The sequence below is a fragment of the Cetorhinus maximus genome, chromosome 15 (genome assembly GCF_964194155.1).
Source record: "Cetorhinus maximus chromosome 15, sCetMax3.hap1.1, whole genome shotgun sequence".
NCBI lineage: Eukaryota > Metazoa > Chordata > Chondrichthyes > Lamniformes > Cetorhinidae > Cetorhinus > Cetorhinus maximus.
Window position 1 is genome coordinate 96,911,086 of NC_135893.1, and position 576,716 is coordinate 97,487,801.

The 576,716-nt window shown below is 43.5% G+C and overlaps 1 protein-coding gene and 1 pseudogene across 2 annotated transcripts; one reads left to right on the forward strand and one right to left on the reverse strand.

The window, feature by feature from the left end:
• Nucleotides 1-70,939: 70,939 nt before the first annotated feature.
• On the reverse strand, nt 70,940-459,138 carry grin2aa (glutamate receptor, ionotropic, N-methyl D-aspartate 2A, a). Of its 2 annotated transcripts, XM_078559026.1 has the most exons (15): nt 458,811-459,138; nt 458,224-458,419; nt 456,618-457,031; nt 272,911-273,503; nt 229,114-229,228; nt 172,544-172,749; nt 167,942-168,110; nt 167,622-167,775; nt 163,800-163,925; nt 156,437-156,666; nt 146,318-146,478; nt 118,988-119,175; nt 94,177-94,415; nt 76,003-77,343; nt 70,940-75,376 (listed from the first exon to the last, which is right to left on the reverse strand). In XM_078559026.1, the coding sequence occupies exons 2-15, from the start codon at nt 458,242-458,244 to the stop codon at nt 75,311-75,313; spliced, it is 4,023 nt and encodes a 1,340-aa protein (XP_078415152.1). In that variant the 5' UTR covers nt 458,245-458,419; nt 458,811-459,138; the 3' UTR covers nt 70,940-75,310. The 2 variants fall into 2 exon arrangements, with proteins under 2 accessions (XP_078415152.1, XP_078415151.1); XM_078559025.1 differs by having other exon boundaries at nt 70,940-77,343.
• On the forward strand, nt 181,178-182,158 carry LOC144691025 (small ribosomal subunit protein uS2 pseudogene; annotated as a pseudogene).
• Nucleotides 459,139-576,716: the final 117,578 nt, after the last annotated feature.

Genomic DNA, 576,716 nt, shown 5'->3' on the forward strand with positions numbered 1-576,716 from the left:
ATCTGGAATCTTGAGGTGTTTAATAGAGGAGTCAGGGTCCCTTTTATCCCTTGCAGACCCTACAGTCTCTGTTGGCCGGAGATCTGACTTAGAAATGCAAAGGGGGTTAGTGAATTTCTTTAGAATTTGATTGTCAGCAGCTACAGAGGGTATAAGCACCTCTTTAAAGATAATGAGGTCCCTGCTGATTTCTGAAGGTTAGAAATTCCTCTGGTATGAGTCATGGCTAGTCAGGGTAAAGCCTTGTCCATTTTTGAAATAAAAGTAATAATTTTATAAAGTAGCCAGGTTGAAGTAGAGATATATATATTTTTTCCTTCTGGCCGGAGCACTAGCATTGAAGATGCTATTAGCTTCTGCAATGGAAACAGTATGAGCCCCACTGTCCTTCATTCCTCTTATATGTCAGACTTCAGGTATATAAATTATCTTGCAAATTTAAGTCTTTAATTAATTTAAAGATATGATACTCTGCAGTAATTCTGGCTGAGCGCTAGAGGAAAACAAAGAATTTGCATTTATATAGCAGCCGTCACTTCTTGGGCATGTCCCAAAGTGATTCACAGCCAACGAAGTACTTTGGAATTGTAGTTATTGTTGTAATGCAGGAAACACAGGAATTGATGCAGAGCAAGGTTACGCAAGCAAAAATGAGATACTGACCACGTGTAAGGGCACTTACCACTGACCTAGGAGAAAGCTACCCATGAAGATCCAGTGATCTCTGTGGTAGGTTTTCTCAGGTGGAATTTTCCGCTCCAGAGGCTAAATCCAGTGATGGAAGCAAAAGTCGGAATGAAATCCACTGGAGAGCAGGGCAGCTGAACACAGGAGATCTGGTGCTGTTCAGCTCATTAATTATGCAGCCCCGAGGGGGGAAGTCGAATCTCATGGCAGGGGCGGCTGGTTCCAACATCTGGGTGCCATATTTGAATGGCACCCAGACAAACACTCACGCTTCCACTCTGCCCCCGGAATCCATCCCGCCACCCCACAACCCCCCCCCTCCCCCAAACCCGGGCTCAGTCTCACCCCTTCACTATGCCCAGCCTCGGAGCAGCGTGTGTGACAGGTAGCTGGTACCTCTCGGTGGACGGCGCAAAAGGAAGACAAAAGCAGGCCTGAAAGTCCAGAAAGAAGCCTGCTCGCCAGGTGCATGTCACTTATGTACAGTCGTGAAACAGAACGTTATAAATCGCCGTGGGGCACTAAATTTGGAGAGGGGGACAAGATTCCGGTACAAAAACAGAATTACCTGGAAAAACTCAGCAGGTCTGGCAGATTCCGGTGAGCTGGGCATTGAATGAACATTCGTGAGACGCAAATGGGGTTCCCGACATGGATCAGCGGGACACTTGAGCTACCTTTAACCCACCATTAAAAAGTTGGGAGAACAAGATTCCAAACTAATTTCCCAACATCAGGAAGCTGATTTTTTGGCCTCCTGCCAAATCTTGTTCCCCCACCCGCCATAATCCCCACCACTGGTGGTGGGATCGGAAAATTCTGCCCTCCGATTGTGGTTTAAATCTGGTGCCAAGTCCAAGGGGATGTCTCGGTGTGCAGCAGCAGCCATGTCAGTAAGCAACGGTAAGGAGCCAATCGCATTGCAGTATTCCCATACAGCAAGCCAGGAAGTTAAAAGCACGGGATATCCTTTACTTTTAATTTAAATTTTAAACCAGCGAAATAAATGATTAGGATTGGATAATGATAGAAGCTAAAATAAAGATTAAAAGAAGTTTTAAAGAGCAATTTTTAAACCATCTTGTTTTACACTAGGCAGAAATTCTTTTCATGATGGAGAAATCTGACATTCCACAAATATAAACTTAGCTTTTCAGAGCCAGTGAGGGTGGTTAACAGTATTCAGGAGGTTAGCACACAATTAACAACCTTGTGACACCTCATCATGCAACAAGGTATAACTTCTTCAAAGGTTTTTATGAGATCAACACTGTAAGATTGATTCAACTGGTTTCCATCGCTTGCTCTCCAGGATTGGAGTTGGAGAGTGCCTTCAACAGCGTAACCCCAAGAGAGTGTAGAATCATAGACAGCAACTTCTGGACTTTCATGTTAGTCTGTGGAGACTGCCTCCGATGGGTGCCCCTGATCATGGGCGTGCTGTCATTTTAAGTGGGTGGGCCAATTAAGGCCCGCCCAGTGGAATATCCACCAGGAAGTGCTATGCACTCTCTGTGCGGGATTCCCTCAGCCGGGAGTGCGCTCTTTCACGCATACGTGGGAAAGAGCACATTGGTCTCCCTGAGGCTAAGTGCTGCCTCAGGGAAATTGGCTCCTGTTTAAAACTTTGAATAAAGATTAGAAAAAAATTTCCCTGCCATGACCCCTCACTGTCACATGAGTTGGGACGTGTCCATCACTTTAACTCAACCATTTATTAAACTTTTAAAAACACTCATGAAACCTCATCCCACCTGTGGATGAGGTTTCATGCTTTTTCTGAAGCCCACCAGGGCTCCCGGCCTGCCCGCCAACCTTAAGGGCAGGTCCATTAATTTTGTTAATGACTTTTTAAATGGCCTCAATAGGCCGTTGATAGGTTGGCGGGCACACAGCTGATTCGGCTGCGCCCCCACCAACCTGAAAATGGAGATGACACGTGGTGACATCGGGAGTTCCGTCCGACGCCATCCCGCGTCATTTTACACCTCGGCAAGTGGGCCCCGCCCCCCGCTCGCTGACCTGAAGATCCTGCCCCAGAATTTGCTGTCATTTTTGGTTGAACGATTGTAACCAACGCTGAAAGTTTTGCCGTAATCGCCATTGTAAAATCTCAGCTAATCTGATTTATTTTCCCCCCGTGGTGTTGGTTGATGGATAAATATTGAGCAGGACAGGAGGAGAACTTCTTCAAATAGTGCATTGGGCAGGATGAGGTTTCCAATAGCAAATAAAAATAAAATAAAAAATTTTCAACTTCAGTTATAAGATGTCCCTGTTCATGTGACAGAGTCACACGAGGAGGCATATTTTATAACATTTTTAAAATCTTTATTTTTAATGTTTTTAAACTGTTCATCCCCCTGAAGCAGCTCTGTGCCTCAGGGAGCTTTTCCAGTGTGACACACACACGCATGCGCTAAGTTCCCCGCTCGCCCTCCTCTTCCCCCAATCCCACACAGGCAGCGCTGCCGCTCGCGTTGCACTCTGGGCGGGCGTTAATTGGCCTGCCAGCATGAAATCGCGGTCCGGCCCCCGATCACGGATGGCATTCGGCTTCCCGACTGCCCCGCCCTTCCCCACCGAGCCCGCCCGACGAGGGAGAAATCCTCCCCCCGTGTGTTTGCATCTCAGAGAGACTGTGGTGTAGTGGCAATGTCACTGGCCTAGTGGCCTAAGCTAATGCTCTGGTGATGTAAATTCAAATCCCACTAGTGGAATTTGAATTCTGTTAATAAGTCTGGAATTATTAAGCAAAACACTAGTAATGGTGGCCATAGCAGTGATTTTTGTTAAAAAAACCCACCTGGTTCACTCATGTCCTTTAGGGAAGGAAAGCTGCTGTACTTACCTAGTCTGGCCTACACATGACTCCAGGCCCACAGGAATGTGACTCTTAGCTGCCCTCTGAAATGGCCACAGCAAGCCACTCAGTTCAAGGGCAATTAAAGATGGACAGTAAATGCTGACTTTGCCAGTGATGCCTACATCGCATGTAAGGAATCCCATTAAAGAAATCTCATCCAAATGACAGCAGCTCTGGCAATAGAGCACTTCAGCATCAGTCTGGATTATATGCTGAAGTCTCTGATGTGGAGTTATGAACCCACAACCTCCTGGCTTATGAGGTGAGAGTGCTACCAGTGAGCCCACGCCAGCTAGAATTACCTCACTCAGTCATCATCTGTATATATCACAGATTTTATGCACAGGCTCAATATGGTTCAGCACTCTTTTCTAGATAATTTTAACTCCTAACTACAAAGTAATGGTCATTGTCCATAAAATGTATTAGCAATACACTTTCACTGGTGATCTCGTATCATCATAAAATTCAATATTAGACAAGCATTTCTCTTTTGATTTAATCAAGACCTTTCTTAATTAGTTAGTCCTTATCATATGTCTTGTCCTGCAAACAGTATTTCTCATTAGGTTCTAGGATATCTTTGAATTACAGTCTGGAGTCAGGAGGAGAAATTGGCACTGGCACTATTCTCATTTCTTGCCCTCAATTTCACAAAGGCTGCAATTGCACAGTTATCTTTGCATTCACGCAAAGAGGTTTTCGGTGTGCATTTGACACACCTGGGGGAATTGGATTAGCTATTATTTCTCAAGTACATTAGAATGAGAAGTGGTCTCACATGGTATTGTTCAGTATCCTAAATGTTGCAAGCAGTTGAATGGATCTTCAGGAAATGTTTATAAACTCCCCTCTCCCATTGCTTCAAAGGTGAGGAGAAAGCAGATATTCTTGCCCACATGCTCCTGCCTTTAACAAATAGCTGTCGAGGAAACAGAAATCCATACATGCTGACGGTCATGAATATGTAGAGCTGTTTTTGCCTCTCAGGTCAGTGCTGGATGTGGCCCTATGAGTGCAACCTACCCAACTAAAGTCATACATCGAAATTTGTGTGATAATGTCAAAATTAGGCTTCTCATTAATTGAATTTTGACAATGCTTAACAAAGATTACCTGTCCAACAATTAATAACAGCTTTTTCTTCAAATAACTCATGGTATTTCTTTCAGTCGCATGAACAACAATGGGTGCAAAGGATAAGAGAAATGATATCACTTCCCTTGTGTCACCTTAGTGGAAAAAAATAGCAGTTCCCACACTACATATATTATTAAACCCAATGATCTGCCAATGCTAAATGAGCTTTTAACTTGCTAGGAACATTGTATGGCTGTTTAACTTGATGCGTCAGTGACTCATCGCTTAGAGATTTGGGACATTGATCCATTGACAACCCTTCATTGTAACCATATATCTCTTTTGGTGTTCAGGCAGCTGCCCGAGCATTTTCCCCCCATTCATAGCTCAGATTATCAGCTTCTTTCCAATAAGGGAGCACATTCAGACCTTGCACATAATGAAGGGTGACAGGACAATGTCATGCCTGTCAATGATACCCCAATCCACCAGTTGTATATCCAATTACATCACCCCCATGACTACTGGGGGATAAAAGAATTAGAGCGGGCTTAAAAAAAACTTGTGATCAGTTTAAGGAAAACCAAGGGAAAATTCCTCCCCAACTCCAAAATGCAATCAAGAAACCTGCAGGAGACCAAGACTATTCATGACTTATCGATGGATATACTTACCTAACCCATTCACCCCAATAAGCCACAATGTCCACTCTCCATTTTAATATCCACTGAGAAATTGTTGTTGATTTTAGTATTATGCTTATAGCAATTAGGCAACAGTGGGTAATAGTTTTGGAGATCTGTAAGTTTATACAGCCGCAGGGTTTTTGCGTTCACAAGGGGCAGAATTTTGCCCTCGGTTGGTGGGCGGGCCCTGCCCCCAAATCGCCGACGGGAAAACTCAGGCGAAGGTATTTTAACACGTAGACTTGATCTGCATATGCTGCAAATTTCAAATGTTGCCTGTGGGGCCTGAAAAGAGATAGAGATTCAGGTGGGCCTATCTAATTGGGCAGGAAGGTGCGAGGTGGAGACTCTGCTGTCTCCCCAACTCCACCCACCCCCCCAACCCGGGAGGCCCAGGTGGAGAGGTTAGATCAGGAGCAGATCCATTACAACCTGTTCCTCCAAGGTTTCCTAAATAATTGGCATCTGCAGCGTGTTGCATAACTTTACCCTGGGAAGAGGCCTCAGTATTCAGCTGGGTGACCAGCATAGCAAAGACGTGGCAGAATAAGCAGATGAGGAATTAGCGATGGTGCCGGCAATGCGGCAAAGAAGGCAAGCACCACACAAGGCTTCCCAACTGCTTTCAAGGAGTGTAACAGTGACACCATTTCGTAAACACCGCTTGCCCAATCACATCCAAACTCAATTCCTCACACCATCTATTACGATAGTATGGTGGTCACCTCTAGCCATGACAAATGGAATACCTAGCTCAATATTCCAGTAAAGGCCATTCGTTATTCGATGTGCCAATGTTGCATCTGGAATTGATAGTGTGCTTGTTGTGCTTCATTTCAAATGTGGAACATCTAATCTAGCAATTCTTCGAAGTGATTCCCATGTTCTTGGTAGTTGCAGAATTTCACTGACAGTCTATTGAGTTTTCCAAACCTATTATAATTCGGTCACGTCTAGTAAACTGTTGGCTGACTGGTGCTGCCTGTTTTAAGCTAGTTTCTCCCCTGCACTCTGGGGTCAGCATGGAATCCATGCAGTCCCTTAAATTTAGCACCCCCTCTTCCTCAATCATTGCGGAAGGATTTGCATCTCCTGGCCTGTCAAAACTGTCTTTTCCCACTCAGTAATGCCCAAATCTACATCAATGTGGCAAATAATCAGGTAACTTTGCCTTCTCAGTGCTATTTCCATTGCTTAACCAACTCCTCATTGCAGTTCGTAACTGATTTATAAGGTTTGGTGCTGTTCCCTTCTGGATAGCCGATGGCTCATTATAGCAGATAGGTACATTTTAGCCCACAGACTAAACAATTGTGTGAGAATTCTCCCTAAAACTTTTAGTGGCCCAAAGTTAACCCCATTAGCTCATTTACAGCAATTTCCACACTACCTTGTCCAAGTCCAGCATAAGGCATTCGAGTATGGAATTATTTCACATGTAGAATTTGGAAAATGGCTATTGAAGCCTAGTCATGACAACAATTTAGGAATTAGAGGAATATTTGAAGAAAACCTTTACAGGCCATGAGAAAAGACAAGGGAATGGGGATTAAAGTAGCTCGCGCTGATGAGAGGGCTGACATTATGGCTTCTCCCTGTACTAAAATTTATTTTATTTTATATCCAACATTTTTATAATTTGAAAAATTATGATCATATCTCCCAATAGCTTACATTGCTGCAAAAAGTCAATCTTCATAATTAGGAGATGTTTGGTTATTGTCCTTGTTGGTACCACCGCACTTGCACCAGAACCTCCATCTATCGCCAGATGTGGGGACCAAAACTGTGCACAGTAGTGCAAGCGTCGATGCACAAAAGTCTTATATAATTTCAAAATTCCCCTGACTCTAATATCGAAAATAGCAGAAAAATGGATGAATGTGTCACATGAATTTCTACAAAAACATTGACTGAACATTTATGGTGGGCAAACAGGCTTGAGTACTACCACTGAGCCAAAACTGTCACTTGAACATGATGCTGCAACTAATCTATGACAACTGATAAGTGCAGTAAACATAAACAAGTGTAATATATCTTTGTGACAAAGAGTGGAACTTATCAACTTGGTTATTCAATACCTTGTTTAAAATGGTTAAGGGACATGCAGAACAGAAGTAATTGTACATGGGCAGCTTCACATGCTGACAGCATGAATTTTACACTCAAGATAATTCATAACTGCTGGCACCTTTGAGGAGGTGGTGTTTAAGAAGGGAGTGAGGCAAAAGACGGGAAATTACAGGCCGATTAGCCTGACCTCGGTCGTTGGTAAGATTTTAGAGTCCATTATTAAGGATGAGATTTCAGAATACTTGGATGTGCATGGTAAAATAGGGCAAAGTCAGCATGGTTTCATCAAGGGGAGGTCATGCCTGACAAATCTGTTGGAATTCTTTGAGGAGGTAACGAGTAGGTTAGACAAAGGAGAGCCAATGGATGTTATCTACTTGGACTTCCAGAAGGCCTTTGACAAGGTGCCGCACAGGAGACTGCTCAGTAAGACAAGAGCCCATGGTGTTAGAGGCAAGGTACTAACATGGATAGAAGATTGGCTATCTGGTAGGAGGCAGAGAGTGGGAATAAGGGGGTCCTTCTCAGGATGGCGGCCGGTGACTAGTGGAGTTCCGCATGGGTCAGTGTTGGGACCACAACTTTTCACTTTATACATTAATGATCTAGATGAAGGAACTGAGGGCATCCTGGCTAAGTTTGCAGATGATACAAAGATAGGTGGAGGGACAGTTGTATTGAGGAGGCGGGGAGGCTGCAGAAGGATTTGGACAGGTTAGGAGAATGGGCAAAGAAGTGGCAGATGGAATACAACGTGGGGGAGTGTGAGGTCATGCACTTTGGTAGGAAGAATAGAGGCATAGACTATTTTCTAAATGGGGAGAGAATTCAGAAATCTGGATTGCAAAGGGACTTGGGAGTCCTAGTCCAGGATTCTCTTAAGGTTAACTTGCAGGTTGAGTCAATAGTTAGGAAGGCAAATGCAATGTTGGCATTTATTTCGAGAGGACTAGAATATAAAAGCAGGGATGTGCTGCTGAGGCTTTATAAGGCTCTGGTCAGACCACATTTAGAATATTGTGAGCAATTTTGGGCCCTGTATCTCAGGAAGGATGTGCTTGCCCTGGAGAGGGTCCGGAGGAGATTCACAGGAATGATCCCAGGAATGAAAGGCTTAACATATGAGGAACATTTGAGGACTCTGGGTCTATTCTCGATGGAGTTTAGAAGGATGAGGGGGGATCTGATTGAAACTTACAGAATACTGAAAGGCCTGGATAGAGTGGACGTGGGGAAGATGTTTCCATTAGTAGGAGAGACTAGGACCCGAGGGCACAGCCTCAGAGTAAAGGGAAGACCTTTTAGAACAGAGATGAGGAGAAACTTCTTTAGCCAGAGAGTGGTGAATCTATGGAATTCATTGCCACAGAAGGCTGTGGAGGCCAGGTCATTGGGTGTATTTAAGACCGAGATAGATAGGTTCTTGATTGGTAAGGGGATCAAAGGTTACGGGGAGAAGGCGGGAAAATGGGGTTGAGAAACTTATCAGCCATGATTGAATGGCGGAGCAGACTCGATGGGCTGAATGGCCTAATTTCTGCTCCTATGTCTTATGGTCTTATGGTATTGTCACTGGGCTTGTATTCCAGGGACCCAGGGTAATGCTCTTGGGACCTGGGTTCAAATCCCACCATGGGAGAAGGTGAAATTCAAATTTAATTGAAAGTCTGATGATGACCATGCTGTTTGTCATAAAAACACATCTGGTTCATTAATGTCCCTTTAGGAGAGGAAATCTGTTGTCCTTACCTTGTCTGGCCTACATGTAGCTCCAGATGCATCTAAAAAAAGGCAATTAAAGATGGGCAATAAATGCTGGCCTAGCCAGTGATGCCCACATCACATGAATGAGTAATTTTTTTTTTTAAATCCTGCATAATAGTCAAAGAAAGATTTTGTCAGTAAGTTGAAGTAGAACAAACATTACTGTACCATACGATGTTGTGAATACAACTGTGGATTAAGAGCAAATTGACCACAGGAAGAAAGTTTTAAAATCTTAGTATCTTAGCAAGAGAAGATGGACAAGCACAGAAGTACCTAGCAATTTGACTTGTAGCACCCAGTCAGATTGGAAAGATATGGAACTGTAACAAAACACCAAGGGTACAACACATAGAAGGAAATAGAGACACCAAAATCAGGGAGATGGTGGCTCCTGAATTTTTACATAATGTGTTTCAAATTTGGAAGTGATGCCATTGGGTAGAGATAAAAAATAAAAATGAACAACCTTCTTAGAAGCAGGAAAAAAAATAAGCCACCATAATGGTACGGCCATATGAGAAGGATCGATAATAAAAGGGCTGTCCTATCAAGCATAACAGGTGACCCGAAAGGCAAGGGAGGAAGAGAACGATCTGAAAGGATAGAGCTTGCACTAGTTTGTGTGACTTTGGATGGTAGTCAATAAGCTCACTCTGTACATTGCCAATTTCTGTTTCTTTCCAGACTCATACTCGCCTGTAATATTCCATATTCACTAAATAGATGCCGTTGTTCTTCAATCATTTTTATACGCATAACTTAAAAGGAAAAGTCAGCTATTTTGCATAATTATTCCACAATCTTTCCATTTAAAAATATGTTTTTAATACTCGTTCCGGTTAGGCCCAAAATATACTTTAACTGTTCAAGTCTGTTCGCTGATGATCCAATGAGATAATAAGTAATTGGGCAGAAAATTCAGCTTAAAAGGAAAGTATTATCATGGGGATTTTTGTTTCCATTTAATATACATCAGGACCTATACTTACTTACTTCAAATTGAAATTTTGCTTATGAGGTTGTTGGATGTCGGCGCTGAGGAATGTGAGTATGGAACAACATCAGCTATTGGATAAACCTCAACCTTTGAATCAAAGCATGCTATATAAGCAGAGCCGAAGAAGAATGCTATTGATCATAACCCGTGACTGTTCCTTCTCCCTGTTATTCTTGTGATCTTTCTGAGCCAGTTTGACAATTCAGTACCAGTTTGTGCCATACAATGGGCAATTTTGACCTGAGGACTTACGCCAACTAAGATGTAAGTTGAGAGTGCACCATCCACCCTACTTCATGCCAGCATTATCCCAGCCAACGTCCCGGAGCTGAAAGTAGAGAGTGTTCTAACCCACTGCATCATCAGTTCTCTCAAGGTTTTGCTAAATGAATACTTCAAACATAGACATACTGAACAGATTGTGGCAGATTCACAGTGTGCTGCCAGATCATATTCTTCAAAGCCTGTCAGGGACTATTTACGAATGCTATTTTTGAAAGTAACACGATGATGTGATGATACAAAGACGAAGTTATCATGTGGTGAAGTTTTCCAACACTTCCCAAGATACGACAAACATTTCTTCTATATGTTTGCCTGCGGAATTTATATTGTATGTCAGGAATACATTGTCTGGGAATATGAAATGAGATTGCAACAAAAGCCTTTTATAAAATATAAAGTATCCTGTTGGCGAATTGCTTACCTTCTTGCCTTGCTCTCCCATAGCTCGGGAACTATATTCCAGTCTTTTAGGGCATTGGGTTCAGGGCTATATTATTCTGTTAAATCACAGCTGAAGCCAGTCCCAACTACTGGAAGCGATCCCACTGTCCAGGGAACATGCAGACCACTACCACAACTACAAACAGACACCAACACAATACACCAGAGACTTGGTCAGAGGAGGCTCAACAATGTGAATGCAGATCACAGTAACACAAATCCCGGCTGTCAGGAAATATTGATTCATTGCTATACTTTAATAAAAAGATTAATACAAGTTTACCACTAGATCAATAGAAACTCAGACACAAACCGACAGGAGATAGGCTGCTGACCTCCTCCACATATAGGCACATTATACTGGCACATTTCTTTTAAAATGCCAATCATTTAGCATACAGGTTTCCACTCGATTGGCTGTTATAGATGGAAATCTGTACAGAGTAAAATTAATAACAGTACTCACCGATTTGAAAATCAAACACGACTAACATTGGGCTTAGCTTTGATGTGTAACAACCCACATCAATTGATTCTTCAATGATTCCTACATTGCCCCAAGCCACATCAAGATAATATTCTATTAATTATTTTTGATAACCTTACCTGAATACTTAAAGTTTTAAATTGTTCTCTGTTCAATTATTTCTGCTGCAGGCACAAACCAAGGATTATACAACAATTTGGAAGTGGTTGACTTTTGATTAATATCAGTGAAGAAAATGAGAAAGATTATATGAAGCACATTACATGCTTTGAGCAAAAGCTACACTTTGGTTTGATTGATTGATGAGAAATAATTTCTTGTTTCTGGATAAGCCTTCTTCTCTCTCACTTTCCCTACCTGATCTAAGGATTACATCTTCATGTGGTGGCAATTCACTTGTGTGCCCCAGTGATCCATGGAGCTTTGCAGAAAGTGATATAACTCTAAAGTGGTATAACTAAGTGATATAACTACTGGCAGGGCCACCCAAGCCAGACAGATTGAATGGTAGGAGCCAGGCTAAAGAGAAGTCCACCATTGCCCTGGTACGAGATTATGTGAGTCAGGATAATGACCTGTCCACATTGCAATGCATTCTGTTACAGGAACAACCTGGACTGATCTAGGCAACGAGTGTTGGCAGACTATTAAGTCTATCAAGCCCCATTCTGTCCTCACGTGATTCACTGCTCACACACTCTTCAACAAGAAGCTCCAGTCGATATTTTTTTCACATCACTTACCAAGGAACACCCAGAATAATTGTAGTGTTCCTCTATTAGACAAGATCATGAACCCATAATGCCCTGGCTTTCTGTCGCACCACAAGCTGCAATTAGCTATTGAGAAAACAGGGGCACCTAAGAGTATTTTATACTTTTCCAATAAAGCAACCAGGGGGAGAATTTTCTGTTAAGGAGTGTGGGGCCCTCCCTCGCACGCCAACACGTAAAATGACGCGTGGTGACATCGGGTGCATGTCCCGATGTCACCGCGCATCATTCCGATCTTCAGTTCGGCGGGAGTACACTGAAGTCAGCTCTGTGCCTTCCCACACCCACTCCCGACCGGCCCACCCGATGTGGAGAAAATTCTCCCCCAGATATCAGCTAGATGCACAAAATGTTCCCTTTCTTATATATATATATTTTTAAAAATAATAATGTTACAGGGCAGAAACCTTAATAAATGGAAATAAACAGCCATACATATCAGTTTATTTGGGGATCTAAAGAATTGTAAATGGGCCAGTTGTTAGCAAACGAGGTGTTTGTCTGTTCCAATCGGTAAGTTTATGGAGGCCACTTTCCCTCAGGGCCCTACTGAAGTCTATCGTTTTGATACATGTGCTCGAAACTGTGACATCAAGGGCAGAAATTTTCGCTTGGCGGGTGGACGCGCGCCTGACCCACTCGAGCGTGAAATGACGCACGTTGATGTCGGGCGAGTGCGCTGATGTCAATGCGCAGTCGCGTGATAGTCTGGTCAGCAGGCGCGCACCAGAGTCAACAGCGCGCCCGCCGACAATTAAAAGGCCTGTGGAGGCCATTAAGTAATCAACTAAATTAACATCTTCGTTGCCCGTCCAACCTAACGGCTGGCGGGCAGGCGAAAAGGCCAAGCTGGCCTTTACGTTTTTTTTTGGAAGCCTCGTCCACGGACAGGATGAAGTTTCCAAAAGCAAATCAAAATTAAATAAAAGCTTTTAATTTTTCACTAATAACACGTCCCTGCTCATGTGACAGAGTCACGTGAGGGGATACGTTTTATGACATTTTTATGTTCTTTATTTTTGTTGATATCTGTTCATCTCCCTGAGGCAGCGCTCACTCAACGCGCATGTGTGAAGTTCGCGCTCGGCCTGCTTGCACTCCCCTCCGCCCCTCACCTCCCCCCCGCACGGGCAGCGCTCAGCGCTGTCGCTCGCATTTCACGCTGGTCGGGCCTTAATTGACCCACCAGCGTGAAACCGTGGTGCGGTGCCGATCGCAGGCAGCGGTTGGCTTCCCCACCGCCCCCGCCCGCCAAGGGGGCAAAATTCTGCCCCACGTCTTTCTGTATTGGCAATCACAATTGTTTTCATTTGAGAGGTATTCTATTTTCTTTGTGTGGCAAAGTACATCCACATGGGTGCTTTTATCGGAGCCCTATGTCTTTGAAAGAATCCCTGTTTGCAAGGGACATGATCTTGAGCTCCTGTGCCACTTTCTCTCTGCTCTCTTTGAATATCATCATGCCCTAGCGCTGAAAAGAGAACACCTATTTTAGGGGTGGCCTCTATCTGTCATTCATACGCGGTGTAGGAAACAGCATGTGAAACCTTTGCAAGATGTAGGAAAAGACATGTGAGCCGCTTGAGGCCGTGTCTACCCTAATATATCCTTAAAAGTCTTATTTTCAGCACAAACCTGCTAGGCGGATGCCACAAGAAATTATTTAAAGGGACAATCATTCTGGAAGTGGAAGCTTTGTGTAGGGACAGTCACTGTTACTCACCAGCTACTCCAGATGTATTTCATTCATTGAATTTAAATATGGTGGGATTTGAACTCACGGGCCGGATTTTTCAGTCGGCATGCGGGAGATGGTCCGATATACTGAGGCATAAAATGACACCTGATGACATCAGGCGTGCATCCTGACGTCACCGCGCTGTCTCGCGCTGCTCCATTCGCTGGGTGCGCGCCGGAGTCATCTGCATGCCCGCTGATATGTAAATGGTCTATTAAGGCCATTAAGGATCTAATTAAGGTTATTGTAATCGCTGCCCGTCCATCCTTACAGCTGGCGGGCAGGTGAAAAGGCCAAGCGGCCTTCGCATTTTTTAGGAAACCTCATCCATGAGCAGGATGAAGTTTCCTAAACCTTTTATTAAATAAATAAAATTTCATAAATATAAAAACATGTCCCATCTCATGTGACACAGTCGTGTTCAACAGGGGCAGAGGGGCGTGTTCAAATCAACTTATAAACCTTTTATTTAATAATTTCAGAAGCCTTTCAATCTCCCTGAGGCAGCTCCGTGCCTCAGGGAGATTGAAGCGCTCTTCCCCGCGCATGCACGAAAGAGCGCTGGCCCCGACTCTCCCTCCTCCCCCCCCACCCGCACAGGTAACAGTCACGTCTTACACTGGGTGGGCCTTAATTGGCCCGCCCGCGTAAAATGGCGGTGCGGAGCCAATTACGGGCGGCGATCAGCTCCGCAACCTCCACCCCCTGCTCCCACCAAGCCCGCCTGCCAACTGAAAAATTCTGCCCCATGTCTCCAGACCATTCAACTAGCCCTTTAGCTCAGTGATTGTACCCCTCTACAGCCCTAGCCTCCACAGTCTCTAATTGTCTAAGGAACATATCCAGCTGTAAAATTCTCTAAAGTGTTATTAATATCTCTTTAAAACTTCCAAATATGTTTCACACAGGCACCAACTAAATTACCTGGCTATTGTATTCACAAAAGGCTATTGATCTGCTTAGAGAGTAAATTTACATTGTATAGAAACAATCATCTGCTAGGTAACCTTTGAATGCAATTTATTACAGAAAGGAGTACAGTCTCCCGATCAATAAAACAGTATTACATTATCAATCACAGCTTCTCCAAGCTTTCAAAAATATTTAATCAAAAACTAATAGTAAAATAGGAAAGTTCTTTATTGAACTGGCACAGCATCTGCTGTATCATTTTTGTTCCCATCTTTGTCTGAAAGTGAGCTTGCCCTAAAGGTGCTTAGTGTAAATGTTTTAATTCTCAGACTAGCACACTGCTTGCACACTCTAAAGGATCAACAATATTCTGTTTGCTTATTTCAGTGCGAAAATAGGAGCAGGAGTATGAAGTGGAGCAGCCTTGGTAATGGGCCACTTGTCCACAATTACTGCTGCCCTGAGGATTCCTCCCTGGACTGTCAAGTGTTGCTAATAATAAAAATGAGTAACACATTTAGAGTTTTTGGCCAGCTATGTCCTGCTCTAGGCCAATGAGGGACTAACATAGCAATCTGCAGCTGCACAGTCAAACCAAGTATTTTATTTCAGGTCAGGCATTTGGAAGAATTTGTTTTCCAATCATTTGGCTGATGTTGAATAAGTTGTGTTTTACCTCATGGCATTGTGTACCATGTTCACTAGTCTCAATTGGAGGCATCTGTGTCAAAATACTCCCCCCAAATTGATCCAGCTGTCTTCCCAATACATCATGGCCAGGATTGTTCCCTCGTGGGGCGGGCTTGGCGGGCTTGGCGGGGGCAGATCATTTCGGCTCCGCGATTTCATGCGGGTGGGCCAATTAAGGCCCACCCTGCGTGGATCACGAGCAGCAGTGCTCGGTGCTACAGTGCGAGCTGGGTGAGGAGGGAGAGTCGGGCCTAGAGTGCTGTCCGCACATGTGCACAAAATAGCGCTTCAATCTCCCTGAGGCACAGAGCTGTCTCAGTGAGGTGGAAGCACTTTTTAAAAAAATTAATGAAGACAGTAAAAAATTTTTTAAAAACATGTCCCCTCAGGTGATTCTGTCACATGAGCTGGGACATGTTTTTAAGTTGAAAATAAAGTGTTTATTTTCGTTGATGAGGTTTCCTAAAAAATGTAAAGGCCGCTTGGCCTTTTTGCCTGCCCGCCAACCGTAAGGTTGGACGGGCAGTGTAAATTTGATTTTAATTAACTTGTTAATGGCATTAATAGGCCTTTCAATTATTGGCGGGCTTGTAGCCGATTCCGGCGCGTGCCCGCCGAACGAAATATCACGCATCATTTTACACTCGGGCGTGTTGGGCGTGCGCCCGCACGCCAAGCATAATATTCTGCCCCATGTCTCTTGGCTTTTATTTCCATTGCATCTATTGAAGGTTACATGTAGACTATGTACTCACATGCTCTCTAAATGTTTAACTGAATCATTTATTTATAGCCTTCCCCATCAGAGTCACTTTGGACTGGATACCAAATGAAAATTTTAATTTTAGATTACTTGCAAAGCGACCTAGGAACATGTTTGGGAATACTATAAAATGGATCTCAACAACATGTCACCCAAAGTCAATTTCTTCAGGTCTTCAAAGATTGTCCTTATTACAACAATCATTTACTGAGGTCAATAGTAGCTGGTGCATGTGTATAGCATGAATATGTTGACTCAGCATAGAGGCTGTTCAGGGAGTTTCTATTCTTTGCAAACTGGAGAGGCTCAGTATCCAAAGGGACTTCAAAAGATATAATCAAATGAGCACTACATAAATTACAGATATTCTAAGATAAGCACTTTAAAAATTTATTATATTTGGGACTCTTAAATGCTACAAACTCATTAGAAGCTTGAGGTGCGTTAAGGCCAAAGTTATAAATTATGGATAATGATCCTTTCTTAGAATAAAAGCCAAGGAACATGTTAGAAGGTGACACAGGGAGAGAGCGATCATCTGATTTATTTTTGGTTCATTAAACAGCCTTCCACATAAAAAAGACCATTCTGTGGTTTCATAATCTGATTACTGTATGTGCCTAAATTAATCTCATTAACTGCATCATCTGCGCTAATAGACAATCTGTACAATTCCGAATAAAAACATTTGGTCAATTCTGGGAAAATGAGGTTTATTGGTTCATGTTTCATGCAGAACACAAATCTTTTTCACTTTCTTGCTGCTGCAGTGTCAAGTTCCTTTATTGCCTGTTGACTCAGTTGACACTCTTTCCATTATTAATGGTTCAATTAAGCTCCGTGTTTCTAAGTTTAGGTTTGAGCCCATAATCTAGGCTGACACTCCAGTGCAGTACTGAGAGACAGCTGCACTGTCAGAGGTGCCATCTTTCAAATAAGACACTCAACTGAGGCCCTGTCTGCCCTCTCAGGTGGAGATACAAGCTCCCATGTCACTATTATGAAGAGCAGGGGATGTTAGAACTCAAATAGTCAGGCAGTAAAAGATAGAACACTGCAGCATAGTCTTCTATGCATTTATAAGTTTTTATTTACAGAGACACACATGTACTTCCAAACAAACTTCCAGTCTGTTCCTATATATAAAATCACAGGTGAGTCCCTAATTTCAGTCCACCACCTAAACAATATTAACCCCCAACTGTTGCACGATTAATAACGGGGTTCTCCTGACCAATATTAATCCCTCAAACAACATCACTAAAAATAAAAACAGATTATCAGAGACCTTGCTGTGTGCAAATTGGCTGCTGCATTTCCTAACAGTGACTACACTTGACAAGTACTTCATAGGTTGTAATGCGATTTGAGACATGCTCATGAAAGTCGCTTTATAAATGTGTATCTTCCTTTAGGTGGCAGTTTATTCTATTATTTAAGTCTGAAGCCGTCGCTCAATATTTTTGATGGGTTTTTAGCTTATTTTCATGGTCCCCAAATCTATTTTCAAACAAACATCAAATGCTAGATTTCTGAAATAACCGATCAGGATCTTATATCTGATACACTAACCCAACGTTTCTCTCTATAGAGCAAGATGCTGCTGAACCTGCTGTCTGGATTCTCCAGTTTTAAGTTTACCAACGTGCATTAAAGGGAATGGGCAGCACTTGCTCAGGCTGGCAAGGGGAATATCAGAAAGTTCTCTTGTATTTTGTTTCCCTTTGTCTTCTGTTCTTGGCTTTAAAGATGCAAAAAGGGTATCACAATGACAAATTATTCAGGCAGTAATTTGTGTGCGTTCAAGCTGACAAGAGAATAAAGAAAAACAATCAGCGCAGGGAATACTGATAGCAAGCGCTGCATAACATTCTACAGAATGAATTAACCATTATGATTTTAATACAATAACTCTAGCCAGGGGAGATCTATTTTTTTTTATTGAAAGGCTATGCTGCCGTCATGAATGTAGTTTATTCAGTAAAAGCTTAACCTCTGGATTGCTGTAGCCTGATATATTTTGCATTTTGTTCCACATGTTAATGCATTGGGTCTTGCTTTATCTGTGCTTTTCTTGGGTACGTGTTCGTTGCTTCAGTTAGAAGTCTATAGTGAATAAAAAAAGACGACACAGGAAGGGCAACTTCCTGATGTGATGTTCCTAGCAGGGAGCCTTGTTTATCAGGAGTATATATTAAAAATGAAGCATCGACATGCATGGACTTAATGGCTGTTTAAATGGAAGGTCAGAAAACCACACCCTCTGCCCTGAGTTTGCAATATTAGGCCCGCGGCAGATGAGAATGCCCCCTGGGGGGGTCAAACAAGGAGAGGGAGGCAAGCCTCAAGATTTACGAGCACTGCACTCGCATTGTTGATTGGGACGGCAGACTCTCACTTTGCAGATTGTGTTTTAATAAGCAAGTGGTTATTGGCTGCGATTATGAAAAGGTAAATAACATATTGGTTTGCATTGCCAAGAGGAAGAATGCAAATAAAAAGGGTGATTTTTGCTGTGTAAGCTTCAAATCCCTCCAGTGTGCTATGTGTAATTATCGTCAACTAATCATAGGAAAGGGATTATTACTATTGCAAGGTAGAAAAATAATCAAATTGTGACAAAACCTTAGGAAGGTTGGGCTCATCTTCACTGTGGCTTAATTGGAGTTTTTCAGGATTAGGAAGGAGATTGACAACATTGATCCAAGCAAATGATTGGCTATGGTAAATAACAGGGAATGTAAAAAGTTACAAAGTTATGGGATAGGAAGGGGAGGCAGGTAAAATAGCTGCACCAAGTTGGCAGAGCAAAGTAACTTACATGGGACTCTCAGGGCATCTTAGCTGAAACTTTTCATTTTGTCAGGGGGATGTAAACAGGCGCGAATGGATAGGCTGCCCATTGCACTCCTCATCTGATATTCCTCTCCATTAGTTTTAACTGTAACGAAGGATGATTGGGATGTACAACTAAAGAGTGGCCAGGACATCTGGTTTTATACCAGACATTCCAGTTTTTAGCCAGTCCAGCTGCTGTCCGAGGCAGGGCGCAAAAGTCAGGTTTGTTTTGGTTTATTTGACACTTTATCACACCTCCCCAGCCCCACTGTGCAGAATTTCCAAACAGGTTTCTGTCACTCGACACATGTTGCAAAGGTGTCTGGTTTTGGTGGCCTCCAGCGCTGGTGCATACCAAGCGGCCAATCATTAGGTACCCACCAAAGCTGAAAATTTCCAGCCCTGAGGCAGGTCATTCAGCTCATAACGTCTGTTTTTGCCTTTCCACCCCAGCCCACTCCACCCACAGCCTGCCCATCTCGTCTCACTTAAGTCTGACTCCATCCCTGTACACTTTCATATTCTTTTTTCAAGTGGCTGGTTCTGCATTTAAAACACATTATATATATATATTCTGTTTCTACAATGTCTCACAGAGAATTCTACATTCTGAGCACATTCAATTTAAAGATTGTCTCTCCTGCCCTCCAGTTTAAATCTTTCTTTACAGCCTCCCGGACTTAACATTGAGTTCAACAACTTCAGACCATGAGCTCTCTCCTCTATTCTCACCTCTTTTTTACCCCCTTTCTTCAATATTCATTTTTACTTTTTATCCATTTATTCATTGTTTTATCCCCAACTTTTATCCCATTTTCCATCTTCTTCCCCACCACCGTCCCCTCCACATGCCCCACCCCCACAAGGGCCACCATGTTCATGTTGTTCTTTCCAGAGTGCTTACCCTTGTCCTGCTATTATCACATTCTGCTTTCTTACCTTAATGCCACCATCAGCACCGCCTTTAGCCCTCACCACTACCATTAACACCCCTTTGTCCTTTTGTTCATGACATCTCTGTCAATCTCTCCTTTGCCCCTTCACCTACTCCACCTCCTCCTTAAACAGTATAAATTTAATTACATTTTTATTCTCCTTAGCTCTGAAGAAGAGTCATACGGGCTCGAAACGTTAACTGTCTTTCTCTCCGCAGATGCCATCAGACCTGCTGAGTTTTTCTAGCATTTTTAGTTTTTGTTTAAGATTTCTAGCATTCGCAGTATTTTGCTTAAATCTCCCTATCTGCCCACCCCAGATGCTGATTTATGTCTTCCCTTTGCCTGTGGCAATCTTTCTCACAATTTGTGACACCCTTCAGTTTGGCAACATCAGATAAGTACAATGAGGTTTCCCCAATTCCCAAGTCCAGATCATTCATACTTATATAAAGCCGGTCCAACACAGAGCCCTGTAAATCACCACTTGCCACTTCTATCCACGGCAAAAAACTTTCCATTCTGCCAATCCTATCTCACTGCTCTCCATCCATTCCTTCTACCCCTGTGGCCACATTCCCCTCGATTTCATATTCCATTGTCTTCGCCAACAATGTTTTTTGTAGTGTATATTCAAATGGTTTTTTTTTTTGGAAATCCATATAAACCAAATTCACAACAGTTCTTTTATTAAATCTCTAATTTCCTAAAAGGATTCTATAAAGTTTTTCAAAGTCCCTTACTTACATATCAGGATTCTGTAATGATTAACGTGTTTCCCATTGTGTTTAGTGACTTCACCCAATTTAAGGGGAGGCAATGGCGTAGTGGTATTGTTGCTGGATTAGTAACCCATCTGGTTCACTAATGTCCTTTAGAGAAGGAAATCTGCTGTCCTTACCTGGTCTGGCCTACATGTGGCTCCAGACCCACAACAATGTGGTTGACTCTTAAATTCCCTCTGAGCAAGGGCAATTCGGGATGGGCAATAAATGCTAGCCTGGCCCCCATGAATGAATAAAGAAAAGGTCTCTTAAAGAAAAGGTCTCTTCCCATTCTGCATCTAATATGGATGTTTTGGTGTAATTCCTCTTAACGAATATTGTAGCACCAATATACTTGGAGAAAATCACAGACCCAGCTCAATAAGAGTTGGTGCATCCCTTTCTTAATCAGGATAGTCCTTGAAGGGAAACAAAAACTAAGGGGTAATTTTCCCTATGAGCAGACAATGGGCAGTATGATTGTGCCATCCCACTCAACAAGGGGCCAGATCCAGTTTCATTGCTGGGCCTCATCTGCTTGGTTCCAGAAAACTTTGAGCGTTGGACCAGCAGTCATGGGCAGGGACCCAGAAGGAAAAAAACAACAGAAATTGGGAAATAAGTATACTGGTCCGAACTGGTCTTGTATATCCTAAAATGGAACACCAGGTTAAAACTGGGAAATAGGAGTAATGATCCGAGCTGTTCTTTTTTCCCTTCTGGGCAGTTCACTGTTTTTGGGAGGAGCTTGGGAGGTGGGGTGGGAAAAGAAGGTGGCTCTATAAGGAGTAGAGCTGAAAGTTCAACATGAAAGAGGTTGGGGGAGGATTCTCTGAGGCAGTAAGAGCAGGTTTGCCAGTGCACTGAAAGGCTTTCATGTGTCTCTTGGCCGCACAAAAAAAATTTGTAAACCTAACTTGTTTCCAGTGACCTACACTGAATCCTTTAAGGATCGCTGGTTTTGGCCACTAAGCACCTTGTGCCAATGGACAAAACATGTGCAGTACATGCTCCACCCACAAAATTAGCATCAAGGTCCTACAACCAGGGTAGGACCCTGACTTGTACACTCCTGTCTGAAATGGGTGGGCACACTGACCACCCATCTTCATTATGGGTTTGGCAGCTGCTCTCTTGGGAATGGGAACGGGCAGAAAGCGGTCCACTTATTATTTTTTGATGACTGCTGCCCCTCTCCCGCTGGACAGAGGTCACATAAATGGGGGTCCACACCTCAGATGCCACTTTTTTTTGATGAGCTGAAATTCCCACCTGTACTTATGCAGAATTAAATCTAAAGCTAACATTTTATAGTTGACTCTATGAGTTGGTGCAGTGAATCCCACAGGCACATACATTTGGGGAAACTGCTGACAATGCTCTGACCATTTTAATAGAAGGAAAAGCCAGGGCAAATGTGCCTGTGATTTCTCGACATTCTCTCCTTTCTCGCAAAGCAATTATGATACTCTTCCCCATTCACTAATGCAAGCAGAACATTTATTACGAATTTAAAATCGGGGAACCCTGTTAAATACTCTCACCATTGTGTCTGCGCACACTAATAACCAGAGCCAATGTAAACACCTTTGGAAAGACAATTGCTTGGAGTTTCCTTCAGGTTTCCTTCCGCTTGTAAACGGATTGAGAACGAGAGGCCACAGTTTTAAAAGTCTTTTGCAAAAGAAGCAAATGCGAGGTGAGAAAAAACTTTTAACTTTTTTAGTTAGGGTCTGGAATGCACTGCCTGGAAGTGTGGTGGAGGCAGGTTCGAGTGAGGCATTCAGGAGGGCATTGGATGATTATTTAAATAGAAACAACGTGCAGGGTTACGGGGAAAAGGCAGGAGGTCGGCACTAAGTTAAAATGCTCAGAGAGCCGGTGCAGACAGGATGGGCCGAATGGCCTCCTTCTACACTAACAATTCTGTGATTCTGTGAAGTTTCTCCAGATCTCCTGACATAATGAAAGGAGGGGGATCAGTCAAACTTCTGAGGAAACAGTGTAAATAACCAAAGGTCACCATGATCTCCCGCCGGCCCTCATTAATGTTATAGCAAGAAACCTGGAGCATCCCACGGAAATGCATGTCAAGGCAATGTAGCATTAAGCATTAAGTAATTTAATACCAAGATGAAGCTGAAGTTGTGATTTGTATTCTCCAGCTTTCTCACTCATTGACATGTAGCAGCAGGTTGTAACATCAAAGTCACAACGAGGGACAACACTACAAATATCCATTAAAAAGCGAAATGGTTTTGGAATGCAGAATGTTTCATGTTAGCTCCATCTGAGATGATAAGATATCTGAGGGTGGGTGGAATTATCAGCACTGATGGCTTTTCTGCTGGCTGTTTAAAATCAATAAATATACGTGGTAATAAATAGTATAGAAAAGGTAAATCGGGAGCATAACATGACAGCAAAACACTGATTCATAATGGCAAGAGGCACAATGTTAGGACTGATATTAAAAAAAATTCTTCAAATGAAAGGAGGCATTTTGATTTTTGGGTCATAGTTTAAGATAGATGATAGATTCAGCTGCCCTTTGTACATTTGTCCTAATTTTCATTTCCATTAACTAGTCCAAATTGCAAGAACATCAGTGCAAGCTCGGTCCTCGAGGACTCAATTGAGACAATTGAAGCTGCCAAGCCCTTGACCTTCTGACACCCAGGCTGCACCATGTGGGAGGCAAAGATTAGATTGACGTGTGAAAACAGTTTCAAACACAAGGAATAGATAGGTTGACAAGAATTAATAACACAATACAATGTAGAGACGTGGAAATATTTGGCACAGTGCTGTGCTTGTGGATTAATTTTATATAAATCTCTGGATTTCTTTGCTTCCTCGATATGTTGATGGTGGTGTGTAAGTGTCCTTTTCCTAAGAAGATGGGAAATGCATAACAGGTTTGAGTTCTTGTCGGGGCAATCCTTTCTACTGGAAAAAAAATTATTGATAATTATCTGCCAAACATTTCATGTTATTAGTAAATGTTTATCCTGCACCACCTTCTCTTGATCTTGAACGGCCACATGATGGTGAGGTGATTGATCGTCTCCATCATCTTCCTCCTTATTCCTGATAGAATGATGCAATGTGCAGCATACCAAAATGATTCCTGATGCTTTTGCTATGCTGTGCAATAGGGTTCCAACTGGCCTGCATGGGCAATGGAACTAGGACGTCAGGGGCTTAATGGTCCATTCAGTATTGATTTATGTAGCACTACTTGCTTCATTGCACCCGTTGTTGTTGCAAGTCTTTGGATGATGCAGTTGTGTCATCAGTTGTGGTTGATATGGCATTCAGCAACCAAGATAGCAAAGAAACGACTTGCTTAAGATAATCTCAGGCTGCCTGTTGAAACGTATCACTGGTTGTACAGATAACAACAATCCTAAAGTATTCTGCCTCTAGACATTTCCAGGCATAAGTCATAAGTCATTTCTGCATTGGTCTTCACGCAACCACCTTCAGGCTGAAAAATACCAAGATCCCTGATTGGATCCCTGATTCTTATCCCTGATAAGAATAATGGCTGATTCCAAGATGGAAAAGTCTCCATGGGCAGGGTGATGTGGTTGGTGTTATTCACAAACCGTCCAATCTCCGACTGAAAACTCTTCCTGTTAGTGATTTATTGCAAAAGTAGGTTAATAGTGGGGTTTGGATAGTTTCTGTGTATGTGTGTGTGTGTGTGTGTGTGCTTGTTGGGTTGGGGGGGGGGGTGTTAATTGACTTGGAGACAGCTGGTCTGGAGGCTTTGTAAGTTCCAAAGACATATGGGAACAATGGAATTTATAAAGGAGAATGAAGCTATGTGTTAGGGAAGGCATTGTAAGATCTAACAGCACTGTGAGAAGCCTCCAGTTTTTGTGCATTAATCCTGTTGTCTACAGAATCCGGAGCTGGGAAAAGCCACTTTGAATTCTACTGTCCAGGGCATTGTGTTCATTTGCCTGGATCTGTTTAAAACCTATTTTTTTTACTGTTGCCCTAACGGGGGTGTAACTGGAAGCCAGATTAATTAAGAGTTTTAGGAGTTATTATAGTACTAATTTGTAGACCTACGTATGCGCTTGAAATCTTTTCTTTTATTAATAAAGGTTTAATTTAGTTCTTTAAAAAAGATCTCTGAAACCTTGGTGGACTTATCACTTCTGAATTCAGGCTGCGCATCTCGAAATAAATACAAATTGCAAAACCGTTGTGATAGCGTGATCAAGTTTCCCTCGAGGATTTGATCTGCCTGACACACATCATCTGCCGCATCATAACACTGGCCTGAATTTTCCCATCGGCGATTTGGGGGTGGGGCCCGCTCGCCGATGGGAAAATGACACATGATGATGTCGGGAGGAAACCCCGACGTCATCCCAGTCCATTTAAATATTGAGGAAGGCGGGCGGACAGCGAAATCAGCTGTCTGCCCGCCAACCTGTCAATGGCCAATTGAGACCATTGACAGGATAATTAAGGTGGTTAAATGCCCTGCCTGTCCAACCTTAAGGCTGGCGGGTAGGCCAGAAGCCCCGGCGGGCTTCTGATAATACATGAAACCTCATCCACTGGCAGGATGAGGTTTCATGTCCGTTTTTAAAAACTTTAATAAAGTTTATGTGCTTCTTATTAACATGTCCCATCTCAAGTGGCATTGTCACACAAGGGGGACATGTTAATAATTTTTATATTTTTAAAGTTTTTTAGAATGCCAGTAACCTCCCTGAGACAGTACTTAGTCTCAGGGAGCAGTGTGCTCTTTGACAGCTGGTGAATCCCTCCCCCACTGCACAGGAAGCGCATAACGCTTCCCATTGGGAAGACCGCTGGACAGGCCTTAATTAGCCCGCCCACTCAAAATGGCGGTGAACCCCATTTTAGCAGCGGAGTTCTGCTGCCCACCCGCCGCCAAGCCGGTGGGGCCCGCCCGCCAACCAAGGGCAAAATTCTGCCCACTGTATTGTGCTGATGATTTCCATGTTCAAGTCGTTGATATAAATGAGGAACAACAATGATCCCAGCATCCATCTCTGTGGAACGCCATTTCCTCACTCTTACCTGTCTGAGTCAGACCCCTATGCTCCCTGTTGTAACTAGCTGGCTATCCATTCTGTTTAATGTTCTGAGGTTTAGTCACTATAATGCAGTAACTTACTGAAGGGCTTTTGAAAATCCAAATATATAACATCTACTACATTACCCCTGCCTAGTCTTTCTATTACTTCTTCGAAGGATTCAATAAGATTGGTTTCCTTTTGAAACCCAAGGGCCATCACACTGCTAACTTTGCATTCAATTGACTTCCAATAAACAAGTACAATGCATTCAGTTTTCATTCCATTATATTGTCCCCAGCATCAGTTTATGAGGTTAAAACTGATTTACATTAATTTTGAAAAGGACTAATCTTGCGATTGACTGTTTCCTGTAGCTGAGTTAGAATCAATGTTTTTAAATGCCTAATTAAGAGAACCAGTCAGTGTGCTGATACAGATTAAATGCTTTATAACTTGTTTCCACTGATGTATGAAAAATGTTCTTTTGCTCCTCACTGAATAAAAATTAGAAGGTTAATGTTCACATACAATGTTTCAGTGGGTGAGAGAACCGACCTGGTGTTAAATGGGTTGTTGATTTGCTATTACCTCATTTGTACAGCTGCCAAGGATCAATTTCACCTCCATTACGTCCTTAGATGAATTTCCTATTGAAGGGAGAAATGGAGGAGAGACTGAAGCAAATGATGGTGACAGGTTGTCACCGACCTCAGGTAACAGAAGTTAAAGGGATGCACTATTTCAAGCCATTCCTCAACACTCTTCTACATTCCCAGACAATGGCAACCCCCTCCACTTTGCCAGATTTGCTTCCCTCCTCCTGCCATTCTGCTGCTATCACTTACACCGCTTGTGGATCCAAATTTTGTTCTTATACCTGTCTCACAATTGTCTCTTTTTCACCATCATCCCTTTTGCAATTTAATCACTGTAACTCTTTCCCTGACCTCTCCCTTTGCTATTTTTCTGCCACTTTTTCACAGACGCTTCTAGCTCTGCTGACATTTTCCAACATTTTCTATTTGTGTTGCACGTGTCTAAAATGCTATTGAATTCCAAAATTAGTCTTTCATCGCCGTTTTAACATTCCTTAAGTTTAGAGTGTTAAACAGAACAATTCCCACCTCATTAATCCTGGTTGTGCTATTCATATGCAATTGATGCTAATTAGCACTAATCATGAATATTCATTTACATGTCAGTGTACTGAACAGCAAACTATATTCGCTGCTTTTAATAACATCCCAACCCGAGTCAGCACTTTATAAGAGCCTGCAGCTATTTTTAAAAGGATTCCACATTTTCACAGATGATTGTTAAATTGAAGAGATGAGAGGTCGCTGGTGTCTTACTTGCCATTCCACCATACCTACCCCTGAAAAATAAAACTCCACACCAGGGCCAAGAAATCTGGATTCAGCCATGTTTGGGACAGTTTAGATTCCTTTAAAGACCACCTTTTATGCTACATAAAGGGTTGTTTTCCTGAGCGAAGCTGATGCCAGCTGCCTTGAGGCAAACCAATCATACAGTGAGGGCCTCAAACAGGTATTAGATCTCATATCTGAACATGCAAAGGTGTTAATGGCTGCATCAGACATGGGCGCTGAAGGTCAATGTGGCCTTCACCATTTTGGCAGGCGGCACATTCCCAGTTTGTGCAGCCATATCAAAGGCTTGCGTGTGCGTGTGTGTGTGTGTGTGTGTGCGTATGTGTGTATGTGCTGGTGTACTAATCCAGAGGCCCTAACTAAAGATCCAGAGACGTGAGCTCAAATCCCACCACAGTAGCTGGGGGAATTTAAATTCAATTAATTAATAAATCTAGAATACAATGCTAGTTTCATTAAGAGTGCGCGCAACAGTTGTTCTTGACATCTTGTGTAACTAAATAACAGGGTACTTGGTAGAGTAGTCAACAATGACGATGTCTGTGGACATGAAAAAGGTCAGATGCGATTTTGGACCAAGGATGCGTAGGAACTTTAAATGGATTCAGTGGCGCTTTGTGCTAACTTGACATACGCTCTTAATATGCCTCGCACTTCTTGAAGACGACTTCAATGTTATTGTTCATACCCGGCCAACAGACTGTCTCTTTTGCAAGTCTTCTTATCTGATTTATGCCCACCTATGAGTGGTGAAGAATATCAGGTCACAAATATTCTGGTATGATGACCTGCCTGCCTTTAAAAATGTCTCCCTGGGAGATGCTGAGCACGTCCAAATAAGGCCCAAATGGTCTCACGTTTTTGTGAACAGGCAGAATTCAATCACGCCATCCTTCAATGATGGTTTTCCACTACAGGTGTAGAATCTTCTGCCATTTCTTCTTGTAGTTTCTGGCATTTGCATTGCACAAAATATACCAGGTCATTTGATGGACTTACATTCTCCTGCAAGTGTAATGTTGCACCTCCCTTGAGTTTTGTCGAAACATTCTGGATATTTCGATGTTAGGTCATGAACTGAGTTGATAGAAGTAGTTTTTAAAGTTGATCTGCCTTGTGATATCTGACTAATTCCATGGGTTGTCACTCCTACGAGGTCATGGCATGCTGGTAGACCTGCAGCCATTGGGCCTTTAGTTTCCATGATGTAGAACATCAGTGACAGCCAAGAGGATTGATTATACTTGCATACCAGCACTATGGATTCGGTGCATGGAACCATTGTACATTGAAAGCTGTGCAATAGTAGCTTTCACCATCACCCTCTATGCCTGTAGATACAAGTCTTTTACAATTCTGTCAGAAAGGTATAATAAATGTCATAATGTTATTGGATTTTATTGTTAAGAAGAGTAATAGTGGGGTCTGTGTCTATGTCTGTGTGTGTGTGTGTGTGATTTAATTGAATTAAAGGCAGCTGGTCTGAAAGCTTTGTGTCAGAAGATAAACTAAGCTTGAAATGTTGAGTAGAAAAACATGGGGAAAGTTTTAGAATGTGAAGGGAACGTTTGCATTTTAAATAAACCAGAATAGTTTGGATTCAAAGAGAGGGAATGAAATATTACACCTAGCCAGGGGAAGTTAAGAAACAGTGTGTTTATTTTTCCCAAAGATTACTGGTAAACTTGGTACTATGAGAGATTTTTACTTTTAGAAAAGTAAAGTCCAAAGGCATAGTGAAACAATGGGAGTTTGCATTCAAAGGGGAAAATATGTATAAAGGAGTGAAGGCTCTGTGTAAGGGCAGGCATTTTAAGATCTAACAAGTGTGAAAAGCCTTCAGTATCTATGCCTCAAGCTGCACTCCACAATGAACTGAAGTTAAGAAAATTCACTTTGAATTGGATTGTTCAGGGTTTCATGTTTCTTTGCCTGGGTCTTTTAAAATCTATGTGTCTTACTGTTGCCATAACAAAAGTGTAACTGGGAGTTAGATTAATTAGGGAATTTAGGAGTTACCATAGTAGTAACTTGTAAATCTATGTTATGTGTTTAAAATCATTTCTCTTACTAGTAAATTTTTAATCTAGTTTTGTAAAAACCTATAAGACTTGATGGTCTTACTACGACTGGATTCAAGGCACGCATCTCAAAACTTATACAAATTGCAAAACAAGTTGTGGCAGTTGTTCCAGGTTTCCCTTTGGGATTTGAACAGCTCAGTATTTACCATCAGTTGTGCCATAACAATTCACGGGGGTAGGATGTTGGCACTTGTCTCTGTGTAGCAGTTACCACCTTTCATAGGACAGATAATTTGAATCTTGGTAAACACTTCAGATGGTGAGACATTGGGCAGAATTTTGTCCTTGATGGGCGGGTGGGCCCCACCGGCTCGGTGGCGGGCGGGCAGCCGATTGCCGCCACGGAAATGGGCCCCTCCGCCATTTTGAGTGGGCGGGCCAATTAAGGCCCGCCCAGCGGGCTACCCGACAGGCGCTTCCTGTATGTGGGGGAGGGATTCCCCAACTGTAAAAGTGCGCTTTTTCGCACATGCGCACGACAGAGCGCACAGCTCCCTGAGACTAAGTGCTGTCTCAGGGAGAGCGCTGAAAGTTTTATAAACTTAAAAAATAGAAAAATAAGAAAATTATCAACATGTCCCCCTTATGTGACAATGTCACACGAAATGGGACATGTTAATAAATATCACATAAAGTTTATTAAAGTTTTTTAAAACAGACATGAAACCTCATCCCACCTGTGGATGAGGTTTCATGTTTTTTCAGAAGCCCGCTGGGGCTCCTGGCCTGCCCACCAGCCTTAAGGTTGGACGGGCAGGTCCTTTAATTGGCTTAATTATCCTGTCAATGGCCTCAATTGGCCATTGACAGGTCGACGGGCGGACAGCTGATTGCTCTGTGACCCCGCCTTCCTGAATATTTAAATGGGGCAGGATGATGTCGGGGGTTCCCCCGACGTCATTTTCGCGTCGGCGAGCGGGTCCCGCCCCCAACTCGCTGACGGAAAAATTCTGGCCATTATCTATGTTTCCCACGGGATTGATGGTATGAAACGTGCCCACCATACTTCATCTCATTGTGTATATCATTGTAACTTTTTGGTTTGTCAATGACCTCATGTATATGTTTCTGACCGGATACGAGATGGCCATTCTTATTGCTCGAAGGTATCTGCTGCATATGGTCTGTTTGGATCAGTGCACGGCTCTTTGTAGCTGCATCAGCTTCTGTCCTAGTTCACTGCTGCTGCCAGTGGATCTTTCTGCCGCATGTCCTGCAGAATTGGTGAAAAGCTGGGCATTTACTTGGTGCATACAGAAGGCCACACCTTCCACATGTTTTCCAGGTTTGCATGTTCTAACAAATGCATCAACAAGTAGGATTGTACTTAGGACCTGTAAGCTTCATTGACCTGTGAGAATCGTGCCAGCCTTGAGTCGCTCTTTGATGTCACACACAGTACATACACTTTCCTCTGCATCTACTGACAAAAGTGGTCTATGGATTCTGTTGGCTGTTGCCGAAATGACATGAATTCTAACCGATGAACACAGAAGTTTAAAACAAAAACAGAATTACCTGGAAAAACTCAGCAGGTCTGGCAGCATCGGCGGAGAAGAAATCAGTCAACGTTTGGAGCCTTCATGGCCCTTCGGCAGAACTGAAGCATAGTTAGAAGAAGGGAGAAATATAAATTGGTTTAAGGTGGGTGGGGGGGGGTGAGGGGGGGAAGAGACACATTGAGGGTGTGGTGATTGTGGAGATGAGCAGATAATCAAAAGATGTCACAGACAAAAGGGTCAAAGAGGTGTCGAAGGTGGTGACATTTGTCTGAGAAAAGTGCTAATTAAGAATGGAAGACAGGATATTCAAAGTACAGCTCTAGTTGGGGTGGGGTGGAAAGACTAACAAGGTTTTAGTTTAGATTTTAAAATAATGGAAATAGGTGGGGAAAGAAGAATCTATATAAATTATTGGAAAAAAAAAGGGGGCGGGGGAAGAAACGGGGTGGGGATGGGGGGAGGGGGAGTTTAAGATCTAAAGTTGTTGAATTCAATATTCAGCCCAGAAGGCTGTAAAGTGCCTAGTCGGAAGATGAGGTGCTGTTCCTCCAGTTTGCGTTGGGCTTCACTGGAACAATGCAGCAAGCCAAGGACAGACATGTGGGCAAGAGAACAGGGTGGAGTGTTAAAATGGCAAGCGACAGGGAGGTTTGGGTCTTTCTTGCGGACAGACCGCAGGTGTTCCGCAAAACGGTCGCCCAGTTTGCGTTTGGTCTCTCCAATGTAGAGGAGACCGCATTGGGAGCAACGAATGCAGTAGACTACTTAGTCTACTGCATTCGTTGCTCCCAATGCGGTCTCCTCTACATTGGAGAGACCAAACGCAAACTGGGCGACCGTTTTGCGGAACACCTGCGGTCTGTCCGCAAGAAAGACCCAAACCTCCCTGTCGCTTGCCATTTTAACACTCCACCCTGTTCTCTTGCCCACATGTCTGTCCTTGGCTTGCTGCATTGTTCCAGTGAAGCCCAACGCAAACTGGAGGAACAGCACCTCATCTTCCGACTAGGCACTTTACAGCCTTCTGGGCTGAATATTGAATTCAACAACTTTAGATCTTAAACTCCCCCTCCCCCCATCCCCACCCCGTTTCTTTCCCCCCCCCCCCACCATTTTTTTTCAATAATTTATATAGATTCTTCTTTCCCCACCTATTTCCATTATTTTAAAATCTAAACTAAAACCTTGTTAGTCTTTCCACCCCACCCCCACTAGAGCTGTACTTTGAATATCCTGTCTTCCATTCTTAATTAGCACTTTTCTCAGACAAATGTCACCACCTTCGACACCTCTTTGACCCTTTTGTCTGTGACATCTTTTGATTATCTGCTCATCTCCACAATCACCACACCCTCAATGTGTCTCTTCCCCCCCTCACCCCCCCCCCACCCACCTTAAACCAATTTATATTTCTCCCTTCTTCTAACTATGCTTCAGTTCTGCCGAAGGGCCATGAAGGCTCGAAACGTTGACTGATTTCTTCTCCGCCGATGCTGCCAGACCTGCTGAGTTTTTCCAGGTAATTCTGTTTTTGTTTTGGATTTCCAGCATCCGCAGTAGCTTTTAGCTTTTTGTTTTTAACACAGAAGTTTAACCTGATTCTGGACCGGTCTTCCAATGTAGTCCACATCTTTTGTGGATCCTATAGCTCTTCTGCTGTTAATCCTGACGTGTTCAGACTGTGCAGACCTTCCTTCTCTATTTCTAGGCAAATTTTTATGGTTTGCTTGTCTGGTTCAGGCACACCTGAATCAAGAAACCATAGGTCTCTATGCTGTTTAAACATTCCGAATTTGGACAGTAGGTCAAACTAGGGAATTTTGTGGACATTCTGGCAATATCCCTTTGACCTTTCTCCTTGTTTTATTTATTTTCTCGTTCAGCAGCTCCCGAAAGCGCCTGTTATAATCGCAACCTTCTCTGGCCTGATTTTATGACCGATTTCTTTGTTTCTTTTTTTTTTTGTTTGACTCTCCCGCTTTCACTGTTGATCCGACCTACACCCCAGTCACTCAGCAGTCCCGACTGAGCTAACCCGGTGCTGGTCCTCTCGGCGTGCTGTCTCGCTCACTGAACTGTCAGGCTACATGCTGCCATCTCACCACGAGGGAGCCATCTGCCTACCAGCTCTTTATTTGAGAACTATCTCATTGTGCCTTCCAAGCTTTTCTGCACAGTCACCAGCTGCAGGTTCAACACTCTCCAATGCTGCGGCTTCATTATGGTTTGACCAAAATGTCGAGGGTCATCTCATGCCATGTAGCATGGTCTAAGACTGTTCACCATGTTGTACCTGTACTTAATCTTGCTGCCATGCTGTTTAACCATCACTGAACACTATGTCATATTTTTATAATGATACAAATGCACCAATCACTCATAAGGGATTGGGTAAACAGGTTGTCAGCTCATTTATTGGGACTAGGCACATAAAATATGCATAGATAGAAAGCTTGAAGACATCAGCAACAGAGGTGTGTGTGCTGTGTTCTGCTCACAGGCCAAAGTGAAACTGAGGCTGGATCATCTGACACACTTCCCTTGTAATGATAGCATGCTGCTATCTCTTAAAGACATATTACAACATTAACGATTAGAGCAAAAGACCTATGGTCTTTCATGGTGTTGCTGCAATGGCCCAATTTAAAAAGGTCATAATTTATCCAGAGTTATGCCTACTGGAGATACCTGGTTGTAAATCCCAAACCACTGTAAGTAAATCTAATCAGGGGAATTGTACCACAGGAATCTGTGATAATTTTTATTTATGTTTCAGTTTTGATTGCATTCCAGCATAAACAACCAATTTAGGTAAATCATAGTACAATATTTCATTAAGTGATACCCGCAGTATATACCGATTTTTAAAAATCATTTGTAAGCAGGGGGTTGCATTTTGTAGAAGTGCAGTATAATTTTCTCAGGAAAAGCAGTTGGCAAATTTCAGATTGGCTGTGTTTTCCTTAAACAAAAGCTTCAGGTGTGTGCATTCACCATAACAATGATAAAATATAGTAGCAGTGTGGAAACCGGCTGTGCTTTGCTTTTCAAACTGTAGTGATGTGGGGAGGGGTTGTGGATGGGGTGCATCCATGTTCTGCAAAGGAATGTAAATGCATGACATACAAACAAAAGAATTAGGAGCAGGAGTAGACCATTCAGCCCCTCAAGCCTGCTCCACCATTCAATAAGATCGTGGCCGATCTGATTGTGGCCTCAACTCCACATTCCCGCCTACACCCTGATAACCTTTGACTCAAATGTTAGTCAAGCATCTATTTACCTCTGCCTTTAAGATATTCAGTGACCCTGCCTCCAACGCTCCCTGGGGAAGGGAGTTCCAAAGACTCACGATCCTCTGAGAGAAAAACAATTTATTTTCATCTACGTCTTAAATGGGAGACCCCTTATTTTTAAACTGTGTCCCCTAGTTCTGGTCTCTTGATACGACCCACACCCAGGTGAGGTTCCCCAAAGTTGTTGATCCAGGCAAGACCCCTCAATTTGTCACCATGTGGCTCGGACACCCCCAAATTGTTTTGCCCTGGGTGAGGAGAGTTGAACTGGCTCCCTGTCTTTATTCAGCTCCCATCCCCCCACCTTCTGTTGTCCCAACAAGATTTAATCTAAAAAGGATCCCTTTTGTGGATACCTTTTCCCCAGACCCAATCGTTCTGGTTTTATTAACAACAAATGGCAAGAAAGAATAAAACACAACAGTTCTTGACTCGTGGGGAGTAGGTGATTGAGCATTGAGCCATTGTGATTCAAGATTCCAGTAGAATTGACTCCAGTAGACGAATAGTCAGATTTAAGGTTCCAGTCGAGCTGATTCCGATAGATGAATAGTTGGTTTCGAGGTGCCAGTAGATTTGAATTCGGTAGAGAAGGAGAGAGATCGGGATACCTGCAAAATGGCGATTTGCAGGGTTACTGTGTGTGGCTGTTACTTCTGAGTCAAACTTCCAGCACCTGCTCTCTCTCAGAGCACCCACCCACCGAGAGACACCGGGGCAGCTTTTCAGCTCACTTTTAACCCCTCCTTTATATATTCCAAATGGGAAGCAAATTCTCAAATCTGGCTGGGCGTTGCTCACAGGGTTTCTTGATGGGGTGGTACTCATCTCCCATTATCCATTGTCTCTGCCAGAGGGAGCAATTAGTTTCTGGATGTCTTTAGAAGTACCTCGTCTGGCTACAGGGTGGTTCCATTACCTCTTAGGGAATCGCCCGTAGCATTACAGCCAGAGGCTTGTATGCACTTTTTAAAAACTCAGGTCTTATTTTTTTTAAAGTCCAATATTTCCAGACGCAATTCAGTGTTTTTTTTTTCCTTCGTTATCATGACACTCTCCCACAAACAGAGACATCTTTTCAGCATCCACCCTGTCAAGTCCCCTCAGGATCTTATATGTTTCAATAAGATCACCTCTCATTCTTCTAAACTCCCATGCAATAAACGACAACATTCCATTTGCCTTCTTAATCATTTGCTGAACCAGCATGTTAACTTTTCCTGATTCATGTACCAAGACACCCAGATCCCTCTGCACCTCAGGGTCATGCAATCTCTCTACATTTAAATAACGTGCCGTTTTTCTAATCTTCCTGCCAAAGTGGACAAGTTCACATTTTCCCACATTATACTCCCTCTGCCAAATTTTTGCCCACCCACTTAACCTGTCCATGTCCCTTTCCAGACTCCATATGTCCTCTTCACAACTTATTTCCCTACCTATATTTGTGTCATCAGCAAATTTAGCAGCCATACATTCAGTCCCTTCTTCCAAGTCGTTGATATAAATTGTAAATAGTTGAGGCTCCAGCACTGATCCCTCTGGCACTCCAGTCGTCAAAGCTTACCAACCCGAAAATGACCCATTTATGCTTACTGCCTGTTTCCCGTTAGCTAACCAATCCTCTATCCATGCTAGTATCTGATCCTCTACACCATGAGCTCTTATTTTGCAGTAATCTTTGATGTGGCACCTTTTAGAAATCTAAGTGCAGCACATCCACGGGTTCACCTTTATCCATGTTGCTTGTTACTTCCTCAAAGAACTCCAATAAATTAGTCAAACATGATTTCCCTTTCGCAAAACTATGTTGACTGTGCTTGATTACAATGAGATTTTCTAAGTGCCTTGCTGTAGCCTCCTTAATAATAGGCTCCAGCAATTTCCCTATGATAGATGTTAAGCTAGCTGGCCTGTAGTTTCCTGCTTTCTGTTTCCCTCCTTTCTCGAATAGAAGAGTTACATTTGCTATTTTCTAATCTGATGAGACCTTTCCAGAATTAAGGGGATTTAGAAAATAGAAACTAATGCTCAGCTATCTCATCAGCCACTTCTTTTAAGATTCTAGGATGAAGTCCATCAGGATCTGGGGACTTGTCAGCCTTTAGTTCTAATAGTTTTCTCGGTACCCTTTCCCTGCTTGGAATTGTGCCTGAACTTCCTCGGAGTGGAAATCGGTGTCGGATTGATACTCCATGCCCAATTACTTACCTCAATCTTTTTTGATGCTATCTCACCCGACCTTCCAACTCAGGCTGGGCTAGGTTGAGACTGTGCAGCGTGTCCGCAGGGCTCAGTGTTGAAACCCAGGGGCGGCGAAAAGAAAGAGGCTCTGCCCCCTTTATTACGGCACTAGCTGCCGTAACCAGGTAAGTTTAAAGGTCCATTGAAATTTAAAGGATCTTGACAGGCCAGGGAGAAGGTAAGTGTCTAAGGTAAGTGGGTAGGATTTGGGGGGTGGGCGGTCGGAGGTCGGGGGGCGTGGAGGTCGGGCGGATTGGGGGTTGAGGGCCAGAGGTCCATGGGATCAGGGGTCAGGGGGGTCAGTGGTCAGAGGTCAGGGGTGTCGGAGGTCGGGGACTCAGGCCAGGCTCAGTGGGTGGGGGGGCGGAGGGGGGAAGGCGTTGGGCCTCGAAGCGGGTTTGGCCCTTGGGTCAAGTAGGGCCTGGGAGGGGAGATCGTGGGCGGGGGTGTGTCAGGCCTTGGGTTGTGTCATTTTGGGCCTGCGAGAGGGTGGGGGAAGGGTATTAGACCTCGGGTCGAGTCAGGAATGCAGGGGAAGGGGGGGGAGGGGCCAGGCCTTGGAGTGGGTAGGGGTCAGGGTGTTGGGCCTCAGGTCAGGCCTGGTCACACCTTGGGAGGGTGGTGGTGGGGTAGTGGGGTGAGAGTTTGGACTGCTAGTGGGGGTGGGGGAGGAGTCCCATGTGTGTGGGATGAATTTTGTGGAGGGTGGTTGGGGAGTGGTGAGAGACACCGGGGGGTGGGGGTGAGGGGGTGGGGTCGTGTCCCATGGGGGGCTGTAGTTGGGACATGGGGAGAGTCCCCTCGGGGTCTGGGGTATAGGGGAGTCCTGTGGGTGGAGTAGTCAGGGATAGGGGGAGACCACTAGGGGATCAGGTGGGTGGGGTTACCCTGTTGGGGGGATGTAGTCGGTGTTGGGGGAGATACCTGGGGGGTATTGAGGGTTTGGGGGAGCACCGGGGTAGGAGGGGTGGGGAGGTGCGGGGGAGTCAATCTGGGTGAGTACAATAGTTACCCAGAAGTTAGAAGTGGTTTTAATTCTTCTAACTTTTTCTGGGTAACTATTGGGGTAACACAGTCCGAACCATCTGAAGTTTGCGATTAAATCACGTTTTCAGATGGTTTCCAGTGCAGGGCAACTGCCCAGGGGAAGTTTGCGCTTCTGGGCAATTGCGGTGTAAACCTTTCCTGTGAAGGGGATTCCCCAGTACATTTTTAGGGTCCCCCCCCCAATCCGATGCTGGGGAGCTTGGAGGTTACAGCCCACTGTTTTAAGTTCCTCCCTCCGCTTCACCTCCTGATTCACAATTATTTCTGGGATGTCATTTGTTCCCCCTATGATAATACAAAATATCTGTTCAATTCCTCCACCATTTCTTTATTTTCCATTATTAATTCCCCAGACTCACTGTCTGAAGGATCAACGCTCACCTTACTTGCTCTTTTCCTTTTTAAATACCTGTGGACACTCTTACTACCTGTTAGTGTATTTCTAACTAGTTTTCTCTTGTACTCTGATTTCTCCTTCCTTATGAATCTTTTACTCATTCCTCACTGTTCTTTACATTTTTTCCAATCTTCTGACCTGCCGCTAACCTTTGTGGAATTATATGCTTTTTGTTTCAATTTGATATTATTTTTAACTTCCTTAGTTAGCCACACTTGTCCTTCCCTTAGAGTCTTTCTCACCAGAATGTGTCTTTTCTGAGTATTCTGAAATATCTCCTTAAGAGTCTGCCACTACATCTCTACTGACCTATCCCTTAATCTAATTCCCCAGTTCACTTTAGCTAGCTCTGTCTTCATGTTCTCATAATTAGCCTTATTTAAGTTTAAAACACAAGTCTTAGATCCACTGCCCTCTCCCTCAAACTGAATGTGAAATTCAATCATATAATGATCACTGCTACCTAGGGGCACCTTCACTATGGAGTCATTAATTAATCCTGTCTCACTGCACATTGCCAGATCTAGTATAGCCTGCTCTCTGGTGCTAGAATGTGCTGCTTTAAGAAACTGTCCCAAAAAACACTATGAACTCACCATCCAGGCTACCTTTGCCAATCTGATTCATCCAATCTAAATATAGATTAAAATCACCCATAACTGTATCTTTCTCACAAGCCCCCATTATTTCTTCCTGTACACTCCATCCTACAGAATAGGGGGCCTATAAACTACTCCTACCTTTACTATTCCTCATCTCCATACAAACTGATTGATTGTACATCTTGATCAATGTCACCCTTAATTAACAGAGCTACCCCTCTACCTATCCTCCTGAAATGCCAGGCACCCTTGGATATTCAGGTCCCAATCTTTATCATCCTGTAGCCATATATCCATGTAATGGAGGGACCAGGGTATGCGTTAGAAACTGGAAGGAGCGAGTGTCTATGGTGAAAAGGAAACTGGGCATGTGGGAGCGATGCTCCCTCTCCATTGCGGGTAAGAACCTGGTCATCAGGTGTGAGGCACTCTCGCTGTTGCTGTACGTGGCGCAGGTCTGGCCCATTCCACACTCCTGTATGGTGGCGATCACCCGAGCCATCTTCCGCTTTATCTGGAGGTCGAAAATGGATCGTGTCCGCAGGGACGCGATGTACAAGCCTCTAGATAAAGGGGGAAAAAACGTGCCCAACATCGCCCTCATACTGATGGCCACCTTGGTGTGCGGCTGCATCAAGCGGTGCGTAGACCCTCGGTACGCAAACACCAAGTGTCACTACGTGCTGAGGTTCTACCTGTCCCCGGTGTTGTGAAGGATGGGTCTGGCCACGCTGCCGCGGAACGCTCCAAGTAGTTGGACCGTGCCGTACCACCTGTCCCTCGTGGAAAAATTTATGCAGGGAAACACCTTTGACCACAAATCCATCAGGCAGTGGTCGGCACGTAACGTCTTAGAGGCCCTGAGGGAAAAGGAGAGGGTGGATCCTGTGGGATGGTTCCCCAAGCAGACTGTCAAAGTCATTTGGCAGAATGCCTCATCACCAGAACTTTCCAACAAGCACCAAGACGTAGCTTGGCTGGTGGTGAGAAAGGCCCTCCCCGTCAGATCCTTCCTACACGCCAGGAGGCTCACCCCCTCTGCACGTTGCCCTCGAGGTGGCTGTGGTGGGGACGAGACCGTTGTTCACCTCCTTGTGGATTGTGCCTTTGCAAAGAAAGTCTGGAGAGAGAGATGCAGTGGTTTCTGTCGAGGTTCATCCCGAGCAGTCCTGTGACACAGGACTCTGTGCTCTACGGGCTGTTCCCAGGGACACACACCGAGACAAACATCAACTGCAGCAGGAGGATCATCAACTCAGTGAAAGACACTCTTTGGTCTGCCCGAAACTTGTTGGTCTTCCAGCGCAAAGAGTTGTCCCCAACCCAGTGTTGCGGACTGGCACAATCCAAAGTCCAGGACTACGTGCTGAGGGACGCACTAAAGCTTGGGGCAGCCGCTGCAAAGGTGCAATGGGGAAGGGTCGCTGTCTAAGACCTTTCTGCCACAGTGCACCGAGGGACTGGGAACTGTTGAGAGCCCCTCGGGCTGTACAGCTCAAAATGAATGTCTGCAAATGATTGTAATATTCATTGTTTGTACTGATGCACCTTGTGATACACGTTGTAAAAGTTGAACCTGATTGTACCTTTGTGATGGTGATTTTGAAATGGTTCGGAATGTGGTTGAAGATATTTTATGAATAAAGTATATTTTTGCAAAAAAAAATATATCCATGTAATGGCGATCAGATCATACATATTTATTTCTATTTGCTCTGTTAGTTAATCAGTTTTGTTACAGATGCAATGTGTAATCAGATACAGACCTTTTTACTATTTTCGTAGTTCAGTCATTGGATGTGGGTATCACTGGCTAGGCCAGCATTTATTGCCGATCCCTAATTGCCCTTGTTCAGAGGGCATTTTAAGAGTCAGCCACATTGCTGTGGATCTGGAGTCACGTGAAGACCAGACCAGGTAAGAACAGCAGACTTCCTTCTCCAAAGGGCATTAGTGAACCAGATAGTTTTTACAACAACCGGCCATGGTTTTATGATCATCATCAGATGTTTAATTCCAGGTTTTTATTGAATTCACCATGTTGGGATTTGAACCTGGGTCCTAGAGCACTCCCCTGAGTCTCTGGAAAAGTAGTCCAGTGACAATACCACTACGCCTCCCCCTAGCCTTACCTGCTGGTACACTCTTAGGTTGACACTCTCTCCATTCCTGCCACACTCTGATCATTTCCCTTATTTTGCTGCCTTAATTTACCCAAATTTGATCCCTCACCCCTACTATTTAGTTTAAAGCCCTCTCTACCGCCCTAGTTTATACAACTCGCCAGAACGCTGGTCCCAGCACAGTTCAGGTGAAGACCATCCAAACGGTACAGCTCCCACTTTCCCCAGGACTGGAGTCAGAGCCCCATGGATCAAAACCCATTTCTCCCACACCAATCTTTGAGTCATGCAGTTAACTCTCTAATCTGATTTACCCTACTCCAATTTCCTCGTGGCTCAGGTTATTACCTTTGAAATTGTCTTTTTAGTTTAGCCCCTAGTTGCTCATACCCACTCAGCAGAACCTCTTTCCTAGTCCTACCTACGTCATTGGTACCTAGACGGCAATCATTGGATCCTTCTCCTCCCACTCCAATTTCCTCTCCAGCCCAGAGCAGATGCCCTGAACCCTGGGACCAAGCAGGCGACACAGCCTTCTGGACGCCAACTCTTAGCTGCAGAGAACTATGTTTATCCCCATGCCTACACTGTCCCCTACTACTATTACTCCCCCTGCTTGACTGGCCCGTGGATGAGGTTTCCTAAAAAGTGCAAAGGCCGTTTGGCCTTTTCGCCTGCCCGCCAACCATAAGGCTGGACAGGCAGCAAAAAAATTTAGCTTAATTGATAATTTAATGGCCTTAACAGGCCTTTTAATTGTCGCGAGCGCGCTACCGACCCCGGTATGCGCCCGCTGACCCAAATATCGCGCAACTGCGCGTTGACGTCAGGACACTCGCCCGACATCAACGTGCCCACCCACTGAGCTAAAAGTTTTACCCTATGTGTCTTACTGTTGCATTAACGAAGGTATAACTGGGAGTCAGATTAATTAGGGGATTTAGAAGTTATCATAGTAGTAATTTGTAGATCTATTTATGTATTTAAAATAATTTTTCTTGTTAATAAATGTTTAATCTAGCTTTGTAAAAACATATAAGACTTGGTGGTCTTATTACAACTGAATTCAAGGAATGCATCTTGAAATTTATACAAACTGCCAAACAAGTTGTGGCAGTTGTTTCAAGTTTCCCTTTGGGATTTGAGCAACTCAGCATTTACCATCCGCTGTGCCATAACACCCTGCATCCTCTTTTCGCCCACTCTTCTAGGTGCTACTGACTGCCTCTGGGTCCTCTTTTTGCCCGCTCTTCTACGTATTGTCCGCACAAAACCAATAGACACATATTTCACTGGTAAACTTGCAGAGACAAATCATTCCTCCTTTCCCCCAGCCTTGATCACATGACCAGGAAGGTGTTGCTGTTTCTCTTCAGCTATTCCTTAATGTTTACCCCACCTTTCAAGAAAGAAAGTCATTCACAACCTTAGAGCATCCCAAAACATTTTTTACAGGCAATTAGGTATTTTTTGATGTTGAGTCATTGTTGTGTTGTAGGAAACATGGCAGCCAATTTGCGCACAGCAAGCTCCCATGAACAGCAACGAGAAATGATCAGATACTTTAAAATTTTTTTATTGTGCTGTTATTTGAGAGATCTATATTGACCAGTACACCAGAGAATACTCCGCTGCTCTTTTATGAATAACGCATGATACTAAGCAGCTGCCTTCGTCATAAGAATATATCCCAGCTGCAGTCATTTCACTTTTCATGAATGTTTGCTTGGATGCACACTTTAAACTGTGATGAGACAATCTATATCATCCTCTCCCATTCAAACAAAAGCTAGAACTATGCTAAACCCAAAAAATATCATCGTAACTAAGCTCAACAGAGATTAGTCTCTTAAGTGCCCTCGTGCTTAGTGCAGGGGCATCTATAGTATGTTTATATTAGTTTTCAAGTAGGGAATCTTGCATCAGTAATTATACAAAACCAAGAAAACGTGTAAAGCCCTAACTCTCTGTATCTCCACTCCCTGTGAGAGTTTAATGTAGTTTCCTATAATACAACAGTGACCACATTTCAAAAGTACACCTTTGGCTGTAAACTTTGAAACATCCGATGGTCATGAAAAGCACCATATAAATTAAGTTTTCTTTCTTAGCCTGGCCTAATTCAGCGATTAGACTGGGTGATCTGCCCATGAATGGGCTGGTTTGGTCCACATATTGAGAATTAACACCTAACCAGGCTCTCACAGGGAAAACAGGTTTTTACATGCACGTGGTTACAATGGGCGGAGTTTTACAGCCCCATCGCAATGGCAGGAGGAGTCATAAAATCTCGCCCTATATCACCGTACAAAATAGAAGGGGAAGGGATAGTTTTCTCTGTTCATTATTTGTACAAAATGTAAATAGAATGTAAAATAAGAAAATCCTGCCCCCATCCAGGAACAGGAATTCCTTTAGAAAGAGTTGACAAACAAATTATACAAAAGCAAAATGTTGCAGATGTTGGAAATCTGGAAAAAAAGAAAAACACAGAAAATGTTAGAAATATTCAGTATCTGTGGAGAGAGAAACAGGGTTAATGTTTCAGGTCAAACGAATGCTTTGTATCCAATTATATTGTCGATGAACAGTATAAATACCAGCGGTACAAGGGAACCTAAAAGTAAATCAAGAGGAGGAATTTACTGGATTTAATATAAAGTTAAAAAGAATTAATGGAGAAAATAATGGGACTTAATCCTTTTAAGAATCTGGAAGGATCAACACTGTAGGAGTCTGTTTACACAGCTGAGGAAAACTGTTGACTTTGTTTGACTGACATCTTTCTGAGGTTAAAATAAGTTATTTTTCTGTGATCTCTTTTGTCAATGTCTCAATTTTATTTACAAAATTTATAGATGTGAAGTGATGAAAGCTTCTGCCATTGATACTTTAATTGTCTGTTTGATTGACACTTTTGTAGGGTTGTAGTAACACCATTTATACCCCAAGGATTATGAATGGGTACTTTTTTTTCTAAGAAGTTTCACACATGTCATTGTTACTGTAGGATTCATTGGTTCTGTATGTAATGTATTTATTCTGGGTGATTGGGCATGGAACAACTGTGAATTGACATGAGGCTATAAGGGGCCATGGGAGTGGGAGGGGGGCATGGGTTCACTTTGAGTTGGCATGGGGACTAGGTGGGGGGGAGAGGGGAGGTTAGAGGGCCTAAAATGTAACAAAACAACTGGGACAATGTCCCACAGAACTAAGGCAGGCCTTTTAACCAGCCCACCTCAGCACTTGGCCATGCTATGCCTGTTCAATTCTGTGTCCTGGGTCGGTGGGCTCTACTCTACTCTGCGCCTGCCCCCTCAGAGCGAAGATTGAGCCATTTGGGGTACTTTCTATTGAGGCGGGCACAGCAAGCCAGGAAGTTTCCCAACTTGAGCTACCCACTTCAGTAGAAAACTCTGTGCCCAGGAATCCATTCAGCCCATCATTGGTAGCTGTGCCTTCAGCTGTCTTGTCCCTAACCTCTGAAATTCCTTCCATGAACCTCTTCATGCTTCTCTCCTTTAAGATGTTCCATGAATCCTACCTCTTTGATGAAGCTTTTGCTCATCTGTCCTAATATCTCCTGTGTGGTTCAGTGTCAAATGTAGTTTGATGATTGCTGCAGTGAAGCTCTTGGGGCCAGGTTACCCTATCCAAGGCAACGTACAATTGTAAGATGGTTGATGAAAAGTGGAGAGTTCTCCACTTCTGTTAATAGCTGGTGCAGGCCTCTGACGACTCTGAAGACAGGCTGTGTGGTCAGCAAGTGTCATGTGGCTCAGTTCATAGCGCCCTCGCCTTTGAATCAGAGGGTTGTGGGTTCATGTCCCACTCCCGGAAACCAAGAACTGTGATTGTACTTGAAAGAAGTTGCAATCTGTAACTGTTGGTAACTTGAAAGAGTTTCCTTTCTCTTAATCCCAACAGTGCCATCATTTTTTTTTAACAAAAGGCCTACAACGACCACTTAATTGCATTGGATGCAGTCAGGCTGCATTCACTCCCAGCTCCCTTCCAATCCCACTCAGAAGGAACAGTTGTGACCGGGCGTCAGCCTTTGCCAGTCTTTGCCAGTCTATTTCACACTGTAAGCTTTGAAATCAGCACCATGAATGACTAATTTTCATCGGGGTTGTGCAGACATTAACTTGTGTGAGCAACATTTTGTTGAATTTAAGATCCCAGTGGATGTGTATCAGTTGATGTGACGTGTGACACATTCAGTGGCGATATATCTCACTAGACAAAGTGAATTTCTAACTCAGTGTAGTTAGCGCTCCATAAAACTTGAAGTATGTCCTACAACATAACACAGCTCATAAATTGATCTTGCAAATTGCAGGCAGCATTTTCTACAATAACTGCACTACCAAAATACTTCATTGATTGTTCATTTAAAACGCCTGGAGGTTATGAAAGGCACTATAGAAATGCAAGTATTTTTATGATTCTTTTGTCCTTAGATTTCAATTAATTGAAAGCAGCTGGCAACTCACCTACTATTTAATGATAAACTGTCCACTAAGGAAAGAAAGATCTGCATTTCTATAACACCTTACATGAACCTCAGGACAACCTTTTGAAGTGCAGTCACCATTGCCATGTGGTGAGTGCAGTGGTCAGCTTGTGCACAGCAAGATCCCGCGAGCGGCATTGAAGTAAATGACCAGATCACCTGATCTAGTGACAAAAGCAAAATACTGCAGTTGTTGGAAATCTGAAATAAAAACAGAAAATGCTGCAAGTACTCAGAAGCCCTGGCAGTATCCATGGAGGGAGAAACAGAGGTAATGTCTCAGGTTGATGACCTTTCACCTATTCTGGTGATGTTGGTTGAGGATAAACTTTGACCAGAACACCGGGGAGCAGTCCCCTTCTCTTCTTTAAGGTGGTATAAGGGGATCTTTTATGTGCACCTGACTTGCAATCCAGTTCACCCATCACTTAAGTTCAAGCCACTCATCATTATCTCCGCATTTAGACTGTGTTTATCCAGTGCAGATTACAAACCTCCTCATGCCTTATCCATTACTCTCTGTGCCTTGCTGCTCTTGCCCATATGGTTCCTAGGCATGATGTTATGTCATCTCTCTATCTTTTCCTCTGTCTCTCCCTTCTTCTCTTCCCTGTGCATTTGGCTGCTACTCTATTAACCTTTCTGTCCACCTGTATGTGTGTAGTTCATTGCACCTAATTTTATCCTGAATGGATGCATGTTGCATCTGTCTTTCCAGCGAGATCTGCACAGTTTTTGTTCAATATATTTTGTAGTTGTCACTATTCCAAGTCAAAACTGACATTATTTGCTCAAGGATTGGAACCCACAACTTTCTGTCTTAAAAGTGAGAGCGCTGTCAACTGAGCCACAGCTGTCACCTAGATGGAAGGACCCATTAATAATGAAGCATCATAGAACATTTCACCATTGGCGATGAAAGTGATCAAATGTCACATTCATCTTCAACTCATCTTAATGAGCTCAAAAACAATACAACATAAGTAAAAATAAACATTCTGCTCAGGACATTCTCTTTACTCCCCAAACAGAAGTGGGAATCATTATCTTACCTGCAGGAGAAACTATTTCACACCATGTAGCAACTGAGAGCAGGATTTAATGGGCTCAAAGGGGGTCTCGCCGACCAGTTGGAGATTCAGTGGGGAACGCCCGTCAGTTATGAGGGGAAGGTCCCAATGGGATTAAGTGCCCACCAAGTACTTAATTGACCAACGTCAGGCCATCCCTGGGATTGAGGATCCCAGGGTGGAAATCCCGCCTACTGAGAGCTGCCGACCAATCAGAGGCCAGCAGCACTTCATTGCCATCAGTGCCACAGAGAGCAGTGCCATCTGCTGGTCATGCGTCTACCAGAGGTTCAGGATCAACCAGGGAACCCGAGGTCAAAGGTGAGTGAGGTTGAGATGGGGATTGCAGGGAGTGGGGGTCACATGAGTGGGTGGATGGGTGGGGGGGGGCGGCAGTGAGGGTAATCAGAGGCATGGGCAGGGCATTGGGCCAGGTCCATCAATCAGACACCAGGAGCCTTATAATAAGGGCCACCCCCCAGGAAACCATAAGGTGGGCAGCCTTCAGAAGGCGCAGGAAAGTCTTGCAGCTCCCATTCAATCCTTGAGCCACCATTAAATTGTGGATCGCTCAGAGATAATTGATGTCAATTGACTTGCTAATGAGCCTAACTGACATCTGCCACCAGCTGGCTGGATTTCCACATTGGGCCCTGCCAATGTCATTGCAGATACTCCCACCCAATATCTCCCCCACCCACCAGCCCCATCCCCACCCCCACCGCCATCATGCCCGGTCTGGAAGGCTCAATTAACTAATCTAACAGCAGATCTATGGAGTCCTGGTAATCTGATTGGATGGTTTATGTTTACTGAGTCGGTCAGATTATTGTAGCCAAAATCCATTTTTCTGTTTCGATCGTTTGAATCTATGAAGCGGGGTTTAGGAAGCAAAGTTAACTTTTTAGAAGGTTTTCAAAAAATGAAGGGTAACTGTAAATGCTGGACGTGTACAACCGGTCAGTAAACTTCTCAAGACAAAAGACAAGTTAAAATTGGATGTGAGACTCTTTGCCAGAGATGGCATGGTGAGTGAGAAAGACTCAAACTTATAGGACACTTCATGCAGAGAATTTTCTGCATGTCGGGCGGGTTGGTCGGGAGCGGGCGGGGGTGGGCGTGGAGCCGATAGCTGCCTGCCCTGTGTGAATCACAGCTCCCGAGGACAGCGGGCGTGGGTGGGCGGCGGAGGGATTCCAATGACTGCCGGGTCCAATGGCAGCCCGGCGGCCTGTTTAAAGACCACACAGGCAGCCTTCCAAAGGCTGGCAACCATGGCGACCAGAAGGGCTGCCGAGGGCGCTCTCGGAGAGCAGGCCTGGCAGGAGGGCAGGTCGGCGGGTCACTGTGCCCCTCGATTCTCGGATGAGTGCCTCACTGCCCTCCTCGAGGAGGTGGCAGCATGGTGTGAAATCCTCATGCCAAGGGACGGGAGGAGGAGGCCACCCCACATGATGAAACGTGCCTGGGAGGAGATGGCAGAAAGGGTCAGCGTGCACGATGTGGTGCGATGCACCTGGGTTCAGTGCCACAAGCGCTTCAACGCCCTGTTGAGATCAGGAAGGGTGAGTACCATGCTGGCACGGGTCACGTAGCACAGCAGTTAGGCTGGTCCCCCTGGCTCCTCCCCTCCCTAATTCTGAATGTAGTTACTGCATTGAATCATACACGGCACGTGGCCTTCGCTGGGTGGGCCAGCATTTATTGCCCATGCCTAGTTGACCCTGATGGTGGTGCTGAGCTGGGTTCTGTACCCGCTGCATGTGGTGCACTTACACCTGCAGTACTGTTTTAGGGTCAACCTCAAGGATCTGTACCTAGGCGCAGTGCTGGAACTCAGAAACATGTCAAAACCAGGCTGCTGAATGACTGGGAGGGGAACTTCCAGGTGGCGGGACAGCCATCCATCTGTTGCCCTTGGTGTTCTACATGGTTGTGCTTCCTTGCTTTGGAAGGCGATATTGTCTGGGTGGCCAATGTGATGGAGGCAGCATCTGGGGAAGGGGGCCAGCCCTGGCCGCTGGGAGTGAGTGTATGGCGGCTCCAGGGTCACGAATCAGATGAGCCCTGCAATGTTTCCCTCAGGTTGGGGTGGCAAGGCTGCAATGGCAATGAAGGTACAGGGTGGACTAATCAATGCTCCTCTCTCCTTTCAGGAGAAGACAGCACACAATAGTGCAGAGTGGCTGCAGACTGGCGGAGGGCAGCCCCACCTTCTCATCATAACCAGATATGAGCAGGAGGCTCTCGAGCTGGAGAGACGCCATGTGCCCAGGTCAACTGGTAGCGGTGAGGTTGGGGTGCCGGGGGAGGTAAGAGTGCCATGCACTGAGGTCACAATGTCCGTCAGTGCAAACATTCCACTGTTGACTGTTTAGTGAATTCAGCATCCAACATGGGTTGCCCACTGATAATGAAAGGAGGAGCGCATCCTGATCCGGGTGCCAGGCATGCAGATTAACAGTGTAACGACTTCTACTAATCAAATGTCCTTGTTCTTCCTTTCAGCCTCACCAGAGCAGACCTGGACCGAGTAGGCAGAGGTCCCGCCACTAATACCTGAGGGCCCTGATGAGTTACAAGCACCAGCGTCACACCATCTCAGCCAGGCAGGCACCAGTGCAGGTACTAGCACCTCAGTGGGGATAAGATCGTCCGCTTGTGTCCTGGGCCACACTGGTGAGGGCACTTCACACTCGCTTGAGGTGCAGACGGACACAGAGAATACCCAGGGCGCTGGCAGCCAGAGGAATGCTGGGGACCAGGAACCTGCTCAGTCGGTGGCTGATGATGTGCTCTGGAGTCGTCCCTGAGGCAGCAGATGCTGGAAGTCCAGCAGGGTGTGCGGGAGGATCTGGCGAAGATACATGAGGGAATGTGTGCCATAGTCTCCATGATGGAGGAATCCATGCGGAGCTTGAGAAATGCAATGACCCTCATGGCCGAGTGCACTGCTTCCTCCATGGAGAGAGGCGTCTCATGGAAAGGGTCCTCCAGGAGAACAACCAGAGGATCCTGGGGTAACGCTCGGACCTGCAATCCCTCACATCAACATTGACCTCAGCTGGTCAGTGTCCGTGTGAGAGATGGATTGGGCACCCAGTATCCCAGCTAGGTGCTTATTCATCAATGATAAGCAGGGAGGTCCAATGCGACCTCACATTGATGCACGAGCTGCCTATTGTCTCTGCGGGCTCCTCTCAGGGCGCTCCAGATGACGGCAGCAGCTCCTCCACCCCTCTGCCAGTGACAGTTGGATCCGATGAGGCTGCAGCAACTGGGAAGATGCCAGCCTTGCCATCGGCCACTCCCAGTCGGGCCAGCACGGGCTCCACGGGCCAGAGGACGTCCGCCAAGGTCATCAAGGCCAACAGGACAGCAGAGTGAGCAGGCTGTCTCCAGTGTTGGTGCCAGCGAGGGACGAGCACCTAGACATAGCACCCGTAAATGTAAGCGTAAGGCACATTAGGCACAACATGGGCTTATCGCTGGTGGTTCTCCGTTGCTCCAGTATTAGTTGATTATTAGTCGGTGTGCAGCTCAACACCTGTGAATGAGCTTTCTTTTCTGTTTTGTTTTATGAAAACATTAAATGCTTTAGCTGTGAACAGGCTCAGGGTGAATCCTTACTTTTGCAGGTGAAGGGGAACCCATGATGTTCTGAGTGACTTGTTTGTCATTGAGCTTTATCGAAAAGGCACATAGTTAATGTTCCTGACCAGGCAAATGTTGCTCTCAGGCATCAAGTATGGAACCTGCAGCCCTGACATGTGTTGGTGGTTCATCTGTGGTAGGCTAGCTGAAGGAGAGTTGGATCAAAGCCTCCCGGGTGTCCCTGCCTCCCTGGAGGTTGCCCAGCGTTTATCCCCTCAGCATTCTCCTGTGCATGCTTATCCTCGGACTCACTACTGGACTCATCGTCTGCAGCCAGAGCATCAGCGTCTACATCTTCTTCCTCCACTGCGTCCCCCCTTTCCAGCGCCAGATTGTGGAGAGCGCAGCATGCAACCACTATCAGTTACACACGATCTGGGGGATACTGGAGTGGGCTCCAGGCATCGGAAGCGCATCTTCAGAAGACCGATGGCTCTCTCCACCACAGCCCTTGTGGTGCCCTGGCTCCTATTGTACTGCTGCTCAGCTTCTGTTCTTGGATGACGGAGAGGCGTCATGAGCCACCTTCGCAGGGGATAGCCCTTGTCACCCAGCAGCCATCCATCCAGCCGGGCTGGAGCACTGAAGAGCCTCAGCACCTGGGAGTGTCTGAGGATGTAGGCGTCGTGGGAGCTGCCTGGGTACCTTGCACAAACTTGTAGAATCTGCACCCTGTGATCACACACTATCTGCACGTTCATGGAGTGGAAGCCCTTCCTGTTGACGAAGGCACCGGGCCCACCCGCTGGCGCCTTGATGGCCACATGTGTACAGTCTATAGAACCCTGGACACGGGGGAAGCCAGCAATGGCCGCGAAGCCTCTGGCTCACTGTGTCTGAGTGGCCTCGTCCGAGTGGCAGTGGATGAAAGTCAATGCTGGTCTGAACAGAGCGTCTGTCACCAGCTTGACACAACTGTGGACAGCTGATTGGGAGACTCCACAAAGATCACCCACCGACCCCTGGAAAGAGCCATAGGCATAGAAGTTGAGGGCAGCCGTGACCTTCAGCGCCACTGGCATGGGGTGTCCACCCACACAGTCGGAGTTGATCTCAGGCCCAATCATCTGACAAATGGAGGTCACTGGCTCCCTTGAGAGACAGAGCCTCCTTTGGCACTGCACCTCAGACATATTGAGGTAGCTGCTTCACCGCCTGTAAACCCTGGCAGCAGGATAGTGGCGTTTTCTGCAGCCCCTTCCACCTTGGACAACCTCTTGGCCCTGCACCCCTTGTGCCTGCACCTGTCCTCCCAAAGGTGGCTCCCCTGGAGGCTGAATATGGGCTCCTGGCCTCCTCCCCCTTCTGGCCCTCTCTTCCTCCTCAGAGGAGGTGCCTCCAATGGAGAGCACAATCCCCATTCCCAGGGTAAGGGAAGGCTGTCTGAAACCAGCAAGGCCCCAAGAATGATGTTTACTCCAGAGTCCTGACCTGAAGCCTGTTATTCCCGCACAAACAGCTCTGAAGAGATTTGAAGTTCTCCTGTTCACACGAGCAAGTAGCAGTAAGTTTAAAAAGTTAATGTCTAACAAATACCGCTCGTGAGCCCACTCACCCCTCTTGTCCCGCCCGTGGATGAGGTTTTTAAAAATGTGGCCTACCCGCCTGCCCGTTGTGCCCATGCGACACTCTGAAGATCGCACGGGCTCCAAAAAATCTCAGTCCATTAATGCCTCAAGGGCCTTAAGTGGCCTGTTAATTAATGGCGGGCACGCGTCAGAGCTCATAGCGCGCACGCCCACCAAAATATCGCGATGGCGCGCGGTGACATCGGGCGTGTGCCCTGACATCACCGCGCATCATTTTACGTGTCGGCGTGTCAGGCCAGCCCCCACATGCCGACGTCTAAATTCTGAGCCATATTTTTCTTCAATTTCTATTTTAAACACTGATTTCAACAAAGTTACTGACTTGATTCTCGCCGCTCGGTCCTCCTGATTACCACGCCATCTTACAGCTGCATTTAACTAAATATTTGCCCTTCCAATAGCTCTCCACATGCATGACTGAGATAACCTTTGCATTCTTTATACCCACACCCTATATTTTAAAATCACAGGGCTAGATTAGTTGCTTCTTTGTGAAATATATCTGCACTCTCAACTTTACATCTTGCCAACCAGAAAATGACCCGTTTATGTCTACTCTCTGTTTCCTGTTAGCTAGCCAATCTTCTATCCATGCCAATATGTCACCTCCTACCCCATGAACTTTTACTTGCCAACTTTGCTGCTTGGTCTCCGCTCTACTCTTAGGCCGGAATTTTCCGGCCCCGTTGGTGTCGGGCATCATGGCGGTGGGCGAGGCGGGTGTGCGAGAAGGCCAGAAATTAGTTTTCACGCTGTCATGAAACCAGTCTGTGATCATCCACTCCACCCGTCAATGGCAGGATGCATTTCCCACTGCCGCATGTTGGGAACCTAATTTCAATACTTTAGCATCTCATTCATTATAAGCCCAGCTCACCGGAATCATTCCCCCCCACATTGGATCCTCTGGGCACATGAGCGTGATTGCACGCAGACGTGTTTCAGAACTGAACATTAGGGACGTGCACCTGGTGAGCTGCTCTTCACTCGCGACTTTGAGGCTTGTTTGCCCACCTTGCTTCAGGCTGCACTCGTGGTCACCAGCACCAGGCTTCGCAGGCAGCACCACTTTTACAGGGGCTCATGGGAGGTCTCTTCCTACCAGACCAGCCGTAAGGCAGGGATGGCTTTTCAATGGCTGCAGGGCTAGGCCTTGCTTTGGAAAAAAGGGAAGAAGTGGTCTCAGGCAGGGGAAGAGGTTGCAGGGTGAAGGCAGTACAGGGGAAGGGTGGGGTTATCCCAGGGTGTGTGTGGGGGCACATGTTAATCTGTGCAAGTGGCCTCAAGAGGGTGAGGGCTGGGGAGGCAGTCTCCAGAGGAGATGAGGCCCGATGGAGGTGCGAGGGTGTGTGTGAGAGAGTGAGTGGTGATGTCCCTTGAGCTGGCAGTGAGTGAGATGCCAGTAAATGTGTGATGGGCTTGAGTGTGTGAGTTTAGAATGCACCTCGTGTGAGGACACAGCGAGGTAACGGTGTGACGGGCAAATCAGAGGCCACCTGCCCGTGAGGTGGCGTGTTTCCTGTGGCTACAATGATGTAGGAATGGAAATGGGAATGGGAATGGGAGTGGGACGATACAGCGTGAAAACCCACCATTGCAGCCGGCGGGTGAAACTACATTCTTCCCGCCCGCTACCGCACTTTGTACAAATCTGGGACGATGCTGCCTTTAGTCTCGGCAATTTCATTAATGGTTCCTGTTCCGATGAGTGGTCCAACCTATAAAATTGATGATTTGGGGTTTCCATGAGCTTTTCCTGGTGTGACAGTGACAGATATCCCAGAGAAACTGAGTAAACAGTGGGAGATTGAGAGAACCCACCACAGAAATTCCAGACAGAATTCCTTAAACTCTTTCCGCTGCAGACTGACTCGCTGTGCATTTCAGGCCCTGAGACTAAATTAGCATTAGCCGTTATCAATCCAGCGCAACACAACATCGATATTTGCAACTGCAGCCATTCAGCAAATATTGAGACTGATTTGCTTTTGTCATTAAAAATGACGCCTATTTCTAATTTCTTTTGACTCAATCATTCTGTGATTGTGCGAATTTGAGGGTAGTGGGCTTAGTTTTGGGTGGCTCCAGCGTCAGCAGCCCAAACACAATGACCCCGCCTTCCTGTGCTGTAAACCCCCAGGAGCAGAATTTAATTCAGGCGATGGGGGTCTCGCCTGCCAAGCCTGCGAGTTCCCCGCATCACCTCTTTAGGGAAAGGCCCACCATATTAAGTGCCAGTCAGACACTTAAGTAGCCAGTGACTTCTTCTTCCCCGGGAACAGGGACCCCAGAGGTGGATATCTCCAGTCGGAAAAACAACCATTCACCACTACTCTTTGTTTCATGTCACTCAGTCAATTTTGTAACCATGTTGCTGCTGTCCCTTTTGTTGCATGAGCTTTAGCTTTACTCATAAGTCTGTCGTGCGGCACTTTATCAAATGTCTTCCTGAAGTCCATGTGCACCACATCAACTACATTACCTTCATCAACCCTCCCTGTTACCTCATCAAAAAAGCTCAAGCAAATTGGTTAAACACAATTTGCCCTTGACAAAGTCAGGCTGACTTTCCTTAATTAGCCTGCATTTGCCCAAATGGCTATTAATTTTGCTCTGAATTATCATCTCTAAAAGCTTCTGACCACCAAGGTGAAATTAACCTGTAATTGCTGGGCTTATCTGTACACCCTTTTTAAACAAGGGTGTAACACTTACAATTCTCCAGTCCTCTGGCACGAGTCCTGAGTCTAAGGAACATTAGAAACTTATGGCCAATGCTCCCTAATTTTGCTCTCACTTCCTTCAGTATCCTGGGTGCTTCTCATCCGGCCCTGGTGCCTTATCAATTTTAAGTATGGACAGCCTATTCAATACCTCCTCCTTATCAATTTTAACTCTTAAAGTGCCTGAACTACATCCTCTTTCACAATAACCTAGGCAGCATCTTCTTCCTTGCTAAAGACAGATGCAAAGTATTCATTTAATACCTCAGCCATGCCCCCTGCTCCACACGTAAATCCCCTTTTTGGTTCCAGCCCTCCTCTTACTACCCTTTTACTATTTATATGCCTATAAAAGACTTTTGGATTTTGTTTATGTCAGCTGCCAGTCGCTTCTCATACTCTCTCATTGCTTCACTTATTTGCTTTATCAAGTCCCCTCTGAACCTTTTAAATTCGGTCTGGTTCTCAATGGTATTATCTACCTGATATCTAACATAAACACACTTTTTCTGCTTCATCTTAATCTCTATCTCTTTCATCATCCAGGAAGTTCAGGCTCTGTTTGCCCAGCCTTTCACCTTTGTGGGAATATGCCTTGGCTTTCCTTGAACTATCTCTTCTTTAAAGGCAGCAATTGTTCAGTTACAGTTTTGGCTGTTAACCTTTGATTCCAATTTATCTGGGCCAGATCCATTCTGGAGTTCCCCCAGTTAAGTATTCTTAATTTGGATTGCTCCTTGTCCTTTGCCATAGTGAACCTAAACCTTATAATACAATGAACACTTGGCCCACCTCATTCTCAAGAACTAGATCCAGCAATACCACCTTTCTCATTGGACTTGGAACATATTGCTGTAGAGAATTCTCCTGAACACAATCTAGGAACCCTTGCCCCTCTCTGCCCTTTACACAACAACTATCTCAGTCTATATTTGGATAATTAATGTCCCCCATTATGACTACTCCATAATTTTTGCACCTATCTGTAATTTCCTTGCAAATTTGTTCCTCTATATCCACCCCACATGCTGGTGGTCTATAGCCTACACCAACAATATAATTGCACCTTTTTTGCTCCTTAGGTCTAGACAAATAGATTCTGTCCTTGACCCCTCTGGGATATCCTCCATCTCCAGCACTGAAATGTTCTCCTTAATCAATACTACCATCTTCCTTTCCTTCCCTTCCCTTCCCTTCCTATCTTTCCTGAACATCATGCATCCAGGAATATTTAATATTTAGTCCTGCCCTCCCTTGAGCCACGACTCAACCCAATGTTATCTATGCAATTTCATATTTCCACATGGCTATTTATGTCTGCAAGATCACTAAACAACTCAGGATAAATCTGACATGCAACTAAATCATTTCAGGCTGAATTTATCCAAATGATCTGTGTAGCCCATTAATTCTCATTCTGTTAAGAAAACACCATGAGAAATCAGCCAATAATGAACAGATCATCATGGTCTCCTTGGGGTATATTTTCATCAAGTAGAAGAAATTAAGAGGAAATCCCACATTTCATTAAAATCAATGACCCATTAGCAAAATTGCAGGTGCAATTTACTAATTTATTAGCTGAAGCCAAAAGAAAGTCGATCAGAATGCACCACTAAGAAGATAGTTTTGAGCTTCTCAAACAGCTAATGAGCCATTTAACTTGTATAAATGTCAAAACATTTCCTCATCTAACTGGGGACAAAATTTTTAAAAGAAACAGATCATCAACAACAAAGAAAAGCCCATGTTAAGGATTGGAGGATGTATTTTCCTCTTGCAACATCTGGAATCTTAGTTTTCATGAGGAGTTTTCAAGGGACGGAAAACCATTGGGTCAGGTCTCCATCCCCCTCCACTTCAATGCTTCAGAGTTTCCTGGAGTTTGCCAAAATTACATTACAGGACCAGTGACCAGAGCAGGAGCAGGCCCAGTGTTTCAATGATAACTAGGTGGGGCCTTCCAGACCCGCTACCTCTCTTCAACAGCCCACTGCTCTTTTCTAGTGGGAGTACCTGGAGAAATATTGCCTGTAGACTGTAGGTAAGGGTTCACGGAGCAGGTGAAGGATCGATGAGAAGTTTAGAACGGTTGTAGGAACCACGTCCACTCTCCCCCAGCACCCTCTCCCCATCCCCCCCCCCTCCCCACTGCCCCCCAAACAGCCAAGGCGATCATTGGGCCTTAAGGCCTTCCAACTGTTATTGTCAAGCAAGAGCCAGAAGGCCCAAGCATTGGTGACAAGGAGCATAAATCGAGACTTCTGAGGCTGTGGTTTTTATCCTTCAAGCAGGTTTCTGCTGGCATTGCTGTTGAAGGTTATGTATTTCTACATTTCTCCATCGACATGAAAACACAAATGAGCTTCATCTTTTGAAACTTCTTCCTTATCACCATCTGTAGGATTTTGGAGCATTGCCTGGCTGTTGTCCCACGTGACGGTTTATTTTCTTAAAGACGGCTTGCAGTCTTTTATTTAATTTAAAGCAAATGTTCCCTGGTGTGAATGCCATTAACTGACTTTATTTGGAAAGTACTGTCATTGTACTTGTGTAATTGGACTTTGTAAATATAACAGGAAATAGGGATTGCTAAAACATTTTAGTTGATTTAAAAATGACACTGAAAACTCCCCTCAGAATAGCTCCAATGAACAAATAAGTGCATCAGAACAGGTGTCACAAATCAAAATATTCTATGAGGCTGCTCCCATTTCAGGCAAATCTCATGCCTTAAACGTTCACATTACCCAGTAACAACAGTTTATATTTATATAGCTCCTTCCCCATTCAATAATTTCAGCTACTATGGCTTTGTGTACCATACTAAAAGTAATGGAATGTTGGGTATACCTGTCGCTTTGGTTATAACAAGTTTGTATCCACTGCACTCTCAGTATAACTTCTTTCCACATTCATAGCTCTATATTCTAGGCTCTTTTGAGCTGTCAGCTGTTAAGGTCAAGCAAGCCACTCAGTTGTAGCACTGAAAGGTGGAAAGTAAAACCCATCCTGGCCAGTGAGGCCCCACCCCAACAGTGAATATATTAAAAAAAGGTTGGAAGTAGAGCGGTTTGCTAATGATTTCACGGGTCTGTTTGCAAATCCTTAGATATTGAAGCAGTTCATGCCCACATGCACAAGACCTGGATGTTGATAGTGGGAGATTTAGCAATGGCAATGCCATTGGATGTCAGTGGAGAGTGGCTGGGCTCTCTGGTCATTGTCTGGCACTTAAGGGGCGAGTAACATTTATCCCACATATCAGCCCCTTAAGTGCCAGAGAATGACCAGCTTCAACGAGAGAGAGCCTAGCCATTCCTCATTGGCATTCAATGGGATTGTCTTCACTAAATCTCCCACTATCAACATCCTGGCATGTACCAATGATTGGAAACACCAGTGGACCAGCTCGTTAAATGTCATGATTACTGGATGAGGTCAAATGCTTAGCACACTTCACTGAGTGTCTCACCTCCTGACTCCCCAAAGCCTCTGCACCATCCTTCGAGGCGCAAGTTCAGAACATGATGGAAGACTCTCCACTTGCCTGCATGGTTGCAGTTACAACAACGCTCAAGATGCTTGACACCATCCAGGACAAAATAGTCTGCTTATACAGTGCTTCATCCACTAGATTAAACATCTACTCCCCCCCCACCCCCCCACCCCCACCCCACCAACCCCATCACCATCACCATCACCAGTGTAATGTTGCTGCAGTGTCTACAATCTACAGAATGCACCACAGCAACTCACCAAGGCTTCTTCTTCAGCAGCAGCATCCAAATTCTCAACCTCCACCATCAAGAAGGACAAGAGTAATAGGTATATGGTAATACCAGCTCCATGTTCCCATCCAAGCCATATGCCATCCTGGCTTAGGCCTATTTTGTTGTCCCTTCATCATTGTCGGGTCGAAGTCCTGAACTCAATGCCTAACAGCATTTTGGGAGCATGTCTGCCACACAGACTACAGCAGCGCAAGTAGGCCCTCCACCAGTTTCTCAAAGGTGATGGGCAATTAAATTCCGGTCTTACCCATGAAGTCCACCTCTGATAATTAAGTGAGTGATATTTTTCTAAATCTATCTGATTTAAAACACTTTTTTCTGCATATTGTGTGCAAGTCAAAAGCAAAATAGTGTTGATGCTGGAAATCCAAAATCTGATGAAAGGTCATTGATCTAAAATGTTAACTCTCTTTCTCTTTCCACACATGCTCTCAGGGTATTTCCAGTATTTTCTGAAGTTATAAGTCAGACTTGTGTATCCAGATAAGTGGTGTCCTCTCCATGATGCAGTTTGGATTTTATCTGCCGTCTATATCTAAGGAATTTCACCAGCTTGCACTGTAGGTATCTCTTTAATGGAACCAGGTTATTAGTTACTCTGATTTTGTCATTTGTAAATACTTATTTGCAGCGCCATTTGAAAATTACAGGCCTGCTAAAACCCTTCTGGCATCTTTTAAATTAATATATTTTAAATTAAAATTAGCTTAAATGTCTTATTGTTGCCATATTATTACAGGCCTCGCTTTGCTCCTTAAACCACCAGAATGTAGCACCTTCTCCTATTTGGGGAGAATCGCCCAATCTTCGTAACCTCCCGCAGGCCTACGTCCCTCCAAAAGCCAAGTTCCTTCGTTCTGAGGTTTTCTGCCCCCTGATTGCCTTTGCCCCATCATTGGTGGCTGTGCTTTCAGCTGCCCTATGCTTTGGAATTCTCTCCCTAAACCTCTCTATCTCCCACTCCTCCTTTAAGACACTCATTGTAACCAATCATTGTCACAAAGTTTTTGGTCACCTGTCCTAATACCTCCTACATGGTTTGGTGTCAAATTTTGTTTGATACCTCTTCTGTGAAGTGCCATGGGACTTTTTACTACACCGCAAAGTGCTATGTAAATGCAAGTTGCTGCTGTTATTGATTATAGTCTTGTTAATAATGTGTTTTGGTCCAAGTCAGCACATTATGCATCATAATTTCATTCTATTTATATAATTATTTGAATTGCATATAGTACACCCCACAACAGCTGTAGGGGCTCTATGCTTGACCTCTTAGCAAATAAAAGCTGCAGGCCCCATTCGACATTCTTGGAGAAGGCCCAAGTAAAGCAGCTACTGGAAAGGGCCTTTATATTTCCAGCTGGATTCATGATTTAGATAAGGATTTGTCTCAAATGTATAGAGCTGGATTTGTTCAAAATATTAATAAAGTCAGGAACTTTCATTGTACAACCCAAATTCTTGTCAATAAGTGTGGAGCATAGATCAATGCACTGAATATTCTATTGGTTTTCACATCTCTGCTACGTCTTCAACTGTAGTCATGCCAGGAATATGACTTTTTTCAGTCTAACTGCTGTATTGCTGAATCCAGTGTTTTTTTTTATGGGTTGGGCACAGTTAACTGGCACAGTTTGTCAGTGTTCAATGTAGAAGTGATTTATTCCAACTGCCTGTACTGTGAGCTCTTGATCATGCTCTTGGATCATGCTTTTGCTGTCACTCAGGGAGCTTGAGAGAGAGAAAGAGAGAGAGAGAAAGAGAGAGAGAGAGACAGAAAGAGACCAAATGAAGAAGTGGGGGGAAGGAGAAAGAGAGATATAGATAAATCAAGAGCAGCCTTCAAGTAGCTCACAACATATGATATTGCATAGTATAACTTTGATGTAATATTAAATGGAAAAAAAACTGGCATTCCTCAGAGGCAGAATGAACATCTCCAAGCAGATGGCAGAAAGTTGTTCCATCTTCTCTGGCACTGTTACAGCTTTGGGAGCTTTATCACCTGCCTACCCAGTTGATAAGGAATTGCTACCACATGCAATTTTTTGTTCAGAAGTGACTAAATATTCGTCACTGCAGGTATAACTCCAGTCTCCAGAAAGCTCCTTAATGAATATTGCTATTGTTCATTGCAAACAGAAAAACCTTTGACATTAGAATCTGATTTTTTTTTTTAAAACGTGGAACTACAAGGCCTTGCTGACATGGCTGATAAAATTATAGTCCCTCAACCAGAAAATGGAACTAAGCTAGTCATTTGAGTTTGCTGCCTCTTGGGGTTTCCTACTTCAGTCTCGGCCAAGTCATCAGGTGGAGTGTTCCGCTCTGATGAGATGGGCTGTTTGGGACAGAGGGAGAGAGGAAGTGGAACTGTTGGCCTGTCAGATCGTCAAACCCAGTTAAAACTTGGAACAGAATGAAGGGGAGAAAGATTCTGTGGATAATAGCACCTATAAATACATTCAATGTTCTATTTTAGCATTTTCTTGCAAAAGTGTTGGCCAAATACTCAGGATTTGGAATTAATTTACTCGATTTGAAATTATGAAATGGGTCTTTTCATTTTTTAATTCAAATCATTGTTTATCTAATATTGTCCTCGTGAATTAAAGGTTGAAATATAATGCTAACAATTCCCCTCACTGTTTCCTTTGGAAATCACACCTACAGGGCCTATTGTATAGAAAGGATATTGTATTAATCTCTCTTCATTAATACAAGGAGCACAAGCAATGAATATTGTTCAAGAAAACAGCTTTGCTTGAATGGCCAGTTTGCTCAAAGAGAAGTGAGTGTTCGTATCTATCAGTATAAAATCTATACAGTATTACAAAAATGTTGCATGTGCACACACATCCTGTTTAAAACAGATTGTCATGCACAGTCTAATGTTAATGTCAGTGTGTCACTCCCCCAAACTCTGTTTTGCACTACAAATCAGAGCCCTCAACTCTTGGGTTACAAATCCCCAGCACCTCCCAGGGTAACTGATCCCAAAGATTCCTCTTGCTCCCACCTGTGCTATAAAACCTCATGGTCCTATCACAGTGCTGAATAATTCCAGCACCACCCATTCCAAGATCCTCTTGTGCTGTAAAACCTCAGGGCTCTCTTGCAATGCTGCCAAATCTCATTATGTCATACTCTGGATGTGAACTGCTGTTTATGATGCAAAGCCAACTTTGCGTTTTTGATCTATAACATAGGATTACACAACATTACGTTACTTCTCTGTCGCTTGGTCAAAATCCTGGAACCCCCTCCCAAACAGCACTGTGGGTACAACTACCCCATATGGACTGCAGCGGTTCAAGAAGGCAGCTCACCATCACTTTCTCAAAGGCAATTAGGGATGGGCAATAAATGCTGGCCTAGCCAGCAACACCCAAATCTCATGAATGAATAAAAAAATATATATGGCACAGAAATAGACCACTCAGTCCAACCCTTTTGGGGGGGGTGATGGTGTAGCAGTGTTATCACTGGACCAGAATTCCAGAGACCCAGGATAATGCTCTGGGGACCTGGGTTCAAATCCCACCATGGCAGATGTTGGAATTTGAATTGAATAAAAATCCGGAATTAAAAGTCTAATGATGACCATGCCAATTGTTCACTAATGCCCTTAAGGGAAGGAAATCTGCTGTCCTTACCTGGTCTGGCCTACATGTGACTCCTGACCCACAGCAATGTGGTTGACTCTTAAACACCTTCTGAAATGGCCTAGCAAGCCACTCAGTTGTATCATAATTGCTACAAAGTCTCAAAAAAGGAATAAAATTGAACGGAATACCTGGCATTGGCCTAGGCTCAGTAAACGACAATGGCAAATATTGTCGACCCTGCAAAGTTCTCCTTACTAGTATCTGGGGGCTAGTGCCAAAATTGGGAGAGTTGTCTCACAGACTAGTCAAGCAATGGCCTGACATAATCATCCTCATGGAATCATATCTTACAGATAATGTCCCAGGCTCCACCATCACTATCCCTGGGTATGTCATGTCCCACCGCCAGGACAGACCCAGCAGTGGTAACGACACAATGATTTATAGTTGGAAAGGAGTTGCCCTGGGAGCCCTCAACATTAACTCCAGACCCCATGAAGTCTCATGGTATCAGATCAAACATGGGCAAGGAAACCTCCTGCTGATTACCATGTACCGCCCTCCCTCAGCTGATGAATCAGTGTTCCTCAATGTTGAACATCACTTGGAGGAAGTACTGAGGGTGGCAAGGGTGCAGCATATACTCTGGGTGGGGGACTTCAATGTCCATCACCAAGAGTGGCTCGGTAGCACCACTACTGACCCAGCTGGCAGAGTCCTAAAGGACATAGTTGCTAGACTGGGTCTGCGGCAGGCGATGAGGGAACCAACAAGAGGGAAAAACATACTTGACCTCATCCTCATCAACCTGCCTGCCGCAGATGCATCTGTCCATGACAGTATCAGTAGGAGTGACCACTGCACAGTTGTTCTGGAGACCAAGTCCCACCTTCACATTGAGGATACCCTCCATTGTGTTGTGTGGCACTACCACCTTGCTAAATGGGATAGATTTCAAACAGATCTAGCAGCTCAAGACTGGGCATCCATAAGGCGCTGTGGGTCATCAGCAGCAGAATTGTACTTGAACACAATCTGTAATCTCATGGCCTGGCATATCCCCCACTCTACCATTACCATTAGGGGATGTACCCTGGTTCAATGAAGAATGCAGGAGGGCATGGCAGGAGCAGCACCAGGCACACCTTAAAATGAGGTGTCAACCTGGTGAAGCTATAATACAGGACTACTTGCATGCCAAACAGCATAAGCAGCAAGTGATGGACAGAGCTAAGCGATCCCATAACCAAAGGATTAGATCTAAGCTCTGCAATCCTGCCACATCCAGTCATGAATGGTGGTGGTCAATGAAACAACTCACTGGAGGAGGAGGCTCCACAAATATCCCCATCCTCAATGATGGGGGAGACCAGCAAAAGATAAGGCTGAAGCATTGGCTACAAACTTCAGCCAGAAGTGTCGAGTGAATAATCCATTTTGGCCTCCTCCAGAGATCCCCAGCATCACAGATGCCAGTCTTCAGTCAATTCAATTCGCTCCACTTAATATCACGGAACGGCTGAAGGCACTGAATAGTGCAAAGGTTATGGGGCCTGACAATATTCCAGCAATGGTACTGAAGGCTTGTGCTCCAGAACTTGCTGCGCCCCTAGCCAAGTTGTTCCAGTACAGCTACAACACTGGCATCTATCTGGCTATGTGGAAAATTGCCCAGGTTATGTCCTGTACACAAAAAGCCAGGAAAGTCCAATCCGGCCAATTACCGCCCTATCAGTCTACTCTTGATCATCAGTAAAGTAATGGAAGAGGTCATCAACAGTGATAACAAGCGGCACTTGCTTAGCAATAACCTGCTCACTAACGCCCAGTTTGAGTTCCGCCAGGGCCACTCAGCTCCTGACCTTATTACAGCCTTGGCTCAAACATGGACAAAAGAGCTGAACTCCCGAGGTGAAGTGAGAGTGACTGCCCTTGACATCAAGGCAGCATTTGACCAAGTGTGGCATCAAGGAGCCCCAGCAAAACTGGAGTCAATGGGAATCAGAAGGAAAACTCTCCACTGGTTAGAGTCATACCTAGCACAAAGGAAGAAGGCTGTGGTTGTTGGATGTCAGTCATCCCAGCTTCAGGACATCACTGCAGGAGTTCCCCAGGGTAGTGTCCTCAGCCCAACTATCTTCAGCTGCTTCATCGATGACCTTCCTTCCATCATAACTTCAGAAGTGGGGATGTTCGCTGATGATTGCACAATGTTCAAAACCATTCGCAACTCCTCAGATACTGAAGCTGTCCATGTGCAAATGCAGCAAGACCTGGACAATATCCAGGCTTGGGCTGACAAGTGGCAAGTAACATTCATGCCACACAAGTGCCAGGCAATGACCATCTCCAACAAGAGAGAATCTAAGCATCACCCCTTGATGTTCAATGGCATTACCATCACCAAATCCCCCACTATCAACATCCTGGGGGTTACCAGTGCCCAGAAACTGAACTGTGCCTTCCAAACCCACGGCCACTACCATCTAGAAGGACAAGGGCAACAGATAGATGGGAAAACCACCACCTAGAAGCTCCCCTCCAAGACACACCAACCTGACTTGGAAATATATGCTGTTCCTTCACTGTCGCTGGGTCAAAATCCTGGAACTCCCTTCCTACCAGCACTGTTGGTGTACCTACACCACATGGACTGCAGCGGTACAAGAAGGCAGCTCACCAGCACCTTCTCAAGGGCAACTAGGGATAGGCAATAAATGCTGGCCCTGCCAGCGAAGCCCACTTCCCATGAATGAATTTTTAAAAATAGTCTATGCTAGTGTTTATGCTCCACTCGAGCTTTCTCCCATCCTTTCTCATTAAAATGTGCCATCGTAACCATCTCTCACCTTCTCTTGAAGTACTTGTCTAACTTGCCCTTAAGTGCATCAATATATTTTGCTTCAACAACTCCCTGTGACAGCGCATTCCACCTTCTTACCAGTCTTTGGGTAAAGAAGTTTCTTCTGCCCTTTTGGATTTCTTTGGGGACTGGTTTTATATTGATGGCCTCTAGTTATGCTCTTCCTCACAAGAGGAAACCTTCTCTCTGTATCCACTCTGTCAAAACCATTCATAATGTTCTTTTTCTTTTCTTTTTCCCAAGAGAAAAGAGACCCAGCCTATGGAATATATTTCCTGTGCACTTGGTTGAACACCAGTCAAAATGTTTCTTATTGTTGTTCTATATCATCTGTCAATATAATTGTCTATCTTACTTTCCCAAGTTCTATTCTCAGCCCCTCAAAATCAGCTTTTCTAAATCTATTAACTTGTTTTTTGGCATACTTATGTCCTTACCTATCATTATCTCAAATCTTATTATCTTGTGGTCACTCGTGCGTAGATTCCCCCTACTTTTACTTCTCATATCGCCTCTGGTTCATTACCCATTACTAGATTCAGAGTGAACCTGTCCTTGCTGAGCTATTTAGATGTTGGGTTAGAAAGGAGTCCTGTACACATTGTAGGAATACCATTTTCTTATTCTCTTTACCTAATTCTTCTTGAAATCCCCCATGACTATTATTCTATGGGTGAAATCGTCCCAGATTTGCACTAAGTGCAGTAGTGGGCAAAACGATGTTTTACCCGTCAGCTGCAATGGCGAGTTTTCATGCTGCATCATCCCAAACTCGCCACATTACTTACGCATTCCTGGGAAACACGCCGTTTCGATGGCGGGGCGGGTCTGATTCGCCTGCTACGCCATCGCCTCATCCCTTCATCACACCAGGCACCACATCAAAGTACAGCCGTGCTCAGCTCTTCCAGCCCAGGATTGCTGCAAAGAAGACATGGCCCCTTGCGTGCCTTTTGGACACCATGGAGGCCCGCTGTGATGTCATCTACCCCTGCTCTGGCCACAGGAGGGGCAGCTATATTGCCACGCCGGCTTGGTAGGCGGTGGCAGTGGTGATCAGTGCCGATGCTGCACAAAAGAGGTTGGCCATCCAATGCAGAGGATGAATGATCTCATCCATGTAGCCAGGGTATGGCAACCATCTCATGATTCTAAACTCACACCCATCACATATTCATTGGCATCTCACTCACTACCAGCTCAAGGGACATCACCACCCATTCTCACACACATACCCTCACATGTCCACCTGGCCTCATCTCCTCTGGAGACTGCCTCCTTAGCCCTTACCATCTTACCACTTGCACAGATCAACATGTGCTCCCACACACTCCCTCGGATACCGTTCTTCCCCAGTAGAGCCCTCATCTTGCAGCCTCTTCCCTTACCTGAAGCCACTTCTTCCCTTTCCCCAAGCAAGCCCTAGTACTGCAACCATTGAAAAGCCACCCACATATGGCTGGTATGGTAACTAGAGACCTACCCGTGAGCCCCCTAAAAGTGATGTGGTGCTGTCTGTGAAGCCTGGTGCTGATGACTGCGAGTGTTGCCCAAAGCAAGGTGGGCAAACAAATCTTGAAGTCTTGAGCGAAGTGCAGCCCGCCAAGTGCACGCCTTACATATGTTGTTGTGAAACACGTCGGCGTGCTTCCCTGCCGACGTGGCGGACGATCTAGCGGGTGGAGGGGGATGAGCCCAGTGAGCTGGTCTAATAATGATATGCTGGTGTATTACAATGAGGTTCCCTATGTCTGATGGCGGGGAACATGGCCTGCCATTTGCGGGTGGAGCGAACAATCACAAACTGGTTTCACGACATCGTGGAACCGATTTCTGGTCTTCTCGCCATATTGTCCGCTCATGCCACCAAACACACCCAACGCCAGCAGGCATGGAAAATCCCCACATGTGTGTTTTGCTCAATTCCATAATTTGTCTGTGTATGTCTTCCTCCATGTCCCTTGCAATATTAGGTGGTTAGTAAACTAATGTGATTGATTTCTTTATTATCTCGTATCTCTATCCATATGGATTCTATTTATGGCTTGCTGATATATGCATCCCATTTTTCTACTGTAGTAATATTATCACAAATAAGTACAGCTATTGCATCTCCCATTTCTCCCTCTCTATCTTTTTTTAATGTGTTAACCCTACGATGTTTAATTCCCAGTCCTGAGTTTTCCATAGGCAGGACTCAGCAGTGTCTACTATGTTCGGTTCCTGCCATCCCATAGTTGCCTCCAATTCCCCTGCTTTATTATAGATACAGTACATTTCTATAAAGACAATTTATCTCATTTTTAATCAGATTTCCTCTCACTTTATTTTTAACCATCTTTTTACATTCCTGTTCTATGACTCTACTTATTCACATGCCATCAGTGTTCTTTTTTTAAATTCATTGACAGGATGTGGGCGTCGCTGGTTGGGCCAGCATTTATTGCCCATCCCTAATTGCCCTTGAGAAGATGGTAGTGAGCTGCCTCCTTGAACCGCTGCCCTTTTGAACCACTCCTTTACTTTGTTCTTTCCTACATTCTCCTTAATTGTCACAGTCTCTCCAACTCACATTCCAGTTCAATGTCTCTGAGCTGGAGAGATTCGAGATGAAGACATTTCCTGTGGATGTGTTTGCTCGCCATCCACAAACTCCCACATTCTGTAATCCAGGCACATGACCTGCTCTGCCATATCTCAGGCTAGCGTTATTTAGTTACTTAAATAATTAAAGTCTTTAATCAATGATTATGTGTAGTTATATCAAGTAATTTAACTAATTAAGCTATAAATTTAATATAGTCCTTTTACTTTCCTGGTCCTAATTTAAACTACTGCCCTGGTTTAGAGAACAAAAGAAACCTTAAAACGCACTGACTAATCACCCACCTGCTTACCTAATTAAGTCCTCTGTACTTCAGCTCTCGAACATAAAAATTAGGAGCAAGAGCAGGCCATTCTGTCCCTCAAGCCTGCTCTGCCATTCAGTAAGATCATGGTTATCTGACCGCGGCCACAACTCCACATTCCTTCCTAACCCCAATAACCTTTGACTCCCTTGTTAGTCAAGAATCTATCTACCTCTGCCTTAAAAATATACAATGACCCTGCCTCCACCGCTCTATGGGGAAGAGAGTTCCAAAGACTCACAACCCTCTGAGAGAAAAAAATTTCTTCTCATCGCTGCCTTAAATGGGATACCCCTTATTTTTAAACTGGGTCCCCTAGTTCTAGTCTCTCCCACCACGGGAAACATCCCTTCAGCATCCATTCTGTCAAGTCCCTTCAGAATCTTATATGTTTCAACAGGATCACCTCTTCTTCTAAACTCCCATGGATACACACCCAACCTGACCAACCTTTCCTTATAAGGTAATTCTCCCATTTCAGGTATCAGTCGAGTATCAGGTATCTTCTCTAACACATTTCTATCCAAATAATCATTTGGTAGTACAGAACTTGAGTATTTCTTAAAAAGAAGAGAGACTTTTTCTGTCAAAGCTTTTTGTCTTGCATTCATCAGGACAATTTGCAAGAATACCAAATGTAAAGGGAACAACAACTTATACTGTATGAGAATTAGCACTCCTCTCATACAGTATAAATTGTTGTTTCCTTTACATTAGGTATTATTGTAAATTATCCTGATGAGTGCAAGATGAAGAGCTTCAACAAAAAAGTATCTTTTTCAGCGATACTCACATTTGTATCCTTCCTTAAATAAGGAGACCAAAACTGTACACAGTACGCCAGATGTGTTCTCACCAATGGCCAATACAGCTATAGAAAAACATCCCCACATTTATAATCCGTTCCCCTTGCAATAAACAACAACATTCCATTTGCCTTCCTAATCACTTGCTGTACCTTCAAACTAACTTATGGTGATTCATGTACCAGGACACCCAGATTCCTCCATACCGCAGAATTCTGCAATCTCTTTCCATTTAAATGATTTACTGCTTTTTTATTCTTCCTGCCAAAGTGGACAAGTTCACATTTTCCCATATTATACCCCGCCTGCCAAATTTTAGCCCACTCATTTAACCTATCTATATCCCTTCATAGACTTATCTCTTCTCAGGCCCCGCTGTCTCTTGATCACTCTCTCAGACCACTCCTTGTTCTGTAAACCACTAGAGCAGCACCTCTTCCCTCACTGCACTGAATTCCCTCACTCACCAAATTCTCAAGGATAAGGACGTATTCCGTCAAACAGTACTCCATCAAGGTGGACTTCATGCAACTAAAACTTTGGCCTGGAACCTGAAACTGATGTGCACATTGAATCTGCAAAGTCTCCTGCTCAAACGCTGAATGAGTCTAGCATATTGCTACTTTTCAGTTTATGGTTTTAGATAGGCCACTTAAGCACAACTCTAGGTCAGCAGTAGAATAATATGTTGTGTGCCTATGTTTATAAAGTTGCACATCTTCCAATTTATCATGAACAATGCAAGAGATGAAACATTTAAGTTATGAAGAGAGGTTGGATAGACTTGGGTTGTTTTCGTTGGAGCAGAGAAGACTGAGGGGCGACCTGATCGAGGTGTACAAGATTATGAGGGGCATGGACAGGGTGGATAGGGACCAGGTGTTCCCCTTAGTTGAAGGGACAGTCACATGGGGACATAAGTTCAAGGTGAGGGGCAGGAGGTTTAGGGGGGATGTGAGGAAAAACATTTTTAACCAGAGGGTGGTGATGGTCTGGAATGCACTACCTGGGAGGGTGGCGGAGGCAGGTTGCCTCACATCCTTTAAAAAATACCTGGATGAACACTTGGCACATCATAACATTCAAGGCTATGGGCCAAGTACTGGTAAATGGGATTAAGTAGGTAGGTCAGGTGTTTCTCACGTGTCGGTGCAGACTTGATGGGCCGAAGGGCCTCTTCTGCACTGTGTGATTCTGTGATTCTGAGAAGAGAGATCTATTAAGCATTTTGCATCTAATGCACATTCACCACACTTTGGACTTCATAGTCCAGCTGTAGCACTTCAATGTATTCTTCCCTGTTGCAATCTTATCAAGAGAAAGGGAGCTGCTCATTAAATTCTAGCTTTTTTTGTCTTGATGCCACAAATTTCTGGACAGATATAATTACTTGTATTTGATTATTTAGATTACTTTTCCACATGAGTTCTTAAACAGTAGCATTAAAGGGATAGGCCATGTAGAACACAGCTCCATCTTAGTGCCTGAATTTAGCAGAGTAAATTGCTCTTCAGTGTGAATTTCAGCTTGTCAGCAGCCTAATAATACCAACAGGATTCCTGCTTCACTGGGAAGGCTGGGCCTTATTAACATAAATGTGGGCTGTGGACAGAAAATGAGTATTTCAGGGCAGTCCACTGACTCCGGACTGACACAAAACCAGGTGACCCAGCTGGCCTCCGCATCGTGAGCACTCCAACTCTTCCCAGTCTCACAAAAAGTCAAAAATATCTTGTTGCAATTGTAGCATTAAATTCTTCAATGCCATGGTGCACCACATTCAGGGACAGGTGCCATAGTGAAGTAACACAATGAATATCTCCACCTGTTCAATTCTCAGAGAGAGGTAATAAAAGGAGGTCACATATGCTTGTAGCCAGGAAGAAAAGGGAAATGGGCAGTGGAATCACATCAGATCACACCTTCTAATAGCTACTTGTCAGCATTGTCTGAGCCTTGGGATCTTCCCAACCTTTGAGACATCAAGGAATTCTGTATATGATTCAGCCAATGAGATGTTGATGTGATAAAAATGAAATTGTTTGAGGATAGCCAGGAGTTCAATGATCTGTCCAAAGTACAACCCACCACACTGCACTTGGGATGGCAAGATCTGATCTTCCTTAATGTAACCCAGCACAGACTCTGCAATATAGGCAGCACCAATTAAGAGGAACACAAACCCTTGAACATGAACATCTGGCACAAGCTCCACTTCAGTGTCTGCATTAGTACCCTCTCGTCTTTTTCCAGCTCCCAATAAGACCATCAGAATGGCATCATGTTTAAGCATCTGAATGGGGTTCTTACTCTGCAGTTATTATCAACTTTCATCTCCTTAAGATCAAGAATGATTATTGAAAGATGAGGATCTGTTAACCCATTCATCGATCAACTGTTGACAGCATATAGGGAAAATTTGAGCAGTCAATGGCATTTGGATCTATTACAGTATCCTTAAACTTTTCTCAACAAAGAATATAGTCCATATGCTGACACCAGTGTAAACTGCTTCCATGTTTAAGCATGGAATCTAACACTAAGTTGATAAGCACTTGGTTGGAAAGTATTGTTGGTTCTCTTATGGGTAGCCAGTCAGTCTACATGATCTTCAAATTCGCTACATCTTATAGCCTGACATACGGGATTACGTGGAAAATTAAGTGAATATTCAGTGCAAGGATGACATAAATGTCTAGCCCATTGGGTTCTTTACATTAGAAATTCAGTAGATCAGGTCTACTGAGCTGCTAAGATTTACTGTCCTTGTGTAAAGTATTTAAGATTCCAACGTAGAGACTAATAAAGGAGACCATTCATGCAGACAGGTTCATGTGAAAAAAAACCCACAGTATTGAAGAAAGTTAAGTGACTGTAGTTTTAATTTTGATATAAAGTGGCAGAAATAGTCTTCCTTAGAAAAGTGATACTTTTACTTATTTACATTTTTACATCAGATTTCCTGGCACAATTGACAACTTATTTACATCAAATGTTGTTGCAGAAACACTTTGAACATTCTATATCCATTCCAGTTGTAATTTCTACACATCTACAACAGAAAAAAAAAACACTTATTACAGTTTTGAAGACAACCTTGGCAAATATTACAGTTAGAATGTATATAAAGATCAAAACAAATGTAAATACAGACTTCAATATGCAGATATGTTTGAAATCTATATTGTTACAAAGAAATAATTAGTATTTTCTCATCTAATGAAGGAATAGGCAGGAATCAAATTACTTTTGTACCAATTGTCAAATGAAATATCTTTGTGGGTGGTAAGCAAGGCAAGATGTGGATTCCAATGCTTTTACTTTAGAGTTGCACACAAATATAAACTGGGTAAGCATAACACATACTTTATGGATTGAGGACAACATGCACACATCCAAAGGACATTTCAGATCTCAAAATTTGGTTATTAGCTTTAATCCACACTGTCTTGCAAAATATATATCTTAAAATTATCTATGCTTTTCATTTCCAGTTCAAGTTTGTACCTTATTGAATTTGTTTCGGTAATCCCTTATCTAATGAAGCCTGACATGTCTGTTACTTACATTACTGTCATTCTCTTCAAACTTATTTCACTTCAAAAAGTTAACTTATGATCTCTTCATTTCAAGAGAATTTTTCTGGTAGACTATTATCTGCAGAACACAAAACAGTTCACATTTTGTTTTATAAACCAAAAAAACATACATGTATAAAGGGTAATGTTTTGCTCCATGTTGCGCTGCTTCCCAGTTTTCTCTTTTGCACAAAGGAACTAAAATTACACCAGCCACAATTTGTATTTGTTGTATCTGAATTAAACGTGCTGTAGCAATGAGTTTTCCACAATATCATGTTACTCCTCTAACCTCAGATATAATCCTAAGAAAAAGGAACTAATAATATAAAAGGAAATAATAAATGCAATTAATATTCTTCTTCTAAATACATACTGCAGTTATAGTTGTAACTTCTCTTTAAAATAGAGGTAAAGGGCCAGCATTAATGAGTATGGATAGGGATGAGAAACTACTAATTGTTTGGTGCAGTTGAAATGTACAATGTCTTGTTTCATTAACAACTGCATTGGTTACCATAGTCTCGGCTTTGTTTAATGAGTTATGTAAACGATTGTTTATATTTTCACTATTTTTCACATTCACTACTATAATACAGGAGCTTATTATTACAGCTGAAATATCACTGGTGTGTTTAATTATATAAAAAGTGTTCAGAGGATGATAAAATAATCAAGCTTTTGAAAGGTCTTCCCTTATTTTAGCACAGTAATTAATTTACACTCACTGTGGCAGAAGGCTAAACTGTTTCTTTAGTAACCTGACAACTGTTCAAAATACTCTTAAGTAATGTAAGTAGTTTGTTCTGCACTGGATTATTCTATAACAAAAGAATATTGTTAAAAAGCAGAGTATTTATAAAAACCAGCAATTACAAAAGGAAAATAAATGATTTCATTATCATTAGTTTCATTAGAGATGGAGAAAATAAATTGTTGGTATTAGATAGTTCATATGTTGAAACAATATTCAATGAAGAAGGAGTATAAGCTATTTAAATAGGCTACTATAAGTGGGACATTTGTCATGAGGATATCAAGTAGTGATCATAAAATTAGGCTCTTCCTTAGATAACAGGTTAAAAGTGACATAGTTCCTGAACAATTGGAATTGACCTACTCATGCACAAGACATTATCAAATGCTACTTTATATATGCCGTAGATGCTGGTAGCACGCATGTTAAAAAGATTGACGTGTTACAGATTCCAGTACAGGTTCAGTTTGTTCGAAAGATCCCCTGTTAGGATGGAGAATGTTGTTGAGATTTAATGGAGCTTACCATTTTGTTTTTCTAAAAGTTATATTATTGCTTCAAATTATATCATTTTCTGAATGAATGTATTACAAAACATGGAAGCAGTGTTGGAAATGTATTCTGTCACCTGTTTTCCATCAGTTTGCTGACACTTTACCAATCTGGAGCAAGAGAAGAAGCATTGTGAATGAATTGGAATTAAGTATGAAACTTTAGCAGGGCTTTAGAATCCCTACCAATCATTTAACAATCTTTCAGTGTAAACATTCATGTGACAATTTTATTTTTTCTCTGTTGTCTTGCATTTTTGAGGGCTTCAATAGATGCATGGAATGAAAGTTCTGGAAATGGAGCATTGTTTCTTTGACATACTGTAAATAGTGTGACTTTAGGCATAGCATAGGTCAGCTGCAATGATCATTTCCCTTATATTGCATGCACAATGTATCTCTGGCCTCCAACCACTTGCAGGAAGAGGCTGCATTCACTGAGCTCTGAAGCTCTCAGAACTGACCATTTAATGGGATGCCATAACATTTCCACTAAACGACAGTGAATAAGATTAATAGTCTTTGGCACATTCCCAGTGGCATTTCTGATGCCTAAGAAAGTGTAGAACTTTATTACATTATTTCTCTGATATGATTTTTTTCTGTGCCAGCTTCAATGATTCTTAGTGCCTTCTTCAGCAGGTTAATTTTGCTCTTTAAGTTGAGAATTCCATCCTCAATAAACTTGACTGACCTTTCCTGGGTTTGCTGGCAGATTGGAAATGGATTCCCTGATGGGTAATGGGCGAGGGTGATCATTTAGGGTTCATGCATTTATGCATAAGGAGCACACTGCACTATATTTGTGAGGCATTTCAAAGGAGTGACCTTTTGGCTACAATTAGATATGGTCAGCTAAGTAAAACATGTGGTCTTCAGAATTAAATGGGGACCAACTGTATAATAATTTGCTGAAATATTAGTTTCTCATATACTGTAGTGATAACCTCTTCTTTGTTATTTAGATGATGGATCTGAGCAAACTTTAGAGGACCCAGGCACTGAAACAATGGTTATTTGTGTGATGTCATTAAACATGATATTGTGAAAAAATGATATATCATAAAAAAACATAAAAAAGCATTAATGGGTATATTCAAGACACAAATGATTTCTATAATTTAAGCATTTCACTGGTACATGAAGTCATAAGTTCCAGCCCTTTCAACGTACAAAATTCCCACAGTATGCTAGTAGTTATGGAGATTCTTATTCAAAGCTGTGGGCATATTTTAATTATCAAGCAGCAAAATTCAGCACTGGTAGAAATCTAGAGTTAACTGATGTTACTTACGTATACTAGCTTTAATAATTATATTCCTTTTCTATAATGGTAACATCCTAATTTTTCTTGCCAGAATACAGGCATATCCTATATCCCTGCTTCCATATTCAAAATAATCAGTTCAAGCTTACATGATAAATATATAATACAATGGGAATATACTGCAAAGGGATGGACTATCAGACCTTTTCACAATTCATGTGTGGATGTTTACCAAATCTGGGGAGAGTTAAGCAAATCCAGTGAAGTGAATCCCCAAGCTAACAGCTTATATTACATTTTATAACTACTGGGAGTTATTAAGATCTATAATGTTCAGAAGCTCAAAGTCCCTGAACTTTCATGCCATGCATTTTATTAGCAATTTCCTGTTGCTTCCCAGTGGTTAATCCATTGGTGTCCCCATTGGACTGCTGGTCTACAATGTCATCAGGTAAACAAACTTGAGTAAGCAATAAAGGCTGAAACAAACTAGCAGATGGGTCAATAGAGAACATGGGTGAAAATATTTTGACTGCAGCACTTTCTACTGAAGGAATAATATGCTGATTTTTATGGTGTGATATGTTTAAATCAATATTGTAGTCTTCACTGTACCCTAACCTATTGATGTCCTCACAGGTCAGTGCCCCAGGGGTTAGTTCAAACAATTGAGCGATCGGCTGTACAGTAGGAAACATGCAGTCAGGATTTTGATTATTTCCTAAAGAAAAAAATTCAGGCTTTTCTAGAGGCCCCATTTGGTTTCAGAATTTATAAAGTATGCCATTAGCTGCTTAGCTCAGGGTTTCACTTTGGAAAACAGTTGATTTTAAAAATATCAGTAGATACAGAACTGGAGTACACATAATAGCATAGTTGCCAACTCCCTACATTTACACAGTAATATTGAGTTTGTCATCTATTTCTTGCTTACTTTACATAATCAGAATTCTCCTAAGATCCTGTGACCTGTCTAGTGTGGTCTATTATAGATTAATGCACTGAAAAAGGGCGACATAAATTCCACTAGGTCATTTTATGTAGTCTTCATTTGCAGCAAAGCTAACCAGTTGGTATGATCATCAACATGTATCTCTTTTCTGTTGCTCCTTTGCCATCAGATAGTAGGAAAGGCCAGTCAGCCCTATCTAACAGAAAATAGGAGAAAGAAGACAATGTTAGCAACGACTATCTGGCAAAGCTGCCCCTTAATGTCTCCTAAGTTCCTATTTCAGAATGTTGGCAACTATGTGCATCACTAGCTACAGCAAATGAATGACATTAATGTAGAATTAGACAAACAAATGATGAGTCAAACATCTGATTCAATACTAGGCATTTTTTTGTACACACGTCTATTGCTGGAAGAATTCAAAACCCTGGGAGCACAGTAAATACTATTCCTGCTTGATACATAAGGCATAATATGTTCTGAAATGTACACTTCATTAGGAACTTGTCCATCTCTGGAGCAGTATGATGTTGTCGACCTAATAGATGATCTAAAGTGATTAGCGTTTCGTGCCTTTGATGCAGCAGATTGTTTATATATATCAGAAGAACTTCGGCCGTGGACCAGATGCTGATCTTCACGAAAGGAATGCCAGAATGGATTATCAGAGACGTGATCTGGATACAATGACTTACTCCGCTTGCTTTCTTCCAAATTATGGTCAAAAACGGAAACCTTGGTGCTAAAGAGTTTCTCTGGTTTAATATTGAATACATGTGCATAAGGGTCATCCTGAAATCTGTCCTTTTCTTTTAAGCTTACACTTCGGGCAGGCCTTCCAAGATCCACTTCCTTAGGCTTTTCAAGGATATTGTCAAATGAATGCTGTCTGCTAATCCTCAGCCTGTTCACTTTTTGCATGTTGGAGGCATCAGGAGTGGCCCAGTGATGGGCAAAGGATTCTTCAGGGCGCATGGGGCTTACTGGCTCTTGTAACATGTGATCTTCACTAATATCATATAAGTTTGCCGTGTGCACACAAGCATCACATCTGTTGTACGGAGACCTGACCGAATAGTGAGGAGTGTAGTTAGGCAGCTTGGAAAGGCAGCTTCTGCAGTGCGCAATGGGCTGCTTGTACCTATCATTGTAATCTACAGGGGAAATATTTTTCTCCTTCAAGCTGTAGTGCTTATTATACAGGCTGTATTTATTTTCAGCATTGGTAAGGTTGTCCTCATTATGCTGAGGAGTCCTGTTTAGGTGCAGAACTGCTTCCTGTTTCCTGTAATTCTCATTCTGATCATGATACACTGGAGGGTAGTCCAGATCCTCTGGCATTGCTACATTTTCTCGGTAATGATGTTGATCTGAATGATAACTGGATTCCCGGTCAGAATCAATTGTGTAGACTTTGTCACGATGGTGTTGCTGCCCCTCCTTTGCTCTAAGATAAGAGAGTTCTATTTCACTGCAGTCTCGAGGATACTTAGCCATCATGGATTTTTTTTTGAAAGTTTCTTTATGTTTATGATGCTTTTGATTGTTATCAGGATCCTTGTAGGAAGTATTGCGGCTTGAACAATCTGACATGTCTGAATGGCCAACTTCTTCTGGAAGGTACCTCTGATTTTTAACAGGTTGCTTGGATTCTACATTGACACTTTCTACTAGAGATCCCTGATTCTGCCGCAAAGTTTCTACAGATTTTTTCCACAGCTGCCTAGGCCTGGAATTAAGTTTAGGAGTATCTGAGCTAACTGCAACTTCCACAGTATTGGGATTTGCTTCATTTAGAGTCAATGGATGCTGCCCTTGGAGTATATAATTGTTGCGGTTATCTTTTTGCCGGTTGACGTTAAATGTCAACATTTCACTGGTGTTGTCATTAAACCCCGTCTCCTTGGGTTGATAGGGCCTGTTATCAGAGTACAAGAAATTTCCCTTCTGATCAACCACATCAAGCAATAAAGACCCTCTTTGAATGAAATTGGAAGTTCTTTTAGGGGAGTTTGCTCTTGAAGCATTAAGATTTGACATATTGGCCATTGTTTTTGCTGTATTGAACAGCCTCAGAATATTTGTTTGAGGACTGTTTAAATCCAGGTTGGGTGATTTCTTCTTTTCCTCATTGGGTACACCATGTATACAGCTCCATATTCCCTACAAAACAAAAAGAGGGAAAAATTAGCACAAGCTGCATTGACATATGCCATTATGGGACTGTTGTACAATATTAAACTACACATTTCAAAGCTTTCACAGCGTGTAACTGATGAGGCTAAAGCCATTAATCTAATGACCATTTTTTATAGATTTGAAAAATGTGTCAACTACCTAACAATGTTTTATTTCAGTTATAAACTGTGTAAACACATAAATGATTGTGCCTCTCTTAAATATGTATTTTTCAATTAGGATTAAAGTGCAATGCTTTCCCATGGGCAATCAGTTATCCAACAGTAACATTTAGAGGTAAACTGTTTGTGATTTAAAGTAATCATCATACATTTTTTTTCCTTTGAAATATAGCTTGAAATGAGAATGGATCAGTTATTCTTCAGAATTTGAAATGAGAATGGATCAGTTATTCTTCAGACTGAATGTTTCTCCACAAGAGGGAGTCAGGGAATTACATAGACCAGGATTTCCTGGTCAGTGAGTGGGGGGTGGGGCCCGCTCGCCGACGCGGGATGATGTTGGGCAGAACTCCCGATGTCACCCCGCCTCATTTCAATTTTCAGGTGGGCGAGGGCTCAGCAGAATCAGCTGTGCGCCCACCGACCTGTCAATGGCCAATTGAGGCCATTGACAAAGTGATTAAAGTACTTAACGGACCTGCCCGTCCAACCTTAAAGTTGGCGGGCAGGCCAGGAGCCCTGGTGGGCATTGGAAAAAGCATGAAACCTCATCCATGGGCGGGATGAGGCTTCATGTATGTTTTTAATTTTTTAATAAAAGTGAAACTGAAAGTGATGGACATGTCCCAACTCATGTGACAGTGTCACATGAGGGGACATGTCAGGGGAATTTTTTTTTCTATTGTTAACATTTTTAAATTTGGCGCCGATTTCCCTGAGGCAGCACTTAGCCTCAGGGAGATGAGTGCACTCTTATTTGGCCCGCCCACGTAAAATGGCAGCATGTGCCCGCTCCTAAACATCCCCCCCGATGGGGGGAAAATTCTGCCCATAGAATTTGTAGCAGAGAAACAGGCTATTCAGCCCAATGTCCGTGCTTATGCTCCATCTGAGCCTAATTTGAACACTTCTACATCCAATCTCTGAGATCATGACTTAGGTCTGGTCCAAATGGCTTCTGACACTTGTCTATCATGACCAAGAGTTCTCTTACCGGTTCTGTGTTGGATTGCTGCAGGAACTGAAATATATCACAGCAGCATGAAGAATCATCTTCAGGGGAAGAAAACTGAAATTGCAAGTCTCATTTTGAATATTTGTTTGTCAAGGATGAAAGAAGGTATAACGTCAAATTTATGAAAAAGTCCATGATTTCATTGCTTAAGTTAGGTTAAAAAAGTAAGTATGAAGTTGAAAACCCATGAGTAGGAAATGAAGAAGGTCTATATGTTCTCTTGGAGTTACCGCCATCTACATTATCAATAACCTGAGTGGCTTAAAAGTTTCCTCCATTGCTTCATCAGGAAAGTTTAACTTGTTTGAAGCTGTTTTGCTGATGTCATACAGGGGGCATTATCTACAAAAATATTTATTGAAGACATTTTGACAAGACATGGTCAGCCACTTGGAACAGAGTGCTAAGTGTTACTATACTTGAATTCAATATTAACTTCTATCAATCTTTTAGTTCTGTTGTAACTACTAACATCATCACATAGCTGTAGTACAGCATAGTATGGTTTCTGGAAAATCTAATGAAGTATTACCGGGATAAACATTAGAATAAAAATCTTTACAATATGAATGGATAATAATAAGCATCTTGGCATCGTTAAAAAGCAGTCACCTCACCAAGAGATTCAGGTGACAACATAAGCATCAAGATGAAAGCCTCATCAGTTTGCGACTATCATCTGGCTCAGATCTTGAGATTACAGGCTCAAAATCATTCTAGGGGATCCATTAGTTCAATTTATTTTATTTAACTTTGAGTCACTGCTTTTTTTGCTATCAGTTGGAGCTGTCATGGTAGATGCAGAACTAATATGGTTCAAGCTGCTGATGCACAATGGCATTCATGTTGCAAGATTAACAGATGTGTAATCACTGCAATTTTACAGTGATAATCAACAGTTGGGTGAGAAATAATTGACTCAGCATGAATCATAGAAAATAAAGGTACAGTACAATCCTGAGATAGCCAGCATGATTGGTTGGCTTGAAATCTAGTCTCATTTTCCATTATTATGCATTTTCTTGCTTTTCCTATTTGGTGGATAATGTACAATTATTATTGTTCAAGGCTGAGAGGCAAGTGCCAGTACTGAATAATGAAAAGCCCACATTAAGTGTGCTAACTAACTTAATAATTGTAGCATAAATGACGTCCCTGTGGAGTTAGGAAATAAGGTAAGGCAAATTAAAGGTCAAATTACACATTGGAATATATATTGGTCATACCAGAGTAGGCACCTCTGAGAGGTGTTATTGTTGTTGAAAGGGTGCGGAGGCAAATAATGAAGTTAATTTCAGTGTCAGGAATTAAGTTATGAGGCGCAATTAAAGAAGCTGGATTTGCTTTTTGTTGAAAAGCAGAAGACTTTGGGCTGACCCAACTGACGTTTTCAAGATATGAAAGAACAAACCTGATCCAAGCTAACTTGGGCAGGATATTGAGCTCGGCGGGTGGGCATGTGCCCGACCTGGCCGAGCGTAAAATGATTCGTGATGATGTCGGGCAAGCGTCCCGACATCATCGCGTAGTCCTGCGATATTTTGTTCGGCAGGCACCCGCCGGAGTCAGCAGCGTGCCGGCCAACAATTAAAAGGCCCATTAAGGTGATTAAAAAGGTAATTAAATTCAAATTTACGCTACCCGCCCAGCCTTACGGTTGGCAGGCAGACAAAAACGGCAAGTGGCCTTTGCACATTTTAGGAAACTGCATCCGTGGGCAGGATGAGGTTTCCTAAAGCAAATAAAAATAAAATAAAAATTTTACACTTAAATTAAAAACATGTCCCTGCTCATGTGACAGAGTCACATGAGGGGACATGTTTTATGACATTGTTATTTTGTTCATTAAGTTTTTTTAAATAGCGCTTCATCTCTCTGAGGCAGCTCTATGCCTCAGGGGAATTGAAGCGCTCTTTCGCGTGCATGTGCGAAGTTCACGCCTGCTCGCCCTTCTCCCACCACCCGCACAGGTAGCACCGAGTGCTGCCGCTCGCATTCCACGCTGGGGGGGGCCTTAATTTGCCCGCCCGCGTAAAATCGTGGTGCGGTGCCAATCACGGGCAGCGGTCAGCTTCCCGACCGCCCCCACCCGCCCACGCCAAGCACCATCCTGCCCTTGTTAACAACAACAACTGATTCAAATACCATGGGATATGGAAATTAGGAAACCAGGAACAAGAAAGAGAGTTAGATATGCAGTACTTTATCAGCCAAGGTCCCAAATGCCCTGTTGGCTAATAGAATTTTGGAAAGCGAATAAAGTATACAGCAACAATAAATTTAAAATGCGCTCCTGGAGAGTAAAGTGATGGAGGGACATAGTGAAAAGATAGGTGCATGGGTTATTATCTGGAAAAGAGACAGTTTTGTTGAGCCCAGTGCCCTTACCCCATTCTTTCTTATCTTTTATAACATATTAAGCTTCTGTGAAGCGCCTTGGGATGTTTTAATATGTTAAAGGTGTCATATAAATGCAAGTTGTTGTTGTTATGCATGCACAGTGACCTGGCGAAGTGGATCAGGTCTTCCAGGTTACCACCTGGAGAGTAAAGACAATAACTTAGTCTAATATGTTTCATTGCGTCTCTGGCTTTGAGATTAGCCTGAGGTTATGAAAGGCACACTATACTTGCAAGTCTTTCATCTTTTTTTCTCTGTTTTATGGAACAGTTCAACTGAGTTTGGAAAAAATATGAAATAGACTATTAATATATGCAGCACAGTTACCATTCTCATCCATCTTCCTTTTGATGATTGCTAATGAAATGCAACTTCCTTAGAGAGACTTCAGCATAAAAGCCACACATAAATATCTGACATAATGATCACACTCATTTTTCTTAATAACTTTGCCATCTACTTTGTCAGAATAAATGCATACTAGTTAAATAATTAGTTGATTAAACTTAAGTGCAATGAGAAGATCAATGGAAGCTGATGGTTCTGTATCAGTAATGTAATGTCTTTCTACATTATACTTTGCCAAATGCAATATAGTTAATTGTCTTCCTTCTTCTATGAATCATTGACTATTTCACTGGTATTGCAGAAGAAAGACTATGTCCTTGCTTGCATGGCTGGTACCAATTTTTTGACCTTCAAACTCTATGGTTCATACATAAACTGTATGCTGAAAAGAAACCTAACTGAAAAATAAAAGATGAATGTCAATCCAAACTGCACATTGCTATGGCTTTTCTGCCTATAGCTTAATCTATGTTTTCAGTTTTCTATCACTACATAAAGGTATTGCAGCACCAGCACGCACTGCAAATCCTGCGGCACCATTTTTCCATAAACTACAGCATCCCATAAATATAGCCTTATAAAAATTAAACAGCTGGAAAGTGTTTAACCTTTAAAGTTTATATCCTTAAAGGGTGTTTCTATGCTGTGAACATATAAAGCATAAAAATGACTTTTGGATGTACTATACTTTATATAAGCTGCTACCCTGAATAGTCCATTTGAAAATATCCCAAAATAGCAAAACAGTATTTTAAATACTTTTTAATATAACACTGTAAACTTAGGGTCTACACATCAGTTGAAGAAACCTGTGCAATGTTAAATGATTGGTCATATTTCTCCAGTCATTGACAGCAAATTTTCCCTTTATGGAAGAAATGCTATGTCATTTGACCCTGATTATCATACATTTCTGAGGCTCCTGCCTGTATCTGGAGGAAGCTCTGGCCACCTGGATCAAAACCCACCCAAAAACTAGCACAGATGGAGACTCAGTGGTGAGTCTTTTCATGTACTATTTTGGTCCTGCTACTGCTCCATTTTCGAGTGTAAATAGGGCAGTAAGAACATGAAAAACTTCTCTTTGTATACTTCCATATGGTCCCCTGACAGCTCGCTCCTTTCAAATTTAGGGCTCAGTTTCTTCCATTACAGTTAATGTATTTGCGACTTCTGCTTCAAAAGCAAAATACAGCGGATGTTGGAAATAATCAGCAGTTCTGGAAGCGTCTGTGGAGAGAGAAACAGAGCTAACTTTTCAGTTCTGTGACCTTTCATCATAACTTCTGATGAAAGTCACAAACCTGAAACGTTGGGCGGAATCTTGGGCAGGCTTGGAGGCAGGAAGGGCATTTAATTAGATGGGATGGTGGCATTCCTGAACCCCACCACCTTCCCACCCCCATCAGTATTAATTTATGGGTGGGAAGGCCCATGGTTAACCTTCCCGCCCCGCTGTCAATTGAAGCCCTTAAAGGCCTCATCCCATTGCCGCTGGTATTAACCCAGTTGCAGGCAGGCCTGTTGTCATGCGGCGTGCATGGCAGCTTAAACCTTGTGGCCAGCTTGTTACCTCCTGGCAGGGAGGGGTGGTTCCTCGATCAAAGGCACTCAGTGCCTGTTCAAGGCACTCGACATCGGGCAGGGGGAGCCTCTGAAAGCCACCCCCCTCTGTCCTTTCTGCTGACCCCACTACACCCCTCTTCCCATGACTCCCACCCAACGAAACCCCATATCCCCATCCACATTACTTACCTGTGACCTGGGGCTGAATCTTCAGCTCGGCGAGTGGGGGCAGGGCCCGCTCGCCAAGGTGTAAAATGATGCGGGGTAATGTCGGGCGTGTGTCCCCGATGTCACCGCACATCATTTGGACTTTCAGTTCGGTGGGCGCGCAGCCGAACTGTCAAAGGCCTATTAAGGCCATTTAAAAAGGCAATTAAGCAATTAACTGAGCTGCCCATCCAACCTTAAGGTTGGCGAGCAGGCGAAGAGCCCAGGTGGCCTCCACATTTTTCATGAAGCCTCATCCACGGGCGGGATGAGGTTTCATGAATGACTTTAAATTTTCACACAAAGTTTTATTAAAATTAGTGCACGTGTCTCAGCTCATGTGGCAGTTTCACTTGAAGGGACATGTCATTAAAATTATCTCTCCACTTTATTAACCTTTTAAAATTTAAAACTTATCTCCCTGAGGCACCTCTGTGCCTTGAGGACATTTCTGGTGCTCTTTTGCACGCATGCGCGAAAGAGCACACTCCCGATTCAGGCAACACCCCCCCCTCCCCATCCGCGCAGGCTTCCGGGTGCACATCACGCTGGGCGGGCCTTAACTGGTCTGCCCACATAAAATGGCAGCGTGAACCCAATCGGGAGCACCAATCGGATCCGCTCCTGCCCGCACTCGCCCCTGCATAACCCTCCCAACAGGGCGAAAATTCTACCCCTGTGTTGCTCTGCAATCCTGGGACTCCAGTGGGGGGTTGAGCGGGGGTGTCCTTCCAGCAGCAGCCACATCCTCCCCAGTGGCACCAGAGCTGCCAGCCTCTGATCAGTAGGCGAGACTTCTGCCTCCAGGGTCTTGATTCCAGGGTAAGGCCCATCACTGGCCTCACCACTGCCTGATTGACATGTGGGTCAGAGGGCCTTTCCGAAAAGAGACAGCACGGATCTCTCGCCAGCTCTCCAGCCACAGGCAAGACCCCAATGCCTCAACAAGATACTGCCCATTAACTCTGTTTCTCTTTCCATTCATGCTGCCAGACCTGCTGAATATTCCCAGCATTTTGTCTTTTTATTTGTGACTTTTACATGTTGATCTCCCTTCAACTTTGTTTTTGCACTTCTTTGAATTCTCTGCCTTTCAACCTGACAAAAATTCTACACCAAAAAACACCAACTTTGTTTTTCCTGGGGCGGGAGGAGGGATACTGTCTGACCTTTTGTACATTTCCAGCTTTTACATTTTCCAGCTTTTTACTTTATTTTGGATTACCAGCTTTCACAGTTTTACCTGCCTTTAGTTGAGTAACAACAAGCGAATGGTCAATATTTTAGTGAAGTAAATTGAACAATAGATAAGATTCTGCCAATGACCAAACTGTGGGAGTGATATCAGCAATCCACCATAGCAGCTATGGTTCATGCTGTGCTAATTCACACCAACTCCCCTTCACCCATCACATGTGCTCATTGACCAACATTGGCTTCCAGTCTGGCAACACCACAACTTTAAAATTTTCATCCTTGTTTTCGGATCTCTATATGGTCTCCCCCTCCCTACTTCTGTAACTCCTCCAGCTCTACTATCCTACAAGATCTCTGCGTTCTTCCAATTTTGCATTTCCGATTTTAATTGCTCTACCACTGGGGGCCGTGCATTCAGCTGCCTTGGCCCTAAGCTGCGGAATTCCTTCCTTAGACCTCTTTGTCTCTCTACCATTCTCTCCTCCTGTAAAACATTCCTAAAATCTACCTCTTTGACCAAGCTTTTGGTCACCTATCCTATGTGGCTTAGGATTTTGCTTGATAGCTCTCCTTTGAAGTTCCTTGGGGAAACAGTTAAATATGCTATATGAATGCAAGTTATTGTTGCTGTTGCCATCCATTACAATACATACAGCTGTTCAGAAAGAACAAATGAGCATGAATTCGTTGGCTCAAAAGTAGTTCATTTATATTAAGAATTGCATAAATTGATTGTCTCAGCACAAGACTTTTAATTAATTGCCTCACGTACTGTCAAAAATCAAAGCTATTGGAATAATTGAAATTTCATTCACATTGTATTTTATCCCTCAAGCTTTCATGACTATGCACTTAGAAAAATTGTGTGCAGGATGTGATTGAAATTACCAGATCAGTGATATTCCGCTTCTAGTGGTTCCATGTTGATATCATTATCAAATAATATTAGTGCTGCTAGCTACCAATTTGTCAGGAATATTACATTAAAAATTATCTTTTTAGCAAAGTACTTCATTCCATCAATACTTGCAATCAAAACTGTAGAATTTGTTTCACACTTTTGTGACATATTTGAGACTTTGAAAGGCTGAGACAAAAATTAGGAGCTAAGAGATTAGCACATTGAAAACAATGTCTCAATGAAGTATATTGTTTCAAGCAAAATCCCACAATTTTCTCGTTAGAAATCAATAAATATTGTGTGGCATTTTTAAAATTCATTCAAAGGATGTGGACATCACTTACAAGATCAAAATTTATTGTCCATTCCTATTGCCTTTGAGAAGATGGTGGTAGGCCATCTTCTTCAACCATTGCAGTCCATGTGGTGATTCTCATTTCACCTTCTCACAGCCATTTGATACAACTGGGTGGCTAAGCCATTTCAGAGGGTAGTTAAGAGTCAACCACATTGCTGTGGGTCTGGAGTCACATGTAGGTAAAGACAGCAGATTTCCTTCCCTATAAAGGACTTTGGTGAACCAGGTGGATTTTTACAACAATCCTTTACTTTCATGGTCACCATCACTGACATGAGCTTTTTATTCCAGATTTATTTAATTAACTGAATTTAAATTCCCCAGCTGCCGTGGTGAGATTTGAACTCATGTCTCGGGCATCTGAATTACTAATCCAGCAACATAATAACTATACTCTTCATGCCAGCATATTATCAAGCAAATATTTAAAAGATATTGGGCAGGATTTAATGAGGGCGGTGGGGGGCCCGTGCCAGCCACCAAAACTGGTGGCACACCCACCGACCTAAGCCCTGAGGGAATTAAATCCTAATTGGCAGTGGGAACACTGTCATCGAGGCTCCCAGCCCCATGGGGAACATTTAATTCTAGACTTCCCCCAGAAGGTTGGAAATCCCACCCCCGAGAGTTGCCAGTCAGTCAGAGGCTGGCAACTCTCCATTACTAGTAGCACTACCAGAAGCAATAGCTGCTGCTGGTAATACATTTGGACCTTCACCAGAGATCATCGTTGGTTACCTAGAGTAAGGCAAGTGAGGGTGGAGAGGGAGTTACGGGGAGGGGGTCATCGGCAAGGATGTGGAGGGATGTTGGAAAAAAAGGCAGGAGGGTGACTCTTAGCGGGTCCCTTACTTCCCGATGCCAGGTTCCTCGATCAGGCACAGAGTGCCTTTGAATGAGGGCCCCCACCCCCACTAGGCTGCAAGCAAACTCCCTCCACAAGGCTGAACTTCCCCACCCCACCACTGGGTTAATACCAGCGGTGGCAGAATGAGGTCCTTAAGTGGGCATTAATAGCCTTCCCACCCTGGACTTAGTCGTTGGGAGCTTTTTGGGAGCAGCTGCTCACCCCTCCCACCCGATCAAACAGCACCTCATCTCCAAATTCATTGCTAGCTGTGGGGGCGGCGCATCAAATTCTGCATATTGCATCTTTAATTCTACATACATACAAAGCTATTCGCCAATCCCTTAGGGCTATCTAACCAACTGCGTGGTGAATCATCTCTTTTGATCTAAGCCCTGAATTTGAAAATCGTTATGGAGAATGTAATTCTTATATAAAGCGCAAGTCTTAAAGAAAGAAAGGCTTATATTTATATAGTGCCCTTTCAAGCTCAGGATATCCCAAGGCACTTTACAGCCAATGAGTTACTTTGGAAGAGTAGGGTTCTTTATTATCCTAAGTTAGTATTCATTTTTGTCAGTAAGTTCAAAATAAATGGATACTTTTGGTGTCCATTCCAATTCATTGTGTGCTTTTCATTCACTAAAAGAGAAAAAATAAGGTATTGTGGCGGGCTTCATATTGCACAATCCTTTTGTGTTCCTCTCTAAGGTAATGTTAGAGGTAATCTACTGAAAGATAATTAAATTGTAAAATACAGATACTTCAGAAAGAAGTAATTTCTTTCCATTGTGCCAGGGCAAATGCAAAAAGAAATGATATATGAATGTACATATTATTAATTTTTTTTACTTTCTACACAATATTTCATTCATTCTGGGACAAACAATGTATTCTTCCAGTACTGGTATCTGTAACCCAACAACAAATCTCTGTGAAGGGGACTTTGATCCATGACATTAACATGCTGTTGCTAAGAAGCTGCATCGACATAAATAATCATAATGGGACCATGGGCGGAATTTTACGCTGGCAGGATTTTGGTGTCCCACCGAAGTCAATGGACTTTTGAACAGCTCGCCACATTTTACGGCCCCACTCCTGCCACCCCACAACTCTGAAGTTTTAAAAGTTTCAAATGTTAACAAAATAAGTTGAAGGGGAATAGGAATGTGGATTTGAGCTGTCTATATTCCTGTACATGTGAATAATCGCTTTGGCGAAGATTAAATACTTGGGGCAGGATCTTCCAGTTGGCAAGTGGAGGCGGGGCCCACTCGCTGATGCGTAAAATGACGTGGGGTGACGTCGGGTGCAACTCCTGGCGTCACCCCGCGTCTTTTCCATTTTCAGGTCGGCGGAGGCACAGCCGAGTCAGCTGCGTACCCGCCAACCTGTCAACGGCCTGTTGAGGCCATTGAAGAACTAATTAAAGTCATTAATGGACCTGCCCGTCCAACCTTAAAGTTGGCAGGCAGGCCAGGAGCCCTGGCGGACTTCGGAAAAAGCATGAAACCTCATCCACGGGCGGGATGAGGTTTCATGAGGGTATTTAAATTTTTATTAGAGGTTTCAATAAAAGTTATGGACGTGTCCCAACTCATGTGACAGTGTCACATGTGGGGACGTCAGGGAAATTTTTTTTATCATTTGATTTACAAATTTTAATTCTGAGCCCATCTCCCTGAGGCAGCACTTAGCCTCAGGAAGATCTGCGCGCTCTTTCATGTGCATGCGCAAAAGAGCGCACTCCCGGCTGAGGGAATCCCCACCCCCCCCGCCCACACAGGGAGCACATAGCGCTTCCGAGCGGATGTCACGCCGGGTGGGCCTTAATTGGCCCGCCCATGTAAAATGGCGGCACATCCCCAATCAGGGGCGCCAATTGGTGGCACTTTTGCACTTTTTCTTGAAGAACTGAGCATCCTGATATTTGCTCATCACTATGACCCAAAACTGATAGTAGTTAAAACTTCATTTGAGAATAAACTACTTATTTCTGTAGTGTTGTTAATCTTTGAGAGCAACTTTCACACTTATACCTCAGGCATCATATTTAGACTGCCAGGCTTTAACGGGTCAAAAATATACAAAGAATAGAGAGAAAGGTAGATGGTGCATGCTGGAGCCAGAAATTTACAAGTTCTTGCCAAATCCTTGGGTAGATTTGATGGGTTCAAGGGGGTGTCGTCCATCAGTTGCAGAATAGGTGGGGAATCCCCTCAGTTCCATGGGGGCAGTCTAATGGAATTAAGTGTCCATCAGGCACTTAATTGGTCACCGTCTGGCCTTCCCCAGGATTGAGGACCCCAGGGGTGGAAGTCCTGTCCCCGAGATTTACCATTTAATCCCTGAGTCATCGCTAAATTGCGGTGGGTTTGGGGAAAATGGGTGTCAATTGGCTTGTTAATGAGCCTACTGACAGTCAGGTTCCCGCATCAGGTCCTTCCAACTCCCAACTTAATTGGTGAGGTTGCACCAACACCAGGAATCTGCTGCAGGTACTTCTGCCGAAATTTTATCCTCCCCACCACCCCCGCCGCTATCATGCCTGCTCCCACGGTCACAATTAATTGCCACCCTTGTTTCATGCTGGTTTCTTCTTACTTGTAGCGGAAAATTTTAAGCACCTTCTAATCTGCAAACTTCCCTCACCAGCAACATGTAACCTCCAACTGACCACAGGATTGTGTTTACTTACAGTAATTATGTCTGTGGCCCCAAGTGACAGGTCAGATAAACACAGTCCCACTGCAGTGGAAGAAAACATACAGGCCCTCAGAGGCAGGTAAAGGGCCATGGGTGTGGGGAGTGGGGAGTGGGAATGCTGGAGAAGATCTTGCACAGGATTTCTTCCCACTTGATCATCATTTTCCCTTCTTACCCTTATCTCTTCCTACACACTCTGCATGACAGACTGCAGAAGCCTTGACCTGCCACTTCTGTTTAGATTCTTCCTTCACACTGAAACCTAATCCTCATTTTATTTCTGGTGCCAGGAATGTGGTGACCTCTGCGCCCTTTCAAGAACAGAAGACCAGCCTTTCTGCAGATGCACCTTCACTTGATCTAATCCTAGCAAACACAAATTTGGGGCACCACGTGCACTTTAGGAAGGTAGGCTAAAGGATGGGTGTTCACAGGAGCTAGGACATAGGGATAGCACCCCACAAGTGCCAGCTTGCCAGAGGTTGAGATTAAGAGAACAGACTGCTAAAGAAGGCAGATAGGCACACACCAGAAAATGTTAGGTGCACTGTGCAGCCTGCCGGCAAGCTGCTGCATTAAAGCCCAGAACATGGGCCAGAAACTTACCTACATCGGGCGGGCTGGGTGGGAGCGGGTGGGGGCGGGTGCAGAGCCAATCGCCGCCCGTGATTGGCTGCGCGCCGCCATTTATTAGGGCGGGCGAATTAAGGTCCGCTCAGCATGACGCAGAGCCAGTAGTGCTCAGCGCTACCTGTGCGGGCGGTGGGGGAGGAGGGAAAGTCGGGGTTTGTGCTCTTTTGCGCATGGAGCTGCCTCAGGGGGATAAAGTTGATATTAAAATGATTAAATAAAGCATTTAAAAAGTTATCATGGGACATGTTTTTATATTTCGGGAAATGTTTTTATTTATTTAATAAAACTTTCAGGAAACTTCATCCCGCCCATGGATGAGGTTTCCTGAAAAACATGAAGGCAGCTTGGTCTCTTCGCCTGCCCGCTGACCTTAAGGTTGGATGAGCTGCGCTGTTAATTAGCTTAATTAATTTCCTAATGGCCTTAATAGGCCTTTGACAGTTCAGCAGGCGTGCAGCCGCCTGTGGCGTGTGCCCGCTGAACGAAAGATCTAAATGACGTGCAATGACTTCGGGACGCACGCCCAACATTATCTCGCGTCACTTTGCACGTTGCCATGTCAGGCCTGCCCCCACACGCCGACGGCAGTATTCTGGTCATGGAGGAGTCCGACTCTAACCAGTGTTAAATCACGGAGACCATTCTATCTAACATGGAGCGAGCGGTCAGCTCCATGAACACAACACAATGGAGCATCACATTACTCTTGTGCAGAGTTGTAGAGTGCTATGTCCTAGGAGAGTGACCTTGGCTCCCTGAGAGAGGAACCTGCTGGCATTCCAGGTATCCACCATACCTGCTTCCCTACCAGCAAGCTCCACCAGTGCCCTTGTTAGTGCCAAACAACGAACTGGACCAGACCACCCAGTTCAGGTTGAGATGCTGCAGTCTGCAGCTAAGCCCTCAAAGCTCAGAGTCACCCACCACAGCCATCTGAAAGGTTCTCAATAGCTCAGTCTTCCACTTCCCAAACTGTAGTCACTGGGGAAGCACCTCAGTGGCACACTAGGAAAGGTAAATAAGCACACAAGGCAAGCACTAAAGGGTTACAGAAGGGACATTCCTATGTACTCCTGCCAAATATCATACACAAATGGAATTGAGATATTGGATGTTTTATTCTATACTTGGTGTGGGCGTTAATATGTGTATTGAAGGAAGCCCAGAAGGCTGCACTGAAGGGAAGCAATCGGATGGTAATAGTAATGACAGTGATGAAAGGGATTGCGAAACAGTTGGCATACTGGGAACAGGAGGGATGGTTAATGCGAACAGCTCTTGGATGAGCTGCGCTCTAAGGGCTCTGGCAGCTAAGGACACTTGTGGTCAATGTTGCTTTTTTGTTCTCCCTCTCTGTGCTACTTTTCCTTCTCCTCCTTTATCTCCACCAGTATGTCTTACTGCCCAGAAGGTGAATAAGAGCGTTATATCAAGATTATGCAACATACAGTAAATAATGACAAATCTGAGTTCATTCTCAACACTGTACATATAAATGTACGAAAATAACGATAGGTCCATCCAGCCCGTCTAACATAGCTGTGAGTGATGTCTTGTGAATTGGATAGAGAGAACATAAGAACATAAAAAATAGGAACAGGAGTCGACCATTCGGCCCCTCGAGCCTGGTCCGCCATTCAATAAGATCATGGCTGATCAGCTTCTGTTTTGAATTCCACATTCCCATCTACCTCCAATAACCTTTTATTCCCTTGCTTAACAAGAATCTATCTACCTCTGCCTTAAAAATATTCAATGGCCCTGCCTTCACCGCCTTCTGAGGCAGAGAATTCCAAAGTTGCACAGCCCTCTGAGAGAAGAAAATTCTCCTCATCTCTGCCCTAAAAGGGTGACCCCTAATTTTGAAACAGTGCCCCCTAGTTCTGGACTCATCCACAAGAGGAAACGTTCTTTCCACATCCACCTTATCAAGGCCACTCAGGATCTTGAATACTTCAATCAAGTCGCCCCTCACTCTTCTAAACTCCAATGGAAACAAGTCCAGCCTGTCCAAACTTTCCTCATAAGACAACCCACTCATTCCAGGTCAATCTAGTAAACCTCCTTTGAACTGCCTTCAACGCATTTACGTCCTTCCTTCAATAAGGAGACCAAAACTGCACACGCTATTCGAAGTGCGGTCTCACCAATGCCCTGTATAACTGAAGCATAACATCCTCACTTTTATGTTCAACTCCTCTTGTAATAAAAGATAGCGCGTCATTAGCCTTCTTAATTACTTGCTGTACCTGCATACGAACATTTTGTGACTAATGTTCTAGAACACCTAGATCCCTCTGCACCTCAGAATTATGCAACCGTTCTCCATTTAAGTAATACCCTTCTTTTTGTTCTTCCTGCCAAAGTGAACAACTTCACATTTTCCCACATTAAACTCTATTTGCTAGATCTTTGCCTACTCACTCAACCTATCTATATCCATCTGCAACCTCATCATGTCCTCTTCACAACATTCTTTCATACCTATCTTTGTGTCATCTGCAAATTTAGTTACCATGCTTTCACTCCACTCACCTAAGTCATTGATGTAAATTGTAAAAAGTTGAGGCCCCAGCACAGACCCCTGTGGGACTCTACTCATCACACCCTGCCAATCTGAAAAAGACCCATTTATGCATACTCTCTGCTTTCTGCCAGCCAGCCAATCTTCTATCCATGCTAATATGTTACCCCCACATCATGTGCTTTCATTTTCCGTAATAAACTTTGATGTGACACCAGGAGAAGAATATTAATGGTAGCCTCTAAGCATTTTGAGTCTTGATCTAGCTTACTGAGGCAGGACCAATGATAAAGTAACTATCTGCTTTGAATATGGGAAGTCACTTCATTTAAAAATTAAACTGGGGAAATGTCAGTTCTGTACGCTATTTGCAGGCATATATTATACCATGGAATGGACATCCGGGTTTACTGGAGGAAGTCATTATAAAATATGGAAAGGACACAGTAATATTATGGTAAGTAGATTTCAGCCATTTGTTTTTATTTTCTTCTGACACTTATATTCATATAAATCTTTGTGCTAATTGTTGTAAATTATTTATTTTTTGCCACAGAGGTTAATTACACTTGCAACAACTTCACACAGCACTTCCATTCAACAGAGTTTAATCAGGGGCTCAAATGCTGTGCTGCTCTGTCATTGGGACTTCAGACTCATGTATGCACCTTGGATTTTTCCCCTTTAATTTTGTCTGTATATTTTTAACATGCTGACTCTTTTAGTCATGGTAATGTGTGTGAATGGGGCGAGATATCTTTTGAGAATTTCCGATGGTTTTTCAGATTTTTCATCACCCTATGTTGACACTCTCTTTAACTGTCCCCACGTCACTAAATTTCAGGTCCACAACTTGCTTCTCATTTCCATGTTCCCTAGACTTAGAGCCAGAATTGTACCTGATACCAAAGAGCTGACCTAGGGGTCTACCAAAATCAGCTAATAGGTGTTCAGATCTGAGCTATAGCAAAAGAATAAATTTTAGGCCAATATTTCTATTGGTTTGTGTATCCGTGACAAGGGAGAATCAGTTTAGAATTAGTACCAGGATTGCAAAGGTGGGGTGGGGGAGGGAGAGCTGGTTAAAAATAATATTTTTAGGACAAAAGCGTTGTATGTGACATGTATTATCATACATAGGTATAGAAGCTCAGTCAACCACAATAATTAAGTGATAGTTAAATAATAAAAGGTATTAAGAAAGAGAACAAAAATAGGATTTGAGTAGCTAGCTCTTTATATAAATAATACATATATACTATATATAGGAGTATGGTGAGAATGAATTGCGCAATCAATGACACTTTCTATGTGCTCACTCTCTTTCTGCGTATTTTTTACACAGTGGATTTGTTATGATCTGGAGGGCACTGCCTTAAAGGATGGTGGAAACTGATTCAATAGACACTTTCAAAAGGAAACTGGATTTTTACTTAAAAAGGAGTTATTTGCAGGGGAAAGCGCGAGGGAGTAAGACTAATTGCATTGCTCTTTCAGAGACAAGGCACAGGCACAAATTGTCAAATTGTCTCCTTCGGTGCTGTGTGGTTCTAGGTAGGTAAATTGCTAAAGTGGTATCAGGTTCTCAAATTATCCTGCCAATAGTCATATGGTGAAATATATGGGTGGACATTTAACTTTCAGCTGCAATGAACAGGAAAAGCAGTGAGAGATCAAGTGGTGGAAGAACTGCTATTCTTTTTAATAGTGCAATTTTGCAAATTACTTTACTTTTAGTCTGTCAGCAGACTGCCTCAGCACTGAGTGTAATTTAACAGTAATATTTGAAATGAAGCCTAAAACTGGATACTTTTTAAAGTATCGTATTTCATAAAATTAGGATTTAAATGCACATAAAGGTAAGAAGAAAGATGCTTAATTAACTCATGTAGCAAAAATATGTAGTCAGGCTACATTTTTTCTTTACTTACCCTGCTAATTGAGAAGAGTAGTCCTGGTTTCCCAGTACAGGTTCCCATGAAGCAGTGCCTCAGGCTCCAGTAAAACCAATGTTCCCACACGAAGGTGATCAGGCTTAGGGCCATAGCGGCAGCCAGCATGTAAAACACACCTGCCATGTTGTCAACATCCAACTGGCTGCTCATCACCTCATTCTTCTCATTGTGACAGATTCCAGTCAGCCACAAACTCTCCAGCTCTTCCATTTCACCTGCACATGAACCACAGATTTGTCCAGATTCAGAAATGTATAGTTATTCACAAAATGGTGTAAACACCAGTTACCTTCTCCTCCCACTGACTTTGCTACAGCTCCTCATATACTTTTTTAGATTTAAGAGAAGAAACACAATTACCACAGATTCTGACCCTAGATTAGTAGAGAGAACACAGAATTGATTAAAGCATGTGGAAAAATGAAATTTCTAGTCCCAAATTTAACTCGGGATAGGAGCCAGGAGCACAGGGGCTGAAGTGGGTGCACCGTGAGATTATAAATATGGGTATGGAATATCAGGCCACAGAAAGCTATTTTTGTTAACCTATTCACCAGCACTTCATTACAAAGCATCTGTTCTCTATTTTACAATGGCAAACTTACACCTGCACAAAGATGATATTGAACATACCAATTTGGTAGAAAAATATTAACATGCTATGGATTTATGCTGGCAAATATTAGCTTTTGACACAATGTATTTGTGTAAAATTCCTTTGTTCAGCCATTTAAACCTCTCTAAACTAAATGGGTTAACATGCATTAAAATAACAGAGAGGGATTCATTGGAATATGTTGAATGTTTATTCAGTGATATTTGGACAGCATCATTTCAAGGCCAAAAACTTATATGAGGTAAATAGAACACAGTTAAATTAACAAAAATATAGAGATTATAGGAATTGGCACCAAATGATGCCACTAATGCTTGCACGGTATCATTACAAGTACACAAAGGGATGTGAGATTTGTGGTACTTGTTATACTGGTAAAATAGTTACTAGCGATAATTCACTGAATTACAGTATATGCTTTTGATATGGGTGCAACATATGATCCAAAACCTTTTGTGTAGATTTAGCTGACAGAAAACTCATTTGCTCCATGTTTAAACCAGCTGTCAACTTATCCAATCAGTTAGCTAGTATATTAAACAGAATGTAGATTCTCAGTTCCATTTTGCTTCATATGCCTCGATACCCTTAGCCAACAAAAATCTATTGATCGCAACTTGAGATTTCTTTTAAATGCTTCAGGGTTGTGACAAGCTGGATTTATTGAGAGCTTTAAAACCATTCTAAACTCATCAAAGGTGCCTTTTAAAAATGTTCATGGGCAGAATTTTTCGCTCGGCGTGTGCACGACCCACTCGAACATGAAAAAGCACATGATGACGTCGGGCAAGCGTCCTGATGTCATCATGTACTCACGCAATATTTCAGTTGGCGGGCGAGCATGAAAGTCGGCAGCGGGCCCGCCGACAATTAAGGGGCCTATTAAGGCCATTAACATAGTAATCAATGTTGATTTTTTGTTGCCCATCCAACATTATGGTTGGCGGGCAGGTGAATTAGTCAGGCAGCCTTTGCCTTTTTGAGGAAACCTCATCCAAGGGCGGAATGAGGTTTCTGATATTAATCAAGAAAAAGATAAAAATGTTTGGACAGAATTTACATCAGCCATATGTTCGGGTGACTGATCCTGATGCATGGACATTTTTTTCAGCATTTGAAAATCTTTATTTATGGCTTTTGAGTTCTTCAGCTCCCTGAGGCAGCTCTTTGCATTCAGGAGCTTTCTGTGAGCGGTCCCCCGCTGACTTCAGCGCTCGCCATCCTCCTGCCCCCATCCCAGCAGTGCTGAGCATTTCAGCGCCCCTTTCACACTGGCTGGCCATTAATTGGCCAAGCCAGCATAAAATCGTGGCCAGGGGCCAATCGCAGGTGGTGGCCCATTTCCCAGCCGCTCCCTGGCCTACCGTGTCAGCGCACCAGAACTCAAAATCCCACCCCATACTATAATGAAACCACAAATAATATTGGGAAATGTGAAATGGAAAAGGCCAATCATGTGTGCAGTAGCTTTCCAAGACCAGTCAGGAAACATAAAAGACTAATTCGTTCAAAAAATTGATTATCTGCATGAAGATCTGTAAGTAATTGAAAGACAACATTAACCTTAGTGTATCTTAACATTCATCACTGCTGACTCCTTAAGAAATGGCAATTCCTACAGAAACCAAAGATGTGTAGTGATATATTCTCGGAGTTTGATTTACCATCTGGCAGAGAAGATTTAGAAACATTACCCATTTAACTATATGTATTTCCTGCTAAGAGAAAGCAGAATTAAATTTGACTAGGAAAATCTCTTCATTTCAATCATTATTCTTAGCAGCAAGGATTCAAATGATGCTGCGAACAAAGAATGATGTTGGACCCTCAGTTTATGCAGGTTTACAACTGCGATCTCCTACGTGCTAAGTTTATGAGCTCAGTTGTGCCCCTGTGGGCAGCCACCAAGTAGAGGCCAGATTCTCCACAGGGGGAAGGAATACAAGATAGACAAGAGTCTCTCCTACCTACTCTTGCATATGTCCAAGCTGTTATATCCATCCCAAGCCAGTTGGTGAAGTATGAAACTAGACACTAATAATTTTCTTGATAATATGTTTACTCAGAGAATGCAACAATACATATATCTGCTTAATACTTACCCACCCAGTGTCCCAGCAGTCTTTCTTTATAATTGCTCTAAATACTTAATTAGCAATGCCTTTCTCCTGCGTATCTTACCAATATAATTAACATGCCATTAACACAAACAACTGATTCCACAACGGTGTCACTGAGGTCTCGTCACTATTGAAGTCAATGGAAATCAAAAAAATTGTGAGCTATGTAACATGGGTATCCGCATGATCGCAAAAAGTCAGAATTACCCACCAGCACCCCACACTCCACCCCCCAACATAACTACCCCATGAGTCAAGACAGGAGAAGTAAATTAAGAGATATTATACCCTTAACAAGAGTCAATTAAAACATGTCTTTTAAGTGGAAATGCTTCCAAAGCACAGGAACTATCTAAAAGCTATAGGGTAATCATTTACATTATTCGTAGTTACACATCTCACTCAGGCAAATCTTGCTTCATTAATGTCTCTGTCTTTGAATTGGAATTGAAGAAAAAAAATTCAGAAGAAGGAGAAAAATCTCTTATTGGAAATTAGGGCCGTACAAAGGAATGGCACATAAAATCTATGCTTATTGCACACTCTTAATCAGAGTCTGACCTTCAGTGGAGTGGTTTTTACAAATCTCATTATGTTTTCATATTCTGAATTTGTCTAGTAGACTTGAGATGTATTGTGACACAGTTCAGTTGTCATATAGGATACCACAATGTTCACTTGATTTAATTCCAGCTATAGGCTATCAATACAATAGTCAGTTAAGAAATGTGCAATGGTTATTAATTTGGTTTTTATTTCTAAGGAAACCTATCCAATGCTTTATGCTCAGTGAGTCAGTATTATATCCAATCATGAGTACCATACATACCAATTTCTGTTATCCTGGAGTGAATTATAGGGTGTTCTTTACATATCTGACTCCCTGATAGTCTTGCAATACTTTGAAAGGTTGATTATATATAATTGTCTGGTCATTAATCTGATTACCTGTGTACACCAGTTTCACTATTAGTGCCAGTATGTGTCTAGACTTTGGGCAATCAGATTTAACTTTATGATGGCAATAGCTGATATTTAACATGATCCCTCCGATGTTCTGGAATGATGTGTTTTAGTTGAGCAGTTTCAGTGCACAGCAAAGGTACTTTCAAAGTACAGTAGTGGTAAGTCAGTCTCCATTAAAACACTCAGTGTAATCATCCCAGGACATTGTGGCAATGCTCCATTCGAATGGCAGGAACTAAAGAATGTGTAGACAGGAATGTGTAGACATTCAGACACCTTTCTGCTCATTGAAATTATCTCCAGAAAGCTGGAAAAGACACTCAATAGGTATTGCAACAATTTAGAAGGGAGCTTTCCAGATGATATACCTTCTGATTTAATATCTTGGATTCACATTATTCATATCATTAATCTTCCTTGAAGATTAATCTAATTGAAATTGGAAGCTTTCCTTTTGTAGCTATTTGCCTTTCTCCCCTCTGTGGCTGTTGATTCTAGATCCTCCAATGGGGCAGTCTTGAAAAATGGACCAAAATCACACAGGAGTATTCCAACACAACTATTTGACGGTGAACTCACTCAGCCAAGCACTTTCTTACATACCTGCTGTTTTCCCAGCCTAGTCCTGCGGTCTTCAGTCAAATTTGTCTATTTAAAGCTGACTCTCACTTCCAAGCAGCCCGAGCACAGTACACCTGCTTTTGCACAGGATTTGTGCTGGAGATGTGCTAATGGACAGCTAAATGAACTGACCTTGTACAATCTGGTGAATTCAGCTCTACAGAGCATTGGTGGGTGTCATAACTTACTGACATAAATACACCACAACTGGCTGTATGAAATGATGGGGTCATCATCTCCTAAACGAGAAAGGTATACAAGATTGGCCTGGAATTATTTATCCTTCTAAGCCACACTGGCTGTCACTTAATAGGTTACTTTCACACAAATACTTCCCCATTTTATACCTGATTATTGATTCCATTAGTCATCTTATTATTGAAGTTAAGCTAATTAGTCAGATATGCCTCTTTCATGCTTCCCATATATGGGAACTATATTTTCCTATTTCTGTTCTGCCAAAGACTTCTGAATCTTTACTGCCTCTTTTAAAACACCTGTCAGTATCTCAGACCATTAAAGAGCATGGAGAGAGAGATGAGAGACCATTAAAGAGAGCGGAGAGGCAGAGATGAGAGATGATTAAAGAGCACAGAGAGAAAGGCGAGAGACCATTAAAGAGCGTGGAGAGGGAGAAATGAGAGACCGTTAAAGAGCGTGGAGAGAGAGACAAGAGACCATTAAAGAGTGCAGAGAGCAGCTAATTGGTGAGTCGGATTGGTGAGTATTTCTAGACTTTAAAGTTAAAGTAAAAGTAAGCTCTTCAGTTTGTGTTTAGGTCTCTAGTCTTTTTTCTCTTTTTCTTAAAAATAGCTTGTTAAGTATAGGATCGATACTGGTGTAGAAAAAAATAAAGTGTAAAGAGTGGGGCTTCTTCAAGTGTAAAGATCAAGGATACTAGAGTAATTAATTAAATAAAATATGATAGCGATGGCAAGACGGGTGATGTGTTGCTGCTGCAGCACGTGGGTCTTCTGGACACCAAGGTGATCCAGGGCGAACACATCTATAGTAAGTGTTTGCAGCTTGAGGAACTTCGGATCTGAGTTGAGGAGCTGGAGTCTGAGCTACAGATATTGAGCCACATCAGGGAGGGGGAAAGTTACCTGGACACTTTGCTCCAGGAGGCAGTCACACTCCTCAGATTAGGTCATTCAAATTTGGTCTGTGATCAGGGACAGGAGGGTGTGACTGCAGGTGAAGCAGGTATGGGGACCCAGGGGATAGCGTTCGAGGAGCCTCGGCCCCTGCAACTGTCCGACACTTACGAGGTTCTTGCAAGCTGTGTGCACGAGAGCGGGGACTGCAGGGAGAATGAGCAAACTGACCACAGCACCGTGGTACAGGGAGCCATAAGACCATAAAACCATAAGACATAGGAGCAGAAATTAGGCCATTCGGCCCATTGAGTCTGCTCTGCCATTCAATCATGGCTGATAAGTTTCTCAACTCCATTCTCCCGCCTTCTCCCCGTAACCTTTGATCCCCTTACCAATCAAGAACCTATCTATCTCGGTCTTAAATACACTCAATGACCTGGCCTCCATAGCCTTCTGTGGCAATGAATTCCATAGATTCACCACTCTCTGGCTAAAGAAGTTTCTCCTCATCTCTGTTCTAAAAGGTCTTCCCTTTACTCTGAGGCTGTGCCCTCAGTTTCTAGTCTCTCCTACTAATGGAAACATCTTCCCCATGTCCACTCTATCCAGGCCTGTCAGTATTCTGTAAGTTTCAATCAGATCCCCCCTCATCCTTCTAAACTCCATCAAGTATAGACCCAGAGTCCTCAAACATTCCTCATATGTTAAGCCTTTCATTCCTGGGATCATTCCCATGAACCTCCTCCGGACCCTCTCCAGGGCCAGCACATCCTTCCTGAGATACGGGCCCAAAATTGCTCACAATATTCTAAATGTGGTCTGACCAGAGCCTTATAAAGCCTCAGCAGCATATCCCTGCTTTTATATTCTAGTCCTCTCGAAATAAATGCCAACATTGCATTTGCCTTCCTGACTATCGGCTCAACCTGCAAGTTAACCTTAAGAGAATCCTGGACTAGGACTCCCAAGTCCCTTTGCACTCCAGACTTCTGAATTCTCTCCCCATTTAGAAAACAGTCTATGCCTCTATTCTTCCTACCAAACCTGCATGACCTCACATTTCCTCACATTGTATTCCATCTGCCACTTCAACTGTTGGCTGGGGGGGGAATAGGAACGTTATAGCAGTAGGGGACAGTATAATTAGGAGGGTAGATACTGTTCTTTGTAGCCGTGATCGTGAGTCCCGAAGGCTGTGTTGCCTGCCTGGTGCCAGGGTTAAGGACATCTCCTCAGGGCTGGAGAGGAAATTGGAGTGGGAGGGGAGGGATCCAGTTGCCACAGTGCTCATTGGTACCAATGACATTGATACAAATAGAAAGGAGGTTCTGCTGAAAGAATTTGAACAGTTAAGAGCTAGATTAAAAAGTAGAACCTCTAAGATAATAATCTTGGGATTACTACCTGAGTCACGAGCAAACTGGCATAGGGTAAATAAAGTTAAGGAATTAAATGCGTAGCTCAAAGATTGGTGTGGGAGGAATAGGTTTCAGTTCATGGGGCACGGGCACCTGGGGTAGAAGGGAGCTGTTCCAGTGGGTTGGGCTTCACTTGAACCATGCTGGGACCAGTGTCCTGGCAAATCGAATAATTAGAGCTGTTGAGAGGGCTTTAAACTAAATAGAAGAGGAAAGGGTTCTAGAGCGGGGATGCATATGCTTACAAAGCAAAAGGATACAGCAGCATTGCAGGGCAGCTATTTAGGTAATGATACCCAGAGTGTGATTGAATTTTTTGAGGAGGTCACCAGGTGTGTAGATGAAGGTAGTGCAGTTGATGTAGTTTATATGGATTCAGCAAAGCCTTTGACAAGGTCCCACATGGGAGACTTATAAAGAAGGCAAATGCACATGGGATTCAGGGTAACTTGATGAGTTGGATTCAAAATTGGCTTAGTTGTAGGAGACAGAGGGTGATGACAGAAGGATGCTTTAGTGACTGGAAGCCAGTGGCCAGTGGTGTACCATTGGGATCTGTGCTGGGTCCCCTATTATTCGTCATTTATATAAACAATATAGATGACTATGTGGGGGTAGGATTAGTAAGTTTGCGGATGACACAAAGATTGACCGGGTAGTTAACAGTGAGGTTGAGTCTCTTGGGCTACAGGAAGATAGACGGGATGGTCAAATGGGCAGATAAGTGGCAGGTGGAATTTAACCCTGAAAAGTGTGAGGTGATACACTTTGGAAGGAGTAATTTGACAAGGAAGTATTCAATGAACGGCATGACACTAGGAATTTCTGAGGAACAAAGGGACCTTGGCGTGTGTGTCCAATGATCTCTGAAGACGGAGGAGTATGTTAGTGAGGTGGTGAAAAAGGCATATGGGACACTTGCCTTTATCAATCGAGGCATAGATTACAAAAGTAGGGAGGTCATGTTGGAGTGTATAGAACCTTGGTGAGGCCACAGCTGCAGTACTGTGTGCAGTTCTGGTCGCCACATTATAGGAAGGATATGATTGCACTGGAGGGGGTGCAGAGCAGATTCACCAGGATGTTGCCTGGGTTAAACATTTAAGTTATGAAGAGAGGTTGGATAGACTTGGGTTGTTTTCGTTGGAGCAGAGAAGACTGAGGGACGACCTGATCGAGGTGTACAAGATTATGAGGGGCATGGACAGAGTGGATAGGGAGCAGCTGTTCCCCTTAGTTGAAGGGTCAGTCACGAGGGGACATAAATTCAAGGTGAGGGGCAGGAGGTTTAGGGGGGATGTGAGAAAAAGCTTTTTTACCCAGAGGGTGGTGACAGTCTGGAATGCACTGCCTGGGAGGGTGGTGGAGGCAGGTTGCCTCACCTCCTTTAAAAAGTACCTGGATGAGCACTTGGCATGTCATAACATTCAAGGCTATGGGCCAAGTGCTGGTAAATGGGATTAAGTTGGTAGATCAGGTGTCGGTGCAGACTCGATGGGCCGAAGGGCCTCTTCTGCACTGTGTGATTCTGTGATTCTGATTCTGTGTGACAGGAAGGAATAGAGTATACAAACGTAAAAAAAGAGCAGCAAATAGGGTCAAAGGGGCAAAAATGGTAAAAAGGCAAAATTAATGGCTCTTTACTTAAATGCACATAGTAATCAGAACAAAATAAGGTTAATGGGTATGACCTTATAGCCATTATGGAGACATAGTTACAAGGAGATCAAAGCTGGGAACTAAATATTCAGGGATATAAGATTTTTTGAAAGGACAGCCAGGAAGACAAAGGTGGTGGGGTAGCTTTGTTAGTACAAGTTGAAATAAGTACGATAACAAGAAATGATCTTGGATTGGAAGGTGTAGAATCCATGTGGGTGGTGGTAAGAAATAACAAGGGGAAGAAGATACTGGTGAGAGTAGTCTATAGGCCCGCTAACAGTAGCTATGCTGTAGGAAAAGAATAAATCAGGATATAATGAGGGCATGTAAAAAAGGCAGTACATTAATCATGGATGACTTTAATCTTCATGTAGTTTGGGAAAATCAAATTGGCAGACGTAGCCATGAGCAAGAATTCATTGTGTATACGTTTCCTAGAACAATATGTTGTGGATCCAACCAGGGGTCAGGCTATTTTTGATCTCATAATGTGCTATTAGGCAGGTTTAATAAATGATCTGAGTAAAAAATCCCCTAGGAAACAGTGACCATATCATGGTTGAATTTAGCATTCAGTTTGAGAGTGAGAAACTTGGGTCGAAAACAACTGTGCTAAACTTAAATAAGGGTAATTACAAGGAATGAGAGCAGAGTTGGCTGGAGTGGACTGGGAAAGGAGTTTAGCAGAAAAGATGGTTGGTGGATAATGGCAGAAGTTTAAGAAAATAGTTCATGACTCATAACAAAGAAGTTGAGGAAGCAGGATTCCAGGAAGGGGATAATCCAACCATGGTTAACCAAGGAAGTTAAGGATAGTATCAAATTGAAAGAAAAAACATACAATGTGGCAAAGATTAGTGGTAAGCCAGAGGATTGGGAAAGTTTTTAAAAAACCAACAAAAGATGACCAAAAAATAAGTAGGGAGAAAATAAACTTTGAGGGTAAACTAGTGAGTAATATAAAAATGGACAGTAAGAGCTTCTTTAAATATATAAAAAGGAAGAGAGAGGCCAAAGTGAACATAGGCCCCTTAGAGAACGAGGCTGGGGAAATAATAAGTGGGAAACACGAAATGGCAGAAGAGTTGAATAAATACTTTGCATCAGTCTTCACGGTAGAAGACACTAATAGCATTCCAAAATACTAAATAATCAAGGGGCAAAAGTGGGGGGGTGGGGGGAGAAATAAATACAATAACTATCACTAGACAAAGAATACTCGGGAAACTAAAGGGGCTAAAGGCTGATAAGTCCCCTGGACCTGATGGGTTGCACCCTAGGATATTAAAGGAAGTAACTGCACAGATAGCGGATGCACTGGTAGTAATCTTCCAAGAATTCTTAGATTCTGGACAAGTCCCAGAAGATTGGAAAATTGCCAAGGTAACGCCCTTATTCAAAACGGGAGGGAGACAAAAAACAGATAACTATATGCTAGTTAGCTTAACATCCGTCATTGGGAAAATGTTAGAGTCTGTAATGGCAGAGCATTTAGAAATGCATAATCTAATCAAGCAGAGTCAGCTTCATGAAGGGGAAATCATGCCTGACAAACTTATTAGAATTCTTTGAGGAGGTAACAAGCAGGATAGATAAAGGGCAACCAGTAGATGTAATATATTTGGATTTCCAAAAGGCATTCGATAAGATACCACACTTAAGGCTGCTTAATAGGATAAGAGTCCATGGTGTTGGGGGTAGTATATTAGCATGGATAGAGGATTGGCTAACTAATAGAAGACAAAGAGTTGGGATAAGGGGGGCATTTTCAGGATGGCAACCTGTAATTAGTGGAGTGTCACAGGGATCAGTGCTGGGGCCACAATTGTTTACAATAAATATTAATGACTTAGATGAGGGAAGTGATTGTACTATCGCCAAGTTTGCGGATGACACAAAAATAGGCGGGAAGGCAAGTGGTGAGGATGACACAAAGAGTCTACAGAGAGGTATAGACAGGTTAAGTGAGTGGTCAAAAACTTGGCAGATGGAATATAATGTGGGAAAATGTGAGGTTATGCATTTTGGCAGGAAGAATAGTGGAGCTGAATATTATTTAAATGGAAAAAGACTGCAGAACGCTGAAGCACAGAGGGATTTGGGAGTCCTCGTGCATGAGTCCCAGAAAAGCTAACATACAAGTTCAGCAGGTAATATTCAAGGCAAATGGAATGTTGGCCTTTATTGCAAAGGGAATGGAATATAAAAATAGGGAAGTCTTGCTAAAACTATACAAGGCACTAGTTAGATCACACCTAGAATACTTTGAACAATTTTGGTCCCCTTATCTAAAGAAAGATATATACTGGCATTGGAGGCAGTCCAGAAAAGGTTCACTAGATTGATCCCGGATATGGAGGGATTTTCTTTTGAGGAGAAGTTGAATAGGTTGGGCCTGTACTCATTGGAGTTTAGAAGAAAGAGAGGAGACCTTATTGAAACATATAAGATTCTTGGGGGCTTGACAGGGTCAATGCTGAGAGGTTGTTTCCCCTTGTGGGAGAGTCTAGGACCAGAGGGCATAATCTCAGATGGCCTTTGTAAAGCTCTCTTTGAACTTTGTCTGAGCAGCCCATTTAAGACAGAGATGAGGAGGATAGTGAATCTGTGAAATTCTTTACCGCAGAGGGCTGTAGAGGCTGGGTCATTAAGTATATTCAAGGCTGAGATAGACAGATTTTTAATCAGTAAGGGAATCACGGGTTATGGGGAAAAGGCAGGAAATTGGAGTTGAGGATTATCAGATCAGCCATGATCACATTGAATGGCAGGGTAGACTCGATGGGCTGAATGGCCTACTTCTGCTCCTACCGTCTTAAGGTGTTATGGTCTCAGAAATCTTCTCGCTCTTTAGTGCTCTACAATTTTATCTGTGAGGGGACTAAGACCTCACCCTGTAGATTTTTTATAATATATATATAGATATCCTCATGGCTATTTTTAAAGTATTAAAAACTGGACAAAGACATTTTAAAATGGCTGAATCTATGTCTGTCTGTGACCCTCGAACAAAAGGAGCTACCTGGTATTGAAGAAACTTGCATCTCATTATCCCTGAAGAGACACTATTGGTTCCCTGTGGGCTCCTCAGACCAAATTGAAAGAGAGCTTTACAAAGACCATCTGCACTTCATTAACCAGTCCAACTGGAGTCTACTCGACTGCTAGGACAAAGGGCCCCTCCAACCTTCCTTTCAATTCTTAATGGTTGGGATATTTAACAATCTCGGGGACCCAGATGAGAGGTACACATCCCTTGTCAAAGACAATGGGAAGAGGTGGGAGTCATGTGACATGGACCTCTAGTTTGTGAAACCAGTAATAATGCCTTGTGAAATTGCTAGCTCATTTGCCATTTTATTTTACCATGCTACAAGCAGCCTCACAAAAAAAGAGCTCTGGCCCAGATTTGGTCAGCTGGCCCCAATTTACACTGTTACAGCTATGACTTCTACACCATCGCCTACAAGACTGATTCATCTCTACATGCCTACCTCATTGTGTAAAATCAACACCATCGGAAAAATGAATTAACCAGCATTGCTTTTCAATCCACTGACCTCAGTGAAGGAATACCTCAATAGACTTTGATTCGGGACTCTGGAACCCATATGAAACAATATTCTTTTCTCTGTGGTCTTTGTCCTGTAAATCTTTCTTTTCTCTATCCCTCTTTTACTGTATGAATGCACAGGAGGCAATATTGCGACCCTCCTCCGCCATTTTGAGAGTGTACAAATAAACTAACCCTTTGAGTTCATCCTATTTCAAGTTTGCTGTGAGGCTATTAATAGAAATTGGATCACATCAAAACTGTGGGGTTGGGAAAGCAAATCAAAAACACCTTTCTGTTTACAGATGAGTAGTGGGAGGAGAAATTAGTGCTGTTTAAATTAACCCCCCTCCTGCCCATAACATATCCATCCTGGAAATTGATTGGTAGGATGATGGGGCCAAAAACCAATAAACTTGGTGGGGTGGGGGTGGGGAGTGCAGTGGTGGTGGGGGTGATTTTCCACAGTTGTTTGTATATCATAGTTTCAGTGGAAGAGTCTCAAAAACCACAGAAAAACCACACCACATTCCCTTCATTTTCATGAGTACATGTAGAGAACCACAGCAGAAGTTCTCCTGCTCTGCCTCATTAATGGCAAAATCCCAAAGCAAACACAATGGGTGCAATTGAGCACACAAAAACAGGTGAGTTGGAAGCCAATAGAGGGATGAAAATTTTTAAAATGTGAACACTGACTCAACCCATCTCCAATGCGCCTACTTCTGATTTTACAAGAGGGACATGGGGAGGCCAACCAACCTGCTCCCAGGAGGTGGGCTGGCAATTTCAATGGCAAGGATTTTCCAGTCATCGGGCAGTCTCGGCAGGAGCGGGCGGGGGCAGTTGGGAAGCCGACCGCCGCCTGCAATCGGCTCCGCACCGCGATTTCACACCGGCAGGCCAATCAAGGCTTGGCCTGCGTGGATCATGAGCGGCAGCGCTGAGCACTGCCCGTGCTGACGGGAGAGGAGGGAGAGCCGGGCCTAGCGCGCAGTTCACGCATTTAATAAAAATTCAATGAAACACGTCCCCTCGTGTGAATGTGTCACGTAAGATGGGACATGTTTTTAATTTTAAAAGAAAATTTTTATTTAATTTGTAATAGCTTTAGGAAACCTCATCCCGCTCGTGGGTGAGGTTTCCTAAAAAATGTAAAGGCTGCTTGGCTTTTTCGCCTGCCTGCCAACCATAAGGTTGGGCGGGCAGCGTAAAATTCAGCTTAATTAGGTCCTTAATTGCCTTAATAGGCCTTTCAATTATTGGTGGGCGCGCAGCTGACTCTGGCACGTGCCCACCGAATGAAATATCACGCGAGTTCACGATGACATCGGGACACACGCCCAACGTCATCGCGTGTCATTTTACATTCCAGCGTGTCAGGCGTGCACCCGCATGCCGAATGTAAAATTCTGGCCAATATTTTAATGAGGATGGCAGCCTCTATATTAGCCTGCTTTGCAAGTTTTAAAGTGGTTGGCTGAGTTTCCCAGCTCTGGGGAGAAGATAAGTGCTTTCACAATATTGCTTGCAGGCCAGGAATGCTTACCCACAGCCTCCAAACTGCATCCCCCCCCCTCCATCAGACACCTTATCATGACCCCTTGGATCAAGGATTGGACCCCCGGAATTGGTGATCAGACCTCCACTCTATGGAGGCAGAAACTGAAACACCCCCTGGGGCGAGATTGAACCTCCAGTGTCGGGGATTGGATGATGCTCCACTAGATGCCAAGCCTGTCAATCAGGCAGACTTTTGGGTAGGGAACCTGTTAAGGACAAAAGATGCACACTATGAAATTAGAAAATGACTTCCAGGTTTACTATTCAAAGCTCCATTCCATCCCTGCTTCCCAACCCCTCCAAACCCACCCTGGCCTATGTAACCTGCCCCTGTTCATATCCAGGCCAATATTAGTCTGATGCTAATGGAATATATATCGATCTGAGCAAAAGTATCCTACAAATCATTGTCATTTAATAGCCTTTCTTCATCTACATGGAACTGGGAGAATGGGACTGACTGGATTGTTAGACAGAGGGTGGTATGAACTTGATGGGTCGAATAGCCTCCTGCTGTGCCGTTATGACTCTATGTTCATTTCATCTAAGATTCCCACTTCTTCCTTGGCTATTCTCACTAGCTTCTACGTATTCCGGTTGCAGAAAAGTTATTTGATGTGATATTTTGCACCTGCCATTACATTACTTTCTTATTTTTTCTTGGTACTCCAATCTTTTTGTCCTATATAATCTTATACTCAGCCCCATGCTCACCCTCTCAGTCATCAATGGTAGTCATGCTGATATCCACAGCATGAATTGCACTGCTTTAGGAAATCAGAGTTAACCTAGGAATACCAGATTTTACACAAGGGGAAAAAAATTAATTTTAAAAATATCTATATTCAGGATAATGACTGCCTGTTTTAAAAAAAGCAAGTAGAAATTTCTTTACTTCTATATAGAAATTTCAGAATTTAATGGTGCACAACGAAACTCTGGACTGAATTTTTCGCTCGTCAGGTGTGTGCAATTGGCGGGCCTGGCAGTGGACGGGAAATGGGCCCCTGGCTGCGATCGGCCCCCGAACGTGATTTCACGCTGGCTGGCCAATTAACGGCCAGCCAGCACAAAACGCGCCCGGAGAAAAGCTCAGCTTTGCCAGCGGGGATAGGAAGAGGGTGGGCACCGACGTCACCACGGGTGCTGGTGAGCACTTCCACTGAGCTCCCTGAAGGCAGACAGCTGCCTCAGGAAGCTGCAGACCTCCACAGGATAAACGAAACAACAAAAACGCTGCAAAATATGTCCATGCAGCACAATCAAGCACCTGAAAGCATACCTCATAAAAAACCAGTCCCCAGATATCTGTTTATATTTTACTTCTCCACGGAGATTTCATCCCGCCCTGGATTGGGGTTTGAGCAAAAGTGTAAAACCCGCCTGGCCAATTGGCCCTTTTGTTAACCGTAAAAGTGAGCAAGATATGTACGAGTGCGTGGTGATGTCAGGGCGTTCGCCCGACGACATTTCGCGCAATTTCACGTGCGTTCAGGTCGGAAGCGCACCCGCCTGATCAACGTAAAATTCTGGCCCCTGTCACTATAATGGAACGGCTGAAATCGAAAGATTGCTAACAGTGAACGTTCAAGAACCTGAATTATTTAATGGCTAATATATGAGATAGAGCCTTCACAAGGTCCATCCCTGACTCTTTCCTTCCCTTCTCAAATTCTCTCTCTCTATTTCTGGGGATAAGTTGTTAATCATTATTTACTAAAAACCCATTAACTCCCACATCTACCTTGAGCACACTTCCTTTAACCCCTCTTCCTGTAAGGACGCAATTCCATTCTCCTGGTTTCTCCTTTTGTTGCATCAATACTGAAGATGCCACCTTCCATATCTTTGCTTCGGATATGTGTTCCTATTTCTTCAACCAAGGGTTCTCCTCTACCATAGCTGACAGTACCTTCAACCGTGTCCATCCCATTTTCTGCACTTCTGCTTTCGCCCCTTCCCCTCCATCCCAGAACCAAAATAGGATTATCCTTGTCCTCACCTTCTGACCCAGCAGGATGTATATTCAATGGATCAACCTCCACCATTTCTATCACCTACTCTGTAATGCCATAACTCTCCTCTCTCTTTTTGACATTCTGAACGGACCATTCCCTTCGTGACACCTTGCTCACTCCTCAATCACCTTTCCATGCAAGCGCCCAAGATGCAATGCCTTTCCTGTACCTTTTCCTTTACTCGCATCCAAGGCCCTTAACATTCCTTCCAGGTAAAACAATGTTTTAACTGTACTTCTTCCAATTTACCATACTGTATTCATTGCTGACAATGCAGTCCCCTCCACATTGGAGAGATCAAATGCAAGTTGGGTAATTGCTTTGTGAAACATCTCTGTTCAGTTCGCAAGCTTGATCTTGAACTTCCAGTCACTTGTTATTTTAATTCTCCACCCCAGTCTCACTACTTGAGCTGTATTTTCACTGTTAATGTAATTAGAACTAATGCTTGGTATTAAGATCAATACATACAAAACCATAGTTTGTAAAGGAGGCCATGGCAGACAACATGCATCACATCCATGCTTTCTGTCATTTGAATGATGCCAAGGGTTCCAGAGGTTCCATAGAGGGTTCCAAACACAAAAATAGAAAACAGCAAGCCAGTTTTATCAGGTGTAGGAAGAAGTAGCAGCTGTCCAAACTGTTGCACACTCTTCCTGAATTTGAGTAATTGTTCTGCAAATCCAATCAATCCAGTTGGCCTATGTCAAGTCCACCTGTGATGCAAAGTACACTGATCATGTATAAAAATACATTCCAGCTAACTGTGCTGCACAAAATACTACACAAAATAAGAGATCATGGTGTAGGGGATTACATAGTAACCTATTAACGTGGATAGAAGATTGATTAACTAACAGGAAACAGAGATTAGGCATAAACAGGTCATTTTCAGGTTAGAAAGATGTAATGAGTGGAATGCCACATGGATCAATGCTAGGCCCTCAACTATTTACAACCTGTATCAATGATTTGGATGAAGGGACTAAATGTACAGTTGCTAAATTTGCCGATGACACAAAGATAGGTAGTAAGTTGTGAAGAGGACATGAGGGGCCTGCAAAGGGATATAGATAGGTTAAGTGAGTGGGCAAAAAAAATTGGCAGATGGAGTATAATATGGGAAAATGTGAACTTGTCCAGAATAAAAAAAGAAAGTAGCATATTATCTAACTGGAGCAAGATGGCAGAACTCTGAGGTACAGAGGGATCTGGGTATCCTGGTACATTAATCAAAGGAGTTAGTATGCAGGTACAGCTAGTCATTAGGAAGGCAAATGGGATGTTGTTATTTATTGCAAGGGGAATGGAATATAGAAGTAGGGATGTTTTGCTACTGTTGTACAGGGCATTGGTGAGTCAACATTTAGAGTACTGTGTAGAGTTTTGGTCTCCTTATTTAAGAAATGACATAATTGCATTAGAAGCAGTTCAGATAAGGTTCACTTGACTGATTCCTGGGGTGAGGGGGTGATCTTAGGAGGAAAGGTTGGACAGGTTAGGCCTGTATCCATTGGAGTTTAGAAGAATGAGAGATGATCTTGTTAAAACATATAAGATCCAGAGGGGGCTTGACAGAGTGGGTGCTGAAAGGATGTTTCCCTTGTAGTTTAAAAATAAGGAGTCTCCCATTTAAGACGGAGAGGAGGAGAATTTTTTTTCTCAGAGTGTCATGCGTCTGTATAACTCTCTTCTCCAGAGCGTGGTAGTGGCAGGGCCATTGAATATTTTTAAAGCAGAGCTGGATAGATTCTTGACTAACAAGGGAGTCAAAAGTCTATTGGGGATAGGTGGGAAAGTGGCGTTGAGGCCACAATCAGATCAGCCATGACCTTACTGAATGGCAGAGCAGGCTCAAAGAGCTGAATGGCTACTCCTGCTTCTAATTCATATGTTCGTAAATATGCATGTGTGTGCAATCTTTTCAGGCTTTGGCCGTGATTTCCTGATATAAGGGGAAGCTGGATAAGGAAAAATGAGTAAAAAAATAGCTCCAAAGAAAAGTCATTTGGATTTGAAATGGTAGCTCTGGAGAGAATTTTCTCTCCGTCAGGCGGGCCAGTCGGGAGCGGGCGTGGAGCCAATCACTGCCTGCGATTGGCTGCGTACCGCCATTTTATGTGGGAGGCCCAATTAAGGCCCGCCCAGCGTGACACGTGCCCGGTAGCGCTCAGTGCTCCTGTGCGGGCAGGGGGAGGGGGGAGAGTCAGGGCCTGCACTCTTTCACGTATGCGCGCGAAAGATTGCATAAATCTCCCTGAGGCAGCTCCATGCCTCAGGGAGATTAAGTTCAATTTGAAACTTCAAAATAAAGAAAGTTGAAAATAATTTACACATGTCCCCTCATGCATCACACGAGCTGGGACATGTTTATGAAATGTCTAAAAGATATTTATTAATTTAATAAACCCTTCATGAAACCTCATCCCGCCCGTGGATGAGGTTTCATGAAAAATGCAAAGGCCGCCTGGGCTCTTCGCCTGCCCCCCCCCGCCAACCTTAAGGTTGGACTGGCAGTCTTAATTGTTTTATTAATAGTCTTAACAGGCCTTTGGCAGTTCGGTGGGCGCGCAGCCGACTCCGGTGCGTGCCCGCCGAACGAAAGATCGGAATAACGCACAGTGATGTTGGAACGCAGGCCTGACGTCACCGCACGTCATTTTACGTGTCGGCGTGTGGGGCCCACCCCCGCACTTCCGCCAAGCGGAAGATTCTGCCCTCTGTTTCCCTCTCCACAGACGCTGCTAGACCTGCTTAGTTTTTCCAGCATTTTCTAATTTTATTTATGAATAATGAAATAAAGTTAAAAGAAGGTTAGTAAGAGGCTCATATGAGACATAACACCAGCATAGATCATGTGGGCTGAATGGCCTGTCTCTGTGCTCTAAACTCTATGTAATATGTAATATTTTGACAGTCGGTACATCTGCTGTGTGAATTAAGCACAACAGGATTTCAGGAATCTGTCTCTCATCACATGAATAAAATCCTGTAGCTTCGCTTTCACAGTGTGACATTGTCTCAACCTTTTCCTGTGTTACAGCATCCCAGTCATTTTTTTAAATATTCCATACAGAGAAATTCAGAGAGTATTTTTTAAATATTCCATACAGAGAAATTCAGCACCAAGACCACAGGCAAATGAAAACCTTACTGACTGCAAGAGTTATGGATAGCAGACTCTGTTTATATGGATAAAAAAGCCCAGATACCCCATAAGTCTTTTATCATAAAGAAAGAAAAAAGAATGAGGAGAAAGCAACTGCCATATGTTACCCTCTGTAAATCTGAATCAATGACATTTATGACAGCAATATTATAAAACAAATGCTCTCAAAAGCAACACTGCCACAGTGGTGCTGTGTTACGAAGCTTACAAGGCTGTGCTGGTAAATATTTCTTGAGATGAACCCAAATCAAGGAACCAGCAATGGATTATCTCACATCATGCCTATGTATTTACAAAGGATTACCACAGACGTTGTATAAAAGATAACAAAAAAAACCTATCTGCCATTTCCAGAAGTGACATATGTTGGTAGTACAGAAATGGTGCATAATTTATATAAGGACGTCCTGTGGCGCAGTGGGTAACATCCTTGCTCCTGAGCAGAAGCTCCAGATTTAAGCCCCACCCCCAGGACTTGATGGCCAAGGAAGACACATTTATAATGCAGCCAAGCAGGCTGAATATCAACCTGCAAATCCTTTCCAACAAACGCCAATGGCAGCTAGTAAGAGCGGGAGAGGTTCCTGGTCAGCCATGTGATGGAAAGAATGTTGGAGCCTCTACCATCACTATCCGGAACTCCAGACAACAACATACATGTGAAAGTGCATGTTGCTGCAGCAACTCAGGGCGGAATTTTCCGTGTCCGCTGGCATCAGGTGTGTTTGGTGGCATGAGCAGACAATAAGGCGATAAGGCCAAAAATCGGTTTCATGACGTCGTGAAACTAGTTTGCAATTGTCTGCTCTGCCTGTCAATGGTGGGCTGTGTTTCCTGCCGTTGGATGACAGGATCCCTATTGTAATACATCTACATATCATTATAAGCGGAATCATCCATCCCCCCCCATACGCTGGATCATCCTAGCACTCCGGTGTGTTTCACAACTGTACACAACTGGACTTTTTAAAATTATTTGTTCGTGGGATGTGGGCGTCGCTGGCTAGGCCAGCATATATTGCCCATCCCTAATTGCCCTTGTTCAGAGGGCATTTTTTTTAAGAGTCAACCACATTGCTGGAGCAATTCAAGAAGGCAGCTCACCACCACCTTCTCAGGGCAATAAATGCTGGCCCAGCCAGTGAAGCCCACATCCTGTGAAAGAATAAAAAAAAGATAAGCAATCATTACCTGGTGAGCTGCACTTCACTCGGGACTTCAAGGTTTGTTTGCCTACCTTGCTTCGGGCAGCACTCGCAGTCATCAGCGCCAGGCTTCACAGGCAGCACCGCATCATTTTTAGGGGGAGGGGCTCACAGACAGGTTTCTACCTACCAGACCAGCCATAAGGTGGGAGTGGCTTTTCAATGGCCACAGGGCTAGGGCTTGCTTATGGAAGGGAGAAAAGTAGCCTCAGGCAAGGGAAGATGTTGCAAGGTGAGGGCTGTACTGGGGAAGGGTGGTGGGGGGGGATACCACAAAGTGTGTGTGGGGGCACAAGTTGATTTGTGCAAGAGGCCTCAAGATAGTGAGGGCTGGGGAGGCAGTCTCCAGAGGAGATGAGGCCAGATGGAGGCTTGAGGGTGTGTGTGACAGGATGGGTGGTGATGTCCCTTGAGCTGGCAGTGAGTGAGATGCCAATGAATTGTGATGGGCTTGAGTGTGTGAGTTTAGAGTGATGAGGTGGTTGCCATACCCTGGCGGCACAGATGAAATCATTCATCCTCTATCTGCATTATTTGGCCAACCTCTTCTGCGCAGCATTGGCACTGATCACCACTGCCATCACCTACCAAGCTGGAGTGGTAATGTTGCTGCCCCTCCTGCCCCCAGAGCGAGGGTACAGGAGATCACAGCGGACCTTCACAGTATCCAAAAGGCACTCGAGGGATGCGTCAATAAACCGGGGGGCTGCAGTCTTCTTGCTTTCTTGCCATGGCTTCTTTGCAGCAGTCCTGGGCTGGAAGCACTGAGAGGTGTTTGTGCGACTGCACTTTAAATGTGGCGCCCAGCATGATGAAGCGGCGAGGTGACAGCATGGCAAGCATATTGGAGCTCGCCCGCCATCGAAGTGGCGTGTTTCCCGGGAATGCATGATTAATGAGGCGGGATTGGGACGATATGGCGTGAAAAGCTGCCATTGCGGCCAACGGGTAAAACGTCCTTTTTCCTGTCCGCTACCGCACTTAGTGCAAATCACAGAATCTCACAGTGCAGAAGAGGCCCTTTGGCCCATCGAGTCTGCACCGACACGTGAGAAACACCTGACCTACCTACCTAATCCCATTTACCAGCCCTTGGCCCATAGCCTTGAATGTTATGATGTGCCAAGTGCTCATCCAGGTACTTTTTAAAGGATGTGAGGTAACCCGCCTCTACCACCCTTCCAGGCAGCGCATTCCAGACTGTCACCACCCTCTGGGTGAAAAAGTTTTTCCTCACATCCCCCCTAAACCTCCTGCCCCTCACCTTGAACTTATGTCCCCTCGTGACTGACCCTTCAACTAAGGGAAACAGCTGCTCCCTATCCACCCTGTTCATGCCCCTCATAATCTTGTACAACTCGATCAGGTCGCCCCTCAGTCTTCTCTGTTCCAATGAAAACAACCCAAGTCTATCCAACCTCTCTTCATAACTTAAATGTTTCATCCCAGGCAACATCCTGGTGAATCTCCTCTGCACCCCCTCCAGTGCAATCACATCCTTCCTATAATGCGGCGACCAGAACTGCACACAGTACTCCAGCTGTGGCCTCACCAAGGTTCTATACAACTCCAACATGACCTCCCTACTTTTGTAATCTATGCCTCGACTGATAAAGGCAAGTGTCCCATATGCCTTTTTCACCAGCCCACTAACATGCCCCTCTGCCTTCTGGGGCAATTCTGCCCTCAAACTCCCTGAGTGAACTGTAACACACCACCATCATCACATAATTTATATGGTTTCTGTACTTGTCTGTTATGTTGACAAAATACATGTCAACTCCTCCATCACCAATACGGCATATTCTACTCTCAAATGTCAGCAACTATATGTAAAGCAGAAAATGTAATGCAGCTGCAAGTAAGGAGTTAACATTGAGATAAACACAAATCATGCCGCACCAGCTGTGAGAAAGTTGTCAGCTTTTGCAGGGCACATACAATAAGAATCCATTTAGGTTTATGTTGACAAAAATGTGGTAGTGTAGTAGCTACAGGGAGTGGAATTGGTGTTCACAAGCAGCTCCAAACAGCATTGATTTTTCACCGCAACCGATCTTTTTCCTTGAAAGTTCAGAGAATAATAGTTTAAACTGTCTATGGAGACTCATTTCCTATTCTCACTGTTGTTTTTACATGGCTCAAAATTAAAAATCTTGCAATGTTTTCCAAGTCAATGGAAAATAAAAACTGGCATGGTGAAAGAGCCTGCACTGCATATGTAGACCAATTTCACCTCCAAAGTTTCTTCAAAATGTCATCATTTAAATCAGTTGTGAGCAGTGTCTTTGTTACTTATCCCTACTGTAGCATAGAAATATGACAATCGAGGTGAATCCAGTGCAGTGGGTACACATATCTCTCTGGCCTGTTTCAGGCCTGATTGACGTTAATTGGATGAGCTGCCAGTGGGTGTTGGGCCTCCACAGGCAGCATGCCCATCTGAAGTAACAAACTTTGGGCCAGGCTTGAAGGTACGTCCTGGAATGAGCAGGTGTGGAGCAGCAATGGGATGTTGTGCTGTGGAGTCAGGGGAGCCAACAGCAACTTCAGGCAGCAGCCAGGGATGCTTGAAAAATTACCCAATATCCGTTTGGCCATCTATGAGGCATTCTTTCAGAGTTGGATGTTAGCCCTGAAATTTATCCTTCTAGCAACCATGTTCAATTTCTACTCAAGTGATTTTGCAGTTTTGAAAACATAGAAAGTGACAATAATTACACTGAATCAGTCTTAGGTTTACATGTAGCTTCTACACTTGGGAACACAGGCCTGAATTTTGACCCAGGCATTGGAACTCTTAGATCATGGTATGAAGCAGGTCCTGAGCCTGCATTACGCCTGCCACCCCCACCCTTTGGGCTGCCACATGGAGGCTTCCTCCATTAGCTGGTGGCCTCCTCTTCAGTGGATGTTTAATCCACCGTTGGAATTTAGCCGACAGCAGTGTAAAATGGCACCTAATTGGGCCTTTAATTATGGTTATCAGCAGCCTGCCTCTCTGGAGTGGGCAGCATCTCTGTATCTGGGAAAATGCCTGGGTGGCAGGACCTCACCCGGGAGCCAATCTGACACAGCTCTGTATGATTTTACCGGCCCCACCAGCTCCCGGGAGTCGATAAAAACCTTGGCCATACGAACAAGAGTTGGTCATTGAGCATACAAGCCTATTCTAATGGATTATGGCTGATCTGTATATCAACTCCTTGGACCAACCTTTGATTCATTTCCTAGATACGCTTACCTAGTAAAGATAAATTTTCAAGGTAAGAACTGAATGTAGATTAGGGGTCAGTAAGGAGACCATCAAGTACTATGTATAAATCTGCCACATTCCCCACTCCAAACAATCCCCTTAAGATCAGGTGTCCCCATCAACACATGCATTTTCTAAAAAAAGATTAATGTTTGTAAAGTAACAAGAGAAAGGGTGCACAGATAGTCCCTTAGAGAACAGTCTCTCTAGACTTCTGGTAAAACAGATATCTTGGAAGGATACCTCCTAGATAGGCATGTGAAATAACCTCTCAAGGAAATTTTTTTTCTAAATCAACAGTGAAAGAAATGCTTCACGTAGATTGTACACAAACACATCAAAGCAAAATAAACATCTCCTCCAGTTGCTTGAATAATGAGCTATTAAATTTTCTGAGGAACAAATTTCACTATATTTGGCACCCAACCCCCATTTCCACTGCTTCACTGGCAGGGAGCAGACTTAAAAAAATTGCTAAACTAAGAGATTGCTACTTTTTTTTTTAAACTGCCTGGCGCCTATTACCTTTCAATCACTTCTATCAAACTCCCATGTAAAATGGAAACATGAAAATCTGTCATGACAGCAGAGTGAAAAAAATCTCCCAACTGTATGCACAGTCCTGAAAGGATTAGCCAATCTAATCTAAATCAATTCAAGTGTTCATACATCTGCTTAAAATTCATTTTATGGCTCCCTCAGTCCATAAATCAAAGTCTATAAAAGAGATTCAATATAGCGTAAACAGTAACTGGAAAAGAATCAATTTATCTTCCAAAATATTCTACATTCTATTTGTTTAATCTCAAAAGAGGTTTAGATTCTAAATGTAATACAACAGTGTAACACCAGAACGTGAAGATGATAGGATGCAGAGTTGGAGGACTTGGTGCAATTTGGGAGCAGACTGTATACCAAAAAGCCAAAATACTGTGGACCCTGGCAATCTGGAATAAAAACAGAAAATGCTGGAAACACTCAGCAGGTCAGGCAGCATCTGTGCAGAAAGGAAGGTAGGGTTAACACTTCAAGACTTATGACCTTTTGTCAGAACCCATCCTCTCAGCTGTCAGGGTAAGTGGACAAAGAAAGGGGATGAAAACACAAAAAGCTGAAAGCTTACTCTAAACATCCCCATTTAAAGAACAGAATATAAAATGGGAGAAGATTCAAAATTCCACAGCAGTGTATCTCTTTATTAATTTATTTTTAAAAATCCTTTCTGAAAACCTTACTTCATGTTTCTATGACTTTGACAGATTTTGTGCCAACTTTTTCACTATAAATTCTTAAGTCCAAATTTATGATGGAAACTGCCTTTATAAGCTTGTGACGTTAGAATTACACTCACTCGCCTGCGTTTTGCATCTAAGTCCTCAGCCAGCACCACAGAGAAATCTCTTCTAACTTAAGTTTCAGGAACAACATGATAATGGAGAATTTAACTAGAAGAGAAAAATAAATGTGTAAATTCAACAGAAAGTCATAAGTTAATGGATAATATAAAGCATCCATACCATCACCAACAAACTGCAGGAGAGCCAGGTCAACCTGACGTTTCCAAGGTGAGCTTTTCTGCAAAGCTATTCCATAACCAGTGGTCGAGAAGACATATCCACTGCCAATTGTTACAAGCTTGCAGCCTTCATCTCTTCCTGCCATGTAATTGAGCACTGCCGCATCATATATGAATGCATCCAACTTTCTAAAATAAAATAAATAAAATTACTGAAACAGCATTGCCAGATTTTACAGGAGGAACTTCCTGCAACAAACATTCATGCATCATCACCAAAATTTGAAAGCACTTCCCAGCATGTAAAGAAAAGTACCTGTGTATGTCACTGTAAAACCGGACAAAGTTGAACTTGCTATGTGCAGAATTTTTTGCATTGTTAAGAGGTGGTTTTGGCTGATTGCATTCTACTTATATTTGCAAAAGTATCAGAGTGCTTTTAACACTATTTCAGTACATTCTTGACAGTGTTGGATAACTCTTATGGGATAAAACTCCTTTTAGCATAGATTGGGGGACTGCGCCCAGAGGACAGCACGCATGGTGTTCCAGTCAGTTGTTATTTCACAAAGTTTATCCTTAGAAGCATTTGTGTAGCAGCATTACTTTGAAAATCATGGGCTGAATTTTCCCCCTGTCGGGGGGGTTGTGCAGGGGCGGGCGCGAACCCGATCAGCGCCCCCGAACGGAACGCGCTGCCATTTTACGTGGGCAGGCCAATTAAGGCCTGCCGAGTGTGACGCTCGCCCAGAAGCGCTGAGCGCTCCCTGTGCAGGCAGGGGTGGGGGGGGGGGGGGATTCCCTTCGCTCTTTCGCACATGCGCGTGAACGAGCGCAGACATCTCCCTGATCAGGGAGATCGGTTTGACATGTGTAAATTTAAATAAAGAGAAATAAAAACTTTTAAAACATGTCCCCTCATGTGACACTGTCACATGAGTTGGGACATGTGAAAGAATTATTTCAAAAATGTTTATTGACTTTTAAAACCCTTCATGAAACCTCATCCCACCTGTGGATGAGGTTTCATGAAAAATGTGAAGGCTGCCTGGGCTCTTCGCCTGCTTGTCAACCTTAAGGTTGGACTGGCAGCTCAGCTAATTGAATTAATTACTATTTAAATGGCCTTAATAGGCCTTTGACAGTTCATCAGGCGTGTAGCCGAGTCGGCTGTGCGCCCGCTGAGCTGAAAATCTAAATAATGCACAGTGACGTCGGGACACCCACCCGACATCACCGCATGTCATTTTACGCGTCAGCGAGCGGGCCCCGCCCCCGCTCGCCAACCGGTGAATTCTGCCCCATGTTAGAGAGTTGTAAATTTGAGGGCATCTAATACCAGTATTATGGTAACTTTAAATCAGCTTCACACTCAAAGCAGCCAAGTAAAATAATTATTCGATTAGTTCATCAAACGCTGCCATAAAATGGCTATGATACTTCACATGGTGAAATCCAAGTTCTAAATTAACCATGTCATTATTCTGAGATGTTGCACTAGTAGCTTCATAAGAATGGCCCAGAGTGACTTGTCCTTGTATCTCTCAATAATGACTTGGTTGAAATTAGCAAATTAAAATATTTATAATATATTAACAATCTTACAAAATATTGCTAAGTATCTACAGGTCAGAAAAAGGCCATTCCAACAGGTGCATACTAGTGTTTATGCCCCATACGAATCTCCTCCCAACTGTTTCATCTAACCTCATCAACATATCCCTCCATAATTTACGCTGTCATGTGCTTATCTAGCTTCACCTTGAATGCACCTATGATGTTCACTACTCCTGTGGTAGCAAGTTCCACATTGAAAGCACATTCTTGGTAAAGGAGTTTCTCCTGAATTCTCCATTGGATTTAACAGTGACTATCTTATATATATCGCCGCTAGTTCTGGTCTTGCCAGTAAATGAAATCATCTTCCCTATGTCAACTCTGTCAAACCCTTTGATATGGTGGAATTGTCCCAGATTTTCACTAAGTGCAGAGGGTTGAGGTCTCTCTGTACACAATCCCTCCATATGGCTGCTCAGCTCTCAAAACAACCAAAAAGGCAAATGGAATGTTGATCCACACCAAGGAGTTTCAAATACATCCTTTTGCTATGCATTCCTATCATAACTACGGGTGTAGTCTTGTGGAGGCGATGGGTGTTTCCACCCCGCACCACCTGTTTCTGAGGTGGCCTGCCACATCTTGTGCCAATCAGGCACTTAACAGGTCAGCTGTAGGCCTTTCCCTGGGATTAAGGACCCTGGGGATGGGTCCTGCCCACCATGAGCTATCAGCCAATCAGAGGTTGGTAGCTCTTCTGTACTCAGCAGTGCCACCCGAGGGACTCAGCCACAGGTGAGTGATGGCAGGAGGGGAGATCGTGATGTGGGAGCGGCAGGGGAGGGTGTGGTCAGCAGCAGGAGTGATTTTTAGTGAGCCCTGCACCCTTCCTATTGCTGGTTCCCTTGATCAGGTACTGAGTACCTTTGAACAAGGGACAACACCCACCTCTGGAAGCCTGCAAGCAAACATGCCAGGGTTTGCTTGCCTTGCTCCCCACGTGGCAAGCCCCCTGTCCGCTGCTGGATTAATATCAGCGGCGGCAGGGTGAGGCACTTAAGTGGGCATTAATCCGTGTGGAGGCAGGATAGCGGGAAAGCCCATGGTCGACCTTGCCACTCCGCCACCTATTGAGGCTCTCAAGTGGCCAATTAATGACCACTTAAAGGCCTCATCCTGTCACTGCTGGTATTAATCCAGCTGCAGGGCCTGTCGCCATGCGGCACGAACTGAAGCTATAACTGTGTGGCCAGCTTGTCACCTCCAGGGTGTGGAGAGGGGAGGCGTCTTTCGATCAAACACACACTGCCTGATCAAGGGGCTAGACATGAGGGACTGGGAAGCTGAGACCCACCCCCCCCCCTTCCTGCTCACCCACATTCACCCCTCTCCCTGTGACCCCCACTCCGTGAAACCAGCTCCCCCACCCCTGCACTCCTGGGACTCCAGTGCTGTGCTCTGGCAGCAGCCACAGTCTCCTCAGTGGCGCTGCTGAGCACAAGAGCTGCTGGTCTCTGACTGGCCGGCAGCTCTCAGCAGGTGACACTTGCGCCCAAAGTATCTTGATTCCAGGGAAGGGCCCGCCGTTGGCCTCACCACTGCCTGATTGGCTTGTGGTTCGACAAGCCTTCCTGAAAAGAGGCAGTGCAGATTTGTCACCAGCTCTCCAGCTGGTAGGCGAGATCCCCCAACACCTCAACAAGGTTCCTCCCAAAATTTCTAAATTGGTCAACTACAGAATAATTAACTATTCAGCTATGTAGACCATAGAATGCAAGAAATAAGCACAATGTATAAAACCTAGCCTTGAGCTGATTTGGGAGTTGATTTTTACCCCTCACTGGGGCTGGGAGCAGAGTTGGGCAGGTACTGAAAATAGCGCTACTGGTCAGCGTGCCAATTCCTCGGCTCCATCCTGCCAGGCCAGTTGAACGGCGGTGGGATGGCGGGAGGGGAGGCAGGGCCACTCGCCCACAATCAATGAGTATCCAATCAGACTCGTTAAAGGGCCACTTAAGGCCATTTAAAGGGGGCTGACTGAGATTTTCCAGTTGGTCTTCAATTTTCTGCAGGTGATTAATCGGCTGCTGCCAATTAACTGCCTGGTGGTGGCCTGCAGGTGACAGACCAAGGATCCGGGCCCCATGCAGGCCCAGAGGCTCTCCCTGCCTTCTTGGGTGCAGCAGCCGCCGCAGACTACCCTGTAGGAGGGCATGCGCCCTCATCTCTTGGCTTGAAAAGCCATTTTTTAATTTAAACTTTTTTTAAAAATGAAGAGAGAGTGCCTCCATTTTGAAGTGTGCTCTCTTTCACTTACCATCTATTGCACCCTGCAGCTACTCTCTAGCTGGAAGTTCTCTGACTGGTCCTTCTACTTCCAGAGCCCGCCCACCATCCTTAATTGGATGGTGAGCTCACCCTCTGACAATCAATTGGCCGCTTCAGGGAAAATCACATTCAATGACTGTTTCCCAAACAGTCCAGGCCTCTGACCCCCACGTGAGCCTGAGGGTGGGGTTCAGAAGTCCACAGGGAAAATTTTGCTTTAGCTGTTAAATTAAGACATGGCCGGCCTCTGAAGATGGTTTACACTGGACCTGTCCCTATGATTGACAACACTGTCTTGGATCCAGAACCACATTAGTTTGGAGGGTATAAACAAGGCTTTTGTTGCAATAGGGTGAACATTATGGTCTGATAAAGGCATATCTTTTATCGCTGAACAGAATAAGTCATCTAACCTCAAAACCTGAGGTATTAACAATGAATGACTGAGCTAATTGATTATTCCTTCTGAAAAAAAATTCCAAGGACTTGGCACAAATTGAACTGAATATGGAATAGCATGCAATTATTTCATAATTTTGTTTCCTTGTCAGGTAATATTCAGTTGATAGTCATTGTGTATCATGTTCAGGATATAGTAGTGTGTTTATGTCAACCTTATGTATTGCAATTTCATAATTTGTGGAAATAAAATAAAAATATGAATACTTTATTGATGGATGAAAATTAAATTGAGTTCTAGAATATAAAAAGAAATTATAATACTTTGGTCTTTAGAGGAAAATATTGGGCATCGTATGTTATACTGCACTGAAATTTATAATTGGGTATTTGATGCTAAAACAAATCAAAATACACTGTTTACTTATAGTACTAATGTCAGGAAATTTGTTGAACAAATCTCATTAGAGAAAGTATTGATAGGTAGTCACTGATGTGTTTTTTCCTTCTCTTGTATGGCACTATGGCAGTAAAATATCTGAAAATTGGGAGTGTTTCTCTCAGTAATTAATGGCTCACCCACAAATCAACTCAGAAATTGCATGTTTTCATCCAGGCATTCCTCTTGATTTCATTAGTGGGCTGTTAATTTCGTGGATCATTAATTTCAGAGATAAACAAGCATTCTCCTAGTTTTTGGGAAACAGGAATTGCAGACCCCTCAAATCATTCTCTTTCCACCCAGTCCATTTCCTTTCTGTAATTCACTGGTCTTTGCCTATACAGTACTCTTTGCTGGACTCTCCATGTTCTCCTTTGGTGCTGTTGTTTCCACTAGTCTACTGGGAAAAAGACTGAGGAAATAGAATTAGGGTGGAATTGTCTCATCCCGTTGGCGGCGGTCGTCATGGTGGATGGGGGAGACAATTTGGCGGGAGGGGCAGAAATCAGTTTCATGTTGGCATAAAAGCACAGTAGGATCATCCGATGGTGTCCACCATGGTGGAATGCGAATCCTGCTGGAGGCTAGCACGAACGCGATTTGCATCTTGATAATGGGATGCAACGTAAGGCCCAACTGGAATCATCCCCCATGCCCGATTTACCGTTACGCCGGTAGGAAAACACGGTCTAGATTTAGGTCCCACCAAGGTGTGTGTTGCTGTGCTGGTGGAGGGTGTGGGTAAGCGCTGTGATGGGTCTTCCAGGCTGCTTATTTGCAGCTCTTCAATTGAGGAAGTGTTGTCTTGGCTGGAAGTGAGTACGTGGATGGAGCTGAGGAACTGGCTGGCTGAGGGTGTCAATCACTTGCAGAGCTTCCTGTGAAGCAAAGTAGGGATGATTAGCGCATGGTAGCAGACTAAAAAACAGGAGAGAGAGCATTCACAGTTGCGTTGCGAGAGGATCAATGTGGTGCAGGATCCTCACGTGGGTGTTCACTGCCGACCTCACCGACGCAGCAGGTGCAGTCCCTGAACTCACAAGTCAGTGCGATGGCACACTCCTCAAAGTGAGTGAGGGGCCGAATGTGGGCCACTCCACCCCTGGTCAGGGACCTTTCCTTGCTGTTGTGAGCCAGCTTCTCCTGCATGAAAACAGATAATCAGAGTGTGAGCAGGACGCATGGCACTGCATGGAATGCTTGTATGGTGAGCGGAGCCATGAACGGGATGTGGACACGAGCTTCAGAGTTTATAAGCCTGACGGAGATGTGAGGGTGTATGTGAGAGTTAGTGGTGTTGTCCCTTGAGGTGTGAGATCCCTGTGGACGTGTGATGGGTTTGTGAGTGTGTGAGTTGAGAGTGCTGAGGTGGTTGACTTACCCTGGTGGAATGGATGAGAGCATTCATCTTCTTCCTGCACTGGATGGCTGGCCTCCTCTGTGCTCCGGTTGCACTGACCGCCGCTGCCACCACCTCCCAGGCCAGATTGGTGACTCTGGTGAACCTCCTGCAGCCAGAGTAGAGGTAGAGGACATCGCAGCAGCTTTACACTGCTTCCAGCGGGCACCCCAGAGAGGCGTCACTAAATTTGGAAGCTGCCGTCTTCTTTGGTTTTGGGGCCACCTGTTGCCTGAAGCAGTCCTGGTCTTGAGACATGAAGTAGGCTGCGCTCTGGTGTGCTTTAACTATGGCGCCCGGAGCGAGGTAGTGCTGAGGCCACAGAGTGGCGGGCAAATCCGAGCCCACCTGGCAGTGATCTGGAGTGTTTCCTGTGAATGCATTATTGATGAGGGTGGACCCGCTGGAAAGGGATAATATGGCACGAAAACCCGCCATTTCGGTCAGCAGGTAAAACAACTTTTTTCACACCCGCTACCGCAATTAGTGCAAATCCGGGACGATTCCACCCATAGAGTAGATAACTCAATTTAAACAGCTATCACTGGCAGGGAGGTGAAAGGGCAAATAGCTTTCTTCTGTACTATGAATTCTGTAATTTATTCTGTTCTACTTGATTTGGTGTTGCTTCCTCATTTGGGCAGGGTGTGGGGGAAGGAGGTTGTTATTGCCTTGTTTACATCAATAGCACACCTAGTTAACAAAATTAAACAGTCTTCTTACACAACCAGGGTTAACACCCATGCAGTACCACTTTGTGGTGGGCTACTTTAAACTGCTAAGAGCTATATCATGTGACCAAATTTTACATTTCTTGATAGAAATTTCAGTTCAAATTAAAGGATAAGAAAGTTATTTTTACAAACAGGCTATCAGGAGGCAACTTGAGACAAAGATAAGGTGAGACGTGGTGAAATGTTTGATCATAAATAAATCCAAAATAATAAAGGCCTATATAAGCTCCGGTTAATTTCTTGTGGTGTATAGATGTTTCAAAGTAAAGGAATGACTGAATCCCTTTAAACTGAACTACATGCACTGAGTGGAACAAACCATTTGAAAAGATTATTAACGGCACAATTGTCTGCAATTTTTTGTTGCTGGTCCAACCTTACGGTTGGCAGACAGGCAAATCGGCCAGGCAGCCTTTACACTTTTCATCAAACCTCATCCATAGGTGGGATGAGGTTTCCGTGATGAAATAAAATATAAATAAATTTCTGTGGACAGCATTTTCAGTAGCTAAATTTTCAGGTGATTTAGTACGATGCATGGAGACTTTCTTCCAGCTCCTGAAACCTTTATTTTTAATTTTTCAGGTCTTCAGCTCACTGAGGCAGCTCTCTGTCTTAAGGAAGCATTCTCCCAGTGCTGGCCGCATTGACGTCAACACCCGCCCTCCTCCTGTCCCCATCCCGGCAGCACTGAGCTTCCCAGCACGCGCTTTACGCTAGCTGGCTGTTAATTGGCCAGTCAGCGTGAAACCGCGGTCGGGGGCCGATTGCGATTGGCAGTCCGTTCCCCACCTGATCCCGGGCCCGCCAATTGCCCCCACCTGCCGACCTGAAAATTCAGGCCTCTGCTCATATGTCTTTATAGATATTGGTATTATTGGCCAGACAAGGTGCTGGTCAACTTTATTTATCAAACTTCGTTTATCTCTCCACAGTTGCTGCCAGACCTGCTGAATATTTCTAGCATTTTCTGTTTTTATTACTTATCAATGGCTTTAAATTGGGAATTTCCAGTTAGACTTTAAAGCTTTCAGTCCTAAAAAGCATTAATTTGTTTCTCTTCCATTTTATAGCACAAGTTAAATCTACTTAACATTAGCCACCTAATTTTAATACACCAATGTTAATATATATTTAATAACATTTAACTATAATTCAGGGCCGCTATAGTAAACTGGGGTGCTTGAATGTTAAGAAATTGTCAGGAGTATGTTTTGAAGTCTTTAGTAACCTTCAGGGCCATGTTTACAATTGTTGCCTAAAATGGTCAATACCAGTTAGATTACTCTTTTACTCTTAAGGTACAGGGCCACGTCTGAAACTAGTGCAGTCAGACTACAGCTGGCGTTTTGTGGCATTTTTAGGAGAATGCACACTGCCTTTCATTTACCATCAGGGAATAGTTCAAGAAATCTAAAGATGTGAAGCCATTTGAGATCACAAAGAACAAGAATCCACTTGAGGCCCAAAGCAAAACACAGATATTTTTTGTGACATTATTCACAGAGGGCACAGTTACCAAATAAAAAAATAGAATGAATAATTTTAAGGATACTATTGGCCTGGATTTTATGATCTGGCAGGAATTCTGCTGGATTGGTGGCAGTGTACTCACTGCACAGACCCTCGCCCTCTACCCCAACCCCAGCAGATCTTCCAACATCAGGATAATTATAATTTTTACAGTAGGTTTTATAGGCCCTTTCCAGCAGTCTGCCTGGGGGTTTGAGGGGGTGAGAAAATATTACCAGGCTGTATCTCCTGAGGCTCTCAATATTTTTATTTTTTCACACAGTACACCTTGCTGGTGCAATAATTAATTAATCAAATTAGAGTCATAGAGTCATAGGGCAGAGTTTTACGGCCCTGGTTGGGCAGGGATGGGGCCGTAAAATGAGGCGAGACATTATAAACCTCATTAACTTCAGCCGGAACGTAAAATCTCACTGTTGTAAAATTCTGCCCATAGAGTCATAGAGATCTACAGCACAGAAAAAGGCCCTTCGGCCCATCGAGTCTGCACCGGTCAAACAAGTACCTAACTATTCTAATCCCATTTTCCAGCACTAGGCCCATAGCCTTGTATGCCATGGCATCACAAGTGCACATCCAAATACTTCTTAAATGTTATGAGGGTTTCTGCCTATACCACCCTTTCAGGCAGTGAGTTCCAGACTCCCACCACCCTCTGGGTGAAAAAATTCTTCCTCACATCCCCTCTAAACCTCTTGCCTCTTACCTTAAATCTACGCCCCCTGGTTATTGATCCCTCCACCAAGGGGAAAAGTTCCTTCCTGTCTCCCCTATCTATGCCCCTCATAATTTTATATACCTCAATCATGTCCCCCCTCAATCTCCTCTGCTCCAGGGAAAATAACCCCTGTCTATCCAATCTCTCCTCATAACTAAAACTCTCCAGCCCAGGCAACATTCTGGTAAATCTTCTCTGTACTCTCTCTAGTGCAATCAAATCCTTCCTATAATGCGGATTCCAGAACTGCACGCAGTACTCTAGCTGTGGCCTAACTAGCCTTTTATACAGTTCCAGCATAACCTCCCTGCTCTTATATTCTATGCCTCGGCTAATAAAGGCAAGTATCCCATATGCCTTCTTAACCACCTTATCTACCTGTCCCGCTATCTTAAGGGACCGGTGGACATGCACACCAAGGTCCCTCTGATCCTTGGTACATCCCAGGGTCCTACCATTCATCATGTATTCCCGTGCCTTGTTTGTCCTGCCCAAGTGCATCACCTCACACTTATCCGGATTAAATTCCATTTGCCACTGATCAGCCCATCTGACCAGCCCATCTATATCATCCTGTAATCTAAGGCTATCCTCCTCACTATTTACCACCCCACCAATTTTCGTGTCATAATTAATTTTTAAATTCTCCTCCATTTCCTTAGCAATGCTGGGTACATAAATGTCTCCAGACACCAGGCATTATAAAGAAGTTGATTAAGAGAAAAATGGGAATGAGGATAGTCCCATTATTAATATTTCATTTGATGACAGAGCTGCTCCCCTATCTTAGGGTAGTGTCCTAGGGCCGACCATCTACAGCTGCTTCATCAATGACCTTCCCTTCATCATAAGGTCAGAAGTGGGGATGTTCGCTGATGATTACACAATGTTCAACACCATTTGTGACTCCTCAGATATTGAAAAAATGCATGCCCATATGCAGAAAAACCTGGGGCAGAATTTTTCAGTCAGCATGCAGAGGCAGGCCCAACACGCCAATGAGGAAAATGACTCATGATAACGTCGGGAGTGTGTCCCGACATCATTGCGCAATCCCACAATATTTTGTTCGGCGGGCTCGTGCCAGAGTCGGCTACGCGCCCGCCGATATCTAAACGGCCTATTAAGGCCATTAAGAAAGCAATTCTTGTAATTAGTAATGCTGCCTGTCCAACCTTAAGATTGGCGGGCGGGCAAAAAGGCCAAGCGGCCTTCGCATTTTTTACAAAACCTCATTCATGAGCGGAATGAGGTTTCCTAAAGCTTTTGTTAAATAAATGAAACATTTTCCTGAAATGTAAAAACATGTCTCATTTCATGTGCCACAGTCCTTTTTAAATCCTTTATTTAATTATTTTAATATCGATTTAATCTCCCTGAGGCAGCTCCGTGCCTCAAGGGCGTTTGAAATGCTTTTTCGCGCATATGCGTGAAAGAGCGCTGGTCCCGAATCTCCCCTTCCCCCCGCCCACACAGGTAGCGCTGATCCCTACCGGTCGTGTCTTACACTGGGCGGGCCTTAATTGGCCCGCCTGTGTAAAATGGTGGCGCGGAGCTGATCACAGGCAGCGATCAGCTCCGCGCCCGCCCCTACCTGCTCCCACCAAGCCCGCCCGCCATAACAAAAATTCTGCCCCTGGATAACATTCAGGCTTGGGTTGATAAGTGACAAGTAACATTCATGCCACACAAGTGCTAGACAATGCCTATCTCCAACAAGAGAGAATCCAATCATCTCCCCTTGACATTCAATGGCACTACAGCACTGAATCCCCAACTAACAACATCCTGGGGGGGTTACCACTGATCAGAAACTGAACTGGAATAGCCATATAAATACTATTGCTACAAGAGTAGATCGGAGGCTGGGAATTCTGCACTGAGTAACTCACCTCGTAACTCCCCAAAGCCTGACCACCATCCACAAGGCACAAGTCAGGAGTGTGATGGAATACCCTCCACTTGTCTGGATGACTGCAGATCCGACAACACTCAAGAAGCTTGACACCATCCAGGACAAAGCAGCCTGCTTGATTGGTATCACCTTCAACATCCACTCCCTCCAGCACTGACGCACAGTGGTACCAGTGTGTACCACCTACAAGATGCATTACAGTAACTCACTATGACTCGTTCAACAGCACCTTCAAAACCTGCGACCTCTACCTCTAAAAGGGCAAGGGCAGCAGATGCATGGAAACACCAACACCTGCGAGTTCCCCTTCAAGTCACTCACCATCCTTACTTGGAAATATATCGCCATTCCTTGACTGTCACTGGGTCAAAATCCTGGAACTCCCTCCCTAACAGCACCTACACTACATGGTCTACAGCAGTTCAAGAAGGTGTTTCTCACCACCACCTTCTCAAGTGCAATTATGGATGGGCAATAAACATGCTGGCCTAGGCAGCAACACCCACATCACATGAAAAAGAATTTAAAAGTTCTCCACCCCACTCGAAAGTGATCAGAAAAATTGGGACAAAAGTTCAAAATCTGTGTTGGTACCACTATATTTTAGATGGGAAAAGAAACATTTTAGACAAATGTGAGATTTACTTTCCCATATTTCCAGTGAGAGAGCTGATATCTTCTGCCAATACAGTACTCTTCCATAGTACTGTATTGTCCAATGTCCAAGAGTGGTCTTCCCCTCTGGAGACTCTTGCTTGGATTTTCACACCCTCTCTTTCATCCGGACCTTTCCATGACTGACTCAATTGTGATTAGGAAGATACCATATGGAAAAAATGACAGTGTATTCTTAAAATTCTCTGCCTCTCTTTCCTCCTTTAAGTCGCTCCTTAAAACCTGCCTTTTTGACCATTCTTTCGATCACCTGCCCTAACATCTCGTGTGGCTCAGTGTCAAATTTTGCCTGATGCAGCTCTTGTAAAACACCTCGGGGAATTTTACTATGTTGGAGGCACCAGATAAACTGGATGCTGCAATTAGCACGCCATTATGCTAAAGTCATTGGACTATATCTTTTAAAGTATTTCAAAACACTTGCAAAATTCTATGAATTAAAATGCAAGGTGGGCAGCAAGAAGCATTTTTTAAAATGGGTTGATAGGTGCCACAAGCTGGAATGGTACATTTCATCGTGTAATACCATGCATAGTCACAAAGCATTGTCTGAAAATACTGTAACTTTGAATCCATTGATTATTACTATTTAAAAAAACCTAAGATCCCAGCACCTAACAAGAGCCAGAGTTTGATAAATTAGTTGTCAGTTTATTCAGGCTTGCAGCTAATGTGATTGCCAAGCCTACTGCCAACTTAATTAATTTTTCCTCCAATGTAGGCCAGCTACCAAAGGAATGAAAGATTGTTGGGAAAAAAAAGTCCTCTCACTGTTCTCAATAATTAACGACTAATTTCATTAGTTCTTTTGCTTCCAGGGTTGTGATTATTATTACTTTCCCCTTTAGACAGATAATAATCTTAATGATATTAATATCAGCTGGAGTTCAGAACAAAGGGGCATAACCTTAAAATTAGGCCTTTCAGGGGTGATGTCAGGATGCATTGCTTCACACAAAGGATAGTGGAAAACTAGAACTCTTTCACCCAAAAAGCTGTCAAGTCTGGAGGTCAATTATAAACTTCAAAACTGGGATTGATAGATGTTCTTTCTGTTTGCAAAGAACGGGGTCCTGTGCATTATATATGTAGCTTCTAGTACATGCAAATGCACCACTCTGCGAGCTTGAGTGTCCACAATCTACAAGGCATAAGTCAAGGGTGTGATGGAATACTCTCCACTTGCCTGGATGAGTGCAGCTCCAACAATACTTAAGAAGCTTGACATCATCCAGGACAAAGCAACCTACTTAATTGGCACCCCATCCACAAACACTCACTCCCTCCACCACTGACGCACAGTGAGAGCAGTGTGTACCATCTACAAGATACACTGCAGAAACTCACCAAGGCTCCTTAGACAGCACCTTCCAAAACCACGATCATTACTATCTAGAATGACAAGGGTAGCAAATACATGGGAACACCACCGCCTGAAAGTTCCCCTCCAAGCCACTCACCATCCTGATTTGAAAATATATTGCCGTTCCCTCACTGTCGCTGGGTCAAAATCCTGGAACTCCCTCCCTAACAGCACTGTGGGTGTACCTACACCACATGGACTGCAGCAGTTCAAGAAGGCAGCTCACTACTACCTTCTCAAGGGCAGTTAGGGATGGCCAATAAATGATGGCCTAGCCAGCAAAGCCCACATGCCTTGAATGAATTTTTAAAAATCTTAAATTGATTGTCAGCATAATGCAGCATAAAAATTACACTGACAGCCAATTAAAGATTGTCAGTCGGGCTTGCAGTGTGGCACATTTGCATGTACTAGAAGCTACATATATTAATATATAGGGTCCTGTTCTTTGCAGACAGAAACAACATGTACACATATTGCGTCTGATTCAACTAAACAAAATAAGTGATAGCCATTCGCTGGTTCATTCCTCAGGGCAATGCCTTGACCAATCAGAGTCAAGTTGCCTGATTTAAATTTCAAACAATGCTTGGCAGTTAACTGTCAGTCACCATTAACTGGTGCATTCTCCATAGCAATGCCTCTACCAATCTGTGTCCACTTGCCAACCAATCAGCACTCTCTTCTCATATAGTATAAAGTTGTTGCTTATCCTGACATTGATATTCTTGTGATTGTCCTGATGAGTGCAAGGTGCAAAGCTTCTACAAAATGTCTTTTTTCAGCAATACTCAAGTTCTGTACTACCAAAGGACTAGTGTTTTAATAATGTTAAGTTAGATTTAGCTTTGAAGAATGCAGCGTGTTTTTTTTATGCTGCAGAAAAGATGGTGTTTGCTTTAGTGTTAATCTGCTCTTATAGCCAATTTATGCAACACTTTACTGGGGTTTTGAAACTGGCTTTTGCTAACTATTGCAATGCCCAAAACTTTCCAAATTGATTTTCAATGAATATACAGTGTAGGTTTACAATGGAGGCCTGGCTACTGCAGGTGTTTTCTTTTTCTTTTTCTATTCCTCAGGTAGGGATTAATAAAAGACTTGGGATGTTTCAGCAAAATTATGCAGCACTTTCTTCAAGTCTGTAAGAAATTGGACCAGACAGAGTAGAATACAGGAAGAAAAATACTCCCACAGGAGACAGGACAACGGAGAGACAGAGAAAATAAAATCAAGATGCCATAGAGGAGAGATGAGGCTAATTTAAGGAAGGGACATAAATTAAGGGCAGAGGCAGCCAACAGCAATAAAACAGCTGGAGTCAGTGATTCAAGAGGGAGGCAACAGGGGAAAGCAAAATAAGTAAAGGAAATACAACATGAGATAAATTTGTAGAAACCAGAACACAGCAGAGACAAGCTAGGGAGAGGAAGAATGGGGGTTCGTAATTGGGCATGAGAGGGATATCAGAGAAAATGTGAATGTGACATGGTAGCAAAGATGTGAGACAGACTGAAGCAGCAAAATGACAAAAATTAAAATAGATTTGCATCAAGAAGATTGCGAGAGTAGAATGTGAATAAAGAAACAGAGACACAATTATAGTAATAGTAATAATACAGATAATAAGAAATGACAAAGACAGAAAGAGAGAAACATACATACAGAAGCCTTTAGAGGGTCAGAAAGAAATAAACAAGAATAGTGATAGAAATGAATATAGGCAGGAAGAAACAGAGAGAAACATACAAAGGTAGAGGCACATCTTAATCAATATTAAATATATATTCATTTATTTTAATGAGCACATGTTGTCAAATTTGACAGGCCCTGAGTTCAGTGGTAAATCTGTGATGACCTATGTGAGGATTTAGAAAAATGAATCATTGCTTGTCATCAGTTGCTGCCACTTACCAAGATTTAATGTCTGTTGAAAATGTTAATGTTGGTAAAGAAACAAGTGAGACTTCAACAGAGCCTCCTCTGTCATGATTTTATTGAGATATATTAATGATATTTGATTAATTAATGATGTTGAACAATATCATTTGGTTTGAGCTAAAATCTTTCCAGGAATGATGTGGATACTGTCTTGAGAAGGTGATATTATTTGGCTGATTAGGCAATCAAGTGCTCCCATGGAGTGCAAATAGAACAATTGTGTGCCCATAGCCTGTGGCTTCTATTAAACCTAATGGATGGAAAATCACAGGGTGCAAGCCTGTGATTATCCATCCTACAGAGTCTGCTGGGAGGATCCTCACCTGGAGAATCCATTCACAGAATCAGCTCTACTAAATACTTGGAATTTATTTTTATAGTCTTTTATATTCTCTTGCCACTTTCTGGTGTGTCAGCTGTGGCTCAGTAGGTAGCACTCTTGCCTCTGGTCACAACAGTCTATATTCAAGTCCCACTTCAGGGCTTGAGCACAAAAACCAAGGCTGATACTCCAGTGCAGTACTGAGGGACTGCTGCACTGTCAGAAGTGCAGTCTTTCAGATGATCTGTTAAACCAAGTCCCTGTCTGCCATCCCAACTGGATGTAAAAGATCCCATGACACTATTTGAAAATATGCAGGGTTGTTATCCTTGATGTCCTGGCCAACAACATCACAAAAAACAGATGATATTGTCATTGTCACATCGTTATTTGTGGGACCAAATTGCTGTTTTCTACATTACAACAGTTACTACACTTCAAAAGTACTTAATTGACTGTAAAGCGCTTTAAAACATCTGCTTGTTGTGAAAAGCGCTGTATAAATGCAGATCTTTGTTTTTGTTTCCTAAGACTTTGACTGTTTGTTCAGGCACTGTTCAAAAATTGTTAATCCCCTGCACCTCACTCAAATCTTGCTCAATTGACCATTACTCATGTGTCAGTCTGGATGGTGAGCGTTTCTGATCTTATTCTAATCTAGCATCCACACATGGGCCTCCAGCAATCAGGAGAAGACTAACCAAAGGTCACTAACCCAGATCTTTCCTGGCTGAAATTCAGCCTATTTAGCACCTGGAAGCTGGAGCTATCCTGACCAACAGGGCAAATTTGCTGAACAAGTGTGAGAGTATATCATTAGGGTTACAATCAATATCCCATTCATGAATTTGCTGATAATACTGATTTTTTAAAGATATTTGATGACACGATTTTCATAATTGTTCTAAATGAGTTTAACTTTAATTACTGAGACAGTATATACTCCAGGGTTAGTTTAAACTTTTTTCACAGATTAGATATTCCAAGTAGCTGTGCAGCTAGACTAATATCATGCTGTAATTTTAGAACCCAAGGGTTCTTTATAGAATCAGTTGGGATGATTCCTCACAGTGCTGTGTGAGTCTTACTGGAGTGTGCTGATGCTTAAAGTTATTAATGATTTCATCTATCCCATTTAGCTAACAATTTATCATGTAATACAGTTGAATACTAGCCAAGAAGAGAGATAATGGCTTTGTTCTGTAAAGTGCATCTGCACAGAACACAGGATGTTCCCCTTTATCCAACTGGTCCCAATACATAGGAATTTTCCTCATGGTGGAATTTTGATCAGTAATTTCATCTTGAAAGTAAGAAATTGAAAATGCATCAATTTGTAGGATGTAGAAATGTAAATGTTAAGAGTGAGTTCTACAACTAACCAGATGCTTCTTAATAAATTCAGATGAATGACTAAACACTAGTGGTCACTGAGATTTATGTGCTGCCTTCTGGGTCTGCAATGCACCACACACCATGGTACAGGACTGCCATTTAACTCAAGCTTAACTGTAGCTGTTTTGAAACTTATGTGATAAGCTTTCATGTGGAAAAATGCCATCAAGACTGCACAAATGTCTGCAGCACAGGACTGTTTAACAGTCATGTCACCATTAAGTTGGGCGGAATAAATCCCCTGAATGGGTGAGGGACATCTTATGCCAAAAGCTAAGCTCAAATTTTATCAAAGATTTATATAGAACAAGTTTAACATGTCATGGTCCACATGGACAATTCCCCTCCCCACATCTTCCACATTGGCTTCTGGGACAAGTTCATACTGCAGCAGATGGTAAATTATTAGCTTTTCCATAATCTGGGTGGCAGAGCGGGAAGGGGCAATTGGAGACATGACTGCTTTAACAAACACCTCAAGTGGCTCCATTTACAGCTTTCACACAGTGACTTCCAGACATTGCCAGAATGGGTCGGAGTGGATATTCTGAAATATTTTTACCCTTTACTTCTCCCAGGGGATCACATGGCTATGGGTAGTGGGCTGGTGGAGCAGAGAAGAATGTTTAGATATGATGCTCTGGCCTATAAGATGTGGACAGGCTTGATGGACCTGCTGGTTTCTACCTGCCTTTAACAGGAACATGGGAGTAGGCCATTCAGCCCATCAAGCCTGCTCCGCCATTCAATTAGATCATGGATGATCATCAACCTTAATGCCACTTTCCCGCGCTATCCTCATATCCCTTGATGTCATTAGTCTTCAGAAATCTATCGATTTCTGTCTTGAACATGTTCAATGATTGGGCTTTCACAGCCCTCTGGGATAGAGAATTCCAAAGATCCACCATCTTCTGAGTGAAGAAATTCTTCCTCATCTGTCTCAAATGGCCTGCCCTTATACTGGGACTGTGTCCTTTGGTTCTAGACTCACCAGCCAGGGAAAACATCCTATCTACTACATCTGCCCTGTCATGCCCTGTAAGAATTTTGTAAGTCCCAATGAGATCACATCTCATTCTTCAAAACTCTAGAGAATACAGGCCCAATTTTTCCTCAATTTCTCTTCATAAGATAATCCCGCCATCCCAAGGATTAGTCTGGCGAACGTCCACTGCATGCCCTCTATGACAAGAAAATCCTTCCTTAGATAAGGAAACCAAAACTGTACACAATATTGCAGGTGCAGTCTCACCAAGTCTCTACGCAATTACAAGACACCTTTACTCCTGTACTCAAATCCCGTTGCGATGAAGGCCAACATATCATTTGCCTTCTTAACTGCTTGCTGCACCTTCACGGTAACCTTTAGCGACTCATTAATAAGGACACCCAGGTTCCTTTGAAAATCAACACTTCCCAACCTCTCACCATTTAAGAAATACTCTGCTTTTCTGTTTCTTTTCCAGCATATTGGATAGCTTCATACTTATTCACATTATATTCCATCTGACATGTTCTTGCCCATTCACTTGGCCTGTCCACATTCCTTTGAAGCCTCCTTGAATCCTCCTTAAAACTTACATTTCAACCTAGTTTTGTGTCATCAGCAAATTTAGCAATATTACATTTGGTCTCCTCATCCAAATCATTTACAAAGATTATGAACAGCTGTGGCCCTAGCACTGGTCCTTGTGGTACCTCACTAATGCCAGCCTGCCATCCTGGGAAGGACCAGTTTATTCCTACTCGCTGTTTTGTGTCTTATAACCAATTTTCAATCTATACCAGTATATTAGCTCCAATCCCATGTGCTCTAATTTTGTTTACTAATGTCCTGTGTGGGACCTTATCAAAAGCTTTCTGAAAATCCAAATACACCACATGCACTGGTTCTCCTTTATCTATGCTACAAGTAACTTCCTCAAAAAACACCACAGGTTTGTCAAACGTGATTTCCCTTTCATAAATCCATGTTGACTCTGCCCAGTCATATCATTATTTCCCAATTGTCTAGTTATCACATCCTTTAAAATAGATTTGAACATTTTCCCTACTACTGATGTCAAACTAACAGGTCTGTAGTTCTCCGTTTTCTCTCTCTCTCCCTTTTTAAATAGTGGAGTTACATTTGCTACTTTCCACTCTGCAGGAATCTTTCCATAATCTATAGGATTTTGAAAGATAACCACCAATGTATCCATTGTATCGATAGCGACCTCCTTCAAATCTCTGGGATACTCTTTCGAGTTATCAACAGTCACAGATTGCAACTCTTTTGAGTACAATCACAGTTCTTGGTTTCCGGGAGTGGGACATGAACCCACAACCCTCTGATTCAAAGGCGAGGGTGCTATGAACTGGGATGTGGTTCATCAGGTCCAGGGGATTTAACAGCCTTTAATCCAATTAATTTTTCGAGTACTACCTCTTTATTAACACTAGTTTCTTTCAGTTGCTCATTTTCACAAGTGCCTTGGTTCCCTAGTATTTCTGGGAGATTTTCTGTATCTTCCTCTGTGAAGTCAGACACAAAGTAATTGTTTAGTTCCTCCACAATTTCCCTTTTCTCCATTATAAATTCTCCCGTCTCCACCTGTAATGGACCCACATGTGCCTTGCTAATCTTTTCCTTTTCACATACCTAAAGAAGTTTTTACAGTCCACCTTTATGTCCCTCGGTAGTTTGCATTCATTTTCTCTTTTTCCTTTCTTTATCAGTTTCTTGGTCCTCCTTTGCTGAATTCTAAATTGTTCCCAATCTTCAGGCTTACCACTTTTTTTTGGCAACCTTATAAGCCAGTTCCTTTGATCTAATGCAATCATTAACTTCTTTCGTTAACCAAGGTTGATTCACCTTTCCTGTTCCATATATCTGTACGTTTGCAGAAGGCTGTGCCCCTTTAACATGACCTTTACCTCTTTATACCTTCATAATGTCAGATGTTTTCACAACTTCAAACTTGAAGTTCTTCTTGTGATTATTAAGGGTGGAAAAAATCAGGAGACACAAAATTTGAAGTAAAAAAGCAATGCTGAACTTTTTGGGCAAGCGACCTGCACCCTCTATCCATAAGCAGTGCTTTGCTTTCATGCATGTTTCATATGTTAATGTAATCTCCTGTACAAGGGAAGTAAGGGAGGAAAATGCAGAAGACGCTGACCATAATCTTCCAATCCGCCCTAGATACTGGGTGGTGCCAGAGGACCAGAGAATTGCAAATGATACACCCTTGTTCTAAAAAGGCTATAAGGATAAACCAGCAACTACAGGCCATTCATTTTCACCTCAGTGGTGGGTGGGGAGCTTTTAGAAACAATAATCCAGGACAAAATTAGCAGTCACTTGGAAAAATGTGGATTAATGAAAGAAAACCAGAATGGATTTGTTACAGGTAAATCACGTTCAATTAACTTGATTGAGCTTTATGATGAGTTAAAAGAGTCGGCAATGTGGTTGATTTGGTGTCTATAGACTTCCAAAAGGCGTTTGACGAAGTGCATCATAACAGGCTTGCCAGTAAAGTTGAAGTCCATTGAATAAAAGGGGTAGTGGTAGCATGGATACAAAATTGGCAAAAGAACAGGAAATGGAGAGCAGTGGTGAACAGTTGCTTTTTGGACCAAAGGAAGGTATACAGTGGAGCTCCCCAGGGGTCAGTATGAGAATCCCTACTTTTCCAGATAGATCATAATGACCTAGATTCGGTGTCCAGGACATAATTTCTAAATTTGCAGATGGCACAAAACTTGAAGATGTAATGGGCACCTGTCCGTCTCAGGAGATGATGGACTGAACCTGAGGTGTATGTCACTTGTGGACTGAACATTGTCTGTGTGGCTGTAGAGGCCAACTCATGAGTGGCAGTCCTTCCGCAGTGGCACAGATGAAAAGCATTGGCCCGAGGTTGACAATGAATTTTCCTTCCGCTGGGCTCTCTTTCCCATGATTTGGTCGTTTCTTTTGTCCTCTGCTTTTTCCACTCCCTTCCTAACTGTTTGACTCCAGGATTCTGGTCACAGCAAGGATTTCCCATACATTGATTCCAATCCTGGTCAACTTGAGGTCTTGCTCGCAGACATCCTTGTATCGCAGACGTAGGCAACTTTTGGTTTTGTGGCAAAAGCAAGCTCATCATGCAGCATATCTTTGGGAATGCGTCCATCATCCATTTGGCACACATGACCCAGCCAATGGAATCACTGCTAACTCAAAAGGGCAAACATGCTGGGGATCCTTGTACACTGGTGTAATGGGGATGATGACAGACTTCTAGGGAACATAGGGAGTCTGGTGGACTGGGTGGACACATGGCAGATGAAATTAACACAGAAAAGTCTGAAGTGATACATTTTGGTAGGAAGAAAGGGGAAAGTCAATACAAGCTAAAGGATACAACTCTAAAGATAGTGCAGGAACAGAAAGAGCTGGGGACATATGTGCACAAATAACTGACGGTGGGAAGGTAGGTTGAGAAAGTGGTTAAAAAAGCATATGAGACAAGAGTACAAAAGCAAGGAAGTTATGATGAACCTTTATAAAAACATTGGATTAGCCACAACTATCATATTGTGCCCAATGTGTGCACCACACTTTGGGTACGACGTCATGAAACCAGTTTGCAATTGTCCACTCTGCCCGTCAATGATGGGCTGCATTTCCTGCCATTGGACATCAGGAACCTCATTGTAATACATCTGCATATCATTAGAAGTCCAGCTCGCTGGAATCATCCCCCCCATGCTGGATCATCCGAGCACATCGGCGTAATTGCACGCAACATGTTTCACAACTATACATAAGCGCCATGCATCTGGTGAGCTGCACGTCGCTTGGGACTTCGGGGTTTGTTTGCCAACCTTGCTTCGGGCAGCACTCGCAGTCATCAGCGCCAGGCTTCACAGACAGCACCACATCACTTTTAGAGGGAGGGGCTCACTGACAGGTCCCTACCTACCAGACCAGCCATAAGGCGGGGATGGTTTTTCAATAGCTGCATGGCTAGGGCTTGCTTGGGAAAGGGAGAGAAGTGGCCTCAGGAAAGGGAAGAGTCTACAGGGCTAGGGCTGTACTGGGGAAGGGGAGCATGCCAGGGTGTGTGTGGGGACACATGTTGATCTGTGCAAGTGGCCTCAAGATGGTGAGAAGGCAGTCTCCAGAGGTGATGAAGCCAGATGGAGATGTGAAGGAGTGTGTGAGAGAGTGAGTGGTGATGTCCCTTGAGCTGGCAGTGAGTGAGATGCCAGTGAATGTGTGATGGACTTGAGTGTGTGAGTTTAAAGTGATGAGATGGTTGCCTTACCCTGGCTTCATGGATGAGGTCATTCATCCTCTATCTGCATTGGATGGCCAACCTCTGTGCAGCATTATCACTGACCACCACTGCCATCGCCTACCAAGCTGGAGTGGTAATATTGTTGCCCCTCCTGCAGCCAGAGCGAGGATAGAGGACATCACGGCAAGCATCCACTGCGTCCAAAAGGCACTCGAGGGATGCATCATTAAATCTGGGGACTGCAGTCTTCTTGCCTTTCAGGGCCATGTCTTTTTTGCAGCAGTCCTGGGCTGGAAGCTCTGAGAAGTGTCCATGTGGCTGCATTTTAAATGTGGTGCCCGGCATGATGGAATGGTGAGGTAACGGCATGGCAGGCAAATCGGAGCCTGCCCACCATCAAAGCAGCGTCTTTCCCGGGAATTCATGATTAATGAGGCGAGATTGGGACGATACACTGTGAAATTGCGGCTGGCGGGTAAAACATCCTTTTTCCCATCCGCTACCGCACTTGGTGCAAATCTGGGACAATTCCGTCCTATGTTTTTGTGTGGCAAAGCTACACAATGGGCTGGATTTTCACCGAATCGGAATGACTTGGGAGCCCTTTAAAAATGGTGGGCAGATGCCAATTCCAGGATTCCCGACCCCATTCCCGGCGTTCCTGATTTTTAACAGGGCCTTTTAAGGGTGCAGGTCGGTTCAAGTTGCAAGCCCACACTCTGCACCCCCGATCTGGCCGGCTCCATTGTGGGGATAGGCATGTCCTAGTCCTCCACAATTTTCATGGAGTGGGGCCAGCATTTCAAAGAGTCATTGTTCACGGCACCTCAGAGGTGTCATGAACCATGGTCTGCATGAGGGAACTTTTTGATAGATATGTTTAAAAGGTTGTCCTCATGTCCCCCCTGTGCCAAGGTATGACACCCCCAAACAACCCCTATGGCCCCTTATGACCCTATGCCAAGGTATTCGCCCAAACAAGCTCTATGACCCCTCATGCCCACATGCCAAGGTATGCCCCCCCACCTACCACTTTTGGCCCTACATGCCCCCATGCCAGGATATGCCCCCCAAACAACCCCTATGACCCTCATGCCCCCATGTCAAGCTATGCCCCTCATACAAAGCCCCTCATGCTCCCAAGCTAAGCTACGCCCCTCAAACAAAGGCTATGGCTGGTCATGCATTCATGCTAATATGCCCCCAAAGAACCTCCATAACCCTCATGCCCCCACCCACTTTGGTCTTTCATGCCCCCCATTCCAAGAATATCACCCCCCAAACAACCCCTCTGGCCCCTCATACCCCTATGCAGAGGTATGCTCCCCACTCACTCCCTATAGCCCCTCAAGCTCCTCATGCCAAGGTATGCATCTCTAAACAACCACTATGGCCCCTCCTGCACCCCATACTAAGCTGTGGCACTTCCATGCCCATTCATCCACTGTACACCGCATAAAACGAATGAACTCTATAGTGACAGTAGGATGTGTGAAAAAAGCTTTAAAAAAACAGTCACTCATTGATAATTTTCCACTTCATAAAAAAAAACTCCTTTTTACCACTGCCCAATAAAAGTGGTAATCATACAGGCCCATGAAAGTATTAGTAGCTGAAACTTGAAACTCTTTATCTGGTGTAAATAAACATTGTGAAATTGACAGAAGAAATCAGAGAGCCAGAACTGTCAATCAACTAATGTTTTCCCTTGGGCTCAGGTGTTTTAGTACTATAATGGATTTCTGGGCTCTCAACCAAGCATACATAATGAGGCATGGCTGAAAGCCCAGAAATTCATTAGGCTGTTGATACACCTGTGTCGCAGGGCCAACCTATACATGAGATTTATGAAAAATTAAGGATTTTTTGACCAAAAGTTAGGGGTTGACTTTTACACAAGATCCACTTTAACTCGAGAAGGAATGGTAATGCCTATGCGCTGGTGGAAAAGATCAGTGAGTTCTGTTGTCCAATTTTCCTTGCATTCCCACCCAATTGCTCACCAAAAACAGGAATGAAAATTCGCTCCTCAAGGGATTACTGGTGCCTCCAGCATGAGTCAATACCTTCATGTCTGTGTATGCACCTAACCTAGCCTCCGCTGAAGAAACTATATTAAGGCCAAATGCTTTCAAAGTAATTGGCATTTAGCAGGACCCCAGCATAAAACTAAGGCCTTTGGTATTTGATCACTACTCAGCCCTAACATAAAATTCAGGCTTTACATCAATCGATTAACAATAAAGTTAATTTTATAGAAAGCCGTAGTCATCACATTCCAGACAAACTGGCAATTTGAGCTAGTTTGTATAAGGCATGGGACCAGTTTCTGGAATAAACGTATTATTTTAAAAATCACTTTTCAATTCCATACCCTGTCCCATATCTCAATAAATCTAGTCTTAGCAATTATAGATCAGGACATGGCTATTGTAAGGAATAACCTGCAGCACTCAGGCAATTTCACTAGGCAATTTCAAAAAAATTGGCACCTTTTTAAGCAGAGAGAATTTCTCTTAACTGTTCGTCCTCTTTTGTAAGAAGTCTGCTTTTGAAATCAACAGCTTTAAGCATGTCTAGGTGAGCTGTTATACAGTTGAGGTATACAATAAAAGTTACAGCAACAAGCTTTAGGTCCAACCTCAGATTAGCAATCTCCAACTTCATCAATGTGGCTTACGTCTGCAGGTCAAGACAGTTCAAACTCAAATAACAGCCAAAGAACTCAAGAAGGGAAGCAACAGGCTCTGAATCCCACTGTCACCTAGTCCCATTTATATCGGGCCGAATCTCCTGAGGATTGCCACATCGGTCCTATTTTTTTGCACGTATTTCTCTACATGAATGCCTGTTCTCAGAGTCCTTCTTTGTAGCACAGGATCATTGAGAGGAAGCCAAGTCACACCTGCTTTTTACGGCACTAGTATTTTAGTAAGTGTTCACTCAATAACATATTGAAAAGCTCTAGGACATTTGACAAAAGCTTTTCAGTGCATTAGTGAACGATTTTGAGTGAGGTAAGTGGGTAGGGCGGCAGGCTGGTAGGGTGGTAGGGTGAGTAGGGTGGTGAGTGGTAGGGTGAGTAGGGTGGTGAGTGGCAGGGTGGGTAGGGTGGTAAGTGGCAGGGTGGTAATGGCAGGTAGGGCAGCGAGGTCAGGTCGGAGAAGTCAGTGGGTTGGTTGGAGGGAGTCAAAGGGTCACAGGGGAGTTAGAAGGCTGGGATGGGGTGGGGTTGGGGAGTGGGAGGATCGGGGGGTGGTAGTCAGAAGGTTGCTGGGAGTCGGAGGGTCGGTGAGAGTCAGAGGGATGGGCAAGTCAGAGGGTCGGGGGAGTCGGAGGGGGAGGTCAGAGGCACGGGGTCAGAGGGTCGACGGGGTCAGAGGAGTCGGGGTAGTTGGAGGGTCAGGGAGGAGACAGTAAGTCGGGGACTCAGAGGGTCGGGGCGTCGGAGAGACATGGGGCTGCTGGGGGGGTCAGGGAGGGAGTCGGGGTCAGGTATCAGGGGATCAGTGGGGAGTCGGGATTGGGGGGGGTGTCAGTTGTATAGAATGAAGCTGTTTGTGCCAGTGTCCTGTGTCAGCTCTTTGAAAGAACTATCCATTTAGTCCCACTCACTTGTTCTTTCCTCACGGGCAGGATTTCCCAGTCAGCGTGCTGGGGGCGGGACCCGCACACCGACACGTAAAACGACGCGGGATGACATCGGGCGGAACTTGTTATCACCCCGCGTCATTTCAATTTTCAGGTCGTGGGGGGCGCAGCCAAATCAGCTGTGCGCATGCCGACCTGTCAATGGCCAATTGAGGCCATTTAAAAAGTAATTGCAGTAGTTAAAGGACCTGCCGGTCCAACCTTAAGGTTTGCGGACAGGCCGGGAGACCTGGCGGGCTTCAGAGAAAGCATGAAACCTCACCCACAGGCGGGATGAAGTTTCATGTAGGTTTTTAAAAATTTAATAAAAGTTTAGCTAAAAGTGATGGACATGTCCCAACTCATGTGATAGTGTCGCATGAGGGGACATGTCAGGGAAATTTTATTTTTCTATTTTTAACATTTTTGAATTTGGCGCTGATCTCCCTGAGGCAGCACTTAGCGCATGCACAAAAGAGCGCACTCTCAGCTTAGGGAATCCTCCCCCCGCCCGCACAGGGAGCGCATAGCGCTTCCTGGCGGACGTCACGCTGGGTGGGCCTTAATTGGCCCGCCCACATAAAATGGTGGCACGCCCCCAATCGGGGGCGCCGATTGGAGGCGCGTCTGCACGCACCCGCTCCTGAACTTCCCCAACGGGGGGATAATTCTGCCCCATAGCTCTGCAAGCTTTTTCTTTTGCGTAGATATCCAAGTTCTTTTTGAACATTACTATTGAATCTACTTCCACCACTCTATCAGGTTGTGCAGATCATAAGAATTTGCTGCGTAAAGAAAAAATTCTCCTCATTGCTCCCTTGGTTCTTTAATCAATTATCTGAAATCTGCATCTTCTGGTTATCCACCCCAACTGGCAATGGTAACAATTCCTCCTACTTTATTCACCAAACCTCCTCAATTTTGAACATCTTTATTAAATTTCCCCTTAACTTTCTCTTAACCTAAGCCAAGCAATCCCACCTTCTCTAGTCTCTGCATGCAACTGAAGTCCTCAATCTCTGCCATCATCTTCGTAAATCTTCTCCACGCCCCCTCCAAGGCTTTGTCAACCTTCCTAAAGAACTGGACTCAATACTCTTGCTGAGGCCTAACCAGTGATTTATAAATGTTTAGCATAGCTTCTTTGTACATTCCAGGTATAATTCAAAACTGAAGAGCTTTTGCTTACAAGTAGAAAGCACATTGGAAAAAACATATTCAACATCCAGGGCTGCTTGGGCCCGATGTTAATTCTCTGCAAGTGGGTGGGTTTTGAATGAGTTGGGGGAGGCAATGGTGTTGTGGTATTGTCTCTGGACTAGTAATCCAGAGAACCAGGGTAATGCTCTGGGGACCCTGGTTTAAATCTTGCCATGGCAGATGATGGAATTTGAATTTAATTAAAAGAATCTGGAATTAAAAGTCTAATGATGACCATGAAACTATTGTCAATTGTTGTAAAAACCCATCTGGTTCACTAATGTCCTTTAGGGAAGGGAATCTGCCGTCCTTACCTGGTCTGGCCTACATGTGACTCCAGACCCACAGCAATGTGGTTGACTCTTAAATGCCCTCTGAACAATGGCAATTAGGGATGTGCAATAAATGCTGGCCTAGCCAGCGATGCCCACATCCCATGAGTGAATTTTTAAAAATGAAATTGGGCCCTTATGGATAAAGTAGTAGGTGTCATCTAATACTTACCCAGTCTTCAGGCTGACCAAGGCATCTTGCACTCCTTTCTGGTTGTACTTGGACATATATGCATGCATATCTGGATAATTATTTCTAATATTTCTCTCGGTGCTTCCATTTGGAACGGTCCCAAATCGAAAAGGTGGTGAATGGTCATACGGCCTCTGAAACTACAAAGACACAAAAGCCATGGTGAATAGTTTTAGAATGGATTTTCAGCAATGGTTCTCAAACACTAGAATTGAATAGTTTTTTTCATCCTAAACAGTTTCAGTATTCCATGTGTTAAGCAATAAAAGACCTAGAAATCAAAGGGCCTCAGTTTTTGGTTAAGCACTTAAAGTGTAAAGTATTGAAAGGTTTATGTGTCTCACAGAGGCAGGTTTCAAGATCAGATCTATGGGCAGGATATTTACCTCATTAGGCAGGCACGGCGGGTAGGCCGGGCGTGGCCGCGAAACTGACCACCGCTCGCGATCAGGCCCAGGCCGCGATTTCACGCTGGCTGGCCAAATAATGGCCAACCAGCATGAAAGCCGCTCTCAAAGCCTCAGCACTGCCAGGGTAGGGGCAGGAAGAGTGCGAGCGCTGAGTGTGCGCATGTGCGGGGATGCGCTTAGTGAAAGCTCCCTGAAGGCAGAGAGCTGCCTTAGGGAGCTGAAGATTTCTAACATTACAAATGAAGAGTTGAAAAATAAAGAAAACATGTCCCCTCATGTGACTCTATCACATGAGCAGGGACATGTTAAAAATGAGTTTTAAAACTTTTTATTCTTTTTATCACTGGTCGAAACCTCATCCCACCTGTGGATGAGGTTTCGCAAAAAATGCAAAAGCCGCTTGGCCTATTCGCCCACCCGCCAACTGAACCGTCGGACAGTAGCAAAGAATACAACTTAATTAATTACTTAAGGCCTTAATAGGCCTCTTAATTGTTGGCAGGCACACTGCTGCTGTGCGAAATATAGCAAGTACGCGATGATGTCAGAAGCTCGCCCGACGTTATCGCGCACTATTTTACTCCCGTTCGGGTTGGGCACATGCCCGCCTGACGAAGGAAAAATTCTGCCCCATGAGTTTCTCTGTCAAAGGGCCAGGAGCGATGCATTTTACTTGATCAGTGTAATCTGATGATGAAGGGCAAAAACATATCAAAAGATGGTGAAGCCTGCCAGCACTGAACTTTATAGCAATTGAGTTCATTAAATGCATCAGCAGTAATTTCACTTTACAAGCGTTTCCAGCTGAGGTGATGGAAAAAACCTTAGTCTAATACCCTGCATTGTCAGGCCATAGTCATTTTACAAATGCTGGGTTCAAAAGTATGGCTTCTAAGGAAGAAACCAGTGCAAACAACACATGTATCAGTACTTTACGTGTTAATAACATTCCTCTTCCAAGTAAATATTCCACTATGTCACTGAACCTTCTTCTTGCCTTTAGGCTGCCATCATTTTTTGATGATGAATATAAATCACAGCAAGATTCTAACCAATGCTTTGACTGGCTATCGCAGTATTATAAAATCTATATTTAATTCATTTCATTGTTTTCTCTCTGCATCTCAGTGTTAGTTTTCAGACAACTGATGATATGACAAGATTATTCAATCCAATTATAGGCATAACCTCTATACTGTGAAGTCTATTTATTATAACAAGGCAGCTTGGTGGAATTTTAACTCAATTAATAAATCTGGAATTAAAAGTTAGTTTCAGTAATAGTAACCATGAAACCATTCTTGATTGTTGTAAAAACCTATCTGGTTCACTAATGCCTTTTAAGGAAGAAAATCTACCATCTTTACCTGGTCTGTTCTACAGGCGACTCCAGATCCACAACAATGTGTTAAATGCCCTCTGAAACAGCCTAACTACCGCTCAGTTTTATCAAATGGCTGCTAAGTCTAAAAGGAATGAAACCAGATGGTCCACCTAGCATTAATCTAGGCACCAGAAACGACAACCCCACAACCAGCCCTGTTGATCCTGCAAAGTCCTCCTTACTAACATCTGGGGCCTTGTGCCAAAATTAGGAGAGCTCACCCACAAACTAACCAGCAGCCTGACATTGTCATACTCACAGAATCATACTCTACATACAATGTTCCAGACCCCACCATCATCATCTCTGGGTATGTCTCATCCCACCGGCAGGACAGACCCAGCATAGGTGGGGGCACAGTAGTTTTCAGTCAGGAGGGAGTTACTCTGGGAGTCCTCAACATCGACTCTAGGCCCCATGAAGCCTCATGCCATCAGGTCAAACATGGGCAAGGAAACCTCCTACTAGTTACTGCCTAACGACCCTCCCACCACCACCCCCAATCAACAGCCCCACCCCTCAGCTGATGAATCAGTGCTCCTCCATGTTGAATGCTACTTGGAAGAGGCACTGAGGTTGGCAAGGTCACAGAATGTACTCTGGGTGGGGGACTTCAATGTCTATCACCAAGAGTGGCTCATAGCACTACTACTGACTGAGCTGGCCGAGTCCTAAAGGACATAGTTGCTAGATTGGGTCTGTGGCAGATGGTGAAGGAACCAACAAGAAGGAAAAACCTAACTGACCTCGTTGTCACCAAACTACCTGTTCTAAATGCATCTGTCCTTGACAGTATTGATAGGAGTGACCACCACATAGTACTAGTGGAGACAAAGCCCCATCTTCACATTGAGGGTACCCTTCATCGTATTGTGTGGCACTGCCACCATGCTAACTGGGATAGATTTCAAACAGATTTTGCAACTCAATACTGGGCATCCATGATGCACTGTGGGCCATCAACAGCAGCAGAATTGTACTCAAACACAATCTGTAACCTCATGGCCCAGCATAACCCCCACTCTACCATTAACATCAAGCCAGGAGATCAACCCTGGTTCAATGAAGAGTGCAGGAGGGCATGCCAGGAGCAGCACCAGGCATACCTAAAATGAAGTGTCAAACTGATGAAGCTACAACACAGGACTACTTGCCAACCAGGCAGCGGAAGCAGCATGTGATAGACAGAGCTAAGCGATCCCACCACCAAAGGATCAGAGCTAAGCTCTGCAGTCCTGCCATATCCAGTCGTGAATGGCGGTGGATAATTAAACAACTCACTGGAGGAGGAAGCTCCACAAATATCCCGTCCTGACTGATTGGGGAGCCCAGCACATCAGTGCAAAAGACAAGACTGAAGGATTTGCAACCATCAGACAGAAGTGCCAAGTGGATGATCCATCCTGGCCTCCTCCTGAGGTCCCTAGCATCACAGATGCCAGGCTGCAGCCAATTCGATTCACCACATGCGATATCAGGAAACGGTTGAAGGCACTGGATGATGGAAAGGCTATGGGTCCTGACAACACTCTGGCAATAGTACTAAAGACTTGTTCTCCAGAACTAGCCACACCCTTTGTCAAGCAGTTCCAGTAGAGCTACAACACTGGCATCTACCCAGCAATTACCCAGGTACCTCCTGTCCACAAAAGGCAGGACAAATCCAACCCAGCCAATTAGCACACCAACTGTCTACTCTTGATCATCAGCATATAAGTAATGTCAATAGTACTATGGAGCGGCACTTACTCAGCAATAAGCTGCTCACTGATGCTCAGTTTGGGTTCCGCCAGGACCACTCAGTTCCTGAGCTCATCACAGCCTTGGTCCAAACATGAACAAAAGAGCTGAACATGAGATGAGAGTGACTGCCCTTGACATCAAGACAGCATCTGATCATGTGTGGCATCAAAGAGCCCTAGCAAAACTATAGTCAATGGGAATAATGGAGAAAGCTCTTCACTAGTTTGAGTCACACCCAGCACAAAGGAAGATGGCTGTGGTTGTTGAAGGTCAATCATCTCAGTCCCAGCACATCACTGCAGGAGTTCCTCAGGGTACTGTCCTAGACACAACCACCTTCAGCTACTTCATCAGTGACCTTCCCTCCATCATAAGATCAGAAGTGGGGGCACAGCACACAGTTGCAGTAGTATGTACCATCTACAAGATGCACTGCAGCAACTCACCAAGGCTCTTTCGACAGCACCTTTCAAACCCACAACTACTACCCACCTAGAAGGACAAGGGCAGCAGATGCATGGGAACACCACCACCTGCAAGTTCCCTTCCAAGCCACACACCATCTTGTTGGAACCATATTGCCATTCCTTCACTGTCGCTGAGTCAAAATCCTGGAACTCCCTTCCTAACAGCACTGTGGGCATACATCAGATGGACTGCAGTGGTTCAAGAAGACGGCTCACCACCACATTCTTAATGACAAATAGAGATGGGCAATAAATGCTGACCTAGCCAGTGACATCCACATCCCATGAAAGAATTTTAAAAAGGCAATGATTGTTTTAGTACTGGGCTTTTGGTAATCACACTCACCAGTACATCAACAGTCTTCCTCTCTTGTATTCATTATTGCCTATTTTTTCAGCCACTGTGTATTGTCAGAATATGTCATTGCTGCCAACCAAGATTCAGAAGCAAGGGAATATTTTCCTCAGCATTTGGTTCTTTGGAATGGAAACCTCCTCCTTTTTCATACCCGTTGTTTGTATGTTTGTATGTTTTCACTCTCCTTTAGATTGTTCCACTCTGCCCACTGCATTGTCTAATCGAGATGATAAGTTGACACCTGTCCCCATGCCATTGCCAATCTCTTCAGCTACTGCAAGGAAATGCACTGGGATGTCTGTGGGTCACTTGGGCTACTCTCTCACTCCCTGAATTCCCTCCCTACTGTCATCAAGTGCCTACTGTATATTTAACATTACCTTCAATGGTGCAGCACTCGTGCAAGGATCATGCATCAAACCTATCACTGCTCCAGTGAATCAGAGTGCAAGCATATTGCATCACACTGCGATCCAGTATTTAATATGGGAAACGTTCTAATTTTCACACGGTTAAAACCAATTTGCTGAAACCTCAGTGGCTCAAGTAGGTTTTTTAATAAAAGAAGTGCTGCAGTTGAGATATGCTGCCCACCTAACCTGAGCTATTCATCATTGTCACCACAGGAAATTGCAGGCACTGCAGCATCAGTCTACATACCGCACAGCACAACAGATAAGCTCTATTTGCTTAGAACAATGCTTTAAATGGGTCAAACTCAATCCACAAATGTCAAAATTGAGCCGCCAGATGATTAGCTACAGCAAAGGCTGCAAAGAGAATTGCTGCATTCTAAGAGATCAGTTGAAATTTCCCTTCAAGGGCTGAAGTAACAAAGGTATTGATGAGAAATTTTATAAATAGCACATCTTGGAATCTTGAAGTGGGCCAACAGACATTGTATCCTTATTCGGGGGTTTCAACATAGTTTCAGGGCAATAACAAGGCATGTAATATTTATATGGCAGGAAAGTGGCCCAAAAGCCATTTCTGGCATTTTTTCAGCACCAAAATTGATTGCTCCCAAATTCCATGCACTTATCACCCCACTAGGTTTCTTCTATTTTTCCTACAATCAAACCACCAAATCTTGAATGGTCTCATTCACACTCACAAAGAATTCAGGATAACTTCAACTGAGAGTCACAGGGCTTCTGCCAGGATCAGTCGAGACAAACAACTGAAAGGTTCATGAGCTTGAACAGCATGAGGAATTGCACAAGTGATTTCTGCAGTTGGGTATGACTTCTTGTCATTCACGTGAGCTGGCTTCTCACTGTTTCTGACAATGTGAGACCAATAGGAGATTTTCATCCCCTCCCCTTCAATCCCTACCTTTTACCCAGAATGTGGGTTTCTGAGAGGCAGATACATCATTGTCTATGGGTATACACTTCTATAATTTTAACATAGTGGAGGAGGAACAGCAGAAGATGTCAGTAAGAAGAGTCGAGCAATGTATAAGGAGGATGCAGCCCATTAGGTAATAAAACCCCACTGAATAGGTGAATACCATTCTCAAGTGTTATGGCTCAAGCTTGTTTCAGGAAGCTGCAGGAAGTCTCCATGATATTAACCGAAATGCAGTACAGGAATGCATTCATCTGGCAACTGAAGCACTTCACAGGAAAGGTGAGGAATGTTGGAAGACACAAGTGACATCCCCAATGTTCAAGAGAGTTGGGGGACAGAGGTGAATATGGTGACCATTACCAAGGAGAAGGTGCTAGGAAAACTGAAAGGTCTGAAGGTGGATAAATCACCTGGACCAGATGGATTACACCCCAGAGTTCTGAAGGAGATAGCTGAAGAGATAGTGGAGGCATTAGTTATGATCTTTCAGGAATCACTGGAGTCAGGGAGGGTCCCAGAGGACTGGAAAATCGCTAATGTAACCCCCCTGTTTAAGAAGGGAGTGAGGCAAAAGACAGGAAATTACAGGCCGATTAGCCTGACCTCGGTCGTTGGTAAGATTTTAAGAGTCCATTATTAAGGATGAGATTTCAGAATACTTGGAAGTGCATGGTAAAATAGGGCAAAGTCAGCATGGTTTCATCAAGGGGAGGTCATGCCTGACAAGTCTGTTAGAATTCTTTGAGGAGGTAACGAGTAGGTTAGACAAAGGAAAGCCAATGGATGTTATCTACTTGGACCTCCAGAAGGCCTTTGACAAGGTGCCGCACAGGAGGCTGCTCAGTAAGATAAGAGCCAATGGTGTTAGAGGCAAGGTACTAGCATGGATAGAAGATTGGCTGTCTGGCAGAAGGCAGAGAGTGGGGATAAGGGGGTCCTTCTCAGGATGGCAGTCGGTGACCAGTGGAGTTCCGCAGGAGTCAGTGTTGGGACCACAACTTTTCACTTTATACATTAATGATCTAGATGAAGGAACTGAGGGCATTCTGACTAAGTTTGCAGATAATAGAAAAATAGGTGGAGGGATAGGTAGTATTGAGGAGGCGGGGAGGCTGCAGAAGGATTTGGACAGGTTAGGAGAATGGGCAGATGGAAAACAACGTGGGGAAATGTGAAGTCATGCACTTTGGTAGGAAGAATAGAGGCTTAGACTATTTTCTAAATGGGGAGAGAATTCAGAAATCTGGAGTGCAAAGGGACTTGGGAGTCCTAGTCCAGGATTCTCTTAAGGTTAACTTGCAGGTTGAGTCGGTAGTTAGGAAGGCAAATGCAATGTTGGCATTTATTTCGAGAGCACTAGAATATAAAAGCAGGGATGTGCTGCTGAGGCTTTATAAGGCTCTGGTCAGACCACATTTAGAATATTGTGAGCAATTTTGGGCCCCGTACCTCAGGAAGGATGTTCTGGCCCTGGAGAGGGTCCAGAGGAGGTTCACGAGAACGATCCCAGGAATGAAAGGCTTAGGTTCACGAGAACGATCCCAGGAATGAAAGGCTTAGCATATGAGGAACGTTTGAGGACTCTGGGTCTATACCCGATGGAGTTTAGAAGGATGAGGGGGGATTTGATTGAAACTTACAGAATACTGAAAGGCCTGAATAGAGTGGACGTGGGGAAGATGTTTCCTTTAGTAGGAGAGACTAGGACCGGAGGGCACAGCCTCAGAGTAAAGGGAAGACCTTTTAGAACAGAGATGAGGAGAAACTTCTTTAGCCAGAGAGTGGTGAATCTATGGAATTCATTGCCACAGAAGGCTGTGGAGGCCAGGTCATTGAGTGTATTTAAGACCGAGATAGATAGGTTCTTGATTGGTAAGGGGATCAAAGGTTACGGGGTGAAGGCAGGAGAATGGGGTTGAGAAACTTATCAGCCATGATTGAATGGCGGAGCAGACTTGATGGGCCGAATGGCCTAATTTCTGCTCCTATGTCTTATGGCTCTTATGAATTCATGAACACTGGCATCACAGCAAGCAAACAGCAAGGAAGGGCACTAAGCTTTTACAAGGGTTCTGGCCTTCTCAAGGTCCAGGGTGCAATCAATGTCAGTCAGATTGCTTTGTGAGCTGCTATTAAAAAACCCTCAACAAGCAGGGCTCAATGTACAGACTGTGTCTGACAACATGCAAGGGATACTATATTTTAATGTTGAATAGACTGAAAGTTGTCAAGATGCATTCACGCTTCAAATTGCAGCCATTTCTGACATTTCCTGGAAAGAAATCATGTCAGTGGATGGCTTAGTGGTACAAAGCATACTCTCTGAACCTATGGATAATAATCTCGCTGCTGGTGGCCCGAATAGTAGCACAGGAATGCTACCTGAGGCACATGCCTTTAAAAGACTGGATGTCAATGGACCATTTGTCTCAAAATTGTTCCCTGCACTGGGTTATCCAGTAATGATTCTTTTACATTTGTAGCCTTTAGAAGACTGTGTATCAATGCACCATTTGTCTCAAAATTGTTCCCCACATTGGATTATCCAGTTATGATTCTTTTACACTTGTAGTTGCTTTCAAGTTGGATCTTACTATGTAGAATAATCTCAACTTCATGAAAATGTTGATAGCTTTAGTAGAAGTATATGTTGTAATAATAATATAAAACAAAATAAATATGCAGTCAAATTTTTCTATAACTTACCTTACGGTGTACAGATCATTGAAATATGTGCTGGAAATTTCCATTTGAGCTGCTCCGGCTCTTCGCTGGAACGCCATTGGAAATGCAGCGGAAATTTGTTTACATGCACAAACAGGGTTTCCATCGCACAGCTGGCATTGGAGAAGGAGCAGATCAAAGAAAGTTCTTGGCTTGGTTGCATGTCCATATAAGGCTGTCATAGTGCCCAGAAATATCTCAGAGCCAAAGTGTAGATAAGGAATTTATCTTTCTTCTGCTCATTCCCCTCCCATGCATCTCCATGTACTGCACAAGAACCAGATTCCGAAGTCATAGGACTCGAAACATTAACTGTTTCGCTCTCCACAGATGCTGCCAGACCTGCTGATTTTTTCTAGCATTTTCTGTTTTTATTTCAGATTTCCAGCATCTGCAATATTTTGCTTTTATTACTGCACACATACCTCAGTTGAGAGGTTGAGCAGATGGCCTAATGAACCTTTGCCAATTATGTTCTGAAACCAGGCACTGGGTGTGCACTTTTGTCTTCCTCTGTCTACAGGCAGAGTCTAAGTTTTGCTCTATACCTTCCCTGACTGTATGCCTGAGATTTAGATCTCATCATGTTAGGAAAGATGATAACACAAACAATCCCACAACCTCCTGGTGTTCCTCTACTGCTAAAGACAAAGTTTATGAAAGTTCCTTGTAGCATGTTTAGCTTTCAGGAATTCCAAACAGGTAAATGAAAGAAATATATCACCAACTTACATTTATAAAGTGCCACTGACATGGAAAATTACTTCACAGGGATGGAATCAAAGAAAAATGAATGATGAGCAAAAGCTGGAGATATTTGGATGGCTGACCAGGGTGGGTTTTGAAGAGGGTTTTAGAAGAGGAGAGGAAGGCAGAGAGCTGGAACGGTTTAAGGAGAGAAACCCAAAGTTTGCAGGGCCAAGACAGGCGAAAGTCATGGCTGCCAAAGCTGTACTGGAGGTCTAATATTCCTCTGCTATTGCTGTCTAGCAGCAAATTAGGGTGTGTACAGTGGGAGTGCATGGCAGCAGAGAACAGGGTTGCTCTCTGGCCTAAACCACTATCCTATCCTGCCTGCTGGGAGATTTTTTTAAAAAATTTCCTGGGCTGAAGATAGAGACAACTTTTTAAAATCTTCAGCTAAATGGAGACATTTGCCAGCATAAAATAGGCAATTAATTGCCTCCAGGATCAATTTTTTTTGTCTGGGCTTCTTTCGAGTGCCTCAATGGAATTGTCACAAGTTCTCAGCTAGTAAGCAGCTAGCCCGGGAACTCCCCCAGATGTGCCCCTTGATGTGTAGAGATGGGTGCAGGGATTGTCCTCCCACCACCCCACCACCCTGTCTCCATCAGACTATCTCTCAGCTGCTGAAATGTGGAGAAATCCCAGCAAAACCAAGTTCTGCCTCATTTTCCAGTTCCCATCCGGCAGTTCCCCTAGAGAATCACCCAGGGCCCAATCAGGATTTCTTGGGTTCTAGGTGTCTCTCTGCTGTATCAGCAACAACAAAGGGTACTGCAGAAGAATAGGCAAAACTTTCTGATTAATTAGCAAATCTGTTCAAAAACTTTTGAGGGTACAGTTTGCCACTCAGTGGCAGGCTTGAGTTCTTGTCAGTGGGAGACTACACCAATAAATAATGAAAGCAATGATTACCTTTCTATCACTGAGTCCAGTCACTTGGTCAACAAACTCTTCCTGGATCATAAATGCAGCCAAATTGGCAGTGTAGCTTGCAAGAAATATTACAGCAAAGAAGGCCCATACTGACACGATTATTTTACTAGTTGTTCCTTTGGGATTCTGCACAGGCACAGAGTTATTGAAGACTAAGCCCCAAAGGAGCCATATTGCTTTGCCAATTGTGAATGATGGACCATGCGGAGCTGCAAATAAAGAACAAAGTGTATGAACACGTGCTTTCCAGGAGCTCATGATTTTCCAAATAAACATTTCAAAACACCCAATAAGGAAGTTAGTTTCAAGAATAAAACTTTCTGCCACCAGCTTCATAATAGCCCTAGTTCCAAATTCTTTTCTCAGGCTATATTTTTAGAAGCCTTTACACTTAAAGGAGGAAGTAGCTCCACAGCTAAGTACAATCACAGACAGGTATCGCCAGTACCTTTTGCTCCCTGTTTTAATCTTCTAGTAAATCTATTTGAAAGAGTTCCTCGCTTTTAAAGCTGCTGACCCGGTGTCATTATCTTGAATGTAAGTATTCCAAACTGAGCTCTCACTGTAGTCTATAATAATTCTTTGAAAAGTATATAACTTGATTTTTGAGGCAACTTCTTATTTAGTTAATGTCAGTGATGAATGACTTGCATAAACAAGTTTTATTTTCTCAGTCCCTTAATATAAAAATAGATGAACCTCCCAGTGAAGCTGGGTGAGAAACAACATAGGTGATTGCAAAAACAAAGATAAATCACTGGCAGTGCATTGACAATGTATTTGGCAGGAAAAAATTCATTCAAAGAAAACAAATGAAGGAGTACTGAATAGCTTGAAAATAAAATGATTCAAGATAATTTTGAAGAGTAAGGGCGCAGTATGCAACAAAAATGGAAGGAGAAAGGCAGGAAGAGAAATACCAACGGCTACAGAACTGAAGAAAGGAAAAAGAGGTTAGTCCGTGTTCAGGATAACCAGTATCACACTGAAGATGCACTCTAAGTTAGAAAACAACTATCTTCATGTCAACTGCCACTTCTGAAGGCAGGAGGAACTTTCACGCACATTGCCAATAACAACACCACTCTAATCTGCCTTAAATATTAGGAATTATTATTCTTTCATTTGCATCCTCAAAGAAATGTCTTTTTAATTCTTTCTTGGGATGTGGGCAACCAAATTACCCTTGAACTGAATGGCTTGCTAGGCCATTTCAGAGAGCAGTCGAGAGTCAACCCACATGTTGAAGCCACATGTATGCTAGCCAAATAAGGATAGCAGATTTCCTTCCCTAAAGGACATTAGTGAGCCAGATGGGTTTTTATATCAATCAACAATGGCTTCATGGTCAACATTACTGAGACGAGCTTTCTATTGCACATTTATTAATTAATTGAATGTAAATTCCATCAGCTGCCATGATGGGATGGGATTTGAACCCATATCCACAGATCATTAACCTAGACCTCTGGATTACTAGCCCAGTGACATTACCACTACACCACTGTCTTCCCTTTTTAATGCATTGGCATTGCAGCACTCCATGAGTAGCTGACCCAATCATTCTTCTCCCTACCCTTTCTCAACAAAGCTCTGTCTGCAATCGTCTTCAGCTCTCCTTCTACCTTCTATTTAGTCTCTTCCTTCTGCTTGCTCTTAGAAGGAGTGCAGGTGGTGGCAGAAAAAAACAAACTAGGGGAAAACATATAAACAAAAACTCTGGCTGTAAAATACTTTGGGATGTCTTGAGGTGGAGCAAGACACTATTTAAATACAAGTCAGTTTCACTTTCTTAGAACTAAAATTTGTCAGGGAATAATTTTGCCATTCAGCCAATTTATTCTATTTATTTAAGAGTTTACTTATAATTCCATTCAGCTAGAGTTTTGTAGCACAGACTGAGTTTGTACGATTGCAAGTTTTCGTTTCAACAGTTCATTCAGTAAAACTGAGGTGTTTCTACTTTATAAAAATGTATTTGATGGGAATGAAGCCTGTTAAAAAAATTGAGAGTAAAGTAGACAGAAATATAAAAATAGAGCGCAATCGCTTCTATAAGTACGTAAAAAGTAAGAGAGTAGAGAAAGTAAACATGGGTCACTTAGACGCTTGAGACAGGAGAAATTACAATGGGGAATAAGGAAATGAAGGAGACATTAAACAAGTATTCTGGGCAGGATTTTCCCTGCGGGCATCTGGACCCCCACTATGGTGAAATGTGGCCAGAAACCCGCACCGTGTGGGAAACAGCCACTTACTGTGACTATCCCTGGAATGGCCAATAAATAGCCAGAGGGTGGACTCCCTGTCCAATTAAGAGCGATGGGCAGGCTCTCAAAGCTGAAGGGTCAATCAAACGCTTCCAGCTGGAAAGGAGCAGCAGGTTGCAATGCATGGTGAGTAAGGGTAAGTAAAAGGCTGCTTCAAGATGGAGCTGCCTCCAAGCACCTAAGCTGGCCCTGGCCACCTGCAGGAATGTGGAGGCCAACTGAAAAATCTCAGCTGCCTCCTTTAATTGGTCTTAAGTGGTCCTTAATAAGTTATGTGGGCTACCAGCCACATGTGGGTGGGTAGCCCTGCCGCCATCAACCCTCCCAATCCCACCTCTGCAAAAATGGCCCGCAGGTGGGATGGAGCCAGTGAACTGGTGCATTGGCCAGTGGGGCTATTTCTAACTTCTACCCACCTCTGTTCCCAGCCCTGGCAGGGACTCAAAATCCTGTCCTTTGTGTCTATCTTCACAGTAGGATACACAAAAAACATACCAGAAATTGTGGAGAACCAAGGATCTAATGAAAGTGAGGAACTTAAAGTAATTAATATTAGTAAAGAAAAAATACCTGAGAAATTGTGGGACCAAAAATCAACAAATTCCCTACAATTGATGGCCTACATGGGGGGATTCTAAAAGAGGTGTCACAGGGACAGTGAATCTATTGGTGATCTTCCAAAATGCCTAGATTTGGAACAGTTCCCAGTAGGTTGGAAGGTAGGAAATGGAACGTCACTATTCAAGAAAGAAGGCAGAAAGAAAACAGGAAGCTACAGATCAGTTAGCCTGAAATCTGGCATTGGAAAAAAGCTGGAATTGATTATTCAAGAAGTAGCAACAGGGCACTTTAAGGATCACAATATTATTAGACAGAGTCAACATGGTTTTATGAAAAAGAAAATTGTGTTTGACAAGTGCATTAGTATTTTTTGGGCAGCTTAGATAAAGGGGAACCAGTGGATGTAGTATACTTGGATTTCAAAAGACATTCAGTAATATTCCACACAAAAGGTTGTTGCACACGTTAAAGGCTAATGGAGTTGGGGATATATATTAGTGTGGATAGAGGATTGGTTAAAGAACAGATACAGAGTAGGAATAAAACTGTCATTTTCAGGTTGGCAGGCTGTTACTACTGGGATGCTGCAAGGATCAGTGGTGGGGTCTCAGCTATTTGCAATCTATATTAATGGATGAGGTAAAGCTATCGAGAGAGAAGTATCCTAGATTGCCAATGATACAAAACTAGATGGGAAAGTAAGCTGTGAGAAGAACCCAAAGGGTGGCATCTTACGCCCTTTGAAAAAGTTCAGCTATCAGGACCATTTCTAGGTGCATCGACAGGTGGAATCATCTGGGAGGTGGCCAATTAACATTCTCCATCCAAGGAAGGATGACAGACAGATCCCTGAGGCAGGAGGACCAGTCAGATGGCCTTCAACACTGGACAGAGGCAGCCTATTGGGAGAAAAGGGTGTTGCAGAGGAAGGTAGGGGAGCGTGATGGCGCCTCAAAATGAAGGGGTCCTTGGAAGCTTGCTGGAGGTTTAGACATAAGAAAGATCCACAGCTTCTAGGGCCATCAATGTGGAGGAGAATGGGCATGGTACAGGCTGCAGCCTTTGGATTCATGCGACTCAATAATGGATCAGGTAAGTTAAGGAACCGCTGGACCTCCAGCTTACGATTGGGTGATGGCCTCTCAGTTGCTGCAGCCTCCCGACCCAGTGGAGAGGCTGGTCCGACGTTGTGAGAATTCCAGCGGCGTCTGCGCCTTGGCCCTAAGTGGGTCCATAATTGACCCTAATTGGCCGCCTGTTCTGCACCTTGGCCCTAAGTGGGTCCATAATTGACCCTAATTGGCCACCTGTTGCTGCCGCGCAGAGAGTCACTGCTGCTTGAGCCTCCCTCCACAAAAAATGTACATGTTCAGATTGGCTGTGCTGGGAAGATTCTGCCCAGTGTATCCAAAGTGATAGAGACAAGTTAACTGAGTGGGCATTAAGGTGGCAAATGGTGTACAATGTAAGGAAATTTGAGGTTATTTACTTTCGTAGGAAGAATAGAAAAAAGAATACTTTTTAAATGGTGAGAAACTATTAAATGATAGTGTTCAGAAAATTTTCTACAAGAAACACAGCAAGGTAGCGTGCAGGTACAGCAAGCACTCAGGAAGGCAAATGGTATGTTGGCCTTTATTGTAAGGGGATCGGAATACAAAAGTAAGGAATTCTTGCTCAATTGTATATGAATTTTGGTGAGACTGCACCTGGACTACTGTGTACGATTTTGGACTCCATACCTAATGAAAGATATGCTTTCCTTAGAGGGAGTGCAACAAAGGTTCACTAGATTAACTACTGGGATGAGAGGGTTATCCTATGAGGAGTGATTGAATCAAACAGGCCTCTGAATTGATTAAAACATTGGAAATATTCTGAGGGGACGTGACAGGGTAGATGCTGAGAGGCTGTTTAATCCTGGCTGGAAGGTGTGCATAATCTCAGAATAAGGGGACAGCTATTTAGGGCTGAGATGAGGAGAAATTTCTTCATTCATGGGGTTGTGAATCTTTGGAATTCTCTATCCCAGAGGGCTGTGGATGCTCAGCCATTGAAGAAATTCAAGGCTGAGATAGACAGATTTTTGAAATCTAAAGGACTCAAAGGATATGTGGATTGTGTGGGAAAGTGAACACGAGGTCGAGGATTGGCCTTGATCTTATTAAATGGCTGACTAGGCCCGAGGGACTATATGGCCTATTCCTGCTCCTGTACTTTTTAATATTTATTCTTTCACAGGATGTGGGTGTCGCTGACAAGACCAGCATTTATTACCCATCCCTAATTGCCCGTGAGAAGAGGGTGGTGAGCTGCCTTCACGAACTACAGCAGTCCACATGGTTTTAGTGCACCCACAGTGTTGTTAGGAAGGGAGTTCCAGGATTTTGATCCAGCGACAATGAAGGAACGGCAATATAGTTCCAAGTCAGAATGGTATGTGGCTTGGAGGAGAACTTGCAGGTGATGAATTCCTATGCATCTGTTGCCCTTGCCCTTCAAGATGGTAGGGGACACAAGTTTGGAAGATGCTGCCGAAGGAACCTTGGTGAGTTGTAGTAGTGCATCTTGTAGATAGTACACACCACTGCCACTGTGCATGGGTGGAAGGAGTGAATATTTAATGTGATGGATGGGGTGCCAATCAAGTGGGTTGCTTTGTCCTAGATGGTTTGAGCTTCTTGAGTGTTGTTGGAGCTGCACTCATCCAGGCAAGTAGAGAGTATTCCATCACACTCCTGACTTGTATCTTGTAGATAGTGGGCAGGCTTTGGGGAGTCAGGAGGTGAGTTACTCATCACAAAATTCCCAGCCTCTAACCTGCTCTTGTAGCCACAATATTTATATGGTTGGCCCAGTTCAGTTTCTGGTCGATAGTAACCCTTGGGATGTTGATAGTAGGGGTTTCAGCAATGGTAATGCCACTGAATGTCAAGGGTTTAGAGTCTCTCTTGTTGGAGATGAACATTGCCACACAAGTGAATGAACATATTGCTTATGTTCATGAAAAGTCAATGTTCCATAAGGTTACTTATTTGTTGAAAAGTGCAGCTGACAAGAATAACACTGAATCACGAGGAAGCTGCCATCAGGTCATAAAAATTCTACATGCAGCAGTAATTTTTTTGAACTGAAGATTTTAACTAATTGATACAATACTTGGGACGATATAACTTTCCAACAAGACTTTAAGGAAAGATATCTTTTAATTTCAATATCAACATTTTACAGCCATGATTTTGCTTTTTAGACTGCAGTAAAAGCTGCCTTTTGCTGACGAGTACAAATACTTCATTAGTGAGCCAGATGGCAGCTTAAGATACAAGGGAACTGTTGGCAGCATGGGGCTAATTTGACTTTAGAATATTGTAACAAACTGTTCAGAATAATGCTCAATACCCCCTGAATAAAGCATACCATTCAGGATTTGGAAATGACAGGATGTGCTATATTTGATAATATTTTCAGCAGTACTTGCAAAATAAATGTATAATTTTCAGTGGCCAAATAGCTCAGAAAGGACAGTGCCTGCTTTTTAGCTAGATGAAGAGAATATTTGTGCCTTTCACAATCTCAGGATGTCTCAAAGAATTTTACAGCCATTTAAGTATTTTTGAAGTGTAGTTACTGCTATAATGTAGGAAATGCCGCAGCAAGTTTGACTAGCTATTCTTTTGGGGATGTTTGGTGAGCACTAATTATTGGTCTGGGCACCGGAAAGAACTCACCTGCTCTTCTTTGAAATAGTGTCAAGGAATTTTTACTTAAAACTGAGAAGGCAAATGGAGCCCTCAGTTTAACAAAAATCAGCACCTTTAACAGTGCAGCATTCCTGCAGTGCTGTACTGGAGTGTCAGCCTGAATTTTGCACTCGAGTTGCCAGAGTGAGATTGAATCCATGACCTTCACACTAAGAGATGAGAGTGCTACCACTAAGACATAGCTGATACCTTAATCAAATAATAATCCTGCCTGCCAGATGTGTGAGCTTGAAGAAGAGCAGGGGAATTTTCTCCAGTGTCCTGATCAATATTTATCCCTCAATCAACATCACAAAAACAGATATCTGGTCAGTATCACAATGCTGTTTGTGGGAGCTTGCTGTGTGCAATTTGGCTGCTGCATTTCCTACATTCCAACAGTGACTACACTTCAAAAGTATTTCACTGGATGAAAAGTACTTTCGCTGTCCTGTGGTTGTGCAAGGTGCTATATAAATGCAAGTCTTTTTTTTAGTTCATGTTTCTGAGCATTAATTGAAACAAGAACCTTCCTAAACCTGTGAAGCAAAAGGCCAATCTCATGCGTGCATTACTATGACCTTTTTTTAACCCAACCCAAGTGCTCCACTAAGGATGGAATGCAATGCCATCAATGTTTAATGCCACCCCAAAATTTATGTATCAGCACCTACCATGTAATTTGTAATGCACTGTGACATCAGGAAATGTGTTCATTTTCACAGTTCAATAAAAAAAATAATGAAAACAAGATAAAAGCATTCAGCTTACCTCTCCCTTTTGCCAAATTTCTGTTGTACCCTACTGGGCTAAAGTACTCAAATGCAAAAACAGCAATGGCTGACACAATGAGTAATGTGACAAACATCATGACCCATACAGCAGCACTGAAGGGCTCTGGAAGAAAACAGAGATAAAGCCTGAAATAATTCATAAATCATCCATTGAAAACAAAACAAAAAGGCGTTGTGAGGACAACCATGCCATCACATTGGCCCTACAGCACTAGTAGGAGAGAATAGCACAGATCTATGAATGCCATGCCAATTTGCTGTAGCTTATAGCAGCAAGGCATTCTAAAAACTTTTGCTTAAATTAAAATAAAAAGGCTTTGATTTCTCAACCCTAGAAAGTAAAGGGTCAACAATAAATGTTCCCATTTACACAACCATCCAAAGTTCCGAAACATCCAAACTTTCTTTTGTAATGCCTCTGTAAAGTGCTTAGGGACGTTTTATTACATTAAAGGGATATATAAATCCAAGTTGTTATTTTGTTGAAGATGTTGGTGAAGTAGACTCAGGTTCTTTTTCCCAAATTTGAGAGTAAATGTGTTTATCTTTGCACTTGTCTCCCTGGAGTGAACGGTTTCTGCTTTTGCCACTGACCTTGATACATGACCAACCATTAGGATGCGAGCGATAACAATCTGTGGCTAACTCTCCATGTAACTTTTACCTTCTGCCTTGTTGGAAAGAACTTTCTGTTTGCTAGATACCTTTTCGGATGTCATCACGAAAATCAGAAGTTGGTGGAGTGCGCCCTGCCATTCTATTACACTGTACACCGTACTTCTCCGAAACACTATACAGGTTTTTATGGAAGAACGTGAACAATCTCTCTTTGCACTTGTATAAAAGCAATGACAATTATTGCTTGACCCTCACAAAAGAGTACAATTAAAATACTAGACCATTGGACATCTTGTGCCCTACACTGTGGATTTGTGATTGAAAGCTGTAATTTTGGTTGGCATCCTTCCCCAAATGCCAAGTTGCCAATCCAGATTGGGGTTATCATCTGATATATCTCACTGAAGGCAAAAGATGAAAAATAAGCAGGGGTGCCACCTGAGGATGTGTCCAAGGAGTCCAGAGAGTGGAATTAGAGAGTGACAGTGAAAGCTGTAAAGATGTCCACAATTACCAGCTACTTTGCCAATTGAAAAACCCAAGAAATTACTGACACTACAAAAAAACAACAAGTTGTATTTATATAGTGCCTTTAAAGTGGCAAAATGACCCAACCCAGAATGAAAAAACAGTAAAAACTGTGATATAAGAATACTGGTCTGAACTGGTCTTGTATACCTTAAAATGGAACACCAGTAAAAACTGGGAAATAAGAGTACTGGTCTGAACTGTTTTTACCTTCTGGAAGGCCCTACACAGGGATGTAATCAGACAGAAATTGACACCAAGCTTAAAAGAGTGCTCTTAGGAAGAGTGACAAAAAGCCTGTTCAGAAACAAGATTTAAGGATGGTCTCAAAAGATGTTAGACAGGTAGAGAAGCTAAGAGATTTAGCGAGGGAATTCCAGTGCTTAGGCTGAAGGCACAGATGAGGAAAGTGGAGGATGGGTAAAAGGCCAGAGTTGGAGGAGTACCGAGTTATCAAAGCATTGTAAGGCTAGGGAAGGTTACAATGATAATGGACTGAATTATATGAGAGGCTGGATCCATCCCCCCTCCCCCGGGTAAAATGTTGGGAGCCCGCCAAGGAGAATGCAGGATACCCAGCAGCTATTTAACGCCAATTGACTATGAATAGACTGCAGGCGGGATTTCAAATTCCTCAGGGACAGGAAGACCTGCCTCAGAGAGCTGCTGGCCAATCAGTGGCTGGCAGCTTTCCAACACTATGGGCTGGATCACTTACGCATGGTTGGGGGCTTTGCCAGGTGCCAAGCTGCCAGGGGGTTGGGAGGCTGAAGTTTGAGAGGCCATGGAGGGGATTGCAACCTGGGGAATGTAAAAACTTGGAGAGGGGCCCTCCAATGAACCCAGGGGGCCAGTTAAGGAGTGACTTGACCTGCCCGCAGGAAAACCTTGGCAGTGAGATGAACCCTTAAATGGGGATTGATTGCCCACTTAAGGGCTTCAATTAGCCCATTGGATGGACCACCCAATGCCGTCCCTGCTGTTGATATAATTGCAGTGGGTGAATAAGATGCAGAATTCAGAATGGACTGTGCCAACAAAACCACCTACCCAAGACTTAAACAAACAATCCAACATTCTCTATAACGCTGACTGCTCTAAACAGTGACAAATATGGTGTAAAGTCCGAGGTGAGTTTGACCATGATGTGTGAGGAACATGGATGTGTGAGGAAACTATTTTCATTTGATTTAAGTCTCTTATCACCATAAACTACCTTCCTCTCTTCAGCAAACAGACTACCGTCAACACCTCTTTGTCCTTTTGTCTATGACATCTTTTGGCAATCTCCACCTATCACTGGCCCTCTATCCAGCTCTACCTGTCCCATCCTCCCTTAAACCAGCTTATATTTCACCTCTCTTCTATTTTTCCTTAGTTCTGTTGAAGAGTCATACGGACTCGAAACGTTAACTGTGTTCCTCTCCGCAGATGCTGTCAGACCTGCTGAGTTTTTCCAGGTATTTTTATTTTTGATTTTGTTTTGGATTTCCAGTATCTGCAGTTTTTAGCTTTTATCAGACTGTTTATCCACCCCTGTTAAAAGTTGTCATGGCAGTTCAGCAGGAATGTTTTTTAAAAATGGGCAATAAAAAGTTGGATTTTACAGGGCCCCGCGGTCAACGCACAACCCACCCCCGCACCTTCCCCACTCCAGGGCGAGATTTCCGGCCCTTTCTCAGGAGGAAAGTCCTGCCTTAGAGAGTTTCCAACCTTTCAGATGTCGGCAGCTCTGTAGTCCGAGCAGTGCCAGCCAGGAGCGGTGGCCACGGCTGGCACTATAGGTAGTCCCACCACGCCAAGGAGCCCAGGTAAAACTAGGGTTGGGGATCTCAGCGATGGGGTAGGAGGTTCAATAGGCCAGGGGGAGGGTTAAGGAGAGGGATGACCTTGTGGGGGGGAGGGGGGGTTCCTCCGATGGATCCAGGGAGCCTGTAAAGGAGGTTCTCCTCTGGCCCTGTACCACTCCACGAAGCTAAAGTTGCCGGGTTTCCCGTATGGTCTGGGCCTCCCCTCACTGCGTGTAAAATTCCGGCAGAGGCGGGATGAGGCCTTCAAGTGACCATTAATTGGCCATTAAGGGCCTCAATAGGCCCAACAACAGGTCACCAACTTTTCCCCCGACCCACATAAGATTTCAGACAGGTCAGAGGTGGGCAGGTAGGAAGTGGAAGGCTTGGATTTTACATGCCCCATGCTTTCAAACCCAACGGCAGGGGAGCGAAAATCCAGCCCAAAATCATTTTTAAAGTGAATGGTAACTGTTTCAAGAAGGAAAAGAGCTCAGAAAAGTTGCTTAGAACTTAATGTTTTGTAATATCATGAATTTCCTTATCATTATACAAGTTAAATTAAATAGCATCATTTTAATCTTAAGCACTTGTTGGAAAGCTCGCCAATGACTTTCCAATGTTGGGGTTGCCCCTGTTCTGACCAGGTTGTTGGTGATGGAGTCGAATGTACAGCACAGAAATGGGCCATTTGGACAACAGGTCTATGCTGGTGTTTCTGCTATACATGAGCGTTATGCTTTAGCATTAATTAAGGTAGATTGTTCTGATGCATTAGTGGGATACCACGCCCACTATTACTAGATCATAGAGTATAGAGAAGGAAACGAACAGTACTGGTAAGACACCTCTAAACAATTTACCTAAAAATGCAGAGGGGGAAACTGTTCCATTGCTCCGAGATACCATAACGCTGATTCCTGTTTCCACAAATGGTACTGAGAAGTCAACAACTTCAGATCTCTCTTCGTTAATGGTCAGTGAGCCAACAGCCATAGCCGCTCGTTGATACATCACCTGGGGGTAGTGCAGGCAGCAACAAAAAAAGGATGGAATTAGGTTAAAACACACAGCCTCTGGAGTTTTAGGGGTTCGTTTTGGAGTTTTTTATTTGTTTGCTAATGTTTTCTAACCCTAAAGTTGCGAAACTTCTTGCGACTGTTTATTACCTAAAGCAACTTACATCACCAACCATTCCATTCCATACACCGTTGATTTTTTTGCCATGCTTCCCATTTGATACCAGGTAGAGATCATATGTGAATTTCACAGTCCTTGCAAGTTTCTTCAAGATGTCGATGCAAAACCCTTTGCAGCATTTCTTCACATATATCCCCTTGTCAGTAGAATTGCTGACAACAGAAGAAAATAAACGTTTGTAAGTAATGAGACAGTAATAACAAATAAATCTGTTACCAGAACATGGACTCCACCATTTGATGCCACTGTCAAAACATACATAGCTAAACAGTTAGATTTAGGGCTAATTAACCTTAGTAGGAAATCACAAATACTAATGTCATAATGTGGATGCATAAAGCACCACCAAATCCTTCCCTCTGTTATTTTAATGAAGGCATCACTGAGTTAAAATAAACAGGGTAACAACACTGTTAAATTGGTGGTGGGAAGAACTTGAGACAATCGTATTGAGGTCCAAATAATAACATTAGTCACAGTAAATTCAAGACTATGTGTGACCAATCTATGTGTGATTTGCAAACTTAACTAAACCTTTCTGCACTTTGTAAATTAAAGATCCATGCATTCAACTGAAATTCTGGCAGGTCACATTATGATCAATATTCGTTTCTGATTCATAGTAAATCCTTATACCAACAGTACTGGCGTATAACTTCTAGTCTACTGAAATATTCTGGAAATACAGGACTGAATCTTAACTCTAAAAAGTGGGTGTGTTGCGGCCGTTTCTGAGGTTAAAGTTCAAAACATCTGATGACAGAATTGAACCCCCCTCGAACCTGCCCACTTCCAGTTTTAACACAGGTGGGAGGAGGGGTGGGTGACAAATCCATTTGCAGAAGGTGAATTGGTTAATTAAATATTTTAATGAACCTGTCTGCCTTCATTTCAACAGTGATACTATTTTTAACCACAGACATCCAGGTTTTCCAGGCCTCAGGAACCCCATCAGGTGCAAGGAGGTAAGAAGGGCCGAATCTATGAGGTAAGCGCCTTTATGTCACTGCTTGTTGGTCAGGAGGAGCAGGAGTGTTTCTTCTTACAGTGGAGAGCTTGTGGGCTGGGAAGAAGTACTCCTGTTCCTCCTGGCTCACAACCAGTTGTTAAAGAGCACTTATCTTCGCCACGAAGCTCTCCTCACCTTTTAACTGGTTTGCCAAGGCCTGGGGAAACCCAGCCGGCCAGGGTTAAACTGGAAAAGCAGGTTAAAATCAGAGACTGTCAGCCTCATTGAAATATTTAAATGGCCATCTGACCTCCATCTCACCAGATTGAGCTTTAGGAGGCCATTTAACACCTGGAAGATGGGTACTACATGGCCGAATTTCTAGGCCAGTGCAACCATTTCACACCATTTTTCCAGAATTTCTGTGAATCTTCCATTCCCCCTGACATTCACCCTAGCATACCTAGGCATACTTGGAAGCTAAATCCCTGAATGGCCTTAACAACAAACAGACTAGATCTATCATGTAATTCTGCCTTGCATCAGATCAGCTACAGTCAATGCTTTGTTTCTGTGGCACTGGTTATTATGCAGGGATAAGGTTTTCCCTCAGGGAATTTCTGAAATGCACAAAATTAATCACAGTGTCATAAATAGATTGCATTTTACTTTTGGGAGCAGTACTTATAATCAGTTGCAATCAGGAAACAGGGACTGTGATCCAAATTACAGATTTGGCTAGTTATAGTTAGGCTTTCCTTTTTTAAGAAGTTTTAACTGAGCTATTTCATTAAATCCAACTGATCCGGGCATTTGATATCATAAATATTTGATCTGATTTATAAAATTGTAAAATTCTTCTTCTTCCCCTCTTAAGTAAATTTGTCAATGGTCACAGCGCAGCGATATATCACACAATGGTGTGATATAGATTACATATAGGATACACGGTGTAGAAACAGGCTGCTCGACTCAAACAGTTCATGCCAGTGTTTGTGCTCTACATGATCCTCTTCTCAACCTTCCTCATGTAACTCCAGTAGCACAATCCTCTATTCCTTTCTCCTTCATATGCTTATCCAGCTTCCCCTTAAATGCATCTGTATTATTTGCCTCAACAACTCCCTGGTGGTAGCAAGCTTGCATTCTTGTCAAACAGACTAGATCTATCATGTAATTCTGCCTTGCATCAGATCAGCTACAATCAATGCTTTGTTTCTGTGGCACTGGTTATTATGCAGGGATAAGATTTTCCCTCAGGGCATTTCTGAATTGTCCTCTGAATTCCTTATTTGATTTCTTGGTGATTATCTTATTTTGATGGCTTTTAACTTTTCTCTTCCCCATAGGTGGCTATGCTGTCTTATGGTTCTACCTTATCAAAACCTTTCAGAATTTTAAAGATGTCTATTAGAGCACTTCTCTGCCTTCTCTTTTCCAGAGAAAAGAGTTCCAGTATATTAATTCTTTCTGATAAGTGTAACTTCACAGTATCACTCTTCTAAATATTTTCTGCAATCTCTCTAGTGCCCCTACATCTTTTTTATAACATGGTGACCAGAACTGTGCACAGTACTCCATGTATGATCTAACCAGGGTTGATACAAGTTTAGCATAACTTCTCTACTTTTCAATTCTATCCCTCTAGAAATAAACCTAGTTTGCATTTCTTGTTACTTTTAGTGATTTGTGTGTTTACTCTTCCAGATGCCTTTGCTCATCTACCACATTTAGATTCTTACCTTTCGAGTAAGTGAATAAAGTTAGGTCACTAACAAAAACTTGTCTCACCAGAGTCCATGGATGTTAAAGTCTCTGCAGCTATGTCCTTCATTATCTGGTCCAGATTGTTTACAACCACAAAGTCCTACTCATCCCCAAGTTGAGCTTTCAACCCCATATCTACACCATTACAAAGACAGGCTATGTCTATCCCTGTAACATTATCCACTTTTGACCAAACTCAGTCCATCAGGCAATTAAACCCTATTCCTGACTTTGTAACTAGATTCAACTATTCCAATGCTCTTCTGGCTAGTCTCCCATCCCCTAACTTTGCCTTGTCCAAAACTTTGCTTCCCACATCCTATCTCCCCCTAAATCCTGCTCACCAATACCACTGAACTCACTGACTTACACCGACTTTTATTTTTCCAACATGTCAAATTTAAAGCTCTTAGCCTCCATGATCTCGCATCTCTCAGGATTCTCCAGACTCACAGTGCTCCATTTGAGCTCTCTATTCTTTTTACTCCAACTCCCAGTGTTACCATCCTCCTTTTCTCCTTCATGGTGAAGGCTATGCCTTTAACCACCCTAGCACCACATTCTGCTTTAAGACCTGCTTTAAAATCCACCTTCTTTGACCAAACTTTTGATCACCCTGCCTAATAAATCCTTTGGCTCAGTATCCATGTTTTTCTTTACACCTTAGTGAAGTACTTTCTAAGTTAAAGTTCTATATAAATACAACATGCTGGCACTGCTGTTATTATTGATATCTGTGACTTCCATTAATTCCTCAAACCGCTTGGTTCCATTTCTTTACAATTTGATGAGTATATTTCCCCTAGTTAAATCAGTGGTTGCCAAGGGATCTGGTAGTCATGGAGCTTGTCATCATGATTCTGTAGCCAGGAAGCATTTGACTCTCAAATTTACAAAACTTGATTTGATACATTTTTACAATTGATTCCAATTTTGTCCCCTCCTCACCTGTAGGTAGTAAACAACAACAGCAACAACAACTTGCATTTCACTGAGAAAAGCATTTCCACAAGTGCCAGCAGCCCTTCAGCAGTACTTCCAAATCACCATTCTTGATAGGCAAGCACTGGTAAGCTATTCAAGCTAGGAAGGTATCATAATTGAGAGTGACCATGTCTTCACCCAATGTCCGCACACGTACTCTTTCCTGAAAACACGGATCTGCCTAGGCAAGCTCACAGTAAATATAATAAGTACATATAAAAAGGAATAGTGTGCATCAGTGGAATGCAAGAATGGTGGTAATGTAGAGCTTGCTACCACAAAGTGGTTGAGGCGACTAGCATGGATGCATTTAAAGCAAAGCTAGTTAAGTACATGAGAAAGAAAGGAACAGATGAATTACTTGATAGGGTGAAAAGAGGTATGATGGGAGGAGGCTCATTGGACATAAACACCAGCAAAGACCTGTTGCGCTGCACAGCCTGTTTCCGTGCTGTAAAATGCTTTGAAATATGATATAACTGACAGGCTACAGTGCAACTATGAATGAACAATCCTTCATTTCAGGTACAGAACGGTTTAAAACAAAAAGCAAAAAACTGCAGGTGCTGGAAGTCTGAAACAAACACAGAAAATTCTAGAAGCGCACAGCAGCCTCTGTGGAGAAAAAGTTTAATGAATGCTTTGGAGCTGGAACCTTTGCAGCAGAAAGGTTGAAATATGGTTTGATTTGATGCCTACAAACCTTCATTTGGCTTAACTTCATTTTCTTGAATATGTAGCATTAGAAAGTATTGGGAATTGTTCCTAAAAATGCAGGGGGTGGAAGATTCTGAAAAGCACATCACACTTTTAGCAACTGGTGTTCACTTTGTAAAAATGAAATGGCCAACAGGAAAAATGAAAATAACCACAAACTGTACTCACATAGCTTTAATATTTCTCCTGCATGGCACATTGCTTCTTGCACAAGTTCCAGTCAACTTATCCACATCTTCCACAATGACAAACGGAGTTTCCTCCAAAGTAACGATAGTTAGGTGGCTGTCATCTATTTCACTGTCCGCAAAGGAATTAAATCGTGGCCACACAGGATATTTCAGTGCCAGGCTTTGGTTTTCCCACTTCCCAACCTGTAATATGAAGATATCAAATTCATTTATGTGTTCAAGTTTCCAGGATATAGGCGACTGTTAGCAATAATTAGTTGCATTTATATTGCACCTTAAATGTAGTAAATAATTTCAAGGCTCTTCACAGGAGCATGAACAAGCAAAATTTGCTACCAAGTCACATTACAAGATATTAAGACAGCGATCCAAAGGTTGGCCTAAGAAGGAGATTTTAAAGGGCACCTTAAAGGAGGAAAGAGACGAAGAGACCTGGTGAGGTTTAGGGAGGGAATTAAATAGCTTAGGGCCTACGCAGCCGTAGATACAGCCACGAATGGTAGTTTGGTGAAAATCAGAATATGCACAAGAAGCCAGAATTGGAGGACCACAAAGAGCTTGGAAGGTTTTATTGCTGGAGGAGATCACTGAAATAGGAAGGTGCAAGGCCATGGGTTCAAGAATGCAAGTATGGAATGCATCCTTCTATAGTGTAAACATTCTGTTGTACCTTATCTGCACTACTTGGGTCTTCACTGAGTTGAGATCATACCACTGAGCAGCTGCCACCAATTCCCACCAACCCCCCCACAACCCCATGTAAACTGGAATTCATAGCTATCTTGGGCAGGCAAATGCACAAGATGCATCCCTAGCCATGCAAACATCCACCACTGACATGCCTATGAAGGGACCTCACTCTGACATTACTAGCTTTAGTGAAATCAGGGATGCAGCACAATAGGGGTGAGTTAGGGGTTCTCTCGCTGTCCCCAGGAAGATTGGTGGAAAAGCTTTGAAAAACCCATAACAATAGTGTAAACTCTGTCGGTAGCAGCCCAACCTATATACAATGAATCACATGAGTCAGCAAGCAGCACTTTGACCTTGTATGCATGGCTAGGGAGTAGCCTCATGGTTCTTGTCTGCACTGGCTCCAGAAACTAATGCTGGACACAGCAGTCAAGGTGACCTGACCAGAGTTTGATCATGGCTTGAATTCTACTACTTTGACTATGTAGTTTGAGATTCTGTTATCAATGTTGAATGCTACTCTGCCTTAGTTGGCAACATTGAGCATCAAATCAACCAATACTTACAGGTCTCTTTCAGTTTCGTCCTCTTTATTTCGGCACCATTCAAGGAGTATGCATTGTCCATTTCTCCATCCATTATATATTTTCTATTTATCCTTCCAATAGATACTTTATCTAACTTATTCTGTAATTTCTAAGCTGCATCCAATGGTACAATTACCTCCAATTTCCTTATTAGTTTGGTAACATTTGCAAATTTGACCAATATTGAGTTTCTATTTTTATTCATGGGATGTGGGCGTTGCTGACTAAGCCAGCATTTATTGCCCATCCCTAAATGCCTTAATTGGCAATGCATGTGGGTCTGGAGTCACATGTAGGCCAGATTTCCTTCCTTAAAGGACACAACTGGGTTTTCATGACAATCAGCAATGGTTTTATGATCATCACCAGACTTTTAATTCCAGATTTTTATTGAATTCAAATTTCAACCATCTACCATGGTGGGATTCAAACCCAAGTCCCTGGAGCATTACCCTGGGTCTCTGGGTTACTATTCCAGTGACAATACCACTATGCCACCACGTGGAACTAAGTCATGGACGTAAATTAATTGTGGTCCCAATGTTAGTCCTTGTGGCACCCCACTCAGTACATTTCCCACTCTAACATAACTTCTTTAACAGGTACACATTGATTTGTATTCCCAGCCAACTTCTTAACCATTCCCAGGATTTACCCTGAATCCCCAAAGCTTTAAGCCTTTTGTGTGCAACTTTGTGAAATGCCTTCTGGAAATTAATGTGTGTCATGCTATAAAATCTTCCAGACTCCATTTGAATTGTCATTTCCTCAAAGAGGCCAAGGAAATTGGTCAGACAGAATCTTTCCCTTCTGACTCTATGGCCTGAATTTTCCAGCCCCCTGCAGCAGGTTCTCCCACGGCGGGGCTGGTGAGCCACTGAAATCTCCATTCACATCGATGGGAAGATCCTGCTGGCGTGAGGGGCTGAAAAATTCCGCCCTATGAGTGGGATTTCCCGGCCCCACGCACCACCAGAATTGTCTAATCCCACCGAAAATGAATGGACTCTTGGCTGGGCCACCGAGTCTCCCTCGGCGGGTTCCTCCATGATGGGGCCAGAAAATCCTGGCCAGTGTTGGCTAATGTTTCCCCTATTGTTATACAGATAAATCCCAACTTTACTTCTAATAATCATTTTTTCTACATAGAAGTGAAAGAAGCCAAATGAGTAATTTGTTGCCTCTGTTTTGCCACCCTTTTTGAATTTCGGGACCACATTAGAATTACATAGAATTTACAGCACAAAAACAGGCCGTTTGGCCCAATGGGTTAAATTCCATATTTATACTCCATGTGAGCCGCCTTCCAACAATGTTCATCTAACTCTATCAGCATAGCCTTCTGTTCAAGTCTCCCCAACATGTTTATTTAGCTTGTCCTTAAATGCTAGTTGCCTCAACTACTCCTTGTGGTAGCGAGTTCCACATTCTAACCACTCTGGGTAAAGAGGTTAGCCTCTCTCCAATTTACTGGTACTTTCACTATATCCAGTGGCTCCCTCATCATGATTGAGAATGCCTTACAAATCTGCTCCTTAGTCTCATCCAACACTCCGGAATAAATACCCGAATAAATACTGGCACAAGCATGATGGGCTGAATGGTCTCCTTCTGTTCTGTATCATTTTTATGATTCTATTACTAAGCATTTATCTAGTTAAAGAGTTTTCAGTCAGATTTAATTTACTGTAATGTTTGGTGGCTAATAAATTAAGCTAAACCTTATATTCGGTCTTATCTGCAGCTGAGAGTTAATGGAAATCATAATTTTTAAGCTTCAGCTTAACTCATTTATTGTTGCATTTGCATCAGCTGGACAGTTACTTCAGTGACTTCCAAATGACTTCTTGAAGCCATTTCTACTCTCCCTTTCCTCAAAGAGCAATGGAGGCTGGACCATTGAATATATTCAAGGCTAAGACAGATTTTTGATGTACAATGAATATGGGGCAAGCAGGAAAGTGGATTCAAGGCCACGGTCAGACCAGTCATAGTCTTACTGAATGGTGGAGTAGGCTAAAAGGGCATCAAGGCTTCTTTCTGCTCGTAGTTCTTATGTTCTCTGACTTTTGAACAAAATCAATACTCTTCTGCCTCCAGTTTTATCTTTTTGCTCTTTACATCACTGAGCAGAAATGCTAGACTCCAAGTAAGAACCTTTTTATTTTTAAAAGCCTTTGGCGGCTTAGCTGTTCTGCCTCAGCACTAAAGAGTATGGGGCTAATCAAGGGTTATTGGCATAGATTTGTAGAAATCAGGTTATGCTTAACTAATTTAACTTGAAGAAAGCGCACCTACTAAGGGAGTGCACTGAATGTGGTATAATTGGGTTTTGAAGAAGTGCTGCATAAGAGATTTGTGAATAATAAAGCCCAGGAAATTAAAGAGGTAAATAGTAAAAGCTTACATCCACATCTTGTCAAAATCATAACTTTGAAGCATAAATTTAGGAGTACTAGACACGTAATGGAATATCTAGAATATAGAATGTATAACTTCAGGTGGCTGCTGAAGCCAAAACAATCATGAAATAAAGTCTGCAAGAAGCAATACTTAAGGAGATATTACATAAGAGGAAAAATAATATAGGGAAGAGGCTGGGTACTGGGATCAGAGCCAGTAGTTCTGGTGTGAAGTTAACAATGGAACAATGAGAAATGGACTGAGGGACCTGTCTGTACTGAAACTTAAAAGATTTTATGTTCCTTGGAGTAGTTGGTATTATATAAATATTTATGTGCATTGGTGCACTTAATTGTTCAGCCATAAACTGGGGGATGGATTTTCCCATGCCAACACAAGGCCAACTCATGTCAGGCGGGCTTTAAAAATGGCAGGTAGGACCCGATCCAGGATTCCCATCCCCCATTCCTATCACCAGCAATTCTGAAGGATGCGGAGTAAGGGTCTGGGTCGTGAGCCCACATGCAGCTGTCCCGACATTGCCAGCTCCATTGCAGAGGTGAGCATTTTAAACCCCTCACAAATTTGTTAGAGTCAGGCCAGTCTTTGAAGGTGACTGGTTTACATCAGCTCAGAGGTGTTGTGGGCCTTGGAGGATCTCTGTTCTGCAGCCAGGAACCTTTTGACAGGCAAGTTCAAAAAGTGTTGCCAAATTCATATCTTATAATGAAATTCTGTATGATAAGCTTATATATGTTTTTAATACAGAGCTTGATGATAGGGATTTGTTCTTAAAAGGTAAGTGAACATAAATTAACCAGCATTGTGAGAAGCATTCAGGTGTATTAGAGTACATTATCCACTGGATAAAGTACTCTTCTGCATTGAACAAATTTGACTGTGTCAATTGTCCCCATGCTTTAATCTTTTCATTTAATTTCAGTTCAGCCATCTATTTCACTGCTTCAAAGCTTGAACAGATGGCTGAGTTCTTTAAATGACTTCAAAGGCTTTAATGTATACAGCTCTAGAGGATGTTTTGACACAGTTGTACAATGCTTGGCTGAGCTCCAAACTCACTAATTGATTCAGCTTAGCAGGGGTTGGTGATATAGCTGTCAAGGGGGCTGTGAGCTTAGTTATTTTGAGAGTTTTATGACCTCTTAATAGGATTTTTAAGTGGTTTTTGAATGATTTTGTTTCTCTTCACAGTTTTGTAAGGTTCTAATAGCATTATGTTTTCCCCATGCATTTTGAAGTACAGATCATTTATGTTCACATTTTTATGAGCATCTCAAAGACTTTTCAATGTTATTATAGGGCTCATGAGTTAAGTCCATAATGGATACTGGGTGAGTGAGTATGGGGGTGTATAGATGGTTATGGAGTGGGTATGGAGGGGATATGGGAGCTGAAGAGGTTGAGGGTGTATGGAAGGGATGAAGGGGATATAAGGTGGGTATGGTATGGTTTTTGGAGGGCAAGGGAGTGAGGAGTAGCTTGAGGGGCCTCACACACATCTATTGAACTGGGCTGATGTCTCGGAGAATGGTGTTGGGGGGGGCTTTAATCTGCCTGCCTCAGCATCCACCTGTCTCTATTTCTGTGTCAGACCTGATTTAACCTAAATCCAGCACTCCACCACCACTCCACTATGAAGCTAGTATGGGTGGGCACTGCCAGGCAGGAGGCAGTATTGTGACATCAGGAAACGGGCCGACTTCAGATTCCTGCGTCCAAGGTGAAAATCCAGCCGCGGATGACATAGTTGCAGATTTTTGGTAGTTGTTAGCTGCTTCAGCATAGTCACCTTGCTGAACTTCCAGGATTGTCCAAACTCTTTGTTTTTTTTTATTCATACAATTGAATTCCGATAAATACCAGGATCAAGGCTGCCACAGAGTACAGATAAAAATAATCAATTAGCTGCTGTTTGCAGCACATTTCTCACATTATACCAATAATTCAACCTAAGCAAAAGCTGTGTAATCATTAAAACATTACATCTGGGCCTGTTCCTGTCTACACCATTTGTGTCATTTTTAATCACATCTTTACTGCCCATTTTTTTCCCATTCTACTCTCTTATGTCCACATTTATACTAACTTTAAATCTGTATGGCTGTTGTTCCTGTCAGCCAATCTTAACTTCTTCATGACAAGCACACAACCAGCGGGATCTTCCTTGGGGTATGAATGGCAACACTAGCCTGCCAGTTGCACCCTGATGTTATATAAGAGAATTAATTTTGCATGGTGCTCTTGCTCACCAGCTTCGGTGCAGGGGTTTCCATTTGCCACTGGGTTTGCGCCACAATGTTGATGTTCACAAAGTGATTTCTCCTCATAAGTAAATTGGCTTGAAATATTGAAATCTGCCATTGGTCGTTTTCATTTTTGATGTCATTTTTGGATCACCCCTGCAGCTTATAAAAGACGCATATTAAATACATTTATAAAAAAAATGTTTAAGGCATATTTCCCATAGGTCCAGCACCATGCTCACCAGCCTTTGTGCTTCCCACTATCAACATTGACACTGTTCAGCAGAGGAAACATAGGTTTCCCAAGTGTGAGAATGCAGCTTTCTCCTTAGAGTATATTTGCTTTCAACCTACATGGTCCTGTTACTAGTGCATGTGACTACCTGGCTTGGCTCCCACTGTATGACTCTGAAACTTAAACTTGTATCTTATTTGTAAATTGTAAAGCCCTTATTTTAAGTTGGGGCAGGAGCCATACATGCATGGACCAAGGCAGAGCACAGCGAAAGCCAACCCAGGCAGGCATTAACTTCCAGGCCAACATTTACTTCCAGGTCTGCATATCTGCATAGACCTGGAAATCAGTAGGAAGCAGCAGCTGGCTGGTAGACAGTAGCAGAATGTCAGAGAGCAAAAGGCTGCTGCCTATGAATAAAGGGATGGAGCCTGGCAAGCAGGTAAATGGTTGGGAAGATGTTCAAGAGTGGCCTCGCGGTCAGGCAGATGGTGGCGGGGAGGGGGAAATCCTGTTCAGTAATGGTATGAGGCTGAGGAGCTCAAATCATGACCAGAAGCAGAGTCTGGAATCTTGTTCAAAAGGGAGTGGGGCTGGGGATGACATTTTCCTCAATGGCTCTGGGTGAGCCAATATATCTGCTCAAGTAATAAGTTCTTCCTGGTCATTTGGTCAGCCATCAATTCCCAGCAGCATAAATTTTACTTGAAAGGCTGATGCTTGGATTTCCCAAATGTTTATCAAGAGGATGTCATATGACATGAGATGCCCTCCATTGTACTCAATTGGCTTTTCCGCACCTGCCCGCTGCCGGAATCTTCCGGTCCCGCTGCAAGTCAATGGACTTCTGGCTGGGACGCCACATCACCCGCGGCGGGTCCTGCCCGCAACGGGGCCAGAAAATCCCGGCCATTATGTCTTAACCTTGCACAGGTTTATTGTAAAATATCTTCAGATTGCTCACATTTTTAACATGTAATATATAAATGGAATAGTGTGCACTATTGCCCAGAAGCAATATTGCACCTGTTGACTTGCTGTACTTAATGAGCTGAGAAGTATAAATCATCCTGCTGAGGAATGTTTTATGCTTGAATTAGAAGTTCTTATTAATGTATTATGCTTTAAGCAAGAATCCTGTACAATGGTAGTGACCTGGAAGGGGTTAGGATAATGCAATCCATATGATTGATCAGAAAGAATTGGAAGACTGTAAATCTGTTTCATGTAAGTGAATTAAAAGGTGTTTGGAAGATTGTAGCATTCTATTATGGGGGAGAATTTTCTCCCCGTCAGGGGGGTTGTGTGGGGGTGGGCGCGGACCCAGTCGGTGCCCCCAATCGGGTGTCTGCCGCCACTTTATGTGGGCGGGCCAATTAAGGCCCACACAGCGTAACGTGCACCCGGAAGCACTGAGCACTCCCTGTGCGGCGGAGGGAGGGTTTCCTGAATCGGGAGTGTGCTCTTCAGCGCATGCGCGCGAAAGAGCACAGCAAGTTTAAAGTGTAAAAAGCTTAATAAAGTGGCAGAAATTTTTTTATGACATGTCCCCTCATGCGAAACTGCCACATGAGCTAGGACATATGCATTAATCTTATTGGAATTTTTTGTGAAAATTTAAAATCATTCATGAAACCTCATCCCACCCGTGGATGAGGTTCCATGAAAAATGCGAAGGCTGCCTAGGCTCTTCGCCTGGCCATCAACCGTAAGGTTGGACGGGCAACTCCATTAATTATTTGAATTGAAAGTTAAATGGCCTTAATAGGCCTTTGACAGTCCGAGAGGCGCGCAGCCAACTTGACTGCGTGCCCGCCGAACTGAAAATCTAAATGACGCGCGGTGACGTCATGACGCACGCCCAACGTCACCTCGTGTCATTTTACGCCTCAGCGAGTGGGCCCCGCCCCCGCTCACTAAGCCAAAAATTCTCCCCATGGTGATTTATTTGGTCAGTAGCTCAAATTATCAATGCATCCAACTGATCAGTAAAGTAGCAGACTTCAATCCCAAAGTGTACTGCTGATCCTTTGAACTGAGCAGTTCCTCTAAGGACTTCCTCAGTCTTTCTTTCTGAGCAGTTTATGTGAAGTTAGTAATGTTGTTGATTCAATAGTTATAGGTTCAAAGGCATCCTAGTGCTTTTATTCTGATGTATTCACTGATCTCAATCTAAAACTGGCATTCTGAGTGGACTGCTGCTCAGCTGTTTAATGTATTAGTGCGTGCTCATCTAGTTAACCAGTTAAGGGCAATTAGCAGCCTATTAATAATGTGCTAATCTGTTGATATGTTAGATTGTCTGTTAATAATGTCCTAATCTATTGATATATTAGATTGTTCATTGCTGCCGAGGTTCTACGCGGCATTGTACTGAGTTACCCATTGTTGCTTTTAAAGGGAAACGTTCACCACGTCCAGAGGTCTTGATGGAGGAGGAGGATGTCCTCAAATTCCTTGCTGCTTCTGCCCACTCGAGGAGCACCAACCTGGATTTCCAGGTGGAGGGTATGTCTATAAGAGAAAAAGTGATGGTATCTATATCATCAATCTGAAGAAGACATGGGAGAAATTGCTGCTTGCTGCTCGTGCCATTGTCTCTATCAAGAACCCAGCTGATGTTTGCATCATCTCCTCCAGGCAGTTTGGGCAGCGTGCTGTCCTGAAGTTCGCCTCTGCCACTGGTGCCATCCCCATTGCTGGAAGATTTACCCCAAGTACATTCACCAATCAGATCCATGCTGCCTTTAGGGAGCCCCGTCTGTTGGTGGTGACAGACCCTCGACAGGATCATCAGCCCTTAACTAAAGCATCATACGTTAACATCCCCACCATTGCCACGTGCAACACTGACTCGCCCCTGCTTTATGTGGATATCGCAGTCCCGTGCAAAAACAAGGGTGCCCGCTCCATTGGTCTGACGTGGTGGATGCTTGCCCAGGAAGTTCTGCACATACATGGTAACATTAGTCGCAAACATCTGTGGGAGGTGGTGCCTGATCTGTACTTCTACAGGGATCCTGATGAGATCGAGAAGGAGGAACAAGCTGCTGCAGAGAAGGCTGCTGGTGAGGAGGAGTACCAGGGAGAGTGGACTGCTCCCGTTGCAGAGTTCGTTCAGCCTGAGGTTACCGACTGGTCTGAGGGGGTGCAGGTCCCTTCTGTGTCCATCCAGCAGTTTGTAGCTGCAACTGGTAAAGATCTAGCTGAGACACTGGAGGCGGCAAGTCCATACACCAAGCCAGCAACATTCACTGCTGAAGCAGCTACAAAGGACTGGAGTGCCCAGCCTGCTGCTGAAGACTGGTCTGCTGCTCCCGCTGCACAGGCTCTAGAATGGGGTGGTGTTACCGCTGATTGGTCCAAAGACTGGGGTCGGAGTTGACCAGCAAACTGACCTGCCTGTCTGCATTTGGTTGTAAAGAAGGAAATAAAAATGATTTGTTTTTTTTTAATAATGTCTTAATCTGTTGATATGTTCGAAGGTGTATTAATAATGTTCTAACTGCATGGAAAAAAAATGCTCTAATCTATTAATATGATAGATTGTGCAGGTTATTGAAACCCTGTATTATAACTAAGACAATTGTTTTCAGCAATAGGGTACTTTGGCCCCTGCAACCTAACTACACTGGTCACAATAAATGGTTGGAGTAATACAGTATTAGCTGGGTGTAGTTTTGGAATGCAAATTCTGATTATTATAAGCAACTGATCATTACAAGCAATGATCATTTAACATGATTCCAGTGTACTGCTATTCAACACAATGAGAGTCTGCAGTGTTGAGAACAGTGGACATCCATACAGTAGATGTGATTGTAAAGGATCTATTACATTGGAAATATATTTAGTGTTATAGGAATAGGTAGAAGGTTTGATATAACAATTGCTCCAATTGTAACAGACATGGGAAGTCTATTGTACTACATTAATCCAATCAAGAAGTACAACTTTAGATCAATGTTTCATGACCACACAGTGAGCTTTTGGGCAGGCCAGTAGAAAACAGCAAAACAGAGCTAAGTACTCACTCAAGGTAGGAAAAAGAATCCTTGGAAGTGGTTATCGGTGATCATGAAACTAAAGTTTACCTGAAGTCAACAGAAAAGTAAATGGGGCAAGGTGTAAAATAGGCTGTTGATTCTTTAGCACCCATTTTGTGCTACCACCAAATGCCAATCTCATTCCCACTTCCTCATGCTAATATCCAGTTACTAACAGCAGCAAACATGATAGCAGCAGAATAAGCTGGAGAACAATGTGATCAGGAGAACAATGCAAAAGAACTAAACAAACTGGTTAAAAGCACACTTAAACAATTTTGCAAATCATCTACTCTGGTATTGTATTCGTATGGCCCACAGCAATATGTGTATTGATACATCATGAGTAATGTACAGAAAAAAGAGACTTTACATAAGCTTCACAAGCTGCAAGTAAACATAATCAACTGATTGATGTAGATACAGAACAACTGTGAGGAGGAGATCAAAATACACTCAATAAGCCAACTGCAGAGCAATGGAGTGCCACTGACCCCAAAGTAGGATTCCAGGGGAGGATTAGTTCTGTGATTTGGCACGTGAAGCGTGTCGTGTCATATATGTGTAGAAGACATATTTTCAACAAGGAGGAGCCTAACCACCTCCCCTTAACATTCAATGCCATTACCATCGCTGAATCCTCCACCATCAACATCCTAGGGTCACTAATGACCAGACAATTAATTAGTCCAGACACATAAACACTGTAACTATGGGAGTTGGCTGGCTCAGTTGGCTGGACATCTAGTGGGAATCAGATTAGTGTCAACAGGATGTGGTCCAATTCCCATTCTAGCAGTGTGGATTCAGGACCTGCTTGCTTAGGTGAGGTTGTGGTGCTGTGGGTCGGACTGCTTTTGGGCAGAGAACTGAAGAAGAAGTAAACACTGTGACTACAAGAGCAGATGGCAGGCTGGGTATTCTGTGGCAAGGTAACTCACCACCTGACTCCCCAAATCCTTTCTACCAGCTATGGAGCACAAGTCAGGAGTTTGATAGAATACTTTCCACTTGCTTATATGAGTGTAGCTCCAACAACACTTGAGAAACTAAACACCATCCAGGACAAAGAGACTCCCTTGACTGGCACCAATCGCCACCTTAAATATTCACTCCCTCCACCACTGGCACACCATGACTGCTATGTGTACCAATTACAAGATGTACTGCAACAGCTCATCAAGTTCTTTGACAGTACCTTCCAAATCTATAACACCTACCACCTAGAGAAACAAAGGCAGCAAGTGCATGGGAACACCACAACCTGCAAGTTCCCCTCCAAGTCACGTACTGTCCTAACTTTGAAATATATCACCATTCCTTGACTTTCACTGGGTCACAATCCTGGAACTCCCTTCCTAACAGCACTTTGGGTGTACCAAAGTTTGCCATAATTTGACGTCTATGTGTACAGGGCATTTCTAAAATGCTGTACACAATCCTGAACACAGGGTCAGCACTTATTGCCCATCCCTAATTGCCCTTGAGAACTGAGTGGCTTGCTTTAGAGTCAACCACATTGCTGTGGGTCTGGAATCACACATAGGCCAGACCAGGTAAGGACAGTAGATTTCTTTCCCTAAAGGGGGGGGGAGGGGGGCATTAATGAATCAGATGGTTTTTTTATGACAAAAAAACAATGGTTTCATGGTCATCATTAGACTTTTAATTCCAGATTTTTTATTAAATTCAAATTTTAACATGATGTGGTGGGATTCAAACCCAGGTCCCCAGAGCATTGCTCTGGGTCTGGAGTACTAGTCTAGTGACAATATCACTATGCCACTGCCTCCCCATGGTCATGTATGAGATACAGAAAAAAGTTTGTGCACATGTACAGCAGTAAAATAATGAGCAGATAATCTGTTTTTAGTGAACCACAGAATCACAGAATTGTTATAGTGCAGAAGGAGGCTATCCAGTGTTTGCACCGGTTCTCCAAATGAGCATTATAACTCAGTGCCATTCTCTTGCATTTTCCCCGTAACCCTGCGCATTGTTTCTATTTAAATGATCACCTAGTGCCCTCTTGAATACTTTGATTGAACTTGCCTCCACTACACTTCCAGGCAGCGCATTCCAGACCCCAACCATTCGCTGTGTGAAAAAGATTTTTCTCACATCACATTTGCTTCTTTTGCAAATCGCTTTAAATCTGTGCCCTCTCGTTCTCGATCCTTTTACAAGCGGGAACAGTTTCTCCCTATCTACTCTGTCCAGCTCTGTGATGTGCATTGAGGGGTAGATATTGACCAGACAATGGGGTGAACTACCGTGCTCTTCTTTAGAATAGTGCCATGAAGTGTGTTAAAGCCACCTAAAAGGACTGGTGTAAAAGGACTAGTAATCAAGCCTCAGAATGACAGCACACAAACGATGGCCAGAATCTTCAGTTCTGGAGTCCGAGCTCAGAGCGGTGCGGAAGTGGGAGTGATTTCCACTGCGGTATGGGAAGGCTGACCGTGCACGATCCTGCAGTTTTCAACCCATTACTAATGCATCTGCAAGGAGCACGCCGAATCTCACGCCAGGTAAGGGCAGTAAGTCACTGACCCCGCCATTACCTCTTGCGGTCGTAGGTCCGGTTGCCATATTTAAAGGGAACCCAGACAGCCATTCACTCACTGCAGGCCAGGAGTTTAAGTCTGGCTGTCGTTCAAGGCTCTGCATCAACCAGGATGTCCCAGAGCAGAGAACATGTGGCTGTACACTTCAGTGTTGCTTCCCTGGAGATTCTTCTCCAGGCTGTCCAGGAAAGCTGGGAAGTGCTGTTTGCCCAGGATGGCAGCACGAGGCCCTCCCTTCTGACCAGGGCAGACTGGACAGAGGTCACAGTGGAGATTAGCATTCATGGGGCCCACCAAAGAAACACCCAGCAGTGCAGTTAGAGGATGAATGATCTGCTGCATTTTGCCAGGGTAAGTAGCACCATCTACTCACTGCAAACTGACACTCATAAGGGGATCAGGCAGTCTAAGTGTGCCAGCACACAAAAGGAGTTGTCAGACAGGAGTTTGGGTTGCAGTACTCACCAGCAGATGGGACATGAGCACTGAATTTGTGCCAGCCACTTCAAGTTTGCAGTCTTCTATTAGTTGCAGGACATCCTGCTTGTTAATCACTTACTGGGGAGCTCAGCAACTGCCATAGGCATATATGCTCTTGAACTGCTCATGCAACCATTGGGATAACAATCAATCTTTCTGTCTTTCTGCAGGAGAAAAATGGCTACAATAAGAGGGAGCAGGCCAAGACTGGAGGCAGCATTCTGAACACTAGAGTCCTCACCCCGTATGAAGAGCAGGCCGCTGAGATAACTGGGAAGGAGCAGCACCATGCTGGGCTGAAGGTGAGACAGGCCTCCCCCAGGAAGCCAGTGAGGGTGCATCCAGTCTGCAGTTGTCAGCTGTGTCCACAGAGTGACACATTTGGTTTAATTAAGGCACCTGCTTAGACATTCACATCTCTCTTTTCTCTATTCCAAGTACCAGCAAGAAAAGGGGAAGGCCCATAAAGCAGACCACCCACAGCTCCACCTCCACCCCCACCACTGAGGAGGATGCCTCAGAGGCGTCAGAGGATGCACCAACAAAGCATTCACCTGCACTCTCCAATAACGCGGATACAGTCACCTCGGTGGGTCCATGTTCTAGAATAGGCTCAGGGTTATAATCTGGTGAGCACATCACTGACAAGAGTCCACAGCTGGCAGAGGAAGTGACAGCCGAGGTCTCTGACACTCAGAGGACTGCTGGAGACCAGGCCCCTCCATGCAGATGACGAGCCTCTAGACTCAGACCTAAGAGACATGTTGGAGATGCAGAGCCAGGCAAGTGAACATCAGGCAGGGTTGCCAGAGGCCATGTGTAGACTGGACCGAAGGCTGGAAGAGTCCATCCACATTCTGTCTGCTGTCATGGCTCTGGCATGCAAGTGCTTGTCTGTCTCCATGGAAAGGGTGGTGGCTGCCTTAGAGACGCAGGACCAGGAGAACGCACCATGGTTGCTGGATATGCACTTGGACCTGCACTCCATTACCCTAGCTATGGGTGCAGTGCAGCAGTGACTAGGCGAGAGGGGGACGGGGCATCTCGACCTCCCTCTAGGTGCCGCTTCTCCTCAAAGAGTCAGGGAGATGCCATCGGGCACCCATAGTGTGGAGGAGCACTAGAAGGCACCGTGAGGGCTTCATCCCAGTTCACTCCAAGTACGCCTCCCATCTGGCAGTGACCCCGTTGCCTCCAGCAGGTCAGGCCAAGGAGGATGCACCTGCACCTGAGCAGGTGATACTTAGCAGGCTGAGGCCCTCAAGGCCTCGGGCCACCAGAGGATGCCCGCCAAAGTTGCCACAGTCAACAGGGCATAGCAGTCAGCAGGCTGCCTCCACCTCAGCTGTGGATGTCAGGGCTGCACCTAGATGTAGCGGAAGGCAAAGAAAGATAAATAAGTTTTTAAGGCACACAGGGAACATGGGTGTACAATCATTGTAAATACTTTTGACACTCGTAAATATATGTTCACTTGCATATATTTGCAACAAGTTTCCTGGATTCCAAATTGCTGCTACTCGCTTTTAAGGGTGTGGAATTGAGCCCTCATCAGAGTCCGGTAATGAACTCCTATAGGTTCACTTTTCTTGCATTATCTACATAGTCATTACTCAATAATCCCACGTGTACACGATTAAGCACTGCCCATCATTCGTGAGTGTGCAGCCTGGCCACGCATCATGCAAACCATTGCTTGCAGCTCACCATATTCTTACCTCTGAAAATTTGTTCATCGAGGTCATTGTATCTCCTGCTGCTGTTGTTCTGACGTGAGGTGTCGATGGATGCCACAACTACTTCAAGGGGAATTAAACATGCTGCGTGAGTGGCAAGGAACACTGTAGATGCAGTTTCAAGGCTGAGACACTGAAGGTCTACACTGTCTTCTTAACAGCAGAAAACCAGAGGTTTCCCTAAATGTCTGTAGAAAGCAGTGGTGGGTACGTCTAATTGTTAATGGCCTTCCTTGGTGAATTGTCACTTTAAGCTAACATGTAGGTGAAGATTTCAAGAAGGGAGGCAACTGGCTAGTTAGCCTTGACTGCAAGAGGGGTTTGAGTGTAGGATTAAAGAGGCATGTAAGCAGTTGACTGAAGCTTTTGTCAGACCTTACATGGAGGTTTGTTTGCTCTGCTCATCTCCTTATCAAGAGTGGCAGTAGACCTCACAAAAGGGTTTGCAACTAAAGTGCATCGGACATCATTGAGGTAAGAAATGTAGAATAGGCCCGTGTGTTGGACCATTCTGAGGACTGTGAGGCTATCTATATGAAGCATCAGCAGCTCTAACAGAACTCTGCAGGGTCCAAGCAGGAAAGATATTTACCTTGGCAGGAGTGTCCAGTATGACGGATCATGGTCTCGCACTTATAGTAAGGCCATCTAGGACTGAGACATGTAGGAGTCTCTGCAATTAGAGGGTCCGGAAGTACAAGTAAGGCACTCTCAGTGACTGGACTCCGAAGTAACTTTGAAACTTTTCGGCATGATAAAGATGTCAAGGGATATGGGTTTACTATGGGCGAGTGGGTATTGGGGGGTGGAGGGGGAGCAAGAACACAATCTTCCCTGATTAATCTGCATGGAGGAGCAATCTCGAGGAGCCAAATGGTGTTCTCATGCTGCTCCTCCCTGTGAACCCATCCATCTGGCTCTGCCTGAAAAAGCTCTCTGCCAGGTCTGCTCCCCTTTGGGAGCAGGTGTGAGGGTGACAAGAGTGTGTCCCTGCTGAGGTTAGATTTGATATTGCTTCCAAGTGAGGGAATGGGTACAATCTCAATTCTACTTACAGGTGCCCAAGAGAACAGAGTGCTGTGCAGGTTCCAATGCCATTTAGTGCCAGGGCTCTGCATGTTAGAACAGTTTGGCGCATGCAGAAGATCAAACTGCCAGCAGGGCAGACGATAAGTAGTGCAATTTAATTCAGCTATCCTAAATCAAGGTACATCAGAGCTTAATATAATGCCTGTGACCAAAAAGAATCAGGGGCCTTTCAGCTAGCAGAGGATAGAAAACCAAACAGTAAAGGAAATGTCTCAGCAGCATACTCTGCCTGGAATATATTAGCTATCAGATTGTCACAGGCCTGCATCTCACATCGCGCCCCTGCAATGCCCTGCATGTGGCTCGGCGACATCCTGGCCCTCGTCAGCTACATCCCCTTCACTGTCCTCATCGTCAGGGGAGACATCTTGGTTATCCATGTCTCCCTTAGCCAAGGCAACCCCACTTTGTAGCACGAGGTTGTGCAGGGCACAGCAGACAATGATAATCCTGGACACTCTCTGTGGTGAGTATGGAGAGCCCCGCTTGACCGGGCCAAACATTTGAACCTCATTTTTAGGAGGCCTTTTGTCTGTTCAATCATGGACCTGTTGGAAGCATGTGCATCATTGTACCTCTTCTCAGCAGCATTCTGCGGACAGCGAACTGGTGCCATCAGCCTGGTCTTCTGGGGGATATCCCTTGTGCCCAAAGAGCCAGCCCTGCAAATGCCAAGGTCCTTCTAAAACCTGTGGCACCTGGGAGTCAGAATGTAGGTGGCATGAGAGCTCCCAGGCAACTGAGCACAAACATGCAGGATTTGCCTTCTGTGATCAGTTATCAGCTGCACTTTCAAAGAGTGGGAACCTTTCCTATTGATGAATGTGACTGGCTGTTGCCACGGAGCTTTCAAGGCCACATGTGTGCAATCAGTAGCCCCTTGCACTTGCTGGAAACCTGAGATTGTTGCAAAACCCAATGCTCTTGCAGCCAGGCTTTCAGGATCCAGGCGGAATTGGACAAATTGGTGCACCCTCCTGATTAGGGCATCTGTCACCTCCCAGTTGCACTTGTGTGTTGCTGACTGGGAGATGTCACACAGGTGCCCCGTAGACTGCTGGAAGGAGCCACTGGCAAAGATGTTTAAGGCAACAGTGACTTATAATGCCACAGGCATGGAATTTCCTCCAAATCCTTGCGGCCGTAGGTTGTTGTGGAGAAGCTGGCAGATGTGTGCAACCACATTCCAGGACATTCTAAGGCATATCTGGCATTACTTTTCACTCATCTGTACATAACTGCACCGCCTGTGACCTGTGGCCTGTGATCAGGCCAATGCTCGCCATTGCAGTGGACCCTGGTTAACAGCAGCCTGACCTGCTTGAGGCCCCGCTGCCTCTTGCTGCTCAGGCCTTGTTCCTACTGGCCCTGTGTCAACCTGCGATGGGCTCTCCTCTTTCTAATCTGGATGATAGCCAATAGAAAGGCAGAGATGCCTGGAGCCTGTATCATCTAGGCCTCAGTGGGTCTGTGAACAAATTGAAGTAATGAATCTAGTGAACATGTCCTTTGCAGGTTTCCCTCCATCTCAAAGCCAGCAGGCCCATGATAAGCCCATCGTCTGGTGTCCTTCTAGACATGGCGTCCCTACCCCCTACCCCATCCTTTCCAGGTGAAGGACATCCTCGAGGGCCAGAGATGAGATGGGTGTTCCTCCCATTCACACATGACTGTGCATGGAGACATTGCTTTTTGACCAGTGTGATGAGAGCCATGTGCGAGAAGCCTTGCTCTGACACTATTGCGCTTGCCTCTATCACCCTCAAGACTTTTTTTTTGGAAAAATATACTTTATTCATAAAATATCTGAAAGAATATTACAAAATATTTCAAAATGGCCATCACTAAAAGTGCAATCATACTCAACTTTTCCACACAGATCACGAGGTGCTTCAATACAATTAATGAACATTGCAGTCATTTCAATATACAATCAGACAGTGCAATGGTATTCAAGTTATTGACATAGATCATGTTGCTTTCCGAGCTGCTTCAATACAATTATGATACATTTAGTATTCACTACATACATTCCTTCTGAGTCATACAGCCCCAGGGGTCTATACAGTTTCCAGCCCCTCGGCGCACTATGGCAGAAAGGTCTTAGACAACGACCTTTTCCCACTGCGCCTTTGCGGCGGCTGCCACAAGCTTTAGTGCATCCCTCAGCACGTAGTCCTTGGCCTTGGAATGTGTCAGTCTGCAACACTCGGTCGGGGACAACTCTTTGCACTGGAAGACCAACAAGTTTCGGGCAGACCAAAGAGCGTCTTTTGTCAAGTTGATGATCCTCCAGCTGCAGCTGATGTTTGTCACAGTGTGCATCCTTGGGAACAGCCCGTAGAGCAAAGAGTCCTGTGTCACAGAGCTGCTCGCGATGAACCTCGACAAAAATCACTACATCTCTCTCCATTACCCCCCAAGACTCTATTCAGAGACCATTGCCTTGGCAGTATAGAAAGACATGATCCTTTGTAAGCGGTCCGCAGGAAGGCCAAAGCAGCATCATTTCAAAGTCATGGAAGAAGTCAAGCTCGCCAGGTGCACGCCACTTATACACAGTCATAAAAGTAAATGTTTTAATTTCTCATAGGCAGGGAACTTAATTTGGAGGGAGAACTTAATTCTGGTGAGGTGGCCTTTTAGTGAGCATGCATCATATGCTAATGCATGCAAAAGAGCTTCCCGACATTATTTGCCTTCAACCCACCCTGAAAATCCTGAGAACAGAATTCCTAAAGCTCATCCCACTGTAGGGAAACTGATTTGTGGCCTCCCGCTAAATTAATTTCCCCTACCCGCCAAGCTCCCCGTTGCTGGCAGGACTGGAAGATTCTGCCCTGAATGCTTAGAACAAGAATTATTTTTCTAAATATTTAATCTTGGCTGCATGAAATACAGAGCTAAAACCAAATCTATGGATGTAAAAGGTATTCTGGACAAAGATATTAATCAAAATGATATATATCAACTTCTTAAGTTCAAGATTTATTTATTTCCCTCTCCTGCCCTGTTGTCCGTCAGTAACATGCTGACTATTCTCATTTCTGTCAATGGTTCTGCAAAATTTATGGTTTGTGTTCAGGGTTATGTGCAATATTTTAGAAAGGCCCTGTACACAGAGATGTCAAATTATGGCAAACATTAGGAGTGGGTGTCAGACTTACACTTACTGCTCAAGTGCATTCCATGCCCTGAGTCACTGCCTGTCATTGAACACCCACACTGTTGGAGGAAATGATCAGCTGGTATAGTAACCAGCCTTTAATTGCTGATTTTGTCAACCTCAATTGCTTCCCCTAGCCAGGCTATTTCAAACAACCACATATTTCTCTGTAAAGTAATTCTATCTGATATGTCCTTTCATCTTTCCTGTCCTGAGCTCAAGCCTATGTCCTCTCAGTGTTAAAAGCAAAAAACTGTGGATGCTGGAAATCCAAAACAAAAACAAAAATACCTGGAAAAACTCAGCAGGTCTGGCAGCATCTGCAGAGAGGAGCACAGTTAACGTTTCGAGTCTGCATGACTCTTCGACGGAACTAAGGAAAAATAGAAAAGGGGTGAAATATAAGCTGGTTTAAGGGAGGGTGGGACAAGAAGAGCTGGATAGAGGGCCAGTGATAGGTGGAGATATCTTCTGTTGAAGAGTCATGCAGACTCGAAACGTTAACTGTGCTCCTCTCCACAGATGCTGCCAGACCTGCTGAGTTTTTCCAGGTATTTTTGTTTTTCCTCTCAGTGTTACTCTTGGGAACATCGTAAATGGTATCTCAGGGTACAAATTGATGATACCTTAATGACCTTAAATTTCTCAATTAGTTTTCTCTTCTCTAATGCAAAGTCAGTTTCTGAAATCTCTCTTTGTGTCTAAGGCTTCTGCTGGGAAGTATCAGATTATAGCTCTTTATTGCATCTTTTCCAGTATCATAATGCCCTTCCTATAATATATTAACCATTACAATACTCAAATTGGGACCTGTAACTTCCTGTACAGGCAAGCAAGTGAGCTCTGAGACTCAGGAAAGTAGGTTTTGAGAGGCAGCCTGATAAAACAGAAGCAGCATGGTATGGATCATACATACCTGATCAGCTGGGCATTTCAACACTAGTCTTCATAGTGTTGATGTTATGATCCTTTGGTCTTGTCATTTAGACTGGGAGGATCTATCAATCTGAAATATTTTATTCTGCATATGGACTTGTGATCTATCCACTAACGGAGTACTTCTGAGAACACTGGATGGATTGTTTAAACTGTTCAAGTATACACAGAGATTTAAATTCTGTTGTGCTCCATGCTGTCCAGTCAAAATGCAGAACAGAAAAACAACTATTATAAAGCCAATCTCCCACTGATGCTGAAGCTATTAAAACTGTTGCTATTGAATTGGTTGACTGCTGCAAAGGAATTGTTTGAATAACATTAGAAAGTTTCTGATGTGGATACATTTTCTCTTTGACCTTATTTTTTGTATATACCATTTGACTACATGGGGTGGATGAGGCTCCACAAGAAGAATCTTATACTTGCGATACAACAGATAGTGCCTTTCTAAAAATTTACAGAGAAGCAAAATAATTTGTGATTATTTCAAGCAGTCAATCCAGCTTGTAGATAGTGTCGATACGATTATTGCAGTCTCTTACTTAAGCATATTTGCATCTGTGTATTAGCTTAGCTGTATGTAAATCTGATTTATAGTTTTAACCTGTAAGCTGTAGTCTAGAAGTGTAGTACTTTTCAACATCTGAGATGAAAGGAGAATATGGTGGACATCCTGTAAATCCCCTGTCAGCAATTACTAGGATAATTGTTAGACCCAAGCTATGCTAACCTGATGAAGGATGATGATTTCAGCTCATTAGAGTTGCAGTTTGCTTACAGAAATGGTTATATAGTTGTTTACACGAATACAGGTAATTGGAGAAAAGTCCAACAGTCAATTCTGGAGAATTAAATACTTTTTCACTTTTTGTATCAGCATTTGAAGTACATGTTAAAGGGAGAGAAAAATTCCTCCTGTGTACCTCATCTTAATCTCCCAAACTCAGAAGAGAACCCCAAAGATCCCAAGGACAAAGTTCCCATCGCCAGGAGCTGTCGGCCAATCAGAGTGTCAGTCGCTCTTCAGTTTCAGCAGCGCCCAGAAATGGTGGCCACTGCTGGGGCTGCAGCTGGCTTGCACAAGCGATGATGGAGGAGGCCCCAGTACCTAGCTACATGGGTCAGGCTATTGTTGACAGCAGGGAAGGATCTTTCCAAGAGGGGCAGCCCTTGCAGCTGGAGGAGGTCCCCCTGTAGGTCATGGTGCCCAATCAGAAGTGGCACTCTCAAGTCCACAAGAAGGCCACCAGCTTTTACTGGGTGGCCTCCCCATGTAACCAAGGATCCCGCCACCACTGATAGAATACCAGCTGCTGCGCCCTTAAGTAGCCATTAATTGACCATTTAAGGGTTTCAACTGGCCGCCTGGTAGAATGGCTGTCTTAACCTTTCCCACCTGAGTGAATCGGAGGGAGTCAGGAAGGTGGTCTTCCCTTCCAGTTCTATAGCTACCTCCCAGCTAGCTCTCGAGTGTGAGATTAACTTCTTAAGCGCTTTGAGACATCTCAATGTGATAAGGCACAAAAGTCACCAAAAATTATTTAAGAAGTTTCCCAATTAGCCAGGGCTGAATTTCAACTGAGGCCCCAGGCAGCTTTTCATTTACTCCACAGCCAAACCCCCATTACATTATGGAACAAATGTTACCTCACTGAAAAAGGCTGAAGGGCCCAATCACACCAACAAACTCAGTGAAGTAGCTGCCACTTGGATATTTTGTAATACACAATTTACTGATCTGACTATATAATGAGTTACTCATTAAAACAAGAGACCCAATGAAAAATAATTGACAGTAAGTTGGGCCAATTTCATTTTTGCTGAAACATTAATTTTAACATTTAGTTAATGTTTTTAAAAAAACACAAAATATTTACTTTTTCTTTGCTGTTCCATCTTGATACTGATTCTATTCGATGCATGGGTCATATCACAATAGCGCATTCTGGTGATTTCCATTTTCTTGGTAAACATCAAGCACCATTTGGTGCCAAATCCGTTAATGATGCTAACCAGAAATATAGCTCTCTCTCCCCAAGTAATTTATTTGGAAAAAAAAAAATCACCCTCGAGATATTTCACAGGATACATTTAATTATGTCAGCAGTTCATCACAAGAATATTTTAAATGAGTTTCTAATGTATAATGTTCAAATTAACTGTAGTGACTTAATAAGAAACACTGTTGAAAGATTTCTCTTATTAGTGGTTCATTCACTTGCAAATCACATTCATTAGGATTATGTTTGTTGTGTATGTCATTTTGCTCAACAATGGCTGAGTTAGATGATATGCATTCTTTTTCTCCACAATGTTTGTAAGAAGTTGACTTTTTCAAAACCCGAGCAGGAAAAATGTGACTGCAATAGTATTGGGCCTATGCCACGGAAATTTATGTTCTGCTGACAACATTTATCCAGTTTATATGAGCACACAGAGGTAATAAAATTAACTTATTGTCGATTATATCCATAATCACTGAACAATCATTCCACTCAAAGCAAATGAGACAAATTGACTAAATGAATGGCTCGCAGATGTTAAACCTAGCTTTAAGTAGAAAATGAAGAATTCCTTTGCAGTACCTGACAGTACTGAGTACTAAGTTAGTACTGAGGCAAAAATGTTTCAAATTACATTGCACTTACAAGCATTGTGCAGAACTGGTATTAGCCTAGGCTCAATAATGGTACTTTCACTTCTACATCAGAAAGCTGTGAATTCAAATCCCACTCCAGAGATATGAGTATACAATCCAGGCTGATGCTTTACTGCTATTCTGAGGCAGTGCTGCAGAGGCTTTTGAATGAGATGTTAATCTGAGATTCTTCCCTTTCAGGAGGAACACAAATGATGATTCCCATGTCATTTCTAGAAGAGCAGGAGAGTTTTCCCAGTATACTTGACAAAAATTGTCCCTTAGCCAAGATTAACGTAACAAATTATTTGGTGATTTCTATCATTGCTGTTTGTGTGACCTTGCTGTGCACAACTTGGCTGCTTGCCACATTCCCCTAAATTACAATAGTTACTACACCTCAGAAAGTATTTCAGTGTCTATAAACCACTTTGGGATGTCCTGTGATACTACGTACATGCAGTTCTTCGGCAATACAGAGATTATCAAACTGATCCTTTCATCTTAATTTTTTTCTCCAGAAGTCAGTGCTTTTAATTCAGAGTTTTGTTTTGGTGCAAACAGAAAAAAGTGTTCCATTCATGCAAATACATTTGTATGCAGTAATATGAAGTACACATTGAAAGAAATGTTTTTATTTGGAGAGCCACCCTGAATGGCTCCAAACAAAAACCTCTTAAAATCATGGTAGCAATTCAGCATGAATTGACAAGCATCTGATTCCATACATTTCTTTTTCAGTCTTAGCCATGCAATATTCTGAAAGTTGCAAGTTATTTTGGGTGCAGTAGTCAGAAGGTGAGTACATCACTAAGGACTATATAAAAACAAATATTGTCATATTAGAAACACTGAGATGGAAAATAAAGAGATAATGTGCTTCATTTATTCAGCATCTTTCTGACTGTCAACCTAGCAAGCACATCTACACGCACTCAAGCTGCCCAAATCAGTCTGAAGATTCTCTGAGTGCCACTGCTTATGTCGATTCCCTGACATGAAACTGAATTGTGATATTAATGCCACTTCGACTGATACTGCAGTGGCAAGAGGCACCTTACGATTACCCTTGATTTCTGCCGCTATATCAATGATTCTGTACTGTGTTTGCAGTAGAAAATGCATTTGTTCAAATATGTGCTTGATTGACAAAACTTTTCGAATTATGCAGTTATTTAAATTTGCTTAATCCCTACCATTTTTTGGAAGGTATCTATCAATTGGTCTTTTCAAATTAGTGAGCCCGTATAAGATTTTTGCTGAGCAATGGTCAAGCTAGGCATCTTCCACAGACAACATGACAAGAAAGGAACTGTTACATAAGAACATTACTTATATCACAGTTTACAGCAAATATGAAATATGTATTACTTTCTACGACACAAGGGGCAGAATTTTGCCCTTGATGGGCGGGTGGGCCCCACCAGCTCAGTGGCAAGCGGGCAGCCGATCACCGCCGCTGAAACGGGCCCCACCACCATTTTAAGTGGGCAGGCCAATTAAGGCCCACTCAGCAGACCGCCCAACGGGAAGCACTATGCGCTTCCTGTGCGGTGGGGGAGGGGTTCCCCAACTGTCAGAGTGCGCTGTTTCGTGCATGCGCGCAAAAGAGCGCACATCTCCCTGAGACTAAGTGCTATCTCAGGGAGATCACTGACAGTGTTTCAAACTTCTAAAATAGAATAATAAAAAAATTATTAACATGTCCCCCTCATGTGACAATATCATACGAGATGGGACATGTTAATAAATATCACTAAAACTTTATTAAACTTCTTTAAAACAGACATGAAACCTCATCCCGCCGGTGGATGAGGTTTCATGTTTTTTCAGAAGCCCGCTGGGGCTCCTGGCCTGCCCACCAGCCTTAAGGTTGGACGGGCAGGACCTTTAATTGGCTTAATGATCCTGTCAATGGCCTCAATTGGCCATTGATAGGTCAGCGGGCGGACAGCTGATCGCGCTGTCCGCCGGCCTTCATGAATATTTAAATGAGACGGGATGACGTCGGGGATTCCCCGCCATCCCACATCATTTTCGCATCGGCGAGCGGGCCCCGCCCCCAGCTCGCCAACGGAAAAATTCTGCCCAAGGAGTCGGTGAGGCTTAACAACCACTGTAAAAAGATACATTGTGTCACTGCTACTATTCACTTCACTGAGTAGTAAGAAATAAGACAACTTATGATGTAGGGAATTGTATGTGACCTAATATTCTACCAAACTATGGCACAGTCTACTGGAGTTCCATCATACTGCCCAATATGGTCATATTTCATCAGTTTTAGCACAAAGTAAGGCTTTTTAAAAAATGTATAAACCATGCCCAGCAGAAAAATAAACAAAAACATGCACAAACTCACATCAATCCTCGCATTATTCAAAGTTTTCAAGGAGAGTGAACGTGGCAAGTTGAAATGTTACATTAGTAGGGGTTGTTAGTCCAACTTTTGCTCTAAGCCTATTTGAAAATTGCTGAAAAGAGAGACAAGTTGCCAAAGCCTTTCATCTGGCACTCATCAAAACAAATGCAAGAATGCCAAATTTCAAATGATCACAGCAATTTATACAATAGAAGAAAAGGGTACTGATTGGTTGGCAAGTTGATTCTGATTGGCCAAGGTGATGCCAAAGAGAAAGCAACCCCAAGTCCCTGGGCAATTCAAAAAAGGCACAAGGCTTAAACATATTCCTTTTATTTGCGTGTCCCTCATATGAATGCATGTCTAATAACCGTAAGTGAGCAATGTTCCGAGCTCGACTGGTTATCTTAAATTTGTTGTTAGTGTAGCAATTAGTGCTCTCAGGATTTTCAGCAAGTTCTGCCCAATTGTGGAATCACACCTAACAGTAGACATTTTGATTTGGGTTTGCAAGCGTGGGCTGGTTGAGTACGGTCTGTACTCTGCCTATTATGAACAACTGAAAGAACATGCTGTTTGATTCGATCAGCCAATCTTTGAGACATACGGCCTACATACCTGGCATCACACTAGCACTGTACTTCATACATGATGGTACTTGATTGTGTGGTAGGCATAACTTTTTTTGACCTTACGGCAGCATCCTGCTAGTGGAAAATACCACTTGCATAGCCACTGCATTGTAGCAGTACATAGTGGTGTAGGCTGCCACTTACAGATCTGAAAAGTACCCAGTCTATCTCAAGTAGCCTGGAAAAGCAAAGCAGCTCAAAAATTTGGACAACAGATTAAGGAAGCTGTTTCACACTGCTGCTACGCAGTGGCCTAGAGGAAATTTGTACTTCATGTCCCATGGTATTTTTGTTGGGGTGGGAGGGTTTTGGAAGCCCTCAGAAAACTCGCCAGGTAAGAGAGCTTGGGAACCATAAGGAAGCCTGCTGAGGAGTCATAAACATTCTGACTGGTAAGTGTTAAATGTTTTCAAATGCCATTGTTAGATGCTGGCTTATAAGTTAGATGTGTTTTACTGCAGTGCTTGGTCATAGGGCTCTGTCCTGAAAAGGTAAGCTGACCATTACATTGACCAGCATTGTGTAAGTTTTGAGATGTAATAGAGTATTTTTCTCATTGGAAAAACGCTATTATTCGTTCCAAATTGTAAAAACAGTGCCTAGGATCTCTTCTGTCATGATCTGAACAGTGATTTAAATATCCAGAGTGCTTTAATTTAGAAGAATATTGGTCTGCTGTTTAAACTTAGGAAAACAATCATGCATATGATACACTCCTTTCAAAGATAGGCCAGCTGCTTTGAAATAGAACAAAAACCATCTGCTCTTTCAGTTTCAATAGGCTCCATTTTTCTGGAGCTGTAATGGTTTATTTTGACAGCTGAGCCCATTATGAATGCTTGGGTGAATTTCAAAAGCTAATGAAGCGCATAGTTCAGCAGAGGTTTTGTTTACATATTTGTTCAGGGCACTGATGGCATGGTTTGATTGACAGTTTAAAGAGGTTATAGTAGGATTGTCTGTCTTTGATATGGTTTCTGAATAGGTATTTGTTTTCACAACTTAATGACCATTTAAAGGGATTTAACTTTTTCCAATGGGAGTGGAATTAATTTTCTATGTGGTATGAATGACTGCATGTTTGATTGACTATTCTATTGCATTGTTAGAGGTTCAATATTTTTTCAAGTCGACTTCAAAAGCATCCATTGCTACCACATGGCTCCAGAGGTCTATCCATAAGATACTGGGTGAGTGGCTATGGAGGATACACAGGGGTCATCAAGGGGGCATGGGGATATGAAGGAGCATGGAGAGGGAACGGGGTGGGAGGGAGTAAGGGATTGAGGGATGATGGAGGGGGCATGGGGGTGGGTGGGATAAGGGGATTGATGGATAAGGACTAGAGGGCATCGGAAGGATGTGGAGAGCTTGGAGGATATCCCTGAGAACCAAGGCAGGCCTTCTAACCAGCCTGCCTCAACACCCACATTCCTCTGATATTGCCTTGGGCCTACCTAGGGAGACAGCAGACTAGAACCTTGCCCACCGATGTCTATAGGAGACAAAAATATGGTGGGTCTGGGAGGAGGTAATGGGTTCGGCTGGGGCGGGGGGGGGGGGATGTTGGGAATTGCCCCAACTCTCATTTCCCAAATCTGAGATGAAAATCCAGCCCCTGATGTCATGAGCAATGTATATTTTCCATACAGCACCCCTTCCTAGCTATATATCCTTGGTAATTCATCTCGTTAAGAACCTTTTTTATTTACGTATTATCTATGTCTTTCCTACATTGCAACAGTAACTACACTTCAAAAGCACCTCATTAGCAGTAATGCGCTTTTGGACATCCTGAAGTCATGAAATGTGCAATAGAAATGCAGCTCTTCCTTTTTATAGATTTGTTCTGCTCATTCATACTATTTTTACCCATTTGGAAAACTGGGTGTTGTGTGTGGTGATGGGACAGAGTGGTGCATTAAGTGCCAACTGAAGATGTGTAGAGCAATTAAAGCAAATTGCAACAGCTTACCTTAGTGGAAATCAAATAATGTACCACAGAAACAAAATGTTTTTGTAGCTTTTTCAGAGTCTTTGTGGCATTAGAGACTTATTATTTTGAGCTTATGAAAAAATTAAGGAACTTTCTTCCAGTTACAGATCACAGAATTGTTACAGCATAGAAGGAGGCCATTTGGCCCATCGTGTCTGCACCAACTCTTCAAATGGGCAATTCACCTAGTGCCATTCCCCTGCTACTGCCAGAATCACTATGAAATTTACCTCCATCTTCAATCAAAATCACCAAATGATGATGCATTTCAGGAGAGCCCTCTTTTGCCCAAACTGCTCAACTTGGTCTGAAGGAGACCTGTATACCTGTAGATAACTGAGATATAACTCTTATTCAAGAGTGAACTCTGAAGTTTTTTTAAACTCGGTCACAGACTAGCTCAGTACTCTGGTGACTGAAAACCTTGCTTTTTCCTAGCCTGGTAACTTGAGCTGTCTCAGCTTCTGGGGTTTTTATAATCTTCACATTCTTGGACATTTTATCTGCAATTTGATTCTTAAGGGGTAGAGTTTCCACTTTGGGCATAATCAGCCATCCAGGCAAAAAATCCACCCAAAATTGTGCTAGTTTTGAAAAAGAGTTTTTTCTCAAGTTTCCAGTCAAACTCATTTTCATATCGCCAAACACAAAATCTACACAAACCAGCGCTATTGGGCATCATTTTCAAACATAACATTAAAATAAATCCCTTGATATATTTAGGAGTAGTAATTTGTTGCAGTTTGATTACTACAAAAAAAAAGGGTTTACCAGAAAATATATGTATATTTGAGTGCCTAGTCCACCAGCCTGTCAGTAACATAATAACTGAAAACAATATTGTTTAGAGAAATATACAGAACCTTTTGCACTTATATTGGTGTAGAGTAGTCAGCTGCTTAGTAAATTGAAAGAATATATATTTAGAAGCTTTTAAAATGTGCCAATTAATGTCCTGGTACCCAAAAGAACCATCTTAAGTTTAAGAGCCTCATTGAAGGCCCACAAACCGGCAGAATTAGTGGAAACTCACCATGATGATTCATTCGTTCAGGGGGCATGGCCAGTTTTGAGGGTGGGCAGGGTTTCCAGTGCAGTGTTCTTACAACCAGCACAAAAGGTTGCAGGAAATCATTTTGCATTTGAAATTCTGCAATAATTTACACTGGTTTGGCCAGTTTTGGGTGAATTTCAGTGCAACCTAGATGAAACTCCAGGCCTAAGACTTTTTGACCGGGATTTTCCAGCCCCATCACGGGTGGGACTAGCCTCAGGCAAGGCGGTGCTCCAACCAGAGTCCATTGACTTGTGATGGGACCGGAAGATCCCGACGGCGGGCGGATGCCAAAAATCCCGCCCTTTGTTTCTGGTGCAACATCAGCCATCCAGAAAATACATTCATATTTCCTGCCTTTTCTTAGGTCAGTGGCGAATGCCACAGAATTTGCTCGGATTTGCCAGGAATTGAAGATTAATATCCAGGAATTGAAGATTAATATCCAGGATTCTTCTACAAGAGAGCCAGGAGAAAAATCATGGAGGCATTAAAATAAAGCATGCTTTTCATTTTCTTAGAACACTTCTGTTTATTAAGTTATAATAATATTGGAGATGGGGAAAATTGATGTTTTTTTGACAGTCAAGGATTATCCAATTTAATAATGAGGAGCCTTTACACTTTAAAATTGGCCATGGGAAAGTGAGGTGTTGTGAGGATGGTGAGCAACCAATGGCGAAAAAGTGAAAGTGCAACAGTCAGAGGCAGGCGGTTATGTGATGAAACCCCCCAGGAATATAATCACCCAGAGTTGGGAACATGAATGGAACCTGGTAAACACATGTTGCAGATGGCCTAGCTCAGCTTTACAGACACAATTATGGCATCAAGGTAAATCAGGCATATGAGTCAAGTTCAAATATGAATGAATTCCTCAATTGTAAGTGGAAAATACAACAGCATTACACAATTTTTTTCATGCTTTCATGGAATGTGGACATCGCTCATCAGGCCAGCATTTGTTGCACATCCCTGATTGCCCTTGAGAAGGCAGTGGTGAGCTGCCTTCTTGAATCGTGGCAGTTTGAAGGTGCTGTTGAAGGATCCTTGGTGAGATGCTGCAGTGCATCTTGTTAATAGTACACGCTGGTGCTACTGTGTGTCGGTGGTAGAGGGACCGAACGTTTAAATTGGTTGATGGGGTGCCGGTCAAGTAGCCTGCTTTGTCCAGATGGTGTTGTGCTTCTTGAGTATTGTTGGAGCTGCACTCATCCAGGTAAGTGGAGAGTATTCAATCATACTCCTAACTTGTGCCTTGTAGATGGTAGACAGTCTTTCGGGAGACAGGAAGTGAATTACTCCCACATAATTCCTAGTCTCTGACCTGCTTTTGTAGCCAATATATCTATATAGCTGGTCCAGTTCAGTTTCTGGTCAATGGTGAGCCCCAGGATGTTGATAGTAGGTGATTCAGTGATGGTAATGCCATTGAACACAAAGGGGAGATAGTTAGATTCTCCCTTGCTGGAGTTAATCATTGCCTGGCACTTGTGTGGCGCAAATGTTACTTGCCACTTATCAGACCAAGCCTGAATGCAGTCCAGCTCTTGCTGGATCTAGACATGGACTGCTTCAGTATCTGAAGAGTTGCAAATGATACTGCAATCATTGGCGGATATTAGATTGTTAGAATTCTGCCCGATGACAAATGCAATCTTACCTTTGAAATGGCCACACAGTCTCCCAATATTCACTTCCTTAAAATGAGAGATTGAATATAGTATGGAATGTGCAAAAGAATCAGGAGTTTCCTCCTCAGACGATGCAACTTTAAAGATGATGCGAATTGAGACTGTCCAAATTCATTACTTATATACATTCCTCATGGCTGCAAGGAGATTACAGTCTCATTAGCCTATGCCAACTCTCACATTAAGTTAGTCATTTCTCTACCTAGATCTATTAGATAGCTTTATGCAGCCTAGTCAGGAACACAATAGTTTACTGATGATACGGTTAAAGCTTCTTTTCCAGCTCAGCTTCGTATTTCATTGAAACAATTTGTCTGACATTCTAGTTCTTACTGCTTTAGTAGAGATGTTTGACCATTTAACTAAGCCACATTAGCACTTAAATAGGAGAGAGAGAAATGGATTCATGACAACTATGGTGAGCATTTACATGTTAAAATGTCAAGGTATCATTTCAGGACCTTAGATTAAAACAATCAGGAATGCCAGTGAAGTGAATGGGGACAACGATCAAGGCTTTTTAAAAAAAGTGTTATCAATTTAGTGTTGAGGAGGTGTTTTAAATAAAATAAATCATTGGTATCTTTGTGTGGCCCACAATGCTAAGAATTAAATAGACAAATGAATTATGGCATAGATTCTAAAGTGTGCCAGGAAGAACAGGTGTGCAACAGAATCACAGAATAGAGAGAAGGCCGTGTGCCCATTTCCTATTGGGTTGCAATTCTGCAGTCTGTGGCATTTGATGAGCTGAAGTGCTTGTGCCAATTTCATGCCTTAACCTAATTAAAGTCCCAGATCTATGCAGAAATGCTTAACACCTAGTTCAATTCTTTGGTTCTTTGCTCTTTTTTATTGCTTATGTGAATATAGTGAGTTCCTTTGGTTAAAGTGGAACAAGATGAAGGAAGAGAACCAGTAACATCAGCAGGCATCAGATTATATGGCACACCGAGCTGCCAATGACTGAGGACAATTGCCTCAGCTTGTTCCAGTTCTGCAGGGAGCTCATGGCAGAGCATTGCCACCTGAAGAAAGTATCCCTGGAGCCAAATTACAACATAGGGAGAGCACTACCAGTGACTGGAATGGTTGCCACTGCCAGCTTGCACAGCATCATCAGATAATGTGCTATTAAACTTAACCAATGATTTTATCTCTATGAATAATATGATATAGCTGCACATTGTCACCAGACCATTGCAATAGTCAAGGTGCTATGGATCATTAATGGTACCAGATGACCTAAGAACAGTCCATGCTGGCTGAAAAAAAGTAACTAGGTTTGTGGTAGAATGTAAAGCTTTTGAAAGGTGTGGGAGTGGCTAAATTTTCAATTTTACATTGGCCCAGAACTTCCATTGAGTGGCGATCATTGTCAGATTGCCACTCCACTCCTTTTTACTTACCCAGGTCAGAAGCTGCACATTTCTCACCCGATCTTCCATCCCAGGCCTGCTGAGAAATATGCAGCGCAGCAGTTCCAGAGTCCTTCCAGTGCAGGGCAGCAGTGCTGGGGGATGTGAAAGCTTGCCCCCTTTTTACAGCACTAACAAGGGAGAAGGTAAGTAAATGTGTAAGGTAAGTAGGTGAGCAGTAAGGGTAGTCAGGGGTTGGGTTTGGGTTGTTGGGGGGTTGTTGGGTGGTCGGGGAGGAGTAGTCGAGTGGTCAGCGGGGATTGGGTGGTCAGGACCACAAGGGGTCAAGGAGTGGGAGGATGACGGGGGTGGGAGGGTCGGGAGGCTGGGAGAGTAGGGGGTGAGGAGGATAGTTGGGGGAGGTCATGAGAGGGTTTTGGGGTTGTGGTTGGGGAACTAATCGGTGGGGGAGGGGTCCAATGGGGATTAGTAACATGGTTACCCAGGAGTTAAAAGTGGTTTTAATCCTTCTACCTTTTCCTGGATAACTATTCTGCTAAGAGAGTCGGAACCATCTGAAGTCTCCAATTTAAATTGGAGTATTGGATGGTTCCTGGTGCAAGGTAATTGCCTATTGGAAATTTTAACTTCCTTGGCAATTACCATGCAATCCTTGCGTTGGGATTTCTGGGGAGTCCCCCAGCGCATCTTCTGTGGTACCACTGAGCTACAGGCCCATTGGGAACAGAAGTTCTAGGCAATGGCCCAGAGCAGTGAGCATCTTGACTGTGTGCCCTGTTGTCTCCTGTTGACTTATGGGTGTGCATGAGATGAAAAGCATTAAGGTTATGCAAGATCTTGGCATGCCCAAGCAGAAATAGGTTCACAGGCAACCCTCTGTGCCAAGGAGTCTTGGGCCATCTGCCTCATGTGTGGCCCTACCTTGTCAGGTTATGCAACAGTGCTATTGTCCCCCTATTGAACCTGACTTCCTGCAAGGCTTGGTACATTGTCACTTCTTTCTTCCCATGAAAATAAAAATTATTTTTGAGCCTTCTGAAAGGCGTCAATACTTGTACCCAAGTGTGACCATTCATTCTTAAGTGACTATACTCCTTCAAATTGGAGCTGCAGCCCTTTAAAGGCTACACACCCACAAGATTTTGTGGTCTTTCCTAAACCACACTCTTTGCTTAAGCTCCAAGTGACTCAGTGAGCAGGTTTAAATTAGAATCATGCTGAGCCAGATGATGTGAGGCTAACTCTTCCCTTTGCTGGCAAGTGCATTGTGCCTCACAGGGCATTCCTGGCAAGATTTATTGCCTGCTTTGCTGAATCAACCATTATATAGCAGTCAGGGGAAATTGCTTGGGGCTGCACCAGCCATCAAGCTGCATTTCAGTGGTTCTTTTTATAGACTCACAACTTTTCCAATTCCTGTAAACAGCAAGGCTTAGATTGTTAAATTAAAGTTAAGACCTCATCTATTTGCAAGAAGAGCGAGAATCTATGGGCTGAATTTTAGGGTACCCCCACCGCCCACACCAAAGACAGGAAAGGGTACCTGGGGTGGGGTGCGGGGAGGCAGTGGGGGTGGTGGGCCAAAAACTGGTACCAGGCAGCATACTAATTTCAAGAGACGCCAGCAATAATTTCCAGTGCGGGGAGCAGGACGGGTCAGGAATCCCACTCTCATCGCAATTGAGGCCAATTAACACTGTTTAAAAGTTCGTTAAGAGCTTGTCATGGGTGAAGCTAAATTTTTAGAGGGGCAGAGAGATTATCCACACCTTCAGAGACTGACCAGCTGAAGGAGGACGGATAAAGAGAGGGTAGCCTGCCGTGGGCATCATTCAGGCCCCATGAGGGTCAGTGGGGCAAAAGGAAACTGGGCACTTGGTAAGGACATTATTTTGGCTTTGCACAATGGCAGGGAGAGTGGGCACTCATCATCCAGGTTTTGAATAGGGTCAGCATACCCCTGGCAAAGGACAATTGAGCGGCCACCTGTTTAGAAGGAAGCCTCCAGCTGGCAATGGGAGGACAACTGCCAGATTTTGGCCCAGTGGCAATGAGAGGCAACACTCTCCACAGAAAGGGCAGAACGCCAGCTAAAGGAAAGAAGAGCAGGAAAGCAACAGAGGCCAAACCTTCTACACATGATTGCCACCAAGGATGGAGTTACCTGGAGATGACCGAGACCCATTGTCGGGGGAGACTGTGATTCTCCAGGTAGATCGTCATGGACATCTGATCCCTCTTTATTGACCCTCTCATTCCTCACAGCACTGGTTGCCATGCCCTGCCATTAGCCATCAAAGTCACTGTGGCCTTGAACTTTGCTTCTGGCTCCTTCCGAGGATCAGCTGTGGATCTTAGTGGCATCTGGCAAATGGCTGCACACTACTGCATCTCGCTGGTCATTGATGCCCTGTTTGTCAGAGCTGGATAGTACACTCATTTACGACAAGGTCTTGCGGGGATGGAGAACATTGATTTCATCTCCACTGCTAGATTCCCCCAGGAGCAGGACATTATCGATTGCACCCATGTGGCAATCAAGATACCCAGTGACTGGCCAATGAGATCCAGCAGCAGAAAGGACTTCCACTCCCACAATGTCCAACTGGTCTGCAATCACAAGAGCTTCCTCCATGTCTGCATTCACTTTCCTGGCAGCTGCCATGACTCCTTTATCCTCTGCCAATGCAGGTTGCGTCAGATTTTCATTCCAACCCCCAAAGTGCACGGATGAATTTTAGGGCACCAGGGCAGGAAGGCAATTCTGTCCTTGAAGGGATGGCTACTCACCCCTCTACAGGAGCCCCATTTAGAAGCACAGATGCAATATAACCAATGCCACCTGCTCACTAGGGCAACCACTGAAACAGTGATCGGGCTTCTGAAGATGTGATTCTTGAGCCTGCACTGGTCAGGTGGTGCCCTCCAATACCTGCAAGGCTCTTGGTCACTGTGATGGTCTGCTGCACTCTCCATAACATGGCCCTTCAGAGTGGTGTGGACCTTGAGGAGGGTGAAGCCCAGGAGGCAGATGGCTCATTGGGGAAGGAACAGGAGCAGGAGGTGACAGAGTATGAGGAAGCATAGGTGGAGGGAGATAATGCTGAACAGAGATTGCCCCTGCTAATGATGAGGTGGTCTCCTCATGTCAGCCTCCAGGAAAAGGACCTCCCTCCTTTTCCTTGTGGCCTACAGCATTAGATCCAGGTCAACATCAATGAAGCGAGGGGCTGCCCTGCCCCAGGTTCCAGGCCTCAGGCTCCCCTGTGACGTCTTGTTTCCCTCTGGTGAAGTGGAAGGCTTTAGCACAAATCGCACATCTCTCTCTCCCTCAGGACAACCAGGAACCTCAGTGACGGCTGTCTTTGGGTCTGAATGGTCAGGAAACCTGTCTCTATACAAATTAAAGACTTGCCCATGCAAATACCTTAACTTTAATCAGTTTCCCACTGGAGGAAGATTTCTGACCCAAAATCAAACCTACCTCCTGTTTCCCGCCTCCGTGACAAAAAGTCCTGTCCTATGGTTCCAAGGTGGCCTATACCGATTCTCCACAAGCAAACCCTTCTGACATCAGTGAAGCAAGCTTAATTTGTGTACTATTCCTTTAATCACTATCTGCCCTTTAACTCATGGATATTGTCTCACTGATGTTGAAGTATTGTTTCAAGTCTACTGATATAAGTCACTTCAATGATAAGAAACAGAAGTGGTTAGAGCTACAATATAACCTTAGGTAAGTTTGACCATGTACTCCATGGGTGATTTGCATTTTCGCTGTTGATTATTGATTAAGTATTGAGGCGTATAAATATAATAAAATAGGTTGATAAATTAATTAATGCTATTCACAGGGCAGAATTTTGCCCTCGATGGGCGGGCGGGCCCCACTTGCTCGGCGGCAGGCGGGCAGCCAATTGCCGCCGCTGAAACAGGCCCACCCGCCATTTTAAGTGGGCGGGCCAATTAAGGCCCACCCAACGGGAAGCACGCGCGAAAGAGCGCACATCTCCCTGGGAATAAGTGCTGCCTAAGGGAGAGCGCTGACAGTGTTTCAAACTTTAAAAATAGAGAAATGAAAAAAAATTATTAACATGTCCCCCTCATGTGACAATGTCACGTAGGATGGGATGGGACATGTTAATAAATATCACAAAAACTTTATTAAACTTCTTTAAAGCAGACATGAAACCTCATCCCGCTGGTGGATGAGGTTTCATGTTTTTTTCAGAAGCCCGCTTGGGATCCTGGCCTGCCCGCCAGCCTTAAGGTTGGATGAGCAGGGCCTTTAATTGCCTTAATTATCCTGTCAATGGCCTCAAATGGCCATTGACAGGTCCACGGGCGGACAGCTGATTTCGCTGTCCGCCAGCCTTCCTGAATATTTAAATGGGGCGGGATGATGTCGGGGATTCCCCGTCATCCCACGTCGGCGAGCGGGCCCCACCCCCAGCTCGCCAACGGAAAAATTCTGCCCACAAAATTGACAACTTTATAAGCTATTATCTACATCAAAGCCCCTGGATCTACAATTGCCTGAGAGGAAATATTTGTATATTATTTGCTAAGGCCATGAATGTTCATTATGAGGTAGCATTCATTGTTATTGATTATTATATAAACTATTTCTAGGAATTCTGCACCTTCTACTGGTAAATAAAATTAGAATTTATCCCCATAACTGATTATTAATTTTCAGGTACCAATCAATTTAGATCTTATGCTGAGGGCCACTTTTGAAATGACAGTGAAATCAGTTCCTCAAGCAGCAATAGAACTCTTCTCAAAATAATATTTTGTTGTATCTGCAGGCAATATGACTTAGATCTTAAGATTTGTTTGCATTTCAAACTTCTGTTCAGAAAGGGTTCGCATTCTTTCAAAAGTATAATACATATTTGGTCTTTGAAACATAATTTTACCTTTCCAATGGTAAATGATTCTCTTTCACATGAACCAATGGAAGCTCCAATGGAATGAATTGGAAGAAAAACAGAACTTACTGGAAGTATACGGCAAGTCCACCAGAATCTGTAAGGACTACATAAGTGAAATAGATGACAAAATAATGCTAATTATATACAGGTTCCATAGTTTGACAGAGAAACCCACTCAGAACAATTTTGATGAAGTGTTCCTATAGAAGATGGTAACTAGACTTTCAAATACTTAAGGACTTGCACAAGAAAGATGCATAAGAAGTGAGGAGTGATAAATTTTGGAAGGAAGAATGAAGAGGCAATATAAACTAAATTGTATGATTTTAAAATGAGTGGAGCAGCAGACAGACCTGTGAATTTACGCAACAAATCTTCCAATGGCAGCACAAGTTGATTTGGGATCCTTGGCTTTATTAATAGAGGCATAAAGTACAAAAGCAAGGAAGTTATACTGAGCCTTTATAAATGACTCATTAGGTCTCAGATGGAGTATTGTGTCCAATTCTGGGCCTCACATTTTAGGAAGGATGTTGAAGTCTTTGAGAGAGTGCAATAAATATTTACCAGAATGGTTTTGTGAAGTGACTAGTGGAGAGATCTTCTCCTTAGAGACAAAAAAATTAACATTTAATTGATGTGTTAAAAGCTAAGAGAGGTTTTGATGGAGTAAATAGGGAGAAACCATTTCCACCGCAAGGAGAACACAAATTTAAGGTAATTATGGTAAAAGAGCCAGAAGGAAGATGAGTTTTTTTATTACACACTGTGTTGCTAAGATCAGAATGCACTGCCTGAAAGGGTGATAGAAGCAGATTCTATGGTAATTTTCCAAAGGGAATTGGATAAATGCTTGATAGAAAAATAGAACTACAGAGAAGGAACAGGGAAATGGGACTAATTGGATAGCTCTTTCAAAGAGCTGGCATAGGTATGACGGGCTGAGTGGCTTCCTTCTGTGCTGTATGATTCTATAATTTACTGTGTATTTCTAGCATACTCTGCTTCTATTCCAGATTTTCAGCATTTGCAGGATATTTTCTTTTTAACTCTGATTTTTATTGCACACATGGGAGAAAGTCTGAATATGTCATTAACTGCTATGAAATTTAAGTACTTAATGAAGTCACAATAATTACTCTGCCTTTAGTGCTTCACAGCTTTGTAAGAAAAAAAATGAACACTAGAGTAAATTATGTTTTACCCTTGTTTCTATTTTTACTGAAAATTGTAGTCCAGTGACATGAGAAAGGATATTGACTTAGGAAACATAAAATATCCTTTATGTTCACATGGCCATTGTAACTCAATTGCGCTTACTGTGTCGTCCTTACTCATGCAATAAAAAGGCTTCCCTTGAAGATCATAAATTTAACAAGATCTCACTTTTGATTTGAAGCCAACATTCCCTTAGGTCCCTCATTAGATACTTCTAATAGATTGCCTCTATTGGCATTGTATGGCTCCCCAAGTTCCTATGTAATTCTCTCATGCTCTGCCTTACTCTGTCATCTTCAACTAGGAATATCTGATGTTTAGGCAGAACCAATTATCTGTGACCACCAACAAAGAAAGTGGCTTGACAGATACATTAACAAATTCAAGTAACTTGCCTTCAGATCTTACGGTCAGGTCTTCCATTTCTGACTTTTATATCCAGGACCTTGACATATTCCTTCAATTTCCATAATCATCTTTAACTACATTGCAGGGCTCCTACTGTCAAAGTGTGAGCAGAGTTTAATCCAAGATTTAGAGCAGGGTGGGTCAGAAAGTTTTTGATTTTAGTTCAATAACAACTTGCATTTCTATAATGTCTTTAAAGTAGTTAAATATACCCAGGTGCTTCACGGAGCAGTTATCAAATAAAATTTGACACTGAACCACGTAAGAAGGTATTAGGGTTGATGACCAAAAGCTTAGTCAAAGAAGCAAGTTTTAAACAGTTTGTTAAGGGAGGAAAGTGAGGTAGAGCAGTGATGAGATTTAGGGAGGGAATTTCAGGGTTTATGGCCTAGGCAGCTGAAGGCAAGGCCAGCAAAGTTAGAGGGATTAAAATTGGGGCTGTACACAGGCCAGAATTGGAGGAGTATGGTTGGAGGAGGTTACAGAGTTAGGAAAGGGGGAGGCCATGGAGGATTTAAAAACAAGTAAGAATTTTAAAGTTCAGACGTTGTTAAAACAGGAGCAACTGTCGGTTAGCGTGCACAAGGATTTAGGGTGAATAGGACCTCAGCTGTGAGTTAGAATACAGGCAGCATAGTTTTGGGGATCTCAGGTTTATCTAGGGTAGAAATGGAAGGCCTGCCAGGAGGGGATTGGAATAGTTGAGTCTAAAGGAAGGGAGAGAGCAGCGAGGCTTCATAAAGAGGCGCAAGAGAGAGAGGGGGAGACAATTGGTGAGTGACAGGTGAGTAAACACTTTATATAAAGTTAAAGATATGAGAGAGCAGCTCGGCCATGTGGAATGTGCATTCTGTGGGATGTGGGAAGTCATGCAGGCACAAAGTGCCCTCGGTGACTACATCTGCAGGAAGTGTCACCAACTGCGGAAACTTAAGCTCCAGGTTATGGAACTTGAGCGGCAGCTAGAGTCACTGTGGTGCAACTGCAAGGCTGAGGACTACATGGATAGCACATTTAGAGAGGTGGTCACACCGCAGCTAAGAATTACACAGGCAGAGAGAGAATGGGTGACCGCCAGAGTACCTAAGAGAAACAGGCAGTTAGTGCAGGAATCCCCCAAGGCTATCTTGCTCTCTAACTGCTTTTCCATTTTGGATACTGGTGAACGAGATGGTTCCTCAGAGCAGTGTAGCAAGAGCCAAGTTTGTGGCACCACGAGTGGCTCAGGTGCACAGGAGGGGAGGTGGAAGGGTGGAAGTGCCATAGTGGTAGGAGATTCTATAATTAGAGGAGCAGTCAGGCATTTCTGCAGCCATAGACATGACTCCAGGATGGTATGCTGCCTCCCTGGTGCCAGGGTCAAGGATGCCACAGAGCGGCTGCAGGACATTCTTTTGAGTGAGGGTGAGCAACCAGAGGTCATGGTCTACATTGGGACCAATGACATAGGCAGGAAAAGGGACAAGGTCCTGAAAGCAGATTTTAGGGAGTTAGGAAGAAATTGAAAAGCTGGGCCCCTAGAGCAGTAACTTCAGGATTACTCCCAGTGCCACGTGTTAGTGAGCAAAAGAATAGGAAGATTGAACAGTTCAATATGTGGCTGGAGAAACTGAGTAAGAGGTTTCTGAGGCATTGGGACTGGTTCTGGGGCAGGTGGGACTTGTACAAGAAGGATGGGTTACATCTTAACAGAACTGGGACTAATATTCTTGAGGGGAGGTTTGCTAGTGCTGTTGGGGAGGGTTTAAATTAGATTGGCAGGGGGATGGGAACCTGAGGGGAAATTCAGAGGAGAGGAGAAAAACTGGCAGTGGGATGTAGAGAAGCATTAACTGATAAGGAGGATATATCAGAGAGTAGTAACAAGGTAAATGGAATACTTGGAGAGTTTGATAGAACTGGAGTAGGCTATTGTAAGTCATTAGATGAGGTCAGAGCAAGGGGGAAAGTTAAAAAGCCTAAATCAGGATAAATGTGCATGTATGTGAATGCACGGAGTATGGTTAATAAAACTGGTGAACTACAGGCACAGGTTGACAAATAGAACAATGATATTATTGCTATAATAGAGACCTGGCTCAAAGAAAGACAGGACTGGGCTTTAAATATTCCTGGGTACAAGGTACTTAGGAGAGACAGGAAAGGAAGAAAAGTGGGGGGAATGGCAGTATTGATTAAGGATGGTATTACTGTACTGGAGAGAGAAGATGTTCCAGAGGGGTCAAGGACAGAATCACTCTGGCTAGCGGTAAGGAATGAAAAAGGTGCAATAACACTGATTGGTGTATTATATGGGGCACCAACTAGCGGAAGAGATGTAGAGAAACAAATATGCAAAGCAATTACAGAGAGGTGCAAGGATTACAGAACAATTATAATGAGAGACTTTAATTATCCGAATATTGACTGGGATAGGAATAGTGCAAAGGGACATGAAGGGCGAGAGTTCCTGGAGTGTGTTCAAGATAATTTTCTGCAGCAGTATGTTTCCAGTCCAACAAGAGAGCAGGCACTGTTGGACCTGGTTCTAGGGAATGAGTTGGCCCAAGTGGATCAAATAACAGTGGGAGAGCATTTAGGGGACAATGATCATTGTAACATAAGATTTAGGCTGGCAATGGAGAAGGATAAGGAGCAATCCAGAGCAGGGACAGTTAACTGGTGGAAAGCCAACTTCGATGGGATGAGTTAAGTGAGTTGGAATCAAATGTTGGCAGAAAAGACGGTGGCTGAACAATGGGCTACCTTCAAAGAGATAGTATTGCAAGCAATGTCGAGGTATATTCCCTTGAAGGGAAAAGGTAGGACAAATAAATCTAGAACACCCTGGATGACGAGAGAGATAGGGGTGAAGATGAAAAGGAAGAAGTACGCGTATGACAGATGTCAGGTAGAAAGTACAATGGAGAATCAGGCTGAATATAGAAGGACCAGAGGGGAAGTGAAAAAACTAATCAGAAAAGCAAGGAGGGAGCATGAAAAGAGACTAGCAGCTAACATGAAAGGGAATCCCAAGGTCTTCAAAAGCATGTAAATAATAAAGGGGTGGTAAAAGAAAGGGTAGGGCCAATTAGGGATAAAAAAGACTTGCATGTGGAGGCAGCAGAAGTAGCGGAGATATTAAATGAGTACTTTGCATTTGTCTTTACAAAGAAAGAGGATGCTACCCAGGCTGAGGGGTGAAAGGAGGTAACTTGTACACTCGAGGAATTTACAATTGAGAAGGAGGAGGTATTAGAAAGGCTACCTTTACTTAAAATTGATAAAGTACCAGGATCGGATGAGATACATCTGAGGATACTGAGGAAGGTAAGAGTGGAAATTTCAGAGGCACTGGTGATAATCCTCAAGTCTTCCTTAGACACAGGGGCGGTGCCTGAGGACTGGAGAATTGCGAATGTTACACCCTTGTTCAAAAGGGGGTGTAAGGATAATGCCAGCAACTACAAACCAGTCAGTTTGACTTCAGTGGTAGGGAAACTTCTGGAAACTATAGTTCAGGACAAAATCAGTAGTCACTTAGACAGGTGCAGGATAATTAAGGAAAGCCGGCATGGATTCATTAAGGGAAAATCATGTTTAACTAACTTGCTGGAGTTTTTTGAGGAGGTAACAGAGAAGGTTGATAGAGGGCAATGCTGTTGATGTGATGTATATGGATTTTCAAAAGGCATTTGATACAGTGCCACACAATAGACTTGTGAGCAAAATTCTAGCTCATGGAATAAAAGGGAAAGTGGGCACTTGGATAAGAAATTGGCTGAGTGACAGGAAACAGAGTAGTGATAAATGTTTTTCAGATTGGAGGAAGGACTGCAGTGGAGTTCCCAGGAGTCAGTGTTGGGATCCTTGTTCTCCGTGATATATATTAATGACCTAGGCTGTGGTGTGCAGGGCATGATTTCAAAATTTGCAGATGGTACGAAGATTGGAAGCATTGTCAACTGTGATGAGGATAGTCTTGAACTTCAAAAAGAGATAGACATATTGGTGGATTGGGCAGACAAATTGCAGATGAAGTTCAATGCAGAGAAGTGTGAGGTGATTCATTTTTGCAGAAGAATATGGAGAGTCGGCATAAAATAAAGGGTGGAACTCAAAAGGAGGTGCAGGAAGAAAGGGACTTGGGGTATATGTACATAAGCCATTGAAGGACATGCAGGACGTGTTGAGAGAGCACTTAATAAAGCATATGGTAACCTAGGTTTTATTAATAGGGGCATTGAGTACAAGAGTAAGGAGGTCATATTAAACTTGCATAAGACACCAGTTAGGCTTCATCTGGAGTACTACATCCAGTTCTGGGCACCATACTTGAGGAAGGATGTGAAGGCATTGGAAAGAATGCAGAGGTGATTCATAAGAATGATTCCAGGGATAAACAACTGTAGCTATGAGGATAAATTGGAGAAGTTGGGTCTGTTTTCCCTGGAGAAAAGAAGGCTGAGAGGAGACTTGATAGAGGTATTCAAGATCCTAAGGGGAATGGGCAGGGTAGATACTGAGACACTGTTCCCACTCAAGAGTACATCAAGAACTAGAAGACACAGATTCAAAATAATGGGCAAAAGGAGTAGAAGTGATTTGAGGATTTTTTTTTACCCAGAGGGTGGTTGGAGTCTGGAACAAACTTCCTGAAAGGGCGGTGGAGGCAGGTTCGATTGAGGTATTCAAAAGGGAATTGGATTGCTATCTGAAAAGAAAGAATGTGCAAGGTTATGAGGATAAAGCAGGAAAGTGGGATTAGGCAGAACGCTCTTTCAGCGAGCCAGTGCAGACTCGATAGGTCAAATGGCCTCCTCCTGCACTGTAAAGATTCTTCGATTCTGTAAAGATGACAAAGGCATTAACAGCAGATGAGCAAAAGCCTGGGTGGAATCAGGTGATGTTATGGAGGTGGAAGTATACAGACCTGGTGATAAATAGAATATGTGGCCTGAGCTCAACTTGGGGTCAAATAGGACACCAAGGTTGTGAAGGGTACAGTTAAAGCCCTCTCACACCTACTGTGAGGTCTCAGCCAAAGATTTCTATTCTGGGTGGGGCAGTCAAGAATCTATGCTGGTTTCACGCATAAAGCCTAAAATACTATACATTTTCTTGTCTCTTCCTTTACTAGTATCCTCCAATTGCTTCAATGCTACTTACCATTTGCTACCTTAAAGGCAGTGCATCTGACCTCTTCAACAGCTCTCACCAACAATGGTGCAAGGCCCCGGCAGGACAGAGCCAGAAAATAAAAATTTATTTAAAAAGGCTCACTTTCTCTGGAAATGGGTTACGAACGCTTGAGATCCAATGACTGCTCATGTGTGGAGCCCATTGTCCTCATGGTTGTATTCTTCTACATCTCTTACAGAAAACAATGAATTCAAGTACAGGAAGACTGGTGGGATGTACTGTTATTGGCTACGATTGGTAATATATTAGAATACAGGAAATTGTGCATGACACAATATTATGGGCAGAATTATCCCAGATTTTCACAAAGTGCGATAGTGGGTGGGAAAAAGGATGTTTCATCCACTGGCTGCAATGGTGAGTTTTCGTGTCATTTCGTTCCATTCCCGCCTCATTAATTATGCATTCCGCAGAAACACACCAGGTCGCTAGCGAGGCATTCGCTGATTCGCCCGCCCCGCCGTCACCTCAGGCCTTCAGTAAACTGGGTGCCATATTTAAAGGCTGCCCCTCAAAGAGCTAGCACTCTTAAAGGGATAGGAAGTTGCTGGGAACTGATGGCTGCCAAAGGGAGGAAATAGGCTGTCCCCAGATTTGCGATGCCTTCCTGAAGGGCCCACTCGGTGCAGTGGAGGCCCGTTGTGATGTCCTCTAGCCCCACTCTGAACGAAGGCCAGCAAGCAAGGTCACCAATCCAGCATGGGAAGCAGTGGTCAGCGCCAACGCCCTGCAAAAGAGGACAGTCATCCAGTGCAGGAAGAAGGTGGATGGTCTCATCCCTGCTGCCAGTGTAAGTCACTCTTCTCATCACTCTCCACTCACATACTCACAAGCCCATCACACATCCGCAGGGATCTCACGCCTCAAGCGACAACACCACTAACTCTCACACACACTTATCCTCACATCGCAGTCAGGCTCATATCCTCTGGAACTCGTATCCTCATACTGTCCATAGCTCCGCTCACCATTCCACGCAGTGCCATGCATCCTCTCCATTTGTTTTCATGCAGGAGAAGCTGGCGACAACAGCAGGGAGAGGTCCCAGGCTGGGGTGGGGGGAGGGTGGAGTGGCCCACAATCAAATGCTCCTTCCCCACAAGGAGTCAGGCCAGGGCCCTAGACCACCCGAAGAGAGGAGGAGTGGCAGCTGGGCACCCCTGGGTCGTCCTCTCTGAAATCTCAGAGGCTGTCCTGTCCCTCCGACTCCCCTTTGCCTTGACCCCCCTCAACCTCATCCTCTGTCAGCGCACAGGGAGTAGCTGGCCCACAGGAGGATGGCCAAAGCAAGCCAGAGCCCTCAAGGCCTCAGCTTTCCAGAGGACCCATCCTGAAGTCATCAGAAGCAACAAGGCCAACCAGGCTGTCTCCAACCCTGCTGCAGTTGTCAGGGGAGCACATAGAAGAAGTGGTAGGCTTGGAAAAGGTAAGAATTTCTGACCATCAGTGGTTACATGGGTGAACACATATTGTCACTTTATAATCTGAAAATATATTCACTTTCACTGAATAATGTGTAATGGTGTCTTTCAGCTTCATTTACAGGCTTTACAAGTCCTCTGCCTGCGTCGCCCTCCACTAGCAGTTCAGCTGCACGCAGCCGGCCCACGAGTGATTCTGGAGGGAGAAGTGTATGTGTGACAGGGCCTTTCGGAGCCGTGTGTAAGCATTGTCTCACGCACACGGAGCCTTCCTCCATCACAGTAATCTAAATGTACAGAGCATTTTCAATGCTGCCTGCTGGGGTTGTCTTTCAGTTATCCATCTGAGCTGACCTGCATCTCCACCCACCCACTGACTGCACTCCCATGCAGCACCTGTCCCTGCCCAACATGAGGCTCCTTTCATTTTCGATTTTAGAAGCATGGGGGTAGTTAAGTATGCCCTCAGTTATCCAGTCCTTTCCTCTCCCCCAGTCACCCATGTCCTTTCCTCCATCACTGTTGACCCACCCGGCATCACCTTCTACCTCCCCACCGTCACCTACCAACCAGAACCCTTTACTTTCCAGGATGTCCAGGTGAACGTGCACATTCCACCCCCATCCACATTGACCTCCTCAACCTCCTTCTTTCCACCCCCAGGGTCCATGTCTGCCTCTGAGTCCCCACCAATAACCGTTGCTGCCTCTTCTACCACTACCGTTGCACTCTCGCTGTCCCACCCTACCAGCTCCCTCTGTCCTCTTTCATTCGCACCATTCCCGCTACCTTGTCCACCCTCATTTTGGGCCCCAGGAGGCAAGAATCAACTCCACAGACCTCTCCCTTGCACGTTAACCTGTACATCCCCCCTTTACTCCTTCCTCCACCCTTTACTTCTTCCTCCACCCTTACTCCTTCCTTCCCCCAACCACTTCGTCTCCCTGGACTCTGTACCCCCTCCAAACTCCTTCCCCCGGACTCCTTCCCCCCCTCTGAACTCCTTCCTCCCCCTGAAGTCCTGCACCCCTCTGAATTCCTTCCATCCCCAGAAGTCCTTCCCTCCTCCGAACTCCTTCCCTTACACCTTCCTCCCCCTTACACCTACCTCCTCAGATGTCGCTTTCTCCCCCATTATACCGTCCTCGTCCATACTCCCTCCCCTCCCCGCTCCCAACCTAACCCCCCCGCCCACCCCTCTCCCCCCACCCCCCCCACGACACCATCACTTCCCCCGACCCCCCAACCTCATCCCCCCAGGCACAGCTTCCTCCCCCACTCACAGCTGGGCCTTCCTCTCCACCATCTCGACAATCATCCTTAGCAGCCCATGGCCAAGACTGTGGTGTCCCAAAGCAGACCCCAGACATCAACAGAGAGCTTCCACCTTCCGTGAGTTGCTTTGCAGTAGAGCCATGTCCATGAGAATCCACCCAGCATGAGATGCACATGTTCCTCCAGGATCCAGTAGCTGTAGGGCTCCAGCATCTTCTGCTCCTCAGGTGTCCGCAATGTCAGCAAGGCGTTAACAGTAAGTCCCGGCTTCTGCATGTCACACTTGTCAAGACGTTTCCTGGGCTGGCATGTTTTCTCGCCAATGTGGGCAGTAAATTTGATGTCAGGGGATGATTCCAGTGAGCAGGGCTTATAATGATATGCAGATGTATTAAAATAACATTCCCAACATCCACTAGCGGGAAATGTGGTCTGCCATTGACAGGCAGAGCAGATGATCTGTAAAGAATATCATTTTCCTAATATTACTGTGGGATACTGAAGCAGGCTTGTGGGGGCTGTGTGTGTGTTTTGTGTGCGTAACTAATTTAATTAAACTGAAGACAGTCAGACTGCAAGGTTTGAATCATCAAAGAGATTAGGAGTAAAAGCAGGCATTTTGAAATGGAGATGGGCAAGCTAAGATGAGATCCCAGTAAATACAGTATGAATGGGAATTTGCATTAGGAGATAAGTGAGGAGTGAAGTGTTAGCTGTTTGAATTTCAAAGAGACATAACTGGAAGTTTTACAACTGGCAAAATCATAAATAAATAAGCCAAAGTTATTAAGTTTACTTTTCCCAAAAGGGCTAGCCATAATGACAACATGAAAGATTTTTATATCCTGGGAAAAGTAACTTCCAAAAAAAGAATTTAAAACAATGGATTGAAAGATCAAAAGGGGAGTCAATATATTTAAGGAAAGATTGAAAGTTGTATGAGGTGAGTGGACATGTGAGATCTTGAAAGGTGAGCTGTGCGAAGACAGAACTCTGAGAAGTAGCCTCTAGCCGCCCAGAGAGGTGCTTGCTTGTTCCAGAAAGCAAGGTTTGTTAAAAGCCTTGGAAGTCCATTGTCACATGAGAGGAAGAGAGAAGCTGTGAAATACCTCCCTTATAGCAACAGTGGGTGCCTTGTGGTTATATCACTGGATGCTTTATAGATTAAGAATCTATTTGGACTGTTGCTTGGAAAAGGGAGTTTATTTGGGACACTAGCTAAGGAGAAATCTGTTGGGAAATGTTGAAAGACTAAATTTAACTGTATCACTACAATCTTGTGTGTTTAAGTTTTCTTTTCTTTCATTAATAAATTTTTTAATTTAATATTTAAAATCTCCAAAAGTGGTAGTGGACTTACTTTTGACTTCCGGGCACATTCCTTCTCGTAATGAAAATACAAATTGCAAATTATTGTGATAGCTTGCCAACTTTCCCTTTGGGATTTGGTCAGCCCAGCAATTACCACCTGCCATATCATAACAGCTCGCAAACTGGTTTCACAATAGCATGAAACCAATTTTTGGCCTTCCCACCTTCCCAATGGGCTGGTTTAATGGCCGCCTGCCAGGCATGTTTTTGGCAGGGCAGCACATAAAATATGCTGAGTGGTTAGCCCACTGACTTCCCACCCATCCCTGACCCACTCCCCATAATAAGGGGATGGGTAAGACATTCAATAGCCCATCCACCCTTAGGCCTATTGAGGCTCTTAAGTAGGCAATTTTCTCACTTAAGAAGCTCAATCCACCTCTACTGCGACAATACGCTGGGCAGTGTAAGGCTGAAAGAGTGGGAAGGCCGTTTTCCGAGTTTGTGAAAAGGAAGGAAGGAACGGGGGTATATCCTTTGGGAGGTGCCATGTGCGCTTCAGGGGCACCCGCCCTAAGATTGTACCCCACCTTTGTGCCTCCACGCCTGGCCTCCAAAATCCATCCCCCAACCTCCCTTGCTAGGGTGCCCAATCCCTCTCCACCCAAAAAGTCTGGGACTTACCTGGGTCCGATGGACCTGCTTGCAGTTCCAGAAGTGCCTACTACTGAGCTCTGGTGCTGCTGGGACTGCAAGAGCTGTCAGGCAATCAGATTGGCTGGCAGCTCTCAATGGCAGGTCTTCTTTCCAGTACAGGGCGGAAATTCAACCCTCAGCTTGTTATGGCTGCCCCCAGCGTGTTATTGCTGTGGGACTGCCTTTTTTAAAGATGGTTGGTTTCCGAATGGCTTTTGTTTCCAGGGGGCAAGCAACACATTCCCCCATAAAATCCAGCCCAATATAATGTTATATTGTCCTATGAGAAAAAACAAAATACTGAATCACAGTAACTTTTTAAATAATTTATCTGAAAGATTAAAGAGGCACCAATTCCTGAGGGTATACTTCAGAATACCAGGGGCAGAATATCCCCCCACTGGGTGGTGGGGGAGGGGGGGGGAGGTGGGGGGAGTTCAGGAGCGGGCGTGCCTCCGATTGGCACCCCCAATCGGGGGCGCGCCACCATTTTAAGTGGGCGGGCCAATTAAGGCCCACCCAACCCGACATCCGCAAGGAAGCACTATGTTCTCCCTGTGCGGGCGAGGGGAGGATTCCCTGAGCCGAGAGTGCACTCTTTTGCTGCCTCAGGGAGATCGGCTCCACATTAAAAAATGCTAAAAACAGAGAAAAAAAATTTCCCTGACATGTCCCCTCACATGACACTGTCACATGAGTTGGGACATGTCCATCACTTTGCTTTAGACTTTTATTAAATTTTTAAAAACCTACATGAAACCTCATCCCATCCGTGGATGAGGTTTCATGCTTTTTCCAATGCCCGCCAGGGCTCCCAGCCTGCCCGCCAACCTTAAGTTTGGACGGGCAGGTCCATTGATTACTTGAGTTACTTTGTCAATGGCCTCAATAGGCCATTGACGGGTTGGCGGGTGCACAGCTGATTCGGCTGAGCCCCCGCTGACCTGAAAATTGAAATGAGGTGGGGTGACATCGGGAGTTCACCCAACATCATCCCGCGTCGGCGAGCAGGCCCCACCCCCCGCTTGCCGACCGGGAAATCCTGGTCCAGTTTTCTGATGTTTTACTCCGTCATAGTTACCCAATGGGAATATAATTCCAATGGCTGTATTAGGTAGTGACATTGGGAATGCATACAACGTGCTGCAAGTTGCAATCACTGCAGACTGAAACCGCTGCAATACTTTTTCTATGAGGAGGAAAACACATTTCAGGCGTCAAGGAGTGGTGGTGAAGCCTATGTAAATATGATGACTTATTGCTCTGTTTGTGCACTTATTCAGGATTAGCTCATTATTCTAACTGTCTTTTAATAAAAGCATTGACCAACACATGTCAATAACTACAACAACTTGCAACTATAAAGCACCTTTGACGTAGGGAAATGTCCCAAGGTGCTTCATTTGGAGCATTAACAGACAAATTTTGACACCAGACCACATGAAGAGATATTAGGGCATGTGGCCAAAAGTTTGCTCAAAGATGCAGGTTTTAAGGAGCATCTTGAAAGAGGAAAAATAGATGAAGAAGTGGACATTTCTTATGTTAAAGTATCTACCATTTAATTGTATGGCGTAAACCTATTGGAATTATTTTCTCATTGTGTTAGAGTGAAGCATTAGTAATGTTAAGCATGGATTGTCTCATTATTTTTTCAATAAAATCCACATTTATAATGACATTTGTGTATGCAGCATATATTTGCATGAGATTTTGCACCAGTGATGTATCTGCTATTTGAGTGATGTGTGGCAGTTGTTCTCATCTTCCAATAAAAAAACTTTCTTTCGGCCTCGTGCTTTAGCTTTAATTTATGCTTTTCATCGTATTTTGATGCCCATTTTAATGATGTCATGAAGCTATTAATGTATATTTTATTGGAAAAGATTTTTCTTTTAAAATAGCGGTTTAGTCTGTAGGTGTGTTTTAATTTAATTAAAGCCAGTTAGTCTGGGTGCTTTGATGTGTACTAGTTTTGATATGTAAGAGAGATAGCATGCATTTGCATTTTTTGACTAGAGAATTCAAGTCGGGTGAAAACATTCCACATTCCTGCCTACCCCCAATAACCTATCTAGCAGATACTAAGCAATATGTTTATATTCCTAATAAAATTGGTACTATGAAAGGGGTTTTATTGTTAGAAGAGGCTGGTGATACAATGAGAATTTACATTCAATGAGCAGTGGTAGGTATAACTTCAGAAGTTTTTGGGTGTGCGGAGCAGAGGCAATGTGAGATCAAAAGGCAGCTGTAGGCTTCCAACTGCCTCCACAGAACCAAAGTGAAAAGAACCTCATTTTGAATTTGTAAGGTGAAAATGCTTTGCCTGGTGTTTGGTTAAGTCTATGGGTTGCTGCTGCCTTAATGGAGATTGTTTGGGAATTTGTTAAAAGTTACAATAGTAGTAATTTGAAGCCATGTGTATATATATTTTAACCTGTGTAAATTAATAAAATGTTTCATTTAGTTTAATGTAAAACCTCAAGAACTGGTGGTCTGATTCCTGAATTTAGAGTCGCATCTCAAACATAACACTTAAAATTATAGGTTATGACAGTTGTTTAAAGTTTCCCTCTGGGATTTTAAAAATAACTCAGCTTTACCAACTGCATCGGTCATAACAGTGACCAGTGGCTACTTCTCTGAATAGGCCCAAGTGAAAATGTGTTATTCTGCAATACAGTTGGCATTGGCAATGCCATATCACCTGCAATTGCAATACAGTAGGAAGCCTGCTGAACCCATTTTGCCTGTACCATGTCTACAGCTTAAAAGTAAAATGATGAGCCATGCAATTTCCATTGCCATCAAAGGCCTTATTCTCTTATGTAGTGGAATGGCTGCTTAGTCATTGTGCTTCCTAATCTGTTGCAAACATTAATTTTTAAAACAACTAGAGAGAGTGTTTTGATGCACTCTTACCACATGAGACGGTGGCTTGATGCACTCTTGCCACATGGGAAGAGAGCAAGGAATATGAGCCCTTTCATTTCATGAAGTTATTTATTCTACTGAATTTTTAAAATTGGGATTTAGCAACACATTGCCATATATAATGTTTTCAAATTCAGCCTTCTTGATGTCAAGATATAAATAGATACATTTCTGAAAATTGGTATTGCTTGTACTTACACTGAACTCGAATCAGCAATATAGAAGTTGCCCTGACGTAGGATACTAAAAAGCTGTTTTTTGTTGACATGCAATTACCTTTACCTGAGTAATCGCAATGTTTCCTGAGTGTAATAACTTGTGATAGAGGATTTCCCCTGAGGTCTATATGACAAGGATGTGAGAGTGGAATTTACTATGAAACCATGTGAAATGCTTGAAAGGATCTACTTCCCAGACTGCAGGCGGAATCTTGTTGAGGCCGTGGGGTCTTGCCTGCTGGCTAGAGAGCTGGTGAGAGACCCACACCACCTCTTTTTGGGAAGGCCCGCCAATCAGGCAATGGCAAGGCCACCAGTGGATCTTCCCCTGAAATCAGGACAGGGCAGAAGTCTTCCCTACAAAGAGCCACCAGCCAATTACAAGCCAGCAGTTCTTGTGCTCAACAGCGCCACTGGGGAGGCCATGGCTGCTGCCAGGAGGACGGGCACTGTAGTCTCAGGGTAGCAGAGTGACCTAGGCCACAGATAAGTAATGTCAGGGGGCAGGTTCTGCAGGGTGAGGGTCATAGTGAGAGGAATGTAGGGGGCTTGGCAGCAAGAGCTGGGGTGGGTCTTATTGGGCCCTCCCCTTCCCGATGTCTAGTTCCTTGATCAGGAAGAGTGTCTTTGATCAAGGGGCCTCCCCCATCACTGGTGGTGGGACAAGCTGCCCGCACAGGTTTACCTGTTGTGCACGCCGCATAGTAACTGGCCTGTCTGCAGCTAGGTCAATACCAGCAGCGGCAGGATGAGGTCCTTAAGTGGTTATTGATTGTACATTTAAGGACCTCTATTGGCAGTAGGTCGGGAAGGTCGACCATGAGCCTTCCCGCCGAGAGCTTAATTCGGGCAGAGTCTGGAAGCCGACTTGGTTCCAATCCGATATGCCACCATTCCACCTAATTATATGCCCTTCCCACCTCCAAGTTCACCACCAGCGAGAGCAGAAGATTGCATCTTACATGTGGGTTTGTTTCACTAGCCTCCAGTATTTAGTTTAATGTAGTAACCAGGAAAACTGCTGCAAATCTTTAGATTGAAACGATTACGGAATTGATCCAGCAAAGATACAATTAGCATTTTTTATAACGCTGCTTTGATAAACTATATCACTTCAGGACCATTTGAATCAAAGCTATAAACATTACAATATGAGGGGGGGGAAAAATGAAGAGTTTGGGACAGGTTTGTCCAACCCAGCGCCTTGCAGACCTCGAAGCCTCTCCATATGGGGCGACAGCTGAAAATGCTGCTGAGAGCAGTCAGTGCGATGGAAGGATGTCCGCACGTGGCTGGCTCCTCCAATGGCAGTCCGCTTCTCTCTAGCACCTTGCTGCTCATAGGCTCAACAGTGAGCCTATCAGCAGCCAACACGGGAGAGAGCCCGCCTGCGATTGGAGGAGCAGCTGCGAACGTCAGCAGCTGCGAGGATGGTGTCGACAGGGAGGGCGCGGGTCTTGCTCACAATGGTTACCTGTGTGGACTATAAGATTCTGTCCAAGGTCATCGCCAATCGGGTCAAATCCGCTCTGGAATTGGTGAGCCACCCTGACCAGACCTGCACTGTGCCGGGCAGGAAGATCGCTGACAACCTCGCGCTCTCAGGGATACGATTGCCTATGTACAGGACAGGGGTGTGGATACCTGCCTCATCAGCCTGGATTAGGAGAAGGCCTTTGACAGAATATCGCACACCTACATGGGGGATGTGCTCCCCAAAATGGGGTTTGGGGAGGGAATTCGCAATTGGATCCAACTGCTCTACACTAACATCAGTAGCGCAGTCTCAATCAATGGGTGGGAAACAGATAGCTTTCCTATTAAATCTGGAGTCAGGCAGGGCTGTCCTCTCTCGCCTGTTCTGTTTGTGTGTTGCATAGAACCCTTTGCTGAGTCCATCAGGAAGGATCCGGGCATAAGAGGAGTGACAATCCCAGGCAGTGGAGGCACTCAGGTCAAAGCCTCCCTGTACATGGACGATGTCGCCGTTTTCTGCTCAGATCTGCTGTTGGTGCGCAGACTGACCCACATCTGCGACCAGTTCGAACTGGCCTCGGGAGCCAAGGTAAATTGTGGGAAGAGCGAGGCCATGTTCTTTGGGAACTGGGCTGACCGATCCTTTGTCCCCTTCATCGTCAGGGCTGATGGCCTGAAAGTGCTGGGTATATGGTTCGGAGGGACCAGAGCATGCATTAGAAACTGGAAGGAGCGAGTGTCTATGGTGAAAAGGAAACTGGGCATGTGGGAGCGACGCTCCCTCTCCATTGCGGGTAAGAACCTGGTCATCAGGTGTGAGGCACTCTCGCTGTTGCTGTACGTGGCGCAGGTCTGGCCCATTCCACACTCCTGCGTGGTGGCGATCACCCGAGCCATCTTCCGCTTTATCTGGAGGTCGAAAATGGATCATGTCCGGAGGGACACGATGTACAAGCCTCTAGATAAAGGGGGAAAAAACGTGCCCAACATCGCCCTCATACTGATGGCCACCTTTGTGTGCGGCTGCATCAAGCGGTGTGTAGACCCTCAGTACGCAAACACCAAGTGTCACTACGTGCTGAGGTTCTACCTGTTCCCGGTGTTGTGAAGGATGGGTCTGGCCACGCTGCCGCGGAACGCTCCAAGTAGTTGGACCGTGCCTTACCACCTGTCCCTCGTGGAAAAATTTATGCATAAAAACACCTTTGACCACATGTCCATCAGGCAGTGGTCAGCACGTAACGTCTTAGAGGCCCTGTGGGAAAAGGAGAGGGTGGATCCTGTGGGATGGTTCCCCGAGCAGACTGTCAAAGTCATTTGGCAGAATGCCTCATCACCAGAACTTTCCAACAAGCACCAAGACATAGCTTGGCTGGTGGTGAGAAAGGCCCTCCCTGTCAGATCCTTCCTACATGCCAGGAGTCTCACCCCCTCTGCACGTTGCCCGCGAGGTGGCTGTGGTGGGGAAGAGACCGTTGTTCACCTCCTGGTGGATTGTGCCTTTGCAAAGAAGGTCTGGAGAGAGATGCAGTGGTTTCTGTCGAGGTTTGTCCCGAGCAGTTCTATGACACAGGACTCTGTGCTATACGGGCTGTTCCCAGGGACACACACCGAGACAAACATCAACTGCAGCTGGAGGATCATCAACTCGGTGAAAGACGCTCTTTGGTCTGCCCGAAACTTGTTGGTCTTCCAGCGCAAAGAGTTGTCCCCGACCGAGTGTTGCAGACTGGCACATTCCAAAGTCCAGCACTACGTGCTGAGGGACGCACTAAAGCTTGGGGCAGCCGCCACAAAGGCGCAATGGGGAAGGGTCGCTGCCTAAGACCTTTCTGCCATAGTGCACCGAGGGACTGGGAACAGTTTAAATCCCCTCGGGCTGTACAGCTCAAAATGAATGTAATATTTATTGTATGTATCAATGGATTTCGTGATACGTGTTGTAAAAGTTTGAACCTGTTTGTATTTTTGCGTTGGTGATTTTGAAATGTTTTGGAATGTTGTTTGAAGATATTTTGTGAATAAAGTATATTTTTGCACAAAAAAAAATGGTTACCTGTGGCTGCGGCCGCGTCCATCACTGCTCCTGGTAATCCAGCCGCCGCGCCCCCCCCCCCCCCCCCACCCCCGGCTGGCCTCGCATTCCCTCAGCTCTCTCTCCCCGGTTCTCTCTCTGCATTCACCCAGTTCTCGGTGCTCCTCTCGGCGGGCACCTGTGTTCGGGCGCCGCTAGGCCTCAGGCCTCATTCTAGGTCTCCCTTTCGCTGCCCCCCCACCCCCAGCTGATTCAGTGAGGGGTGAATTGGTGGGTGTGTGAGAGAGAGAGAGAGAAAAAAAACAGGCACTCTCACCCACTCCCAACACAAAAACAAAAATACCTGGAAAAACTCAGTAGGTCTGGCAGCATCTGCAGAGGGGAGCACAGTTAACGTTTCCAGTCCGAATGACCCTTCAACAGAACTCAGTCCCTGAGACTGGGAGTGAGCTCGACACACACTCACCATTTCACACTCTTAATGGTCACCTTTATTACTTATTTAATTGTCAATTTATCATTGACTTTTCTGCTCAGCAAATTGTTTCTCCATATGTCAGCTTGTTTTTGAAATTGATGATTAATGTTATGTCAAACCTTATCTTTCCAAAATTTGTTCATTGGCCCCCCTGAATATGAGCAAAATTGAAATGTGCCCCACTCCCCCACGCGAAAAGGTTGGACGAGTCTGGTTTCGGACAACAGATCACAGGAAGGTTCCGTTTTCTATTGATAAGAGTGAAAAATCTCTGGGTGAACCTGTAGTAGGTGGTGGTGTGTGGAATGCTGAGGTCACCAGCTGATAAGCAACCCTCACCTCTGGAAGAATGAGTAAAAGAGGGGGCATCACAGAAAAATATACCTATAAATTTCACCTGAATATTTCACTCCAACTCTAATGGCAATACTCATTTTGAGAGAAAAAATCTCATGCATCCAAGTACAAAGTATTTAAAGTAATATCTAGGAAAGTTTTGTTCCCCTATAGTGCTACGTGAATGGTCCATCGTGTTAGTGTAACACAATTAAGAGGTAAATGCTCTTATCAGACATGCTGAGCACATATATACAAATACACATATATATACATCTCATTCAAATAGCTACTACCTGATTGAAGGCCAAAATCTAACAGCCATTCTTATTCACTAGCAAATTGTCAAGTTGAGTGATTTGTAACAAGAGAATATTGCCACTTGCAACATTGGTGGCAGTGTGGGGAAGGGAGAGAAATGGAAATGCACTTCTCATCCTATTGAGTGCACAATTGACTATTATTAACGGTAGCTGTGGAGAATCCTGACCCTAATGTGTAAGAAAGAATATATTCAAGCAAAATTCTATGATCAGTAAAGCAACACTGGGTCTCATGATAACAACAGGAAATTGGTAGACCACTTGGTCTCTGATCTGGTGATTGACTATATCTAATGCTTGTCCTCTGAAATAGGAAAGAAAGAAATACAAATCAAACCTTTTCCCAGGTACGCTCCTTGTTCAGTACAATCACCACTAGCTTAGGGTTGGCCTGGTATCCATCTCGTGTGAAGGAGAGGTCTCTGCCATTCCAGGTCACATTCATCATAAACCTGAAAGAAATCATTGTAAGGAATGAATGGAAAAAAGCTAATATTAACTTGTCCAGCACAGGATTAAAAACTTTGAACAGTAAGAAAAGTTGTTTTTTAAATGTATTTTATAGATTAATATACGAGCATAAGAACATACGAATTAGGTGCAGGAGTAGGCCACTTGGCCCTGCAAGCCTGCTCTGCCATTCAATAACATCATGGCTGATCTGATTGTAACCTTGACTCCACATTCAAGCCTACCCACAATAACCTTTCACCTCCTTGCATATCAAGAATCTATCTATCTCTGCCTTAAAAATATTCAACGACTCTGATTTTACCGCTTTTTGAGGAAGAGAGTTCCAAAAACCCATGACCCTTGGTGAGTAAACATTTCTCCTAATCTCCGTCATAAATGGGTGAGCCATTATTTTTAAACAGTGACCCATAGTTCTAGACTCTCCCGCATGAGGAAACATCCTCTCCACAACAACCCTGGGCTGAATAGTCCCAGATTTGCACTAAGTGTGGTAGTGGGTGGGGAAAACAACATTTTCCCTGTCAGCCGCAATGGCGGCTTCTCATGCCATGTCGTCCCAAACCCGCCACATTAATTATGCATTTCTGGGAAACAGGCCGTTTGCATGGCGGGGGGGGGTGGCTTTCAATAGTCTGCCACGCCATCACCTCTCCACTTCATCACACCGGGCGCCATATTTAAAGTGCAGCCACACGCGCACCTCTCAGTGCTTCCAGCCCACAACTGCTGCACGGAAGACAGGATGGTCCCAAAAGGCAAAATGACTGTAGCCCCCAGGTTCAATGACACGTCCCGCAAGTGCCTTTTGGACACACTGGAGGCCCGCCGTGATGTCTTCTACCCCTGCTCTGGCCGCAGGAGGGGCAGTAAAATCGCCAAATCAGCTTGGGAGGCAGTGGCAGCGGGTGGTCAATGCCAACGTCCTGCAGAAGAGGACAGTCACCCAATGCGCAAGAGGATGAATGATCTCCTTCACTCCATCAGGGTAAGTCACTCTTCTCATCACTCTCAACTCACACACTCACAAACCCATCACAATCCACAGGGCCCTCACTCACTGCCAGTTCAAGGGACATCACCATTCACTCTCTCACACACACCTTCATTTTCCTCATCCAGTCTGTGGGACCACTCACCACCCACACATGCCAGGCATACTTACGATCTGGCCTGGCAGGTATCCTGCTTACACTCTTTCCATCTCTATTCATGCAGGTCAAGCTGGCACACAACAAGAGGGAGAGGTTGCACACTGGTGGTGGCCAGGGCCCTCCAGGTCTCAGGCCTCCAGAGGAAGCCCGCCAAGGTCATCACAGACATGGCCTGAAATCAAGGTCCTCATGGACATTGAAAACAGAGCCATTTAGCTGGCCAGTGAGGATCTGGGCTGTTCCTGTGCTGACGGTGAGGTCGTCGCTGCTCTACCAGGTGAGGATCCAGGAGTGCAACATCCATCAGATAATCATGCTGTGAGTGATGTGTCCTCTTTCACAGGCCATTGCCATGCACTAATTATCTCTCCTTGCTTTCACAGGCACATCTGCCAAACAGCTGAGAGAGCCAATGACCCAGGGCCTCCAATCAAGCCCTGAGGGAAGCTCAGAAGAAGACTCCGCTGAAACCCTCCCTGAAGACCTTTCACAGCGCTCACCCACATCCTCCACCAGCGCAGAGACACACACCTCGATGGGACCTAGCTTTAGAGTAGCTTCAGGATCACAATCTGTTGAGCACATCGCACTTTCTGATCCACAGCCGGCAGAGGCAGGGACTTCCCAGGTCCCCGGCACTCAGCGGACAGCTGGAGGCCAGAATGTTGCTGAGTCCGAGTCAGATGACGAGCCTCTGGACTCTGAAATTAGTTGACTAGCCTGGGCACAGGTGTTAATCACTTGAACTTACTGTTCACTATTGTCAATAAACTCCCAAGAATGTCTCCCTGCCTGTGGCTCCTTGTTCTGATGCGCAGTGTTATTGTCACTCAGATGTGAAACCTTTCTGCACAAGATAAAGGCAGGTGTCTCAGTCATGTCACAGTTGCTGGAGCTGCAAAGGCTAGCTCGGGAACATAAGGAAGGGATGTCTGCTGCATTCCTCAGTTTGCAAGGCACGATGGAGGAGTCCGTCCATCTTCAGGTGAGGGTGGTGGCGCCGGCATGCCAATGCACTGAGGTCAACATCGGTAGGATGGTGGCTGCCATGGAGACCTTGGTTCAGGACGTTGCTCCTGCACTGCTGCGCGGGCTGAACTCCATCGTTAACGCCATAGTTGGCCTCCAACAGTGTGTACATGAGAGGGATGCGGAGCAGCCCAATTTCATTCCGGCTACCCATTCTTCTCAAGGAGTCAGCCAGGGACTGTCAGGCACCCATAGGGAGGAGGAGCACCAGGTGTACCCCCCTGGATCCATCCACCCAGGTGACTCCTGGACCGTCCAGCCCATCTGAATCCCCTCTTCCTGTGACCTCAGCAGCTCCAGCCCCACTGCCACACAGCAGAACCCTGAAAGCAGGCCGGGGCCCTCCAGAGGATGCCTGCCAAGGTCATTGCAGACAGGGCATTGCAGTCAGCAGGCTGCCTCCACCTCTGCTGTGGATGTTGGGGGAGCATCAAGGTGTAGCGGCAGGGTTAGGAAAGTTAAGAAGAATTAGTTGACTATCCTGGGCACAGGTGTTGATCACTTGTACATACTGTTCACTATTGTCAATAAACTCTCAAGAACATCTCCCTGCCTGTGGCTCCTTGTTCTGATGAGCAGTGTTATTGTCATTCAGATGTGAAACCTTTCTGCACAAGATAAAGGCAGGTGTCTCAGTCCAGGGCCTCTTCCATGTGCTTTGTGCAGCCTTCAGACCAAAGTGATGGTCCAGCCTCACATTCCCTAGACATATTTGTGAGCCTGCACCTTGATGGTGCTTGTCATTGCTGCCAGAATGTGGTGGGCAGGCATCACAGAGTTCCCTCATTCTCTCGATATGCTCTCAGCACCTTTGAGGTGGGGCTGGCCCCCATCTCTTCAGCATCTGTGATCAGTGATGCTGCACTCCTGAAGGGGTCAGGAGCTGAAGGCAGATAAAGGATCAGCTGCTTTTAAAGTTTCATGGCTGCGTCTCCATGATATGAACCTGATCAGAGCGCAAGCGAGCTGCCCTTGGTCAGACAGGAGTCAGACATTCTCAGAGGCTATGTGAAGATCTATGGAGTGCCCTCACTGCATGTCGTCATTATCCTCCTACAAAGAGCGATATTTGGGTCTCCACTACAAATCAATGACAGGAGCATTATCATAGAGGGTATGTGCGCTGCCATAAGGTGGACAGAGTCAAATGTTCACAGATGCAATGTAAGGATCTATGGTGTGTCCTCACTGCATGTCGTCATCATCCTTCACAAATCTATCAACTATGAGGGCTTCCGGAATGCGCCTGCCTCACCTGGCCAGTACGAGGGCCTTATCACTCTGATCGTCACCTTCGAGGACCTCCTCGCCCTCATCACCATTGATGTCCTCATTTGAGAAGACCTGCAGCTCCTGCATGTCCTCCTCAGCCAGCTCCTCTCCCCATTGTAGCGCCAGGTTGTAAAGGGCACAACATGCGACAAGGCTGAGTGACACCCTCTGTGGACTGTATTGCAGGGCTCCACCAGACCAGTCCAGGCACCAGAACCTCATTTTCAGCATCCCGATAGTTTGCTCTGCCAAGTTGCGAGTTGCAGCATGAGCCTTATTATACCTTTGCTCTGCTGCAGTCCGAGGCCGCTGCACGTGTGTAATCAGTCACGTCCTTCTTTGAATGCCACGTGAATGCAGTCGATCACACCCTGCACCTGTGAGAAACCCAAGATCTGGGAAAATCCAATCACTCCTGTATCCTGGTTTTCCTGGTCCTAGGCGAAATGCACAAAGTTGTGCGTCCTTACGAAGAAGGTATCCTTGACCTCATGGATGCATTTGTGGGTGCAGGCTTGTGACATCCAACAGAGGTCACCTGTGGAGCTCTGAAAGGAGCCACTGGCGTAAAAATTGAGCGCCGCACTCACTTTCACGGCCATGGGCAGTGGATGCCCTCCATGTCCCCGTGGCGCCAAATCCTACAGCACTGGCAGATGTGACGACCAGTTCCCTAGACACGCGCAGTCTTCGGTAACACTGGTCATCTGCAGGAATGAAAGGTGGTGTCTATAGACCCTGGGTCTAGCTGGGCGCTGACCAGTGACAGCTTGTTGTAGCACTTCAGCAGCATGTGCAGGAGCCCCAGCCACCCCTTCTTCCTGAGGGTGCAGCTCCTCTCTCTGCGCAGCAAGGCGCCTCCGTTGTTCTCTTCTCTGTCATCTTCATTCTCTGTACGACACAAAGCATACACTAGTTCACCAGGCTCCATGCTCCTGATGTACTCCTCTGCTGGATGAAAGACAGAGACAGATGGGTTGGCTTGGGTGTTCTAAGAACTTCTCTTGGTTAAGTCTGAAGGCCCCTTAATGCATCCCGGAGAATGCTGGCCCCCACTTGGATGGCCACAGTTTAGTGCGCTGCATGGCTGCCCAAAACCCAACACTTCTCCGCCCCACTCTACCTGACTGATCGGTGGCAGCTTTGCCCACTGGCCTGCATGCTGTGCTCTCAACTTAGGCACAGGCATTCTTCTAACCCGCACTACAAGGCTGCGCTATTAGCTTGAAGCATGGGGGAGACTGGTCCAAACCTGAATGATAACATTGCAAGGGGCTGTGAGCGCCTCCACCAGTGAATGCCCCATGGCCAGCTTTCGCAAGGAGATTGTACAAGGTGCGCAGTTGTCCAATTGTTTTGCAGTCCACTAAAACGCTCATATGTTTGCAGTCTGTGCCCAAGGGATGGAAACTCTGGAGCAGTTGCTGGCACTTTCAGGCCTCTGCATTGTTTGATTGGGTAGATAAGCTAGAGGCCCAACTCCAAGCATGTCAATGTGGCTGCGCCTGAACTGTCTCAGCTGCGGAAGAATGGCCACTTTATACAAGGTATCCCTAACGCGTGGCCACTTCCCTCCTCCATCCCACTCCCACACATGCTTGTGCACTACCATCAACCAGAATGCAGCGCTTGCCCCCACCACCGCCCCCCCCCAAACTTGCCTCAACTGGAATGCTGCCCTTGCCCCCAACTCCCAACTCTCCTCAACCGGAGTGCTACCCTTGCACCACCCACCCAACTCATCTCAACCGGAGTGCTGTCCTTGCCCCCAACCCTACAACTCGCCTCAAGTGACAAGTAACATTTGCGCCACACAAGTGCCAGGCAATGACCATCTCCAACAAGAGAGAATCCAACCATCGCCCCTTGATGTTCAATGGCATTATCATCACTGAATCCCCCGTGATCAACATCCTGGGGGTTACCATTGACCAGAAACTGAACTGGACTAGCCATATAAATACTGTGGCTACAAGAGCAGGTCAGAGGCTAGGAATCGTGCGATAAGTAACTCACCTCCTGACTCCCCAAAGCCTGTCCACCATCTACAAGGCACAAGTCAGGAGTGTGATGGAATATTCCCCACTTGCCTGGATGAGTGCAACTCCCACAACACTCAAGAAGCTTGACACCGTCCAGGACAAAGCAGCCTGCTTGATTGGCACCACATCTACAAACGTTCACTCCCTCCACCACCGACACACAGTAGCCGCAGTGTGTACTAACTACAAGATGCATTGCAGGAATTCACCAAGACTCCTTCGACAGCATCTTCCAAACCCACGACCACTACCATCTAGAAGTACAAGGGCAGCAGATACATGGGAACAGCACCACCTGGAAGTTCCCCTCCAAGTCACTCACCATTCTGACTTGGAAATATATCGCCTTTCCTTCAGTGTCGCATGGGTCAAAATTCTGGAACTCCCTGCCTAACAGCACTGTGGGTGCACCTACACCACATGGACTGCAGTGGTTCTAGAAAGCAGCTCACCACCACCTTCTCAAGGGCAGCTAGGGATGGGCAATAAATGCTGACCCAGCCAGCGAAGCCCACATCCCATGGATAAACAAAAAAAATACACTAGGACATCCAGATCCCCCTGCAATCCAGAGCTTTGCAATCTCTCACCATTTAGATAATATGCTTCCGTTTTATTATTCCTGCCAAAATAGACAATTTCACATTTTCCCACATGATACTCCATTTGCCAGATCTTCATTCACTTACTTAACCTAGCTGGATCCCTTTGTAGCCTCTTTGTGTCCTCTTCACAACTTACTTTTCTACCTATCTTTGTGTCATCAACAAATTTAGCAACCATACCTTGGATCCCTTTATCCAAGTCATTTATATTAATTGAAAGATGTTGAGGCCCCAGCATTGATCCCTGTGGCACACCACTCATTACATCTTGCCAACCAGAAAACAATCCATTTATGCTTACTCTTTTTTTCCTGTTTCTTTTTTTATTCATTCACAGGATGTGAGCTTCACTGGCTGGGACAGCATTTATTGCTCATCCCTAGTTGGTGGTGGTGAGTTACCTTCTTGACCGCTGCAGTCCATGTTAGCTAGCCAACCCTCTATCCATGCTAGTATGTCACCTGTACACCATGAGCTTTTATTTTCCACAATAGCCTTTGATGTGGCACCTTATCAAATGCCTTGTGGAAATCTAAATACAGTACATTGACAGTTCCCCTTTATCCACAGCATATGTTGGTTCTTCAAAGAACTCCAATAAATTGGTTAAACATGATTTCTGTCTCACAAAACCATGTTGACTCTGCCTGATTACCTTGAATGTTTCCAAGTGCTCTGCTATAACATCTTTAATAATAGCTTCTAACATTTTCCTTATGACAGATGTTAAGCTAACTGGACTGTAATTTTCTGCTTCCTGTCTCCCTCCATTTTTGGATAAAGAGTTCCATTAGGGAATTGTGGAAAATTAAAACCAACCCATCAACTATCTCCCTACCAATTCTGTTAAGAGCCTAAGATGAAGTCCATCAGGACCCAGGGACTTGTCAGATCGCAGCTCCAACTATTTGCTCAGTACCACTTCCCTCACAATTGTAATTATCCTGAGCTCCTCCCTCTTTTCCATTTCATGATTTAGAGCTATTTCTGAGCTGTATCCTCTATAGTGAAGACTGACACAAAGTACATGTTCAATTCATCTGCCATCTCCTTATTTTCCATTATTAATTCTCCAGACTCACTGTCAATAGGATCAATGCTCACTTTGTAAACTTTTCTTTTTTAAATATCTATAGAAACTCTTACTATCTGTTTTTATATTTCTAGCTAGCTTTCTCTTGCACTCTAATTTTTCCCTCCTTATTAATCTTTTAGTCATTCTTTGATTTTTTTTATATTCTGTCCAATCTTCTGATCTGCTACCCATCCTTGTGCAATTATATGCTTTTTTAAAAGTTTGATACTACCTTTAACTTTTTTAGTCAACCACGGATAGTGGGACCTCTCCTTGGAATTTTTTTTTTCTTGTTGGAATGTATCCTGTGTATTCTGAAATATCCTCTTAAATGTCAGTCACTGCATCTCTATTGGCCCATCCCTCAACCTAATTTGCCAGTTCACTTTGCTTTCATGCTCCCATAATTGCCCTTATTTAAATTTAAAATACTAGTCTTGGACCCACTCTGCTCTCCCTCAAACTGAAAGTAAAATTCAATCATATTATGATCACTACTACCTAGGGGCACTATGTGGTCAATAATTAATCCTATCTTGTTGCACAATACCAGGTCTAGTATGGCTTGCTCTCTGGTTGGCTCCAGAATGTGCTGTTCTAAGAAACTATCCAGAAAACATTCTATGAACTCCTCATCTAGGCTACTTTTGTCCATCTGATTTTTCCAATATTTATGTAGTTTAGAATCCCCCATGATTATCACCGTACCTTTCTGACAAGCTCCCATTATTTCTTCCTTGTATTCTGTCTTACTGTGTGGTTACTGTTACGGACCCTGTACACCAGTCCCACAAGTGACTTCTTGCCTTTATCATTTCTCATCTCTACCCAAATCACTTCCAACTCCTGGTTTCCTGAACTTAGGTCATCCCTTTCCATTGCGCTAATGGCACCATTAATTAACAGAGCCATCCCTCCACCTTTTCCTAGCTCCCTGTCCTTCCTAAATGTCACATACCCTTAAATATTCAGGTCTTAATCTATGTCATCCTGCATATTAATTTCTATTTGCGCTTTTAGTTCATCTGTTTTGTTTCAAATGCTATGTGCATTCAGATATAGATCCTTTAGTTTTATCCTTTTATTATTTTTGTAATCTCTACCCTTAACTGCTGATTTACTCTTACAATTGTACTCTCTATCCCTTCCAGTCATGGTTTGTATATCATTTCCCATATTAATATCTTTCTCTATTGCCTTGACTTTACTCTTTGATTTACCACATCTTCCTAAATTTGATCCCTTTCCCCACTAATTTAAAACCTTCTCTAATTCCCTCATTATGGTGCAAAAGTAAAATAGGAAACCTGGTGCAAAAGTAAAACAGGAAAGGTGGCCAAACCATGGCTTACAAGGGAAATTAAAGATAGTATTAGATCCAAGGAAGAGGCATACAAATTGGCCAGAAAAAAACAACAGACCTGAGGATTGGGAGCAGTTTAGAATTCAGCAAAGGAGGACCAAGGGATTGATTAAGAAGGGGAAAATAGAGTACAAGAGTAAGCTTGCAGAGAACATAAAAACTGACTGTTAAAGTTTCTATAGGTATGTGAAGAGAAAAAGATTGGTGAAGACAAATGTAGCTCCCTTACAGTCAGAAACAAGGGAATTTATAATGAGGAACAAAGAAATGGCTGACGAGCTAAATACATACTTTGGTTCTGTCTTTGCAAAGGAGGACACTAATAACATACCAGAAATGTTGGGGAACACATGGTTTAGTGAGAGGGAGGAACTGAAAGAAATCAGTATTGGTAAGGAAATGGTGTTGGGGAAATTGACGGGATTGAAGGCCGATAAATCCCGGGAACCTGATAATCTACATCCCAGAGTACTTAAGGAAGTGGCCCTAGAAATAGTGGATGCATTGGTGGTCATCTTCTGAGATTCTATAGACTCTGGAACAGTTCCTACAGATTAGAGGGTAGCTAATGTAACCCCACTATTTAAAAAGGGAGGCAGAGAGAAAACAGGGAATTATAGACCAGTTAGCCGGACGTCGGTAGTGGGAAAAATTCTAGAATCCATTATAAAAGATTTAATAGCTGAGCACGTGGAAGACAGTGGCAGAATCGGACAGAATCAGCATGGATTTATGAAAGGGAAATCGTGCTTGACAAATCTACTGGAATTTTTCGAGGATGTTACTAGTAGAGTTTATGAGGGGGAACCAGTGGATGAGGTTTATTTGGACTTTCAGAAGGCTTTCGACAAAGTCCCACATAAGAGATTGGCGTGTAAATTTAAATCGCATGGGATTGGGGGTAGTGTATTGAGATGGATAGAAAACTGGTTGGCAGACAGGAAACAAAGAGTAGGAATAAACGGGTCTTTTTCCAAATGGCAGGCAGTTACTAGTGGGGTACCGCAGGGATCGGTGCTGGGACCCCAGTTATTCACAATATATATTACTGATTTAGATGAGGGAATTAAATGTAATATCTCCAAATTTGTAGATGACACAAAGCTGGGTGGGAGGGTGAGCTGTGAGGAGGATGCAGAGATGCTTCAGTGTGATTTGGACAAGCTGAGTGAGAGGGCAAATGCATGGCAGATGCAGTATAATGTGGATAAATGTGAGGTTATCCATTTTGGTAGCAAAAACAGGAAGGCAGATTATTATCTGAATGGCTATAAATTGAGAGGGGAATGTGCAACGAGACCTGGGTGTCCTCGTACACTGAAGGTAAGCAAGCAGGTGCAGCAGGCGGTAAAGAAGGCAAATGATATGTTGGCCTTCATAGCCAGAGGAGTCGAGTACAGGAATAGGGATGTCTTGCTGCAATTATACAGGGCCTTGGTGAGACCACACCTGGAATATTGTGTGCAGTTTTTGTCTCCTTATCTGAGGAAGGATGTACTTGTTATAGAGGGAGTGCAGCGAAGGTTTACCCAACTGATTCCTGGGATGGTGGAACTGACATTTGAGGAGAGATTGAGTCGATTAGGATTATATTCACTGGAGTTCAGAAGAATGAGGGGGGATCTCATAGAAACCTATAAAATTCTAACAGGACTAGACAGGGCAGATGCAGGAAGGATGTTCCCGATGGTGGGGGAGTCCAGAACCAGGGGTCACAGTCTGAGGATATGGGGTAGACCATTTAGGACTGATTTGAGGAGAAATTTCTTCACCCAGAGAGTGGTGAGCCTGTGGAATTCGTTACCACAGAAAGTAGTTGAGACCAAAACATTGTATTTTTTCAAGAAGGTGTTAGATATAGCTCTTGGGGTGAAAGGGATCAAAGGGTATGGGGAGAAAGTGGGAGCAGACTATTGAGTTGGATGATCAGCCATGATCATAATGAATGGCGGAGCAGGCTCGAAGGGCCAAATGGCCTACTCCTGCTCCTAGTTTCTATGCTTCTATGTGGTTAGCTAGAATACCAGTCCCAGCAGGGTTCAGGTGTAGACTGTCCCAACAGTACAACCCAACTTTCCCCAGTAATGGTGCTGGTGCCCCTCAAACCAGAACCCATTTCTACCACACTAGTCTTTGAGCCAAGCATTTATTTCTCTAATCTTATTTCCCAATGCCAATTTGCATGTGGCTCAGGTAATAATCCAGAGATTATTACCCTTGAGGTTCTGTTTCTTAATTTGGTACCTAGCTCTTCATTCTGACTATGCAGAACCTCCTTCCTTGTCCTGCCTATGTCATTGGTACCTACATGTACCACGATGACTGGATCCTCCCCCTCCCATTTTAAGTTCTTCTCCAGCCCTGAGCAGATGTACCAAACCCTGGCACCAGGCAGGCAACACTGCCTTCTGACTCTCGCTCGTTGTTGCAGAGAACAATGTCAATCCCCCTCACTATACTGTCCCTACTACCAGTACATTGCTTTTTATTCCCCCCATTTGAATGTCTTCTTGTACCACGGTGCCATGGTCAGTCAGCTCATCCACCCTGCAGCTCCCGTTCTCATCCAAGCAAGCTGAGAGAACCTCAGAGCTATTGGACAATTGCAAAGGCTGTAGCTCCTGCACTTCTGCCTTCTGGGTCCCCTTATCTGTCTCACTTGCAGTCACAGTCTCCTGTCCCTGACCACTGACCACATGAGAAGACCCTATCCTAAAGGGCATGAATGCCCCCTGGTACAAAGCATCAGGTACTTTTCCCCTCCCTGATGTGTCACAGTGTCTGCAGTTCGATTTCCAGCTCAGTGACTCTGAGGGAAAGTTCCTCGTGTACATAATGTATGTAATGTTTAACATGTGCTTTAAAAGAATGGATCTTTTGAATGCTACAACATAAGTACACAATCAATAAAAAAACCCCTGTGTACCACTTGAATTAGTTTCTATTATTCAATCTAAGCTGTAAATAAAGTAAAATCAATTCATGATGGTGCCCTCCCATTGACCCCACAATTTTCATTGCTGGTGGGTAACTGCTGGGTACAATCCTGATATAACTTCCAGGATCCTGAAACATGAATTTTTGGTCTCCCAGCATTCAACTTGTTAAAATAATACATTCACATGATGTTATCAGTGGTTGTGTGATATGTTTACAAGCCTACCGATATATTAGTAATAACGGTGGTTTGACAGCTTTAGCAAGAACGTATTAATTATTTATGGTAAAAATGTTATTGTTTTTATGCAAATAATTCATTTTTATTGCCAGGGTATCATTGCTTTGTCAAGTGTTAATTATTAGTTTACAATAAATCATCTGTAGCATATAGTCTGTATGTTAAATCATTTTAGATAATTTGTTCTACATTTCTGCTGTTGAATGCCACAAAATATTAAAATATAAAATATAAAAACAGAAAATGCTAGAAATACTCAGGAGGTCAGACAGTATCTGTGGGGAGAGAAATAGAGTTAATATTTTAGATCTGCGGCCTTTCATCAAAACTGGGAAAAGATAGAAATGTAGGAGGTTTTAAGCAAATGAAAGATGGAAGGGTGAGTAACAGGACAAAAGCAAAGGTCTGTGGTAGGTTGGTTAGAGATTAAATGACAAAAGAGTTGGTGGTGCAGAGCCAAAGGGAGTGGCAGTGGGACAAAAGATTTCCGGCATCCAGAGTATTTTGCTTTTGTATTAGAATATAAGATCTTACTTCAGAGTACCAAAACAAATACCAAAACAAATTATTTTGTATGTAGTCCAAGTTAACTATGAGAAATCCATAAGAATTGGCAAATGGCTTTCATCAGAATTTCAGCTTGTTAAAGTTTACAGTGATGCAGCTTCTGTTTACAAAAGCATGTTTGAGAATGAATTTACAATAGAAAAGATTTATTTTATCTAACAATATAATTGGTGTGGAATTGCTACTTTGATTCTCAGAAATCCCTGTTAGTACAGATGGAAGATTTTATACATTTGTGGAAACGGTCAATTTGTAACTCTTCTCTCTTCTGCTCCAGAAGAAAAACACATCTCGGATTATTGCATTGGAGAGATTTCATCGATTGGATTGTTTGTTATATTTGAGACTTGGGTAATAATAGAAACTTATATTGCATGTGCCCTTTGGCAACATCAACAGGATAAAGCAAAGGGCAAGGAAACATTATCACACTCTCTTCTGAGCAATGTAAACAGTCATCACACTGTTCTTTAAAGGAATCCAGATAGATTCCAGCCATGCCACACCTCTAAATTTCCTTTTCCTTGCAACAACACTACAAATGCTTCAGGAAGAAAAGTGAAGGAGTTCATTGGGATTAACTAGGAACATGCATGGCCATATTAAAGGGTATCAAAGGAGCAAAAATGAAACCTAGAAAAACACTAAAACTGTAGACAAAAATATAATAGTAAGGAGTTATTTCAGCACTAACATCAAGGGCAATCAGAGAACAGATGAGAACCCAAAAAATTCCTAATGGAGCTCGAATAGAATATAACCATAACATAGTAAATATGTTTTCTCTGCATATTCACAGCAGAAAACATGAACATGCTTCCCCTAAATTTTCATATTGTCGTTCCCATCCCCAGGATATCCCAACGGGCTGCACAGCAAATCAAGTATTTTTAAACGCAGTCAGTTTTAATGAAGGCAAACATAGTAGCCAATTTGTATACAGCGAGCTCCCATAAACAGCATTGAGTAAATGACCAGGTAATCTGTTTCAGTGATGTTGTTGAGAGACAAATGTCAGCCAGGCTACCGAAACAACTCCCCTGCTCTTCTTCAAATATTAATAAAGAATTTTTAACATTCACCTTCCTTGACCTAAAGAGACTAATTTCCCTGTGTCTTGGAATTCCAGAGATCCTACCAGTCTTCCACTGTACTCTGACAGAAGGGTGGTAGAATACCCAGAAAATGAATAAATGGTTGTGAGTGGCTGTTTACACCATTTTCCCACGGGTTTCACTGGTCTCATTTTCCCAAGGGTTTCATTAGTCTCTGAAGGCAGACTGGGATAAATCCTAAGGAATTTCAGGGTCAGGATAAGCAAAATGTTGACACATCCAGTAGTTTTATACCATTATGTGGAGATTAGTTGTAATGATTGAACTATTAATCATAACTACTGCTCTGTGTATTAACCCTACTGGGGAACAGATTTAACTCCTGATTTTCACTGGAAACTCCTTAATTAGTTTGGAGTCGTGCTTGATGGCAATTAGTGGTCACAGGGGGCAGGAATGGAAGCGGGCCAGATGAAGTGCAGGCCTGATTTAAACTCCCCATGGCATCCATTACTGTAGTTGCTGTGTGAGTGTTGAAGGAGCACACAGCACATTGCCATTGAGACTTGTACTGGACTACAGTGTTGTATGATGTCACTGGCAAGCCAAAGATCTGACACCCGGGGCAGGTCAGCCCCTCAGTTCTCAGACAACAACGTTGAAGCGATGCTTAAGGCCATGAGGGCGAGGAGGAAGGTCCTCTTCCCGAAGGTTGGCAGGAGGAAGACACACATACAGGCAAAACAGGCCTGGGTTGAGAGAGCAGCCATTGAGAGTGATAACAGTGTTGTCAAATGATCCTGCATCCAGTGTATGAATCTGATTCCACTGAAGGTATTTATTGACAAGCCTGAATTTGTAACAACCCCCTGCAGGCATTTGCATTTTGAAAGGAGGCAACTGAGTGGTGGTTTTTACAGGTAAATATGTTTTCTCTGCACATTCCCAGCGGAAGACATGAATATGCTTCCCCTAAATTTTCTTAGGGGAGACTTTTCTCCCCGTCGGTGGGGGGGGGGGTTGGGCGAGTGCGGGCAGGTGCGCAGCCGATCGCTGCCCGTGATCAGCTGCGCACCACCATTTTTCGTGGGCGGGCCAATTAAGGCCCATCCAGCGTGACGCACACCGGGAAGCGCTGAGCGCTCCCTGCGCGGGCGGGGGGTGTAGGCTGAGTCGGGGCCTGCGCTCTTTCACGCACATGCACGAAAGAGCACAGAAATCTCCCTGAGGCAAAGGGCTGCCTCAGGGAGATTAGTTTGATTTTTTAAAATTTTAATAAAGACAAAGAAAAAAATTTTAAGACATGTCCCCTCATGTGACAGTATCACATGAGTAGGGACATGTCAATGAATTTTATTTAAAAATGTTATTAAACTTTAAAAACCTTCATGAAACCTCATCCCGTCCATGAATGAGGTTTCATGATAAATGCGAAGGCCGCCTGGGCTCTCCGCCTGCCCATCAACCTTAAGGTTGGACGGGCAGCTCAGTTAAGTATTTTAATTGATATTTAAATGTCCTTAATAGGCCTTTGACAGTTCGGTGGGCGCACAGCCAACTCCGGTGCGCGTCTGCCGAACTGAATACCTGAATGATGCGCAGTGATGTCGGAATGCACTGCTGACATCACCGCACGTCATTTTACGCGTCAGCGAGTGGGCCCCTTCCCCACTCGCCTCGCCACGCCCCCGCTCGCCGACCCGAAGATTCTGCCCTTAGTGTCTTTCCCATCCCCAGGATGTCCCAACGTGCTGCACAGCCAATCAAGTATTTTTAAATGCAGTCACTGCTTTAATGAAGGCAATTGGACTGGACTGCAGTGTCGCATGATGTCACAGGCAAGCCGAAGATCTGGAACCAGGGGCAGGTCAGCCCCTCAGTTCTCAGACAACAACCTTGAAGTGATGCTTAAGGCCATGTGAGATAGTTGCTTAGTAAATGGTGTATTGATTAGTCTGATGAAAGTTCGCCTACCTGAAACATTCACCGTTTTTCTCTCCACAGATGCTGCCTAACCTGCTGACTATTTCCAGCATTTTCTGTTTTTATTGTGGAAAGAATATTTTTCTGGCACTGACATCTCTGGCCCAATAGGATCCTTAATCTCCCTGTCATGAAACAGCAGGGTGCCATTCCAATTTTCTGGCACCTCACTGGGATGGCCACCCCTGTTGCATTTCCACAGCTGTGAGTCACCTGCCCAATCATAGAAATGACCTATTCTTGAGATTTGGTGGTGGATGAATGTCTGCTGGTGAAAAACTAACCCAGCATTTTTGGATCCCTTTTAACACTCATGATCACTTAGGTAGTTGTCATCATATTTATTTGGTACAATCTATGTTGCAGAGCCATCAAAAGTGTAGTAATGATTTAAGTGTGAAGGCAATAGACTGATTAAAATCTACAGCTAACTTTAGTAACTGTAGTAAGCCATTCCAACCCCACTCTGATTGTATACATTTAAAAGAAGACAGATTGCTACTGTGCAACCTGAAGAAAAGAGAGACCTGATGGTTCTAATGAACCTCCATGTGCACATCATTTTCTCCAGATCAGCACTCAGCTTCTACTCTCTTTGTGTTATGAGCTAACACTGCCCTACTGTTTTGCCAGACGATGTACAATGCATCGCTGCCTCATTTGAAAGCTCTCTTACCAGACTAGTAACATGACAGCTTCTTCAAAATAGTGCTGTAGCAGCAAATTGTGGTGCCAGTCAATTGCTGCCAAGGTTTCATTGCGAGAAGAAATGATAAAACATTTCATTTCTCTGCACAACTGTGTCAAAAAGCAGATAGGTGCTCATGTATACTTAAAACTAATACCAATGGTAAGTTAAAGGGACAATCAAAGTCAAGCAGTTCCACATTGGGACCCTGTAATTACAGGACTCTCAAAACCAGTTGCAGTGCACTGTGAATCTGGCACACTTGCTTGGCACATGTGTCCTGCAGAATTCTATAATAAAAAGCATATGTAACAAAAGATATAGACTTGAATTTTTTGGATGGTAGGGCTTACTATCTGAAGAGTCCCCGCCAACTCTGACTACCCTGCAGCCATTACATGCTCGAATGAGTGCTAATTGGCTGCAGGCGGGACTTCTGCTCCTCACTCGGGAAATTAGCTGACAGCTCTCTAATCCCTGCAGCAACAAGAGCTGCAGTGGACAGAAGAGGAACTTCAGGAAGATGCATGAGCCTAAATCCTGGGACCAGATGCAAGGTAAGTTTAAGGAGTTCCAGGGTTAGGAGGTCAGAGAAGGCCTGGGGGAGGGGTGGGGGCAGGGTGTCAGAGGAGAGACCAGAGTGGGACAGAGGTCCAATGGTCACCAGACCTTAAGGTGGTTGGGGGGGGCATCTGATGGAGGCGCCCCTCCCGCCCCACTTTCCCCATTCATTTTCAGGTTTCCCCCACACCAGGTAAATCCTCCTGCCAGCCTAAAAATTGAGGATGGGTGGGAAAAGGCCCTTAAGTAACCAATAAATGGCCACTTAAAGGCTTCAATTGGGGCAAGGACAGGCTGCCTGTCCAAGGCCTTGCCTGCCCCAGCGTGAAATCACTGTGATGTCAGGACAGGCAGGAACCCAGAAGAAATCCCTTCCTTCAATTTCACACCCTCCACCCTTAAAAACCCACTGGCGGGGGAGTGTGAAATTCAAGCCATTGTGTTGAAGGGCACTCAGTAGATTAGGTTAGCTGTTAAAAGTCCACAGAGATTAGTGAATTATGCAGCAGTTTGAAACTTAATTATCAGAATGTTTATAAGTTCTGGAAGATACAAGAACAAACTGCTGAGAGGAAGTCAAAGGTGTATCAGACTTACAAAAATACCAAATGTGTACTTCAGAATAGTTTAAACTGGACAACAGCTAAATTGCTGTATAACTGAACAGCAATAATAGCTTGTACTTATATAGGATCCTTAACGTGGTAAACATAGCACGGCGCTTCACAGGGCGGTAATCAGACAAAATTTGAACCAAGGCATGAAAGGAGATTTTACGACATGTAATGAAAGGTTTGGTCTAAGAAGCAGATTTTAAGGAGCGATTAGAGGTAATTAAGAGGGTGTCAGGAAATCGAGATAGTTTAAGTAAGTTATATTTGTACTTGTGGGTGTTAGGAATGAGTTTTAGGTTTGAAGTTTAAGTTTGATTTGTATTTCTGTATCTGTGTGTTAAGAAAGGTCAAATGGAGTTTTAGTTTCACTTTAAAAGGCTGCTCTCATTTATAATGAGAAGGTTTCGATCCCTATAAAGTAAAAATAAACATACATGAGTAGAAAGAATAGTGCTGTTGCATAACAACAGAGGGGCCAGATAGGCAGGTTCCTCCCACAGACATATACACAGAACTAAAGAAACAGCAGTTTTAAGTTCAGTTGAAGCCAGGACTCCAGAGAAACTGGACACTGGGAGAGGGAACTGCAGATTTCCCAGAAGATCAAAAAGGCCCCAAGCAAAGAAAACTCCAAAAATTCAGGGGAGTGGAACAGGGGAAAGTCCAAAGGTGACCTTGTAGTTAAAGGAAGGACAGGAACCTGGGAAAAGGCCCTGTTAAGTGAAGTTAAGAGTGAAGGGCAGAGAGGTTCAGTATAGAACATTGGTTAGGCCACATTTGGAATATTGCGTGCAATTCTGGTCGCCACATTACCAGAAGGATATGGAGGCATTGGAGAGGGTGCAGAGGAGGTTTACCAGGATGCTGCCTGGTCTTGAGGTTATTAGCTATGAGGAGAGGTTGGAGAAACTCGGATTGTTCTCACTAGAGCGACGGAGATTGAGGGGCGACTTGATAGAAGTTTACAAAATTATGAGTGGTATGGACAGAGTAGATAGTCAGAAGCTTTTTCCCGGGGTGGAAGAGTCAATTACTAGGGGACATAGATTTAAGGTGAGAGGAGAAAACTATCGAGGAGAAGTGCGGAGCAAGTTTTTTACGCAGAGGGTAGTGAGTGTCTGGAATTCGCTGCCAGAGGAAGTGGTGGAAGCAGGTACGATAGTGGTGTTTAAGAGGCAGCTTGACAAATACATGAATAAGATGGGAATAGAGGGATACGGACCCCGGAAGTGCAAAATGTTTTAGTTGATGGGTAATATGATCGGCGCAGACTTGGAGGGCCGAAGGGCCTGTTCCTGTGCTGTACTTTTCTTTGTTCTTTGAAAGGTTCCAAGCTTCAGATTTAAAGTGAAACAGCTTACAAGAGACAAGAAGGTTCAAAGAGACAACTGAAGGTCTGTAACTCTTCGTTATGCGCATGTGAAGCAGTGAGGTACTGCTAAGGTTGAGTTGACGTGAGAGAGTGCATGGAAGACAGCTTCAATGCATGTGGTGACCCAGGGAAGAGGAACGTCAAAAGGAGAGCTCAAAACCCTGGAGGTGAACCCTTGTGGAAGGTTTCTGAGAGAAAACATCAGTTTGGGAGAAGATTCCAAGGCGAGGTTTTGGAGAGTGGAAATTGTGTGAAGGACGGAATTCAGTGAGACTGGTTGGCTCGTGGTGTGACAAGCGGCTGGGTGGAGTTGAGGAGATATCCATAGCATCTGGTTGAGGTGACATCTGTTACTTGGTTTCAAAGTGTGGTGTGTCTGACCACAGGGTGCCATAGGTGTACATGGACTGTGTATTTCCTGTGAACATTAAAATATAAGATAGCTCTTGTAACTTGTGTTACCCTTACAAATCTGTATACATCTGTAAAGGTATAGTTGTGGATGAACGAGTATTGTAATATAGTTCATCTTTTATTGTTGAATAAATGTTTTATTCTTTTGTTAAAAGTTCATCAGCTGACTCCTGTGCCTCTGTTCAGTAGCTACTCTCCACGTATCTATACAAACAAATAAAAGTTAGGATCTATCAAGCTGGGTTCCACTCTGGGATCAGGCTTGTCCAGGGGTAACCTCAGCTGGGATTGTAACAGAGGGGAAAAATAGAGTATGAGAGTAAACTTGCAAGGAACATAAATGCAGACTGTAAAAGCTTCTATAAGTACGTAAAAAGGAAAAGATTAGTAAAGACAAATATAGGTCCCTTACGGTCTGAAATGGGAGAATTTATAATAGAGCACAAGGATAGAAGGGCAATTATACAACTACTTTAGTTCTGTCTTCATGAAGGGAGACACAAATAACTTCCAATAATGCTAAGGAACCAAGGGTCTAATGAGAAGGAGGAATTGAAGGAAATTACTATTACTAAAAAAATAGTGCTAGAAAAGTTAATGGGACTGAAAGCCAATAAATCCCCAGGATCTGATAATCTATATCCCAGGTTACTATAGGAGCTGGCCGTGGAAAGAGTGGTTGTCATCTTCCAAAATTCTATAGATTCTAGAACCGTCCAAGCAGATTGAAGGATGGCAAATGTAAGCCCACTATTTAAAAAAAGGAGGGAGGGAGAAAACAGGGAATTACAAACCAGTTAGCCTAGCATCAGTAGTATGGAAAATGCTAGGATCTATTGTAAAGGATGTGATAACAGGACAGTTATAAAATATCAATGGAACTAGACAAAATCAGCATGGATCTATGAAAGGGAAATCATGTTTGACAAACCTACTGGAGTTTTTTGAGGGTGTAACTAGCAGAATGGATAAGGGAGAACCAGTGGATGTGGTGTATTTGGATTTTCAGAAAGCTTTTGATAAAGTCCCACATAAGAGGTTAGTGTACAAAATTAAAGCACATGGGATTGGGATAATATATTGGCATGGATTGAGAATTGGTTAGCAGACAGGAAACAGAGAGTAGGAATAAATGGGTCTTTTTCGGAGTGGCAAGTGGTGACTGATGGGGTACCAAAGGGATCAATGCTGGGGCCCCAGCTATTCACAATATATATCAATGAATTGGATGAGGGAACCAAATGTAAAATTTCCGAGTTTGCTGACAACACAAAACTAGGTGGGAATGTAAGTGATGAGGAGGATGTTAAGGGGCTTCAAGGCAATTTAGACAAGTTGAGTAAGTGGGTAAACACATGGCAGATGCAGTATAACATGGATAAGTGTGAAATTATTCACTTGGGTAGGTAAACAGAATGGCAGAGTATTATTTAAATGGTGATAGATTGGCAAATGTTGATGTACAAAGGGACCTAGGTATCATTGTACACCAGTCACTGGAAGCAAGCATGCAGGTGCAGCAAGCAGTTAGGGAGGCAAATGGTATGTTGGGCCTTCATTGCAAGAGGATTTGACTGCAGGAGCAAGGATGTCTTACTGCAGCTGTACAGGGCCTTGGTGATTTGGTCTCCTTACCTAAGAAAGGATATACTTGCCATAGAGGGAGTGCAGTGAAGGTTAAGCAGATTGATTCCAGGGATGGCAGGATTGTCGTATGAGCAGAGATTAGGTCGACTAGGCCTGTATTCACGGGAGTTTAGAAGAATGAGAGGGAATCTCATTGAAATGTATAAGATTCTGACAGGGCAGGGCAGACTGGATGCAGGGATGATGTTTCCTCTGGCTGGGGGATCAGGATACGGGGTAGGCCATTTAGGACTGAGATGTGGAGAAATTTCTTCAATCAGAGCGTGGTAAACCTGTGGAATTCTCTACCACAGAAGTCACTGAATATAGTTAAGAAGGAAATATATAGATTTCTAGACTCTAAAAGTGTCAAGGGGTATGGGGAGAGAGCAGGAGTATGGTGTTGAGACAGAAGAACAACCATGATCATATTGAATGGTGGAGCAGGCTCGAAGGGTCGAATCACTTACTCCTGCTCCTATTTTCTATGTTTCTATAGGAGGAGAGAGAGGTAAAGAGGCAGAGGGGTTTAGGGAGGGAGCTTCAAAGTTTAGGGCCTAGACAGCTAAAGGAACAGCTGCCAGGGGAGAAGTAAAGAAAATCAGGGATGCAACAGAGGCCAGTATTGAAAGAGTGCAGAGGTCTTGGAGGGTTATAGGGCTAGAAGAGGTTACAAAGATAGGGATTGGAGAGGCTCTGGAGGGATTCGTAAACAAGGACTGAGGCTCATAAGCTTCTAAATCTGTTATTATACATATTCCTTGACTCATACCCTCTCTCACTGATGTGAGATACATCAGCAATGGGGAATGAAATATGTCACTCAGTGCCAGAAACAGGTATTCCCACACAAATAATTGGAAAATAAAGTCTCGTCTTTGGGAACTGGTTAAATGTATATAATAAAGGCTATAAAGTTAAAATTTTTGATAACCCTTGATGGAGGTATGAGCTTTGCAAAACATTTCCTCAAGAGGTTACTAGTGGAATCCATAATGACAGAAATTGTAGATAGTCTATAGAAGGAACATAATGAATATATTGAATTGCCTTTCCTCATTCTATACCTGCTTGCTCTATCCTCTGTGTACTCACTCTGCCCTAATAATTTACTTAACCAACTTCCAAACCCAATAATGTGACAGTTTCATATCTCCACAGTTATCCTTCTGACCTCTAAGCAAAATTACCAATTTAGTGCAACTTAGTACTAATTTTTGGCACTTTTTCGTGGACCTCTGTCCACTAGGAATTGGGTTAAAACTCCCCTGAACACTGTTTTATGTGGAACCCTTCCAGCCAGTAGAGTCAAAGCTATATTTAAACAAAGGGCCTGGGGCAAAAGGAAAACATTGGAATTAACAGAAATAATCATTTCACCTTTAAGATTCCTGATTTTTGAAGAACAAAATTTGCAGGATGTTTAAAAAAAAAAGAAAATATATTGTGCTTAACAGTTACAATTGCTGAAGAGGTTGAGCCACTAAAAAATTCATGACATGTCAATACCAATAGCTGTTACTATATTAATGCCACCTTACTGAACATTAAATGCACAGAATTGAATGGAGCAGAATAGCATTGCAACAGGCAGCATAGCAGAATGGGTTTGTGCTTTAAAATATTGAGCAGCTGTACCTATGATACCACATGAAGATATTATTTACTACAACATCTGCACTTTTCACGATTTACATATTTTCTGTCAAATTATTTGCAAATCGCAATTAGAAAATGGCTTCTTATTGAGGGCTGTGCCAGCAGGTTCAGTTCCGGTTACTGTATCAAAGCAGTCATATTATCACTAGGAGAACTCACACTGCATATGGTTCATTGTAAACCTATACCGCATGCTTCTGTGTTTCAATCTGAGATTTTAATAACGCTAAAATACAAATAGAATGCCTAACAGTCCCAGTACAACAACAACTTGCATTTATATAGCATCTAAAACATTCCAAGATGCTTTACAGGAGGGTTGTCAAACAAAATTTGACACTGAGCCACATAATGAGAAATTGGGGCAGATGAGGAATGGCTTAGTCAAAGAAGTAGGTTTTAAGGAGCATCTTAAAGAAGGAAAGAGAGGTAGAGGTGTGAAGAGAACAAGAGAATTTCAGAATGTAGGGCCATAGAATTTGAGAGTATGGCTACCAATAGCGGAGCAATTAAAATCAGGGATGCATAAAAGGCCCAAAATGGAGGACTGCCTATTATCTCAGAGGGTTGTAGGACTGAAGAAGATTACAGAGATAGGGAGGGGGGGCAAGACCGTGGAGGCATTTAAAAACAAGGTTGAGAATTTTAAGATTGAGTTGTTTAACCATGAGTCAGTGTAGGTCAGTGTTCACAGGGATAATGGGTGAACAGGACTTGATGAGAGGTAGGATACATTCACCTGCATTTTGGATAAGCTTAAGTTTATGGAGGGTAGAAGATGGGAGACCTAACAGGAATATGTTGGAATAGCCATGTTTAGAGGTAACAAAGGCAAGGATAATGGTTTCAACAGTAGATGAACTAATGCCGAAGTGAAGTTGGCAATGTTACATAAATAGAAATAGGCAATCTTAGTCAGAAACTCATCTTCAGCTCAAATACGACACTAAGGTAAGCCTTAGACAGTTGTCAGGGAGAGGAATGGAGTCAGTAGATAGGGAACAGAGTTTATGGTGGGGACTGAAGACAATTACTTAATTCTTCCCAATATTTATTTGGATAAATTCCTGCTCATCCTGTACTGGATGCTGAACAAGCAGTGTGACAATTTAGAGATAATGGAAGGGTCAAGAGATGTGGTGATGAAGTATAACTGGCTGTCCTCAGGGTACATGTGAAACCTAACGCTATGCTTTCAGGTGATGTCAGCGAGGGGCAGCATGTAGATGATGTCGTCCATTCATAAACATTGTAAAGCAAGTCATAATATCTATTGACATGGTCACAGTGTCGCTTTAATATGGTAATTTTAAATGGATTTTTTTTATTGCTGAGAAAATAATGTTTAAAGTTCTTCAGCGTTCTCAGTGCAATATATATGTTACTAAGGCACAACATCACTATTCTAATAGATTCCAATGGGGTTCCGCAGGGCTCAGTGCTGGGGCCCTTGCTGCTTCTGGTGTACCTAAATGATGTAGACTTAAATATAGAGCGTATTATTAGAAGTTCGCGGATGACACGGAAATTGGTGGGGTGGTAAATAGTGAAGAGGATAGTCGCAAACTGCAGGAGGATAGCAATGGATTGGTCAGGTGGGCAGAGTAGTGGCAAATGGAATTCAACCTGGAAAAGTGTGAGGTAATGCACTTGGGAAGGGCTAACAAGGCAAGGGATTATACTCTGAATGGTAGGATCCTGGAAAGTACTGAAGATCAGAGGGACCTTGGTGTGCATATCCATAGATTCCTGAAGGTAGCAGAGCAGGTAGATAAGGTGGTTATGAAGGCATATGGAATGCTTGCCTTTATTAGCTGAGGCACAGAATACAAGAGCAGGGAGGTTATGCTGGTACTGTATGAAACACTGGTTAGGCCACAACTGGAGTGCTACACGCAGTTCTGGTCACCACATTATAGGAAGGATGTAATTGCACTGGAGAAGGTGCAGAGGAAATTTACCAGGATGCTGCCAGGGTTGGAGGGTCTAAGCTATGAGGAAAGATTGGGTAGGTTAGGGTTGTTTTCCTTGGAGCGATGAAGGTTGAGAGCGGACCTGATAGAGGTGTATAAGATTATGAGGGGCATAGATAGGGTGGGTAGGAAGGCACTTTTTCCACTAGTAGAGGGGTCAATAACCAGGGGACATAGATTTAAGGTAAGAGGTAGAAGGCTAAGAGGGGAGTTGAGAAGAAATATTTTCACCTAGAGGGTGGTGGGAGTCTGGAACTCACTGCCTGAAAGGATGATTGAGTCAGAAACTCTCCTAACATTTATGAAGTATTTAAATATTCCCTCCAGGGCTATGGGCCAAGCACTAGAAAATGGAATTAGTGTAGTCAGATCTTTGTTGACAGGCATGGACACGATGGGCCAAATGGCCTCTTTCTGTACTGTAGACATCTATGAGTCTATGAGTCCATGATTTGGGATTAGCAAATAATGGGCTCGTCTATTCATCAGTACATTTACAGTGCTCCACAAGGAGGTGGAAGTGAGCTGTCTGGGATTGCATAAGAATGCGTGCCTGAAGATCAATGTCATCTGTCATGTTAAAGACTTCTCAGGATGTTGCAAGCCCACTTGTCTGGCATCCAACTCTACAGTTTGGATCTTTGCCTATTTCTTGTTACGTAAATGATAGCATTCCAGCGAACTCAAAGGCAACGGGTACCTCAATGCCCTCATCAGTTATTGTCACATTGAATCAGATAAGAGTGCAGATTTACTAGATTCATACATTTTTAACTAAATATAGGTTTCACACAGCAGGGAGTAATAGATTTAACCGGGACTCGGAGAGAGAGTTGTGGAACATGGAATTTATTCTTTGTGCAGAGGACATAACAACTGAATTATAAAGGTTTTTCGTGTGAGTAAAAGGATTGAATAGGTCTCTTTTTACAGCACAAATTTACAACATGTTATCAGACAATACCAAAGGGTTCAGATGGTGTCACAAAGCATGTCCCCAAAGCTCACACAGCTTTACAGTTTGTAAATCCCATTTGAACTCTGAATGAGATTATGACCTTGAAAGATACTCCGGTTGGCGCTAGTTCACCTAACACAGACGGAGTCCATAGGGACAGTTCTATGCTTTTTTTAACAAGCTTTCTTTCCCCTCAGCTCCAGGTGTCGTGGTGGGCAGTAACAGACGACAGAACCCTGGAACAGAATTACACACATTGAACGACACAGATGCTGAGTTTAATTTCATTGCATTTTGCAATTGATTCATTCATGGAGGATATTACAAAAAATATTGAAGAATTCATCAAATAATAACAAAAGCTCCTCATATATTCTGTCAGGGATTCTAATATTTTACAAAGAATTTAAACGCAGAAACAGGCCATTCAGCCTGACTGGTCTATGCCAGTGTTTATGTTCGACTGGACCCTTCTTCCACTTACTTCCTCTAACCCTTTCCTTCTATTTCTTTGATGTGTTTATCCAGCTTCCCTTTAACTGCATCAATGCTATCAACTTCACTTATTCCATGTGATCACAAGTACCCCATTCTAACAAGTACCTGGGTAAAGAAGTTTTCCATAAATTCCTCCTAGGATTTGTTAGCAACTATCTTATATTTAAGACTCTTGTTTGGACTCCACAAGAATTGGAAACAATTCTGTACATCTACCCGACCAAACCTTTCCAGGATTTTAAAGGCATCTATTAGGCCTCAAAGATCTCCAATAATTTATTTAATACAATCTGTTACATAAGGGGGGGTTGTGGGGTAGTGGTAATTTCACATGATGTGTAATCCAGTGGCCCAGGGGACATGGGTTCAAATGTCCTGGGGACATGGGTTCAAATCCCACTACTACTAAAATCTGAAATTGAAAGCTAGTCTCAGTAACAATGACCATGAAAGTATAATTGGGTCATACAGACTCAAAACGTTAACTCTGTTTCTCTCTCCACAAATGCTGCCAGACCTGCTGAAATTTTCCAGCATTTTCTGTTTTTGTTTCAGATTTCCAGCATCTGCAGTATTTTGCTTTAATGAAATTATACTCAATTGTTGTAAAAACCCATCTGTTTCACTAATGTCCTTTAGGGAGGGAAATTTGCCACCTGCCATCCTTACTTTGTCTGGCCTACACGTGACTCCAGACCCACGGCCATATGGTTGATTCTTAATTGCCCTCTGAAACAGCCTAGCAAGCCACTCAGTTCAAGGGGCAGTTAGGGGTGGGCAACAAATACTGGCCTGGCCAGAGACACTCACATCCCATGAAAGAATAAAGAAATATAATCAGGTTGTTTAATACATGCATGCTTGCCAGTGCTATAGTTTATTCCACAATTGACCATTTCATAATTAGGGTTAATCGAAATAATTAAACCACGTGGAGAAACTATGCTCTTTTTGTCCAGAAATCTACAAGACCAATTTTAACTCTGGGCAAGTGGATGGGTTTTGAATGAGTTAACATCTTAGATACGAGTTGATTTTAACTAAACATTGTTATGATCACAGCCGGTGTTAATCGCTGCGCAAACCAAATCCCAGAGGGAAACTTGCATACGGGCCATACCCATTTTTTTTGTATTCTGAAAATGAGAAGGGGACATACTAATCTCAGCAGTAAGAAGTACACTTTTGGGATTTTAAAAATTAAAAGTAAAAGTTGTATTAACAAAAATAAAAGAAAACTTAAGCACACAAGATTACAGTTACACAGTTAAACTCAGTCTCACAAAACATTCCCCCTAAAAGACTCTCCACTTGGTCAGATTCCAAGTAAACACATTCTAGGCAACCTTCTCCCTGACAGATGTTTAGCTATAAAAATCCAGTAATATTACCCAAGGCAAACTGCTGTAGCATTAATAAAGGAATACCACATGACCGGTAACTCTCTTCCACTCTGCTGTGAAAATCCAAGCTTCAGAATATAACTGTTTTTTTGCAGCCAAAGACTTCTCTGGCTTGACAGGGGGCCGGTTCAAACCGTATCTTCTCCTAGCAAAGAGCCACAACTCAGCAGGAAGATCTCACAGCTCCACAGCTACCACAGTTCAAGCAACCACCTCAGCTCAAACAGCTACAGCTATGCTCCACAGAAACTCTAAAATACCTATTTTCCCTATTATCTCAGGTTCCATTGTTTTCACACCTCTTTGAAACCCAATTCCTTCCAAATATAAGATCTTTCATGTTTCCATCTTCTCTTTGCTTTTGGGTCAATAAAATATAATACCCCCCTTCTATTTACCTTTGGAGCTCCTGCAAGATGCAAACATGTTTCTTGTCACTTCTGACTTCCTCTTAATATTCAAATAAATTCTCAACTTATCTAAAAAGGCAAATGTTAGATCCAATCTGTTTACTTGTATCTCAAACCTGACACCTCTATCCTTTTCATGTTTTAAACCCCCCAGACAACCTGTTCGCTATTAATCTCTACCAAGCTTAGTTAATTTTTTTATTCATTTATGAGATGTGGGCTTCGCTGGCTAGACCAGCATTTATTGCCCATTCCTAATTGCCCTTGAGAAGGTGGTGGTGAGCTGCTTTCTTGAACTGCTGCAGTCCCTGTGGTTTAGGTACACCCTCAGTGCTGTTAGGGAGGGAGTTCCAGGATTTTGACCCAGCGACAGTGAAGGAATGGGTGATATATGTCCAAGTGAGGATGGTGAGTGGCTTGGAGGGTGGTGGTGTTCCCAGGTATCTGCTACCCATGTCCTTCTAGATGGTAGGGGTCGTGTGTTTGGAAGATGCTGAAAAAGGAGTCTTGGTGAGTTCCTGTAGTGCATCTTATAGATGATACACACTGATGCCACTGTTTGTTGGTGGTGGAGGGAGTGAATGTTTGTGGAAGGGGTACCAATCAAGCACGATGCTTTGTCCTGGATGGTGTTCAGGCACTTGAGTGTTGTTGGAGCTGCACTCATCCAGGCAAGTGGACAGTATTCCATCACACTCCTGATTTATGCCTTGTAGATGGCGGCAAACTTTGGGGAGTCAGGGGGTGAGTTACTCACCGCAGGATTCCTAGCCTCTGACCTGTTCTTGTAGCCACAGTATCTATATGGCTAGCTCAGTTCAGTTTCTGGTCAATGGTAACCCCAGGATATTGATAGTGGGGGTTCAGCTTTGGTAACGCCATTGAATGTTAAGGGGCGATGGTTAGATTGTCTCTTGTTTGAGGTGGTCACTGTCTAGGATTTGTGTGACACAAATGTTACTTGCTACTTATCAGCCCAAGCCTGGATATTGTCCTGGTCTTGCTGCATTTATACATGGACTACTTCAGTATCTGAGGAGTTGCGAATGGTGCTGAACATTGTGTAATCATCAGTGAACAACCCCACTTCTGACCTGATGATGGAAGGAAGGTCAGTGATGAAACAGCTGAAGATGGTTGGGCATAGGACACTATTCTGAAGAACTCCTGCAGTGATGTCCTGGAACTGGAAATCGTACACACACACAGCATTTTTCATTTAAAAAGAAATCCATTTCACACATTTCTCACAACATGCCCAATGCGAACTAGGCAGATGGGCACTTGAAAAGGAGCAGGTTACTAATCTGTTCGGATCTCAACCATTTGTGAAGTTAACCTGCAGGCAGACAAGATGGCCACCTAAAGCAGGTGGCAGCCTCATAAATCTATGCAAACCAGGATCTAGGGCCCACGTGCCATTTTAATCAAGGCTTATGCAGGAAGGTCCTATGACATTCCTGCTAAATTAAAGCAGTTCTGGAGCTGATCTGTAGACCGGAGAGGCCTTTCTGGTAAGTGGAACCAGGAGGAGCACTCACTTGAGGTCAGCATTCACCCATGAGTTGTCCAATTTTCACCTACTGGCTGCCAGTCTGTATCTTCCTCATGCCCTTTTTGGCAGTCTCCTTATACATGGACTACGTCACCATCTTCTGTTCAGGTCTCCTGTCAGTGCGCAGACTGACGAACCTCTGCGACCAGTTCAAACTGGCCTCTGGAGCCAAGGTAAATTGCAGAAAGAGTGATGCCATATGCTTTGGGAACTGGGCTGACCAATCCTTTGTTCCCTTCACCATCAGGTCAGACTGCATGAAGATCCTGGCGATATGGTTTGGAGAGGCTAGCATGCGCTAGAAACTGGAAGGAGCAAGTAGCTACAGTAAAACAAAAACTGGGCATGTGGGAGCCTCTATGGACTCTGGAAGACGTCAGGGATCTGAGACCAACTGAGAATGTAGAAGTCGTGGACACTCCCTGGGCACTGTGCACAGACCTGCCAGATGCGTTTGTGTGGTGGCACACCAGCTGAACATTCAGTTCAGCGAGTGGAAGCCCTTGCAGTTAACATGGTTGACCACTTGTTGCCACAGAGTTCTGAGCACAGTCGATGGCACCCTGCCCCTGTGGAAAACCTGAGATCTGGGCAAATCCAAGCACTCTTACATCCTGGCTTTCCTAGACCCTGGTGAAATGTACAAAGTTGTGTGCCTTTGTGAAGATGGCATCCATGATCTCATGGATGCATTTGTGGGTGGAGGCTTGTGATATCCAACAGAGGTCACCTGCGGAGCCCTGAAAGGAGCCACTGGCATAAAAATTCAGTGCTGCGGTCACAGCCACTGGGAGTGGATGCCCTCCATGCACTAAATCCTGCAGCAGTTGGAAAATGTTATTGACCAATTTCCTAGACACGAGCAGTCTTCAGCGACACTGGTTCTCATTCATCTGCAGGAATGAAAGGTGTCCTGGGTCTAGCTATGCCCCGACCAGCAACAGCTCATTGTGGCTCTTCAACGGCGTGTGCAGGACCCCCAGCCACCCCTTCTTCCAGAGGGTGCTGCTCCTCCTTCTGCCCAGCCAGGCGCCTCTGTCACTCTCTTCTCCTTTGTCTCTGCTCTCTGTAAGCCATGAAGCATGCAGCTAGGTCACCAGGCTCCATACTCCTGATGTACTCCTCCTACAGGATCAAAGAGAGAGACACGTGGGTTGGCTTGGGTGTTCTAAGAACCTCTCTTGGTTAAGTCTGGAGGCCCCTTAATGCAACACAGAGAGTGCTGGCCACCACTCAGATGGCCACAGTTTGGTCCACTGCATGGCTGACCAAAATCCCACCCACCTCCTCTACTCTGCTCCACCTGACTGATTGGAGAAGCTTCACCCACTGGCCTGCATGCTGTGCTCTCCGCTCACACACAGGCATTCTCCTAACCCGCATTGCAAGGTTGCGCTATTAGCTTGAACCATGGGGCAGACTGGTCCAAACTTGAATGATAACATTGCAAGGGGCTGTGAGCGCCTCCACCAGTGAATGCCCCATGGCCAGCTTTCACAAGGAGATTGTACAACATGCGCAATCGTCCAATTGTTCTGCAGTCCATCAAAAAGCTCATATGTTTGCAGTCTGTGCCTGAGGGGTGGAAAACTCTGGGGCAATTGCTCGCACTTTCAGGCCTCTGCATTGTTTGAGTGGGCAGATAAGCTAGATGCCCAACTCCAAGCATGTCAATGTGGCTGCGCCTGAACTCTCTTAGCTGCAGAGGAACGGTCACTTTATATAAGGTATCCTTAAGACGTGGCCACTTCCCTCCCCCACCCACCTCCACCCACCCTTGTGCACTACCATCAACTGGAGTGCAGCCATTGCCCCTCCACCACACCCTCCCAACTCGCCTCAGCCAGAGTGCTGCCCTTGCCCCCCATCCCCAACTCTCCTCAACCTGAGTGCTGCCCTTGCCCCCCATCCCCAACTCTCCTCAACCTGAGTGCTGCCCTTGCCCCCTCCCAACTCACCTCAGCCAGAGTGCTGCACTAGCACCCCCCAACTCACCTCAGCCGGAGTGCTATCCTTGCCCCCCTCCCAACTCACCTCAGCCAGAGTGCTGTACTTGCCCACCTCCCAACTCACCTCAGCCAGAGTGCTGTACTTGCACCCCCCCAACTCACCTCAGCCAGAGTGCTAACCTTGCCCCCCTCCCAACTCACCTCAGCCAGAGTGCTGTACTTGCACCCCCCCAACTCACCTCAGCCAGAGTGCTATCCTTGCCCCCCTCCCAACTCACCTCAGCCAGAGTGCTATCCTTGCCCCCTCCCAACTCACCTCAGCCAGAGCGCTGTACTTGCCCCCCCTCCCAACTCACCTCAGTTGGAGTGCTACCCTTGCCTCCCCCAAATTTGCCTCAACCGGAGTGCTGCCCTTGCCCCACCTTCCCCCCATCCCCCACCCCCCCAACTCACCTCAACCACAGTGCAGCCCTTGCGCCGGCACCAGCCAGCCGGGAAAAAAGAAACTTGCCTGTGCCCTCGCCTGAATGCGTGGGCGCCTCAACTTTGAGATCCAACAGGCAACCCTTCCGAATGCTGCACAACGTTACTGTACACTCACTTCTGAGTTCCCCTTGAAGTGCAGCTCACTAGGTGCATGCCTTATAAATGCTGTTGTGAAACACGTCGGCATGGTGCTCGGATGATTCAGTGTGGAGGGATGAATCCGGCAAGCTAGGCTTAAAATGATATGCAGACATATTACAATGAAGTTCCCAACATCCAGCAACTGGAAACATGACCCGCCATTGACGGGCAGAGCGGACTATTGCAAACATGTTTCATGATGGCCTGAAACTGTTTTTTGGGCTTTCCGCCATATTGCCCGCTCACTCCTGCCAAGATGCCTGCTGCCAATGGGAGCAATCGATTCCGCCTACCACTGTCCACCTTCTTATGGAATGTGCCTTTGCAAAGAAGGTCTGGAGAGAGATGCAGAGGTTTTGTCAAGGTTCATCCCGAGCACGTCTGTGACATAGGACTCTGTGCTCTATGGACTGTTCCCAGAGACACACACTGAGACAAACATCAACTGCAGTTGAAGGGTCATCAACTCGGTGAAAGACGCTCTTTTATCTGCCCAAGATTTGCTGGCCTTCCAGTGCAAAGAGTCGTCCACGACCGAGTGTCGCAGACTGGCACATTCCAAGGTCTGGGACTACGTGCTGAGGGACGCACTAAAGCTTGGGACAGGCACTGCAGAGAAAATGGGGAAAGGTCGCTGTCTAAGATCTTTCAGCCATAGTGCACCGAGGGGCTGAAAACTATATAGATCCCGTTGGGCTGTATGTCTCACATTGAATGTGTAAAGCAAATGTTACATGTATCACAATTGTACTGAAGTGCCTCAGAATGCAACATGTCTTATGTCGAAAATTTGAATATTATTGCACTTTCTGTAATAACCATTTTGAAATATTTCTAATATTTCTTTTTATTATATTGAAGCACCTCAGAGTCCAACATGATCGATGTCGAAGATTTGGGGCAGCATTTTCCCCCCATCAGGGGGGGGTTATGTGGGAGCGGGTGCGAGCAGGTGGGTTCCCGATCGGCGCCCCCAATTGGGGGTGCGCCACCATTTTACGTGGGCAGGCCAATTAAGGCCCGCCCAGCATGACGTTTGCCCAGAAGCGCTGAATGCTCCCTATGCGGGCAGGAGGGGGATTCCCTGAGCTGGGAGTGTGCTCTTTGGCACATGCACACGAAAAAGCACACAGGTCTCCCTGAGCAAAGTGTTGCCTCAGGAAGATCAGTGTTACTTTTAAAAACCTAATTAGAAGCGGAAAAAAGTTTAAGGACATGTCCCCTCATGTGAAACTGTCACATGAGATGGGACATGTCCATTACTTTTATTAAAAAAAATTTGTGAAATTATAAATCTTACATGAAACCTCATCCCGCCTGTGGATGACGTTTCATGCATTATCCGAAGGCCGCCTGACCTCCTCGCCTGCCCGCCGACCTTAAGGTTGGACGGGCAGTCCCATTAAGTTCATTAATTCGTTCTTTAATGGCCATAATAGGCCGTTGACAGTTCAGCGGGCACACAGCCGAGTCAGCTGCGTACCCACTGAACTGAAAATCTAAATGACGCGGGATGACGTCAGGATGCATGCTGGACGTCACCCCGCGTCATTATATGTGTTGGTGAGTGGGCCCCGTCCCCACTGGCCGACTGGAAAATGCTGCTCTTAAATATCATTGCACTTCCTGCATTGACCATTTTGAAATGTTTGTAATGTTCTTTTAGATATTTTATTAATAAAATACATCTTTGCAAAAAAAAAAAGCTTTGGCATTTAAATACGGGCCAGTGGTTAAACTTGCCAGGATCTATTGCAACCTCTGCCAGGCAGGAAATCAACTCACCAGAGCAATTTCTTATCAAAAACATTCTGAATTAAAATCTCTTCCACTGTGTCTAATTCTATTTTTCCCAATGTTTCCAGCATTATAAGTTTCCATTATAAGAGATGAGGAAAATAGCTCAGTTGGCTATTGCTAGAGACAGAGAATACTTTTAAGGGTTATCTGTTCTTATTCTTTTAATTACGGAATCACAGGATCTTTACTGTGCAGAAGGAGGCCATTCGGCCCATCAAGTCTACGCCGGCTCTCTGAAAGAACATTCTACCTAGTCCGACTCTCTGCCTTACCCCCGTAATGTTACACATTCTTTCTTTTCAGATAGCAATCCAATTCCCTTTTGAGTACCTCGATCGAACCTGCCTCCACCCCTGTCAGGATGTTCAATCCAATAACTATAGAGAGAGAACAAGGCCAGCAGTCTGATCCAATTATGTCATCAAACTTAGCCGACTAGATATTTCATGAACAACAAAGTTACAAGTGGGTCATAGTCAGCCCCCTGAGTGAAGATATTTATCATCTCACTGTGGTCTATGACAGACCATAGGTGTGAATAAATAAAACAAGATATCATTTTAGTCACCAGACTCCTTGTGTCGTGTTGACACTCCCTTAAACATTAGTACATCATGGAGTCTGCAGCACATATATTGTATCAGCCACCATTGCTCTACTGTCCTGTTACATTTGTACATTTGCGCACAGAAGCAGAAATGATACTGAATGCTGCTGAAGACAAAAAACACCTGAAGAATTGCCAATTTCACCATAAAATTTCAACAAGATCACATTTGGTGTGTGATTGTCTTTAATTCATCAATTATATAAGCTGCATTTGCACAGCTCCTCCGTATATTGATGTTATTTCAGCTAAAAATATACAAAATTAATTTCCACAATTTCCTGCTTTAACTTTGGTGGAAGCCCACAGGAAACTGCTATTTCTCCATTCCTGATCCCCACCCTTGTAACCTGGCTGAATTCAGGAAAGGGCATGCCATCACTCTCTCGGCTTAGTGTGTCTAATTTCAATGGTAAAATAATCTCTGGTATTGACATCGGGAAACAAATGCCATCTCCCTGCACAGTCCACAAACTACCTGCAAAATCTGATGGCAAGGAAGGCCTTGGGCAGAAGTCAATGTTAGGGTGCATAACCGAGGCCTGGAAGTTAAAATCTCGCTGGCCTTAGGCGTCAGAGTGGGCCAAATGGTTTAGCACTTCCTTCAATCCTCCCACATCCCTGATTCCCACCCTAAGTTAAAATGGGGCTAAGATTTTTAACTTATTATTATAATATCTATTTCTTGACATTGACAGCTTAACCAAACTACTAGAAGGAGTACAGAATAATACAAGTTGTCAACGTGTGTTCCATAAGGAGTCATTCTGCCCTTACAGGGGTCAATTGATATACTCCAAAATTAGTTTATATAGTTCAGGTTAGAGGTCTTTTAGAAAAGTTCAAAACTACTTACACCAAGGCCCATATTTTCATGGAGTTGAACTCCCACTTCCATTTCCAGCACCAGCTATTTTTGCTGGCACAGGATAACGGTCCGAGTAGTGAACCTACAACCTGCACTCCGAATATGGCTGGCCTCATTTTGGGGGTAGGCATCTCATACCTACTATTTTAGTGGAGTTGAGCCAGCTTCTCCATGACCCCTCAGAGGAGTTGTGAGCCATAGTCTGGATTCGGGAACCTTTTGAAAGGTAAGTTCAAACGTTCTTGCCCATTCCCCCATACCCTTTATATGCTGCCATGGCACCACCATGCTCCCCATGTCACCTCCATGACCCTCTCTGTGTCCTCAATGCCCCTTCCATGGCCTCCATGCCCTCCATGCCATCTCCATGCCCTTCCTGCCACCTCCTTGGCCACCATGCCACCTCATCCACACTCTTCCAATGTGCACAATCTACAGAACCAATGAACCATATAATAACAATAAGTGTCGAATTTCTGAGAAAAAGAAACGACCATTCAGAAATTTTCTTTCAAAAAACTGTTGTTCCTACAACTCAATAAAAGTGTTGATCAGACAGAGCAATTATAGTATCAGTAATAGAAGCTTTAACCACTTCACATCTCTTAATCTTGCCCAAATAAACATTTGGACATTGACAAAGAGATCACAGAAAAAATAGCTTACTACAATCACAAAAATAGGTCAATAAAGCAAAGCAAACACTCCACTCAGTTGTCAAAACAGAACTCCTGCTGAGCTAATGTATTTGTGATTCTTGGAGCTCAGCCAAGCATTCATAATGAAACAGGTGGAGAACTCAGATGGCTGGCCATCTATTTCTACAGAAATAGTTCCCAGATGTCTTATTTTAATACAACTGAGTACAATGCCCAGAGAACCAGCCTGCCTCAGTGCTCAGCCACCTCCTGTGGCTGCCTATAATTTGCTTATGGGATCAGCGGGCTTGACTCCATCCTGCATCTACCTTCCCCGAGCGAAGATTAGGCTTAATGGGGCTCTTTAAACCAAGGCTGGTCTGCCAAGTCAGGAAATTTCCAGACTCAAGCTACCCGCCTCAGTAGCGAAAATCCAGCCCCAGCTGTCTACTGGCATACATCCTGCAGAGGTTTTTGAAGTGCACAAAGAATGAAATATGCAAGGAAGCCAGACAGCTTCTCCCAACAAACCCCCTTGATTGCGGAGAGCTGACTAAAGATTCACTCACAGCATGTCCTATCCCTCACCATCCCCACCAGTGCACAAAGGGGTCAAAGCTTGGAACTCCCTCCTTTGTCCTTGACAAACGGGATGGAATCCCAGTTTAACCAAGTTAAGCACAAATTCTGGTCTCCCCTTTCCAACCAGAAATCAAGCTTTTCATCCTGTCCAGTCCCATGAATGTTGGGGCCAATATCTGCATGTTGCATAAAATATAAGACTAGAAATTACACTGATATCATTATGTTAATACCTATATTAAAATTGCCATTTGCCTTTGTGTCAAAACTGCAGTTGGAGGAATCAACGGCCAATTAACGGCCAGCCAGCATAACTCGCGGCTGAAACACTCATCGTTACCTGGGTAGGGTGGGGTGGGGTGGGGGAGGAGGGCAAGCACGGAAGTCAGCGCACGTGGGTGCACTCAGTTAAAGCTCCCTGAAGGCACAGAGCTGCCTCAGGAAGCTGAACTTTTCTAACATTAAAAATAAAGATTTTAAAATTAAGATAAACATGTCCCCTCATGTGACTCTGTGACATGAGCAGGAACATGTTAAAAATGAGATTTTAAAATGTTTCTTTTATTTTTAATTAACATCAGAAACCTCATCCCGTCCATGGATGAGGTTTCCTCAAAAATCAAATGGTCACTTGGCCTTTTCGCCCACCTGCCATCTGTAAGGTTGGACGGGCAGGGAAAAATTCACTTTAATTAATTTATTAATGGGCTTAACAGCCCTCGTAATTGTTGGTGGGCACGTTGCCAACTCCTGCATGCACCCGCCAATCGAAATATCGCGTTCGTGCATGCCGAGCTGAAAATCCAGCCCCAAGATTTTGCTTCCACCATTCTAACAAAGATATTATTATTCTCTTTCAGTGATCCAATTTTGCCAGTGCTTCCTGAAAAATTCTTGAACATTTTATTTATATTTATACATGGAATATGAGTATCTCTAGTAAGGCCAGCATTTATTGCCCATCCCTAATTTTCCTTGAGAAGGTGGTGAGCCACCTTCTTCAACTGTTGCAGTCATGTGATGTAGGTGCACTCACAGTGCGGCTGGGGGATGGAGTCCCAGGTTTTTTGACCCAGCGACAATAGCCGGAACTTTCTGTCCCTGTTGGTGTCAGGCGTCTGGCAGGTGTGAGTGGACAATATGACGAGAAGGCCAAAAGTCGGTTTTACACCGTCGTGAAACCAGTTTGCAATCAACCAATCCACCCATCAATGGCGAACTGCCTTTCCCACCATCCAACATTGGGAACCTAATTTCAATACATTTGCATCTCATCATCTTGTCTGCCTGACAGAATCATTCCCCCCATGCTGGGTCATCTGGACACGTCGGCTTGGTGTTTCGCAACTGCATACGTGACGTGTACCTAGCGAGCTGCACTGTACTCAGGACTTTGAGGTTTTTTTGCCTACCTTGCTTTGGGCAGCACTCGCGGTCATCAGCACCAGGCTTCGCAGGCAGCATCACATCAATTTTAGGCAGGTTGACAGGCAGGTATCTACTTACCAGACAAGCTGTAAGATGGGGATGGCTTTTCAACGGCTGCAGGGCTAGGGCTTGCTTGGGGAAGTGGAAGAAGTGGCCTCATGCATGGGGAGAGGCCACAGGTCTAGGGCAGTACTGGGGAAGGGGGGTATCCCAGGGTGTTTGTGGAGGCACATGTTGACCTGTGCAAGTGGCCTCAGGAGGGTGAGGGCTGAGGGGCCGTCTCCAAAGGAGATGAGGCCAAATGAAGATGTGCGGATGTGTTTGAGAGAGTGAGTGAGATGCCAGTGAAGGTATGTTGGACTTGTGCGTGCGTGAGTTGAGAATGATGAGATGGTTGCCTGACCCTGATGGCATGGATGAGATCATTCATCCTCTTTCTGCAATGGATGGCGAACCTCTTCTGTGCAGGTTTGCGTGCGGCCCTCCATGGCGTCCAAAAGACGTTCCAGGGATGCATCAGAAAAACGCTGGGTTGCAGCCTTCTTGCCTTTCAGGGCCATGTCTTATGTGGAGAAGTCCTGGGCTGCAAGCATCGAGAGCTGTGCATGCAGCTACAGTTCAAATATGGCGCCAAGCATGAGGATGTGGTGATGTGACGGCGTAGCCAGCGAATCAGAGGAAGCCCGCCAGCGGAACGACGTATTTCCTGTGACTGCATAAATACTGAGGCAGGAAGGGGACGATACAACGTGAAAACCCACCATTGTGGCTGGCAGGTAAACACGCCTGCTACTGCACTTAGTGCAACTTTGGGACGATTCTGCCCGATGAAGAAAATCCAATATATTTCCAAGTGTGTGACTTGGAGGGGAACTTGCAAATGCTGGAGTTCCCATGCATCTGCTGCCCCTGTTCTACTGGGTAGTAGAGATTGTGAGTTTGGAAGGTGCTATCGAAGGAGCCTTGGCGAGTTGCTGCAGTGCATCTTGTAAATGGTGCATGCTGGTCCAAGCAAATGGAGAGTATTCCATCACACTCCTGCCTTGTAGATGGTGTACAGGCTTTGGGGAGTCACAAGGTTAATTACTTGCCAATTCCTAGTTTGTTCTGATGAACCTTTGTCTTGCAGTTATGTTTTAAATTGAATATTTCTCCAGTTTAATGTTTTTATTCTGCTTACACACATTCATAGGCAGAATTTTGCCCTTGGTGGGCTGGCGGGCCCCACTGGCTTGGCAGCTGGCGGACAGCCAACCTCCGCCACCGAAACGGGGCCCGCCGCCATTTTGCGTAGGCGGGCCAATTAAGGCCCGCCCAGCGGCCTTCCCGACAGGAAGCGCTATGCGCTTCCTGTGCGGGGGGTGGGAGGGGGGTGGAAGGAATCCCCAGCTGTCAAAGTGAGCTCTTTCGCGTGTGTGCGCGAAGGAGCGCATTGCTCCCTGAGGCTAAGTGCTGTCTCAGGGAGATTAGTGACAGTGCACATAAGTTAAAAAATAGAAAATTAAAAATATTATTAACATGTCCCCCTCATGTGACAATGTCAGAAGAGATCGGACATGTTAATAAAAACGACATAAACATTATTAAACTTTTAAAAAATGGACATGAAACCCCATCCCGCCTGTGGATGAGGTTTCATGTATTATCAGAAGCCCGCTGGGGCTCCTGGCCTGCCCGCCAGCCTTAAGGTTGGATGGGCAGGTCTTTAATGATATTAATTAGCCTGTCAATGGCCTCAACTGGCCATTGACACGTCGGCAGGCGGACAGCTAATTTCACTGTCCGCCCGCCTTCCTAAAAATTTAAAGGGGGTTCCTCCCGACGTCATTCCGCGTCATTTTCCCGTCAGTGAGCGGGCCCCACCCCCAAATCACCAACGGGAAAATTCTGGCCATAAAGTATCATCTCATTCACCTTCTCTCAAGGCCGAAGAGGTTGTTTTTTTAAAATATTTCTTCACTGATGCCATGATGTGGCTTGATTTTAACGCAGGGTGGGGGGAGAGGGGATGGGATCGTGCATGAGGGGTCCAAACTGGCAACATACCCAAAAAGCATGAAGCAGTGGTGAAGCCCAGGTGATTTTAATGGCTGAACCTTTCTTTTACAAATCTGTCTCCTGCCCGAAGCCAGCAATAATGATGACCAGTAGACCGAAGCAGGAATTAGGGTGGGATTTGGATCCAGGGGAATGGTCCCCAGCATAAGGGAGGTGGTGGGGTTGGGAGAGTGGGGTCTGCTGTGCACATGGAAGGAGAGGTAAGGCCAACACCAGGGAGTCTCCAGGACTCCTTGCAGGGACCTGGAATGCCAACCTACTTCTCCTAGCCCACAAGGATTCCTATAAAAGCACACAAGACCTGCAGCAGTCATTTTATTACCTCCACTGAGGCAACTAGGATTCCCTGTCACAGCCAGAAATCCCACTGGAAGCCTACCATATTATTCCAAACCAGAGTGACCCTGGAAACCAGGAAACAGCGCAAGTTATGCGACTGCTTACCATGATTGCAGCTAAGTTCCACCAGAGCAGGAAATCCTGCTTTTGTTGACTTCCGTTTACCAGTTGCCTGCAGATTGATTATCTTCAGGTTTCCTCGGATCTGTCATTACCCAGACATTTTTGGGTGCCTTTGCAGCAAAGAGATACGCTACATGAACAGCATGATCCATGGGTATATAGAAAATAAACTACTTGTGACATGAATACGATAAGTTGTTTGCCCCTCAGCAGTTAAAAATTTAAGTACCTTAATGTCACTATTTAGTTAATAAATCAGCACCATAAATCACCGGCCTTTCCTTTCAACCACAGTTCCCTAAACATTGATTAGTACCATCTGTTTTTTGCATCACATTCGGAAAGAGCTGTGAGTAGACCATAGAATGGATGTGCTCTTCAGTGATTTGCAGATAATGCATAGTTTTCAAAACTGGAGCAGAAATGTTGTCAGAGGATTATGGTTTTCAGTCAGTAATCTTGTTTTCATAAGGGCAAATGCCTATAGCGTATGTAGGTGTCGGTGATCTGATAAGTCAGGTGACATTTGTTTGTTTATATTTTAACCCAAGCAAAGCAAGCCAGACCCAAAATGATATATAATTCATAACTGAGAACAGAAAATGCTGGAAATACTCAGAAGATCAGGCAGCAACTGTGGAGAGAAAAACAGAGTTAACATTTCAGGTCTGTGATCTTTCATCCGAACTAAGAAAAATTAGAAATGCAATAGGTTTTGAGTAAGTGTAAGAGGGGACGGTGGAAAGAACAACAAAAGAGAAGATAGGTGATGGAGTGGAAGGCAGAAGAAATGACAAAAGGTTTCATTGTACAAAGCCAAAGGGTGTTATAATGAGACAAATAAAGAGACAAAGCTTTCGCTTTGTACCATGAAACCTTCTGTCATTTAATCTCTCCTACCTTTCTTCTTCTTCCTACCCTCCCCCTTTCATTTGCTCAAAATCTATTACATTTCTAGCTCTTCTCAGTTCCGATGAAAGATCCTAGACTTGAAACGGTGGGTAGATTCTTCTGCTCTCACTGGTGACAAGCTTGGAGGCTGGAACAGTATTTAATTAGGCGGGATGGTGGGATACCAGAATAGTGCTGTTTTCCCACTTCCGTCAGAATTAAGTCCTGGGCAGCAAGGTTCATAATTGTCAACCTTCCTGCCCCGCCATTTATTGAGGCCCTTAAGTGGCCAATTAATGACCATTTAAGGGCCTTACCACCACTGGTATTAACCCGGTGGCAGACCTGTTGCTATGCAGCATGCATGATAGATAAAACTGTGCAGCCATCTTGTTACCCCCAGGGGGTGGGGGGAGGTCAAAGGCACTCAGTGCCTGATCAGGGGGCTCAATATCAGGAAAGGGGTGCGGGGGCACTGAGAGGCAATCCTTTCCTTTGCTGCCAATCGCCTTCCATCCCCCTCTCAGCAACCCCCACCCCACAAAACCACCCGCTCCCCCACATTACTTACCTGGGACCTGGGTTGGTCTGCAATCCTGTGATGCCGGTAGGCGTTTTTCCTACATTAGCCACCACCTCACTTGTGGCGTTGTTGAGCACCAGAGCTGCCAGTCTCTGATTGGCTGGCAGCTCTCAGTAGGCAAGACTCCCACCCCCAGGGTCTTGATTCCAGGGGAAGGCCCGAAGCTGGCCTCATACTGCCTGATTGGCTTGCGGTTTGGCGGGCCTTTCCAAAAAGAGGCAGTGCAGGTCTCTTACTGGCTCTCCAGCCACAGGCGAGACCCCCAACGCCTCATCCAGATTCTGCCTGTTAACTCTGTTTCGCTCTCCACAGATGCTGCCTGATCTGCTGAGTATTTTCAGCATTTTCTGTTTATATTTCAGATTTCCAATATCTGCAGTTTTTTTTGTTTTATATGATCGATAAAATTATACTGCCCAGAAGGCCATTTAGCCCAGTGTGCCTGTGCCAGCTCTTTGAAAGAGCGATCCAATTAGTTCCAATCTCCTTCCCCATAGCCCTGCAAATTTTTCAGTTTCAAATATCTATCAAATTCTTTTGAGTTTTGCTGAAACCAGGACACCACTATACTCCCATCCTTCCACAGTGGAAAGATGCTTCAGATGCAAGTGGACGATTGTCATCTGGATCTGAAGGTTTTTTTTTAATAAAGTTACAAATAAATGTAAAAGGAATCATAACACCCATGGCAAAACTTAGAAACTATGACAACACTTCTCAAAGTGACTCTGTCTTGGCAATGACATAGTCTTCAATGAAACTCCATAATGTTTGCAGAACAAGAAGTATTACACAGATCAGTGAAACAATAACTGATTTTCACTGCAGGTGAACTTTCAGATAACCTAGATTTAGAAGGGATTAACTGTTGACCGGCCCTTCAATCTTTCACTCCTCTCTCCCCACCATATTTGTAAACTATGGACAGAATTTCACCCTTGTCAGGCAGGCTCGGCGGAGGCGGGCGGGGGCGGTCGGGAAGCCAACCACCGCCCGCAATCGAGCCCGGAAGGCGATTTCACTCTGGCTGGTCAATTAAGGCCTGCCCGGAGTGAAACGCGGGCAGCAGCGCTCAGTGCGAGTGGGGCGAGTGCAAACTTCACCCGTGCACACAAGTGAGCGCTTGGAAATCTCCCTGAGGCACAGAGCTGCCTCAGGGAGATGAAGAGTTTAAGAAAAAATAAAGAGGTTAAAAATGTTATAAAACATCTCCCCCCAAGTGACTCTGTCACACAAGCAGGGACATGTTATCAATTGAATTTTAAATTTTTTATTTTATTTTTATTTGCTTTAGGAAACCTCATCTCGCCCATGGATGAGGTTTTCTAAAAAGTGCAAAGGCTGCTTGGGCCTTTTCGCCTGCCCGCCAACCATAAGGTTGGACGAGCAGTGAAAAACTCTATTTAATTGACCCTTTAATGGCCTTAGCAGACCTTTTAATTGCTTGTGGGTGCAGTGCCAACAAGGCACACGTCTGCCGACCGAAGTATCGTGCGACTGCGCGTTGACATCGAGACGCTCGCCCAATGTCAACATGTGTCATTTTATGCTTAAGCGGGTCAGGCACGTGCCTGCCGCCGAGCTAAAAATGTTGCCCTATGTTTTAAGCAGATTCTTTTAAATTATTTTATTCTTACAATTCATCTTTGCCTTCTCCTGCATCTCCTGGCATAATGCTCCAGTTTTCCTGCTACGAGAGCAGATAATAGCCTGCTTCAAGGTTTCTTTAATTACTGTTTTGACTTTGGCTGTGAGAAAGTGTACAAAAGTACCCTCAGTTGAAAAATCCTCGAATTTTCCCTACTTCCATGTCTGGAAGCACCTGCCTTTTTAGTCAACAGCTCTTCTGATCACATCTGTCAGATTAGAAACCCAGGAAAAACATCCTACTATTTTATAACGTAGCTGGCCAGAGCTCTATAATGTGCAGCAACAGTTCACTCAAATCAGACTTAAAGGAGGCATTATCTGTCCACAAACTCTATCCGTGGCTATTTTGTTTTCTTTATATCCTAGCAGCATATCATTAATAGAGAATTAAATATAGAAATGTTAAATACTGTGCGATGTTGTAGGTTTTCAGCAGAACTGTGAAGCACATACATCAGGAACTTACTTGTGCAGTGAAAGAAATGGAAGAACTTTCCTTTCCAATTGGCCGTAGCAACTTGTTTTCGCTTCAGGAATGTATCCATATTGTTCCATCATGGCAGAAGCAGCTGTTGTTATGATCCCAACACCATCTGTCACCCGCTCTGTAAGGGTGTAGTCCCACTCATCATATGACACGGAAATCAGCCCAGCTGGAAACTCCTCCGGTATGATGTCCGTGTTACCTGTTACCAAACTGGGCACAATCCAGATGAAACCATAGCCTGTAAGGCCCAACGAACGGGCTTCCTCCAGTATAAAAATGGCTTCGTCTTTCGAACAGTACAACAGAATGACTGACGACTGTATTTTTTTCAGTTGGATTTGAGCCTTTGAATCCCCGTCAACAGCATCTAACGTGATGGCACTGAGTAGCTCCCAGCCCACAAAACTGTTTTCAACTGTAGTTTTTAATATACTAATAAACTCATGGTATCCAGGGAAGGTGCTGGTTACAATTGAAAACACGTGCCAGTCATATTCTTCCATGATATTTAGCATCACCCGAACTTGTTGGTGAATGGAAGCACCAAATTGGAAAAATGTCGACTTCTGATCCTGCAATTGAATTAAGAAGCATTTTAATGGTAACAATTGAAAAATAAACAGTCAATAAGATTCACTGTATACAAGAGTCAATTAAAACCCAATGGACAAGTATACAATAACTTGAATAGGTGAATTTAATGTGGTAAAACATCCCAAGATGCTTCACAGAAGCAGTTTCAGATAAAATTTGATAGAGTTACATAAGGAAGTATTAAGGCCAAAAACTTGATCAAAGAGGTAGGTTTTAAGGAGTGTCTTAACTGAGGAGAGAGAGATAGAAAGGTTAACATTCCATTTAACAATGTAACATTCTGGTGTGGGACTGTTTTGATTATATATGTTACAATCACCACTGTTCAACAGATCATGGTTGACAGGTTTTCTTACCTTTGAGCCCAAAGATCAATTTTTCATTATGTAAAATGGCATTGTATTAGTAACAATCAACATGTTCTCAATTGTGTCTATTGATCCTTCTTAATCCATGATGTTTTTCACTACAATCTGCTTCCAATAATTAGACAGAAGCTTCTCAACATCCATTCAAAGCATTTGGCAGCAATCTTTGGCATCGGTTCAAAGGGCCAAGAGTTTAAGATTATTTTAAAGTTGCTTTGGAAGTATATACACAAATCTGCAAACTGCAGCTGCTGAACCATTGTGCTGAAGAAAATAAATTGCATCCAAACAATCCTAACTGGGTCAAGATTCAGGTTCCTCTAAATGGACAAATTTAAGACTGCACCAAAGCATTTTGGATTCAAAATTTACCTTTGGTGAAATCATAGCATTGTAGATTTAATGCCATACTTACTTACCAATGTCATTTCAAAAATATTTAGGTCAATTTTAACCCAGCTTGCCAAGTAGAAACCATTCAAGTGGGCAGTTACACCACCTGTGGTACACACCTGCTGTCATGCCCCATTGATCCCACAGGCTGCAATTTTAACTTGCTCAGAAAGACATCTGGTAGAAACCAGCGGGATCCTTCTTAAATACACAGGTCAGGCTCTAATGATGTCACTGAGGTCCCACTGCTATTTTAACTGGGTGCCTAAATAGGAAAACAGCTGTGGCTTCCTCACCAGGTCAACCTCGCATGAAAGAGGAGTCAGGTGCCAGAAGAGCACCAAAAAAATCTTTAATTTTTAACTTTCCTAGTAAGACCACAAGAATTAGATGTAGGCTCTGCAAGGAAAGGTTAGGGCACCCCTAACCCAGGTCCCCCTTCCCCAATTGATTTATATAAATATCAGGGACCTTCATTCTGTGATAGCAAGTTCCTGCCACATGACATTGCGCTCCTGCCTACCAGCTAGCTGCCATTTCCCATCTCTTTTGGGTTCTGTTCTGCCTTCCCCAGTCCAATTCCTGCCCCAATTAAAAGCAGGGTTGTTAACATCAAACGCAAGGACCTTTTCATAAATTTTGGATATATGTGAATCTTTAGCGAGTGTCAGCAAGCTTTGGAATGGTGGACAATGTGTCCACAATCATATTCTGGCTAACTTTTACATGTCCACCCTTCTGATAGAGTTTATGGGCAGAATATTGCCGTCAACATGTGGAGGCAGGCCTGACATACTGATGCGTAAGATGATGTACAATGGCATCGGGCGTGAGTCCCGACGTCATCACGCATCATTTCGATATTTCATTCAGCGAGCGCATGCCGGAGGCGGCTGCACGCCCACCGAACTGTCAACGGCCTACTAAGGCCATTAAAAAAATAATTTAACTTGTTAACAACACTGCCCATCCAACCTTAAGGTTGGCGGGCAGACGAAGAGCCCAAGTGGCCTTCGTGTTTTTCAGGAAACCTCATCCACCGGCAGGATGCGGTTTCCTGAAGGTTTTATAAAATAAATAAATACATTTTACTTACTTCACAAACAGGTCCCAGCTCATATGACACTGTCACATGAGGAGACATGTTTAAATACATTTTCACTTTATTTATTAAAAAGTTTTCACAACCATTCAATCTTCCTGAGGCAGCTCTGTGCCTCAGGGAGATTGCTGCGCTCTTTCGCCAACTCTCCCTCCTCCCCCTGCCCGCACAGGTAGTGCTGAACACTACCGACACCCCCCCCCCCCCCAACTCGTTGGGGCCTGCTTGAATGACCTCTGCAAAGCCACCCCGATTGTCTAGTTATCTGGCCTCCATCACTGTTCTTCGCCATGGACAGACAACAGTCCCAGCAGTGCCACTGCTCCTTGCAACCTTACAACAGTAAAATGAGGTTGTGGCTTCCTGGGGCAGGAGAGGCCGCCACTTATCAGCCAGCGGGTGGGGTCACCACCTCTGCATAAAATTCAATCCTAGTTTTCCCTTAAATGCATCTATAATATTTGGTCCAACTACATGTGATAGCAAGTTCCATATTCTAACCACTCTCTGGGTATAGAAGTTTCTCCTGAATTCCTTATTGAATTTATTAGTGACAAATTTATATTTATGACCCCTGGTTTGGGAATTCCCCACAAGTAGAAACATTTCTGCAACCTATACATGATCAAACCCTTCCAAAATTTGAAGGACATCTATTAGATCAAATTAGATGCCTTCTCTTTTCTTTCACAGAGTTGAAGCAATTCTGAACAGAAATGAGCATTACTTGGCAGCAGCCTACCCTGCAGGAAGTATTAAGTGAACTACTCCAGCGCATGTAATACAAAATTCTGAAGAATAAATTGCATTTGCTTCTCTCTGGAATTTTCATCAGCTTTATGATGTGCATTTCTATCTCTCATTTGATGAAATATCGGAAGAATAAACTGAGCATCTGTATATCGTTCATTCCGGACCAAGCAAAAATGGTGCTGTATATTGTAGATCTAGGTTTAGTAAGGCACAACATGTTGGCAAAGTCTGCACATAACACATTTCACAGGATTTGACTCAATACAATCTGTATTGTAACAAATTTGCATTGCAAATTAGATGCCATCAAACCCAATTGACTTTTTGGATATTTCAAATGAATACCTTCTCTTTACGGTATCCACATCCAATCATATTTGCTATTATAAATAGAGTATCCGTTTTCATATCAAAATCCATTTTACTTCTTGTATAACGGTGTTCTTAAAGCACTAACTTTTTTTGCATTAAATGAGTAACATTTGCAAATCTCAGTTCTTGGTCTTCAACCTGTTCTGTGATCTCGCAGATTGTATAATATGCTTATAACTGTTTTTTTCAACGAAAAAAAAGTTGAGCCCAATTTCAGCATCATTTTGATTTCTTGAACTCAAAACGGTGATTAAACAAAGGAATGTGAAATTACATACATAATGTGATACAATTACCTTTTAATGAAATTAAAATCAAATCTACATTGTACTAGAGGTAAAAAAAAAGAAAAAATGCCAGGGCTGTTGAGATAGTAAGACACCAAACATTTCCATAATAAATTCCAAGGTCGCAGGCTGGGTCATGTGGGAGTGTGTGGGTGAGTGTCTGCATGAGTTTTTGCCAAGCGCTCAGCAGCTCTGATGAATTTTACTATTATTCTGTGTGATTTTCCACAAGAGTGTTTGTTTGCACAATCTCAAGGTTACCATTAGCAAAAATTGGTCTAAGCTAGTGTGTGCATGTCAAATGAGGTTGTGCTTACCTTCAAAATGGATTGGGAGATCTGAAGGATGCTGTATTTTACAGTCGGTGAGATAGATGTCAGGCCAACATCTCTTTGGCATTTTTCTTGGTAGCATAGTAAATTTTCTCTGGTAAAGTTGGTGCATTGTCACATGCCTGTATTTCTTGGTCAATCAGCTCTATCTTTCAGTTTACCAGTTAGCATCAGTTTCATGCAAGATTGCATGGATTGAATTAAACTTCTCAAACAAAGTAACGAGAGTGAGGCATGAGAACAGGCTATAGAACTCTTTAATCCATGGGACTTGAGTTACATTCAATCCTAAATGAAAGCTGTATGCTCCTGAAAACTGTTAAGGGCTCTAAATGAAATGAGATTAAGCAGCCTAAGTGCAGCTCTAGCTGACATGGTCTAAGCAGCACAAGATTATACTCAGATATGGCACAAATGAGCATTGGCTTTAATAAAAGAGGCCTTAATGGCAAGTTGTGTGGCAAATGAGAATGGCAAATGTGCAGATGGATAAATTTTTCTGGGTTTATGAATATTAGCAAGTTGAAGGGGAAAGTATATTATGTCAACAGATTTATAACTAATGTTCTACTTTTGTCCATGTTATCCATTGGAATTATTGATCCATTAAGGGGGAACAGGCTAATCAAGATTAAGACCACGCACATCATTGTGGAAAATCATAATCTCTACCACCAAAGCAATGTAGGATCTGATCAATAAGTGATTAATGTTGTCATTATGTGGAAAATGGAAAAATTAAGAATAGGACTTCTGATCACTATATGAAAACTTAACAGGGTAAAATTTTCATCTTTACCACTTGGGCAGTAATAATATGTGGATTGCCTGCCTTTTATAGAACCCTTCTGAATTTTCATTCTATTGAGTTCTTTGACATAACACACTCTCCCCTTCAACTGTTTGTGTTAACCTACTAATATAACTTGCCTCATACCCAGAAGAATTTTTCTTTTTTAATTCGTTCATGGTATGTGGACATCGCTGGCTGGGCCAGCATTTATTACCCACCCCTAATTGCCCTTGGGAACTGAGTGGCTTGCTAGGCCATTTCAGAGGGCATTTAAGAGTCAACAACATTGCTGTGGGTCTGAAGTCACATGTAGGCCAGCAGATTTCCTACCCTAAAGGACATTAATGAACCAGATGGGTTTTTACAACAATTGACAACTGTTTCAAGGTCATCATTAGACTTTTAATTCCAGATTTTTTTTTCATTGAATTCAAATTTCACCATCTGCCATGGGTGGGATTCAAACCCAGGTCCCCAGAGAATTACCCTGGGTCTAGTACTAGAGTATTAGTCCAGTGACAATACCACTACACCACCACGTCCCCACTCATCTGCACTTCCAAGGCATTTTCATTTGCCACACAATCTGTCACTATGGCCTGTCTTAATCAAATTCTATTGATTTCATTAGAATGAAAGTCAGATAGATTATGTAAAAGGAAAGCAACCTTCAAGATCATCGCCCATGTGGTAAAGATAAAAATGTACCTTAAGGTGTCTGTATAACATTAATTTGCACCAAAGCTATATGCAGGTATGTAAAATAAATTTTGGTGAGGGGTGAGAAAAGATAGCATCCAGTTCCCAAGAAGGACTGTCTAAAGGAGAAAAGAAAGCAGGAAGGGGAAGCAAGATAAATCCTGGGAACTTATTCAGCTAATACTATAGAAGATGGGAGACACAGGATGGCTGTACCACAAATTGTTGGTGCTCATAATCAAAGATCAGAAATAGTTTGTGAAAAGACCCTTCCATGAGTCTAACAACAAGGAAAAGTGGACAGCAGGGAACTCATTACTTTTCTCATTATTCTTATCTTCATAGAAGCCAGAAGTGGGAACAGTGCTGCAGAGAGTAGGAGCCAGGACCTTCATAGCCTGGCACTGCCAATATGGATTGTCTACTCTGGCATAAATCATCTACTTGTGTTCACTATCCCAGATTTTAAAAAGGCATACTTTTTTATTGTTCATTCATAGTGTTGCTGGAAAAACCAACATTTATTGCCCATCCCATATGCCGTTCGAGAAGGCAGTGGTGGTAAGCTGGCTTGTTAAGCCATTTCAGAGCCACATATTGGCCAGATTGGATAAGGATAGCAGATTTCCTTTCCGATAGGACATAAGTGAACCAGATGGGTTTTAATGACAACCTAGTAGTTACACAGACACCAGAACTAATATTAGGTTTTTATTCCAGATTTTTTTAATTAATCATAAATTCACCACCTGTCATAGTGGGATTCAAACTCTTACTTCCAGCCCCTTACTCTAGGCCACTGGTTTGCTAAGCCTGTAGCATAACCACTATACCACTATGCCCAGTGATGACTTGAACCTGCTCCACCATTCAATAAGATCATAGCAGAATTTCTACATCAAATCCCCTTTCTTTCCTATCCCCATGATCCCAAAAATCCAGCGACCTCAATCTTGAATACACTCAATGATTGAGCATCACACTAGCCCTCATAAGCCTGGTTTCATGGATTGCCCACTATTCTCCTCCTCCAGCAAATAAATAACAGAGAATCCCCATGGAAAAGCCATTTTATAGCCTTCCTCTTCAGTTTAGGGATATCCTCCTAATCAGCTAACTCAGAACTCAAGGATCTTTCTGATCTGTTTGGTTCAGTACCACTCAGTACCATACTGAGTGGTGCATTGATTAACTTAGCCATTTGAGAAAACTGTCTGGTTATTAATTAACAAAGTTTGCTGACTTGAGCATTCAGTCACTAGTATTTCCATTTTTGTTAAATTCATTGGATGTGGGTATCGCTGGCTAGGCCAGCATTTATTGCCCATCCCTAATTGCCCTTGTTCAGATGGCACTTAAGAGTCAACCATATTGTTGTGGGTCTGAAGTCACATGTAGGTCAGGTAAGGACAGCAGATTTCCTTCCCCTAAAGGATATTAGTGAATGGGTTTTTACAACAATCAGCAATGGTTTTCATGATCATCATCAGACTATTAATTCCAGGTTTTTATTGAATTTAAATTTCACCATCTGTCATGGTGCGCTTCAAACCTGGGTCCCCGGAGCATTACCCTGGGTCTCTGGAATACTAGTCCAGTGACAATACCACTATGCCACAGCCTCCTGGTTCTTACTGTTACAAACAGCTATAAGAATCAGCAAAAAACATGCTTTTCAACGGAGCAAGAGCAAATATACATTAGTTCTGCAACATAAAAGCCCTGCAGTTTCAAAAGCCACAAGCAAAAAGAAACCAAAGTAGCTTATGCTATTAAACTCAAAAATATTAACTATTTAATGCCTTTTCCAGGCAACAAAAAATATACCTAATACACATTTCTATCACCAAACAATACCATTTTAGAAGTTAGTGTTGACTAATATTATACAGCACTTTTTAGAGAAATACGAGGCAGATGGAATTTTTGCATTTTTAAAAAATTTGTTGATTGAAGTGCTTTTTTTGGGCGTGGAAACAGTTCACCAGCATTCAGATGATTAATTGAATGTGAGTATGAATTCAAAGGGAAATATCATTGTGCATGTTAGATGGCATAATTGATGACATTTCAACGAAAGCCTCATTGCCCTTTTTAGTTTTAATATAGCACGAACAACCTTTAAAAGTGAACAATGCAATCAATCCATTAATTCACTGACCAAAACGCTGAACATGTCATTGAATTAAAATTTGCATTAATCTAAAATGAAACATTAAAGGAACTTCAGGGGCCGAATTTTCATCTAGGTGCGTTTGTGCGTTTCAGTGTACAAATTATCACACAGCACTTTTTTGGAGGAAAGCTGAATTTCCTCCGCATTCTGGACCTGTGCCATTTGCTTCTGGGCTTTTTGTGGGTCAGGAATGCCAAGAGTGCAAAACATGCACCTGCCCTGCTGTGGTCGAGTTCCTCATTTAAAATGGGGGATGAAAATTGGATTTCCTCCTGCACTCCATTTTCATCTGGTTGTGCAGGGCTTTAGAAGCCCATTAAAAGCATACCAGGTTTGAGAGCTGATGAAGAAACTGGAAACCCTACTGAGGAGTCTGGAAATTCTGAAAGGTAAGTGTAAAGTGCTTTCACACCTTCAAAATTCACTATTAGATGCTGCATTGTAATGTAGATGTGTTTTTTTAAGCACTGATTAAAATAGGGATCTTTCCTTTAAAGTTGACCATTACATTGACCAGCCTTTGCATTTGGTTCCATGTATTATAGTGCTTTTCCAAAGGAGAAAACGCCATAATGCAGTGAAAAATGTTACAAAATGGTCTGTTGGCCGGTACTGTCATCTTTTCTACTGTGAAATAAATGGCTCTGGTTGATAAAAAAAAAACCTGGTTTTGGCACTTGAAAAATGTCTAACCACCTGCTCCCTCACATTTATTGACCGACACTCTGCTTTGAAATTGAAATGAGCACCTTGTGTTCTTTTCGTCCCAAAGAATAGCTATTATTTGGACAGCTGTCCCCATAATCAATGCTTGGCTGAGTTTCAAGTGCTAACGGGTTTAGCAAAGTAGGTTTTCCATTCATCTGAGAATGATTGACAGTTTCCAGAAGTGTAATAACTGTTTGTCCCTTTGATGAGGTTTCTGGTTTGTGATACAAGCTAATAGGATTACAAGTGTTAAAACATTTTTTTCACATGGCAGAATGCATTTTTTCTCAGTATCAAAGATGTGAAAGCTTTTATTAAAGTGATGTTTATTTATTTTTTCCCAAAAAGTCTAAAATACGTTCCATTAAAATTGCATGGAATCTGAGGACTGTACATAATGCATATTGGGTGAGTGGCTTTGAAAGGTACAAGGGTAGAGGTGGTATGGGTGATCTGAGACAGCATGGGCAGTTATGCAGGTGGGTGGGGGTTGAGGGGGGTGAGGTTTAGGGGGATTTTAAATATTGTTGGGAGCTGAGATACTGTGTTGGAGAACTAAGGTGAGCCTTCTAATTGGCTTGCCTCCATACCCACAGTACTCACGCACTCCAACATGGCTCATAACCGGCAATGCGAAACCGACCTCTGTGTGAAAAGACAAAAATGGCATGTAAAGTCACAAATAGGTCAATTGTGCAATTTGCAAGCCTCAAAGATGCACAGGACAGGTTTTCCAGAGCCAACTGAAAGGTTCGACCCCAAGTTTTAATACTTCTCCATGTTTAAATCTCAGGATTTATTGTGGTTCGCTTTGTCTTAGCACTTTACACTTAAAGAGTCAAGGCTATTGTAACATAATGTAGTGCTTTGTTTTCAGAGGAACAAGTAAATGCCCATTAAGTGGGAAATGAAATAATTTTCTACCATTTGGCAATTAATGTCAGCAGCAATGTACTTTAACCCAAGGTCAGAACTACACCCACTTATGCATTAGGATAGAATTCCCATTTCATACACCAGTAATAGTTATATCCACTCTGACAATTAATACCAATTTAGTAGCAATTATTGCCAAAACATGGGCAGCTTTGTGCTCCAGACTTATATAAACAATAAGACTGTTAAGTTCATTTCAAGGAAGATAGTTACAGTCATTAGAGAGTGGAGATGTCCAGCCCCTTCAAACTCAGGTTGAAAGGGAGGTGAGTTTGCCATTCTACCTTCCCAGTCATCTTTGGCACTGAATAGCTTTCCACATTAGCAGCTTTGCAATGAAATATTTTACTCTATAATGTGAAAACCAAGAGGTCAGGAATAACACATGACAAAGATTACCCATTAAATACACAAGTGCAAGAGTGCAGTGAGCATGACTGCTCTAATCACTAAGCTTGATTCACCAGCCACTGCTGCACCCACTTACCCTTGTCTACCAAACCAACAACAACAACTTGCAATTATACCATTATTATCATGTATGCTCTGCCCAAAGGCAGGTCCTTGACTCATAGTAGTCTTCCCATGCCTCTCTGGATGGGATTTTATGACCCTGCCCACCACCAGGATTGTCTGGTCCCACCAAAAGTCAATGGAATCTCCTGCCGAATCTCCTATGGTGGTTCCAGCCACAACGAGGCCAGAAAATCGCAGCCTCTGTCTTGTGCCAGTCTTATCATTTTCTAATAACTGCCTTTAATTTTCAAGCCATCTCTTCCTTCCCCTTCCTCTTTTTCCTTGAAATCTTCCTTCCATAATGTCTCTTACTAATCTGTTTCCTCTTAAGATGTGCCCTGCTCAGTCTCTCTGCCATTTCCTAATTGCATTCAGCCAATTTCTTTGTTCCTTCGTTCTCAACAGCACTTCATCATTTGTCACTTTTTCTTTCCAGCTTATTAGGGAGGCGGTGGCATAGTGGTGTTGTCACTGGGCTAGTAATCCAGGGTAATGCTCTGGGGCCCAGGTTTGATTCCCACCATGGCAGATGGTGGAACTTCAATTCAATCAATAAAAATCTGCATGTAAAAGTCTAATGATGACCACGAAACCACTGCCATAAAAACCCATCTGGTTCACTAATACCCTTTAGGGAAGGAAATCTGCCATCTTTACCTGGTCTGGCCTATCCTACATGTGACTCTGGACCCACAACAATGTGGTTCACTCTGAAATGGCCTAATAAGCCACTAAAAGAAATGAAGCCGGGCTGACCACCTGGCATTAACCGAGGCACTGGAAGCCACAACTGCAAACTGAACTCTGTTAACCCTGCAAAGTCCTCCTTACTAACATCTGGGGGCCAGTGCCAAAATTGGGAGAGCTGCCTCACAGACTAGACTAGTCAAGCAACAACTTAACGTAGTTATACTCACTGAATCATAGCTTACAGATAATGTCCCCAACACCACCAACACCATCCCTGGGTATGTCTCATCCCATTGACAGGACAAACCCAGCAGAGATTGTGGTACAATGGTATAGAGTTAGGAGGGAGTTGCCCTGGGAGGCCTCAACATTGACTCCAGACCCCATGAAGTCTCATGGCATCAGGTCAAACTTGGGCAAGGAAACTTCCTACTGATTAGAATGTAGCCCCACCCCACCCACTCAGCTAATGAATCATTACTCCTCATGTTGAACAGCAATTGGAAGAAGCAGTGATGGTGGCAAGGGTGCCGAATGTACTCTGGGTGGGAGACTTCAATGTCCATCACTAAGAATGACTCGGTAGCACCACTACTGACCAAGCTGGCCGAGTCCTAATAGACATAGCTGCTAGACTGGGTCTGCAGCAGGTGGTGAGGGAATCAAGAAAGAAAAACATACTTGACCTCATCCTCACAAACCTGCCTGCTGCAGATGCACCTGTCCATGACAATATTGGTAGGAGTGACCAACGCACAGTCCTTGTGGAGACGAAGTCCCATATTCACATTGAGGGGACCCTCCATCGTGTTGTGTGGCACTACCACCATGCTCAATGGGATAGATTTCAAACAGATCTATCAACTCAAGATTGGGCATCCATGAGGCGCTGTGGGCCATCAGCAACAGTAGAATTGTACTCGAACACAATCTGTAACCTCATGGCCCGGCATATCCTCCACTCTACTATTACCACCAAGACAGAGGAACAACCTTGGTTCAATGAAGAGTGCAGGAGGGCATGCCAGGAGCAGCACCAGGCATATCTAAAAGTGAGGTGTCAACCTGGTGACGCTACTACACATGACGACTTGTGTGCTAAACAGCATAAGTAGCAAGCGATAGGGCTAAGCAATTCCACAACCAATGGATCAGACCTAAGCTCTGCAGTGCTGCAACATCCAATCATGAATGTTGGTGGGCAAATAAAGAACCCACTGGAGGGCAAGGCCGAACAAATATCCACATCTTCAATGATGGAAGAGCACAGCACATCAGTGCAAAAGATGAGGCTGAAACATTTGCTACAATCTTCAGCCAGAAATGCCGAGTGGATGATCTATCTCAGCCTGCTCCGGAGGTCCCCAACATCACAGATGCCAGACTTTAGCCAATTTGATTCACTGCACATGATATCAAGAAACAGCTGAAGACACTGGATACTGCAAAGGCTATGGGCCCTGACAATATTCTCGCAATAGTACTGAAGACTTGTGCTCCAGAACCAGCTGCATCCCTAGTCAAGCTGATCCAGTACAGCTATAACACTGGCATCTACCTGGCTATGTGAAAAATTGCCCAGGTATGTCCTGTACACAAAAAGCAGGACAAATGCAACCTGACCAAGTACCACCCTACTCTTGATCATCAATAAAGAGATGGAATGAGTCATCAACAGTGCCATCAAGTGGCAATTGCTTAGCAATAATCTGCTCACTGATGTTCAGTTTGGGTTCTGCCAGGGCCACTCAGCTCCTGGCCTCATTACAGCCTTGGTTTAGCAAGTTGGTCTCCACTTTCCATAAGAACCACGTCCCACATCCATACAAAACAACACTTCAAATCAAACACTTTACAAGTTGCTTCTTGGGTTGTTTATTCAGCTTTCCGGTTAGCCAACTGACTCTTCTTGCCAATACAGCCTTTCCCATTGCTTTCCTTGTTCTTATTTCTTTCCATCTGCAAATATTATGCTTCTTAATTATTTGAATTCTTACACCTGTTCTTGTCCTTTTTCTTCTTCTTGGTAATTTTGGGATATGCATCACTTTGGTTCTGCTGGTGTTCACTTTCATCCCAAAGTTCATGCCTGCTGTTACTAGTCTATCTACTAGTCCTTCTAATTTCTAATCCTACTTCTGTGCTTGCTCCAAGTGCGTTTTATCTGGAAATCTAACTGATGTTATCATTCGCCCCCAAACCTTAAGGCCAGATTCTGAGGATGGAATTTTCCATGCCTGCTGGCGTATGGCATATTCGGCAGCATGAGCAGACAATATGGCAAGAAGGCCAGAAATGGGTGTTATGACATCATAAAACCAGTTTACAACTGTCCGCTCTGCCCATCAATGGCGGGCCGCGTTTCCCGACGTCCAACAGTCCGGAGAGGGGAAGGAGTTCAGGGAAAGGAAGGAGTCTGGGGGGAGGGAGGAGTGCAGAGAGGGGAAGAATTAAACGTGGAGGAAGAAATAAGGATGGAGGAAGGAATCTGGAGAGGGGAAGGAGTAAGCATGGCGGAAGAAGTAATGGTGTCCGAAGGAGTCAGGAAGGCGGAAGGACTAAGGGGGGAAGGGATTCCAGGGTGCAGGGGAGAGTCTTTAGCTGGAAAGGAGTTAAAAGGGGTGATGTCCAGGTGAAAGTGCAGGGGAGGTCTCTGATGAGTTCATGACTGCCTCCTATGGAGTGAACTGAGGTTGGGCGTGGTACGAGGGAGTGATGAGAATGACCGGGGACAGAGTGCGGTGGTAGAGTGGGAGGGTGAGGATGTGATGTTATCAGTAGAAGGGAGGGTGAGGGTGGTTGGTGGGGACACGGAGGAGGACGCAGACCCTAGGGGTGGGAAGGAGGAGGTCAGGGAGGTTAATATGGATGGTGGTAGGATTTTCGGGAAGGAAGGGAACGTGAACGTTCACCTGGACATCCCCGAAAGAAAAGGGTTGTGGCTGGTAGGTCATGGAGGGGAGGTGAAAGGTGATGCCACGGAGGTCGACAGTGATGGGGGAAAGAAAATGGGTGACTGGGGAAGGAGAAAGGACAGGGGCGCGCACGAAACAATGTAGCAGGACCATGCTTACCAAATCGAAAGTGAAAAGAGAGTCATGATGGGCGAGATCAGGTGCTGCATGGGAGTGTGATCAGTGGATGGGCAGAGATACAGGTCAGCTCAGATGGTCAACTGAACGCGAACCCCAGCAAGTAGCATTGAAAATGCTCAGGACGTTGAGATGAGTGTAAGCAAGAAGGATACGCGTGCATGGGAGAGAGCTTGCACGAGGCTCCGAAAGGCCCTGCCACACATATACTCATCCCTCCAGAATCACTTGTGAGCTGGCTGCATGCAGCTGAACTGCTAGTGGGGAGGATGCAGTGGGAAGACTCGCGAAGCCTGTCAGTGAAGCTGAAAGACACCATTACACATTATTCAATGAAAGTGAATATATTTCCAGATTGTAAAGTGACAAAATGTGATCACCCGTGCAACCGACTGTGATCAGAATTTCTTAACTTTTGAGTGCTTCAGACTTCTAGTTGCTGCCTTAACATCGACAGCAGCGGTGGAGACAGCATGTGCAATGGCTGGCCGTGCAATGGCCGGCCCTGTTGCCTCTGATGCCTTCGGCATGAGTCCGCTGGAGAGCCAAGGCCTTGGGGACCCTGTCTTGCTTTGGCTGTCCTGTGGGCCAGCTACTCCCTCCGCGGCAACAGAGGACGAGTTTGAGGGGTCAAATGCAAAGGGGACTTGGAGGGACAGGACAGCCTCTGAGATTCCTGAGTGGATGACCCAGAGTGTCCAGCTGCCGCTCCTCCTTCCTTCGGGTGCCCGAGGGCCCCGGCCTAACTCCTTGAAGGGAAGAAGCACCTTGGGGGACATCAAGGTGCCCCATTTCCCTCTTGCATCGCCACTGCAGGAACTCACCCATGGCTACCGCAACGGAGTGGAGGTCTGCGCAAATCTCCACGTTCTGCTGGACCAGGGTCTCCATGGCATCTGCCATCCTCCCCATGGAGACCTCCATACCAGCACATGTGGGAACCACTTCCTCAGAGAGCAAGTGGACACACTCCTCTGACTCCTGTGCCACTCTGTTGAGGGCTTCCAACAGCTCTGCGTGACATTCCCCTGCCTTCTGCTGACTCCCCAGACAAGTTGGAAGGCCGAATTTAGGGGCTCATCATCTGACTCAGACCTCACAGATGCCTCTTTCCCAGCAGTCCTCCAAGTGCCAGGGAGCTCGTCTGAACCTCCCTCTTCCTGCTGTGGACACATGTCCGTGCAGTGACCACCAGATTGTGAACCCAAGCCTGCTCTAGATCTATGTCCCACTGAGGTGTGTGTCTCTGCCCTGGTGAATGGTGTGGGTAAGCGCTGTGACAGATCTTCCAGGCTGCTTTCTTGCAGCTCTTCAATGGAGAATAAGTCCTCTTGGCTGGAGGTGAGTGCTTGGAACTGGCTGACTGAGGGTGTCAGTCGCTTGGCAGGGCTCCTTGTGAACCAAAGTAGAGATAATTAGTGCGTGGCAGCAGAGTCAAAAGCAGGAGAGAGAGCACTCACATTTGCATTGAGAGAGGGATGATGTGGTGCAGGATCCTCATGAGGGTATTCACCAGGGACCTCACCATCACCGCAGGCACGGTTCACAACCTCACCAGTCAGTACGACGCTCAAAGTGAGTGAAGGACCTAATGTGAGTCACTCCACCCCCAGTCTGGGACCTCTCCCTGCTGTTGTGAGCCACTTCTCCTGCATGAGAACAGATGGAGAGAGTGTGAGCAGGACACATGACACTGCTTGGGATATTTGTGTGGTGAGCAGAAACATAGACAGGATGTGGACGTGAGCTCCAGAGAATATGAACCTGATGGAGATGTGAGGGTGAGAGTTAGCGGTGTTGTCCCTTGAGATATGAGGTCCCTGTGGATATGTGATGAGTTTGTGAGTGCGAGAGTTGTGAGTGATGAAAAGAGTGACTTACCCTGGCTGAATGGATGAGACCACTCATCCTGTTGTGGCACTGGGTGGCTGTCCTCTTTTGCATGGCATTAGTGCTGACCACTGCTGTCAACACCTCCCATGCTGGATTGGTGATGTTGCTGTCCTTCCTGTGGCCAGATCGAGAGAAGAGGACATCATGGCAGGCCTCCATGTGTCCAAAAGGCACTTGAGGGACGCATCATTAAACCGGGGGCTGCATCTTCTTGCCTTTTGGAGCAGTGTCTTCTGTGCAGCAGTCCTGGACTGGAAGCACTGAGAGGTGTGCGCGCAGCTGCACTTTAAATATGGCATCTGGCATGAGGAAGCAGCAAGGTGACTGCATGGCGGGCAAATGAGAGCCCGCCCGCCATCAAAATGGCGTGTTTCCCAAGAATGCATCATTAATGAGGCAGGTGTGGGACGATATGGTGCAAAAACCCGCCACTGTGGCCTGCAGGAAAAACGTTCATTTTCCCACCCACTGCCGCACTTTCAAACACTTCTTTAACCATTGCTTCTGCATGGACATTGAAGAGGACTGGTAATAAACAACACCCCTGTCGAACTCCTCTTCCAATTACAAATAGTTCCAACTCCAGGAGGTGGCAGCACGGTGGGATGTGTTTGTCCCCGAGGATGACAGGAGGAGGCCACCCCACTTGACCAAGCGTGCGTGGGAGGAGGTTGCGGAGGTCGTGAGCTCCCACGATGTGGTGCGGCGCTCACGGACTAAGTGCCGCAAGCGCTTCAACAGCCTGCTGCGCACAGGAAGAGTCAGTAGCATGTTGGCATCATTCACTGCACCCATCATGTAAACTCCTCCCCTGCTGGCAGACCACCCATGTCTGAGCGGCCTGAGTGCAATGAGTTAGAGACAGCATGTGTCCTTAGCTGGGCAGCCCACCAGAGATTGTCTATGCGTTCGTCAGCCTGAGAGGGTCGGGATGAGATGGGTTCTGCACCCGCAGCATGTGGTGCAGTGACATCCACATGACAGTGGTGGGTTCAACCTGGAGGAGCTACACCCAGGCGCATGGTCGAACTCCACGACATGTGGAAGTCAGGGTGATGACATAGTGTGAGGGGATCTTTAAGGTCCTGTGGCATAGATGGATGTGCTGCCCTCTGTGCTCCACGTCATTGTGCCTCCTTGCAACGGCAGAGACAACAGTGTGCTCTCAACTGTGATGAAGGCAGCATGTGGGCGGGGGGAAAGGACACACCGCGCATATTAATGTGAGTGCCAGCCACTAGCGGGGGAAGGATGCACTGCAGACCTGCAATGTCCAACTGGGCTTGGGGTGGGCCAGCCGCGTGGAGATTGACGGTACAAGTATCATTTATCAATGCAATTTTTTCATTTGCAGGAGAAGAATTCTCATAACAGCGTCGAGCGGCTGAGGACTGGTGGTGGGCCAGGCCAGATATTATGCTCAGCCGCTTTGAGCAGGAGGCACTGGACCTGGAGAGGCGGCACACGGACAGGTCCACTGGTGCCAAAGAGGTTGGGGTTCCACAGGCAGGTATGTATGGCCAGCACTCACGTCACCAGTAGTCTCCACGCTTTTGCTGATTGTTCAGTGAGTGACGTTACAAACATGGCTTGCCCAGTGCATGTGGAATGATGAGCGCTTGATGAGCCGGGGGACAGCCATGTACACTGACATTGCCCGCAGGCTAACTGATCAAATTTCCTTACTCTTCCTTTCAGCATCATCAGCGCACGGCCTGGAGAAGGAGCAGCAGGGGCCTCTTCTGACACCTGAGGGGCATGAAGTTGCACCATTAGAAGCGTCACACCATCTCTGCCAGGCAGGCATCAGCACAGATACTGGCACCTCGGTGGGCATTATATCTTCGGCCAGTGTCCTGGGTCACAGCGGTGAGGGCACTTCACAGTCACTGGAGCAGCTGGCGGAGGCAGAGAGTGCCGATGGCGCCTGCAGTCGGAGGACTGAAGGGGCCCAGGCACACGCTCAGTCCGTGGCAGATGATGAGTCTCTGGAGTCATGGGCGATGCAGCCAAGTGCTGACATGCAACTGGGTGTTCAGGAACGTCTGGTGGAGATACATGAGGCTCTGCTTGGCTTGGTGTCAGTGGAGGAGGAGTCTACGCGGGCCATGGCCGATGCATTGAGAGTCATTGATGAGCACCAAGCTTCCTCCATGGAGGGATTGGTGACTGTCATGGAGAGGCAGCTCCAGGAACAGGATCAGGGGTTCCTGGGGTTGCGCTTGGACCTGCACACCCTCACAGGAGCATTGACCTCATCTGGTCAGTGCCCGTGTGGGCGGTGGTTTGGCCACCAGGTATCCCACCTCGATGCCCATCCATCTACGGTGAGCAGGGAGGGCTAAATGGTCCTCACGTCGGCGAAGCAGTTGCCTGTCATCTCTGCTGCAGCCTCTCAGGGCACTGCGGATGAGGGCAGCAGCTCCTCCGCCCCTCTGCCAGTGACTGAGGCACCCAGTGAGGCTGTGACAACTGGGGTGATGCCAGCTGCGGAGCTGGCAGCTCCCTCCCAGGTGGGTCCATCACAGGATCAACGGGCCAGAGGACGTCCGCCAAGGTCATCGAGGCCAACAGGACATCAGAGAGCAGGCTGTCTCAAATGCCACTGCCAGCGACGGGGCACTACAAAGATGTAGCACTCACAAACGAAAGAAGAAGGCACCTTAGACACACCCTGGGTTCATCACTGGTGGTTTTCAGTTGCCCCCCACACCCCCCCCACAAGAGTTGTTTCGAACTTTGTGTGAAGTCCAACGCAATTTTATTTCTCTTATGTGAAGAGACTTTGGTGACAATGTTAAATTTATGTCATCTCAAATGGTGGTGGATTCCTCCTTTTTTGGAATGGTGCATGGATTCCTGAGATTTGATGAATGATTTGTGTGTCTTTTAGATTTATTCACAGTGCTCATCACCAATCCTCCTATCCAGACAGATGAGGTCTCCAGAATGGAGGATACATGCCAAGCTTATGTTGCAGATCCATATGTGCTGTGCTAGCTACAGGTTCCTTGGATTAGAGCGTCCCGTGTATCCCTGCCTCCCTGGAGCATGCCCAGGTCATGCTGTGCCCCCTCATCATTTCCCTGTGCGTGCTCATCCTCGGACTCACTGCTGGACTCATCACGCTCAGCCCCAGCCATTCCGTCTACATCTTCTTCGTCCACAGCATCCCCTCTTTGCAGAGCTAGATTGTGGAGAGCGCAGCAAGCAACCACTATAAGCGACATTCAATCTGGGGGGTACTGGAGTGCACCCCTGGAACAGTCCAGGCATCTGAAGCACATTTTGAGAAGACCAATGGCTCTCTCCACCACAGCCCTTGGAAGGCGTGACTTCTATTATACCGCTGCTCAGCTTCTGTTCTTGGATGGCGGAGAGGTGTCATGAGCCACCTTCTGAGGGGATAGCCCTTGTCTCCCAGCAGCCATCCATCCAGCCGGGCTGGAGCACTGAAGCGCCCTGGCACCTGGGAGTGTCTGAGGATGTAGGTGTCGTGGGAGCTGCAGGGTACCTTGCACAGACTTGCAGGATCTGCATCCTATGATCACACACTATCTGCACGTCAATGGAGTGGAAGTCTCTCCTGTTGACAAAGGCACCAGGCTCACCTGCTGGCGCCTTGATGGCCACATGTGTACAGTCTATTGCACCCTGGACATGAGGGAAGCCAGCAGTTGCCGCGAAGCCTCTGGCTCGCTCTGTCTGGCTGGCCTCGTCCCAGCGGTAGTGGATGAAGGTCAGTGCACGCCTGAACAGAGCGTCTGTGACCTGCTTGACACAGGTGTGGACAATTGGGAGACACCGTAGAGATCACCCACTGAGCCCTGGAAAGAGCCGGAGGCATAGAAGTTGAGGGCAGCTGTGATCTTTAGAGAGACGGGCATGGGGTGTCCACCCACACAGTTAGCTGATATCTCTGGACCAATCATCTGACAGATAGTGTTGACTGTCTCCCTTGACATACGGAGCCTCCTTTGGCACTGCACCTCCGACATATTGAGGTAGGTGCATCATGCTCTGTAAACCCTGGCAGCAAGATAGTGGTGTCTTCTGCGGCCCCTTGCGCCTTGGACTACCTCTTGGCCCTGCACCCCTTGTGCCTGCACCTGTCCTCCCAAACGTGGCTCCCCTGGAGGCTGGATGTGCACTCCTGGCCTCCTCCCCCTTCTAGCCCTCCCTTCCTCCTCAGATGAGGTGCCTCCAGTGGAGAGATCAGCTCCCATTCCCTGGCTCAGGGAGGCTTGCTGAAACCTATAGGCCCCAAAACAAATCCTCACTGAAAAGTGTTGACCTGAAGGTTATAAGTGCAGTCCAAGCAGCTGCTATGCGTTTGAGACTTCTCCATCTCACACACACAACTTTCAATAACTTCTGAGCACTAACTGTTAAATGTCTGGATTCGCAAAAATAATGTTCCCTCTTTCCTGCCCGTGGATGAGGATTGTTAAAGTTTCGGATAGCCGCAAGCCTGTTGCGCCCGTGCGACGAGCCGAATATTGCACGGGCGCCTTAAATCCATGACAATTGGTGCCTCAACTACCTTAATTGGCCCGGTAATGACTGGCGGCTGCACAACGGACATCATCATGTGCCCGCCCAGTGAAATATCGCGATGGTGTGCGGTGACGTCGGAACACCACGCATCATTTTACGCGTCGGCATGCGGGTCCCGCCCCCTGCACAGCGACGGAAAAATTCTGCCCATAATTTAGTATCATCAGCAATTTTGATACATTATTCTCTGTCTCTTCAACTAATCAATATAATTTGTAAATAGCTGAGGCCCCAGCACTAATCCTTGCTGCACTCCACTATTTGCTGCCTGCCAATTTGAAAAAGCCCTGTTCAAGCCCACTCTCTGTTATCTATCTGTTAGCCAATCTTCTGTCCACGCTAAAATATTATCCCAATTCCATGAGCCCTTATCTTGCCTATTAAACTTTTGTGCAGTACCTCATCAAATGCCTTTTGGAAATCCAGGTAAACTACATTTCTGTCACTGTATGATTTTTTTTTAGTAAGGAACAGTATGATTAATTATATATAGGATTCAGTGTGGAACTTAAACTTAAGAAAGGGGAAATGGCATTTATGTATAATATCTTCCATCACTTTTTAAAAAAAACTTGCGTTTATATAGCATCTTTCATGACCTCAGGACATCCCAAAGCACTTTTCAACCAATGAAGCAATTTTGAAGTATAGTCACTGTTGTATTGTAGGAAGTACCGCAGCCAATTTGTGAACCACAAGCTCCCACAAATATGATAATGAGCAGATAATCTGTTTTTTAGTGATGTTGATTGAGGGATAAACATTGGCCAGGACACAGGGATATCACCCCTGCTCTTCGAGATTGTGCCACAGGACCTTTTGTGCTTAAGTCTCCAGAATGGGACTTGAACGCAAAGGGTCGGATTTTCCCTTCCCAGACGGGTAACTCGAGTGGGACATTTCCCAACTCGGCAGATCTGCTTCAGTTTAAAGGGTCCCGTTACACCCAATTTTTGTTCCAGGGGTGTAGGGGCAGGAGAGAATTGGGCCTACCGACTCTGGAAGCAAATCCTAGGTTGTCAAGAAGGTGGGTGAGTGCCTGGATGGGCTGGTGAGAAGGCCTACCTCAATTCTCTGGGACTTCATCCAGTTATTTTAGCAGCTGTTAAGCCCTCCGGCCTTAATCCCTCACTCCTCCACTGTTAGGAAGATATAATAATTCTCATAACGTCATTGGAATTTATTGTAAAATAGAGTAATAGTGGGATGTGTCTATATGTATCTGTGTATGTTTGTGTGTCTTGTAATTGAATTAGAGGCAGCTACTCTGGGTGCTTGATGTGAGAAGAGAAGTTAGGTTTGAAATGTTAATTAGGTAAACATGGGGAAGTTTAGAAACATAGGTGTCAAGGAAACATTTGCATTTTTAAATAAACCAGGCTATATTGTTTTCAAAAGAGGGAGTGAAATGTGTCACCTAGCTAGGTGAAGTTTAGAAAGAGTGTGTTTATTTGCCCCAAAGATTACTGGTAAAACAGTGCCATGAGGGATTTTTTATTATCAGAAAGATAAAATCCAAAGACACAGTGAAACAATGGGAATTTGTGTTCAAAGGGGAAAATATGTATAAAGGAGTGAAGACTGTTGTAAGGGAGTCCATTTTTCAGATCCAACAAGTGTGAAATGCCTGCAGCCTGTATGTACCAAACTGCTGCCTCCAGGGACTGAAGTTAAGAGAACTCACTTTGAATCCAACTGTTCAGGGTATCGTTTACTTTGCCTGGGTCTTTTAAAATCTACGTGTCTTACTATTGCCTTAATGAAAGTGTAACTGGGAGTTAAATTAATTAGAGGATTTAGAAGTTATCATAGTAGTAATGTGTAATAATTTATGTTATTAATAAATGTTTAATTTAGTTTTATAAAAACCTTTTAAGACTCGGTGCCTAATTCAAAGCCAGCATCTCGAAACATACAAATTGAAAATTAGTTGTGACAGTTGTTTCAAGTTTCCCACTGACATTTGAACAACTCAGAATTTACCATCTGCTGTGTCATAACATCCACCCAACTCATGACGTTAGTAATAGCTCAGCAAATGTACTTAATTAAAATACTGTTGATAAACTGATATTTATAAAATGCATTTGAAACCTCATTTAACATAACATATTAATACATAGCATAATGTTCAGTGATAAAGATATCCAAATGATTCAGTGCATGTGACAGTTAAATTCCAGGCTTATGTTCTTGGTTGGTTATTTCTGTAATTCAATCTCCTGCTGTTGAGATTGATGATGGCCGATGGGACCTAGAGTTCTTGGGTTTTGTGTTCTGCCTTCTTATTTTCTGTATCAGCCATATATAATCATCTATACTGTTATGCCTTTGAAGCTGGGATGGAATCTGACTTCTATATTTTGAGTCATAGCTTGGCTTTTATTAGGTAGCAGCTTGACTCAGTTACTGGCAATCTTATCTCACATTCTGTGGATTCAAGAATCACTCCATGGTTAGAGGCACATAATCCAAGCTCACACTTCAGGGCAGAGATTTGCTGAAGTCCCATCATCCAAATTAGACATTCAATTGAGGTGTGGTCTGCTTATTCCTGTGGTTCAGGACATTAAAAATCCCTTGGTGTCGATCTAAGAAGAATGGAGAGCTGTCTTGGTCAACATTCCTACCTTAACTAGCATCAGCAAACATCTGATCATTCACCTCATTGTTTGGGGAATATTTCTGTGTGAAACTTTGTTTCCATATTTGCCTGTATTCAGTGGCCCAGATTTTCATTCCTGGGTCGGATGCGCAGAGTCAGGAGATTTCCCGGCTCGACTAACCCGACCTTTAAAAATGTCCACCTGGTTGGGGGTGTGGGGTGGGGTGGCGGGGGGGTGGGGGGGGTGGGGGGGTGGTGGTGGGGGGAGAGATGTGGTGGGTGGTGTAGGGGGGCAGCTGAAAATAGGAGTCAGGGTGGATGACCTCAGAATGAGTGCAGAGCTGCGGATGCGGAGGTGGACTGGGTACAAGGCCTGCATCTATGCTCCGGCACTTTGTTAAAACAAATAAAAGTAATAATAAAACAAAAACTATCCCTCCAGCCCTCACCCCTCATTCCCCCACACACTCCCTATACACCATGCATGCCAACTTATGCCAACCCATAACCCTCACCAATCCACAATGGCCCCCTCACACCCCCATGACAACCCATGCCCCTCCACCCACCCCCGTGGTCCCTCATACCCCAAGCCAACTTAGTGTCAACTTATGCCAACCCATGCCCAATGCCCTTTGTCCTTAATCCCGCCATACCAACTCACCTAGTATCCTTGAACAGTTTCTTGACAGCTTTGACACTTCTTGGACAGCTTTTGCAGCATTGACACTTCCTGGACAGCTGCACAGTTCCTTGATAGCTGGACAATTCCTTGACAACTGGGCAGTTCCTTGACAGCTTGACAGTTCCAATGAGTTTGTGTGTAAAAAGTGCATAATTATGTTTAATTTTAGCACTCCCAAAGGGTGCTTCACCTCTCCCAAAGGGTGTCTTACCTCTTCCAAAGGGGTCTTATTTCTCCCAAAGGTGTCCCAGAACCCTATCCAAAGGAGTATTTTACCTCTCCAAAGGGTTACCCTGGCTATCCAAAGAATCCACCAAGTTCAGACATCCTCCTACCCAGTCTGCTCTGAAAACTCTGGGATTCATGCAGCTGGGGTACAAATATCGGATGTCAATGGAAGCAGCCCAGCCCAACTCTAGACCCTCACCAACGAAGATGGGAAATGTTAGTTTTGGGGTGGGACTTAGAAATTTCAGCCATTTGAGCAATTTTCGTCACAATGCAAACCACCTCCATCATGGTGAAAATCTGGGCCAGTGTCAAGGTTTATGCAAAACAGTTTAGGATATTTTTGAGAGGCATAAGGCATGATGAAATGCAATCTTTTTCTAGCTTTTTCTTTTCTTAATTTGCCTTTCCAAAATAAGGTAAGACCCCTTCCACACATTAACGAACCTTGGTTTTTAGCAGGAATGCAAGGCTGTGTGAAATTTCAAAGTCACAAATATCCCAAGTGTCCAGATATGTTGGAAGGAGTAGCATTGTTCATACAATGGGGGTAAAAGTTAATTCTGCATTTTAATGTCCTCCTAAGTGCTTATCTTATGTTTTCACTTGCACAGCTTCACGAATTTTCTTAAATAAAATCAAAATTAGAAATTTTGTGAATCTTTGGAATTCTCTATCCCAGATGGTTGCGTTTGCTCCGTGATCGAATGTACTTAATGCTGAGATCGACAGATTTCTGATCTCTCAAGGAATCAAGGGGTATGGTGAGCCGCCAGGAAAGTGGAGCTAAGGTCAGAAATAGCCATGATCTTATTGAATTGCCGAGCAGGCTTGAGAGACCGAATTGGAATACTCCTACTCCTATTTCTTATGTTCGAAATTCTGATTAAATCATCCATTTTTATGCAAGATTTGGACTTATTTTAAAACAGATCTATTATTCTACCATTACCAAAAACTTATCATTATACCTCTATTAGATAAACCTTTATAGAGATCCCTGCTTCCTGTATGTGGATCTGTGTTACAAGTTTAGTTAATTTCCAATATTACTGTGGTTCTAGTCAATTCTGTAAATAATCTGAGTATTTTTTGTTTAGGTGTACACCTGCACTGCCAGTTATCTAACTATATAATGAGGAGAATTTTCTCCCTGTCCAGTGGGCCGGTCGGGACTGGGCACAGAGACGTTCGCCGCCTGCGATCGGCTGCACGCCGCCATTTTGCGTGGGCGGGCCAATTAAGAGCCACCCAGTGCGACGCACGCCTGGTAGCACTCAGCACTACCTATACAGGCGGGGGGAGGAGGGAGAGTCGGGGCCTGCGCTCTTTCACACATGCGCATGAAAAAGCGCAGAAATCTCCCTGAGGCATGGAGCTGCCTCGGAGATTAAGTTCAGAATGAAAGTTTTAAAGACAGGTAAAAATTATTTAGACATATCCCCTCATGTGATAGTGTCACATGAGCTGGGACATGTTTATGAAGTGTGGAAAAAATATTCATTTAATTATTAAACCCTTCATTAAACCTCATCCCGCTCATGGATGAGGTTTCATGATAAACGCAAACGCCACTTGGGTTCTTCGTCTGCCCGTCAACCTTAAGGTTGGATGGGCAGCCCTGTTGATTATGTAAATTGGTTTTTAAATGGCCTTAACAGGCCTTTGACAGTTTGGCGGGTGCGCAGCTGCCTCTGGCACGCGCCTGCTGAACAGAAGATCAGAATGACGCGCGGTGATGTTGGGACGCATGCCTGGCGTCACCGCGAGTCATTTTACACATTGCCGTGTGGGGGGCCCCCCCGCACGCTGAAGAGAAAATTCTCCCCGATAGCATTATACAGAAGCATAACAACTATACCTTCACAAGACTTCAACTTGATATTCATATCTATCACATGCAACTTCTTCAGTTTTTTTAAAGACAAATTGAGAAAAACATTTCACAAGAGCTCAATTAAGCTGCTTTACCACAGACTGCATAATCATGCAGAGCAAAAGTCATGGACAGATTCAAGTAGATTAAACATTCCAACTTGCCTTTGTATAATAATATTAAATAGTGAACATGTAATGCTTCCCCACATCACTGAGGAAGACCATACTTGACTTATACAAAGTAATTCTTGTATACAATACTTCTGTGTCTGGTCAAAGCTTGCTCTCACTGCTTTGTGTTTAAAGCTTTACTGATTTTGAAATCTTTCTTGGACTTTACTGATTCTCTGTTCCTTTGCCACTGTTTATTCTCACCCTCTACCCATAGCAAAAAGGGATTAGAGACTTCCCAGCAGTGAATGCAAGATGTTTACCAATTGCCAAAACCTAACAAATTCATTAAGATTGGGGAAAGTCTTTGGGGAAAACCGTTTTCATTAACGTGTTAGCCATTGTTTGTCTAAGTGTTTTTTCTTTGTTTTCAAAACCTGTGTGTACATAAGCTTTGCTTCAACAATTCAACATTTAAAAGTAACTTTCCAAATCCTTTCTGAGAAAAATGATCAAAAATCTAAAACAATCTGGTATTTGTTTAGGTTTGAATATTTTATCTCATTTCTACTAAAATTATATCGATATAAATTGATGCTAATGTCAGACATAACCCTGTTAAAACGATAAATCAATATTATAGGAAAACAGAAACATCTTCAGTTTTTCACTGACAGCAAGTGGCATGAAAACTGCATCTGCATCAATGCCCATTTTCTAGCAGGGTAACAAAAAGCAAGTAACCAATTCCCTTGTCATCTTGTATCTGCAGGAGTTTGATGGCAAGCAGAGAAATACCACCATGAAAGCTGACATTTCTTGAGGACTGACTCATGTAAAACATGTCACATGAAACTAGTCTAGCGTGAAGTTATTCATTTTGATATCAAAGCTCTTTTTTTATTCCTTTATAAATCCAATATTTTTAAAGGTCTTCAAGCAAGCCAGGACTGTGGCTTTATAACCATTTTGACACGATGATTTAACTGTTTAATTTTAGTAATTTTGCAGGTGAGAGGAGCCACTTATTGATGCATATTGACAAATTACATCAGTATATTCTTGCATTAAAGAACATTGATTGCATCAACTATTGTGCCAGCATTGCAATACCTACCAAAGGGATGATATGCAAGGATTTTATGAGGCAGAGATAAAGTTGTGACATTCTGCACTAGCATACAAGAGCAGAATTATTTTTCTAGTACTGCACAACATTGTATATTTTTTGTTTGTTTTTCCTCTCACTTAAATTCTTCCCAGGTCATGTACAATGACCAAAGTGGATTGTCACCCGATTCTCCAGGCTTTTCCATCAATACTCTGTAAGAAGGCCCTTGCGCGGGTTCTGGTTCATTCAGCTTCTAATTGTTCCTCTCTCCCTCCCTGTGGGAAACGACCTTGCTGGTTCCACCCACAGATGGCCAGTTTGCGATCATAAATTCAGCATGTGGCAAAGCACATACACAAGCCAGCATCCATCATTTCATGGTGCAGTTGCTGGATGGGCAGCATACTGTATCAGTATGAAACTCTTTTTAAAAAGCCTCTTAGCAAAAAGCTGAGCAAGACTTTTACATTTAATTCAAATAAACATTCAATTGCCAAAAAAAGGTGTTATGCAAATTGGAACTGGAGCAAAATAGTCCTGAGAAAACTCATCCCTTTTGAAAGGAAAGGTGGAACATTCAAGGCAGTCTGCAAGAGATCAGAGGCAATGAAAAAGAGTGGAAGAAATTATCAAAGAGAGAGAAAGGTTAATGGTGTTTCAGAGCAAAGCAAAGTTGCTTTACATCATAGCTCAGCAATAATGGGATGTCACTTAGTCTTGGTGAGTGAATGGAAATTTCTCGGGTACTTTATTTTTCTTGTTAGCATTTCAGGATATGGGCGACTGCATTAGCAGACTCATCTGTAGCCTTCAAAGATCATTCTATCTCATAAATCAATTCATAGATTATTCTTTGCGTATGGCAAAATTGGCTGTTCTTGCATTTCCTTCACATGAATGCCTCATCTAATAATACAACTCAGAATTGTTTAAACTCACCATGGATACTAGTTAGCTGGCATTAGTGTGATAGCAACCATTATAACTCAAACCAAACCAACATGTGATGAAACAGTTACTTTGATAGCTATGATAACAACAGAGTAACTTGATTAAACACAATGATGTTGGCGATGGAATGATTCTGGTAAGTCATAAAAAAATGTGGGTGAATCGAATATTAAGAATAAAATTATGTTCAACATTGTCATGCTCAGTACAGGCATGAAGATATCAAAAAGTTTAAAGCTATATTTTAAAAAGTGAACACAAAAGCTGTTAAGATGCTGCAGCATACCATGTTACTTTTGGCATTAGAATCTGCGGCCAATCCCCGATTAAATATGGGCCAAAACCTATAGGCAATTGGATTTGCAGACAACTCATCTCCGTGTTTCACCAGGGACATCGAAGCTCAATGGGTGTTAGACGAATATGAAATGGATCCCATTGACCTTTCATTATATTGTGATGGCCCCTCATCCAAACACAAAACCCTTGACTGTCTCAAACTCTCAAAGTGTGAAAAACCACAACATAGGATGTTTATCGGCCTAATGCACCACCTTATTTGGACAAGGACTTTGGATTTGCAACAGGTCACGTGGTGAGATGGCTATGTTTGTTGCCTGCTTTTAAAACAGCAAGAATCAGCTCTGAAGAGACAGAGAGACCATCAGAAAGCCATCAAACTAGCTGCAGTCAACTAAGCAGCCAAGTCAATAAACAGCCATACATTGAGAAGGACTCTCTCCAACCTGTTCCAAATTCAAGTTCACCTCAGAAGCAACCTCCTGACAATTCATCTACAAGAAGCCTTGCAGTTTACTGAGAATTCTTTGCTTTTCAAGATGTCCACTCTAGCCATAGCATAAATCATCTAAGAAACTTCAGGCCTGCTATGAAAGAGACTGAAATAATCCAAGTTGTAATTGCATTGTTCTTTTCTTCATCCATATCTAATTTTTGTGTGAGTGATAGTGTGTATGAATGAGTGAATGAGACATCATGTTTGTAAACCTCTGGAGTAAATGTGGGATAATGAATAACCTTTTTTTTAAACTCACAAAGAAGCTTGCTGCAGGAATTATTTAAATTGGGACAATCACTGTGAGGGTAAGAAAATACACACTTCTTACATACAAAACACATTGATCACAGACAATAGTAAAACAAATAAATTCTGACCATGACAATATGTGATTCACTGAAGGGCTGCATGATGTTATTCTTTAAGCTGCTCGTTTACAAGCGAAATGTGAGTTTTGGCACTTGAAAAGAATTAAATGCCCATTTAGAATTGAGGGGAAGGCAGCCACAGGTTCATTTAAGAGCAAGCTTTATTGTGAATGTACCCTTTTAGTCTTACTAATTATTTGCGTTTCTTGTCCATGTTTCAAAATTATTTTTTAACCATATCAGTTTAAATTGAATAAATAGGGGCCAATGTGCTTAAAATTCAAGAGCATTATTCATGACATGAAGTTTAATTCACTTATTATTGAGATTTCTCCCAGTTCAGAAGAATTTTGAATATATTAAGATCTTTAGAATTGAAGTTTTGTTAACATTTTGCAGTAAAGAGTTAACATCTCATCTAAGGCCCTGATTTTCATTCCCAGATTGGGTGCACAAAGTCGGGAGATTTCCTGGCTCAGCGAACCTGACCTTTAAAAATGTCCACCCGCAGGTCAAATTTTTGGTCAGAGGGTCAAGGTGTTGGGCTGAAATAGGAGTCGGGGGTGGGGTGGAGGTGTTGTGGCCACCCTGGAATGAGCGCGGAGGCTGCTGGTTGCAGAGATAGGCAGGCGGAAGGCCTGCATCTGTGTGCCACTGTATTTAAATCAATATTTTTTTTAAAGACAAAGAATAACTCACTACCATTCACCCCATCACCCTCAACACACTCCCTATGACTATCCATGCCAACCTATGCCAATCCATGCCCCTCTACCCACCCTTCATGGCCCCCTTACTGCCTTTGTCAAGACATGCCCCCGCCCAACCCATGGATCCGCATATCCCCTATGCCAACTTAGTGCCAATGAATGCCAACCCATGCCACCCAACCACCACCCTTTGCCCTTACATATCCATGCTAACTCAACTAATATCCTTGGACACTTCCTTGACAACTTTGACAGCTGGACAGTTCTTTAAAAGTTCTTTGACAGCTGGACAGTTCAAATGGGTTTGTGCATAAGAAGTGCTTCAAAAGTGTTCAACTTCAAGGAAGCCCATTAAGAACAGTACTGAGGCATGCCAGATAATTTAATGTATAATTATTATAGTCAACAGTCAGAAGAGACCTAAATCATATCCGTCAGGGCTGGATTCAAACCCAGGTCCCAAACATCAAAGATCAGTGTCTAGTCCATTGCGCAACCTAATCCACTTTGATGCTTTTTTAGTATTGCAATATAAAAGGAACACAAAAGTCCATCACTCTCAGTTGTGTCCAGTATACCTTTAGCTGCTTTTATAATCTTTTTAAATCTAATATCACATGATAATTGAAAAACTGATTGTCGATAATCAGGTGGTCTTACAGGATATGTTTGAGGAGATCTTGTGGTGCAGTAGGTAGCATCCCTGCCTCTAAACCAGAAGCTCTGGGTTTGAGGGCCACCCCAAGACTTGATGGCCAAGCAATGTATGTTCATGATGTGGCCAAGCAGGTTGATAATCAACCTGTAAATCCTTCCAACACATGTCAATGTTAGGCAGTAAGAGTGGGAAAGATTCTTCATCAGCCATGTGATGGAAAGACTATTGGAGCCTCTACCATCACTATTCAAAAACTCCAGACTATAAGGTGAATGTAAAAGTGCATGTTGCCACAGTAACTCAGCCTCCCTGAGTGATCTGTAACCCACCACTACAAGATATATTTATTGTTTTTCTATGGTTCCAAAGCTTCAAAGAATTATAAGTTATAGAAATCAATATCACAATGAAATGATTAACAATCTCTACTGGGGAAACAATAGATTGCACAAAGGTAGAACAAGGGACTTTTAAACTTAACTATTAACATATGGTTACAAATCTGTTTCAACCACTTGGACCCCATCATAAGGTCAGAAGTGGGGATGTTCGCTGATGATTGCACAATGTTCAGCACCATTCGCAACTCCTCAGATACTGAAGCAGTCCATGTCCAAATGCAGCACGACCTGGACAATATCTAGGCTTGGGCTGACAAGTGGCAAGTAACATTCACACAACACAAGTGCCAGGCAATGACGACCTCCAACAAGAGGGAATCCAACCATCGCCCCCTGACATCGATGGCATTACCATCACTGAATACCCGACTATCAACATCCTGGGGGGTTAACATTGACCAGAAACTGAACTGGACTAGCCATATAAATACTGTGGCTACAAGAGCAGGTGAGAGGCTAGGAATTGTGTGACGAGTAGCTCACCTCCTGACTCCCCAAAGCCTGTCCACCATCTACAAGGCACAAGTCAGGAGTGTAATGGAATACTCTCCACTTACCTGGATGAGTGCAGCTTCCATAACACTCAAGAAGCTTGACACCGTCCAGGACAAAGCAGCCCACTTGATTGGCATCACATCCGCAAACATTCACTCCCTCCATCACCGATGCACAGTAGCAGCAGTGTTTACCATCTACAAGATGCACTGCAGGAATTCACCAAGGCTCCTTAGGCAGCACGTTCCAAGCCCACAACCACCACCATCTAGAAGGACAGGGGCAGCAGATAGATGGGAATACCACCACCTGGAAGTTCCCCTCCAAGTCACTCATCATCCTGATTTGGAAATATATCACCGTTCCTTCACTGTCGCTAGGTCAAAATCCTGGAACTCCCTCCCTAACAGCACTGTGGGTGTGCCGACATCATATGGACTGCAGCGTTCAAGAAGGCAGCTCACCACCACCTTCTCAAGGAAAACTAGGTATGGGCAATAAATGCTGGCCCAGCCAGCAAAGCCCACATCCTGTGAACGAATAAAAGAACAATGGCCAGAATTTTCCCGTCAGCGATTTGGGAGCGGGGCCTGCTCACCGATGGGAAATTGACGCGAAATGACATTGGGAGGAACGCCCGATGTCATCCCGCCCCATTCAAATATTCAGGAAGGCGGGTAGACAGCCAAATCAGCTATCCGCCTGCCGACCTGTCAATGGCCAATTGAGGCCATTGACAGGATAATTAAGGTAATTAAAGGCCCTGCCCATCCAACCTTAAGGCTGGCGGGCAGGCCAGGAGCCCGGGCGGGAAGGAGAAAAAACATGAAACCTCATCCACTGGCGGGATGAGGTTTCATGTCTGTTTTAAAATCTTTAATAAAGTTTATGTAATATTTATTAACATGTCCCATCTCGTGTGACATTGTCACATGGGGAGGACATGTTAATAATTTTTTTATTGTGCTATTTTTGATGTTTTTTAAACTGTCAGCGCTCTCCCTGAGACAGCACTAGTCTCAGGGAGCAGTGGGCTCTTTTGCGCGCATGCGCGAAAGAGCACACCTTGACAGTTGGGGAATCCTTGCCCCACCCCCGCACAGGAAGCGCATGGCGCTTCCCATCGGGTGGCCCGCTGGGCAGGCCTTAATTAGCCTGCCCACTCAAAATGGCGGCGGGGCCCATTTCGGCTGCGGAGTTCAGCTGTACACCCGCCGCTGAGCTGGTGGGGCCCACCCACCCCATCAAGGGCTAAATTCTGCCCAATGTCTTTTTATTTAAATGGTGGATTGAAAACGAACTTTAGCTAATGAGAAAATCAATGGAAGTGGAACAAGATGGATCAATTTTGGTACTTGTAGCTTCATTCAAGTAATTATTTAAATACAGAATCCAAATCACAAAGCAAGGCTTAACATTAATGAATGGTATAATGAAACATGAAATAACTTCGATAATTTTCCAAAGAGCAGATCATTTTTGCTCCCTTCAACTACCTTATACACTCCTTTCAAGCCATTTATTTGGCTGAATCTCCCTGTGACCTACTTCATTGCCGGAATCCCCTTTCAGACTATCTAAGGCCCTCTCAATGATTCTAGTTGCATGAGAGCTTGTTATGGAATTGATATCAGCTTTGGAGTAGAAAGCTTCATAACTTTTCAGCTTTTCTTTTGCATATCAGACGTTGAGGGACAACAGAAACATTGGGCAGAATTTAATGTTTCCCCTGCAGGCGGGTTAGGAGGCGAGGGGAGCCGTTTAATAGGGCAGGAAGGTGTGGGTGGAGGCCCTGTCGCCTTACTGACTCTCCCTATTAAGTCTGGGGTGGGAAGGATGGCCTTCCCTCCCATAGACCAATTGAGGCCCTTGAGGGCCTCTCGGTAATCGTATTCTCGGTAATCCTGTTCCCAGTGGAGGAATCCACTGGCAGCAAAGGAGGGACCTGCAGGAATCCACCCCCTACTCCCTTTCATTCCCCCCTCACCGGGGCCTCCCTTACTGGCCACAGCATTCCCACGCAGGTCACCTTCGTCCTGGGAATCCAGCGATGACCCTCACCCTTGGGCCTACTGCAGTACAGGCAGTGGCCACCACTCCCAATAGCACTACCGGTACTGGAGAGGTGCCAGCCTCTGAGTGGTCAGCAGTTCTCAGAGATGGGGCATCAGGCCCACACCAGAATGTGTGGCGGGAAATTGCCCTAACGGAGCTGGAAACCCCAACGGCAACCAGTGGGTTGCCTAATTGGGCCTTAATCCTGATGGGACTCCTGGAAGTGGCTGTGGCGGGGTTGCCACCAGCTTTCCAGCCGATGGATGGGCCCACCGCCACGACCATCATTTCCAGCCATTGAGTGAACATCATAGCGAAGGTCAGATTCATTGAATAATGCTTCTCACAATCTGAAAGTACTTTAAACATTTTAGCCAAAGTATAATGGATTTATGATCACTATATCATTAATAATGCTATACAATTCTTTCCATTTCTCTGGCATGCAAGGAAGAACTTGTATTTATATAGCACCTTTTGTGATCTCAGGATGTTTCAAAGCAGCCAGTGAAGTACTTTTGAAGTATAGAATGTTGTAATAAAGGCACATTTCAATGTAGGACTAGGTCATGCTTGGAAATTGTTGTTTTCAAAACCATAGGCTTGACTCCAACTGCTGGTTTTAAGTACTTAAAACTAACTACAGACTACAAATTCATCAGTAGATTTCATAAAGACAGAATTTCAGTTTTCATTGAATCAAGTGACTGTAATCCCTGATTTGTGTGGCACTTTCCTTTGTGCCATCCGAAGACACAATAGTGCAATAACTCTTGCATCTGTATTCATATCATTTGGCCATTTTCTCCAACTGCATGCATCATGGTTTTCATTTAAACTTGATGAAAATCTATTTGAATCAGTAATCCACATTCTTTTAAGTGATTCATTCTGTTTCAATTCTTTGATGACAGCTCAATAATCAAAAGCCATTAAGAGAAACTGGTCAAATTTAGCTTTAAGGCAGAAATGTCATCTCAATTGATTTCAGTAGTGTTTTCAACAATCTATATGGATTCAGGGACATAAAAGGCGCTCTGTTTCTTCAATCAAACTGAAGAATAAGATTTCTCAATTTGCTTTTCTATACTGTAGAGTAAGTACAGAACATGACACACTGAAGTTGACAGTAGCACTGAGCCTCACACAGGAGCTGTATGCCATCTGTGTGTGAGACATACAACATTTGTTTGTATGATTTATCCCAATTATACACTTACCTTTTGACATTCAGGAGAAATTAATACTCCAATAGCAATAATTTGAATTCCTAACTGTGAGCATTTCTACTATGGTAGCCAGACAGTCATGCACTTAATAGCAAATCCAAACAATGAACGGGTAGTATATTATATGAAAGCAGGACAATGGGACAATAGGGCAAGGGGGAGCTAATGGCGTAGTGGTATTGTTACTGGACTAGTAATCCAGAGTAATGCTCTGGGGACCTGGGTTCGCATTCAGTAAAATCTGGAATTAAAAGTCTAATGATGACAATGAAACCATTGTTGATTGTTGTAAAAACCCATCTGGTTCACTCAGTTGTATCAAACTATGAAAAAGCCTAAAAGGAATAAAACCAGATGGATCACCTGGCATTGACCTAGGCAACAGAAACGAGAACAGCATATTCAACCTGCCGACCTGCAAAGTCCTCCTTACTTACATCTGGAGGCTAGTGCCAAAATTGGGAGAGCTGTCTCACAAACTAGTCTAGTAACAGCCTGACATAGTCATACTCACAGAATTATAAATTACAGACAATGTCACCAACATCACCGTCCCTGGGTATGTCCTATCCGGCAGGACTGACCCAGCAGAGGTGGTGACACAATGTTTAGAGTCTAGAGGGAGTTGCCCTGGGAGTCCTCAACATAAACTCCCATGAAGTCTCTTGCATCAATCAAAAACAGGCAACAAAACTTTCTGCTGATTACCACTTAACACCACTCCCCCTCCCCACCCACTGATAAATCAGTACTCCTCCATGTTGGAGACCACTTGGAGGAAACATTGAGGGTGGCAAGGGTGCAGAATGTACTCTGGATAGGAAACTTCAATGTCCTTTACCAAGAGGAGCTCAGTAACACCACTACAGACAGAGCTGGCCAAGCCCTAAAATACATAGCTGGGTCTGTGGCAGGTGGTTGGGGAATCAACCAGAGGGGAAAACATACTTGAGCTCATCCTCACCAACCTGTCTGCTGCAGATGCATCTTCTGATGATAGTATCGGTAGGAGTGACCACCACACAGTCATTGTAGAGACGAAGTCCCGTCTTCACATTGAGGATACCCGCCATTGTATTGTGTGGCACTACCACCATGCTAAATGGGATAGATTTCAAACAGATCTAACAACTCAAGTCTGGGCAACCATGAGGTACCGTGGGCCATCAGCAGCAGCAGAATTGTATTCAACCACAATCTGTAACCTCATGGCCCAGCGTATCCCCAGCTCCACCATTACCATCAAGCCAGGGGATCAATTTTGGTTCAATGAAGAGTGCAGGAGGTCATGCCTGGAGCAGCACCAGGCATACCTAAAAATGTGGTGGCAACCTGGTAAAGATACAACATAGGACCACTTGCGTACCAAGCAGCACGCGATAGACAGAGCTAATCAATTTCACAACCAACGGATCAGATCTAAGTTCTGCAGTACTGCCACATCCAGTCGTGAATGATAGTGGACAATTAAACAACACACAAATGTCCCTATCCTCAACAATGGGGGAACCAAGAAAACCAGTGCAAAAGACAGGCCTAAGCATTTGCAACAACCTTCAGCCAGAAGTGCCTCCGGAGGTCCCCAGCATCACAGATGCCAGTCTTCAGCCAATTTGATTCATGCCACGTGATATCATGAAACTGCTGAAGGCAGTGGAAACTGCAAAGGCTATGGGCCCTGACAATATTTCTGCAATAGTACTGAAGACTTGTGCTCCAGAATGTGTCACACCCCTAGCCAAGCTTTTCCAGTGCAGCTACAACACTGGCAGCAATGTGGAAAATTGCCCAAGTATGCCTGTACACAAAATGCAGGGCAAATCCAACCTGGCCAATTACCGCCCCATCAGTCTACTCTCAATCATCAGTAAAGTAATGGAAGGGGTCATCAGCAGTGCCTGCTCACTGACGCCCAGTTTGGATTCCACCAGGGCCACTCAGCTCCTGACCACACTACATCCTTGGTTCAAGCATGGATAAAAGAGCTGAGCTCCCAAGGTGAAGTGAGAGTGACTGCCTTTGACATCAAAGCAGCATTTGAACGAGTGTGCCATCAAGGAGCCCTAGCAAAACTGGAGTCAATGGGAATCAGGGAGAAAACTCTCCGCTGGTTGGAGTCATACCTAGCACAAACGAAGATGGTTGTGGTTGTTGGAGGTCAGTCATCTCAGCTCCAGGACGTCACTGCAGGGTAGTGTCCTAGGCCCAACCATCTTCAGCTGCTTCATCAATGACCTTCCTTTAGTCATAAGGTCAGAAGTGGGGATGTTCGCTGATGATTACACAATGTTCAGCACCATTCGCAACTCCTCAGATACTGAAGCAGTCCATGTCCAAATGCAGCAAGACTTGGACAATATCCAGGCTTGGGCTGACAAGTGGCAAGTAACATTCGCACCACACAAGTGCCAGGCAATGACCATCTCCAACAAGAGAGAATCTAACCATCACCTCTTGATATTCAATGGCATTACCACTGTTGAATCCCCCACTATCAACATCCTGGTGCTTACCATTGACCAGAAATTGAACTGGACTAGCCATATAAATACTGTGGCTACAAAGGCAGGTCAGGGGCTAGGAATCCTGTGACAAGTAACTCGTCCCCTGACTCCCCAAAGCCTGTCCACCATCTACAAGTTACAAGTCAGATGCGTGATAGAATACTCTCCACTTGCCTGGATAACTGCATCTCCAACAACACTCAAGAAGCTTGACACCGTCCAGGACAAAGCAGCCAGCTTGATTGGCACCCCATCCACAAACACTCACTCCCTCCACCACCAACGCGCTGTGGCAGCAGTGTGTACCATCTACAAGATGCACTGCAGGAACTCACCAAGGCTCCTTTTTCAGCACCTTCCAAACCCACGACCACTACCATCTAAAAGGACAAGGGCAACAGACATATGGGAACACCACCAAATGGAAGTTCCACTCAAGCCACTCACCATCCTGACTTGGGAAAAACAGAGCCACATCCTACAAAATATGGTAAAAGATGTAGAAGAGGAAACAATGAAAAGGATAGTAGAGGATGTGAACCAAAAAAATTGTAAATAATTCAAGACTACACTTTAAAATTTTGATTCATTCCACATAAATCTATGATTGATGTAGTTTTTAAATTCTCAAAATCATTTTAATTTCCACGCTTTTAAGTTTACAAGGCCAACTTTAAACCTATCTTTTCAAGGACATAATTTCAAAGCTTCCTGCCTTCTGCTGTTTCACATATGCAGCGTTCAATCCAAATATATTTGTCTTCCTGAGGGTTGCATTACATCAAGGTCAGCCTGATCTGGGGAATAAAATTATTTTCTGTTCCTTGATCGAATATGACTCTTCGACTCGAAATGTTAACTCTGTTTCTCTTTTTACAGATGCTGCCAGACCTGCTGAATATTTCCAGCACTTCCTGCTTTAATTTCAGATTTCTGGCATCTGCAGTATTTTGCTTTTAGATCAGAGACAAAGTAGGACTGATTGTAATATAAGATAATCTTCAAAACCCAGGGCTAGTTGAGATCTCTGTACATGATGATATGAAATATTTGAAAAAGCTTGTGTCATGAAACTCACAGATGACATTTGCCTTTTTCGTCTGACTCATTGAACAATGTTGCTGCGATAACTGATGAGTCTGTTCAATGGTCCCACGATGCCAATGCTGAATCTCTATATTTGTACTAGAAGGCCCCATGCTCCTTGGCAGGAGATTGTCTGCTTTCAAACATCATATTAAGATCATAACAAGATTGGAAATGATGATGAAAATAGCACATCTCAATGGAGTAGCAGTATAGCAAACCTGTTACATGTTTCCATCATTGCAGGTATGAGATTGCAAATAGCACTATTTCAAGATCATGGTCAGACTGTATTTTGGGTAGTCTTGTCTGTCATTATTTGTTTGACCATGTTAGTCTTGGTCCTGATTTTGAGCTCCTAAATTACCCAAATGGTTGGAATTGCACATAAACTCCTAGTAGCTTGATTTTAGAAATATTCATCAAGATCTGTAACCATACAACTGATATTTTAGTTGATATTTGGCAAGTTGATTGTATTTTATTCTTCTTTCTTTTCCCTTGTGACACTCCGGTTGATGAAGTGTCACACTATTGGAGAGAAGTGCTGTCTTTTGGATGAGTTGTTAAACCAAGCCTGCTCTCTCCGATGGATGTAAAGGATCCCACAATAGTATTTTGAAGAAGAGCAGGGAAATTCTCTCCAAAGTCCTTCAACTGACATTATTAAAACAGATTACCTGATCATTATAGCATTGCTGTTTGTGCGCAATTTTTTGCTGTTTCCTACATTACTAAAATAACTGCACTTCAGAAGTATTTAGTTAACTGTAAAGTACTTTGGGACATCCTGAGGTGCTATAGAAATGCAAGTTTTTGTTTCTCCATTCAGATAACACCCCAAATGCATACTGTTAAAAATGCTAATTCTTTAAGCATGGGAAATAGCGACAAAGAGGAGAGTTCACTTGCATCTAACATTAGACATCTGTCTATTCCCAGCAGGAGATCCATACCGGATAGGCACTGCAGCTGCAAGGCAATTTACAGCTCATTTCACAATTTCTGTCTGGCTAGAGGGTCTTGGCAAACTGACAGACAATCTATAATAAGAAAGATTTCAAAATGAAAAAATAAATGAGGTTTCTAATGACCCTTTATATCCTCCCTACACTTCTGAATATGAATGTTTTCAAACATGAACTTTCTTCACAGCGATTAAGTTCTGCATGCATGATCATACAATGACAGTTCAACCATTATCACATTATCAACTGATAACTAAAGGAACAATCTTTACATTGTGCTGCAAAAGTGCATGTGTTCATGATCTATTTTGTTGATGATAAGGCTCACAAGTAATATGTCTTTCTTGGATTTCTCTATAAAATGTATTTTCCATTCCTCTACTAATGCTGAACTGAAACCGTTGTGGAAGTGTGGAAAATGACCACTGCCTATTCTCTGTCTAATCTTCCCACGCTGCTCATTGATTGTGGTGATAGTGGGATCACTAATCATTGTGATCATGCTGCACCTTTGAACACTTCTATTTTTGAAAAATGGTTTCAAGTGCTGTCCTGCCACTGAAATGGAAGCTCGCCAAGACTGAACAGACTGATGCTTTACATTACCAACCTTCAGTTAGCCCCCTTTTCACAGGTGACACATTAGGCAAGAGAAACTTATCAATATCATTGAAGTGAAAATGACGCGCTTTCTCTAGCACTGGAATAGTTACATTTGCAAACTTCAAATCTGCTGGGACTTACTAGAATTACTGTAATTTTGGAAAATCATAACCAGCCCATTCACTATCTCTGAAATTGCCTCTTTTAGAACCCTAGGATGTAGACCATCAGTTCCAGGGGATTAGTCAAATTTTTGTCCCTTAGGCTTCTCCAATACTTTTTCTCTGATGATATTATTTACCTTAATTTCCTTATTCTTATTAGCCCTTAGGTTACCCTCTTTTCTGGTATATAATGTGTGTCCTCTACTGTGAAGACAGACACAAAATATTTGTTCAATGTCTGTGCATTTCCTCATTCCACATGAAAATTTCTCTTGTCTCTGCCTCTAAGGAACCAACGGTCAGGATTTTCCCCTCAGCGATTTGGGGGCGGGGCCCGCTCGCCGAGGGGAAAATGACGCGGGATGACGTCAGGAGGAATCCCCGACGTCATCCCGATACCTTTAAATTTTTAGGAAGGGAGGCAGACAGCGAAATCAGCTGTCCGCCCACCGACCTGTCAATGGCCAATTGAGGCCACTGACAGGCTAATTAAGATAATTAAAGACCCGCCCGTCCAAGCTTAAGGCTGGTGGGCAGGCAGGAGCACCAGCGGGCTCCAGATTATTCATGAAACTTCATCCACTGGCGGCATGAAGTTTCATGTCCGTTTTTTAAACATTTAATAAATTTTATGTGTTTATTATTAACATGTCCCATCTCGTGTGACATTGTCACATGAGGGGGACATGTTAATAATTTCAATATTTATCTATTTTTAGACTTTACTTACCCTGTCACCAATCTCCCTGAGACAGGACTTTGCCTCAGGGAGCAGTGCGCTCTTTCGCGTGTATGCGGGAAAGAGCGCACTTTGACAGATGGGGATTCCCTCCCTGCACGCACAGGAAGCGCATAGCACTTCCTGTAGGGCAGGCCGCTGGGTGGGCCTTAATTGGCCCGCCCACTCAAAATGGCGGCGGGCCCCATTTCGTTGGTGGGGGTTGGCTGTCCGCCCGCCGCCAAGCCGGTGGAGCCCGCACGCCATCTGAGGACAAAATTCTGCCCAACATTTATTTTAGCTACTCTCTTCCTTTTTACATACTTGTAAAAGCTCTTACAATCTGTTTTTATATTCCAGGCTAGTTTACTCTCATTCTATTTTTTCCCCTGTTATCAACTTTTTGGTTGCCCTTTGCTGGTTCGTAAAACACATCCAATCCTCAGACTTGCTACTATTTTTTGCAATATTATAAGCCTCTTCTTTTAATCTAATGCCATCCTTAATGTCCTCCATGGATGGATCTTTCTTGCTATGTTTTTGTTTATCAATGGAATGTATTTTTGTTGACCATTTTGAATTGTTTCTTTAAATGTTTCCCACAGTTTAAATGTTTTCCACCATCCTTTTTAGTCTATTTATCCAATCAATCTTAGCCAGTTCTCCCCTCATATGCACACAATTGGCTTTGTTTAAGTTTAAGATCCTTGTTTGTGATTGGAGTATGTCACCTCTAAACTTAATGTGGAATTCAGTTGTATTATTATCACTATTTTTCAGCAGATCTTTTACCATGAGGTTATTAATTAACCTTGCCTTATTTGTCAATACTAGATCTAAACTGGCTTTATCCCTAGTTGATTCTGCAAAGTGTTGATCCAGGAAGTTGTCATAAAAGCGTTCTACAAACTCATCTTCTAGGCCACCTTTACCAATTTGACTTGTACAGTCTATATGAAGATTAAAATCCCCACAATTATTACATTGCCTTTGTTACAAACTCTTGTTTAATACTCTGTCCAATGGTATAATTATTGTTAGGGGGCCTATAAACTACTCCCGCAAACATTGTCTGTCTTTTTGTACACTGTTGTGTACACTGGAATATTTATTTCCTGTCATTAATCACCTAGTAACCATGGGCTGGATTATATGCTGAGAGCGGGCTCCCAGCTCCCCAGCATAAAGTTCAGGGGCGAGCCTGCCTCCACTTAGCCGGCTCGCCCTGCTTTAATTTCTTGAGCAACTACCCTTTAATCAGTATGTGGCAGGAATCTCATACACCTCCAGGAGGAAGTCCCGCCCTCATAGTGCTGCCAGCCAATTGGAGGCAGGGGGAATGTTGGACAGGGCAGGGGGGAGGGTTGGTGTGGGGAGGCACGACTCTAGGGCGTGGTCTCCAATTGGCACCGGGGGCCCGGCAAGAGGCACCTCATCTTTAACTGGCCAGTAGTCCGCATGGTTAAACCTGCCAGGCTGCATGTTGAGTGCCAGTGTCTCCTGCCATCTGTTAAATCAAAACATTAGTGGGATGAGGCCCTTATCTGAGCTTTCATTGTCCATTTAAAGGCCTCAATTGGGCCACAGGTGGGCAACCCATTCAATGCCACCCTTGCCATTCATAAAACCACGGTGGAGGTAGGAAGCAGGCAGGCCAGCAGCAGGCATGTTGCCAATGGCACGGTGCCCTAATTACTGGGTCTGCCTGCCTGCTTTCCTCTCTGTGGGTGGCCCATAAAATTCAGCCCATGTCTCTGTAATAGCAACTAGATCAAAACAATTTATCTCTATTTGTGCCATTAGGTCATCTATCTTACTGCGGATGCTTCTCACATTCAGATAAAGAGTCTTTAATTTTATTTTTTCACTTCTATTGTCTGCATGGACTTTACTCACTGATGCACTATTGCTGTTAAACTCTTCATTATTTCCTGTCCCATTGGGCTTGTCTTTAAACTGTATCACTACACTTCTATTTTTTCAACTTTTCCATTTGGATTTCTAAATCTCCTTCCATCCAAACCCTCTTTTCGCCCTTGCCCCCGCACCCCCTCCCCCACTGTTAGTTTCAAGCCATATCTATAGCCCTAGTTATATCAGTCACCAATCCAGTGATGATTAACTTTATCTAACATCTCTCAGCTTGCACACACTCCAGGCTATTCAATTATGACAGACATATCACCCAAAAATATTGCATAACACTTAATGATATACTCCCATTTTCTAGCAGAAGGTGCAAAATTGATGGTAGTTGGAACCAGCAGGTGTGGGAGAAGCCCGCCTACATGCTGCACCCCCATGGAGGAGACAGTGCCGGCCATTATCTGAAGGCCATTGCTGAGACCATGACCAGTGGTGGGGCTGAATCCATTGAAAAACTCAGTAACTTCATACCTAATCCTCTTTCTGACATCCCATTTCTCCCTCATTCTACATACTCTTCTGACTCACAAGCTACCGTTGGTGTAAGCATGCACCTTTTACTTTATCTCCTGTCACCACAACCCTACCCTTGTGCCTTTCAGATACCCAGGAATTGTAACCTTGTGAGTCAGTGAAGGAAGACATAGAGGACAGTGATGATGGAGATATACTGTCAATTAATTTCCTACTTGCACCCATCTCAGGTACTGACACTGTGCACATCTTAAAGAATAAAATAGAGGCGGGAATTACCCATGGTGAGACACCAAACACAAGTGCATTACAGCCAGGACAGAGGAAAAGGGCAGCAAAAATGTTAACTCATCAGTGGCAGAGGTAGGGTGAGGGATGGGGAGTAGTCGAGGTCACACATGAATTCTGCTGCAGAGAACTCAGATGAGGACTTTGGACTTTGATTGGTCAAGTCACAGACGAAAACTGATGGCTGTGTACAACTAAAGTCTTACAGCATTGGGAAGCCATGTCATGGAGCATGAAGGAATCTAGCACCTGGGTTCAGAGATGTCCAGTCTCCTCCACTAAAAGTCAGCAGCATTCCACCAGCCATGCAGTAGCCACTCGGGTAACACTGCATAGGAGAAGTAGGACACGCAAAGGCTCACAGAAGATACGCTCTAAGGGAATGCACAAGGGTGATTATGTTTATATGAATATGGTATGATTTTATTTACAAATTCAATCTGAAATGTTTATATTGCATTGACTTTTATTTTTGTACTGTAGCCAAAAGGGTGATGTGATGGACAGTAACGGTGGAAGATAAGAAGTGCTGTATTGCCGGTGAATGGGGATTTGGGGTTGAGGTTACTGGTAACATACTTGAATTAGCTTGTCACGTATGTCCTGGGCAAAAGGCTCCAGGGTTTAGGCTCTTTCCTCTTCTGCCTCTTCCTTTTCCACATGCTCCTCTTCCATCTCAGACTTCTGCTCCTCAGCTGCTTGCCTGATAGGTGGTGGCAAAGGCTGTCCCCTCATGATGGTGAGGTTGTGAAGCATGCAGCAGATAACCACAAAACTTGAGACCCACTCATCCAAGTAATGCATGGCTTCTCCAGAGCTGTCCAGGCAGAATTGTTCTTTCAGCACACCAATGGTCTGTTATATCATACTCCTCGTTGCAGAATGGCACTCCTTGTATGTGTGCTACATACCTGTGTTTGGGTTGCAAACTGGAGTCGTGAGTCACACTGTCTACATATAACCTTTGTCGTCCAGTTGCCATTCTTTGGTTTGCTGTAGTGGTTGAAACGCATCTGGCACGGTGGACTGCTGCAGAATGAAGGCACCATGATTGCTGTCAGAATAGCAGGCAGTGACCTGCATGATGCAATGTCTATGGTCACATACCAGCTGGATGTTGAGGGAGTGGAATCCCTTTCAGTTTTAGTACATGGAGGAATTGAAATTTGGCATCCATGAAACAACGTGCATGTGGTAAATGACATCATGCATCATGGGGATGCTTGAAAGCCCTCTTGTTCACTCTCTGGCAGGAGGGAATGAAGTGAAATTATCTCTCTTTGAATAAAGAGGCTCAGTGACCTCTCTTATGCAACAGTGGACAGCAAGATGCTGCTAATATCTTCAGCACAAGCCTGGAAGAAGCCAGAGGCTTAAAAGTTTATGGTCATGGTCACGTTCATTGTCACTGACAATTTGGTCCTCACCCTGTTTTGAGGTTGGAACTGTGCCTGGAGCAATCAGCTGATTTCAGTGAAGGCATCCTTGATGAAACTCAGATGCCTCAAATATTGTTCTGTACTAAGGTTCAGGTAGCTGAATTGCTCCTTGAGTACTGTGGCCAGATAAGACCCCCCAACTGCTGAGATCCTTTCGCCGCACCCCCCCCACCCCCTTCCAGCAACTTGTCCTGTTCCACATGGCCTCTGCTCATTCTCCAAGCCATGCTCTATTCCAAGGGGAAGACCTACTAATGCATCCATATTTAGTTGCAACTTGTTTGTGCAGAAGCCCTGAAGTAAACATAAAGTACGATTGCACCTGCCACACAACTCCATGTAAACTTTTGAAACTTGAAACTGTAAAGCACCAAATAAATGTGCAATTGTAGTAACAGCCAGAAGAAATCAACCAGCAATTAACTCGTAAATAGTTGATGATCCCGTTAACGTGTCGATGGTGGGTCCTTCCTACTGCTTAACGCATATTCAACTGTGCAAGTTTAAGAAAGGGCATTGACTGGAGCATTGAGCTTCAGAATGGCATTATACGTTGATTGATGTCATGATCTGCCTGCTCTGCATACTTCTGCCAGACGTTAACTGCACACAGTAACACCATTAGCAAGATGATGTCCAGCGTGCTTCACATCAGAAGCGTGCACGCGGGCCAGGGGCACCATTTTAGATCACCAAGGGCACTCATAGTGCCAAAGAAAAATAGCTGCTACTGAGTCCAATTTCATGCCAAGGAAACTGTACTGCAGAGTGCAGTGAATATAAGCCAGCAGTCAAAAGGAAATCAAAGGGCTGTGAAGAAAGATGCTAAAATCCTGATTTTTTAGTTCATAAAAGACAATGGAACATAAAAATCCTGCAGCCAGATCTTTAACCTTTTGGGCCACTTACCAGAACTCATCTTGTCTTAATTAATAGCCACTGGCAAATGTCAATTTCTTCCATTCTGCTGAAGCATTCACCTTATCGCAATCTCAAAGCAGAGCAAAAATGTTCAGTAGTGCGTAGGCAGTAGGAGACGGTAGTCAGATTGTCAGTGTTCATAGTGCTGTTGTGCATCAGGTGCCGCCTCCTCACATTATGGGATACTGAAGCCTGGGGGCTGCTCAATGCCCCGCAAGCTATAATCTGACTGGGAAGAGCCTGTGGCACTGAACGCCTGCACACCTGTCATGTTCTAGGCTCATTAAAGGCCTGAATAAAATGCAAATGATGGCGTGGCCCGATATGCTACAAGAGTGTTAAATTAGTGCACCAGATGATCGACACCCATAAAAAAATAAGGTCTGCATGAGAAGCTGTCTTTCCCTTATGTCAGGTTGCTGCTAAGCATCTGCAGATATTTATCCAAAAAGAATACTAGTGTTCCAAGAAACTATTTAATTGCTTCTTTGCTATATTGCTCTTTTGGGAGAAAATAAATTAAAGAGATCTTCTGAAACATGCAGTGATCAGCTCACTGTGTCTGCATCCCCAGGGAAGAATTATTGTGTGTTTTATACAGGACGTATGGGTATCCCATTGGATCTACATATTCTGAAGGGAAAAAAAGGATGAACGGAGGTAGCCTGCAGACAAATGCATTCCTTAGCAAATGAATTAGGACCTGCCCTCGTGCTGGCAGCTTCATTTACAGGACCAACCAATTATTCCTGGACGTGATAGAAAAATATACACAGAGGTCATGGGCAAAATCTTCTGCACTTTAAAAATTTACAAGAACCAGGGCCATCCGGGTCATAACCCCACGGTTGTCGGCAGTTCACCTGTCTGCACGATCTGTCCGCAGACAGCCAATGCACAGGACCCCTCTGTATTTCCCACCTAGGGTTAGCTAGCGGGCTGTGCAAGTAGGAGAGCCAATCAGTTCCCAAGGCAAATGGCGGATGCCATGCAGCCCCACTGATGAAAGGAGAAGGCCTGCCTAGTACTCTCCGGTGAATCCATGAGGCAAATCCACATGTAAGCCTGTGTTGCTGGAAGGCCTGACGATTCTTTGTTTGTGCCTCAAAATTAAAATTTCTTATGACACCCCGACCTCCCGCTCTGCTGTAGCCTTCTGTGAGAGATGAGTTGCAGCCGAAGCGGGAGTGCCGTACACCCTCGGCAAAATCTCAAACTCGTCAATAAATAGCCACAATTACTTCAATTAATACCTCAACTACCTGCCTAGCAGTCCCGGCACATTGGTACTGCCGTGTTGACCCCGCCTCTGGCAAGATTGCTCAGACGCGAGAACGTATCGAGGAGCTGATCCAACGCACAACATTCTAAATTTGCTACCAGCCTTGTTTCCAAACCTACCTCAACAATGCTGGAAAGATTCTGTCCTACATCAGCCCTAAGAAAGGTGTGACTGAATTTTGCACATTCCTGCTACAAGACCTAAAATATTATTTTAACAATTGGGACGGCTGTTATTGTTAATTAAGATAACAACTGCCTTGAACTTTTATGCCACTATCTAGTCTTCTGGTACTTCCTCCTTCTTTGAGCATATAACTAACTAGATGCACCATTCACCTTTTCTAAAATTCATTCTCTACTGACCCATGTATTTCCACCCAAAGTTCAAACTGAGACATCCTGTTCCCTCTCCTCTCTCAGCCTCACTGATTTCAATCTTCAGCTTAGTTCCCCATACATTCTCTGAATTCAATGTCCTCCTTAAATGTCTCTCTTCATATAAACTTGTCTACCCATATTCACAGCCATACCTCAAGTTTACCATCTTATATGACCTCTCTACTCTTATGGTTCAATCTTGGGCAATGCCATTCTTAACCACTCCCTTATATTCCTCCTACGTCCTCCTACAGAGTAGAAAGGGGCACACAAGGAGACAGGAGACTATGCGTGAGTGAGACAGAGACCGAGTGAGTAGCAAACTTGGTTCATGCAGGGATGTGTGGAAGGAGGTGCTTTAAGGTTTATTGCACTCGTAAAGTGTGTTAAGTATTAGTCAGATTTATCATAACTAGTAAGGTTTATCAATAGTTGTGAGTTTATTAAGTTGAGGTTTATCAATAGGTGTAAGGTTTATTAAGTTAAGGCCAAGTAAAATTAATATGAGTAAAATAAAGTTAACATAAGTGAAGTTAAGACATGCCAGGGCAGCTCAATCGCATGGAATGTGTGTCCTGTAATATGTGGGAAGATGTGGATGCTACCAGTGACCTAGGTGACCATATGTGCAGGGGATGTCACCAGCTGCAGAAATTTGAGTTCTGGGTTTCAGAACTCAAGCGATGGCTGGAGCCACTGCGGTGTATCCGTGAGGCTGAGAGCTATGTGGTAGCAAGTTCAGAGAGGTGGTCACACCACAAGTCAGGAGTATGGAGGTAGAAAGAGAATGGGTGACTGCCAGGCAGTCCAAGACCACCAGGCAGGTAGTGCAAGAGTCCCCTGAGGACCCACTCGCTAATCGGTTTTCCGTTTGGATACTGGTGAGGGCGCTGGTTCCTGGTAGGTGTACAGTCAGAGCCAAGTTCGTGGCACCACGGGCAGCTCAGCTGTCCAGGAGAGAAGGAAGAAGAGGGGAAGAGCAGTAGTGATAGGGGATTCATTAATTAGAGAAGAAACAGGTGTTTCTATGGCCATAGACATGACTCTAGGATGGTATGTTGCCTTCCTGCTGCCAGGTAAAGGATGTCACCGAGCGGCTGCAGGACATTCTTCTGGGGGAGGGTGAACAACCAGAAGTTGTGGTCAATGTCAGTGCCAACGACTTAGGTAGGAAAAGGGATGAGGTCCTGAATGCAGATTTCAGGGAGCCAGGCAGGAGATTGAAGAGCAGGACCTCTAAAGCAGTAATCTCAGGATTACTTCCACTCCCACGTGCTAGTAAACATAGAAATAGGAGACAAAACAAAAACAGAATTACCTGGAAAAACTCAGCAGGTCTGGCAGCATCGGTGGAGAAGAAATCAGTTAACGTTTCGAGTCTTCATGACCCTTCGGCAGAGTTCTGCCGAAGGGTCATGAAGACTCGAAACGTTAACTGATTTCTTCTCCACCGATGCTGCCAGACCTGCTGAGTTTTTCCAGGTAATTCTGTTTTTGTTTTGGATTTCCAGCATCCGCAGTAGCTTTTAGCTTTTTGTTTTTATATAGAAATAGGAGAATTGAGCAATTGAACACGTGGCTAGGAACTGGTGTAAGAGGGAGGATATAAGATTTCTGAGGCATTGGGACTGGTTCTGGGGCAGGCGGGACCTGTACAAGATAGATGGGCTGTATCTTAGCAGGACAGGGACTAACATCCTCGCAGGGAGGTTTGCTAGTGCTGTTGGGGAGGATTTAACCTAGATTGGGAGGGGGATGGGAACCTGAGAGGGAGGTCAGATTTGAGGGAAGCAAAACTGGTAAAAGGAAATGGAAAGAAAAAATTGAAGGCAGAGGAAGCGTAGGCAAGCATCAACTGGATCAGAATAAAGAATAATGTTTAAAAAGCAGAATTAAAGGCATGTAGTGCTTGTTATAAGGTTGATGATTTAAATGCACAAATTGAGGTATGTGGGTAGATTTAATCGCCATAATGGAGATGTGGCTACAGGGTGACTAAAATTGGGAACTGAATATCCAACGATATTCAGTATTTAGAGGGATAGGCAAAAACGTAAAGGAGGTGAGGTAGCACTCTTATTAAGGGACAACATCAGTACATTAATAAGAGAGGATCTTAGATCGAAGGATCAAGCTGTAGAATCAGTTTGGATGGAGTTAAGAAACAGCAAAAGGCAGCAGACATTTTTGGGAGTTGTTTATAGGCCACCAAACTGTAGTGCTAATGTTGGGCATGGTATAAATCAGGAAATTAGAGATGCATGTAACGTAGGTGATAGAGTAATAATAGGCGGCTTCAATTTACACAGACTGGGTTAACCAAATCAGCACTAATGCTCTGGAGGAGGAATTCCTGGAGCCAACTAGGGATCGGGCTATTTTGGATTTAGTGCTGTGTAATGAGAAAGGACTAATTAATAACCTTGCTGTAAGAGAGCCTTTGGGAAATAGTGACCATAATGTGACAGAATTTTGCATTAAGTTTGAATGCAATATAATTCATCCTGAAATTAGAGTCTTAAATCTGAAGAAAGGAAATTATGAAGGTATGAGGGGCAAGTTGGCTATGGTGGATTGGGAAAATACTCTAAAAGATTTGATGGTAGACAGGCAATGGCTAGTATTTAAAAGAAATACTACACAGTCTACAACAGATATATATTCCTCTAAGGCACAAACACCCAAAGGGAAAGGTGAATCAACCATAGCTAATGAAAGAAATTAAAGATTGCATTAGATCAAAGGAAGTGGCTTATAAAGATGCCAGAAAAAGTGGTAAGCCTGAGGATTTGGAGCAATTTAGAACCCAGCAAAGGAGAACCAAGAAACTGATTGAGAAAGGGAAAATATATATGAATGCAAACTAACGAGGAACATAAAGGCGAACTGTAAAAGTCTCTTTAGGTATGGGAAATGAAAAGATTAGCTAGAACAAATGTGGGCCCATTACAGGTGGGGACAGGAGAATTTATAGTGGTGAACAAGGAAATGGCAGAGAAACTAAACAGTTATTTTGCATCTGTCTTCACGGAAGAAGATACAAAAAATCTCTCAGATATACTAGGCGACCAAGGAACTTGTGAAACTGAAGAACTAAAAGAAATTAGTAAAGAGGTAGTACTTGAAAAGTTAACTGGATTGAAGGTTGATAAATCCCCTGAACCAGATCTGCTTCATCCCAGAATGTTGACGGAGGTGGCTAGAGAGATAGTGGATGCATTGGTGGTTATCTTTCAAAATTCAATAGATTCTGGAAAGGTTCCTGTGGACTGGAAAGTAGCAAATATAACCCAATTACTTAAGAGGGGAGGAAGGGAGAAAACGGAGAAATACAGACCTGTTAGTTTGATGTCAGTAGTAGAGAAAATGTTAGAATCTATTATAAAGAATATGCTAACTGGACATTTAGAAAAGAATGGTAAAATTGGGCAGAGTCAACATGGGTTTATGAAAGAGAAATCATGCTTGACAAAATTGTTGGAGTTTTTTGAGGATATTACTTGTAGCATTGATAAAGGAGAACCAGTGGATGTGGTGTATTTGGATTTTTAGAAGGCTTTTGATGAGGTCCCACACAGGAGGTTAGTAAATAAAATTAGTGTATGGGATTGGAGAAAATAAACTAATATGGATTGAGAATTGGTTAACAGACAGAAAGCAGGGAGCAGGAATAAACAGGTCATTCTCAGGATGGCAGGCTGTTACTAGTGGGGTACTGCAAGGATTAGTGCTAGATCCACAGCTGTTCACAATCTATATAAATGATTTGGATTTGGGGACCAATTGTATTATTTCCAAATTTGCTGATGGCACCAAAGTGGGTGGGAATGTAAGTTGTGAGGAGGATGCAAAGAGGCTTCAAGAGGACTTGGACAGTCTAGAACATGGCAGGTTGAATGTACTGTGAATAAGTGTGAAGCTATTTACTTTGGTAGAAAAAACAGAAAAGCAGAATATGTCTTAAATGGTGAGAGGTTGGGAATTGCAGGCGTTCAAAAGGGACTTGGGTGTCCTTGTTGATGAGTCACTAAAAGTTAGCATGCAAGTGCAGCAAGCAATTAGGAAGGTGAATAGAATGTTGGCCTTCATCGCAAGGGGATTTGAGTACAGGAGTAAAGATGTCTTGCTGCAGTTGTATAGAGCTTTGATGAGACATTGCCTGGAGTATTGTGTAGAGTTTTGGTCCCCTTATCTAAAGAGGGATATACTTCCCATAGAGGGAGTGCAACAGAGGTTCACCAGATTAATCCCTGGGATAGCAGGATTGTCTTTTGAGGAGAAAACATATAACTTTTAGTTGTAGGTGGCACTAACTTTTAATAAGCACAGCAAATTGTAGTAAACATAGGAAATACTCTAAGTTCATTAAGAAAGTAAATTAAAGTAACTAAATAACATAAAAAAACAATGGCAGGACAGGTGTTATGTTGCAGCTGTGGAATGTGGGGTGAGCAGACTGGCCATGGCACCATGGTACAGAAAGCCATTCAAGCGGGGGGAGCAAGAAGGAATGTAGTGGGACAGTATAGTGAGGGGGATTGACACTGTTCTCTGTAGCAAAGAACGAGAGTCCAGATGACAGTGTTGCCTGCCCTCCCTGCCAGGGTTTGGGACATTTGTTCAGGGCTGTAGAGGGACTTATAATGGGAGGAGGAGGATTCAGCTGTCGTGGTACATGTAGGTCCCAATGATATTGGCAGGGCAAGGAAAGAGGTTCTGTATAGTCAATATGAAGAGATAGGCACCAAATTAAGAAGCAGAACCTCAAAGGTAATAATCGCTGAATTGTTACCTGAGCCACGTGCAAACTGTCATAGGGCAAATAAGATTAGGGAAATTAATTCGTGGCTCAAAGACTGGTGTGGGAAAAGTGGGTTCTGGCTCCTGGGGCACTGGCATCAGTACAGGGGAAAGTGAGGCCTGTTCTATTGGGACGGTCTACACCTGAACCATGCTGGGACCAGTGGTGTTAGTGAGCTGCATAACTAGGGAAGTAGAGAGGATTTTAAACTAAACAAGGAAGGTAAGGGATCAAGATTGGATAGATGTAGCAAATCAAGGGTTAAAGTTAATGCAGGAGAGCAAAATAGTAAAATGTGAAATGAGGGTCAGAGAATTGCAGGCAGGGGCAGAGAGAAAAAAAACTTAAGGATACACCAACAGTCAAGACTAGATGTTACAAAGGTAAAAAGAAAAAACTAAAGGCTCTGTGTAAATTAATTGATAGCGCACATTGAAGTAAATAAATATGATCTGATAGCCATTACAGAGACCTGGCTGCAGGATGACAAGGATTGGGTCCTGAATATTGAGGGGTATATGACATTCAAGAAGAATAGGGAGCTAGGTAAAGGTGGAGGGGTAGAACTGTTAATCAAGGGTGATATTGGTGCAATAGTTAGAGATGACCTTGGTTTAGGAGATCAGGATGTAGAATTGATTTGGGTAGAGATGAGGAATAGTAGGAGAAAGAAGTCACTAGTGGGAGTGGTCTACAGGCCCCCTAACAGTAACCACAATGTAGGACAAACTATACAAGAAGAAATTTTGGATGCTTGTGATAAAGAGACGGCAATAATCATAGGTGATTTTAATCTACATATAAACTGGAAAAATCAGATTAGCAGTAGTAGCCTGGATGAAGAGTTCATACAATGCCTTTGAGGTAGTTTCTTAGAGCAGCACATTTTGGAACCAAACAGAGAGCAGGTTATACTTGACTTGGCATTGCGTAATGTGACAGGATTAATGAATGACCTCAGAGTAAAGGCACACCTAAGTACTAGTGAACACAATATGACTGAATTTTACATCATTTGAAAGGGAGATGAGTGGGTCTAAGACTAGTATTTTAAATTTAAACAAAGGCAACTATGTGGGCAAGAAAGCTGAGCTAGCTGAAGTGCACTGGGGTTGGCGGTGGTGTAGTGGTATTGTCACTGAATTAGTAGTCTAGACACCCAGGTTTGAATCCCACCATGGCACATGGTGAAATTTGAATTTTAAAAAAATCTGGAATTAAAAGCCTGTTGATGACCACGAAACCATTGCCAATTGACGTAAAAACCCATCTGGTTCACTAATGTCCTGTAGGGAAGGAAATCTGCCATCCTTACCTGATCCCGGCTAGCCTACATGTGTTCCTAGACCCACAGCAATGTGGTTGACTCTTAAATGCCCTCTGAACAAGGGGCAATTAGGAATGGGCAATAAATGCTGGCTAGGGGATAGATCATTGGAGAAGCAGTGGCAGAAATTTAAGGGGATATTTCAGAATGCACAGAATAAGTATATTCCTACAATAAAGATAAATTCTAAGGGGAGGACCCAATATCTATCATTAACTAAAGAAGTTAAGGACAGCATCAAAGTTAACGAAAAAGCATATGACTGGTCAGATCAGGTCAGAATATAAAGAACGACAGAGAATGCCTAAAAAGTTAATCAGGAGAAAGAAATTAGGGAATGAGAGGAAGTTAGCTAGAAAAGTAAAAACGGATAGCAAGAGTTTCTACGGGTATTTAAAAAGGAAAAGAGTAAGTGGAGTGAGTGTTGGTACTCTAGAGTGTGACAATGGGGAGTTAACAGTAGATAATCACCACTTGGAGGAAGCAATGAGGGTGGTAAAGGTGCAGAACGTACTCTAGGCGAGGGACTTCAATGTCCATCACCAAGAGTGGCTCAGTAGCACCACTGCTAACTGAGTTGGCTAAGTCCTAAAGGACATAGTTGCTAGAATGGGTCTGTGTTGGGCAGTGAGGGAGAAACATACTTGTCCATGACAGTATCGATAGGAGTGACCATCGACCATCATTCACATTGAGGATACCCTCGATCTTGTTGTGTGGCACTACGACCATACTCAATGGGATAGATTTCAAACAGATCTAGCAACTCAAGACTGAGCATCCATGAGGCACTGTGGGCCATCAGCAGCAGCAGAATTGTACTCAAACACAATCTGTAACCTCATGGCCCGGCATATACCCAGGCTACCATTACCATCAAGCCAGGAAATAAACCCTGGTTCAATGAAGAGTGCAAGAGGGTATTTCAGGAGCAGCACCAGGCATACCTAAAAATGAGGTGTCAACCTGGTGAAGCTACGACATGGGACTACTTGCGAACGAAGAAGCAAGTGATAGACGGAGCTAAATGATCCCACAACCAACGGATCAGATCTAAACTCTGCAGTCCTGCTACATCCAGTCATGAATGGTGGTGGATAATTAAACAACTCACTGGAGGAGGAGGCTCCACAAATATCCCCCTCCTCAATGATGGGGGAACACAGCACATCAGTGCAAAAGATAAGTTTGTGAAACATTTGCTACAATCTTCAGCCAGAAATGCCGAGTGGATGATCCATCTCAGCCTCCTCCGGCAGTTCCCCAGCATCACAGATGCCAGTCTTCAGCCAATTCGATTTACTCCATGTGATATCAAGAAACAGTTGAAGGCACTGGATACTACAAAGGCTATGAGCCCTGACAATATTCCAGCAAAAGTACTGAAGACTTGTGCTCCAGAACTTGCCGTGCCCCTAGCCAAGCTGTTCCAGTACAGCTATAACACTGTCATCTACCCACTATGTGGAAAATTGCCCAGGTATGTCCTGTACACAAGAAGCAGGACACATCCAACCGAGCCAATTACTGCCCCATCAGTCTACTCTCCATCATCAGTAAAGTAATGGAAGGGGTCATCGACAGTACCTGCTCACTGACGCCCAGTTTGGGTTCCATCAGGGCCACTCAGCTCCTGACCTCACTACAACCTTGGTTCAAGCATGGGCAAAAGAGCTGAACTCTCAAGGTGAGGTGAGAGTGACTGCCCTTGACATCAAGGCCACATTTGACCAAGTGTGGTATCAAGGAGTCCTAGCAAAACTGGAATCAATGGGGATCGGGGGAAAGTTCTCCACTGGTTGGAGTCATACTTGGCACAAAGGAAAAGGTCAGTCATCTCAGCTTCAGAATATCCCTGTAGGAGCTCCTCAGGGCAGTGTCCTAGGCCCAATCATCTTCAGCTGCTTCATCAATGACCTTCCTTCCATCATAAGGTCAGAAATGGGGATGTTCACCGATGATTGCACAATGGTCAGCACCATTCGCGACTCCTCAGATACTGAAGCAGTCCATGTCCAAATGCAGCAAGACCAGGTCAATATTCAGGCTTGGGCTGATAAGTGGCAAGTAACATTCGCACCACACAAGTGCCAGGCAATGACCATCTCCAACAAGAGAGAATCTAACCATCACCCCATGACGTTTAATGGCATTACTATCACTGAATACCCCACTATCAACATCCTGGGGGTTACCATTGACCAGAAACTGAACTGGACTAGCCATATCAATACTGTGGCTACAACAGTAGGTCAGAGGCTATGAATCCTGCAGCGAGCATCTCACTTCCTGACTCCCCAAAGCCTGTCCACCATCGACAAGGCACAAGTCAGGAGTGTGGTGGAATACTCCCCACTTGCCTGGATGAGTGCAGCTCTCAAGAAGCTTGACACCATCCAGGACAAAGCAGCCCGCTTGATTGGCGTCACATCCACAAACATTCACTCCCTCCACCTCCAACGCACAGTAGCAGCAGTGTGTACCATCTACAAGATGCATTGCAGGAATTCACCAAGGCTCCTTCGATAGCACCTTCCAAACCCATGACCACTACCATCTAGAAGGACAAGGGCAGCAAATAGATGGGAACACCACCACCTGGAAGCTCCCCTCCAAGTCACTCACCATCCTGACTTGGAAATATATTGCCGTTCCTTCACTGTTACTGGGTCAAAATCCTGGAACTCCCTTCCTAACAGCACTGTGGGTGTACCTACACCACAGGGACTGCAGCAGTTCAAGAAGGCAGCTCACCACCACCTTCTCAAGGGCAACTAGGGATGGGCAATAAATGCTGGCCCAGCCAGCAGAGCCCATATCCTATGAATGAATAGAAAAAAACCTGCTGTCAATCTCTCAAACCTACATCTTACTCTAGTTTCCCTCATGCCCTCTCCAAGCTTCCCTTGTCCATGAGAGCCATCTCCTATCAACTTGATTCCATTCACATTAAACTGATGACCTCACAACCTCCCTTTTTGTTCCATGCTAGCTGACATTATAAATGGTTCCCTCTCCTCATGTCCTGTCATCGTCCCATGCAAAACTGCAGTAATCACTCCCCTCTTCGAGAAACCTACTCTCGAATCCTATCTTTGACAACAAATGCATCATCTCCAACCCCCCTTACCTCTCTAAAGTCCTTCAACATGCCACCATCCAAATAGATAGCCATCTATCCTGCAATTTCTCATTTCAGTCTCTCTAATCAGGCTCCTGTCTCTGCCACACTGAAACAGCCTTAATCTAGAGTCACAAATGACATCCTCTGTGACAATGATACTCAGTAGGATTGCACTTGCTTGGTTCCACTCCACCTATCTGATCTCAGCCAGAGTACATCCAGCAACGGTTTCTTTTCCCATTTCCCCACTGTTACCTCTGATGCCCCCAAGGATCTATCCTTAGCCCTTTCTTCTTCCTCATGTGCACGCTGTGATTTGGCAACCTCATCTAAGGATATAGGGTAAAGTTCCACACTATGCCGACAACATACAGCTCTACCTTTCCACTCACTCTCTTGAATCCAGCACTGCCTCTGCATTATCAGACTGTCTTCTGACAGCCAGTCTTAGATGAGCTACAATGTTGAGAGGATTGCTGAGGAAATGAAAAGAGCTACATAGCTGTAAGTTCTTTCCTTTCACATAGATGCTGAGTGAGACATTAATAGTCATTTGATTGGGTAATATGAATGTGCTTCACCCTGAAAGACATCATCATCATTTGTAACAGCTCCTACCATTCCCCTGGTGTTCACCGAGTACAGCCAAAATTTGTAGGTTGGGGAATGCTAGGTAGCATTCAAGTCAATTAAATCCTGCTTATTACTTTGGTGAATCCAGAGATGAAAGGACAGACTGCAGCAGAGTATACCCTGATCCCTGAAACCCCACCCAAAGCCTTTGTAACAGAAATTCTGTTTGGGTTCAGGACCTCTGCTAAAGGGGGCTCTACCACACTGGGTCCTCTAGTGACCACACTCTACATGGTGGTCTGAGTTTTGTCAGATGGTCATGCAAGATATAGTTATATTAAAGGCCATGTCAACACAAATCCCTGCACTCAGCAATGAAAGAAGCTTTAAAGTGGCTTTCAGATTGTGGATATGCCAGCTCCACCTCATTCATGCTCTTAGCTTCACTAAGTGCTGCTTTCTGCAATTCAATAACTGAAACTGGGGCAGAATTTTATGTTCTGTGGGTGGGCACATGTCCGACCCGATCCGGCGTTAAATCGCGCAAGCTGATGTCGGGCGAGCGTCCCAACGTCATCGTGCACTCGCGCAATATTTTACTCGGCAGGCATGCATGGCAGTCGCAAGCGCACCCACCGAAAATTATGCGGGCAATTAAGCTGATTAACGGCGCAACTGAACACAATTTTTCGTGGCCCAAATAACCTTATAGTTGGTGGATGGGCCAATCGGCCAGGCGGGCTTTACATTTTTCATGAAACCTCATCCAAGGGCGGGATGAAATCTCCATTAGGAAATAAAATAAAAAGAAATATCTGGGGACAGAATTTTTATGATGTATGCTTTCAGGTGCTTGATTGTGCTGAATGGGCATTTTTTTCAACTTTTCTATGCTTTATTTTGTTATTTGCAGGTCTGCAGCTCCTTGAGGCAGCTGCCTTCAGTGAGCTCTCTCGAAGCGCTCACCTGCACCTGTGGTGACGTCATCACCTTCCCTCTTTCCATCCCCACCCCAGCAGCACTGAGCTTTTCAGTGCACACTTCACGTTGGCTGGCCATTAATTGGCCAGCCAACGTGAAATCACAGTCAGGGGCCAATCACGGTCAGGGGCCCGTTTTCTGACCGCTCCCGGGCCCACCCATCGCGCACGCCCAACAAGGGAAAAATTCAGGCCCTGGTTTCAAGACTCAATGCCTGATAATTTCAACAATTCAGACAAAAAAGCCCTTTCTCCAAAAACCAAACCAGATTGTATTTTGTCTCAAACTGGTTGAATTCATTTTAGTTTGACATTGAGTTAATAATCACAGCTTTAGGATACTGAAATATGGACATTGCAGCTATTCAGGATGATTTTGAATGTATACCATAAAATAAGTAATACTGGCAATCATATAGAAGAGAACTTGTGTTTACATATCTCCTTATCATGCCTTACGGTTATCTTAAAAGTTCTTCATATTCAAGAAATTGCTTTTTGAAGTATAGTCACAGTTGTAGAAGCAGGCAAAGCTCTTGACATGATAAGGTTTACTTTAGTGAGTGAAAAGTAAACTTACGCAAGGTTGCAAAAAACCATCTATTCACATGTTGCTACTAACATTTCAATGATCCCTTCACTGTTGGAAAGGGCAAGCTATTTTTATCTATATTTTATTGACATCCTGATTCAAATGCAACATTTCTTGGCGAACAAGTTATGCTTTGATCAAGTTTCAGCTGCACTGTCATATGGATGGTCTTGTTCTGTTCTCCTCTCCTCCTTGTAGTGTATTTGGGAAATGTAGATTGTTTCTGTTGCTTGGATGAGATGAATTTCAATTTGACATTCTGGTATATAAATGGAAATGCTTCAGGAATACTGCCGCTTCTTATTTAGTCAATTGCTTCAGTGATCATCAGGAAGGCATTACAAGGCAAGGTCATTTCCTTGCACAAATTGCTGTATTATTCAATCTAATTTTGGTAAATCTTCTTCCACTTTTACTACTGCTCAGTTCTGGTTAAACGATTAGAAGTGTATATCATTTCAACCTGTGAGCTTCTTTCATTAACTGTGGACCTTTAAAGCTACTTCATAATTTTTCACATACAAATGCAAACTTATAGTTTATTGAAACAAAATTGCAATCAAATTTGACTCATAACCAAATCAACCATCTCATTTGGTCTCTACATGCCCAGAGTCAGTTCACAACATAACACTGGCAATGTACATAAGAACATAAGAACTAGGAGCAGGAGTAGGCAATTCAGCCCCTCGAGCCTGCCCCGTCATTCAATATGATCATGGCTGACCTAATTTCAGTCTCAACTCCAATTTTCCGTCCTCTCCCCATAACCTTTCAACCCATTACTAATTAAAAATCTGTCTATCTACTCCTTAAATTTATCCAGCGTCCTGGCATCCACTGCACTCTGAGCTAGTGAATTCCACGGATTCACGATCCTTTGAGAAAAGTAATTCCTCCTTATCTCTGATTTAAATCTACCACCCCTTAGCCTAAAACTATGACCTCTTGTTCTAGAATGCCCCACAAGGGGAAATATCCGCTCCATGTCTACTTTGTCTATCCCCTTTAGCATCTTATATACCTCAATTAGATCTTCTCTCATCCTTCTAAACTCTAGCAAGTAAATTGCTCAATCTCTCCTCATAAGACAAGCCCCGCATCTCTGGAATCAATCTAGTGAACCTGTTCTGAGCCGCCTCCAATGCAACTACATCCTTCCTCAAGTAAAGGGACCAAAACTGTGCACAGTACTCCAGGTGCGGTCTCACCAATGCCTTGTACAGTTGCAACAAATCTTCCCTACTTTTATACTCTATTCCTTTAGCAATAAATGCCAAAATTCCATTTGCCTTCCTTATTACCTGCCATACTTGCATACTAGCATAAAGTGATTCATGCACGAGGACACCCAGATCCCTCTGCACTGAAGCATTCTGAAATTTCTCTCCATTTAAATAATAAGTGGTCTTTTTATTCTTCTGACCAAAATGGATAACCCCGCACTTATCCACGTCAAACTCCATCTGCCAAATGTTGGCCCATTCACCTAACCTGTCCATATCCATTTGTAAATTTCTTATTTCTTCATTGCAACTTACTTTCCCACCTATTTTGGTGTCATCTGCAAATTTAGCTATAATATCTTCTATCCCTGAATCCAAGCCATTAATATAGATTGTAAATAATTGGGGCCCAAGGACTGAAACCTGTGGCACCCCCCTAGTTCCAGCTTGCCATCCAGAAAAAGACCCATTTATCCCGACTCTCTGCTTTCTGTTGGTTAGCCAATCCTCTATCCAAGGTAATATATTACCCCTAACTCCGTGTGATCTTATCTTGTGTATTAATCTTTTGTGCAGCACCTTCTCAAAGGCTTTCTGAAAGTCCAGATATACTACATCTACAGGATCCCCATTATCCAATTTGCTTGTCACATCTTCAAAGAACTCTAGCAAATTAGTCAAACACGATTTACTCTTCATAAAACCATACTGACTCTGATGGATTGCATTTTGACTTTCCAAATGCCCCATTACTACTTCCTTAATAATGGATTCCAACAATTTCCCAATGACAGACATTAAACTAGCTGGTCTATAATTTCCTACTTTCTTCCTCTCCCCTTTTTGAATACTAGCATTTTTCCAATCCACTGGAACCTTTCCAGAATCCAGGGAATTTTGGAATATTATAGCCAATGCATCCACTATCTCCGCTCCCACTTCCTTTAAGACCCTGGGATGTAGACCATCAGGTCCTGGGGACTTGTCACCCTTTAATCCCAATAATTTGCTCAGTACTTTTTCTCTAGTGATGGTGATTGTGTAAGTTCCTCCTTCTCTATACCCTCTGCGCTACCTTTTACTATTGGGGTGGTACTAGTGTCCTCCATCGTGAAAACTGAGGCAAAATATTGATTAAGCGTCGATACTATTTCTGCATTCCCCACTATTAACTCCCCAGTCTCATCCTCCAAGGCGCCAACATTCACTTTAGCTACTCCCTTTCTTTTTATATACTTGTAGAAGCTTTTGCAATCAGTTTTACATTTTGCGCTAGTTTTCTTTCATAATTTACCTTTGCTGTTTTTATTTTTTTTCAGTAATCTTTTGTTGATCTTTAAAAGTTTCCCAATCTTCCAGCCTGTCACTGACCTTTGCAATTTGGTATGCCTTAGTTTTTGCCTTTATGTTATCTTTAACTTCCTTACTTAGCCATGGATGCTTTTTCCCCCTCTTACTATCTTTCTTCCACTTTGGAATATATTTTACTTGGGAGGAATTGAATATCTCCTTAAATATCTGCCACTGTTCATCAACTGTCCTACCTTGTGGTCTTCCTGCCCAGTCCACTAGGGCCAAATCTGCCCTCATGCCTATGTAGTTACCTTTGTTTAACTCCAAAACACTAGTGCGGGACTGAAGTTTTTTGCTCTCAAACTGAACTTGAAATTCTAGCATGCTATGATCACTCTTCCCTAGAGGATCCTTTACTATGAGATCATTAATTAATCCCATCTCATTACACAAAACCAAATCCAGAATAGCCTGCTCCCTGGTTGGTTCCACAACATATTGCTCCAAGAAACAATCTCTAATACACTCTATGAACTCTCCCTCAAGGCTACCCTTGCCTCTTGTACCCTTGTACGTATGAATTAGGAGCAGTAGGCTATTCGGCCCCTCGAGCCTGCTTCACCATTTGATAGGATGATGGCTACTCTGATTTTTGGCCTCAACTCTACTTTCCTGCCTCTCCATTAACCCTTTGACTCCCTTGTCAATCAAGAATCCATTTAACTCAGCCTTAAAAATATTCAATGACCCTATCTCCACTTCTCTCTGGGCAAGAGAATTCCACAGACTAATGACCTCCTCAACTCTATCTTAAATGGGAGACCCCTTATTTTGAAACTGTCCTCTAGTTCTAGTCTCTCTCACAAGGGGAAACATCCTTTCAGCATCGACCCTGCCATGTCCCCTTTAGGATCTTATATGTTTCAATAAGATCACCTCTTATTCTCCTAAACCCCCATGGATTAAGGCCCAACCTATCCAACCTCTCCTCATAAGATAACCCCTTCATCCCAGGAATCAGTCGAGTGAACTTTCTCTGAACTTCTTCCAATACAATTATGTCCTTTCCTATGTAAATGCCAACTTTGTCAACAAGAATCCCTTCCAATCTGAAGCATGCATTCTTAGACATGACAACTATAGTAAAATTGGCCTGCTTGGGTTTGAGATGGCCTCTGTTCATATGTATCTCAATCTGCCTCATTTTCGTCAACTAGTTAAGAGGCACACCTCAAAAGAAGGCAAGTTGCTTATGCCTTCACCACACCCTGAACATAAAACATACATTTTCTACGGGCTGTATAATTGTTGAACCAGTTGATTTATTACATATACACCACTACCTGATTTCACTTCAAACCTCACATACTGCTAAATGTACATTTCTGGGTCAAATTTTTTTTTTAAAAATGCCAAAATAAAGGCAGTCATTTGGGATGTACAAGCATTCCAGCAACAGAGCATAGCAGAGCCACAAGCCTAAATTTTCTGGTTTCACCTGCTACGGGAATCATCGCGGGTGGGACGGAAAATTTGATGGACCAGCAAAAGGTCTGTTGACTTCAGGTGTGAATTTCCTGTCCTGTGGTGGGCGGGACCGGAAAATCCCACCCATAGTTTCTGCATCTTGTTAGTTGATCTGTATATGGTCCCTCCCAGAATTTACATAACATTACTTAGATTGTCTGTACATGAGATGATTAAGCAGCAGAATTATATATTGTGCTTTAAATAGCATAATGTTTCTTCACGTAGAGTAGTGCATCTGCTGATTCCATGTGGTGCATCATGACAAACTTCACATGTAATTACATTTGAAGAGCATCACACACTTCCCTTTTCTGTCAAAGGTTTCCTATCACACATATTGATTAGCTCAAAGTCAAAGAGCCACAAACCAGAACTGAGAAGGAAGAGGACATATGAAACAAAAGTGAGTAAAGCAGTTAAAATTAATAAAAATAACATCATTTGAAGAAAATAGGTGAACCAACCAAATGAAGACTCTTGATTGGAATACTGCAACAATGAAAAGACTAAATAGTGTACATGTGGCAAACATCAGAATTGTGCTTTCCCCCATTTTCCATGCCGTCAAACCCAGTACTACCTCTCCATTATTTCAAAGCCTGAGCATCCTGCTCCTCACTAATGTTGATAAAGATCAGTTTGGTACATCTGGCCGACTATTTTGTTGCATATACCAGACTTTAGAAAAGGTTAGAGATAAAAACTGAGAGCACAGGTAAAGAAACATCTAATGGTAACTAAGGTCATTTATTTAGTTCTGATTTTACACTGCTGCTCAAGATGTTTTTACACCCCTGTATCTTTAGATTCACCAAAAGCAATGCCTAAAGGGATGTGATACTGTATAACATCAACTATGAAGATTTCAAGCATTGTAGTTTTAAGATAGCTGTAGTTGAAGTATAGAATTAATAATTTAAGAAAAACACACAATGTCTTGTGTCACGGACAAAAATTGTGTTTTCTTGTTGTCCGTGATCAGTGTGTTTTGTATGTGAGGTGTATGTATTTTCATACCCCCAGAGTGATTGTCGCAATTTAAATAATCACAGCAGTAAGCTCTTTCGTAGATTTTAAAAATAAAGAAGGTTCTTTATTATCCCACACTTGCCCCAGAGTTTAAAACGTGATATCTCGTTCACTCACCTCGCACACATCATCACTCACAAAAAAATTAGATACAAAAGGAAAAAGCAATACGATTACACAGTCTGATTGTCTCAGTCTCTCTTTTGTGGAAGGTCTGTAGTTTCCCAGATGAGTAGATCTTTTTAGTTGAAATGGTGGTCTTGTAAGCAGAGGATTCTTAGTAAACTGGGAAACTGGGAGATATCTTGGAGTTGAATTTGCAGAAGGCTGGTTTTCAGATGAACTCGAAGTTGGAACAGGTTGGGAAGAGTCATTTTTCCCACTTTCAAGGAAATGGTGTTTATTACTTCTGCTATGTGGTTGACTTGCAGCTGGTTCGATGGCTTTTTTTGATGGACTTGGATGGAACATTGTCTCTGCAAGCAGCTTTAGCTTTTTTAAAAGCAGAAAGAAAACATGGCTGTGCTCATCATGTGACTTCTACAAGTTCAAAGTTTCTTTGTCCAAAGAAAGGGGGTGTATTGATTACACATCCTATGTTGTTTGACACTTTGAAATGCATCTTGTCTAGTTTGGAAGAGGGAAACTATCATAATACAATGGAGGGTCCATGAGATTCTTTTCACATTAGTCTACCACACATTGAATTTTGATGTTTCTTTTGTTCATGGTGAAACAGGCAGATGGGCTAGAATGCTATAGTTATGATGTTGACAGTGCATCCTTAAACAAAGGGATGTGTGAATTTCTCAGCTGACTGTGAATATTGATACTCAATTAGGTATTTGCTTGAGACGTAGGACTGTTCGGCTCAGAAAACCAAAGTTCATGTGCGTGATTTGCAGTGGCCATTTTAATAGATGGTTTGTGTCCAATGTTTTAAAGGCTGAAAGTTCATAACATAATGGAGCACGGCACATGTATCATTGTGGATCTCCCAGGATATTTCTTACAGATTAAGAAAGAGGTCAAGGCGTTTGTGGATTTGTAAGGTCCAGGGTGAAGGCCAGCACCAGAGATTAGAGTGAGATGAGCAGCTAGCATGGCTGGATGTTGGACAGATGGGCTGATTTAAAGAAGAAACAAAACTAAATAAAAGGAAAATGAAGATTAAGTCTTGGAATGGAGCCTAGGTGGTGTTTTTTTTATTATTATTTCACAGGACATAGGCATCACTGGCTAGGCCAGCATTTTTATTGTCCATCCCTAATTGCCCTTGGGGAAGGTGGTGGTGAGCTGCCTTCTTGAACCGCTGCAGTCCATGTGTGTAGGTACACCCGCAGTGTTGTCTGGGAAGGAGTTCCAAGATTTTGACCCAGTGACAGTGAAGGAACGACGATATATTTCCAAGTCAGGACGGTGGGCTGGTTGCGGGGGTAGCGAGTTGCAGGTGGTGGTGTTCCCATGCATCTGCTGCCCTTGTCCTTCTAAGTAGTAGAGGTCACAGGTTTGGAAGGTGCTGTCGAAGGACCCTTGGTGACTTGTTGCAGTGCATCTTGTAGATGGTACACACTGCTGCCACTGCATTGGCGGTGGAGGGAGTGGATGTTGAAAGTGGTGGATGGGCTGCCAATTAAGCAGGCTGGTTTGCCCTGGATGACGCTTCTTGCGTTGTTGGAGTTGCACTCATCCAGGAAAGTGGAGAGTATTACATCACACTTCTGACTTGTGACTTGTAGATGGTAGTCAGGCTTTGTGGAGTCAGAAGGTGAGTTACACTCTGCAGAATTCACAGCTTCTGATCTCTGAGAAAAGCACAGGCTCCTTCAACAAGTCTAACATTTGTGGAGCTTAGGTATCTCTATGTTTTGCATGTTGTAAGTGGAGTTGGAGGTTTGTGCAAGTAATCTTTCTGCCATTTTATTCCTGGGGGGCAGTCCGCTCACCTCAGTACTTATAACTGAGTGTTTCTCTCTCAGACGAAGCCTTGCTATGGTGGCTATATATCAAAGAATTCTTTTGACTGCTATGTCATTTGGTAAAACCTTCTCTCCCCAATACAGAGAAAGGAATTACATAAGATTGCTGAATAACAACCGTGAAAAATAACTAACTAGAAAGGAGAGCACAGGTGTTACCAAAACGAGAAAATTGTCACAGACATGTTGATCATCATCTAGCTAACAGGCACAACAAAATATTTTTTTCTATAGTATTTTATATTGATGCTTTCTTCTGTCTCACAGTAATGTTTCATACAGGACCAATCTCAAGGCTTATTCAAGTGTATTACAACAGAAAATAAAATATTTAGGTTTAAAGCTTCAATCATGAAGTCCAAAGTACTTGGCTTTTCTTGACTGATGCATTTGGTTGTTTATGATCAGAATCAGTTTGCTTGGCAGCACAGATAATAATCAAATTCCCTCTTGAATGACTTGATTGAACTTGCCTCCACCACAGTCTCAGGCAGTGCATTCCAAATCCTAAACACTCGCTCTGTGTCACCATTGCTTCTTTTGCAAATTACCTTAAATCAGTGCCCTCTCTATCTACTTTGTCCAGATGCCTCATGATTTTGCATACTTCTATCAAATCTCCTCTCAACCTTCTCTTCTCCAAAGAAAACAGTCCCAACATCTCCAATCCCTAGAACCATTCTCATGAATCTTTTCTGCGCTCTCTCTAATGCTTTCACATCCTTCCTAATGTGTGGCACCCAGAACTGGACACAATACTTTAGTTGAGGCTGAATCAGTGTTCTATACAAGTTTAACATAATTTGCTTGCTTTTGTACTCCCTATTAATAAAGCCTAGGATGCCATATGCTTTATTAACTGCTCTCTCAACCTCTCAACTTTCCACCAACTTGTCAATGCCCTTTTGAAATTCCACACTATCCTCCTCACAGTTCACAATACTTCTAAGTTTTTTTATCATCCACAAATTTCGAAATGTGTCCCGTACACGAAGGTATAGGTCATTAATATATATCAAGTTACTCCAAGCAACTCCAAGCATATACTTGAGGGTGACAAAACAGCAATTATACTACAGCCAAGCTATAGAAAAAAGACTTATGTCGGAGTCAATAACCCACTAATGGCTTTTGATTTAGCCTCCTCTTTGTTGTAGTGCTGTACATTATACACCAGGATTTGCTTTCCCAGGTTTTTTAGGAGCATATGTGGTTCTAAAGATTAGAAGGCATTCAGTCAGAGTTGATTTCTGAATTAACTAATAAAATGATACTTCTTTTAACTGAGTCATATTCAATTTCTAAATTTGAAAACCTTACTTAGTATTGAACAGAGGTCTCAAAGTGTATTTCTTTATTTTGTTGAATAGCCAGTTTAAAGGTTAGCTGAGGAGGAACTAAAATCAAGTTTCCCTTTATATCTGATAGTGAAACTGAAGATACTCCACTACAAAATAGAAAGAAAATCAACCACGAAGACAATATTTGAGTCATAAAAAATTGAAGCAGAAAACAAATCAAGTAATTAAAAGAATATGCAACCACCTTGCATTAGCTGAAACAAAGCGGATGACAGCACTCTGACACAGACAGAATGATTGTTCTTTAATCAAACACATCACCCAAAGCAGAAAGAATAGCCTGGATTTTTGCAGCCTTTCTGCCATCACGAAAATAGTGAAAGAGGCCAAAAATAGGAAGTCCCGCCATCGAACACAGCCCCTACCATTTTCACGAGGGCGGAAATGGGCCCGGGTCAGGATTTGCACATACGTGTTTTATGGAGGCAGCTGCACATATAAAAGAGCAGCTGCCTCCACTCATGTCTAATTCTGGTGACCCAGGTGTGTGAAACACGATGTGTGAAACATGATGTGTGCAGGTTAGACCTAGTAGGACCAGGTCTGAACTCTGTGGAGTCCTTTGTAGAAGTGGCATACACTTTTGAAGAGGTGGGTACCTCTTTGGATATAGTCCAGGGACACCTTTGGAGGAGGTCAGGTGCCCCTTGGGGTAGATCAGGGGTCCCTTGGCATTGTTAAAATTAGGCACGAATGTGTATAAAAAGTGCATAAAAACTCATAACTGTCAAGCTTATTTGAACTGTCAAAAGGGAACTGAAAATCTGTCAAGGCATTTAAAATTCTTGCCCTTTAAATCTTTGACAAAAATATCTGGAGTGTTTAAAAAAAATGTTGCTTGCTATTTCACTCCATAAACCTGAGGATAACCAGTACTGGATTACTGCTGCATGACTGATTTCTCAGCTTTCAATTATCACATGGCTCCTGAGGTCTGCCCATGGTGGATACTGGGTGAGATGGCATGGTAGGTATAAGGGCAAAGAGCGGTGGGTGGGGAACATAGGTTGGCATGAGTGCATACTAAGTTGGCATAGGGGCTATAATGGTCCTGGGGGTGGGTAGGGTGGGTAGAGGGGCATGGATGGAGCATGTGGAGTATATGGGGATGTGAGGGGTGAGGCTGGAGGGCTGTTTTATGATTTATTTTTCATTTTTCATTTCAATTTCAACTTCCAGAGCACCGAGGCAGGCTTTCCAACCCTCCCGCCTCTGCACCCGGCAGTCTCTGCACTCGTTCCGGGGTTGCCCGGTCCAACTCCCAGAGTACCCCGCCATCTCAGAAGGAAAAGCCCAACTTCCGGGATGCTTTCTCCCCGGTTGAGTTTGCAGAGCCAGGAAATGTCCTGACTCTGCACTGCTGACTCAGGAGCAAAAATCTAGGCATATATGTTTATTGTACAGGGAATTTTTTTCTGTGCCCTCTATCTTCAACAGCTTAAAGAATGACCTGATCACTTTTAAATGAGCAAAGAATTTATTCATGTATTTTATTTTATCTCAACACGTGGATGATGAAAATTTTTTCAAAACATTTTAATCTTTTTTTAAATTAATCGCAGAAACCTCATCCCGCCCTTGGATGAGGTTTCCTCAAAAATGCAAAGGCCACCTGGCCGATTAGCCCGCCCACCAACCGTAACATTGGATGGGCAGTGAAAAATCGCCGTCAATTGCTACTTTAATGGCCTTAATGGGCCACTTAATTGTCAGCGGGCACGCTGCCAACTCTCGTGCGCGCCCCCTGATCGTGTATGCGATGACATCGGGACACTCGCCCAATGTCATCATGCGCTATTTCACACTCGTGTGTATTGGGCGCACACCCGCATACTGAGCAGAAAATTCTGCCCAAGGAGCTGACCAGTAAAGTAGGAAGAGCTGCAGCAGCTACATACAGGTTCGGGTGCAAGAAAACGGAGAGAGACACGTTAAGAAACTGAAGACAGAGAAAGAAACATCAATGTCACCTGGAGAGTTGCTTTGTGTTTTCAGCTCGTTCGGCCAAGCTGGGGAATAACTTGTCCCGACCTAGTTGGTGAGCGAAATTTTTCAGTCCCTTCTCAGTAGTATTTTTGTAATCTGGAGAATTGTCAAATAAGGAGTGAATTGAATATAATTTACTGGAAGGATACTGTGCTACCACATTGCCTTTATAATGTGCTGCTCAGTTTCAAAAATAATTTGGAAAGAAATAGACATAGTGGATACAAATGGGAGACAAATCAAGGTCTTTTAGGTATCAACGTTCTCAATTCTGATTATTCAATATTTTAATGATGGCACGTTAGTACTTTGAGTGCACAATCTGTCTTAATCACACTTGCTTATGGTGTCAACCTTGGCTCGGTGGTTAGCGCTCTTGTTTCTGAGTTAAAGGATTGTGGGTCCCAGCCCCACTCCAGAAACCTGAGAACAACATCCAGACTGACATTCCATTGCAGTACTGACAGATTGCTGGAGATGCCATCTGTTGGATGAGTTGTTAAACTGAGGCCTCATCTGACCGCTTAAGGAGAATGTAAAAGCTCCCATGGTACTATTTGAAAAAGAGCAGGTGTATCCTCCTCAGTTAAAACCAAAATATTGCGGATGCTAGAAACCTGAAACAAAAACAGAAAATGTTGGAAAAACTCAGCAGGTCTGACAGCATCTGTGGAGAGAGAAACAGAGTTGACAGCATCTGTAGGGAGAGGAGAAGGGTCGTAGGGACTCAAAACGTCAACTCTGTTTCTCTCTCCACAGATGCTGTCAGAGCTGCTGCGTTTTTCCAGCATTTTCTGCTTTTGTATTCTCCTCAGTGTCCAGGCCAATATTTATCTCTCAACCAACATCATTTAACCATCTGGTCATTATCACATTGCTATTTGTTGGGACTTACTGTGTGCAAATTGGCCACTGCATTTCCAACACTACGCTTCAAAAGTGCTTCATTGGTTGTGAAGCACTGCAGGATGTCTTGAGGTTATGAAAGACAACATATAAATACAAGACTTTCTTTTTGCAAAGCTCTCTGCAATTGGCCTTATCAGAGCTCCCTGATGACAGTGTATTTTTGTTTGTATTGTAGCTGACAATACCTACCCTACTATAATACGCTGTATGTAATGTTCCTGGTTTTTGCATTAAAATAAATTCTAACAGCACTGCACTACTAATCACATGTTTCAGTTATGGGAGGCTGCAGTTACAGCTGCCAACAAGATAAAAAAAAATCTACCATCAAAAGATGATATAACAAAGTTGCAGCATGACTCCAAAGGACTGCCGGGATGTAAGGCTGGTGTTGGCGACTGGGCACTCACCGTAGAAACCACCTGTTTTGGAAGTTAAAAGTCAACCAGTTTCTATATGGGCCAAAATATGACAAGTTAATCTGGCAGTAGGTTTACTGTCTCGCTTACAGGGACAAAAGTTGCATGTCCCAGGAAGATCAGTAAGGGAAAGGAAGATACTTTCATAGTAGACTAAAAATAATAAATTGCTAACAGGTGTTTAGATTCTAGTGGAATTGGCTGTAAAGTATAATAATCCCATAGATTGAGTATTCATTGTTCTGTTTCATACATTGCCAAATACTATATATATTATTACATTAATTAAAAAATTGAAAACTTTTAGTGGCAATAGGTCCTTGATTGCTCAGCATTTTGTGATAGCAGCCAAGATTCACATCAGAATGAGTAAAATTAAAAGTGATATTGTACAGATGTATGTTTGGAGTTATAAATTCTAGCATTAGCATTATTTAGAGTTTTGTATCAATATTTACCGACTCCTTCAGGACATTACATTTGTAATGCCTTCAATCTCAATGCTTTTCGGTCTGTCCATGTTTTTTAGCTGATTTATACCTAAGAAGGCCAGCTTGGCAGTGAAAACTGTAGGAGGGAATACTACTAATTATTCCTTACCAAAGTTATTAATCTTAATGTAGGAGGCTATTGTACTCTCTCCATCATCAGAATTAATCACTAGACCTTGTACAGTGCCCATCCTCAGTCTTATCAATCCTTACAGAAAGCTGTGTGACCCCAGTGTTTTCTTTGTTTTGTTATTTAGCACTTCTTAAAAAGATTTTGCCTGGGCTTATAATGAACACCAAGAGAACCTGACATAGGTTGAAATAATTTCTGATAGGAAATCTCACATCTCGGGGCTTTCGGCACTCAGTATTCTTCTGAATTATGCTGTCCCTTTTACACTGATGTGCCCTAAATGCCAAAGTAGCTGTATAGATGCAGCCTCATTCTTGCAGTGTATGCAACTGTGGCTACATGAGCAGGTCAGAGACTGAGAATTCTGTGGCGAGTAACACACCTCCTGATTCCTCACAGCTAGTCCACCATTTACAAAGCACAAGTCAGTGATGAAATATTCTCCACTTGCCTGGATGAGTGCAGCTCCAACAACACTCAAGAAGCTTGACATCATCCAGGACGAAGCAGCCCACTTGATTGGCACCCCATTCACAAACATTCACTCCCTCCACCACCAGTGCATAGTGGCAGCAGTGTGTATCATCTACAAGGTGCACTGCAGGAACTCACCAAGGCTCCTTAGACAGCATCTTCCAAACCCACGACCTCTACCATCAAGAAGGACAAGGGCAGCAGATGCATTGGAACACCACCACCTGCAAGTTCCCCTGCATGCCACACACCATCCTCACTGTTCCTTCACTGTTGCTGGGTCAAAATCCTGGAACCCACCCTCCCCTCTCCTAACAGCACTGTGGGTGTACACTACATGGACAGCAGCAGTTCAAGAAGGTAGCTCACTAACACCTCAAGGGCAACTGGGGATGGGCAATAAATACTGGCTTAGCGAGCGGCGCCCACATCCTGTGAAAGAATAAAAGAAAGAAATAAAACACACAGGCCTGGATTTTTACCAAGTCAGGTTGACTTGGGAGCCCTTTAAAAATAGCGGATGGGTCGCAATTCCGGGATTCCCAACCTGATTCCTGGGCTGTCTAATTTTCGGTAGTGCCTTTAAAAGGTGCGGGCTGCTGCCTGTCAGGAGCTGGCATCTGGCACTCCCGACCTGGCTAGCTCCATTGTGGGGATTCGTATCTCCTACTCCTTCGCACTTTTCACGGCATTGGGCCAGGTTTTTAAAGAGTCGTAATTCACGGCCCCTTAGAGGAGTTGTGAACCCTAGTCTGTATGAGGGGACCTTTTAAAAGATAAGTTCATGCCCCCTTTGTCAAGTTATAACCCCCACCCATCCCCTATGTCCCCTCATGCACCCTATACAAAGCTCTGCCCTTTCATTCAGTCCATCAGATCCATCATGCCCCCTATACTAAGCTCTGGCACTTCCATGCCCATTTACCAACTGTGCACTTTTTAGAACTAATGAACACCCCAGTGTATAGTGGATCATGTTTTTAAAAAAAGGCTTTGAAAAAATGTAATCCAGTGATAGCTTTCTCCTATGCTTGAAAAAATAGGACCAAGCTCTTGGCTGAGAGACCAGCCAGCTATTAAAATACCAGAACTGCTCCCGAGATGAAACATTGATTGACAGCTCAGGCACTCTGATCTCTGCAGTCAATTTCACAATGTTTGTTGTCACTGGTTAAGTGGTTTCAATAATTTGTGATTTGAGGTTTTTGAAACTTCAAAAGGCCTGGACGATTGATACTTTTATTAGCTTGGACCAGACTTTTTTTTCAAGCATAGGTGAAAGTTTTCAATGGATTACATTGTTTCAAAGCTCTTTTTTTACACATTCCACTATACACTGTGGCGTTCATTGGTTCTAGAAAGTGTAGAGTTGATCAATGAGCATGGAAGTACCCCAGCTTGGCATGAGGGGCCTGAGGGGATGGGTGGAAGGGCAGAACTTGGCATAGGGGCATGAGGAGACATAGATGGTAGGTGAAAAGGCAGGGCTTAGCATAGGGGGCATTAGGGGGTGGGTAAAAGATAGCATTAGGCCAGAATTCAATGTTGTCCACTGCTCAACAGCCATTCTTCAATCTCATGAGAAATGGTCAATTGGCTGGAAGTCAAAGTGAAACCAAACCTGGCGCTGCATATCCAGGAAAGTAGTGAAGAGCACAGGACAATTAGGGAACTTAGACAACTTTAAGGAAAAGACGCTGCACATCCAGAAAAGTAGTGAAGAGCACAGGACAATTAGGTCACATTCCTGGCTTCTAATACAATTACACCTTTTGTAACACAAAATAAGATTCCTCATTTTACACTGTATGTCAGTGCATGAACTCATGTACAATAATGGATACAGCAGCTCACTTGTTCCACATATTTTTAAAATATATTCAACATGATAATGTTATCCAGCTTTTCTTTGCTTAAAATAGTTTTTTTACCTGGTTGTAAAGTTTGCAGATAAGCTGACATGCTAAAAAGCTTGTGCTGTAAAACCATTGTGATCTTTATTGGAGTCATATTTATGTTCTAAGACAGAGAAAGCATGGTTCCACATTAGCAGACTCTGTCTGATACAAGGTGAACAATCAGTTGACAGTCTATAACGACTGCAATTCTAAATAAGTGTTAGTTAAATATCTGACAGACAAGGAGAGTACATGATAATGTCCAAAATCACTGGCATAATTGCATGAGGCATGTTAACAAGCATTGCAAAACTTCATGTGGTAGTTTTATGACATCCATTTAAGAGAATTATCTTTAATGGTGTTCATTCCAGATTTTGACAGATATTCTTTTCCCCACACCACTCAAACACAGTTGTTACCAGCTATGACAGTCTAAAGATTGCGTTACTGGAATAACTGCAGAAACTAGCCAAGGCTTCTTTGACAGTACTTCCCAAACCTGTGACTTTTACTACCCAGAAGCACAAGGGCAGCATGGAAACACTACACCTGTAAGTTCCCCTCCAGGTCACACACTATTCTGACTTGGAAATATATCAGCGTTTCTTCATTGTCACGATAGGTCACAATCCTAAAAATGCAATTAATTAATCTCGAATAAAATGCTAACCTCATCAATTATATTCATGAAACTATGGAATTGTTGTAAAAACCTAATCCCCCTTCAGGAGAGAAAATCTGCTGTCTTTATCTGGTCTGACCAACATGTAACTACAGACTGAATGTGGTTCACTCTTCAGTTCAATGGCAATTAGAAATGTGTAGTGAATGCTGTCCTTGCCAGTGATGCTGACATTCTATGAATGAATAAATAGCAGCTAATGAATTGTAAGCTCAATTCACAGCATTTTAAATTGTGAAATTAAATTCAATAAATGTGAAAACTTTTCTGAGCTGGCTTCCAAAATGGAACCATGGATACGATCAAATTGTTGTAAAAATCTAAAATTCACTAATGTCTTCCAGTCTGATGCCAATCTGATATCACCATCCAGTTTGAACTAAATGCAACTCCAAGGCATTCTATGTGATTGACTTGCAAACACCTTCTCAAGGGCAACTAGGGATGGGCAATCAATGCTGGCCCAACAGCGAAGCCCACATCCTATGAATGAATAAAAATAAATAAAATGCCCTTTGAAAGCAAGCCTTTCTTGCACTTCTCGCAGTGTTCAAAACTAAGAACAAAATTGCTGTAAGAACTACATAGGCTCAAGGAACAGACCCACCACTACTTTTCAGGGCAGCTGAAAAAGAGTAATAATGTTCCTTTGCCAGTGTCACTCACATCAAAAATACAAGTAAAGATTACCATTAACAGAAGTCACTTGTGCTTTCCTGTCTTCAAACTAAATATTACTTTATTCTCTCCACATTGCTTCAAGTTTTGCATTCTATCGTCTCAGCAAATGAAGATGACTGTAGCTAATAGGTTAGACATCAGCCGGAATTTTCAGCCCCCATTGGTGGTAGACATCATGGCAACCGCGGGGGGGAGGAACAATATGGCGGGGAGGCCAAAAATCTGTTTTACGCAGTCATGAAACCAGTTTGCGATCATCTGCTCCGCCTGTCCCACTGCCGCACATCAGGAACCTAATTTCAATGTTTTAGCATCTCATTATAAGCCCTTCTCGCCAGAACCATCCCCCCACACTGGTTGATCTAGGCACCACGCCGATGTGTTTCACAACAGCATTTAAAAGGCCTACACCTGGCGAACTGAACTTTGAAGGGAACTCGGAGGTGAGTGCACACTAATGTTGCGCAGTGCTCGCAAGGGTCGCCCGTTCAACTTTAAGGTACAGGCGATGCAAGTTCAGGCGAGGGCACAGGCAAGTCACTTTTTCCTAGCTGGCTGACAGCGCAGTGCCAGGGCAAGAGCTGCACTGCGGTCGGGGCAATTTGTGGGGGCAAGTCAGCACGTTCTGATGGTAGTGCACAAGCACATGTAAGTGGGTGTGCAGGGAAGTGGCCATGCATTAAGGAAACCTTGTATACAGTGAGCATTCTTCCGCAGCTAAGACAGTTCAGGCGCAGCTACATAGACATGCTTGGAGTCGGGCCTCTAGCTTATCTGCCCACTCAAGCAACAGCTGAGGCATGAAAGTGCCACCAAAGGCTCCTGAATTTTGAAATCCCGGGCACAAACTGAAAATTAATGAACATTTTAGGGGGCTGCAGAGCAATTGGATGACTGGAAAAGTTGTACAATCTCTTTGTGAAAGTTGGCTATGGAGGTGATGACACTCAGGTCCCCTTCATTCAGCTGTGGACCAATGTCCCCCATGGTCCAAGCTATCAGTGCAGCCTTGCATTGCAGATTACGAGAATGCCTGAGCTGAGAGCACAGCATGCAGTACAGTGGGTGAAGCTGCCACTAGTTGGTCAGATGGAGTGGGGCAGAGGTGGGTGGGGTTTTGGCCATGCACTGCACTAAACTCTGGCTTATTGTCGCTGGACTAGGAATGCAGGTGCAGGGTAATAATCTGAGGACCGGGGTTCAAATCCCACCACGGCAGATGGTGGAATTTGAATTCAATAAAAAACCTGTAATTAAAAGTCTAATGGCGACCATGAAACCATTGTTGATTATTGTGAAAACCCATCCAGTTCACTAATGTCCTTTAGGAAAGGAAATCTGCCGTCCCTACCTGGTCTGGCCTACATGTGACTCCAGACCCACAGCAATGTGGTTGCCTCCTAAATGCCCTCTGAACAAGGGCAATAGGGATGGCAATAAATGCTGGCCTAGCCAGCGACACCCTCATCCCATGAATGAATTTTAAAAAACACTCCGGCATGCACTAAGGGGCCTTGAGATGGAGCTGAAACCACACACGTAACCATGAGAGGTCCTTAGGAGACCAATGCTAACACATGCATCTCTCTCTTTTATCCTGCAGGAGGAGTACATCAGGAGCCTGGTGACATAGCCAAATGCCTCATGTCTTACTGGGGCCCCTGTGCATGCTGCTGAGTGAGCCGTCGTGGGTCGGCACCTAGCTAGACCCAGGGTCTACCAAAGGTGCTTGTCATTCATGCAGATGACCAAGAACCAATGCCGCTGAAGACTGCTCATATCTGCCACCTGCTGCAGGATTTGGCACCATGGGGACTTGGAGTGCATCCACGGACAGTGCCCATGAAAGTGACCACAGCACTCAATATTTACACCAGTGGCTCCTTCCAGCATTCCACAGGTGACCTCTGCGAGATGCCGCAAGCCTGCACACACAAGTGCATCCAGGAGCTCACGGGTATCATATTTGAGAAGGCACACAACTTTGTGCATTTTGTCCGTGATTCAGAAAGCCAGGGAGCAAGAGCACTGGGATTTGCATAGATCTCAGGTTTTCCACAGGTGCAGGGTGCCATCGACTGCACTCACATGGTGCTTAGATCTCCATGGCAGCAAGCAGTCAAGTATGTCAACCACAAGGGTTTCCATTTGCTGAATGTTCAGCTGCTGTGTGACCACCACAAACGCATCCTACAGGTCTGCGCACGATTCCCAGGGAGTATCTACGACTCCTACGTTCTCAGTAGGATGACGGCGATGAGGCCATCTCGTTGTCCAGATGAGGCAGGCGCGCTTGGGAGGCACACGTAGCTGCCAGATTCGTGGAGAATCTGCAGTGAGGAGAATCCATAGATCCTCACGTTGCATTTGTGAACATTTGACTCCTGTCTGGCTGATGGCAGCGCACATACCCTCTGTGATAAGGTTCCTGTCATGGAGACGCAGCGGATGCCTATAGTCCCTGCATTCCAGGAGGATGATGATGATATACAGTGGGGACACTCCATAGATCCTCACATAGCTTATGTGAATGTCTGACTCCTGTCTGGCTAATGATAGATCGCTTGCGCTCTCTGAACAGGGTCATAACATGGAGATGCAGTGGGGAAAATTTAACTTCACCTGATCCTATGGCATCCTTCAGGACCACACTGTCACTGGACACAGATGCTGATGAGATTGGGAGCCAGCCAAACCTCAAAAGGTGCTGAGAGCACACGGAAAATGACGGCACTCTGTGCTGTCAGCCCAGGACATTCTGGCAGCAGTGATAAGCCCCATCAAGTTGCAGGCATGACTGTTGTGACCAATGACAGTGAAGACACACCATCAGTGTGCTGGGAAGGTTGCACAAAGCACAGGGGCGAAGCCCTGGACTGAGACACCTGCCTTTATCTTGTGCAGGAACCAAGCTTTCACTTCAGACTGACACGAGCACTGCTCATCATAACAAGGAGCCATAGACAGGGCAACATTGTTGGGAGTTTATTTTACAATAGTCAACATTATGTATAAGTGATTAACGCCTGTGCCCACGCAGTGAAACTATATTTTCTTAACCTTCCTAACCCTGCCGCTATGTCTTGGTGCTCCCCCGACATCACAGTGGAGGTGAAGGCAGCCTGCTGACTACTTTGCCCTGTCTGTGATGATCTTCATGGGCATCCTCTGGAGGGCCAAGAGCTGGAGGACCCCGGCCTGTTTTTGGAGTCCTCCTGTGTGGCCATGGCACCCTCCTCGGCCTGTGCAGTTGGAGCTGCTTGGTTCACAGGAAGAGGGAATTCGGATGGGCTAGACGCTCCCAGAGTCACCTGGGTGGATGGTCCCAAGGTGTGCACCTGCTGATCTTCATCCCTATGGGTGCCCGAAGGCCCCTAGCTGACTCCTTGAGGAGAAAGTGAAGCTGGAGTGAGATCAAGCTGCCCCGCTCCCCTCTTACTTTGGCACTATTAGAGGTCAACTATGGTGTCAGCGATGGAGTTCAGCCCACGCAGCAGTGCAGGACCGATGTCCTGGATCAAGGTCTCCATGGTGGCCGCCATCCTACCAGTGTTGACCTTGGTGCACTGGCATGCCGGCGCTATCACCTCAGAATGAAGGTGGACGGGCCCCTCCATCGTGCCTTGCAATTGAGGAGTGCAACGGACATCCCTTCCTGATTTTTTCGAGCTTGCCTTTGTAGCTTCAGCAACTGAGATATGACTGAGTCCAGAGGCTCCTCATCTGACTCGGACTCAGCAGATTTCTGGCCTCCAGAAGTCTTCCGAGTGCCAGAAACCTGGGAAGCCCCTACCGCCACCTGCTGTGCATCAGACAGTGTGATGTGCTCACCAGACTGTGACCCGGAGGCTACTTTAGGACTAGGTCCCACCGAAATGTGTGTTTCTGCACTGATGGACGGTCACGATTCGCAGGGCAGCTGAAGGTGTGTGTAAGAGAGTGAATGGTGATGTCCCTTGAACCGGCAGTGAGTGAGATCCCTGTGGATGTGTGATGGGCTTGTGAATGTGTGAGTCGAGAGTGATAAGAAGAGTGTCTTACCCTGGCAGAATGGAGACAATTCATCCTCTTTCAGCACTGGATGGCGGTCCTCTTTTGCAGGGCATTGGCACTGACCAACCCTGCCACCGCCTCCATGCTGGAGTTGTCACCTTGCTTGCTGGTCTTCACCCAGACCGGGGACAGAGGACTTCGTGGCGGGCCTCCACTGCATCCAGTAGGCACTTGAGGGCGGCGTCGCTAAATTTGGGGGCAGCATATTTCCTCCCTTTGGCAGCCATGACTTTCCAGCAGCTTTTGATGTCTTTGAGAGAGCTAGCTCTGTGCAGGAGCGCATTTTAAATATGGTGCCCGGATTAATAAAAGCCTGAGGTGACGGTGGGGTGGTTGAATCAGAGACCACCCGGCCAGTGACCCAGCGTGTTTCCCAGGAATGCAGTATTAAAGAGGCCAGGAATGGGATGATACAGCACGAAAAGCCGCCATTGCCGCCGACGGGTAAAATATCTTTTTTCCCGCCCGCTACTGCACTTAGTGCAAATCTGAGACGATTCCGCCCATTGTCTCACTGTTAACTAGCTGTTGTAGTTAACCTGTAGTCCCCTTGTATGTATTATTTTGAAAGAAAACAAAGCCTTTTCATTATCAAATTGATCTAAAATTACACAGTTGCCATGATATTCTTCATTTTATTCATTGCCATCCTGTGGATCTTTCCCAGTAAATTAGCATTGCATTTTTTATGGAGCAGTTGGTCTAATTTTCCCCGAATTATTTCCTAGTTATTAGTTCCTACTAAACAGATTTTCCAAATCGACCTTGCTTCTGGCCCTTAAGCTTTCTGAGGTTCATCCTATTTCTTAACAATTGTAATTGGCAAATAAAGCAAAAATTGTTCTTCTGCAACTCAAGGACATTTCAATTCATTTCATTATTTTCATTCTGTGCAATCTACTCCATGCCTCTGTCTCTATCGCCCATTCATTATCTTCCTACACATCTGACTCTATTCTCCAAACCTGTTAACACTTTAGGACAGATTCTGTACTACTCTCTATTCTTCTAACATAAGAATATAAGGGCAAGGAGCAAGGCCAAACAGCCCCTCGAGCCACCACTGCTATTCGATACGACCATGGCTAATCTGATTTTAGCCTTAAATCCATTTTCCTGCTGCTTCCCAAAATCCTTGACTCCCCTATACAGGTATCAGACCCCTTATCCGGCGTCACGAAAACCAGAAGGACCCAAAAATCAGCTACATTTGGCAATGGTGCCATGCATAGCAATTTGAAAATGGCGCGCAGATTACTTCATCAAAATTCCACTTTATTGGTGGTGCCAGACAGCTCGAACACTGTTCAGAAAAGTATCTTTCTGTAATTTGAGGTTTCGCTTTATTTGGTGGCACCACACAGTTCGAACGCTGTTCAAACAACTGTCCGTAATTCAAGTCTTTACTGCATTATCATGTTGAAGAGGCTAGCAGGAAGTCCCATGCCTGGCAGAAGTGCCAAGAGGACACATTTGTCACTGAGTTTTAAGCAGAAAGTGGAGTTACTAATGTGTCTAGAGAGGGGCGCCTAGTGAAAAGATTAAGTGAAGAGTATGGTGCTGGTACATTATGATCTGAAGAAACAGAAGTTGCTTAACTTTTCTGCTGACAGTGATGTGCCCAAATTAATGGATAATAGGAAAACAGTCCATTCATCAAAGACTGTCCATGAAGACAAAGTGTTCCTAGGGTGGACCAGGCATTATTGGAGCGAGTAATATCCATTGAATCGCTTCAATATTATGGCCCAAGCAAAAGCGTTCCATGAAGAGCTAGGCCTAACAACACCATGTGAATACTCCTGAGGATGGTATAACAAATTTTAAAAACGCCATGGTATACGTCCGCTGAAAGTATGCGGTGAAAAAGCTTCAGCTGACCATGAAGCTGCTGAGGCATACTTGGATGAATTTTCCACAATTTTATCAGAAGAAGGTCTAACAGCAGAGCAAGTGTACAATGCTGATATGGCCTCATTATATTGAAGGTATGTTCCGGGCAAAACCTATGTAACTGTGACTGACACAACGCCAATGGGGTTCAAAGATTTTAAGGAATGGCTTACTGTACTCTGATGTTCCAATGCAGCAGGTGCCCACAGGTATAAATTACTTGTCATTGGTAAAAGTCAGAATCCTAGGTCTTTCAAGGGAATTAGGGTTTTCCCTGTTGTTTATAAGGCCAATAAGCATGCAGGGATTAGACCAATTTTCCTTGATTGGTACGAGAACCATTTTGTCCCCGAGGCCAGGGCTCATTGTCAGTCTGTGGGTCTTCCTGGGGGCTGCAAAATTACGTTACTCCTTGATAATTGTTCTGCACAACCCAAAGCAGGACTCCTCATCAGGGGCAACGTTTTCAGAATTTATCTGCCAGTCCCTCATCCAGCCCATGGATCAAGGCACTCTTTGGGCATTCAAGACCAGGTACAAGGCTGAATTCATGTACAAAATGCTCACTGCATGCAATAGAGGCTTGGGATTTAATGAATTCCAAAAAAGACTTCAATGTGAAATATGCACTCTGGAGTGCTGCAAAAGCCTGGGCTGATGTACCCCAAAATGTTTTGATAAATGGATGGCACAACTTGTGGTCAGTCACCATGTTCCTAAATGGTGATGGTGAAAATGAGTCTGATTTTTCTGGCTTCCATGTGTCTGGGGAAGCAAAGGTTATTGCAGATTTATTGGCATATGTGAAAGGATTGCCATGTGCTGAAGCGAAGTTGTTGGACGAAGGAACTGTCAGGGATTGTCTGAATATTGACAGCATTAGGAAATACAGATAGTTTAAGTAAGTTGTATGTGTATTTGTGTGTGTTAGGAATAAGGTATATCTTTCAATATTGCTTTCTGTTTGTGGGTTAAAAGGTGAAACCTGGGATCTAGTTTCATTTTTGAGTGGAGACTGCAGGTCTAAAGCCCTGTTTGTATACCTGCATTTCTAATCAGATTTTTACAACTCTTGAGAGCGAGTTAAGTCAACAGGAAAGTTAAAGAGGTGAGTTAAGAGTAGGAAAAACTGTGCTGTTGCCTAGCAACAGAGGTCCAGAGAGGCAGCCCCACATCCCACCCCCACCCTGTCCACATACACACACACACACACACACAGAAAAAACTAAAACCGAAAGCAGTTTGAGTTTAGTTGTAAACAGCTGCTAGAGATACTGGACAGCAGAGGGACAATTAGCAAGTCCCAAACCGAAGTTGAAGCCAGGATTTCAGAGAGATTTGATACTGGGAGAGGGAACTGCAGAGAGAGTAGATTTCCTAAAAGAACCGAAAGGTCCCAAGGCTAAGGAGTGAGACAAAAAAGAGGGGTCCTAAGAAGACCTTCTAGTCAAAGGAAGAACAGGAGTCTGGGAAAGGTCTTGTTCTGTGGAAGTGACAATAAGAAGCAGAGAGGAAGGCTCCAAGCTTCAAGCTTAAAGAGAAGAAAAGCTGCAGGAAGCAGATTTAAAGCAATATAGACTTGGGAGAAGCCGGAAGTTCCAAAGAGACAGCTAAAGGTCTGTAACTCTTTACTGTGGCCATGTGAACAGTGGTGTACTGTTGACGGCTGAGTTAGTGAGAGACAGTGCATGGAAGGAAGCTTTATTACACGTGGCAATCCAGGGGAGAGGAATATCAGAAGGAGAGTTCAAAACCCTGGAGGTGGACCCTTGTGGAAGGCATCTGAGAGAAAGCATCAGTTTGGGAGAAGATTCCAAAGCGAGTTCTTAGAGAGTGGAGATTGGAAACCCTCATGTGAAAGATGGAGTTTAGTGAGACCGGTTGGCTCACAGTGTGACAAGCGTCTGGAGGGAGCTGATGAGAGCTCGGTAGCATCTGTTTGAGCTGGCATCTGTCACTTGGCTTTAGAGTGTGGTGTGTCTGAACACAGGTCACCTATTGGTTTACATGGACTGTGTACTTACTGTGAACATTAGAGTATAAGATAGTTTTTATAACTTGCGTTATCCTTACAAATCTGTAAAAATTTGTAAAGGTATAGCTGTGGGTGAAGAAGTATTATAATATAGTTCATCTTTTTTTGTTTAATAAGTGTTTTATTCTCTTGTTAAAATTTCATCAGCTGACTCCTGTGACTCTGTTCAGTAGCCACCCTCCAAGTATCTAAAGAAAAATTAAAAGTCAGGATCTACCAAGTCAGGTTCCACCCTGGGGTTTGACTTGTCCAGTAGTACCATCAGCTGGGATCATAACAACAATGATGCTCACAGATAGTGAAATAGTGACACGGTCATGAATAAGAATAAAGAGAATGAGAGTGATAATGATGAAGATGAAAATGGTATATTTAATTAACGGGAAACAGTGGGCAGAATTTTACGGCAGTGGGATTTTATGTTCCCGCTGAAGTCAATGGGATTTATAATGGCTCACCGCATTTTACAGCCCCGTCCCCGCCGAAATGGGCCATAAAATTCTGGTCAGTGTCTATTGACAGGTGCATAAGCATTATGGAGGAATTCATTTTTGGGATGGAGCAGAAGAGCTTCAATCCAGATTAGCATATTATGTGGGTCTACAAAATACAAGAGGTGTTCCTGAAAGAAAGGCCCATACATTTGAAACAGCTTAAGCTGCAGGGCATGTTTAAAATAGGTACAATGGAGCCTGAACCGTCAACTTCCGCAGCCTGTTCCTGTACATCAGCTGACTCTTCTTAGGTTGAGATGTGAAATAATAACATAATAAAACAATGAAGATGTAAATAAATAGTAAAAAAAAACACAGTAAAAGTAAATGAAAGCCTTTTTATTCTTTATTTCTCATACATTTTTCATGGCCTGAATTTTTCAGTCGTCGGGAGCGCGTGATCACCAGGCCTGGGAATGGTCTGGAAAAAGGGCAGGCAATGATGTCACTGCGGGCGCAGGTGAGCGATGTGAGAGAGCTCTCTGAAGGCAGACAGCTGCCTCAGAGAGTTATAGACCTGCAAAATAATGAAATAAAGCTGCAAAAAAATGTCCATGCATGATAATCAAGCACCTGAAAGCATACCTCATAAAATTGCTGTTCACAGATATTTGTTTTTATTTGATTTTCTAACAGAAATTTCATCCCACCCTTGGATGAGTTTTGATGAAAAATGGAAAGGCTGCCTGTCTGATTCGCCCATCTACCAACCATAAGGTTGGATGGGCCACGAAAAATTGCAGATAGTTGTGCCATTATTGGGTTTAATTGCCTGCTTAATTCACGCTAAATATCATGAGTGTGCGATGACGTCGGGACACTCACCTGACATCATCTCGCGTGATTTTACACCCAATCAGGCCGGGCACACGCCCGCCCATGGGACATAAAATTCTGCCACATGTTTTGTGAGTGCATCTTGCAGGACCCAAAATCCGTAAAATCCCCAAATCCCAAACCCATCTGGTTCCGAGTGTCCTGGATACAGCACCTGTAGTTGAAAATTCTGTCTGGCTCAGCCTTGAATATATTCAATGGCTCAACCTCCACCTCTTCCATCAAGGTGCAGCAAGAGAACGTGATTTATACACTTACCAATTATATCTCTTTTACATTCATTATGACCCAAGAAGTGTTTCATTTCTTAATAAGACATTGAGTTCATTCTAAAGGGGTCTAAACTCTGGTGCTGTCTAGGTTTTTCTAAAGTTTGTTGTCTAATGCTGTAACCACTGCAGCAGCAGTCAAGAAATCCATTATGCCATTCTTGTTTATTAATTTGGTCTTAGGGTATGTATTACATAGGATATATGGCCCTACAACTGGGACCTGATTTGTATACTTAAGCAGCCTTACATCTGTTTCAGGTAGTCAAGCCAATTCCCCATTTACAGGCTTGCCTGAATATCCCATCAGATTGGCATTGGGCGTTGAAGAGCAGCTGGGATGCCATTCATGATTTTCAACTGGCAGCCTCCATTTTTTTTTAGATGTAAAAGGGGCACCATAGAATGAACTTTGTCCCCTGAGCCTTTTTTTCAATGTAAATTACTCAGCAAGCACTATCTTGTAATATCATTAAAGTCTAAGGGCAGTCAAACTAGTAAAAACAATTCAACTGGCACCTACTTTGGGATTTATTTTAAAGGGCAAAGAAATCAACAGCTTTTAAAGTAATCTCAAACCATGTAATAACTAAACTGTCACTGTCTTGCTTTCTTCCACATGCATCATTAAATTGAACAACTAAGTAGCATAAGGATTTTTTCGCTGAAGATCAGCATGAAGAAGAGAAAGACACCTGTATAAAATTTTGTAGGAATACCATTTTAGAATGACATTTTGATGGGCACAAATTTAAGCCAGAAGGTTCCAGAGAAGTAGACTCTGTGCTGCTTAGGCAAAAACAGAAACAGAAATACCTGGAAAAACTCAGCAGGTCTGGCAGCATCGGCGGAGAAGAGCACAGTTGACGTTTCGGGTCCTCATGACCCTTCAACAGAACTAAGTAAAAATTGTGCTGCTTAGGGTTGTTCTTACTCAAAATAGCGTGTTTCATTGACAGTTTCATTTTCCCACCCAACAATAAATATCTATGTTCCCCCAGGTCACTAAATTTGAAGAGGTTGTGATCTTAGCTGGTGAATTTTAAATAGCACAGTCAGATAAAGCATCCAACACACTATTTGAGCATTTATTCTGAGCATATTTTCCTTCTCATTCTGCTTTCAATCTCAAATTGCGCACGGTAGAGATTTTTTTAAAAAACAGATATCTTACTTAATGCTCATAGCTGCAACCTTCTCATGCAGTCATAGAGGCCTACAGCACACAAAAAGACCCCTCGACCCATCAAGTCTGCGCTAGTCAAACAAGTACCTAACTATTCTAATCCCATTTTCCAGCACTAGGCCCTTGGCCTTGTATGCCATGGCATCACAAGTGCACATCCAAATGCTCCTTAAATGTTATGAGGGTTTCTGCCTCTACCACCCTTTCAGGCAGTGAGTTCCAGATTCCCACCACCCTCTGGGTGAAAAAATTCTTCCTCACTTCCCCTCTAAACCTCCTAACCCCCTGCCTTAAATCTATGCCCCCTGGTTATTGATCCCTCCACCAAAGGGAAGCGTTCCTTCCTGTCTTGCCTATCTATGCCCCTCATAATTTTATACACCTCAATCATGACCCCCTCAATCTCCTCTGCTCCAGGGAAAATAACCCCAGTCTATTCAATCTCTCCTCATAAATAAAACTCTCCAGCTCAGGCAACATCTTGGTAAATCTCCTCTGCACTCTCTCTAGTGCAATCACATCCTTCCTATAATGCAGATTCCAGAACTGCATGCAATACTCTAGCTGTGGCCTAACCAGCATTTTATATAGTTCCAGCATAACCCCCCTGCTCTTATATTCTATGCCTTGGTTAATAAAGGCAAGTATCCCATATGCCTTCTTAACCACCTTAACTACCTGTCCCGCTACTTCAAGGGACTGGTGGACATGTACACCAAGGTCCCTCTGATCCTCGGTACTTCCCAGGATCCTACCATTCATCGTGTATTCCCATGCCTTGTTTGTCCTGCCCAAGTGCATCACCTCACATTTCTATTTTGGTTCAGGGCAAAAACAAAAACAAACCTTTCGTTCATGACTTTGAGCTCACAAGAAATGATTCTTCCACAGTCCATGAGTATTATGTGAGTGCAGTGTTATGTATCAATAGCAAAACCTAAAATTTGGGGAAATGGCTACTTGCTACATCTCTTGCATTACAACACAGACGTTAGTTAGGGCCTCTCAGCAGCTTTTGACTCACTCTCACATGAAACATCTCATGGACATTTCATCAAATCAATCCTTTAGAGTTCAGACTGTGCAATTATTGTGGTCTTTACGTTCCCTGGAGTGCCTCACATCCTTCTTGAGTACAGCTAACAAACATACATGCAAAGTTTGTATCTGCCTAGTGGGAGTTCATTAGCACTAGCAGAAGCAACCAGCCATTCTCAATTCACTGTAATTGCCTGTGGGTTACCATTTGTATCATCAGCGCTATTTAAAAGTAACTTTAAAAATCATTAGTGCATAAGCTTATTAAAATAGTGTAATCTGATTGGTTGATGAACAGATATTACTCTCTCCCAGTAGAGATACAAATTCTAAGAAATGCTCTAATTTGGTGAAGACTTGCAAATGTTCTTAAAGGGATCATGCATTAAACTATATTATTAATCTCTGTCGAACACACACATTGTTGGTTCTCTGCTGAAAAATAAAGCCCAAAGTGACCATCTTATTAAATCTTTGTTGCCTGCTCCAAAAGTAAGTATGCACAATAACCATATTCATATGTTGAATAATAATCAATCTCTTAAGTGAGTATGAGGGGTGATCAAGTTATTTATTTAAAATCAGGATCGACAACATGACTATTTTTTTAAATCCTTCATGCACTTTAGTTATAAACAAAACCACAAATTTCACTGATAACTGACATTTTTATATTAGAACAAGACATAGGTATCAACAGCACTTTTACTGGATATGGTTAACCAATGACATCTCCAAAAATAGTGGCACTCAGAAAAATAAATATTAATAAAAATGAATATTAATGAAAAGGAGATACAAAAGATGACAGAGCAAAAGGTGACTGGGAATGAACCTTTAATGGTATGGTTGGAAGTCAATAACCACACATTATAAACGTATGCCAAGGAGCCAAGATGAAGACAACATATGTCAACTTCATTCTTCGGCCAGGCTGGAAATCATTCGAATGTCCCATTATTTGATGCGTAAAAATGAACAGCATCACAAATCTAATGAGTCAAATATTTCCAATATCACTAAATTCTTCACAATTGTTGTCTGCATGCAAACTGAAAAATGCTATTTATCCAAATATTCCCTGCTTATATCCATCCTCCATAGCCTACCCATTCAATGGCACTAACAAGAGGCCCAAATCATTTTCATCATCAGGCCACATTTGAATTTGTTTGGCGAGCACTCAACAAGCATTTACAGGTAGGTTCATTGTCTGAAAAATGCAACAACTTTGTAGATCAAGACAAGCCAGAAGTTAAACTTAAAAAGAGGCCGGGGAGGGGTGAGCTGTAAGATTTTTGTTGGACGAGAAAAACTCATGCTCCTTTGGGTTCCACAAAAAACATTGGTACAGAATGCTTTTGCCCCATTTTCAAAAAGGCTGGCAGTAGTTTCTTTAAAATCACTGATGAAGTCACTCAACATCTAGTAATACGGGATGGATGATGTGTAGCATTTGCTCCACCCATTGGTACCTGAAAAATCTAGGGTGTCGCATACCTTGCATGAGACCATGATTTAAGTATTTAAATAAGGCTCCTTCCTTTCTTCAGCAGGAACGATGCTCAGATATTTTAAAGCCCACCCAAAAATTAAATCAGAAAGGCCTTGGATGGGCAGAGAGTGGTAGGGCTTTCCTGAAAATTAAAGTGAAGCCTTTTCCAATGTGAATGAAGCAGAAGGCAAGCAAAAGTCCTTCCTGTGCTTTCCTTTTCTGCACTTACTCACAGAACTTCCTGCAGAAAACCTGTAAAATTAACAGAGCAGAACAGCTATGTATTGGCACTCTAATATGCTTTGCTAAGGAATAAAAAGATTCAAATTTAATCTTACAATTTCCTGTATGGGGAGTTTCAAACTTCAGGTACGCTGTTTTAGGAATGCAGTAAGCAGAGATAGGTGCTGCCTAACATAGATGAGGAATCTATTCCTTATCCTTCTCTTACTTCCTTAACATCTAGTCTGCCCCCTCCAAAGGCTGATGATATAGCATCACTTAAAGTTGACCAGAATCGGAGTTGATGGATGGGAAGCCCTTGCTGCTGACCGGAGTGCCTGGAGACAAGCAGTCAGGAAAAGTGTGGAAAAAGCAAAGGACAAAAAAAAATAACCAGATGGCATAAAAGAGAGCCCAGAAAAGAAACCCCGGGCCAACGCTATTCATCTATGCCAGCTGCAGAAGGCCATTCTCGAATCAGCCTCTACAGCTATAACAGATGATGTTTAATCCAGAAGTGACATATATCCTGGGCACAGTCCATTGTCTCTGAAGACAGAGGCATGCCATTAAACTTGCAGGTGCATTTGAGCAGACAACAAGCTTTCCTTCTCTGGCAAGCAAGGTGGTCACAGCAAAAGGAAAAAATAGAATGACAAAGTTCTATTATATAATGCTAATATTCTACTTCAATACTGGAACTAAGCTGAAGATACATGTACAAACCAATATAAATTATTCAACAAAAATTGCAGAGAACTGCTAAACATTAGCTAAAAAAGCTCAAATTCAAGTTCAGTAAACATTTAATGTTCTGTTAAATTTACATATAATTGGGTTTTTCCTTCAATGGGTAATCTGCAATATTCCTGTTTAGTAATTTATCCATGAGAACACCAACTGATTATTTGTTCAGTAGAATGCTAACTATCTAACACCAATCCCACTAACCGATCATTTGATATTTTTTAACATTGTGCAAATGATAGAAAAATAAATTGCCACTAGAGGCTAGATAACAAAGGAATATTTTACATACTAAATGACATATTGGAGCTTGGGGTATTCATCTGTTCCTTTGCAAACTGTTTGCAAAATAAAATGGTTGAGATCATTCAAAGTCATTATCAACATGTTTCAGGCAAGAAAAGGTGAAATGGCTCATATAAAAGCATAAAAACAAAATACTGCAGATGCTGGAAATCTGAAACAAAAACAGAAAATGCTGGAAAAACTCAGCAGATCTGACAGCATCTGTGAGAGAGAAAAACAAAGTTAAAGTTTCAAGTCCGTATGACCCTTCTTCAGAGCTGAAGAAGGATGAAATGGCTCATATTTGTTCTTTTCCATAAACACCCACAAATGTTGACATTGACATTTTGCAATTGAGTAAAGTTCAATACCAGAATGGCCAAACTCATCATTAGCACCCCTGACCTATAGCATAATTTAGTTTCAAAATACACCTGATGTTCTTGCCAGTTGTTGCATTTTCAACAAATATTATAGCCTTAAAAAGGTATGATTCTAAAGTTGCTCTGGCTCCATAGTCATTGGCAAATTGCTGCTTTTTTTTTTTAATTTACTGAAGTGCCATCTTTGTAAGAGTCATAAAGTCATTACAGCACAGAAGGAGGCCACTCGGCCCATCAAGACCATGTCATTTCTCTATGAAGCAATTAATTCAGTCTCATTCCCCAGCTCTATCCCAATAGCTCTGCAAGTTTATTTCCATCATGTGCCCATCCAATTTCCTTTTGAAATAATTTATCTCCTCTACTTCCACCACCCTGGTAAGCAGCCAGTGCAAGGTCATTACCATTCACCATATAAAAAAGCTCTTCCTCACATCCCCCCTGCATCTCTTACCCTAAACCTTAAATCTGTGTCCCCTAACCCTTGTACCATCAGGTAATGAGAACAATTTTTCTTTGTCTACTTTACCTAAATCGGTCATAATCTTGTGCACTTCTATCAAATCTCCCCACCATTTCCTTTGCTCCAAGGAGAACAATCCCAGCTTCTCCAAGAGACAAAAACAAAAAACTACTGCGGATGCTGGAAATCGAAAACAAGGACAGAATTACCTGGAAAAACTCAGCAGGTCTGGCAGCATCGGCAGAGAAGAAAAGAGTTGACGTTTCGTGTCCTCATGACCCTTCAACAGAACTGTTCTGCTGAAGGGTCATGAGGACTCGAAACGTCAACTCTTTTCTTCTCCGCCGATGCTGCCAGACCTGCTGAGTTTTTCCAGGTAATTCTGTTTTTGTCCCAGCTTCTCCAACCTAGCTATGAAGCTAAGATCCCTGGAAACACTCTGGTAATCTACTCTGCACACATTTCTAAAGTATGGTGGTCAGAACTGGATGGGATACACTAGTTGTGGGCCAAACAGAGCTTTATAAAGATTCAACATAACTTCTCTGTTTTTGTATTCAGACCTCTATTTATGAAGCCTAGGAGTCCACATGCTTTGCTAACTGCTCTCTCAGTATGTCCTGCCACCTTCAAAGATCTATGCATATGAGCGACAAAGTCCCTCTGCCCTTGTACACACCTTAGAGCAGCGTCATTTAGTTTATATTGTCTCTCCCTATCCCTTCTGCAAAAGTGCATCACCTAATACTTCTCTATATTAAATTCAGTTTGCCACTTTTCTGCTATTTCTGGTCAAGTTGCAGTCGATTTGTTACTAAATTATTAACGAAGATGAATCTCTACAGAAAAGACATGTATACAGGTACTACAGGCCTGTTAAAGGAACATAAGTTTTTTTAAAATGTTGGAAATCTCGAAATACACAGTGGGGAGAATTTTCCTCCCATTGTGCGGGGGGCGGGCAAGGGAGGGCATGGACCCGATCGGTGCCCCGATTGGGTCCATGCCGCCATTTTACATGGGCGGGCCAATTAAGGCCCACCCAGTGTGACAGGCGCCCGAAAGCGCTGAGCACTCCCTGTGCGGGCGGTGGGGGTGTGCGTGGAGTTCCCTGAGTCAGGGCCTATGCAGCACTTCACTTGCATTTCCCTCAATTTAGTCTACTGCATTCGCTGCTCCCAATGTGGTCTCCTCTACATTGGAGAGACCAAACGCAGACACCTTCGGTCTGTCCGCAAGCATGACCCAGACCTCCTTGTCGCTTGCCATTTCAACACTCCACCCTACTCTCAAGCCCACATGTCCGTCCTTGGCCTGCTGCAATGTTCCAGTGAAGCTCAATGCAAACTGGAGGAACGGCACCTCATCTTACGACTAGGCACTCTACAGCATTCCGGACTTAACATTGAGTTCAACAACTTCAGATTATGAACTTTCTCTTCCATCCCCACCCTCTTTCCGATTCCCCTTTTTCCAATAATTTATTTTTTTAATATATTTTTCTTTTCCCACCTATTTTTAAATTTATTTCCATCAATCGTTTTATCTCCACCTTTTGCCCATTTCGATCCCTTCCCCCCACCCCACCCCCACTAGGGCCATCTGCCACTTGTTTGTCCTGCTTTCTACCCTTAATGTCATCATTAGCACATTCCTTAGATAATCTCACCACCGTCAACACCCCTTTGTCCTTTTGTCTATAACATCTTTGGCAATCTCTTCTTTGCCTCCACCTATCACTGGCCCTCTATCCAGCTCTACCTGTCCCACCCTCCTCAACCAGCTTATATTCCACCTCATTTCTATATTTCTTTAGTTCTGATGAAGAGTCATTCGGACTCGAAACGTTAACTGTGTTCCTCTCCGCAGATGCTATCAGACCTGCTGAGTTTTTCCAGCTATTTTTGTTTTTGTTTCAGATTTCCAGCATCCGCAGTATTTTGCTTTTACCACAACCATCTTCCTTTGTGCTAGGTATGACTCCAACCAGAGAGAATTTTTCCCACTGATTCCCATTGATACCAGTTTTGCTAGGTCTCCTTGATGCCATACTTAGTCAAGGGCTGCCTTGACATCAAGGCAGTAACTTTCACCTCACCTCTGGAGTTCAGCTTTTTTGTCCAATTTTGAACTAAGGCTGTAATGAGGTCAGAAGTTGAGTGACTCTGGCGGAACCCAAACTGAGCATTAGTGAGCAGGTCATTGTGAAGCAAGTGCTGTTTGGTAGCACGGCTAATGACCCCTTCCATCACTTTACAGATGATCGAGAGTAGGCTGATGGGGATGTAATTGGCCGGATTGGATTTGTCCTTTTTGTCTAAAGGACATAACTGGGCAGTTTTTCACATTGCCGGGTAGATGCCAGTGTTGTAGCTGTACTGGAAGAGTTTGTCTAAGGGCATGGCAAGTTCTGGAGCACAGGTCTTCAGTACAATTGCCGGAATATTGTCAGGGTCCATAGCCTTTGCAGTATCCAATACCTTAAGCCATTTCTTGATATCACATTGAGTGAATTAAACTGGCTGAAGACTGACATCTGTGATGCTGAGGACCCCAGGAGAAAGCGGAGATGGATCATCCACTCAGCACTTCTGGCTGAAGATTGTTGCAAATGCTTCAGCCTTATCTTTTGCATTGATGTGCTTGGCTCCTCATCATTGATGATGGGGATATTTGTGGAGTCTCCTCCTCTGGTGAGTTGTTTAATTGTTCACCACCATCCACGACTTGGTGTGGCAGGACTGGAGAGCTTAGGTCTGACCCATTGTTTGTGGAATCGCTTAGCTCTATCTATCACTTGCCATTATGTTATTTGGCACAAAAGTAGTCCTGTGTTGTGGCTTCACCAGGTTGACACCTATTATGGCAGTCGATGGTAAATGCTGAGCTGCTCAAAACCCAAAGGGAAATTTGAAATAACTGCCACAACTGTTTTGCAATTTGTATGTATTTTAAGATGCGAGCTTTGAATTCAGCAGTAATAAGACCACCAAGTCTTATAGGTTTCTTACAAAACTAAATTGAACCTTTATTAATAGAACAAATGATTTGAAGCACATCAGCTGTGGCTCAGTTCATAGCACCCTCGCCTTTGAATCAGAAGGTTGTGGGTTCATGTCCCACTCCCGGAAACCAAGAACTGTGAATGTACTCGAAAGAGTTACAAACTGTGACTGTTGATAACTTGAAAGAGTTACATGGATCTTCAAACAATTACTGTGATAACTTCTAAATCCCCTAGTTAATCTGTCTCCCAGGCCAGGATTTCCCGGTTGGCGAGCGGGGGTCGGGGCCCACGCGTAAAATAATGCAGGATGACATTGGGCGGAACTCCCGACATCACCCCGCTTCATTTAAATTTTCAGGTGGGCGGGGGCTCAGCAGAATCAGCTGTGCGCCCGCCGACCTATCAATGGCCAATTGAGGCCATTGACAAAGTAATTAAAGCACTTAATGGACCTGCCCATCCAACCTTAAGGTTGGCGGGCAGGCCAGGAGCCCTGGCAGGCATTGGCAAAAGCATGAAACTTCATCCACGGGCTGGATGAGGTTTCATGTAGGTTTTTAAATTTTTAATAAAAGTATCAATGAAAGTGAAGGACATGTCTCAACTGTCACATGAGGGGACATGTCAGAGGATTTTTTTTTTCTATTGTTAACATTTTTAAATTTGGCGCCGATCTCCCTGAGGCAGCACTTAGCCTCAGGGAGATGAGTGCACTCTTTCGTGCTCATGCGCGAAAGAGCGCATTCTCGGTTTAGGGATTCCCCCCCAGCCCGCACAGGGAGTGCATAGCGCTTCCTTGCGGACATAATGCTAGGTGGGCCTTAATTTGCCCGCCCACGTAAAATGGCGGTGCGCCTGCAATCGGGGGAGCCGATCGGAGGTGCGCCTCCACGCGCCTGCTCCTAAACTTCCCCCGCAACAGGGGGAAAATTCTGCCCCCAGTTGCACTTTGTTAAGGCAACAGTAAGACACATAGATTTTAAAAGATCCAGGCAAAAAACACAATACCCTGAACCATCCAATTCAAAGTGAGTTTTCTTAACTTCCGTTCTTTGTAGACAGCAGCTTGAGGCTTAGATGCTGGAGGCGTTTCACGCTTGTTTTGGATCTTAGAATGCCTGCCCTTACACACAGCCTTCTCTCCTTTATACATATTTCCCCTTTGAATGCAAATTCCCATTGTTTCACAATGTCTTTGGACTTTACTTCTCTAATAATAAAATCTCTCATAGTACCAATTTTACCAGTAATCTTTGAGAAAAAATAAACACACTGTTTTTCTTAACTTCTCCTGGCTAGATAAAATATTTCACCCCCCGCCTTTTGAATTCAAGTTAGTCCAGTTAATTTAAAAATGCAAATGTTCCCTTTACACCTTACGTTCTAAAACTTCACCCATGTTTACCTACTTAACATTTCAAACCTATCTTAACTTACGATACATCAAAGCCTTCAGAGCAGCTGCCTTTAATTCAGTTAATTCACACATACAGAGACATGGACACTGACCCCACTATTAATCTACTTTACAATAAATTCCAACAAGATTATGAAAATTGTTATACCTTCCTAACACCCACTCCTTATTAAAAAATGAACCATCACCATTTAAAAAGACAGCTTCATTTTCTGAACCTATCTTAAATTACCTCCTATACTTATTACTCTATTGCATTACCAGATGCATGCATTAACATAACAATATATATATATATATATAAATCCTTGGAATCAAAATAAATCATTCCAGTCCAGTGTACAGGTTTAAAATGTCCAATTTTCCCTTTAAGCTAGATTTGATGATATCATTTTGAAGCATGAATCTGATTTCCGTATGACATGGTGGGATTTGAACCCAGGGCCCCCAGAGAATTATCCTGGATTACCAGTTTAGTGACAATACCACTATGCCACCGCATCCCCCATTTTGAAATGTATTTGCTAAGGTGCCATACAAATAATTCATGTTCAAACAGGGCTCATGGAGGTGAGGTATTGTATTAACATGGATAGAAGATTAGACTGTGACTAGTGGATCACTGCAATGATCAGTGTTGGGGCCTCAGTTATTTACAATCTGTACTAATGGAATGGATTAAGAGACCAAGAGTAACATACCTAAGTTTGCGGATGATAAAAATTAGGTTGGAATTAAGCTGTGAGCAGGACACGAAGAGGTGGCAAAGAGATATAGACAAGTTAAGTGGGTTTTTTATATTATTCCTTTGCTGGCAAGGCCAGATTGACTACCCTGTGAGAGAAGAAATTCTTCCTCATCTTTGTCTTGAATGGGCAATCTCTTACTCTGAGATTATGCCCTTTGGTCCTACACTCTCCCACAAGGAGAAACAACCCCTCAGCATCTACCCTGTCAAGCCCCCTAAGAATCTTGTATGTTTCAATAAGGTCGCCTCTCATTTTTCTAAACTCCAATGAGTCTAGGCCCAACCTACTCAACCTCTCCTCATAAGAAAATCCCTTCACACCCGGGATAAACCTAGTGAACCTCCTCTGGACTGCCTCCAATACCACTATTTCTTTCCTTAGATAAGGGGACCAAAACTGTTCACAGTATTCTAGATGTGGTCTAACTAGTGCCTTGTATAGTTTTAGCAAGACTTCCCTATTTTTATACTCCATTCCTTTTGAAATGAAGGCCAGCATTCCATTTGCCTTCCCTGTTGTGTGCTGAATTTGTATGTTAGCTTTTTGGCATTGATGCATGAGGATTCCCAAATCCCTCTGTGCAGTAGCTTTCTGCAGTCTTTCTCCGTGTAAATAAAACTCAGCTCTTATATTCTTCCTGCCAAAATGCATAAGCTCACATTTTCCCACATTATATTCCATCTGCCAAGTTGTTGCCCACTCACTTAACCTGCCTATATCCCTCTATAGACTCTTTGTGTCATCCTCACCACTTACCTTCCCATCTATTTTTGTGTCATCTGCAAACTTGGCGATAGTACATTCACTTCCCTCATCTAAGTCATTAATGTTTACTGTAAATAAATATATATTGTAAATAATTGTGGCCCCAGCACTGGTTCCTGTGGCACTCAACTAATTACAGGTTGCCATCCTGAAAATACCCCCCTTATCCCAACTCTCTGTCTTCTATTAGCCAATCCTCTATACATGCTAATATGCTACCCCCATTACCATGGACTCTTATTAAGTAGCCTTATGTGCGGTACCTTATCGAATATCTTTTGATGATTATGAGTTAGTTCATAGAGCTAAGCCCTTTTTCCATCACGCTTTCAACTTGGAAAAGGATAATAAATGGGAAGGTAAAAGGAAGGCAGGTAGTCAGGGAAGAGAAGAGTAGCTGGAAGTTCCCAAAAAGTTTTTTCTCAGAACAAAAAGGAAGGTGCTAAAGGTAGAAGTAACATTCAAAAATCGAGGTGTTTTTATTGTAATAAGGTGGGGCACACAATGTCAGTGTGTTGGAGATTGCAGGGAAAATTTGTAGGAATTATTGGGGTAGAGAAAATCTCTGGAAGTAAAAGTACTGTGGGTTCTGAGGTTCAGGCACAGGAGAAACCAGCGGTTTGTGTACAGGTGAAACAGAGAGAATCAGTGAAAGCTAAAGAAGTGGGAATGTGTTCACAGTTTACTCAAGAGAATTCTGAGGAGCAGGCCACAGAAATGTTTAAAGACTTTGTATGTGAAGGGAACGTCTTGCCATGTGTACAGGGTGGAGTAGGTAAAGATGTTAAAATTTTAAGAGACACAGGGGCTAGTCAATCTTTAATGTTGTGGGATAGTGATATTGGTTGTTCAGAGGGAGTGTTGCTGGAGAAGGTAATAATAAGTGGGGTTCATGGAGATGCTAAATCTATTCCATTGTGTAAGGTAAATTTAAAGAGCAGATGGAAGACTGGAGAAGTTATAGCTGGAGTGGTGGAAAAAATGGCCATTGCAGGGGTTAAATTTATTCAGGGTAATGGTGTAGCCGGATCACAAATGTGGTAGCATCACGCTTGTGGTAGTTGAGTAGCCTGTAGAAGTGTTTTCAACAGAAATGCTGCAGAAGGAACATCCTGGGTCGTTTCCTGATTGTGTTATAATGAGATCAAAGGCCCATAGGGAAGAACTAAATAAACAAGATAAGCAGGCAGTCCAAAGGCAAGAAGAAGGTGTCGAAATCAATTAGCTGGCACTATATTTGATAACATTGTTCAGAAGGAAGGAATGCAGGACAGTTCAGTTGAAGTGTTTAACTCAAAGAGGTTAGTGGAGGTCCAGAAAAATGATTTGCAATTAAAACAGTTACATCAGAAAACTTATTCAGAAACCGAAGCAAAATGTATTCTGGTATGTTATTATCTTCGAGGGAATATATTAATAAGAAAGTGACGGTCGGATCATGTCTCAGCAAATGAAAGCTGGAGGGAGGTGCATCAGATTGTTATCCCATTAGGGTGTAGAAATGAGATTCTGAGAATTGCTCATGAAATTCCAATGCAGGGACATTTAGGAATTAGGAAAACACAGGAAAAGATACAGAGGGGTTTTTTTGGCCAGAATTGCATAGGGATGTAGTCAAATTCTGTAGAACATGTCAAATATGTCAAGTAACAGAAAAATCACAAGCAGTGATTAAACTGGTGCTTTTTAATCCCAATACTAGCATTTGGAGAACCTTTTACCAGGATCATGATAGGTTGTGTAGGACCCCTCCCTAAGACTGAAAGTGGAAATCAGTATGTGTCTACTAGGTTTCCTGAAGCAATACCTTTAAGAAATATTACGACTAAGAAGATTGTGAAGGAGTTAATTAATTTTTTTACAAGATATGGTTTACCTAAAGAAATACAATCAGATCAGGGGTCAAACTTCATGTCAGAGGTGTTTAAGGAAGTAATGAATAAAACAGTTTAAGTCAACAGCTTATCATCCGGAGTCAGAAGGAGCTTTGGAAAGATGGCATCAAACTTTAAAAACTATGCTGAGAGCATACTGTCAGAATTATGCATAGGATTGGGATATGGGAATTCCATTTTTGTTATTCGCTATTAGAGACACTCCTAATGCATCGGCTCCTTTTAGCCCCTGTGAACTAGTTCATGGTCATGAGGTAAGGGGACCACTGAAATTGATTCATGAGGAATTGGTAGGTCAAAATTCAGAAACTACTCTCCTGGATTACGTATCAAATTTCAAGGAAAGATTGAACAGAACATGTGAGTTGGCTAGGGAGCATTTAAAGATATCACAGCAAGTGATGAAAGTGAAAGCAGATAAGAAGGCTAAAATTCGCAGTTTTGTTTCTGGAGAGAAAATACTAGTTTTGTTACCAGTACTAGGGGATTCATTAAATGCAAGATTTAGTGGGCCTTACAGGATCGAAAAGAAATTGAGTGAAGGAAATTATTTAATAAGTACTCCAGATAGAAGAAAGAAGCAGAGAGTGTGTCATGTAAACATGCTTAAAAAGTACTGTGACAGGGAAGAGGAACAAAAAGAGGTATTAGTGATGGTGGATGATGAGAAAAAGAGAAAAAGGTAGAGGTGCAGGACTCTGAAATTGATTTTCTTCAAATCAAATTGGATAATGAGGGGGTGCTTTAAAATTTAAATGAAATACTAAGTTACCTTCCAAGCAAGTGTCAAAGTGATTTGGGAAAGCTATTGCAGTCACACAAACCTATTTGTGGAAATAAGTTGGGAAAAACACATTTAGCTTTACATGATGTACGTATAACAATATCATGTACAATAAGGCACCAATCGTATAAATTAAATCCAAAAAAATCATCACAAGTACAAAAAAAAATTGATTTCATGCTTCAAATTGATATAATTGGGCAGAATTTTGCCGTCAGTGAGCAGGGGGCGGGCCCTGCTCGCCAACGGGTAAAATAACGTGGGATGACATTGGGCAGAACCCCCGATGTCATCCCGCCCCATTTAAATCTTCAGGAAGGCGGGGGCTCAGCAAAATCAGCTGCAGGCCGGCCGACCTGTCAATGGCCAATTGAGGCCATTGACAGGATCATTTAAACAGTTAAAGGACCTGCCCGTCCAACCTAAAGGTTGGCAGGCAGGCCAGGAGCCCCAGCGGCAAATAGAGAAAACATGAAACCTCATCCAGCGGCGGGTTGAGGTTTCATGCAGGATTTTAAAATTTTAATAAAGTTATTGTGTAAATTATGAGCATTGTCACATGAGTGGGACATGTTAGGGATTTTTTTTTCTATTTTTAATATTTTTCAAAGTGGAAGCAATCTCCCTGAGGCACCACTTAGCCTCAGGGAGATGTACGCTCTTGCGTGCGCATGCGCGAAAGAGTGCACTCTTGCTTTTAGAGAATCCCCCCTGCCCGCACAGGAAGCTCATGGCGCTTCCCACCGGACATCACGCTGGGTAGGCCTTAATTGGCCCGCCCACGTAAAATGGCGTTGCGGCCTGCTTCGCTGGTGGGGATCGGCTCCCCACCCGCCGGAGATTGGGTTGGACCCGCCCACCTGACAGGCAAAAAATTCTGCACATTGAGTCTTGTTACAGTGACTGGAGCTCGCCTGTTGTACTGGTACCGAAACCAGATGGAACACAAAGTGTGGACTATCAAAAGGTGAATGCTGTGACATAAGCGGATTCATATCTTATACCATGGTTGGAGGATTGCATTGAGAAAGTGGGACAATAGAAATTTAACACAAAGATTGACTTGCTAAAAGGATATTGGCAGGTACCGTTGTAGGAAAGAGCAAAAGAGATATCAGCTTTCGTAACGCCAAGTGGACTATATCAGTTTAAAGTCATGCCATTTGGTATGAAGAATGCATCTGCAACAGTTCAAAGACTGACAAATAAAGTAATTGCAGGTCTAAGCAATTGTACGGTTCTATTAATGATCTAATTGTTTTCAGTCAGACGTGGGAGGAGCATTTACAACATCTGGAAGAATTATTTACTCAACTACAAGAAGCTAATTTCATGATGAACTTGGCTAAAAGTGCATTTGCAAAAGCACAAGTTACATATCTAGGCCATACCATTGGACATGGTAAGGTGGCTCCAAGAGATGCGAAAGTCAAGGCTATCGTGGATTTCCCAATGCCTACAACAAAACGCGAAGTTTTGAGATTTCTGGGCACGAGTGGGTTTTACCAGAAATTTGTACCAAATTTTAGCCAAGTAGTTGCTCCACTGACTGAACTATTAAAAAAGAACAAGAAGTTTCAATGGACACTGGAGTGTCAGAAGTTATTCGATAGTTTGAAAACTATATTAACTACGACACCAGTGTTGGCAGTACCCAATTATGCCAAGCAATTCAAGTTGGCCGTTGACTCAAGCGACCTAGGCATTGGGCTGTACTGGTACAAGAAGTTTGACACTGGGATTGAAAACCAATAGGGTATTTTTCATGGAAGCTGAATGTACAACAGAGAAGATAGTCAACGATCGATAAAGAGACTTTAGGCAGAATTTTCTACCTTCCGGGTGGGCGGGCCCAACCCAATCTCCGGCAGGCAGGAAGCCGATCCTTGCCGGAGAAGCGGAACCTGCCACCATTTTACGTGGGCAGGCCAATTAAGGCCCATCCAGCCTGACACCCGGCGGGAAGCGCTATGCGCTTCCTGTGTGGGCGGGGTGGGATTCCCCAAATGTGAGAGTGCACTCTTTCGCGCATGTGCATGAAAGAGTACACATCTCCCTGAGGCTGAGTTCTGCCTCAGGGAGATTGCTGAAAGTTGTTCAAACATTAAAAATAGAAAAATTAAAAAATCCTTAACATGTCCCCCTCATGTGATAATGTCACACGAGATGGGACATGTTAATGAAGTTCACTTAAACTTTATTAAAGTTTTTTAATCCTTACATGAAACCTCATCCCACCGGTGGATGAGGTTTCATGTTTTTTCTATTCCCCACCGGGGCTCCTGGCCGACCTGCCAACCTTAAGGTTGGATGGGCAGGTCCTTTAATTGTTTTAATTATCCTGTCAATGGCCTCAATTGGCCATTGACAGGTCGGCGGGCGCACAGCTGATTTTGCTGTGACCCCGCCTTTTTGAAGATTTAAATGGGGCGGGATGACGTCGGGGGTTCCCCTCAACGTCATCCCCCATCATTTTGCGCATCATTCAGCCCTTTGAGTTTGGTGTTAGCATTGCAGCATTTTGAAATTTATGTTGCAAACAATTCATCAGAAACAATTGTTTATACAGACAATAATCCTTTGAAGTTTGGACAAATTTTGAGACAAAGGTGAAAGGCTTTTCAGATGGAGTCTATTATTACAATCATTTAATCTATGTATTATACATATTGTTGGAAGAGAAAATATGTTCACAGATGCATTATCAAGAGTTTGAAGCTTAAAGGAAATTGAGACATGTAAAAAAAAAACCTGGACACTGAACTGGAATGATTTCTGTTGTCACCAAGGACTTGTGTAATAATATTGTTCAGTTAATGCATGCACCTGGTAATGTAATAGTGTAATGAGTATAGCTGATAGTGTGAGATAGGTTATTAAAATGAAGCTGTCTTTTACAATTATATTGGTTCATTTTCTGATAAGGAAGGGGATGTCATGAAACTATTAACGTATATAATATTTTGGAAAATATTTTTCTTTTAAAATAGAGGCTTAGTCTGCGGGTGTGTCTTAATTGGATTAAAGCCGGTTAGTCTGGCTGCTTTGATGGGTACTAGCTTTGATATGGAAGGGAAATAGCATGCATTTGCATTTTTTGAATAGAGCATTCAATAAGGAGGGTGAAAACTGATGCCTTTCTAGCAGCTACCAAGCAATATGTTTATATTACTAATAAAATTGGTACAATGAAAGAGGTTTCATTGTTAAAAGGTGAAGTTCAAAGAGGCTGGTGAGACAATGAGAATTTGAATTCAATCAGTGGTGGTAGGTATAACTTCAGCAGTTTTTGGGTGTGCAGAACAGAGCCAACATGAGATCAAAAGGCAGCTGTAAGCCTCCAACTGGTCCAACTGGCTCCACAGTGAAAAGAACCTCATTTTGAATTTATAAGGTGAAAATGCTTTGCCTGGTGTCTGGTTAAGTCTATGGGTTGCTGTTTCCTTAAAGGAGATTAGTTTGCGAATTTGTTAAAAGTTATGATAGTAGTAAATTGTAGCCATGTGTACATATATTTTAACCTGTGTAAATTAATAAAATGTTTCATTTAGTTTAATGAAGAACTGAGAACTGAGGGTCTGATTCCTGAATTTAGAGTCACATCTCAAACATAACACTTAAAATTATTGGTTCTGACAGTTGTTTAAAGTTTCCCTCTGGGATTTTTAAATAACTCCGCTTTACTAACTGCATCGGTCATAACATGGACAGTGAAGTCCCCCACTACACTGTGCCCTTGCTTCTTCCTCAGTGCTTCTTCCAAGTGGTGTTCAACATGGAGGAGTAATGATTCATCAGCTGAGGCAGGCAGGGGGTCGGGGGAACAGTTGGAGGTAGTCAGCACGAAGTTTCCTCACCCATGTTTTACATGATGCCATGAGACTTCAAGGGGTCCAGAGGGCAGAGTGGACAACAAGGCGGCAGATGGAAGACAATGTGAGAGAAGTGAGAGAAGAACAGAGAAGCAGATTTATTTTTAAAAGAGGTGAAACTTGTAAATGCTGGGCTTAGGGAAACTTGGGTATACTCGTGCAAGGAACAATGTTAGTGTGCAGGTACAGCAAGCAAGGAAGGCATGTGACATGTTGGCCTTTATTGTAATGGGATTGGAGTAAATGGATAAGGAAGTGCTGTTACAATTGTATAGGGTTTTGGTGAGACCACAGCTGGACTACTGTATGCTTTCTTTTTGTCTCCATATCTAAGGAAGTATATACTTGCATTGGAGGCAGTACATCAAAGATTCACCAGATTGGTTCCTGGGATGAATTGATTGTCCTATGATGAAAGGCTGAGTAAATTAAACCTATACTCTCTGAAGTTTAGAAGAATGAGAGATTATCTCATTGAAACATAAGATTCTGAAGGGGCTTGATAGGTTCCTTTGCTGAGGGGTTGTTTCCCCTGGCTAGGGAATTCAGAGCACCAGGGCTCAGCCTCAGGTTAAAGGGTCAGGACTGAGATGAGGAAATATTTCTTCACTCAGCGAGTTGTGAATCATTGGAATTGTCTACCCCAGAAGATTGTGCATGTTCTATCGTTGAGTATTTCAAGACTTAGACCCGAATTTTCAACTCAGCGGGCAGACATGATTGGTGGACCCGGGAGCGGTCGGGAAACAGACCAGCGACGCAATAAGTCCCCGACCGCCATTTCACGCTGGCTGGTCAATTAACGGCCAGCCAGCTTGAAACGCACGCTGAAAAGTTCAGTGCTGCCGGGGTGAGGGCAGGAGGAGTGTGGGCAATGACTTCAACACGGGCAAGTGCTAAGAGAAAGCTCCCTGAAGGCAGAAAGCTACCTCAGGGAGCTGCATACCCAAATACCATGAAATAAAGATTTGAAAGATCGGGAAAAAAATGTCCAAGCATTACAATCAGGCACCTGAACATATAGATGATAAAAGTGCTGTCCATAGATTTTTATTTTTATTTTATTTAATAACGGAAACCTCATCCCGCCCTTGGTTGAGGTTTCATGAAAAATGCAATGTCTGCCTGGCTAATTTGCCCGTCCGCCAACAGTAAGGTTGGATGGACTATGAAGAATCGGAGTCAATTGCACCATTAAAAAGCTTAATTGTCCTCTTAATTGTTGGTGGGCCGCGCTTCTGACTTCTGCATGCACCTGCCGACCAAAATACTGCGCGAGCGCGGGGTGACGTCGGGACGCTTGCTCGACGTCTTCTCATGTGATTTTATGCCCAATCGGGTGTGCACCTGCCTACAGGATGTAAAACCTTGCCCTTAGATTTTTGAACTCTCAGGAAATTAGGGTATATGAGAAACTGGCAGGCAAGTGGAGTTAAGGTAGAAGATCAACAATGATCGCATTGAATGGCAGGGCAGGTTTGAGAGGCCAGACGGTCAACCCTTGCATCTATTTCTTAGGTTCTTATGTTTTTGAAAAGTGGCCGGCCAAAATGAAGGCAAAGGGACCCATAGGTGCAGGTCTGCAGATAAAGCAACCTAACATCTGCCCTTCTCTTTGGTGACTAGTGAAGTTGAGGCCATGCTGCATGAGATATTTGAAAGGAGAGCTTTCCTTTTGTGCTACTCTATAGTACCATCACTGCTACATGCTTGCAAGAAGGTACAGCCAAGCTTCAGGCTACAGTTACCCATTATCATCACTGAACTTGCATAAGAATGAAGCTGCATAATAGGCACATAAATAAAAATTTGGTGGCATCTGCTGTAAAACAAGCAATATTGCATTAGGCACACATTATATACACTGTCGGATATTCCTTTCCATTAAAATTAGTTAATTTAGTATCAATACATCACTGTCAAAGCAGTAGCTCTATTTTTATAGCTTCATGTATTAGTATAGCATTACCGTTTAGGCTGATCCACATGTAAGCATCAATATATCTCTCACAAACACCTTTTGAGAAGATATGATTTATTGTGCGTAAAATTATTCAACATTTGCTACAAGTAGTTCCATATGGATTACAAAATTAAATGGAGATATAGATTCATAAGACTAACATTATATAGCATTTTAAACAAGCAATTAGACTGAAATTAATTGTAGTTTTTATGTCATGCAGTCAATCTTTCCTGATTAGCTTAGCATTTTCCTGTTATATTTTAGCTATACATCCAATTTCACACAAAGCTTTTGTGATGCTTGTGCGTGTTGGACCACTAGGGAGTATTCAATCCTGGAAATAACTACTGCTGGATGTATGTTTACTGTGTTAACCACAAAATTAAGATTAGGTGAGGATCTTTGAAGCACAAAGTTTTTTTATCTGCTCGGTGAACTTACTTCCTTTAGGGGGTAAGAGGAGCAGTTATTCACTTGTGATTTGTGGAATAATTTACATGAGAGCTGGAACATGGCTTCAGGTCCTGGTCAACTTAACAATAAGCCATTTATTGTACGCATATTAGGAGATCACTTAGATATTTTTTCTTGTAATGCATTACAAGAAAAAATAGCTAAATGATTTCCTAGTATGTGACATGTATGTGCATGTATAATAACATTTTTGTGATATGCAATTCCTACCATGATTTTTACATCCTAATGCAAATAATTAGCAGAACAGTTAACAGAATTATGGGCCACATCTGGTACTGTTTTTCTGCTTTCCAATTTACACTGCAGACATAGTAGTCTAAAACTGGTACTCAAGCAAGGTTCTGCAGATCATAACTAATATCAGGTTAATTATGATATATTTACATAAATGGCTTAATAGTCAGAACACTTCCCCAGTGTAAAAGGGGCAATTCTGTCCCTTACTTGATTCAATTTATTTTACATTTCAATGCTACCTTTTAAAATATATTTCTCAGTCTTATAGTTTTGAGCTGAGAATGGACATTTTTTTCACTTTTAGCATTTTAAAGTCTTAAGTGAGTTTATAGCAGGGATCACATGCAGAGTAAGGCTCCTGATACTTTGTCCTCGCAAAGCCCTAATCTCAATGGTGGAATCCAACTACAGTAATACATTTCCATTTCCCATACCAAATCACTCATAGTCTACAACAAAGGATATTGAAAGATGTGCTGTGTACTCTCTTTTTTCATTGTCAGTTTAAAGCACTGACCTGCGCACAATAAGATTTTGATTAACATCTTCACATCACATTTTACTTAGAACACTCAGAGGTGAAAACAAGGAACAGACTCACATTGCATTTGCAAATGACAGAAAACTTGAAAGTATAGAGAAGTATGACAAGGGTAGTAACAGACTTCAAAAGCATATAGACAGGCTGGTGGAATGGGTACACATATAGATGAAATTTAACATAGTGCGCGCGAAGTGATACATTTTGGGTGGGAGAATGAGGAATAAATTAATGGGTACAATTCTATAGGGGGTGTAGGAACTATATAATTATACAATAATAATTATAATATTAAATATATGAACAACAATAATAAATAACCTAAATAACATAATTATATAATAACTATATAATTGGGCCATTATATATTGGAATTTAGAAGAATGAGAGGTGATCTTATTGAAACATATAAAATCCTGAGTGGATTTGATAGGGTAGATACCAAGAGCACATTTCCACTTATGGGAGAATGGAAGTAGGGGACACAGTTTAAGAATAAGAGGCCTACCATTTAAGACAGAGATGAGAAGAACAATTTTCTCTCAAAGGATCATTAGCAGGTGGAATTCTCTTCCCCAGAAAACAGTGGAGGCTGGTCATTGAATTTAGTCAAGGCAGAGTTTGACAGAAACTGGAGTTGAGACCACAACCAGATCAGCCATGATCTTATTGAATGACGGAGCAGACTTGAAGGGCTGAATGGCCTACACCTGCTCCGAAGTCCTATGTAGGAAAAGAAAAATCTGGGGCTTTAAGTACACAAATTATTGAAGGTGGCACAGTAAGTTAAGGAAGTAGTTAAAAAGACATTTGGGATGCTGGGCTTAAAAAATAAAGGCATGGGCCTAGATTTTCATCTTTGAGGCAGGAATCGTGAGTTGGATCATTTCCCAGCGTCACGATCCTGCCTCTTGTCCGACAGTGCCCGCTCATACTCATTTCACTGTGGGCTGACAGGAGTGGGCTGGAGTCTAGGCCACGACCTCCAGAAGGAGACCCAAGGCAGGATGCCAAGGTGGGCAGGTTAGAAAGTCCTTGTCTGTTCACTGGAACATCGACCCCATTCAGTAGACTCACCCCCAACAACATCCCATGCTTCCCAAGCTCCCACCATACCCCCATGCCCACTCACCCACCCCGCATATCCCCTCACCCCAACCCCCCCCCATGCCCACTCACTTAGTACCCAGCATGTACAGAGTTCTTGAATCCTATAATATCATTGGGAAGCCTTTGAGATGCTCATGAAACTGCCAAAATAAACAAAGGATTTGATTTTCAGGTCCCATTCATCAGTGGGATCTTCTGGTCCCGCTGAAGTCAATGGATTTTTGGCTGGCTCACCGCATCTGCCATGACAGGTCCTGACTTGGCGGAGCCGGTAAATCCCAGCCGAAGTCATTTAACAACCACTTCGAAAGAAACATTATCCTTTTAAGCGGTCCTAAAATTATCAGGATAAAAAAACAGCCATTCGAAAGCCATTTCAAAAAGACATAATCATATTAAGTGGTCATAACACTGTCAAAATAAATAAATGAACTCGCAGTCTCTTTGAAAGCTATATCAACAACTCTTGCTGAGCTGAATCCATTAGTGGGGTTTGGAGCTCAGACAAGCAAGCATAATATGATTCTATTGAATGATTGTATCAACAACTTCTGCTGAGCTGAATTTATTAGTGGGGTTTGGAACTCAGCGAAGCATTCATAATGGGATTCCATTCTGCAGCTGTAGAAACAAAACTGCTAGAGCTGAATACATTAAAATCTTTGAAGTTATTGAAAGAGCTCAACCATCTGTTCAACTTTTGAAGCAGGGTAACAGATGTCTGAGCTGTCAATCAATGAAAGTATTCAATCACAGGGGTCCACTGACACATTCAAATCTCAATATCACCATTGATCAATTCAAAAGAGCACTTTATCCATTGGATAATGTATTCTAATGCATCTGAACACTTTTCCACTTTCATAATGCCAGTCAATTTAATGATCGCTTATCTTTTAAGATCACTGCATTAAAAACATATCTAAAATCCTTATAGCAAATAACTTACCTAATCCTCTCTGGTCTTGTATGTAAAACAAACACCTCTGCATGTGTCAACTTTTCTTTAAGTTATTCACTAACTTGGCTAATCCTAGGAGATGCTACCAGTGACTTCAGCAAAGCTGCTGGAAGGCAACTGTTGTTCATGTTGAGACCCTTGAGATGCTTGTGACCAGTGACCTCTGAGACATGGTAAAACTTCAGTTGGTGCCAGGGCAGACCACCCCAGTTGCCCTGTCTGGCGTATCTTAGTTGAAGGAGCAGGTGTGCTGACCTAAAGACCGAGTAAGACACATTGCCCCTCTCTTACCACTGTCACTCCTGCAGAGCTGTGACTTGTCATTCTTAGTGATTTGCAGGAGAGCTGACTGCAGGTGATGAGTGACGTCTTAAAATACCCACTCCATGTGGTCCACCAGTCTCTCCAAGAAAGAACATGTGTTGGAGTCCAGTGTCTGGTTGGAAACCATTTGGGCTTCTATTAAAGCTGCAATGGCTTGTGACAAGGACAGCTAGTGTTAGAAACTGGCTGCGGCATCTCTGGAGGTGGCCTTATGCTCCAAGTTAGGCTACTGACACCATGCAGCAAAACATCAGGCAAGATGGAAGCATTCTTCTTACTTTCAGCCATGGTGCAGCATTTCATTTGCAGGCCTTCAAATACCTCATGTAATTGCATGGTGTTTTCTTTTCAAGACCAAGATGCTGAAGTTTGCTTCTCTGTCCTGTTCAGCAGAGCTGGAAACAACATACATACAAACATACGAACGTATGAATTAGGAGCAGGAGTAGACCACCCCAGCCCCTCGAGCCTGCTCCGCCATTCAATAAGATCATGGCTGGTCTGATTGTAACCTCAAACCTACATTCTTGCCTACCCCAGATAACCTTTCACCCCCTTGTTAATCAAAAATCTATCTAGCTCTGCCTTAAAAATATTCTCCATGCCTTTTGAGGAAGAGAGTTCCAAAGACTCACAACACTATGAGAGAAAAGAAATTCTCCTCATCTCTGTCTTAAATAAACGACCCCTTATTTTTAAACAGTGACCCCTAGTTCTAGATTCTCCCACAAGAGGAAACATCCTCTCCACATCCACCCTGTCAAGACCCCTCAGGATCTTAAAGGTTTCGATCAAGTTGCCTCTTATTCTTCTAAACTCCAGTGGATACAAGCCTTTATCCAACCTTTCCTCATAAGACAACTCGTCCATTTCTGGTATTAGTCTAGTAAACCTTCTCTGAACTGCTTCTAATGCATTTACATCTTTCCTTAAATAAGGAGACCAGTACTGTACACGGGACTCCAGATGTGGCCTCACCAGTGCCCTGTACAACTGAAGCATAACCTCCCTACTTTTGTAATCAATTCCCCTCACAATAAACAATAACATCTATTAGCTTTCCTAGTTACTTGCTGTACCTGCATACTAGCCTTTTTTGTAATTCATTCACTAGGACAACCAGAACCCTCTGAATCTCAGAGTTCTGCAATCTCTCACCATTTAGATAATAAACTTTTTTATTCTTCCTGCCAAAATTGACAATTTAGCAACCAAATTTAGCAACCATGCCTTCGGTCCCTTCATCAAAATCATTTATATAAATTATAAAAAGTTGAGGTCCTAGCACTGACCCCTGTGGCACACCACTCGTCACATCTTACCAACCAGGAAAAGACTCATTTACGCCAACACTCTGCTTCCTGTTAGCAACCAATCTTCTATCCATGCTAATATGTTACCCTCTACACCATTAGCTTTTATTTTCCACAATAACTTTTGATGTGGCACCTTATCAAATGCCTTCTTGAAATCTAAGTACAGTTCATCCACCGTATCCCCTTAATCAACAGCATAGGTGACTCCTTCAAAGAACTCCAATAAATTGGTTAAACTTGATTTCCCTTTCACAAAACCATGTTGACTCTGCCTGATTCAATTGAATTTTTCTAAGTGCCCTGCTATAACATCTTTAATAATAGCTTCTAAAATTTTCCCTTCCAATGAGCCACCTCTTTGAATGTCCCTGCCACCACTAGCTGCTTCTACTTATGTGTTGGGTGCAGCTAACCAGGATCTAGGAGAGTGGGTGCAGACAGTGCCAAACACCAGGGCCCAGGGGGGCCCAGGCTCAGTGTTGCAAATGGAGTTCTCAAAGTCATTCACACTGAACAGTCAGAGCTTCAGCTACTACTTCTACTTCTTTTTAGCTCTGAAGAAGAGTCATACAGACTTGGAACATTAACTCTGTTTCTCTCTCCACAGATGCTGCCAGGCTTGCTGAATTTTTCCAGTATTTTCTGTTTTTAAGTCAGAGCTTCAGGCTTGAAAGACTGGCTTTAAAAAAATTGGAACCATCAGGCTGAAGGTTCCGATTTTTTTAAAGCCAATCTGTCAGTGTCAGGCCAGCTTCACTGAATTGCTGCCGCTTCCGATCTTCCAACAGCTTTGTGGCTCCGAATATTTTTTTTTAAAGACTGCTAGAAAACCATAAAGCTGTCCAAAGATCAGCAGAAGCAGTGCAACAACTGTCAGGAGAGTGCTCTTGGTTAAAAAATAGTAAGTGAAATCCCTGCAGTTTTAGAACCACATAGATGCTGTGTGTGTTATGGGGGGTGAGGAGAATTAGGGTTAGGAATAGAGGGGCAGTTTCGGGGAGAGGTGGTGGGGGGTTGGGGATTTGAAGGCGGGTTTGTGGGTAGAGGGGCGATTATAGGTGTGAGGCAATTTAGAGGGGAGTGGAAGCAGTTTGGAAGGGAGTCAGGGAGGTTCGAGGGAGGGTTGGGGGGAATTTGGAGATGGGTTGGAGGGAGGGTTGGGGCGAGGTTGGAGGGCTGTGGGGAGGTTGGAGGTGTCTGGGGGGGGTGGTTGGAGGGTGGGTTGAGAGTGGGGTGTCAATTGTAAGGTTTATTACCACAAAATTAAATACTGTACACTTCTCAAAATTCTGTTTAGCTTTTAAACCAGTATATAAATAGCAGCCTAAATTTTCATTATGCCCTAAAATAGACACAACACTGATGACATGCTACATGGATATACTAGAGGCCTAAGAATCTTGGGCCTCATCAAAATAAATGTAAGAAACTAAAATCCAGGAGTGATACAAAACAAGGGCCAGGATTTTCCGTGGCCGCGCGTCGGGTGTGTTCAGTGGTGTGAGTAGACAATATGGGGCGATCAGTTTCATGATGGCGTGAAACCAGTTTGCAATCATCCACTCAGCCCCCCAATGGCAGGCTGTATTTCCTGCCATCAGACGTCAGGAACCTCATTGTAACACGTCAACATATCATTATTAGGCCAGCCCACCAGATTCATCCACCTCTCCCCCACAACCCCACTGGATCGTCCGCCCATGTTGGCAGGAAAACACACCAATGTGCTTCACAACAGCACATAAGCAATGTAAACAGCATAAAGGGATTTTACCATAAAGGTCCTTCATAGAAACTCAATCTTATGACTTAAGTACTTCTAGAAATGATTTCTCTTGGAATTTTGCTGCCACGCTCTTATTTACTGCTGTTTCGTATTTATTAATTACATTTTTCCACTGGATTTTCCTATTTCTCTCACACCTCAAACAGCAATTGGAATTTTTCTAAAATACCATTTAGTACAAATGCAATGCAACATCATATGAAATCTTTGGAAAGCTGTAAATTCACAGCGTAAAACGCAATTGTATGACAGCAGATTTGTGCCAGAGAAGTCAGAATGCTAAGGTTGTATTAGTTTCAGAGTTGAATTGTTTAGTAAATATAGTGATTTATTTGTACTCACTTTCCTAACAATTGATTGCTCTGTGATTAATTATCCTTGGTGAATCAGCTTTGGGCCTCCAATTGCACCACTGCTGCAGTCACTCTGCCTACTGCATGCAGGTATAAGGAAAGAAAGACTAAACCTAAATTTATACAGCACCTTTCAATAATGTCCCAAATCGCTTTACAGCCAATTAAGTACTTTTGAGTTGTACTCACTGGCATAATGTAGGCAATGTTATCAAATAGCGGAGCAGGCTCAAGGGGCCAAAAGGCCTATTCCAGTTCCTAATCGTATATTCGTATGTCATGTGGATGAATGAGATGAGCTGGGCTAGATGGCCTTTGTCATCCATAATTTTCTTGCAAACAGAGGGTGGACTCATGGCTGGGGTTCTGTTTATTTTGTTGCTAATGCAAATTTACTGTGAGCAGGCTTTGTGGGGTGCAATTGCGAGGTCAGGAGTGTATAATGGGCTCATAGTGAACAGGTAACCTGTTTTACACTGCACATGATTCTCAAGAATTTTTTCCATTGACTTCAATCTTTTCCTTTTGTCTCCTTACCTATTATCCTACTCTATCTTGGTGCTTTTTATGAGATTTTTGAGATACTGAAATATCATAATAAATCTTGTTGCATGGTAGATATTGAAAATATATTTTAGTGAGATGCAGCATTCAGCAGAGTCTTCAAGCTTGCTGATCAAGAAAACATAGATATAATTGTGGACCATTCAGTCTTTGTCCTCTGACCTCTTAAAAGTTGTATTGCACACAGACACCTGAGGGCTCCGATGCTTCTCACTGACAGTGAAGACCTAAGTTGTTCAATCTATGTATTGAATCCTTCTCCAAAATATGAATTTACTGTCACTGTGTTCATATGATGCAATGTGCAGAACATGTTAATAAGGGCTGAGGCAGTCACTGAAATCAGTGTTATCATCTGCACAGTGTTATAAATAACTAACTGGATATTTTCCTGTTAAACTAACAATATTGCACAATGTTGCTAAAGTAAACTATGTAATCTGGTTAGTTTAATAGTCACATTGGGATCACCTATAGGGTGCACACAAACTAATACTATATTATATCATTGCTGCTCTTAATATTAATGACTCATGCTGCATATATATCAGATGATATTCGTAACCAGATGCCAACAATAGGTGTTATCATTTTATCAGGACCTTTCTGTAATTGTTTGGTGAATTGATTGATGAATCTTGAAAGGGGCAAAAATATCATGCATGATTGATGGGGAGGGTTAAATTTGGGGATGCTGGGGGGAAATAAGGGGCCTGGAAACATGAGAAGCACTGGAGCCCATGGTTTCTTTCCTTGACCCTGCAATAACTCATTGTCTTACTCACCCAGGGGTGCCACTTGGAGCTTGGGAGAAATGGAGCATGTGACAGTGCATCCACAATAAAACTGCTGCTGAGAAGCACTCAGAGAAAAGGGACAAGAGTTAACACAGCACTGAGAGCTATATAGTAGTAGATGATAAACATCACAACAGGCTTAAACTTGTCAAGCTAGCTAAATGTATTATTTCTTGAGATATATGAGGGAGTATATATGTCAAATAAGCGGCTAGGCCTCACCATGTCCAATTGTTAATATTATCGATGGGCCAGTGATATTCAATGTTTCCTTCTCCATGTGGGTGAGGGTCATAGCCTTATCTGTGCCATGTGTTCCTCCGCTGGTCTTACTCTTCTCCTTTGTGTTATATGCTATTCCCTCCTGCAGAGAGGGAGGGAGTTAGTGAATGGCTATTGAAAAGGAAAATGCACATATGTAGGACTTTTGCTTATATTGAACATGCTGAGACATGGAGAAAAAGCAAGATGCAAGCAGGATAAGGAGGCATTCAATAGAAAGCAAGTGCCTGGACTGTGAAGTGAGGAAGGAATCTTGAGAGGAACTCCTTATTCTATTATTGTTACCATGTGAGAATAGAATGCAGTTAGTGGCTGCTGTGACATTTGCAAGAGGTGTGTGTGTATTTAGAATGAGAGATGGTATAGTGTGCCCTTGTGATTGGTGATAAAGGATGAAATGCAGGGCAAGAAATTGTTCAGAGTTCTGGAGGAAAGGAGGGAAAGGATTGTTACCAGCTGTTATACAGAGAGATGGAGAAATTAAGAGCTATTCTCACCTTTGCTGCTCTTGTCAGATCACCGTAATGTTTCTTATATTGAATCCAGTTCCTGGGGTGATGCTCCTTCAACTCACAAGCTCAGCCACCTCTTTCCAGGTAGGTACCTCTTTGGAATTTTCTTCCCATCCCTGGATGCTACTCTCTGTTCTAACCCCTTCTAATCTATGCCCCATATGGAGGCATCAGAGAATCTTGCAACTCACTTGGAAAAGTCAGTTCTTTGCAACCAAGTTAGTCAGCAATCTGGCAAAAACAAATGTGTCCTCTCTTTAAGAGCTGACCCTGGTTTTGCCAGTCCTGGGAATACCTGTAATCAAAAAAGCATCATGACTCATCCTGAAACTTGTAAGAACCAACTCACGGGTTAGCAGATGATGCTGAATTTTTATGCCTTATGCTCATTCCAGGCTACAGCTGGTGACATTAGCAGTATTAGTCAATCAACTGTGCATCATTCAGATGGTGGATGTCCTGTTCTCCAGGGAAAATGACTTAATATCTTTCCCTATGGGGGTCACAGTGCAGGAACAGGGCTCTAGCCCTTGACAGGATTACAAGCTTCCCTTGCCCTTTCCCTTGCTAACTGTGTACAGTGAATCAGTGTAGGCCTCTGAAACTCACTTCCTGTGTTGCTGCTTGCAAGGATCAGAATGAGTGGTGGTGATTCTTCAGGAGGGCTATGTGCCACTTCTTCCACTACAGATATACCCAGGACTTGCAAAGGATCTAGAAAAAGAGGAGACAGAGAAGAATTCGTACTGGGTCACCAGGCTGTCATTCCTTGCGTGAAGAAGAGAGTTCTGTCTCAGGGGAGATGGAGAGGAAAATGGCTATACACCCAGCAGAAGGCTTCTTTCAGCCTCACCATCTGTTACACTTTGAGTACTGACTGAAGGTTCTCTCTTCCATTGATGTGAGGTCTTGAATAGAGAATGGTCCTCCTCCAGAGATGGAGAGCTCCTTTTTGTTATGTGCCAGCTTTTCCTGCAAGAACCATGAACCGTGTTAGTGTGCAGCCTCTTGAGGGGATCTGGTGTAGTCTCTGGCAGCTTATCATACTAAATAGGCCTCAAAGGCCCAATGGAAATTCTGCCCTGAAAGTGAGCAGGAGACAGGTTCCTGTGGCAATCAGGTGAACAGCCCAAGAATTGTTTGTTAAAATTGACCAGGCTTCACACTAATAATGCTCTCATAATCACTGGGCCCTTATTAATTGGTAAAATGAGGCCATTGGCCCAATTTCGTATGAACCTCAGTTTGGCACGCCACTGTATACCCAGCATGACTAATGTTCTTTGCTCATTCCCTTGTGGTCGGGAGTAAATGCTCATTTACTGATTAGATACAGAGTGGGCAAGGAAACAGAAGGAGATACATTGATGTGTGTTGCTATGATGGGGGGGGGTGGCGGGGGGGGGCGTGGTCAAAGGTGGCAAGCAGGGGTTTGCTAGTGCTGGGGCTATAGAGTGGTGCAGATTATAAAAAAGCTATGAATGGGAATACCTTAACAGATTTGAACAGGTCATTGCATTTCTTCATACATTACTGCCAGGTCTGTGTTGTCAGATTCCTGGTATCACTGTTTACTGAAGAAGAGTCTGCTCTGAAGAAGAGTCATACGGACTCAGAAGGTTAACTCTGTTTCTCCCTCCACAAATGCTGCTAGACCTGCTGAATTTTGCCAGGATTTTCTGTTTTTATTTCAGATTTCCAGCATCCACAGTATTTTGCTTTTAACTGTTTACTGTTGTTGGGCTATCTGGTGGGACACTCTGCACCCATTCACACTGAATGACACCTTGTTGCTTCTGGCCACTTCCTCCATCAAGACATTCATAGCACTGTCCAAAACACGGTGACAGACAGCAGTTCTGTCATTCAGTATTCTTGAAAGACACCACACTTTAACAGGTGCAGTCTACCTTTAGGTGCCTCAGTGGACTTCCCAGTTCCTGTTCCCCATATTTGACAAACAGTAAATTAGAAGCACAACTAGCACTGACAATTTGTCCTCTTTATGGAAATGACACAACACACTCAAAATGATACCATCTCTTAGATCTGAAGCAAATGTCCTGCTTATTCTATGGCCATTTTCAGGAAGACCCTTTCAGAATTCCAGAATAAGTTCCTGTAGTAACTGATTTAAATATGGGCATTTACTATGTTTGGATCAAAAGACTGTAATAAAGCAATTCCATTTATCCTGCAAATGAACTCTGTAAAGACAGTCAGGAAGGAGCATTGCTCAGTGACCAATATGATATACATACTTGCGTTATTCCAGCTTGGTGATATGAAAGAGACATAGTGTAAACCTACTTCCATGGATACAAGCATCAATGCACACTAGTGCTTTTGACCTATTGCTGCACAGGCCACTTTGTGCTATTCACTTGGGTTATGAATTGCAAGAAGGATTGTGGGATAGAAATTGGACCAGATTGCACCCATTTTCCAAGCAGAAAACGAGAGCAAGAAGGACGGGTTTTGTCATGGATGTTCTCTTTTATTATTCATTCATGGGATGTGGGTGTCACAGGCTAGGCCAGCATTTATTGTCCATTCTTAATATTCTTGAGAAGGTGGTGGTGAGCTGCCTTCTTGAACCGCTGCAGTCCATATTGTGTAGGATCACCCATAGTACTGTTAGGGAGGAGTTCCAAGATTTTGACCCAGCGACAGTGACGGAATGGCATATATTTCCAAGTCAGGATGGTATGTGGCTTGGAGGGGAATTTCTAGTTGATGGTGTTCCCATGTGTTTGCTGCCCTAGTCCTTCTAGATGGTAGCAGTCATGGGTTTGGAAGGTACTGTCTAAGGAGGCTTGCTGAGTTCCTGCAGTGCATCTTGTAGATGGTACACACTGTTGCCACTGTTTGTTGGTGGCGGAGGGAGTGAATGTTTGTGGATGGGGTGCCAATCATGCAGGCTGCTTTGTCCTGGATGTTGACAAGCTTCTTGAGTGTTTTTCGAACAGCATTCATCCAGTCAAGTGGGGAGTATTCCATCACACTCCTGACTTGTGCCTTGCAGATGGCGGACAGACATTGTGGAGTCAGGAGGTGAGTTACCTGCCACAGGATTCCTAGCCCCTGACCTGCTCTTGTAGCCACAGTATTTATATGGCTAGTCTAGTTCAGTTTCTGGTCAATAGTAACCCCCAGGATGTTGATAGTGGGGGATTCAATGATGGTAATACCATTGAATTTCAAGGGATGATGGTTATATTCTCTGCTGTTGGAAATGGTCATTGCTTGGCACTTGTGTGGCGTGCATTTTACTTGCCACTTGTCAGCCCAAGCCTCAATATTGTCCAGATCTTGCTGCATTTGGACATGGACTGCTTCAGTATCTGAGGAGTCGCAAATGGTGCTGAACATTGTGCAATCATCAGCGAACATCTCCACTTCTGACCTTATGATGGAAGGAAGATCATTGCTGAAGCAGCTGAAGATGGTTGGGCTAGGACTCCACCTTGAGGAACTCCTGAAGTGATGTCCTGGAACTGAGATGATTGACCGCCAACAACCACAACCATCTTCCATTGTGCTAGATATGACTCCAACCAACGGAGAGTTTTCCCCCTGATACCCATTGACTCCAGTTTTGCTAGGGCTCCTTGATGCCACATTTGGTCAAATGCTGCCTTGATGTCAAAGGCAGTCACTCTCACCTCACTTCTGGAGTTCAGCTCTTTTGTCCATGTTTGAACCAAGGCTGTAATGAGGTCAGGAGTGGAGTGGCCCTGGTGGAACCAAAACTGAGTATCAGTGAGTAGGTTATTGCTGAGCAAGTGCCACTTGATAGCACTGTTGATGACCCTTTCCAACACTTTACTGATAATTGAGAGTCGACTGATGGGGCAGTACTTGGCCGGGTTGGATTTGTCCTGCTTTTTGTGAACAGGGAATGATCTGGGCCACATTGCCGGTTAGATGCCAGTGTTGGAGCTGTACTGGAACAGCTTGGCTAGGGGCACGGTAAGTTCTGGAGCACAAGTCTTCAGTACAATTGCTGGAATATTGTCAAGGCCTATAGCCTTTGCAATATCTAGTGCCTTCAGCCATTTCTTGATATCACGTGGAGAGAACTGAATTGGCTGAAGACTGGCATCTGTGATGCTGGGGACCTCCGGAGGAAACTGAGATGAATAGTCCATTCGGCACTTCGGGCTGGCAAATGCTTTAGCCTTGTCTTTTGCACTGATGTGCTGGGCTCACCATCATTGAGGATGGGGATATTTGTGGACCCTCCTCCTCCAGTGAGTTGTCCATCACCATTCACGACTGAATGTAGCAAGACTACAAAGCTTAGATCTGATCTGTTGGCTGTGAAATCGCTTAGCTCTGATATTATCCATGACTCAAGTGTCAGCCATCTAAAACAGGCATTAGGTCATTTCACATGTTAATCAAAAGTCTAATGCCTGTTCTGGGATGCCCTGAACTGCACTCAAGGCCACAGCCAGCAGCAATTACCCTGTTCTCCATTCCCCCACTCCCCGCTTCTCCACCTGAGAGGCGCTGCTGGTGAGGCAAGCAGCCGACATGGGTTTGTGGTAAGGTAGCAACATGACATTGGAGGTAGGATAGCTTGTCACAATTGGTAAAATGAGACCCATGGCCCAATTTTGTGTTTATCTCAGGCCTCCCAGTTTGGCACACCACTGCATACCTATCATAACTAATGTTCTTTGCCCATTCTCTTGTAGTTTTCATGGTGAACCTCCACTGTAAGTATAAGGGTCCATAAGCACAAGCTGTAGCTTCACTGTAGTCTGCTCTAATACAATGCATTTTGAAAATTTCCTTTCAACAAAAAGCATTCCCTCCCTATTTCTCCATATTGTCTTTGGCCAGCTTGTTAAAAACGTATTGCTTTCTATACAGATATGAAAAGGCTTGAAGAGCACAATTTGCTTTTGGTATTTATTAATTACATTGCAATTATATTGGCTAGTCTTTTTTTCACCCTCACTGGACTTTCAATTAATCTAGACAGGAAAATTAGTCCAGTGGGATAACTTTCCAATTTGATTTGCTAAAAAATGTTGTAGAATCTTCAATGAAAATAATTTTCTAATTGGTTTTTAATTGTTATTTGAGAGATAAGTTTAATGCAACACAGTCTTATTTAGCACTAAAGCTCATTTAAACAGATATCTCTATTATCTTGACTTGCTTTTCTGGATCCTCTGTGGATATCAATGTTTAAAATTCTGATCAATGATCTCTAGGATTGATCCTGCAGTCTGTGCTTAAAAAGGGTCACACAATCAGAAAGTCTAGAAATGTTAATCAACTACTAATTGAAAGAATACTTAACAAGAAATCAAATGCAAAGCTATGAAATCACTCTTTTTAATGCATGACTTGTGTTTCTCTTTGTTGAAATACTTTGGTTTTTGTTTGGAGTTCAAAGATAGCAGTGCTTTCTCAGTGACAGTCTATTGACTGCATTGTATACATAGTCTTTAAATTGTGCAGGTCTCTTAATGGTACAAGTGAGCATTGTCATTGGCTGTTCATCTGGCTGATGTTCCTTGTCTGGAGAGTGCCGTTCCCGTGGCAATTGTTGACATGGCAACTGTTGTTGTTCCATTGTCATTATTGGGGAACTGTGGACCTCTGGTATTGATGGTAGCTCTGTACTCCGTACAGCTGGTGAGATCCTGTCTCCCTGACTGGCCGATTGCTGTGAAGGAACAGCTTTGCTAGTTGTGCGTATGTGCCTGTGGTTGTACCAGTATATTTGGTCATTCACCCCCTCCACGTACAATCAAGGTGACAATTTATCTATGCATGTCCCAAGTTTCCATGTGGGCTGATTCCTGTTGAGAGTGTTAAAGGTTTGTACCCTGACTGGCTCTCCAATACTCAACTCTGGCAGTGGTTTGGCAGTCTTGTCAAAATGAAATTTGGCTTTCTGCCGTTTCACTTTAAATTTTTCACTCACGCCTGTTACTACTTCTGGTTTCAGTAGCTTTTTTTTGCTATTGGAAGAGTAGTTTGGATGCAGCATAACACTAGTCTTTGGACTGGACAACTTTCCGTGCCTTCAGTCGGTGTGTTTCTCCACTCGAAGATTGCCTTGTGTACATCAGTACTAGATTTGCTCAATTTCTTGATGATTCCTTTGGCGATTTTCACTTCCGCCCCAGCCTTTCTATTCGACCAGGAGATAGTGTAGTGTTGAATTTCCCAATCATTTGTGAAACAGCTGATTTCTTCACTTGTGAACTGAGGGCCATTGTCACTCATCCCAATGTTCGGAATGCCATAATGACTGAAGGGCGCTTTCAGGCATTCTACTATTTCTCCTGTCATCATTGAAGTCAGCTGGTCTAACTCCCAGTAGTCAGAATAGTAGTCTACAGTGACAAGATAATCAGTTCCTACTATAGTGAAGAGGTCTACTCCCAGTACCATCCATGCCCTGTCTAGGATGTTATGTGTCATCAACAGCACTCTAGCTTGTTTAGCTTGGTACTCAGTACAAGCACTGTACTGGCCTATATAATCTTTAATTTCATTGCTCATGTTTGACCAGTACAGCACTTCTCTTGCCTTTCTTGAACTTGATTCAATTCCTTGACAGCTTGCATGAATGTGCTTCAGCATCTCTCCTCTTATCTCCTTAGGGATTATGATTCTATTTTCTTTGTACAAGATGCCATCTTGGGCTGTCAATTCATCTTGGTAGGCCCAATAAGCTTCTGTAACCACAGGTGTGTCCTTGATGCTCTCAGGCCATCCTTTCATCACTACTTCTTGTAGAACTTGGAGAATTTCATCATGTTGGGTAGTTCAATGATGTGAGTAAAGCACTTGTCTGTCAGATTCAATGTGTCTGCTGGGATGATGACTTCCATATCATGTCAAGCTGCTGCTTCACATTGAATCTGGAAGATTTCACATTCTGCTGTAGCGTCCTCAACTTTCTTCATGGGGAGCACTGCTCTTGACTGCATGTCTGCAATATACATCTGTTTCCCTTGCTTGTATGCCATGTCCAGATCTCTGTAAATGTAGTAATATCCTTTGAAGGTGCTTTGGAGCAGATAGTAGCAGTTTGAGAAAATGCTTTTGCAGTGGCTTGTGGTTGTCTTATTACTACTGAATTCAAAGTCTGCATCTTGAAACATACAAATTGCAAAAATGACAATTATTTCAAGCTTCCCTCTGGGATTTGAACAACTCAACCTTTATCATCGGCTGTGTCATAATACTTTCCAGAAAGTAGGTTTCTCCTCTTTCAGTAGACTTGCTTTCACTGAGGGGTCTCACAGGCCTAACACTATTTGATCTTTAATCAGAACATCTTTTAGCTGTCTGAATTCACGTGATTCTGCCAGCTGTGTTACTGTAGTCACATACTGATCTATGGTTTCCTTTTCATCTTGAACTCTACATAGCGTTCATAAGTAACTTTCACTTGGCGTTCAAAATGTGCGTTCAGGCTTTCAAAATCTCTAGTCATTTGTTTCCTTTGTCAGTTAAATTTAGGGTAAAGTACAATTTGTAGAATCCCTGCCTAGCGGTATTAGAAGTACGGCTACTCTTATTGTGTTCTGGCTTGTTAATTAACTCTGTTGCCAGCTCGTAGTTTTGCCATTGCAAGTGGAAAAACTGCAAGTTCTGTTACATATTGTCTTTCATTTCTACAGGAGAAGGAAGGGGAAAATTTATAGCCATGTTCACTCAACCAGTATTTTACTTGCAACCTTCAGTTTGTGTTCACTTTCCCTTGTCCTTTTTTAGTAGGTTTTAGCAAATTTGAACATTTCTGCATGGATTTCTGAGCTGTGGCTTCTCTGCAGCTTTTTCAGGGTTTCAAAGTTCTATTTTAAATCCACTTCTGACACCATGTTTTGAGTTCAAAGACAGCAGTGTTCTCAGTGAAAGTCTTTATTGAACTGATTGTAAGGCGGCAACTTACAGAGCTTCCCTCATGGCAGAGGTCACATGACTATAGCAAGCCAGCTAGGACATGTAATACTATTGGATTTCAAAACCCAGTTTCTTCATAGCTCTTCTCTTATACCTCTGTCAAGAGCATTGTATGCTGACTTAATATTGTCTTGATAGCTATGTTCTGCAGAGAATTATACTCAATGTCACTAGTGATTGTAGGAAGATTACACTATACTAGTTTCAGTGTTGACATGGAAACAGCCATGAGGAAAGTCATTTTAACCTAACTCATCCAGCAGGATCCAAAAGTCTCTTTTACACCCGGCCCATTTAACGTTCTGCTGATTTTAATAGAAAGTAAACTGGGATTTTTTTTTCTATTCATTCACAGGATGTGGGCTTCGCTGGCTGGGCCAGCATTTATTGCCCATCCCTAGTTGCCCTTGAGGTGGTGGCAAGCTGCCTTCTTGAACTGCTGCAGTCCATGTGGTGCAGGTACACCCACAGTGCTGTTGGGAAGGAAGTTCCAGGATTTTGACCCAGCTACAGTGAAGGAATGGTGATATATTTCCAAGTCAGGATGGTGAGTGACTTGGAGGGGAACTTCCAGGTGGTGGTGTTCCCATCTATCTGATTATTAATAAAACCAATCACCTCAATCTCTCAGTGGCGGGTTTGGTTAAAATTCACCACGTGTTTTCAGCGCAATTTGACTCTGAACCTGTTTCGGTAACTTTTAAGAAAAACAAAATTAATTCAATATTTTATAGATTAAATCTTTGAAAGCTATTTAAACATCAAACTGCAGAGGTAACAAGTGTGAAGTACTTTTGAATTGAAAGTAATTATAGCAGAATGTTATGCAAAGCTGACCTTGAGAGCATAGCTAACATTCAAATACAAACATGGTGAATTAGTATTCCCGAGATTTATAGTGCTGTGCTCATTAATTACAGGATTGATACTGATAGTGGCAGTTACTTTCCTTGTGAAGGAAGCTTTCATAACTAATCAATGACATTCTTGGCTTCCCATTAAATGAGCTGTGAATTTCCCACCTTAGCTCAAACAGTCAGTGTGAAGAATAAACCATTTTGAATCTATACTTGGGATTCAAGTATGGTTACCAACTCCGGCTGGCACTATTCCTGGAGTTTCAAGCACATGACATTCGCTGCTGTCTGCAAATGTTACTGCTTTTGCTTAGTGGCTTGATAATTGCTCTCTCAAATTTACACCACAAGTTACAGGGTGAGCAGTAACAAATTGTTGGATGTGAACTCTCAGGTTGGTCTTGACAAATGTGCCACTGCCGAAGCATAATGTGACTGTCTCATCATATCAATCCCTTGAGACTTTGTAATGGTTGGATACAACTGAGTGGTGTGCTAAGCCATTTCAGAGGGCATTTAAGAGTCAACCCCATCGCTGTGGGTCTGGAGTCACATGTAGGCCAGACCAGGTAAGGACAGCAGATTTCCTTCCCGAAAGAACATATCCAGCAAGAATTCACAGAGTGCATTTGGGACAGTTTCTTAGAACAATATGTTGTGAATCCAACCAGGGATTGGGCTATTTTGGATCTGGTAATGTGTAATGAAGCAGGTTTAATAAATGATCTCAGAGTAAAGGATCCCCTAGGAAACAGTGACCATAATATGGTTGAATTTAGCATTCGGTTTGAGAGTGAGAAACTTGGGTCGGAAACAACTGTGCTAAACTTAAATAAGGGTATTTACAATGGAATGAGGGCAGAGTTGGCTGGAATAGATTGGGAAAGCAGTTTAGCAGAAAAGACAGTTGATGAATAATGGCAGATGTTTAAGAAAATAGTTCATGAATCACAACAAAGATATATCCCAGTGAGAAAGAAGGATTCGAGGAAGGGGATAAACCAAACATGGTTAACCAAGAAAGTTAAGGACAGTATCGAATTGAAAGAAAAAAACATACAATGTGGCAAAGATTAGTGGTAAGCCAGAGGTTTGGGAAAGTTTTAAAAACCAACAAAAGATGTCCCAAAAAAACAAAAAGAGAGAAAACGTTGAGGGTACACTAGCAAGTAATATAAAAATGGACAGTAAGAGCTTCTTTAAATATATAAAAAGGAAGAGAGAGGCCAAAGTGAACATATGCTCCTTAGAGGATGAGGGTGGGGAAATAATAATGGGAAACCAGGAAATGGCAGAGGAGTTGAACAAATACTTTGCTTCAGTATTCACGGTAGAAGATACCAATAGCATTCCAAAAATACTAAATAATCAAGGGGCAAAAGGTGGGGATGAAATAAATACAATTATCACTAGAGAAAAAGCACTAAGGAAACTAATGGGGCTAAAGGCCGATAATTCCCCTGGACCTGATGGGTTGCATCCTAGGATATTAAATGAAGTGGCTGCATAGATAGTGCTAGTAATCTTCCAAGAATTCTTAGATTCTGGAAAAGTCCCAGAGGATTGGAGAACGGTCAATGTAACACCCTTATTCAAAAAGAGAGGGAGACAAAAAACAGGTAACTATAGGCCAGTTAGCTTAACATCACCATTGGGAAAATGTTGGAGTCTATTATAAAGGATGTAATAGCAGAGCATTTAGAAATACATAATCCAATCAAGCAGAGTCAGCATGGCTTCATGAAGGGGAAATCATGCCTAATAAATTCATTAGAATTCTTTGAAGAGTTAACAAGCAGGATAGATAAAGAGGAACCAGTAGATGTAATATATTTGGATTTCCAAAATGCATTTGACAAGGTATCGCACATAAGGTTACTTAATAAGATAAGACCCCATGGTGTTGGGGGTAGTATATTAGCATGGATAGAGGATTGGCTAACTAATAGAAGACAGAGAGTTGGGATAAGGGGAGCATTTTCATGATGGAAACCTGTAACTGGTGGAGTGCCACAGGGATCAGTGGGGAACTAATAATGGGAAATTCCTCTGCCATAATCCAACAATTATTTACAATATATATTAATGGCTTAGATGAGGAAATTGAATGTACTATCGCTAAGTTTGCGGATGACACAAAAATAGGTGGGAAGGCAAGTGGTGAGGATAACACAAGGAGTCTACAGAGGGATATAGACAGGTTAAGTGAGTGGGCAAAAACTTGGCAGATGGAATATATCTTACCAAAGTAAGAAGAATAGAGGAGCTGAATATTATTTAAATGGAGAAAGACTGCAGAAGGCTGCAACATAGAGAGATTTGGGAGTCCTTATGCACAAATCCCAAAAAGCTAACATACATGTTCAACGAGTAATAGGGGAGGCAAATGGAATGTTGACCTTTATTTCAAAGGGAATGGAGTTTAAAAATGGTGATGTCTTGCCAAAACTATACAAGGCACTAGTTAGACTACACCAATTAAGGCCTGCCCCAACATGGTGCCACCCGGAAGCGCTGTGCACTCCCTATGCGGGCACTGGGGGATTCCCTGCGTCGGGGCCTGCGCTCTTTCACGCATGTGCACGGAAGAGAGCAGAAATCTCTCTGAGGCACGGAGGTGCCTCAGGGAGATTAGTTTAAGTTGTGAAAAGTTTAATAAAGGTGAAAAAAAATTTTAAGGACATATCCCCTCCTGAGCTGGGACATGTCCATTAATTTTTTCAAAAATTTTTATTTAATTAACAAACCCTTCATGAAAACGCATCCCGTCCATGGATGAGGTTTCATGAAAAATGCGAAGGCCGTCTGGGCTCTTCGCCTGCCCGTCAACCTTAAGATTGGATGGGCAGCATTCTTAACAAATTTAATTACTTTGTTAATGGTTTTAATAGGTCTTTGACAGTTCGATGGGCGCGGAGCCAAAATTGACAATCTAAATGACGTGCAGTGACATCGGGACACACGCCCGATGTCACCACGTGCTATTTTAGGCGTTGGCGAGCAGCCCCTGCCCCCGCTCGCCAACGGGAATGTTCAGCCCCCAGAATACTGTGAACAATTTTGGTTCCTATATCTAAGGAAAGATATACTGGCATTAGAGGCAGTCCAGAGAAGGTTCACTAGGTTGATCCCGGGCTTTGAGGGATTTTCTTATGAGGAGAGGTTGAGCAGGTTGGGCCTGTACTCATTGGAGTTGAGAAGAATGAGAGGCGACCTTATTGAAACATAAGATTCTTAGGGGGCTTGACAGGGTAGATGCTGTGAGGTTGTTTTCCCTTGTGGGAGAATCTAGGACCAGAGGGCATAATCTCAGAGTAAGGGGTGCCCATTTAAAACAGAGATGAAGAGGAATTTCTTCTCTCAAAGGGTAGTTAATTTGTGGAATTCTTTACTGCAGAGGGTTGTAGAGACTGGCTCGTTAAGTATATTCAAGACTGAGAGAGACAGATTTTTAATCAGTAAGGGAATCAAGCGTTATAAGGACAAGGCAGGAAAGTGGAGTTGTTGATTATCAGATCAGCCATGAGCTGATTGAATGGCACAGCAGATTGATGGGCTGAATGGCTTACTTCTGCTCGTACATCTTATGGTCTTATAGTGAACTAGCTAGGTTTTTACAACAATAGACAATGGTTTCATGGTCTTTTAATCCCAGACTTTTAACTCCAGATTTTTATTGAATTCAAATTCCACTACCTGCCATGGTGGGATTTGAACCTGGATTCCCAGAGCATTACCCTGGGTTTCTGGATTACTAACCCAGCGAAAATACCACTACACCAATGCCTCCCCTAATAGCCAGCTCACTGACGCCCAGTTTGGGTTCCGCCAGGGCCATTCAGCTCCTGACCTCTTTACAGCCTTGGTTCAAACATGGACAAAAGAGCTGAACTCCAGAGGTATGGTGAGAGTGACTTCCCTTTACATCAAGGCTACATTTGGCTGAGTGTGGCATCAAGGAGCCCTAGCAAAACTGGAGTCAATGGAAATCAGGGGGAAATCTCACCACTGGTTAGATTCATACCTAGCACAAAGGAAGATGGTTGTTGTTGTTGAAAGTCAGTCATCTCAGCTCCAGGACATCACTGCAGGTGTTCCTCAGGGTAGTGTCTTCGGCCTAACCATCTTCAGCTGCTTTTTCAACAACCTTCCTTCCATCATTAGGTCAGAAGTGGGGATGCTCACTGCTGATTGCACAATGATCAGCACCATTTGTAACTCCTCAGATACTGAAGCAGTCCATGTCCAAATGCAGCAAGACCTGGACAATATCCAGGCTTGGGTTGACAAGTGGCAAGTAACATTCACTCCACTTAAGTGCCAGGCAATGACCATCTCCAACAATAGAGAATCTAACTATCGCCCTTCACGTTCAATAGCATTACCCTCACTGAATTCCCCACTATCAACATCCTGGGGGTTACCATTGACCAGAAACTGAACTGGACTAGCCATATAAATACTGTGGCTACAGGAGCAGGTCAGAGGCTAGGAATCCTACGATGAGTAACTCACCTCCTGACTCCCCAAAACCTGTCCATCATCTACAAGGCACACGTCAGGAGTGTGATGGAATACTCCCCACTTCCCTAGATGTGTGCAGGTCCCACAACACTCAGGAAGCTTGACACCATCCAGGACAAAGCAGCCCACTTGATTGGCACCACATCCAGAAACATTCACTTCCTCCACCACTGACGCATAGTTGCAGCAGTGTGTACCATCTACAAGATGCACTGAAGGAATTCACCAAGGCTCCTTCAACAGCACCTTCCAAACCCATGACCACTACCATCTAGAAGGACAGGGGCAGCAGATAGATGGGAACACCACCATCTGGAAGATCCCCCCCTAAATCACTCACTATCCTTACTTGGAAATATATCGCCATTCCTTCACTGTTGCTCGGTCAAAATCCTGGAACTCCCTGACAGCACTGTGGGTGTACCTACACCACATGAACTGCAGCTCAACACCACCTTCTCAAGGGCAACTAGGGATGGGGAATAAATGTTGGCCCAGCCAGCAAAGTCCACATCCCGTGAATGAATAAAAAAATCCTTTATGTCATGACATTGTCATGTGATAGGTAGGCATGCGCTAATGTGTTCAATGTGCACGCATAGGGAACTGGCATGTTTTAAATTTCGCAGCCATTGGTGCAGTACTTTTATTAGTCACAGTTAGGCCAGTGAAAGGCACACTGATTAAGGGAGAATGAAAAAAGACATATTCCTGGCCAACTATTAAACAAAATCTGCCAGTTTTATTGCCCGTGCATCCATCAAAGATCAATATAAGAAACTACAGTTTACTCCATGCATGAGAGTCATTATATTATAAAATTGGTGGAATTTCAGACAGTAAACATGATACAACAAACCTACCAAATTGTAGGTTTTTGCTGCATTTGTTGCATTAAGCTTACATTACAAAGTGCATATGAAGGTAGGGCGTTTGCTGTGTATTACCTTTTGAAAATACAGTCACATAGCCATTCAGTAGCTTGTGCACGTCTTATTGCGCATTGCTGTTCTCCCAGGTCACTAGCAGCATTTCCATTAGATTCCACTTGTGTCACAGGTAGTAATGTATGGGATGGCTCTATATGATCATGTGCTGCCAGTGAGGAAGCTGCACTTAAAGAGGCTGCAGCTGAAGTTAGGGCTCCAAGTCTCTCAGCAAATTTAGTTCCCTGCTGGAAGCACAATCATGTTGAATCACTCATGCTAGTATTAAATGTAGATTTGCATTGGGCTGGATTTTATAGCACCCTGCTGGGAATTTTTCGGGGTGGGGAACACATAAAATATGATGAGTGGCTATAGCCCACTGCCTTCCATAGAAACATAGAAAATAGGAGCTGGAGTAGGTCATTCAGCCTATTCAATCATGGCTGATCCTCTATTTCGATGCTATACTCTCGCTCTCTCCCTTGACGTCAATAGAGTCTAGAAATCTGTCTATTTCCTTCTTAAATATATTCAGTGATTTTGCCTCCGCAGACTTCTGTGGTAGAGAATTCCACAGGTTCACCATCCTCTGCGTGAAGACGTTTCTCCTCATCTCAGTCCTAAATGGCCTACCCAGTATCCTGAGATGTGACTCCTTGTTCTAGACCCCCTAGCCAGAGGAAACATCATCCCTGCATCCAGTCTGTCCAGCCCTGTCAGAATTTTGTACATTTCAATGAGATCCCCTCTCATTCTTCTAAACTCCAGTGAACACAGGCCTAGTCAACACAATCTCTCCTTATATGACAATCCTGCAATCCCAGGAATCAGTCTGGTGAACCTTCGGTGCACTCCCTCTATGGTAAGTATATCCTTTCTTAGGTAAGGAGACCAATGTTGCACAGAATATTCCAGGTGTGGTCTCACCAAGGCCCTGTACAGCTGCAGTAAGACATCTTAGCTCCTGTACTCAAGTCCTCTCACAATGAAGGCCAACATGCCATTTGCCTTCTTAACTGCTTTCTGCATGTTTGCTTTCATTGACTGGTGTGCAGGACACCCAGGTCCTTTTGTACATCAGCATTTCCCAATCTATCACCATTTAAATAATGCACTACCATTCTGCTTTTCCTACCAAAGTGGATAATTTCTCCATGTTATACTGTGTTTGCCATGTATTTGCCCACTCACTCAACCAGTCTAAATCGCCTTGAACCCTCTTAACATCCTCCTCACCACTCACATTCCCACCAAGTTTTGTGTCATCAGCAAACTTGGAAATATTACAATATTATCCTACTTGTCCCCCCCCACCCCCTTAAACCAGCTTATATTTCACCTCTCTTCTATTTTTACTGAGCTCTGTTGAAGAGTCATACGGACTCGAAACGTTGACAGTGTTCCTCTCCGCAGTTGCTGCCAGACCTGCTGAGTTTTTCCAGGTATTTTTATTTTTATTTTTGTTTTGGAAATATTACATTTGGTTCCCTCATCCAAATCATTGATGGAAATTGTGAATAGTTGGGGCCCAAGCACTGATCACTGCAGTACCCCAATAGCCACCTGCCACTCCAAAAAAGACCCATTCATTTCTATTCTTCTGTTTCTTGTCTGCTAACCAATTCTCAATCTATGCCAATATATTACCCCCAATTCCATGTGCTTTATTTTTGCACACTAACCTCTTATGTGAGACTTTATCAAAAGCTTTCTGAAATTCCAAATATACCACATCCACTGGTTCTCTCTTGTCTAACCTGCTAGTTATGTTCTCAAAAAATTCCAGTAGGTTTGTCAAACATGATTTACCTCTCATAAATCCATGTTGACTTTGTCTAATCCCACTGATCTATCTATGTGTCCTGTTATCATGTCCTTTATAATAGACTCTCACATTTTCCCTACTACTGATGTTAAGCTAACCAGTCTGTAATTCCCTGTTATCTCCCTCCCTCCTTTCTTAAATAGTGAAGTTACATTTCCACTCTCCAATCTGCCGGGACTGTTCCAGGATGTACAGAATTTTGGAAGATGACAACCAGCGTATCCACCATTTCCATGGCCACCTCCTTTAATACCCTGGGGTATAGATTATCAGGCCCTGGGGGTTTATCGGCTTTCAGTTCGATTAGTTTCTCCAGCATTTTTTTTTTAAAATACTAATTTCCTTCAATTCCTCCTTCTCACTAGACTCTTGGTTCCCTAGCATTTCTGGGAAGTTATTTGTGTCTTCCTCCGTGAAGACAGAACTAAAGTAGTTCTATAATTGCTCTTCCATTTCCTTGTTCTCTATTATAAATTTTGGACTGTAGGGTCATTCATTTGTCTTCACTAATCTTTTTCTTTTTACATACTTACAGTCCACTTTTATGTTCATTGCAAGTTTACTCTTAGATTCTATTTTTCCCTTCTTATTCAATCTCTTGGTCCACCTTTGCTGAATTCTAAACTGTGCCTAATCCTCAGGCTTGCCACTTTTTCTAGCAACTTTATATGACTCCTCTTTATATCTAATACTATCCATAGTTTAATTTGTTAGCCATGGTTGGGCCGCTTTTCCTGGTGTGTTTTTGCACCAGAAAGGAATGAATAATTGTTGCAATGCATACATTCATTTCTAAATGTTAGCCATTGCCTATCCACCGTCATGCCTTTTAATGAAGTTCGCCAATCTATCTTAAACAACTCATGCTTCATACCTTCGTAGTTCCCTTTGTTTAGATTTAGGACCCTAGTTTCAGATCGGACTATTTCACTTTCCATCCTAATGAAGAGTTCTACCATGTTATGGTCACTGTTCCCTAAAAGACCCGCACAACAGGATTATTAATTAACCCCTTCTCATTGCACAATACCAAATCTAGGATAGCCTGTTCTCTAGTTGGTTCCTTGACGCACTGGTATAAAAAACCATCTCGTGCACACTCCAGGAATTTATCTGCCACAGCAGTATTGCTTATTTGGTTTGCCCAGTCTAAATATAGATTAAAGTCACCCATGATTTTTGTAGCATTCTTGTTACATGCATCTCTAATTTCCTGTTTAATTCCATCCCTTACCTTACCACTACTGGTTCGAGGCCTATAGACAACTCCCACTAATGTTTTCCGCCCCTTGTTGCTTCTTAACTCCACCAGGCTGATTCTACATCTAAGTTTCTGAGCCAACATCCTGTCTCACTATTGCACTGATTTCATCCTTAACTAACAATGTCACCCCACTTCCTTTTCCTTTTTGCCAGCTCTTCCTAAATATCGAGTACCCATTCAGTTCCCAGTCTTGGTCACCCTGCATATTCTCCATATTCACAATCATATCGTACCTGTTTACATCTATTTGCACTGTTAATCCTTCTATCTTATTGCGAATGCTCCATGCATTCAGATACAGTGCCTTTAGACTCATCTTTTTAACATTTTTACACACCTTTTTTGTACCTATTTGCTGCTGGTTCTTTTTTCCTCTGCCTTCCACTTTTGCTTCCTACTTTTCTGCCTTTCATTCCTATCCTTGGTTCCCTCTCTTGTGTCTCCCAGTTCAGGTTTCCATCACCCTGCCGCTCTAGTTTAAATCATCCCCCTCCCACCCTTGACCCATTCCCCATAATACGGTGGGTGGGTAAGTCGCCTGCTAGCCCGCATGCCGTTAAGCCTATTGAGACCCTTTGCTTCCCAATTAAAATACAGTTAAGGGCCTAATTCTACCTCTGCCACCATAATATAGTTGGCAGTGGAAGGCAGATGAGAATAGACAGGCCACTTTTTCACAAAGCGAGCAATATACCCAGGTGTAAAATCCAGTCCATTATCTTTAAATTTGTAGAAGCAAAGTGAATATCAGGAATTTCTTTATGCACGATGACCAACCTGTTATGACATCAATCATCGAGAAAGTGTAATCAAACAGATGTTATTCCAGTGAACTAAAATAAATAATCTTCGTCAATGGTTTTTAATACTGTCTATTACCTCGGAATAAACTTGATTTATGTAAGAAGCACTGTCTTAATAGTAATTTAGTGCAATAGAAACAAATTAAGTTCAAGCTGTTCACCCTCATTCATTTTAATTGGGAGTGCAATCTAGTGAGTGAAGGTGACATTGTGGCTTTTCTGTCCTGCAGTCTCCATCATAAATCATCCAATAAAAACCCACAGTCAGTAAGCAAAACCTTCTGAATCTCTCAGTTGCTGTTTCCAAAAGTGAAAGGAAGCTGCTGTGTTTTTTACTTGAATGGTACAGCCTGGACTGAACATCCAGTGTTTTCCAGTTTCTTTGACTTAAAGTGTTCTTCTCAACATACAGTGCAACATTTGAAATCAAATGGCTTTAGTGCCATGTGTCAAACTTTAAATCGGTGTGCAGCACTGGAAAGATAACTTCCCGAAAGTTGCTTCAATTAAGAGCAAGTTCCTGTGGAAAGTTTAAACAAATCCACATAAATAGAACAAGAGCCTCGAGAGAGAAGATGTAAGATGTCAGATTCTAAAAAAAACACATTTTAGGGCTTTAGCTGAAAACTAAGCTCACTAGCTCAGCATTAGGATACAGTGGAAAGATTTGGTACTATTCACCCCATGTCTCCATTAAAAGTAAAAGAGTTGTTGCCTCCAATAATATCACGATTTTACAACCTCTGGGAATACCTCTCTGATCCCTAACAAAAACTGTAGTCAATGAGAATCAAGGGTAAAGTCTCCACTGGTTGGAGTCATTCCTAGCACAAAGGAAGATGGTTGTGGTTGTTGGAGGTCAATCATCTCAGTTCCAGGACATCACTGTAAGAGTTCTTCAGGGTAGTGCCCTCAACCCAACCATCTGCAGCTACTTCATCAATGATCTTCCTTCCATCATAAGGTCAGAAGTAGGGGTGTTCGCTGATGATTGCACAATGTTCAGCACCATTCACAACTCCTCAGATACTGAAGCAGTCCATGTCCAAATGCAGCAAGACCTGGGCAATATTGAGGCTTGGGCTGACAAGTGGCAAGTAACATTCCTGCCACACAAGTGTCAGGCAATGACCATCTTCAACAAGAGAGAATCTAACCAACCTCCCTTGACATTCAATGGCATTACCAACGCTGAATCCCCCACTATCAACATCCTGGGGGGTTCCCATTGACCAGAAACTGAACTGGACTAGCCATATAAATACTACAAGAGCGGGTTAGAGGCTAGGAATCCTGCATTGTGTAACTCACCTCCTGACTCCACAAAGCCTGTCCACCTTCTACAAGTCAGGAGTATGATGGAACACTCTTCACTTGACTGGGTGAGTGCAGCTCGAACAACACTCAAGAAGCTTGACACCATCCAGTATAAAGCAGCCTGGTTGATTAGCACCATATCCACAAACATTCCCTCCACCACCAACGCACAGTGGCAGCCGTGTATACCATCTACAAGATGCGCTGCAGGATCTCACCAAGCCTCCATAAACAGCATCTTCCAAACCTACAACCACTATCAAATAGAACAAGGGCAGCAGACACATGGGAACACAACAAATTCCCCTACAAGTCTCTCACCATCCTGACTTGGAAATGACTGTTGCTGGGTCAAAATCCTGGAATCTCCTACCTAACTGTACCTACACCACATGGACTGCAGTCGTGCAAGAAGGCAGCTCAACACCACCTTCTCAAGGGCAATTAGGGATGGGCAATAAATGTTGGCTTAGCTAGCGACACCCACATTCTGTGAATGAATAAAAAAACTGCTTCAAAATAGCCAAAACCGCAGTGTCAGAACCTGTGAGACATGGTTGACTTTTTCTCAGTGACTGAGTAATCCTCTGAACTGTGTACCAGGTGTCTAAATGTGTCCTTATTGGAAGTCCTTGAAGAGAACAACCTTTGAACATCGTTGTATTTTTACTATCAAACCCTGAGAGCTATGGTTACTTTTTTTCTCTAACTGTTAGTTTATTACTGCATACTGGCAATGAAGTTTACACTTGAAAACAACATTGTTTGTATAATGTGTCTTTGTCTGAAGAGCCAGCCCCACATCCAAGCAATTAGAAACGTAGGGCAGAATTTAGCCCATGTTGGGCGGGCTTGGCGGGGGCGGGCGGGGGAGGTCAGGAAGCTGACCGCCATCCGCGATCAGGGCCGGAAGGCAATTTCATGCTGGCGGGCTAATTAAGACCCGCCCAGTGTGAAACGCGAGCAGCAGCGCACAGCACTGCCTGTGTGAACAGGGGGAGGAGGACGAGTGGGCGAGTGTGAACTTCACGCATGCGCGTGAGTGCACGCTTCAGAATCTCCCTGAGGCACAGAGCTGCCTCAGGGAGACGAAGAGCCTGCCGCTCGAGCATGGTTACTTTCTGGGCATCCCCCCTGCTGCTGAAGCCCTCCCACCAGCCTGAAAATTGAGGCTAGGCAGGAAACAGCCCTTAAGTGGTATTTATTGGCCTCAAATGGGGCATGGGTGAGCGGGCTGGCCTAGGCCTCGCCCGTACTACCGTAAAATTGCAGAGGTCAGGGTGGGTGGGAGGCCAGTGGGCAGGCCAGCTGAGGTATTTTACAGGCCCCAACCACCCACCCCATCACCTGCAAATCCGGTGGTGAGGGAGCGTCAAATTCTGTCCATGGAAGGGTATGAATTTGCAATACTTACACAATAAATACCAATTGAACTAGCCAGAAAAGATTTGGGCTTGTCCAATCCAATGTTAGTAATTAGTTAAGTTTGTACTAAGTCTTAATTACTGCTAAACTACCTCTCCAGTACTGAAAATTAACTTACAAGTGCAGAATCCCACTCCTTCAGGTCTTAATTACTGTTGGAGACTTTTTTTTCATGTATTTTTTCTTTCCATCTCTTAATCTCATCTTTCTTTCCCATTCTTTATTTCAATTTCTGTACCTGATTTGTCATTGAATTAAGTATTTTAACTTACACTCCCTGGTTCAGACTCTGTTTTCCTTATTAATGGTTCTTCAATCTGATTGGTTAAGGAGATAGACAGTTGTTCACCCTTTTCAGATACCCTGTTGAGGCCACCATGTTGAAATAGCTTGCTAATCACAGTAAGTTCCAGTACAAAATCCCTTAGAAAGGCTGTGGGCAAGTGTGATTGTAATGATTTTTTCTAGTTAACAGTTGAAAGTAAAATACAGTCCCATGCTTGGTAATGCTTGAAAATGGAAGGATGCAAAATAAGAGCCTATCATGCAGTTAAAATAAATACCATCTCCACAAAGAAATTACATTCTGTTGAGAAAGGGGTAAAATAAACCTAATGCAAAACATCGTAGGAGGTAGCCCAGCCTCAGTACAGCAACAGGCTAATTGCAAGTTCACAAATAAGAAGTTCAAGCAAACCGCCTACATCCCACAACCACACATTCTGTGGGGGAAAACACACTCTTAGCAACAGTGGCTGATTCTGCTGTAGTGTTTATTAAGGCCTTCAACAAACCACTGGATTAATATTTAGTTGAAATTGAAGTTTGTAGCAATAAGGATTTTCTCATTTCATTCAGGATCCTTTCAGCCAGCTGGAACTGGAATTTTTCATTCCACAGCAATCTGCTTTGGTATCTTACTGATATGGTGCATCATGGAGTGATAGGACAAAGATTCACATCTTAAATTCACAGCAGCTGAGCTATCTGGGGAAGAATCAAGTGGAAGAAGGCATTGTTTTGGTATCTTCTTCCCTTTATACCCCAGCCACTCCTCTATACATTAAGTGGAGAGTTTCCACTTGGGCACAATAGGTGATTCCACCATAAATTACGTCCAAAATTGTAACTGTTTTAAAAAAAAATTTTCCACTCCCCAGGTTTTGGCTCAAACTTATTTGCATGTCACCAAATGTAAAATCTGCTATGAACCATGCAATCAGGCAGTGTTATAAAATGCATTTTTTATAAGTGTGCTTTAAAAATATTTCTTGATTTAAGAGAAATAACTTGGTAAAATTTGATTAATACAGCTGAAATGGGTTTATCATCAAAAATTAAGAATTTTAAATCAGCATCAATCCAGCACCTGTGAATAACCCAATTTTACATTACTGAAAACATCTTAATGCACAAAACTAATTTTTAGTTATATTGGGGTACAATAGTCAATTCCTTCATATTTTATTTTATAAATCTTTTCAAATTGTGTCTATTAGTGTCCTTGCATGTAAAAGATTCAACTTAATTTTTAGAGCCTCTTCAAAGGCCTGAAAATGAGTGCAATTAAGCAGAAATTAAGCAGATTACTTTTGGACGTTCCACAACCACTTTTGAACTGGACAGGGAATCTCAAATCTTCACTTATGGGACCTTGGTATCTATGACAAATGTCCTTGCAAACAAATACAAACCATATCTCAATTTGTTGCATCATGCCTGCGATCTAACTATTTGATAACCTACATATTTTACCTGCTGATGGTGACAATGTTGTAAGATGACTGGAATTTTACCCTGAGTCCACATACACTCAATAAATTTTGAGGTCTGTTCTTAAGAGATTTTTTTTAAATCCACAAAAATTTAGACATGTTAAGAAAACGAGATGAATGGGCAAGCTGGTCCCTGTTTGAAGTTTGCACAAATTTCATAGAATTTCATAGCATTTAATAGCCCAGAAACAGGCCATTGGGCCCAACAGGTCGATACTGGTAGTTATGTGTCACACGAGGCTCATCGCACTACACTTTATCTCACCCTATCAATATGTCTTTTTGATCCTTTCTCCCTTGTGTACTTATCATATTCCCCTTAAGAAGAGTCTGTGATTGATAGCTCAATTCCACACAATGCCTTGTGACTTTTTAATGAGTCTAATGAAAGCATGACCAGAAAGGAATAGAAAATATAAGATGAAGCAAGAATCTGTCCTGGGTGGGCATAATTTTTTTGTACAGGTGTTTGATTAAACCAAAATTTCTGTATTATGTTACAGTTCAGCCTCAAGGACTTCTGCTGGAGAGGAAGACAGACTGCATCTGGAGCCAAAGTCTGAAGAGCAATCCTTAGATTAAAGAAAACTGTCAGTAGTTAGTGATTGAATTTCCTACTGAGTAGCCCAATCTGAGTACTGAGGCCCAGATTTTCGCCACAACGGAAATGACGGATGAGCCTGGAAATCCTAAGTTCCGCCCCCGATCATGGTACTACCTATTTTCGCGGGAACGGAACTGGAGTTGGGCCGGGTTTTGTGCATGCACAGTTTACAGAGGCAGCTGAAGTGTGATTTTGGTAAGCCAGGAGTGTGAAACCTGGATTGTGCAGATTAGACCAGGTAAGAGCTGGTCTGGACTTGGTGGATTCAGTTGGATAGCCAGGGTATCCCTTTGGAGAGGTACCTCTTTGGATATGGTCCTGGGACACCTTGAGATAGATAAGGAACCCTTTGGGAGAGGTAAGGCACCCTTTGAGGTTTTAAAAGTTCACATGATTGTGCGTGAAAAGTGCATAAACTCATTGGAACTGCCAAAGCTGTGAAAGAACTGTCAAACCATCAAAAAGCTGTCAAAGCTGTCAAGTAATTGTCAAAGCTGCCACAGAACTGTCAAATGATACTAGGTGAATTGGCATAGAGGGTGTAAGGGCAAAGAGTGGCGGGGGTGAGCATGGATTGGCATGGGTTGGCACTAAGTTGGTATTGGGGCTATAAAGGCTTATGGGAATGTGGGGTCATGGGACATATGAGGGGCCATGGCAGTAGGTAGAGGGACATGCGTTGGCACAGGGGATATGAGGGGCCATGGAAGTTGGTTGGGGAGTCATGAGATGGCATAGGTTGGCATGGAAGGGGACTGGGGAGTGTGTGGGAGTGAGGGGTGAGGGCTGTTTTTCGTTTCAATCTTTTTAAAATTTAATTCGAGAAAGTGCCGGAGCACAGAGGCAGGCCTTCCGCCCAGTCCGCTTCCACACCCAGCAGGGTTAACATAGAAATAATAGATTGTGGTAGTCAATCACTGTTGAAAATATTACTGAGTGAGAAGCAAATTAACCCAAATGTTGGTATAAATGTTGTGATCAGAACTGAACACAAGATTAAATCGATGAAAGTATAGAACATAGAGCTGCTACCTAAGGACAAGAGAAGGGAAATTATTTGCTGGAAAAATAGAATAACTGGATGAATGATTTTTAATTGTCAAATGCATTTATTGTATAAAGCTAACTCAGTAAGGCAAAATATATGTTCCACATTGACAGAGACATAAATCTTTTAAGACAAACACAACATTATTGAATATTGTTCTTCATTATTCTTGGGAACCAGTACAACCACTGCAAATTTTCAACAAGGTTTATTCAACTGAGGTATATTTTATAGTACTTCAGCTTTGTCTTGGACAAAGTCTTTCAATCACAATTCGATATCAGAGCCACATTCTTCTACCCATGATAAATAGGTGCAAAATATGTATTGCCAGGAAAAAAAATTGCATCATAAACAGTCCACTAATTGAAGTTGTTACAAATGCTGGAATTTACAAGATGGTTATGTTTTAAAGTGTCTCCTTTAACTTAAAATTGGGAATTCTGGAAGCACCCCAATTCAGAGACATGCCTATGTGTTCTGGTTGCCTTGAGAGTGAAACTCAAACAGAAACCTACTGAAATCAAGTGACAGTCACTGTACCCAGTAACTCACATCAAGAACAGCTGTTTTATGAGATACAGAGAGGGAGAGACAAAGAAACTATTGTCGCGCGGAAAAGCAGAACAGCTAGTGCCGTGAAGAGCAGGGAAGGACTGTTTTGTGTTAAAAAACAAGCAGGATGCTTGTGAGAGTTGGTTTTCTGTTCAACAGGACCAATAGGACTTTTGGAAATTCAAGGAACAAGGGTGTGCCAAGGTGTGCTTTGCTGGTGAAAGTCAAATCTGGAAGACTCATGCTGAGTGGAGTGGCTTTTAAAAGACACTGGAAGTTTCCACTTAGCATGGCAGAGAGAGGTGAGCCTGCTGGGGAGCTGGAAGTAACTTTGGACTTGTTATTGTAATGTTACACATCTATCAGAAGTGCGGTGCTTAGCGAAAAGGGACTGTAAGACATATCTCAATTGCATTAGTTAGTTAATATGAAAGTATCTTTTCTTTAGTTTGGGGTATTAGTTGGCTGTTAAGTTATGTTTGAGTCCTGTTGACTTTAGTTTGTTACAGTAAGAGTCTTAAAATGTGAAATCTTGTGCTTCGGTTATTTCCTTTGGTTGTTTGCGAAATTCGTCTCTTTTTAAAAGTTATCACTCTCTACAAGGATTGTAACAAAGTAAATCAGTGATGAATTAAATGAGGCTGTCCCTGTTTTATCATTAAATGGTAAAAGGTGACAATAAAGAAAATATTTACCCAATAAATTAACAAACCTAGGATATTAATATTAGGATAGCAACAGTAGAACCAAGATTCCTGGATAGGTAACTTTCATGATATGATCTAAGGAAGTAATAATAGTACATAAGTGCAAGAAATATTTGCTGCTAAATGTGGTATTGTGATAATTGATTCATTTTCATTTTTCTGTATAATTAATGAGGTGGAAAATCCTGAATGTCAATTCACCAATTTGGTGGCTTATCTCCAGAACTGGTAAACAACTTGCCCGTATTGTGTTGAAAGAATTTTGACCTCTTTCAGATTGTGAACAATCAGGAATAAAGTTGAATCTTATACATCTTATATGGCAGCCTGACATTTGGAAAAATATTTAAAATCAACACACAGTTAACCTGGTAAGGAGATTTTTTTTTAAAAAGATGGTATGCTCCAGGAAGGAAGAGAAACTTCACCTTGAGTTGTGAGACATGATGAAATAAAGAGAGATAGCTATGTTTAAGTAAGATGACCCAGAATGGGAATAGTGTTACGTTTCCTTTGTTTATGCAATAAATTAAATTAAGTGACTTGAATTTGACCTATTTTTCTATACAGCTTTGCTTAGTGTGCAAAAAGTAGCTTATGGTTTGAACCAAACTTCTCATATAGTGGGGTGGGTTAGGGGGTCAGTGGGTGGTGGGGGTTGGGTCGGTCAGGAGGGGGTGAGGTGGTTGGGAGGGGTTAGGGTCGGGGGTTGGGGTCAAGTGGTCAATGGGGGGGTTTGGTCAGGGTGTCAGTTGGTCAGGGGGGTTGGTCGGGGAGGGTCGTTTGGTCAGTGGAGGAGTGGAGGGCAGGCGGTCAATGGGGGGGGGTCGGGAATCAGTGAAGGGGGCTGTGTGATTAATGCAGGGGGGATCAGTAGGGAGAGGTCAGTTGAGGATTCGGTTAGTTGGTCGGGGAGGGTTGGTGGGTCAGTGGGGGGCTCGAGTGGTCAGTGGAAGAGTGGTCGGTCAGTGGGGGGGATCCAGTGGGGTGGGGGGTCGGCGTTGGGCTGGTTGGTGCAATTTAAGTTGTACTTTCCAATGGTTCCAATTGCAGGGCAATTTCCTAACCGAAGTTTGAACTTCCCAGGCAATTACGCACAATCCTTACCTGGGAACATCCGGGGGCAGGAGGTGTTCCCCAGCACATCTTTGGGGTACCCCCCCACCAGTTACGACTCCCAGAAGCTTAGAAATCACAGACCAATATTGGAAAACTAAATGGTGCAAGGTAAAAATACAAGAAGAGAAATTCTACATATTGCAAAAAACAAGCTAATGCAAACATTCAATAATGCGGGATAAGAAAAATAAACATCATTATGATAACTAAAATGGAAGCTAAGTTAGGAGCAAATCTATCTTTCAGAAAGTGTGAGGTGGACTTTCTAAACAAAATCTCACGTTGAAAAAAAGAGGTGGATGAATAAAATTGTGTCTTGCCAGGCACTTGCTGAGTCAGAGGGGTCTGGGTTAGTTCCCCATGCTAAAACTTGAGCTTGAGCTACAACATTTTAAGAGTGTACCCCACCCTGGCCCTCAATGAGGCCCTCTCCTTCTCCACGCTGCCACAAACAAAAACCTGCCCCTACCCTTACCAAACCCTGATCTTGTGTCTATTACTAGATTCTGACCCCTCTTCAGCCACCCTCACCAAGCTTCAAGCCCAAGCCACAAGCTTTCCGGGTTCTCAACCTCAATCCCACTACACACTCCCCTGCACTTCTGTAAATATCAGCGCCACGACAGTGTTGCTTTTATATCCTAAAAAACTGCTGAACCATTTTTCAGGAAATTGCCTAAACGGGCATTAAGCCATTTACATATGTTAATGATGGGCGAAATGCTTGTTTTAAGAGCATTCAGAGAAATTGGGCTCCCTTCAATGGCGCTGGTAAGTAAAAAGTAAGTTTTTGTAAATTTTGATGTGGAACCAAAAAAATCAGGAGTGCCCCTCCCAACTCCACAACACTGCTGAGGGCCATTACCTGGCCCGATTGTCCCCATCTCCCCAAAGGCTTTCTCGAGGCAAGCAGCCTGAAATTTGTTCATGCTGAGTTGCAAGCTGTCTCTGGAGGTGCAACTGGCCCTGACAGTTTACCCAAATTGTTTAGATGGGGCCCAATTTCAAGCCAGCCTTGGGCCTTCCAGTTCAGACTTACATTGCAGGCACAGCATTGTCTTTGTGTTTCAAAAATATAGGGACTAATTTTTACCCTTGTTTTCAAGCTTTTCTGTGGAAGACACATTGCAATCATTGGCACATGCTGAGCAAGATGAGATGAAAGGAGTCTACTAGACTAAGCTGACATGATCTATTTGAAATGTTGCATTGTGGTGTAAACACAAAAGCTATTTATTTTAGACTGTTCAGCAAACTACAAATGAAGCTCGATTAACTGCTTGGAAATTCCAGAACAGCGAATAAGTTGGATATTTGCTGTAATGTGGTCACTAGAAAAGGAGTTAAAATTAGGTACAGATATTCAGAAGCCCTGCCAGAGAAATTTATTTCTTTAAAACTGGCCAAAGGACTATTATTAAAAGTCAATTCTGTAACATAATTGTTCAAAAATCAATTAATTTTTCATTTATTCTTTCATGGGGTGTGGACGTCACTGGCTAGGCCAACATTTATTACCCATCCCTATTTGCCCTTGAGAAGATGATAGTGAGCTGCTTTCTTGAACCATAAACAGACCATGTGTCATTAGTATACGCACAGTGCTGTTAGCTACAGGATTTTGACCCAGTGACAGTGAAGGGACAGTGAAATAGTTCCATGTCAGGATGGTGTGTGGCATGAAGGGGAACATGCAGGAGGTGGTGTTCCCATGCATATGCTGCCCTTGTCCTTCGAGTTGGTAGAGATCGTGGGTTTGGAAGGTGCTGTCAAAGCAGCCTTAGTGAGTTGGTACAGGGCATCTTGCAGATGGTACACACTGCTGCCACTGTCTGTCAGGTGGAGGGAGTGAATATTTAAGGCGGTGTATGGAGTGTCAGTCAAGCCGGCTGCGTTGTCCTGGATGGTGTCAAGCTTTTTGAGTGTTGTTGGAGTTGCACTCATCTAGGCAAATGGACAGTATTTCATTACACTCATGATTTGAGTCTTTTAGATGATGGGCAGGCTTTGGGGAGTCAAAAGGTGAGTTACTCGCTGCAGAATTCCCAGCCTCTGACCTACTCTTGCAGCCACAGTATTTATACGTCTGGTCCAGTTTAGTTTCTGATCAATGATAACCCCCAGAATGTTGATAGAGGGGGATTCAGTGCTGCAAATGCCATTGAATGTCAAGGGGAGATAGCTAGGTTCTCTCTTGTTAGGTATGGTCATTTCCTGGCACTTGGGTGACGCAAATGTTACTTGTCACTTATCAGCCCAAGCCTGAATGTTGTCCAGGTCTTGCTGTATATGGACATGGACTGCTTCAGTATTTGAAGAGTCACAATTGGTGCTGAACACTGTGCAATCATCAACAGACATCCCCACTTTGACCTTATGATGGAAGGAAGGTCATTGATGAAGCAGCCAGAGATGGTTGGGTCTAGGAGACTATCCTGAGGAACTCCTGCAGCGACGTCTGGAACTGAGATGATTGATCTCCAATAACCATAACCATCCTCCTTTGTATGAGGTATGACTCCAACCAGTGGAGAGTTTTCTCCCTGATTCCCATTGACTCCAGTTTTGCTAGGGTTCTTTGATGCCACACTCAGTTAAATGCTGCCTTGATGTCATTCACACTTTAACCGCTTGAGTTCAGCTCCTTTATTCATGTTTGGATCAAAGCCATAATGAGGTCTTAACTGCCCTATGAAATGGCCTAGCAAGCCACTCAGTTATATCAAACTGCCATAGAAAAGCTGATAGGGAATGAAACTGGAAGGACCACTCCACACTGGCCTAGGCACTGAAAACGACAATGGCGTACCCAGCACTGTCGAACCCGCAAAGTTCTCCTTACCAACAACTAGGGGGTTGTGTAAAAGTGACTGACCCTAGCAGAACTCAAACTGAGTGTCAGTGAGCAGGTCATTGTTGAATAAGTGCCACTTAATAGCACTGTCAACAACCGCTTTCATCATTTTGCTGATGATCGAGAGTAGACTGATGGGGCGGTAATTGGTCGAGTTTGATTTGCTCTGCTTTTCGCAGACAGGACATATCTGTGCAATTTTCCACATTGTCAGGTAGATGCCAGTCTTGCAGTTCTACTGGAACAGCTTGGCTAGGGGCGCAGCTAATTCTGGAGCACAAGTCTTCAGTACTTTTACTGCCTGAATGTTGCCATGGCCCATAGCCTTTGCAGTATCCAGTGCCTTCAACCATTTCTTGATATCACACAGAGTGAATCAAATTGGCTAAAGACTGGCATCTGTGATGCTGGGGACCTCAGGAGGAAGCCAAGGTGGATCATCCACTCAACACTTCTGGCTGAAGATGATCGCAAATGCTTCAGCCTTTTCTTCTGCAATGATGTGCTGGGCTACACCATCAATGAGGATGGGGATATTCGCGGCACCTCCTCCTCCAATGAGTTGTTTAATTGTTCACCACCATTCATGACTGGATATGGCATGACTGCATAGCTTAGCTCTGATCCGTTGATTGTGGGATCACTTAGTTCTGTCTCTTGCTTGCTGCTTCCACTGTTTGACATGGAAGTAGTCCTGTGTTGTAGCTTACCAGGTTGACACCTCATTTTTAGGTATGCCTAGTGCTGCTCCTGGCATACCCTCCTGCACTCTTCATTGAACCAGGGTTGATCCTCTGGCTTGCTGGTCATGGTAGAGTGGGGGATATGCCAGGCCTTGAGATTACAGATTGTGGTTGAATATTCTGCTGTTGCTGATGGCGGGACAGGACACACTCAGGGATGGTGATGGTGGTGTCTGCGACATTATCTGTAAAGTATGATTCCGTGAGTATGACAATGTCAGGCTGTTGCTAGTCTATGAGACAGCTTTCCTAATTTGTTATTGAGGAAAAATTTGCAGAGTCAACAGGGCTGGGTAGGCCATTGTCGTTTTCAGTGCCTAGATCAATGCGGGGTGGTCTGTCCAGTTTAATTCCCTATCGGCTTTTCTGTGGCAATTTGATACAACTGAAAGGGCAGCTAAAAGTCAACCACATTGCTGTGGGTCTGGAGTCACATGTAGGCCAGGCAGATTTCCCTCCCTAAAGGGCATTAGTGAACCAGATGGGTTTTTGCAACAACAGACAATGGTTTCATGGGGAGAATTTTCTCCCCATTGGAGGGGTTGTGCGGGGGCAGGCGCGGGCGGGTGCGCAGCCGATGGGCGCCCCGATCGGCTGAGTGCCGCCATTTTACGTGGGTGGGCTGATTAATGCCTGCCCAGCGTGACGCACACCCGAAAGCGCTGAGCGCTACCTGTGCGAGCCGGGGGGGGGGGGGTTGCCTGAGTCAGGTAGTATGCTGTTTCATGCATGCGCATGAAAGAGCAAAGAAATCTCCCTGAGACACAGAGCTGCCTTAGGGAGATTACTTTCACTTATAAAACATTGAATAAAGTTTAAAAAAATACTTTAAGGACATGTCCCCTCATGTGAAACTGTCACATGGCCTGGGACATGTCCATTAATTTTATTTTAAAATTTTCAAACATTTTAAAAACCTTCATGAAACCTCATCCCGCCTGTGGATAAGGTTCCATGAAAAATGCAAAGGCCACCTGGGCTCTTCACCTGCTCGCCAACCTTAAGGTTGGACGAGCAGCTCAGCTAATTGCTTTATTGGCTTTTTAAATGGCCTTAATAGGCTTTTAACAGTTCGGCGGACGCACAGTCGACTTGGCTGCGTGCCAGCTGAACTGAAAATCTAAATGACGCATGGTGACATCAGGATGCACGCCCGACGTCACTGCGCATCATTTCATGCCTCAGTGAGCAAGCCCCGCCCCCACTCGCCAAGCATTCTGCCCATGGTCATCATCAGACTTTTTTTAACTCCAGATTTTTACTGAATTCAAATTTCACCATCTGTCATGGTGGGAATCAAACCCAGGTTCCCAGCGCATTACCCTGTGTCTCTGGAATACTAGTCCAGTGACAATACTACTATCTCTCCTAAGAATTTATTAATTGAATTTAAATTCCAACAGCTGCAGTGGTGATATTTGAACCTATGTCCTCAGGGCATTCATCTGGGCCTCTGGATAACTAGTCCAGCGACATTACCACCACGCCACCATCTCCCCAGTAATGTTACAGAGGTGGGAGTTGTGGGAGGTGGTGATGGAGTACATTACATCAGTAATGTTCACTGTCCAGTTTTAATCTGAGATCCAAACACTGAATCAAATATTGCTGCATGTTAGAATCATTTTAGTTCTTTAAGCAATCAACTACTAAAAATGCCTTGTGATTTTCCAAGTGAAACACTAAGAAGTTGATTGCATGGTGTAAGGTTGACTTCACCGTCTGTCGTTGTTCTCACGAACACCATCTGTTATACTTATTCTCTTCTATTCACAATTCTACTGAAACAATCAGTGTTGGCCTGATCCAATACTTCGAACAGAATTACGTCTCGCTCTCTCCCGCTACCTCTTTCACTGTTCACTTAGTGAATTAATGCAGAAATAACATACTGCACTCTGAAGGTCATTTTCACAAAGCCATTTGGTCTATCTTCAGATTTCTTATACATGTTTTGATTTTAACAATAATAGATTAGTGATTTGTATCAGGAGAGAATGAAAAAAGGAAGACCTGCGTAAACAGATGACAATTTCTATGCAAATTAAAGCTTTTTCTGGAAAACTTCATTCCAATTCACCCTTTGAGATGCAATGGGATGAGCAGTCAGTGATTTTGGAGGACATTTCCAATTTAGGGTAGAGTAAAAGAAACTTAACGTCACTCATTTTTAAAATTCTCAGTTGTGTTCAGATCTCTTCATGACCTCACCAACTGCCCACCCACTCCTACCTCCCTTGCCCACCCCCCCACCACCCCACCACCGCCTCAATCTCTGTAACCTTTTCATATGGGTGCTATAGGAGTGATTCTTCAATGTGGTGGCCCCAGTGTGCAGTGCATGTTAGAAAATTGAAAGATTTTACTGAATTGCATTCTTTTACAAGGCCACTTGTTGCTGAAGATGCCATATCGTGGACTCATCCCCTATAACAGCATTTTTAAAAATTGTATAATTTTATACAGCATTTGTCTAGGCCCTAAGCTGTAGAACTTCCTCTTTAAGCCTCTCCACCTCTCTACCTCATTCTCCTCCTTTAAGTTGCTCCTTAAAACCTACCTCTTTAACCAAGCATTTGACCACCTGTCTTAATATCTGTCTTATGTGGCTCAATGTCAGTTTTTGTCTGATCATGTTCCTTTGAATGGTAAATTATATGAGAGGTGCTAGATAAATGCAAGTTGCTGTTGTTGTAAATAGGTCATAACAACAGCAATTAATACCAAGAATATTTATCAGAGCATATTGGCACTTTATCCAGTTTATGTGGCCTTTTAGCCTCATTAGTTAACAAGATGACTTTAATGTTTGTGTTCACTGACCATACAAATATAAAACAATTAGCTTCTGCAAAGAATCCATAGTAAGAGCTGTGACAGTAGCTTAAAAATCCATTTGACTAGATTAGTGTTAAATATTGAAATTAATCTGAATTTCACCAAATTCTTTCAATAATCAACATGAATACTTTAGATCAATTGCTGAAAAAGTACATAAGCAAGCAGCAAAAGGTTTAAGCACTGTTGCATACATAGGATTATATAGAATATTCAGAACAGAAATAGGCCATTCAGCCCAACTGGTCTATGCTGGTGCTCCACATGAGCCTCCTCCCACCCCTCTTCATCTAAATGTGTCAATATATCTTAACATGCAGGAAGAAGATTGTGTTAGATATTCAAGATTACTTGGAGGTCAAGGGAATTGAATTCAACTTATCAAACTACCATGATGAGATTGGAACTCACAAACTCTCAAACTCTGGATTTTTATTCCAGGCTTATGGGTTACCAGTTCATTTCATAATGACTAACACTTAAAGCAGTAGTTGAAAGAGCAGTTTTCTAACCAATTCTTCAGAAAAGGTTCAAAAGAGACTCAAGGATGAAACCAGAGCTGAGAGGATATACTTATTAGGAAAGGCTGAACACAGTGTGGGACTTTTTTTTTAACTCTAGGAAAGAGAAGGCAGAAGGGTGACCTGATAAAGGTCTTTAAGATCTTGAAAGAATTTGATAAGATAGATGTAGAGAACTTGCAGATGAGGTCACAAGTAGGGACCATAAATATAATAGACACTAAAAAATCCAATAGGAAATTCGGGAGAACACTCTTTAACCAGAGAGTGGTTAGAACATTACCACAAAGAATAATTGAGGTGAATAACATAGATGCATTTAAGGGGAAGCTAGATAGGTACATGTGGGGAGAAGGGAATAGAAGGATATGTTCATGAGATAAATGAAAAGGGTGAGAGGAGTTTTATCTGGAACATAATTACTAGTATGGGCCTGTTGGGCTGGATAACCTCTTCTGTTCTACAGATGCTGTGTGATTTTATGTAGTACCATGCCCTAAGCCACACAACTTGCAATAGTGAAAGCAATCTGTAGACAAGATTTTAATGCTGTTATTTAGGGAATGATAATGGATATGGTTTGATGTGATAAAATGATTATACCACTGGGCAGGATTACTGCTTGTAATATTTATTTATTAAAACACTTTATATTTGAAGAGATCTCAGAAAAATTAGCTGAGTAAAGGAACCAAACAGTCAACTACTAAGCCATTCCAGACAGGGAAGATCTTTAGTTTGATCCGGGGTTACTGTCTGAGTTAGGGGTTGTCAGATAATGCAACAATAAAAAGTGCTAGGATTGACATCAATGCCCATGGGCTAGCCAAGGGAGAATTGACAAGATTTCTGCTACTGATTGTATTTTCCAGTAGGGATCACTAAATAACATATACTTTGAGGACATGATTGGGCCCAGCAGTGAGGGTACTACATCACATAACCTGCCAATGCTCACTGCCTGGGCTCACAGATGAAGGACATCTACCTGGTTGAGGTAGGATGGCCAAAACTAATGGACTCAGAACTCAGCAAGATTTTAGCATCTGCAGGAGAGGAAGGGAACAAAACACAAACTTGAGCAGGGTCATTGAACAAATATCACACCTGACTTTTGATGGGCTCCTGAAGCAAAGAGAAAAAATAAGGCTCAGTAAATGAGATCTTATTGTCCATCAGGACTAGTACCAACCAATAAGATTTCAAATTAAAGACCAAGATCTCCATCAGTGCAATAAGGCTTAATACCTCAATGGGTAAAATGATAATCTAGAAGCTGATATATAACGCCCAGGAAAAGAATTCATTCCAAAATCTAGATTCTGACATCGAAATACAATAGCACAAGGGGCAGCATTTTATGCTCGGCGTGCGTGCACGCACCCGAGTGTAAAATGACGCATGATGATGTTGGGCGTGTCCCGACTTTATCGTGCATGCACACGATATTTCGTTCAGTGGGTGCACACCAAAGTTGGCTGCACGCTTGTCAATAATTGAAAGACCTATTAAGCCCACTAACAAGCTAATTAAAATCAAATTTATGGTGCCCATCCAAACTTACGGTTAGCGGGCAAGCAAAAAAGTCAAGGGGCCTTTGCATTTTTTAGGAAACCTCATCCATGAGCGGGGTGAGGTTTCCTAAAGCAAATAAACATTAAATAAAAATTTTATTTTGGATTTGAAATAGGTCCCATCTCATGTGATAGAGTCACATGAGGAGACATGTTATTTTAAATTTTTACTGTCTTTATTAATTTTTTTAAAAAGCACTTCAATCTCCCTGAGGCAGCTCCATGCCTCAAGGAAATTGAAGTGCTCTTTCGCACGCCTGCTCTCCCTCCTCCCCCCGCCCGCATAGGTAACACTGAGCGCTGCCGCTTGCGACCCACGCAGGGCGGGCCTTAATTGGCCCGCCCGCGTGAAATCGTAGTGTGGGCCGATCGCGGGCAACAGTCAGCTTTCTGACCGCTCCTGCCAAGCCTGCCCGATGAGAGAAAAATTCTGGCCAAGAAATAGGAGCAAATCTAGACCATACGGTCCATTGAGCCTGCTTCTCCGTTCGATACGATCATGGCTAACCGTGGGCTTCAACTCCACATTCCTGCCCGCTCCCTATATCCCTTGATTCCCTGAGAGACCAAAACTCCGTCTTTCCCTGCATTAAATGTATTCAACGATGGAGCATCCACAGCCCTCTGGGGTACAGAATTCCAAAGATTCACGACCCTTTGAGTGAAGTAATTACTCTTCAATGGTGTTAAACTTTATGCCATAAAAATAAAGAAGATGAATTGTAATATTAAAATCACTGTCCAGCATAATGTGCATCTAAACAGGTCCTTTGATTTCAAGTTTGGTTCTTTTTCATTGGGAGCAAACCCTCAAGTCATGCAGCCTGGAAGACATCTGTGTTCCTATATACACAGGCAAGGCAACAGACCGAAGAATAACCCCCCCTCATCTATCCCTGTTAATAAAGAAATTAGGTCAGATGTGAGGGGAGAAAAGGTTGCAGGCGCAGCTACCCATGTTGGCTCAGCTCCAAGATAGGTCTGGCACAAGGACAGGGATGGTTCCATTCATTTTTATTCTGTTTAAACTGGACACATTAAAAGAATAAATTAGTTTTGGGCATTTTGTGCTTATTTATTGTTGTAATATTCAGTGATGTAATAATTTTACTCCGCCTTCTCCAGTTAAATCTCTCTCTCTTCAGGTACCATGCCCTCAGAGGTCATTGGAGACCATGGACTCCATGTGTTGGTCCTTGGCTATGCTTGGCAAAGTACTGCAATGGATTGCCATTGCAGTACTTTGCCATCTGCAGGCTCTAGCTGACTAAGAGACTCTCCTGCTCTTACTGCCTGCCATAGTTGTAGTGGAAATATTTACAGGTTGATACTCAATCTCTTTGGCCATATTATTAATGTGGCCATCAAGTCCCAGAGGGGGACTTGGATCTCCATTTAATTACTGGTCAAAAAATATGATCAGACTAGTGCTAAATTCATGAGTTTGATATAGTCACTGAGTTTTAAAAGTTTTGCTGTAGTTTGAGTTAAAGGGCAGTAATCTCTAAGGTTTATTTGATTGCTCAGTTGTCACTACAGCAGTAAGTGTGTCACAATGCACAGTCAGATGCATAAGAGTATTGCAAAATTACATTAAATATTCAGCATTCTCTGAAATATCAAAAAATTGTAACTAACTCATTTTGTTATTGCTCTATTTAAATATAGTTGCACAATACATCCTGCTTTCCTGCATGACATAGGAGTTGACAAACATGACAAAATTATTTGAAAAAATGAGTCAAAAGATGCACTTGTTGATTCTGCACCAGCAAATCTAACATCTGTCACAGCGAACTCTGTAATGATTTTGAATCTGGTATCTGGTGAACACTCATAAAACATAAAATGTTGAAGGGCAATTAGCATGGATTCAGGTAAAGAAGACTGTCATAGAATTTCTGTAAGACTTTTGCCAATTTACCACAATTAATTTTGGCAGAAGATTGGTAAAACAAACCCCAGAGAAATAGGCCTAGATATTCAAGGTATTGATGAGGCCTGAGGCAGTCCCAATATTGGGCCTCGGGCCTTTAAGGCTGGAAAAAAGTCTCCATAAAGATACAGGAACCTCACTGGTGAAGTACAATCACAATGGCTCTCAGGGAAGTGAGAATTAATGAATGATGAACAATTGGGTAAGGGGGAAATGATCAATTACCGGGGACATGATCAATGGAGGCAGGGGAGGGGTGGATGAAGCCAGCGCCAGCCTATATGCTGTGAATTATTTATTGGCATATGCAAAATTTTGTTTAAAGTATTTGCAACTATTCACTTTTCATATAAAGTGGAGAATTGTTAAACTAATCTTCGCTTGAACTTTCCTTAGAGTGCCAATTGCCAATCTTGGTCAGATCATAACAGGAAAGGGAGATAAAGCATAGCTGTTGTAGGAGATGTAGAAGGCTGAGGATACTTTCTCCACTCATACTACTGAAGATTAACTCTGAACATATTAACCAGGGAGCAATGTTAGACCAGTGGCGATAGTGTGGATCAGGCTACTCCATCTTTCCAACCATGCCGATTAGTATGAATTGAAGGGATACATGAAAGATGAGAAGGTATAAGGAAAACTACACCTTTGCGAAATACGGGAGTGCTTTAGCAATCAAATTTTGTTCTGTATCTGTAAGCAAGGTAATGGACGAATATTTAGCTTCCCACCATAGGTCAAATAGCCTATGGGGTGCGGTAATGGGGGGAAGGCTAAGTATCTAAGTTTGATTATAAAATTTCTGCCTTTTATGCCTGTGAGAAATCTCAGTGGCACTCACTCCCAGTGGAGTCCTGAAATCAGCCCCTTTGAGGCCTTTTACAGACGCCAGTCTTCAGCAGAGTGGTTAGGAATGGATTTTATGGAAGCTGAAGAGTTCTAAAAGGACTTTTTCTTTGGTCCACTTGGATTTAGAACATAAGAAGATAAGAAGAGGGGCAAGAAAAGACCATATCGCTTTTTTAATCTGCTCTTCCATTCAATATAATCATTGCTGACCTTCGGCATCAACTCCACTTTCCAGTTTGCTCCCCATAGCCCTTGATTCCCTTTATAGACCAAAAATCTCTCGATATCTGCCTAAATATACGCAATAATGACACATCCACAGCCCTCTAGGGTAAAGAATTCCAAAGATTCATATTCCTTGAGTGAAGAAATTTCTCCTCATCTCTATTCTAAATGACTGGCCCCCTATCCTGAGACTGTGACCCTATGTTCTAGATTCCCCAGCCAGGAGAAACAACATCGCAGTATCTACCCTTTTCAAGCCCCTTCATAATCATGAATGTTTCAATGAGAACACCTCTCATTCTGCTAAGCTCCAGAGAATATAGGCCCAATTTACTCAACCTTTCATCATATGACAACCCTCTCATCCGAGGCACCAATCTAGTGAACTTTCACTGCATATACTAAGGAAAGTATATCCTTCCTTAGGTGTGGAGGCCAAAATTGCACACAGTATTCAAGGTGTGGTCTCACCAAAGCCCCTTGTAATTGTAGCAAGACTTCTTTATTCCTGTACTCCAAGTATGCTAACTTTTTGTGTTCCTTGTACGGGTACACCCAAGTCTCTGAACATCAACATCTATAAATCTCACACCTTTTAAAAAATATTCCGCTTTTCTATTCTTACAACCAAAGTGAAAACCATGGAAAGTGGCGTATAAGTCGACCTTTGAAGCATCCAAACATCCTTCCAAAAACAAGGGTCGACTTGTATGCCAAGTATAAAATATGAGCCAGTGGTGTGGGTGGCTGCCATTTTGAAATGTGAAAAAAAATAACACTGGTTTATCAAGTAAATTAATTGTACAAAGATACTTTTAACCATAATCAAAGCGTTTTGAAACCGTCAAATTCATTGTCTTCAGCATCCAATGTGAAGAGTTCATCAAATTCATTCTGAGTCATTTTGAGCCATCGACAGGAACCCACTCTGGATTGAACTTGGTGCTTTCGCTTTCAGACTAATCTCTCCACAACAAATCACCTTCCTCTTCATCCATTAAATTGGATATTCTACATTTTTTGAACAATCTGATGACATTTACCAGTTTGCAATCGTCTGTTCTGCCCGTCAATGGCGGTGTGAGCAGACAATATGGCAAGAAGGCCAAAAATCAGTTTCACAACATTGTGAAGCCAGTTTGCAATGGCTGGCCACATTTCCTGCCGTCGGATGTCAAGAACCTCATTGTAATACATCTGCATATTATTATAAATCCAGCTCGCCAGAATCATCCCCCCATGCTGGATCATCCGAGCACATTGGCGTGATTGCACACCGATGTGTTTCACAACAGCATATATAAGTGCAGCATTTGGCGGGCTGCACTTCGAGGGGAACTCAGAGGTGAGTGCATAGTAACGCTGCACAGCGCTTGCGAGGGTCACCTGTTGAATGTCAAGGTTGGGTGCTGCGCATTCAGTCGAGGGCACAGGCAAGTCGCTTTTTCCCAGCTGACTAATGGTGCGGTGCCAGGGCAAGGGCTGCCCTGTGGTTAGGTGACTTGTGGAGGGGATGGGGGGGGGCAAGGGCTGCACTGCAGTTGATGCAACTTGGGGGATGTGGGGGGTGGTCAAGGGCTGCACTGCAGATGAAACAACTTGGGGATGGTGGGGCAAGGGCTGCACTGTGGTTGATGCAACTTGGGAGGCAAGGGCTGCACTGCGGTTGATGCAACTTGGGAGGCAAGGGCTGCACTGCAGTTGAGCTATTTGGGGCGGCAAAGGCTGCACTGTAGCTGAGGCAACTTGGCGGGTGGGGCAAGGGCTGCACTGTTGTTTAGGTGACTCGGGGGAAGGGGGTCAAGGGCTGCACTGCAGTTGATGTGACTTGTGGGGGGGCAAGGGCTGCACTGCGATTGAGCAATTTGGGGCGGAAAGGACTGCACTGTGGTTGAGGCAACTTAGGGTGGTGGGGCAAGGGCTGCACTGTGGTTGATGGTAGTGCACAAGTACGTGCCGGGTGGGAGGAGAGGGAAGCGGCTATGCATTAGGGAAACCTTGTATAAAGTGGCCATTCCTCTGCAGCTGAGACAATTCAGGTGCAGCCACATTGACATGCTTGGAGTCGGGCCTCTAGCTTATCTACCCGATCAAGCAATGCAGAGGCATGAAATTGCCACCAAGTGCTCCAAAACTTTTTACCCCCTGGGCACAGACTGCAAAGTAATGAGCATCTTGATGGACTGCAGAATAATTGGATGACTGGGCAAGTTGTACAATCTCCTTGCAAAAGCTGGTCATGGAGCAGTCCCCGGTGGAGGCGCTCACAGCCCCTTGCAATGTCGTCATTCCAGTTTGAATCAACCTCCCCCATGGTTCAAGCTAACAGTTCAGCCTTGCAGTGTGGCTTAGGAGAATGCCTATGCCTGAGCTGAAAGCACAGCATGCAGTCCAGTGGGTGAAGCTGCCACCAATCGGTCAGATGGAATGGACGGAGAAGGGTGAGGTTCCGGCAGTCATGCAGTGCACTAAACTCCAGTCATCCAAGTGGTTGCCAACAATCTCTAGGGTGCATCAAGGAACCTTCAGACTTATCCAAGGGAGGTTCTTAGAACACCCAAGATAACCCACACATCTCTCTCACTCTCATCCTGCAGGAGGAGAACATCAGGAGCAAGGAGTCTGGTGACCTAACTGTATGCCTCTTGGCATACAGAGAAGAGAGCAACGGAGGCGCCTAGCTGGGTAGAGCGAGGAACAGCACACTCTGGAAAAAGGGGCAGCTGGGGCTCCCACACATGCTGCTGAAGAGCCACAGGGAGCTGTCGCTGTTTGGCACCTAGCTCAACCCAGGGTCCATAGACGACGCCTTTCATTCCTGCAGATGACCAAGAACCAGTGTCGCCGAAGACTGCGCATGTCTAGGGAACTGGTCAATTACATCTGCCAGCTGCTGCAGGATTTGGGGCCTTGGGGGCATGGAGGGCATCCACTGCCCGTGGCCATGGAAGTGACCGCGGCACTCCTTTCAGTGCTCCACAGGCGACCTCTGTGGAATATCACAAATCTCCATGCACAAATGCATTCATGAGATCACAGATGCCATCTTTGCGAAGGCACAAAACTTTGTGCATTTCGCCCGGGACCAGGAAAGGCAGAATGCAAGAGCACTGTGATTTGCCCAGATCTCAGGTTTCCCACAGGAGCAGGGTGCCATCGACTGCACTCATGTGGTGCTCTGATGTCTGTCGCAATAAGCAGTCAACTATGTCAATCGCAAGTTCTTCCACTTGCTGAATGTTCAGCTGGTGTGCCACCACCACAAATGCAACTTGCAGGTCTATACACGGTTGCCAGGGAGTGTCCATGACTCCTACATTCTCAGTCACAGATCCCTGACGTCTTCCAGGGTCCAGAGAGGCTGCAGGGATAGCTCCTCGAGGACAAGGGCTACCTGCAGAGGACATGGCTGATGACACCCGTGCAATGGCCTCGGACTGCAGCAGAGCGAAGGTACTATGAGGCTCATACTACAACTCGTACCTTGGTAGAGCAAACCATCGGGATGCTGAAAATGTGGTTTGGGTGCCAGGATTGGTCTGGTGGAGCCCTGCAATATAATCCATAGAGGGTGTCACACATCGTCATTGCCTGCTGCACCCTTTACATCCTGGTGCTGCAACGGGGAGAGGAGCCGGCTGAGGAGGAGATGCAGGAGCTGGAGGTCTCCTCCAATGAGGAGGACGTCAACGGGGTTGAGGGCGAGGAGGTCCTCGAAGGCAATGATGCTGGCGATGAGGTCATTGCACTGGCCAGGCAACGCAGGTGTGTTCAGAAGGCTCTCATAACTGCTAGATTTGTGGAGGATGCTGACAATATGCAATGAGGACACACCATAAATCTCACATTGCATCTGTGAACGTTTGACTCCAGTCTGGCTAATGGCTGCGCACACATCCTCTGTGATAAGGCTCCTGTCATGGAGGTGCAGTGGAGGCCCTAATAGTCACTCGATTTCAGGAGGATGATGACGTCATGCAATGAGGACATAGATCTTCACACAGCCTCTGTGAATGTATGACTCCTGTCTGGCCGAGGTCAGCTCACTTGTGCTCTGTGATCAGGGTCAAATCATGAAGACGCAGCCGTTAAACTTTAAATGCACCTGATCCTTTGTCCGCCTTCAGCACCTGACCCCTTAAGGGGAACAGCATTATTGGTCACAGATGCTGACAAGATGGGGGCCAGCCCCACCTTAAAGGTGATGAGTGCACACAGAGAGAATGACAGAACTCTGTAACACCTGCCCACCACAGTCAGGCAGCAATGACAAGCCCAATCAAGGTGCAGGCATCAGTAATGTGTCCATTGAGTGTGGGGCCTGACCGTCACTTTGTTCTGAAGGCTGCAGAAAACACAGGGAAGAGGCCCTGGACTTAGATGCCTGCCTTTACCTTGTGCAGGAACCAAGGTTTCACATCTGAGTGACACAAACACTGCTCATCAGAACAAGGAGCCATAGGCTAGGAGACATTCTTGGGAATTTATTTACAATAGTAAACATTATGTACAAGTGACTAACACCCATATCCAGGCTGTGCAACTACATCTTCTGAAACTTCCTAACCCTGCCACTATGTCTTGGTGCTCCCCCAACATCCACAACGGAGGTGGTGGCAGCTTGCCGACCACTACACCCTATCTGTGATGACCTTGGCAGGCGTCCTCAGGAGGGTCGAGATCTGGAGGGCCCCGGCCTGCTTTCAGGGTCCTGCTGTGTGGCAGTGGCACCCTCCTTGGCCTATGGAGCTGGAGTTGTTGGGGTCACAAGAAGAGGGGATTCAGTTGGGCCAGACACTCCTGGAGTCACCTGGGTGGATGGTCCCAGGGTGTGCTCCTGCTGATCCTCCTCCCTATGGGTGCCCAAGGGCCTCGGGCTGACTCCTTGAGAAGAACTAGCTGAAGTGGGATCGAGCTGCCCCGCATCCCTCTCGGGTACACACTTTTAGAAGCCAACCATGGTGTCAGCGATGGAGTTCAGTCCGCGCAGCAGTGCAGAACCTATGTCCTGCACCATGGTCTCCACGGCGGCTGCCATCCTACCAGTGTTGGCCTCGGTGCACTGGCATGTCAGCGTTATCACCTTAGACTGAAGATGGATGGACTCCTCCATTGTGCCTTGCAATCTGAGGAGTGCAGCGGACATCCCTTCCTGATGTTCCTGAGCTTGCCTTTGCAGCTCCAGCAACTGAGGCATGATCGAGTCCAGAGGCTCGTCATCTGACTTGGACTCAGCAGATTTATGGCCTCCAGCAATCCTCTGAGTGCCGGAGAACTAGGAAGTCCCTGCTGTCGCCTGCTGTGGATCAGACAGTACAATGTGCTCACCCGATTGTGATCTCGAGGCTACTCTAAAGCTAGGTCCCACCGATGTGTGTGTCTCTGCAGTGGTGGAGGGCGAGCACTGTGACGGGTCTTCAATGAAGGTGCCTTCAGATTCCTCTTCATGGGTATCTTCAGGGCTTGATTGAAGGCCCTGGACTGTGGCCTCCATCAACGGTTTCCCAGATGTGCCTACAAAGGTAAGGAGAGATAATTGGTGCATTGCAGGGGATTGCGGAACAGGACACATCACTCGCAGCATGGTTGTCTGATGGATGTTGCGCTGCTGGATCCTCACTTGGTAGAGCACCGGCGACCTCATCATCAGCACAGGAATGGCCCAGATTCTCGCCGGCCAGCCTGGATGGCTCTATTTTCAAAGTCCATGAGGACCTTGATTTCAGGCATTCCTCCACCAGTCTGCGACTTCTCCCTTTTGTTGTGTGCCCGCTTGTCCTGCATGAATAAAAATGGAGAGTGTAAGCAGGACGCCTGCCAGGCCAGATGATAAGTATGTGTGGGTTGTATGTGGTTCCACGGATGGGATGAGGACAGTGAAGGTGTGTATGTGAGAGAGTGAATAGTGATGTCCCTTGAGCTGGCAGTGAGTGACATCTCTGTGGATGTGTGATGGGTTTGTGAGTTTGCGAGTTGACAGTGATGAGAAGAGTGCCTTACCCTGGCGGAATGGAAAGTCATCCTTTTTCAGCACTGGGTGGCTGTCCTCTTTTGCAGGGCATTGACCACTGCTGCCACCGCATCCTATGCTGGATTAGTGATGTTGCTGCCCCTCCTGCGGCCAGAACGAGGGTAGAGGACATCACGGCGGGCCTCCACTGCGTCCAAAAGGCGCTCGAGGGACACAACGTTAAACCAGGGGTCTGCAGTCTTCTTGCCTTTCGGGGCCATGTCTTCTTTGGAGCAGTCCTGGGCTGGAAGCTCTGAGAGGTGTTCACATGGCTGCACTTTAAATATGGCGTGCAGCATGATAAAGTGGTGAGGTGATAGCGTGGCGGGCAAATGAGAGCACGCCCACCCCCCCATCGAAATGGATGGTTTCCCGGGAATGCATGATTAAGTAGCGGGATTGGGACAATATGATGTGAAAAGCTGCCATTGCGGCTGGCAGGTAAAAAGTCGTTTTTCCCGCCCACTATCACACTTAGTGCAAATGTGAGACGATTTCACCCAATGAAACCACACAAAACATCAAGCAGGGCAGCATTCATATTTGCACACTTTCTGAAGGTTTATTCTCCATCAACCACCCACCTATTCATTTGGCACGAACATGATACTTGAATGCTTTGTTGAAGCATACATCCAAAGGTTGAACCATGGACGTTTGACTCCCTCGTATAACTGCATGCGGGTGTTACTTTTTTCATGGTCACCTCTTGGTCTCATCGGTTATGTGGGACCTGAACATGTCCCACACGAAGAAGTTGCATGTTTTACATAGGCCACTGGGCTGCCTATTTCACACATTATCGATCCCTAACTTCACTCCATCCTCGTCTATCCCACCACTGGACATGCACAAAAACCCCTGCAGAGAACTTGATGTTCAGCATGGTTTTATGTTTGAAAATTGCCATTTTGGTCCATTGGTCATGCAGGCTAGTACCACCATGAATCTTCTCATGTTTTGTCATTTTCACTAGAACTGTTTTCAAACCTTTCCACTCCACAGTTCAACTGCTGGGCTGATCAAAATTCATGGGCATTTCATCCATGTTGCTGATGTGACTGAATGGGTACTCATGTTTTGGCCACTGTCTGATGATGAACGTCTAGACACTGGTAATTTTGGCATTGAGGTCTTTTAGTAGACTCTGAGCAATGTTGGTCTTCCATTGCAACACTAGACTGTTATGTTTCATAAAGGAGCTACACCAGCTATCTGTAAGTCTGAAATCTTTGCTGGATTCAGGGTTTTGATTTGGCCTACTTAAGTGCGTATATACGCATTGCATTTCTGAGTACAATGAAACCATTCCGGCGATTTTTGAGGACCCATCCCGATATATGCTTCTCAAAATCAGGATAGTATCTGATCTCTGTTCTGATGGCGCATTTGGTCTTGGGCATCTTCTTCAAGGCAGATTCCTTCTTCTACAATTGTCACACTAGTTTTCCACTAACACCAAATTCCCTTGCTGCAGCACAGTTATTTGATGAGTTAACAAATGTTACGACTTTTAGCTTGAAAGCAGCTGCATACTTCATCTTTTTGCTGGAGGACCCATTTCTGTTCATGCCATTTGCAGTTTGCTCTGCATGGACGTGACATGCACTTTCTTCGTAACACAGCCCATATCACCTGCTTTATCTCATGCACTGAATTACAGTATAAGTAAGTAAAACAAGCATTTCCAAGGTGAAAAATTGAGGCTGACTACTAAGGCAAGTATAGCATTTCACAGCTGAAAACGGAGGTCATCTTATATGCTGAGTTGTCTCATACACCACGATCTATGGTAATCTCACACTTCACCACATTATACTCCATCTACCACTTTGTTGCCCACTCATTTAACATGTCTATATCTCTTTCCAGCCACTTTGTGTCCTCCTCACAGCTGGCATTCCCACTTAGCTTTGTATAATCAGCAAACTTAGGTACATCACTCTCTATCTCTTCATTTCAGTCATTAATATAGATTGCAAATAGCTGAGGCTGCAGTACTGATCCTTGTTGCACTCTGGGAGATTGTGACAGAGTGGTAAAGTCACTGAACTAACAATCCAGAGGCCCAGGCTAATAAGAACATAAGAACATAAGAAATAGGAACAGGAGTAGACCATTTGGCCCCTCAAGCCTGCTTTGCCATTCAATAAGATCATGGCTGATCTTCTTGTGTTTCGATTTCCACACTCCCATCTAACCCCGATAACCTTTGATCCCCTTGCCTAACAAGAATCTATCTACCTCTGCCTTAAAAATATTCAATACCCTGCCTCCACCTCCTTCTGAGGCAGAGAATTCCAAAGTTGCACAACCCTCTGAGAGAAAAAGTTTCTCCTCATCTCTGTCCTAAAAGGGCGACCCCTAATTTTAAAACAGTACTCCCTAGTTCTGGACTCACCCACAAGAGAAAACATCCTTTTGACATCCACCTTGTCAAGGCCATTCAGGATCTTGTATACTTCAATCAAATCACCCCTCTCTCTTCTAAACTCCAGTGGAAACAAGCCCAGTCTGCCCAATCTTTCCTCATAAGACAACCCACTCATTCCAGGTGTCAATCTAGTAAACCTCCTTTGAACAGCCTCTAATGCATTTACATCCTTCCTTAAATAAGGAGACCAAAACTGCATACAGTATTCGAGGTGCAGTCTCACCAATGCCCTGTATAACTGAAACATAACATCTTTACTTTTATGTTCAATCCTTCTCTTAATAAAGGATAGCATTCCATTAGCCTTCTTAATTATTTGCTCTACCTGCATACTAACTTTTTATGACTCATGTACTAGAACACCTATATCCCTCTGCACCTCAGAATTATGCAGTCGTTCTTCATTTAAGTAATACTCTTTTTTTGTTTATCCTGCCAATGTGAACAACTTCACATTTTCCCACATTAAATTCCATTTGCCAGATCCTTGCCCAATCACTCAACCTATCTATATCCATCTGCAACCTCCTCATGTCCTCTTCACAACACACTTTCCTACCTATCTTTGTGTCATCTGCAAATTTAGCTACAATGTCTTCACTCCCCTCATCTAAGTCATTGATGTAAATTGTAAAAAGTTGAGGCCCCAGTACAGACCCCTGTGGGATGCCACTCGTCACATCCTGCCAATCAGAAAAAGACCTATTTATGCATACTCTCTGCTTTCTGCCAGCCAGCCAATCTTCTATCCATGCTAATATGTTACTCACTACACCATGCGTTTTTATTTTCCTTAATAATCTTTGATATGGCACCTTATCAAATGCCTTCTGGAAATCCAAGTACAGTTCATCTACAGGCTCCCCTTTATCCACTGCACATGTTACTCCTTCAAAAAACTCCAAAAATTGGTGAAACATGACTTTTCTTTCATAAAGCCATGCTGACTCTTCCCAATTGCCTTGAGCTTTTCTAAGTGCCCAGCTATAACCTCCTTAATGATCGATTCTAATAACTTCCCCACAACAGACATCAAGCTAACTAGCCTATAGTTTTCTGTTTTCTGCCTCCCTCCCTTCTTGAATATTTCCTACTTTCCAATCTGTTGGGACCTTTTCCAGAATCTAGCGAATTTTGGAAAATTAACACCAGCGCATCAACTACCTCATCAGCCACCTCTTTTAAGACACTAGGATGTAATCCATTGGGATTCGGAGACTTGCCAGCCCGCAGCTCCATCAATTTGCTCAGTGCCGTTTCCCTAGTGATTTCAATTTCACCTAGTTCCTTTCTTCTGTTCACCTCCTGATTTGCAGCTATTACTGGAATGTTTTTTGTATCCTCTATAGTGAAGACAGAAGCAAAATATTTGTTCATTTCTTCCGCCATTTCTTTATTTTCTACTATTAACTGCCCACTGTCACTCTCTAAAGGACCAACACTCACTTCACTTACTCGTTTCCTTTTTAAGTACTTGTAGAAACTTTAGCTATCCATTTTTACATTTCAAACTTTGTATCATCAGCAAATGCTTTGGGGATATGGATTCAATCCCACCACGGCAGCTGGTGGAATTTAAATTCAATTAAAAGATCTTGAATATAAAGTTAGGGTCAGTAATAGTGACCATGAAACTATCATTGATTGTTGTAAAGGCCCATCCGATTCACTAATGCCCTTTAGGGAAGGAAATCTGCCGTCCTTACCTGGTCTGGGCTACATGTGACTCCAGAGCCACAGCAATGTGGCTGACCACTAATAGCCCTCTGAAATGTTCAATTCAAGGGCAATTAGGGATGGGCAGCAAATGCTTGCTTTGTCAGCAATGCCCACGTCCCATGAAAGAATAACGGAAAAAAAACTCCACAAGTCATAGCCTGCCAACTTGAAAATGCCCCATTTATCCCTTCTCTCTGCTTTCTGTCCATTAACCAATCCTTTACCTCTCCCTTATCTTGTGTATTAGTTTTTGTGTGACACCTATTGGGTGCCTTTAGGAAATCCAAATAAACTACGTGTACTGGTTCCCTTTTATCTATCCTACTAGTTACATTCTCAAAAAACGCTAGGGCAACATTTTCTCCCCGTCAGGGGTGATGCAAAGGAGTGGGCGAGGGCGGGCGGGTTCCCGATCGGTGCCCCCAGTCGGGGGCACGCCACCATTTGACGTCCAGCGTGACGTCCGCCAGGAAGCGCTATGCGCAAAGTGCTGCCTCAGGGAGATCGGCTCAGATTTGAAACTTCAAATAAAAATGCAAAAAAAAAATCGCTGCCATGCCCCCCTGAGTTATACTGTCACGTGAGTTTGGTACATGTCCATAACTTTTATTTTGAAATATTCTGAGATTTTTAAATCACTCATGAAACCTCATCCCGCCCGTGGATGAGGTTTCATGCTTTTTCAGAAGCCCGCCAGGGCTCCTGGCCTGCCCGCCAACCTTAAGGTTGGACAGGCAGGTCTATTAATGATTTCAATTCGTTTTTCAATGGCCTTATTAGGCCATTGACAGGTCGGCGGGTGCGCAGCCGATTCGGCTGCCCGCCTGCCAACCTGAAAATCTAAATGACACGGGGTGACGTCGGGACACACAACTTACGTCACCCCGCATCATTTTATTCTGCCCCAAATAAATTTGTCAAACAGGCTTTCCCTTTCATAAAACCATGGGAGGAATTTTACACCCACAGGATTTTACAGTCCCACTGAAATCAATGGACTTTTGAACAGCTCACCGCATTTTACAGCCCTGTCCCTGCCGAAACGGGACCATGAAATTCCGCCCCATGTTAATTTGTTCTAATCATCCTATGCTTTCCTAAGTGCATTGTTAAGATTTCCTTAATAGATTCCAGCACTTTTCTGATGACTGATGTCAGGCTAACTGGCATTTGGTTACCTGATCTCTCTCCCTCCTTTCTTGAGTAGCAGTGTTACATTTGCTAACGTCCAATCTGCTGGGACCATTCCAGAATCAAGGAAATTTTGAAAAATCATAGCCAGCACATCTACAATCTCTGCAGCTATCTTTTTTAAAACCCTAGTGTGTAGGCCATCACATCCTGGGTATTTATCAGATTTCAGACCCCTGAGTTTCTCTAGTACTGATTATTAATATCCACTGATATTAATTACCTTAATTTTCTCACTCTTATTAGTCCCTAGTTTACCCTCTATTTCTGGCATGTAACTTGTGTCTTCTGCTGTGATGACAGATGCAAAATATATCTTCAAGACCTCTGTCATTTCCTCATTCCCCTTTATGATTTCTCCTGTCTCTGCTTCCAAAGGAACAATGTTTACTTTAGTTATTCTCTTCCTTTTTATATACTTGTTAAAGCTCTTATAATCTGTTTTTATGTTTCTGACTAGTTTTTGCTCATATTCTATTTTTTCCCTTTTTGTCAACTTTTTAATGGCCCTTTGCTGGTTTCTAAAACACTCAAAATCTTCAGACTTACGACTATTCTTTGCAATATTATAGGCCTTTTCTTTTAATCTAATCCTATCCTTAATCTCCTTGGTAAACCAAGGTGGATGGATCTTTCTCACTGACTTTTTGATTTTCAATGGAATGTGTTTTTGTTGAATATTTGAAGTTTTCGTTAAATGTTTCCCATTGTTGATTTATTGCCAGCCCTTTTAGTCTATTTACCCAACCAACCTTAGCCAGCTCTCCGCTCATACCGATGCAATAAATGCTGGCTCAGCCAGTGGAACCCACATCCCGTGAATGAATGAATTTTTAAAAAGTTAAAGATCCACTGGGAAATAGTGATCCTAATATAATTGAATTCCACATTAAGTTTGAAAGTGACATACTCCAATCACAAACAAGAATCTTAAACTTAAGCAAAGCCAATTACATTGGTATGAGCAGAGAGCTGGCTAAGGTTGGTTAGGTAAATAGACTAATAGGGCTGGCAATAAGTCAACAATGGGAACACAATTGGAGCACAAGTTTTAACGAAAAATTCAAAATGTTCAACTTGAGAACAGAGTGGCTTGCAAGGCCATTTCAGAGTCAACCACATTACTTGTGGGTCTGGAGTCACATATAGGCCAGACCAGGTAAGGTAAGCCAATTTCATGCTCTAAAGGACATTAGTGAACCAGATAGGTTTTTTAATGACAATCAACAATGGCTTCATGGTCATCATTAAACTTTTAATTCCAGATTTTTATTGAATGCTATGGTGGGATTTGAACCCAGGACCCCAGAGCATGACCCTGGGTCTCTAGATTACCAGTCCAGTGACAATACCACTAAGCCGCGACCACCTTCCGCTGGTCAATACTAACCCCCAGGATGTTGATAGTGGGGGATTCAGTGATGATCATGCCATTGAGTGTCAGGGGGCAATGTTTAGGTTCTCTCTTGTGGAGATGGTCATTGTCTTATGTGCCACGAATGTTGCTTGCCACTTGTCAGCCCAGGCCTCGATATTGTCCAGATCTTGCTGCATTTGGACATGGACTGCTTCAGTATCTGAGGAGTTGCGAATGGTGCTGAACATTGTGCAATCATCAGCGAACAACCCCACTTCTGACCTTATGATGGAAGGAAGGTCATTGATGAAGCAGCTGAAGATGGTTGGTCCGAGGACACTACTTGAGGAACTGCTGCACTGATGTCCTGGAGCTGAGATGACTGACCTCCAAAAACCACAATCTTCTTCCTTTGTGCTAGGTATGACTTCAACCAGTGGAGAGCTTTCCCCGATTCCCATTGACTCCAGTTTTGCTAGGGTTCCTTGATAATACACTCAGTCAAATGCAGCCTTGATGTCAAGGGCAGTCACTCTCATCTCACCTCAGAAGTTCAACTCTTTTGTCCATGTTTGAACCAAGGCTATAATGAGGTCAGGAGTGGAGTGGCCCTGGCAGAACCCAAACTGGGCATCAGTGAGCAGGTGCTATGCAGGTGTTAAGCAAGGCTAAGCAAGTGCTGCTTGATAGCATTGTTGGTGACCCCTTCCATTACATTACTGATGATCGAGGGCGGTAATTAGCCAGGTTGGATTTGTCCTGCTTTTTGTGTACATGACGTACCTGGGTAATTTTCTACATAACCGGTAGATGCCAGTGTTGTAGCTGCACTGGAACAGCTAGGCTAGGGGCGTGGCAAGGTTTGGAGCACAAGTTTTCAGTACTATTGCCAGAATATTGTCAGGGCCCATAGCCTTTGTACTATCCAGTGCCTACAGCCGTGTTTTGATATTACGTGAAGTGAATTGAATTGGCTGAAAGCTGTCATCTGTGATGCTGGGGACCTCCAGAGGAGGCCGAGATGGATCACCCACTCGGCACTTCTGGCTGAAGATTGTAGCAAATGCTTCAGCCTTATCTTTTGCACTCATGTGCTGGGCTCCCCCATCATTGAGGATGGGGATATTTGTGGAGCCTCCTCCTCCAGTGAGTTGTTTAATTGTCCACCAGCATTCATGACTCGATGTGGCGGGACTGCAGATCTTAAAACTGATCCATTGGTTGTGGGATCACTTAGCTCTGTCTATCACTTGCTGCTTATGCTGTTTGGCACGCAAGTAGTCTTGTGTTAAAGATTCACCAGGTTGACACCTCATTTTTAGGTATGTCTGGTGCTGCTGCTCCTGCCATGCCCTCCTGCATTCTTCATTGAACAGGGTTGATTGCCTGGCTTGATGCGAATGATAGAGTGGGGGATATGCCAGGTCATGAGATTACAGATTGTGTTCGAGTACAATCTGCTGCTGCTGATGGCCCACAGCACCTCATGGATGCCCAGTCTTGAGTTGCTAGATCTGTTTGAAATCTATCCCATTTAGCAAGGTGGTCGTGCCACACAACAAGATGGAGGATATCCTCTATGAGAAGGCACGACTTCGTCTCCACAACACCTGTGCGGTGGTCACTCCTACCGATGCTGTCAGAGACAGATGCATCTGCGAAGGCAGGTTGTTGAGGATGAGGTTGAGTATGTTTTTCCCTCTTGCTGGTTCCCTTACCCCCTGCCACAGACCCAGTCTAGCAGCCATGTCCTTCAGGACTCAGCAAGCTCGGCCAGTAGTGGTGCTACTGAGCCACTCCTGGTGATGGACACTGAAGTCCCCCATCCAGAGTATATTCGTGCCTTTGCCACCCTCAGTGCTTCCTCCAAGTGCTGCTCAACATGGAGGAGCACTGATTCATCAGCTGAGGGAGGGAGGTATGTGGTAATCAACTGGAGATTTCCTTGCCCATGTTTGACCTGATGTCATGAGACTTCATGGGGCACGGAGTCAATGTTGAGGGCTCCCAGGACAACTCCCTCCCGACTACACCACTGTGCCGCCACCTCTGTTGGGTCTGTCCTGCTGGTGGGACAGGACACACCCAGGGATGGTGATGGTGGTGTCTGGGATGTTATCTGTAAGATAAAATTCTGTGAGGATGACTATGTCAGGCTGTTGCTTGACTAATCTGTGAGACAGCTCCCCCAATTTTGACACTAGCCCCCAGATGTTAGTAAGAGGGACTTTGCGGTGTCAACAGGGCTGAGTTTGCCATTGTCATTTCCAGTGCCTAGATCGATGCGGGTGGTCCGACCGGTTTCATTCCTTTTTTGAGATTTTGCAGCGGTTTGATACAACTGAGTGGCTCACTAGGCATTTCAGAATACATTTAAGAGTCACCCACATTGCTGTGGGTCTGGGGTCACATGTAGGCCAGACCAGGTAAGGACGGCAGATTTCATTCCCTAAACGGCATTAGTGAACCAGATGGGTTCTTACAACAACCGACAATGGTTTCATGGTCATTATTAGGCTTTTAATTCCAGATTTTTATTGAATTCAAATTCCACCATCTGTTGTGGTGGCATTTGAACCCGGGTCCCCAGAGCATTACCCTGGATATCTGGATTACTAGTCTAGCGACTATGACATTAATCAACCCTGCCACAATACTAGATTTAAAATAGTTTTATTCCTGTTGGTTCCACAATATATTGCTCCAAGAAACTGTCACAAAAGGATTCTACAAACTTATCTTCCAGACCACCTTTGCCAATTTGACTTGTCCAGTCTATATGGAGATTGAAGTCCTCTACAACTATTACATTGCCTTCGTTACAAGCTCCAATAATTTGTTTAATGCTCTGTCCAATGGTATAACTACTGTTATAGGGCCTTTAAACTGCTTCTACCAGTGTTTTCTGACCCTTGCTATTATTAATCTCCACCCATACTGATTCTACTTCCTGAGTTTCTGAGCCAATATCCTTTCTTACTAGTTCCTTATGTTATCCTTTATTAATCTACTTTTCCATTGTGCCTGCCTTTTTGAAATGTGTACCATGGGTATTTACTTCCCAACCTTGGTCACCTTGTAACCATGTCTCTGCCTTGAAAGGGCAGATCCTCTCAGATCAGGGTAACTGCTATTGATGTGCCTTTGCAATGCCAGCAGTCCCCATCTATTTGGCAAATGAGCCCATCCCTTGAACTTATAATGGGGTTGCCAAGCTTGGTAAGGGCGGACAGGGCATTCCACTCTGTTGCGTATACAAATAGTGCTAGGTCCCAGGAATCTCTAGTTATGGTTGTCAAAGTACAATAAAGATCACCTCTTAATATTGCACCCAAATAATTATGAATTAAAGCCATCAAAAGCGGCCTCTTATTTAAATACTGGCAGTTTTACCAAGAATATAAGAAACAGGAGTAGGAGTGGGCCATATGGCCCCTTGAACCTGTTTCACTATTCAGTCAGATCATAGCTGAACTTCTATATCAACTCCACTTTTCGCCATATCCCCATATCCCTTGATTTCCCTAGTGCCCAAAACTCTTAATTTCAGTCTTGATTATACTCTTTGACTGAGTATTCGCAGCCCTCTAGGGTAAATATTCATCTTTACAACATAAACAGTAATCTGCACAGGGGATCAACCACCTGTTCTGGAATTTGTCCAATACCAATTTGTCAATTTCTTCATGCATTGGGTGATCTGTTCTGCCAATTTGTGTCAGCTAATGAAGAGAAAAATTCACCCTACTTTGCCTGATGCATCTTACATTCCTGTTCATTCTTAGCCAATTGACAAAAAGCACCCTCTGCCTTAATGACCCTGTATCTCATTCAAACGCAGCAATCTCACAAATTCAAAGGGCGAAATTCAAATCCCAGATTTGCACTAAGTGTGGTAGCAGGCAAGAAAAAGAACATTTTACCTGCCGGCCGCAATGGTGGCTTTTCACGCCGTATCATCCCATTCCCGCCTCATTAATCATGCATTCCCAGGAAACACGTCATTTCACTGGTGAGCAGCTTCTGATTCACCCGTCATGCCATCACCTCACTGCTTCCTCACACCGGGCGCTATATTTAAAGTGCAGCCATGCGCATGCCTCTCAGTGTTTCCAGCCCAGGACTGCTGCACTGAAGACATGGCCCCAAAAGGCAAAAAGCCTGCAGCCCCCTAATTCAGTGAACATCCCTGGTACACCTCTGGACACCTTTTGGAGCTGACTGTTATGTCCTCTACCCCTGGTCTGGCCGCAGGAGGCCCATCAGTGTCCCAACTCCAGCTTGGGAGGCGGTGGCAGTAGTGGTCAGTGCCAAAGCTGCACAGAAGAGGTTTGCCATCCAGTGCAGAAAGAGGATGAATGATCTCATTCGTGCCACCAGGACAAGGCTTCCATCTCATCACTCTAAACTCACACACTCACAAGCCCATCACACATTCATTGGCATCTCACTCACTGCCAGCTCAAGAGGCATCAACATTCACTCTCTCACACACACCCTCACATCTCCATCTCACCTGATCTCCTCTGGAGACTGCCTCCTCAGCCCTCATCCCCTTGAGGCCACTTGCACAGATCAACATGTGTCCCCACACACACCCTGGGATACCCCCCTTCCCCAGTAATGCCCTAGCCCTGCAGCCCCTTCCCTTGCCTGTGGCCACTTCTGCCCCTCCCCCAAGCAAGCCATAGCGTTGCAGCCATTGTAAAGCCACCCCCGCCTTACGGCTGGTCTCATAAGTAGAGACCTGCCCGAGAGTATCCCTAAAAGTGAAGTGGTGCTGCCTGCGAAGCTTGGCACTGATGACCGCGAGTGCTGCCCAAAGCAAGACAGGCAAACAAGCCTCAAATTTCCAAGTGAAGTGCAGCTCTCCAAGTCTGTGTCACTTATGTCCAGTTGTGAAACACGTCGGCATGCAATCATGCCAATGTGCCTGGATGATCCAACCTGGGGGGATGATTCCAGCGAGCTGGGCTTATAATGACATGTAGATGTATTACAGTGAAGTTCCTGATGTGCAGTGGCAGGAAACGCGGCCTACCATTGACAGGCAGAGCGGACGATTGCAAACTGGTTTCACAACGTCATGAAACCGATTTTTGGCCTTCCTGCCACATTGTTCGCCCACGTCCGCTATGACACCCGATGCCAGCAAGCACAGAAAATTCTGCCCAAAGTGATTTTTAAAGATTAAAGATCTATCAATTGTGAAGCAAAAGTGAATTTTAAAATTAATCAAAACATATTATTCATATTAAAAAAAACTATTTTCCAGAACCATGCCCCACACCACCCTAATCGTGTATGCAATAATACTCTCAATAATACTTAGTTGGAAAGAATGGGCTGGATTTTACCAGCCCTCTGGAGACAGGCTGGGAGGTGGGAGGGCTGATAAAATGGAAGCGGAGTGAACCCCAATATCTTCCCACCGTCATGGCAGCAATTAAGCCAATTAAGTGCCCAATTAAGGGCCACGTCCCACCTCCACTGGCATTTTACCAGTATCAGGTGCCAATGCTGCTGCTACGGGAGATCGCCAGGTAAACTCTGGGGAGGAGGTCCAACCTTTATGGCCACTCCATGACCCATAGATATGCCCCCCACCATAGAGGCAATGGCCTTCCCTGCGGCTGCACACTGCCAATGGAGAGTGCAACCGGCATCCTTGCCCCTATCCTAATCGCATGGTCCTGCCTGCCTAGCGCCAGCACGTTACAAAACAAAATGTACATTCTCTCCATGTTGAGGCGCCCTCTCCTTCATCCTGTACCCTCAGCAGTCACCACCTTTAACAGTGACACTGCTGCTGAGCTGCAGGTCCTCTGATTGGGCTGGCAAGTCTGGGAGGTGGACCAGCATCCTCAATTGGATTGCAAGTGCGGCAATCTCTTAATTGGCTGCTGCCAATAAAATGGTGTCCAGGGTTCCGCCACCTTCCAACATGGGGTCAGGATACAGGCAGCGGGACCACTTACCTTCTTGGAAATATCAGCCTAATATATGTAACTCAGATTTACTATTTTAAGACATCATCTTCTCTGTTACAGAATGGGTTTTCATTAACATGCTCCTGCAAACCTGAGTAGGAAGGCTGATGTATTCTGAACTCTGCGTAAAATATACATTCCATATAAAATTAAACACAGCTCACTTACTGTTGATCTAAAATCAATAATTACAATTGTGCAGTAATTAGCTTTGACAGTTCAAAAGGAAGACAGTATTTCTGCATCTGCTCACCTCTTGAGCCAGAAAATGCAGGTTAAAGTTTCACTTCCTTATCTGGACTTGAGCACGATATCTAGACTCACACACTAGTGCAGTACTGAGGGAGTGTTTCATTGTTAGAGATAGCATCCATTGGATAAAATAATAAACTTTTCAGTTGGTTCAGGTAGGCACTAAAAATCCTGTGGCACTATTTCATAAACAACAAGCACGTCTGAATATGATAATAACAACATCTTACATTTATGTAGTGCCTTCAACTTTGTAAACTGTCCAAAGGCACTTAACAGGAGCATGAACAGATAAAAATTGACAAGAAGCTACATAAAGTGATATTCAGGCAGAAGACTTAAAGGTAGGTTTTGAGGAACAACTTAAAGGAGGAGAGAGAGATGAGAGGGGGAGATGGAAACACTTAGGGGAGGAATTCTGATCTTAGGGCTGAGACGGAGATGCTATGTAAAAGTGTACAGCATTTATTTAATATTATTATAAGGTACGCGTACATGATATGAAATTCACAGCAAGAAAAGGGGCTTTCAGAAAAGCAGAATTCAGAAAAATCACTCAAATTCTTGCCATGCACCTTTGTGACTGCCACTCCACACTGGGGCCACTACATCGCAGAATAACACCTACAATGCCCTTAGAGCACATAAGGAACGCTATTGTACCTTAAAAAAGTGAGTGGCCCAGTTACCTTAACACCGTGATTGGACCATCTGTAACAGTTGAATCCTATTTTCAATGCAGTTTCCACTAAAGCTTTTCTCATACTTTTGATACAGTCTATCAGAGAAAACTGTGGTCAGACGGTGAAGAGTTATATACCCACTTGCATTGTTTGGTGGAAGTTGAAGATTGCAGGGTCATTTCCTCTGTGTAAAAGTTTGGCTGTTCAACATTGCATCTTGAACACTCAACATTACATGCACATATGAGCATGGGCATGTGTTTTGCATTTTTGAGGCCAATAATTTTCTTGGAATTTGCTGGCTACGAGGGTGGTGGAAATGAAGACTTCCACTTGATGATTTCAAAAGGAAATTGAATGGACATTTGAGGGAAATAAACTTACAGGACTACAGGGATAGAGCAGGGGAATGGGACTGACTGGATTGCTCTATAGAGAGCTAGCACGGACTCGATGGACTGAATCGCTTCCTTCTGTTCTGTAAATTGACTCTGTGACTCTAATTCATATTATTATATAATAGCTGGTTCCCACACTATTTTTCGGGTCTTCAGGAAATCAGCAGGATTACACCTTACATTTGGTTCCTGTGAGATGCACAAGTAGAATTGTGACAGCAGGGAATATTGCATTATAATATCACAGTAAAGGAACTAATTTGCCAGATTCAGCCTGGTCAGGAAAAATCACTTGAACAAAGATTGCTAACCAATTCCTTTCAGCATGATTCCTAACAGAGTTTGTCAAGATTGTGCCATTTTATTTCACTGATAGGGTAGTAAAGGATCCATAGGCAGTTTTTATTTCCATGGGGAAAGTAGTAAAAATCAAGGGGAACAACTATAATTGCATCCAAAAATACTTGTATTAAAAAAAATGATTAAGTGATGAGTTTGGCAATCAATGATTTATTTGACTCACGACATACCTGAAAAAGTGTCAGCATCTGGAAGAGTCTCACATTAGCATGTTTTCTTGTTAAACATAGCTAAAATGTGACACAGTCACACACAAGGATTATCCATAATGTATTTTCCCCTCAGGCACCTAGATACAACACATTCCAACTGTATGACAGAGTGGATGTAATGGACTGAGATGAGAATCATTTCATATACTTCAAGGGTTTAATGGGTGCATTAGCAGAAATGACCTGATTTGTCTTTGAGTCTGATGTCTTGTTTTTGTCATACATATCTTTTCATCCAGTGTAATAAAGGCAAATAACTTCAGTAACATCAAGAGTTGCATTTAACTGGAGATCTAGCTGCCTTCCGCTCTAATTCTGCATGTTTACAGTTCTCTGCCATCAGTTCATTTTGTCTCTCTCAGGTTGTTTCGGTCTTTTCTCTGTTTGAAAGGATAAGGAGTGGGCTACAGTTAGGAAGGGTGTTGGAAAAATATTAGGAGTAGAAGAATAAGGATAACAAATGAGGCTGTAAATACACAGGAGTAGGGAATCTCAAACACAAATAAAATCTGTAGAAAGAAATGGGGAGATTAAAAAGCATTCAATTGTTAAGATTTGTGAATGGCTTCTTTTTGCAGTGAGAATAAAGCAAATACACCCATGATTAATCTTCTGACGCTAAAGCTGGGGATATAGAGGGCTGGCTACTTGGAACAGATTAAGTGATCCTGGTTCTACAAATAACAGGGACTGTCTTGCAGGTAAGCCAGTGTTGCGCAGGAGAGATTAGCTGTCTCTATGTTGGAGCAATAAGACTAACTAATCATATGGAGGGACATAAGGATCTATATAAGTATGTAAGGGTGGGACTGTAACTACAGAAAATAAGACAAGGTGCAAATCAAGTTAGGCATAGTAAACAAAGAGAATCTAAATCATGAATAAAAACAAACCTTATTAAATGCCTTAATTTGGTTGGTAGAAAAATTCAAAATGATCTGGACTGAGAGTATATGTAGGAGAAAGTAACTATAGTGTGAAAACCAAGCATACACCAAAAGTTGGGAGAGAATTTAACATGCAGGGAAACAAGATGGAAGGATAGCTTTAGATTATTTGGGACTCATAGAAATTTGAATTCAATTTCTCAAGATACCATGAGGAGGCTTGAACTCTCAAACACTGGATTATTCTTCCAGGCCTCTGGGTGAATTGTCTGCTTCACCAACACTAACGATTGAAGTGGTTGATGGAGCAGCTTTCTATCCAAATATTCAGAAAGATACAAAAAAGGTTCACAAGGATGATGCTAGAACTTAGGTAAATATTTATCAGGAAGGGTTGAACAGGCTGGGGCTCTTTTTTCTCAAGGAAAGAGAAGACTGAGGAATGACTTGATGGAGATTGTTAAGATTATGAAAGGATTTGATAGGCTCATCATAGAGAAAGTGTGTCTACTTGCGGGCAAGACCAGAACTGGGGACCATAAATATAAGACAGACACTAAAAATCCAATAGGGAATTCAGGAGAAACTTCTGAGCCATTAAGTTGTTAAAATGTGGAACTTGCTACCACAAGGTGTAGTTGAGGTGACTAGCATAGATGCATTTATGCAGAAGCTAGATAAACACATGAAGGGGAATGGAATTGAAGGGTATATTGATGGGGTTAGATGAAAAAGGGTGGGAGGACACTGATCAGAGAATAAGCACCAGCATGAAGCTTTTAGGCTGAATGGCTTGTTTCTGCCCTGTAAATATGCAATTCCATGCCTTCTATAAATCACAAAATCCACAAGACTGAATACCATTACCAATATGTGATTTGAACTCACATTCACTGAATTTTTGGTCTCGACCTGTGGAAACAACCCATTGATGGATATATAAAACACAGATTTGTAGCACATTTTTTTTATTCCATCATGGAATGTGGCCTTCGCTGGCTGGGCCAGCATTTATTGTCCATCCCTAGTTGCCCTTGAGAAGGAGGTGATGAGCTGCCTTCTTGAACAGCTGGAGTCTATGTGCTGTAGGTTCCAGGATTTTGATCCAACGACAGTGAAGGAACGGCGATACATTTCCAAGTCAGGATGGTGAGTGACTTGGAGGGGAACCTCCAGGTGGTGGTGTTCCCACCTATCTGCTGCCCTTGTCTTTCTAGGTGGTAGTGGTCGTGGGTTAGAAAGGTGCTGTCTAAGGAGTCTTGGCAAATTCCTGAAGTGCATCTTGTTGATAGCACATACTGCTGCTACTGTGCATATTGGTGGAGGGAGTGAACGTCTGTGGATGTGGTGCCGATCAAGCTGGCTGCTTTGTCCCAGATGGTGTCCAGCTTCTTCAGTGTTATGGGAGCTGCACTCACCCAGGCAAGTGGGGAGTATTCCATCACAGTCCTGACTTGTGCCTTGTTGATAATGGACAGGCTTTGAGGAGTCAGGAGGCGGGTTACTCATCGCACGATTCCTAGCCTTTGACCTGCTTTTGTAGCCGCAGTATTTATATGGCTAGTCCAGTTCAGTTTCTGGTCAATGGTAACCCCCAGGATGTTGATAGCAGGGGATTCAGTGATGGTAATGCCATTGAACATCAAGTGGGTGATGGTTGGATCTTCTCTTGTTGGAGATGGTCATTGCCTGACACTTGTATGGCGCAAATGTTACTTGCCACTTGTCAGCCCAAGCCTTGATATTGCCCAGGTCTTGCTGCATTTGGACATGGGCTGCTTCAGTAACTGAGGAGTCACGAATGGTGCTGAACTTTGTGCAATCATCGGTGAACATCTCCACTTCTGACCTTATAATGGAAGGATCGTCATTGATAAAACAGCTGAAGATGGTTGTGCCTAGGACACTACCCTGAGGAACTCCTGCAGTGATGTCCTGGAGCTGAGATGACTGACTGCCAACAACCACAACCATCTTTCTTTGGGCTAGGTATGACTCCAACCAGCGGAGAGTTTTCCGCCTGATTCCCATTGACTCCAGTTTTGCTAGGACACCTTGATGCCACACTGGGTCAAATGCTGCCTTGATGTCAAGGCCAGTCACTCTCACCTCACCTCGGAGTTCAGCTCTTTTTTCCATGTTTGAAACAAGGCTGTAATGAGCTCAGGAGTTGAGTGGCCCTGGTGGAACCCAAACTGGGCGTCAGTGAGCAGATTATTGCTAAGCAAGTGCCGCTTGATAGCACTGTTGATGACCCATTCTATTACTTTACTGATGATCAAGAATAGACTGATGGGGCGGTAATTGGCTGGGTTGGATTAGTCCTGCTTTTTGTGTGCAGGACATAGCTGGGTAATTTTCCACACAGCCGCGTAGATGCCAATGTTGTAGCTGTACTGGAACAGCTTGGCTAGGGGCGCGGCAGGTTGTGGAGCACAAATCTTCAGTACTATTGCCAGAATATTGTCAGGGCCCATAACCTTTGCAGTATCCAGTACCTTCAGCCATTTCTTGTTATCACATGGAGTGAATCGAATTGGCTGAAGACTGGCATCTGTGATGCTGGGTTCTCCGAAGAAGGCCGAGATGGATCATCCACTCAGCACTTCTGGCTGAAGATTGTTGCGAATGCTTCAGCCTCATCTTTTGCACTGCTGTGCTGGGCTCCTCCATCATTGAGGATGGGGGTATTTGTGGAGCCTCCTCTGCCAGTGAATTGTTTAATTGTCCACCACTATCCTCGACTGGATGCAGCAGGACTGCAGAGCTTAGATCTGATCTGTTGGTTGTGGGATCGCTTAGCTCTATCACTTGTTGCTTATGCGGTTTGGCACACGAGTGTTATAGTTTAAGCAGGTTGACACCTCATTTTTAGGTATGCCTGGTGCTGCTCCTGGCATGCCCCCCTGCACTCTTCATTGAACCAGGGTTGAACCCCTAGCTTGAGGGTGATGGTAGTGGGGGAATATGCCACGCCAAGAGGTTACAGATTGTGTTCGAGTACAATTCTGCTATTGCTAATGGATGCCCAGTCTTGAGTTGCTAGATCTGTTCGAAATCTATCCCATTTAGTACGGTGGTAGTGTCACACAACATGATGGAGGGTATCCTCAGTGTGAAGGCAGGACTTTGCCTCCACAATGACTGTACTGATATTGTCATGGATAGGCAGGCAGGCAGATTGGTGAGGATGAGGTCAAATACATTTTTCCCTCTTGTTGGTTCCCTCACCACCTGCCGCACATCCAGTCTAGCAACTATGTCCTTTAGGACTCAGCCAGCTCGGTCAGTAGTGGTGTATTCTGCACCCTTGCCACCCTGATTGTTCAACATGGAGGAGCAATGATTCATCAGCTGAGGGAGGGCGGTACATGGTAATCAGCCAGAGATTTCCTTGCCCATGTTTGAGCTGATGCCAATGAGAGTTCATAGGGTCTGGAGTCGATGCTGAGGACTCCTCAGGGCAACTTCCTCCTGACTGTATACCATTGTGCCACCACCTCTGCTGGGTCTGTCCTGCCGGTGGGATAGGATATGCCCAGGGATGGTGATGGTGGAGTCTGGGACATTAGCTGTAAGGTATGTTTCCGTGAGGATGACTATGTCAGGCTGTTGCTTGACTAGTCTGTGAGACGGCTCTCCCAGTTTTGGCAATAACCTCCAGATGTTAGTAAAGAGAACTTTGCAGGGGTAGACAGGGTTGGCATTTCCAGTGCCTAGGTCGATGCCAGGTGGTCCGTCCGGTTTCATTCCTTTTTTGTGACTTTGTAGCAGTTTGTTACAACTGAGTGGCTTGCTAGGCCATTTAAGAGTCAGCCACATTGCTTGTGGGTCTGGAGTCACATGTAGGCCAGACCAGTTAAGGACGACAGGTTTCCTTATTAGTGAACCAGATGGGTTTTTACAACAATCAAGAATGGTTTCATGGTCATCATTAGACTTTTAATTCCTGATTTTTATTGAATTCAAATTCCACCATCTACTGAAGTGGGATTTGAACCCTGGGTTTCTAAATTACTACGCCATCGCCTCCTCTATTATTCGTGTTACTTATTTTGTACCACTAGAAAATATGAAGGAAGGTTGAAATACTTGGGAGATTCCTCCAAAACCCCACCGCCCCCAACACCCCCCACCCACCACCAACCCCCCACCCCGACTCCAGCACCAAGCTCATTCATTCTACACTTTAGGCCCAGATTTTCACTCCTGGGTCGGGTGTGCAGAGACAGGAGAATTCCCAGCTCTGCAAACCCGACCTTTAAAAATGGCTGCCTAGGTGTCGGATTTTCAGTCTGGGGGTTTTAGAACTCAGGGCAGACAACATGGGAAGAACCGAGGAGGATGCCAGGTGGGAGGCGCGCTGGTCAAAGATCTGCCTCAGGGCTCTGGCACCGTGTCCAAAGATTAAAAATGAAGATTAAAACGTAAAACATCCCTCCAGCCCTCATCCCTCACCGCCCCCCACACACTTCACATGTCCCATCCATGCCAACCTATGCCACCACATGCTCCCCACCCAACCCCCATAATTGTCATTACTTTCCATGACAACCTATGCCCCTCCACCCACCCAGGGCCCTTTATAGCCCCTATGTCAACTTAGCGCCAACTCATTCCAACCCATACCCCCTACCACAATCCTTTACCCTTATACCTACCCTGCCAATTCACCTAATATCCACCATGTGCAGACCTCAGGACCCATGCAGAGATAAGATTTTAAAAATCTATAAAATAAAGTTTTAAGTGTCTATTGCAGATCACTTAACTGAAAAGAAACACTCTCATTCGTAAAAACCCATTTACTACATTTACATTCCTTCAACTAAATAAAGCCTTACAGCAACAAACATTTCATTCAAGTGCACAATCCCTTATAACAACAAGCATTAGAATTCATAGTCCCACATCAAAGAGTTTATGACAACTTGTAACTGTCAGTCAAACTGTGCAATGGCAGGCACCCTACTGTTATAATGGATAGTTGTGAAATCAGTCATGCAGCACTAATCCAGTAATGTAAACCCTCTGGCTTTTTTTCAACAGACAGAGTGAAATAGCAAGCAGTCATTTTTTAACACTTAATTTTTTCCAAAGTTTTAAAGGGCAGGAATTTAAATGCCTTGACAGCTGACAGCTCCTTTGACAGGTCCCTTTGAAAGGTGCTTCTGACAGTTTTGACAGGTCTCTTTGGCAGGCGCTTTTGACAGTTTTGACAGGTCCCTTTGATAGGTACTTTGACAGGCGTTTGTGACAGTTTTGACAATTGATTTTGACAGGTCTGCTTACAGTTCCAATGAGCTTGATATTAATGAGTATATGCACTTTTTACGCATGTTTATGCCTAATTTTAACAATTCTAAAGGACACCTGGCCTACCCCAAAGGGTGCATGACCTGCCCAAACCATGTCCCAGGACCAGATCCAAAGGGGTACCTTACCTCTCCAAAGGGGTACCCTGGCTATCCAAATAAATGCACAAAGTTCAGACCCACTCTAATCAGCATGCATCGGGTTTCACACTCCTAGCCTACCAAAATCCCACTTCAATGGAGGCAGCTGATGACTTAAATGGCCACATGTGTGGAACGCACCCCTTCTCTAATCCCACCCATGCAAAAATTGGAATTGCCATGTTCAGGAGAGCCTCTCCACCATGGCAAAACTCTGGGCCTAAGAGTTTAACTTTTTTAACCATTCACAATGCCTTTTATACTTTAGGTCACTCTTATTGCCCTTTCTTACAGCTTGACCAATGCACATATGTTCAATTTGAAATGGATTGGCCAAAGCTGTACAGAGAGCTTCAAGTGAACCAGAGCAGTGTAGTATATGCCTCAACATAATTTCTGTCGACCTTCAATGTTCTGGCTATGCAGCCCAAGGTTTTATTTGCTTTGTTTAATCAATCCTCCACATTGTCTCAACATCAAAAGTGACAAATTAACCCAATTATTTTCAAGGTCTCCTTGTAATAATTATAATCACCTTGATTATATACCTATGGTTCTCATTTTCTATTCCAAAATGCAAAGCTTCAACATTTGTCTGCCCATTTCAAAACAGAGTGTAATTACTCTTTAAAATGTTAACTGCATTCTCCGTCCCTATTGCACTCTCTATTTTAGTGTCTGCTTTTAGTTGAACACACTTACAATTGCCTGCTCATTCCTGGTCCCTGTTCATTTTTGTAGATAAGAAACAAAGGTTCAAACATTCCACTCAACGCCTCCTCACCCCAAGTTTGACATTTATCCCTTTTATGTTCTATTTCCTACTTTTTTATCCAGTTTTTTAATCTAGTCCCACATTCAACATTAGAATCTCAATGAATTTTAGCTTGATTAATATTCATTCATGTGGGGTCTTGTCAAAGACTTTTTGGAATAGTCTATGTCAAAGCTAGTTCCACTATCTACTTTATTTATAATTTTTAAAAATAAATCAAAGATTGTCAAGCAGTATCTTCCCCTTCTATATCTTTGGTGATTGTTTTTTATTAGGACATGTTATGTAAGTATGCCTCCAAATTAGTGTGGTTTCCAGTATTTCCGTCCTTAACCGATGTTGGGCTAATTGGCCTCCAATTTTCTGGGTCAAATTTATGCCCCTCTAAAAATATCATTATTTCTTATCCTTGCTTCCTATCTTGCAGAACCTCCCCAGTGCCCAAAGAATCTCTCACCACTATAGACAGTGCCTAACATACTTCCTTCCTAATCTTCAGCAACCCAGGTTATGTGCCAACCAATCCAGAGATTTGTTAACTTTCAATTCACTTGTCTGACCAAATAGCTCATAGAATATCCATTGTACTATAATAAATGAATATTGAATTATTCTTCTCCCCCCTGAATACTTCTGGAAAATAATAATTTATATATAAGGGGTGGTAGAATAATTTGTGGAATTCACTACCTCAGAGTACAGTGGGTGTCGGGACGCTGAATAAATTTAAGGAGGAGATAGACAGATTTTTAATTAGTAATGGTTGAAAGGTTATGGGGGGAGGGCGGGAAATTGGAGTTCAGGCCGAAATGAGATCAGCCATGATCGTACTGAATGACGGGGCAGGCTCGAGGGACTGAATTGCCTACTCCTGCTCCTAGTTCTTATATTCTTATGTTCTATATCTTTTTCCCATCATTCAATTACTTTATTGCTTTCATCCTTAAGTAATAATTTGCTCTCTAAACATTCTTTTACTGCTGCAAAGCTGATTTTGACTCCAGAGCCTTCCTTTGGAATCTAATACCTTTTTGTTTTAATAGTTTCTTATTCTCCTTGTACCTTTTTCATGAAGACATTGTAGCTTTTTTGTTATTTTTATGTTTAATTTCTCTTTTTGCCGTCTTGAGATTTGCTTGCATAGCTTTCACTTTTACATATTTGTATATATTTGTCATGTGTATTTAATTCAGTTTTACATGTGAAATTGGTGCCAAAAAGTGTGAATTTCAGCCTACAGATAAACACCAGGCACAAAACCTTTAAGGACATAGACTATAATATAACTTTGGTAGGAAAAATAGAAAAGCAATTTTTTTTTAATTGAGAGAAACTGGGAAATGTTGATGTTCAGAGGGGTGGCCTTGTACACAAATCACACAGGTTAACATGCAACAGCAAGCAATTAGGAAGACATATTGCATCTTAGCCAAGGGTAAAGAAGTCTTACCACAATTATAGGATCATGGTGAGACCATACCTGGAGTACCATGCACAGTTTTGGTCTCCTTACCCAAGGAAGGGTATATTTGCCTTACATGGAGTGTAACAAATGTTCGCTGAGAGGATTGTACTAGAAGGAGAGATTAAGTCAACTATAGAAGAATGACAGGAGATCTAATTGAAACAAATAAAATGCTTAAGGGACTTGATGGGGTCAATGCTGGGAGAATGTTTCATTTGGCTGGACAGTCCAGAACCAAGGGTCAGATCCTTACAGTGATGGGTCAGCCAGTTAGGACTGAGATGAGGAGAAATTTCTTCACTGAAAGGGTTGTGAATCTTTGGAATTCTCTACCTCAGAGAGCCATGGATGCTCAGTCATTGTGTACATTCAAGACTATTGATAGATTTTTGAGCACTAAGGGAATTAACGGAATGGGGATAGTGCATGAAGATGAAGTTGAGGTAGATCAGCCACGATTTTATTGAATGGCAGAGCAGGCTTGAAGGGCTGAGTGGCCTACTTCAGCTCCTAACTCTCATGTTCTTATAATAATGTTAAAAATAAATAATCAATTGAATTTGGTCCTTTACTTTCAATCCTTTTAATTATAATATTATAGCTTCAGCTAGACATCCTTACATTTGACATCAAAAGACATTTCAATATATACCACACTCTCAATTCTGATAATTCCAGATTATAAGTGTAAAATAATTCATTCATTGCAACTTCCTCTACCATGTTAGGCAAGGGTATTAAGTGATATGGAATCATGGTGAGTAAATGGAATTAAGGTACAGATCAACCATGATCTAATTGAATGGTGGGAATAGGCTTGAGGGGCTGGACAGCCTACTCCTACTCCTATGCGATTCATCATTTTGCATCAATGTCATTACAACAGTCTCTCAAAGCCCTCATTTCATGTATTCTTTGAAATATGATCAACAATTTCTTGAATTTACTGAAGCGATACAGTGTATGTTATAAGTTTAGGATGACGGATTGAATAAAAGGTCATCACTTAACCTCAGGATCAGTTTTTTCCATAATGAACTATTCAAACTGTGTTCATATGGACAGATATTTGGTGGGAAAAATTAACTGAGGGGTGCAGTTATTGAACCATGTATTTTGGGGTGCCGGGGTTGTGGCGTATGGCGGGGGGTGGGGGGGGGCAGACTGAATCTGGGGCCAGCTGGATGGATTGAAATTGTCTTTTTCAGTTACATGTATTCTGCTGTTTTTATGGTTTATAATAACACTTCTAGTCTAAGGTTAAGTTACAGTGTAATGCTCATTCCCAACTATGTTTACTATCAATGGCAAAAGTTTTGTAATAAATTCCTGCTGGTATTAGTCCACATTACTGAATAAATCACCAAGAACCATGACTGTTACAAGTAAAGGTTTAATTAAGCTAAACTAAAATTAAACTCTCAAAACCATAAATTGACTAAAATCAATTTTTTTGTCTTTTGTTACCATAGCTTTTCTTACTGAACTGAAGCTGTTCCGGGTTGGAACATTAAATTTCTAGTGTAAGTTCTTCTTTGATTTGGGAGTTTAGCCAACAACGCCTTTATCTGGAACCATTTAGATAAATGGTAATTGACTTGTTGACCAAATGAGATTACTTTGCTCTCAACAATCCACTTAAAAAAAATATCGTTGCTGCTAATCTTTGATTTTTGTCTTGTACAATTTACTTGAATTGCTTTCTTAAAATAACGTTTGACAACCATAGTAGTTTAAAGTTGATTCCTTTGCAAATCCGGGGCTGACTCACTTCGAGTGCATGAATGAATTCAGTGAAATGTAACTCCATTGCGCCCCCTCACTTTCAGGACCATAGCAAGACTCACAACATCTTTCTGGCTCGTTCATTTGAAGTGGCACAACAATAAATGGTTGGCACTTTTAAGTATCAGAACGCATGGCGAAATCAAGAGCGTGGCAATGCTGTTCATTGACTATTCAAATCGATTGCTGCCAAATTTAAAAATGAGTGCAATTGGGGTCGTACGATCGCACAGAATCGAAATTGCTAGCTGCATTTTGGCTGAGTTTTAAACATATTATCCCCCCCACATGCGTACATATAAGATAATGCTCATCACGGCAGGAACGAAATGGATCTCAGATAAAACAGAGAATTGAACACAATCTCTTCGTTTAAGCTGGAAGGGGCGAAGATGGTTCTATTGTTTCGTGCTATTTGACACAGATATTGCAATTACCTTATCCGTCCGCGTCCTCATCTGGAAATCAATATTCATTCATTTCTCTCCCTAGAAGGAACTTTTCAATGGCAAGAAAAGAGACATTGCTCCTGTAAAAAAAAATCTCAGCTGAAACAGTTCCCCTGCACTTACTTTATCTGCCATGATCATGGAAGAGCCGCCGTGTATTCCCAAGATAGGAATAAATGTCTGGGAGGAAATAAAATCCAAAATCTGAGCGATAGCCTCCTGGTCCGTGTCATCTCCAAACACCACACCGTGAATTTTGGTGCCTGACATTAGGTCACACACGTGGGTGATGATACTCTTCGGATCGGTTTGGTTCACCGCCACGGTCACCACGTTGACATCAACGGGAAAATCGGGGGCATCTTCCTTGATCCACACATCCCTAAAGCCCGTGCTGTCGGGGCTCCTGCCCAAAATGATGGCGATGTTCAGGGTCGGGTAACCCTGCTGCGCTCCGATTAGATCCAAGTGGAAGATGAGATCGAGTACCACCACCGCAAGAAAGCCGAGGCGTCCCATTTTCGGAAGCTCCATCCCCTGCAAAGGTGAAGATTACCAACATCTGCACATTGCACCAAAACACACAGTTTCTTTCTTTCCCTCTCCCTTCTTTGAGATTTTTAAAAAATCCACAAGACATCAACATGGAAAAGTTCACCTAGTCACCAAATAAGGACAAAGGAAACCGCAGTCTCCGCATATTCCGAGAGGCTTTTTTTTTCTCGCTCGTCATGAAGACCCAAAAAAGGCATCTGACCTAATTTACATACTACTGAGTATTCAGGACAGGTTTATAAGAATATCTTTCCCTTACGTCGGGTAACAAATAATTTGGGGCTCGTGTTCCTAAATCATATGGGGGTGGGGGAGGGGTGGGGGGGCGGTGGTGGTGGTGTTGGGGGTGTTTGCTCCCAACTCACACAAAACATCGTATCCTCTATCACTATTAGTCATGATTGCTTTTCACTGGGGCTTTTTGATGCATTTTACTGTGCGGCTGGAAGATTTGCTAACTTGTCTCTTTTCATTTGAAATTCAATGCAATATAGAGAAGGCAATATAAGAACTGATATTTTAACGAAGCACCTTACGGTCCTGTAGCAATTTAAGAAAAGGACATTTTACCTAACGTACCGGGAAGTGGGGTGGAGGGGGAACTAAACTCTAGATGCCGAGTACCAGTTTGATTTGCAGTGGTAGTAACGGAATACCAACTTAATGGATAACATATGAGGAGCTATTTTCGTAACAGTTTGAAGTCACGAAATACAGCATTCTGCCGAGTGGGCGTTCAGGTTTTAGTGATAAATGGTTGAATCATTTAAGGTTGTGGTCTATTCCATGTTGATTTAAAACAAAAATGCTGCCATAAATTAAATTATCTACCTCATTGAAACATTTTAAACAAATCTTAACGCACGTAGAATACCTTTTAACACGACATAAATGTTTTAATAATGAGCATATATGCAAGCCATTTAAGTAGCAAAAGTGATTCGAAGGTTTCTCAACAGACACGTAGAAAAGAGGATAGACATTAAAACTGATGAGTTAAGTGAACCGTTAAGCAACATGAAATAAATCGGGATGAAGTTCATTCTAAAGCCAAATTCTTTCACATGAAATGCATTAGTATGGTTTGAGATGAGAGAGCTGCAGTGCCCCCTGCAGTTGCAAGTGGTAGAGACAGGTTTAAGCATGATGCAGGAGACGTATAAATGTGACATACCTTCAATATCACGAAATGCATTTCCTTGCGGGCATGTTGGAGGGGTTTGCATGTCTTGGCTCTCAACACCAAGGGTTATTTTGTGGGTCCTTGCATCTCCATGGAACGCCACTTTAAACTCCAGCTTATCTCCTTTGCATTCAACAGCGGTTCTTGTACCAGGAACTAACGAAGTATGAAAGTATGCAAAGTTGGTCTACAGTGGGCATAAAATGCAGTAAGCCCGATTAAAAAATAAAATAAACGTGCTGCAATCTTTTTTGCTCTTTTCTTTTAGTCTGGTTAACCCAATAATGCAAATTCTTAATTATCTGGGTTTAGATCAATTATTTGCATTTAGCAATGCATACGTTCAAAGGAATGAGAAAAGCCTATTTGTACACAGGACAAATGGACCTCAGTTTCAACATAGCGTCACTTAGACCCAGTAGATGATATATTGTGCAAGTAAAAACCTGCAGTGTAGAAAATGAAATCAGATGAGCGTATCTTATGTTTCGGAGTAATTGCAGTAAAGAGCAAAGTATAGCAACTGCAACAAGAGATGGGTGATCACACACACAAGAAAAAACAGCAAACATACTTACAGCATCATTCTTCCACATAGCTGCAGCGCGTATGCTCAATAATGAGGTTGCAAGATAACCCATTTGTACTGAAGCCCACCGGAACAACGCCAACGAATATTTCTGTGATCGACTCGCCTGTTAATGGATCCATGTAACATTCTCCTAAAATGTGCCGCAAAACCATTAGCTTTCATTGTAGAATCGTGAACGTGGAAGGGACTCCATTAGAGGCGAAGAATTTGATAATGCTATCTGGAGAACGGACTTTGAAATAGCAGTAAAACCAACCGCCACACTAGCTGAACTCTTGTATTTTATGGTGCCACACACAGGAGCTTCTGCCTAAATCCTTCAGTCTGTCTCTGTTGAGACTGCAATACTCAGAGGTTCCTGGGTTCTCTGTTTGAGGAATCAGTCAACAACACATCCTTATGGAGACAATGTGAATTACAGCGTCCGTGTGTGTGACTGTGTTGGGTGTATGGCTGTGTGCCTTCAGAGTCCTATTTACTAAAAAAGGAATAATAAAAACACCTTGCTTGACGTAAAATCTTTTCCACGTAACAAACCTGCTTCCATTCTTGGGGGTTTCTCAACCTCAAAGACAAAGGACAGTTTAGCCCAGTGTTATCAATTGGCTAAAATCCAGGACACAGAATCGAGATAGAAATCGGTCCACCGTAGTTCAGATAAGCAGGAAAATTGCAGGTATCCCTGTCCACCTTGATACTCCTGACAACCCCATATACATTGGAAACCAATTATTAAGAGCTCATCATTTGCTAAAACTGGCGAATATTGTACTGGATCAAATCAGGTTCCGGCTTCTTTCACGCCTTTAACGCAATAGAAAATTAATTAGACAAATAAAGTGGACTTTACTCAATGGCAACCACAAAAGTGTAATGCTGACCGCACCGAAGATAGAGCAATAAGGTTTCAAGAAACAAGAGCAAAGATCGGGAGCACAATTTCTATTTTGGTATCCATAAACTCTTATCAGCTCGGGTCGTGAAAAGAATGCCAAGGTGGACGTTAGTGGGCCCACAAGATCTGCCAAAATCGTGCCTCAAATCCATAAACTGACATTAAAATCATTCGTTTGATTTCATGAAAATCGGCGTTCTCGCCTTTAACAGGCGAATGCAGCTTGTCGGTTTTACACTATTTAAATCAACCAACCAGTAATCTCAACGGCTGGGCTTCATTTTATTGTATTTCTGTTTTTCCAAATCAACACAAGTCAAGAGAAATCCCTCGGTGGCTCAATTTAGATGGCAGTTTGTCACCAATGTCAGTTTGAAAAGGGGATCCTGGAGCATTTAAAACACGTCGCTTCCTTTTCATGACATATTACAACGCTGCTCACGTAGCTCGGAATTTCTCCCTGGAAAACAAATATGCTAGTTCTTTTTTTGGCTGCGACTGACGGATTCTGACATTGTGGCACCGCTTATCTCATTCATTCAATCCCCTTCGTACCGTGGGCGTCTCGTGCAGTCGTTTCATTTCTCTCCATAATATACGTTATATAAAAAAAACAAGAATGATTAATATGGCCGTGACTGCAAGTGATCGGTTAATGTACTATTTCCAGAACAGGTAGAAATTATCCGTGTAACACAGTGATTATATATCGCCCTTTGTCAGTGCCTTACATCCACTGTGTAATATACTCCTTTCATCAAGAAATGCAATCTTTTCTCTAAAAAAATACATTTCAACCAATCGTGGCATCTCCCTAAATCCAATTACACCAACATTCCATGGCGGATAGGAAGCGAGTTAGGACTGCGGAAAGGATGGTTACAGGTTATACATGCTGAGTAACAAAAAATGAATTCTAGTCCCACAACTAGCTCAGCAGCATGCTGCATTACTATGTATGCACAGCACTGATATGGGTGATGACTGCCTAAAGCCCGCAGTCTCCTTCCTTCAGCGTGAAGGTGTCTGTTTCTGTAAAGGAATAAGTGTGTTGGATATTGCTGATTTAAATGGGGCGCATTGCACCTTATGTACAGTCGTCCGCTGCATTATAAGCAGATTTATTTATTTTAGTTCGCCCAGCGCCTGAATGTATTCGAGCGCGAAAAGTTAGAGCGAGGTATCGCAGGAATAAAAAAAAGAGCAGCGATGTAAAGCAGAGGCATGGCAGCTAAATCCTTTGGGTCCGTTTTTCCCATCTCTAGCATGTCGATCTCCGGCCAGCTGCAAAGGAACAAGTCTGTGATTCCTATAGACTTGTAATTTTCACGTGGCACTTTCCGAAGACAGCTCATTAAACAATTTAAAATACCAATGTGTGCGCTGGCAACGGGGTGGGGGATGCATGCACTACTGTAAATCAGATTGCAATATACTTCACCACTTTCACTTGTTTTATAGATTATAATCCCAATTCACATTGTGCTTGGCTGAGAGACAGCTTCGGAAATCTGATTGTGTACAGAAAATGGACACAGATTAAATGATCATATGGCAACGTATAATATTGGAATCCATAGAGTTAGTTGGAGTCGCAGACCGCAGCGAAATAATAGTTTGCCCATTGAATTAAACAAATCTTTTCACAGCAACTGTGTTATAGTGCTGTATTAACAAAGTCCGGCATTCATACAGGCTTTGAACATGCTTACCATCCCAAGGTGCTTCAGACATAGGAACATATATAATAGACGTGGAGCCACGTAGAGGGAGATTCGTAATTATAATTTTGTCAGAAATAATGTTCTAAAAGGTAGAGAAGTGGACAGGTTTAAGCAGGAATTCCAGAGAGAAGGCAAGGACATATGAAGACTAGAAAGCAAACAAGAAAGACGCACATGTATTCAGTGCTTTCCACCTCAGAGCGGCTTAAAGCACTTTACAGCCAATGAAGTGCTGTTTGAAGTGAAGTCACTGTTGTAATGTAGGAAAGGCGGCAGCCAATTTGCACACAGCAAGCTCCACAAACAGCAATGTAATAATGACCACAGATGTGCCACTTAATTGAGAGATAAATATTGACCAACAAAAAAGGAATAACTCCCCTGTTCTTCGGAATAGAGCCATGAAATATTTTACATCCACCCAAACAGGAGGATGGGATTTTGGTTTAATGCTGATAGTATAAAATGCTTATAAAATAATATAATGCTTATACTGGGAGGCCCAGTATTGCACTGGGTTGTCAGCCTCCATTTTTGTGCTCGGGTCTTAAGAGTGGGGTTTTAACTCACAACCTTCGGACTCAGGAGACAAGAATGAGAACCAGGACTAACCCTAACAAGTGGTAGGCTGAAGGGAAGGGGGTGGGGGTGGTGGTGTATAAAAGGCCAGTGAGTCAGAGAACTTAAGATTTTGGAGGAGTAAGTTTGGTGGAACTTGCAGAGTTAGGGTCAGGTGAGGCCGTGGGCAATTTGAAGACAAGGGCGAAGATTTTCAAGTTCGTTGGGAGTTGGTAAGAAAAGATTGAGGATGACGAGCGAGCATGCTTTACATATGACTGGGTACCTGCGATTAGGCAATTTGGGATTTATAGGTGACAGAAATCGGGAGGCCAGCCAGGAATGCATCGAATTAGCAGGTATATTGATGACAAAATAGGGATAGGAACGTCAGCGGTAAGGGCATAGGCGGTCGCTGTGTGGCAGTGGATGTGCTTTTAGTGATGTATTTAGGATGTCAGGCTCACTTCTAGGACCAAGATTCAAACTTGCACACGATCAACTTCTAGCTGAGCCAATGGCCGCGACAGGCATAGAGTTTATCCGAAGCGATGGTTTCCGCCTTTCGATGTTGAGTTGAAAGAATTTGTCCCTAGTCCATGAAATATTAGACATGCCGTTTGAAAATGTGTCAAATCTAAATTTCAACGCAGTTTCTTTAAACCCAATGTATATAACAAGATAGTCGCACAGCTCTGTACATTTGGAGCATAGTATACAATTATTCTGCTTAACTAAATGTGCTCTGATTACCAAACTGAGATTGTTGAAGATTTATTGTTTGGAATATCTGATCAAGTCAATCGTAACGTGCACAATATTATCGTATACAATATTCAAAGCCTTTGGGAGACAGTACATATATTTTTAATTCATGTTAATATGCTCATTGAAGATATTTGTGCCTTGCACAAAGATGTGCCACTGAAAAGTCGAATGGTTTTCTCCAGTTTGCAGTGCGGTTCGGTGGATCCTCCTCTTGGTACACTGTCCATGAAACGAATTAGCAGTTAAATCCGCAGTTCCCCTCTGACATTGGTGAGATTAAAGAAAAGTTTTGGAAACAACTTAGTTGAGGATGCCAAAGGGCAATTAATCATGGACCCAGAGTCGCAGTGAAGAACATTAATAGTTTTGGAAGTGTTTAGGCATTATTAGGGATAACGTGATAGATTCGACGTGAGTGACCATGTGTTGGAAACGTAACCAAGACAATTTTGCCATTCATTGGAACCTTCTCTCCCGAAAACGGCGTAGTCTCTTCAAGGCTAAAAACAAACCGCCACTACCAACTTTGGTGCTGTCCCTCTCAGCATCGCCAGCTTCCCTCCTGTGATAAACACATCGCAAAGTGTGGACTGAATATCAAACAATCGCTTGCTATGTGGTAACAAAATCCTCACCGATAAAGGTGTGTGTCTGTTCCAATCCTAAATTCCAACCAGTCTGCTTACAAAGAAAATAGAATTCTAAATGTATCACTACTAAAGGTTAGTTATTGGTTTACTTAATGGAATTAATTACATCCCCTTCAAGAATAAGCTCTTTATTATTTTGACACAGTTCTATTGTTTGAATAAAAGCGATAGCATATGCACAGTGAAAACTACTTTGCTGCTACTTTGGTCTTGCTCGTTCCCGAGGATTAGGTATTTTCTGATTTGCAACGTGTTTTTTTAACTCGTTATATTTTAAAACTGGAGTGAGCCGCTAAGATGCAGCCACGTGTTGGAACATGCCTTTAAAGGCATGTTCAACCTATCGTGAATTCCTCTGCAATGTTTTGATTTTGGTTATTAACAGTTTGGTAGGGATGCAGGGCATCAGCGCACGTGTCCATTTTGGGCTCCGTCAGAGCAAACGTGGCGATTTCAACCTGAGCATCCGCCATGTTAACGCCAGCTACATCGGGCGCTGTCACCAGACAGACCTGCATACTGCGATGTTTCAATATTCAAGTTTTATTCGAGGAGACGGGAGGCTGCACAGATAGTTTCTAGGACAGGGATTCCCAAACCCTGGGTTGCGACCCCGGGGCATGCAATTGGGATCCGGGCCGGAATAGGCTCGGTGGCTCCATTATATTTCTGGCTGCAGTTCGGTGAGCAGGTGGGAAGAGAATGAGCTCGAAGGCCCCATCACTGCCTGGCAGGACCTTGCTGGGAAAATAACATAAACCAATTGCTGAGTGTGAGGTCCTGTGCCCAATTTAGATTGGTAACATGCCAACCACCATATGGGTCTTGCTACTTTTAGGCATCCTTGTTGCCAATCAGGAAGCAGTGCTTTCCAACTTAACTATGCAAAGATGGGCCGTGGCTATTTCAGGACCCTTCTACAATATTTGTGCAGAACGGCGTAGCTTTGACACATTTTTCCAATTGTGCAATTGTACCAGTGATACTAAGGTAATGTTTTTCCAATTTTACTCATCTTGATGTGAAGCCAGGGGTGAGGGGGAGGGGACAGGTGTGCTCCTCTTGGCTCCACAACCAAACTGTGGACTGCAAATGCCCTATCCTAAGCCTCCTCCCAATTGCATTCCCAGCCTCTTGGATTGCATTGGGTAGGCCCAGGTTGGAGTGCTGCACTGGGGTGTCTAACTGGTATTCACAGATTGCTGCTACTTTTATAATAATGAGACCCAGCACTTCCTATCATTTTTGGTGCATTAACACCCCACGTTGTCAGCAAGAGCACACTTCACCAAGTGACTGCAGTGCAGTGGAACAAGAAGAATTTACATTTATATTGTGAAGGTGAGTGTGTAGGTGGGCTGCTATAAGTCTGTGCCCCCTATATTCCTGCAGCACTACTATCAGCTGTTGTGAGAGCTGGGTAAAAATAAGGTGCGATATACTTGTAGTAGAAAAATGCTGCAGAAAGCAGCCCTACCTACTTTTGAAGATTTTGCAGAACTACTGTCCTCTTTTCAAACACCATTGCTAGATAAAGACATACGCTTTAGTGGCAGCAGAGCTCCCTCCACCCCTGGAGTCCAAATGTAGGAAGCATTGCTTATTCATTAAATTACCCATGTGCTCTTCCCAAGGGTGCAATGTTTTTTTATATATAAAGACAAGCAGGATTACATCAATATTACAACAAATATTATGTCAGACAAGATTATATTTTGCATGTATATAGTATCTTGTGCACTACTTGGCCTAACTGCTCATTATTTCTTTTTGTAATTTACAATTTGCACATGGGAATGAAAGATTTCCTGGCTTCCACCAATTTTATCATTGTTATAACGCAGCGGATGGTAAATGCTGAGCTACTCAAATCCCAGAGGGAAATTTGAAACAGCTGCCACAACTGTTTTTGCAATTTGTATTTTATTTTGAGATGCGTGCCTTGAATTCAGTAGTAATGAGCCCACCAACACTTAGAGGTTCTTTTTTTACAAAACTAAATTAAACATTTATTAATAGAAGAAAAGATTTTAAGCACATACCTAGATCTACAAATTATTACAATAATAACTCCTAAATCTCCTAATTAATCTAGCTCCTAGTTACACCTCCATTAAGGCAACAGTAAAACAAGCTAGATTTAAACAGACCCAGGCAAACCAAATTAAAGGGACAAATTAAAAAGCCCCATTAAAGGGAAACTGCAAAAGCAAAGACAAAATTTAAAGGAAACTTACAAACATTAAACCAAAATGTGATTAAGAGAGTCAATAAAACACCTCAATCCCCGCAATCCATACCATGCACGGAAGGGGTAGCACTGTGTAAATATACTATCAAATTATTAAGAATAATTAGATAAAATTATATTTCAGTTTTCTTTTACTAATTGATTTTCCTTAAATCGATCTCTTCTGGACTCAGTCAAAGAAAGAAAGCATCAGGACTTGAGCTCATTCAAAACAAGTTCTAAAAAGTCTGTTTATTAACATTCACTGTGATGTGGGGGAAACATTAATTCATAGTCTTGACAAAAGAAAAGCACAGCACAAGTCTCCCAAATCAAAAATAAATTAAATGCTAGAAATTAATTAATCTTGCTGATTTGTATCAACTTCTTTAATGCTACTTAATTCATGTGATAATTAACATGTAAGTCTTTAATTAAATAACACTATCTGTAGTAGATGTTAAAAAGTAATGCCATCACAATTCACTTTAATTTCTTGATGGATTTCTTTACACAGAAGTTGATCAACAGCTGGAATAGAGTGATTGAGCATAGGACATTGGACTCATTTAAGAAACAGTTAGCTTATATAATCAGGATATGGTAGGGTTGGTGCTCTGCAAAAAAGAGATTAACTGTGTTACAGGGCCTTTCTCATCTAAACCTATTATGATATTTCCAGCAAAAAACAAACTTTTCTTCTTTATTAATTGAACTGATTATGTTGTCACTATTATATGCTAACTGTCACTTGAATGGAAATAAGTCTCTCTTATTCTGAATGGGATAAAGAATGTTCATGGTTCATATATTTATTAATTAAATAAAACTAGTTGAGAATGCATTTTAGCTTCAATAGGAAAATGTGTAATTATTTGGTATAGGAAATTGCATGTGTATTTGAATTGGAATGTTGTCAAGCTTTGTTAATCATATTGATGGAAGATAATCTTGTCAAAGCTTGACTGGAAACTTGACATCAAATTGAAAGATGATTTAAAAATCATGTTGCAGTTAGGAAATTCATCTGTCTCCTCCTGAGTAAGTTGTATGGGGAAAGAGTTGCCAACTAACCACGTGTTAAAAAAAGAAGCTTCTGGTATTTGAATGTACTTTTATGTACTTAATCATTTGAAACAAAAAACAATTTTTGCCTAAACACTGCACATACAATCCTCTGGGATATCAATCCTATGTCAGCATTGCAATTGACTTCTCTAATTGCTTACTGTACTTTTCAGGATTTGCTGAATTTTGCCACTGCTTCATGTTTCTTATTTGTAAGTAAATACTTTAGTAAATGTTCAGATCTAAGTTTGTTATTCTGCCAATTTTGAGACTACAGTTAATCCTATAAGAAGATCACAACAGAAAAGGGTAATCATTACAGAACTTTTGAAAAGATAATAGTTTAATTCCAGATTGTGGGGTATAAGATCTGCCTACAGGAAATACAGTGAAGCTGCTGAAAAGAAAACTTCTCTTAAAAACAGAATTTGTAAAACTTGAAAACTGAAGTTAGTATTTAAAACTTCAGAAATCAATGGTAAATGGAAAGTCAGACATTTATTAATATTGTGTGTTCAAACTAGTTCAATGATCATTTAAATGATGAGAAAACTGATTTTCTCGAATTCACATCTTTTAATTTACTTGTAAGCTTTAGCTAACTGACATTCCTTCTGAACCTAGCAATGAGTTGCTATTGATAATTTGGCTGAGAAGCTTTCTTTAGTCTAATGTTAATGTATTACATTGGTATTGTCTCGTCAGCTAGTTTTTGGACAGATAACTCTGAAAATGAAGTTTCAGGGTGTAGTGTTTCAATATGAATATAATAGGGCCAATGCTGTGATCAGGCCAAAGAATGACCTATGCTCATAAATACACATAGAGCAGAATTTTTTGCTCATCGGTCGGGCTCTGTGGGAGCAGAAGGGAAGCTGACTGCCGCCCACGATTGGGACCGGACTGCGATTTCACGCTGGCAGGCCAACTAAGGCCCGCCCAGCGTGAACACCAGCTGGAGAACATCTGAGAAGGTGGGGGTGGGACCTGTTGTCCAGCAGGTCCAATGGCAATCTGGCAGCCGGTTCAAAAATGGCGCAGGCAGCCCCAGAGAGGCAGCCCACGTTGGGGTTGCAGCAGCTGAAAATGAGGATGCAGACACCAGATGGGAGGTGAGGTCGGCTGGGCACTCAGCCCTGTTTTTCGGACGAGTGCCTTGCTGCCCTCCTAGAGGAGGTGGCTCCCAGAAGGGACACACTTGTCCCGAGAGATGGCAGGAGGAGGCCACCACACTCACAAAGAGGGCATGGGAGGAGATGGAAGCCCAGGTGACCAGCCACGACGTGGTGAGGCGCACCTAGGTGCAATGCCAGAAGCGCTTCAATGACCTGCTGCACTCAAGAAGGGTGAGTACCGTGTTGGCATGGGTCAGTGTGTTGAATTGTTTTGGGCTGGCCATTCCCCCGTGGAGCTCAGGAGTGTTAGAGACTGTCAATCATGCCGGAGTTGGCCAAGGACATGAGCACTGGCTGCTTTGACTGAGTGCCTTGCGCCTCGTGGGCCACGACTCTGATGTGCCCTGCATGGTGCTCCTCAGCTGGCGTTGGCCAGGCAACATTGGCGCTGCAGGTAGAGAATGGACTAATCAAAGCTCCTCTGTCCTTTCAGGTGAAGACATCCCATAACAATATTGAGAGGTCACAGACTTGTGGAGGACCCCCCACACCTCCTCATCCTCTCCTGGTACAAGCAGGAGGCCTTGGAGCTCGAGAGGCGCCATGCACCTTGGTCAACCAGCCACGGTGAGGCTGGGGTGTCAGACGAAGGAAAGAGTGCAGTGCACCAAGGTGAGAGTTTCGGATGGTTCAAACATTCTAGTGCAGTCTGATCATTGATGGGAGCCCTCAGACTGGATTCCTCATTGACCATTGAAAGACGATGGCACCATGATGCACATCTCCATTGACTCACCAGGGTGACTGGCATGCACAGTGACAGTGTGGTGAGTTTAACTAATGACATGTCCTTCTTCTCCCTTAGATCTGCCACCAAGCAGCAAAGCACAGGATCTGCAGGAGCTACTCCTGACCCCAGAGGACCACCATGCTCCCCAAGCACCTGTGTCACACCCAGTCTCTGAACCAGGCACCAGTGCAGATACCAGCACCTTGGTGGGCATTATTAGTTCAGCGGCTAATATCTCACTGCACATTGGTGAGGGCACTTCCCACTCGCTTGAGGTGCAGGCGGAGGCAGAGATTTCCCAGGGCGCCGGCAGTCGGAGGACTGCTGGAGACCAAAATGATGCTCAGTCGAAGGCTGATGATGGGCCTCTGGAGTCGTCCATTAGGGAGCAGATGCTGGATGTCCAGCAGGGTGTGCAGGAGGATCTGGCGGAGATCGAAGAATGCCATGGTCTCTGTTGTGGAGGAGTCCCTGTGGAGTATGAGCACTGCTTTGACCCTCATGGCCAAGTGCAATGCCTCCTCCATGGAGAGATCAGGGGTTCCTCGGGTTGCTCTAGGATCTGCAAGCCCTCACAAGTGCATTGACCTCAGCTGGTCAGTGTCCGTCTGTGAGATGGAAGGGGCACCCAGCATCCCAGCTAGGTGCCCATCCATCAATGGTGAGCAGGGAAGTTCACAACGACCTCAAGTTGGCGCACAAACTGCTTGTCGTCTCTGCGGCCTCCTCTCAGGGCGGTCTGAATGGTGGCAGCAGCTCCTCCGCCCCTCTGCCAGTATCCGTGGCATCTGATGAGGCTGCAGTGACTGGGGAGATGCCAGCTGTGGCACCGGCCGTTCCCTCCCAGGCAGGGCCAGCACAGGCCAGAGGACGATCGCGAAGGTCTTCAAGGCCAACAAGACAGCAGAGTCAGCCAGCTGTCTCCAATGCCGGTGCCAGCGAAGGGGGAGCACCTAGACGCAACACCCATAAACATAACTTTAAAGCACCTAAAGCACAAGAGGGACTGGTGAGGGGTGATCATTTTGTTTTTCTTTTTTTAATGATGTGACCACCAACACTGGATATTGTTCCATTCAATACTATGTGAGTTCCAACATTAAATTGCATTTGCTTTTGTGTAATTGGCCTGAGTATGCTTCATTTGGTTTGTAGGTCCAGGATAGGCCATTATATAATGCTGAACGTGGGTGGCTCAAAATTTTATTGCACAGGCACTGAGTGTGTCTTGGGGGCCAATGAAAGGGTAATTTCTGCAAAGCAGGATGGAGGCGGCAGCCCTGGCATAAGGTGGTAGTTTCTTTTTGGCAACCTAGCTGAAGGAGCATTGGATCAAGGCGTCCCTGCCTCCCTGGAGGTGACAGAGATCTGGCTCCATGCCCTCAGCATTCTTCTCACCGTGGCCTTCATCTGATTCACTACTGGACTCATCATCTGGGGCCTATACAGCCGTGTCAATATCCTCTTCCTCCAGTGGCTCCCCCTTGCCAGTGCCAGATTGTGGAGAGCGCAGCATGCAACCACTATCAGTGACACCCGCTCTGGGAGATATTGCAGTGCGCTTCCTGAATGGTCCAGGCATCAGAAGCACATCTTCAGAAGACCTATGGTTCTCTCTACCAGCCTTGTGGAGGCATAGCTCCTGTTGTACCACTGCTCCTCCTCTGTTCTTGGGTGGCGGAGTGGTGTTATAAGCCACCTTTTCAAGGGATAGCCCTTGTCACCTAGCAACTATCCATCCAGTCGGGCTGGAGCACTGAAGAGCCTCGGCACCCGGGAGTGTCTCAGGATATATGTGTCATGGGAGCTGCCAGGGTACCTTGCACAGACTTGCTGAACCTCCATCCTGTAGTCACACACTATCTGCACGTTCATGGAGTGGAATCCCTTCCTGTTAATGAAGGCACCCAGCTGACCCGCTGGCACCTTGATGGCCACATGCAATTGCTGGCACCCTGGATGCGGGGGAAACCAGCAATTGCTGCAAAACCTTTGGCTTACTCAGCCTGGCTGGCCTTGTCCGTACGGAAATGAATGAAAGTCAATACTCGCCTGAACAGAGCTTCTGTCACCAGCTTGATGCAACTGTGGGAGACTCCACACAGATCCCCCACTGAGCCCTGGAAAGAGCCGGAGGCATAGACGTTGAGGGCCATTGTGACCTTCAGAGCCACTGGCACGAGGTGTCCACCCACATAGTCAGAGCTGATCTCAGGCCCGATCATCTGAGAAATGGAGGTCCCGGTCTCCCTTGAGAGACAAAGCCTCCTTCGGCACTGCACGTTGGACATATTGAGGTAGCTGCATCGCTGCCTGTAAACACTGGCAGCAGGATAGTGGCGTCTTCTGTGGCCCCTTCCGCCTTGAACTACCTTCTGGCCCTCTGCCCCTTGTGCCTGTGCCTCTCCTGCCACAGGTTCCTCCCTGGAAGCTGCATTGGGACACTTGGCCTCCTGTCTCTTCTGCCCCCCTCTTCCTCCTCAGAGCAGGTGCCTCCAGCAGAGACCACAAATTCATTACCAGGGTAAGGGAAGGCTGTTGGATACCCGGAAGGGTCCACATGATCTGAATCCTCTGGGAGCCTGGAAGAAACCAACGAGACCTGAAATGCATGGAAATACTAAGAATGATGTCCGATCAGAAATTAAGCTGCTAAATACCAATAAGCCACCAGCCACAAGTTATCTCCAAAACTCCTCACTACTCACACTGACAATGCTGCTGACCCTTCTTATCCTGCCCGTGGATGAGGTTTTGCAAATCGTGGGCTGCCTGCCTGCCCGTTTGACGAGTGAAAAATCGCACGGGCAACATTAAATCGCGGTCAATTAGGTTGTCAAGGGCCTTAACTGGCTTTTTAATTAATGGTGGGCGCGGCTCCAACTCGCACATGCGCCTGCCATGGAAAGTATCATGCAAGTGCGCGATGATGTCGGGACGCTCGTCCAATGTCATCACCTGTCCTTTTACGCTCGTTTGGGTTGGGTGTGCACCCACCCGATGAGCGAAAAATTCTGCCCATATGCTAGGAAGACCATACAGATTGTGTTGGGTTGGCTCATTCAAGTAATATGCTCCCTGCTTGTCCTTTGCCTGGGCCGGGGTTCCAAGCCATCTGAGAAGCAGAAGCTCTGCTGCAAAACTTAATGGGTGCAATACTGTTTCATGTAGATGCCGCCTGTTGCATTAAAATGACTGGTGGAGCCAAAGAACAACCCCCCGCATTGGGGAGGTTCTATTGAAATGTTGTTCAGCAAAGTGGCCATTTTTGAAGAGCTGGTTAATCCTCCTATATTGCCCATCAAGTATGGCAAGGTGGTGAATGGAGTGAATGCAGTATCCCATGGGCAAAAATGCATAAAAATTCTCAGGACTGAGGAAAAGCTCCAAGGCAGGCTTCATGTATTCTTGGAAGAAGTATGGTTCTGTCCTCCGACAGGATTTCCGACTGTCTCTTCTGCCCTGCTCACCTTCATTGCTTTCCATTTCTCTCCTGGTGTTTGACAAGGTATTTACTAAAACCCGCTTTCACAGCCATATCTCCTTTCTCAGTGACTGTCTCCGTCTCCGACTCACCCCACGTGGATTTCAACTGAAATTCCATCCCTCTTGTTTCGAACCCACCCAGGATTACAGGTATCTCCGGGACATAAAACGTTTCTCGGACTGCTGTTCCCGTCGCATTCTGAGATCCACACTCAGTGCCATGCGCCGCCATATGAACACACTTGACCTCTCCCTCCAGCAGCACCGCCGCACCCTTTTTCAAAGCTGCGCGTGCCCCCAGTTTCATTTTATTCTTCGCCTCATCCGTCGCCTCAACAAGAAACTTTTTCTCTTTCTCTCAAGTGCTAAGGAACGCAAGCTCCAACAACTCATCGACTCCAACACCCATCGGGGACCCTCCACCCCTGCTTGTCCCTCCGTCCTCACCCCATCTTCCAATCCCAGCCCCAGCCGCGTATTCACTATACCCCCTGACCTTCCCCTCTCCGATGCTGAACGTTCAGTGCTCAGCAAAGGACTTAGTTTCATACCCTTACGCCCTCATCTCAATGAATTTCGGGCTCGGCATGATGCTGAACTCTTCTTCCGCCGTCTTCGTCTCCGTGCTCACTTCTTTGGGCAGGAGTCCTCTCCCCGTTCAACGGATCCTTTTACCCACCTCCAATATTCTCCCTCCACTTGGACCCCTCCCTCTGGATTCTTACCTTCTCTTGATCTTTTCATTGAGAACTGTCGGCGTGACATTAGCCGTCTCAATTTCTCTGCTCCTCTCACCCATTCTAATCTGTCTCTCTCTGAACTCACTGCACTCCGTTCTCTCAGGTCCAACCCCAACATTGTCATCAAACCCGCTGACAAGGGTGGTACTGTTGTTGTCTGGCGCATTGACCTCTACCTCGCGGAGGCTGAGCGTCAACTCGCAGACGTTTCCTCCTACCTCTCCCTGGACCATGACCCCACCACAGAACATCAAGCCATTGTTTCCAGGACTGTCACTGACCTCATCTCCTCTGGAGATCTTCCTCCCACAGCTTCCAACTTGATAGTCGCCCAACCTCGGACGGCCCGCTTCTACCTCCTACCCAAAATCCACAAACAGAACTGTCCTGGCAGACCGATCGTGTCAGCCTGTTCCTGCCCCACGGAACTCATTTCTCGTTATCTTGACTCCCTTCTCTCTCCCCTTGTCCAGTCCCTTCCCACCTATATCCGTGATTCCTCTGACACCTTACGTCACATCAACAATTTCCAGTTCCCTGGCCCCAACCGCTTCCTCTTCACCATGGATGTCCAATCCCTCTACACCTCCATCCCCCACCAGGATGGTCTGAGGGCCCTTAGCTTCTTCCTTGAACAGAGGTCCCAACAATCCCCATCCACCACTACTCTCCTCCGTCTGGCTGAACTTGTTCTCACACTGAACAATTTCTCCTTTAACTCCTCTCACTTCCTCCAAATAAAAGGTGTGGCTATGGGTACCCGCATGGGCCCCAGCTATGCCTGTCTCTTTATGGGGTATGTGGAACATTCCTTGTTCCAGTCCTACTCCGGCCCCCTCCCACAACTCTTTCTCCGGTACATCGATGATTACTTCGGTGCTGCTTCATGCTCTCGTCGGGACCTGGAAAAATTTATTAATTTTGCTTCCAATCTCCACCCCTCCATCATCTTCACATGGTCCATCTCTGACACTTCTCTTCCCTTCCTTGACCTCTCTGTCTCAATTTCTGATGATAGACTGTCCACCAATATCCATTACAAGCCTACCGACTCCCACAGCTACCTCGACTACAGCTCCTCACACCCCGCTTCCTGTAAAGACTCCATCCCATTCTCTCAGTTACTTCGCCTCCGTCGCATCTGTTCTGATGACGCTACCTTCAAAAACAGCTCCTCTGACATGTCCTCCTTCTTCCTTAACCGAGGTTTTCCATCCACGGTCGTTGACAGGGCCCTCAACCGTGTCCGGCCCATATCCCGCGCATCCTCCCTCACGCCTTCTCCTCCTTCCCAGAAACATGATAGGGTCCCCCTTGTCCTCACTTATCACCCCACCAGCCTCCGCATTCAAAGGATCATCCTCCGCCATTTCCGCCAACTCCAGCATGATGCCACCACCAAACACATCTTCCCTTCACCCCCCTTGACGGCATTCCGTAGGGATCGTTCCCTCCGGGACACCCTGGTCCACTCCTCCATCACCCCCTACTCCTCAACCCCCACTTATGGCACCTCCCCATGCCCACGCAGAAGATGCAACACCTGCCCCTTCACTTCCTCTCTCCTCACCGTCCAAGGGCCCAAACACTCCTTTCAAGTGAAGCAGCATTTCACTTGCATTTCCCCTAACTTAGTCTACTGCATTCGTTGCTCCCAATGCGGTCTCCTCTACATTGGAGAGACCAAACGCAAACTGGGCGACCGTTTTGCGGAACACCTGCGGTCTGTCCGCAAGAAAGACCCAAACCTCCCTGTCGCTTGCCATTTTAACACCCCACCCTGTTCTCTTGCCCACATGTCTGTCCTTGGCTTGCTGCATTGTTCCAGTGAAGCCCAACGCAAACTGGAGGAACAGCACCTCATCTTCCGACTAGGCACTTTACAGCATTCTGGGCTGAATATTGAATTCAACAACTTTAGATCTTAAACTCCCCCTCCCCCCATCCCCACCCCGTTTCTTTTCCCCCCCCCACCCGCCTTTTTTTTCAATAATTTATATAGATTCTTCTTTCCCCACCTATTTCCATTATTTTTAAATCTAAAACTAAAACCTTTAGTCTTTCCACCCCACCCCCACTAGAGCTGTACTTTGAATATCCTGTCTTGCATTCTTAATTAGCACTTTTCTCAGACAAAGACCACCACCTTCAACACCTCTTTGACCCTTTTGTCTCTGACATCTTTTGATTATCTGCTCACACCACACCCTCAATGTGTCTCTTCCCCCCCACCCACCTTAAACCAATTTATATTTCTCCCTTGTTGAAACTATGCTTCAGTTCTGCTGAAGGGCCATGAGGGCTCGAAACGTTGACTGATTTCTTCTCCACCGATGCTGCCAGACTTGCTGAGTTTTTCCAGGTAATTCTGTTTTTATTTCATGTATACTATCTACTTTGCCATGCTTGGACCATGCACATCAGCTTTGCAACCTGTAAAACAGTAGCCCCAAAACCCCTCACTATCATATCAGTGAAAGTTCACTTTAAATGGTGGCGGATGGAGGCCAACACTTCCTTTCACTCACAGAATGGTTACATATTTTGTCATCCGCTTTATATGGTTCTTAGATGGTATGCTCTCGGCTCATCCTTTCATCCCTCCTCGTTTTCCTCTTGTCCTTCCCCCTATAAGACTGTGGAGAGTCAGCAGGATAGTAGGATTAGCTTTAGATTGCTCTATCAAACAGTGAGTACAGGAATGATGGGCTAAATGCTGTCCATGCTATAAACATCCATGCTGTAAATATCCAAGACTGCAGGTTTGCTTTCCAGTCCTTGTGCCTGCATGGGTTCCCTTTTACTCAACTGACAAAGTTATATAGCACACAGCAGATGCTGACCTTTTGGGCTGTTATGGAGATCTCCATCTGATTTGTCCAGACTTTTGAAGTGCTACTATAGCATACCAATCATATGTTCTATAATTTTGGGTAAAACATCACTTTATTTATGTCCATATTGGTGCATGGATTTCAGAATGATATTACTAGCTTGATCATCCATTTTGTCTGTTTCCTCAGAGGTGGTTATGGCATCATGAATTGCCTCAAAATGAATGCATTATGGCTGCTGATACATTTGGCTGACACTGGTATTATTCTGTCGTGGTGCTTCAAGACCGCTTGAGCATGGATTGAGTGATATCCATTGTAATTCATATTTTCCACAAGGTTGTCATTGCTGCTCTGATAGCTATATTAATGGCATTAATGAAACTGTTCATTTTTGGGAACCTACATACCTTGCAGAAATTCTAGGCCCTCTCCAGTTATTCTCCCCTTTTGACTTGGAAAATGACAAATTTGTTGCCCCTGACAAAAAAAGATTTTGGTAGCCTGACTGATGTAATGATATATGGACATGTGGCCAACATGGCAAATATCATCAGTGGTGAACTGAAATGAGTTGGTAGTTTAAAAGCTCAATGCAATGCTGACTCGGATCATAATAGGGATTTCTATGTACTGGATATAGTCTCCAGGTCATGCTACAGTACGTGTCCTGATAAATTATAGACAATGAAGGCAGGGGTCTTCCACCATGCTCGAGTAGTTGTGACCTAGTTGTATTAAATAAGTCCTGTAGGTAGGCACCAGACATTTGAGAAGCTAGAACACCTGCTTTTACTTTTTTCACAGGAATTCTTTTCCCTCCAAAAGACAGATTTAACAGTCCGAATGGAATGTCCATACTGAGCTGTGCTTACAGATATGAAGGGCAACTGATGGCAATGAGAATGCTGCTGTTGGAGGTGTGCATGAAAAGAGTACAGTAAAATAACAGAAAGTAGCATTAAAAAATAAATGTGTCAGCTACGAGGCCCTCATGGCAGCTGATGGAATTTAAATTCAATTGAAAAAAAATCTGGAATTGAAAGTTAGTCTTTGTAATGGTGATCATGAAATTATCATCAATTGCTGTTGATAAACCCGCCTGGTTCACCAAAATGGAGAAGGAAATCTGCCATTCTTAACTAGTCAGGCCTATATGTGACTCCAGGCCCACCGCAATGTGGTTGACTCTTAACCACCCTCTGAAATGGCCTAGTAAACTAATGGCAATTAAAGATGGACAACCAATGCTGGCCTTGCCAGAGACGACCACATCGCATGAAGAATACATTTTTAAAAATTGAATTTATTATGGGATCAATTATAATGGGCTAGGATATTGTGCAGGCAATAATGAATCTAGTACAATACTGCAACATCCAAACACAAAAACTTGCCCCTAGAATCAGTTTAGCGGTCGATATGCTGGAATCTACCCACCCAATTGCACTAATTTCATACTGCCAGTGAGTAGCCGCTGTCCAAGCACAACATCAGGGTATTGGCCTTAATATCTGATCTGAGGTTTTTATTGAAAGCAAGATTGAAAATAAAACTGTTGTGTGAGATGCAATCATAGGCGATAATGTTGTCTAACACATTAATGTATAGTTTTCTGTGACCATAAACATCATAAAGTATCTTGCAAGATATTCTTTTTAAATCAGCGATCAATTAAGGAGAAGAGCATTCAGTCTCTCCAGCCATTTGTGCTGACTTGTCTTGCAGCAGTTCCTAGACTGAATTTGACCCAAACTGGGATTAGAAACCTCTCTTAGGAAATTACAGCAACAGATCAAGAAGAATCTGAAGCTGCCAAAAGTGCAGAAGATTTCCTAGCACAAAACAATAGCTTTATAAACTAATTATTCACTAAAATATACACCATACACTTAGATTTGAATAATACAGCGACAGAAAAAAAACTCACAAAGATAAGATTTTTTTAAACTACTTTGGAGGATCTGCTGCTGCCTCCAACTACAGCTGTTGTTTTATGACTTGGCTATATCAATGCTGATTTACCATTAGAAACTCTAGCAAGCTGTCTATCTCACATCAAATACAGATTTTCTACTAACTGCTCTCTGCTGTATATTGATGCCTCTAATCTATTCTTCCATTAATTTACTAGTGAGGACAATGCAATGTTCTCTGGAGATCATGATGGTAAACATTTTGTTACAATTTCAATCTTCGAAATAATAAATTCAACTTATTTCTCTCGATTGCAAATCAATGATAGCTCTCTCACATGTAGCATTTGACAGCTGGCTCAACAGCTGCATACCCAGGAGTCAGGGAACAGACTGCCTGACTGCTCTCTCCTCTATTTGCATTTGAAATTGTGCTTCCAAAGAACAGTGTTTTAGCCGAGAACATTTTTTTAAATTCATTCATGGAATGTGAGCCCTAGTGGTAAGGCCAAAATTCATTGTCCATCCCTTATTGTCCTTGAGAAAGTGATAGTGAGCAGCCTTCTTGAACCACTGCAGTGCATGCCGCGTAGGTAGATTCAGTGCCTTTAGGGAGGAAGTTCCAGTATGTTCAGTGACAGTGAAGGAACCACATTATGGCTTCAAGTCAGAATGGTGTGTGACTTGGAGGGAAACTTGCAAATGGTGGTGTTCTCATGTGTCTGCTGCCTTTATTCTTCTAGGCGGTAGAGGTCACAGGTTTGGATGGTGCTGTCAAAGGAGCCTTGTGGAGTTACTGCCACTGGGCGCTGTGGTGGAGGAAGTTTAAGATGGTGGATGGGGCGCTGATCAAATAAACTGGTTTGTTCTGGGTGGTGTCGAACTTCTTGAGTGATATTGGAACTGCACTCATCCAGGCAAGTGAAGAGTATTCCATCACACTCCTAATTTAGTGCATTGTAACACTCCTAATTTAGTGCATTGTAGATGGTGGACGAGCTTTGGAGAGTCAGGTACTGAGTTACTGAGCTGCAGCTCAGTTGGTGACATTCTTGCCTGAGTCACATGATTCCAGGTTCAAATTCCAATCCACAGCTTAAACGCAAAAATCAAAGCAGTACTGAGGGAGTGCTGCACTGCCGTCTTTGGATGAAATGTTAAACTGAGACCCAATCTCCCTGCTCAGGTGGATGGAAAAAATCTCATTGCACTATTTTGAAAAAGAGCAGGGAAGTTGTCTCCAGTATCCTGGCCAATACTTATCCCCCAATCAACAACACAAAACAGTCTATCTGCTCATTAACATATTGCTGTTTGTGAGAGTTTGCTACGCACCAACTGGCTGCCGCATTTCCTACATTCCAATAGTGATTACACTTCAAAAGTGGCTGTAAAGCAATTTAAGATGTCCAGTGGTCATAAAAGGCACTATATTAATGCAAATCTTTCTTTCTTTCAAAATTCCCAACCTCTGACCTGCTTTTGTAGCCACAGTATGGTTGGACCAATAAGTTTCTGGTAAATAATAACCCCCAGGAGGTTGATGGTGGGGGATTCAATGATGGTAAAACCATTCAGAGTCAAGGGAAATTGGTTAGATTCTCTCTTGTTGGCGATGTTCATTGACTGGCACTCATGTGGCATGAATGTTACTTGCCACTTATCAGCCCAAGTCTGAATGTTGTCCAGATCTTGCTGTATGTGGGCACAGACTACTTCAGTTCTGAAGTGTTGTGAATAGCACTAGAACATTGTGCAATCATCAACGAATATCCTCACTTCTGACCTTATGACGGAAGGCAGGTCATTAATGAAGCAATTGAAGGTGGTTGGACCTACCCTGAGGCACTCCTGCTGAGATGATTGGCCTCTGACAACCACAACCATCTTCCTTTTTGCTAGGCAAGATTCCTGCCAGTAGAGAGTTTCCCCTCTGATCCCCATTGGCTTAAATTTTGATAAGGCTCCTTGATGACACTCTTAGTCAATGCTGCCTTGATGTCAAGGGCAGTCACTCTCACTTCACATTATTTGGGAAAGAATTCCAAGGGAGGAGATGTGTGAAGATTTTGCACCGGTTTCCTCTGAATATTTTGGATTGTTGCAGAATGTTTGGCTGCACTATAGCAGTTCCAACTACCTTCCTGGCATTAGCATTGAGGCCAGGCTTAAGTCGTAGTCACTCTAGGTTCTGCTGAAGTCATAGTCTTGACTAAAGAGAAATAACAGTTTTCTACAAGATTCTGACCAGAGTAACACAGGCTATAAGTGACAAAGCTTGGTAATATAAGTTCTATCCACTAATTTGACTAGGCAGCAGATGCAAGGAAAACCTTTGCAGAGAGTAAAGCTTGGTAGCTGACTGGATGTTAATTATAAAATTTACCTAGCAAGTTACATTTAAATAAATTATATTTGAATCTAAAGGGGAATGACATTTTTTCAATGACAACAAAGACTGCTAACATGGAACTGCCCATTTCACAAATGAAACCTTGGGTACCGTACTCTCAGGTGCATGTGTGATTCAGCTTGGGACAGAGGGCAGCTTCTAGTAAAGGCCACGGTTGAAGCTGCCTGGAAGGAGGTACTTGTGCAGATCAATGGTCTTCCAAGTCAAATGGCCTTGCAACTTTACTCACAAGTTGTCTTTCAACTCAATATTGTAACCTGAAATACAGAGTCAGGACCTGGAAATGTGCTAGTCCCAGGAGGTAGATGTTGTGGCTTGGAATGTGTTCCTGTAATATTCTTCACTATGTTCTGCTTACAAGCCAAGTTTGCATATAATCACTGGGACAGAATCTAGACAAGTAAGTTTCTGGAACCATTGAGTGCCCTACAAGCCCCTTATTCTGTTCCCCAGGGAAACTATAGAGAGCACTGGGAAACTGAGTTTATGGGCATAGTGACAGCAGCTATTCTCCTTGCTTTCACATTGTTCCTGCACATCCTACCTTTCTCCTACCCTAAACTCAAGCTTGCCAAGTAGTTGTTTCATAGATCAAAATGCTGTGCTTGTAGGCATTTTCTCAAGGATGCTTTGTAACTGGTGTCCTTTTCTTGCCCCGTGGGTTCTTTGCAAGCTGAAGGTCAAGGAAAAAATGGCACCGCCATCACTCACACTGCTCCAATCTGTGTCAGACAATCCTTCTGCACTCAACACTGGCAAGGCTACTAATGCACCAGAACTGTAATTTCTAATATTGAGGAAGAGGCACTTGATTAAGTAAAATTCAAAAATGAAGAGGAGCAAGCGGAAGAAGCAAGTGAGGACTTTTTAGCAGGCTGCCAGTCCACGCAGTGGGCTGAATTTTGTCAGGCAGCGGAGGCACCAACAACTGGCCGGAAAGCCAGAGATAACCTCACCTCAAGCATTTGGGGAATCCCTGGCTGCATTTTAGGCCCATTGTGAAGCTAGTGAGCTGTCTCCGGGGCTTCCGTCCCTTTAAACGGCTTGGCAGTACAGTCCGGTTGTACTGCTGGCAGGAGTGGGAGCCATTGCTAAGACTACACCCAACCAAGAGGCGCAGCAATGGATGCTGCCCCCAGTAGGTGGTGAGTGAGGCTGAATGGCCTCCTTCTGTGCTGTGACAATTCTGTGATTCCATGGGAGTTCTCAGGGCTACTCTGGCAGGCCTGGACGGTAGGGGGGGGGCGGGTGTGTGGTGTGTGATTGGTGAATACAGGTGCAGTGTTGCTGCTGGGGTGCTCATTGCTGCCATAGGCCACAGAGTGCCCGAATGGGATGCCCACCCACCACCCCACCCCCAACCCTGCAGGGAGGCAGCCAAGGTTCACCAGGCAGTATTCCCATGCAGTGGTGGGCCTCTCGCTGCTGGTAAAATGCCAGCAGCAGCAAGAGAACTTTAATTGGCCCGTTAAATGACACAATTGGTGTTTGGGTGGGAGGGCCATCTTCCACCTTCCCCCTTCCCTGCCGCTGGTGAAATACCATAGCTGCAGGAAGGTGACAGGCACTCCATCAGCGCATCTTCCTTCGCCATTTGAGTGCCTTTCTAGTACCATTTTAGTCCCTCTAATATAGTGAAGCTTCTTCAAAACTGGCAATCAGGCAATAAATGCTTTGGACAAAGTTCAGTTTATCAATCTGTGGTTGCTGTTGTACTCACTTTTGAAGCCTATGCTACACCACAGTTTTCTTTGTGCTTCTGCCAGCACTACATTAATAACGCTGAGCAAATCTTTAAATAGCCACATTGATGTTCCTCATACAAGCTCTGCTGTGTGCAATCTGCCTTCCGTTCACTTTTTTGTCCAGGCTTGGCAATACAGGCTTACAGCACAGTGCTTACTACTGATTGAAAATAGCTGACTACTTCATCAGCTCTTTCTAGTCACTAGAAAGTACACGGTCAGTACAAGTTAGTAAGTCACATTCTCTGCACTTTCCTCTATATCGTTGTTAAAGGGCAACTGCACACTACCTATTTTGCACCATTGTTATGATCAAATGCTGTTGTGGAAGTATGTAGTACAGATGCTCAACTGTACATCATCTTCAAGATGTCTGGTACTTTACCTGTAGGGAGTGTTAGATCTCTCAGTGCACTATGTTCATGTTTCATCTTTTAACATATGGTTAGAAAACCCCGAGGAAAATGTCTTTCAGAAATGATGGGCAGAAATTTACATTCCCCAGCCAGCAGGTTTGTAGGTGGTGGGTAGTCATACAATTCTTCGGATGGCCTTCCCACTAGGCTCTCACTCTTGCCAACCTCTCCTCAATTTTATGGTGGGACTGGTGAGGCCTACGCCAGTCCCCTGCCCTTTCCTCAATTGAAACCCTTAAGCTGCCAATTAATGACCACGTATGGGTTATTTCCCACCCAACCTCAATTTTCAGGCTGGCAGGAGGAGTTCAGGGTCAGGGGGGAAGACCAAAAAGCGGGTGGGAAGGGCAAGGGATGCCTCCATCAATGGCCGCCTTTTAATTTTGGCAATGCTCCCTCCCCCACCCCCGGCCTCTTTGCTAACACCCCTACCCTACTTTGTCCACTGCCACCCCCCCAACCCCCGGCCTCAACTTCCCTCCCTGCCCTGAGACCCTCAAAACTTATCTGGCCCTGGACTTCCAGTACTTAGGCTCTGGGGACTGCTTGCAGTCCCAGTCCTGTCCACTGAAGCTTCTGGCACTGCTGGGACTAGAGAGCTACCAGCCAATCAGATTGGCTAGTAGTTCTCTGAGGCGGTACTTCCTTCTGAGGGGTGAAAGTCCCACTTCCAGCCAATTAACGCTCCTTGGAGGGCAATGAGTTTCAGCAGCAATGTGTTCACTGCCAGCCCTTTGAATGGCAGGAAGGGAAACACCACCATCCAAAGAATCCTGGCCTATTTTGTGCTAATACTCTCAGAAACAGAATGAAAAAAGAACAGGGATTGTTATTAATAGTTTGTAATATGACCTATCAATAATTTGATGCCAGGAAGGCAGAACTTTGATGAAGATCAATGCATCATGAAAAATGAAAATATGAATCCTAATCAACTGTTTGTCCAGACCATTAATATTAATGGAATATTAAATCCAATTTTGTTCAAATCTAGATGATTACAGATCTTTTGGGTCTGCATGCTTGTCATGCATTAAATAATGATTCTTTCTTATGAACGTATTCATGCTCTTGCAAGCCTGGAAATTAACTTAATGAATGATATGTTTTATATAATTTTATTAACCATTGTTAGATTCAACGTATGCAAAAGCACACTACAAATCTTACATCCTTTTTTAAAAAATTATGTGTATAATAGTTGAGAACCCATCCATTTTTATGGTCATGTTCAGTCACAATTCAATCTAAAACAGAAATAAACCCTCTTGTCATCAACACCACTATCAAGCAGTACTTGCTTAGCAGTAACCTGCCCACTGATGCTCAGTTTGGCTTCCGCCAGGGCCACTCAGCTGCTGACCTCATTACAGCCTTGGTTCAAACATGGATAAAAGAGCCAAACGCCAGAAGTGAGGTGAAAATGACTGCCCTTGACACCAAGGCCGCATTTAGCCAAGTGTGGCATCAAGGAGCCCTTACAAAACTGGAGTCAATGGGAATCAGGGGGAAAACTCTCTCCTGGCTGGAGTAATACCTAGCACAAAGGAAGATGTTTGTGGTTGTTGGAGGTCAATCATCTCAGTTCCAGGACACCACTGCAGGAGTTCCTCAGGGTATAGTCCTAGGCCCAAAGACTTCAGCTGCTTCATCAATGACCTTCCATCATAAAGTCAGAAGTGGGGATGTTCATTGTTCAGCACCATTTGCAACTCCTCAGATACTAAAGCAGCCCATGTCCAAATGCAGCAAGACCCGGACAATATCCAGGCTTGGACTGACAAGTAGCAAGTAACATTTGTGCCACACAGATGCCAAGCAATGACCATCTCCAGTAAGGGAGAATCTAACCATCGCCCCTTGACATTCAATGGCATTACCATCGCTGAATCTCCCACTATCAACATCCTTGGGGTAATCATTGACCAGAAACAAAACAGGATTTGCCATATAAATACTGTGGCTACAAGAGCAGATCATAGGCTCGGAATCCTATGGTGAGTAACTCATGTCCTGACTCCCCAGAGCCTATCGACCATCTACAAGGCACAAGTCAGGAGTGTGATGGAATACTCTCCACTTGCCTGGATGAGTGCAGCTCCAACAACACTCAAGAAGCTTGACACCATCCAGGACAAAGCAGCCGCATAATTGGCACCCCATCCACAAACATTCACTCTCTCCACCACTGACGCACAGTGGCAGCTGTGTGCACCATATACAAGATGCGCTTCAGGAACTCACCAAGGCTCCTTAGACAGCACCTTCCAAACCCCCTGATCACTACCATGTAGAAAGACAAGGTCTGCAGACTCATGGGAACACCATCCCCTGGAAATTCCCCTCCAAGGTACCCACCATACTGACTTGGAAATATTTCGCTATTCCTTCACTGTCACTGGGTGAAAATCCTGGAACTCCCTCCCTAACATCACTGTGGGTGTACCTACAACACATAGAACCATTAAAAAGTTATGATGCCGAAAGAGGCCATTCAGCCCATCGTGTCTGTGCCAGCAAAAAAAGAGAAAAAAAGAAACTAGCTGCTCATTTTAATCCCATTTTCCAGCATCTGGTCTGTAGCCTTGCAGCCCTTGAGGTGCAAATCCAGGTACCTTTTAAATAAGTTGAGCGTTTCAGCATCAACCACCAATTCAGGCAGTGAATTCCCACCACCCTCTTGGTGAAAAAGTTTTCCTTCATGTCCGCTCTAATTCTTCTATTAATCACCTTAAATCTATGCCCCTGATAACTGACCCCTCAGTTAAGGGAACAGGTCTTTCCTGTCTACCTTGTCTGAGCCCCTCATAATTTTGTACACATTGACTGCAGTAGTTCAAGAAGGGAGCTCACTAACACCTTCTCAAGGGCAATTAGGGATGGGAAATAAATCCTGGCCTAGCCAGTGACACCCACAAACCTGAATGAATAATTTTTAAAAATAACATTTTAGTCAATGTCTGCAGAAGCACCGTCTTTATTTACCTCTATCAGCCAGCCAGTGTCAGCAGTTTCCCAGAAAATTAAATGAAGCATGACATAAATTATTGTGATTCAGTTAAATGCATGATTCCTTACAATCTTAGCCTAACAATGAAGATTATTATGGTACACGATGAAGAAGTTCATGCTAATATCGTATTCAACTTGGAGTGGACTCGGTAAGCAATGAGATTACGGTAGGAATAAAGGTTAAATGAATTTTTGGCACCTACTAATTACTTTGTAAATTATAGAGGAGCATATAAATTGTGAGAGAAGCAAGAGAGATTGATTCAGTATCGGTGCTGCATGCTCAGATGTTGTGAATTTATATAATACTCATGTGTGAGAATGTTTTCATTGTTCAGGAACATCTGCCTCTATCCCTCACAGAGAGGCCTCCAGAGTCCACAGCATAACCAACATGGACACTTTGAACACTGTCCTTTAGGTCTTGAGAGACTATCTGGAGATGATAATGGCAACGGGCTACTGATATATTGGGTGAATCTTGCACCCTCCCCTGTGGTGAGTTTGGTAGCAGGGGAGCATTTCTGGGAAGGTAGGGGGCCTGAGGTGGCAACAGAGGCAAGGGATGGAGAGAACAGCAGGCTGAAATGCCCGCCGCAGTTCATCAACCCAGTTGTAATGATGAATGCCAGGCCCTCAAAGCTGCTCTCCCAACATGCCCCCTCATACTCCCCATGCCTCTCCCTGTCCCCTCATACCCTCTTCATGCCCCCTCATACTTCCCATACCCCCTCCATAGCCACTCCCCCAGTATCCAGAAGTTAACATAAATGGGTCTTTTTCTGGTTGGCGGAATGTAACGCATGGTGTGCCACAGGGGTCAGTGCTGGGGCCTCAACATCTTACAATTTATATAAATGACTTGGATGAAGGGACAGAGGGTATGGTTACTCCATTTGCTGACAACACAAAAATAGATATGAAAATAAGTTGTGAAGAGAACGTAAGGAGGCTACAAAGTGATATAGGTAGGCTGAGTGAGTGGACAAAGACCTGACAAATGGAGTATAATGTGGGCAAATGTGAAATTGTCCATTTTGGTAGGAAGAATAAACAGAAGCATATTATCTAAATGGTGAGAGATCACAGAGCTCTGAGATTCAGAGGGATCTGGGTGTGCTAGTGCATGAATCACAAAAGGCTAGTATGCAGGTACAGCAAGTAATTAGGAAAGAAAGTAGAATGTTATTGTTATCGCGAGGGGAATTGATTACAAAAGTAGGGAGGTTATGCTTCAGTTGTACAGGGCACTGGTGGGACCAAATTTGGAGTACTGTGCACAGTACTGGTCTCCTTATTTAAGGAAAAATGTAAATGCATTAGAAACAGTGCAGAGAAGGTTTACTAGACTAATATCAGGGGCAGAATCTTCGGGTCGGCAAGCGGGGGCCATGCTTGCCAACAAGTAAAATGATGCGCAGTGACATCGGGCTTGCGTCCCAACGTCACCGCGCTTCATTCAGATATTCAGTTCGGCTGCCCACCTGTCAAAGGCCTATTAAGTCAATTTAAATATCAATTAAAATACTTAACTGAGCTGCCCGTCCAACCTTAAGGTTAGCGGGCAGGCGAAGAGCCCAGGTGGCCTTTGCATTTATCATGAAACCTCATCCACGGGCGGGATGAGGTTTCATGAAGGTTTTTAAAGTTTCATGAAGGTTTTTAAAGTTTAATAAAATTCATTGACATTTCCCAGCTCATGTGACACTGTCACATGAGGGGATGTCTTAAAAAAGTTTTTTTGTCTTTATTAAAATTTTTAAAAATCAAACTAATCTCCCTGAGGCATCTCTTTGCCTCAGGGAGATTTCTGTGCTCTTTCGCGTGCACGTGTCCCCCAACTCAGCCTACTTCCCCCACAGGGAGCGCTTCCAGGTGTGTGTCACGCTGGGTGGACCTTAATTGGCCTGCCCACGTGAAATGGCAGCATGCCCACCCGTGCCCGATCCCATCCAGTGCCCCCCCCCACCCCCGACGGGGAGAAAATTCTCCCCCAGGAATGTGCGGGTTGTCTTATGAGGAAAGGTTGGACAGGCTTGTATCTACTGGTGTTTAGAAGAGTAAGAGGTGACCTGAGGGGTCTTGACCAAGTGGATGTGAAGAAAGTGTTTCCTCTTTTGGGAGAATCTTGAACTAGGGGTCACCGTTTAAAAATAAGGGGTCGCTATTTAATACAGAGATGAGAAATTTTCCCTCAGAGGGTCGAGAATCTTTGGAATGCTTTTCCTCAAAAGGCAGTGGAAGCAGGGTCTTTGAATATTTTTAATGAAAAACTAGATAAATTCTTGATTAACAAGAGGATGAAAGGTTATCAGGGGTAGGCGGGAGTTTACAATAAGATCAGCCATGATCTTACTGAATGGTAGAGCAGGCATGAAGGAACATACAAATATACGAATTAGGAGCAGGAGTAGGCCACTCGGCCCCTCGAGCCTGCTCTACATGAGTAGACTACTCCTGCACCATGGTTGTATGTTTGTATGTTCATACTATAGGCAGACCTCAGGATGTCTTTGAAATGGACATTAAAAAAATATAGTTCTAATAATCTAATAGAGCTGTCATTCAAGCACACTTGATACTGAAAAAGCGCTCATTCATAAAAGCCACTTAAAAAAATCCTCCCAAGTAAAATGGAAAAACTCGAGCACTGTATCTTGGAACTCGAGGAGCAGCTGGTATCACTGAAGAGCATTCGCGAGGATGAGAGCTATGTGGATAGCACTTTTCAGAAGTTAGTCATCCGCAGCTTATGAAAGAGCAGGCAGAGAGAGACTGGGTGGCCATCAGGCAGACAAGAAAGGCAAAGCAGGTAGCACAGCAGACCCTTGAGGGCATCCCACTTTCTAACAGGTACTCAGTTCCGAGTACCAATGGTGGAGAGGGTTCCTCTGGAGAGAACAGTGGGAGTAATGACCAGAGCACCATGGGTGGCTCAGTTGTGCAGGCAGGGGGCCATTCGGCTCTTCGAGTCTGCTCTGCCATTCATTATGATCATGGCTGATCATCCAACTCAATAGCCTGCTCCCACTTTCTCCCCATATCTTTTGATCCCTTTCGCCCCAAGAGCTATACCTAACTCCTTCTTGAAAACATACAATGTTTTGGCCTCAACGATTTCCCTTTCATAAATCCATGCTGACTCTGTCCGATTCTGCCACTGTTTTCCAAGTGCTCAGCTATTAAATCTTTTATAATGGATTCTAGAATTTTCCCCACTACCGACGTCAGACTGACTGGTCTATAATTCCCTGCTTTCTCTCTACTTCCCTTTTTAAATAGTGGGGTTACATTAGCTACCTTCCAATCTGTAGGAACTGTTCCAGAGTCTATAAAATCTCGGAAGATGACCACCATCCACTAAGAGAGGAGAGCAATAGTGGTAGGGGATTCTATAGTTAGGGAAACAGACAGGCGCTTATGTGGTTGCAAACGTGATTCCAGGATGCCTCCCTGTGCGAGGGCCATGGATATTACCGAGCGGATTCATAGTACTCTAATGGGTGAGGGTGCACAGCCAGAGGTCGTGCTTCACATTGGTACCAACGATATAGGTAGAAAAAGGGATGAGGTCCTGAAGGCTGAGTTCAGAGAGTTAGGAAAGAGATTAACAAGCAGGATCTCAAAGGTAGTAATCTCTGGATTACTTCCAAGGCCACGTGCTAGTGAGTTTGGAACTAGAGGAATAACCAGATGAATGTGTAACTGGAGAAATGGTACAGGAGGGAGGGCTTCAGATTTCTGGGGCATTGGGACCGGTTCTGGGGAAGGTGGGATCTGTGCAAGCCGGACGGTTTACACCTGAATAGGACCGGGACAAATGACCTTGCAGGGAGATTTTCCAATTTGTTGGGGAGGATTTAAACTAGATTGGCAGAGAGATAGGAACCTGAGGGCAGCTTCAGATAGGACAAATTTAGAGCAGGGAGCTGGAGACAGAAAATTAGCGGGTGACTCTGAAAGACAGAAGAAGCTAAGGTTAAAAGGTTTACAGCAATTTGGAAATGTTAAAAGATATTTATTTAAATGCAATTTAGCAAACAAAGCCAATGAACTGAGGGCACAGACAGACATCATTGCTATAGTGGAAACTTGGCTTAAAGAGGAGCAAAAATGGCAGCACAACATCCCTGGATATAGGGTTTTCAGGCAGGATAGAGAGGGAGGCAGAAAAGGTGGGGATGTAGCATTATTGGTTAAAGAATCAATTACAGCTGTGAGCAGGGATGATATACTAAATTAATCATCAAATGAGGCCATATGGGTTGAGCTCAGGAATAAGAAAGGGGGCAGCCACACTACTAGGAGTGTACTATAGACCCCCAAATACTGGGAGTGAAATAGAAGAGCAAATATGTAGGCAAATTTGAGTGCAACACAATAGGGCAGTAATAGCTGGGGACTTCAAATATCCTAATATCAACTCGGCTACGAACAGTGTAATGGGCACAGAGGACACAAAATTCTTGAATTGCATTCAAGAGAACTTTGTTAGCCAGCACGCAATAAGCCCAACGAGAGGGAGTGCAATTCTAGATTTAATTGTAGGAAATTAAACTGGGCAAGTGAATGAAGTGGCAGTGGGTGACCATTTTGAAGATAGTGACCATAATACTGTTAGAGTTAATATAATTATGGAAAAAGATAAAGATAGAACAGGAGTAAAATTTCTAAATTGGGGAAAGACAAATTTTACGAAATTGAGATGTGACCTGGCGAAAGTGGACAGGTTATAGCTACTTGAAGGGAAATCAATGACAGACCAGTGGGCAGCATTCCAAAGCAAGATTCCACGGGCACAGTGTAGACATGTCCTCGCAAAGAAAACGGATGCTACTGCCAAATCTGGAGAACCTTGGTTATCTAGAAGCATATAAGGTAAGATAAAGCAGAAAAAGAGAGCTTATGACAGTCACAAAAAACTCAATACCGGAGAAAGCCTGGAGGATTATAGAAAGTACACGGGTGCAGTAAAAAATGTAATTAGGAAAGCAAAGAGAGGATATGAAAAAATATTGGCCGGTAAGATCAAAGAAAATCCAAAGATGTTTTACCAGTACATTAAGAGCAAGAGAATAACTAAGGAAAGGGTAGGGCCGATCAGCGATGGAAATGGTAACTTGTGCTATGGTGCTGAAGATGCGGGCAGTGTTTTCAATGACTACTTTGTCTCTATCCTCACTAAGGAGCAAGATGAAGCAGATATTCTAGTTAAAGAGGAAGAGTGTGAAATATTAGATACAATAAGCATAATGAGAGAGGAAGTACCGGAGGGACCAACATCCTTGAAGGTGGTAAGTCACCAGGGCCGGATGGATTATATCCCTGGCTGTTAAAGAAAGCCAGGGAGGAAATAGCGGATGCTCTGAGGGTCATTTCTCAATCCTCACTGGATACAGATGAGGTACCAGGGGATTGAAGGTCTGCGAAACATTGTACCATTATTTGAAAGGGGTGTGAGGGTTAGACCAAATAATTGTAGGCCGGTCAGTCTGGCTTTTATGGTGGGCAAATTATGAGAGATAGGATAAACTGCCACTTAGAAAGGAACGGATTAATCAGGGATAGCATGGTTTAGGGAAGGTTGTGTCTTACTAATTGAATCAAACTTTTTGAGGAGGTAAGAAGGATTGATGAGGGTAGTGCAGTGGATGTTGTCTGCATGGGATTTTAGTATGGCATTTGACAAGGTCCCATATGGCAGCCTGATCAGAGAAGTAAAAGGTCAAGGGATGCAGGGGAATATGGTGAGTTGGATTCAAAATTGGATATTTTTGCAAATGGAAAATGGTTTCCACTAACATTCCAAAGGGCTCAGTGTTGGGTCCCTTGTTGTTTCACAGAATTACAGAGCAGAAGCAGAATCTTCAGCCCATCAGGTCTGCACCGACACGTGAGAAACACCTGACCTACCTACCTAATCCCATGTTTGTTGTGTATATTAATGATTTGGACTTAAATGGGGGTGGCATGATTGGGAAACTTGTAGATGACACAAAAATTGGCCATGTAGTTGATAGTGAAAAGGATAGCTGTTGTCTCCAGAATGATATCAATGGTTTGGCTGAGTGGGAGGAAAAGTGGCAGATGGAATTCAATCCAGAGAAGTGTTAAGTAAGATAAGGCATTTGGAGAGGGCAAACAAAGCTTGGGAATACACAATAAATGGGAATATATTAGGAGGGTTAGAGGAAGTGAGAGAATTTGGTATGCATGTCCACAGGCCCCTGAAGGTGGCAGGACAGGTGGAAAAGGTGGTAAAGAAAGAATATGAAATGCTTTCCTTTATTGGTAGTAATCTTCCAAGAATCCTTAAATTCTGGAAAAGTCCCAGAGGATTGGAAAACTGCCAATGTAACACTCTTATTCAAAAAGGGAGACAAAAAGCAGGTAAGTATAAGCCAGTTAGCTTAACATCCGTCATTGGGAAAATGTTAGAGTCTATTATAAAGGATGTAACAGCAGAGCATTTAGAAATGCATAATCTAATCAAACAGAGTCAGCATGGCTTTGGGAAGGGGAAATCATGCCTGACAAATTTATTAGAATCCTTTGAGGACGTAACAAGCAGGATGGATAAAGGGGAACCAGTAGATGTAATATATTTGGATTTCCAAAAGGCGTTCGACAAGGTACCACACACAAGGCTACTTAATAAGGTAAGAGCCCATGGTATTGGGGATAGTAAGTTAGCATCGATAGAGGATTGGCTAACTAATAGAAGACAGAGTGTTGGGATAAGGGGGGCATTTTCAGAATGGCAACCTGTAACTAGTAGAGTGCCTCAGGGATCAGTGCTAAGGCCACAATTATTTACAGTATATATTAATGACTTGGATGAGGGAAGTGAATGTACTATTGCCAAGTTTACGGATGACACAAAGATAGGTGGGAAGGCAAGCAGTGAGGATGACACAAAGAGTCTACAGAGGGATATAGACAGGTTGAGTGAGTGGGCAAAAACTTGGCAGTTGGAATATAATGTGGGAAAATGGGAGGTTATGCACTTTGGCAGGACGAATGGAGGAGCTGAATATTATTTAAATGGAGAAAGACTGCAGAAAGCTGCAGCACAGAGGGATTTGGAGGTCCTCGTGCATGAATCACAAAAAGCTAACATACAAGTTCAACAGGTAATAAGGAAGTCAAATGGAATTTTGGCCTTTATTTCAAAGGGAAATATAAAAATAGGGAAGTCTTGCTAAAACTATACAAGGCACTAGTTGGACCATATCTTGAATACTGTGAACAGTTTTGGTCCCCTTATCTAAGAAAAGATTTACTGGCATTGGAGGCAGTCCAGAAAAGATTCACTAGGTTGATCCAGGGTATGGAGGCATTTTCTTATGAGGAGAGGTTGAATAGGTTGTGCTTGTAGTCATTGGAGTTTCAAAGAATGAGAGGCGACCTTATTGAAACATATAGGGTAGAATTTATGGCTCAGTGAGCGGGGGCAGGGCCCGCTCGCCGAGGCATAAAATGACACGCGGTGACGTCAGGCGTGCGTCCCGGCATCATCGCGCATCATTTAGATTTTCAGTTCGGCGGGCGCGCAGTCGCGTCAGCTGCGTGCCCGCCGATCTGTCAAAGACCTATTAAGGCCATTTAAAAAGCCAATAAAGCAATTAGCTGAGCTGCCCGTCCAACCTTAAGGTTGGCAGGCAGGCGAAGAGCCCAGGCAGCCTTTGCATTTTTCATGGAACCTCATCCACAGGCAGGATGAGGTTTCATGGATGTTTTTAAAGTGTTTTAAAAATTTTTGACAAAATTAATGGACAGGTCCCAGCTCATGTGACATGAGGAAACATGCCCTTAACATTTTTTTTTACCTTTATTCAATGTTTCAACTCAGACAACCCCCCCAGCCACACAGGAAGTGCACAGCGCTTCCAAGCGCGCATCACGCTGGGCGGGCCTTAATTGGCCCACCTATGTAAAATAGCAGTGCCCTGCCAATCGGGGGCGCTGATCGACTGTGCACCCGCCCGTGCTCGCCTCCGCACAACACCCCCGATGGGGAGAAAATTCTCCCCATAAGATTCTTAGGGGGCTTGACAAGGTAGATGCTGAGATGTTGTTTCCCTCGTGGGAGGGTCAAGGACCAGAGGGCATAATCTCAGAGTAAGGGGTCGCCCATTTAGGACAGAGATAATGAGGAATTTCTTCTCCCAGAGGGTAGTGAATCTGTGGAATTCTCTACCACAGAGGGCTGTCGAGGCTGGGTTGTTAAATATATTCACGGCTAAGATAGACAGATTCTTAGTCAGTAAGGGAGTCAAGTGTTATGGGGAAAAGGCAGGAAAGTAGAGATGAGGATTATCAGATCAACCATGATCTCAATGAATTGCGGAGCAGACTCGATGGGCCGAATGGCCTCCTTCTGTTCGTATGTCTTATGGACGAGGTATAAAATACAAAAGCAGGGATATAATGATAGAACTGTATAAAGCACTGGTAAGGCCACAGCTGGAATTTTGTGTACAGTTCTGGTCACCACATTACAGGAAGGACATAATTGCTCTAGAGAAAGTACATAAGAGATTTACAAGAATGTTGCCAGTGCTTTAAAATTGCAGCTATGAGGAAAGATTGGATAGGTTAAGGTTGTTTTCCTTGGAACAGAGGAAGCTGAGGGGTGACCTGATTGAGGTGTACAAGATTATGGGGGCTCTAGATAGAGTAGACAGGGATGCCCTGTTTCCCCTGGCAGAGAGGTCAATTACCAGAGGGCACAGATTTAAGGTGATTGGTAGAATGATTAGTGGGGATATGAGGAAAAACTTCTTCACCCAGAGTTGTTGGCGGGCGTTTGGAATTCACTGCCTGGTTTGGTGGTAGAAGCAGACACCCTCAACTCATTTAAAAGGCACCAGGATCTGCACCTAAAGTGCTGTAACCTGCAAGGCTACAGATCAGGTGCTGGAAGGTAGGATTAAAACGGGTAGCTAGATTTTTTTTTCTTTTCCGGCCGGCGCAGGCATGATGGGCTGAATGGCCTCTTCCTGTACTGTAACCTTTCAATGGTCAATCTATTTTTAAAACAAACATACACATATTCACTTACCACAGGTCATTCTTTAATAATTACTTAAAAGTGTCAATCAAAATGTGAACAGCCCCTTGCTGAGATAATTAGTTCAACATGTTTTGAAACTCAGCCAAACATTCTAAATGGGCTCAGCTATTGAAACAAACCCTGGAAAATCTAAACAATGGCGTCTATTGAAATTGAAAAAACAGAAATCATTTTCTAAGCTACACCAGATATCCTAACAGTCAAGGCAATCCAGGTGCAGGTGGGTGACTTTCTTTTTCTCCAAGAGAAAGCTGCTGAAGTTCTTTTTTTCAATTTAAGAGGACCCCTAGTATTTAAATCACTTCAGATTACACTGGAGATCCCAAGCAGTGTTTCCTTCAGTTTTGAATGCATATGAGCACTTTACCCAAATACTCTAATTTATTCAATGCTTACATAATGCTGATCAATGTAATGGTCAACTTACCTTTGCAGGACAGACCCTTGTAATCAATCACTTACAATGCAGCATCTAACTATTGAAAGTCAAATAACATTTTTTTGTATTTCAAAGCAGAAGCAGATGGCTGGTTTTTTTTTGGTTCCCCACTTAGGATTGGGGTTCTCTCATGGTTCACAATTCCTCTGAGAGGCTGTGAACCATGTCTCCTTACAGAAGGGACCCGACTCCATTAAAATTGCGATGGTTTTAATTGGCAACCTCCGCAATGGAGCAGACAAGGTGGAAGTACTGCGCATGGGCTGACCACCCACAACCTTCTCCCGCGCCAATATAAATTGCCAGAAATGGGAATGGGGACGAGAATGCTGGAATCAGGTCCAGCCCGCCATTTTTAAAGGGCTTGGCAAAAATCCAGGCCATAAGGTTTTGTAAGGCTTGACAGGGTAGATACTGAGAGACTGTTTTCCCTGACTGGAGAGTCTAAAACTAGAGACAAGTCTCAGGATAAGGGCTGTCCAGTTAGTACTGAGATGAATGGAAATTTCTTCATTCAGAAGGTTGTGAATCTTTGGAAGTCTCTACCCCAGAGGTTGTGGACGCTCAGTTGTTGAATACAGTCCAAGGTGAGATCAATAGGTTTTTGGATGCTGGGGAATCAAAGGGTATGAAGATCATTGGGAAAGTGGAGTTGAAGTCGAAGAACAGCCAATCAACTTATTAAATAGCAAAGCAGGCTCAAGGGGCTGTAAGGCCAACTCCTGCTCCTATTTCTAGTGTTCTTGTAAAACCCAGGAACTTGGTCATTAGCTTTGACAGGGTGGGCTTGCAAATCCTGCAAGGGCACATCACTGGTATCTAACTCAATTGCTCATGTAAGCAATGCAGCACATGGTCATTCTGATTGAGCTCCTCCAAGTAACAATGAAGCTCTGGAAAAACTACCTTTATACAGCCTTTATTTTCAAGAGGCACTGTTGTGCTTCCAGACAAGGTTATGGATCCCGTCTGACTATCAATCACATGTGAATTCTGCTGAGACCTTTTGAGTGTGTAAGCATTGTAGTAGCAAATACGGTTTGAAGCTGCCAGCAGTAACAAGATAAGCCTGTACACAGGTAGTCCTTTAATACATTAGCAAACAACAGGAGGAAGAAGTAATGCATAAAAAGGCAATGTAGAAACTGCAATGAGAAAAGTCAAACAATAAACCAAATTGCAATGTGATACAAGTTTGTCAAGTTACAACCTTAAGAATCCAGTTTTTCAATGAACAGCATTGATCCAATAAATAGTATTTCTTGCCAGTTCACAGAATTTCAAATTTGGTTTGGCTCACTCACATGAAAGATTACTGTCATAAGTTACAAGTCTTCTGCACTAATTAAAAGTGTGTCATAATTCACAGGGACTGCTAATATTTAATAAATATTCATGTTGGTAAAAAAGACAAATCAAAGTCCATTATCTCTTAAAGGTCAACATTATTTAAGACAGCCATAAAGTATTATTAGAGACAATAATCTCATGGTTTTGAGAAGCCTGATCTTATTTTTACACTTAAATGGGATGTGTAACAGAGTTATGCTTTAACAGAATAGTTTCAGTTGTATTTATCTAATTTTCATCCTTACACTGAACAGCATTATTTTGTCTCTGGTTTTTTTGTTTGCAAAGCAAGAAAATGTCAGAAGGAGTTCATTTTCAAATCAATGGTACTAACTGGCCAGCATGCAATCAACAGGCAGCGTTTGAAAAACATTTTTTATTAAATGTGTAAGGGAATCATTGAAAAGAATCAAAATTTCTGGGTTGGAGAAAAAGGTTGTCTGTAGTTGAAAAAAAAGATTAAAATTTCATGTTATGATATTGGCCTGTTCTGTTAAGGCTTGATAAAAATGTACATCAAATAATTGCAATAGAAACTTGGAAGTTATATTAAAGTCAGCTGGACTTGAAACATCCTTCATGTGACCATATATAACCAAACTCTATTACACAGAGACTCTCTATGTCCCAGTGGGAGACCATCAGAACCCCAAAGAAAAACGGTGAGACTGACAATTTCCACTTATTGCCATGGATTTGGGTTATAGCTGGAGTTACAGTGGGAGACAGACAACACCCATGGAACTTCTAAGCCTTTATGCATTCTACTTGACAGTTACATCTTAGGCCAACAACTATTGTCAAATCATATGAACATAACCAAATGGACAGCTTATTCAAAGAACTTGCACGGGTGTGATGGATTGAATGGCCTACTCGTGCTGTAAAGATCAATGACTTGCAGGCTGCATATAATCAAGGATCCATGTGTACATTTCTCACAATTTCTAATTATGAATGTTTGACGTGAGGCCCCACACCACCCATCACTATCACATAATTGTTAAATGGAATCTAAAGTTAACCCTTACCTGTTGAATTCGTGTTGGTCAAATAAGCATTTGACATCTGTGACTTGTCCCATGAATTTTCAGTACAATTTGTTCCCAGCAACCACTAGAACAGATTTAATGAGACATCTGCCTTTTAAATATTTGTCTGTGGTTGCATCTAGTTGTGAAATTTGTTTAACACACAAAAAAAAATCAAATATACATGTACAGATTTTAAAACATATCACCATTGCTACAGAAAGTAGCAGTAACAGAGGCAAAGTTCATTTCATGCACTAAAGGTTAAACCCTCTATACCATTGATGCTAGTCTGTATATGCAGAATGCAGGAACACTTATACAAAATTCTGTACATCACCACTAACCAAATGAGTAGGCAGTGAGTTTTTTCTGCTTCCTGCCAAAATATTCTGTTCTTGGCTGGCAGTGGGTGCGTATGAGTCATGAGTGCAAATCCTCCAATATTGCCACCTTCACACACAATTCCAGTCCACATGGGAGCTCACCAGGATGAGGGCAGATGTGGATTGTAATGGTTGATGTAAACCTGAAACAGGCAACTGCACAACATGTGGCATTAAACGCAAGAACAACAATGGCTGAACAAAATCAGTGAATGTTACCCTTCCACAGCTTTAAAGTCTGGGATTTTGCTAATTACTGCTTCAAGTGGTGAGAATGTGGAACTCTCTGTTCCAAGTGACGGACCAAATGACTTCTGCTCTCAAACTTTCATACACAAAGGATGACATCAGAAGTAACATGACTATGACAAGCCAATGGCAAACCACAGCGCACAAAGGCACTCCTCCAAATGTCCCCTTTTACATAAGAAGAAAAAACCTGCATACACTATCATTTGCAGTTGCAAGTCACGCAATTATATGATCTGCAATGAAAATCATCACGCATGTACAGAAAACTGTTTGTTCATTCTACTTTCATCTGTCCCTATATACAGATTGCACACATAGGGCGGAATCGTCCCAAATTTGCACTAAGTGCGATAGCGGGTGGGAAAAACGAAGTTTTACCTGCCGGCCTCAATGGCAGCTTCTCATGCCACATCGTACCAAACACGCTGCATTAATTATGCATTCCCAGAAAACATGCCATTGTGATGGCGGCAGTGCACTCATTCACCTGCCACGCCATCACCTCACTGCTTCATCATGCTGGGCACCATATTTTAAGTGCAACCGCATGCACACCTCTCAGTGCTTTCAACCCAGGACTGCTGCATGAAGACATGGCCCTGAAAGGCAAAAGGACTGCAGCCCCCAAGTTTAAGCTCCTTTTGGACGCCATGGAAGCCCGCTGTGATGTCCTCTACCCCAGCTCTGGCCGCAAGATGAGTAGCAACATCCCCAATGCGGCTTGGGAGGTGGTGGCAGCAGTGGTCAGTGCAAAAGAGGGCAGTCACCCAGTGCCACAAGAGGATGAATGATCTCTGTTCCGCCAGGGTAAGTCACTCTTCTAATCACTCTCAACTCACTCACAAACTCATTACCTATCCACAGGGCCCTCACATACTGCCAGATCATGGGACATAACCATTCACCCTCTCACACACACCTTCATTGTCCTCATCCCCTCCATGGGACCACTCACCACCCACACATGCCAGGCATATTTATTGTCTGGCCTGACAGGCATCTTGCTTACACTCTTTCTATCTCTATTCATGCAGGAAAAGCTGGCACACAGCAGGATGGAGAGGTTGCAGACCAGTGGATTTCAGGCAATCAAGGTCCTCACAGACTTTGAAAACAGAGCCATCCAGTTGGCCAGCAAGGATCTGGAGCATTCCTGTGCTGATGTTGGCAGTGAGTGAGATGCCAGTGAATGTGCGATGGGATTGAGTGTGAACTTAGAGTGATGAGATGCTTGCCATAGCCTGGCTGCATAGATGAGATCATTCATCCTCTATCTGCATTGGATCGCCAACCTCTTCTGTGCAACATTGGCACTGATCACCACTGCCATCGCCTATCAAGCTGGAGTGGTAATGTAGCTGCCCCTCCTGCAGCCAGAGCGGGGGTAGAGGACATCACAGCATGCTTCCATGGTGTCCAAAAGGCGCTCAAGGGCTGCCACCTTCTTGCCTTTCGGGGTTATGTCTACATTGCTGCAGTCCTGGGCTGGAAGCACTGAGCATGTCTGTACTTTAACTGTGGTGCCTAGCGTGATGAAGCGGCGAGGTGACAGCATGGCATGTGAATCAAAGCCCGCCCGCCCTCAAAACAGTGTGTATCCCGGAACTGCATACTTAATGCAGCGGGTTTGGGATGATACAGCTTGAAAAGCTGCCACTGCAACCGACCCGCCTGCTCCCACACTTCATACAAATCTGGGATGATTCCGCCCAGTCTGTACACGAGAGGGGTGCAGGGCAGCTCGATCTCACTCCAGCTTCCCCTTCTCCTCAAGGAGTCAGCTAGGGGCCCTTGGGCACCCATAGAGAAGAGGATCAGCAGGTGCACACCCCGTGGCCATCCACCCACACGACTCCTGGAGTGTCCAGCCCATCCGAATCCCCTCTTTTTGTGACCCCAGCAGCAACACCAGCTCCACAGCTCAAGGAGGGTGCCACTGCCGTACAGCAGGACCCCAAAAGCCATTCAGGTCCCGGCCCTCCAGAGGACACCCATCATGGTTATCACAGACGGCATAGCAGTCAGCAAGCTGCCTCCAGCTCTAAAGTGGATGTCTCGGGAGCACCAAAATGCAGCGGCAGAGTTAGGAATGTTAAGAAGATGTAGTTACACAGCCTGGGCACGGGTGTTAACCACTTGTACATTATGTTCTCTGTTGTAAATAAACTCTCGACAATGTCTCCCAGCCTGTGGCTCCTTGTTCCAATGAGCAGCGTTCGTGTCACTCAGATGTGAAACTTTTCTGCAGAAGATAAAGGCAGGTATCTCAGTGCAGGACCTTTTCCCTATGATTTGTGCAGCCTTCAGACCGAAGTGATGGTCCGGCCTTGCACTCCCTGGGAAATTACTGATGCCTGCACCTTCATCATGCTTGTCATTGCTGCCAGAATGTCATGGGTAGATGTCACCGAGTTCTGTCATTTTCTCGTGTGCTCTCAGCACCTTTAAAGTGGGGCTGGCCTCCATCTCTTCAGCATCTGTGACCAGTGACGCTGTGCTCCTTAAGGGGTCAGGTGCTGAAAGCGAACAAAGGATCAGGTACATTTAAAGTTTAACGGCTGCACCTCCATGATATGACCATGATCACAGAACACAAGTGAGTGCCCTCAGCCAGACAGGAGTCAGACATTCTCAGAGGCTTTGTGAAGATCTATGGAGTGTCCTCAGTGCATGTCGTCATCATCCTCCGGCAATCGAGTGACTGTTAGGACCTCCACTGCATCTCCATGACAGAAGCATTATCACAGAGGGTATATATGCTGCCATAAGCCAGACTGGAGTCATTCATAGATGCAATGTGAGGATCTTTGGTGCTTCCTCACTGCATGTCGTCATCATTGTCCACAAATCTAGCAGCTATGAAGGCCTCCCAAGCATGCCTGCCTTGTCTGGCCAGTGTGAGGGCCTCATCGCCATCATCGTCGTTTGCAAGGACCTCCTCCCCCCTCATTATCATCAACGTCCTCATCAGAGGAGACATATAACTCCTCCTTCTCCTCCTCAGCCAGCTCCACCCCCATTTCAGTGCTAGATTGTAACGGTTGCAGTAAGCAACGGCAATGCATGATGCCCTCTGTGGACTATATTGCAGGGCTCCACCAGGCCGGTCCAGGCACTGGAACCTTTTTCAGCATCCCGATGGTTTGCTCCACCAAGTTACGAGTTGCAGCATGAGCTTCGTTACACCTTCGCTCTGTTGCAGTCTGAGGCTGCCGCAGAGCTGTCATCAGCCACATCCTCTGCGGGTAGCCCTTGTCCCCGAGGAACCATCCCTGCAGCTTCTGTGGACCCTGGAAGACATCAGGGATCTGTGACCGACTGAGAATGTAGGAGTTGTGGACACTCCCTGGAAACTGTGCGCAGACCTGCAGGAAGTGTTTGTGGTTGTCGCACACCAGCTGCACATTCAGCGAATGGAAGCCCTTGCATTTGACATAGTTTACTGTTTGTTGCCACAGAGATCTGAATGCTATGTGAGTGCAGTCAATTGCACCCTACATCTCAAGGAAACCCAAGATCTGGGAAAATCAAATCGCTCTTGCATCCTGCCTTTTACTGGTCCCTGGCAAAATGCACAAAGTTGTGTGCCCTCGTAAAGATGGCATCCGTGACCTCATGGATGCATTTGTGGGTGAAGGATTGTGATATCCCGCAGAGGTCACCTGTGGAGCCCTAGAAGAAGCTACTGGCGTAACAATTGAATGCCACGGTCACTTTCACAGCCACTGTCGGTGGATGCCCTCCATGTCCCCATGGCGCCAAATCCTGCAGATGTGACTGACCAGTTCCCTACACATGTGCAGCCTTCAATGACCCAGGTTCTTGATCATCTATAGGAATGATAGATGGCGTCTATAGACCCTGGTCTAGCTAGGCATTGACCAGCGATGTCTCGCTGTGGCTCTTCAATAGCATATGCGGGAGCCCCAGCCGCCCCTTCTTCCTGAGGGTGCTGCTCCTCCCTCTGTGCAGCCAGGCACCTTCATCGCTCTCTTGTCTGTCACCTTTGCTCTCTGTACATCACAATGCATACAACTTGGTCACCAGGCTCCATGCTCCTGATGTACTCCTCTGAAGAATGAAAGAGAGAGAAGCATGGGTTAGTTTGGATGTTCTAAGAACCTCTCTTCGTTATGTCTGAAGATCCCTTAATGCATCCCAGAGAGTGCTGGCCACCACTTGCATGCCCAGAGTTTAGTGCGCTGCATGCCCACCCATCTCCACCTGACAGATTGGCGGCAGCTTTGCCCATTGGACTGCATGCTGTGCTCTCAGTTCAGGTGCAGGCATTCTCCTCACCTGCACTGCAAGGCTGCACAGTTAGCTTGAATCATGGGGGAGACTTGTCCAAACTGGAATGATGACATTGCAAGGGGTGAGCGCCTCCACCAGTGACTGCTCCATGGACACGGCTCCAACATGCCCAGTCGTCCAACTGTTTTGCAGTCCACTAAAGAGTTCATTAGTTTGCAGTCTGTGCCCAAGGGGTGAAAAGCTCTGGGGCATTTTGTGGCACTTTCATGCCTCTGCATTGCTTGAGTGGGCAGATAAGCTAGAGACCTGACTCAACGCATGTCAATGTGGCTGCGTCTGAACTGTCTTAGCTGCAGAGGAATGGTCCACTCCGGATGTGCTTGTGCACTACCTTCAATCGCAGGGCAGCCCTTGCTCCCCCCGGCAGTCTTTGCCCTGCACTGCCCAACGTGCCTCAACCTTTAAGTGCAACAGGCGACCCTCGTGAGCGCTGCGCAACATTATTGTGCATTCACCTCCAAGTTCCCCTCAAAGTGCAGCCCACCAAGTGCACACCTTGTAAATGCTGTTGTGAAACACGTCAGCATGCAATCACACCAACATGGGCAGTCAATCCAGCGGAGGGGGTGGGGATGATTCTGGCGAGCTGGCCTTATAATGATATGCAGATGTATTACAATGAGATTCCTGACATCCAATGGCAGGAAACGCAGCCTACCATCAACGAGCTGAGCCTACAATAGCAAACTGGTTTCACAACGTCGTGAAACCGATTTCTGGCCTTCTTGCCATATTGTCCACTCATGCTGCCAAACACACACAACCCCAGCGAGCATGGAAAATTCCGCCCATAATCTTTAAAGCATTCAGGTCTTCTAATGGTTCTAATGGTACATGTGTGAGCATACGAATTAGGAGCAGGAGTAGGCCACTCAGCCCCTCGAGCCTGCTCCGCCATTCAATAAGATCATGACTAATCTGAATGTAACTTCAACCCCACAATCCTGCCTACCCCAATGTGGGAGAAGTGGGTTCTGGTTTATGGGACACTGGCACCAGTACTGGCACCAGTACTTTCCCCAATACTGATGCCAGTATAAACCGGAACCCACTTTTCCCACACCAGTCTTTGAGCCAAGCATTCAGTTCTCTAATCTTATTTGTCCTATGCCAATTTGCATGTGGCTCAGGTAACAATCCAGAAATTATTACCTTTGAGGTTCTTCTTCTTAATTTGGTGCCTAGCTCATCATACTGACTATGCAGAGCCTCCTTCCTCATCCTGCCTCTGTTGTTGATACCTACATGGACCACCACCACTGGATCCTCCCCCTCCCACTGCAAGTTCCTCTCCAGTCTTGAGCAGAAGTCCAGAACCCTGGCACCGGGCAGGTAACAAAGCCATCTGGACTCTCGCTCTTTGCTACAGAGAACAGTGTCAATCCTCCTTACTATACTGTCCCCAACTACCACTACATTCCTTTTTTGCTCCCCCCACCTGGATGGTTTCCTGTACCAAGATGCCATGGTCCATTTGCTCATCCACCGTGTAGCCCCCACTCTCATCCAAACAAACTAGAGAAGCTCAAACCTGTTGGATAATTGCAGAGGCTCACACTCCTGCCCTCTGGGTCCCCTTACCTGCCTCACTTGCAGTCACACCCCCTCCTGTCCCTTGCCACTGACCAAATCAGAAGACCCTATCCTAAGTGCTGTGACTGCCTCCTGGTATAAAGTATCTAGCTAACCTTCTCCATTCCTGACGTGTTGCAGAGTCTACACATCAGCCTCCAGCTCAGTGACTGTGCCGAAGTTCTTCGAGCTGCAAACACTTACTGCGGACATGTTTGCCCTGGATCATAATGTTATCCAGGAACTCCCACATGCTGCAGCCTCGACACATCACCTATCCTGCCATCTTTAATGTGTTTTAAATAATTACTTAATTTATGTTGCTTTCTTATATATTTTATTAACTTTACCACCAAATTGTGTACTATTTTAAACCTTAGGGATAGAATAGAACTTATCCACTTACCAGCTACTCACCAAACAGCTAGCTCATTTCCCTATAGTAGAACAAGAACCAATTTCTATGGGGTGAGAAAGATAGAAAGAGGAAATGAACATCTACTTCTCCCCCTTCACCGAACTCCCCTCTCACCAAACTCCAAGTCTTCACTCAGTTAGCTCAGCTGTGCTCCGTTTGCCAAGACTGCACTAAAGAAATCTGAATTTATAGTAAACTGACTGGGACTACAGTAACCAGATTCCCAGATTCAACCAGTTAGCTAATTAACTACTGAGCTCTTACAGCTGACAGTGAGTTTACCCTGTCTAAATTGCAAGAAAGAAAAAACTTAGCCTGCTTACACAGTACTTTCCTGTTACTGCTAATTACAGACTAGATTAGATTTTAAGAGCAAAACTTAAGAGCAAAGTTCACACCTAAAACTCCCCTCTCACCAAACTCCACGTCTTCACTCAGTTAGTCAGCTGCACTCTGTGTGGGATGTTATTGACTGTTCATCTGGTGTCCACTCGTTCCCGGGTGACGTTGCCTCTCTAAGGAATTTTGTTGCTGTGGTGACTGTTGCCGCTGCTGCTCCATTGCCTTTGTTGGGGAACAATTGGCCTCTGGGATTGATAGTCATTCAATTACTTCTGCAGTTGGTGAAATTGCATCTTCCTCATCAGCTGTCTGCTGGAAGTAGCAGCTTCTCCAGTTATACATATATGTCTGCAGTTACAAGATTATATCTGGTCATTCATTTTCACCATTACGGTCGAGATGAAAATTTCTCTACAAAGGTCCCAAGTTGCCAAGTGAGCTGACTTTTGTTGAGGATGTTGAATGTTTGCACCCTGACCGGCTCTCCAACTCTCAGCTCTGGTGATGATTTAACAACTTTATCAAAGTGAAATTTGGCTTTCTGTCATTTCCTTTTGATTTTGTCACTCTCCCCTGTTACTACTTCTGGCTTCAGTAGTTATTTGGCTATTGGAGGAGTTGTTTGGGTACGGCTATTATGGCACAGCCGATGGTAAATGCTGAGTTGTTCAAATCCCAGAGGGAAACTTGAAACAAGTGTCACAACTTGTTTTGCAATTTGTATAAATTTCAAGAATCGTGCATTGAATTCAGTGGTAATAAGACCACCAAGTCTTATAGGTTTTTACAAAACTGTATTAAACATTTATTAATAAGAGAAGTGATTTTAAGCACATACATATGTCTACAAATTACTACTATAATAACTTCTAAATCCCCTACTTAATCTGACTTCCAGTTATATTTTCATTAAAGCAACAGTAAGATACATAGTTTTTAAAAGACCCAAGCAAAGAAACATGATACCCTGACGATCCAATTCAAAGTGAGTCTTCTTAACTTCACTACTTTGTACACAGCAACTTGAGGCGTAGATGCTGAAGGCTTTTCACACTGGTTAGATCTTAGAATGTCTGCTGTTACACATAGCCTTCGCTCCTTTATACATATTTTCCCCTTTGAATGCAAATTCCCATTGTTTCACTATGTCTTTGGACTTCACCTTTCTAATAATAAAAATCTCTCATAGTACTAAGTTTTACTAATAATCTTTGGGAAAGTGTTTCTAAACTTCACCTGGCTAGGTGTAATATTTCACTCCCCCTCTTTGACTCCAAACTAGTCTGGTTTATTTATAATGCAAATGTTCCCTTTACCTCTTACATTTTAAATTCCCCCATATTTACCTACTTAACATTACAAACCTAGTCCATCTTTGGTTACATCAAAATCTCCAGACCAGCTGCCTTTAATCCAATTAAGTCTCACACACACAGACATACAGACACAGATACCACAATTTTACGATAAATTCCAATAACATTATGAGAATTATTATATTTTTCCTGACAATGGCATGACATTAGTCACTGGACTGGATTACTTTCCATGCCTTCAATAGGTATGTTTCTCCACTCTAGGATTGCTTTGTACACATCAGTGCTGGATCTTCTCGATTTTTTGATAATCCCTATGGCAATTTTCACTGCTGCCTCAGCCGTTCCATTTGACTGGGGATAGTGTGGAGATGATGTGCAGTGCTGAATGTCCCAATCATTTATGCGGCAGAGAGTTCCTTCAACATGTTTCTACCTGTCAGAGCTAAGTGTGACATCACAGGAAAACAGGTAGGTGACTGGTGGGTATCTCTTCCGTATCTCTTTTGATTGGCCAAGTGGTTTAAATCAAGAGACCTTATTACAGCTGAAGAGTACAGTTTAGAAATTCACTTTTAAAATATTGATGTCCAAATTAATTAATTAAATAGAATAGAGATGGCTGGGCAGGCAATGTGTTACAGCTGTAGTACATGGGAGCTGATGGATGCCAATGCGATCCACGGTGACTACATCTGCAGCAAGTGTTGGCTGCTCGTGGAACTTTGGCTCAGAGTTGATGAGCTGGAGTCCAAGCTGTGGACACTGCGACACATCAGGGAGGGGGAAGAGTTACCTGGACAATGTGTTTCAGGAGACAGTCACACTCCTTAGATTAATTACATCAAATTTGGACCATGGTCAGGGACAGGAGGATGTGATGCCGAGTGAGGCAGGTATGGGGATCCAGAATTTAGCTTTGGAGGAGCCTCAGTCAGTGCCCTTGTCCAATAGGTACGAGGTTTTGCTCCCAGTGTGGACAAGGGCACAGACTGCAGGGAGGATGAGCGAAATTACCACAGCACCGTGGTACAGAGCACCATTCAAGTGGAGGGAGAAAAGAGAAATGTAGTAGTAATAGGAGATAGCATAGTTAGGGGAATAGATACTGTTCTCTGCAGCAAAGAAAGACAGTTCTGAAGGCTGTGTTGCCTATCTGGTACTAAGGTTAAAGACATCTCTTCTAGGCTGGAGAGGAACTTTGAGTGGGAGGGCAAGGATCCAGTTGTCATGGTCCACATAGATACCAACGACATAGGTAGGACTAGGAAAGAGGTTCTGCTGAGGGATTACGAGCAGCTCGGGGCTAAATTAAAAAGCAGAATCACAAAGGTAATAATCTCCGGATTACTACCTGAGCCACGTGCAAATTGACTTAGGATAAATAAGATTAGAGAGGTAAATGCGTGGCTCAAAGATTGGTGTGGGAGAAATGGATTCTGATTCATGGGGCACTGGCACAAGTACTGAGGAAGGAGAGAGCTGTTCCATTGGGACGGGCTTCATTTGAACCATGCTGGGACCAGTGTCCTGACGAATCGTATAATTAGGGTTGTGGACAGGACTTTAAACTAATTAGTTGGGTGGGAGGGGAGGGTGAGTTCAATTGAAGGGAAGTTTTAAAAATCAAAAAGAAACAAGAGAGCAGAGGTGCAGGGTAGTGAAGAGGCGAACAATAATCAAAGTGTGTCAGGAAGGGGCAGAAAATGTCTAATTCTGATCAATGGCTTCTTCAATCATGTTTCCACATCCACAGCCTAGCAGATCATCCATGATGGCTTCCACTCCTGAAAGATCATTGACTATCTCTTGCTGTCGGCGTTGACAGTCTTCCAGAGCAGTAGAAATGCCAGACAGCAAGTGCAACCATCTGTACCTCCAAATAACATCTAGAACATAGATAGGAAACTGCTGCTTTCATCCAGCTTTACTTGCCAGTATCCATCCTTCGCATCTAGGGTGGTAAAGACCTTTGCCTTGGCAAGTTGTGGCAAAATTTCTTCAATGGTTGGTGAGATCTCTTCAAAGTTTTATCGAGTTCCTTAGATCTATGTACAATCTCAGCTTTCCAGGTTTATCATCACAGCATTACAGTATGTTTACAGAGTAGAAGGAGGCCCATTGAGTCTGCACTGGCTCTCTGAAAGGGCATTTCACCTAATCCCACTCCCTGCGTAAGCCCTGTAACCTTTAACATTCTTTCTTTTCAGGTAGCAATCCAATTCCCTTTTGAATACCTCAGTCAAACCTGCCTCCACCACCCTCCAGACTCCAACCAACCTCTGGGTGAAAAAAATTTTCCTCACACATATTTAATCCTTTTGCCAATTATTTTGAATCTGTGCCCTCTAGTTCTTGGTGTCCTCTTGAGTGGGAACAGTTTCTCACTCATACTATCCTGCTGCTAATCCAACCTGTAGGAGTTGTCACTTTATTGAGTATTCCCATATTTTCAAGTTCCTCTATCTTGTTTTTCAGGTTGGACTTGAGGGCAGCTGGAACTCTCCTTGGACAATGCTGAGTTAGTCGCACACTTTCATCAACTTCAAGACGATATTCATCAGTAAGACATCCAAGACCCGTGAGAAAAGCTGTATAGCTGGAACTGTTCAGCAGTCAATGGATTTGTGCCATGCGAAACATGGCAAACATCTTCTGGTACATGGAGGGTTACCAGTCCAAATTTTAACTTGTTTCAGCTGAGAAGAATGGATTTTGCTTTGTGTACTATTTGGAACTGCAAATCTTCTTTCTTTCCATTGCATTGGGCTCTCAGCTTAGCTTGTCCTCTTGGGTTTAGCACTGTTGCATCATACAGCTTCAACTTTACTTTAATCGGCTTCATTTTCGGGTCACCATCTTGAGCAACTCCATACAAATCAGTGAAGCTCATGCTGTTGTGCGCAGTACCAGTATCTATCTGACACTTCATATTAACTTGGTGCTGTACTTCTGCAGTCATCATTCCAATAGCCACAAACCATTTTTTAACCTTGAGACTTGACGGTGCCAACCTGTTCTAGGATGTAAAGCGATTCATCAGAATCATCATCGCACATCTCTCTGGCAACCACCTTTATAGGCTTGTTTTTCATTTTTCCAACAAAATACTTGCATGTGAAGTGATTCAGCTTCTTGCAGTTAGAGCACTGCTTTCTCCATGCTGGACATGTTTCCTTTTCTTTCATGTGGTGTCCTCTGCAACATTTACATCCTGTACTCTGGCCTTGACATTTCTGTTAGCCCTTCTGTAAATATTTCATTTTTTTCTCCATTGTCTTGCGCTTGTAAGGCCTGGATTACCTCTCAGCATAATGCAAAGCCTCATCAGTTCTTCCACTGATACTCTCCAACTCACAATTAACAACCTTAGAGCTTTGGCACATGTCAATCGCTTTCTTGACAGTAAGTTCCTCTTCTCTCAGCAAGCATGCTTTTATGGTCGGTTCTCTTGCCCCTAAGACAATCCTATCTCTAATCAGATCATCCTTCACTTGCCCAAACTCACAAGATTCAGCTAGACGTCTCTGTGCAGTGACATATAAACCAATATTCCCCCTTCTTCCTGATCTCTGGCATTGAATATGTAGCACTCATAAATAACATTAGTAGAGGCTTCAAAGTGGATTTTCAAGGCCTCCAAAATTTCACAAGACTGACTTTTCTACTCCTCAGTGATGGCAAGGGTACAATACAGCTTGCAGCACTCTTTCCCCAGCACTGATAACAGAGTTCATTACACAAACTGCACTGGTTGATGTGGTCCTTGACCTCATTGCTCATGTTTGACCAGTTGAGCAATTCCCTTGCCTTCCTCAGACCAGACTCAATTCCTTGATGGCTTGCATGGTTGCGCTTCAGCATCTCTTGTCTCATCTCTTTAGGGATAATGACCCTAGTTCCTTTGTACAAGATGCCACCTTGGGCAATCACTTCATCTCTGTATGCTCAATGCTCTCTTATAGCAACAGATGCATCCTAGCTGGTTTCAGACCATCCTGTCATCATTAGTCCCTGCAGCACTTGAAGAGATGCATCTCGTTGTGTAGTTTGCTTGATCTGAGCAAGATGCTTGCTTGTCAGATTCAGTGGGCAGAATCTTTTGCTCCTGGAGGTGGCAAGCTTCGAGGTGGGAAGGGTACTTAATTAGCTGAGGTGGTAGCATACCTAAACCCCGCCACCTTCCCACCTTTTCCAGAATTAAATTCTGGGTGGGGAGGCCCATGGTTGACCTTCCCAACCCGCCACCAATTAAAACCCTTAAATGGCAAATTAATTACCGCATAAGGGCTTCTGCCCGCTCCTGCTGGGATTAACCCAGCTCCAGGCTGGCAGGCCAACGTACGGCCTGCATGACTGGTAAAAGAGAGCAGATTGCCTGGTGGGTCGGGGGAATGGGTGTGCCCTTGAATAAAGGCACTCAGTGCCTGATCGAGGGTATAGGCATCAAGCAGGGGGGCTACCTGTTGAGAACCACCCCCTGCCCTTGCTTCTGACGCCCATGCTCCCCTCTCCCCACAACCTCCACCCTGAGAAACCCTTCCCCCATTACTTACCTTTCTCCTGGGTCCTAGGACTCCGGGGGCTGCTGTTCCAACAGCAGCCAAAGCCTCCTCCTTGGCGCTGTAGATTACAGGAGCTTCCGGCCTCTGATTAGCCAGTGGTTCTTGGTGGGCAGGACTTCCACCCCCAGGTACTTGATTCTGGAGGAAGGCCCTCTGTTGTCCCTGGGTCTACCTGAATGACATAAAGATCTGGTGGGCTTTCCAAAGAAGAGGCAGTGCAGGTCTCTCATTGACTCTCCAGCTGGCAGGCAAGACCTTTGCCACCAACAGAAGATTCCGTCCATTGTCTCTGCTGGGTTGATGACTTCCAGAGTACATTGTGCTGTTGCTTCTCATTGAATGTGGGCAATTTCACACTCTGTACTAGCATCATCAACTTTCTTCAACGGGAGTGTAGCAAAGTTGACAACAGATTTGCTACTCTTATTTGTTCAGGTTTCTTATTTAACTGTGGCAATTTCATCATTCTGCCATTGAGACTGGAATAGTTTCCAATTCATTCCCAAATCTCTCTTCATCTTTATAGGAACAGGTACTGGAATATTCAAAGTCATACTGACTCACCTAGCAGACAATGTACTGTAAAAAGTTGCATACTGAAGTTTCAATTATTCTCTGCTGTTTCTTACAGTGTCTGTCTCTCTTACAGCTATCAAAATCCACTCAATTTCAGCTGCACACTCCTGACACTATGGCCAGAATTTTCCCCTCGTTGGGTGGGCTTGGCGGGAGCGGTCGGGAAGCCGACTGCCGCCCACAATTGGCTCTGCACCACGTGTGGGTAGGCCAATTAAGGCCCGCCCTGCGTGGATCGCGAGCGGCAGTGCTGTGCACTGCCTGTGCAGGCGGGGGGAGGAAGGAGAGCGAGCCTGGCGCACAGTTTGTGCATGCGCACGGAAGAGTGTTTCAATCTCCGAGGCACGGAGCTGCCTCGGAGATTGAAGTGATTTTTTAAAAAATTAATAGGGACAATAAAAATTTAATGAAACATGTCCCCTAATGTGACTGTGTCACATGAGATGGGACATGTTTTTAAATTCAAAATAAAGTTTTTATTCAATTTGTGTTAGCTTTAGGAAACCTCATCCCGTTCATGGATGAGGTTTCCTAAAAAATGTAAAGGCCGCTTGGCCTTTTCGCCTGCCCACCAACAGTTAGGTTGGATGGGCAGCGTAAATTTCAAGTTAATTAGCTCGTTAATGACCTTAATAGGCCTTTCAATTACTGGCGGGTGCGCAGCCGACTCCAGTGCACACCCGGCAATCGAAAAAGCGCACAAGTGCACGATGACGTCGGGAAGCAGGCCTGACGTCATCGCGCGTCATATTACACTCATGCATGTCAGGCGCGTGACCGCAAGCTGAACGTTAAATTATGGCCTGTGTTCCAACTGGTGAGAATTTGGGGCCCTCAGTTCCACATGGTGGATAAAATGGCTTCTGCTCTCAAGCCTTTGTACACAAAGGATGATATCAGAGGTCACATGACTGTAGCAAGCCTATGGCAAGCCACGGTGTACAAAGGCACTCTTCCAAACAATGACCAGAAACATATATGAAATGAGCAAAAGCATAAAGAGAAGTTACTAAGTTTAAAAACCCTGAACTGCCTGGGAGTTTCACCCCACTGGTGGAAGTGTGGTGGAGAGGAACTCCTGGCTGTCTATGGAGCCTGGAGTAGATCTCATTCAAAATTGATGCCTCTGACACCTGGAGTAGACCTCACCTAAAATTGATGATGTCACTAAGATCCTTGGAGCAGGCCTCCTGAACCTATAAACATGCATCATTACGTACACCACCCTTATAGATGCCTAAGCAATGCAATCTCGGTACAGTTCATGAAATGCCATCCCAGACACAATAGCCCAACTTGAAAGCTCCCAAAAGAAGTGTTTAGGCTGTTACTGATTACATGCTCTATCCTGCATTTTGGGGAATTTACCAAGTTCCATAACAGAATGCACGTATGCTCTCAGCAGGCATAGGTTCCATTGGACCCAACAGGACAGAGTAGGCAGAATTTCTGCGAAAAGCCATGGAATTCCCTCAGCTGTGTCCCTCTGAGTTGGAGCCACAGCATGTTTAATGCTGTCATTTTGTTTTTGTGTTGGTTTGTTCTCAGCAACACCAATAGACTTCTGTCCCTTCAGCAGTTGTTCTCTCAAACTCAAAATATAAGGCTTCTTCCTCAGAGGGTGGTCTTGAACCACACAGTCAAGGAAAATCTTAAACCTATTTCTTGGTTTGTGTTAAATTAGCTGATTTCAACTACAAATACAAAATTTTGAGCCTGTGCCCTGGAATAAGCTAGAATTCCTATACAGATCTCCATCTAGTGACATCATTGGGAAGTGTACATGTATAGGTGTTGAGCCAGTAAGGATTACCAGTCAAGAATGATGCCCTAAATCAGGCCTGTCCAACCTTTTTGCTAGGAGGCCACATTTACATTTTTTTCTCCCTCAAGGGGCCGATGAACAAATTTTGGAAATATAGGGTTTGGCACAACATTAAACTGAATTTCAAAAAAAAGTTTAGGTATTAAGAAAAAAACAATTGCTGAGCAAAAATAAATCAAAATCATAGTAATAAATTGTTAAGTTAAAAAGAGAGTAATTAATAAAAATGACCAGAGTGTAAGAGGGTCAAAGTGTGTGTGCCAGGCTCACTCCCAGTCTCAGGGTGCTCACCCACACACTCTCACTCACCCCTACACAGACTCTCACTCCCACCAACACACACACTCTCACTCCCACCAACACACACACTCTCACTCCCACCAACACACACACTCTCACTCCCACCCACACACACACTCTCACTCCCACCCACACACTCTCACTCCCACCCACACACACACACACACACTCTCACTCCCACGCACACACACACATTCTCAGTCTCACACACACACAGACACACTGGCTCAATCTCTCACACAAGCCAGTCACCCTCTCCCCTCCGAGCTGGGGCTCCATAGCATCTCACTCTTGGTCCTCGCAACCAGCCTTTCCTACGCGGGCCCCAGTACTCTGCTCCCTAAACTCACCGCTGCTGTTGTTTGCTGCTCCTCCAATCACAGATTGTTTCTCTCCCACATTTGCTGCAGGGGCTTCATGAGCCACATCCGACCCATGGGTTGCACATTGGAGAAGCGTACCCTTAATGGTTGAATAATCTGCCATTCATTGAAGTATAAATTTGTCTTGGGCGCAACATGAGCTATAGCTTTGGTACCCTCTATTCCTCTATTACTTTTCCACTAAAGGCAACTTATGACTCATTGCTTAGTTCACATATGAGGACTGGTCAATTGAATGAGATACCAGAGAACTGCTAGTCTTCTGGAGTTGTTTCAAAAACTGTTTTTAATGCAGTAAAAAGCAGCAGGAATTTTTGGTAAATGCTGACTTTATTTTGTTGCAGATGCAATGATTACAATGAAAGGGAAACAAAATTAATGCAATTTCTTTTACTGTCACCTTTTAGAACTCACGCTGTGTTCTCCAGAATTGCACTGTTTGGGACAGCAAACAAGAGTGGTATCATTTGATTTCTGTATACTACTATAAATGAAGCACAAATAAAGTGCAACTTTGTAATGTCAATGCATAGAAATTCTACACAAAATATCTTTGGATCACAGTTTTATGCAAAAAAGACCAAAATAACCAAGGAACACATGTCATTACATAAGCAATAAAAAGAAAAATTGCTGGAAGTACTCAGCATCTGTGAAGAGAGAAACAGAAATCATGTTTCAGGTTGATGAACTTGCATCAGAACTGGAAAATAGAGAGGTGACAGATTTGAAGCAAGTGCAGAGGCAAGGGAAGGTGCCTGCAAGTATAAGAACAAGTGAAGGCTGACATGTCCCCAAGACATGAAAGAAATCATTAACTATGTAAATCAAACTTTATTCTTTTTTGCTCTTACCCAATCCCACGCCTTGAGGATTGTATCGACAAGGTGGGCCACTCGGCCTACCTCAGCAAAAATCAACCTTTTAAAAGGTACTGGCAAGTCCCCATGACCCCCAGGGTGAGAGAAATCTCAGACTTTGTCACTCCAGATGGCCTATTCCAATGTAAGGTTATGCCCTTTGGCCTTAAAAATGCCCAGCAACCTTTCAGAGGTTGAACGACCAGGTAGTAGCTGGACTCAGCAATTGTGCAGTGTACCTGGATGATTTGATCATTTACAGTAACACTTGGAGTGATCACTTAGACCACCTGGAGACAGTGTTCCAGGGTCTGAAAAGGGCAAACTTGGGGATAGTGACTTACCTGGGACTTGTAGTGGAACAGGGTAACAGGCTACCCCACAAAGCCAAAATATGCCCTAATCGATTTTCCTACTCCCAGAAACCAGAGGAAAATCACATGCTTTCTAGGAATGTGCAGTTTCTATGGAAATTTTGTCCCAAACTTTAGCACCCTAGCCACCCCCTTAACAGAGGCAGTAAAAAAAAAACACTCAAAGGTGGTGTGAACAGAGGCGTGCCAAGAGGCTTTTGCAAAATTGAAAGCCATCCTGGCAAACGAGCCTGTACTAGCTGCCCCAAACTTTAGCAAACCTTTTCGAGTGACCGTGGATGCCAGCAATCTAGGGCTGGGTGCTGTCCTACTCCAGGAGGATGATTCCAAGATCAAGTGTCCAATCAGCTATTTTTCTAAAAAGCTCAACCAACAAGTCTGTGGTCAAGAAAGAAACTTTGGGTCTCCTTCTAACTCTCTCTTTTGAAATCTAAGTTCGCCACGGACATCAAGAGACCTTAGTATACACCAACCACAACCCTCTGAAATTTCTGGAAAAGTTCAAAGTGACCAATGCCAAGTTGTTTTGCTCGAGTCTGCTCTTAAAGCCCTTTAACCTGAATATAACCCACATCGCAGGAAAGGACAATGTCATCACTGACACCCTATCCTGAGTCTAAGAAAAAAAACAAAACCCTCAAAAATGCAGCTGTGAACTGACATTGTACCTGCTAGCTGTGTGCTCAAATTTTAAGTGTAAAAGAGAGAATGAATGTATACCTCCTCTTTTGTTGTCTTTTGCAAGACCACATATAGAAAAAATGAAATAGAATTCATTTTTTTTCTCAGAGAGTGAATTCATAAACTATGTAAATCAAACTTTATTCCTTTTTGCTTTATAAAAAATAACTTTGCTGAGCCAAAAGATGGCTGTCGCAAAATCATAAAATCATAAAATTGTTACGGTGTAGAAGGAGGCCATTCAGCCCATTGTGTCTGCACCGGCTCTCTGAGCATTTTAACTTGGTGCCAATCTTCTGCCTTTTCCCCGTAGCCCTGCATATTGTTTTTATTTAAATAATAATCCAATGCCCTCTTGAATGCCTCAATTGAACCTGCCTCCACCACACTTCCAGTGCATTCCAAACCCTAACTACTCGCTTCGGGAAAGAATAACACAGAATGTGGAAGCTTCCACCTGGCACAAGAATGACTGTGGACAAGTTAAAGGGGTGAAGGTTAGAATTGATAGTGACCCCATGACAAAGTGTATATCAGACCCCACCATCCCTAGATGGAAAACGAACCAAGGGAAGGAGACTGATATCTTATTGGCCAAACTTGTCTCATGTGGTTCCAATGTGATCTTAGTTGTAAACAAGGAGACCTGCAGATTATGTTACAATGGGGAGCCCCACAGTGTGTTTTAAAAACTATAACACATGTTCAGTACATCTTAGGGTGAGTGGACCAGGTTGTCAGAAACATGGGGAGGGACCAAGAAATGGTTTGGTCTTGATCCCAATAGGAAAGATTTTATAGCATAATGTACATCACAAGATGATTCCTGTGATGCTGAATTTGACAGGGATGACATTACCAAATTGGTGGAAGGCAAGAACTTGAGCACGAAAAAGAATTTGCTACACCAAGACAGAGTTGGGCATAAAATTAGACGGAGGACCAGATTACTGGAAGCAAATTTATGTTCCGAACAGAAATGCATCCAGAAGTAAAAGGGGGTTGATAAATGATTTGGCGACAGGGTTTAATACGAGAACTTTAGTGGTAAATAGTATAGATCTGGCCACACTGAATGGTGCAATTAAAACTTTTAAAAAGCAACTCAGAAATATTCTCCAGGAAGCGAACACCAATCAGGACATTTCAGGGCATTTCCACTTGCAGCAATATAACAAGTTTATTAATAAAAAGATTGTATGTATAAAGATTACCACATAGTGGGAGGATTTATGGAATTGGGGCATGAATGTGAATGTTCATCCATGGATTAGGATTATATCGCATGTGTTAGTCTTTATTCATTTATTAATAATTCTGTCTCTGCTAGTTAATTGCTGTATACAACGACACGTGAATAAAATATATGAATAACTGCCCTCACGAGTAACTGAACTCGGCCTGCGACCTTTACAAGCTTTGAAACCCCAATGAGATAATAAAAAAGATCATTCCAACTGGATAAATTATAAAAATTAGTTATCTTCATTAGGAAATGCTGCTGTAATTTGTATTTTAAAGGGAGCAGGTTGTGTGCCTGAGGCCCAAGTCACCTGATGTCTGGAATTGTAAGGTGACCACTAAGGCATTATATAGATTGCAGTAGAGACATGTCCTGACATATTGCTCACGGAACCTCACATTTGGAACTGTCAAGGTCTATTTCAAAAAGGAACTATTGAAAAGTAATGGATATGATTTGCACCTTTATAAACTTACTCCTCTAACAGAATCCGAAGGTCTATCAAGACAATAGCTACCCGTAACAGGGTCATCAATATGGATAATGACTCTTTCAGAGGCTAATGGCTGGGACACTTTAAGCCACCAAAGAAAGCCAGGTCCAGACACCAAATAAACATCCCTTTATGAAATCATTGTGGAGAAAGGAGGTCACATGACTGAATGACCATTTTGAAATCTCTATATACAGTTGAGAACTCAGAAGCAGGGCAGTCTGCTGATTTAACTCCAACCTGCAACCATCTGACAGTAGGACTCCAGGCTGACCAATCAGCTCGCAACAAGCTCTCCTCGAAGCCTGTTTATCTGGAAGCCACTGGCCACCGCCAAGTCTCTGAATATCAACCTCATCTCACTGCTTTTCCCTCATCTTTAAAGGAATTTTGCACTTCTAACTTCAGCAAGGAACCTGCTGGAATGGGAACATCTCTGTGAGGGACCCCAAAGCCCCCCAACCCCTCTGAATTTGGAGTCTCTGGGACTCTGGCAATCACACAAACTGATCTCCATTACTTTGGTTCTATTTTACTGTTAAGTTATTCATAGTTATAGAATGTCTCTTTCCTAGTGTGTGTGTGTGTGCATGCACGCGCGTGCGTCTGTGTGAAGTTGAGATCATTCCACCCCGCCACCGCCCCTCCTCCCCCCCCCTTGCAGGTTTGAATGTGTGGATAAACTAAACTTCCAATTTAACCCTAAGAGAATTTGCCGCAAGTCACTTTAAAGATTCACTACACAAAGAAAAGGTTTAGGAATAAGCGCCACAGCCTATTTTTAAAACAAAAAACACCTCTGCTTACAGACAGACAGTAAGAGAATAAAGGAGTTTAGTTTTGCCCCTCTGTCCTGTCCATAACACAGTATTTCTTCTTCGTTACTGTCTTTGAGCTCTTCCACCTCTTACTTTCCCACCACAGCTGCACCAGCTGGCAGTTCTCAGGTATCTTAAAGAAGAAAGGCACAAGAATTGTGGTGAGGGGAGGAGGGGAAATAAAAGATGTACGTTTACGCTGTCTACAGCTTGTAAACCATAAAAGATTGTGGGATGGTGGAGAAGTGGAATGTGAATAAGAGGATAGATATGAGCATACCATCATCTTCAACGTTTTCATCCCCACCACTTGCTACAACCTTAGTCATGGATGCTCCAATGATGATGAGCACAGTCTCCTCAATGGGGATGAAGACATGCAGCCATTTCTGCCCCTCACTAATTAGGTGTTGCTGCCTCCAGTAACACACCTCCTTGTCCTGCAAGAGGACAAATTGCATCAGCAAATGTGGTACAATGTGTTTGGGTGATGTGACTAACTTGGTTAAATAGCTGGCAGTATGTGCAAGCTGCGAGATGTGGCTGTGAGGCTTGTAGCAGTGCTACTGTGTGAGGATGAGGTGAAGTTATAAATGTTGGGTATGAGTTGTGATTGATGGAAATTGTTGGTAGGTTAATTGGGGGGTTGTGGTGCAATAAGCTGTGTGCAAGGCTACTGGTGCAGTTGGTGGAATATTTGAATGGCATTTGAAAATGCATTCACTGACCTTGATCACTCAAGTAAGGTCATTGAACTTGTTGCGGCACTTATCCAGCTCCTCAGGGCATTGACCACCACAGTTATCAGGTCCCACTGCCTTTGCAAAGTTTGTCTAGAGGGTCTCCTGGTCCCCAGTGGATAAGTGATATCACTTCTTTCCAACTCCTACATCAAGGCCTCTAATGAAAAATCTTGATGCCTGCCCTCTGCAATGTTGTGCCTTTCCCAGGTCAAACTCAATTTTACAACGACACCTAGCAGCTACTCCAGCCAAAATACAGTTTCTCTTGAACAGGTGCAGTCTGGCTTTAAGTAGCGGAGGTTAGCTTTAACTTGTATTAGCCTTTTACAGTTTTCCACCACTCCTGCTCGGTCATGCAACTGCTCAATAGCACACTTAGCACTGGTTGCATGCCACAATCACTTAAATGTGCAGGCAGCACAAAGTGTGCATGCTACCTGCATCAGAAGCAATGGGCATGGGTTAAATATGCATTGCTCTCCCCATTTCCATTTTCAGGGTCATCCAATTTTGCAGGCTACACGTCATAATTACACAGTTAAATATTTTTAAACATTGAATAATTGGTTTGTGACAAACACCTAAAATGAAACAATTGATTGTTCATTAAGCATGTAAACACAGAACCAAAACAAATTTATAAATACTTGTCAGTATTTAACATGTATATTCCTCTTAACCCCAATTGGCTGATCAAAGTGCAGGATACCACATAGTCTATATACATAGCAGGGAGTATTTTAACTATAAGACATGATCTCCTTTCCAATCAGGAACTGGCACCTACCATGTGACAGGATAAAAATTGGACAGAGTGTTTCAAATGCAAGGGGCAGAATCTTGTGGAAAGGACAGGAGTCTCGGCCGCTGGCAGGAGAGCTGATGAGACTCTGCGTTGCCTCTTTTCAAGAAGGCCCGCTGCATCTCATGCCACTTAGGCACTTAACAGGCCAGCGGGAGGCCTTCCCGGGACCAAGGACCCCAGGAGCGGAAGTCCTGCCCACCGAGATCTGCTCACCAATCAGCAGCTCTTCTGTATTCAACAGTGCCACTGCGGAGGAGGTGGTGCTGTCGGTACTACACCCAGCCAAGACTTCGGATTGCTGAGTGACCCAGGCACAGGTGAGTGATGGTGGAAAAGAGGTTGCGAGGAAGGAAGGTCGGCAGTAAGAGCAGGGCTTGGCTCTCATCAGCGCCCCCCGCCCACTTCCCGATGCTGGGTCTCTTGATCAGGCACTGAGTGCCTTTGGATGAAGAATCCCCCTGGAAGCCTGCAAACAATTCCGACAGGGTTTGCTTGTCATGCTCCCCACTTTTCAAGCCCCCCTCTACCACTGCTGGTATCAATTGCATTCATACCAGTGGCAGTGGGATGAGGCCCTTAAGTGGGCAGTAACTGCCCAATTAAAGGCCTCATTTGGCAGCACGGTAAAAAGGCTTCCCGCCACGGATTTAATCTGTGGAGGCAGGAAGGTGGCACAGTCTGCACCCGCCACCCTCCCACCTGATTAAATGCCCCCACCAAACTCGCCATGAGGAAGGGCAAAAGATTCCATCCAGGGTCTTATACAAGAATATTGTTTTATAATGAATAATTCTGTTTGTGGAACCTAATTTGATTTTATTAAGGCTTTATGATCCCTTTCTCTCTCAACTGGTTCTAATTCAGTGCCATGTAGAACATAAGTAAGTAAATTGCCATTAATCCAGCCCAAGTGCATTATACTGCACCTCTCTAAGTTAAAGGCCATCTGCTAGAGCTTAGCCCGTTTTCCTAGCATTTCTCAATCTGCTTGCAGAAGTTCCTTCTCCTGCACAGTCCTGATGTTTACACAAATTTTATCATCATCTGCAAACTTGTGGACCATTCCCCCAACACCTACATCTAAGTCATACACAAAAATAATAAAAAGTAATGAGCCCAACATCAAATCCTGCAGGACATCTCAAGTGACCAGCCTCCAAGCAGATCCATAGCCATTATCCATAGCAGAGCCATTATCCAGAGCTTTCTGTCTAGGCTCTAGGGAATGTAACCATGAATAAACAGAAATTATGAATTTCATTTAAGTGTGTTTTATTACCTTTGATTTTTCATGGAAAGTTGCCTCTTCGACCTAAATATTATGCTATTCTGATTAGGGGACGAATGTGAAAAAAAAAATCTTGTCAGGTAATGAATAGATGTACTGGAAAGGTGTCAGCTTACCCATTCCTTATAATCCTCACTTCACTTCAGGTGGCCACTATATTGGTTCACAGAATAAGCTGTAAAAGCAGACATACATTTTATTATTTATATTATATATACATATATGATCATGTAAGAGGAATCATCTGCATCATTGCAAGAGGCATGCAGCATTACATGGCTGCTGTATCTAAGATAGTAAATTTAATTAAAGCCGCCCCCTCCATTTCCCACATAGATTGGTGTGCTCTCAAACATCAGCATCTCTGTGTAATTGATGTTTAGCATATATTTACAGGAGTTGACAATGATGCTTGTAAGCCATACAACACTAGATGTGAACAAATTGTTTTATCAACTCAATGTGTACCATAATTTTTCTGTAGATAGTTTAGAGAAACATTTATGACAGGCTAAAAACATATGAGAATCAAAATGAAGTGAGTTTTATTTTCAAGTGATTTAATAACACCAATCTGAGCATTTTAACTGTTTCACACCATTATCTATTAATAGCACGTTACACGATGAAGACTTCATGACCCAGTTATATATTTGAGCTCACAGTCCAATTGGAATATGGTTAATTAAGCCTTTGTTGATGAGTAAGGTTTAGTATTAATGTCATTGAATGCAATTTGTTTGTATCTCTCTGCCTCACCACTAACTACAAAAATCATTTTTAGTTATTCTATCAGTGCAAAGTGATGTTTCAGCGCATCAGACATCCTCATCATGCCTTTCTGCCCATTTTTGAGTCAGTATTGTGACTGCAGAGTTAAAGTTCTCCATCTGAAAATAGATGGCCTAGTACAAATGTTACTTCCTGGGTCACATACCAAATGTTGATGGAAAATGTTGTTCTTAAAAGGCCCCAAGAATCTGCTGACTGATCCCACCCACTGCAGCCTTTCAGTACTGATCCCGCCAGATGTTGTTTGGTCATTGAGGATACCTCATTTGCATAAGGAAAGCAGGTGGCCACACTGGTGTAATGGTCATTGCTGCCAGAAAACTCAGTATTCTGCCACTGTCAGATTAGGGGATTCCTCTGGCTCCCTACTACCACCCCACCACCCCATGACTCCCTTCAGCTGCAGAGAGCAGGGAGCTGCAGGGAGTTATGCTATCATAATCATTTGAAAACAAAAATCTATCCTTTCTTTAGGGGTCCAGGTCACTGCTCTTGCCTGCTCTCCCTCCCCCCCAACCACTTACCAAGTGAGGCATAATTGTACCATTTAGACAGGGTGTGCATTATCTACCTTGGCATACTAGTCCCCAATCATACACTAGGCTCCAACTAAGCCAGAGAAATAGGAGCTCCCAGTGTAAAGATACCCCGTTCCTGACATTACCGGCTTTTTAAAGGGTAGACAAGGGCAGGGCAATGGGAACAACTGCCTGGCAAGTTGATAGAGAATTCATCTCATTTTCTGTTCATCCCCTCGTTAACATGCAGCAGGTAAGCTTTTTTTTCAATTAGTCATTTTTGAAATGTGAGTGACCCAGAAAGGCTGGCATTCATTGCCCCTCCCTAATTGCCCTCAACATCAAAGTGGTGAGCCTTTTATTGCATTTCTACAGTCTCGTAGTGGCAGTGCTTCCACAATGCTCTTAGTTATAGAATTCCAAGATTTTTATCTAGCAACAATGAAGGACGGTGATACATGTCCAAGATTAGCAGATCATGGTCTTTACATGCATTTGCTACCTTTGTCCTTCTAAGCATTGGAGATAGTGGTTTGGGAAGTGCTGCCAAGGAAGCCTTACCCTATAGTCACAGTACAGCAATGCAAGGAGGCGTGGACATTTAAACCAGTGGTTGGGGTTCTAATCAAATGGGCTATTTTATCCTTCATAATGTTGAGTTGTGAGTGTTGGTGCAACTGCATCCATCCAGGCAATTGGATAATATTCCATCAAATTCCTGACTTGTAGATGGTATAGATGCTTTGGTAAATCAGGTGACCTTTTCTAGTATCTGCAGCATTTACGTGAATGATTCTATTAAAATTAAGGGCAGTGGTGACACCCATGCTGATAGTGGGGAACCTTGAAGCGGTAATTCCATTGAATGTTAAGAGTAGGGGAGTTATGCTGTCTCTTGTTGGAGATGGTCATTGCCTAGCACTTGTATGGTGCAAATGTTTCTTGCCACTTATCATCCCAGGTATTGTTGTTGTTCAGGTCTTGTTACATAGAGGTATAGACTATTTCATTATCTGAAAAATTGCAAATGAGTTGTTAGTATGAAATATGCTTCCCATATGTCGCTTGCTGATTAGGAGGCAGGAAAACCTACATTCCTTATAGGCATACAGCAGTTTAAGAGGGAGGTGAACTTTTGTTTTGTGGCCAAACAGGAAAGACATATGGTGGAGCTGCAGGAAGATGTCTGGGGATTAAGAAAAATTGTAGCAGGACCTTGAGATATTCAGAATCATCTATGGAGCTGCTGGTATAACAAATTTGTGAGAATAGGATGTTTTCTTCTATCTCAGATCATCAGTAGAGGCCAAGGCAAATTGGAAAATGGGTTTGGTGAAAGAACGCATGCTGTGTGAATACAAGTAGCATTTACACCAATACCTGGCTACAGTACAGAAAGAAATTTAATGGTCTCACCAGGAATACTGGAGTAAGACTCTCCACATTTTACTGCACAGCTCATCAGGATCCTATCTTCACCTCACATTTTCCCACTCTATACTCCATCTGCTAAGTTTTCCACACTCACTTAATATATTATATCCTTGTGCAGTCTCTTTGCATCTGCCTCACAACTTGCTTTCCTAACTATCTTCATCCCTTCATCCAAGTAATCAATATATACTGTAAATAATCGAGGCCCCAGCCCTGATCCCGGTGGCACCCCACCAGTTACAATTTGCCATCCTGAAAATAACCCATTTATCTTTACTCCCTATTCTCTGTTAGTTAGTCAATTCTCTATCCATACTAATATATCACCCCCTACACCATAAGCTAATTTCTTGTGTAGTAACCTTTTATGCGGCACCTTATTGAATGCCTTTTGGAAATTCAAATACACTACATCTGGAAGTTTCCTTTTATCCACCCTACTTGTTACATCCTCAAAGAACTCTAATAAGTTCGTCAAACACAATTTCCCTTTTACAAAGCCATGTTGACTCAGCCTGATTGTATTATGATTTTCTAAATGCTCATGATCAATCATTTCCTTCTCCACCTCCCACAAGTTAGAAATTCACGCAAAGTGGTGTGGCTTGCAAAAGATGAGTTCCATAGTGCATGATTATTAGAGGCAAAATGTAGTCCATTCACATTTTATCTAAAGACAGGAGGAAGGGTTCAAATGCTAAAACATAGAACTTCAGTAAACTGATATTTGTCCCGGTTTAACAAGAGAAAATTTACTTTCTCCATACGATAAACTTATTCCACATGATGACTGACATGGAGAATTAATCCTGTGAGGTGACCTCACGCGCATGAACTTCATTTTGGTTTGCGTCATAGCTACCCATGTTTCTGGCAGAGACTGCAACTCTTATTGTTGGTCCTGACAATAGCACAATGAGAGGATGATTGACAGCCAAGCAAAATACGAGGATGCTATACTGTTTATTCAAACTATAGCGTAATTAAGCAGCAAAGAGCTATTTTGAGACTTAACTCTGGCAATAACCATCCTTCTATCATATTTTGCATCAAAAAGATACTCCATGGGTAAAATAGAATCAGAACTTTACAGCTTGGAAGGAGGCCATTCAGCCCATCACGTTTCCGTCAGCCAACAAGTAACCATCCAGCCTAATCCCACTTTACGGGCAGAATCGTCCCAGATTTGCACTAAGAGCAGTAATAGGTGGGTAAAATGACATTTTACCTGCTGGCTGCAATGGTGGGTTTTCACGCCATATCGTCCCAAACCTGCCACATTATTTATGCATTTCTGGGAAACATGCCGTTTCCATACAGGCGGGTTCTCGTTTGCCCGCCTGCCGTCACCTCACCGCTTCATCACTCCAGGCACCACATTTAAAGTACACTACACTCTGTGCTTCCAGCCCAGGACTGCAGCAAAGAAGACATGGCCCCAAAGGCAAGAAGACTGCAGCCCTCGAGCACCTTTCGGACGCTGTGGAGGCCCAGTCTGATGTCCCCTCCCCTCACTCTGGCTGCAGGAGAGGCAGTAACATTACCACTCCGGCTTGGTAGGCGATGGCAGTGGTAATCAGTGCCAATGTTACACAGAAGAGGTTGGCCATCCAATGCAGATAGAGGATGAATGATCTCATCCATGCAGCCAAGGTATGGCAACCATCTCATCACTCTAAACTCACACACTCAAGCCCATCACACATTCACTGGCATCTCACTCACTGCTAGTTCATGGACATCACCACCCATTCTCACACACATACCCTCACATGTCCATATGGCCTCATCTCTCTGGAGACAGCCTCCTCAGCCCTCACTATCTTGAGGCCACTTGCACAAATCAACATGTGGCCCCACACACATCCTGGGATACCGTTCTTCCCCAGTACAGTTCTCATCCTGCAGCCACTTCTCTTGCCTGAGGTCACTTATCCCCCTTCCCCAAGCAAGGCCTTGCCCTGCAGCTGTTGAAAAGCTACCCACATATGGTTTATCTGGTAGGTAGATACCTATCCACGAGCCTCCCCTAAAAGTGATGCGGTGCTGTCTGTGAAGCCTGGCGCTGATGACTGCAAGTGCTGACCGAAGCAAGGTAGGCAAACAAACCTTGAAGTCCCGAGCGAAATGCAACCTGCCAAGTGCACGCCTTACAGGTGCTGTTGTGAAACACGATGTGTTTTCCTGCCGATGTGGATGGACAATCCAGTGGGGGTGGTGGCGGGGGGATGAGTCTGCCGCCTGGCTTTATAATGATATGCCAATGTATCACAATGAAGTTCCTGAGGTCCAATGGTGGGGAACACGTCCTGCCATCGGCGGGCAGAGTGGATGCTCGCAAACTGGTTTCACGACGTCGTAAAACCGATTTTTGGCCTTCTCACTATATTGTCTGCTCATGCCACCAAACGCGCCCGACGCCAACGGGCAACAGAAAATCCTGGCCTACAACTCTTAGTCCATAGCCTTGTAGGTTACAGTGTTTCGAATAAATATCCAAGTACTTTTTAAATCATACGAAGGTTTCTGCCTCTGCCACCCTTTCAAGCAGTGAGTTCCAGATCCCCAACATTCTCTGGGTGAAAGAATCTCCCCTCGAATCCCCTCTAAACCTTCTCGCTCTTACCCTAAATCTACACTCTCTGATTATTGACCCCTCAGCCAAGGGGTATAGGGCTTTCTTATCCACTATCTGTACCCCTCATAATTTTATACATTTCAATTAACTCTCCCCTCAGCATTATTTGTTCCAAAGAAAACAACCTCAGCCTATCCAATAACCCTAGAAGACTTACAAGCTAAATAGTCAAAAATATTTAGGGCCAAATGCATTCTTCAGAAACACTCTGATGAATAGACAAGGACTCAGACTGTTAATTGTACCATTTTATTGACATATGCTGACATTCTTGAAAAAGTTCCAGTTGACAATAAACAATTGATGAATGACTCCAAAGGCTGAGGATGGTTTGAAATTGCAGCAGTTTGACAGTATTAAACAATGCAGTCCTGTTGGATTTTATTCAATCTTTGCTGCAACAAACTTCTGGGCAAAACAACATCCTGCTTTGTGAGTATTTCTTGAGCATAATTAGACTGTGACACAATCACAGGTATCCTTCCTGTGGCTCTAAGTATATCTTTCAGGGGCTCTGCTCAGCTATTCACCGAGGATACACTCAGCCATTCCATTTGTGTCTATATATTTTCCACACATATTCGGCTATACTCCTTTTTCAGGATGAGGTTCTGGCAAGGTGGGACTCTGCATATTCCTCCAGCTTCTCCCAATCCCAACTCATTTCACTGGGCTGTGGTCATTTGATATGCATGGTGATTTTCTACCGCCAAAAGTCACTGACTAAAAAATTCCAGCAACATAGTGCCATCAGATATTTAAGAAGATTAGGAAGTGAGAATCATCCTGAGCAGCTCCAAAGTGCTCAGTGCTTTATGGGCTGTTCCCAGGGATGCACACTGAGATAAACATCAACTGCTGTTGGAGGATCATCAAATCAGTGAAAGAAACTCTTTGGTCTTCATGAAACGTGCTGGTTTTCCAGTGCAACAAGCTGTCGATGACTGAGTTTTGCAGACTGGCACATTCCAAGGTCCAGGATTACATGCTGGGGGATGCACTAAAGCTTGGGACAGCTGTCGCAAAGGTTCAATGGGGATAAGGCCAAGGTGTAGCTAGGGGCTGAAAACTATGTAAAACCCCTTGGGCTGTATGCACCAGATTATGTTTGACATTAAATGTACATTGTAAAGATAACCTGTAACGGCCAGTGTAGTGAGGTACCTCATGTACTGTATTGACAGAAACTGATCTCTATTTCACTTTATGTGAAGTACTTTTATAAATTTTATCAATGAAGCATATTTTTTGAAACAAAATGTAAGTGAGGGTCAGACTGAAGGGAAATGAGATCTTATCAAGGCCCTCTCCCTCTGTTGCTTAACTCTGGGCCTACTATATCCTTCCCACATGGAGATCCATGGGGACAGACAGCAGGACAATCCTCTGGAGACTTGGGACCCCATGTCCCAACACCACTTGCAGGGAAAGTATCCCAAAGGGGCAGGAAAAATTAAGTCCAAGATCAAGCGAAGAAGCAGTAAAATTCAATGCCAGATTTTGCTTCACATTGCACCACTATCCCACCTCATTTCAGGTGGAGGCAAATCTAATCCATATTCTCTCAAACATGTTTCCTCTATTCACACCGATCATCATCGAACACATTCCCTTAAACACTTATGTTAGTGAATTACCCCAAGACTCCCATAATTCAATTTGTGTCAGCATATAAATACAGCTGCTGTTGTATCTGCCTCACTACATCCCCATACCAATCCAATAATGACACTTGCAACAAGGACCGACTCAATGACACTATTCATGCCCAGCAGGGGGTTTCTTCCTTACAAAATACAGCATAAGTAGTTAATTATCCTAATGATGTAACAACTGCTTTACTAAGCCCATGTTAATTATTTTAAAAGGATGGTATTATTAAACAACTATTAATTTTTCACAGTAGGGTATTATATTTTTGTTTAATATTATGTTATAGCAGGCACTAGAATGAAACGTTAACACAAATTCTGATACTGCATCACAGGGAAGAAAATTATAAATAATGCCTATTAGTTTTTCAACATATTTCTCATTTATTCAAGACGTGAGGTGAGATTGACTGCCCTTGACATCAAGGCAGCATTTGACCAACTGTGGCATCAAGGAGCCCTAACAAAACTGAAGTAATAGAGAATTGGGAGAAAACTCCCCACTGGTTGGAATCATACCCAGCACAAAGGAAGATGGTTGTGGTTGTTAGAGGTCAATCACCTCAGTTCCAGGACAATGTATTAGGAGTTCCTCAGGGTAGAGCCCTAGGCCCAACCATCTTCAGTTGCTTCATCAATCACATTCCCTCCATCATTAGTCAGAAGTGGCTAAGCTTGCTGATGTTCAATGTTCAGCATAATTTGCGACTCCTCAGATACTGAAGCAGTCTGTGTCCATATGCAGCATGACCTGGACAATGTTCAGGCTCGAGCTGATAAGTGACAAGTTCCCTTTGTGCCACACAAGTGGCAGGTAATCACCATCTTCAACAAGAACCTAACGATCTCCCCTTGACATTCAATGGCATTCCCATCGCTGAATACCCCACTGTCAACATCCTGAGAGTTACCATTAACCAGAAACTGAACTGGACTAGCCATATAAATACTGTGGCTACAAGAGCAGGACAGACATTAGGAATCCTGTGGCAGGTAACTTACCTCCTGACTCTCCAAAGCCTGTCCACCATCTACAAGGCCCAATTAGGAGTGTGATGGAATACTCTCCACTTGCCTGGATGAGTGCAGTTCCAACAATACTCTAGAAGCTTGACACCATCCAGGACAAAGCATCCGACTTGATTGGTACCACTTCCACAAACATTCACTCCCTCTACCACCGACAATGGCAGTAGTGTATACCATCTACAAGATGCACTGCAGAAACTGACAAAGGCTCCTTAGGTAGCACCTTCCACACCCACAAAACCCACAAACATTACCATCTAGAAGAACAAGGGCAGCAAATAGATGGGAACACCACACCTGGAAGTTCCCCTCCAAGCCAGTCACCATCCTGACTTGGAAATATCTCGCCATTCCTTCACTGTCTCTCGGTCAAAATCCTGGAACTCCCTCCTAACAGCACTGTGGGTATACCTACACCACAGGGACTGCAGCAGCTCAAGAAGGTAGCTCACCACCACCTTCTCAAGGACAATTAGAGATGGACAATAAATGCTGGCCGAGCCAGCAACGCCCACATCCCATAAATTAATTTTTGAAAATGTGTAAGAATGCTGTGCTTCTCTAGCAGAACTGTCAGAGTTGTGTCATTACCTGCAATAAAAGCCACAGCTAGCACAGATAGGCTACTGTAGTCAAGGCCATTACAGCTTTCAAATTAATATGAAAGCAAAATACTGTGAATGCTGGAAATCTGAAATAAAAACAGAAAATGCTGGAAAAACTCAGCAGGTCTGGCAGCATCTGTGAAGAGAGAAACAGAGTTAACATTTCGAGTCGTATGACTTCTTCAGAGCTAAAGAGGGGTTGAAATATTTTATACAGTTTAAGAGGGGATGGAGAAGCTGGAACGAGATAGAAGGTCAAGGATAGCTCTCAACTTCTTTGCTTCTGCCTCCTTTCAATGTGCTACAGCGGATATAAATAACATACATCAGTCTGCAGTCCATGCTTGCATTGAGCAGATGACTGACACCATGTTTGCTTTCATTTTCCCCATGGACATCTAGATGGAGCTTTGGGGATTGCAGAGATTGGCCTTAGTCCAGCATCTCACTGATAGCGACCACAATGCACTGCTGGCTCCTTCAGATCGCAATAAATCAAAAGAATTTCCATTCCATTAAAGTTTAACTGATGTGCGTGTTCACCAGTAACATATCATACGAGTCTGTTTTATCTCCTGGCAGCTGCCATGATGTTTTTGTATTGCACTAATCCCTCATCTCAAACATCCACTCCCTCCACCACCCGCACACTGCAGCATGCACTACTTATAGGATGTGCTGCAGCAACTTAGCAAAGCTTCTTTGACATTACCTCCCAAACCTCTGCCATCTAGACAAAGGCAGTAGAGGTGCATAGGAAGGCCATCACCTCCAGATACCCCTTCAACTCGCCATTCACACTTGAGCATATATCAGTTGTTAACCAAAGAATCAGAATGGTTCAGCACAGAGGAAGGCCATTTGGTCCACCAAATCCATTCTGGCTCTCGGCAAGAACAATCCCCACTCCCCTGCCCTTTCCCCAGAGCCCTGAAAATTATTTTTCTTCCAAACATTTATTCAATTCTCTTTTGAAAGCCACAACTGAATCTACTCCCACCACCCTTACAGGTGGTGCATTCCAGGTCATAACCACTTGCTACTTAAAAAAAAATTATCCTCATGTCACCATTAGTTGTTTTGCCAATCACCTTAAATCATATCCTCTTCTACCCTTCTACCACTGAACAGTTTCTCTCTGTCTACTCTGTCTAAACCCCTCATGATTTTGAACATGAGGACAGAGGTTTAAAATAACTGGCAAAAAACATCCAAGATTTGATAGAAGTTTATAAAATTGTGAGGGGTATAGACAGAGTAAATGCGAGTAGGCTCTTTCCATTTAGATTAGGAGAAATAAACACGAGAGGACATGGCTTTAGGGTGAAAGGGGAAAGGTTTAGGGGGAACTTCTTCACTCAGAGAGTGGTGAGAGTGTGGAACGAGCTACCATCTGACGTGGTAAATGCGGGCTCACTCTTAAGTTTTAAGAATAAATTAGATAGATACATGGATGGGAGAGGTCTGGAGGGTTATGGACTAGGTGCAGGTCAATGGGACTAGCGGAATAATATTTCGGCACAGACTAGAAGGGCCAAATGGCCTATTTTCTGTGCTGTAGTGTTCTATGGTTCTATGGCTGGGGAAGATAAGGGATTTTTTTTAAACACAAAGTTATTATGATCTGGAATACATTAGCAGAAAAAGCAATGGAAGCATATTCAATTGTAACCTTCAAAAGGGAATCAAATACGTTTCAGCGATGATGTCACATTTAATTAATGTGCTTCAGAAACAATAAAGGGCAGCTGGAATAGAAATTAAGTGGTAAATCCCTTATAATATGAAGAAGATTAATTGTTTAATTCAGGATCTAAAATTCCATACTCCACAAAGCTCAACAATATTCTAGACGTTACAGTGTTTTAATCTGACTCCTGTGAAGTTGTACATCACTGGGCATTAAACCCCGAGTAAACAAAAAAGTACCCAGAATAACAAATTGAAACTGAATTATTCGCAGCTACCGTAGTGTTTCTATAAAATCTTAAATGCACAATAATTTCCCCTAGAATTCCACCTGAGAATGGGAAAATCTCAACCCTTACATGAATCTTTGAAACAATATTCAGACCAAGTGGTTAATCTTCCAATTTCTGATAAGAATCTGACTTGAGCTTTCTGGGGGTATAATTTAAATGGGTGTAGAGGGAAATTTAAGTTAAGAAGGTTGGTTTAGACTATAAGTAACTGTGTTCATTGTACTTTTATTATCTTTAACATAACTGTTTAAGATAGAATATAGTTATTACCATTCATGTTCTTTGATTTTTGTGCAGTAAAATTATTTTGTTTTAAACAGTGAAGTTTATGGCTTCATTCTTTTAGTAAATACCTGAGCTTTCAGATTTCCAAAAAAAAGTGCTGTGGAATCTTTTATATCCATCAAAGAGGCCAGATGGGACCCAGTTTAACATCTCATCTAAAAAATGACACCTCCAACAGGGCAGTGCTCTCCTAGTACTGCACTTGAAATGTCTGCTTTGATTTTTGTACTCAAGTCCTGGGCTGAGACTTAAACCTATAACCATCTAAACTCAGGGACAAGAGGGCTGCCAATTGAGTCACAGGTAATACACTATTTGCTGACTATCATCATTTGGCAAGCATTATTTTTTAAAATTTGTTCCTGAAATGTTGGCATCACTGGCTAGGCCAGCATTTATTGCTCAGCCCTAATTGCCCTTCAAAAGGTGCGATGCCTTTTTGAACTTCTGCAGTCCATATGGTGTAGGAACACCCACAGTGCTGCTAGGAAGAGAGTTCCAGGATTTTGACCCAGCAACAGAGAAGGAATGGCAGTATAGTTCCAAGTCAGGATGCTGTGTGACTTGAAGGGGAGCTTGTAGGTGGCGATGTTCCCATGCATCTGCTTCCCTTGTCCTTCTAGGTGGTAGAGGTTGCAGGCTTGGGAGATGCTGTCAAAGCAGCCTTGATGAATTGCTGCAGTGCATCATGTAGATGGTACACACTGCTGCCACTGTGCATCAGTGGTGGATGAGGTGCCAATCAAATGCTTTATCTTGAATAGTGTCAAGCTTTTTGAGTGTTGTTGGAGCTGCGCTCATCCTGCAAGTGGAGAGTATTCCACCACACTCCTGACTCGTGCCTTGTAGGTGGTGGACAGGTTTTGGGGAGTCAGGAGGTAAGTTACTCTCTGCAGAATTCCCAGCTTCTGACTTGCTCTTGCGGCCACAGTATTTATATGGCTGGTCCAGTTCAGTTTCTGGTCAATGATAACCCCTAGGATGTTGATAGTTCAGTTATGGGTTTTAATATTTATTATTGTCATTAAGTAAATATTATGAGATGTGAATCTGGTTTGAAAATACTTAACTGATCCATTACAAACTCACACATTTGGAACCTGTAGTAATAATGCAGCAATATTGTGGGGTCATCTCCTATTGTGTTCCATTATTGGGACCCTATTGTTTTTAATTACTTTATCTTTCTTTCCAGAGGGTTTCAATATCATGATACAGTTGAAATTTGAAATCTCCTAAATGTCAGATGTATCTTGTACACTGTACAATAGAACTCCTGTGACGGGGAGTGCATAACCTTTCAGATAATCAAAGGATTCTGTGAAAATATTGATTTTGAACAGCAGAACCCACTATTAATTCAGAACTCTTGCAATAGATTATTTGATCAACAAATCAATGCCAACAAGATGACAAATTGTTTTAGCAAAATTGTTCTGGTTTACGAAGATGGGTTTTATTTTAAAGATAGTTAATCAGTTGTTTAATTTGTCTATATTCGTTGGTATGGTTATCTGAAATATTCATATGATTTTTTTTGTAGTGGTCTCACAGCAATCCTTACACTGCAATGAAGCCTTCAACTGGCAAAAACTCTATTGCAGAGCAACTCATTTACCTATAATAAAGAATTCATCATATTACTTTCATCTGCAACTACATTAAGATGTATAGTGGGATCTTCATTAAAGTATTGTTATGTTACCTTTTACTTCTCTCCCCTTCCACCCTTCCACACGTCAAAGATTTTCACATCACTCATCAGCCACAGCTGTGAGAGCAGGCAGGGATCCATCAATGTTGCTCAATATTTAAGTCAGCACTGCCAACATCAGGGGCTCAACTTCTGGGGAGTCACTGGAGGCAGTTAGTTTTCTATCATTTTGTGGTTGCATGTTGAAAGTTCAATCCAATGTCCTTCATGTTTATTTTTAGTAATGTTCCAAACTGACTAAATCACCATTATATTGTTCGTTTATTTAATAAATTAATAGCACTCATATTAATTTAAGTGAACAGATCAAACCCAATAATGGTGAAAGACCACTCCACTGATCCTGATTGTATTTACAAACCGACCAATCTTATGTGTGTGCATTGTAGGGCCACGTAAACAGTTCTCATATTGGCGAAAATAATTCTCATATTGATGAAATGTACAAATTATTGGAAATATCATCTTCAAAGTCGTAACTGTGTGACAATTCCACCAGACCTTTCTTGCTTAATTACAGATATAGGGCAGGAACAGTTAACATCAGTTCTAATTATATAATGCTGTAAGTGAATACATCAGGATACCTTCAGAGTTAAATACTAATTAATATGAAGCAGGTTGATAAGAGTTCTCTTGAGGTGTATTCACTTGATGCTATTTCTACATTTTCCCAATGTTATCTGTTTACATTTAAAATATAGATGCACTTATTTTCAATTTTGTAACTGATAAAGGGAAGTCTCACAATCTGTAAACTAATAAGATTAAAAAAAGAAAGTTTACTTCTTTATAAATATAAATGTGCATTATAAATAGTCCCAAAATAAATGTAGTTTTATATATGGGTTTAATACTACCTGCAGTCATGGTAGTTAATCTGTCAACAGTTATCACAATCTCTTCAATCAAAATCTTTGCAAAGCTAAAAAGATTTGGCTTCAACTGAAATGCGAGAAAAACTTTCGTAGCTTGAATTCCGTTTTGTTTAATAGTGGCATTGATGGTCTTGCAACTTTCTGTTTCATAAGTCTATTCTTCATGCTTCCATTAACTTATCGCCCTTCTCTGTACAAACTCAATTACAATAGTAATTGATGTTATGTGCCCCACCTCCATGGGAAATACGCCTGCCAGGAGCAAAATTCAGCCCAATGTACATTGTAACTGACAAAGTAATTGAATTTAGTGATGACCAACAAGCTAGAATTAATTAAAAATCTGACGGTAAGGGAACATCGTGCAACAATGAAGGGAGAATTATAAACCAAGATTGTAAATTTTAAACTTTGAGGGATAAAGAAATAGATGGTCCACAGTAAATTGGGCTGAACTGTTAATGGATAAATCTACAAATGAAAGCATTCAGAGTAAATACTGGATAAAATACAAAATCAGTACATAACCTTAAAAAGGCATAGTTCCACTAGTGCAATTAACCAATCATAGTCATCAACTGAGGTAAGAGATGTGAGCGTTGCTGGCAAGGCCAGCATTTGTTGCTCATCCTTAGTTATCCTTATAAGGTAGTGGTGAGCCACCTTCTTGAACCATTCCAAGTTGCTTCTAAGTCAGGATGGTGTGCAGCTTGAAAGGAAACTTGCAGGTGGTGGTGTTCCCATGCATCTGCTGCCCTTTTCCTTCTTGATCAGGATTGACCAACCTTTTGACATGAGGGGCCACATTTCAATTTTTTCTCACTCAAGGGGCTGATGAGCAAATTTCAGAAAGATAAGGTTTGGCACATCATTAAACATGAAGAAAGGAAACAACCTGCTGAGCAAAAATAAAGCAATGTCAAACTAATAAACTGATCATTTAAAAAATGAGTAATTAATAAAAAATGACCATTAGGGTGAGTATGTGTGAGTGAAAGATTGCGTGAGTGTGTGTGAGAATCATTGTATCCGACTCACTCCCAGTCTCAGGGTGCTCACTCGCTTCCATTCACCCAAAACCACAGTGTGAGTAGGTGTATGTGTGTGTATGAGTGTGTGTTGGTGTGTAGGAGTGAGGGTGAATGAGAACCCTCAGACTGGGGTGAGCCACACAAACACACACACAAAATCATTCATTCACAATCACACAAGCATTCATTCACACACACTCTCTCTCACGCACACTCACACACACACACAATCACTCACACACACACACTCTCAGGCACACTCTCACATGCACACACAATCACTCATACACACACACACTCACACACACACACTCTCTGACACACACACACACACACACACCCACTCAATCACTCAGGCACACTGTCCCTGACACACACACACCCATTCTCTCACACACACACACACTGTCCCTGACACACACACACAAAACGACTCATTCTCTCTCACTCAGACACACACACGCACTCATTCACTCTCAAACACACCCCCACTCATTCACTCTCGCACACACCCCACTCATTCACTCTCTCACACACACCCACTCATTCACTCTCACACACACATGCTCATTCACTCCCTCTCACACACGCACGCACAATCACGCGTTCACTTTCATCATACGCATGCACACTCATTTACTCTCTCACACACACAAGACACACGCACACACAATCACTCATTCAATCTCACACACACACTGCCACTCAGTTGCTCTCTCACACACACTTAGACACAAACACACAATCACTCATTCGTTCTCAGACATACACAGTCTCTCTCACACAAGGTCTCTCACACACAAAATCACTCATTCACTCTCTCACACACACACTCTATCACTCTCACAGACGCACAATCACACATTCTCTCACTCTCACACACTCATTCACTCTCTCTCACACGCGCACACAATCACTCATTCACAAACACACACACACAGTCTCTCTCACACACAAAACCATTCATTCACTCTCTCTCACACACACGCACACTGTCACTCAGTCACTCTCTCGTACACACACACACATACACACAATCACTCATTCACTTTCTCATACACACACACAATCACTCACACACAAACACACACACAGTCTCACACACAAAACCACTCATTTACTCTCTCACACACACACTCTATCACTCTCACAGACGCACAATCACACATTCTCTCACTCTCACACACTCATTCACTCTCTCACACGCGCACACAATCACTCATTCACAAACACACACACAGTCTCTCACACACAAAACCATTCATTCACTCTCTCTCACACACACGCACACTGTCACTCAGTCACTCTCTCGTACACACACACACATACACACAATCACTCATTCACTTTCTCATACACACACACAATCACACACACAAACACACACACAGTCTCTCTCACACACAAAACCACTCATTTACTCTTTCTCACACACACTCTATCACTCTCTCTCTCTCACACATGCACAATCACACATTCTCGCTCACAAACACACAATCACTCATCCATTCTCTCTCACACACACACACACACAATCACTTATTCACTCCCTCACACACACATCCTCTCTCTCACACACATGCACACACACTCACTCTCTCTCTCACACGCACACAAAATCACTCATTCACTCTCTCATACATAGACAATCACTCATTCACTCTCATTCACACACGGATCCACTCATTCACTCTCTCTCACACACACACCCACTCATTCATTCTCTCCCACACACACCCACTCATTCACTCTCTCACACACACACACAAACAGAATCACTCATTCACTCTCACACACACACACACAATCACTCATTCACTGTCTCATGTACACACACAATCACTCATTCCCTCTCATGTATACACACACATGTGCAAACAATCACTCATTCACTCTCTCATACATTCCCACAATCACTCATTCACTTTCTTTCACACACACACACACATTCACTCTCTCTCTCACACACACACTCATTCACTCTCTCTCACACATACACAACACTCATTCACGCTCACACACACAGAACCAGTCATTCACTCTCACTCACACACACACATTCACACACACATTCAATCTCTCTCTCACACACACACATAATCACTCATTCAGTCTCACACACACACATACATTCTCATACTCACACGCACTCATTCACGCTCTCTCTCTCAGACACGGGCACACACACACATGCAATCACTCATTCACTCTCTCTCATACACACACTCATCCGCTCACACATACACACACAGACACATACTCTCTCTCTCTCTCAAACACATGCACAAACAGACACACACACACACACACTCTCTCTCACACACAGACACACACGCACAATCACTCAATCACTCTCTTATACACACACCCACACTCATTCACACTCTCTCACACATACACACACACATTCACTCTCACACACACGTAATCACTCATTCACTCTCTTTCTCACACACACACACTCACACACACAATCACTTATTCACTCCCTCACACACACATCCTCTCTCTCACACACATGCGCACACACTCACTCTCTCTCTCACACGCACACAAAATCACTCATTCACTCTCTCATACATAGACAATCACTCATTCACACACACATCCACTCATTCACTCTCTCTCACACACACCCACTCATTCACTCTCTCTCACACACACCCACTCATTCATTCTCTCCCACACACACCCACTTATTCACTCTCTCACACACACACAAACAGAATCACTCATTCACTCTCTCACACACACACACATACACACACAATCACTCATTCACTCTCTCTCATGTACACACACATATTTGCAAACAATCACTTATTCACTCTCTCATACATTCCCACAATCACTCATTCACTTTCTTTCACACACACACACACACACATTCACTCTCTCTCTCACACACACACTCATTCACTCTCTCTCACATACACAACACTCATTCACTCTCACAGACACAGAACCAGTCATTCACTCTCACTCACACACACACATTCACACTCTTTCACACACACATTCACTCTCTCTCTCTCTCACACACACACATAATCACTCATTCACTCACACACACATACATTCTCATACGCACACGCACTCATTCACACTCTCTCATACACTCTCAGGCACGTGCACACACACACGCAATTGCTCATTCACTCTCTCTCACACACACATACATTCTCAAACGCATACGCACTCATTAGCTCTCTCTCTCACACACTCTCAGACGCGCACACACACACACACACACAGACACACACACAATCACTCATTCACTTTCTCATAAACACATACACAATCACTCATTCACTTTCTCATACACACATACACAATCACTCATTCACTCTCAGACACACAGTCTCTCTCACACAAGGTCTCTCACACACAAAATCACTCATTCACTCTCTCTCTCTCACACACACACACACTCTATCACTCTCTCTCACACATGCACAATCACACATTCTCTCACTCTCACACATACTCATTCACTCTCTCTCACACGCACACAATCACTCATTCACTCTATCTCGCACACACACACAGTCACTCATTCACTCTCTCACATGCACACTGTCACTCAGTCACTCTCTCGCACACACACACACAGTCACTCATTCACTTTCTCATACACACACACACAATCACTCATTAACTCTCATACACACACACACAATCACACACACAAATACACACCCACAGTCTCTCTCACACACAAAACCACTCATTCACTCTCTCTCACACACACACTCTATCACTCTCTCTCTCACATGCACAATCACACATTCTCTCTCGCTCACAAACACACACAGCCTCACACAAACACACAATCACTCATCCATTCTCTCTCTCACACACACACACAATCACTTATTCACTCCCTCACACACATCCTCTCTCACACACATGCGCACACACTCACTCTCTCTCTCACACGCACACAAAATCACTCATTCACTCTCTCATACATAGACAATCACTCATTCACTCTCATTCACACACACATCCACTCATTCACTCTCTCACACACACACTCATTCACTCTCTCTCACACACACCCACTCATTCATTCTCTCCCACACACACCCACTCATTCACTCTCTCAATCACACAAACAGAATCACTCATTCACTCTCACACACAGACAATCACTCATTCACTCTCTCACACACACACATTCACTCTCTCTCACGCACACACACAATCACTCATTCCCTCTCTCATGTACACACACACATGTGCAAACAATCACTCATTCACTCTCTCATACATTCCCACAATCACTCATTCACTTTCTTTCACACACACACATTCACTCTCTCACACTCATTCACTCGCTCTCATATACACAACACTCATTCACTCTCACACACACAGAACCAGTCATTCACTCTCACTCACACACACATTCACACTCATTCACACACACATTCACTCATTCACTCTCTCACACACACCCACTCATTCACTCTCTCTCACACACACCCACTCATTCATTCTCTCCCACACACGCCCACTCATTCACACACACACAAGCAGAATCACTCATTCACTCTTTCTCACACACACAATCACTCATTCACTCTCTCACACACACACTCACAATCACTCACTCTCATGCACACACACAATCACTCATCCCCTCTCTCATGTACACACACACGTGCAAACAATCACTCATTCACATACACACACAGTCGCTCATTAACTCTCTCACTCAAACACACACACTCGCACGCACGCATAATCACTCATTGACTCTCTCATACACACACTCATCCACTCACACACACACACACACACAGACACATACTCTCTCTCTCTCTCCCAAACATGCACAAACAGACACACACACACACTCTCTCTCACACACACAGACACACACGCGCAATCACTCATTCACTCTCTTATACACATACCCACACTCATTCACACTCTCTCCCTCTCACACATACACATACACACATTCACTCTCACACACACGTAATCACTCATTCGCTCTCTTTCTCACACACACACACTCACACACATACACAATCACTTATTCACACACACACACATTCACTCTCTCCTATACATACTCTGTCTCATTCACTCTCTCATATACACACACAATCACTCACTCTCTCGTACACACACCGACACACACAGACACTCTCTTAAACACACACTCTCTCACACACACAGACACTCTCTCACACACACATACATTCTCATACGCATACGCACTCATTCGCTCTCTCTCTCTCACACTCTCAGACGTGCACACACGCACACACATACATACAATCACTCATTCACTCTCTCATACACACACAAACACAATCACTCATTCACTCTCTCTCACACACACAGACACACACACACACACAGGCGCGCACATACACTCATTCACTCTCTCATACACATATACACACACACACTCCCACACTCATTCACTCTCTATTACACATACACAATCACTCATTCGCTCTCTCTCACACACAGTCACTCATTCACTCTCTCACACACACAATCACTCATTCTCGCTCTCACACTCACACACTCATTCACTCTCTCACACACACACATTCACTCTCTGTCACACATGCACACATGATCACTCATTCACTCTCTCTCACACACGCACACACAATCATTCATTCAATCTCTCTCACACGCAATCACTCAATCACTTTCTCTCACACACACTCACACACACACACTCTCTCTCACACGCACAAACACACATATACACACACAATCACTCTCTCATAGACACAAACACAATCACTCATTCACTCTCTCATACACACACACACAATCACTCATTCACTCTCTCTCATACACACACTCATCCACTCACACACACACACTCTCTATCTCAAACACATACACAAACAGACACACACACTCTCTCACACACAAACAGACACACACGCACAATCACTCATTCACTCTTATACACACACCCACACTCATTCACACTCTCTCTCTCTCTCACACATACACACACACATTCACTCTCACACACACGTAATCACTCATTCACTCTCTTTCTCACACACACACACACACACACATACACAATCACTTATTCACTCCAACACACACATTCACTCTCTCCTATACATACTCTGTCTCTTTCACTCTCTCATATACATACACAATCACTCATTCACTCTCCCGTACACACACTCACACACACACAGACACTCTCTTACACACACACACTCTCTCACACACACACAGACACTCTCTCACACACACATTCTCATACGCATATGCACTCATTCGCTCTCTCTCTCACACACTCTCAGACGTGCACACACATACGCACACATACATACAATCACTCATTCACTCTCTCATACACACACAAACACAATCACTCATTCACTCTCTCTCACACACACACAGACACACACACAGGCACGCGCACACACACTCATTCACTCTCTCATACACACACACAATCACTCATTCACTCTCTCATACACACACACACAAACACAATCACTCATTCACTCTCTCATACACACACAAACACAATCACTCATTCACTCTCTCTCACACACACACAGACACACACACACACAGGCGCGCACACACACACTCATTCACTCTCTCATACACATATACACACACACACTGCCACACTCATTCACTCTCTCTATTACACATACACAATCACTCATTCGCTCTCTCTCACACAGTCACTCATTCACTCACACACACACACAATCACTCATTCTCGCTCTCACACTCACACACTCATTCACTCTCTCACACACACTCATTCACTCTCTGTCACACGTGCACACACGATCACTCATTCACTCTCACACACACACACACAATCATTCATTCAATCTCTCACATGCAATCACTCAATCACTTTCTCTCACACACACACTCACACACACACTCTCTCTCTCACACGCACAATCACACACATACACACAATCACTCTCTCATAGACACACACAATCACTCATTCACTCTCTCAAACACACACAATCTCTCATTCACTCTCACATACACACACAAACACACACTCATTAACTCTCTCCCTCAAACACACACTCTCACACACACGTAATCACTCATTCACTCTCTCCCACACACACTCATCCACTCTCTCACACAGACACACGCACAGACACGCACACACTCTTTCTCTCACACATATGCACGACACACACGCACACACTCTCTCTCACACATACACACAGTCACACATGCACAATCACTCATTCACTCGCTCATACACACACACACTCATTCTCTCCCACGCACACGCATACACATTCACTCTCACACACAGAAAATCACTCATTCACTCTCTCTCTCACACACACACACACACATTCACTCTCACACTCACACACTCTCACACACATACACAATCACTCATTCACTCTCACACACACATTCACTCATTCACTCTCTCAGATACACACAGTCACTCATTCCCTCTTTCATGCATACACACAGTCACTCATTCACTCTCACACACACACAATCACTCATTCACTCTCTCATATACACACTCACTCTCTAGTCCAGGATTCTCTTAACGTTAACTTGCAGGTTGAGTCAGTAGTTAGGAAGGCAAATGCAATGTTGGCATTTATTTCGAGAGGATTAGAATATAAAAGCAGGGATGTGCTGCTGAGGCTTTATAAGGCTCTGCTCAGACCACATTTAGAATATTGTGAGCAATTTTGGGCTCTGTATCTCAGGAAGGATGTTCTGGCCCTGGAGAGGGTCCAGAGGAGGTTCACGAGAACGATCCCAGGAATGAAAGGCTTAACATATGAGGAACATTTGAGGACTCTGGGTCTATACTCGATGGAGTTTAGAAGGATGGGGGGGGGATCTGATTGAAACTTACAGAATACTGAAAGGCCTGGATAGAGTGAACATGGGGAAGATGTTTCCATTAGTAGGAGAGGCTAGGACCTGAGGGCACAGCCTCAGAGTAAAGGAAAGACCTTTTAGAACAGAGATGAGGAGAAACCTCTTTAGCCAGAGAGTGGTGAATCCAAGGAATTCATTGCCACAGAAGGCTGTGGAGGCCAGGTCATTGAGTGTATTTAAGACCAAGATAGATAGGTTCTTGATTGGTAAGGGGATCAAAGGTTACGGGGAGAAGGCGGCAGAATGGGGTTGAGAAACTTATCAGCCATGATTGAATGGCGGAGCAGACTCGATGGGCCGAATGGCCTAATTTCTGCTCCTATATCTTATGGTCTCACACACACACACACACACACACTCTCTCTCTCTCACACAAACACACATACACACACAATCACTCATATACACACACACAATCACTCATTCACTCTCTCATACACACACAATCACTCAATCACTCTCTCATACACACACACACACAAACACTTATTCACTCTCTCATACACACACACAATCACTTACTCACACACACACACTCATTCACTCTCTCTGTCACACACATACTCTCACACACACACTCATTCACTCGCTTTCACACATGCACACACAATCACTCATTCAATCTCTCACACACAATCACTCGATCACTTTCTCTCACACACTCACTCACGTACACTCTCTCTCACACATACGTACACTCCCCCTCTCACACACACTCTCTCTCTCACACACACACACAAACACACACAATCGTTCACTCTTTTATACACACAAACACAATCACTCATTCGCTCTCTCATTACCCCCACACACAATCACTCATTCACTCTCTCATACACACACTCAATCACTCATTCACTCATACACACACACGCAATCACTCATTCACTCTCACGCACACTCATTCACTCTCTGTCTGACACGCACACACTAATTCACTCTTTCATACACACACAATCACTCATTCACTCTCACATACACACACAAACACACACTCATTAACTCTCCCTCAAACACACACACTCTCACGCACACATAATCACTCATTCACTTTCTCCCACACACATTCATCCACTCTCTCACACACACATTCTCTCTCAAACACACACGCACGAACAGACACAGACGCACACACACACACTCTCTCACACATACACACGAACAGACACACACATACAATCACTCATTCACTCTCTCATACACACACACACTCATTCACACTCTCTCACACACGCATATACACACACATTCATTCTCACACACACATAATCACTCATTCACTCTCTCACGCATACACACACATACACAATCACTCATTCACTCTCACACACACATTCACTCATTCACTCTCTCATATACACAGCCACTCATTCCCTCTTTCATGCATACATACAGTCACTCATTCACTCTCTCATACATACAATCACTCATTCACTCTCACACACACACACTCTGACTCATTCACTCTCTCACACACACACTCACATTCTCACACACAGACACTCTCTCACACACACACAGACACTCTCTCAAACACATACAGACACTCTCTCAAACACATACAGACACTCTCTCAAACATACACTCTTTTACACACACACACACTCTCTCACACACACACAATCACTCATTCACACTCTCACACACACACTCACAGTCACACACACATGCAGTTACACACACACAATCACACACACAGTCACACACACACAATCACTCTCACACAAACTCTCACATACAAGGAATCACTCATTCACTCTCTCACACACGCAATCAATCGTTGACTCTCACACACACACAATCACTCGTTCATTCGCTCACACACACATACGCGTGCACACACACACTCACTCATTCACTCTCACTCATACACACACACTCTCATTCACTCTTTCCTACCCACACACACAATTAGTCATTCACTCTCACACACATACACACACACTTGCTCTCACACACACACACTCTGACTCAATCACTCACTCAAATACACATACAATCACTCATTCATTCTCTCTCACACACACATGCTGACTCATTCACTCTCTCACACACACACATACACAATCAATCACACACACACGCAATCACTCATTCACTCTCATACACATACTCGCAGTCACTTATTCACTCTCTCATACACACACACTCGCAGTCACTCATTCACTCTCTCTCACACACACTGACTCATTCTCTCGCACACACACACACACACAATCACTCTCACACACATGCAATCACTCATTCACTCTCTCTCAGACACACACATTCTCATTCACTCTCACTCAGATACACATACTCTCATTCACTCTGTCAGGCACACACACATACAATCACTCACTCACTCTCTCATACACACAAACACACAGTCACTCATTCACTATCTCATACAAACACAATTACTCATTCACTCTCTATCTCACACACACTTTCTCACACACACATACACTCTCTCTCTTACACACAGACACACACACTCACACACACACACACACTCTCTCACACACACACAATTGCCCATTCGCTCTCTCTCTCTCACACACACACAATCACTCATTCGCTCTCTCACACAACACACACGCACGCAATCACTCATTCGCTCTCTCTCACAACACACACACGCAATCGCTCATTCACTCTCTCATACACACACACACAAACACAATCACTCATTCACTCTACCATTCACACACACACGCAGTCACTAATTCACTCTCTGGTACACACACACACACACACACTCATTCACTCTCATACGCACACACGCAGTCACTTATTCACTCTCATACACACACACTCGCAGTCACTCATTTACTCTCTCATACACACACACACAAACACAATCACTCATTCACTCTCTCATACACGCTCACACACACAAACACAATCACTCATTCACTCTCTCATACACACACACACGCAAACACAATCACTCATTCACTCTGTCATACACACACAATCACTCATTCACTCTCTCATACACACACACAATCACTCATTCACTCTCTCATACACACACACACACAATCACTCATTCACTCTCTCATACACACACACAATCACTCATTCACTCTCTCATACACAAACACAATCACTCATTCACTCTCTCATACACACACACAATTACTCATTCACTCTCACACACACACAAACACACACTCATTAACTCTCTCCCTCAAACACACACGCTCTCACGCACACATAATCACTCATTCACTCTGTCCCACACACACTCATCCACTCTCTCACACAGACACACACACACACTCTCTCTCTCACACACGCAGACACACACGCACACACACACACTCTCTCACACATATACACAGTCACACATGCACAATCATTCATTCACTCTCATACACACACACTCATTCACACTCTCTCTCACACACACACACATACACACACATTCACTCTCACACACAGATAATCACTCATTCACTCTCTCTCTCACACACACACACGTTCACTCTCACACACACACACATTCACACACATACACAATCACTCATTCACTCCCACACACACATTCACTCTCTCATAAACACACAGTCACTAATTCCCTCTTTCATGCATACACAGTCACTCATTCACTCTCTCATACATACAATCACTCATTCACTCACACACACACAATCACTCATTCACTCTCTCATATACACACTCACAGTTTCACACACACACTCTCTCACCCTCACACAGACACTCTCACACACACACAGACACTCACACACACACACTCTCTCACTCACACACAATCACTCATTCACGCTCTCACACACACACTCAATCACACACACACACACAATCACTCACACACACAGTCACACACATACAATCACTCTCACACATACACTCTCACATACAAGCAATCACTCATTCACTCTCTCACATATGCAATCAATCATTCACACTCTCTCACACACACACACAAACTCATTCACTCTCTCTTATATACACACACTCTCATTCACTCTTTCCTACCCACATACACAATCACTCATTCACTCTCACACACACTCACACTCACACACACACTTTGACTCATTCACTCACTCATATACACACAATCACTCATTCACTCTCTCACACACACTGACTCATTCTCTCGCGCACACACACACACACACACACGCACATACACAATCACTCTCACACATGCAATCACTCGTTCACTCTCTCTCAGACACACACATTCTCATTCACTCTCACTCAGACACACACACTCTCATTCACTCTGTCAGGCACACACACACACACACACACACAATCACTCATTCACTCTCTCATACACACACAAACACATGCAGTCACTCATTCACTATCTCATACACACACAATTACTCATTCACTCTCTATCTCACACACACTCTCTCACACACACACACGCACACACACTCACACACACACACACACACACACTCTCTCTCTCACACACACACAATCACCCATTCGCTTTCTCTCACACAACACACACACGCACTCATTCGCTCTCTCTCACACAACACACACACGCAATCGCTCATTCACTCTCTCATACACACACACACAAACACAATCACTCATTCACTCTCATACGCACACACACACACGCAGTCACTAATTCACTCTGGTACACACACACACACACGCAGTCACTCATTCACTCTCATACACACACGTAGTCACTTATTCACTCTCTCATACACACACTCACAGTTACCCATTCACTCTCTCATACACACTCACATGCACAAACACAATCACTCGTTCACTCTCTCATACACACACACAATCACTCATTCACTCTCTCACACACACACACACAATCACTCATTCACTCTCTCATACACACACAAACAAACACATTCACTCATTCACTCTCTCATACACACACACAAACACAATCACTCATTCACTCTCTCATACACACACACACACACAATCACTTATTCACTCTCTCATACACACATAATCACTCATTCACTCCCTGGTACACACACACACACACACACACACTGTCACTCATTCACTTTCTCATACACACACACAATCACTCATTCACTCTCTCATACACACACACAATCACTCATTCACTCTGGTACACACACACACACACACACGTAATCACTCATTCACTCCCTGGTACACACACACACACTGTCACTCATTCACTCTCTCATGCACACACACACACACACGCAGTCACTCATTCACTCCCTCATACACACACACACACACACACGCAGTCCCTCATTCCATCTGACACACACACTCACTCACTCGCGCACCCTACCAGGAAATTTTGATATCATTTGACATAATTTGCATTCAACAGCATCCATTTCGCTGATTTGACATCAATTTCAACCAAAAGCAATCATTTAGCCATCATTTGGCTTCAACTGAGGGCGCTGGTGAGAAGTGACTGAAGCATTCTGGGAGAAGTCACCACAGCCACCGCGACTCAAGAGGTAATCGAGGAGAAGGACTCTTGCACTTAACAGGAGGAAGAGCATCCAACAGAGGGCCCTGGTGAGAAGTGACTGAAGCAATCTGGCAGAAGTCACCGCAGACACCGCGACTCAGGAGGGAATTGAGGAGGATCCACTGTCAAAGAATGGAATAACCCCAAACATTACATTGCTGTAGTGTTTCCATCCCTCCCTCCTCCTCAAATCTAAAAAAAAAGAGAGGAAGAGGCAGTGCCTTCAGGAGTGCACCAGACCTGCGAGGGGCACTCTGAAAGTGGATTTTAAAGAAAAAGCAGCTGATTGGTGAGTAAATGCTGGGAGCAGACTCGGAGGGAGGAGCACCGGAGCGGTGAGTATAAATCTAGCTTACCTCGGGATTCGCGGCCTTGTCTCCAGGGAGCAGACGCGAAGGGAGGAGCACCGGAGCGGTGACCTCAGGGCACAGAGTAACTGAAGTCAAAACTGAAAAAGTGACATCACAGGAAAGCTGTGACCTGATTGGTTGGTAGGAAATCTGCACCAAATTTGAAAAAAAAACTGCAAAGATAATTAATAAATTAATGATCTAAGTCGAGATGGCTGGGCTGTAGCTGTATGATGTGGGAGCTGGCAGATCCCATTGCGAGCTGCAGTGACCACATCTGCAGCAAGTGTTGGTTGCTGGAGGAACTACGGCTCAGAATTGATGAGCTGGAGTCCGAGCTCCGAACGCTGCAGCACATCCGGGAGGGGGAGAGTTACCTGGACGCTTTGTTTCAGGAGGCGGTCACACCCGGTAGATTAATACCTCAAGTTCGGTCAGTGGTCAGGGTCAGCAGGGTGTGACTGCAAGTGAGGCAGGTAGAGGGATCCTGTGTTCAGGAACAGAGGAGCCTCAGCTCTTGACCTTGTCCAACAGGTACGAGGTACTTGCTCCCTGTGTGGATGAGGAACAGGGCTATAGGGAGGATGAGCCAGCTGACCACGGTACCATGGCACAGGAGGCCATTCAAGAGGGGGGAGCAAAAAGACAAGTGGTAGGTATAGGGGATTCTATAATTAGGGGAATTGATAGCATCCTTTGTAAGCAGGATCGAGAGTCCCGCATGGTATGTTGCCTGCCCGGTGCCAGGGTGAGGGACATCTCTGACCGGCTTGAAAGGATATTGGAGAGGAAGGGGGAGGATCCAGTTGCTGTGGTCCACGTCGGGACAAATAACATAGGTAAGACTAGGAAAGAGGATTATCAGGAACTAGGAACTAAATTAAAGAACAGGTCCTCAAGGGTTATAATCTCCGGATTACTACCCGAGCCACGTGCAAATTGGCATAGGGACGCGAGAATAAGGGAAGTAAACACGTGGCTAAAGGAGTGGTGCGGGAAAGAGGGGTTCCATTTCGTGGGGCACTGGCATCAGTATTGGAAAAGGAGGCATCTGTACTGTTGGGATGGTCTCCACCTGAACCGATCTGGGACCAATGTTCTAGCGAAAAGGGTAAATAGGGTGCTCAACAGGACTTTAAACTAGAAAGTGGGGGGGGAGGGAAGGGTAAAACTCCAAGAAGTATGACTAACGGGAAACAAAGCAGCAGGTTAGCGTGTGGGGCGGGGGGGTGGATTCAACTTCATGGAAAATTATGAAAAAACTGAAAAGAAAGGAGAGCCCAAGAGAGGCTATTAAAGTCCCCAGAACACAAAATAGGACAGAGTGTTTGGAAAGGGCTAGGAATCTAACTTCAAGCACATCAGATAAAGGGACGACAATGAGAATGGGGACAGGAAATACAGGACTGAGGGTGTTGTATCTGAATGCACGCGGTATACGAAATAAGGTAAATGAGTTTGTGGCGCAGATTGAAATTGGCAGGTATGATGTGGTGGGCATCACGGAGACATGGCTGCAAGGGGATCAGGGTTGGGAGCTAAATATCCAAGGATATACATCCTATCGAAAAGGTAGGCAGGTTGGCAGAAGGGGTGGGGTTACTTTGTTAGTAAGAAATGAAATTAAATCGATAGCAAGAAATGACGTAGGGTCAGATGATGTAGAATCTATGTGGGTAGAGTTGAGGAACCGCAAAGGTAAAAAAACCATAATGGGAGTTATGTACAGGCCTCCGAACAGTAGTCAGGATGTGGGGCACAAGACAGACCAGGAGATAGAAAAGGCGTGTAAGAAAGGCAAGGTTACAGTGATCATGGGGGATTTCAATATGCAGGTAGACTGGGAAAATCAGGTTGGTAGTGGATCCCAAGAAAAGGAATTTGTGGAATGTCTACGAGATGGCTTTTTGGAGCAGCTTGTGGTGGAGCCCACTAGGGAACAGGCAATTCTAGATTTAGTGATGTGTAATGAGGCAGATTTGATAAGGGAGCTTAAGGCGAAGGAACCCTTAGGAGGAAGTGACCATAATATGATAGAATTTACCCTGCAATTTGAGAGGAAAAATTTGGTATCAGATGTAACGGTATTACAGTTGAATAAAGGCAACTACAGAGGCATGAGGGAGGAGCTGGCCAAAATTGACTGGGAGATGAGCCTAGCAGGAAAGACAGTGGAACAGCAATGGCAGGAGTTTCTGGGAGTAATTTGGGAGACACAGCCAAAATTCATCCCTAGGAAGAAGAAGCATACTAAAGGGAGGACGAGGCAACCATGGCTGACAAGGGAAGTCAGGGACAGCATAAAAGCTAAAGAGAAAGCATACAATGCAGCGAAGAGCAGTGGGAAACCAGGGCATTGGGAAGCCTACAAAGACCAACAGAGGGCAACTAAAAAAGAAATAAGAAGGGAGAAGATTAAATATGAGGGTAAACTAGCCAGTAATATAAAAAAAATTGCAAGAGTTTTTTAAGATATATAAAGGGTAAGAGAGAGGCAAAAGTGGACATTGGGCTGCTGGAAAACGACACTGGAGAAGTAGTAGTGGGGAACGAAAAAATGGCGGAGGAACTGAATAGGTACTTTGCGTCAGTCTTCATGGTGGAAGACACGAGTAACATCCCCAAAGTTAAAGAGAGTCGGGGGGCAGAGGTGAGTATGGTGGCCATTACCAAGGAGGTGGTGCTAGGAAAACTGAAAGGTCTGAAGGTGGATAAATCACCTGTACCAGATGGATTACACCCCAGAGGTCTGAAGGAGATAGCTGAAGAGATAGTGGAGGTGTTAGTGGCGATCTTTCAGGAATCGAGTCAGGGAGGGTCCCAGAGGACTGGAAAATCGCTAACGTAACCCCCCTGTTTAAGAAGGGAGTGAGGCAAAAGACGGGAAATTACAGGCCGATTAGCCTGGCCCCGGTCGTTGGTAAGATTTTAGAGTCCATTATTAAGGATGAGATTTCAGAATACTTGGAAGTGCATGGTAAAATAGGGCAAAGTCAGCATGGTTTCATCAAGGGAAGGTCATGCCTGACAAATCTGTTAGAATTCTTTGAGGAGGTAACTAGTAGGTTAGACAAAGGAGAGCCAATGGATGTTATCTACTTGGACTTCCAGAAGGCCTTTGACACAAGCCGCACAGGAGGCTGCTCAGTAAGATAAGAGCCCATGGTGTTAGAGGCAAAGTACTAGCATGGATAGAAGATTGGCTGTCTGCCAGGAAGCAGAGAGTGGGGATAAGGGGGTCCTTCTCAGGATGGCGGCCAGTGACTAGTGGAGTTCCGCAGGGGTCAGTGTTGGGACCACAACTTTTCACTTTATACATTAATGATCTAGATGAAGGAACTGAGGGCATCCTGGCTAAGTTTGCAGATGATACAAAGATAGGTGGAGGGACAGATAGTATTGAGGAGGCGGGGAGGCTGCAGAAGGATTTGGACAGGTTAGGAGAATGGGCAACGAAGTGGCAGATGGAATACAACGTGGGGAAGTGTGAGGTCATGCACTTTGGTAGGAAGAATAGAGGCATAGACTATTTTCTAAATGGGGAGAGAATTCAGAAATCTGGATTGCAAAGGGACTTGGGAGTCCTAGTCCAGGATTCTCTTAAGGTTAACTTGCAGGTTGATTCGGTAGTTAGGAAGGCAAATGCAATGTTGGCATTTATTTCGAGAGGACTAGAATATAAAAGCAGGGATGTGCTGCTGAGGCTTTGTAAGGCTCTGGTCAGACCACATTTAGAATATTGTGAGCAATTTTGGGCCCCGTATCTCAGGAAGGATGTGCTGGTCCTGGAGAGAGTCCAGAGGAGGTTCACGAGAACGATCCCAGGAATGAAAGGCTTAACATATGAGGAACGTTTGAGGACTCTGGGTCTATACTCAATGGCGTTTAGAAGGATGAGGAGGGATCTGATTGAAACTTACAGAATACTGAAAGGCCTGGATAGAGTGGACGTGGGCACAGCCTCAGAGTAAAGGGAAGACCTTTTGGAACGGAGATGAGGAGAAACTTCTTTAGCCAGAGAGTGGTGAATCTGTGGAATTCATTGCCACAGAAGGCTGTGGAGGCCAGTTCATTGAGTGTATTTAAGACCAAGATAGATAGGTTCTTGATTGGTAAGGGGATCAGAGGTTACGGGGAGAGGGCCGGAGAATGGAGTTGAGAAAATTATCAGCCATGATTGAATGGTGGAGCAGACTCGATGGGCCGAATGGCCTAATTTCTGCTCCTATGTCTTATGGTCTTATGGTCTAATTATGTTCAAAAGCATCATTTGGCTATCATTTGACGTTGCAAGTAACATAATTTATATCATTGTCATCAAATGGCTCAAACATTTGCAATTAGCAAAATTACTTTCCTTAAGCAGCGACGCCAAAAACAATGATACAGTTTGTTCTCCATATTTCTGAATTTCAATAGCTTCAAAGATCCTAAAACTGAACTAACTTTAGAAAAAACTGATTCTATTTTAACATATATGTTTTGACAATCTAATTTTACATTTTATTTCATGACCTATAACTAATGTATTACACCCTAACCCTACCTCCCCCCACCCCAAGTTGTTGAGGTTAAAACTAAGACACTGATCCTCCCCTTGCTGAGTTCATTGACTTTGTTCAGTGTCAACACTCCTCCCTCCACCCAGTGTCCCAGCAATCCCCCTTTAATATATGTTCAAATACCCATCACCTATTTCCTTGAACAATGTAATTGACATTAACATACCTTAACAATGTAATTGTAAGACATTGACACTTATGATGTAATGAAGACATTGTCAACAAAATCTTCTGGATCATGCCCACCGAGGAAGAAATTGATCAGCAGTCATTTTTTGCAGTTAGGGAAACATTTGTTCAATTCCTAAAACAGTAATGGTTAGTAGCCTATGGTTGCTCCTTCTGATGGCCTTTTGCCAGGCTTTACTGCTTTTAAATTGTTGCCGTTCGTCATATATACTAAGTAATATGAATAAAATTCTTTTTAGGGTTATGGTAGCATAGTAGTTACGTTAATGATCTGGAGATTTGAGTTCAAATCCCACCATAGCAGCTTGGGAATTTAAATTTATTTAAATAAATTTGGAATTAAAAGCTATCATCAGTAATGGTAACTATGAAACTACCAGATTGTTGTAAAAACCCATCTGGCTCACTTATGTCCTTCAGGGAAGGAAACTTCTGTCCTTACCTGTTCTGGCCAATATATAACTCCACAACAACAATGTAGTTGACTCTTAATTACCTCTGAAATGATCAGCAAACTATTCAGTTGTGTCTAAGAAGGTGGCTCACCAGCACCTTCTTAGGGGCAATTAGGGATTGGCCATGAATGCTGTCCTATCCAGCAATGCCCATATCCCATGAATGAACAATGTCATGCCATATTATGAACTTTCAGTCAGTACTTTTAAAAACTGGACATAAACAAGCTATTAAGATAGCTGCTGAAAACCATGTGACTTTTGGCATTTGTTTCTAGTCTCTGGCAAATACCTAATTAAATATGGACATAGGTGAGGGGTACCTCACAAACATCGGTGGAATTCGCACATCTCATTGTTTAAGGATGGGCAAACACTTAAAGACTATGGAGTTTCCAGGCTGCCTGTCTCCATGTTTCACATTTGACAAAAGAGAAGATTGAAACTCAACAGCCACTATCAACTTCCCATTGTACCACAATGGTCTCCCACATCAAAACCAGATTGAGTGAGCCTCAGAAGTGTTAACCCAGTGGTCATGTGATCAAAACTGGTTTCCAGCACTGCACCCATATTATCCCAGGACAAGGCAGATTCATCAGAACCATCAGTCATCAGCCAGTCTGAGGACCAGATTTTGAAACAAGCTGAAAGTCAGTTCACCTGTGAACCAAGCTCCTGGATATTCAACTACAAGAAAACTCATAACGTGCTGTGACCACTGCTTTACAAGACCCTCACTTCAACTTTAAATCATCAAATCTATTGAATAAACAACAGACCTGCTACATGGGAGACAAGAAATCATAAATCAGAGGCTAAATTAACTGTACTCTGTAGAAGTGCACTATCTTTATCTGTATCCAATGTTTATGTGTATGTGTGCATGTGTGAGACTGAGTGTATAACATTGTGTTCATTCAGGGTAAGTGTGTGAGAATAAATAACCTTCTTTATTTTAAACTCTCAAAAGCCTGCTGCTAGATTATTTATCTGGATTACACATTCCAATGGTAAGAAAAGACACACCTCTTTCCATACAAAACATGCTGATTACAGCCAGTAAGAGAACACATACATGCTGTCCATGATAAGAGAATAAAAACATTAATTTGAATTACTTTGATAGTTTAACATAAATTAATTTGTTTGCGATGATCAGATAAATGATTTTCCTCCGTACATTTTTACCTGGTTTGGGATGCATGTCATTTAAACAAAATTACTGCTGTACCTTTACACTACCACTAGATGCAGCAAGTGTACTTTCTAAAGGCACCACAATATACAAGTTATACAATAGCTAGGAAATTCTTAATTACTATGATTTAGCAATCACAAATTTAATATTTTCCTTCCTCTTGGAAAATAAATGTTTTAGATATTAACATGGTTAGACTGTGCTAAATATCTAACAGGCAGCAGAAACAAATCATGATTCCTCAGAAGTCTGGACCTCTGAAAGATTTTGCGATTTATTCTATTCTATATGCTTCTCTATTCTCAACTTTAATAAAATTGGAGGAATTACATGATTTTATACATCAACATCTAACTTACTGGAAAGGAGGCAGGGAATAAAGAAACAAATAAATCAGAAGTGAAAGAAGAAATAAAAACTATTGAAGGTAGCAAAAGCTATAGAACATTTATTTAGCTAGTCTATACAGGATGTCCCAAATTGTTTTACAGCCAATGAAAGCCACTTTGCCAATTCAAACTTTTCAGTCAATGAAGTGCAGTTACTGTTGCAATGTAGGAAATGTGGCAGCCAATTTGCACACTCCCACAAACAGCAATGTGATAATGACCAGATAATGTTTTTTTGTGAAGTCGATTGAGGGAGAAGTATTGGACAGGACACCGGGGATAACTCCCCTACTCTTCTTCAAAATAATGCAGTCTACCCGAGAGAGCAGACAGGGCCTTAGTTTAACATCTCATCTGAAAGGTGGCTCTTCCAACAGTGTAGCACTCCCTCAGTACTGCACCAGAGTATCAGTATAGATTTTTATATTCAAGCCTCTGGAATGGAACTTGACTACAACCTCTAACTCAGTGGTGTCAATGTTACCAACTGAGTCCCAGCTGAAATAACAAAACAAGAACCCATCCCTTTGCACTAGGTTGAACACCTCCACAAACCTTTACACATGCTGTTATAAAATAATTAAAGCATGTCCAGGATTAATTAAATTAATAGTTGCTGACAATAAACAATAGAGATTGAACAGTATAAAGCAAGCAGAAGAAATGGTAAACTGGGTGATATTCAAATGAGGACAAGAAAGAATAGATTAATGGGGCTAAAGGATTAAAAGAATCCATGGGTGCAACAAGGGCAGCTTTTAGCATTAAGCAACCGTTCAAAGATCGGCACAAGAATTTTAATGCATAGCATAGCTGATCCAAAAATACAAAAACTGTTCCCAACCATGTGTTCCCATTTGAAAGTTTAAAAACTGTGGCTAAAAAGGAAAGTACTTATATATCAGCTAACCAGTGTACTGTTTGTTAAGAAAGAAGCTTTAATATTAAAAGGAAACTGACCTTTTAAGATTGCAAGTCATATACCTAGCACACGTTCATAACCATTTTTTTTTCAAAAGCACCACACTTATAAGTGTGACCTTGGGGACATTACACTTCAAAGAATGTCATACCTATACTGGGCAAAACACTAGCATTGCCTCAAATCATCCTTGGTTAACTTAACTAAATTAGTAAATGTCTATAAGTAATTTGTTCCAGTGCCCTCTGTCAGTAACCTGGGTTTCAACTGAAAATATCATCTATGTCAGGGCGCTGGGAGCTTCCGAATGAGAAAAAGAGAGGATTCAAGGGGAATGAAGTTTTTACTGTAAACTACTATAATCAAAGAATATAACCAGGCAGAAAAATTTACAAATACAGTCATAAATCCACAATGGTAGGTAAGGGGGAAAATATTTTATAGTGCTACAAATAATTACAAAAGATGAGGAAAATTTTGGAAAAAGGAAAGATAAAATGGACAATTAAATAAAGTTCTTGATTCTTAAAAACAGTAAAACTGTACCACGGTGAAGCAAAAATTGTTTACTGCAAATAAATAGAAATTAGGTTTTCTGAACAAGAAGAAAGGAATTATAAATTCAGTGTTCTTGCCATCCCTGTAGTGGACTAAGTGTGACCAGGCAACGAGGACTATTCTGGTGTATGTCAATATCTTATTAATTACATTGTTAATATTTAATGGCAATCACATTGTTATGGTTTAATGGCAATTACATTGTTAAACAGGTGATGGGAATTTGTACATGACAGAAAGCAGAGTGGTTATGCTGGACAGACAAAGCCTATATTTCGAAAAAAGGCTAAGACCACAAAGAAGATTGTGCTGAGACTGGAGTGTGTGGAATCCAGTTGTCAATCAAAGAGAATGCTGGCCATCAAGAGGTGCAAGCACTTTGAGCTGGGTGGAGACAAGAGGAGGAAAGGCCAAGTCATCCAGTTCTAAGCTGCATCCTTTGTGTTTTTTGGAGTACACATTCACAATAAAATTAAAGTTAAATAAAATAAATGATATTGTTGGAATGCCTGAGGTGACAGCTGCGGCTAAGGGCTTCGAAGCAGTCGCTGACTAAAGTCACCACGAAGCCGACGAAGAAGCAGAGGAAATCACGCAAGCAGAGCTATTCCACTTATGTGTACAGGGTGCTGACCCAGGTCCACCCTTCCACCAGGATCTCGTCCAAGGCCATGAGTGTTATGATTCCTTCGTTGTCAACAATTTTGAGTGCACCGCCTCTGAGGCTTCGCACCTCATTCACTACAACAAGCGCCATACCATCTCAGCCAGGGAGATCCAGAGTACCATCCGCCTCACGCTGCCAGGGAAACTGGCCAAACACGCCATTTCCGCAGGCACCAAAGTGGTCACCAAATACACCAACTCTGTTTAGGTTGATCATTCTAAAGATTTTAAATGGGTATAGCTGGAACACTGGTGTGTTGCCTGTGAACTAAGTGAATAAACTCTTCCTAGCAAAGAAAGTTGCTGTATCTTAGTTTTAATTTTACCAACCAGTGAGGGTCCAGTTAACAGTGTAGACCCATTTCTGATCCAGGTTTCAGTTCAGCATTACATAATGATAGGAACAGGACTGCTGACCTTACTTGGTGTTATCCATGTTTTAAGCACATTTTATAAAGTGGTAAGTAAACAATATTTAAGTGGTAAGTAAAAGCAATATGTCTGTGAGGTATATATTTTTAAGTATCAACAAAATGTGGTATTTTTCCATGTGTCTCCTATGCAATATGTTGTCTCTGTATATTTGCTTCATTACAACAATAATGTTTGCCACATTCCAGTAAATATTAGAAACCTCGTTATTGGAGCAGAGGACTGAGGTGCAGGAGTAGACCATTTGGCCCTTCAAGCCTGCACCATCATTCGATAAACATAGAAATATGGAAACTAGGAACAGAGGTAGGCCATTCAGCCCTTCGAGCCTGCTCCACCATTCAATATGATCATGGCCATCTCAATGCCATATTCCCGCTTTCTCTTTATATCCCTTGACGCCCCTATTATCCAAAAGTTTATCAATTTCTTTCTTGAATATACTCAGTGACCCGTCCGCCACAGCCTTCTGTGATAGAGAATTCCTCTGAGTGAAGAAATTTTTCCTTATCTCAGTCTAAATGGCCTGCCCTGTATCCTGAGACTGGTTCTCGACTCCCCAGCCAGGGGAAATATCCTCCCTGCATCCAGTCTGTCTAGCCCTGTTAGAATTTTATACGTTTCAATCAGATCCCCCCTCATTCTTCTAAACTCTCGTGAATACAGGCCCAGTCGAACCAATCTCTCCTCATACAACAAAACTCCCAATCCCTGGTATCAGCCTAGTGAACCTTTGCTGCACTCCCTCTAAGGCAAGTATATCCTTTCTTAGGTACGGAGACCAAAACTGCATGCAATACTCCAGGTGTAGTCTCACCAAGGCCTTGTATAACTGCAGTAAGACATCCCTACTTCTGAACTCAAATCCTCTTGCAATGAAGGCCAACATACCATTTGCCTTCCTAATTGCTTGCTGCACCTGCCTATTCACTTTCATTGACTGGTATACAAGGACACCCAGATCCCTTTGTACATCCACATTTCCCGATATCTCACCATTTAAATAATACTCTGCCTTTCTGTTCTTCACACTGAAGCATATAACTTCACATTTATCCATGTTACACTGCATCTGCCAGGTGTTTGCCCACACACGACTTGTCTAAATCACCCTGAAGCCTCCTCGCATCCTCCTCACAACTCACAACCCCGCCCAATTTTGTATCGTCAGCAAACTTGGAAATATTGCATTTGGTTTCCTCATCCAAGTCACTTATATATATTGTGAATAGCTGGGGCCCAAGCACTGATCCCTGCGGTACACCACTGGTCACTGCCTGCCACCCGGAAAAAGACCCATTTATTCCCAATCTGTTCCGGTCTGTCGACCAATTCCAAATCCATGCCAGTATATTACCCCTAATCCCATAAGCTTTAACTTTGCCTACTAGCTTCTTATGTGGGCCCTTATTAAAAGCCTTCTTGAAATCCAACTACACCACATCCACTGGTTCTCCCTTAATTATCCTACTAGTTATATCCTCAAAAATCTCCAGTAGATTCGTTAAGCATGATTTTCCTTTCATAAACCCATGCTGACTTTGTCTAATCCCGTTAATGCATTCCAAGTGTTCTGTCTTTTATAATAGACTCTAGCATTTTCCCCGCTACTGATGTTAGGCCAACTGGTCTGTAATTCTCTGTTTTTTCTCTCCCTCCTTTTTTAAATAGTGGGGTTACATTTGCCACCCTCCAATCTGTAGGAACTGCTCCAGAGTCTATAGAATTTTGGAAAATGATGACCAATGCATCCAATCTTTCCAGAGTCACTTCCTTTAGTACTCTGGGATGTAGATTATCAGGCCCTGTGGACTTTTCAGCCTTTAACTCCATTAATTTCTCTAGCACCATTTTTTCACTCAATACTGATTTTCTTCAGTTCCTCCCTCTCACTGGACCCTTGGTTCCCTAACATTGCTGGGAAATTATTAGTGTCCTCTTTTGTGAAGACAGAACCAAAATATGTCTTTAATTCTTCTGCCATTTCTTTGTTCCCCATTATAATTTCCCCCGTTTCTGACTGTAAGGGACCTACATTTGTCTTCATTAATCTTTTTCTCTTCACATATTTATAGAAGCTTTTACAGTCAATTTTTATGTTCCTTGCAAGTTTACTCTCATACTCCATTTTCCCTTTCTTGATCAATCTTTTTCTCCACTTTTGCTGAATTCTAAACTACTCCCAATCCTCAGGCTTGCTGCTTTTTCTGGCAATTTTATATGTCTCCTCTTTGGATCTAGTACTATCCCTAATTTCTTTTGTAAGCCATGGTTGAGTCACCTTTCGTGTTTTATTTTTGCGCCAGACAGGAATGAATAATTGTTGTAATTCATGCATATGTTCCTTAAATATTAGCCATTGTCTATCCACTGTCAATCCTTTTAGTAAGGTTCCCCAATCAATCATTGTCAACTCACAGAATCACACAGTGCAGAAGAGGTCCTTCGGCCCATCGAGTATGCACCTACCTACCTAATCCCATTTGCCAGCACTTGGCCCATAGCCTTGAATGTTATGACGTGCCAAGTGCTCATCCAGGTACTTTTTAAAGGAGGTGAGGCAACCTGCCTCCACCACCCTCCCAGGCAGCGCATTCCAGACCGTCACCGCCCTCTGGGTAAAAAAAGATTTTCCTCACATCCCCCCTAAACCTCCTGCCCCTCACCTTGAACTTATGACCCCTCGTGACTGACCCTTCAGCTAAGGAGAACTGCTCCTTATCCACCCTGTCCATGCTCCTCATAATCTTGTACACCTCGATCAGGTCACCCCTCAATCTTATCTGATCCAACGAAAACAACCCAAGTCTATCCAACCTCTCTTCGTAACTTAAATGTTTCATCCCAGATAACATCCTGGTGAATCTCCTCTGCACCCCCTCCAATGCAATCACATCCTTCCTATAATGTGGCGACCAGAACTGCACAAGTACTCCAGCTGTGGCCTCACCAAGGTTCTGTACAATTCCAATATGATCTCCCTACTTTTGTAATCTATGCCTCGATTGATAAAGGCAAGTGTCCCATATGCCTTTTTCACCACCCCACTAACATGCCCCTCCGCCTTCAGAGATCTATGGACACAAACGCCAAGGTCCCTTTGTTCCTCAGAACTTCCTAATGTCATGCCGTTCATTGAATACTTCCTTGTCAAATTACTCCTTCCAAATTGTATCACCTCACACTTATCAGGGTTAAATTCCATCTGCCATTTATCTGCCCATTTGACCATCCCGTCTATATCTTCCTGTAGGCCAAGACACTCAACCTCACTGTTAACCACCCGGCCAATCTTTGTGTCATCCGCAAACTTACTAATCTTACCCCCACATAGTCATCTATGTCGTTTATATAAATGACGAATAATAGGGAACCCAGCACAGATCCCTGTGGTATGCCATTGGACACTGGCTTCCAGTCACTAGAGCATCCTTCTGTCATCACCCTCTGTCTCCTACAACTAAGCTAATTTGAATCCATCTTATCAAATTACCCTGTATCCCATGTGCATTTGCCTTCTTTATAAGTCTCCCATGTGGGACTTTGTCAAAGGCTTTGCTGAAATCCATATAAACTACATCAACTTCACTACCCTCATCTACATACCTGGTCACCTCCTCAAAAATATTAATCAAATTTCTTAGGCATGACCTTCCTCTGACAAAGCCATGCTGACTATCCCTGATCAAACCTTGCCTCTCCAAGTGGAGATAGATTCTCTCCTTCAGAATTGTCTCCAATAGTTTCCCTACCACTGATGTGAGACTCACTGGCCTGTGGTTCCCTGGCTTATCTCTACAACCCTTCTTAAATAGTGGAACCACATTAGCTGTTCTCCAGTCCTCTGGCACCTCCTGCGTGGCCAGAGAGGAATTAAAAATTTGGGCCAGAACCCCTGCGATTTCCTCCCTTGCCTCCCTCAGCAGTCTGGGATACAAATCATCCGGACCTGGAGATCTGTCCGCTTTTAAGCCTGCCAATACCTCAAATACCTTGTCATTCCCTATATCAATTTGCTCAAGAACCTCACAGTCTCTCTTCCCAAGTTCGATACCTTCATCCTCATTCTCTTGGGTGAAGACGGATGTGAAGTATTCGTTCAACACTCTACAGATGTCCTCTGGCTCCACTCATAGATTGACTCGCGCCTCATATCCTCGTAGTTCCCTTTATTTAGATTCAGGACCCTAGTTTCGGATTCAACTTCTTCACTCTCCATCCTAACGAACAATTCTATCATTTTATGGTCGTTCTTCACCAAGGAACCCTCACAACAAGATTGTTAATTAATCCTTTCTTATTGCACAATATCCAGTCTAGGATAGCCTGCTCTCTGGTTGGTTCCTCAACGTATCGGTCTAAAAACCATCACGCACACACTCCAGGAAATCCTCCTCCACAGCATTATAGCTAGTTTGGTTTGTCCAATCTACATGTAGATTAAAGTCACCTGTGATTACAGTTGTACCCTTATTGCATGCATCTCTAATTTCCTGCTTAATGCCTTCCCTTACATCTCTATTACTGCTTGGGGGCCTATAGTCAACCCCCACCAACGTTTTCTGCCCCTTGGTGTTTCTTATCTCCACCCAAACAGATTCCACATCATGATTTTCCGAGCCCTTCCAAGTCCTTCCTCACTATTGCATTGATTTCCTCCTTTACTAACAATGCTGTCCCACCTCCTTTCCTTATTTATCTGTCCTTACTAAATATTGAATACTAAATATTGATGTTCAAATCCCATCCTTGGTCACCCTGCAGCCATGTCTCCGTAATTACAACTATATCATAACCATTTATATCTATTTGCGCTGTTAATTCATCTACCTTATTGTGAATGTTCCATGCATTAAGATACAATGCCTTTAGACTTGTCTTTTTAACCTTGTCTTAGCTTTATTTTGCACTATGATCCCATTTGGTTCTCACCCTTGTTTTTTCTGCCTTCTACTTTTGCTTCTTACTTTTCTGTTTTTCGTTTCTATCCTTGTTTCCCCCTCCTCTGTCTCCCTGCTCAGGTTCCCATCCCCCTGCCAATCTAGTTTAAACCCTTCCCGGCCGCACTAGCAAATACCCCCTTCCCCCGAGGACATTGGTCTCAGTCCTGCTCAGGTGCAACCCCTCCTGTTTGTATTGGTCCCACCTTCCCCAGAACCAGTCCCAATGTCCCAGGAACCTGAATCCCTCCCACCTACACCAACCACATATTCATCTGCTATATCCTGTTAATTCTACTCTCGTTAGCATGTGGCACTGGTAGTAATCCTGAGATTATGACATTTGAGGTCCCACTTTTTAACTTGCATCCTAACTCCCTATATTCAGCTTCCAGGACCTCATCCCTTTTTTACCTATGTCTTTGATACCAATATGTACCATGAGCACTGGCTGATCACCCTCCCCCTTCAGAATGCCCTGCAGCCTCTCTGAGACATCCTTGACCCTGGCACCAGGGAGGCAACATACCATCCTGGAGTCTCTTTTTCAGCCGCAGAAACACCTGTCTGTTCCCCTTACTATTGAATCCCCTATCACTATAGCCCTGCCACTCTTCTTCCTCCCCTCTTGTGCAGCAGAGCCACCCGTGGTGCCATGGGCTTGGCTTCTGCTGCTTTCCCCTGAGAAGTCATCTCCCCCAACAGTATCCAAAAATCTGTTAGAGAGGGGGACGGCCATAGGGGACTACTGTACTACCTGCCTCCTCTACTCTGCCTGGTGGTCAACCATCCCCTTTCTTCCTGTTCAGTCTTTACCTGCAGTGTGACCACCTCACTAAACGTGCTGTCCATGGTAATCTCAACATCGCGGATGCTCCACAGTGAATCTACCCACAGCTCCAGCTCCAAAATGCGGTTAGCCAGTAGATGCAACTGGACGCACTTCCTGCACACAGGATCACTGGAAGTGTCCATGGCTTCCCACATAGCGCAGGAGGAGCCTATCACAGATGCGAGCTCTGCAGTCTTTTAGATTAAGCTCGTTAGTTACTCCCTCTAAAGAATACTAATTATGTTAGGTGACTTATTCCACTCTAAACACTCCCACCACAGTCCAAAGTCCTCACCTTATTTTGTTTAAGTTCATGGACTGCAGCAGTTTAATTAGTAGAAAAAGTAGAAGTAGAAGAACTCACCTGACCCTACTTACCAATCAGCTGCCTCCCCTGCTTCGTCACTTTTTGAATCGTGACGTCTCCGTGCCACTTTCAGCCCCGAGTCCAGCTCCCGCACTTTTTAAATCTCCGCTGACTCTCAGCTCCCGCTCTTTTTAAATCTCCGCTTTGACTCCCAGCTCCTGCTCTTTTTAAATCTCTGCCAATCTCTCCTCTAGCTGCTGCTGACTGCCTGTCCCAGGGTCCTCCTCTTGCACTGTCCTCTCATGGGCTGATCAGGTTGTGGTGTCAACCCCACTTTCCTGTCTGTACTCCATAACCCTTGACTACCTTATCAATCAAAAATCTATTTAACTCAGCCTTGAATAAATTCAATGACCCAGCATCCACTGCTTTCTTGGGAAGAGAATTACACAGATTAACAACCTTCTGAGAGAAAAAAATTCTCCTCATCTCCATCTTACAAAGGAGACCTCTTAAACTGTGTCCCCTCGTTCTAGTCTCCCCCACAAGATAGAACAGCCTTCTGGTATTTATCCTATCAAGTCCCCCCAGGATCTTGTGTTTCAATAACATCACCACTCATTCTTCAAAACTCCAATGAGTATAGGGCCAACATATTCAACCTTTCTTCATTAGATAAGCCCTCCAATTACCCATAAACAATACCATTTCTTATACTAATGGCCAGGATTTTCCCGTTGGCGAGCGGGGAGTGGGGCCCGCTCACCAACGCATAAAATAACACGTGGTGACGTTGGGCAGAACTCCCGACGTCACCGTGCCCCATTTAAATTTTCAGGTAGGTGGGGACTCAGCAAAATCAGCTGTGCGCCTGCTGACCTGTCAATGGCCAACTGAGGCCATTGGCAGAGTAATTTAAGTAATTCATGGGCCTGCCCGTCCAACCTTAAGGTTGGTGGGCGGACCGGGAGCCCTGGCGGGCATTAGAAAAAGCATGAAACCTCATCCACGGGCAGGATGAGGTTTCATGTAGGTTTTGAAAAATTTGATTAAAGTGTTTTTAAAAGTTATGGACATGTCCCAATTCATGTGACAGTGTCAAATGAGAGGACATGTCAGGGAATTTTTTTTCTTCTATTTTTAATATTTTTTTTACAGTAGAGCCGATCTCCCTGAGGCAGCACTTTGTCTCAGGGAGATGAGTGTGCTCTTTCGTGCGCATGCGCAAAAGAGCACACTCTCGGGTTTAGGGATTCTCCCCGGCCCGCACAGGGAGCGCATAGCGCTTCCATGCAGATGTCACGCTGGGCAGGCCTTAGTTGGCCCGCCCACTTAAAATGGCAGTGCGCCCCCAACTGGGGGCGCCGATTGGAGGCGCGCCTCCGCGCGCCCGCTCTTCAACTTACCCCCCAACCGGGAAAATTTTGCCCTATGATTAGAAAAAGTAACAAAACCACATCTGTGAATTACCAAAACTTATGAAATAATATTTTGATTAAAAATATGGTGGTAGTATTAATGCAAATCCCTTCAGCTTAAACATTATTTTTAAAATCATAATTTTAAGCAGTTTATACCCAATGCCAATCTAACTGAATAAAATCTGAATTTTTTTGCACTAAAGAATTATTTCCCATCACTTACACAAGAAAAAAGAGACTGCATGTGCAAGATGCAAAATCGGTAGTAAATTCTGTGGTAACTGGTAAATTTTCAGACCAGGAAAGCATGACAGCAGAGTTCTAATGCGAAATGTTTGACAAAATGGGGTCCAGTTGACTTCAAGTTTTTAATTATGCTTCAGAAGTAGGACATTTGTCAACTGTAACTTCTTACTCTCAAATCGTTTACTGTAGGATCTGGCTGAACAAAGTCCTGAAGCGAGAAGGAGGCTGAAAGTATGGGCCCAATTTAAAGGTATGACAGCTGTGGCAGCCATCTTCCAATGCAATGGAAGGCAGAAGTGAAAAGAAGGAGAAGCAGAGGCCAGCCACCCAGGGCAGGGGTGCCCAAAAGTCAGCAGTCACATCAGCTGAGCAGCCTGGGGGCTGGTGCTCCTGAACATAGGGGAAATGCATACCCAGGTTAATCACTGATCCTTCAGCAAGTCTCAAAGCCCTAGCACTATTGAGGAGCTAGCAGCACTGATAAATGCAGCCTCTTATTTAAAGGAACGGCTGGAAATTGTGAGAGAGGCCAGCATTGCCTTATATCTCTCTGTCTCTCTCTTTTGCCCTTGTAGGAGAAGAGGGCGCAAAATGCTAGGGAGAGGGTGTGTACCAGAGGTGCAGTGTCTGAACTCGTCATTCTGGCTGCAATAGAGAAGGCAGCACTTCATATTGAGATGATGATACCTCATGAGGAAGTGGGCAATGGAGAAATGGGAATATCTGTAGGGGAAGGTGAAAAGTATTGCATATTATAGATGAAAAGAGTGCAGTGCACTCCAATCCATGCGAAGCATGCCAAAACTTCAGCTGAATTGCAAAGCCTAAGCCCAGCAGACTCATCAACTGTAAAAGACAAGTTCTCATGATCTCTTCCTTCTGTGTCCCACAGGGCCAGTTGTGGAGAGGGAACATGCCAGTTCCCTTGCAGCATTACTGGGAATCTTGGACAGTATGGAAGTCACAGACCCAGCATCATCGCATCATTCAAGCACACCAGCTAAGGTGTTCTCAGATTGGTAGATCCTTGTGTTACGGTTAGAATGAGTGGTACTGGCTAAAGAGCATGTCACTTTTGAGCAGGAAGGCATGAGAGAGGCAGAGGCAGCAATGGACAGTCCTCATTTGAGGATGAAGTACACAGCCACAGCCATGCTCACCTGGCACAGATGCAGAGCCTCGAGAATCTCAAAGGCAGTTCTACTTTCACCAGCAGTGGGAGATGTGTGCCTACATGCCGGAGGATCCCTGAGGCAGTGAGGTGTCATGGGTGTGGAGGAGTCCAATCAGCTCAGGTATGGCTCAGGTATTGAATGCATGATATCCTCCATTGAGAGAGTGACCAACCTCATGGAGAGCCATATGTGCCAACACGCTGAGTACATGCAGGAACAGAGCACTGACAAGTAGGCATTGTTGGCAGGGCCAGCATTTGTTGCCCATCCTTAACTGCCCTTGAACTGAGTGGCTTGCTAAGCCATTTCAGAGGGCAGTTAAGATACAAACACATTGCTGTGGGTCTGGAGTCACATGCTGGCCAAACCAGGTAAGGACAGCAGATTTCCTTCCCTAAAGGACATTAGTGAACCAGATGGGTTTTTACAACAATCAGTGATAGTTGTCATGGTCACCATTACAGAGACTAGCTTTATATTCCAAATTTATTCATTGAACTTAAATTCCATCAGCTGCCATGGTAGCAATTTGAACCTATGTTCCCAAAACATGAGCCTGGACCACTAGCCCAGTGATATTACCACTACGCCACTATCTCCCACAAGTTAACGCACATAATACAGGGTGAAGTTCACACTAACAACAAAATATGACCTTGCTGGATTATGTAGTTGTGAAGTGAAGCAAAGGACTACGGCAGCGCCTTGCAAACTATTTTAACCCATTAACACCTTTTCAAGGACAATTAGGAATGGGCAACAAAAGCTGGCCTTGCCAGTGATGAACAAATCTATATTAAAAAATTAACTCTTGAAAATTAATGACCCCAGAGGCCAGCAAAAGCAAAGCAGTAATAAAGCAGCATAGTAGCATTCAGTGCTATCAAAGTTAACGTATTATAGATCAACTTATAACACATCATATAATATGAAAATCTTTGGGCAGAATTTTCTCAGATTTGCACTAAGTGCAGTAGCGGCTGGGTAAAATGGAGTCCTACCCGCTGACGAAAATGGTGGGTTTTCACGCCATATCGTCCCGAGCCCACCTCATTATTTATTCACTCCCAGGAAACATGCCATTTCCATGGCAGGCAGGCTCACATTCGCCCGCCCGCTATCACCCAGCTGTGGCATCACGCCAACCACCATCTGTCACTTGCCATTTCAACACCCTATCCTGCTCTCATGCCCACATCCATCCTTGGCCTGCTGCAATGTTACAACGAAGCCCAACACAAACTGGAGGAACAGCACCTCATCTTCCGATTTGGCACTTTACAGCCTTCTGGATTTAACATTGAGTTCAACAACTTTAGACCATGAACTCTATCCTCCATCCTCATCCCCTTTATATCTCCATTTTTTCCATATTCATTCTCATTTCTTAATTTTTATCTTTTCATTTTTAAATTTTTATTCTTATCCACTTATTTTTATTTCTATTTGTATTTAAAATCATTTTTATTCATTGTTTTATCCTATTTTCAAACTTTTTTCCCTCCACCCCACCCCAACTAGGACCATCTGTCACTTGTTCATGTTGTTCTTTCCAGAGTGCTTACCCTTGTCCTGCCATTATCACATTCTGCTCTCTGACGTGAATGCCACCACTAGCACCTCCTTTAGTCAGTATCACTATCATTAACACCCCTTTGTCCTTTTGTCCATGACATCTCTGGCAATCTCTCCTTTGCCTCCACCTACCACTAGTCTTCTATCCAGCTTCACCTGCTCCACCCTCCTTAAACAGTATAAATTTCATTACATTTTACTTCTCTTTAGCTCTGAAGAAGAGTCATACGGATTCAAAATGTTAACTTTTTTTTTCTCCACAGCGTTTTTCCAGCATTCTCTGTTTTTGTTTCAGATTTCCAGCATCCGCAGTATTTTGCTTTTATCAGTGAGCAGGTAATTGCTTAGGAGGTGGAAATAGGTAATGTTTTCAACCATTTTAGTCTTTGTTTGTAAACAATATATCTCAAAAACTAATGGGTGGTTTTCAACGAAACTTGATTGACAGGTAGGCTATGGCCCAAGGAAAAGCTGATTCATTTTGGTTAATATCCAGATACTGGAAATTTTGAAGGATCTGTTAATATTAGGGAATGGGGCAAATTAATCGTTTTTAGAAGGTGTTAGGGGGCTAACACCTCACACTCTATATTTTCATAAAATATATATAGATATCAACACTAATTTCTAAAATTTAAAAAACTGGACCAGACCCTTTAAAATGGCTGAAGCTATGACTGTCAGTGACTTTTGAACAACAGGAGCTAACATGGCAGTATCGCTGAAACTTGCAACTAGTTACCTCTGAAGAAACCGTAACAATTCCCTGTGAGCTGCAGAGACCAAATTCAAAGGGAACTACTCAAAGGCCATCTACATTTCATAAGCCAGGCCTGGCCATCCAGAGCCAATTCATCTGCTAGGACAAAGGACCCCGCAACTTCATTACACCTTGGTTCAAACATGAGCAAAAGAGCAAAACTCCAGAGGTGAGGTGAGTGACTGCCCTTGACACCAACGCAGCATTCGGTCAAGTGTGGCATCAAGGAGCCTAGCAAAACTGAAGTCATTAGGAATATGGGAAAACTCTTCATTGGTTGGAGTCATACGTAGCACAAAGGAAGATGGTTGTGGTTGTTGGAGGTTAATCATCTCAGTTCCAGGACATCACTGCAGGAGTTCCTCAGGGTAGTGTCCTAGGCCCAACCATTTTTAGCTGCTTCATCAATGACATTTCTTCCATCATAAGGTCAGAAGTGGGATGTTTGCTGATGATTGCACAATGTTCAGCACCATTCGTAACTCTTCAGATACTGAAGCAGTCCATGTCCAAATGCAGCATGACCTGAATAATATCCAGGCTTGGGCTGACAAGTGGCAAGTAACATTCACACCACAGTGCCAGGCAATTGCCATCTCCAACAAGAGAGAATCCAACCATCTCCCCTTGACATTCAATGGCATTACCATCGCTGAATCCCCCACTATCAACATCCTGGGGGTTACCATTGGCCAGAAACTGAACTGAACTAACCAGATAAATACAGTGGCTACAAGATCAGGTCAGAGGCTAGGAATCCTGTGGCTAGTAACTCACCTCCTGACTCCCCAAAGCCTCTCCGCCAGCTACAAGGCACAAATCAGGAGTGTAATAAAATATTCTCCACATGCCTGGATGAATGCAGCTCCAGCAACACTCAAGAAGCTTGACACCACCCAGGACAAAGCAGCCCCCTTGATTGGTGCCACTTCCACAAACATTCACTCCCTCCATCACCGAACAGTGGCATCTACAAGATGCACTGCAGAAACTCACCAAGGCTCCTTAGGCAGGACCTTCCGAACACACAACCACTATTATCTAGAAGGACAAGGGCAGCAGATACATGGGAACACCACCACCTGGAAATTCCTCTTCAAGCCACTCACCATCCTGACTTGGAAATATATCACTGTTCCTTCACTGTCGCCGGGTCAAAATCCTGGAACTCCCTCCCTAACAGCACTGTGAGTGTACCTACACCACATGTACTGCGATGGTTCAAGAAGGCAGCTCACCAGCACCTTCTCAAGGACAATTAGGGATGGGCAATAAATGCTGGCCTTGCCAGTGACACCCCCATCACATAAATGAATAAAGAAACCATCCCTTTAAGTGTTAATGCTTTAATCATTAAATATCTCTGAGACCCAGACAAAGGGATTCACACCTTATGTCAAAGCCAGAGTGGAGAGGTGGGAGTCATGTGACATGAACTCCTAGGTGGGGCATGCATTAATATTGCCTTATGGAGCTGCAAAGCTCACTCTACCAATTTTCAATCCACCTATCAGCAGCACAGAAAAGGGGCTGTGCCAGGCTGAATACCTGGCCCCATCTACATTCTTTTCTACTAGAACTGCTGTACCATTGCCTACCAGACTGCTTCATCTCAGCATGCCTATCTCATTGTGGAAGTTAACGCTACTGGAAAAGTGAATTATCCAGGATCAGTTCAGCCTGCCGACCTCTGCAGGAATACACCATTGAACTTTGATTCTGGACTCTGGATTCACGTGAAACAATAATTATTTTCTTTGTGGTCTTTGCCCTGTAAATCTTTCTTTCTCTATCCCTCTTTTCTGTATGAAATCCCAGGGGGCTACATAACAAATCCCCCCTCGTGATTTATGTGTGCATATAAGCTAACCCTCTGAGTTCATGCTATCCCAAGTTTGTTGTGGGGTTATTAATAGAAAATTGGATCACAGCACAACTGAGGAGTTGGGATACAGACCACTGTTTATAAAGGGGAAGCAAATCAAAATACCTTTCTGTTTATAGACAGGTGATGAGAGGAGAAATCAAAGCTATTTAAATTAACCCCCACTCCTGTCCAAAACAAATGTTATGGGTTATTTTATTTAGAATGTACACATGGCACTGACCAGGACAAATATACAGGATTGAAAAATAACTAATACTTAGGAAATAATTTTGATTCATGGCTGCATGAGAATGTCACTTAGATGCTCCCACTGTGATTTCCTTCCTAGGCTCTCAATCTCGATTGAAATTTTGATTTTTTTATGTAGCCGGTACAGATGTTTTATATAATCTATATAATTTTATAATCTCTTTTAGTTTTGTGTCACAAGGCAGTGGTGAGGATCGGATATCCATTTCCAGTGAAGAACTTGTCAGTGGCTGAGTGTATCATGGTGCACTGTAATGTTAGTAACATCATATTTGGTGACTAGTATTAGGACTTCGTTGTTACCGTACATACTCGAGTAATAGCTGATCTCGTGTAAAAGTTGGCCCCTGACTTATGGCCAAAAAAATCATTAATTTTTCATTTACCTCGTGTAAAAATCGACCCCCAACTTTCCAAGGGCACATTGCTCCAACTCTGCTTACTGCCCCACTTTGTGTTCAGAGTAACACAGTAGAGATCAGCATTTGAAGCAGGAGTTTCCTGATCTCTCTGTATTGGTGCTAGATCACAGAGTGCAATTTGCCCACTGAGATATCGGTGAACTTTAGTAGAAGTTTAATTTCTTGTTGAGATGGCGGAGGTAAGATTGAACCAATCTGCAGAGTCAGTGTGCGTATGTGTGTGTGAGCAGCGAGCATATTAAACTTTCCCAGCAATGAAACTAAGCTCACTGAGCTGTCATGAACAGTCCTATGGCCCCACAGGATGAGAAAAAGAATTAATAAAAACTTAGCTTTTTAGGCTTCTTTCTTCCTCCGATCCACTTCCTTGCAAATAACAAGCATCTGAAACTAAGAGACTGAAAACCCAGCACAATTCTCTGCTGGCTGTGTGAGCCTTAAACATCAGTAGTTGAAAGTAAGCCCCTCAAAAACATTACCCATGTAAAAGTCAACCCCTTAACTTTTTGCCTAAAAAAAAGGTCTCAGAAATTCAACTTTTACATGAGCATATACAGTAATTGTTCTGGATATCATTTATGTTTAATTGTAACTGGGGATTTACCTGTGCCCCTATAAAAAGACACAGGCTGAAATGGTGGTTGTTGGGTTAGATTGGGTTATGATAATGTGTAAAAACTGTAAATAAATCCTTATACAAGTGTGTAAAAATTGGCCCCAGTTCAAAATTTCACCATCTGACTTTCTGGATTATTAACGTGGTTGCCGAGATTGGTTACCTAAAGGTGATGGTTGGAACCTAAGAATAAAAAATCCAGGCAGAAAACTACAATTTTATGTGTTTCCATGGAAAATGGCAGAAAGCAAGTGTAAATTGTGGACGTATGATTACCCTTCAATGTTCTCAGACTCCAAACTGATCAGTAGAAGAATGAAGTGGATATGTGGACATGGGTTACGTCCCAACCAAAGAGGAAACATTTTTAGCCCTGGCATTGTTGCTTCCTACCAGACGTCAAATTGTAAGTATTTTTTGAGAAAGATGCCTGTCATTTGGTTAGTGATGAAGCTTTTGGTCCATCTATTATAGTTTTTTGGTGAAATCTATAGAAAAAAAATGATCAGTTAAATGCCTATGAGACATGGTCAGATTTTGATAAATATCAGAAAATGGATAGCCATTCCATATTAAAAAAAAAATCATGTATATTAACAGGGTATATAAAGGATTGACAAAATCCAATTTAGGAAATCCCCCATCAGTCCTTGCATTTAGATTGCTGGATTGTGCTAAGGTGTCTCATATTGACAGGTTACTGATCCTAACCGGTGTTTGGTTCTTGGTGAGGGAGACCTGTTGAATCAGATGCTTTGTAAATAATCGTGGGGAAAGAGTCATTTCCTCGGGCCTTTGCGAAACAGATGGGACATTTTGTAGGTGGCACAAAGAATAGAGAAATCAATGTTGCCAGATTTTGAAATGGTCCAGATATTGGACTCAACACAATAGGAAGGATTAAAGACTGACCAAATGAGGATGAAAGCATCTTTATCAGATCTGGCTAGTACTGCAGAAAACAAAAGTGGAACTTCAATAACAGCTGAATGAATCCCAGGAACAGTTATTCAGTGTTCCAGGTGCAACTTGAGTATCAAGTGATGAACTTCCCAAAGTAAAGGGGCAGAATCCGTGAATGATAAATTATGAAGAGAATTCTGCGGAAGAGGATGAAGATAATGATGAATTTGAATAAATTATACTGGCCAAAATGAATTTTAGTTTTATGATGAATGTTTTCCTGTTCCTAATTCATAATTCATATGTTAGTTGCTTTAACTCTGAGTGCTAGATCATGCTTGCACTTCAACCTGTATCTGGCACTTCAACCTGTACCTGACACTTCAACCTGTATCTGAAAAAGACAGATTGTTTAAAATGTTACTTTGATCCTCATTACTTAATGAATCAATGCAAGGTTTAGGGATACAAAAGTACTACTTGCTTTAAGGTTTGGTCATGGCAACACATTGTTACTAAAGAGAATTGTAATTCCATGTAAAATAGTAGGAATAAGCCATTTCATAAGTAGTGATGTCATCCCCTGTGATATCCCTATTCTATTAAGTAAAACACAAACAACATTTGACATGGAGCATAGTAAGGCAATTATTTTGGAAAGTCTGTGGATTTGTAGTTTATTCTGTTAGGACACCTTCACCACATCTAAAAAGTACCAGAATTGACAATCAAGTAGGTATTTAATTCCTTGCAATCTAGCTGAAGAGGTGAATTAAAACATTGATACACAACTTGAAGGATCAGGAAAGAGTTTGATTAGTGTCTGATTCTGGCAATCTCATGTTTGATATGTAATGACAAGGGAGGTATTTTACTGACTTCTGGTGTTCAGCAAGGAAGAGGAAGAGATTTATCTCTGGATCAAATTACTAACGTATCTCTCTCTCTGGTAGTCTCTCAAAGTGAGAAGGATGTTTGCCATGGAGTATGTCTTGTGGCAAGAACGTTTGCGTGGAGTCTTTTAATGTGGGGAGGCTGTTGCGTTGCAGCTACCACACTGTTCTGGCTGACCAGGAGACTCTCCTGCTCTTACTGCCTGCCATAGGTGTATTGGAAGGATTTTCAGTCTGATAACCAACCTGAGTGGGACTTGAACCCAGAGCTTCTGGCTCAGAAGTAGGGATGCCTCCACTGTGCCACAAGATACTAACAAATCTAGAACCTGCTGGCTGACCTTTCTCGAGTACTAACACCGATAAATGAATGGAAATTCAGTGGCTACTGGCAAAAATCACCATTTGCACCTATAGAGGAAACATCTCGGAGTTACAGGAAACATTATTTAGATACCATAGAAAACACTAAGGATCATTTGTTAAAGTAAGAAAGATAGTGGCCTATTTTCTAGGAGTTGGGTACACCAGTGATAAATAGTACAGTGGTAGCTGAAAGGAAACAAACTTTCAGAAGCAAAAGTTGGTAATAGTGACATATTCTTTCCTTGAACTTGATAGCAAATTGTCCCAAAACTCTCAGGATGTTAAAGCAGTTATTTGTGTGTAGGACAAGGCCAATGTGTTGACGATTTAGTTGAAAATTACAGAAGCTTCTAGTTGTTTCAAATGGCAAACTGCCCACATTTTGAGAACATATACAGCTGCCATAACAAACAGGAAATGTTTCAGGGAAATGTTATACATGATGTTCCAGAAGACAGGTTACATGGTTGTCATTAACGTTGAATACCACAAACATCTGTTTATATAAATAGGTGTCTATCTCTAAAAACATTTTTTTCTTTTAACTGTTTGAGTTCTGGAGTACTGTACAAACAAAGAGGCAGCGTCTGGAGTACTGTACAAACAAAGAGGCAGCGTCTCACTTCTAATACTCTTACAGTAACTGCCAGTTCCAGCATTTTTTAAGGAGAAAGTCCACCAAAACTATCTCAGGGCATCTAGGATAAGAAATAGATGCGTCCTTGTCACCTGGTCCCAATATAATTTCAAAAAAAAATGGGCTGCACTAATAAACACATGTACTGATATAAGATTTTTTTTAAAACTACAATCCAATCACTAACTTAAAAACTGATCATATCAAAATCAATATTTCAATAAATATTTCAGATGTTAAACTATTAGTGCAATCTCATTTCTAATAACATGCGTTTGCTAACCATTTTTTCTGAAGCGAGTTATTTATCAGACCACGAATCTTACATGTTGCATCTCCTCCAGTAGATAAACATTATTCTAAATAGATTAAATCTTCTAAATATGGGATACATTTCTTTCATATGATAATAAAGATGATTTTAAAATAATTACCAAATACTTGTTTGTGCAGACATCTGCAAAAGTCAACATCAGTCAAACTGATTCCAGCTTCCTTATGAGCATTTAAATGAAAGCTGTAAGTTAATGATTGCTTAAAACTCTGAACCATTTCAAAGTAAATAAACTAGTTGCTAGGTAAAAATCAAAGTAGAAGTAGTAAAATTAATTCTTTGTATCAAAAAGAAAACAAGACACCTGCTTTTCTTCTAATCTTGGAGCACTAGTTGAACTATTAAATAGAGATATATTGAGCGATAAACACAGGAACAGGTCATTTCGCCCAATTGATCTGTGCACATATGGAGTATTATGAGTCTTCTCCTATGATAAGCTTCATCTAAACATACCATCTATTCCTTTCTCCTTCTTTTGCTTCTCTAGTCCCCCTTAAATACATCTATGTTTTTTGCCTCAACAACTCCATGTGGCAGCCAATTCCACATTCTTACCACTCTTTGGGTAAAGAGGTTCTCCTGAATTACCGATTAGATTTTTAAAGGCTATCTTATATTTATGACCTCTAGGAATGGGGATTCCCCCATAAGTGGAAACATTTTCTCTACATCTACCCTATCATCTTAAAGACCTCTATGAAATCACCATCAGGCTTCACTTTTTCTGGAGAAGGAGTCCCAGCCATAAATATGAGGTATATAAATCTCAGTTCTGTATCGTCCATGAATCTTTTTTACACCTTTCTGTACAATTGGTTAGAAAGCTGCTCTCTCAACCACTTCTTTAAATGTAACAAA

What these genes read in the sequence shown, in the direction of transcription:
- grin2aa (XM_078559025.1), bottom strand. Translation starts at nt 458,244, where the DNA reads ATGCATTTCGTGATATTGAAG. An exon ending in CTGGACTCAGTGATAGAAAG is followed by an intron (nt 146,479 to 156,436) that starts GTAATCATTGCT and finishes GTGTCTTTGTAG; the next exon opens with TTTCAGAGGCCGTATGACCA. An exon ending in TACTCTTCTCAATTAGCAGG is followed by an intron (nt 77,344 to 94,176) that starts GTAAGTAAAGAA and finishes TTTGTTTTGTAG; the next exon opens with GGAATATGGAGCTGTATACA.